This window comes from Hemitrygon akajei, chromosome 18 (genome assembly GCF_048418815.1).
Source record: "Hemitrygon akajei chromosome 18, sHemAka1.3, whole genome shotgun sequence".
Lineage (NCBI taxonomy): Eukaryota > Metazoa > Chordata > Chondrichthyes > Myliobatiformes > Dasyatidae > Hemitrygon > Hemitrygon akajei.
In genome coordinates, this window is record NC_133141.1 from 15,416,733 (window position 1) to 15,993,448 (window position 576,716).

The following is a 576,716-nucleotide window of genomic DNA, read 5'->3' on the forward strand; positions in this document are numbered from 1 at the left end:
GCCTCACTAAAGCATGGCTCCAAAAGGCATGACTGCAAACAAAATGGATCACCTCACCACAAGACTCAAAAGGAAGGATAAACATTGAAGAAATAATGCGTGAGCCTTTCCCTGAACTGTGACAAATTTCCTCAGCTGTGGCCCAGGACAGGCTGGTGCGCAGCATTAATGACTATAGTTTAAAGGTATGATGTACTCGAAGTTTCGAAAGAACAAAAGGGGAAGGTTCAGCACTTGATACGATCACATACATAGTGCTATGGCAGCGTGCCAGAGAAACAGCATCTTGTTCCCATTCGGAGGAGTGCTATATGCGATTGTACTTGCCGAGGCTCAGACAACATTAACTGATCCTGTGCGTCATCCTGTGAGTTGATAACAGCCAGTTTGCCCCAGAAATGTGACTACAATCTGTCACTAATGCTGCAAGTAACATCTGGTCTTCTCTTTGAAATTCTGACGTTCATGGGTAAAATGATGATTAAGATGTAGTAATTAAATAATGCTTTTTATGCCAGTAATCACAACTGCTTCCACTGATAATTTCAACCACAGACATGATTGACATGGCAAAAAGAATGCACTTCCATCCATCTCATTTTTCAGGCTAGTAACCCTGCTCCATTAACTTCCAGTATCTGACTACCTGTTAAGTGATTCTGTTTGTATTTGTTTTAATAGTGTGAGATTATTAAATGATTGTTGTGAAAGTAACCTGTTTGTTCAGGAAACATTAAATTGGCACGCACATTTAGCAAGCAATTAGGAAGGTAAATAGAAATGCAGGAAGGACTGGAGTACAGAAATAGGGAATTCTTGTGGCAACTGTACAGGATGGTGGCAAGACCACACCTGGAGCATTGCAGAGTTGAGATCTCTATTGAGCATGGGCTGCAGGTTCAGAATCAGGTTTCTTATCACCTGCATATGTCATGAAATTTGTTAACTTAGCAGCAGCAGTACAGTGTAACACATGATAAATATATGAAAAATGAATTACAGTAAGTACATATATATTAAATTAAAAATAGTGCAAAAACAGAAATAATTTTAATAAGTGAGGTGGTATTCATGGGTTCAATGTCCATTTAGGAATTGTATGGCAGAGGGGAAGAAGCTTTTTCCTGAATCGCTGAGTGTGTGCCTTCAGGCTTCTGTACCTCCTTCCTGACAGTAACAATGAGAAGAAGGCATGTCCTGGGTGATGGGGGTCATTAATAATGGATGCTGCCTTTCTGAGACACCACTCCTTGAAGATGTATTGGATATCACAGAGGCTAGTAGCTAAGATGGAGCTGACCACTTTTACAACTTTCTCTAGCTTCTTTTTGATCCTGTTCAGTAGCCCCTCCCCCCCATACCAGACAGTGATGCAGCCTGTCAGAATGCTCCCCACGGTACATCTGTAGAAGTTTTTGAGTGTTTTAGGTGACAAATCAAATTTCCTCAAATACTAATGAAATATAGCCACTGTCTTGCCTTCTTTATAACTGCATCTTTATATTGGGACCAAGTTAGATCCTCAGAGATATTGACACCCAGGAACTTAAAACTGCTCATTCTCTCAACTTCTGATCCCTCTATGAGGATTGGTATGTGTTCCTTCATCTTACCCTTCCTGAAGTCCACAATCAGCTCTTTCATCTTACTGATGTTGAGTGCCAGGTCGTTGCTGCGGCACCACTCCACTAGTTGGCATATCTCACTCCTGTACGCCCTCTCGTCACCATCTGAGATTCTACCAACAATGGTTGTATCGTCAGCATATTTATAGATGGTATTTGAGCTGTGCCTAGCCACACAGTCATGGGTATAGAGAGAGTCGAGCAGTGGGCTAAGCACACACCCCTGAGGTGCGCCAATGTTGATTGTCAGCAAGGAGGATATGTTATCACCAATCCGCACAGATTGTGGTCTTCCAGTTAGGAAGCCAAGGATCCAGTTGCAGAGGGAGGTACAGAGGTCCAGGTTCTGTAACTTCTCAATCAGGATTGTGTGAATGATGGTGTTAAACGCTGAATGGTAGTCAATAAACAGTATCCTGATATAGGTACTTGTGTTGTCCAGATGATCTAAGGCCACGTGAAGAGCCATTGAGATTGTGTTTGCTGTGGACCTATTGCGACGATAGGCAAATTGCAGTGGGTCCAGGTCCTTGCTGAGGCAGGAGTTCAGTCTAGTCCTGACCAACCTCTCAAGGCATTCCATAACTGTAGATGTGAGTGCTACTGGGTGATAGTCATTAAGGCAGCTCACGCTATACCTCTTGGGCTACAGGAGCCTTGTCCCACACCACCAGGTTCAGGAATAGTTAAAGTTCAAAGTTAAAGATAAATTTACTATCAAAGTACATACAGTACTGTGCAAAAGACTTAGTAATATATAAAACATGGAGTGGAATGTGAGTTTGTAAATCTGGCGGGAGCAAAGGACGTTGGGAATGGCGAGGATAGAGCACCACAGGAGGGGTGTGGGACAGGTGGTAGTGAAGGTGTGCCGTGCTGGGGGGTGGCGTGGGTACAGATACACCCAGCCATGATACACACGGCAAGGTCATTTGATTCCAATCAATTGGTTTATTGATCATTACAGAATGTCTCTCTGGTGCTTCCCACTCCCTCCCCTCTCCTTCCCCTCTCCCTTCCCCTTTTCCCAACCATGATTCCCTCTCCCTTCCCCTTCCCACTCTCAGCCCACAATAGAGACCCGGATCAGAATCAGGTTTATCATCACTCACATAAGTCATGAGAAAAGAAGTTTTTTTTTGGTGGCAGCAGTACAGTGACTGCTGTATTGTGGCAGCAATGCATAAAATTATATGCGCCTAAAATTTTTTGCACAGTATATGCAACCTGAGATTCATTTTCTTGTGGGCATACATGGGAAATACATGAAACACAATAGAATCAATGAAAAACCACACCCAATAGGACAGACAACAACCAATGTGCGAAAGACAACAAACTGTGAAAATACAAAAATAAAGGAAAATAAATAAGCAATAAATATTGAGAACATGAGATGAAAAGTCCTTGAAAGCGAGACCATAGATTGTGGGAACAGTTCAGTGAGTGAAGTTATCCCCTCTGGCTGAGGGCAATGGTTATTCCTGAATCTGATGGTGTGAGTCCTGAGGCTCCTGTACTTTCTCCCTGATGGCAGCAGAGATCTGGATGGTGGGGTCCTTGATGATAGGTGCTGCTCTCCTGTGACAGAGTTCTGTGCTCAGTGGTGGGGAGGGCTTTACCCTGTGATGGACTGGGCCGTATCCACTACTTTTTGGAGGTTTTTCTATTCAAAGGCATTGGTGTTTCCATACCAGGCTGTGATGTGACTAGTCAATATACTCTCCACCACACACCTATAGTAGTTTGTCAAAGTTTTAGGTGACATGCCGAATATTTTCAAACTTCTAAGAAAGTAGAGACATGGCCGTGCTTTCTTCATAATGACATGCTGGACCCAGGACAGGTCCTCTGAAATGACAGCACAGAGGAATTTAAAGTTGCTGACCCTCTCCATCTCTGATCCCCTGATGAGGACTGGCTCATGGACCTCTAGTTTCCTCCTCCTGAAGTCAATAATCAGCTCCTTGGTCTTGCTGACTTTGGGTAAGAAGTTGTTGACTACCCACAGAGCCACAGCTGGTAGTAGTACTGGGCCACTGGGCACATCTATTCGAAGTATAGTAAGACACATGCTGGCACAGCATGACCAATATTTGTTCAGTTATGATGGATTTCGCAGATCTCCCTCTGCACTCTGTTAAACATTTGTGGCGAGAGATACTGCTGTGTGGACCAATTGGAGCTGTCTTTTTTTCCCCCAGTTTAAATAATTGTTTGCAGGTCACAGTTTGCTCCAAGAGAGAAGGAGAGAAAAAATGCTATTGAGTTTAAATACTCGCAGCATGCCGTCATCTTTTGTTCCTTGAAAGCCCAATGTGACTGATAGGCGTGTTATGAAATATGAAGTGCAGCCCCGATGAGCGCAGCTGAAGTTTTATAGCCAGTGCTCGAATCCTGGATGAGACTGGCTCCCTGAGTACACACTGTTGACACCTGTTTGTGAGACAGGGAACAGCAACATCTGCACTTACCCACCTCTCCCTTCCCTCTCTCTTTCCCCCCAACCACATCTGCCAAGCCCGCTTCTGCCGTGGTGGTGTTCAACGCGGAGGCGGTGCTTATACTGAAGTCAACTGGGCTCGGTCTCTTCGAGTGAGAGGGGGCGGATAAGCCATCTCTCCCCGGGAGCCCGCAGGATAGCTGCATGGGCTGTTCTATAAGCCTCGATTGCTGCGGGACGGAGCTTTGCGGAACCCCAGATGAACCTACAAAGAAGAAAGAAGAGAAAATGAGGCTCACAAAGGTAGTTCAGACCATCCTCTGGCCGTGAGTGTGTATGCGCGCGCATTGAAAGAGTTTGTGAGCTGCTGTGTACTGTATATCGTGTGACATTGTCATTGTACGCGTGCTGGACACAAGTGTGCTTTTTAAAAAATTCTGTTGACTTTATCAGACTCGATTTGTTTCAGTTCTACCGAGAATGCTCACTTTTCCCACTGCTTTTACTCAATACGAAAAATACGTGGCCAAAGTTCAAGTAACTGAAATATTGTTTTCTGAAAAACACGAGTTGTTAATGTTTTATTTTCGAGAATTCGCAATGCATGATTTAAAGAGAATGTACAGTGGAACAGAACGTAACAGGAAAAGAATAAAAACCTGTTTGAGAGTAGTCTGGCACAGTTTTTAAAAGGGCATTGCCCTGGTTAAACAAATCAAGAATGTCCTGCCGTTTATTTGGATGAAGCCGGGTGTGTTGCAATCATTGTCACATGCAAGTGACGGCGGACGTCCAGTGTCATTGTGTTCAGTGCTTGGCAGATCTTTGTGTTTTGGTTTGCGGATGGGCGAGCAAGGGGAGGCGGCCGTTTGTAAAGAGCCAGCAGAATGGTGGACTTGGGACAGTGGCTGTGGAATAGAATGACAGGGGCGGAAAGCGCTCTGAGTTCTATAATATCAACCCAAGGGACAATTGCACCGAAAAATACTCTCTGCTCTCTTGATGTCTGTCCAACAGAAGGAGAATAAAAGCAAGAACGGCTATGTGTGTCATTCGCACACTGAGATCTGATTAAATGCAAAGAAGCTTTTCCATTTGCGGTTACTGAGCTCCTCAAATCTTCCTGGAATGCGCTGCCTCCGATGTCAAGGAAGAGGCCGCGAACTTCTAATGCATGGAAACTGTCCTGCCTACTAATACAATGCGCAATCGGTCCATCGTCCAGGAAACACTGGAGGATGGGCCCTGTTGTGGTTGCAGAGGGGTCGCGACCTTGGAGAGGCGCAGCTGAACGGCCACTCAACCTTTACCTGGGAAGATTCCAACCTGCGCAATCAATGTTTTCCCCCAGAGCTGTTTGACAGAATTTTTTTACATAGCTCTGCCAGGATGTCCCAACCCTCTCACTGCAAGTGAAGTCCTTTTAGAAGCGTAGTTAACTGATGCCATATGGGAAAACAAGATAGCCAATTTTCGACACAAAATCCCACATGTAGCAATGGGATCATTCTCTTCAGTGATGTTGATTGAGCAATGAATATTGATCAGGATTCCTCAGAGAACTGGCCTTTTTTCAAAACAGTGGAGTTCATTTTTTTTTTGTTTTAGCGCCACAGGAAAGGGCAGATGATTTAATGTGGAATAAAAACGGATGCTGGAGATACTTTAGGTCAGGTATCATTTGTGGAGAGAGAAACAGTTAACACTTCAAGGGAATATCGCCTTTAAAAGTGTAGCATCCCCTCAGTCACCTCGATACTGGTGTGGGACTTGAACCCACAGCCTTCGCACTGGAAGAGTGCGATCTGTCGAGCTACTTCAAAACAAATCAGGGACTATAAAATATGTTGCTGGTTCCTACTTTGCCTCTTTGATGCAGTTGCTTCAGGTCTTGGGGATAATATCCCCGCCAGCCCTGCCTCCTCGGATCTTTGGCACATTACTGTCCCCAATTATGTCACTGGCCAGCCACTCAGTCTGAAAGGCAAACACAAAGAGATTAAAGTTGCCAGTGTCTATGTGTGCACGTCTGTACTTATGCCACAAGGTGTAATTGCTGCAAGTTGGTACATTTTGTAGTCCAGCGCCAGGTAATTTTTACCCTTTTGCAGATTAAAGATAAAATTCTGCTGGAAATGTGAATACCCGAAAGTGCTGTAAATCCTCTGCAGGTCGAGTAGCATCTGTGCAGAGAGAAAGACACTGCTAATGTTTCAGGCTGATGATTTTTTTCCTCAGAAGTGGGGAAAGAAACAAATTCTGGTGGAAACTCGTCAATCAAAAGTGTTAACCCTGTCATTTCCCCCACCCACGCACAAGTGCTGTTTGACTTGTTGAGGTTTTGCACCAGCCCGCCTTAATCAGTATCATTGAAACCAAATTATCTCATCATCTGGGTGCCATGGTAGTGTGTGATTAGTGCCAGAGCATTGGAGTTCGGTGTTTCATTCTGACATCCTCTGTAAGCAAATTTGTACATTCTTCCTGTGACTATGTGAGTTTCCTCTGGGTGCTCCATTTCCCCCCACAGTCAAAAGACGCACCGGTTAATTGGTCATTATTTTGGTCACCAAATTACAGGAAGGATATTAATAAGGTTGAAAGAGTGCAGAGAAGGTTTACAAGGATTTTGCCGGGACTTGAGAAACTGAGTTACAGAGAAAGGTTGAATAGGTTAGGACTTTATTCCCTGGAGTGTAGGAGAATGAAGGGAGATTTGATAGAGGTGTATAAAATTATGATGGGTATAGATAGAGTGAATGCAAGCAGGCTTTTTCCACTGAGGCTAGGGGAGCAAAAACCCAGAGGACATGGGTTAAGGGTGAAGGGGGAAAAGTTTAAAGGGGGGGGGGCTTCTTCACACAGAGAGTGGTGGGAATGTGGAATGAGCTGCCAGATGAAGTGGTAAATGCGGGCTCACTTTTGACATTTAAGAAGGACAGGTACAAGGATGAGAGGTGTATGGAGGGATCTGGTCCAGGTGCAGGTCAGTGGGACTAGGCAGAAAAATGGTTTGGCATAGTCAAGAAGGCCAAAAGGCCTGTTTCTGTGCTGTAATGTTCTATGGTTCTATGGTTCTATAAATCGTCCTGTGATTAGGCTAGGGTTAAATTGGTGGGTTGCTGGGCAGCATAGTTCAGTGGTGCTGCATCTGTAAATAAAATAAATTAATTAAAAACTTGCATTGCTTCATGCAGGTCTGTTCTACTTTTTCCTTTTTCTTTATGTATCCCCTACAGATGTCAGAAGGAAATGACTGGTTTCCTTCTTTTTAAAAAGTTTTTTAAACCATATCAATAAACTTTGGTGATGTAATGCCTGTAGTTGAGATAGACATCCTGTATTCCAGCGTATCTCGCCTGGCAGAGTGTCAAGTGTAGAAGTCCAGGTGGACCAGAGCACAGATGTAACTCAGTCTGTCTTAAATTCAACCATTTTTTCTTTTCTATTTACATTCTAAACCTCTCTGTTCTCAATTATGATGGGGACACTCCATCTGAATTTATCACATCATAATGACACTCTTTTCCCCACCAGTGGCACTGCAGCTCCTCCTCTGGCAGGAGGGTTTCATTACACTGTGACAGGTTTATACAGCCAGTTTTTATGGTAAGTATATTTATCTGTTGTAATGAACAATTTTGATGAAAAGTGCATAAAACTTTTGTACATTGCTATAAAGCAGCAGTTCCCAACCTGGCAGCTACCAAAAATCACAAGTGGTCCATGGGTTTAATATTATTAAGGTAATTTAGTTCAAAAGTTCACAACAAGTAAAAATGTACCTCTGTGTGTTCTTAGGTCCCTGAGAATCTCTGGGACAGCCCCAGCTCCTTAATAGGAAAGGCTCATGATGTTATCAGGCATTTATGGGGGTGGGGAGGGGATGTGTGCATATTTTAACGAGTGTGAACAAGTGGGCCTTTCATTCAGAAAGCTTGAGAGCTTGAGTGCAGGCAATCATTTTACTTGCAATAGAGCGGCGGAGGCTGAGGGGAGATCTGAATGAGGTTTATAATATCATGTCAGGCATAGATAGAGTAGACAGGAGTATCTTTTTCCAAGGGTTGAAATGTCTAATACCAGAGGGCATGCATTGAAAGTGAGAGGGGATAGGTTCAAAGGGGATGTGAGGGGTAAGTTTTTTTATGCAGAGTGGTGGATGCCTGGATGCACTGCCTGGTATGGTGGTAGAGGCAAATACATTAGAGGCTTTTAAGAGATGTTTAGATAGGCACATGAATTTGAGAAAGATGGCGGGATATGGACATGGTGTAAGTAGGAGGGATTTGTTTTATGGGGTTTTTGGTTCAGCACAACATTATGAGCTGAAGAGCCTGTTCCTGTGCTATATTGTTCTATTTTCTAGATATATTGTGTGTTTATTGCTGTGAATATTCCAAGCTGATTTCACACTTTTACAAGGGCATAGTTTATTTGAAACGGTTGTCACTAGCCATGATAATCATTAGTATTGATTCTTTGTGTTGACCTGATTCAAGTTTTGTTCCAACTATGTTGATGGGAATTCTGCAAACTACAGAAGATCACTCCCCAATCTCCTGCACTTCCCTGCACTCTGTAGAATCGTGGACTGCCCCTGAAAATGTGAGACTTCCAAACGACAGTCTGAAGGCTGGTGGGGGGGGGGGAGGGGGGGAGAGGCGGTGGTTTGTGTGACTTCTGTCCAACCTCATCCAGTCATGGGAATACGGATACGGTCTGGGAAACAGCATGAGTTTGAGAGTGTGGTAAAATTTTGTTACCACAGAATTCTTGCATACAGCAAGAGTTAATAACCAGTATTGGTGTACAACATGTTATAATCCACCTTTTCCTTTTATGGCTGAGCGGAACCTGATGATAAAGCATTGGGCAGAAATGCACACAGATGGCATTTTGTGACTTCAAGTACTGTGTGCACTGTGCAAACATACTGAGTTATTCAGTACCACTCACAGCAAATCAACATGGGCTCCCAAAGCTTTACCAAATCTGTGCACAATCACCCATTTAAATTTATTACTGCCTTTGGGGTCATGCATCTATAGTTTGTTACAGGTCTGGGATCTGCAAGGCTGTACTACAGCATCTCTAAAACCTTGTGACCTCTACCAACATGGTAGAGGTGCATGGGAGCATCAATGTTAGATGCCCTGCCCTTCAAGTATCTCACTCTCTTGACTTATCACCACTTCTTCTACGTCTCTGGGTTCAAGTCCTGAAACTTCCTCCCTAACAGTGCTGTGGCGACACCTTTACCAGGACTATTATTTTGACCAGTGTCGCCTCTATTTTAATTATGGCAGGTAAAAGAATAGTTTGCCTGCTCTGTGGAGCCCTCACAATCACTTCCTATTCGGTGTAATTTTTAAAATTGGAACATATGTAAATTCAAAGTTCAAAGTAAATTTATTATCAAAGTACATACATGTCAGCATGTACAATCCTGAGATTCATTTTCTAGTGGGCATACTCAATAAATCTGATAACCATAATAGAATCAGTGAAAGATTGCACCAACAGGGCAGACTACCAGTGTGCAAAAGACAACAAACTGTGCAAATACAAAAAGGGAGAAAATAAGAAGAAATATTAATAATAATAATAATAATAATAATAATAATAATAATAATAATAATAATAATAATAATAAATTAGCAATAAATATTGAGAGCATGAGATGAGGAGTCCTTGAAAGTGAGTCCATAGGATGTGGGAACAGTTAAATGATGGGCCAAATGAAGTTGAGTGAAGTTATCTCCTCTGGTTCAAGAGCCTGATGGTTAAGGGGTAATAACTGTTCCTGAACCTGGTGGTGTGAGTCCTGAGGCTCCTGTACCTTCTTCCTGATGGCAGCAGTGAAAAGAGAGCATGGCCTGGGTGGTGGGGGTCCCTGATGATGGATGATGCTGCTTTCCTGTGACAGTGTTCCATGTAGATGTGCTCAATGGTGTTACTCATGATGGACTGGGCTATATCCATTGGTTTTTGCATGATTTTCTGTTCAATGGCATTAGTATTTCCATACCAGGACATGATGCAGCCAGTCAATATACTCTCCATCACACATCTATAGAAATTTGTTAAAGTTTTAGATGTCATGCCGAATCATTGCAAACCCCAACGTAAGTAGAGGCACTGCTGTAAACACAAAGTACACTGCAGATGCTGTGGTCAAATCAACACGTACAAACAAGCTGGATGAACTCAGTAGGTTGGGCAGCATCAGTTGAAATGAGCAGTTAACATTTCAGGCCGAGACCCTTCATCAGGACTGAAGAAGGAGGGGGCAGGGGCCCTATGAAGAAGGTGCCAGGTGAAAAACCAATCAGAGGAAAAATCAAGGGGTGGGGGAGGGGAAGCAGGGAGGGGATAGGCAGGAAAGGTGAAGAAGGAATGTAAAGGGAAAGCACTATGGGTATTAGAAGAAGGCAGAATCATGAGAGAGGTGATAGGCAGCTGGAAGAGGAGGCAGAGTGAAAGTGGGATGGGGGAAGAGAGAGGGAGGGAATTACCGGAAGTTGGAGAATTCGATGTTCATACCAAGAGGCTGGAGACTACCCATCCCTTCCCCCATCCCACTTTCACTCTGCCTCCTCTTCCAGCTGCATTTGGAAAATTGCTTTCTCCATATATGTTAGAGATGTTTAAAGATTCTTTTGTGAAAAGTGATTTACCCTTTACTTTTTATGAACCTTCTATTTCTTTAATTCTCAAAAAGGATAAAGATCCTACTGATTGTGCCTCATACAGACCTATTTCATTATTGAATGTTGATGTTAAGATTCTCTCAAAGATAATGGCCAATCGATTGGAGAATATTTTGGGTGAAATTATTTTTAAAGATCAAACAGGCTTTATAAAGGGTCGTTATTCTTTCTCAAATGTTCGGAGATTATTTAACATTATATATTTGCCTTCTTCTAAAACTCCACAATGCGTTATATCTTTGGATGCTGAAAAAGCATTTGATGCACTCAGAGATCATTTTGTTTGTGGAATCTGACAAGAAAACATTCAAAAATGGCTCAAAAACATTTGAAATTGTATCAATGGAAACAGCAGACAGAGATGCAATTGAATATAGTCAGGAGTGAAAGTGAGTGTGAACAAAATTGCATGGAGACCTGCCTGAACAAACAAATTGTGTTCCCATTGTGGTGGTGGGGGGGGGGGGGGGAAGTCACATACACCAAACAAAAATGTAGATTTAAAGGTGAAATTTACAAAAAATGCAACACAGTAGGGCACAAATGAAGAGCATGTTGGACAGACAAGAACAAATGGTCTGCACAGGGAAGCGAAAAAGATAAAAAGTCAAGTTGCAGATTCAAAAAGAGCTGTTGATCTGATAATGCTGAGAGTGACACAGGACTGAGATTAACAATGTGAAAACTGACAAGAGACAAACAATGTGGTTTACACCAGAATTTAATGGCAAGTTAATTAAAATGGAATTGGACACTGTTTCAGTCATTCCACAAAATGAGTTTGATCAGCATTTCAAAGATACTAAACTGAAGCCTACAGATATCCAACTAAGAACTTATACTTGAGAAAAGATGACTCCTGTGGGAATGACATTTGTAACAGTGAAATACAACAACCAGGAAACCACATTGGGCTTGTATGTGGGAAAAACAGGAGGACCAGCATTGTGGGGATGTGATTGGCTGAGACACTACAACTTGATGGGAGATCCACCATTTGCATGCCCCATCCCCTGCAAAAGAGTCAACTGAAAGCAAATTAAGAAAGGTGCTGGATGATGTCACAACTGTCTCCATACCGAACACCATGAACCATTCCCCAACAGAGGGCAAACAGGTGTTGGTGTCAACCTCTGTGCCTCTGGCTGGAAAGCATGTTGGACCAAGGAAGGACCATGCTGCTCAGAGGAATAGGGAAAGTGATGAAAGCAGTGGCCTGACTACAATAGTTTTTGTAGGCAATATATCTGAGAAAGCTTCTGATATGTTAACCAGGCAGTTACCTGTGAAATGTGGCTTGGTTTTAAGGTGGAAGAGAGTTTAGGGAGCTCAGGAAAGTTGCAAGTATTCAGCTTCTGTGGGTATAAAGAACCAGAATCTCCTCTGTGTGTATTAAAGTTATTGCATGATCTTCGAGTGGGAGACAAAAAGCTGCTGGTAAAAGTAGATGCAAAGACCAAAGCCCAGCTGGAGGAATGGAAGGTCAAACAAAGGAGTCAATGGAGATAAGAAAACATGGAGGATTCGTCAGATGAGGAAAACATGAGGGGAGATCAGACTGTAAAGGGAGCAATAGAAGGATTAATCAGAGATACTCAAGTATCTTCCCAAGATCAAGATACACAGACTAGAAGAAGAGAAAGGAAGGAGAAGAAAGGTGTCCAGAGCTGTCAGAACCACTCCCTGAGGTCTCAGAGTCAACTCCCACAACCACCATGGAGGAGGCCTCAAGAAACTGAGATTATTTTTACAGCCACAACTTACACCTGCCAAACAGAATGACCTCACTTGTCAGGAAAGAAGTTATCCCACAAAAATAAGAAATCCTCCACAGCAATTAAATCTTTAGGCCTGAATGGTGCAATTTAAAATTTACTATGTTGTCGATGTCTATATAACAGTTGTGTTATATTGTATACTGTTGAGATGGATTCTCTATTGTGTTGGAGTTCATTGCTAAGCACGGAGAAGTGTTGTGTATTTAATATTTCAGTAATATTTGAGTAATATTTTAAATATATTGTTTTGATTAAGCATTCTTTTCGATTAAATCATTCATTACTGGTTATATGTAAAAATATGTGAATTGTATATGCCACGATGTCATCATGTGATATGTGCATGTCTCGATTAAAAAGTTAATCGCAAGGCAAAGTTAGACTCACCTTCTTGGCTCTCTTGTTTTCCTTTCAATTAGTTTTTTTATGTTTTGGAGTGACAAAACATAACAGACAGTACTGAATGCCAAGGTGTAGTCGATAAAGAGCACTCTGATGTATGTACCTTTGCTGTCCAGATTTTCCAGGGTTGGGTGAGGAGCCAGTGAAACAGCATCTGCTGAGAACCTGTTGTGTCCATATGCAAATTGGAGTGGATCCAAGTCGCTTCTCAGGCAGGAGTTGGTATGTTTCATCACCAGCATCTCAAAACACTTCATCACTGTGGATGTAAGTGATAGATAGATAGATAGATAGATAGATACTTTATTAGTGCTACTGGACAACAGTCATTGAGGCAGGTTACCACATTCTTTGTAGGCACCGGTATATCTGAAGCTTACTTCAAGCAGGTAGGTACCTCAGACTGTCAAAGTGAGGGGTTAAAGATCTCAGTGAACGCTCCAGCCAGTTGATCAGCACAGGTCTTTAGTATTTGGTCAGATACCCCGTCTGGACTGGATTCTTTCCATGGGTTCACCCTCCTGAAGGATGCTCTTGCATTGGCCTCAGACACTGAAATCACAGGATTATCGGGAGCTGTGGGAGTTCATGGTGATTCCACCGTGATCTGACGAGCATAGAAAGCATTGAGCTCCTCTGGAAGTGAAGTCCTGTTGTCACCTACGTCATTTGATTTCACTTTGTAGGAGATGACAGCATTCAACAGTGATTCAAGTTTGGTCCGGAATTGCCACTTTGCATGTGAGATGGCTTTCTGGAGATTGTACCTGGACCTCTTGTGGCTAGACTTGAATGCCACAGCAGATTGCAGATCTCATGGTTCATCTAAGGCTTCTGGTTGGGGAAGACTCTGAATGATTTTGTGGGGACACACTCACTGACTGTTTCTATAAAATCCTTGACAACCATGGAGTAGTCATTCAGACCCCCAGATGAGTCCATCAACTTGAAGCAATCTCACAGCCGCTCCTCTGCCTCTTGGTGCTGTCCTAATCCATGGAGCCTTGCTCTTTAGGCCCTGGCTGTATGCAGCTAGGAGAAGGACAGCCAAGTGATCAGATTTGCTGAAATACAGTCTGGACACGGAACGGTCGGCATTCCTTATCTTAGTATAACAGTGGTTTAGTGTGTTAGAACCTCTGGTGCTACAGGTAACTGAGCAGAAATTTCTTCAAACAAGCCTGATTGAAATAACCAGCTATGATATGAAATGTGTTGGGGTGGATGGTTTCTTGTTTGGTGATGGTATCATGCAGTACCTCAAGTGCCTGATGACAGTCAACCGATGGTAAACTCTCTTGGTAAATAGAATGGTCAGCATTTGATCATTTTTGTGGTTTTGTCATATTCTTGTTCAAAGGCAGGGGAACAAGAGTATGACAAAACCACCACATCAGAGCACCATAGAGAGTTTATCATGAAACACACACCTCCACCTTTGGTCCATCCTGTGTATTGAGAAGCCTTCAGGTCTGATCACCGTATCTGGTGTACTCTTGAGCAACCTACATCTCAGTAAAACACAGAACACAACAATATCTCATTTCCCTTTGATACAGCACTCTTGCCCTCAGGTCCTCATTTTTGTTCTCCAGCAACTACACATTTGCTGACAAGGTGCTGGGTAGAGGGAGCCTCTTCTTGGGTTTCAGCCTGCCCTGGAGATCCGCTCCTTGCCTTGTTTCTGGCCATGGCAATGTACCTTCGTTCACTTAAAGGTGCTATACCTGCTTGCTTGAGAATTAAGTCCGATGAGTCCTTCATAAGATTGTGAAATCTGTAATTCATAACATCGATTTAAAAGTACATTGATTAAAGGGAAATTATATGCTGCAGATTGCCATGAGAGTAATTCAAAAGAGTTATGTTTAGAAGCATAGTATGTAGCCTGCAGAATGTCACCATGGATCACCCATGCCATCTTGACCAAATATCCCATTCACTGTGGGTGTGAACCCCTTTTCTATTCAGGACCGGTATTGGTCTTGCTTTGTGTGTGTGTGTGTGTGTCCATTTGGTGTTAGCAAGCTATTACAGCAAGTGCAGCTTTTCACTCAGTCCTGTCTTAACTCTTCCAATGTTAGAAACATAGAAAAACCTACAACACAATACAGGCCCTTTGGCCCACAAAGCAGTGCTGAACATGTCCTTATCTTAGAAATTACCTAGGGTTACCCATAGCCCTCTATTTTTCTGAGCTCCATGTACCTGTCCAGGAGTCTCTTATGTTGTTACATACATGCTTAATGAGTATCACCAAGGCTGCCACTCACCTCTAAACTCTAGCGAGTGCAAGGCAAGCTTCAATCATTTTTCATAGAATATGAAGGGAATCAATTTTCTGAATCTGCCTTGCACCACAGTGCAGATTGATTTATGCTGAAATAGAGGTGTAGCTCTTATGCACTTTGCCATTGAAACTTTTGTTTGATAAAAACAATCGCTAGCAAACCATTTTTAAAAATACCAGCATTGTAGAATGGTACCCAAACAGAAAGGGGGCCATAGATAGTCAGAATATTTTTCCCAGGATGAGGAGTCTAGAACTAAAGGGCACAGATTTAAGATGAAAGGGGATCTGAGGGGGAAGTTGCTCACAGAGAGAGAGGTGGGTAGATGGAACAAGCTGCCAGAGGAACTGGTAGAGGTGGGAATTTGACAAGTACTTGAATAGAGAGGGAGTAGAGGGATACAGACTTATTGCAGGCAAATGGGATGAGTGCAGAAAGAGATTACAGTCAGTATTGAGGAGATGAGTCAAAGAACCAGTTTCTGTCCTTATAACTCCATGACTCTGTTTCATTGAGTGATCCAGTTAGCCTCACTTCATCTGCTCTGCACAACTTTCACCTTCTGAATGTTGATCTAATTGTCCTTTTGGAAGTTCTGATTGAATCTTTTTCCATTGCCCTTTCAGGCAGCATGATGAGGATCTTAGCGAATCACAAATGTGTCAATATATCCCTGGCCCCAAGGGCTTAGTTCATTAAAAACAGTAAAACAGGTACACAAGGAAGCAAAAACAGCACTTAGCTTGCTGACCTACATCAGTCAGGGCACTGAGTGTAGGAGTTGGGACATTATGTTGCAATTGTACAAGATGTTGACGAGGCTGCACTTGGAGTACTATATAGAGTTTTGGTCACCCTGTTATAGAAAAGGTGTGGTTAAAGGTGGAAAGAGTGCAGTGCAGAAAATATTTATGAGGATGTTACTAGGACTAGAGAGCCTGAGCTATTTAGGAGAGATTGGCCAGACTAGGTCTTTATTCCTTGGAACGTTGGAGAATGAGGGGCGACCTTATAGAAATGTTCAAAATTCCTGGAGACATAGATAAGATGGAACTATGCCCCCTAGTTTTGGTCTCCCCTATTCTGGGGAAAAGGGTAAGGGAGACCCGAACTGGGGGGCATAGATTTAGGGTGAGAAGGAAAAAAAGTAAACTTTTTCACATAGAGGGTGGTGAGTATATGGTGAGCTGCCAAAGGAAGTGGTTGAGGTAGATGCAATACTATCCCTTAAGAAGCTGCAATGGAAGGGCAGGGCTTAGAGAGATATGGGCTGAACACAGGAAATTAGGACTAGCTGAGTAGGCACTGTGGTCAGCATGGACTAGTTGGGCCAAAGGGCCTGTATCTGTGCTGTATTGCTATATGACTCTATGATCAAAGCACGATGTGAGATCGGTTCTATGATACCAATGCATCAAATGGTTCAGCCAGCACCTTTTTTTCAAGAACTCTGGTGCCTTTTTAAATTACTCTGTTGTAAAATCAAACTGTTTCAAATAAATCTTTTTAATTCCCTTCATCACAGTGTGCTGTCCAGCTCTTCCGTGTGGGAGCCAGGCTCGTTTTTCATATATAAAAAACCTGCAGAAAATCTGCTCCACACTTGAAAGAAGAGTTAATGCTAACAGAGACCCGAACACGTGTGACCTAACGTCCTGTCAAAAGGCTGACACTCTCTCCTTTCTAATGAGTCACATACGGACCACACGTGTTCAATAAAATCAATATTTAACAGAGCTCTTGAGCTTTCGTGAAAGTGTATCTGTAAAGTAATGCCTCCAGGGCAGCAGAGCTTGACTGTTTTAATTGTCAGAAGAATTACTGTTTGCTCCTCTGCCAAGGTGAAAGTGGAGCTAAAATTTCTAGTGGAAAATTGTAAAGAAAAATGTAAATCGGAAAGGATTAAAATTGACTTGATTTTGAGAATGTTAACCATGCCTGCTTGGTGACTGGAGATCCTCATTAGCTGTTTAGGCTGTCCCAAAACAACACACAAGATGGAAGTTGCTCCTGATAATTTCCATCTTGTTCCAAAGGGCCAGGACCTAGATTGTTTTGAAACTTTGAATGATATTTACTGAGCTACCTTTCCAAGGCAGAGGTCAGCCTTTCTGTACCAAGTTTTTTGTTTCCCATTTTGCAGCAGGCTGGATGTGTTACTCCAGGGGTCAGCTAAGATGGCATTAATACGGTGACCAGGCCCACTTTAACACGTAGCTCTCCATGGTCATTTTAAGTGATGTTTCCAGAATGGCCAGTGTATCCAAGCCAAACTCAACTCTAAAACTTCTCAAACTTTTGCTAACAACTGAAGTTGGTCACCAGAATGAGGCTAAATCCTTTTTAAAACATAAGATATATTCAGCTAACATGCCTAGGGTTTGAAGGCATTCTATGGGAGTGTGGTATCCAGGGTTGATGCCATGTTTCAGACTATTGAGTTACATTGGAAGGCTATTGGGCAGTCTCAGATAAATGTGAAGTATCACACAGCACTTTTCTCTGTAGCAGGACAGTGCTTGCTTCAAGTTCTGATCAATGTTACTTCCCAAAACTATACTGGGGTTGAAATTCACACTCTGCTGAGTAACATAAGCATACTGAACTCTACCATTTGGAAGTTCAGTTCAGTGTGTGTACAGGGGACATTTTTCACTGAGAAATTTAGATTATGGGGTCAGGTATAAAATCAGCTATGATTTTATTGAAAGGCAGAGCAGGCATGAGGGACCAAAATGCAAGGGGGAGCCAGCTAAATGCACAAGGGAGGTCAGAACAGAGGGATAATGGGGTTAAAGAAAGGTGGAGGGAGACTTGTGCAACTTGACAACAAAAGCAACTTACATTTAACCAGCATCTTTGAATGAAAAACATACCCATGAGTAATAATCAAACCAAATCTGACACTGATGAGGGGATATTGGGGTGGGTGGCAGAGTAACAGAGGTTTTAATGAGGAGAGAGATTAGGAAGGGGATTTCAGAGCTTGAGCCCATGTCTGTCAGTGGTAGGGCAGTATAATGGAGCTGCTGCTTCACACCTCCAACGGCCTGGGTTCAATTCCAGCCTCCAGGGTTGCACATTTTTCCCTGTGACTACATGGATTTCTGTTTTCTTCCACATTGCAAAGGCATGTGGGTTGGTTGGTTAATTGGTCACTGTCGGTCGTCCGTGGTGCAGAGGTAAGTGGTAGTATCTGGGAGGAATGTGGGGAGAGCAAAATGGGATTGAGGTAAGCTTAGTGTCGTTGGATGGTTGATGGTTGGCACAGACTCAGTGGGTTGAAGAACCCATTTTAATCCTGTAAGGAATTGTGATGTAGAAGTATGGTGGGTGTGTGAAATGGGAGATGGTCCTCTATGCTAGCTTTTGTGTCCTTGGAAAAGGATGTCACCTCCAGTTGACAATATTTTCTCCAAAGGCCCCCTGTGGTAATGGGACTTGAAGGCCCACATTCTCCTGAAGCTTAATAGACTCCAGCTTGGAGATGACATAAAACATCTGGCAGCAACCCCCACTGTTCTGGAACTTCTGCCCAGTTGGGTCAGCAGTTCAAGCCAAAAGAGTTTAACAACTAACTCAGTGAGCTCATGAGCTTTGTGTGAGGTCCCTAGTGTAATTTATAACCTGCCAGCAGTTGGCACACAGGGATAGCCTTTTGCAGCTCTGCTGGCGTCATCGCACTGGCCCAAGGATGGGTTGTGCCCCAAGGGTGTAGTGTCCTATACACAATGAGCTGTTGGGAGTGGTTTTGACAGATACAACAATCACCATTCTCACCCTGCATCACGTCAGAAAAAGCAGTTTGTTATTGAAAGTTCCACGAGGCACCAGTCCAACTGCTGTTACAACTCTAGTACAGAAGTGCAGTCCTCTCTGTTTAAAAGGGAGAAAAATATAAATAGAAGAGTTTGGCAGAAGAGAATTTTATTTGCATAGCACCTTTAACATTGTAAAGCATGCTTCCCAGGAGCAAATAAAATCTGACATCAAGTCACGGGGGAAATAGTGAGGCAAACCACTAAAAGGCATGCAAACTTGGTGGAGGAGTAGACCTCCCAGCCTCATGAGCTGCTCTGCCATTTAATAAGATCTGATTGTCTCCCCAACGTCACCTGTTAAGCTTTCTCTGACTTGCATATCAAGAATGTGTTTACCTCTGCCTTTAAAATATTCAGCTTCCTGAACCCTATGTGGAAAAGATCTCCAGAAGCATTCAAACATCAAGGAGAAAAAAAAATGCCTCGCCTATGTTTTAGATAGGTGATGCCTTATTTTTAGACCCTTACTTTAATGACCCTTCGTTGTAGGGTCTCTCACAATTAGAAATTTCTTCTTTAGCCACCTTGTCAAGACTCCTAGGGATATTTTATGTTCCGGCTGAGTTGTTAAATTCAGGGATTTAACCACTCAATTGAAACAGAGATTGCTGAGAGTTGTGGGGCTGGAGGAAGGTTTGAAGACAAGGGTGAAAGTTTTAACACTGAGCTGTTACTTGACCAGGAGCCAGCGTTGATTAGTGAACTCAATGGGCGATGACCATGCAGACCTGGGTGCCAGTTTGGAGTCGGGGTAGCAGAGTTTTGGATGAGCTGCAGTTCAGAGGGTGGAACATGGAAGGCTGACCAGGAGGTTATTAGAATTGTCATGCCTTGAGGTCACAGAGGCACCAGCATCTCAGGTGTAATTGAATCCTGTAATTCTCTTTGGTCTTTATTAACACTATTCATGCTGTAAATTAATGGATTTGTTTGACACTAACGGTTGTTTTGATCAATTGAAATGAGTTGTAACAACTGAGATGTAACAAGGTCTTCCAACCCTGCTGGCCTGGAAAAGATTAAACTGGTTTGTCTGTCAAACTGGGCACCAGTTGCTTCTCTCTAGGCTTCAAACATATGCCGAACAGACAACTTACATTTTTGAGATGAAAAATCTGTTTTATTTATGTGAGGCAACTGCTTGTGGTTCCCAGAGCATTTGAGATCTGTCAGGGCTGCTGATAAATTGGTATAAGAGATTAGCCTTCCGTGTTATTGGAACAGCAGAATGCTTTCTTATTTGTCCGTATCTATTACTTTTAAAGATCAGTGTCTGATGTGAATTGAATATGCCGACAGGGAGCAGACTACAGCGTGAGAAGACAGTCTGGTCTCGCTAAACTGCTGACACTATCACGACAGGAGTACATTCAAATGATTTGTGTTTGTCACAGATAATAGTGGATTGATAACGGGTAAAGTCCCAAATTGAGAACACATTTCTTTCTGTAGCAGCTTCCACAAGAATAGGAGATCCAAGGTGTCTCATACCCAGTTGAGTAACGGTTGTAATGAAAGGGAGAAGGCAGCAACGTTGTACACACCAAAACAAAAAAAGCACAAACTCTGAAAATCTGAAATGAAAACTCAACAGCCGAGGCTGCATCTGTAGACGAAGAAACAAGAGACCATAAGATATATTGGAAATAGGCCATTTGGCCCATCAGGTTTGTTCTACCATTCAATCATGGCTGATTTTTTTAACTTTACTCTCCCAACTTCTTCCTGTAACCCTTAACCCACCCCTTAATAATCAAGAACCTATCAATCTCTGACTTGTCCTCCACAGCCAAATGGTAAAGAAAATTCCACAGATTTACCACCCTATGGCTAAACAAATTCCTGTTCATCTCAGGATTAAAGGGTCATCCCTTCATTCTGAGGCTGTGCTCTTGAAGCTTGGACTCTAGTTAATGGAAACATCCTCTCCACATGAGTTAATGCTTCAGGTCAAAGATGTTCTGTTTCACCCTTCACAGATTCAGCCTGATCTGTTGAGTGTTTCCAAGATTTTGTTTTTATTGTTTGCACAGCAAGATCACACAAACCTGAAGGTGGTTATTTTGCGAAGCCCGTGATTGGCCTCCTTGAGGCTGCCCACTTCCCTTCTCCATACCAGATATTCAAAGATAAGGAGGATGGTATTCTGGATTCATAAGAAACATGGACTTAACCAGGCTGAGAGGGCTTCAGGTTTCTAATAAATGACAGGACTGCTGTAAACTTTCTTATCAGTCTTACGTGCTTTTGATGTTACTCGTTACAATACTGTGGATGTATGGTTATTGTAGTGAGTGTTTTCTCTGGCTTATGGACAAAACCAACTTGTGGATGTCTGTAAAAATGGAACCTGTTCATTATCCAGGGACGGCCTGTATGTGAGAAATAAATTACTGTAATGGTGGAGAAGGCGATTATTACTGATGAGAATGTTGCCAGGAGCAACTTGGCAAGTCCTGCTGAAGCATCAAATATACAAGAGTTCAGAATCTCAGATGCACAGGCATGCCACATGATTGGAGACTGAACCAAAGACTTTTTATAATCAAAGAATTAAAACAATGTTGAAGGTTAACATCACAAAAGCTAATCCTGTTTTGCTTAGAATTTCCGCTAAAGTAGATTGGTAGAATCCAACTACAATAGGCCTTGTGCTCCCACAAGAGTTGGGGGAAATTGATGGGACTGCAGGATGAATAAAGTGGGATTGGTGTAAGTGGGTGCAGACTCTGTGGCTGAGGGGCCTTGTTCCCTGCTGTATGTCTCTGTTAATCTGAGAAGGCACAATGGCAAAATCAGTAGAGTCACGTCCAGCAACCCAGCTTTGATCCTGGCCTTCGGTGCCAACTAAACAGTCTCCAGTGTTTAGTAACTTGTGAGGTTGACGTTAGTCACCAGTGAAGCATTTGGGAGCAATCAGAGTCTTCTGGTTTTTGGAAGAACTAATATGTCTGCTCCTGTTTCATGACCCTCTTTCTAAGCAATGGACACACACACACACACACACACACACACACACACACACACACACACACACACACACACACACACACACACACACACACACACACACACACACACACACACACACACACACACCTCCCGCTGTCTTTTCATCACCTCACTTAGCAGATGAGGGTGCACACTGTGAGGCTTCCCCACTGGTATGCTGGTGGGGAATTCGATATGTTGGAACACAGCTGGATCCTTGTGCAGAAATAACTTATGTAGGGGTTTGACATACGCATTGAGCTGGGGAGGTAGAATCAGAGATGTGAATGAAAAAACAAGGCAAAGCTATCACCACATACGGACCTGAGTGAGCAAGGAGAACATATTTCCTTTCCTAAAGGACTTTAATGAACCAGATGGATTTTACAACAATGGGTTCCATTGCTGAGACAAGCTTTTTATTACAGATGTACCTAATTGAGTTTAACCCCCGTTACCATTGTGAGATTCAAACAATTCTCTGGAAGAAAGTGAATAAATGTGGCTGCACATTGTCACAAATTTGGGTTATCCCAACAACAGAATCCAATGGGAGTTTATGTGGACTTTTGAATCTACTCATCACACGTCCATGACCTTGTTGTATTTCCCATTCTGAGCTCAAGGTGCTTCTACTGTCAGAGGGCATGTTGCTTATTCTGCAGTGTGGGAGCACCCGAAACCTGCTATAGAAATTCCCCAATGCACAAAACTGGTCACTCACCTTAAACTGACCATGTCAGGGCTAACATCGACGAGTGAAATGAAGCCACTGGTCTTGGGAAGAGCTCCAGGTTAGGCTGAAGGAGGTTCCTTAAAGACTGTCTGTGTTGAGGGTCACAAGCCAGACTGAAACAGATGTGTTCAGTATAGGAAAGTGGACAAATTGACGCATAAATTGTGAGGTTGTCTTAAATGTTGTTGTGACCAGGGGAAAATAGTGGTATGGGTCTCCTGAAAGTGAAAGTTCCAGATCCACGGGACATGAATTGTGTTCTGTTGGCAGAGCAGATTTTTTTTGAAATTGGTGGGGACAGCTAAGACTGACGTCTACCAACTGCATTTGCAGGTGTAAGTGCATTCCCTCAACACCAGCATGTCCTTCTCAAGAAACTAGGGCACAGAGAATGAAGGTGATTGGCAAAAATACAAAAGGTGACTCGATGAAAAACTTGTCTTACACGGCTAGTGCTTGGGGTCTGGAGTGCACTGCCAAGGAAGTAGAGACGACAGATTCAATTGTAGCATTCACAAGGGAACTGCACAAGTTGCTAAGAAGAAATTTGATGCATATTGACTCTGGTCAAAATGGCAAAGGGAGCTGTGACTTGTCTGGCTTAGGAGTCCCTCCTGCTTTACACTGTGCAGTTGGCTCTTTGTGCACTGAATAGTGGGTTAGCAACTGGCTGTCACCAGAGAAGGTCCATCATTTAGGGCCTTGAGAGTATTGTTGTATTTTAGAACAATTATTTTTAAAAAAGCTATAATCCACAAAATGAGGCTTGTTAACTCGAGCTTCAGTGCATCAATATAATTCTGTGATTAAACTTACTTAAATTAAGATAGCCTAATGTTCCTCATGGGCTGTACTGAGACTGGTCGGTTCAAAGTGTTATTGTTGAACATAACACTCTTTGATGTTGTTTATCTGGATTCAGGTTGTTGAAATAAATATAATTTCTTGGATTTATTAAATCTGACTTTAGTCACTCATCATCCCACAAATCCTTTAATAATTCTAAATTCCAGCTATCAATTCTTTGACTTCTGTGTAGTATGTATCCTGATTTAACTTTACACAATCCTGGAAACAAGTTGTGAACTTTCATCAAACCCCGGTTTAATTTTCTTCAAAGGTTTATTTAATAATATCATCTGGAAGAATGGGTGCTTTTGAATTGCTTCTATCCTTTAGTTTTCATTTATTCTTTCAATGTGGCATGTTACTAGTATGTATTGTCCATCCCTAGTTGCTCCAAAATTGGAGCAGTTAAGAATCAATAGTTAAATAAGGCAGATTTTCTTCCCCAAAAGACATTAGTGAATCAGGTAGATTTTATTGTCAATTTGGTAATTTTATTACTAAGACTAGCTTTCTCTTTTAAAAAAAAAAGTACAGAGTAATTTAATTTAGGTTCCTCAGTTGCAATGCTTGGATTTGAGCTTCTTTCTGGATCAATTGGCTCGGGCTAGATTAGTAACTTAACCATTACACTACCATTGCCAATGAGAATTGGAGATGTTGACTGGAGCTCATAAGTATGTCAAAATTTCTCTGCTTGTACTCTTCAATTCCCTCACCTCACCCCTCTTTCAAAAAGTGTTCATATAGACTTTCCATTCTCTTTCTTTCATCATCTAACCAATCAACTGAGCTCCACAATGAACCATGGGTACGGTTCCCACTGGTACCAGTCACACTGTGCTGCCTCCTCCTTCCCAGCACTGGTGTGAGTCTGGATGCTGATTCAACCATAGCAGGCATTGCAGCTGTGCTCACTCGTCCCCTCGCTCGACTACCTTCTCCATATGGATAATGCTCATGAGTGGGAACCTCTGCTCAGTAGATCACTGGTTCAAGTTGCACTCAAGAGGCTTGAATGTGAAAAGCTGGGCTGACATTTCAATGCAATACCAAGCAAGTGCTGCACTATTGGAGTTGTGACTTTGGGGAGATGTTCATCATAAGTCCTAGTCCACCAAGTTGACTTGCTACAGGTAAGCTCACCTCACATCCTGGTACAATTTTAAGGAGTGTATGTCATCTGTAGATTACCAGTTGCTTGTAAGTTTCTGACTCTTCCCCAAATCAGCAAATGCTCGTCTAGCTTCTGTACAGTTCGCTTCAACCATGGATTCCTTATTCTCAGCACATCTGGGTAAATGAGATTTTTCCTGGTCTCTATTAAATTTCTTGCTGACTGATTTTGGTGGTCTTCGGTTATTCTCTTCCCTGCAAGTGGATATATTCTCTCTGTATTCACTCCATCATAAACTTTTATCAAGTCACTAGCATAAACCTAGCTTGTATAGGCCTGCTGCGTTCCACCAGCATTTTGTGTCTGTTGCTTGAATTTCCAGCATCTGCAGATTTCCCCGTGTTTGCGTTGTATATAAATTTGCTTTTATGTTGTGTTGCACCCTCTGCTAAGTCCAAACTGAAAGTGAGGAGCTTAGATTATATCCACTGAGTAACTCTGCAGTGTTGGGACTGGACATGCACAAATTTTGTCTGGCTAAAGCAAGGACCTTGTATCCCTATTACTGACTCAACTGGGCTCCGTCTATCTCCCTAGTGATCACCTGGACCCAAACCAGACTGCTCACAACTTAGTTGTCATGTTTGTGACTTTTCAGCTTGCCACCTTGAAGAACCGCTGTTTCTAACTCTTTGTCACTCACTGCTTCAGCTTATTGGCTGCTGAAAAACTCCCTTTGTCACTACCAGAGTTGGTGATCCCAACCCACTCTTGGTCAACCCTTCCTTGTTCTGCTCTTTATAAACTTCAGGTGATTCAAAACACTGGTGCCTATAATTGAATAAGCACAAACTCCCAGTCACCCATCACTTCCTGAGCTCGCTGACCCACATCACCTCCTGTTTAAGTGACCCGTTAATTGTATTTATATAAAATGTCATCCTTTTTCAAGTCCCACCTGCCGTCATCCAACTTCGACCTTTTGATCATTCCAATTTTGATCTCTCCATCAAGTCCATGCTTCCAGTTGGGAAATAGAGCTGTTAAAGTCCAGTAAAATAAGCACCAGTGTGCAATTTATATTGCCAGGTAGATAAGATGATCACCAATTAATCCAATAGGGAATTGGGGAGAAATCCGTGACTCAGAGAGTAGAGAGGGTGTGGGACTACTTCTCACAGGGAGCTGGACAGCTGAGTTAGTTTCCAAAAGGAAGATAAGGAAACACAGAGGGAGAAAGGAGTAGAAGGGAATGGGATTAGTTGAAGATGGGTGGGAGGAGGATGGTGTGTATGACTTGGATTAAATGGCTGTAAGTATTTTTCATGCTGAATTATGATGTAGGAGTCATTTCAGTCTCATCCAGCAGCATTGTAAAATATGGTACAACTGAAGGGAAACGAGTTCCAGATCAGTACAGCAAGAAGGGCAAACTGACCGTCATGTGGGCCATCAAATTTTATAAGGATGCGGGCAGCTTACCCTGAGGTTCTCTTGTACAAAGGTGTGTCCAGTTTCACATGAGTCCTTCTGCATGGATAACTTTTACTAAAAACTGTTTGTCAATCAGAACTGACACAGCTCCATTAAAGTTGCTGGCAGGGGCTCAAGCTCGATATTTGAGAACCCAAGAGGATTAACTCTCTACTCAAGCATTTAATCTGTCCACTAATTAATGTTGATTTGAAACAGTTCCAAGAATGTGGAGAGTGCATTACAAGCAGGCAACAGAGCAGCTAAACAACTCCCCACTGTTCACTGTCATGACCATATAGAGTGCTCTCGGCATGCTATCTCAACAAAAGTGGAGAGCTCGCCGTTAATGCTCAAAGGTTGCTTGGCCCCTCATAGGTATTAGGTGGGCAGGTTGCTTCTGAGGACCAGGTGTGAAAGATGCTGAGTGGTACACCACAGCACCTCGTCCAGGTGCCTTTCCTCCGTCTGGATACCCAACCATCAAGTTGCTGAGAGTGGAGCACCCAAACCTAATCTTCTCACATACCACTTGCTGTAAGAGTCACTGCAACTCAGCTCCTCCCTCCTTAACACAGTTGTATTAAGGCTATTTCTCACATTGAGTCTTATGCTGCCTGTAAAACCATTTTAAGTGTTGGACTTACTGGAGATGTAGGGTTGAAATTCATCATAGGAGGGCGGCCAGTCCTTCTAGAAACATAGAAACATAGAAAACCTACAGCGTAAGACAGGCCCTTCGGCCCACAATGCTGCGCCAAACATGTACTTACTTTAGAAATTCCTTAGAGTTACCCATAGCTCTCTATTTTTCTAAGCTCCATGTACCTATCCAGGAATCTCTTAAAAGACCCTATTGATTCTGCCTCCACCACCGTCGCCGGTAGCCCATTTCACACACTCACCACTTTCGGAGTAAAAATCTTACGCCTGACATCTCCTCTGTACTTACTTCCAAGCACCTTAAACCTGTGCCCTCTTGTGGTAACCATTTCAGCCTTGGGGAAAAAGCCTCTGACTATCCACACGATCAATGCCTCTCATCATCTTGTACACCTCTATCAGGTCACCTCTCATCCTCCGTCGCTCCAAGGAGAAAAGGCCAAGTTCACTCAACCTATTCTTATAACTATGTAGTGCCTTCCAAGTAGTGCCTGCCTGTACATTGATTGAAGTGCAGGGCTCTTAAAAAATGCTAGTCTGCTGCCGAACCCTTCTGAGTAATGGAGGTAGATTAACCATACACTCAGCAGATATTTCAATATTAATCAGTGCACAAAAATCAGTGTTTGCTTGATGAAGCTGACAGCACCTTAAGGATTTCTTTATGTGGTTTAGTCTGGATGTTGGTGTCTGTGATTCAACTCCTTGCATTTTGTAGCCTTTTCACTACAATCAAGGAAATTGGTTGAACTGATGTGAATTTTAAGTATTTATTAACTGAATCCATTGTAAAATACTCTGAATATCTTGCACTTTTTTTTACACAAGGTCTGAATGAGTTTTTTAAATGAAAAATTAAGCCATAATGACTGTTTAGCCTAAAAACTTGCTTGTTAATTCTTATACCTCCACATAACTATTTTTTAAATGTAGAAGCCATTTAAAACATTATATTTTTTGTTTCAGCTTCTACATTAACAATATATGTATGTCCTGTCTGGTCTTTTTTTGTGGCCTGTAGAATATTTAAAAAGTTAATTAAAATCTTTGTTGTCTGATTGTGAGAATCCTTTAATTTGATAGACTGTTCAGCCAACTTTGTATTGGAGATCATTTGAACTGATGCCTGACAGCAGCAAGTAGTGATGGACTTTTAGTAAGGCATTTGTCAAGGCCTGCGTGGTAGGCTGGTTCAGAGTGTTAAGATAAATGGGATACAAGTCCAGCTGGCTGATTGGATTCAAAACTGGTTTGGTGACATGAGGCAAAGGGCAGTGGGAGAAAGAAGCTTCTCCTATTGGAAGTCTGTGACCAGTGGTGTGCTGCAGGGATCAGTGTTGGAATCCTGGTTGTGATATAAATTACTTGAATGTGAAAGTACCAAATGTGATTAATAAGCTTGCAGTTGACGCAGAAGTTGGTGTCGACAGCAACGAAGGTTGTCCAAGGTATTTATATTTCAGCTTTGACATTAACAATATATGTACTGCATGTTCCAATCTTTATTTAGTGACCTATGGAATACTTAAAAAGCTAATTAAAATGTTGTTGTCCAATTGTGAGAGACCTATAATTTTGGGGAAAACCTTTAATTTGCGCTGGAGAGAATGCAGAGGAGATTCACCAGGATATAGCTGGATTCAAGGACTTTTGTTATGGGGACAGATGGAATCGGTTATGTTTATTCTTCCTGAAGTGAAAGCAGCTGAGATGACCTGATAGAGGTATGTAAAAAAAAAAGGCATAGATAGAATAGGAAATCATAAACACAAGAGATTCTGCAGATGCTAAAAATCCAGAGCAACATACACACAACACTGGAGGTCAGGCAGCATCTAAGGAAATAAGTAAACATTTGATGTTTCGGGCCGAAACTCTTCATGAGGACTGAAAAGGAAGGGGGAAGATGAAGTAAGCTGGGAGGTGATGTGGAAAAGGCAAAGGGCTAGAGAAGAAGGAATTTGATAGGAGATTAGAGTGGATCATAGGAGAAAGGGAAGGAGGAGGGGATCCAGGGGGAGGTGATGGTCAGATGAGGAGAAGAGATAAGAGGCCAGAGTGGAGAAGTGAAGAAGAGGGAAGGAGGAAGGGAAAGTTACTGGAAGTTGGATAAATTGACGTTTATGCCATCGTGTTGGAGGCTACATAAATGGAATATGAGGTGTTGCTCCTCCAACCTGAGGGTGGCCTCATTGTGGCAGAAGAGGAGGCCACGGACCGACATGTCAGAATGGGAATGGGGATAGGAACTGAAATGGTTGGCCACCAGGAAATTCCACTTGTTGCGATTGGAACCAATGTGCTTGACAAAGTGGTCCCCCAATCTACGACAGGTCTCACCAGTGTAGAGTAGGCCACATGTGGAGCACTGGATACAGTAGACGACCCCAACAGATTCACAAGTGAAGTATTTCCTCACCTGGAAGGACAGTTCGGGGCCCTGAATGGAGGTGAGGGAGGAGGTGTTGGGGCAGGTGTAGTACCTCTGCTGCTTGCAGGGGTAAGTGCCAGGAGGGAGATCAGCAGGGAGGGACGAATGGACAAGGGACTCATGGAGGGAGCGATTCCTGTGGAAAGCAAAGAGTTGGGGGGGGGGGGGGAGGTAAAGATGCGTTTGGTGGTAGAGTCCCGTAAAAGATGGTGTAAGTTGCAGAGTATGATGTATAGTATGAGAAGGCTCATGGGGTGGTAGGTGAGGATAAGAGAAACTGTATCCCTGTTAAGGTGGCAGGAAGATAGGGTGAGCGCGGATGTCCAACAAATGGAGGAGATGTGGGTGAGGGCAGCATCAATAGTTTTTTGAAGGAGGACACCTCTGATGTCCTGAAGAGGAAAGTCTCATCCTGGGAACAGATGAAGCAGAGATGAAGGAACTGAGAAAAGGGAATGGCATTTTTACACGAGAAAGGGTGGGAAGAGATATAGTCAAGATAGCCCTGGTAATCAGTGGGTTAATAAAAAGATATCAGTAAGTATTCTTTCTCCAGAGATGGAGACAGAGAGATCGAGAAAGGGGAGGGAGGTGTCAGAAATGGACCAAGTGAATTTAAGGGCAGGGTGGAAGTTAGAGGCAAAGTTAATGAAATTGACGAGCTCAGCACAGGTGCATGAAGCAGCACCAATGCAGTCATCAATGTAGTGGAGGAAGAGTTGGCGAGCATTACCAGGGAAGGCTTGGAACATGGACTGTTCCATGTAGCCAAGAAAAGGCTGGCATAGCTGGGCCCATGCGGGTGCCCATGGCTACACCTTGAGTTTGGAGAAAGTTAGAGGAGCTGAAAGAGAAATTATTGAGGGTGAGGACCAGAATCAGAATCAGGTTTATTATCACCGGCATGTGACATGAAATTTGTTAACTTAGCAGCAGCAGTTCAATGCAATACATAATCTAGCAGAGAAGGGAAAAAATAAAATAATAATAATAATAAATAAACAAGTAAATCAATTACAGTATACATATATTGAATAGATTAAAAAATGTGCAAAAACAGAAATACTATATGTTAAAAAAAGTGAGGTAGTGTCCAGTGATTCAATGTCCATTTAACAATTGGATGGCAGAGGAGAAGAAGCTGTTCCTGAATCACTGAGTGTGTGCCTTCAGGCTTCTGTACCTCCTACCTGATGGTAACAGTGAGAAAAGAACATGCCCTGGGTGCTGGGGGTCCTTAATAATGGACGCTGCCTTTCTGAGACACCACTCCCTGAAAATGTCCTGGGTACTTTGTAGGCTAGTGCCCAAGATGGAGCTGACTAGATTTACAACCTTCTGCAGCTTCTTTCGGTCCTGTGCAGTAGCCCCTCCATACCAGACAGTGATGTAGCCTGTCAGAATGCTCTCCATGGTACATCTATAGAAGCTTTTGAGTGTATTTGTTGACATGCCAAATCTCTTCAGACTCCTAATGAAGTACAGCCACTGTCTTGCCTTCTTTATAATTACATCGATATGTTGGGACCAGGTTAGATCCTCAGAGATCTTGACATCCAGGAACTTGAAACTGCTCACTCTCTCCACTTCTGATCCCTCTATGAGGATTGGTATGTGTTCCTTCATCTTACCCTTCCTGAAGTCCACAATCAGCTCTTCTGTCTTACTGATGTTGAGTGCCAGGTTGTTGCTGCGACACCACTCCACTAGTTGACATATCTCACTCCTGTACACCCTCTTGTCACCACCTGAGATTCTACCAACAATTGTTGTATCATCAGCAAATTTATAGATGGTATTTGAGCTATACCTAGCCATGCAGTGATGGGTATAGAGAGTAGAGCAGTGGGCTAAGCACACACCCCTGAGGTGCACCAGTGTTGATTGTCAGCAAGGAGGATATGTTTTCACCAATCCGCGCAGATTGTGCTCTTCCAGTTAGGAAGTCGAGGATCCAATTGCAGAAGGAGGTACAGAGGTCCAGGTTCTGCAACTTCCCAATCAGGATTTTGGGAATGATGATATTAAATGCTGAGGTTGATGAACAGCATCCTGACATAGGTGCTTATGTTGTCCAGGTGGTCTAAAGCCGTGTGAAGAGCCATTGAGATTGCATCTGCCATTGACCTATTGTGGTGATAGGCAAATTGCAGTGGGTCCAGGTCCTTGCTGAGGCAGGAGTTCAGTCTAGTCATGACAAACCTCTCAGACCCTGCCGGAGTTGCCGTGCATCCGATGTCGCCTCCAACCTCGTTCGAAATTGTCCCTTCACCCTTGAAATAGCCCTCCGCAAATCATACCTGGTTTTCTGGTACAGGCCTGAGTTGCCAGACTTGAATGCCACAGGTTTAGCCTTCAGCAGATGACATACCTCCTGGTTCATCCACGGCTTTTGCTTTGGGAATGTACAGTAAGTCTTTGTGGGTACACATTCATCCACACAGGTTTTAATGAAATTAGTAACAACTGCAGCATACTCATCCAGATTTGAAGATGAATCCCTGAATACAGTCCAGTCTAGACCAGTTGTGCCAGATGGAGGAGGATGGTTGTGGAGGAGAACTGGTCGGGTCGTTTGTCAAGAAAGAATCAGAGAGTAAGGACTTCTTGATGGGGGAATAGAAGTGTTTAGGGACCGGACACTCATGGTGAAAATGAGGCAATTGGGACCAGGAATTAAAAGTTATTGAGGAGATCGAGAGCATGCGAAGTGTCGCGGATGTAGGTCAGAAGGGACTGAACCAAGGGAGACAGAATAGAGTTGAGGTATGCAGACACATTCATTGGGGCAGGAGCAGGCAGAAACAATGGGCCTACCTGGACAATTAGGTTTGTGGATCTTGGGTAGGAGGAAGAAACGAGCAGTGTGGGATAAGGGAACTATGAGGTTGGTGGCTGTGAATAGAGGAAGTAGGGGCCAGAAATTTTCTCCCCCTTGTGAGGGTATCAAAAACAAGACAGTATGAGCTTAAAGTGAGAGGAAGAAGTTTTAAAAGGGATGAGGGAAAAGTTGTATACGTTGATATCTGGAATTCACTGTCAAAGAGGTGATGGGGTGAAATACCTTTAAGAGACATTTATACAGACAAGACATTGGAGGATACTGTCTTTGTGCAGGCAAATGGGATTAGTGTCGATAGAAAAAATGTTGGCATAGATATGGGGGCCAAAGGGCCTGTTTTTGTGCTGTATTACTCTGACTTCACTGTGACATGAATGACATAGAAATAATTTTGATGCATGTGATGTATGTGCATGTGTTGATTGAGTAATAAATGCATTTGTGTTTAACATAGTGCTCCAAAAGCAATTAATTTTAAAGTTCCTGGCATTATTTTAAACACATCGCCTTCAACAGTTCAGCACTTCATAACACCATAAGACAGAGGAGCAGAATTAGGCCATTCAGCCCATCGAGTCTTCTCTGCCATTCCATCATGGCTGAACTCAGATAGCATTCAACCCCATATATCCGCCTTCTTGTCATATCCTTTGATGCCCTGACCAATCAGGAAAGTATCAACTTCCGCCTTAAATACACCCATAAACTTAGCTTCCACCACAGTCTGTGGGAGAGCATTCCACAGATTCACTACTCTCTGGCCAAAGAAATTCCTCCTTACCTCTGTTCTACAGGGTCATGCCCTCTAATTCTGGATACCCCCACCATAGGAAACAGCCTCTCCACATCCACCTCATCTAGTCCTTTCAAGATTCGGTGGGTTTCAGTGAGATACCCCTGCATTCTTCTGAATTCCAGTGAGCACAGGGCCAAAGCTGCCAAACACTCCTTATATGTTAACCCCTTCATTCCCGGAATCATCCTTGTGAACCTCCTTTGCACTCTCTCCAATGACAACACATCCTTTCCGAGATATGGGGCCCAAAACTGTTGACAATACTCCAAGTGCGGCCTGACTTGTGTCTTATAAAGGCTCAGCATTATCTCCTTGCTTTTATTCCCTTTGAAATAAATGCCAATATTACATTTGTCTTCTTTACTACAGACACAATTTGTAAATTAACCTTCTGGGAGTCTTGCATGAGGATTCCCAAGTCCCTCTGCATCTCTGATGTTCAAACCTTCTCCCCATTTAGGTAATAGTCCGCATTACTGTTCCTTTTACCAAAATGCATTATCATACATTTCCCAACACTGTATTCCATCTACCACTTTTTTGTCCATTCTTCCAACCTGTATAAGTCCTGCTGCAATTATATTGTTTCCTCAGCACTACCTACCCCTCCATCTATCTTTGTATCATCCACAAACTTTGCCACAAAGCCATTAATTCCATTATCCAAATCATTGACATACAATGTAAAAAGAAGCTGTCCCAATACTGACCCCTGAGGGACACCAACCAGAAAAGGCCCCCTTTATTCTTGCTCTCTTATTCCCACTCTTTCTGCTATATTTTCTGCTTAAGTGTCCAGATTGAGACTTGAACCCAAAATCTTCTGATCTGAAGGTAAAAATGCTATCCGCTGCATGCCATGTATGCCTGGCAAGCCATGTTTCAAGGATATTATAACACTATCTTCTACAGTTTGGTGTGATGAGCCAGCCAGGATTCAAACCAAAATTTACTGCATTCAACCGACTTACAGAACATCTGTCATTTCATAGGCCAAGTATTGTACCTAATCTAATTTTCTTAATTATCTATAGTACATTGTGCCCTTAATTTATTTGGTGTGATTATTTTCCAGCAATGAAACAAAATTTTTTATGTTGAAACAAAATGTTTAAGTTTTTTTTTGGAGAAGGAAGTCGGAGAATCAGAACGGGAGTGCGGCGGGAGCCATTTTGATTTTTTCTTATTCTCATTGGAGTTAAGAGAGGTGGGACTGCACAGGCGTGTGACGCCAGGCAGTGAAGCGGGGAAGGTTTAAAAAGGACACAGCCTTAAGCAGCGGGCAGCGGAGTGAGCTGGGAGCAGAGTGAAGGCTTAAGGGCTTTGGCTCAACGGGCTTAGGTGGAAACGGGCGAGGCAAGGTAGGTTTAGGTTTCAGTTTTTCCTGTTATTTGAGGAAAGGGGAAGTATGAGTGTGAGGGCAGCTTGTTGTTCTCGGTGTCAGATGTGGGAGGTCCTGGAGTCTCCGAGCCTCCTGGATGTCCACATCTGCGCCAGGTGCGCCGAGCTGCAGCTCCTAAGGGACTGTGTTAGGGAACTGGAGCTGCAGCTCGATGACCTTCGTCTGGTCAGGGAGAGTGAGGAGTTGATAGAGAGGAGTTACAGGCAGGTGGTCACACCAGGGCCACGGGAGGCAGACAAGTGGGTAACAGTCAGGAGGGGGAAGGGGAAGAGTCAGGTACTAGAGAGTACCCCTGTGGATGTACCCCTTGACAATAAGTACTCCTGTTTGAGTACTGTTGGGGAGGACAGCCTACCTGGGGGAAGTAACAGTGGCCATGCCTCCAGCACAGAGTCTGGCCCTGTAGCTTAGAAGGGTAGGAAGAGGAAGGCAGTAGTAATAGGGGACTCGATAGTTAGGGGGTCAGATAGGCGATTCTGTGGACGCAGTCAGAGACCCGGAAGGTAGTTTGCCTCCCTGGTGCCCGGGTCCGGGATGTTTCTGATCGCATCCAAGATATCCTGAAGTGGGAGGGTGAGGAGCCAGAGGTCGTGGTACATATAGGTACCAATGACATAGGTAGGAAAAAGGAAGAGGTCCTGAAAGGAGAATATAGGGAGTTAGGAAGGGAGTTAAGAAGAAGGACCGCAAAGGTAGTAATCTCGGGATTACTGCCTGTGCCACGTGACAGTGAGAGTAGGAATGGAATGAGGTGGAGGATAAATGCGTGGCTGAGGGATTGGAGCAGGGGGCAGGATTCAAGTTTCTGGATTATTGGGACCTCTTTTGGGGCAGGTGTGACCTGTACAAAAAGGACGGGTTACACTTGAATCCTAGGGGGACCAATATCCTGGCGGGAAGGTTTAATAGAGCTATTAGGCGGGTTTAAACTAATTTGGCAGGGGGATGGGAACTGGAATGATGGAGCGGAGGAGAGAGAAAACAAAAATAGATCTAAGGTAGTGAGCAGTAAGGATGTTAGGAAGGACAGGCAGGTGATGGAGCAAATTTGCAGCCATTGGGATGAGTTGCAGTGCAATAAAGTTGCACTGCAATCAATGTAAAAAGTACCAAACACTGGACTTGAGGTGTTATACTTAAGTGCACGCAGCATAAGGAATAAAGTGGATGATCTTGTTGTACAGTTACAGATTGGCAGGTATGATGTTGTGGCCATCACTGAGACGTGGCTAAAGGATGCATGTCTCTGGGAGCTGAACGTCCAAGGATACATGGTGTATCGGAAGGATAGGCAGGTAGGCAGAGGGGATGGCATGGCTTTATTGGTAAGAAATGATATTAAATCATTACAAAGAGGTGACATAGGATCGGAAGGTACAGAATCTTTATGGGTTGAGCTAAGAAATTGCAGGGGTAAAAGGACCCTGATGGCAGTTATCTACAGGCCTCCAAACAGCTGCAGTGATGTGGACTACAAATTACAACAGGAAATAGAAAAGGCTTGCCAGAAGGGCAGTGTTATGATAATTGTGGGGGATTTTAACATGCGACTGGATTGGGAAAATCAGGTTGGCACTGGATCTCAAGAGAGAGAATTTGTAGCATATCTACGAGATGGCTTTTTAGAACAGCTTGTTGTTGAGCCCACTAGGAGATCGGCTGTACTGGATTGGGTATTGTGTAATGAACCAGAGGTGATTAGAGAGATGGAAGTGAAGGAACCCTTAGGAGGCAGTGATCATATCATGATTGAGTTCACTGTGAAATTTGAGAAAGAGAAGCCGAAATCCGATGTGTCGGTATTTCAGTGGAGTAAAGGAAATTACAGTGGCATGAGAGAGAAACTGGCCAAATTTGACTGGAAAGGGACACTAGCGGGAGGACGGCAGCGCAGCAGTGGCTGGAGTTTATGTGAGAAGTGAGGAAGGCACAAGACAGATATATTCCGAAAAAGAAGAAATTTTCAAATAAAAAAAGGATGCAACTGTGGCTGACAAGAGAAGTCAAAGCCAAAGTAAAAGCAAAGCAGAGGGCATACAAGGAAGCAAAATTTAGTGGGAAGACGGGGGATTGGTAAGTTTTTAAAAGCTTACAAAAGGAAACTAAGAAGGTCATTAAGAGGGAAAAGATGAACTATGAAAGGAAGCTAGCAAATAGTATCAAAGAGGATACTGAAAGCTTTTTCAAGTATATAAAGAGTAAAAGACAGGTGAGAGTAGATATAGGTCCGATAGAAAATGATGCTGGAGAAATTGTAACGGGAGATAAGGAGATGGCGGAGGAACTGAACAAAAATTTTGCATCAGTCTTCACTGAGGAAGACATCAGCAATATACCGGACATTCAAGGGTGTCAGGGAAGAGAAATATGCGCAGTCACAATTACGACAGAGAAAGTACTTAGGAAGCTGAATAGTCTAAGGGTAGATACATCTCCTGGACCAGATGGAATGCTCCCTCGTGTTCTGAAGGAAGTAGCAGTGGAGATTGCGGAGGCATTAGCAATGATCTTTCAAAAGTCGATAGATTCTGGCCTGGTTCCGGAGGACTGGAAGATTGCAAATGTCACTCCGCTGTTTAAGAAGGGGGCAAGGAAGCAAAAAGGAAATTATAGACCTGTTAGCTTGACATCGGTGGTTGGGAAGTTGTTGGAGTTGATTGTCAAGGATGAAGTTACGGAGTACCTGAAGGCATATGACAAGATAGGCAGAACTCAGCATGGTTTCCTTAAAGGAAAATCCTGCCTGACAAACCTAGTGCAATTTTTTGAGGAAATTACAAGTAGGCTAGACAAGGGAGATGCAGTGGATGTTGTGTATTTGGATTTTCAGAAGGCCTTTGACAAGGTGCCGCACATGAGGCTGCTAAACAAGATAAGAGCCCATGGAATTACGGAAAAGTTACATACGTGGATAGAGCGTTGGTTGATTGGCAGGAAACAGAGAGTAGGAATGAAGGGATCCCATTCTGGTTGGCTGCCGGTTACCAGTGGTGTTCCACAAGGGTCCGCCGCTTCTCTTTACGTTGTATGTCAACGATTTGGATTATGGAGTAGATGGCTTTGTGGCTAAGTTAGCTGATGATACAAAGATAGGTGGAGGGGCCGGTAGTGCTGAGGAAACAGAAAGTCTGCAGAGAGACTTGGATAGATTGGGGGAATGGGCAAAGAAGTGGCAAATGAATTACAATGTTGGAAAGTGTATGGTCATGCACTTTGGTAGAAGAAATAAACGGGCAGACTATTATTTAAATGGGGAGAGAATTCAAAGTTCTGAGATGCAATGGGATTTGGGAGTCCTCTTGCAGGATATCCTAAAGATTAACCTCCAGGTTGAGTCGGTGGTGAAGAAGGCAAATGCAATGTTGGCATTCATTTCTAGAGGAATGGAGTATAGGAGCAGGGATGTGATGTTGAGGCTCTATAAGGCACTGGTAAGACCTCACTTGGAATACTGTGTGCAGTTTTGGGCTCCTTATTTAAGAAAGGATGTGCTGACATTGGAGAGGGTTCAGAGATGATTCACTAGAATGATTCCTGGAATGAGAGTTTTAACATATGAGGAACGTTTGACTGCTCTTGGACTGTACTGCTTGGAGTTTAGAAGAATGAGGGGGGACCTCATAGAAACATTTTGAATGTTGAAAGGCATGGACAGAGTGGATGTGGCAAAGTTGTTTCCCATGGTGGGGGAGTCTAGTACGAGAGAACATGACTTGAGGATTGCAGGGCGCCCATTCAGGACAGAGATGCGAAAAAAATTTTTGGCCAGAGGGTGGTGAATCTGTGGAATTTGTTGCCACGGGCGACAGTGGAGGTCAAGTCATTGGGTGTATTTAAGGCAGAGATTGATAGGTATCTGAGTAGTCAGGGCATCAAAGGTTATGGTGAGAAGGCAGGGGAATGGGACTAAAGGGGAGATTGGAGCAGCTCATGATGAAATGGCGAAGCAGACTCAATGGGCCGAATGGCCGTCTTCTGCTCCTTTGTCTTATGGTCTTATGATGGAAAATCCACGAGCCCAGAAAACTGAAGATCCAGATTTTTAATTGATTGCAAGTTTAACAGAAATTCTTTCTGCACCAGATGTTCTGGCATTTCCTTAAGACGCTTTAAGTACAGGTTTTATGTAGTACAGATGAAGGGTCTTGAACTGAAACATCAACTGTCAATTTTATTCCATAGCTACTGAGTTCCTGCAGCATTTTGTGCATTTATTTGGTTCCAGCATCTGCAGTCTCTTGTGTCTCTGTCTGGGTTTTATGTATGTCGACCATGATATATTCTGTAAAATATAGCAGCATTTGGCAAGAAAGAGGGGCAAGTTTTAAACTTTGAACTTTGACTATCTTTGGCCGAAGACTGTGTGATTCCGTAAGTCATTGTTTTAACTATTTTCCAAGTCATTTCCTGTCAGGGAAAATTACTTTTTTAAAGAAGTTCTGTTTTTATTTTTGCATTGTTAGCTTAAGACAGTAATTGACATGGTTTGGTAATTTTATCTCATATTGCCAATATAATTCCTATTACATAGAATTGATATTGGTGTCCTTGTAGGAGTAAGGGTAAATGGGTCATGCTAAGCAGAGAAACAGCTTCCAGCTTTAAAATCTGGATTTTAAAGATATGGTGAATTTTTATAAAAGACTAAACAATGAGCTGTTTTGTACAACTAGCTCAACTGATATTTACAGTGAGGTGAATGAATGAATATCTTGCTTTCTGGAGTTTGAATCTACTAGTGTAAGGTACTGTTACTGTACAATGGGAAGTGTGAAAGAGTGGTCATCCTTTGCAGAATGAGGAGATTTTGCTTCTCATCCTCTGTGTGGCCAAGAGGTGGCGTCCAAGTCTGGCAAACTCTTGGTTTCCCAAAGTACACCACACAATGTTTCTCAACCCCCCCCCCCCACCTCACCAGAGATCATTGTGATGTTAATGATGGCTGAAGTACCCTGTGAAACTTACAGTAACTTTGGAGCATAGTGGCACAGCTAGTGGAGCATTTCCCTCATAGAACCAGTGATCCAGGTTCAATCCTGAGCCCGGATGCTGTATTTGTGAATTTGTTTAGTCTCTTTATGATTATGTGGGTTTCCTCAATGTGTTCTGATTTCTTCCAAAGTCCCAAAAAGTGTGTGGTGTGGTAGATTAGCAGATCTAAAAGGAAGCCTGATATCTAGATGAGAATGGTTAGGTACAGGGGCAAAACATAGAACAGATGGGTCTAATGGCCTGTACCTCTGTTTTAAACTTGCTGTAAAGGAACATATCGTCCAAATAACAAATAAAAGTACTTTTAAGGAATGGGTAGCAGCCGTGCCAGAAATAGATCTAAACCAAATGGATCCCAGCCCGTGCCAAATCTAGCTGGCTGTCCAGCCAAATCATTAATAGATTATTATTTTTCATTCTCTCCTGCAGGGTCAACCTCGCTAGGGCAGGGACAGGGGTGGTGGAGGAGAACGCAAACCCAAGGGGACCAGTCAGCTGCAGACCTTGTCATTGCGACTGTTTCCTGTCGGAGATATCATCAAGAAAAGCCGAAACTGGCATTGTTAATCTTGTACTAGATCTGGCACTTAGTTGCGGGGGGGGGGGGGGGGCGGGTGGGAGGTGTGTGTGTGTGTGTGTGTGTGTGTGTGTGTGTGTGTGTGTGTGTGTGTGTGTGTGTGTGTGTGTGTGTGTGTGTGTGTGTGTGTGTGTGTGTGTGAGAAATTAGTTGAGGCCTCTGTCAGTTGTACTCAGTTTTGCACCCTCCCCAATCTGCCAGATTATGCAGAGAGGTAACAATCTTTTGAAGTTACAGAAAGTCAAAGGAAGGCTGAACTGGACACTTTACTCCTTCCTTTTTGGATGAAAAGGTGGACAAACGTTCTGGCCAACGACAGTCTAATTTGGCTCCTTACCTTGGAAGGAAATCTTTTACTTGGATCAAGATCTGGACAGGTTTGAAAATGAAATGAGTAAGATGTGAAGATGAGAGAATATGGGCACTGATTTGGTACAATTTGACCTTGATTTGGGCACTTTGTGGTGGGTGTGGATATGAAATGGCTGAAGTATCACTGACAGTGAATGTGAAGTGTTTTGGATCATTTGACACAATATGCGATGCAAGAGAACACAAGGGCTTTGCAGATTGAACCCACTTGACACAAGCCTGTTCTGTCCAAGACCCATTGCTCAGTTTGAAGGGTCAGGCTGCTTCCCACCTCTCAAACTGAGCAAATGATTTAGCTTTGGACATCATTTTGGTGGTTTAGTATTACATGATAAATTGTGTGCAAGCTATTCTTTATTATGTCTATTTTAACTTGTCCTGGTACAGATATGTATAGCATAAAGGGCTATTCAGCCTATTGTGATTGTGCTGGTTCTTTGAGAGAGCTGTGGTTGTTAGCCCTTCTTTTTAAATGTTATCCCTGAAGCCCCTTGTTTTCTCTTACCCGTCCAAATCCATTTTAAAATTGGAAAGTTTTCATTGGCTTTTTAGGCAGAACTCCTGGCAGTTCACTGAGTGCACAGATTTAGTTCACCTCTCACCAGCTACTAATCTTACATTTGTTTCTGTGTAAAATAGGAAAGGTCACAAGGCAAATCTCTATCTATCCACAGTCATTTCCTTGAGGAACTTGTTTCAATTAGTCAAACCTGACCTGCCCTTTACAGTTCCACACTGAATGCTCCTGATTAATTAGTCTCTACGTTTTCATGCAGACACTACTTTATTTATTTCCTCTGGGGAATTGCTGATTAGACAAATATTTATCCCCTGATCGTATTCTTGAACTGCTGCAGTCCTTCTGGTAAAGGTACTCCCACAGTGTTGCTGGGAGGGAGTTCCAGAATTTAGACCCAGTGATGATGATGGACTGACTATATGTTTTCAAGTCAGGATGGTGTGCTGTGCAATTTAGACCCTAAGACCATAAGATATAGGAGCAGAATTAGGCCATTTGGCCCATCGAGACTGCTCTGCCATTTCATCATGGCTGATTCAATTTTCCTTTCAGCCACAATCTCCTGCTTTCTCTCTGTATCCCTTCATCCCCTGACCAATCAAAAATCTATGAATCTCTGCCTTAAATATACATAACAAAGAATTCCACAGATTCACCACTCTCTGGCTAAAGAAATCCCTCCTCATCTCTGTCCTAAAAGTTCTAGAAGAGAGGCTGTGTCCTCTCGTCTTAGACTCTCCCACCATAGGAAACATCCTCTCCACATCCACTCTATCAAGGCCTTTCACCATTGGTTTCAATTAAGTCACCCCTCATTCTTCTGAAATCCAGTGAATACAGGCCCAGGGCCATTAAGCACTCTTCATATGACAAGTGAATCAATCCTGGAATCATTTTCGTGAACCTCTTTTGAACCCTCTCTAGTTTCAGCACATCCTTTCTAAGATAAGGGGCCCAAACTTGCTCACAATACTCCAAGTGAGGCCTCACAGTACTTCATAAAGTCTCAACATTACATCCTTGCTTTTATATTCTAGTCCTCTCGAAATGAATGCTAACATTGCATTTGCCTTCCTCACCACTGACTCAACCTTTAGGGAATCCTGCATGAGGACTCCCAAGTCCCTTTGCATTTCAGTTTTATGTATTTTCTCTCCATTTAGAAAATAGTCAACCCTTTCATTTCTTCTACCAAGGTGCATGACCATACACTTCCTGGCACTGTTTTCCATCTGCCATTTCTTTGCCCATTCTCCTAATCTGTCTAAGTCCTTCTGTAGCCTCCCTACTTCCTCAAAACTACCTGCAACAAAGCCATCAATCCCATCATCCAAATTATTGACATATAATATAAAAAGAATCAGTCCCATTACAGACCCCTGTGGAACACCACTAGTCACCAGCAGCCAGTCAGAAATGGCTCCCTTTATTCACACTCTTTGTCTCCTGCCAATCAGCCACTGCTTTATCCATGCGAGAATCTTTCCTTTCATCCCATGGGCTTGTAGCTTGTTAAGCAGCCTCGCATGGCACATTTTCAAAGGCCTTTGGCAAATCCAACATCAACTGATTCTCCTTTGTCAACCTTGTTTGTTACTTCTTCAAAGAATTCCTACAGATTTGTCAGGCAAGATGTTCCCTTGAGGCTATGCTGGCTATGGCTTATTTTATCATGTGTCTCCAAGTACCCCGAGACTTCATGCTTAACGATCGACTCCAACATCTTCCCAACCACTGAGTCAGACTAACTGGCCTATAGTTTTCTCTCTTCTGCCTCTCTCCATTCTTGGAGAGTGGAATGACATTTGCAATTTTCCAGTCTTCCGGAACCATGCTAGAATCTAGTGATTCTTGAAAGGTCATTACTAATACCTCAATGATCTCTTCAGCCACTTTTTCAGAACCCTGGGGTGTAGACTATCTGGTCCATGTTGGAGAGGAGAGGAATCTGGAAGGGTAGAATTCCAATATGCTTGAAGCCTTTCGGAATACTATTCTTCTTGATGGTGATGATTATTGTTTTGGGAGATTCTGTTAGAGTAGCCTAAGCAAATAACTGCACTGGACTATTTATGATGGTGGATGGGTATAATCAAATGGGCTGATTTATTCCTAATGGTGTCAAACTTCAAGAGTGCTCTTGGAGCTGCACTCATTGAGGCAAGTGCAGAATATTCTATCCTATTCCTGATTTGTGGAAATGCTTTGTGGAATCAGGGGGTGAGTTGCCTGCTGCAGAATGTTCGTTATTCCTTATTTTACAGTACTCTTCAGTGAATTCTCTCTTAATGATGTAAGGCTAATTTCCCCAGACCTTCCCAGCTGATCTCTTCCCACTTTTAAACATGGATGTTACTCGTCATTCCCATTTGTGTAAGCAGTTTGGAAAATTGTGGCTGGGATCGCATTACTTTTGGTATTCTGAATTGCAGGCTCTCTAGACCTGAGAATGGGAAGAGTTTTCTGAAATTCTGCCATTTCAGTTCTGAGTTTAGACTGGAGAACCCAGGATTATTCTCCTTTGGAGCACAGAAGGTTGAGAGGAGATTCGCTGAAGGTGGATGAGACCATGATGAGTTTGGAGTAAACAGAAGGAAATTATTTTCATTAGCAGATAGTTCATAAACTATGGAATTAAAATGATAGGCTAAAAACTGAAGATGTATGGGGCAATAGACTTTGCCGAGTGATGGGAATAATATCAATTAGGATTCTGGCCAGGTATGAGGGAAGATAATTTGCAGACCTATGGAAAAAAAAGTAAGAGAATGGGACTGAAGAAATTGCTCTTCAAGGAACTGACATGGACTCAAAAGGCCTGCTTCTGTATCATTATATATTTTTTAATATATTTTAATCTTATATCTGGGTCAGAAACAGCTTTATCTGGAGTCAACTGTATGACAAATGTCATAAAGTTTTGAATGTTCCAAACCAAAATGATTTTTGATAAGAACGTAACACAAAATTAGGAAAAGAGTGGACCTCAATTGTACTGAACAATTTGAATTTCCTTCAGCAGATTGTAACTTCCCGCAATGTATTTAGAGGCTTTGAGGGCAGTAGTTCTCTTCGAGTAGTTTTAGTTTCTGAAATTAAACAAGAAGGCAAATACAAACTCTGCTCCAACAGTGCTTCCGTGCCCCAGAAGGTTATCATTCTTGCCTCTTGTGTAAAGGTTGGAGGTTCAAGTCTCATTCAGAGACCGGAAAGCAAAAATCTAGGTTTCTTTAATGCAGTCTTGCAGTTGCGCTGCATTGTTAGAGACAATGTCTTGCAGATGAGTTGTTAAACCAAGGCTTTTCTTTCTTTCAGTTGGATGTAAAAGATTTAATGGCCCTATCGTGAAAAGAAGCATTGAAGTTCTTCCTACTATCAAAGCAACATATTTTAAACAAGATAACTTTAAAAATAGATAATCCATTTGACATTGCATTGCTGTTTATGGGAGCATGCTGTGTATAAATCAGCTGCTACTTTTCATGTATTAAGCCTAAAGAAGGTAAACCTGTCAGGTCTCATCTCAAATACCCAAGATCCTGGCTGGAATTTGGGTGCTGTTCTCATTGCTGCTTGAGCATTGTACTCAATTCTACTGTACGTGTCTGTTTGAGGAAAATGAGGGTGCAAATGATGATGTGGCAGGCTTGAGGGGCAAAATATCTTCCTTTTGCTCCTATTTCTTATGCTCTTAAAAAATCATTTTGAATTAATCTCACTGCTGTCCAGATGGTGGTATGAAGGTGTTTCTGACCTGGTCTTCCCTTCTGTGTAAGAATGTGTGGATTAACCAGTAGGCTGTGACTAAATAATTCCACTGGTTTTACAAGGACAAATTATTTCCCCTTGGTCCTGCACTGTGATATTTACAACTTTGATATTAATTCTCTTTTAAAATTAATGGGATGTCTTGCTGCAATTGTATAGTCTGCACCTTGAGCACTATGTGAAGTTTTGGTCTCTTTGTTTGGGGAAAGATGCTGTTGCTACGGAGGGATTCAGTCAATGTTGACCAGACTGATTCCTCGGATGACTGGACTGATATATGCAGAAAGATTGAGACGGTTAGGCTTAAATTCATTAGGATTTAGAAGAATAAGATGGAATTTTGGAGAATGATACAAAATTCTAATGGGACTGAAAACATCAGATGAAGGAAGGATGTTCATTATGGCTGGAGAGTCCTGAACCAAAATTCATAGTCTGTGGTTTAGGGGTAAGCCATTTAAGACTGAGATGAGGATTTTTTTTTCTCTCTCAGAGTGGTGAACCTGTGGAAGTCTCCACTACAGAAAGCATTGAAGGCAAATCATTAAGTATATTCAAGGAGTTAGATACCATCCTTAGAGCTAGAGGAATCAAGGGATACAGGGAGAAAGCTTGAAGAAGGTAATAAATTTGTACGGTTAGCTATGATCATGTTGAATATTGGATCAGGCTCCAAGAACTGTATGGTATGTATTTTTCCCCAATCAGAACAGGGAAGTTCTGACCATTGTCAAAAGAGTGTTGCTGATATGAAGTAAATATTTTTTTCCCCAGAGAAGTAATTTATGTGGACGAATGGTGATACTGGGTTTGATGACACTGGATATTAAGGAAAATATATTCCAGCTGTGAGCTGGGTGTGGAAAATACTTCCAGAAGCAGGGTGAACAATGTTCCTTCTAATGTGTGTGCACTCATGCACCTTTGCTACTACCACACAAAAGGTTGTCACCCTCTACCTTGTTGGCATGTAAAATATATTCCACGATTGTACACAATCACATTTCCTTTTCTGGTTTCTGATGTGGACAGTGTTGACAACATGGAGCTTGCAATGATCTGTCAGCAGATTTTAGAACTGGTTTATTTATACTTTTTATTGAAGAAATTATTGATTCAATATGTCAAATTCCAAAGAAACAAAGGGTGTGAAGTGCAAAAGAACTGCTAGTTCATTTAAAGTGGAATGGCTTAATGAAAGAGTAGAAATAGCTGCAGTGAAAGCTCATGAGGTCAGGAACAGGCAGCTACGAGAAATATTTATGTACAATACAGAAACTGGTGCTAACGGCATGTATTGTTGTGATGCAAAAGTTGCTGGAGAATTTGCAGGTGGGAAGGTGTGGAATTATATTTGGAACATTGACCTTTTAAAGTATCACATATGGACTGTGTGCAAAAGCTCTGGCAAGAAAATCCTTCATTACTCATTACAGGTCTGCTACAGATGTTTTGCATATGAACAAGAGTGAAATCGATCAAACCCAGAGGAGATTAAAGTTCTTATTGACAGTTATTTTATTTCTTTTAAACAATGAACAACAAACTGGACTTGGTAGTTTATTATCCTTAGAATAGCTTCAAGTTCAGTTCCACTTAAAAATACAGTGAGCACATGTTGTTGTCACTGGGCAAAAAATTACACAGCACAAGATTTTTGTGCACACTTATTATTCCAAATTAGAGGGAATTTTGAGGGTGAATACTATTTGATGTCATTTTGGGGGTGATTTACACCCCCGTCCTACAAAATACAGCCCAGTGCTTTCAATAAAATAAGTTAGATTTTCAGAACAATCTGTGGCTTTTGTGTACTGTGGCCTAGACATGGTGGACTATGGGTAAAAAATATTATCACGTGTAAAAATTACACATGATAACATTTGCAGAGATTGACTGGTTTTATATTCATGAAGGGAAAATAGAGCCGAGTGAAAAAAATCAGTCCTGATCTTACGCGATTCGAGATGAAGTTTGATGGTTTGAATTAATCTATACCTGCTTCTCTTTCATGTTCTGACTTCGTACAGTATAGTGGTACCTCGCTTAGCACTCAGGATGCATTACCAGGAACATGAACACTAGTAGAATCAACGTGGAAACAAGTCATCACTGAATTTTATAGGTGCGTTACTGATGGAACCAGTGAGCTGGGAACCGTGCGTAACCCTGTTCTCATCGGTACTCCCGCATTAACGAAACAGCAATCTGATAACCACGTTGCTGAACACCGAACTGTGGGGCTCGGCACTGCATCGTAGCAAATGCTGGGGGCTGGTCTGGATGTTGATAGACCGCCTGAATCTTTCATTCTCCCTCATCACCTCCTGTTGGATGTGATGGAAGCTACTGACTCTTTGGCCCAGATTTTTCCCTATGGTATTGAGCTCAGCCGCCAACAGCAGGACGGACGAAGGGTCGCGCCATATTGTCGGCACATCCCGAGCAGGAGTCTGTTGTTTGAGGGGAGGTGAAGTCTTCGGACTCCAGGCGCAAGGGGGCTATAATGAACCTTTGTATAAATACCCAGCAGGGCACCATTCACACCACAGTTCCACTACTCAAGATATACGCTGCATGAACGCGACGTAATTCCCGCCTGAAAGTGCACGCGCGGGCGCAATGTCGCACGCGGACTGATGGCGGCGGGATAGTGTTCCTTTCCAGCTTGTCCTCTGCCTTGCTCTGTGCGAGGGGAAGAACAAACGCTCTTCAATCAAACGCATATATTTTTATCCGACCCCGCGCGCACTTTGCCTGTCATGTGTCGGGCAATTTGTTTTTATGTGCACAATTTCCAGCCAGAGTTGTTGAAATGTTATGCTTGCAGAACCAACAGATTTGAGTGAAAAAAAAGAGACCGGCATTGTACACACAGTTGGGGCAGCTGGATAAACAGCCCACGAAAAACTGCGAAGAATGTACGAAAACATCGATTCATAGTGACTGGGCATTCACCATTTGCCGACAGCAAAGGAAAAGCACGTTGATGATATCGCTCCAGAACTATTTGCTGAAAGCCATTCTTGCTGCCGTCTTTATTTCTCACGAAGGTAATGCTGGAATCACTGTTAGTTTTAAACAAAAGTACAAAACTTTTTCAAGCAAGTCTTTCCACTGTTGCAACCAAACATTTCAGTCTGAAGCCTGATACTCAGACTAGTTTGAGTTCGGAGTAACAGAAGCTCCCTCACTCCAGCGTGTTGCTATGGGGGTTTCTATTATTCTTAGAACATCTAAAATGCCAATGAAGCACTTTTCCATTTTGTAATGAAGGAAGCACAGTTTGTGCACAGCAAGCTCCCACAAATAGCAATACGATAATGATCTCTTAAGTTGAGGGAGGGGCAGACATTTCCTAGGTCACACCTGCTCTTTTAGAATCGTAACAATATAGGGCACGGAAGGGTAGCTGTTCAGCCCATGTCTTCATGCCAGAGCTGTCTAACTTAGTTTCACTTCCCAGCTCTTGTTCTGTCCTCTAGATCTTCAGATGCTCAATCAGGTACCTTTGAAATCTGGGGAAGATTATGCCACTTATTCACTTTTTCTTTTCAACTCTCTTCTAATATTTCTTTTAATTTGCATAAATCTATGCCACTGGCCCCCCACTTACGTGCTAATGTAATTGAATACTCTACCCTGTCAAGACTTCAGAGTTTCACGCACCTCAATGAAAGCTCCCCACAGTCTCTTTGTTCCAAAGAAAGCAATGTCAGCCTGGACAATCTTTCTTTGTAACTATAATTCTACAGTGGTGGCAATATCCTTATGAATATTCTTTGCATCCTCTCTAGTGCAGTCATATTGTTAACATTCATAATGCCTGAGTGGATTGAATTATAGCAATCTAAACTGAAAGGCAGCTCTCCAGCCTCCCCCCCCCCCCTTTCCCCAGTGTGGCACACCCTAACTATTCCTATAGAGCATCAGCCTGAATTTCTGTGCGACAGTCTCAGGAGCAGGACTTGAATGCACAACTTCCTGAGTTCAGAACTGACTCAGTAGTGAGAGTGCCACCCTTTTTATTGGTTTGATGCTTGGTTTACTCTGGGAAGTTGAGGGATGACTTGCAGCAATATCCATTCTGTTAGCTGGGGAGCCTCAGCACTATGGAAAACTAGTTCCCAAAATCCATCATTGGCTAATCTTGATATTCCCCACTGATGGGGATTTGTGCAGCTGGACAGGGTGTTTCTTGATGAACTCACTCTTCAGAACACATCCGTGATATAATTTCATAATGTAAAGTACAGACTTTGTGAGGTAACTTTGGGCAATATATTCATCAAGGGTTGTTTTTACAAGTGTTGTCATCATTCTGTGGACCAAAGACATGGGCCAAATCTTCCAATAACATTATGATTTTTTTTTGGCATCTATTTGATTGTAAAGTGTGATTTGATTTTGGCTGCCCAAGGGAGGAGGTCTTGAATCAATCACAAAAAAATGCATTTTTGAGCGATTTACATGACATGGTTCCTAAAGGATTAGTTAATTCCTTTCCAAATCTTCCACAGTATTTGAAAATACTCCATAGCTGAGGTAAGTATCTGAACAGAAACAGCTGTACATAGATCACTACAACAAAACCTTGGATCTAGAAGCTTTTATACCCTTGTCACTCACCATCATCGAGGACAAAGCAGCACACTTGATTGTCAACCCATCCATATCCCTGAACATTTATTCCTGCCACCACTGGCATGCAGTGGCTACAGTGTGTTCCACCTACTTACAGCTATTCTTGATAGCACCTTTCAAACTATGACCTCTACCACTGGGGACAAGGGTGGTAGGTTCAGGGGAACATCACCCCTTGCAGATTCTCCTTTGGTGTTTACCAACTTGACATGGGAATAGTGGGAATATATTTCTGTTCCTTTATCAGATCCTTTCTCTAAATCATGGAGCTCTCTCCCCAGCAGCACTTCACTAGAAAGATAGCAGTGGCTCAAGAAAGCAGCTCATCAGAAACTTTTCAGGGACAGATAGGGATGGGCAATAAATGCTAGTCTTGCCAGTATTGCTGAGAGCCCATAAATAAATAAAACAAAATATGTTTTTCTCTCAGAACTAAAATCTTTACTTTAAATTCTCCCTAGACCTACCAATAGCAAATACTTTCTTTTAAACTTTTTCTTTGCACAACTTATTAAAGAGACAGACTTAGATTGAAATGTAACACCAGTCCTGATTTTGAATAACTGCTAGACATTGCTCAGGTTACTTTGGATTCAGTACAGTGTTTAGTTCTTAGCTTTTCCTGTACTTCTCCATTATTCTTTACTCAGTCATTGCCCTGTTATTTCTCTTCACTTGCCCCAAAGGAGCTTGTTAGTATGAGGTTCTGATTGCACACATGCTGGGTAGATTTTACACCTTGATATAAAGTCAATTTACTCAGAAAACAATCCGATTAAAAAGCAAAGGAAGCAGAAACTACCCCACAAACAGGGTTTTTTTCTCCAGCAAGATTCAGTGAGTGTATCACCTATAAATTATGCACATAAAGGTAATCAGTCACTTACATCATTGTTATAATTAAGCTTGACTTATGAGGAATTACCCTGATGATACTGATGTCATTAATAAAGTTAACAAGTGAAGAGAAAGCAAACATATTAATGATGAGGTTTGAAACCTCTATCTCTGTGGATAGGATGCCTGCCACTTGTGAATGCAGTGTTCAGCCAAGTTGAGCCACAAAGCTTTCTCGCCATCAGCTCACTTGCCAGCATGGATTATGAGAGTACAATCACTGATCAGGAGGTGACTGCCCCAGTCTCCACATTGTTGCTGGGAAGCCAGTGTTACTTAACCAATCTGTGGCGCTGGTTTTAGATCTAGGTGGTTCAATACTGTGATAACTCAGTTGAAGTCATTCTATGCATTAATGAAGGCTGCCGATCCGTGGCTACCTCTACTGCCACAGTGAGACTCTAAGGTTGGAGGAGCAACACCTCATATTTTGTTTGGGAAGTCACCAGCTTGATGGCATAAACATTTCTCACTTCTTTTCCCTCTCTCTTCTCACCTTTTCCATTCCCCATTGTGGCTCCTCTCTTGTCCCTTCTCCTCACCTGCCTATCACCTTCTTCTGGTGTCCCTCCTCTCCTTTCTCCCATTGTCCACTCTCTTCTATCAGATTCCTTCTTCAGTCCTTTACATTATCTACCTATCACCTCTCAGCTTCTCACTTCATTACCTCTCCCCCAGCCACTTCCGCTTGACCTGGCTTCACCTATCCACTTCCAGCTTGTACTCCTTTCCTTTCCCTCACCTTATTCTGTTTCCTTCCACCTCCTTTCCAGTACTGATGAAAGGTCTTGACATGAAATATCAACTCTTTATTCATTTCCATAGATGCTGCCTGACCTGCTGAGTTCTTCCAGCATTTTGTGCTTGTTACTCTGGATTTTCAGCCTCTGCAGATTCTTTTGTATCTTATAAAGCCTTTTTCATACCTACTTGAAAGGAGCGTGAAAGCACCATCTACACAGACAATTTTGTTCGAAGTAATTTCTCAACCTACTCTGAAACTCTCCAAGGTGATCCTAGGAAACCCTAGATTTGTACCCCTGAAGAATTTGAGACATCATACATCAATAGAAATACAACTTATAAAGGCGTATTATTTCTTTAAAAAGCCATTTAGCGTGGCCTGTAGGAATTGCCTTGTTCATGTCAGATTTGTAACTAGTCCAAACCTTTGAATGTAACTGTCCAATGGAGTCCAGGATTTTATTCATGTGTGTTTTTAACTGATCCTCGTACATCAATTATGTTACATTGCATGTGCCTATTCATTTCTAGCATGCTTACCTATGTGAGTACACACAAGTTAGGTACTGTATGTTGAGAAAACTACTTAGAATTTTACAGAATTTAACATTTGACAAAGCATTTGTTGGAAAAAAAACTTGGGATTCATATTGACATTCTACAAGAACGCTGGCTGGCCACCAGGAGGAATATTCTGTTTATACATTGCCACATACATTATTGCTGCCCCACACAATAAATGGCAGTGATCTAACAAAAAAAAAGAATATATTGAAAAGATTTAAGATTAATTATGTAAACAATACAAGCAGAAAACACTTCAATTAATAACAGGTAAACCACTGCATGGTCCCTTTGGCTCTCTAAGTAAGTGCAGTGTGATAAGTAAAACTTCAGAATTTGGCCCACTATGGTGTTTGGCATAGTGTGAACTATGTAAACTTTTATAGCCTGAGGCTGTGTACAAGGGATTGTGTTGTGTTTACAATGACCAGTGGGTGTCTGTTTCTGTTTGCTGAATTCATTGTATACAGTGAGCAGTGTATATTGCATACAACATACATGAACTGCGGGTCTGTGTACATCGATGAACATGAAATTCTGCAGATGCTGGAAATCCAGAAATTTTGTACGTGTTGCTGTGTACATTGAGCTGTATACAGAGACTAACATTGTGTACAATAAGCTATGCACAGTAACACGTGAGGACAGAGCTGTTGGTTTGTATATTGATTTATGTACATCAGGTACAGTGGTCTGTGTATAGTGATCTATGGATTTGTGTACATTGAACTGATGCGGTTATCTGTCGGTCTGTGTATAATAAATTGTATACAGTGAAGTGCTGATCTGTTTGTAACAAACACTGGAAGATGGGAGAGCAACCTAGATTTTTTTCTCTTTACGATTCTGTGCCTCTTCCAGTGCTGTTGATTTCTGGCACGTCAGCCTGATGGTGCTGGACCTTCCCCACTTCTTCCCCTTTGCCTTCCTTATTGCTTGCTTCTTTCACTCTGACGCTGCAGCCTGGTAAGCCATCTGCATTCCTTACTAATGATGTGAAGACAGCTTTAACAAATTAAAATAGCTTTTTGCTGACTTTTCACCAATCATATTTAGCTCTTTTTGGAATGTAAAGGAATCTTCCAAGCTCTGCTAGCCATAGGAACAGCAGGAACTTGTTCAGTCCATCACTCGCACTCCAGAAGTTTGTGGGTTTAAGTCCCATTTCAAATAGTTGAGCACAGAAGTCAGGCAATGCTTCATTTTTGTGCTGGGGTAGTGCCACACAGTCATAAGTGCTGTATTTTGTAGGAATTTTGGAGCATAGTTACCAACATTCTCAGTTTAAAGATTCCACTGCTCTACTTTGATGAGAAGCAAGAGTTGATCTTTTAGAAACAAATAATCTTCAATTCAATATCACTAAAACTGATGGATGATCTGGCTGTTATCACATTGCAAGTTATGGGAGTCTGCTACTGTATGTACAAATTTGCAACAGTGATTTCATTTTGCAACCCTGGGGCACAGAATGTGCTGCAATGATGTTTCAGTTTTTCTTATATTTCATCTTTTATCAGAGAAATGATTGTTGTAACTAAATTCATTACTACTTAGTTGCAAACTGAAACATGCTGCCTTTAGAACATAGAACATTACAGCACAGAATGACCCCTTCAGCCCACAATGTTATGCATACTTTTTAATCTACTTAAAGATCAATCTAATTCTTCCCTCCTATATAACCATTTTTCTTTCATCCAAATGTCCCTAACGTATCAGTCCCTTATCACCACCCCGGCAGGGCATTCCATGTACTTACTACTCTCTGTGTAATAAAAAAAAACTATCTGACACCCCCTCGTATTAGCTATTTCTGCCCTGGGAAAAAGTCTTTGTCTGTCCATTCTATCTATGCCTCTTTTCTTCTACTCCTCTATCAAGTCACCTGTTATCCTCCTTCGCTCCAAAGGGAAAAGCCTAGCTCACTTAACATTTCCTCATAAGACATGCTGTCTAATCTGGACAACATCCTGGTAAATCTGTCACACACCCTCTCAAAGCTTCCACATCCTTCCTATAATGAGGCAACCAGGATTGAACACAATTTTCCAAGTGTGATCTAATGAGGGTTTTATAGAGCTGCAACATTACCTTGGAGCTCTTGAACTCAATCCCTCAACTAACAAAGGGCAACACACCATAAACCTTCTTAACAACTCTATCAACTTGTACGGCAACTTTGAGGGATCTATGGATATTGATTCCAAGATCCCTTTGTTCCTCCACACTACTAAAAATCCTGGCATTAGCCCTATATTCTGCCTTCAAATCGACCTTCCAAAATGAATTGCTTCACACTTTTCTGGGTTGAACTCAATCTGCCACTTCTCAGCCCAGCTCTGCATCCTATCAATGTCCCATTGCAACCTACAACAACCCTCCCCACTATACACAACTCTTACCAACCTTCATGTTATCTGCAAACTTACTAACCCCCCCCCCCAACTTCTTCATCCAAACAACTTATAAGAATCACAAAGACCATGGGTCCCGGAACAGATCCCTGCAGAACACCACTGTTTACCAATCTCCAGGCAGAATACTTTCCATATACTACTATTCTCTGGGCAAGCCAATTCTGAATCCACAAGCCAAGTTTCTCTGAATTCCATGCCTCCTGACTTTTTGAATGAGCCTACCATGGGGAACCTTGTCAAATGCCTTACTAAAATCCATGTACACCACATCTATCCCTCATCAGTCCAACTCTCACTCTATTTCATCCTCCTGTTCTTTACAGGAATGCTTTGGGGGTTTTCTTAATTCTACTCACCAGCACCTTCTCTTCTAGGTCTCCTAACTCCATTCTTCAGCTCCTTCCTGACTGCCCTGTAACTCTCAAGAGCATTGTCTGATCTTGCTTCCTAAACCTGAAGTAAGTTTCTTTCTTCCTCTTGACTAGTAACTATACAGTAATGCCAATAGTACAGTATATTATAGTAATACCTATGCCCTTTATATTATTTTCTGTATATGGAGCTGCAACAATGATAATAAAAGGAGCTTGCATTTTTGTTCTCTGTATGTTGTGTTTTTTTTTGCAGCTTTATTCAGGGAACTCTGAATCAGTCAGTACAAGAGTTAATGCTTTTCCCCCCTTCCCACCCCCTCTCAATAAACTCCAATCATGGTATGCCAATTAGAAAAATAACTTCAATAAAACTTCACTTAACAAGAACACATTCCTGTTGGTTATTCAACTGCAAACGATGTGGAATTACTTCAAAGTAATTGGAAAAATTCCATTTTCACTGATAAGGGGATTGTGTTTAACCTCCTTGCCAAATCCCGACTGATACTCCTCTGCCCTAAGTAGAAGTGTGTGAATAGACATAAGTGGTAAGGATATTTTGTGAGGCTTGTCCTCGAGAGGTGTGTCCTGCTGGTAGATAAGGCTAACCACAGTCTCTGGCTTCTCAGGGTGCACTTAGTGCTGGTGATGCTCTGGTTCTAATATGGAATCTGGCATAATGAAGCTTTCTATCCTGTCATGGAAATTTCATTCAAAAGGGAATGTATGATGGTGATTAGTTTATTAGATAAGTAATGCAACAACTCAACTTTAAAGTATGGAAGTCTAGAATTTAAAGAAAAACAAGTCAATAATAATGATGACAACAAAATTACTACTGTATTGTAAAATTTTATTTGATTCATAATGCTACTAAAAATCTGCCATCCTTAGTTGGTCTGCACATGTGTCTCTAGTTCCATCAATGTACTTTAAATAAGGCCAACTATGAGTGTGTAAAAAGCAGAGCTAGTTAAGTGAACTGGCAAATTAAAGGATCAGTCAACTGAAATGCAATGGCAGTCATTTAAGGGGATCTTCCAAAACAGTTACGATGCAACAAGAAAGAAGAATTCCAAGGAATATGTCATGAAATTTTATGCTCGATTCTACATTTTTTAAGTTAACCACAGCTTCTGTTTAAATAAAATAAATTCCAGTTTTTAATTTAGTGTCATGTGTAACGGTACTAAGTTACTTTTAAATGGTGCTTCCCTGATAGCTGTGAACATTTTTTGAATATAACAATTGTTGGGTGCCAAATATCCCATTGAATTGATACCCATGGTTGATACAGGACAGAAAGAGACATTCTGTCTGTCATACCTCTTTGAAGAAGGCTTAATCACACTTTTTAACTTTTTCCACACAGTCCTGCTAACCTTTCGTCTTCATATATTCAGGTACTGGTCTCCCACTGACCAAGCTCTCCATCTTGGAAGTAGGTCAGACTGTTTGCTATTGATAGCAATGTTGTTGAACCTGATCACATGCTTGGCCGAAACTCTTTTTTTGAAAAGGTCCTCTGACCAGATACCTGATGTGCTTTACTGTAGAGCACAATGCATCAAGACAGCCATGTGTCAGAGCAAAATTAATTAACATTATGTTCAGTTGAAATGACAGTGGAGGATTGCACTTTAGCTGAGGCTTTGCAACAGCCATATAAAGTAAATTTGAACCTTACTAAAGTTATAGAATTTTTATTTAAGGAATTTTTACCCTGTCCATACAGAGCACTTATGGGGAACTTGGGCACACTTCCTAACTGCTCAAATACCAGGGAGCTTGGAATTAGTTAATGGTGCACTTGTTTCAGTGTAATGTGTTGCTGGCTGGAAGGTTTAAAGAGTTAGGCTTCAAGTCTCACGGCATAAGGCAAGATTTGAAAGAAAACATGTTGATCATTGACTACAACTTGAGTGAACCTGTTTCGTCCTGTGTTTTGAGGGAGCTGTCTAAACATTTTCAGCAGTAAATGTTTTGCTCTGTATAGCAGGGATAACATTCTTGCTGCATATTATCATCACTTACTGTATTCAATGAGAAAGGAGTTCACATACACCAGGGGGAGGCTGGTTTAATCTGTTGAATGGAACAGCAGTCTTCAGTTGTAAACACCATGGAACCATAGTCATGATCAGTCCTATCTATCTGGCTGCAAATTTACCTGCTGGGTGCTGGATATGTGATGGTGAAGACCTTTTGTGCAGGTGAGGATTTCTTTTACAGATAGATCACGCTCACTGTCCACATGTGCAAGGAGATTTTTGGTGTGCTGGCCATTATTTCTTCCTCCTGTCTACTTGCTAGGCACCTTCCCAGTCAATCCACCTCAGATTCTATTTCTGGATGAGTGGCCGGATTATTCTTCTGCACTCCGGTGAACAATGGCCAGTCTTCCCAAGTCTCTCCTGATAGCATTCTCCCTTAGCCCTGTTGTAGTCAGTCAGGTCATTATAGATTTAAACCCTGTGGCAAAATGAACAGTGAAGCTGTATCAATCAACTTCATTAGTCAACTTCACCAAATCAGTAAGATCTACTGAACAATATCAATAAAAAGATATAATGTAGACATTGGTAAACATTGCACTACAGAGCATATTTATTTTTACATGCCTTTATTGTGCAGGAATTTCATTGGATAAGTGACGTGTGTTATGGGGAGGGAGTTAGGGTGGGAGATTTTCATATGAATTCAGTTTTATGGTTACTGCTAATTAGCTGGCATTTTAAAATTCCAATTAGAAAAATTATTTAATTGCTCGTATTTAAATACTCCCAACTGTCACCATGGGGTTTTCAACTCTTGTCTCTGTATCAAGGACAGGAACACTGAAATGGTGGAGCTTAGTCATTAGGAGCCAAACTCTTCATGCCTGGAAGTCCCTCTTCTGTGCTCTGAATGGTGTCACCAATAGGCCTGTACTGGACTTCCATGATAGAAAAGAACTGGGACTTCAGGAGCTGGTCTAGGTGGTGCAGAAGCTGAACAGATTTGCTTGGAAATTGAAGACTTCTGTTTTGGGCTATTGGCAATGGAGCCACAATGGAAGCAGCAAATGCTCTGCTTTCTTTAATAAGGAAATTACTGTTTAATAAACTTCATTTATAAGCTCCAGTGATTCCTTTGTCTATCAGTGCAGATGTATTGAATGCAGCCTCTGTGTCCCAATACCCTGCCCACAACAATCATCCCAATGGCACTCTCTTGGTCTCTCTAAGTTGTGTAATTGTTTATTCCCTCACCACACAGCCTTCTTGCCAAATACTTTAGCAAAACATTACACCCATTAGTTTGTTTATACTTTGGGGTAACTCAGGTCTTCCTGGGCCAAGGCCCTTCAGCTTGAATGCTTTTTAAATTAACCGCTTGCAATGAGAACATGACTGGTCACAAGATCTCTTCTGGTCTCTGAGGTTCTCACAGCTGAGTCTCAGCACGAGGCAAAAATTAAAACTCGAAATTTGTAGGGTTGTCTATTTTCCTTTGTGATATAAAACCAGAAAATGAAAAACCTTAGAAATTCAAACAATAAGCCTTTTCAAGCTTGTTACATTATTGAAAAGTGATTTTCATTTTTTGCACCCAACCCCCCCCCCCACCCCACACCAGAATGAAACATCAGATTTGCCCATTTTGAGGTTGTTCTCTAAATACAACCAAGAACGCTGTGGAGTGGGTTGCACTTGAGGCAGTTTCTGTATCAATCACACACAGAGTGATGCTATTCTCCGTGCAAATGTCACTGTATAAAAAAACAAGCATGTCTCATTAATGACATTGGATTGCGGCCTCTTCAAGGAAGCCCCAGACATTTTGTTCATCCTTTTGGGGCCTCTGCAAGGTCTCCCCTTTATCTCTTCTTGATACCCTGACCATAGTCCTCATGCCAATTCTCTGATTCCCATGTTAAAGCTCCCACCCAGCTTCACCCCCCAGGATCCCAAGGCTCTTGCCAAAACCCTGTTCTACCAACTATTGTTCGTCTCACTCAGGCATCTAAGCTAGATAACCCCTGACCCAGTAATCTCCCTCAACCTGGTTGCCCCTCCAGTTTTTGACCCAATGATCTCAGAAGCTCTGCACCCCCAACCACAATACTTTAAAGCAAAACAAGTTTGTTAATATACTGAATCAATCTACAGGTGGCAGAACTATTGCCTGCAAATCACTATTGGTGGTTAATGTCGATTTTGGTGCTTGCACTGAGTTAGGGGAGTGTAAAGGTATGCTGCTATAAAATCCAGCAACATGTTTCCAAATGAAAAAGATGAGTGCTGTAATTGGTTGCAATTGAGAGGAGGGCAGGGGTGCTGAGACAATCACCCTGAAATTTTAAAAAGCAAATTGGCAGCTCTCTTTCCAAGGGAATGCCAATAAATTGACTTTCCAGGAGGGGAAATCCTGGCTGATCCACCCCTAGCAAGTTTTGGTAGTGAACGGTGGAACCATAGCCCCCAGAGTGATCTAAAGGTTTTCAATTCTATGAATCTGTCCTCCCTACGAGGGCAGATTCAGTCTCAGATTTTCCTTATTTCTGTACCATGCTATGGCCTGTGAGGTAATATGCCTGCTCCTAAAATGACCCTAATTTAAGCTTTGAAAGGCATCAGCGGCAGCGAAAGGCAGGCAGAGCACCACCAAACAGGATGAGTTATTTCTCCTTGCATGGGGTTTTTCTTATTCTTTAAACCATAAAAGAGAGATAGTGTTTAGCAGAGTGGCTATTGTTGGAGCAGCCATTGTCGGTGTGGGGTCTAGAGTCAGAGTGGGAACTTGGAGGCTTTTACTCAAGAGGTGTGGTGAACTACATATACCTGTCTGGACACGCCCCCTGCTGACTGCTCCTGTGGCTCCTCACACAGACCCCGGTATAAAGGTGATGGAGGTCTGAGCCCGGCCTCTCTGTCTCCAGGATGTAGTATGGTGGTCAATCACTGCTTGTTCCTTCTTCCAGTCAATAAAAGCCGATACCTCGCCTTTACGTCTCAGAGTGAGTTATTGATGGTGCATCAAGAGGCTTCAATGAAAAAAGGCTGAAGCCAAAGAAATGGTTAAGAAGGGTAGGTTTTTTCCTTTTGTTGTTGCTGATTTGGTCCTGGTTGCTCATTGTACAGTGCAGGCAGGGTGGCAGATGTGGCAGTGGAATGCTCATCCTGTAGGATGTGGGAATTCATAGAACCTGATGGTCTCCCTGATGACTACACGTGTGGGAAGTGCAGCCAACTCCAGCTCCTGAAAGACCACGGTAAGGAGCTGGAGCTGGAATTGGATGAACGAAGGAACATCCGGGAGGCAGAGCAATTGATAGATAAGACTTTTGAGCAGGTGGTTACACCCAGAGTGCAGAATTCAGGGAGTAGATGGGTAAACACAGAGAGAGGTAAAGGGAGAAGGAAGTCAGTGCAGGGTCCCCCGGTGGCCATTCCCCTCAGCAACAAGTATACCCCTTTGGATACTGCTGAGGGGGAACCTATCTGAGTAAGGCAGCAGCAGCCAGACCAATAGCACTGTGGTCGGCTCTGAACCTCAGAAGGGTAGGGAGAAGTCAGGTGGAGTAATAGTCAAAGGGATTCGATAGTTAGGGGGACAGATAGGAGATTCTGCAGCAGCAAAAGAGATGCCAGGATAGTGTGATGCCTCCCGGGTGCTAGGGGTCCAGGATGTCTCTGAACGGTTGCAGAGTATTCTTGAAGGAGAGGGTGAGCAGCCAGAGGTCGTGATACATGTTGGCACCAATGACAAAGGCAGGAGAGGGGTAGAGGTCCTGCACAGTAAGTTTAGGGAGTTAGGAAGGATGCTGAAGAGCAGGAAATCTAAGGTGGTAATCTCTGGATTACACCTGGTGCAATGAGCTAGGGAAGGCCAGAACAGAAAGATAGCGCAGATGAATGAGTGGCTAAGGAATTGGGGCATGGGGCAGGGTTTCAAGTTCTTGAATCATTGGAACCTTTTCTGGGGAAGGGGTTACCTGTACAAGTGGGACGAGTTGCACATGAACTGGAGGGGAACCAATATCCTGGGAGGGAGGTTCCCTAATGTTATTGTGGAGGGTTTAAACTAGATTTTTAGAGGGTTGGGAACTGAAGTGAAGAGGTAGAGGATGGGGCGATTGGTGCACAAGAGGAGACAGCTTGTAGGGAGTTTGTGAGGAGGGACAGGCAGATGTTACAGCAAAGACGCAGTCAGCCAGATGGTTTGAGATGTGTCTATTTTAATGCAAGCAGTATCATAAACAAGGCGGATGAACTTAGAGCGTGGATCAATATGTGGAACTATGACATTGTGGCCATTACAGAGACTTGGATGTCTCGGGGCAGGAATGGTTGCTGAGTGTGCTGGGCCTTAGGTGTTTCAAAAAGGACAGGGAGGGAGGCGAAAGAGATGGAGGTGTGGCATTGCTAATCAGGGATTGTATCACAGCTGCAGAAAAGGAGGAAGTCGTGGAGGGATTGTTCACTGAGTCAATGTAGCTGGAAGTCAGAAACAGAAAGGGGGCAATAACTCTACCTGGTGTTTTTTATAGACCTCCCCCCCAATAGTTAGAAACATTGAGGAGCAGATAGGGAGACAGATACTGGAACAGGGCAATAATAATAGGGTTGTTGTGCTAGGTGATTTTAACTTTCCTAATATTGACCGTCATCTCCTTAGAGCAAGGGGAGTTTTAATGAAGTGGAGTTTTTTTGGTGTGTTCAGGAAGATTTCCTGACACATAATGTAGATAAACCAACTAGAGGAGAGGTTGTACTTGATCTGGTATTGGGAAATGAACCTGGTCAGGTGTCAGATCGCTCGGTGGGAGAGCATTTTGGAGGTAGTAATCACAACTCTATCACTGGAGAGGGAGAGGAGCAGACAACAGGAGGAAACAATAATTGGGGTAGGAGGAAATATGATGCTATTAGGCAGAAACTTGGGTGCAGATGTTCCCAGGGAAATGCATGACAGAAATGTGGCAGATATTCAGGGAACATTTGCATGGTGTTATGTATAGGTATGTTCCATTGAGGCAGGGAAAGGATGGTAGGGTAAAAGAACCATGGTGTACAAAGCATGAGAGGATCTAGTTAAGAAGAAAAGAAAAGCTTACAAAGGTTCAAGAAACTATGTACTGTTAGAACTCCAGAAAATTACAAGGGTGCTAAGAAGGAGCTCAAGAATGAAATTAGGAGAGCTGGAAGGGGCCATGAGAAGGTCTTGGTGAGCAGGATTAAGGAAAACCCCAAGGCATTCTACAAGTATGTGAAGAGCAAGAGGATGAGCCATGTGAGAATAGGTCCAATCAGGAGTGAGAGTGGAAACGTGCGTGGAGTCAGAGGAGATAGCGGAGGTACTTAATGAATACTTTGCTTCAGTATTCATCTGGAAAAGGACCTTGGCAATTGTGGGAATGACTTACAGTGGACTATAACACTTGAGCATATAGACATTAAGAAAGAGGATGTGCTGGAGCTTTTGTAAAGCATTGAGTTAGATAAGTCTCTGGGTCCAGACAAGATACACCCCTGGCAACTGTGGGAAGCGAGGAAGGAGATTGCTGAGCCTTTGGCGATGATCTTTGCATCATCAATAGGGATGGAAGAAGTACCAGAGGATTGGAGGGTTGCAAATGTTGTTCCCTTGTTCAAGAAAGGGAGTAGAGATAGCTCGGGAAATTATAGACCAGCTAGTCTTACTTCAGTGGTTGGTAAGCTGATGGAGAAGATCTTGAGAGTCAGAATTTATGAACATCTGGAAAGGCATAATATGTTTAGAAATGGTCAGCATGGCTTTGTCAAGGGCTGGTCCTGCCTTACGAACCTGCTTGAATTTTTTGAGGATGTAACAAAACACATTAATGAAGGTAGAGCAGTGGATGTAGTGTATATGGATTTCAGTAATGCATTGGATAAGGTTCCCCATGTGAGGCTCATTCAGAAAGTAAGGAGGTCTGTAACTATTTGAAAACACAAGAAAAAAAGTTTTAAAAAAAAGTAAGTAAGGAGGCATGGGATCCAAGAAGACCTTGCTCTGTGGATCCAGAACTGGCTTGCCCGCAGAAGGCAAAGAGTGGTTGTAGACGGGTCATATTCTGCATGGAGAACAGTGACCAGTGGTGTTCCAAAGGAATCTGTTCTGGGACTCCTCCTCTTTGTGATTTTTTATAAATGACCTGGATGAGGAAGTGGAGGGATGGGTTAGTAAATTTGCTGATGACACAAAGGTTGGGAGTGTTGTGGATAGTGTGGAGGACTGTCAGAGTTTACAGCAGGATATTGATAGGATGCAGAACTGGGCTGAGAAGTAGCAGAGTTCAACCCAGATAAGTGTGAAGTGGTTCATTTTGGTAGGTCAAATTTGAAGACAGAATATAATATTAATGGTAAGACTCTTGGTAGAGATCTTGGAGTTTGTGTCCATAGGACACTCAAAGTTGCTGTGCAGGTTGACAATGTTATTAAGAAGGCGTATGGTGTGTTGGCATTCATCAACTGTGAGATTGAGTTCCAGAGCTGTAAGGTAATGTTACAGCTATGTAAGACCTTTGTTAGACCCCAGTTGGAGTACTGTGTTCAGTTCTGGTCACCTCACTACAGGAAGGATGTGGATACTATAGATAGAGTGCAGAGGAGATTTACTAGGATGTTGTCTGGATTGGAAAGCGTGCCTTATGGTTGAGTGAACTTGGCCTTTTCTCCTTGGAGCAATGGAGGATGAGAGGTGACCTGATAGAAGTGTATAAGATGATGAGAGGCATTGATCGTGTGGATAGTTGGAGGCTTTTTCCCAGGGCTGAAATGGCTAACACAAGGAGGCATAGTTTTAAGGTGCTTGGAAGAAAGTATAGGGGGGGATGTTAGACACACAGAGGGTGGTGGGTGCATGGAATGCACTGCCAGCGGTGGTGGTAAAGGCTGATACAATTGGGTCTTATAAGAGTCTCTTAGATAGGTACATGGAGCTTAGAAAAATAGAGGGCTGTGTACTAGGGAAATTCTAGGTAGTTCCTAGAGTAGGTTACATGGTCGGCACAACATTGTGGGCCGAAGGGCCTGTAGTGTGCTGTAGATTTCTATGTTCTATGTTCTATGATAAAGAAAAATAAAAGGGCACTAATGAAAAATAACCTTTAGATAAATCTATTTTTAACTGGCTGCAGAATTTATTTTCCTACTTGTGCTTTTGCGACAAACTGTATGAATTGCCAAGAGCCAGTTCCTTTTACCTAGCATCTTCACTACAGCATAAACATCTGCATGGAATCACATGACAGATCCTGGGGCAGGTGATCCAAAGCTTAGTTAAAAGAGTAGCTTCATGGAGAATTTTAAGAGGAGGAGAGAGGTAGGGAGGTTTACAAAGGGAATTCCAGAGTTTGAGGCCCACGCAGCTGAAGGCACAGCTGCCAGTTGGAGAGCAATTAAATGCCTGCATGGCAAAGAAATGAGAGTTGGTGGATCTTATGACTTTAAGATATTGGACCGAATTATCTATTTCTGCTCCTTGGAGTCTTCTCCGCCATTTGATCACGGCTGATTTATTATCACTCTCAACCCCATTCTGCCTTCCTCCTGTAACCTTCCACACCCTTACTAAACAAGAACTTATCAACCTCTGTTTTAAATATTCCCAGTGACTTGGCCTCCACAGCCATTAATGGCAATGAATTCCACATATTCACCACCCTTTCGCTGAAGAATTCCTTCTCATCTCTGTTCTAAATAGACATTGTTCTATTGGGTGTGTCCTTTACAACTAGACTCCCTCACTAAAGGAAATGTCCTCTTCATATCCACTTGATCTAGGCCTTTCAATATTTGATAGGTTTCAATGTGATACTCCTCGTTCTGAATTCCAGCGAATACAGACCCAGGGCCATCAAATGCTCCTCATATGATAACCCTATTATTCCAGCAATTATTTTTGTGAGCTTCATCTGGACCCTCTCCAATGTTAGCACATCCTTTCTTAAATAAGGGGCCCAAAATTGCTCACAATACTCCAAATGCAGGCTGACCAATGCCTTATAAATCCTCAGCATGACATCCCTTGGAGGGCTGCACACCAGGAGGAGGATCAGGAGGAATGAGACTGTGGAGGGACTTGAAAACAAGGACGAGAATTGGAAAATCAAAGGAATCACTTCAATGTATATATAGTTTTCCAAGTAAAATAATGCACTTTCAACAGCAAGTGAAAAATTGACTCATTATAAAGGATTATTATGTTATCATGGTTAACCAGATTCTGCAGCTTGGATTGAGAAATAGGCAGTCTGGATTGGAACATTATGCAAACTGTAATTCCTGTGACTCTTTTCTAAATAAAACTGGGAATTACCAGGAATTTGCAACAAAAACTCCTGCAGTTAAATAGTGTGGGTGTAGACAGGAAACGAGTCGGAGTTTTGAAATGACTGTTTTGGTTGAAAGATTAATCTGCCAAGTGTTTGCGTCAGTGGAGCTGTCCGTTTCACACAGGGTTGTCAGTGTGCAACACCCTGCTCCGGTAGAAGAGGGTGGGGGCTGTTGGGAGAAAGCAGGGGGATGTGGGACTCTCTCAGGGAAGCAGGGATGTGCTTCAGGAAACTGTTGATCATCCATTCCCATTCTCTTGTTGCTTTTGTGGCTGTGTCCCTCCTTATTGTTCCCTCCTCCTTATCCTGCTGCTTGTCTGGAGTGCAGTAGTCAGGATGAAACCTAAAAGTGCTACAGAGTGCCCTGGAAAGCCTGGACGAAGCAGGGTGAGTCACTCATCTTTCTATGTGTTTTCTGCTATTTTACACATTTGATTCTTATACTCCAAGAGGCAGCCTTTGGTAAATAAAGCAATAAATAATGTGGATTATTTAGTGTTCTGCTGGGTCTTCTCTGCCCGCTGCAGGCACTGACTCCTCACTGGAGTTTCAGGGGCTCTGCTTGCCTTATCCAGCGACTGATGTTTGGTATGATTTTTGGAATGGGATCACACATAATCCCATGGTCCTATGGCCCATCTGCCACCCCTATAGGCGTACCTTCCAGCAGATAGTATTGGGAACCCAGGCTGTTTGAGGCTGTCATCTCAGAATAGTACAGATGGAATGCTGCATTGGCAGAGCTACTGTCTTGTAAATCTTAAACCAGGGTCCTGTCAGTCTGTGTAAGTGACCCTAAGCAATCCCTTGGGAAGATTTGAAGGAGCAAGGAATTTTTCTGGCGTTTTGACAAATATTCCGTTCGTAACTGACAAATTGGTAATTCATCCTGTTCAAGGCTTGTGGAATCTTCCATGATTATCTATGATCCGACAGAATCTACACCAATGAGGCAATTTATTGGCTGCCAAGCATTCTGAATGTCCTCGGGTTGTGAAAGATTTTGCACAAAGGACCTTTAATTTACTCTTAACCAAAACTCAGGGGTAGTGAGGCAGATTGCAGCTGTCCCTGCTCAGGATAGCTGGGGATTGAGGTGCCACCTCCTGGTGGCTACAGTGCACTTAATCATTCAGCCTGGAGAGTGAGGACTGGGCCATATCCTACTGAATATTCTATGTTCTATAGCAAGGCATAACAGAAAACCAAGAGTTGTGCATGATTCCTTGAACAGTAAATAAAAGGTTAATATTCACTCAGGGCCCAGTAAAAAGTCTGTCATTGTCTCAGTAATGTGATGGAGACTCCTCTCTCACTGTAGGAGAGGTGGTGCTGTGTGAATGGAAGCTTGAAGCCAGCATGAACAGAACAACTCCTCTATTCTAATAGCTTAGCAATAGTTAATCATCTGACACAGTCGCAGATGGTCAGTACACTTCTATTTGGTAATACCATTCTACATTTAAGACTATATGGACCGGGATTGAAAATGACTTTGCTTCCCATTGGCTCATTGTACAGCACTCTTGCTTCTGATTCAGGTGATTGCGTCTTGAATCCCTCTCCAGAAATCCAGGCTGCTGCCACCCAGTGTGGGTGTTCTTTTCAGATGAGATGTTAAGATAGGGCATTGTTTGCTTCCTTAGATGCAAAGAATACCATAGTCCTTATCACATTGTTGTTAGTGGGATCTTGCTGTGTGCAGTATGCGTTGTGGGGTTACATTATTTCAGAAAGCATCCCAGAATGTTTTGGGGTTATTTGAGATTGTAAAAAGTCCCAAGGGGAGTCTTTTCAGCCATCTTGTGTCCCTTGCTGTGTCAGATTTTACCCCCACACATCTTGGCTCTCTAGCTGTGAGTATTCGTTTCATCATGTTCACACCACCTGTTCCCTTATGTTTGCTTTGACATTTAACGGAAGCAAAAATAGCCCCATTAAGAACAGGCTAAATATTGCTCTGAATGCAGTGCACTTCCTGCCATCCGGTAGCACAAAGGCACATAGGACAATTAAAGGGCAAAAAGCAGTTTTCCAGCATCGCTCTGAATTCTTTTAAGCTCCGTTTGAGAACAGCCTTTGTTTCTTGGAGGAGTTTGGTTACAACTTTGCTATCAAACTTTGAACCAGCTTTCTGCCTCATGGGTCCTTCACGGGCTACGATGAGGAAGGAGCTGTGCAACAGAGCACAAGGCAGATCTGGAGCCCAGTCCACTTGAACATCAGAGACAAAGTTCAAGGTGAGGACTTTTCTGTGAGGGTGACCATAACTGTCCAGAATAGAAAGTAAAGGAACACAGTACGAGCAAGCGTGTATAGTATGTCAATGTGTCCTGTGTATGAGAGCATGATTTTGTAAGTCTATGAATCCTTGTAAGTGCATGTGAGCGTAAGACAATGCACAATGAATGATAAGGCTCTGGGAAGTACAGAGGACAGTGTTCTTGGTATACAATCCAAGGATTTCTGAAGGTGGCAGCAAGGATAGATATAGTGATGAAGAGGGCATATGGGATATATGGCTATAGCAGGAAGGTTATGGTACAACTTCATAAAACATTGGTTTAGCCACAGCTGGAATACATGTGCAGTTCCGGTCACTACACTATAGGAAGAACATGAATATTTAAAAAATCTGTAGATCCTGGAGATCTGAAACAAACAGAAAATGCTTGAAGCACTCAGAAGATCGAACAGCATCTGTACAAAGAAAAATAGTTAACATTTCAGGTCAAGATGCTTTGTCAAAATAGAGAGGAGATGCGTGCAAGTGTGTGGATGAAGTGGGTATGAATGTGTGCAAGTATGAGTATGGTTTTACAAACCCCAATTTTTTTCATTGTTCATTTGTGAAGACGGTGGGACCAATATTGCACTGAAGTTTTCCCAGCATAGGGGGAGGAGTCAAACATTACCTGCTGCAGTGACTGCATATCCTTTGCTGAATCCACCCAAATGAGATCTGTTATAAAGACATTAAAATAATATGTGCAATACTGGCCATTCCCTATTGGTTGTGCCATTGTGACACTGGGCTCTGGGGCTATGTTATTTTAGTGCATGAGTTTCCAACCTGGGGTCCATGGAGCCTTTGTTAATGGTTTTTGGTCCATGGCATAAAAAAGGTTGGAAACCCCTGCTTTGGTGTGTGCCTCTTGGTGTTGGAAATATCACAGTAGTGTAGTGGTTAGTGCAACGCTTTACAGTACCAGCAACCCAGGTTCATTTCCTGCTGCTTTAAGGAGTTTATAAGTTCTTCCTGTGACCACGCAGGTTTATTCCGGGTGCTTCAGCTTACTCCCACAGTCCAAATACGTACAAATTAGGCTAGGGTTAAATCGGGGTTGCTGGGCAGCATGGCATGAAGGGCTGGAAGGGCCTATTTTGTACTCTATCTCAATAAATAAATTGGAGAGGGAGTTCCAGGCCATATGTTAGATCATAAGATATAGGAGCAGAAACAGGCCATTTGGCCTGTCAAGTCTACACTGCATTTCATCACAGCTGATCCATTTCCCTCTCAGCACAAATCACTTGCCTTCTCCCAGTAACCCTTCAACCCTGACTAATCAAGAATCTATCAACCTCTGCCTTAAGCATACCCAATGTCTTGGCCTCCAGAGCCACCTATGGCAGTGTATTTCACAGATTTATCACTCTCTGGTGAAAGAAACTCCACCTCATCTCTGTTTTAAACGGATGTCCCTCTATTCTGAGGCTGTGTCCTCTGGTTCTAGACTCCCTCACCAAAGGAAACTTCCTCTCCACATCCACTCTATTGAGGTCTTTCACATTCGATAGGTTTCAATGAAATCTCTCCCTTATTCTTCTGAATTCTAGTGAGTACAGGCCCAGAGCCATCAAATGCTCTTCATATGACAGTCCTCTTGAAACGAATGCTAACATTGCATTTGTGTTCCTCACCACCAACTCGACCTACAGATTAACTTTTAGGGAATTCTGCAAGAGAGCTCCCAAGTCCCTTTGTGTCTCAGTTTTTTGAATTTTCTCTCCATTTAGAAAATAGTCAACCCTTTCATTTCTTCTACCAAAGTGCATGACCATACACTTCCTGACACTGTATTGAATCTGCCACTTCTTTGCCCATTCTTCTAATCTGCCTAAGTCCTTCTGCAGCCTCTCTGCTTCCTCAACACTATCTGCCCCTCCACCTATCTTTGTATCATCTGCAAACTCGGCCACAAAGCCATCAATTCCATCTTCCAAATCATTGACATGTCATGTAAATAGAAGCAGTCCCAATGTAGACCCCTGTGGAACATCACTAGTCACCAGCAGCCAGCCAGAAAAGGCTCCCTTCATTTCCACTGTTTGCCACCTGCCAATCAGCCAATGCTTTATCCATGCTAGTATCTCTCCTGTAATACCATGGGTTCTTAACTTGTTAAGCAGCCTCATGTGTGGCACCTTGTCAAAGATCTTCTTTAAATACAAGTACACAATATCCACTGATTCTCCTTTGTCTACCTACTTGTTATTTCTTCAAAGAATTCCAACAGATTTGCCAAGCAAGATTTCCTCTTAAGGAAACCATGCTGACTACAACCTATTTTATCACATGCCTCGAAATACCCTAAGACATCATCCGACTCCAACATTTTCCCAACCACTGAGGTCAGTCTAAGTGGCCTATAATTTCCTTTCTTCTGTTCCTCCCTTCTTGAAGAGTGGAGTGATGTTTGCAATTTCCAGTCCTCCACAACCTTGCCAAAGTCTGTTGATTCTTGAAAGATCATTACTAATGGCTTCACAATCTCTTCAGCCACCACCTTCAGGACCCTGGGGTGTACACCATCTGTTCTAGGTGACTTATCTACCCTCAGAACTTTCAATTTCCCAAGAACACTCTCCCTAGTGATGGCAACTTCACTTACTTCTGCCCCTGACACTTTCAAACTTCTAGCACACTGCTAGTGTCTTCCACAGTGAAGACTGATGCAAAATACTTATTCAGTTCATCTGCCATTTCCTTGTCCCCCATTACTACCTCTCTAGCATCATTTTCCAGTGGTCCGATATCTACTCTTGCCTTTCTTCTACTCCTTCCATATCTGAAGAAACATCCTCTTTAATATTATTGGCTAGCTTACTTCTGTATTCCATCTTTTCTCTCTTTATGACTTCTTAGTTGTCTTCTGTTGTTTTTTAAAAGTTTCCCAATCCTCTAACTTCCACTAATTTTTGCTCTGATTATATGCCCTCTCTTCCCTTGTCAGCCACAATGTTATCCTGCCTTTAGAATACTACTTCTTTGTGATATATCTATCCTGCGCCTTTTGAAATGCTTCCAGAAACTCCAGCCATTGCTGCTTTGCCGTCATCCCTGCTAGTGTCCCCTTCTAATCAACTTCGGCCAGCTCCGCTCTCATGTTTCTGTAATTCCCTTTACTCCACTGTAATCCTAATATACCTGACTAGCTTCTCCCTCTCAAATTGCAAGATGAATTCTATTGTATTATGATCACTGTCTCCCAAGGGTTCCTTTACCTTAAGGTCTCCAATCAATTCCAGTTCATTGCACAACACCCAATCCATTATAGCTGATCACCTAGTGGGCTCAACCAGGAGCTGTTCTAAAAAGCCATCTTGTATCATTCTACAAACTCCCCCTCTTGAGATCCAGCACCAACCTCATTTTCCCAATATACTGTACCTGTATGTTGAAATCCCCTATGACTATTGTAACATTGCCTTTTTGACATGATTTTTAAAAATCTCCCATTGTAATTTGTACCCCACATCTTTGCCACTGTTCTGTGTATAACTCCCATCAGGGTTTTGTTTTTACCCTTGCAGTTTCTTAGTTTTACCCACAACGATTCTACACCTTGTGATCTTATGTCATAAGATTTTGATTTCATTTTTTACCAACTAAGCCCTCTGCCTACCTGCCTGTCCTTTCGATACAATTGTATCCTTGGATGTTAAGCTCCTAGCTATAATCTTTTTCAGCCATGATTCAGTGATACATGCCACTCTCTAGCCACTGCAAAATCATCCACCTTATTCTGTATACTGTGTGCATTCAAATATCACACCTTCAGTCCTGTATTCTGGAAAAATTACACACCGTAGTTAACAAGAGAAGTCAAAGCCAACATAAAAGCCAAAGAGAGGGCATATAATAGAGCAAAAATTAGTGGGAAGTTAAAGGATTGGGAAGCTTTAAAAACCAACAGAAGGCAAATTAAGAAGGTAAAGATGGAATACAAAAGTAAGCGAGCCAATAATATTAAAGAGGATACCAAAAGTTTCTTCAGATACATAAAGTGTAATAGAGAGGTGAGAGTGGATATTAAACAACTGGAAACAATGCTGGAGAGGTAGTAATGGGGACAAGGAAATGACGGATGAACTGTTTAAGTATTTTGCATCAGTCTTCACTGTGGAAGACACTAGCAGTATGGTAGAAGTTCCTGGTGTCAGGGGTCATGAAGTATGTGAAGTTACCATTACTCGGCAGAATGTCTTGGGAAACTGGAAGGTCTGAAGGTTGATAAGCCACCTGGACCAGATAGTGTACACCCCAGGGTTCTGGAAAAGGTGGCTGAAGAGAGCATGGAGGCATTAGTAATGATCTTCCAAGAATCACTAGACTCTGGCATGGTTCTGGAATTGCAAATGTCACTCCACTCTTCAAGAAGGGCGAGATGCAGAAGAAAGGAAACTGTAGGCCAGTTAGTCTGACCTCAGTGGTTGGGAAGATGTTGGAGTTGATTATTCAGAATGAGATCTCAGGGTACTTGGAGGCACATGATAAAATAGGCCATAGTCAGCATGGTTTCCTCAAAATCTTGCCTGACAAATCTGTTGGAATTCTTTGAGGAAGTAACAAGCAGGGTAGACAAAGGGGAATCAGTTGATGTTGTGTACTTGGATTTTCAGAAGGCCTTTCACAAAGTATGATACTTGAGGCTGCTCAGCAAGCTACAAGCCCATGGTATTACAGGAAAAAATTAGCATAGATAAAGCAGTGGTTGATTGGCAGGAGACAAAGAGTGAGAATGAAGGGAGCCTTTTCTTGCTGACTGCTGGTGACTAGTGGTGTTCCACAGGGGTCTACATTGGGACTGCTTCTATTTACATTATATGTCAATGATTTGGAAGATGGAATTGTTAGCTTTGTGGCCGAGTTTGCAGACGATACGAAGATAGGTGGAAGGGCAGGTAGTGATAGGGAAGCAGAGAGACTGCAGAAGGACTTAGGCAGATTAGAAGAATGGACAAAGTAGGAGCAGATGGAATACACTGTCAGGAAGTGTATGGTCATGCACTTTGGTAGAAAAAATGAAAGGGTTGATTATTTTCTAAATGGAGAGAAAATTCAAAAAACTGAGACGCAAAGGGACTTGGGAGTCCTCTTGCAGAATTCCCTAAATGTTAATCTGTAGGTTGAGTTGGTGATGAGGAACACAAGTGCAATGTTAGCATTCATTTCAAGAGGACTAGAATATAAAAGCAAGGATATAATGTTGAGGCTTTATAAGGCACCTGTGAGGCCTCACTTGGGAGTATTGTGAGCAGTTTTGGGCCCCTTGCCTAAGAAAGGATGTGCTGACATTGGAAAGGCTTCAAAGGAGGTGTTGGAAAGTTGGTAGAAGAAATGAAAGGGTTGACTATTTTCTAAGTGGAGAGAAAATTCAAAAAACTGAGCTGCAAAGGGTCTTGGGAGTCCTTGTGCAGGATTCTCTAAATGTTAATTTGCAGGTTGAGTCTGTGGTGAGGAAGGCAAATGCAATGTTAGCAGAAAAAAGCAAGGATGCAATGTTGGGACTTTATAAAGCACTGGTGAGGCCTCACTTGGAGTATTGTGAGCAGTTTTGGGCCCCTTAGAAAGGATGTACTGAAACTGGAGAGGGTTCAAAGGAGGTTCATGAAAGTGATTCCAAGATTGAATGGTTTGTCATGTGAAGAGCTCTGGGCCTGTATTCACTGGAAATCAGAAGAATGAAGGGTGACCTCATTAAAACCTATCGAACATTGAAAGACCTTGATAGAGTGGATGTTGAGAGGATGTTTTCTATGGTGGGGGAGTGTCAGACCAAAGGACACAGCCTCAGAATAGAGGGGTGCCCTTTTAGAATGGAGATGAGGAAGAATTTCTTTAGAATCAGAACCAGAATCAAGCTTATTATCACCGACATGTGTTCAGAAATTTATTAACTTAGCAGCAGGAGTTCAATGCAATACATAATATAGAAGAAAAAAAGTAAAATTATCCTTGGATATTAAGCTCCCAGCTATAATCCTCTTTCAGCCATGATTCGGTGATGCCTACAACATCATACATGCCAGTCTGTAACTGTGCTGCAAGTTCATCTACCTTATTCCGCATACTGTGCACATTTCAATATAACACCTTCAGTCCTGTATTCACCCTTTTCAAATTTATCCATCTTTTACATTGCAACTCATCCTGTTGAATGCAATTTTGCCCTATCATCAGCCTGTCCTTGCTTGGAGTCTCACTAGACGCTGCATCTGTTTGTAAACCAACTACTTTATCCTCAGCACTATCACTCTGGTTCCCATCCCCCTGCCAAATTAGTTTAAACCCTCCCAAACAACTCTAGCCAACCTGCCCAGAAGGAGGTTAGACCCCCTTGGGTTCAGGTGTAACCTGTCCCTTTTGTACAATTTGTACCTTCCCCAGTAGAGATCCCAATGTTCCAGAAATCTGAATCACTGCCCCCTGCACTAGTTCCTCAACCACACATTTATCTGCCAAATTATCCTATTCTTACCCTCACTGGCACATGGCACAGGCAGCAATCCAGAGATTACTACCCTGGAGGTCCAGTTTTTCAGCTTTCTACCTGACCCCCTAAAATCTCTCTTCAGGACCTCCTTGTCTTTCCAACCAATGTCATTGGTGCCAATAAGTACCAGGACTTTTGGCTGCTCACCCTCCCCCTTTAGAATGCCATGATCCAATCTGAGACATCCCTGAACATGGCATCCAGGTGAATGAGCTGAAGGTTATGAAGCTGCAGCTCCAGTTCATTAACATGTTCTCTGAGGAGCTGCAGAAAAGGAATGAAGAATAAAGAAGATGAAACTTATCAGATACTTACCTCGTTTAAGCCTGTTGAGCCAAAGCCTCCCCACTCTAACACTGGCCCACTCCCACAACGCCTTTGTATGTCCTTGCTAATGGATCCTGTTCACTGATCGGGCACAGTTCAAACTCAGAAAACTGTTGTGAAGTGCTGCTTTTTTAAATCTTCCATCGCGGACCTGTGTGAAGTCGCCGCTTCTTCTCACGCTCCCATTCACTGATTGGGTGCAATTGAAACACTGTTGAAGGGACAGTCACCAGTGATAGACTGATTAAAGTTTGAGTATATCAGTCTTGTTGCAAGTTAACAATTGAGTCAACAGCAGTTGTTATTTGTGGTAGGGAGTTTCAAATATCTCCCTCATGCACATCACAATCAACATTTAGAAGAATTTCCTAAATTTCCTCAAGAAAACTTGGTGCTCGTTTTCAGATTCTGCCCTCTTGTTGCAGACTCCCCAAACAGTGGAAATGGTTACTGGAAAGAAAAATAATGCAGATATCAGGATCTGAAAAGTAAACAAAAACTGCTGGGAACACTCAGTACCTGTGGACAGAGAAAGAGAGGGACAATTTAGGTTAATAACCTTTCATGAGAAGCCTAGTACTGACAAAGGTCATTTGCCTGGATCAAAGTTCAAAGTAAATTTATTATCAAAGTACATATATGTCATCAAATACAACCTTGCGATTCATTTTCTTGCAGGCAACCACAGTAAATACAAAATGTACAATAGAATCAGAAGCAGGTTTAATATCATCAGCATATGTTGTGAAATTTGTTGACTTTACGTCAGCAGTACAATGAAATGCATGATAAAGAAATATAGAGAAAAAAGCTGAGTTACATTAAGTACATATATGTCTATTAAAAAGTTAAGTTAAAATAAGTAGTGCATAAAGACAGAAATTTTTAAAAAGTGAGGTAGTGTCCAAGGGCTCAATGTCCATTTAGAAATCGGATGGCAGAGGAGGCTTCTGTACCTCCTTCCTGATGGTACCAGTGTGAAGAAACCATGTCCTGGGTGGTGGGGGTCCTTAATGATGGATGCTGCCTCCCTAAGGCACCGCTCCTTGAAGATATCTTGGATATATGGAGGCTAGTACCCATGACAGAGCTGACTAATTTTACAAGTTTCTGCAACTTATATTGATCTTGTGCAGTAGACCCCCCCCCATACCAGATGGTGATGCAGCCAGTCAGAATGTTCTTCACAGTACATTTGTAGACGTTTTCGAGTGTTTTAGTTGACAAACTGAATCTCCTCAAACCCCTAATAAAATATAGCCGCTGTCTTGCCTTCTTTATAGCTGCATTAATATTTTGAGTCCAGGTTAGGTCCTCAGTGATCTTGACACCCTGGAACTTGAAACTGCTCACTCTCTCCACTTCTGATCCGTCTGTGAGGATTGGTTTTATTCCATCCTCTTGCCCTTTCTGAAGTCCACAATCAGTTCTTTAGTCTTAGCTCTTTAGTTAGTTGAGTGCAAGGTTGTTCCTGTGACAACACTCAACTAACTGGTATATCTCACTCTTGAAAGATTGAATTCAACAAGACAACAACCAATGTGCAAAAAGAAAAAACAAACAAACTGCAAATACAAAATGAAAAAGAAGAAAAGAAAATAAATATCGAGAACAGGAGATGAAGAGTCCTTGAAAGTGTGTTCCAAGATTGTGAGAATAGTTCAGTGGTGGGACAATTGAAGTTGAATGAAGTTATCCCCACTGGTTGAAGAGCCTGATGGTTGAGGGGTAATAACTGATCCTGAACCTGACAGTTCAAGTCCTGAGGCTCTTGTACCTTGTTTCTGATGGCAGCAGTGAGAAGAGAGCATGGCTTGGATGGTGGGGGCCCTTGATGATGGATGCTGTTTTTCTGTGACAACACTCCATGTAAATGTGCTCAATGGTGGCGAGGGCTTTACCTATGATGGACTGGGCTATATCCACTGTTTTTTTGTAGGCTTTTCTGTACAAGGGTATTGGTGTTTCCATACCAGGCTGTGATGCAACTAGTCAATATACTCTCCACTACACATCTATAGTAGTTTGTCAAAGTTATAGATGACGTGCTGAATCTTCACAAACTTCTAAGAAAGTATGAGTGCTGTTGTGCTTTCTTTGTAATGGCAGTTATGTGCTGGACCCAGGGCAGATCCTCTGAAATGATAAGACCAAGGAATTTAAAATTGTTGAGTCTCTCCATCTGTGATCCCCTGATGAGGACTGGTTCATGGACCAACGGTTTCCTCTTCCTGAGGCCAATAATCAGCTCCTTGGGCGTGCAGAACAGCAACTGTTTCTCCACAGTGCTCTGACCTGCTGAGTATTATTAGTATTTTCTGTTTTATCTCAGTAAAATTAGTTTCCTCCTATAAACCCTTTAAATCCCCCTTTGAACTTTGAAAACCAAATCAATTTTTCACCCCCTCAGGTCCATGGCATGCAACCCTTGTTTGTGTAGAATTAAAACTTTGGAGTTTGGGTATCATTTTTGGAAAATATACATTTTTCTTCCTCCAAGACTTTGGTGAAAATATTTGCCCTGAGGAACTAGAAAGCCGAGACTATGCTGACATCTGGAACAAGTTGATAGGTCATTCTTCCACCTTGCTCCACCCCCTTCCAAGTGGTTCATGCTCCTTATTCAGTGAGCAATATGGACTAGCTCATGCTCCTGTATGCTAACTTACTGTGGTGAACTAGATATACCTGTCTGACTGCTCCTGTGGCTCCTCCCACAGACCCTGCTGACTGCTCCTGTGGCTCCTCCCACAGACCCCTGTATAAAGGCGACTGTGGGCTGCTGCTCTCCCTCATTTTCCCCAGGATGTAGTGCTGTTTATTCTTCCAGTCAATAAAAGCCGATATCTTGCTTCCTAAGTCTCAGCGTGAGTTATTGATGGTGCATCACTTACAGGTTCACTTCCTGCCCTGGCCTTCAGCAGGGTTAGGCTTTATGCTGCTGTGTAAGGATTGAGGATGTGAGACTCATGTTGGTATGTTTGGATATTGAGTTCTGACAGCTGCAATACCCTTGGAGTCAAATAGTTCAACTGGCAACACCATTGATTTTGACTGGGTATATCTGCAGGATTCTGAGCTGAAGAAGCCCCACAGAGCTGCTAGAGATAGGAATATGTTTAGAGCAATATAGGTGTTGGAGATGGTTACAGGGAAATGGAAAAGGTTACAGAGGTAGATTATGTGAAGAGTCTGGAGGTGATTACATAACAGGGAGAGGTGAAGGGATTGGAGGGGATATAGAACAATGATGGAGCTGGAGAGGGTTACAAAGATAGCAAAGAGTAAAAGCTGGAGGGAGTTCCAGAGATAAGGAGGGATGTGAGAAGCCCGAGGGGTTTACAGAGATAAGAGGGGTGCAGGGGCTGGAGGGGATCGTAGACAGGGAGGAGTGTAGGGGTTGAAGGGAGTCGTGGAAACAGGGAGGGGAACGTAGGGTTAGGAGTTGTATGGGCTGGAGAATCTTTCAGATAGGAATATGTGTTGTGGCTGGAGTGTTACAGACGGGGAAGTATTTAGTGACTGGAGGGAGTTACAGGGTTATAGAAAATGAGTGGACTGGGGAAAATTGAACATTATAAAGGGCTTTGCTACCAAAGGCGAGATTTTAATATTAGATATGTTGTTGAAATGGGTGTTGGTGATGGGACCATAGATGGTGCGCATTTGCACATGGGCAGCCAGCAGGTCAGTATAAGGTTGGGTTTACGGATGTTGGAAATTGGAAGCCGACCGGGAAATTGAACAAATTTGGAGCTGGAAGGGCCGTTCCATTATTGTCTCTCACCTTTTGAGCTGTGCTCTGTTCTTTTTTTAAAATATCGATTTACCATTATCTGCAGTTTTACTATTGAAAATCTCGTGTTTTTGCTGTAGTTGCCAGCCAGTACACTAGGTGGTGCGATTTCCCCTTACGACCGGCCGTCTTCCTGTTCCCGAACCGCCTCTTCATCGCTGCCGTTGTTATCTGCCCGGATTCCTTGGCAAAATGGAGTGTGTGTGATCAGATTGTGAAAAACCATCCCAGCTTTAAATGGTTTGTCGGGACTTGTGTTAATGAGAAATGCACGCAGTGTTGATCCACGCAGACGTGAATCAGAAAAGTTGGTCGTTTGCTGGAAATTCCTGTTTTAAGATGCGAGGTGGACACAACACCAGCACCTTTCAATTTACCTGCCATTTTAAAAGTTGCAGAACATCCTAAAACTTCATATTCTTCGATCACATAATAACTTTGGTTCCGATTTTGATTGGACAATGCAAATTAGCTTGGTCGGAGAGGTCATTTTTAAGGAGCGTCTTACAGGAACAGAGAGTTGGGGAGTTTGAGAGAACACGGGGATGCGCGATGCGGGGACTTGAAGGAATGTGTGGGGTGGAAACGGCAAGGCGAGATCAGAGGAACGGGGGCCTATAGTTCCAAAAATTGGAATTGTGACACATTCGTTGGTTGCTGTAAAAAGAAATCAGCAGTATTTATGGTCCTATGGTCCACTCTCTGTTAACGGATTATTTCCTTTCCAGACCTTGACCTTTCCTGGCTTCTAGTTGTTCTCCTCCCCCCCCCCCCCCTCCCCCTTCCCCTTCCCCTTCCATTCCTGATGAAGGGTTTCGGCTCGAAATGTCGACTGTTTAACATTTCCGTAGATGTTGCCAGCCGGCAGTTAAACCTGTCTGTCTCTTCTATTCCAATGCAAACAAACACAACCTGGCCAAGCTCCTCATCTGATATTTTGAAGACATTCATTTGTTTATTTTTTAATATGGACACCAATTATAAAAAAAGATTTCAAAATGAGTCATTGATAGTACTGTTGTGTGGTATAAAAATAGTGTTACAGCCTCACAGGAGGTGCCCATTTGCTGCCACTTGGTATCATTTATCAATTTGTGTGGATAGAGTTAGTGTTCCTGGAAGGGAAGACATCACCCTTTTTCAAGTTGGTCATGCAGGATAACTGTTTTACCTCATTCCATTCATCAAAGTATTGCTAAAGTGTTGATTTGATGATTGTGCATTCTAATTGTTTATATGCATATTTCAAAATACAAGCAAATGTAAGAATTTTTAAGCAGGACTTGCCAATGAAATTTCAGCTTTGTATATGTTTGAGACTTTATTTATGTCTGTGAAGGTTCTCACTAATCCAGGTCATTGTATATCGAAAGAAAATTGTATATCAAGCAGTAGTAAATCAAGGCAACTGGACTTGTGTCAAGAAGACATTTCACCACTCATCCAAGAGGCTTCTTCAGTTTGGATGCATGGTGGGTAGTTTTCTGGCTTATAAACTCTGTGAGTTGTTTAAAGGTATGGCAGTCACATGAGGGTCGTTAAGAGTTGTAGAGGTAATAAGAGGGTCATTAGTCTTTGCATGTATGGAGGTGTGAACCCCAGCATCTCCATGACAGTTCACACCTCCATTTCCTCTATGATGCTTAATGACCCTCATGTGTTTACTATACCTTTAAACAATTCACAGAATTTATAAGCCAGAACACTACCCACCGTGGATCAGAACTGACGAAGCCTCTTGGCTAAGTGATGAAACTTCTTCTAGACAACACTGCCAGTCAGTTTGCCCTGATTTACTACTGCTTGAGACTTTATTTAGTGCTCTGCATAGTGCTTAAAAAGGTGAATTTAAAAGCTCTTTTTGCTTTCTGATTTGCTGGCTATGAGTTTTTTATAATGTAACTGGCCGTTCAGTGAACTTGATGGGTGCCAGGAATCCTGTTGAATTGAGGTGCAACAGCAGAAAGTGTGGAAACAAGGAAGTTTTGGTCACAGAGGAAGCAAGATAATTTCAGGGCACTTTATTTGAAGTCAGCGTTGGGGGTTGTCACTTTATTTTTAACCACAAGTTCTGGACTGGTAAATCTCTAATCTGTCTTCTGTTATGCAAAACGTGTCTCAGCCGCTAATGGCTGTTGGAAAGAGAATATAGTATGGTTGCAGTGAATCCCAAGTCTAAAGCTTAGATTGAACCATCATTAATGCAAGTAGCAATAGTCCAGCAAACAAACTGAGATCACTCTTTGCAGTGGCTTAAAGTCCATGGAAATTTATTGATAGGCGGCTTAGCATTTTTTGCTGAACATGATTTGCCTTTCAGTTGCTTGTTAAACCATATTAGAGTCAACCACTTTAGTGGGTCTAGAGTCACATATAGACATAGCGAACCCAGTGGGTTTTATGTCCAGGCAGTTCTAAAATAGAATGGATTTTTAAAAAAGAGATTATTTATTTCCATAGCTGCTCTAGTGGGATTTGAACTCTTGTCTGCAGATTGTCAGTCTAGGTCTCTGGATTACTAGTCCAGTAATTTAGCCACTGTGGCAACACCCAAATTGCTTGAACTGTGTTTAGTTCAGTGGGTGCCAGCAGGTCTCCCAAGATACCTGTGGAAAAGATGTATTCAAAAAAAACACCACACAACTGAAAGAAAAGTGACTCTAAAAGAGGAGCTGATGGGGATTTCAGGCTACGAAGCAAAGTAAAACACAAATAAACCTTACAGTGGCAATAACTTCCCTTAAATAGCCTAAAAGGAGAAAAGAAAAATAAGGAGCTATGTCACATACAAGTATCGAGGTTTAATAAATCTTGTTCTTGAAATCCTAACAGTGGTCCTTTGACAGATTTAGCCCCATATGGGATCCTTTAGTTTTGCCCAATTTTATCCCAACTTTCTTGAAGGTGAAACACTGTACACAAAGCCTGCCAATGATGGCTTGGCCTGTTGTTTTTGGCTCTGTAATCTTCTGCTGCTGCTTGGTCCCAGACCTTTTGCTGATGAATGCCTTTTCTGTTTCCTCTCGCTCTGGGTGTGGCTGTGCCTTTTCCCGTCGTGGGCAATGTGCAGCAGGGATACAAGGCTACTTTGTTGCTCTGTGGGTGGAGGTGTGCATGCAGAGAGGCTAGGCCCAGGCTATAAAAAGGTACTTGTTTGTATGTTTGTAAGGCTCTGCTGCGCTCATGAGCCGAAAAAGGGGCTGAGGGAAAGAGGGGGTGCAGTGGGACAAACTGTTAATATCTTGGTTTTGGAACATTCCAGTTTTCTGTGCGCAAAGCAGCCATAGATTCCAACCATGGAGCTCAAAGCTTTAACCAGAAAGATCCTTAAACTACAGATATCAACACTGCTGTCTCAAAGATCTTGTCCACGCGCATTGCAAAGCAGATGCCTGAAGATAATATAGTTATCATCAGTACCAGAAAGCCCTTTTGCTCCCAGGAAATCTGGCTGACTGCCACTGAAATAATATTCAGTGGGTGACCTTAGTTCTCAGAAAGCATAGCCTGCTTTTGGCTCTTGCAGGATTATTTGAGCTTTTGTGAGCTGCCTGCTAGGCCAGGTGAAGTCTGTTTAACCAGAAAGCAAACCATTACTGGTTCCCGATGTCTTGTAACCAGGCACAGGACAGGTGAGTGAGGCTTGGCTTGATGGTCTCTGCCCATCATTCAGGCCCACAAATGTTCCTGTTCAAGGGGATGGCTATAGTAACCTAGAAAAAGAGCCCCTCTGTAGTACAGCTCCAGACTTCTATCTGCATCTCCCATCTTTACCCTGCTGTGAGGAGCTTGGAGCTTTGTATCAAAAGTCCCTCCAGTGCAAGTTAACCTATTGACAAAGGGATCCAGTAATACAAATCATTTCAAAAAAAGTGAATGGCCCCATTTTGAAAAAATTATGCTTGCAACAGGAGCTGTATTATAATCATCACCAATCTCAAATTTCAAATTAATAATCGACTTAGCATCAATTACCATTTGTGAATGAGAATTCCCAATTCCCCTCTGCTTTCTATGTATAAGTGCTTTCTAACTTCACTCTTGAATGACTTGGCTCCAATAGACTCTGCCCTCTCATCCTAGACTCCCTATTCAGCTTAAAATAAACTGCAGGGAACACAACCCTTGTTTATGCAGTTTTTTTTTGGAGTCCATGATACATTCTGGTAAATCCAATTTGCATGCCTTTCGAGGTTAATATCTCCTTGTTAAGGCATCATGCCTAGAACTGCTCACAGTGCTCCAGGTGCGGTGTAACCATATCAAAACATGGAAAAGTCCAAGTTTTATCTTCTTCATGTGCTAAGTTAGCTTGAGAGATGGCAATGTGGTGACAATAACAGAGCCTTTGTGCTCTCAGGATTAATGAGGGAAGATTATGGGTACAGTAGTCTCCTGCTATAAAGAAAGAAAAAGAAAGCCCTTAACTCCAAGTGGAGTCATCAGGACACCAGGACACTGATGACATCAGGACACTGATGACATCAGGACATCAGGTGTTTTTTTTAAACAGGCTTTCTTGTGTTTTATGAGGCTGAGTTGTTAGCTCGATGCTCAACCCAGCACGGATGGAAAGCGTGCAAGGGAGCCGGCTGGATTTAAACTCGGGAGCCTTTGCTCCAAAGTCCAGCGCTGATGCCACTACACCACCAGCTGGCCCTCCTACTATAACTTCAATTTAAAATAACTCCTCCAACTTGACTGATGCAACTGTGCCTTCAGTTGTTTGGGACCCAAGGTTTGGAATCTCCTCTTTAACCTTCTCTGACTCCCTTTCTCCTCTTTAAATCCATCCTCTTGAGATGGTCTAAATACTTACAGTTCCTTAAAAGTATTCAGTCCCACAACTATTTTCACATTTTACTGTCTCATTTTCTAAATTTAAAATATATTGAAGTAGAAATTTTGAGCTAATCTACAAAACATTGTACGTCTTGTCAAATCAAAAGAAAAATTCCAAAACCTGTCAACAATTTACTGAAAATTAAAAACCAAACTTAAGGCTGAAAAAATATTCATCCCTATTGTAATTACTATGCTAACTTTCCTCAGGTGTAATATATTACCTTACCACCTCATCCAATTTGTTGAAGTAGAAAATTGGAGGATCACCTATTTTCAATGAACTCATAAGAATAAATGCCCCCTGCTCTCTGTAAGGTCCAACAGTATGATAGATTTTCAACAGACCAAACCAAAATAAAGGGAAAAGAGCATTTGAGACAAGTCAAAGAAATGAGGATGGAGAAGCACAAATCTGGGGAAGGGTACAAGACCATTCAAAGGCACCGAACATACCTCAGAGCGGTCCATCATGAAAAAAATATGAAACCATAGCCACACTGCCAAGGTCAGGCCATCCCTCTAAACTTAGTCACTGGAGAAGAATGGCACTTCTAAGAGAGGTTACTGTGATGCCAGCAGTCATTCTGTGTGAGCTGCAGCAGTCAGTGGCTGCAACAGGAGATGAAGTTCATGGCTCCACAATCTCCAAGGCCTTGCACAAAAAAGGGTATTTAGGGAAGAGTGGCAAGGAAGAAGCTCTAGCTAAAAAAAAAACCACATCCTTGCCTGTAAAGACTTTGCAAAGTGTCAATTAGAAGATACTGTTAAAATGTGTAAGAAGGTATAGTGGTTGGATGAAACTAAAGTTAACACCATCCCCACTGTAAAGTATGGTGGAGGTAGCATCATGCTATGGGGATGGTTTTCAGCATCAGGGACTGGAAATCTGGTCAGGATTAATGGGAAGATGAATGCTGCTAAATACAGTGAGATCCTAGATTAAAAACCTTCCAGCCTCTGCCAAACTTGGGGGGGAAGGTGGAATTCATTTTTCAGCAGGACAACAACTCAAAGCATGTTGCCAGTGCAATCATGGAGTGGCTTCAAATGAAGAAAATTGATGTCCTTGAGTTGCCCAGTCAGAGTCCTGACCTTAACCCAATTGAACATCTCTGGCAAGACCTCAAGGTTGCTGTCCACCACCACTCCCCAACTAACTGGCACAGCTTGAGAAATTTTGCAGGGAGGAATGGACAAATCTTGCCCCATCTCATTGTGCAAAGCTAATAGAGACTTATCCAAAAGGACTACTGGCTGTAATAGCCGCGTGAGTTGAGCTGTGATTCAGTTAAGTACTGACCAAAGGAGGATGAACACTTGAACTGTTGACATTTTGGTTTTTGAATTTAGTTTTTCATGCTTTGCAATTTTCCCTATTTTTTGGACTCTACCTTGAAAAAAGGACCATGTGATTCACAAGCAAAAATTCTCTGTTAAATTGATTAAAATCCCTGGTTGTAATACTCATATATATGAATAAAGGGTTGGTGACCGAATATTTTTTCAAAGTACTGTATGTATATGGCTCAACATAGCTTTTTTGTTTGATAAATTCTTGCTGCATTTCCAGGTACATTTTTGCTACATTAAAGGAATTTTCTGAACACAAGGTATTGCTTGGTGTATTTATATTTTTTTAAAATCCTAACTGTGGAGATGCAACTAGAGCCTTTGTATTACATCTGCAGCATTTTACCTTCCTGCTTGGGATTTTGCAGCAGGGAAGTCCAGCTTCTCTTAAAAAAATCTGTTATTTCTTATTTCCTAAAACAAAAGCAATTTTAACTTGAAACCTCCAGCTGTCCTCTGGGGAAATTTCAAACTCCTAAATTCTTTCCTCAAGTTAATAGATAATTTATTGATCCCTTGGAAATTAGTGTCACAGTAGCATTATGAGTGCACAGATATACAATATACAAATATTAGAAGAGAGTTAAGAAAGAATTTTTAATTTTTTTTTTACCTCAAACAGGAGGGGGTCATCACTTTCCTGGCTATAGGTTGACTCATGATAGAGCCTAATGGCTGAGGGTAAGAATGACCTCGTATAGCACTCTTTAAAGCAGCACAGTTGTCTTAGTCTATTACTAAAAGTCCTCCTCTGTTCAGCCAAGGTGACATGCAGAGGGTGAGAAACATTGTCCAGAATTGCTAGGATATTTTGCAAGGAACTTTGCTCTACCTCAGCCTCCAGTGTGTCCAGTTTGACACTTATAACAGAGTCAGCTTTCCTAATCAGTTTATGGAGCCTGTTGGCATTGCCCGTGTTGATGCCATTGCCCCACCACTCCAGTAGAAGATTGTACTGGTGACAACAGATTGGTAGAACGTGTGAAGGAGAGGCCTGCATACTCCAAAGGGCCTCAGTCTTCTCAGGAAATAAGGTTGACTCTGGCCTTTCTTATACACAGCCTCTGTGTTGATGCTCAACTCAAGTCTGTCATCCAGGTGCACCGCCAGGTACTTGTAGGTCCTCACCACGTCCACATCCTCACCATCAATAGTAACAGGGAGCAGTGGAGGCTTAGTCTTCCTGAAGTTCATCACCATCTCCTTTGTCTTACTGATGTTGAGCTGCAGATGATTCAGCTTCCGCCATTTGACAAAGTCCTCCACCAGACCCTGTGTTCACCCTTCTGAATCAGAGGTGTCTCAGGTTAATGCAGAGCAGGTTCTAAGCTTCTGCATCACAAGTTGCGTGTTGTTTGCTGTCTGTCAGTGGCCATATCAGTGCAACTTTTACTCAAATTTTCTTTTGCATTTTTATTCATTTCCAGGATTTGGACATTGCTTGCAAGAGCAGTGTTTATTTTCCATCTCTAATCATTTTCTGAAAAATCCTTTGTAGTCCTTCTGTGAAAGATTCCCTTGTAGACCTGTTTGATAGGGAGTTCCAGGATTTAGATCCAGTAACAATAAAGCAACGGTGATGTATTTCTACAGGATGGTGTGTGACTTAAAGGGGTTCTTGCAGGGAGTGTGTTCCCTTTTGCCTGTTGCCTTTCCCTCTCAGTGACAGAGGCCATATGTTTGCAAGGTGCTGTTGAAGAAGTCTCTATAGCTACAGTGCATTTATAGATGGCACACACTGCACGGTGACTCTTTGTGGAGGGAATGAATGACTAGGATGGTAAATGGAGAATGACAATCAAATCGGCTACTTTTTCAGGTTAGTGTTGAATGTCTTGAGTGTTGGAGCTGTGTTCATCCAGGCAAGTGGAAAGATTTTGGGGGTGTTCGTTAGCAGTGCTCTTGATTTGGATGCTGATTGATAGTTGTGGCAGGGCTTGCATAGTATCACCTCTTATAAAGTGAAATCAAACAACGTAGGTGATAGCAAGTCTTTGCTTTCAGATGAGTTCAATGCCTTCTATGCTTGCTTTGACCTTCAAAACATGGAGGAACCTTCACAAGCTCCCACAGCTCCCGATGATCCTGTGATTTCAGTCACTGAGGCTGACATTTGACCAGCCTTCAGAAGGATAAAGCCATGAAAAGCATCTGGCCCATATGGGGTTCCTGGGCAAGTACTAAAGGCCTGTGCTGATCAACTTGCTGGAGTATTCACTGAGATCTTTAAACTCTCACTTCAATTATACCAGTGCTTAAGAAGAACACAGTGATCTGCTCCGTGACTGTCATCCAGTAGCACTTACAGTACATCCACAGTGCTGAAGTGTTTTTAGAGGTTGGTAATGAAGCACATCAACTCCTGCCTGAGAAGTGATTTGGATCTGCTTCAGCTTGCCTACTGGAGCAACAGGTCCCAGTAGGTGTCATCTCATTGGCTCTTCACTCAACCCTGGAACATCTGGACAGCAGATTCATACATCTTATGCCTTTTATCGATTACAGCTTGGCATTCAATACCATAATCTCAGAACTAATCAATAAGCTCCAAGACCTTAGCCTCAATACGTCCCTGTCTAATTGGATTCATGATTTCCTTACTTGCAGACTCCAGTTAGTTCGTATGGGCAACAGCATCTCCTCCACAATCTCCATCAGCATAGGTGCACCACAAGGCTGTGTGCTTAGCCCCCTGCTCTACTTGCTTTATACTTATGACTGTGAGGCTAAACACAGCTCCAATGCCATATTCAAGTTTGCTAATGACACCACTATCATAGGCTGAATCAAAGGTGGTGATGAATCAGCATGTTGGAGATGGGAAATCTGGCTGAGTGGTGTCATAACAACAACCTCTTACTCAATGTCAGCAAGATCAAGAAGATTATTGACTTCAAGAGATGGAAACCAGAAGTCCATGAGCCAGTCCTCATTGGGGGATCAGAGATGGAGAGGGTCAGCAACTTTAAATTCCTTGGTGTTATTATTTCAGCAGACCTGTCGTGGACCCAGCACATACTTAGGAGTTTGCGAAGATTTGGCATAGCATCTAAAACTTTAACAAATGTCTGTAGATGTGTGGTGGAGTGTATATTGATGCCTACATCAGAGCCTAGTATGGAAACAGTGTCTTTGAATGGAAAATCCTACAAAAAGTAGTGGATACAGCCCAGTCCATCATGGGTACAGCCCTCCCTACCATTGAACACATCTATATGAAGTATTGTCATAAGAAAGCAGCATGCATCATCAGGGACTCCCACCACCCAGGACATGCTCTCTTCATCCTGCTGCCCATGGGAAGAAGGTGCAGGAGTCTCAGGCCTCACACTAACAGGTTCAGAAATAGTTATTACCCCTCAACCGTCAGTCATTGAACCAAATGGGTCACTCAAGTTCACTTGCCCCATCATTGAGATGTTCCCATAATCCATGGACTCACTTTCAAGGACTCTTCATCTCATGTTCTAGGTACTTTTGCTTATTTATTTATTCTTGTTCTTTCTTTTTGTATTTGCACAGTTTGTTGGCTTTTGCACACTGGTTGAATGTTCAAGTTGATGTGGTCTTTCATTGATTCTGTTACTGTTATAATTTTATGCAATTTGACTATGCCCACAAGAAAATGAATCTCAGGGTTGTATGTAGTGACATATATGTACTTTGATAATAAATTTACTTTGAACTTTGAAGCCAAATTTCTCTGCAGCCTCATAATTATTTCTGTTTTCTGGGATGCACTCACTGCTAGTTAAATATATGATAGGATTTGCAGGATGGACTCCAGTTAATTGGCACATACAGTAATTGCGAGCACAGTGTCAACTGATTAAAACATTCCCATCAACTTCCCTAGATTCTACCCTTCACCTACACACTAGGGGTTGTTTGTAGTGTCCAATTAACCTACTGACCCTTATTTGTTTGGAATGTGGTAGGGCACTAGAGGACCTGGAGGAATCCCATGGCTCACAGGGAGAGTGTGTAAATTTTGATTGCTATTCTTTAGCAGAATGGGGGCTACCATTGGGTTAACTCCCAGCCCAGAGCATCTTAGTTAATGAGGTTAGGTTGCCAGTCTTGGGACTCTGCTCTTTAAGGGATTTGATCAAAGTTAGCATCAGTTTCCCATCAGTGACCGTTCTGTAAGTCAAATAATAAAGAGTAATTGTCTGTACCATTAACCCTGTTTCTCTCTCCACAGATACTGCTGAGTATTTCTACTACTTTTTAAAATTTCAGATCTCTACCATCTGCAGTTTTTCATTTCTGGATCTTTATTATGAATGTTCAGCTAGTTGCTTTGCTACCTGGTGCATATTGTAATGGGGAATGCATTGTAATGACACACATGGCTTAAGGTGACCCTTGGCAGTAGTGTTTTGCTTCAGTCTGGCAGAATGCCCAGCCAGCACAGGCACTGAATCTGCATTGAGTTAACTTGAATGAATTACACTCAGCTGCGTTTCCAAGGAAGCAGGAGGCATTGACCTTGAATTGTTTGACTTTATGGAAAAGTCCTTTCTTGCCTCACACTTTTGTGGATTGTAAACTGGAGTCAAAAGAGGAAGAATTTGAGGTTTAATTGGAGCAGTGTTCAGATGCCAAAAATGACTGCAGGAACGTGCTATTGATCATCTTGCTCTTGTGTTGCTAGGTAAACTAGCAGAGCTTTCACTGGGTACAAAGACGCTTGTACTAATTTTGACTGGGAGTCAATCATGGCCTTTGTCTGTAGGGCCGTTTTCATCTCCAGACTTTCAAAGTCCTACGGATGCTGTTTGTTTTCCTGCCTTTTAACTTGAGAGGATAGGAAAGGTAGATGAATTGATCTGGACAGCAACATTCATTAATCTTTCATGTAGGAGGTGATTAATTTTCTATTGACCACCATGAATTCTTTACCATGCTCTGAAAAACCTTAAAAATAGTCCACACTCAATGTATCTGCTTAAAATGTAATTTCCTGAGTTTTTTTGTGCTGGGAAGGGTGCAATACATGAGAAGGTGTCTGAAATGATTATTTGAATGAATATTTTTTATCCATGTATAACCAGATGAGTGTAGAGATAATTTTTGGAACACACAGTTGCAGTTGAGTGCCAACCTCTGGTTTGAGTTACTCAAAGCTATTTAAATAGTCTTGATTTCTAGCTGTGTGCTTTCCTAGGCATACCTCCCATAATTAGAAATGAGAAGGTCATTTGGCTTACAAGCCTCATTCAGCATTCAATATGATCATGGTTGATTTTCTGCCTCATCTACTTCTTTACCAGCCCATCCACCCCAAGACCCTTAGCATTTCCAATATCTGAATTCATTCCCCATTTAGAAGATAGCATACGCCTATATCATAAACAAGAGAAAGCCTACAGATGTTGAAACTCCAAAGCAACACACACAAAATGCTCAGAGAGCTCAGCAGGTCAGGTAAAATCGATGGAAATGAATAAACAGTCGACGTTTCAGGCTGTGACCCTTCTTCAGGACAGGACAGGAAAGGAAGGAGGAAGACGGCAGAATAAAAAAGGTGGGCGGGAGGGGAAGGAGGATGGCTAGAAGGTGATAGGTAAAGCCAGGTTGGGGTTGGAAAGATAATGGGCTGGAAAGGAGAGTGGGCCACAGGAGGGTCACCAGGGGGATGAGATAGGCAGATGAGAAGAGATAAGAGGCCAGAGTGGGGAATAGAAGAGGAAGGGAAGAGGGATTATTTTTTAAACTTGAAGGAGAAATCTAATCAGAATCAGGTTTATTATCACCGGCATGTGTTGTGAAATTTGTTAACTTGGCAGAAGCAGTTCAATGCAATACATGACAATATAGAAGAAGAAAACATAATATAATAATTATAAGTAAATCAATTACAATATATGGATATTGAATAGATTAAAAATAGTGCAAAAACAAATAATATATTATTTATAAAGTGAGGTAGTGTTCATGGGTTCAATGTCCATTTAGGAATCAGATGGTGGAGGGGAAGAGGCTGTTCCTGAATCACTGAGTGTGTGCCTTCAGGCTTCTGTACCTCCTTCCTGATGGTAACAGTGAGAAAAGAACATGCCCTGGGTGCTGGAGGTCCTTAATAACGGACACTGCCTTTCTGAGACACCGCTCCCTAAAGATGTCCTGGGTACTTTGTAGGCTAGTGCCCAAGATGGAGCTGACTAGATTTACAACCTTCTGCAGCTTCTTTCAGTCCTGTACAGTAGCCCCTCCATACCAGACAGTGATGTAGCCTGTCAGAATGCTCTCCATGGTACAACTATAGAAGTTTTTGAGTGTATTTGTTGACATGCCAAATCTCTTCAAACTCCTAATGAAGTATAGCCACTGTCTTGCCTTCTTTATAATTTGCTTCCCCTGGAAGGTCTGTTTTGGGTCCCTGAATGGTAGTGAGGGAGGAGGTATAAGGGCAGGTGTAGCACTTTGGCCACTTGCAGGGATATGTGCTGGGAGGGAGCTTAGTAGGGAGGGACAAATGGACAAGGGAATTGTGAAGGGAGTGATTCCCATGAAAAGTGGGGGGGGGGGGAGGTAAAGATATGTTTGGTGGTAGGATCATCTTGGAGATGATAGAAGTTGTGGACGATAACGTGTTGGATGCAGAGTCTCAGTGGGTGACGGAAGGACAAGAGGAACTATCACTATTAAAGCGGTGTGAAGATAGGGTGAGCATAGAAATTTGGGAAATGGAGATGCAGGTGAAGGCAGCATCAATGGCGGAGGAAGGGAAAACCTGTTCTTTGAAGGAGGACATCTCTGGAAAGGAAAGCTTCATCCTGGGAACAGATATGATGGAGACAAAGGAACTGAGAAAAGAGAATAGCATATTTACAAGAAATAGAGTCATAGAGAACTACAGCACAGAGGCAGGCCCTTCGGCCCATCTAGTCCATGCTGAGACCATTTAAGCTGCCTACTCCCGTTGACCTGCACCGGGACCATGGCTCTCCACATCCATGTTCTTATCCAAACCTCTCTTAAGCATTTGAATCAAGCTCGCATGCACCACTTGTGGTGGCAGCTCTTTCCACACTCTTGACCCTGTGAATAAATTACCCCTCATGTTCCCCTTAATCTTCTCACCTTTCACCCTTTTTCCATGACCTGGTTATAGTCCCACCCAACATCAGTGGAAAAAGCCTGTTTGCATCAACCAAATCCATCCCCCTCATAATTTTGTATACCTCTATCAAATTTCCTCAGTCTTCTATGTTCTAAAGAATACAGTCCTAATCTATTCAATCTTTACTTATAACTCAGGTCCTCTAGAACCAGCAATATCCTTGTAAATTTTCTCTGCACTCTTTCAACCTTGTTTACATCATTCCTGTAGGTAGGTGGCCAAAACTGCACGCAATACTCCAAATTAGGCCTCACCAACGTCTTTTACAACTTGAACATAACATCTGTACTCAATACTTTGATTTATGAAGGTCAATGTGCCAAAAGCTTTCTTTATGAAACTATCTACCTGTGACACCACTTTCAATGAATTATTGACCCAAATTCCCAGATCCCTTTGTTCTACCACTCAGCTCTGTGCCTTACTGTTCACTGTGTAAGACTTACCCTGGTTGGTCTTACCAAAGTGCAAAACCTCACTTGTCTGCATTAAATTCCGTCTGCCATTTTGTAGCCCATTTCTCCTGCTGATGCAAATCCTTCTGCAAGCCATGATAGGCTTCCTCACTGTCCACTACACCCCCAATCTTGGTGTCATCTGCAAATTTGCTGATACATTTAACCACATTATCATCCAGATCGTTGATATAGATGACAACCAACAAAGGACCCGGCACCAATCCCTGCAGCAGACCACTAGTCACAGGCCTCCCAGTCAGAGAGGCAATCCTCCACTACCACTCTCTGGCTTCTCCCGTGATGCCAATGTCTATTCAAATTTACTACCTCATCCTGAATGCCAAGTGACTACACCTTGTTGACCAGCCTCCCATGCAGGACCTTGCTAAAGTCCATGTCGTCAACATCCACTGCCTTTTCTTCCTCAACTTTCCTGGTAACTTCATCAGAAACCATATAAGAGCATGACCTACCATGCACAAAACAATGTTGACTATCCCTAATCAGTCCTTATCTATTCAAATACTTGTATATCCAGTCCCTTAGAATAGCTGTTAATAACTTATCCACTACTGATGTCAGGCTCTCCAGCCCCTAGTTTCCTGGTTTATTCTTAAAGTCTTTCTTAAATATTGGAACAACATTGACCAACCTCCAATCATTTAGCACTTCACTCATGGCAAAGACATTTTATATACCTCTGCTGGGACTCCTGCAGTTTCTCCAGTAGCCTCCCATAAGGTTTGAGGGAACACCTTATCAGTCTCAGGCCATTTATCCATCCTAATTTGCCTCAAGGCAGCAAGCTCCTCCTGTTTAATCCATATACAGTCCACGACCTCTCTGCTGTTTCCCCTTATTTCTATAGACACTGCGTCCGCCTCCTGAGTAAATAAAAATTTACAAAAGTCCATTTAAGATCTCTCCCATCTCTTTCAGCTCCATGTATAGATGACCTCTCTGATCCTCAAGTGGACTAATTTTGTCCCTTGCTATTTTTTGCTCTTAATATATTGATAGAAGCCCTTGGCATTCTCCTTTATCTTGTCTGAAGGAGCAACCTCATGCCTTCCTTTAATACTCCTGATTTCCCTTCTTACTGTTCTCTTGCATTTCTTATACTCCAAGATCATGCACCTCATTTGTTTCCTTGCTGCCTATGCCTATAATACACCTTGTTCTTTTTAACCAGGACCTTAATATCTCTCGAAAAGCAAGGTTCCCTAAATCTGTTTGCCTTGCCTTTATTTCTAATAGGACCGTACAAACTCTGTACACTCAAAATTTCATTTTTGCAGGCCTCCCACTGTTATGCCTAAAGACGTGCAGATCCAGCTCGTAAGGCAGAAAGACACAAATTCCCTTTTTCTGTTTCAAAACTTTGTTTATTAGGACAGAACAGGCATTAAAATACTTAACTAGAATACTTAACTGTTCTGACCTATCTGTGGCGCTGTTCGTGACCCAGCCAGTCAGTGAGGCCCTGGTAAACTTTCCCCAAGCTCGCTGATGGAATTCTTTTATACCAACTCCACTGATATGGAATGCTGTAGTAAGTGGACCAATACATTCGCACCAACTCAAACCACCGAACCAATTATCACTTACCACCACTCTTCACAAGTCCCGCCCCTGTGTTCACATGACTTTAATGTTTACACAGTTGTATTCTCACAGTCATGTTCCATTCCCACGGTTGCCATCGAAGCTTCTGCAGCTAGTTACATACACCCAAGACCAAGGTGTGGAGACATTTGATACACACAAAGATTAACTCTTCACAATACACAAACCTACCAAACACACCTTTTCCAGAAAACAACCTGTTCCAATCCACACTTGCCAGATCCTTTCTGATACCACCAGAACTGGTCTTTCTCCAATTTAGAATCTCAACCCAAGGACCAGGCCTATACTTCTTCATAGTTATCTTGAAACTAATGGCATTATGATCACTACATCCAAAGTGTTCCCCTACACATACTGTACTTCTGTCACCTGCCCTGTCTTGTTTCCTGATAGGAGATCCAGTATGGCACTCTCTCTAGTTGGGACCTCTATATACTGATTCAGGAAACTGTCCTGAACACCACTGACAAACTCTATCCCATCCAGGCCTTTTATAGTATGGGAATCCCAATTAATATACAGAAAGTTAAAATCACCTACTATCACAATCTTATGTTCTTTTAGCTGTCTGTAATTTCTCTACAAATTTGCTCCTTTAAATCCCACTGACTATTAAGTGGCCTATAATATAATCCCATTAACCCATCATGCCTTTCTTATTCCTCAGCTCCACCCATATAGCCTCAGTAGAGGAGCCCTCCAGTCTGTTCTGTCTGACATTTTCCTTGACTAGTGATGCCAACCCTCCTCCTTTAATCCCTCCCACTCTATCATGTCTAAAACAATGACACTTTGGAACACTGAGCTGCCAGTCCTGCCCCTCCTGCAACCAAGTCTCACTAATGGCTACAATATCATAATTCCATGAACTGGTCCATGCTCTGACCTAATCTGCCTTACTCCTTGCAAAGAAATAAATGCAACTCAGAACATTATTCCCACCATGCTCAACTTTTTGATTCCTGTCTTTGTATGTAGGCTGAACAACATCTTTCCCCACAACCAGTCTGTCTGCCCCGGCACTCTGGTTCCCATCCTCCATTAGACTCTTAACATCTTGCCAACCACTGAAATGAGGCTAACTAGCCAATAATTTCCTGTCTTTTGCCTCCCTCCCTCAAAGTGTAGAGTGAGAATACATCAGGAGAAACATCCTTTTGGTTTCTATTTTATCAAGCAATCTGTGCACTTGATTGAAGGCATGTGTATCTACCCTCAGGCAAAAGAGCAAAGAAGCTAAGCATATTCTACTAGGTGTGGTCAAACTAAGGCCCTACAAAACTGCTGTAAAGTTTCTTTAGTCTTTTACTTGTTGATGGGGGTGATGATGCTCTTTTTCATGGAGTCTTGACATGCTGCCAGCCAAGAATTTTGTGAAATGCAGTTTTTCTTCCCATTGATGAACATTGGTTGTGCAAAATAATATCATGTTTTGCTAAGTGTTTTCTATCTTATTCCCTGAAGAGATTTCAGCATTTTTTTCAAGTTCTGATATCGGGCCAGTTTGCTAGTTTTCTCTGGTTGTGAGCTACAAGGACCAGTTTATGTAGTTTGTATGCCAATATTTTCTGCTTTCACATTTTTCTATGTTAAAACTGATTTGGAAAACTGGAAATTGAAATGAAGAGAGGAAATTTAACGAACAAACAAAAGTAGAATAAGAGGTAATCTGAATGAAACATTTTTAATATTCAGGAGGATTGACCATTTAGATACAGAAAGAATGTCTCCCCTCATGGGGAATCTTGAACCATGGCGCACAGTCCCAGGGTAAGGGTGTGCCTGGATGAGGAGGAATGCTTTTTTTTAATCAGAGGGCATGAACCTTTGGAGATTAGACAGGCAGCAGGAGCACTTGAACTTAAGAGCAGGGTTGGGGACAGTAGGTTTTGCAATGTTGACACCCTTGAACCCTGACCTACAAATCCCCAGTGGTCTGCACTGTTGTTTAATATCTTGAATGATCTTTTGCTTTCCCTTCAAACAACACACACAAAATGCTGGTGGAACACAGCAGGCCAGGCAGCATCTATAAGGAGAAGCACTGTCGACGTTTCGGGCTGAGACCCTTCATCAGGATTAACTGAAAGGAAAGATAGTAGGAGATTTGAAAGTAGTGGGGGGAGGGGAAAATGCGAAATGATAGGAGAAGACCGGAGGGGGTGGGGTGAAGCTGAGATCCAGACAGGTGATTGGCAAAAGGGATACTGAGCTAGAGAAGGGAAAGGATCATGGGACAGGAGGCCTAGGGAGAAAGAGGGAGGGGAGCACCAGAGGGAGATGGAGAACAGGCAGACTGATGGGCAGAAAGAGAGAAAAAAACCCTAAATATATCAGGGATGGGGTAAGAAGGGGAGGGGCATTAACGGAAGTTAGAGAAGTCAATGTTCTTGCCATCAGGTTGGAGGCTACCCAGCCGGTATATAAGGTGTTGTTCCTCCTACCTGAGTGTGGCTTCATCTTGACAGTAGAGGAGGCCATGGATAGACATATCAGAATGGGAATGGGACGTGGAATTAAAATGTGTGGCCACTGGGAGATCCTGCTTTCTCTGGCGGACAGAGCATAGGTGTTCAGTGAAACGATCTCCCAGTCTGCGTCGGGTCTCACCAATATATAAAAGGCCGCACCAGGAGCACCGGACGCAGTATACCACGCCAGCCGACTCACAGGTGAAGTGTCGCCTCACCTGGAAGGACTGTCTGGGGCCCTGAATGGTGGTGAGGGAGGAGGTGTAAGGGCAGGTGTAGCACTTGTTCCGCTTGCAAGGATAAGTGCCAGGAGGGAGATCGGTGGGAAGGGATGGGGGGGATGAATGGACAAGGGAATTGTGTAGGGAGCGATCCCTGCGGAAAGCAGAAAGAGGGGAGGAGGGAAAGATGTGCTTGGTAATGGTTTTGCTTTCCCTTGCTGGGTATGATTGATGCTTCATTTATGTAACCAAACCCATGTCGAGCATTTCCTTGGCATTTTGTCCACATGATGAAGCTAATTGCCATTTTTGCAAGTTGTTGCTTGTGCAGCTTATAGATTTGTTTGTTTGCCAATTCTGCTGAATGTGGTTGATAAATCACCTTTTTAATGAGTGATAAGGAAGATAAGGAAATACTTATGTTTTTCAGCTCCAGTTTCAGTCTGAGTGCAGGTACCTTCTGGTTATTGCAACTTACTGCTTGCGAAATAAGAACAGGAATAATCCACTCAACCTCTTACGCCTCCTCTGCCATTCCATATTAGAGCTAATCCTCATGATCAAGACCAGTCCTCATTCCTTGATTCCTTTAATGTCCAAAAATCTATTGATCTCAACCTTGAATATATGCAACAACCGAATGTCTTCTGGGACAGAATTCCAAAGAAGCATCTCCTCATTTCAGTCATGCATGGATGGCTAGACCCTTATGCTGAGACCATGACCTCAATTCTAAATGTTCTCACCAGGGGAAATAACCGCTTGTCATTCAGCCTTTCAAACTTCCGCGTTTTAAATTTCATTACCTTTCATTCTCCCAAACCACATTGAGGGTAGGTCATCCTTTTCCAGTCTTTCCCCAAATGATGACTTAGGAATAAAAACAGAATTTCTGCATATACTCAGCAGCTCAAGCAGTGGTCTGTGGAAACATAAACAGAGTTAACATTCACAGTTCTGAGCCATTAACACTGTTTCTCTGTCCACGGACACTGATCTATTGAATGTTTTCGTCATTTTCTATTTTTATTTCAGATTTCTAGCATCTGCACTTTTTCCTTTTTGTCACCCTAGGAAACTATCAAATAAACCTATGTCTTCTCTCCCAACTCCCACCCCTCTCTCCCCTCTTCATTCACTGCATCACCATGGTGTAATTAGAGCTGCTGCCACAAAACTTCAGAGACCCAGGTTCAATCCTGACCTGGGGTGCTGTCTATGTGGATTTTGCATGTTCTCCCTTTGACTGCATGGGTTTCCCCTGGGTGCTCCAGTTTCATAGAAACAGAAAACCTACAGCACAATATAGGCCATTTGGCCCACAAAGCTGTGCCAAACATGTCCTTACCTTACAAATTATCTAGGGTTACCCATAGCTCTCTATCTTTCCAAGTTCCATGTAGCTATCTAGGAGTCTCTTAAAAGACCCTGTCGTATCCACCTCCACCACCGTCGCTGGCAGCCCATTCCACACACTCATCACTCTCTGCATAAAAAACTTACCCCTGACATCTCCTCTGTACCTACTCCCCAGCACCTTAAAACTGTGCCCTCTCGTGCTAGCCATTTCAGCCTTGGGTAAAAGCCTCTGACTATCCATACGATTAATGCCTTTCATCATCTTGTACACCTCTATCAGGTCACCTCTCATCCTCCGTTGCTCCAAGAAGAAAAGGCCGAGTTCACTCAACCTATTCTCATAAGGCATGCCCCCCAATCCAGGCATCATCCTTGTAAATCTCCTCTGCACCCTTTCTATGGTTTCCACATCCTTCCTGTAGTGAGACGACCAGAACTGAGCACAGTACTCCAACTGATGTCTGACCAGGGTCCTATATAGCTGCAACATTACCTCTCAGCTCCTAAATTCAATTCCATGATTGATGAAGGCCAATACACCGTACACCTTCTTAACTACAGAGTCAACCTGTGTAGCAGCTTTGAGTGTTGGACCCCAAGATCCTTCTGATCCTCCACACTGCCCAGAGTCTTACCATTAATACTATATTCTGCCATCATATTTGACCTACCAAAATGAACCACCTCACACTTTTCTGGGTTGAACTCCATTTGCCACTTCTCAGCCCAGTTTTGCATCCTGTCAATATCTCGCTGTAACCTCTGACAACCCTCCACACTACCCACAACAACTAACCCATCCCTCCACTTCCTCTTCCAGGTCATTTATAAAAATCACGAAGAGCAGAGGTTCCAGAACAGATCCCTGAGGCACACCACTGGTCACTAACCTCCATGCAGAAAACGACCCATCTACAACCACTCTTTGGCTTGCCCACAGAAGGCAGTTCTGGATCCACAAACCATGGTCCCCTTGGATCCCATGCCTCCTTACTTTCTCAATAAGCCTTGCATGGGGTACCTTATCAAATGCCTTGCTGAAATTCATATACACTACATCTACTGCTCTACCTTCATCAATGTGTTTAGTCACATCTGAAAAAAATTCAATCAGGCTCGTAAGGCATAACCTGCCTTTGACAAAGCCATGCTGATTATTCCTAATCATATTATGACTCTCCAAATGTTCATAAATCCTACCTCTCAGGATCTTCTCCATCAACTTACCAACCACTGAAGTAAGACTGACTGGTCTATAATTTCCTGGGCTATCTCTACTCCCTTTCTTGAATAAGAGAACAACATCCACAACCCTCTAATCCTCTGGAACCTCGCCTGTCCATTGATGATGCAAAGATTATCGCCAGAGGTTCAGCAATCTCCTCCCTCGCCTCCCACAGTAGCCTGGGGTACATCTCGTTCAGTCCCAGCGACTTATCCAACTTGATGCTTTCCAAAAGCTCCAGCCCATCCTCTTTCCTCCCACAACCCAAAGACATACAGGTTGATATTGTTAATTGCCTCTAGTGTGTACGTGATTCGTAGAATGTTGGGAGAATTGATAAGAAGATAGATAGAATAAAATGGGTTAGGATCGCATTAGTGTAAAAATGGGTGCTTGACGGTTGGCACAAATCTGGTGGGTTAAATGAATTTCTCCTTTGAATACAGAGGGCAAGGTTGGGCTCAGAATTGCAGGTATGGTTCTGCCAGAGCTCTCAACATTTGTGCAGCATGATTTTCATATAGTTATACTCCAAGTGATTACATCCTTCTGGGATCTCTGAGCTACTCCAGTTCTGGCCTGTTGATCATCCCTGACTATAATTGCTTTACTACTGGGGCTCGCACCTTCAGCTACATGGCCTCCCCTGAGATCTAGGATTCCCCCCCCCCCCCCCCATAAGCACTTAATAGCAGTTTCCTCCTTCAAAAACTGCTTATATGGCTAGGCATCTTATTAAAATAAGAGTACTACTCAATACCAGACATGGAAGATCTTCCATTCACTGTTGGCATTGCACATTCCTAGCACAGGTATGGCAAGATTCATATATGTACTTGGTTTTTAACCTGTTCCAATATCCACTGAAACTGACAATTGTGTACCTCATTAAGCTGAGGTGCTGTTGCATTGTGACAGCAGGCTTCCTGAGGCAGCCTCCTTGTTGAATAATAAGTATCTTTCTATCCTGCGGTTGTGCCCATTGCTGGATGTAGGCTGACCACATTTGTGTATCTGTGTAGCAGAGAATAGTGATTTTTAACCCTTTAATTTGCTTTGGATTTGAAAGCGGTCACAAAGGGGAAAAGCAAAAGAACAATCTACTGCCCTGTCCTTTCCTGACATTCTCTTCATTTTTGGTCTTGGCCAATGACCCTCTTCCCAGTCTGTCAAGTTAGGGTATACAATGTACAGGAAGTTACCTCAAACCAAGGGGGTAAGTAGAGGAAATGATTAAACATGTGCTCCCAAAATTCAAAGTAAATTTATTGTCTAACTACACATATGTTACCATAGACTACCTTGAGATTCATTTTCTTGCAGATACTTACAGGAAAATAAAGAAGTGCAATTGAATTTACAAAAACTATACATAAACAAACAAAGTACACTGCAGATGCTGTGGTCAAATCAAGATGTACAAACAAGCTGGATGAACTCAGCACGTCGGGCAGCATCCGTTGAAAGGAACAGTCAACATTTCAGGCCTCAATACCAGTCCAGACAAAGGGTCTTGGCCCGAAATGTTAACTGCTCATTTCCACGGATGCTGCCCGACCTGCTGAGTTCATCCAGCTTGTTTGTATGTCTATACATAAACAAAGACTGACAAACAACCAGAAGACAAATTGTACAAATAAAAAAATAAATAATATTGAGAACATGAGTTGTGTAGTCCTTGAAAGTGAGTCTGTAGATCGTGGAATTAGAGTACAATGCCTTGTAAAAAGTATTTGCAAGGAGGAATAAACAAGTCTTTATGGCCAAGGATATGTTTTTTTTTAGCAATATCTGTGGTGCAAATCTAATACTGCTGATATTTCACTTTTTGAATTTTTAGTTTTTTATGCTTTACAATTTTCCCTGTTTTTTGGGGCTCTACTGTGGGGGGTAAAAAAAAAGCATCTGATTCACAAATAAAAATTTTCAGTTAAATTGATCAAAATCCCTGGTTTTAATACTCATTAAAATGTGAACAAAGTGTTGGGGGCTGAATATGTTTTCAAGGCACTGTATAATGAGTAAAGTCATCCACACCCATTCATGTGCCTGATGGTTGTGAGGTAATAACTGTTCCTGAAGCTGGTGGTGTGGGGTCTAATGCTTCTGAATCTCCTGTCCAATGATAGTAATGAGAAGAGGGCATCGCCTGGATGGTGGGGGTCTTTGATGATGGATGCTGCTTCTTTGTGGCAGTGCTCGATGTGAACATGTTCAATGGTAGGGAGGCCTGTGATCGACTAGCCTGTATCCCCCACTTTCTATAGACTTTTCCATTCCTGGGCATTGGTGTTACTCTTCACTGTGCATCTATAGAATTTTGTCAAAGTTTTTGCTGAATTTACACAAACTTCTGAGAAAGTAGTGACATTGTCATGCCTTCTTTGTGATGCCACTTACGTGCTTGACCCAGGACAGATCCTCTGATATGAAAGCACCAAGGAATTTTAAAGCTACTGACCCTCTCCACCTCCAATCCTCTAATGAGGACTACCTTATGGACCGCTGGCTTTTTCCTCCTGTAGTCAATAATCAGCTCTTTGGTTTTGCTTGTGTTGAGTGAGAGATTGTTGTTGTGGCACCACTCAACCAGATTTTCAATTTCCTTCCTACATGCCAATTTGTCACCATCTTTGATTTGGCCTACAACAGTGGTGTCATCAGCAAACTTAAGTACGGCATTGGAGCTGTACTTAACCTCACAGTCATAAGTATAAAGTGAGTAAAGTAGGGGGCTAAAGACATTGCTTTATGGTGCACCTATGCTGATGGAGATCATGCAGGAGATGTTGTTACCAATCCAAATTGACTGAGGACTGCCAGTGAGGAAGTTGAGAAATCAGTCATACAGGCCTGGGAGCTTAGTGATGAGTTTTGAGGAGATGCTGAGCTGTAGTCAATGAAAAGCAACCTGATGTATGCATCTTCATTGTCCAGATGTTCCAGAGCTGAGTGAAGGACCATGAAATAGCATCTACTGTAGACCTGTTGTGACGATAAGCAAATTGGAGTGGATCCAAGCCGCTTCTTAGGCAGGAGTTGATATGCTTCATGACCAACCTCTCATGGTACTTCATCACAGTGGATGTACAGTAGATGCTACTGGATGATAGTCATTGAGGCAGGTATCCTGTCCTTCTTGGACAGGGTAATGATTGAAGCCTGCTTGAATCAGTTGGGTACCTCAGACTGCCAAAGCACGAGGTTGAAGATGTAAATAGACACTCCAGCCAGCTGATTATTTAATTGATTATGTACTCATCCAGGTACATCACCTGAGCCAGATGCTTTCCATGGGTTCATTTTTCCTATTTTGCAGATAATGTGTCAGATGCAAGGATGCCCTGTGTAAATGGACATTACAAAAGATTCTAAGCAAAACTTTACAAAGTGAAATTGATTCTTTAAAAATACTGTACAATATTCATTGTAAAAATTGCAAATTTTTTTTGTGTTAACTTTTAATTTTGCAGTTTCACCAGAACCACAGGATTGTAGAACTTTCTCCTTCTTTGCATTTCTGTCTGTTTGACTGGTAGGCTACTGTAACTTACACATGGTGTGTAGGTGAGTGTCAGAATCTGGAGGGAGTTGATAAAAATATGTGGACATATATGCAGACATGCATGTAAAATAAATGGGTGCTTGATCATTACAGATAGGGTGGACTGAAGGGCCTCTTTTTGCCTGTATGACTCCATGACCCTTCTCCTTCCGTCTCCCTTCTTTCCATATGGTTGAATTCCCAAGTCTGGTGCAGCCCCTGCAGTTTTCCTCACCATATTAATTGCTCAAACTCAGTGCTGAAAGACATAATTTGACTTCACTTTCAAGTCACAATCAGGAGAGTAGTTACAGTAATTGAAAGTTGACTGGTTATTTATGGAATAAAGGACAGATCAGGGGAGAGGTGCAGGGTTGAGGGTAACTTTGAGCAAATGGATTCAATTCTGATGGGAAACAGTTGGAGAAAGTCAGATATGAAATGGTGTTTAATACAACACAATGTCAGACAACAACAACGAGTGAAATGAGAAGTATTTGAATGCTTACTTTAAGCAGTGTTGCAAAACCAATTAATTATTTTATATTTAACCTCCAAGGCAACTGTTAGTTGGAAACAAAGCATAAGAATTGTAGAGCGAACAGCTTTGAAGTAGAGCCCAGTTAGACAGAGAGGAAAGTTGAAAGGAATCCTGTCTCTTTCGGTGTGGACTGGTTTGGTAACGTTCTGCACTACTGCTAAAAATATTTCAGATGGATAAACACATGCCACTGGCTTCACACAATGCATTGGCAACTGCTGCTTTTGACAAGAGCTTCTGTAAACTGTGTGATAGTTGTTAGCTCAAAACATTCTGCAGAGACATATCAAACTTGAGTGATTTGAATGTTCAACAGGCCACAAGGAAAGACTTGCTTGGTGATGCATGTTGTTTCCTTCCCTCTGGTTGTCTTTCTGTTGATGACCAGCTCCCAAGCCTCCATCAACATCTGGCCAATCAGAATATTTCTCCAGATAAGTCTCTGTTGTGTTGCACTTAATATTCTCATCATTACCAGGTATTGCTGGATTGACCATGCTGCCCACCTTTAGGCTGTCTGAGACCAACTGCTATTTTGGGAAACGTATTCCCATTTCAGTTCAGTCCACGGCTTCCTTATCTCTATTCCTCACCTTGGCATATGTTTGAATGCAGTTACTGAACAAAAGCCAGCGCTTCAACGTCTGTGCACTCATTCATGACTAAAACCATGCTCGCACCAGCTATAGCTCAAGTTTATTATTGTTCAACTTAATACATGTATACTGCCAAATGAAACAACGTTCTTCCAACCAAGGTACACAACACGGTACATGTAACACACATGACACATAAAATATTACCACAAATAAATTAACAAATAATAAAATATATTCCAGAAGATTGATATTTAGCATAAGGTGCATTTACGATGTGAGTTAAAAAGTAAACAGTATAATGCTATTGATGTTTCATACATGATGAGACCTGGGTGGTGGCAGGGAATTTAGTAGGCTTACGTCCTGGAGAAAGAAGCTGTTTCCCATCCTAACAATCCTTGATACTCTGGTATCTCCTGTCTGATGGGACAGGATGCGTGGAACTGTTGAACAGGTAGGAGGTTTCTGTAGATATTCCTCAATTTACAAAAAGGGTTGCGTTCCTGGAAAACATTTTGCTTAGCAATATTTTGTTAATCAAAAAAGGCTGGGCTATGTGCCATTATTAGTATTTTTTGGTACAAAGAATTCCTATGGACAGAGGATGCCACACTCACCAGTATAGGAAAAATTAAATATGTAAGTCAAAGATACAAACCCTGAAGAATTAACAACATCATAACAAAAATTCATAAATCAAACATTTGGAAATTGAGGATGTTCTTGGTTCCCATCTCCTTGTGTCAGTCCCATTGCTCCGATTGGTGGAAGTGCAGAGGACAAGGAGGCTGCAGATGGTCTTGAAAGATGAGTGCAAGGAGCTATGGACCCAAGAAGCCTTGGCTTCAGATTGCTTTTCTGGGCTGGAGACCAGACTGGCACAGGTGGAATGGTGAATTATAAATGCCATAATCCTGAGAGGCTACAATTGGTTCATGATCCATGGATCTACTGGCACTCAGTAGTAATGTCCAGCTAGTCCCTTTGAACATTAATATCCGGAGCCACGATGGCAATGCTCTGAGCTCCCACTACGGCTTACATTTGATAGCTTCTGTTTGAGCTGAAGTGGATCTTAAGAATGACGATGGACAGTCTACCTGGATCCAAACTAAACTTGCAGCATTGAATTATGAGTGGGGAGGCAAATGGCGATCTTAAAAAAAGGTGCAATAGATTTCATCAGTAGGATGGCTGAATGTTTATACTTTAGAGTGGGTTATTCTTAGGTGAACATATTTACAGGCTAACAATAAATTTATTGCAGGTGTGGCTAGAAAGGAAAAGGACTTGGGAGTGACCATTAATCCTGATATGACAGCATGGTCAATGTGCAGGAGTTATTAATAAGCACATAGGAAGTGCCTGAGGATTTGATAAGAACATTGGGCCAGAAGTCAGAAGGTGAGGTTCTGGTGATTAGCAGTGATCTCAGCTCTAGACTATCACAAGCCCAGATATGTATTCAGTATTGGCTCATTAGGCAGGGCTGTCAAAAGAGAAACCAGGATGATCATTGTGAATGTTGCATATATAAGTCTAATGAGTGGGATACCCTATCACTGAAGAGTTGAGGATGGGGAAGGTGGTGGTGTGTTGTGACAGGAGGAGGCTGTAGATCTTTAATGAATGTGGCATCAATATAGTTGAATTTTTTTAAAAAACTTCCATCCAAAATGTGATTGTGTTATAACAGTTATTTAGCATAGAAACATTCTTTGGCTCATCATGTCCATGCCAACCTCAAGGACCCATCTATCACCAATATTATTTACCAGCTGCCCAAAACTGGCATCACACAGAATGAATTGTGTCAAGTGAGTTGGTGTCACTGGAATGCTGACAGAGAGTATGGGAGTATGGCAGGTCTAAGGGGCATAATGGAAAACACAAATGTACTTTTCTCAGGATCTCCTTGTGGCAAAGCCCACTGATCAACAAGTTTGTAAGGCCTTTTATGAGGGGTGATCCCATAGTTTGGGATCTCCTACTTTTCAGCTTGTGCTAGTGGGATGATGTTGAGAATTCTACTGTACTATGATGAAGAAATTACAGCTTGTACTCATCAGGATGATGTGTGGCTTGGAGGCAACCATGTTGCAATGACATCCCCGTTCTTGCCTTTCTTGAGAATGGCTCACAAATGATTATGTCAAAGTAACATTGAGGACTTGTGCACTCAGGAGATGATTTCTGCTGCTGAAGGGTGTGAAGTCAAATAACTCTGTCTATTTGGATGAAATACTTTGCCCTCCATGTTACAGGTGAGCAGAGAGAATGCCACAATAGCTTAACTTGAAACTCGTGTTTGGATAAACTGGATGCAGCCTCACACAGTATCAGTGTTCAGACTTTGCCCTGCTCTTGAAAATACAAAGGGGTGATAGACCCCAATGTAAGAACCCCCAGGATTTGATTCCAAGGTCCAGTTACTTATAAAAACTACCGGGGTGACAGTGATGTGCAGGTGTCATTTGGGTCTAGGATTTGTCCTTTTCATCTGGCAGTTCTTTTCAACAACTCTTCTTTGGCTGGTAAACAAACTGCTATTGCCAGGTAGCTTTTACTAAAGTCCCCAAATACCCGGGCAAGAGGAGTAATGCAGATCCCTCATCTTGTTCTCAGGCATTCAATAAATATAGAAGAATGTATATTTTTGTAACAGTACGTGGATTTTCCTTCAAAGTCTCAGCTAAAGTTAAACACTTAATTTAACCTATAGATGTTGCACTTATATTAATTATAAATGCATTTGGACCGACTCCACTATTGTTTTTGTGAGGGAAACTTATTCTTACAGTTAGAATGAAGATTTAGTTAGAATGTCCAACATGTTGCTGACATAACTATTGAATTATTGATGTAACCACAAAAAGTAAGAATTATTTCTTTATTGATTGATTTTTAATTTATGGATTTCTCTTGCTGTTTCTTGGGAGGGGATACCTTATCAGCCAATTTCCTCGGCTTCCTTGTGTGCCAGGGTAATGGTTGTGTGGACAGAAGTGTTTTCTTGGCAGAGTGCAAGCACTGAAGCAGAGAGGCCAAGCCTGACACTGCTCTCCAGTACTGGAGCAGCACAGCCGCCTTACAAACGCACTTTGTACTGCTCCACAGACAGACATTCAGTGTTCCACTTTGCTTCTTGGTGGGGTGTGAGGAGGAAGGGAGAGAGGGAAGAAAAAATATCTACTGAGTCTTGCAGACTGTAGAATGTCGTCCTTGCAGCAAGCCCCAGGAACAGAGGTTGTGCCTCAGGTAAATGGCCTGTGGGAGGTGAGGGGTGGGTGGGGGTTGGGGTGGGATTGCTATTTTTAATACAAAAAAAACAAATCCAGGGCTCTGCTGCTGTGAGCTCACGTCAAGATATTGAGGAATTCTTGAAAGCTCTGTGACTTGTAAATGTGGCCCAAGAGAGCGAGTGCTTGGGAGTATTTAACTCTTTTGGACTGTTTTGTGAAGGTTTATGTACTGACACGCTCACATTCTGGAAGTGCAGGTTTGCTGTTAATAGCAGTGCCTGACAGGATGCTTTGGAAGTTCTTCTGCATGGCAAAAACAGTGTCCTGGTGAAACCGGCTCTCATGGTAATTGCACAAATTTAAACTCGACTTTGCTGCGCTTGAGCTGTTTGTAAAATTGCTGCTTTCTCTGTTTGATGGGAAATCTTGGTGAGTTGGGTCCGTGAAGAGGGACAGCAACTTTAACAGCTGCAAGGGATTAATTATTAAACTAGGAGAGAGAGAGAGGTAGGTGTGTTTTTTTTATTGTGCTTTCAACCAGAATCCATTGGCAGATAGAATATTAGGCATGCAGGAATTTACATCAGATTTCCATATAGCCTGCAGGGGAGATGTCCTTCTGACTCAAGAATTAACAGCCAAATGTAGGACCAGGGGGTTGATCTTCTGACAGAAGCAGGGTTCTTGTTTAAAAGCAAGTGCAAATCAAAGTGTGCATGTGAAAGGATCTTCAGGGTGATGTGGGAAAGTGGTAGAAGAGGTTTCTTTTACCAGGAATGGCAGGGGTGGGGAGGTGGTAACGCTTCCAATGTGTAAATGTCACCTTCCTTGCCAGAGTGTCAGCAGAAAGCTACCTGGCAAAATTTGTTGTGCCAATGTGTATTGTTGAATATGCCAGCATGGTGGCACATGGCTTCTGTGGGCACCAATTTCCTTCTGACCCTCTTCCAACATGCTACCATTTCACTATCTGTATTGAGATGATGAAACAGTATTTTGACTTACCAAGAAGCCAAAACAGCTACGCAGCCCTTTGTGAGGAACCATGAGAGCAGGGTGTGGGGAAGCTATAGGTGGGTGGGGTTGGCACCACCAATGATTTTGGCCCCCACCCCTCGTATTAAGAATGATTGTTCATTTGTCTAATGAAATCCTCTTGAACCCCTCGCCTGGCTATCATAGTTTTTTTTGTAGGGGGGCAATACTGTTGTCTTAGTTATAAATAGACCTCTCTCACTCTGAATGGGTGAGGTCCGCTTTAAGCCTCTACAGTGCCTTCATTATATCACTGGGATGGAAACTGTTACTGTAGCATTGACATGAGACCTCTGTTATACAATGTGGGCATTTTTTTCCCCTGAAATTCCCTCTGATTTATTGCCGCAGGGCACCTTTGTAAAGAATGGGTGGATTTTTTAGTACATTAGATGCATTAGTCATAAATTTATGACATATTGCCAAAAATCACGTAATAGACTCTATTGAAATTTAAGCTCAGATGATTTCTTCTTCTTTCATGGAAAAATAAATACTTCTCATTAACCCCTTCCTTGGCATTGACTTCAGTTGAATGGCTAATACTCCACAGGGCACTTGAGACCACTGAAGGCTCAGGTTCTGTCTCTTGAGCCTGTGATGGGTCCAGTAATTTCTTTCTTGAGGAAGATTGGATAAAGTTCTGATGCAGCTGGGTACTGGGGAAGAGAGAAGGCCAGTGGTGTGTGTGTGTGTTTAATTGCCCTTTGCAAAAAGCTCATTTAGAGAGGTGGGAGCTCTATGCACTGGGTTGTGGCTGACAGTATCCCTCTAGGTTTCTAAATCTGGCTCATGCATTTTCCTTGTTCCCTGTATTTCACTGTATCAAGACTGGTTATATTATCTGGCAAGTGCTTTTTTTGTTAGGAGTTTTTGAAAGATCTCCAAAGGAAGGGGACAAGGATGTTATATTGAACCTTTATAAAGTACTAGAATATTGTCTAGTATTATATAATGGTTCAATATAACATTCTTGAAATAATGTCTGCAGTTCTGGGCACTACACTTTGGGAAAGATGTTAAGGTTTTAGAAGGGATGCTGAAGAGATGATACATTGGAGAAGATGGGATTATTCTCTTTAGGACAGAGGAAGTTGCAAGAAAATCCGAAATTATGAAGGATACAGATGGAGTAAGACTGAGATGAACAGTTCTCATTGTTAAAAGGGTCAAGAATCAGGGGACAGAGAATGAAGGTGAATGGCAAAAGAATGGAAGGTAACATGAGGAAACATTTTTGCTTTCAAGCAGCGAATGCTTATGGTCTGGAACGTTCTGTTGAGATAGTAGTGGAGGTCAGTTCAATCATGATGTTCAAAAGGGAAAGATAAAGTTGCAGAGCTATGGGAGAGGGTTGCCTGGTTCTTACATAGTGTGACACTAACTTTGGGCTGAATGTCCACCATACGTTCTGTAACCATTCAGTAATTTTGTACCATCAGTTCTCCTTGTGAAGACAGCAATTCCTGAGCAGTTAGGTTTGATTTTGGCCATTCCAGTAATGAACCTCAGTCTCTCTGGTTAACAATACCAAGTGGTCTGTTGATTATTGGGAGAGGCAAAGCTGGACGGGTCTTATTTGTGTTAAGGTTACCCAGGTGAAACCATGAGCCCCCATTTCTTTAGCAGTTTGTGTGATCAGGAGAGTTGCAAAACACTCTGGAGCTAATGGAATACTTGCAATGAAAGATCTTTGAGATTTTCCTATTGATCAAGTTGGGTATGAGGTTGTTCTGAAACAGTGTCATTCGTCTGCCTTCAATATTTACAGATTTCTTTATGACATGGGAGACAAATTGGCCCATCCAGTCTATGCCAGCTCACAGAGCAGTACCATTTTCCCTGCAATCGATTCTCTCTTCATTCGCATTAACTCCCACCGGATTCTTCCATTCATCTACATACTAGGGTCGACTTACTGTGGACAATTAACCTAACAGCAAGCCACATCTCTTTGGGATGTGGGAGGAAACCGGAGCACCCAGGGGAAACACACACAATCACAGGGATAGCATTCAAACTCCACACAGACAGCGCTGTAGCTCACGATTGAACCTGGGTTGCTAGTGCTGTGAGGCAGCAGCCCTGATAGCTGGCTGACTGTGCTGGGCTGCAACAGCTTGCTATACCCTGGGTTAATGAGAGAGAGAGAGAGAGGGAGAGGGACTGGTAAAAAAGGGATAGTTTGACAGCATGATAGTTTCACACTGGAGTCAGGAGAAGAGTAAAAATACAGCCAGAGCTAAAGCTAATGCAGGGCTTGATACTGATGCAACAGGCACTTTGGATGCATTACTTGGGGAAGGAATGAAGCAGGTTTAGTCTGCATCTAGTCTTTGTTTTAGCTGAGGGGACAGTCTCTTTCTCAGGCTTGGCTTAATTCACTAAAGCAGCTTAAAGTTGCCCTTTGTTGTCTATTTATTATGGGTAGGACCCCTGTAGGTTAAAAATATTCTGCAGCAGTCTCTACATGCCACAAAGCAACACCAGTTTAGGAGGGGTGAACTTGGTCTAAGAGATCTTTTGGACCAAGGATTGGTCTCAATGACTTGCACCAAAGCTGCCCCTCTTTTACTGTCATACGTGGAGGGACAGGCGACGAGTGTGTTAGTGTGGCCTTGGCATCTGCTGGAAACATCTGGCTGCAACAGTCCCATGGGTGATCTAAAGCCACGGCCACTGACAGCATTCACTGTGATAGGTCAAAGGAGGACCAGGTGGTTGAGGCACTTTGCACCAGAGGAAACCTTAAGGGGAAAGGAAAAGTGTAGGAACTGAGCTTTTCCCACAGAAATTTGGACTTGGAAACAAAAGCAGTCACGATATCCAAGTGAGTGCATTTTATAACTTTAGAGCCAGTCTGCTGGGTGCACCTTCTGATTTGATGCATGAGTAGGATGTTACCAGTTATCCTTGCTCCTGAGACTAAAAAAAATCTTTCATTTAACTTACAAATGATCCATATTTCTAATTGCTTCATGCCTTTAGTATTTGAAAAGATGTTCAGATATGAACCAGGTGTGATACAGATTGCAAACACAGACAGTTTGAAAATAGAGAGCGATTTTGTTTTCAGCCTCCCTGCTTAAAATTGTGCAGTTTTGTTTCCTCCACTGTGAAAGGTGGCAGAGCACCAGAGCAGAGAGAAGTTACATCATGTTCTGAATTTTGAAATGTGAATTGATATCATTGGAGCAAATTTCTATAGAGCACAACATAACTCAGCTGGTTAGGAAGGGATGCCTTGCTCAAAGCTGTTGAGTGAGGCTCTGTTTGTCCTCGGGTATTACATTTTGTTAGATGTTACATGATGCCCACCCTTGATTATGTGCCATGGTTTTCTAAGTTAACAGTTTTTTGAATGGGAATTTGGAGGATAGGGAGGGGGGTTCTTCCAAAGAAACGGAATACCCAGTTGCTTGGCCGCATTATGTTCACGGCCCACTAGTAGAGTAAAGTCCCAATGTGCACCTCTCCCAAATGCACAAACCAGGCACTTCCAATCCCTAAACCAGTCTCTTGAGGATGACTCCTGATTAGCATCTTAGTGCCAAGGTGATCCCAGGAAGCTGAGCCATTAGATGGGATGATATAATTTGGCAGTATTCATTGTTTGCTAGTGTCTCTGATCCCTCACACACCAGAGTCCATCTTAGGTTGATGCTGTTTCTTTACTATATGTCAGTGCCCATTGTGCTGTTGTGTCAGTGCCCATTGTTTGGGTTCACCCATGACCACTGTCATAGTACCTGGTGAGCCAATGTGCAGTGTACTAGTGTCACAGTTCACCAATGTACTGGTATGGTGCTATCCCATCTCCTTGTGTGCATGTGCTTGGTGCTTCAGTGTACCAGTGCCCAGTGTTTGTGTTTTCCAGTGTTTTGCTGTGCCAATGCCTGCCATTGTCAGTGAACTGACTAAATCCTTGCAAAATCTCTGGAGAGGTTCCCTGACATACTTTACTCAAGAACTGAAGTATTATGTGAGGCTGTTTTGGCTTGAAGGGTGGTTTATAAAATCTGAGTCAGTGAGTTGAAGGCTCTTTGCCAGGGTGTTGACTTTTGTTTCTATTCACTGATTACAGAGACTCTAGTCTTCAACAACCTCACAAGTGAGCTTGATTGCGGATGGGTTGGAATGAAGACTGTTGGAAGGTTGCTGGAACATTGGGGTGATGTGACCAGATTAGTCTGACCCCATTTACTTTTAGCCCACATAAGCTTGCATGTTCTAACAGACTGAATTCAAGAGGAGCAACAATGTTTTTAGTTGCTCCTCTCACTCCCTTGACCAGAGACCCACTAATTTTCACTCAATACAGTGTGATAATTGACTTTGGCTCTCTGCTGTTCTGTACACCCTGTACTGTAGGACTGCAATGGTTCAAGAAGGCAACTTACTCCCACCTTCTCAAGGGCAATTGAGGTTGGGTAATAAATCACAAACAAGAGAAAATCTACAGATGCTGGAAATCGAAGCAACACACACAAAATGCTGCAGAAACTCAGCAGGCCAGGCAGCATCTATGGAAAAGAGTAAACAGTCAACATTTCAGGCCGAGACCCTTCAGCAGGACTGGAGAAAAAAAGACAAGTAGATTTAAAAGGGTGGGGGAGGGGAGAGAGAAACACAAGGTGATAGGTGAACCTGGAGGGGGAAGGATGAAGTAAAAATCTTGGAAGTTGATTGGTGAAAGAGATACAGGGCCGGAGAAGGGGACTCTGATAGGAGAGGGCAGAAGGCCATGGAAGAAAGAAAATGGGGAGGAGCACCAGAAGGAGGTGATGGGCAGGCAAGGAGATAAGGTAAGAGAGGGAAAAGGGAACGGGGAATGGTGAAGGAGAGGGTGGGAGGGGCATTACCGGAAATTCAAGAAATCGATGTTCATGCCATCAGGTTGGAGGCTACTCAGACAGAATATAGTGTTGTTTCTCCAACCTGAGTGTGGCCTCATTGTGATAGTCGAGGAGGCCATGGATAGACATATCAGAATTGGAAGTGGAATTAAAATGGGTCATTGGGAGATCCTGCCTTTTCTGGCAGACGGCAGATAGGTGTTCAGCAAAACGGTCTCCCAATCTACATTGGGTCTCACTGATACACAGGAAGCCACACCAAGAGTACCAGACATAGTATACGACCTCAACAGACTCACAGGTGAAGTGTCGCCTCACTTGGAAGGACTTTTTGGGGCCCTGAATGGTAGTGAAGGAGGAGGTGTAGGGGCAGGTGTAGCACTTGTTCCGCTTGCAAGGGTAAGTACCAGGAGTGAGATCAGTGAGGAGGGATGAATGGACAAGGGAGTCACGTATGGAGTGATCCCTGCAGAAAGCAGAAAGTGGGTGGGGGAGGGAAGGGTTGCTAGGTAGTGGGATCCCTTTGGAGCTGGCAGAAGTTGCAGAGAATTATGTACTGGGCGCGGAAGCTGGTGGGGTGGTAGGTGAGGACAAGAGGAACCCTATCCCTGGGAGGGTGGCAGGAGAATGGGGTAATAGCAGATGCGCGTAAAATATAAGAGATGAAGTTTAGGGCAGCATTGATAGTGGAGGAAGGGAAGCCCCTTTCTTTGAAAAAGGAGGAGATCTTCATTCTAAAATGAAAAGCCTCAGCCTGAGAGCAGATGCGCCAGAATTGAGAGAAAGGGATGGTGTTTTTACAAGTGACAGGTTAGGAAGAGGTATAGATAAATTACTGGCTTTGTCAATGATAAACACGTCCTGAAAAATTAGTAATTTTTAAAAATAAACTGCCTCTGAAAAACAGCGTTGAAACAACAGCATAAAACCCACTTTTTATACAATGTGAAGCCTTCAGTCTGAAAAATTTGTTCTTTATATAATTCTAAGACAGCTATTCTGGAATCAAAGTGGCAGTGCCAGACTGGCCTGTTGGCAGCTTGCCTGGCATTTTCCAGTGTGGGCGAGGAACTTGCTACCAATCTGTGATTGCCAAGTTTAGGCTGGGTCATGTTCAATTAATTTTGCAAAATATTAGTCCTCAAGTCTATACAATAACAGACAGGCGAGCAGGTCCTTTCCTGTTGTACATCTGCATTCTGTCCATTTAGTCCTGACTTGCAAGCAACTTACTATTCAGGAGGTGCTCTGCAAACCAAATTAATCTACTGCTCCCAAGAGGCAATATCCTCTCCTGTACATCACAGCATCGCTATGCTAAACGGTGCTTTCTAAGGCAACATCTGTCCTGTACATCTGATGCACCATCAATAACTCTCTGAGACGTGAGGTGAGATATAGGCTTTTATTGGCTGGAAGAAAAAACAAGCAGCAATTGACCACCACACTACATCCTGGAGAATGAGGCTGGGCTCAGGCCTCAATCGCCTTTATACAGGGGTCTGTGGGAGGAGCCACAGGAGCAGTCAGCAGGGGGGCGTGTCCAGACAGGTATATGTAGTTCACCACAACATCACAGTATCATTGCACTAAACAGTGTCTTTCATGGTAGCATCTTCCCTGTACATCACCACATCGGTGTGCTAAACAGTATCTTCCAACACTTTGCTAAAACATTATGCAACATCTTCAAACCTGATGAATTATTAAGTGTTAATACTGCAATAGGATTAGTTTATGTTAATATGGAGCAAGACTCCATTATTGGTATGTGCTGCAATGTAGTCTGGTTTTCTTAAAGTTCCCTTCCTGTTTATTCAGGCCATAATTATGAAGCTGGGCTGTATAGGAAAATGACAGTAAATGGAAATTGTTGACAAAATTCTCTTGTTCGGCAATAATTATTTTGTTTCTCAACTTAATGACCCAAGAATTCCATCAGACCATTTTTGTTCTGTGAGCAATAACTTGCTTTCCTGTTTCTCATCAATGTTTGCTGCACCTTGTGATGGATGTTTTCAGGGTTAGATTATTGGCACTTGGCATCCAGACAGTAATTGAATGAAGAGCTTCTGAGGTCATAGGCTATGAAAAGTATGCACAAAATGATCTGGGCCATCAGGATCTGCAAATTGCATCTGCCAATTTTCAGATTATCTGCCACTATATTCAATCTTTACTGGCTTTCAAACTATATCCACACTTATAAGCCTGTAGAACATTATGTTCCTAATTTATTTTTTCCTTCTTTGGAAAGCTTCAGGATCCGTTAAGTGCTAGAAGGTTAAGGCACATGTGCTTCAGAATGTTCTTTTAACCCTGACCCTGTTCCATTGTGGATTAAGCTGAATGGGCAGCACGTTCATGGACTGCCCTACGAATCTGCCATTTATGCTTTAGGACGGAATTGTCAGCACAGTGAAACGTTTGAAGAGGCAGCCTGGAAATGGGGAACAAGAATTTGTCTACGTTTTGCCATGTTATCTTGTGTTCCAATGCATAATAATTCAAATCAGTAGCCAGTTCAGAACTCAAGCCATCCATTTTTTTCAGAGAGGAAGTAAGTTAGTGGTATGATCAGTGGTACAGATTTTAGACAGAATTGCATTTTTATGGTGCCTTTCAGAACTTCAGATGTTTCAAAGTGCCACCAAAGTACATTTGAAGGGTGCAGTAAACTCCAAGACACAGGGATGCAAAAGTGACCAGGTAATGTGTTTTTATTGTGATGTTGCTTGAGAGTTAGATATTCGGCAGGAGCCCAGAATGAAGTTTCTAGTTCTTTGATTCAGATTTATTTATTTATCACATGTACATTGAAACATGGAGTGAAATATGTAATTTACCTGAACAATTAACACACTTAGGGATGTGCTGAGGGCAGCCTGCATGTATTGCCACATATTCTGGCACCAAATGATGCCATAGACTTTTTTCACATCTATCAGATAGGCTTAGTTTAACATCTCATCTGAAAAGCAGCATTCCCACAAAAGGCAAGATCCCACAACAGCTCTACATCTGGTCAATTTTCTTTAGTGATGTTCTTTGAGGGAAGAATGCTGCCTGCGATACCTAATAAATAATTCTGCCCTCTTTTGTATCAGAATTTTACCATAATTCCTGAACCATTGAAAGATGTTGTTATTGTGAAGTTCAGTCTGAAATGATCTCTCCTCTATTTGGGATAATCCTAATAACCTGTTTTGCCATTCAATGAGACCAAGGTGGATCTGTGAACTAACTCTAAATACCCCCTTATTTCTTAATATGTCATAGAGTCATTCAAAGCAAACAGGCCCTTCAGCTTACCCAATTCTCCATGCTGTTGTGAAAGTCTGTGCCTCCATTACCATCTCAGAAAGTGTGTTCCAAATTCCAACTACCCTGTGGGTGAAAAAATCACCTTAAACACCTTCTTTATAGCCCTTCTAAACTTTCTACTTCTTAACTTCAACCTATGCCCCTATCTACATGTACATTTGAATGCTGTTCATAGACTTCAGTTCAGCATTCAACACAATCATCCCTCAGAAACTGATTGGAAAGCTGAGCCTACTGGGCCTGAACACCTCCCTCTGCAACTGGATCCTAGACTTCCTGACTGGGAGACCTCAGTCAGTCTGGATCGGGAGCAGCATCTCCAACACCATCACACTGAGCATGGGGGCCCCCCAGGGCTGTGTGCTCAGTCCACTGCTGTTCACTCTGCTGACCCACAACTGTGCTGCAACGCACAGCTCGAACCATATCATCAAGTTCACCGATGACACGACCGTGGTGGGTCTCATCAGCAAGAACAATGAGTCAGCATACAGAGAGGAGGTGCAGCGGCTAACGGACTGGTGCAGAGCCAACAACCTGTCTCTGAATGTGAACAAAACAAAAGAGATGGTTGTTAACTTCAGGAGGGCACGGAGTGACCACTCTCCGCTGAACATCGACGGCTCCTTGGTAGAGATCGTTAACCAAATTTCTTGGTGTTCACCTGGCGGAGAATCTCACCTGGTCCCTCAACACCAGCTCCATAGCAAAGAAAGCCCAGCAGCATCTCTACTTTTTGCGAAGGCTGAGGAAAGTTCATCTCCCACCACCCATTCTCATCACATTCTACAGGGGTTGTATTGAGAGCATCCTGAGCAGCTGCATCACTGCCTGGTTCGGAAATTGCACTAGCTCGGATCGCAAGACCCTGCAGCAGATAGTGAGGTCAGCTGAGAAGATTATCGGGGTCTCTCTCTTCCCACCATTACAGACATTTACACCACACGCTGCATCCACAAAGCAAACAGCATTATGAAGGACCCCACGCACCCCTCATACAAACTCTTCTCCCTCCTGCCATCTGGGAAAAGGCACCGAAGCATTTGGGCTCTCACAACCAGACTTTGTAATAGTTTCTTCCCCCAAGCCATCAGACTCCTCAATACCCAGAGTCTGGACTGACACCAACTTACTGCCCTCTGCTGTGCCTATTGTCTTGTTTATTATTTATTGTAATGCTAGCACTGTTTTGTGCACTTTATGCAGTCCTGAGTAGGTCTGTAGTCTAGTGTAGTTTTTTTCTGTGTTGTTTTTACGTAGTTCAGTGTAGTTTTTGTACTGTGTCATATAGAATCATGGTCCTGAAAAACATTGTCTCGTTTTTACTGTGTACTGTACCAGCAGTTATGGTCGAAATTACAATAAAAAGTGACTTGACTTGACTTGATCTAGAGATCTCTGTGATGGCAAACAGTTTAATACTGTCTGTTCTGTCTATGTTCCATATAATTTTGTACTCCCCTCATAAATGAGACGTTCAATCCCAGGCAATATCCTGGTGAATCTCCTGGACTCCCTGAACTCGTGTCCCCTTCAATATCTTGTAAATCAGTCAAATCATCCTTTAAACTTCTAAATTGAAAGGAAAGTAGTTTTTGTAATTTTCCCTTGAATTTAAGCTCTGCAGGTCCACATCTTGTTCTGCAAGTTGGTGCTGCTCTCCCTCCAAGGACAGTATTCCCTCCCAAAGGTCTGGTGCTCACAGTTCTCCCTGTGTGACCTAACCAAGGTTTTTTGTTTCATCTGTAATTGTACAACAAAGCAGAGCCCAGTCAAATACATCACGTCATATGGCTAATACAAGAGGAAATACAGTAGTGTGCTAAAGTCTTAGGCATATATAGCTATGGTGCCTAAGACTTTTGTACAGTACTGTGTTTGTCAATGTGGAGTAGAGAGTGAGTTTGTAAATCTAGTGGAATGTTGTGAATGGTGAGGGTGGAGAGCCCTGGGAGGGGTGTGGGACAGGTGGTAGAGAAGGAGTGCCAAGTGCAGGGGGTGGTGTTGGTGCAGACACACCCAGTGCTAAGATTACAGTCAAGGTCATTCGATTCCAAGCAATTGGTTTATTGATCACTACAGAATGTCTCTCTGGTGCTTCCCACTCCCTCCTCTCCCTTCCCCTTTTCCCAACCATGATTTCCCTCTCCCTTCCCCTTCCCACTCTCAGTCCACGATAGAGACCCAGATCAGAATCAGGTTTATCATCACTCACTTATCATGAAATCTGTTTTTTTTTTGTGGCAGCAGTGCATTGCAATACATAATATTACTACAACACTGTGCAGAAGTTTTAGACTCCCGAGCTACAGTATATATGTATATGTGTCTAAGACATTTGCACAATACTGTACTTGTGAAGTGATTGGAGGAATGTATGGGGTGTGGGGATTGTCAGAGGTAGGCTTTTTACACAGACTGGTGGGTGTGTAGTGGTAGAAGCAGCTATATTTGGGACATTTAAAATGGATCTTAGAAAAACAGGGGGCTATGTGAGAGGGATTGTTCTTAGAGTAGGTAAAATGTCGGCGCAACTTTGTGGGCTGAAAGGCATCTATTATGTTGCCATGTTCTGTGTTCTATTATACACTTTATAGTTCTGTCATGTTACAAGCAGACATGAATATGACCATGCTCTGCATCTAAGGGAGGGGTTCACAACAGCCTAGTGTAAACATGGAAACACAAATTAATCTCTTTCTGACTGAACGATTTTAATGTAGTTTTATTTGGAAGGGAATTGGAATGATTAAAATGTGCTAGTCAATGGTGTGATCTTAAAAACACTGCACTGAGACTTTAGAATTGGTATTATGTCTCTAGAGTTTCAAAGGGAATTCAGGACTGGAGGTGAGTCCTAGGTGTGTTTTGATTGCCAATATAGGTCAAAAAGGAAATTCTCAGATTTTTCCCCCTTACCCAAATTATTCTGGGCCTTTTGTCTAGCTTTGTCTCTCCCAGGAGGTTGCATGACATGACCAGCTAAGTTTTCCCATCAATTTTTGTTATGCCTAATAAATGACCTTTAAATTGTCCATGTTGGAACAAACTAGATGGGCTTTAAATAACAACATGGTAGTTTTATGGTCAAAGTTACTGATTTTTATTCCAGATTTATAAATTACTTAGCAGGATTTGAACTTGCATCTGCAGGTCACTAGGCCAGGCCTCTGGATGCTCGCCCAGTAATATAATCACTGTGCTCCCATAATCGGCTAAAAGAGACCTTTAGTATATTAACAGATTAATGCATTCATCTGACCTCCTACCCAACTGTATTTTAACTGAGGCTTTGAACTGTTTCATTTTATTTTACTTGTTACTGACTCACTTGAGGGGGACCTGTGGGGAGATCTTTATGGGGAGGTGGTGCCAAGTCGACAGTTGTGAGCCAACAATCCATGACGTCTCCCTCCCCATCTCTAGTATCATTGAGGTAAATGGGTGGCTTGGTGCCAGCATTAGCCCCACCCAGTTAGTTAGATTGAAAAGCTATTGAATTGAAATTATTCCTCTCTCTCCTTTAAGGAGAGAAATACTTAATGTGGAGGCAGTTCAGAGAAAGTTCACTCAGTTGATTGCTGAGATGAAGGAGTTATGGATGATTGAGCAGGTTGGATCAATACTCATTGTGGTTAGAAAAATGAGACGATGTGGATGATTGCAGGTAGAAGAAATTTTGTTCAATTTAGCATTGGGTTTGGCACAGCCATTGTAGGCTGTTCCTGTGTTGTACTGTTCTATGTAATGAGAGTTGATTGTTATTGAGAATTGACATTGTGGATACTGAGTCTATTTCCCCTAATGGGGTATCTAGAACTATGGGGGTGGAGCTTCAGGAATAAGTGTTGTTCATTTAAGATAGACACAGAGAAATTTCTTCTCTCAGATCATGAACTTTGGATCTCTCTAGCCCTGAAAACTCTCAGGTTGGAGTCATTCAATACTTTCACGGAAGATTTTTGGTTTAAAAGGAGAGCCCAGGGTTATGGGCATACAGACAGGATAGTGAAGCTGTGATTTATTGAATGGCAGAGCAAGCTCAAGAGGAGGTATAGTCAACTCTTGTTCTCTGAATTAAGATAAGATAAAACATTTATCCCAAAGGAAATTATTGTTTCAAGGTTGTTCAGTCAGAAATATATACTTTAGAGTACAAAATGTAAGCATTGAGGAAAAACTACAAAATGTGCATTTAAAAGTAATAGAGCAAAATACAGATGTGCAATGAAACCATACACTTATACACTTAAGGAGGAGGAGTTGTAGCGTCTTACAGACACAGGGAGAAAGGATCTCCTGTGGCATTCAGTGGGGCACTCCGGTGAAATCAGTCTCTTACTAAAGGAGCTCCTCTGTTTATCTGGAATGCCACGAAGGGGGTGAGAGGGATTGTCCGTAATGCTCCGTAGCTTCTGCAGCACCCTCCCCTCAGACACAACCACCGGGGAATCCAGTTCCACCCCCTCCCCAGAACAGAACCAGCCTTCCTGACGAGCTTGTCCATCTTCTTGGTGTCAGCTGCTCTGCTCTACTGGCCCTGTAGAATAGACTGCTGGCCACCACAGAGTCAAAGAACATCTGCAGCATAGACGTTGAATGACCAGAGCCTCCTCAGGAAGTACAGTTGGCTCTGTCCCTTCTTGTACAGAACCACAGTACTTTTAGTCCAGTCCAGTTTATTGTCCAGGTTTTTGTAGTTTCGGATGACTTGCCCATCCGTTCCCATGATGGAGATGGGAATGCAGGGTGTGGAGTCCACCACCAACTCCTTTGTCCCAGCTGCAGGTGATTCAGCCCACACCACTCAACAAACTTGTCCACCACTCTTCTGTACTCAGCCTCTCGACCCCGGCTGAGACAGCCCACAACTGCCAAATCATCCAAAAGCTTCTGCAGGTGCCCCTGTGCTGCTAACCACAGTATCTGATGCACAGCTCTGCAATTTCATATTCTGTGGCTGTTTGGACAGGTCACCTGTAATCCAGGACACTATTGGAGCATCCATCCGCATCTCTGTGAGCTTACTCCTAGTAAAGCAGGACACATGGTGTTAAAAGCACTGGGGAAATCAAAGAACATGATTCTCACAGTGTTGCCTGGCTCACCCAGATGGGTGTAAGCCTATTGAAGAAGAAAGATAATGGTGTCCTCAACTCCAATATGTAGTTGATAAGCAAACTGCAGGGTGTCCAGTGATGGATTTACAATGGTCTGGAGGTGTGTCAGGAGAAGTCTTTCTAATGATTTCATATCATGTGAGATCAGTGCCACTGGTCTATAGTCACCAGGCATGGTGGGACATGTCTCCTTGGGTACTGCAGACATCCCACCCTGCAAAAACTCATTTCAGGGAGGTAGCACCCGCCTCTCTCTGGTCGACCTCCAAGGGTGTATGTAATACTTTGTTTAGTGATTTTGTCTAATCTGTAAACCAAATTCAGTATATGCAGAAAATGTGACATTAAAATATGTACTTATATTATCATGGAGTCATTTTTTTATTCTATTACAACTTTAAGCAAATCTACAGGAAGTTTGGCCTCATCACGTAGGACATCAATAGAGTAGCTCCTTAACAGCTAGCCAGCTAGTTTAAATAACATTAACTATGCTAATGAACGAATGACACCTGTTAAACTCACCTCAACATGTCTTTTACATTTTAACCCACCAGGGGCAATAGAAAAGTCACTGTTGCAAACAGTGCAGCGAGCAACACTGTCATTATTTTTGAGGTTGACTGTAAAGCCCGCCCACAGAGAAAACTGATAGGTCCACTTAGCACGAAGAGAGACCAATCAGGATGCTCCCTTTCCCTCTCCCTCTCAAGAAATATCGATTTCCTGGATATTGTATATAATTTGTGGGCGTCAGGGAGCCGCTATCGATATGTGGGAGACTCCCGGAACTTCTGGGAGAGATGGGATGTCTGGTACTGGAACTAGGCAGGATGTTTTCCACAGCACAGGGACCTCTCCAGGCTCAGGCTTAGATTAAAGGTATATTGAAATTCTGCACCCAACTGAGTAGCACACACCTTGAGTACCTTTGGGTTGATGCCATCTGGTCGCAGAGCCTTGCCTGGGTGAAGTCTGCTGAACCTGCTCAGCAATAACAGTCCAATATTGCTGAGCGTTTCCAATATTTTCTGTTTTTATTTCAGATTTCCGGTGTTTATATTAATTTGCTGTATAACCATTGTTGGTAGAATCTCAGATGGAGACGAGAGGGTATACAGGAGTGAGATATGCCAACTAGTGGAGTGGTGTCACAGCAACAACCTTGCACTCAATGTCATTAAGATTAAAGAGCTAATTATGGACTTCAGAAAGGGTAAGATGAGGGAACACGAACCAATCCTCATAAAGGGATCAGAAGTGGAGAGAGTGAGCAATTTCAAGTCTCTGGGTGTCGAGATCTCTGAGGACCTAACCTGGTCCCAACATATTGATGCCGCTATAAAGAAGGCAAGACAATGGCTATATTTCATCAGGAATTTGAGGAGATTTGATTTGTCACCTGAAACACCCATAAACATCTATAGATGTACTGTGGAGAGCATTCTGACAGGCTGCATTGCTGTCTCGTATGGGGGTGGGGGGCTACTGCACTGGACCGAAAGAAGCTACAGGAAGTTGTAAAATTAGTGGGCTCCATCATGGGTACAAGCCTCCATTATATCCAAGACATCTGTAAGGAGTGGTACCTCAGGAAGGCAGCATCCATTATTAAGGACCTCCACCACCCTGGGCATGCCCTCTTCACATTGTTACCATCAGGAAGGAGGTACAGAAACTGGAAGGCACACACTCAGCGATTCAGGAACAGCTTCTTCCCCTCTGCCATCTGATTTCTAAATGGACATTCAACCCATGAATACCATCTCACTTTTATTATTTCTGTTCTTGCACTATTCTTAATTTAACTATTTAATATACATATACTTACTGTAATTGATTTTTTCTATATTATTATGTATTGCATTGTACTGCTGCCACTAAGTCAACAAATTTCATGACATATACTAGTGATATGAAACCTGATTCTGAATCTGACATAGATAATATCGTGCAGCAAGTAGCATTGATCTCTTTCTTGGCTGTATTTATATGTTGCTCAGTGAGTTACAATCTTTCCTACATCCGGAGTTAAACACAGAAATTTAGGCCAATCTCAACACCCACCTCTTGTAATCCAATTGTGTTCCTCTTGCTCTACTTGAACCCATCCTTTATCTCTTTCAGCACCTGTTTCAGAGGCACTCTACTTGTTTGTCAGGGGATCTCTGTGCTTTTTTGGATTTTAGGGTAGTGGGCTGCTTGGTACATGGAAGGTAGGAAAGGAAAACAAAGACAGTGCAAGGAATAGACTCATGTGCTAATGCCTTGAGAGAGATGTCAGTTGTGTGAAGCCAAGTGAGATGTGACTCCCTTGAGCTGAGTTCTGATGCCACAGTGATTATTGTGAAATACAGAAATAAGCACAAAGTATCTTAGTTTGCATTGTAAAATGAATAGGGAAAGTGTGTATTTAATGTCCTTGAGATGTGTTTCAGAGGTGCTATACTGTTCAATGACAATTGACCTCATGCCACTAACATTCATTGAATATGAGGCAGGTGCTAATGCATATCTTTTTTCTGTTGTACAGCCTGGTAAGGTCGATCCCCCAACTACTCACAGCTTCAAGGAGAAGACATTTAAGAAGAAGAAGCACTGTGTAGTATGCAAACAGCCAATCACATCACAGGGCATCTTATGTCGCGGTAAGTGAAGTCCTGACAACAGAGTGCAGAATTGCTGCCAAATCATGAAACTTCAAACAATTTTTCCAAGGGGAAGGAGTCAGTGTCAGACTGTGGATCAATATTCTCACTGGCATCAGTTGTCTTTGGGTGAGATATTAAACTGAGGCCCCATATGTCCCCTCAGGTGGATGTAGTACTATTTTAAAGAAGAGCAGCAGAGTTTTCCTGGTGTTTTGAGATCAGTGTTTATCCCTTAGCCAAAATCATCATGAGCTTATTACTATTTACAGTAGCTTACTGTGCACAAATTTGATCCCATGTATCCTACATTGTAGCAGTGACCTCACCTTATTACATTTTACTAAAAAGAGCTTTGCAGCATTCTGAAAGTGAAAGGCCTTCTGGAAAAGAGAGCATTAAAAATATGACACACATTCCTCTGTTCTGTAACTTCCCTCTCAGCCAGGCACCAATGATGGATGTGGGCCACGGGTTAAGTGCCTTCCTGTGGACCTGTGCTGGCTCAGAGGTGCACAATTCTTAAACTGATTTGCTTTTTGCTTTTAAAAAAAATTAAAATGTTATTTAATTTAGAGATAAGGCACAGAACAGGCCCTTTCAACCCAATGAGCCGCACCACCCAGCAATCCACCAATTTAACCCCAGCCTAATCACAAGACAATTTAACCCTAGCCTAATCAAGGACCAATTAACCTACTAAACAGTACATCTTTGGAATATGGGAGGAAACTGGAGCACCCGGAGGAAACCTACACATTCACAGGAGGACATAAAAACTCCTTACAATGGCGCCAGAGTTAAACTCCCCAAGCTATATTAGCATCGTGCTAACTTCTACGCTACAGTGGTGCTCACAAATGAACTTTGTTCACTTTTGGTCTTGGACTTGCTAGCGACAGCCTTGCTGGGGTTATGGAAATCATAAGGCAGGTGAAGTATAGGAATAAGGCTTAGAACCAACATTTACCATCTTCCTGGGTGTAGCTAGAACAAGAGAGCATAGTTTCAGAGTGAGGAACCAAACTGGAAAGTCAAACCAGTGTAGGCCTTGTACGAAGAATGGTGGGAGCATAGGGAGTGTAATGGAACAGAGGGATCAAGGAGTACAAGTGCATTGTTTATTGAAAGTGACATCACAGATAGACGGGTGTTTAGAACACTGACCTTCATCAGTCAGAACATTGAGTGTAGGAGTTGGAATGTTATGTTGTTTGTGAGGCTGCACTTGGGGTACTGTGTACAGTTTTGGTCACCTTGTTATAGGACAGATGGGGTAAACTGGAAAGAATGCAGAAAAGATTTACATGGATGCTGCCACGACTAGTTAGCGTGAGTGATAAAGAGAGGTTGGCCAGGTTCATTCTTCATTCCTTGGAGCTAAGGCAAATGAGTGTTGACCTTATAGAAGTATTGAAAATTATGAGACACTTAGATAAGTTGGAAACACCCAAAACTATGGGGCATAGATTCAGGGTGAGAAGAGAAAGATTTAAAAGAAACTTGATGGGCAGCTAAATGTTATCTAAGACTTTGACAATGCAGATATACAGTGGAAGGTAATCAGACTGGTTACATCATGGCCTGGTATGAAAACACCGATGCTTAAGAACAGAAAAGCCATGCATTTATTGCACATTGAATCTTGGTCAGAGAAAGTTGGTGTTTCTTGCCAGTGAGCATCCCAATTGTGTGTTAAAATAACCATGGGATGCCTTGATATAACGGTGAGTAAATGCCTGCGTTGTTCCTTCTTATTTCTTCCCTATTGTTCAGTTAAACATCAGAGGAAAAGTATCTTGATACTATAACATTGAAACTGTAGTTGGATTAAAACCTCTATAGATGCATATTGGAGCGTTTCCTAACTGGTTGCATCACGGCTCAGTATGGAAACACCAATGCCCATGAATGGAAAAGCTATAAAAAGTGGTGGACACAACCCATTACAAGCAAAGCCCTCCCCATCACTGAACACATCTATACAAGGAGCACTTCCACAAGAAAGCCACATCCATCATTAAGGACCTCCACCATCCAGGCCATGCTCTTTTCTTGCTGCTTCCATCAGGAAGGAGGTATAAAAGCCTTAGATCCCACAACACTAGGTTCATGAACAGTTATTATCCTTCAACCATCAGGCACCTGAACCAGTATGGATAACTTCCCTCACCTTAACTCTGAACTGATATCACAACATATAGACTCACTTTCAAGGGCTGTCAACTCATGGTCTCAGTATTATTTATTTATTATTATTTTTTATTTGCAGTTTGTCTTTTCCACAATGGTTGTTTGTCAGTCTTTGTGTGGTAGTTTTGCATTGATTCTATTGTATTTTATTATTACATTGTGAATCCCTTCAAGAAAATAAATCTCAGAGTACTATATGGTGATATGTATATACTTTGATTACAAATTTATGTTGAACTTTGAACTTTTTCCATGCAGAGGGTGGTGAGTATATGGAACAAGTTGCCAGAAGAAGCGGTTGAGTCAGGTACAGTAGAGGCACCTGGATAGGTACATGGAGGAGCAGGGCACAGAGGGATATGAGCTGAGTGTAGGGAGTTGGGACTAGCTGGGTGGGCACCGTGATCAGCATAGACTCATTGGGCCTAATGACTTGTATCCATGATGTATTGCTCTGTTACTTTGAGTCACCCATTTAAGGCAGAGATGAGAAGAGATCCCTTTTCTGAGGACTATGACTCTTTAATTCTCTACCCCAGAGTGCTGTGAAGGCAGATTTTTGTGTATATTGAGAGGCGAGACTGTCCCTAGAATATTGCATTCACTTTTGGTCTCCACATTTAAGGAAGTGTTTCAGGTTCATTAGGTTAATTCCTGGGGTGAAGGATTGATGCATAAGGAGAAGCTGGGTTTGTACTCATTACAGTTCAGACAAATAGGAAGGTGTCTTATTAAACCACATAAGATTTTGAATGGGGTTGTCAGGGTGGATGCTGTGAGGATGTTTCTGTGGTGGGGGTATCGAGAACCAGGAAACAGAGTTTCTGAATAAGAGGTTTCCCATTTCAGACAAAGATGAGAAGGAATTTCTCTCCCAGAGGGAGGTCAATCTTTGGAATTCTTTCCTCGCAGAGCTGTAAAGGTGGAGTCATTGAATATATTCAAAGTGGAGACAGAAAAACACTTGAACTGCAAGGAAGATAAAGGATATGTGGAGAGAACAGAGAATGGTATTCATTTGAGTCCTGAAGAAGGATCTTGGCCTGAAATGTAGACTGTTTATTCATTTTCATAGATGCTGCCTGGCCTGCTGAGTTCCTCTAGAATTTTGAGTGTGTTGAATGGCATTCAAACCAAGATTGATCAGCCTTGATCTTATTGAATGGTACAGTAGACTCAAAGGGTTAATTAACTAACTCACTCCCATTCCTCTTTCCTGTGTTCATACGTTCATCAAAGCAGCAATTATATTGAACCTATGATGCAGCCACAAGTTAGGATGGGGACGAACAGCTTGATCAACAGGATATTTATTGAGGAACATCTTAAAGAAGGAGAGGACGGAAAGGTTTAGGGCAAGAATCCTGGAGCTTGGATGGTGGAATTTGAAGATGGTCAAGAGGTTGGAGTTGGAGGAGCGCCGAGGTTTTAGGGACTGTAGGAAGGTACAAAGACAAGAAGGAATGAGACATGGAAGGATTTAACAACAAGGATGTGAATTTGATAATGCCTCTGTGCCACCTGCCCCCCCCCCCCCCCAGTCACATGAGCAGTAGTGATAGGGGATTCATTGGTTAGGGGAACAGACTGGAGCTGTATGGCACTTTAATAAAATATTATATAAAAGAAAATTTCAGCTGCATGGCAACAAAGGCAGTGTGTGCCAGAGCATTTCAGTTACTGTGCAGCTGCACACCTGCACAGCTTAGAGGGAACAGTGGACAGAAGGTTCTGTGAAAGAGAATGAGATTCCCAAATGTATGTTGCTTCATTAGTGCGAGGGCCACAGACATCTTGGATGAAGTGAGAGGGAGTGTAGCCAGAGGTCATGGTCCACATCAGTACCAATGACAGGTAGAAAGGGTGACGAGGTCCTGCAAAATGAGTTCAGGAGTTAGGTGTTAAGTCAAAGGACAGAACCTCCAGGATTGTGATCTCAGGATTGCTACCCGTGCCACATACTAGTGAGGCCAGAACTAGGAAGATTATATAGTTTAACACATAAGGAATTGGTGGAGGAGGGAAAACTTCAGATTTTTGGATCATTGAGCTCTCTTCCAGGGAAGGTGGGACATGTATAGATGACACGAGTGAATCTGCAGATGCAGGAAATAAATAAAAACACAAAATGCTGGCAGAACTCAGCAGGCCAGACAGCATCTATGGGAGGAGGTAGTGACGACGTTTCGGGCCGAAACCCTTCATCAGGAGGGTTTTGACATGTATAGACGACATGGTTTGTACCTGAACTGGAGGGGAACCAATGTATTTGTGGGAAGATTTGCTGGTGCTTCTTTGAAGGGTTTAAACCAGAGTTGCAGCAGGATGGGAACCAAAGTGCCAGAGCAGATGGTGGAGAGGTTGTGGGGAAAGATTATGTTAAGCCTATATACAAAGACAGGAATCAAAAGGTTGAGTTTGGTGGGAATAATGTTCTGAGTTGTGTCTATTTCAATGTAAGTAGAGCGTTGTAGGTAAGGCGGATGAGCTTAGAGCATGGATCAGCATGTATAATTATGATATTGTAGCCATGGGGCAAGACTGGCAGCTCAATGTTCCGGGTTTCTGTTATCTTAGATGTGAAACAGTGGGAGGGTTTAAAGGGGGAGGGGTGGCATTATTAATCAGGGAAAACGTCACAACAGTGCTCAGACAGGACAGACTGGGGAACTGATCTACTCAGGCTATATGGGTGGAACTGTGGAATAAGTAAGAGATGACCACATTAATGGGATTATATTATAGACCACACAATAGTCAGCGAGATTTTGAGGAGCAGATTTGTAAAAAGATTGCAGACTGTTGCAAGAAACATAAGGTTCTGATAGGTGATTTTAACTTTCCAAATATTGATTGGGACTCCCATATTCTAAAAGGACTGGATGGGATAGAGTTTGTCAAATGTGTTCAGGAAATTTCTTTGATCAATATATAGAGGTCCCAACTAGAGAGTGTGTGACACTGGATCTGCTATTAGGGAATGAGACAGTCAGGTGACAGAAGTGTGTGTAGGGGAACACTTTGCATCTAGTGATCATAATGCCGTTAGTTTCAAAATAATTATGGAGAAGGATAAGACTGGGTTGAGATTCTAAAGTTTGATGGCATGAGAAAGGATCTAGCAAGTGTTGATTGGGACAGGTTGCTTCCTGGAAAAGGTATACTTGGTAAATAGGGAGGCCTTCAAAAGTGAAATTCTGAAAATACAGAGTTTTATGTTCCTGTTAGAAGGGGAGAAAAAAACAAGGCAAACAGACTTAGGGAACCTTGCTTTTTGAGAGATATTAAGGTCCTGGTTAAGAAGAAAGAAGTGCATTACAGGCATAGGCAGCAAGGAACAAATGAGGTGCATGTACCTGAGAAGTATAAGAAATGCAAGAGAACAGTAAAGATGGAAATCAGGAGGGTTAAAAGAAGGCATGAGGTTGCTCCTTCAGACAAAGTAAAGGAGAATCTCAAGGGTTTCTACCAATATATTACGAGCAAAAACATACATAGCAAGGGACAAAATTAGTCCGCTTGAGGATCAACGTGGTCAAATATGTGTGGAGCCAAAATAAATGGGGGAGATCTTGAATGGATATTTTGTCTCTGTACTTACTCAAGAGACAGACTGTGGTGAACTAGATATACCTGTCTGACTGCTCCTGTGGCTCCTCCCAAGACCCTGCTGACTACCCCTGTGGCTCCTCCCACAGACCCCTGTATAAAGGCGACTGTGGCCTGCTGCTCTCCCTCATTTTCCCCAGGATGTAGTGTTGTCCTTCAGTCAATAAAAGCCGATAATCTCACTTCCTAAGTCTCGGCGTGAGTTATTGATGGTGCATCACAGACACAGAGTTTATAAAACTCAGATAAAACAACAGAGAGGTCATGAATTGCATACGGATTACAGAGGTGTTTGCTGTCTTGAGGCAAATTAGAGTGGACAAATCCCCAGGGTCTGACAAAGTGTCCCCTCAGACCCTATGGGAGGCTAGTACAGAAATTGCAGAGGCATTTGAAACATACTTAGCCACAGGATAAGGGCAGCCTGTGGACTGGAGGACAGCTAATGTTGTTCTGTTGTTCAAGAAAGGCTTTAAGAATTATAATGGGAAATTATAGGCTAGTGAGTCTGATGTCAGTGGGTAAATTATTCTAAGGGACTGGATATATAAGCATTTGGATAGACTGGGCCTGATTTTGGATCATCAACATGGCTTTGTGCATGTCCAACCAATCTTAGAGTTTTTTTGAAGAGGTTACTAGAAAAGTAAATGAAGGAAAAGCAGAGGATGTTGTCTACATGGACTTTAGCAAAGCCTTTGATAAAGACCTGCATGGAAGGTTGGTTAAAAAGGTTTAGTTGCTTGGAATTCAGGATGAGATAGAAAATTGGATTGGACATTGGCTTCATGGAAAAAGCCAGAGAATAGTAGTACAATTATAGGAAAGATGTCAACAAAATAGAGAGAGTACAGAGGAGATTTACTAGAATGTTACCTGGGTTTCAGAACCTAAGTTACAGAGAAAGGTTGAACAAGTTAGGTATTTATTCTTTGGAGCATAGAAGGTTGAGGGGGGACTTGATAGAGGTATTTAAAATTATGAGGGGGATAGATAGAGTTGATGTGGATAGGCTTTTTCCATTGAGAGTAGGGGAGATTCAAATAAGAGGACATGAGTTGAGAGTTCAGGGGCAAAAGTTTAAGGGTAACATGAGGGGGAATTTCTTTACTCAGAGAGTGGTAGCTGTGTGGAACGAGCTTCTAGTAGAAGTGGTAGAGGCAGGTTCGGTATTGTCATTTAAAAAAAAATTGCATAGGTATATGAACAGGAAAGGAATGGAGGGTTATGGGCTGAGTGCAGGTCGATGGGACCAGGTGAGAGTAAGCGTTCGGCATGGACTAGAAGGGCCGAGATGGCCTGTTTCCTTGCTGTAATTGTTATATGGTTAAGGGTGAAAGGTCAAGTATTAGGGGGAACCTGAGGGGGACTGTCTCCACTCAGAGTGTGGTGTGAGTGTGGAATGAGCTACCAGAAAAAAATAGTGGATATAGGTTCAATTTCAACTTTTAGGAGAAGTTTGGATAAGTACTTCAATGCAAGGGGTATGGAGGCCCATAGTTCAGGTGTGGGGCGATGGAACTAGCATAATAAGGCTTCAGCACAGACAAGGTGGGCCAAAGGGCCTGATTCTGTGCTGTAGTGCTCTATGGCTCTAGACTAGATTGCATCTGAATGACTGCCTCACTGGGAAGGATTGTTGAGACCTTGGATGGTGGAAGGGAAGAAGTGAAAAGGCAGATATGGCAACCCCTTTGGTTGCGTGGGAATATGCCATAATAGAGAAGTGGTTGACAGGGACGGGGAATGAATAGGGAGTCACAAAAGGAACTGTCCCTTTGAAATTATGAAAAGACAGGGGAGTGTAAAAACAAAATGCTGGAGGAACTTAGCAGATCAGGCAAGATATATGGAGGTAAATGGCAGTTGATGTTTTGGGCCGAGATCCTTCATCACATCTAGAAAGAAAGAGTGCAAAAGCCAGAATAAAATAATGGGGAGAGGGTAGGTAATTGAGCTGGCAGGTGATAGGTGGTGAGAGGGAAGATAGGTGGTGGTGGTGGTGGTGGAGGGAAGGTAAATGGGAATGATGTGAGAATTTGAGAGATGATAGGTGAGAGTGTCAAAGGGATGGAGGAATTCAATGGGAGATGATAGTGGACCGTGAAATAAAGGGAAGGACGGAGGAATTCAATGGGAGATGATAGTGGACCGTGAAATAAAGGGAAGGACAGACAATGAGGGAAGAAGGTGAAGGTGATGGGCTGGTTGTGAGGGTGGGGTAGGGCAAAGAGAAGGGAGTAATGGGGCAGGGAGAGCTGTATTTAGTAGTATAACCATGTTGGAGCTCCCTCAAACACAAAAGCCTTCACTACCTTCACTCAGCCAGCACAACCACTGCTTGTGTTACTCACTCTCCTGGTCTCAGCCTTGTCACAGATGCCTCTTGTACTCATCACCTCTCCTTCTTCCACCCCTCCCCACCCCTGCTCCCCACCCATCTTTTGTCTTTAATCTTGTTTCATTTCTAACTTTTCTTAGTTCTGATGAAATGTTAACTGTGTTTTCAGCTTTATATGTTCTGCATAACCTCCCAAATATTTACAACATTCTCTATTTGTGTATTAGAGAGTACTACACTAGTTCCAGCAAAACTAACATCTGATGATGCATACATTACAATGGAAAACACCTGATGTTTATGAAATAGCTGTCATGGGTGTGAAAACAGACAAAGAGTTTCACAGAGAGTACCATATAAAATGGGTGGTATCACTGGGAAGATCATGCCAACAGGAGTTTGAAGCCAACTCAAAAATGCTATATTTTTAAAACTGATTTCCCTTTCCCCTCCCCCTCACCTTCTTCCCTCGTTCTCCCTTTCTCTCTGATGGTGACTGGTGCACTGTTTACACCACAAGTTTGCAGCAGTGTTTTCTCCTATTTTTGGGCTGCCCTGAACCCTGTCAAAATGGAATTAATCAAAGTGGATAGTCATTAACTGGTTTTTTTTTTAAAGACTGGAAAGTCCCTGCCTGGAACTTGCTGAATAAAATATCCTGCCTTACAGTAAATACTCCTTGCTCCCACCCTGAGTTCTGATAATCAGTCAAGAAGCAAATGGAGATTGAAGTTGGCAGTAAGTTCTCCCAGTGGAAGCAAGTAGGATTGATTTTCAGTGTGCCTATTGCTGTCTGTCTCAAGCCCTGCTCGTGTGATCTGTTCAGATAGATATCCACTGAAGTGGTTGGTTTTCTGTGTGTGGTTGAGTCAAGCACGAATATATATGATCAAATATAGACCAAGACTGGGTAAGGACAGCAGACTTCTTTCCCTGAAAGACATTTGTGAATTGGATGGTAGTCCAATGGTTTTATGGACACGAGATTCTGCAGATGTTGAAAATCTTGAGCAACACATACAAAATGTTGGAGGGACTAAGCAAGTCAGGCAGCATCTATGAATGGAAATGAACAGTTGATGGTTTGGGCTGAGACCCTTTGTCATATCACTGTTGTTGATGTCAGCTTGTTATCTAGAATTACTTAATTAGTTCAATTTAAATTAACCAGCTACAGGATACAAATCCATGTCTCCAGCTTAACTGTTCTGGTCTTTTGTACCAGGCCACTATGGTGCTATATCCTTACTTATTTAAATTCTGTAAACTGTTAGAAGAGTTTTGGTGGTAGAGGTTGGAATTAAGCCCTTGGCTTTCCCCTTTATTAAACTTGTTTATTAAAGTGACTTTGAAAAGTGAGTAGGTTAACAAGGGAGAAAGACCTGAAAACACAAATGTCCCAGCTATGATTTAAAAGAGGTGGATTATAGAGGCTAACGTTGACCACTTGCTTAGCTGGTTCAACAGATTGGGGTATATTTATTGATAGGTTGAATGTAGAGAAATTGTTTCCTTTCTGGTTGAGTTCGGAACAAAGGGGCTTCAATCTAGGAAAACAACTGACACATCAAGCTTGAGACTTCTGAAGGAATTTCTTGATACAGCATTCAGGATGTTTTGTAGCGTGGTTGGAGCTGAAAATGTTGATAAATAGAAAAAGCTTTTTATTTCTATTGAGTCTTCCATGATTTATCAAAATACTTATTAACTAATGGAAAAACTCAGCAAATCAGGCAGTATTTGTGGAGAGACTGAATTAACCCTTCGGGTCAATGATTTTAATAGAACTGGAAAAGTTAGAAATAAATAATGTTCTAAGTTGCAGAAAATGGCTGGCGGCACAGAGAGAATGAAATGAAAGATTTGTTATCATAAATACTGGGTTCACAGAGATAATTTAAATTCAGTTAATGAAATAAATCTGGAATTAAAAATGAATTGAACTGACATGCATCATGAGATTTGTTGTTTACTGGCAGCAAAACATGAACATTGCAATACATAAACATTACTATAAGTTACAATAAGAAATATAGTAAATAAATAAGTACAGTAGTGCAAAATACTGAGGTATTGTTCATGGGTTCATGGACCGTTCAGAAACCTGATGTCAGAAGGTAAGAAGCTGTTCCTAAAATATTGAGTGTGTGTCTTCAGGTTCCTGTACCTCCTTCCTAGTGGTGGCAATGAGAAGAGGGCATGTTCCAGCTGGTGTGGATCCTTAATGATGGATGCTGTCCTGAGGCATTGCCTTTTGAAGATTTCCTTGATGGTGGAGAGGCTAGTGCCATGATGGAACTCGCAGAGTTTGCAACACTTTGCAACTTTTTATGATCCTGTGCCTCCATAACAGCCAGTGATGCAATCAGTCAGAATACTTTCTGTAGAAATTTGCTAGAGTCTTTGGTGACACACCAAATCTCCTTAAACTCCTAATGAAATACAGCCATCTTCATAATTGTATCAATATGTTGGGACCATGATAGATCCTCAGAGACGTTGACACAATCAGCAACTTGAAGCTGCTGACCCCTCAATGAGGACTGGTGTGTGTTCTCCTGACTTCCCCTTCCTGAAGTCCACAATTTGTTACTTGGTCATACTGACATTGAGTGCAAGGTTGTCATTGTGACACCACTCAACCAACAGATCTATCTCACTCCTGTATGCCTCCTCATCACCATCTGAGATTCTGTCAACAACAGTTGTGTCATTGGTGAATTGAAAGATGGTGTTTGAGCTGTGCCTAGCCAAACAGTCATGGGTGTAGAGAGCAATGCACACAAAATGCTAGAAGGACTCAGTAGGCCAGGCAGCATCTATGAAAAGAGTAAACAGTCGACATTTAGGGCCTAAACCCTTCATCAGGTCTGGAAGGAGAGATGAGAAATGTGTAAGAAGGTGGGGGGAGGGGAGGAAGAAGTACTAGGTGGTAGGTGAAACTGGGAGAGGGAAAGGAGGTGAAGTAAGAGAGCTGAGAAGTTAATTGGTAAAAGAGACAAAGGGCTGGAGGATGGGGAATCTGATAGGAGAGGTTAGAAGACCTTAAACGGTATTGCTATTATCCAGGTGATCCAAGATCGAGTGGAGAACCAGTGAGATTGCATCCACTGTTGACCTATTGTGACGGTAAGCAAATTGCAGCGGGTTCAGGTCCTTGCTTAGACAGGAGTTAATTCTAGCCATGACCAACCTCTCAAAGCACTTACATCAGTGTATATCAGCTTGTACTGTTAAAGTTTATATCAGTAGAATGGGGACCACTAAACCATTGAATTATAAAGCCACAAATATTTGGAGAGGCTTGATTGACACAAATGGAAGCCTGGAGAGGGAAGAAGCAGGAGAAACAGACCAACTAGAGGTTGAAGGAAGAGGAAAAGAAGAGATACTGAAGACTGCCAATTTCACTAGCCCATTGAAGGCAACATCCATTTCAATAGCATCTTTAATATAGTAAAATGTCCCCAGGTCCTCTCTGGGAGTGATCTTGGAGGTTTGTAAAAATGATTAGTGAGAGAGAAAGGACACAAAGGATTGAAAGCAAGAATGAGAATTTTTTTAAACAGAGAATTTCTTAATTAGGTGTCAGGATGGGACTGGTATGATATCAATGTGAGCTAAGGTACACACAGCTGGGTTCTGGATTTGCTGAGGAAGGAAGTGGAAAGGTCAGGGTTGTCTTGTGTAAAATGAATCAGAGGATCCTTGTGGAAGAGGATTTCAGCAACGGAGGCAAGGAAGAGTGGAGTTGTGCAACTTTACAGAGGTGGGAATGGTGTATTTTAGTAATAGCGTGGATGGACAGAACCCACCTTGCAAGTTTTGTCAATAGTGTACAGTACTCTTGTTTCAGTCAGCCAGTGGCCTGGGAGAGATAAGGAGGCCCTCACTGGGATTTTGCCGTGAGTAGCTGAAAACTGGTTTTCCAGCTCGCATGCCAGAGGCAGAAGGAAGACCTGGCATACACACAGCAGAGCAGAATTCTAATTAACAAGACAAAGAAAGGAAATGACATATAATGACCTTTAATAGAGTATGAACTCACTAATCGTATTTACAGAGTGCTAGCTGAGAGGTTCCTTCCACTGACAATTTATGATCTGCCACAGAACTAATGACTAAACTAGACCACAGTTCCATACTGTAAATGGTACATAGTGTCTACTCTAGCTGGGTTTTGAAGGCCAGTTTTACTAGGATTGAATCTGACCAGATCCTGTTGTTTACCAGATTGTAAATAGTCACCATCTTGTACTGCTTCTGTGCCACTGAGAACAACAGTTCCGTGGTCCCTGCAACTGCCTCTTCAGAATTTTGCTCTCTGGGCATGTATTGTGAGGTCTCAACCCAACAGACACTTGAAAATTGGGTGCCTGATTATATAACAGGCATGGGAGATGATATTAACAAATGCACTTTGCATATGAAATGAATGCAGCCCTAATATTGGTGGCTTTAAGTGATTCTTTTCCAATAATCCTGAATCAGAAAAGTGAACCCAATAGATTGAGACCTGAAGTGGGGGAAGGAAAGAATCAGGTTTATTACCACTGATGTGTCATGAAACGTTATTTTGTGACAGCAGCACTGTGCAATACATAAAAATTACTATAATTTACAATAAGAAAAGTTTGAAAAAGTGATTGACCAATGATTACAGTCTACAATCTTATCTAGAACTTAATTTCCTCAATGATTGACACATTTTTTTTCTTTCTCCTCCAGTCTGCAAGTTAGCAAGTCACAAGAAATGTGAATCCAAGGTAAGATGTTGCTTTATTTGATATGCTCACTTGGTTAGCTATTTGAACAGACAAATTTTCTGATGTTTGGCATTGTTGATTTAATTCTGTAAACTCCTGTCATCCTCCCTGATAAACACTTAAAAGTGGCCACACAGATGTTTGTATCTGATTTTTGACATGCACAGGCAAAATTACTGCAGATGCTGGAAATCTGAGATACGATTGAAATACTAGAAACTTTCAGAAGTTCAGTCAGCATCTGTAGAGAGAGAAAACAGGATTAACATTTGATTGATGACCTTTCATCAGAACATTCGTCTGATTAAAAGTCTTTGATATGAAACATTGACTCTATTTTGCCCTTCACAGATGTAGCCTGATCTGCTGAGCATTTCCTAAATTCCTTGTTTTCATTACCCTCAAATATTCTCACTCTCTGTTTTCTCCTTAATTACGTTTTAGTCTATTACTTAGCAGCTTTTGTAGTCATGTGCTTGTATTTTATTCTCATTAAATGTGTGGAGATCGATGGGTGGAATTAACCCGCAGTGGCTTCTTCTGTCCAAGTCTTTAGCTCCTGCAGTGGCATCAGGATGCAAGGATGTTTTCTGTGCTTGTAGTCCTCAAGACAACATAGCAAGCCAGATGCTCAGTGCCATGGCCAAACACCAGTCAGCATGCAGGTGACTTTAAAGTATTTTAGGTGCTCATGATCAACTGGCAAATAGTATGGTGTTTGTCTTGTTGACCTGGATTTTCTTTCTAACAGCCATTGACTTCAAATTGGAACTTAGCACTAGACTGAAATGCATTACTCCTGTAGGCTGAAGATGACAATTGAACACTGCTTTTAGATCAGTTATTTATAGTAAGAGACAAAGTTTGGTGTGTGTTAGGACAAAGGCTCATGGGAAGAATGGCTGGACTACCGAACAGCATGGACAACTGTGAACACAGCTGCAGAGATTCAATCACAGTTAGTGATCTGCAGCCACAAATTCATCACGTGGAAACTCTCTTTTGAATTGTGTCTCACCCTGGGCAACATCAAAGCTGCCAAATGTTCCCATATTAATTGCTTATAACACAGCTTATTTTCCTTTCAATTTGTTCAAGCCAGTTTAAATGTTTTAAGAAGTTTATGAGGAGGTCCGGCTTGTCTAAAGAGTTTTCTGCAGTGAGTTTTTTTTTGCCTTCTGTATCTCTTGTTTCTTTCCAAATTAACAGATTGCCTGTGAATGGATACTGGTAGATGTTCTACATTTTAACCCCTTGACCGCCAGTCCTATCAGCTTCCACACTCTTCCAAGGATAAATACTTGACTCTCTTCCTATAGTCTGTTACTATTTCTAATCTCCAATTCCTCTTCCAAACCCTCCCTACAAATACCGGAGCAGGTTTTATTATTTTGGATATGGTATATTGCAGGTGTGATGGAATTAAATTTGTAAAACCAAAATGTAGCCAAAAGGATCAGATCCCTGTTTGCCACAGCTGGCTGTCTACTGTACTGCATGATCAGTGCACCACAACTACAGCAAGCCCTGGCTCCAGAAGTTGCACTGTCCCACTTTCCAGTCATCATTAACTACAGTAACATAGAAGTTAAATTGCTAGGCTTACATCCAGAGATCTTGACTACTGAGCCAGATGTTTGAGTTTGAATCACACCACAGTCACTGGAGAAAGTATTATTCAAGTAATTAAACAAATCTGGTTTAAAGAAAATCTGATGACAGTAATCACATGGATTATTGTAAAAATCCCACCTGATTCACTAAAGGGAATAAATTAATGTTGTTACCTAGTCTGGCCTATATGTTATTCCAGGCCAACAGCAAGTTCCCTTTTGTAAATAACTCAGGAATCCACTCACTTCAGATGCAATTAGGAATAGTTAAGTCATGGTGGATCCTGCCAGTGATGTCCACACCATGAAGGATGAATTAAAAGAGCTGAGGAAACAGTACAGAGTGGATTATGGGGGTATTTGTACCCCCATTTTATATATATATAAATATATATACACATACACACACACACACACACACACACACACACTATATATATATTGCTTAAAGAATTTGTAGTTGGCTGCTGCACATTCTGAGACCTGCAAAGTGTTACTGGGGGGCTTGCAGTAACTTTGGCTCCTGCTATCATGTGAAAATTCCATGTTTTCAAAGCTGTACAGGACACTGTTCTCTGGAGTTTAAATTTAATCTCCAACCACCAGCAAGCTGGAAATCTGAATCATTTCCTCCTCCAGAATTCCATCAGGCATGCCCATTCCCAGGCTGGCCCTGGCCAAGACTGTCCACCAATTAGCTAAGCAATTTAATTGCTGCTGTCTCCCTATTTAAGGCCCTTAGAGGATTTGCCACTGATCAGCAATGTAGAGAGGGGTGGAGGGAACAAAATGGCAGTAAAAATAGAGTTGAGCAACAAGTGGGATAAAGTATTTGCCAATTTGACATAGCTGAATGCCTTGGAGAATTCATTAACAAAAAAAAAGTTTTTTTAATTCTGAGTCCAGCTATCTTGACTGTTGTACTGTGTGACAAATGTGCTGTCTTCTTGGAGGTTTCCTCCTGATCAAGAGAACATAAACACAAGAGATTCTGGAAATCTAGAGCAACAAACAAAATACTGGAACAACTCAGCCTGTCCGGCAGCATCCATGGACAGGAATAGACAATTGACGTTTCAGGCTGAGACCTTTCATCAGGACTGGAAAGGAAAGGAGCAGATGCCAGAATAAGGTGTGGGGGGAGGGGATGAAGTACAGAATGAGGAAGATTGGAGGACCACTTTGTCGAGCACCTTCGCTCTGCCTGATGCAAAAGGCAGGATCTGCTGGTGGCTACGCATTTCATTTTGACTTCCCATTCACATTCTGACATGTCTGTCCAAAGCATCTTCTACTGCCACAATGAGCCAAACTCAGTTTAGAAGAGCAACACCTCATATTGTGTTTGGGTAGTCTGCAATCTAACTGCATGAACGTCAATTTCTCTAACTTCCAGTAATTTCTCCGCCTCCCTCATTCTGTCTTTTTCCATTCCTTATTCTGGTTGCCCCTTCTCCTCACCCGCTCATCACCTCTGTTTGGTGCCCCACCTCCTTCCCTTTCTTCTATGGTCCACTGTCCTCTCCTACCAGATTCCTTCTTCTTTAGCCCTTTACCTTTTCCACCTATCACTTCCCATCTTATCACTTTATCCACCCTCCCCCTAACCTGATCTCATCTATCACCTGCCAGCTTGTACTCCTCCTCCTCCTCCCCCCAACTTCTTATTCTGGCTTCTGCCTTCTTCCTTTCCAGTCCTGGTGAAGGGTCTCGGCCTGAAGCATCAATTGTTTATTCCCCTCCATAGATGCTGCCTTGCTGAATTCCTCCAGCATACTTTGTGTGTTTTTGTTCCCTAATTTGGCTCCTTTCATCGCCTGTGGTAATATGATAAATTGGTCAACTGTATATGGCTGTTGTTAGTAGATAGACAAGTCTGGCTTCCACAGCACTCCCCCACTCCCTTGCCTAACCCCTCACAAGTCTCACAGACCCTATATCCCTCCCTTCCCTTCGGCTGCTCTACCTAGTAGTCTATTTAGGAACCAATGAAACAACAATGAGGACTTAAAAACAGAAGGGATTGTGGGTTCAAGTCCCACTCCAAAGACTAGAGTACAAAAGTTAAGGCCAACACTTCAGTGTGGTATTGAGGGAAATACTATGCTGTTGGATGAGGCCCTACCTGTTATTTTGGACACTATTTTGAAGTACAGCAGTAGGGGAAGTTTTCTGTGGGGTCTTGGCCAACATTTATCCTCTCATCAACATCATTAGAACAGATGTCTTGGTCATTGTCACACTGTGGGAGCATAGTAAGGTACTCCAATAATTTTGGAACATCATTAGGGTATGGAAATGTAATCCCTTCTTGCTTTGAATTAATAGCTCTGATGGGGTTCTTCTAGATACATATTTATATTTAAATAAAGAAATGAAGTTTTAAATTTTCTTTATAATTTCGGTTGAAGGAAAAAATGGAAGCAGTTGTCAAAGGAGAAATGACTAAAACCTTCAAGAAGAAATCCTTGCAGGGCTTTGGGGAGTGGAACTAATTGAATTACTCAATAAAGGAGACAGCACAGGTGGGTGTAAAGGTCTCCTCCTGTGCTGGATCATTCTATGATTCTAAATATTACATAGTCCAGTTTGATGTCCTTTCCACCCCTCTACAGGGTCTATAATACAATGCTCTGGAGACTTACCCCAGTCACATCTGTCGACCATGCCTGTAGACCCAAGGAGTGATGAAGGCTATTGAAAGCATTGCTGAGTTACTCCTAAGTTAAAGCTGCTACCACTTCCACATATACATTCAGTTGTCACTTTTTTAGGTACACCTGTACACCTGCTCATTAATGTATATATCTCATCAGCCAATCATGCTACTCAATGCATAAAAGCATGGTCAAGAGGTTCAGTTGGAATGGATGGGTACTTGGATTTTCAGTTGGATGTTGAGTTTAGTAAAGCAAAGGATGAGGCTGCTCTTAGAAGGTGTTCTCAGGCACGGGGGGGGGGGGGTGGGGGGTGGTATTGGTAGAGAGGTCAGGAAATTACAAAGAAGACTGAGGTAGTGAACAGGAGATGGTATTGGGTGATAGGAATTGTATGGAGGAAGGCATATGGAAGGTTTCTGGGAAATGAAAAAACAAGCAGTGTATTGAGGATTGTAGTGACTTATTGTCCAGTGATGAATGCAAAAGACAGGATTTAAATAAAGGATGGAACAAAGAGTTTAAGGTATTGCTGAGTTTTGAGACCTGTTTCTGATATCAATGAGATTAGATTAACTGAAGATTTGAAAAAAAAATTAGGAGATATTGTGGGTGAAAAACCTTTAAGAGACAAGACACTCTTAGTGTTTTGTAAAGATGGTAAGCAATGTTACAATGATTTGCAGTTAAAGGCTGTGAGAGGAATAAAAGGAACACCAAGGAATTATTTCGAACAACAATGATTTGAGGGAGTAATCACAGGTATGTCTCTAGATAGCTTATTAGTGTTGATTAAATTTGATGAAAAAAGTTGCCAGATAGGGTTAATTTTGGTTATATGAATTTTATGGTTCAAGTCTATGTGCTGCCCCCTCTGAAATGTATTCAGTACCAGAAGTTTGGTCATGTAGCAGCTGTGTGTAGGGGTAAAAAGTGGTGTTGTCGATGTGCTGGAGAACATAATTATGGTAATTGTGAAGAAGGCATTAGTCCAAAATGTAGCAATTGTGGAGGGGAACATAGCTGTGCTTATGCAGGGTGTCCTGTATATAAGGACACACTGGAAGTGCAGTGTATTAGGCTGGAAATTGGCATTACATATGCAAAGGCTCTGCAGAAAGTACAGAAGGCGGTGTCAATGGGACCTATTAATATCCAGAGTACAGATAGATTACAGTCAGTGTGCGAAGGCATGATTTTATAACAAAGGATTCGTTGATTGTTGATAAAGTAAAATTTGTTACTCTCGTGGCAAACTAAAAGACAGAAAAAATTAATATTGTATTAAAGCCTGCAGAAAAACATCAGGAGATAAAAGACTTAACTCTAGAAGTTATTGAAGATGCTTCACAAGGAAGGGTAAATAATATTCAGTCTTCAAAGAAAAGTTGTTGATGCTTTTTTCTTGACTTTTTTTCCTTTTTTCTGTTACAATGGAATGCTAGAAGTTTGTTAGTTAATGGTCCGAGAAGGGTTGTTAATGTATTTTTCCTTTTGTTTTTATCTCACAATGGAATGCTAAACATTTTTGTTAGCTAATGGTCAGGGGATTTTAATGCTCATAAGTACTATGTGGGGTTGTAATGACACAAATGTGAAAAGGATGGTGGGGAGGACTTTCTAGAAGGAAAGTATTTGGTGTGCTTGAATGATGCTCAGTAGGCGGCGGTAATGCTCCTTACATTGGTCTGCCAACTGCCATTAAACATTACCAGAAGAAGAAGAGGTTCATTTTTTACGACTAACACCAGAATGGGGAAGAAATGTGATCTAAGTGACTTTGATCATGTAATGTTTGTTGGTGCCCCAGATGGGGTGGTTCGAATATCTCAGAAACTGCTGATCTCCTGGGATTTTCATTGACAACAGAATTTACAGAGAATGGTGCAAAAAACAAAAAATAAATCCAGTGAGTGCCGTTGTTAATGAGAGGGGTCAGAGGAGAATGGCCAGAGAAGTTCAAGCTGGCAGGAGGGCGACAGTAACTCAGATAACCACACTTCACAACAGTGGTGTGCAGAAGAGAATCTCTGAACGCACAACACAACAAACCTTGAAGTGGATGGGCTACAGCAGCGGAAGACCACGAACATACACTCTGTGGGTACTTTATTAGGTACAGGAGGTACCTAATAATGTGGCCACTGAGTGTATGTGTTTTGGGGAGTTATTTTGTTTTCAGTTGGTAGCCCTCTCACCTTTTAAGTCAGAAGTTTGTGAATTCAACTCCCACTTCAGAGACCAAACACAGAAGTCCAAGCAGTACACAGAGAATGCTGTGCTGTTAGACAAGCTGACTTTCAGATGAAACATTAAATTGAGCCCCCATCCGCACCTTAAGGTTACAAAAATGTACCCCTTCACACTGGATTAAAGAAAATGCCTATCCCTTTTTGTGTTGCTATGTTTTGATTGCAGTTCACACATAGCAATTTAGAGTTTACCAAATAGTATCTCTAGTGAGCATGTCATGCAATTAATGATCATTCCTAGATTTCACACCAAGTGAATTTGGTGGTAATGTACAACATAGTCTAGATAGGGCAGTAATGTAAACTGATTTATAGCAAGGCAACTGTGCAGCTTTTTTATGGATTCTTTAATCCACTGAATCTATTAACTCTTGCAGTTTGAATGGTGGCTATCTGATTTCACTGTGTAGTTTGCTGTGATGTTTGAGGCAAATATATTTAATGGGTTGTAGAATATTGACAGTAGGTTTTCAAAAAGTTATAGTTGTACAGCCTCTCAGAGAACCCATGATATTCACTCAGCCTTGGAACTATTGCATGACTTAATCATCAGGAAAAGCATCAGAATAAAATCTTATCTGTACATTTGCTTATGTTAGCAGAGGAACACTGATTCGGATCCCAAGTACTAGCCCAGGGGTGCCTCACAGTTCAAGAAGTTGTCTTGGATTTTTTATCCATCTGCAGCAACTTCCTTGCTCTTGACCTCCTTTGTGGTTTGCTCCTTCACAAATCACCATCCTTCTAACCAACTCACTGTTTAATATCCCAGGGCCAAGGCAGCAAACATTTCTGGTAGGTAGTAAAGATTTCCAGGGAGTTTGCACTGAAAGGGCTCGCGGTTACTGGGCTGAGCAATGTAACAGGCTTGAAGAACAAGAACTCTGAGCAGGAAGAGAAAATTAGACTTTTGTGTAAGATCACGGCTGGTTACTTTATCCTTCCCATTCAATTCCACCGCTTCTTTAGTTCACACAGTGGATAGAAACTGTGTATTTCAATGATTTGCCTAGATGGAGATTAAGAATGAGAATGCCAAAGGTTCACAACCTTCTGAGTAAAGAATATTCCCCACTTCTCAGCCTGTTAGGGATTCTGGTAGTGTCGTGGTTAGATTATTGGCCAAGATCCAGAGTTCTGGATAACTAATCTGGACATGAGTTCAGCTCTTACTGTGGTAGCTAGAGAATTTAAATTTAAATAATTAAATATATCTGCATTTTAGACCATAAGTTCATAAGTGATGGGAGCAGAATTAGGCCATTTGGCCCGTCGTCTGCACCATGGCAGATCCATTTTCCCTCTCAACCCCATTCTCCTGCCTTCTCTCTGTATCCTTTCAAGCCCTGACTAATCAAGGATCTATCAACTGCCACCTTAAATAGATCCAATGACCTGGCCTCCACAGCCACCCGTGGCAGTGAATTTCACAGATTCACCACCCTCTGGCTAAAGAAATTTTTCTTCATCTGTTCTAAATGGACGTCCCTCTATTCTGAGGCTGTGCCCTCTGGTCCTAGACTTCCCCATTATAGGGAACATCCTCTCCACATCCACTCTGTCTATGCCTTTCAACATTCAATGTTTCAATGAGATTTCGCCCCCCCCCCATTCTTCTAAATTCCAGAACCATCAAACTCTTCTCATACAATAATCCTCTCATTCCCTGAATCATTCTCGTAAACCACCTCTGAACCCTCTCAAATATCAGCACAACCTTTCTTGGATATGGGGCCCAAAACTGCTCTCAATTCCCCAAGTGAGATCTCACCAGTGCCTTATAAAGTCTCAACATTAGATCTTCGCTTTTGTATTCTAGTCCTCTTGAAATGAATGCTAACATTGCATTTGCCTTCCTCACCATTGACTCAACTTGCAAGTTAATCCTTAGGGAATCCTGCATGAGAACTCCCAAGTCTCTCTGCACCTCAGATTTTTGAATTTTCTGTCCGTTTAGAAACTAGTCTGCACTTTTGTTCCTTCTACTAAAGGCCATGACTATACGCTTCCCAATCTGTCACTTTGCCTATTCTCCTACTCGGTCTAAATCCTTCTGCAGACTCCCTGCTTCCTCAACACTACCTATCCTTTCACCTATCTTCGTATCATCCGCAAACTTGGCCAGAAAGCCATCAATTCCTTCATCCAAATCAATGACATATAATGTAAAAAGAATCGGTCCCAACATTGATCCCTGTGGAACACCACTAGCCATTGGCAGCCACCAGAAAAGGCCCCCTTTATTCCCACTCTTTGCCTCCTGCCAATCAGCCACTGCTTTATCTATGCTAGTATCTTTCCTGTAATGCCATGGGCTCTTATCTGGTTTAGCAGCCTCATGTGAGGCACCTTTTCAAAGGCCTTCTGAAAATCCAAATAAACAACATCAGATGTTTCTCCTTTGTCTATCCTGCTTGTTATTTCCTCAAAAATTTATTTTTTAAGTAAAAGGTAACCAGTAATGATAACCATGAGAAGTACTAGATTGTCCATTTAAAAACTAATCTGGTTCACTGATGTCCTTTTGGGAAAGAATTCTGCCATCTTAACCAGTCTGGTCTCTGTGTGATTCCACACCACAAATATGGTGAACTCTTAACTGCACTTAAGTCAATGATATTTTTTTTAAAATCAAAATTAGCAAAGTTCTGAGACTTAATTCCAGTTCAGGGAACATTTACACTTGTCCAATCAAGCCCTGTCAGAATTTCATGAGACTGGAATCTGAAGTGAGGTCCTTACCTACAAGTAGGACAAATACTGCCAAGCCTGCTTTGAGGAGCCTCATCTGCAGACCCTACCAGGTTGTACATTGGTTGATGAATGGTATTTTACTGAGGAAAAGCTCCCACTGCGGAAAAAGAAAACTTCTCAAAATGAGTGAAGGAGATTAAAATATCCAGGAGATGACTGAAATATTATAGATAGTAATCAAAACCCAAACTGCTGCACTCCAAGTACTGACACACGGCCAGATCTAGCCAAGTAACCATCACTCAAATGTGTTTTGCATTCCTGATATCATCCCCAATTCCTATTATGTTATTTATTCTAATTGGAACATTATTATCAGTTCCAGATGTTGGAGTTTGATGATATATAGTTCAAAAGGCCACAACGTATGAGTGACTGGGAATGTATAACCTGTCTGAACTGTTTCCAGTTTCACTTAAAAGCAACATTCTAGAGATGAAAAAAATGTGCATTTTAATGATTAATGCATCTTCAGGCAAAGGCTTAATCTTCATTTACTCCACAACTTTTCAAGTCACATTTTGCAAAAGATGGTGGCAGCCCAGCACTGAGATCCCTCTGCTTATTTGATGCATTGGCCCAGATATGGCAGTGAGAATCCTGGTAAACCTGTCACCATTTTCTGTTACTACAGAGTGATTGCATGGGTGTGATTAAGCCATGAAATCTAGAGGTTGCTCACAAAGGTGTTTTCTCTAGAAACAGCATGCAGACGAGAGACTTGGCTTTCAGCTCATTACAAGGCATGCCTTGTGATGTTCTCTTACCATAGAAGGTCAGGCCTTATTGAATCAAGTACAGGAGAATTTTTAATAGCAGAATTGATGCACCATCAATAACTCTCTCTGAGACGTGAAGTCGAGGTATCGGCTTTTATTGACTGGAAGAAAGAACAAGCAGTAGTTGACCACCATACTACATCCTGGAGAATGAGGGCCGGGCTCAGGCCTCAATCGCCTTTATACCGGGGTCTGTGGGAGGAGCCACAGGAGCAGTCAGCAGAGGGCGTGTCCAGACAGGTATATGTAGTTCACCACAAGAATAAATTGTAATCGGAGCCAAACCAGAGGTAGACCATCTTGTAGCATAGTGTGATGGTGTGCTCGTCACAGCTTGGAGCTTAATGCTATCAAGACAGTGGAAACGAGGATTGACTTCTGCTGACAACCCCCTACCTGCCTCCCCCACCCCCCCTTGGAAGTTAATGGTCAGGCTGTGTCTGGGGTTGAGTCATTCAAACTCCTGGGGTCTACCATTACCTATAAATACATTGAAGTGGGGCAGGCACATTACACTCATCACGAGGAAAGCCCAGCGAAGATTGCTCTTCCTACACCAGCTTAGGAAACTTAACGTCTCAGGGTGTATCCTGATGAATTTTTATTCCGCCATCGTTGACAGTGTTGGGACCACCTCTATCACTCTCCGTCCGCCGCCTCCTCACTCTCCAAGTCCAGATTGCAGTGAGCCACTCATTAGAGAAAATTACTGATATTAGGAGACCTGTTCATTGCCAGGACAAAGAAAAGAGCTGAAAAGTTTACTGCTGACTCCACCCACCCTAACAGTCACCTATTCACCAAATTGCCATCGGGGAGACGCTGCAAGTTGATCACCACCAGGGCTACACATCCTCTCTGAAGTTTCTTTCTTGTAGCTGTCCAGCTTCTCAACAAAATTCACTCAGGTGTAATACTCTAACTGTCCCTGCACAACATCAGTTAAATGCTCTTTCCTGCTCTCCTTGTTCTGTTGATAATTATTGAGTCTGTTCGTGTGGTCACGTTTATTTAAGATGTTTGCACATGTGACTGTTCTGCTACTTGTTGACTGCTCGTGACTATTTGCACTATTGTCCTGTAAACTGTTGGTTGCTATTGTGTTGTCTGTCAATTCTGGCATGCTTCACATACTGCCCATAAAGTGATTCGGATTCTGAAACAATCTCTCTGGTGGGGTGGGAAAAATGCATCTTTCTGTTTTGTCACCAGCAGTGTCTCTAGGATGAAGCTCGATTGGACTCCACTGGGCTTAGTGACCTGGTCAGCACATCCCTAAAACAGATAATCTGAGTCATTCTGTCGTATTGCTGCATATGGATCTTGCTGTGTGCAAACTAGCTGTCACATTGTCTTGAACTACACTGGCAAAGTACCGGTAGTCCAATGGGTGTTAAGCACATTAAGACAGCCTTAAATGAATGTAACAGATCCTATAGTGACACACACACCTTTCAAAGAGCCACTGACCAACTGCCTTGACTCCTTATAGCTACAGGCTAACCTGCAGTCATAAGGCTTCCAGGCCTGTCAACCATTATAGAGAGGACGGGGGAGAGGAAACTGATGTTTACACTGATAATTTTGTGCAAAAAAATAGTTGCTGCAATGAGGGAAGGTTGATGACCCATTCCCTGGAACCCTCTCCAGTTATGGCCCAGTTTAAAAATCTTGCTCTTCCCCTGGAAATTCTGGAAATGTCAAGCTGTGCATGTTCAAAGTGAATAAGTCCAGCTGCTGCTGGAGAAGATAGAGCCAGGATGCTGAATACTGAGGAGGGGTGAGATCATATGGTTTGCAGGCCCAGCTTACTCCTCCAGGCACCTCTAGCTGGGGGCTGGATAAAGCAAATGAAATTTTCAAAGAATGTATTTTTTAAAGCATTACCTGTTTCTCAACAGGCTGTCTCAGAGTTTATAATTCGTTTTGGAAGATTAGATTACACTCTATATATCCAAACATAGCAAACTGATAACCGGCTGGAAAATGAAGGCTTTGTAATGCATCAAGTGATAGACTCCAGAAAATTACCAGGTTCTAGTCTCTGCTGGTGTCAGTCAAGGAGAGAAGTGTAAAATTTAAGACTCGGTGTTGTTCATCTGGGAATATAACAAGAGGCAACAGGAGGCCTGTAAATCACAATGATATTTGAACCCATTGCTGAGGGCAGCATTGTCAAGTGTGCTATTCTCTAGGCAAATCCCTTTGCTTTGTGCTCTCCTTTTGGAACTGCACACCACATGGTACCAGTAGAGCTGCAGGAGAACTCCACAGCCTCCTCCCAATGCCAAGAGGCTGCTTTCCCAGCTCGGCAGTCCCTGTCTTTATGAATTGTGAAGTAGGTTCAAGGGGCTGAATGGCCTTCTGCTATTATTTCTTATGTTCTTGTATCTTGGAGAACACTTGACTCTCATTAATGGCCACATTAATAAAAACAAGTTAGTCAGCCATCTTCTTGCCACTTGTGAGATCTTGCTATGCAGAACACAACAATCAGACTGATGGTCTTAATAGTCTTGGCATACAACTGGAATTCCTCTCTGCTCTGTCTTTACCCATATATTCCAAACAAGTTAACAACGCCAGTAAATTAGCAAAGTGAGGAATTTCAAATACATTTAGATTAATGACTTTTCAAACCCTCTACATTTCAGCATAACTATTGATTCTAGCTTTTTATGTTCTACATTTATTTAAGCAAATGAATTTAAATTCCTCAGCTGGTATGTTGGAATTTGAACTCAAGTCTAGAATTTGTTGCATACTAGTCCAATAACAGAACCACTGTGGTATTGTACAGTAGCATAGTGTTAGGAATACACTTCAAGCCCTTACTATGAACTCCTGGAATGCACAAGTATTGAATTTTAGAAAATCTATGAACAGAAAGCGACTTGGCCTGTTGTGTCTGTTTCAGTTGAAAATTCATCAAGTGAATCAAATTCAAAAACATTGCGGATGCTGGAAAACCTAAAATAAAAAAAAATGCTGGAAATACTGAACAAGTCAGGCTGTATGTGTAGGAAGAGAGAAAAATTAACATTTCAGGTTGAAGCAACACACACGAAATGGTGGAGGAACTCAGCAGGTGAGGCAGCAGCTATGGAAAAGAGCACAGTTGATGTTTTGGGCCGAGACCCTTCAGCAGGACTGGAGAAAAAAGCTGAGGAGTAGATTTAAAAGGTGGGGGAGAGAGAAACACAAGGTGATAGGCGAAACTTGAAAGGGGGAGGTATGAATTAAAGAGCTGGGAAGTTGATTGGTGAAAGAGATGCAGGGTTGGAGAAGGGGAATCTGATAGGAGAGGACAGAAAGCCATGGAAGAAAGAAAAGGGGGAGGAACACCAGAGGGAGGCAAGGAGATAAAGTGAGAGAGGGAAAAGGGGATGGGGAATGGTGAAGGAGGGGGGCATTATGCCCTTGTCCATTCATCCTTCCCCGCTGATCTCCCTCTTGGCACTTAACCTTGCAAGCGGAACAAGTGCCACACTTGCCCCTACACCTCCTCCCTCACCACCATTCAGGGCCCCAAACAGTCCTTCCAGGTGAGGCGACACTTCACCTGTGAATCTGTTGGGGTCATATACTGTGTCTGGTATGACCTGCTGTATATTGGGGAGACCCAATGTAGATTGGGAGACCGTTTCACCGAGTACCTATGCTCCATCCACCAGAAGAAGTGGGATCTCCCACCTGTTTTAATTCCACTTCCCATTCCCATTCTGATATGTCAGTCCATGGTCTCCTTTACTGTTGCAATGAGGCCACATACAGGTTGGAGGAACAATACCTTGTATCCCATCTGGGTAGCCTCCAAACTGATGGCATGAACGTTGATTTTTTGAACTTTAGTAATGTCCCCCTCCCCCCTTTACCATCGCCCATCCTTATTTCCCTCTCTTACCTTCTCTCCTTGCCTGCCCATCACCTCCCTCTGGTGTTCCTCCCCCTTTTCTTTCTTCCATGGCCTTCTGTCCTCTCCTATCAGATTCCCTCTTCTCCAGCTCTGTATCTCTTTCACCAATCAACCTCCCAGCACTTTACTTCACCCCTCCCCCTCCCAGGCGGTTCCCATCACTTGGCAGTTCTTTCTTCCTTCCTCCCACCTTTTAAATCTACTCCTCAGCTTCTTTTCTCCAATCCTGCTGAAGGGTCTTGGCCTGAAACGTTGACTGTACTTTTTTCTATAGATGCTGCCTAGCCTGAGTTCCTCCAGCATTTTGTTTGTGTTGCTCCTAAAGTTGTAGTTGACTTGAATCTGCCATCTTGTGGTCAGAATTGGGATCATAGGTTGAGGTGTTGAAAAGATCTGTGGTGTTTTGGGGAAAATGTCTGTTTTACCTTCAGATGGTACATTTCCATTTTGTAAATTCCATGTAATTCCACTTCCCCGTCACTGTCTTGTGATTCCTGCTGAAAGCTGAGCAAGTGAAAATTAGGACAATGATCAGATAAGATCTTAGCTGTAGTGCTCCTAGATAGTTCCTTACAATCAAAAATAACTTACTTTCACTCCAGTTCTGATGTACTGATGAATGTGGGATCCATAGCCTCAATCACAGACAGGGCAAGACGCATTTGATGAGTCAGGCGGGTAGTTTAGGAGGTATTGCTACCTCTGTGAATGGGTTTGAAGTTCTTTGTTCTATCCAGTATACTTTTCATTATTTTGAGTGTTATGGACCAGTGGTTCCTATGAATCATTGAGAATGTTGAATCTTTGTACCAAGGAGGCTTTGACAATATCCTTGACACATTTTCTACATCCTCTAGGGATAATCTTTCTGTGGAGCAGGGGTTACATGAGTTCAAGGACTCATCTGTGGATCTGAATGAATACACTATGGTTGTCACAGACTTTATTAAAACAGTCATAGATGAGTGTGTCCTCACAAAATCATTCAGCGTCTTCCCCAACCAGAAGCCCTGGATAAACCATCTGATCCACAATCTGCTGAAGGCCAGGTCTTCAAGTTTGGAGACTAAGAAATTTACAAAAGGTCCAGGTACAATATCTCCGGAAAGCCATCTCATGGGCAGAGTGGCAATTCTGGACTAAACTTGAAACAATGAAGGATGCTCGACAGTTGTAGCAGGGCTTGAATGGTATCACCTTTTATAAAGTAAAATCAAGTGACAAAGGCAACAACAGGCTTCGTTTCCAGATGAGCTCAATGCCTTCTATACTCGCTTTGACTGTCAAAGCATGGAGGGGCAATCACAATCTCCCACAGCCCTCGATACACTTGTGATATTAGTCTCTGAGGCTGACATGAGAGCATCCTTCAGGCAGATGAACCCACAGAAATCATCCAGGCCAAACGAGGTACCTGGCCAAGTACTACAGACCTTTGCTGATCAACTGACTGGAGTGTTCACTGAGATCTTTAACTTCTCTCTTCGGCAGTCTGAGGTACACTTCACTTATACTGGTGCCTAAGAAGAACGTGATAACCTGCCTCAATGTCTATTGTCCCATTGTATCTACATCCACAGTGTTGAAGTGTTTTGAGAGGTTGGTGATCAACTCCTGCCTGAGAAGTGACTTGGATCTTCTCCAATTTGGCTACTGGAGCAACGTTCTCAGTAGGTGCCATCTCATTGATTCTTCACTCAACCCTGGAGCATCTGGACAGCAGATTCATACATGCATACATCAGGATGCTCTTTATTGATTACAGCTCAGTATTCAATACCATAATCTTCTCAGAACTAATCAATAAGCTTCAAGACCTTGGCCTCAATACTTCCCTGTGCAATTGGACTCTTAATTTCCTCACTTGCAGACTCTTGTCAGTTTGGATTGGCAACAGTATCTCCTCCACAATCTCCATCAGCACAGATGAACCACAAAACTGTATGCCTAGCCCTCTGCTCTGCTCAATTTACACTTATGATTGTGTGGCTAAGCACAGCTCCAATACCATATTCAAGTTTGCTGATGACACCACTGTCACAGGATGAATCAACAGTAGTGATGTATCAGCAAATAGGAGGCAGACTGGAAACCTGGCTGAGTGGTGCCATAACAACAACCTCTTACTCAATGTCAGCAAGACCAAGGGGCTGAGTACTGACTTCAAAGGAGGAAATCAGAGCTCTATAAGTCAATCCTTATTGAAGGATCAGCAAATTTAAATCCCTCAATGTTTTCATTTCTGTGGACCTGTCATGGGCCCAGCACACAAGTGCAATTAGTTACTGGACCCTGTGCGGATGTTACACCCTCCCCAGCTTCAGCAGTGAGCAATCTACCTTTGTCCATCGACTGTGCGAGACAGTAGTTGCTCGTAAAAGAACTGAATGATTTTTGTTATAGGTGCATCCTGCTTTGCTGATATATTTCCTCCTTTCCTGTGTAAATGACTTTGGGCAATATATCTTTGGGTTATCAAATCAACAAATGTTTGCTTTCATGGCAGAGTTGGATTAGGAATGCGCCGCAAAATACAGCTAACTTGCTTAGAGTCTGTCCTTCTATTTCAGAATCTCAATGCCAATTGTAATTGGCTTTGCACAGAGCTTGACTTGGGAAGATAGTTCTATGTGTGTGTTGGGGGTGGGGGGGGGGATAGATGGTAATGGGGCAGGGAAGATGTCACAATGACCCCAGCAACTTCATAGCAACATCATGAGTGGAGCTTGTGATCTGACTGATATTTATTCAAAGAGAATAAATTGAATAGAATAAATAAAGAGAATAAACAGTTGGGTAATCTGCTCTAGTAACTTACTACCCTTCTGGATTTCTACATATATAGCAGGCCAAGCAGCAGGTTGTGAATAACAAAACAAAATTAATGTTTTGAGTTAATAAACTTCCATTAGAACCCATTTGTCCAATTTTACCATGTTACTTTCTCCATAGATGCAGCCTGTTTTGCTTTATTCCTGGAACCCTAATTTTATTTCAGATTTCAAGCATCTGTAGTGTTTTGCTTTTTGTGGATTTTTAATCCTGACTGTGTGACTGACTTATCTTGTTGCATCTCTTCCTGTTCAGCTGTTAATTGTCTTGGATGTTTGCAGTCCTTCTGGCCATATTCAGATAGCTGAGAATATTGTTTATTTGACAGCTGAGTGATTAAGTACTGGAATCATAACCCAGAAACACAAGTTCAAATACCACCACGGCAGCTGGGATATTCAAATTATATTAATTAAACAGTCATAAAAATTCATCTTTTAGTGTTTGTTCACATGATATGGACATTATTGGCATATGTTGTTTATCCCCAATTGCTCCAGAACTGAGGCAATTAAGGGTCAACTATAGTGGTCATTTTGAGGTCACATATAGACCAGGTCAGGACAGAGTTCCTACATGAAAGGACATTAGTAAACCATATGAGTTCTTACAATAATCCAGTAGTCCCATGCCTACCAGCTACCATGGTGGGATTCACATACATGTCACTGGAGCAATAGCCCATAGCCAATTCCATAAACTAAACAGTACACATTCGTATTACCATAATTTCATGAAAGGCTGGGAGCCCAAAAATCCAGGTTGCAATGACCCCAGCAACCCCAGCAGTTCAAAATTGAAAATTATAATATCAGACATGGGGAATGGACAGTCTGAGGGGTCTGTTTCCAATCTGTATCTCTCTGTAACACTAAGTATTTCATAGGCTAAATGATGAACTCATTGCTAGCCAGTGATCATATAGTGATGGCCCAGGAGGAGTTCATTCAGCTCATTGTGCTCCATCACTTGGCACACCAAGAAACTAACCCATTCAGAACATCAGTCTGGAGTGTGGAGTCTGGATATGGACACTACCTGACTTTCTTTTAATAAACGGTATTTCTGTTTTTGCACATTTTTTATATCTATTCAATATACATAATTGATTTACTTCATTATTTATTATTATGTTTTATTTTATTTATTATTATTATTATTATTACTTTTCTCTCTCTGCTAGATTATGAATTGCATTGAACTGCTGCTGCTAAGTTAACAAATTTCACGTCACATGCCAGTGATAATAAACCTGATTCTGATTCTGATTCTGAGTGTGCGCACTAACAGGTTCCTTGGGTGATCTGGCCAAGGGTTAGAAATGCCAGGTGCAAGCAGGGGTTCCTGTTAGAACTTTAGCAGATACTTTGCATTTTATGCAGAACCTTTAACATTAGCAAAGCACCCAGGATGTTTTCCAAGAGTGATTTTTAAACATAAATTAACACTAAGCCACATGAGGAAATATTGGAGCAACAATCAAAAGATTAGTCAGTAAGGGAAACTTTAAGCAGGAGTATGGAGAGAGATGGAGATGTTTAGACAGAATTGCAGAGCCAGCACTATCAGTGGTTGAGTGATAAGGGCCAGAGATGACCATGAGACCAAAGTTGGAATAGTTTGGACATCTTAGAGGGATAGAAGGCTGAAGGAAATTAAAGACAGAGAGAGGTAAGACTAGGGAAGAATTTGAAAGGTGGGTGAGAATTTTTAAATGGAGACATTGCTTAATTGGGAGCTGTAGTGAATCAGTGAACATAGGGGTGAATGATAATGGCTGTGTGTTAGGACACAGCAGCAAAGTTAGGTACTAGCTTGAATGCTGTTCTTTGTAGACATCATTTTCCTACTTTGGTCTGTTCTCTGGGGCTCAGACAAGAGCCAGTGGTCCTCCTACTGCATATCGTTTGAATTTGAAAGGATTAATAGGCAACATTGATCATGCTTTAGTCATTCAGGTCAAGAAAGCAAGTCATTCAGATTTGCACTATCAGTGGTACAACACTGTTTTGGAACTATTACATCCTAATCAGCAGGAAGACCAGTGAAGAGAAACAGTGATGGGATTATATAGTACTTGCTCCAGAATTTCACAACCAGGTAGCTTTCATTGTGGATGGAGGGAGGCAATCAACTTAATGGTTTGGAGGTTTTGAGGGGAGGGGAATAATGCATCAGATATATCTTGTATACTTCCAGTCACCCCATTACTCTATTCTTTCCTTCCTTTCTCTTTCACCTGCTAGCTAACTAACTTCCCCTTAAAAACATCTGTGCTTGTTACTCAACTTTGGGAGGACAGTTGCATTGTAGCTAATTTACTATGTTAATCCCTAGATGTCTGGATTATTGAGTTTTAAACCCACCGCTGCAGCTGGAGAATTTAAATTCAGTTAATACATTTGAAATTTAAGAAAAGAAACTGGAATCACTAATCATAGCCATAAAGCTACCAGATTGTTGTCAAGGCATGCACTGAGTAAATCAATATAAGGGATAAACCTATCTCACCAATCTTTCTGTGATAGAAGCATCTGTCCATAACAGCTTTAACAGAAATGATGAGCACGCAGTCCTTGTGGAGATTTAGCCGTCTTCACACTGAGGAACTGCCATCATTTTAAACAGGGTAGGTTTAGAACACATCTGGCTACTCAAAACTGGACATTCACACGAGGTGCTGTGGACCATCAGCAGCAGCAGAAATGTTCACTCTCACAACCTGTAATGCCATGACCTAGCATGACCCTCATTCCACCCTTCCTATCAAGACACAAGACATTTTGCAGATGTTGAAGGAACTCGGCAGATTAAAGTTCAAAGTAATTTTTTCTGCATTTTGGAGATGGATATGGATTTAGGCTATGGTTTATGGACTTTCTTTTCAGACTTATTGCTTTTTATATTTTGTAGGTTTTTTTGTCGTCCGCTCTTTCTGTTTTTTGTGTGGGGGAGGGGGATTTGGGGTTGATGTTCTTGTGTCTTTTGTGCAGGGGGAGGGAGGTTTGGGGGTCAATGTTCTTGTTGTGTTTTGTTTGTTTTTTTGTGTGGGGGAGGGGGATTTGGGGTTGATGTTCTTGTGTGTTTTGTCCAGGGGAAGGGGGTCTTGGAGGGGGAGTCAATCTTCATGTTGCTTCTTGTTGTGTTTTTTTTTACTGGAGGAGGGGGATTTGGGGGCTGATGTTCTTGTTCCATTTTGTGTGGGGGAGGGGGTTTGGGGGTTGATGATCATGTTGCCGTTCTTTCTTTTCTCTTGGTTTCATGGCTATCTGGAGAAGAAGAATCTCAGAGTTGTATACTTTGATAATAATTGAACATTTGAACCTTTTGAATATACAACCCTGAGATTCATTTTCTTGTGAGCAATCACATTAACCACAAGAAACACAATAGAATCAATGGAAGATCTCACCCAATAGGAGAGAAAACAGAAAACAATCAGCGTGCAAAAAAAACCAACAAATTGTGCAAATACAAAAAGAAAGAGAAGAAAAAAATAATAATAAATAAATAAATAAACAATAAATATTGAGAAAATTAGATGAAGAATCCTTGAAAGTGAGTCCATAGGTTGTGGGAACAGTTCAGTGATGGGTTGAGTGATGTTATCCCCTCTGGTTCAAGAGCCTGATGGTTGAGGGGCAATAATTGTTCATGAACTTGGCGGTGTGGGTCCTGAGGCTCCTGTACCTTCTTCCTAATAGCAGCAGTGAGAAGAGAGCTTGGCCTGGATGGTAGGGGCCCTTAATGGTGGATACTGTTTTCCTGCATATATAGAGGGAAATAAACAATCGACATTTTGGGCTGAGATCCTTCATCAGGACTGGAAAGGAAGGGGGCGGAAGCAAGAATGAGAGGGTGGGGTTGGGGGAGGAGTACAAAATGATAGCTGAGACCAGGTGGTGAGGAAGGTGGATGGGTGGGGGAGGGGAGATGGAAGGGGTTCTGTGAGAAGCTAGGAGGTGATAGGTATAAGAAGTAAAGGGATGAAGAAGAAAGAATCTGCTGGAGAAGCCAGTGGACCATGGAATAAAGGGAAGGAGGTGAGAAGGCCATCAGAATGAGGTCAGACGCAGGTTGGGAGAGAAACACCTCACATTCTGTCTTGGGAGTCTCCAACCAGATGGCATCAACGCAGACTTAAACCTCTTGCATCCATAGCTGCTGCTTGGCCTGCTAAGTCAAGGTGAGGTGGGGGTGGGGAGTGATGAGGCATGAGCAAACAAGCAAGATCAAGGGACAGGCAGTGGGCTGCTATTCTGATCTCTTCCCTCTGCCCCCTTTCTTTTCAGTCCTGATTAGAGTCTCAGCACAAACTATCGACTGTACATTTTCCTCCATAGATACTGCATGACCTGCTGTATTGCTGACCATTAATATCGAGGGATGACCCTGATGAGAGTCTAATCTGCATGAATACAATAGACAACTATGTGATCTCACAATAGATGAATGCTCTTATCAAATTGTAAATGGTTGTGGACAATTAAATAACTAAAGGGAGGAGGATGTTCGATTGTGGTAGGGTCTAGAATGTGAAGGCTAAAGAATAGACTGTAGCATTTATGACCACATTAGTGCCAAGTAGATGATCGTCTGTTTCTTCCTGGAATCTCCAATATCACAGAAGCTGGTCTTTAACCATTTGATTTGTTCCCTTAAATCTACATCTTCTAGAAGTAAGAAGGACAAGGTAACTTGTGCATAAGCACACTAATCTCTGCTGGTTGCCCTTCCTACTTGGAAGTGCACTCGGTGGCCACTTTGTTAGGTACACCAGTGCACCTGCTCATTAATACAAATATCTAATCAGCCAATCATGTGGCAACAACACACTGCATAAAAATATGCGGTTTCTAGTTCCTGGGTGTCAAGATCTCAGAGGATCTAACCTGGTCCCAACATATTCAAGGCAAGACAGCGGCTATCCTTTTTTAGGAGTTTGAAGAGATTTGATATGTCAACAAATACACTCAAAAACTTCTGAGAGGCTGCATCACTGTCTGGTATGGGGGGTGGGGGGGCTACTGCACAGGACCGAAAGAAGCTGCCGAGGGTTATAAAATTAGTCAGCTCCATCTAGCCTACAAAGTACCCAGGACATCTTCAAGGAGTGGTACCTCAGAAAGACAGCATCCATTATTAAGGACCTCCAGTACCCAGGGCATGCCCTTTTCTCACTGTTACCATCAGGTAGGAGGTACAGAAGCCTGAAGGCACACACTCAGCGATTTAGGAACAGCTTCTTCCCCTCTGATTCCTATATGGACATTGAACCCTTGGACACTGCCTCACTTTAAAAAAAAATATAGTATTTCTGTTTTTTTGCACAATTTTTAATCTATTCAATATACATATACTGTATAAGGTATACTGAATAAGATTCGTTTATTTTTTTCTTTAATATTATGTATTGCATTGAACTGCTGCTGCTAAGTTAACAAATTTCACATCACATGCTGTTGATAATAAACTTGATTCTAATTCTGAAGTCATTAAGAGGTTCAGTCATTGTGCAGACCAACATCAGAATGGGGAAGAGATGTGATTTAAATGACTTGATTACGGAATGATTGTTGGCAGGATGGTTTGAGTATCTCAGAAACTGCTGATTTCCTGGGATTTTCATGCACAACAATCTTTAGAGTTTACATAGAATAGTGCAAAAACAAAAAAAATCTAGTGAGCAGCAGTTCTGTGGATGAAAATGCCTTGTTAATGTGAAAGGTCAGAGGAGAATGGCCAGACTGATTCGAGCTGACAGGAAGGCGATAGTAACTCAAATAACCACGCACTACAACAGTGGTGTGCAAAAGAGCATCTCTGAATACACAACATGCCTACCTTGAAGTGGATAGGCTACAGCAGCAGAAGACCACACCAGGTTCCACTCCTGAACCTAATAAAGTGAACACTGAGTGTATATTGCTGGTCCTTCATCATCACTGGATCTGAATCTTAGAACTCTCTCCAACATCACTGTAGAAGTATCTTCATAAGGTATGCAGCAGTTCAGGAAGGCTCACCACTACTTTCTCAAGTGCAACTAATGCAGTAACTCCAAGATTCTGAAAAATTATTAAATTAAAGCAAAATCCACTTGGTTCCTCCAGGAAGGAAGTCTGTTGTCCTTAGCCAGTTTGGCCTATATGTGTCTATAATGGCCCAACTGGACTGCAGGAATTTTATTGGTTATTGGTAACAGTCTTGACATTGATGAGTCTCACATTTTCACTTCTTCATGAGGGAAAGGGTAAAGATACACAGAGGAAGAAGAGAATTTGATTTCAGCACAAATTACTGCAAAGAAACAAGGTTGGATTGAGCAGCTATAAAAGGCATTGAAAGAACACAGAACATAGAAATCTACAGCACATTACAGGCCCTTCAGCCCACAATGTTGTGCCGACCATGTAACCAACTCTAGAAACTGCCTAGAATTACCCTAACACATAACACTCTATTTTTCTAAGCTCCATGTATCTGAGAGTCTCTTAAAAGACCCTATTGTATCCGCCTCTACCACTGTCACTGGCAGCCCATTCCACGCAGCCACCACTCTCTGGGTGGGAAAACTTACCTCTGACATCCCCCCGTACTTTCTTCCAAGCACCTTAAAACTATGCAACACACACGAAATGCTGGTGGAACGCAGCAGGTCAGTCAGCATCTATAGGGAGAAGCGCTGTCGACGTTTTGGGCCGAGACCCTTCGTCAGGCCCGAAACGTCAACAGTGCTTCTCCCTATAGATGCTGCTTGACCTGCTGCGTTCCACCAGCATTTCGTGTGTGTTGCTTGAATTTCCAGCATCTGCAGATTTCCTCGTGTTGACCTTAAAACTATGTCCTCTTGTGGCAACCATTTCAGCCCTGGGAAAAAGCCTCTAGCTCTCCACACAATCAGTGCCTCTCATCATCTTATACATCTCTATTAGGTCACTTCTCATCGTCCGTCGCTCCAAGGAGAAAAGGTCAAGTTCACTCAACCTATTCTCATAAGACATGCTCCCCAATCCAGGCAACATCCTTGTAAATCTCCTCTGCACTCTTGCTATAGTATCCACATCCTTCCTGTAGAGAGGTGACCAGAGGTATGGAGGTATAGCCTTTCAGGAACATACAGGAAGTACCAAAGGTGCAGTACAGAGTGAATGCTATGGTGGTATTGTCTTGCAACAACAAGGAAGGTCAAAGTTTACACTGCAACAGCTTGCAGCTCAAGATACGATCTGAAAACAGCTTGGGATGATATAGATGCCCTTATGTTCTCTTCAAAATAATATCAAAGTAAATTTATTATCAAAGTACATATATGTCAACATATACTGTACAACCCTGATGCTAAATCTGCAATAAATTTAAAGTCAACCTGCATTGTGGATGTGATCAACATAAGTGGTCATTGGGACCAGTAGCCATTGTGTAAAGATATCCTTTTGTAAAAAAAAGTATTTAGCACCTCTCCACGATCTATGTAAAATGATGACTGGATATTTGCTTGGAAAGGCTAAACTACTTTCTCTACGGATTATAATGTATCAGTGTTGGAATATGTTTAAGGCCCTAATCAATTTCAGGTTTATAGTAGATTTAGCTGTGGCAGTTGCAACATTCTTTGATTAAGTTAGTGTGCATCGCCTGAAGGGAAGTTACTCTTCATGATTTGAAGGTTCAAGGCACAGATTAAATCTGATTTACTGATTTTGATTCTTAACATGTTAGCTCCTTCCTTTGAGTAGGATCCTGTTTATGTCAGAAGCAGAGTTGAGGACTTTGCAGAAAAATCCTTTAATTGAAAGTTCACAGATTTATTCAAATGCAAATTTTTGGAGGGGATTTTAAATTTCAGTAAAGTATGTTTGAGTACAAAGGACATAACTAAACAGAGATCTAGGGACTACAAAAGAGAGGTTGGTCAAAATATGGAATTCTAATCCAGTACCAAAAACTAGCAAATTATACTTTAGATTTGTGGTTTCTGGGAAGTGCGTTGAGATAAACCCCGACTCTAATAACAGTGCTCATCGTTTTGGGAAGAATTTCAACAAAGTTCATCGTTGAACACCTCCCCCCACCCTGCCCATAATTCCAGAGAACTGAGCTCACCAGTTTTTTCATTAACAACCAGAGGATTCAATATCAACAAAACAACCTTAATTACATGACACCTTTAAGTTAGTGAAACATCCCGAGGCTCTTACCAGCAGCCTTGGCAAAGTAAAGAATGACACTGAGGCACATAGGAAGATATCAGGATGTGTGGCAAATGCTCATTTACAGTGATCGATTTTAAGTAGGAGAAAGTATGAGAGAGTTGGAGAGGTTTAGGGAGGGAATTCCAGGGCTCAGGTAGGGCCCAGGCAAATCATGGCATAGCCGCCAGTGGTGGAGTGATTAAAACTAGAGATGTTAAAAGAAACAGAATTAGGAAAGTGCAGAGATGAAAGGCAGTTTGAACCAGAGATATGAGGAGTAAGGCCCTGGAGGGAATTGATTATCAAGATGAAAATGTTACCCTTGAGTCATGACCAGGACCAGAATGGATCAGCAAGTGTGGGGTGACAGCTGAATAGGACATTGGACACAGCATTTTAGTCAAGTGACTGTTTTGGAAAGGTGGGAAGTCAGCCAGGAGTGTGTTAGCAATAGTCTGTTTTAGAGGTAACAGAAATTAATTGGAGAACACCCAGGGTGGAGATTTAAAGGGGCTTTGTCTCAGTGATTGTGTGAAATGAAGCCAAGCCAGGTGGAGAGAGTCAGACAAACACTGGAACTGAAAGAGCTCTCTGTCTGGATTTGCTTTCCATCTTATTAATGTTCTGTAGATGGATGTACAGATGTAGGCTTCTATAAACGGAGACTACAGTTTATACTGTCAATCTTCTTAACAGCTATTGAATTAGAATCAATGACCAAACAGCCAAATGCAAGAAATCTATTTGAGGTGCAGCAAGCTTGGGTCACTGGTTTTAGGAGCAAACCCACAGTGAGGCTGACTGCTTCCACACTTAATGGAAGCAAAGTCCATCATTGTTCCAGCTCTGAATCCAGAGTTACCTGTGGATCAAAAGCAACAAAAGTCTCACTCTGCTGACTCTAAGGGGCTTAATGGAAAGAAGTTGGAGCAGTGCCAATTTCTTCCAGCATGCAAAGTTGTGCAGAATTCATAAAATCATTCACTTCACTCACAGGACACAATCTGCATTGCTCTGAGCAATGCAGAGTTTTGCCCCAGGTTCAAGTTCAGGTTTGTTTTTGGAAGAATGTGTAGGGAGATTTAATCTGCACCTGATCCACCTAGCATCAAACTGCAAGACAAAAACTCTGAAGTATTGATGGTATTTTCATTGTGCCTGGGCTGTGTGTGTCACACTACACGTGCTCAGATGTGATGCTTTATTCTGGCTGTCAATACCTGCTGTATTAGCATCAACAGCTATTTACCTTTACTGCTTCCTCAGTTGTCTCCTGTGAGCCTCAAAGTTGTGGAGCTGATCTTCTCTTACAACTTCTTTTCGTTCTGCTACATACACCTTTTGAAATGCCAAGTATGATGTCACTGAATCACTATTTCATTCAACCTTGCCTGGACCTGAGCCCAGGTTTGCATGGTGAGCAAATGTTCTCGGCCTTGGGCTGCACTCTGAACTTAAGACTGTGCTTTATTCAGAGGGTCTATGCCTGGGCCTTTCACCTTGGCTTCCCCATTTTAAACTGCACAAAGCTTTGGCTTCTAAGCCTCCAGTTTGTATTAGGAGAGGATTGATGTAAATTGGAGCAAGTCTCAAAAGTGGTGTGTGACAACAGCATAGAAATTGAATTATGGAGCTATCAGTATAAAATGTGCAGAACAAATTAGCTGCTGAGCCAGTTCACATCCTGTATTTGTTTCAAATGACTTCAACCTTTGAGCTTTATTGTGTTTTGCAGGTAATGACCATCTGTGTGCCTCCAGCCCCGCGCAGCCTTGAACTTGTAAGTACCCTGGCACACTGTGCCACCAAAAATGATGGGTGTGTGACCTGTTTAGCTACACTAATGCTTTTGCCAAGCTTTACCTTTGTCCATAGATTCCTGCTCTCATTGATTCAACTTTGTGTCAGTTTAGGACATCAGGATGTCATTGTCAGTGCTTGTTCCATTACCTGCCATTGGAGGGCCTTCTTGCCTGTCCATCTTGGAAACGTGAAATCTTCCATCTTCCTGACGCATTGCTCAAAGTATTTACATAAAATACCAGGGCATATAATCTAGGTGATAGTGACAGCAAGGAGACATTGCTATAGTCTCAGAAAGTGCTAGGTGCCTGACTTGATGAGTATTTTCACAGTTTTTGATTTTTATTTCAGACTCCCAGTATTTGCAGTTTTTAATTTCCAGTCACCATAATCTTCCTTATTCTCCTGGTCCACCTTTGTTTCTCTCTTTTGCTTATTGTGTTTTCAATGCAGTGAAGAAGGAGTGCAGCTTTTGGAGGTGATATTTTATCCCATGAGACATTAAACGGAAGCCCTACCTACTCCCTCAGGAGAATGTGAGAGACCCTGTACCACTATTGGGAACAGAGGCAGAGGAGTTTTCCCTGTTGTCTTGCCTAATATTTATTCCAGAGCCTAAATTGCAGTACCCATTCACAGGATGTCCATGGCCACACTTGCCTCTGCAGAGATGGGACAACAAGTATCCTGCCAACCCTGCTGCCTTGGTCATTCTACGAGGTTCAGTGCTCTAAATTAGAGGGCAGAAATTGAGGCCTCATCCACAGACCACCATGATGGCCTTCTGATGTTTTCTTTAACAGTTCCTAAATGTCTCATGATTAGAGATAATTAGGTACAGATGAAGAACATTTAAATAATTCAAAAGAAATTCTTAAATAAGTAATTTCATTTCAAAACAATATTCAATCTACTGTATGTAAATAAATTAATATTTTTTAAAGTGGGGGAAAAAATGCCGGCTGGTGGTGTAGTGGTATCTGCACCGGACTTTGAGGCAGGTGGTTCCCGGTTTGAATCTGGTCAGCTCCTTGCACACTTTCTATCCGTGCTGGGTTGAGCATCGTGCTAGCAATTTGGCCTCGTAAACAACAGACAAGTGCTAAAGAAACAGCAAGTTTGCTGCCCAATGTGTCATAAGGCATGGAGAGGAACGACAGAGTGAAAAATAAGCCACTTACCCTTGCAGTGTGGTTCAGTAACCCCTTTGTGTGATTTGGTCTTCAAGTTGCTGACACTAGCTGTAGTTTTACTGTGGGACCATCAGCACAATTTACCCCATATCTGACCATTGAATTGAATTGACTTTATCTCTTACATCCTTCACATGCATGAGGAGTAAAAATCTTTACATTACGTCTCCGTCTAAATGTGCAATGTGCAATATGCAATCATAGTAATTTATAATAAATAGAACAGTCAATGTAATATAGAGTACACTGAAATCAGCGTGAGTTCATCAGTCTGATGGCCTGGTGGAAGAAGCTGTTCCGGAGCCTGTTGGTCCTGGCTTTTATGCTGCAGTACCGCTTCCCGGATGATAGCAGCTGGAATAGATTGCGGTTGGGGTGACCTTGTAAATGTCCTGAATAGTGGGAAGTTCACAACTACAGATGTGCTGGGCTGTCCGCACCACTCTCTGCAGAGTCCTGGGATTCAGGGAGGTACAGTTCCCATACCAGACAGTAATGCAACCAGTCAGGATGCTCTCAATTGTGCTCCTGTAGAAAGTCCTTAGGATTTGGGAGCCCATACCAAACTTCCTCAACCGTCTGAGGTGAAAGAGGTGCTGTTGTGCTTTTTTCTCCACACAGCTGTTGTGTACAGACCACGTGAGATCCTCGGTGATGTGGATGCTGAGGAACTTAAAGCTGTTCACTCTCTCAACCCCAGATCCATTGATGTCAATAGAGGGGTTAGCCCATCTCCATTCCTCCTATAATCCACAAACAGCTCCTTTGTTTTTGCTGCATTGAGGGAGAGGTTGTTTTCTTGACACCACCGTGTCAGGGTGATGACTTCTTCCCTGCAGGCCACCTCGTTATTGTTTGAGATGAAGCTAATCAATGTAGCGTCATCGGCAAATTTAGTTAGCAGATTGGAGCTGTGGGTGGCGACACAGTCATGGGTATTGTGGTGAACTACATATACCTGTCTGGACTGCTCCTGTGGCTCCTCCCACAGACCCCTGTATAAAGGCGATTGAGGCCAGAGCCCGGCCTCATTCTCCAGGATGTAGTGTTGTTCATTCTTCCAGTCAATAAAAGCCGATACCTCGCTTCTTACGTCTCAGAGTGAGTTATTGATGGTGCATCAGGTAATCAGAGAGTAAAGGAGGAGACTCAGTATGCAACCCTGAGGGGCTCCTGTACTGCGAGTCAGAGGGTTAGAGGTGACTCTTACCACCTGCTGGCGATCTGACAGGAAGTCCAGGATCCAGCTGCACAAGGCAGGGTGACCTGGGTCACAATACTATAAAAAGAAAGAGTAACTCTGTTGGGTACAAGGTTGAGAAATTAATCTGCTTGGCCTACTTCATTCAATAGGACACAAAGCCAATCACTTAAGTACTGGTAAAGCAAGCAGTCTTAATTCTGTTGATTTTGTCTTTGTGATTGTGATTTCTTGTAATTTACTGATAAGAGCACTCTGTTCTGTCAGTACCTGTGGCGAGTTAAATTGGCAGCAGTTTGATCACACTACAGAGGTGTGGCAAAGGCACCATACTATTATCAAACTGAAGATCAGCATTTCAGGAAACCAACCAGGTTGTGCACATAAATTTATTTGATCAGGCAAATGCTAATTACATTGCAAACAGTGGCGAAGTATCCACAGGGTTTAACCGTTTAGTCATAAAGCAATTAAATGGCAGGCACCTGTATCCTTTTAATTATTTTCAAGAAGCAGCTCATTCTGTGTACATCACCATTATTTGTAATCAAAAGCTGCTGGTTTCAAATGCAATAGTAATGAAAGCGGCACAGCCTGACTATCTCTGTCATGTTGATGAGTGAGTAAATACTGTAAAATGAGCCCTTCTGCTGTGTCAGTATCCTGTCCTCTGCATTGACCAGTTTATGTAGTGCTTTCAGTTCAAAAGCTGTGAGACAGGTTTCAACACTGGCTGTGTGGCCCAGTTAACATTCCCCTCACCTGAACTAGTCGGTTCAAATTTTAACTTGCTCCTTTTGACTCATTATCGAATTTTAACTGGTGGACTGTAGGGAACTTCTTTAAAAAATGGATACCATGGGCTATGATCATCTCATTCAGTCCTAGCCATGGTGTTAACCCAGAGAAGCAATTTTGGATTCCCAACCTGGGCCTGGAAAGGTAAGCTATTTTTAATTTTAGTTTTGTTTCCTTGTGAGCCAGGAAGAGACTTGAGGTCTCTCCACTGCCACACCCCCACCCCACCCTCGCAATGCCCTACTGACACTGCCCTATCCTTCCACTTCTCCAACTCCGAACTACTTAGCTGACTGCCCAGTGTCGGTCTTCTGGGTGCCCTGATTACTTATTCCCACAGCCAGCCAGGAGCTTGTGTTTCTCTTTCAACTGGGGCCTTCAGTAGATGAACAGCAGGACTTCAAGGCTCTTGAATCCGAGTTGTACTACAGGTCTCTTGTTCTCCTTTGAGCCTTCCCGTATCACCTCCCACTGGCGTTAAAGGCTGGATTTACAGAACTGAAACTGGCACCCAGTGCAAGCTAGAAAACTAGGCCTCCATTCTCTGGAGTTTAGAAAATAAGAGATAATGCTATTGAAACTAACAAAATAATATTACAGGAATCTACTGGGCTGGATGATATTTCCCTTGGATAAGGAGTCTACAAACCAGGAGTCAAAAGTTTCAAAATAAAGGATGGGCAGTTTTTTATGACTAAATGGAAAAAAAATTCTTCACTCAGAAAGTGAATCTTTGAGATTCTCTTTTCCAGAAGAATGTAGACAATTGCTCATTAAGTATGTGTCATACACAGGTTGATGGATTTCTGAATTTAGGAAATGAAGGGATATGGGGATAAGACAGAGGTTGAGAATCAGCCATGATATCGTTGAGTGGTAGAGCAGTTCAGGAGGCTGAGTGGCTTACTTTTGCTTCTATTTCCATCTGTCTTCACATTGGAGATAATTATTCTGAGAATGATAAAACACAAATACAGTGGACTCCAGTTAATTGGGACATATTGTGACCAGTACATTTTGGCCCAATTAAGTGGCTGTCCGATCAGCCAAAATTTCATGGAAATAGTTGAAAAGGTATTAAAAAAGACAAACTAATTTTAACTGAGTAATAAATTTTGTATTTAAATGAAATACAAAACAAATTAGAACATTACCAATAAGACTACAGTACTATAAAACTGTGTATTAGTTCCTCATAGTTGTTGATGGAGGAATTCATCCAGTGTGCGCTTCCATTTTTTTTTCAATTGACTGTAAATGAACAAAATCAGTGCAGATAATGGATTGCCTTCATACAGTGCTTCTGACAATTACAACCTTTAAATCTTCATTTTAATTGTAACATTCAAGATGATTGTTAATACTTTCAAATTCTTTGTAATTCCTAACTTGTTGAAGTAGTAAAATTATTTCATTTTCACTCCCAGCCGTTTCTTGCATCTCTAAGCCTAAATGCTTGAACCACAGTGAGCAAAACAGTCCTGGGTTTTCTTGCTGCTTATTTCTCACCAACTATCAGTGACAACAAACACTGCAGTTTGAGCACAAACGCATGCAACCGATGCTATCCCTGAGCATGGTGTAGTGTCTAACAGCCATGCAAATGCACATGACTGACCATAGTTAGACCATAGTTAAGCAACAGTCTCCTGTCCCAATTAAGCAGCATTGTGTCCCGAATACGCTTGTAAATAAAGGGAGACCCAGCTATTTTCTTGATTTGTTTTTGTTTACGAGGTATACCAAATAAGTGGTTGCCCCGATTAATCAGTGGTCCAATTAACTAGAATCCACTGTATATATAAAACTAGAATACTGTCCCCCTGTTCTCCTATTTTTCCATTTACCTGTTCTTCTTGCCAGTCTTATACACTGTCCAGTGATGTATCTTGTTGGACCTTTTTTCCCTGATAGCTTCCAATATCAGTCATTCCAATTCTCCTTCCACTTTTGTTGCTCTGCACCCAATGGCCACTTTAGAGTCCAGATCACATTTTGCAGAATTGGTTTAATGGCTGGTTTGCCAGCCTGTGATAAACTGAGATAGGGAAGTTTGGTCAACCGATCTCTGAGTCAAGCATTGCACAAAATTTACTTCAGTTATTTGGTGATATGAGACAAGCTCCTTGGAGCAGACGAAGCTCAGCAGAGATCAGATAGAGTGTTTAAAGTCATTAAGAATTTAATTAGAAGAAGTATTTCCAGTGGCAGAAGGGCCAGTAATCAAGATACCAAAGGTTTAAGATAGTTGGCAAATCCAGAGAGACAACAAGGATGTTTTCTGTTTGTAAGTGTCTTAATGGGATCATAGAATCATTACAGCACAAAAGGAAGCCACTTGGCTCATTGAGTTAATGTCAGCTCCATGGAAAACAATACACTGAGTCGCATTTCCATGCTCTTTCCCCAGAAGTTCTTTTTTCCCCCGCATCTTTCCAATTAGTGTCATAGAGCAATACAACACAGAAACAGGCCTTTCAGCTCGCAGACTGACCTGACCATCAACCACCTATTCACACAAATCTGACTTTCATCTCATTTTATTCTCCCCACATGCCCATCAACTCCTGGATTCTACCCTTCACCTACATACAAGAGACAGTTTACAGCAGCCACCACTCTACTGACCTGCACATCTTTGGAATGTGGGAGGAAAGCAAACACCCAGCAGAAAACCACACAGCAAAAGGAAAAATGTGCAAACTCCACACAAACTGCACATGAGGTCAGGATCCAACCTGTGAGGCAGTTCTTCTAAAAGCTCTGCCACTGTTCTGTGCCAAATGACTCTTTCCAGTACCTGTAAGTGAGCTCCACATCACTATTGTAAAATAGTTTCCCCCACATTCCCCCCCCCCCCCCCCGTATCTATTGGCCAAAACTTTATTACTGTGTTCCCCAGTCCTTTAGCTCTATACCAATGGGAAGACCATTTGGAAGGCAGGCAAAAGCAGATTTAATAGAAACTTCCCATAAGAAATTGGATTATTATGGGAAAGGTAGTGAAGATAAAGTTACCAGGTTTACAGGGAAGGAGCAGACAAATGGGACCGATGGGCAAGCTCTTCTGATGAACTGGCACAACTATGATAATCCGTATTGGCATCTGTGGTGTATTATGCTCTGGTATACAGTATATAAATAGTTGCTCCAATAAACCTGTTGCCATTTCCAGCAACCCAGCAGATTCTGGACAAAGGCATCTAGAGGGTTAACTCAGCCACCTCATCTACCAGTGTTGGAGCACTGAATGTTGAACAAGCAGTGGGTTGCTACTCTAATCTCAGATCAAGCTGATAACTTCAGTAACTGTTGTTGGGCTCCCCAGGCCTTTTTGCCCTTATGAGTCAGAAAAATTCCATACCTCCCTGGTTTTTATTATGGTTGCTATGTACAGCTTGAGAGTTGTAATTGGGAAGGAAAGCATAAGATGGGAAAGCTCCATCCACCTTCAGTCAGCTGAGAATTTTGCCACCTTTGTCAGCACTACTCACCGAAAGCTTGCCGTCGAATTGGGCCCATGTGGCAAGGCATTTATACATGTCATGATTCTGAGGATATAAAGAGATAGAATCAAGAAGAGGTCATTATTTGCCTTAAACCTGCTTCACCTTTCAGTAAAATCCTCTCCCTCATATCTTTCCCATACAGTCCCTATATCTGAGGCTCCAGCACACTTTCCAGGAACTGTAAATCCAGAGGTGCATGTGGAAGATTTCAGAATAACCCGGCCAATTCTATATATCCACTGAGTGTATTCCCTGACACCTATCACTCAAGTGCTGTAGAACCAAGCAGTGTCCCTATTAATCTCCTTCCCTAAAAAAAACTTTCAGGACCCCTGATATACAAATACCATTTATATATACCAGACTGTCAATATAGTCTGTGCACACAAACATTTTAAACTTATTTGCTTAATGGAGAAGTTCTCTAGGTAGGCATAGCATAGTGGCTATGTCATTGAATTTGAATCCAAGGGTTTGAACTATAATATGAAGACCTGAGGTTCAAATCCCAGCACTGTGGTTATTTAATTGAATTAATTTAAATCTAAATTTTAAAAAAATGTTATTTGTAAGGGTAACTGTGGAATAACTGAGCTGTCAAATCTGATACCCCTTGCTGTGCTTATGCAAGCCATTCAGTTTGTGGATCAATTAGTGATGGATGGGTCTAGCTCATAACTCTCATTTCCCATGAATATAAATGAAATGAAAATGGGATATTCTAAAGCAATACTCTTGTATCCTGTGTTTTTTAAAAACCATATTCAGTCATAGCATATTAATGTTACTGACATTTGCCATCTATCTATTTGCCCCTGAATTAATGGTTTGTCGTTTTCCTGCACTGCACTCTTTCAGTAGCTTTTATACTTTTTTTCTGCATTGTTATTGTTTTACATGTATTACCTCAATGCACTGCGTAATGATCTGATCTGTATGGACAGTTTGCAAAACAAGCTTTTCACTGCATCTTGGTACATGTGACAATAATAAACTGATACCAATACCACTATCAATGTACATTTGGTGGGTCTGGAATCACAGAGAGACCAAAGCGGGTAAGTCCTCTGAAGAACTCTAGTGAACCAGGTAGATTTTATGATCATTCAGTTCCCAAGATAAGTTTTTACTTACTTTAAAAAAGAATGTTATTTTGCAAGGTTAACAAGAATTTAAGCTCTACTACTGCTGTGGTGAGATATAAATGTATATCTTTAGATCACTGCTGGTTACTAGACCAGTCATTTAACAACTACACTACTTAACCCATCAGTTGTGCTTTCTGGCAAGGGAATGGTTCACTAATGTCACTTCAACATAGTTGCTCCAGTGCGTTGGCCCAAAGCTCCCTAGTGGGACCCCCAGCATCAGCTTCAATTTGAGAGGTTTTCATTGGAGAACATTGCAAGATTCATAAATATTTGCCCTCTTTAAATGTTTAAATTTACTGCTGGGTCACATTCAGCACCAGAACTTTATAGAAAGGGTTGTTTTTAGACTGAGTAATAATAAAAACACCTGTGGTGCGCAAATAATTCTCCCAGGCAAAAGGCAGGAGGGCCCTACAAAATGTTTTTTTCTCTCTGTGTGAATCTTCCAGGATCTGTCCTCCACCTCTCATGGGCTGTGTCATTTCTGAGTACAGGAAACAGGACACTCCTGTCTTCTCTTCATTTTAGAAGAGAGTAAGAGTGTGAAGTGGTGGGGGTGTTTGGGTGGAGGGCGGGGTTGGGTTGGTGCAGGCTAGGTCAGGGAAGTGAGCAGACAACATTTCTGTCATGTTATCGGTCCTGGATGAATGCCCACAATCAACTCAATGTGGATTCCTGTAAGATAAGGGCTAGTTTTGTTGATGCGTCAGTAAATAGCTTTCCTGTTTCTGATTTCTCATAGCCAAGGAAGAGTACTGGAACAGTGAAGAATATAGAGCATTTGGTGAGTAAAATAAAGTGAGCGTGTCTATCTTTGTATGCATGTGTGTGTTTATATGTGTGCTTGTGAGTGTCTATCTTTTGTGTTTGTGTGTGTGTGTGTGTGTGTGTGTGTATGAAACACTGTGGCAATGACATGTGCCCACATGCTTCTGTGAAGTATCAAGTGCTGGAGGCTATTATCTTTACAAGTAAATAAGATTCCTTCACAGAATAAGTGTCCAAGGTTTCCCTGAATTCTCCTTAAATATATTTAAACTACATTTATGTAACGGGGATAGTACAGCAAAAACTATAGCCTCAACTATAACCTCAAAGGATTTTAGTTTTCTGAATTGTATTTTATTTTCTTTATCCCTTTTTCTCCTTTCTGTTAATATTTTGTTTCACTGGTTAGTGCTTTTACTGTCTGGTGCTGTTTGCTGTTTATTCCTTCCTGGTGATTTTGTTCATACCACTTCCATAGTTTAGATAATAGCTAATGTCTCTTTGCTGAAAAGTGAGAAGCATCAGTTTTTTAAGATGTGCCTTACAAGGGCTATCTTTCCTGCTTGTGGCACTTCGTAGTGTGCAACTGACCTTGTGTAAAACCCAGGACTGCACGGAAGGATCTGGCATTGCTCTGCCTTTTGCGATCATCTTTGCATCCTCACTCGCCACAAGTGTACCAGAGAATGAAGGGTGGCAAATGTTATTCATTTGTTCAAGAAGGGTAATAGGCATATCCTAGGAATGATAGACCAGTGAGTCTTACATCAGTGGTAGGCAAACTTACAGAGAGGATCCTTAGAAACAGGATTTATGAGTATTTGGAGAAGAATAGTCTGATTAGGGATCGTCTATATAACTTTGTGAGGGGTAGGTTGTGCCTCACGAGCCTGATAAATTTTTTGAGGAAGTGAAAAAATAAATTGATGAATATAGAGCAGTGATGTGGTGTATATGGATTTTATTGAGTTTTGATGAGGTTCCCCCAGGTAGCCTCACTCAGAAAGTCAGGGGTATGTGATCCAAGGAAACTTGGCTGTGTGGATTCAGAATTGGCTTGCCCACAGGACTCAGAGGGTGGTTGTAAATGGAGAATATTCTGCTTGCAGGTCCGTGACTAGTGGTGTTCTGCTCGGATCTGTTTTGGGAGCCCTGCTCTTTGTGATTTAGATGAGGAAGTGGAAGGGAGGGTTAATAAGTTCGCAGAGGACACTGAGGTTGATGGTGTTGTGGATAGTGTAGAAGGTTGTCATAGGTTACAACAGGACATTGATGGGATGCAGAGCTGGGCTGAGAAGTGGCAGATGGAGTTCAATCTGAAAAAGTGTGAAGTGATGCACTTTGAAAGGTTGAACTTGAAGGCAGAGTACATGGTGAATAGCAGGATTCTTAGCAGTCTGGAAGAACAGAGGGATCTTTGGGTTCATATCCATAGATCACTCAAAGTTGCAGTGCAAGTTGATAGGGTGGTTAAGAAGATATATGCTGTGATGGCCTTCATTAGTCGGGGTATTGAGTTCAAGAGCTGCGAAATAATATCGTAGCTCTAAAAGACTCTGGATAGAACACACTTAGAATATTGTGTTCAGTTCTGGTTCCTCATTATTAGGAAGCATGTGGAATCTTTAGAGAGGATACAGAGGAGATTTACCACGATGCTGCCTGAATTATTTTATGAAGAAAGGTTGAGCGAGGTAGAGCTTTCCTCAAAGGAGGATGAGAGCTGAATTAATAGAAGTGTATACGATGATAAGATGCATAGATCGAGTGAACAGCCAGCACCCTTTTCCCAGGGCGGCAATGGCTAATATGAGAGGGCATCTTTTTAAGGTGATTAGAGGAAAATATAGAGAGATGTCAGAGGTGTTTTTTTTTACATAGAGTGGTGGGTGTGAGGAACATGTTGCCAGGGGTCATTGTGGAGGCAGATACATACATTAGGTACTGTTCTGTGTACTATGTTTTGTCTTCTGAAGTGTGTAAAGTTTCTGGTGTGTTGGTCCAGAACACGTCTATAAACTCATGCCAGTGTCAGTGTTTCTGTCATGTAGAATATTTAATAAATAACTAATTTTCTGGCATGGGAAGCTCTGCATGTAGATCTGCTCTCTCCAGTGGAAGCAAAACATCCCATGGTACTATTTTGAATAGTTCTTCTTTGTGTCCTGGTCAATATTTATATCCCAATCATCATACCTAAAACAGGGAGGGTGTGAAGAAAAGATTTGATATGTTTTATAGTTTTATGAGAATGGTTATAGTCTGGAACTCACTGCCTGGAGAGTGCTGGGAACTGAGTGAATCAGGGATTTCAGAAGGTAATTGGGTAAGCACTGGAGGAAAAATAATCTGCAAGGCCATGGGGAAAGAGTGAAGGAATGAGACAAGGAAGAGCCAAATGCTGAACAAGGAAACACTTTTGACTCATGAGCTGAACAGCCTCTTCTTGTGTCAGAGCAATTCCAAAGTTCTCTGCAAGGACAATCATTATCTCATTGCTTCAGTAAGGTTGCCATGTACATATTGGCCAACACAAGAGTGGCTGGACTTCCAGCAGGACTCTATTGCCTGTAAGTGCTCCTTAGGATGTGCTGTAGTTATGATAGGTCTGTCTTTTCAGGAGGAACAAGGATAGAAATTCTGTAAGCATTCTCTTAGTCCAATTTTCCCACTCTTGGTCTTTGGTTCCTTTATTTACTGGTACGTTAATTGGCCACTGTAAAGTGTGTAGGTGATCTGTAGAACCTGAGGGTGGTTAACGAGCAGAGGTGAAGAATAAAAATGGAATTATGCAGGTCCGCATTCTATGATTCAATCTCTTGTTGAATCATGGAGAGATATGCTGTATCTCTTTATGATTCAATGAAAGTTATAGCTGTATACACTAGGAGAAAGGGATGAACTGCTGCTGTTGATTTTACACTCCTGGTCCCTCAACCTTGCATCCCTCTGCTCAAATCTCTATTCAAAAAAATGCTTACTTCTAATGAACTCACATAGCAAGTATTTGATTTGCTGTGAACTTTCCCTGGTTTAGCTGGAGACAGGCCCAAAACTGAAATGTGATACTCCCTTCACAAGAATGACTTTGCCAGTTCCCAGCCCACACAGTTGTGATAAACAATATTAAACATGAAGAGATCAAAAAAATGTTTTCAGTCTCATACAGTAGATGTTTTACCACATTCACTAGTTGAAATAAAGTTCTTTTCTCTGTGTAGGGGTCAACAAGATCTTTGAAAAGTCCCAATCAAAGGAGCACTCTGCCAAGGTAAGTCAGTCAATTTGTTGAAGTGTTCATTTTAAAAATAGATAATTGAAGGAGTGAAGGAATTTATGAAGTTTTGAGAAAGCATTAATGGTGCGTGATCTGAAACACAGCTTTCTCCCTGTTCAAGGTTGCCAAGAACTCAAGGCCTCAGGGTTACAAGGAGAATTAATACTCATCGACAGGAGCCAACATTGAAAGGCTCTTTATGAAAGCCAGGCTAATATAATAGACATTGCCACAGTGTTTTTCTATGCCTGGGATTTTCATGGTGCATTCTTAATTAAATTATAAGTCTCCAGTTCTTAAAAGTTTGGAATGTTCAAGATTCCGAAGTAAGATGATTGGATTTGCTCAGTTGTAGAGTCATAGAGAAATACACCACAGAAACAGGCCCTGAGGTCCTCTAGTCCATGCCAAAACCATTTAGACTGCCTATCTTAAACATTGACATCGAGCTCACATGCACCACTTCTGCTGGCAGCTTGCTTCACACTCTCACGACCCTCTGAGTGAAGAAGTTTCTCCTCATGTTCCCCTTAAACTTCTCACCTTTCACTCTTAAGCCAAAACCTCTGGTTGTAATCTGAACCAACCTCAGTGGAAAAAGCCTGCATTTACCCTATCATAATTTTGTATACCTCTATCAATTCTCCTCTCAATCTTCTACGTTCTAAATAATACAGTCCTAATGTATCCAATCTTTCCTTGTAACTCAGGTCCTCTAGACCCAGCAACATCCTTGTAAATTTTCTTTGTACTCTTTCAACCTTGTTTACATCTTTCCTGTAGGCAGGTGCCCAAAACTGCACACAATGCTCCAAATTAGACCTCACCAATGTCTTATACAATTTCAATATAACATCCCATCTCCTGTACTCATTTCATTGATTTATGAAGGCCAAAAGTGCCAAAAGCTTTCTTTATGACCCTATCTACCTGTGATGCCACTTTCAATTAATTATGGGTCTATTCCCAGATCCCTTTGTTCTACCACTCACCTCCATGCCCTACTGTTCACTGTGTAAGACTCACCCTGGTTGGTCCTACCAAATTGCAAAACCTTGCACTTGTCTGCATTAAATTCCATCTGTCATTTTTCAGCCCACTTTTCCAGCTGGTGCAAATCCTTCTGCAAGCCATGATAACCTTCCTCACTTCCCCACTACACTCCCAATCTTGGTGTCATCCGCAAATTTGCTGATCCAGATCATTGATATAGATGACAAACAACAAAGGACCCAGCATTGAACCCTACGGCACTCCACTAGTCACAGGCCTCCGGTCAGAGAGGCAATCATCTACTACCACTCTCTTCCTTGTCCCACAAAGCCAAAATCTAATCCCATTTACTACCTCATCCTGAATGCCGAGCAAATGAACCTGTTTGACCAGCCTCCCTTGTGGGAACTTGTCAAATGTCTTACTAAAGTCCATGCAGACAACATCCACTGCCTTGAATTCTTCCACTTTTCTGATAACTTCCTTGAAAAACTCTATAAGATTGGTTAGACACGAACTCCCATGCATGAAGCCATGCTGACTATCCTTAATCAGTTCATGTCTATCCAAATACTTGTATATCTGATCCCTTAGAATACCTTCCAATAACTTTCCCACAACTGATGTCAGACTCACCAGCCTATAATTTTCCTGGTTTATATTTAGAGCCTTTTTTAAACAGTGGAACAACACTGGCTATCCTCCAATCCTTTGGTACATCCCCTGTTGCTAAGGGTGATTTAAATATCTCTGATAGGGCCCTGGCAATTTCTGCACTTGCCTCTCAGTGGTATCAGTTGTGGCTGAATGGGTTGTGCTCTTGCCTCTGTAGCCCCAATGTCGTAGATTCAAGTGCCAATCCGGAGACTTGAGTACTTAAATCGTAACAGAACAACACCAAGGGAATGCTGTCTTTTGGATGAGACATTAAACTGAGGTCTGCCCTCTTAGGTAGATGTGAAAGATCCCATGGCACAATTTTGAAGAAGAATGGGGGAGATTGGCCAGGAGTATCCTTCCTGGCCAATATTCATTAATCAATTAACATTGACAGGTTTAGTAATCTGGTCATGGTCATATTTGTTGTCTGTGAGATCTTGTCATGTTTCCTGCAATGGTGCCTGTGCTTCAGTAGTACTTCATTTCTAGTGAGGTTTTTGGGGAATCCTGAAAGGCATCTGTAAAGTGCAAAAGAAATTCCCTGATCTGTGAGATGATTGGGGGGGTATGTGTGCTGTTTGGGGGGGGCATTGCAGGGAAAGATGTGGGTGCTTTGAAGGGAGAAGCTGTTTTTTGAGCAAAGCTCATGTTTGAGACCAATGTGTAAGAAAGAGTCTGGAGTATAGCCAGCACTGACAAGTTCTCTTCCAAGAACAGTATCAGGGATCTGTTGGATCCCATCTCCAGTGGGATCCCACCACCAAGCACATCTTTCTTCCCCCCCACTTTCTGCTTTCCACAGGGATCACCCCATACGCGACTCCCTTGTCCATTTGTCCGTCCCTACTGATCTCCCTCCTGGCATTTATCCTTGCAAATGGAACAAATGCTACACCTGCCCCTACACCTCCTCCCTCACTAACATTCATGGTCCTAAACAGTCCTTCCAGGTGAGGCGACACTTCACCTGTGAGTCTGTTGGGATCATCTACTATATCCAGTGCTCCCAGTGTGGCCTTGTGTATATTGGTGAGACCTGACGTGGATTGGGAGACCGCTTCGCTGAGCACCTACACACCATCCGCCAGCAAAAGTGGGTTCTCCCAGTGGCCACCCATTTCAATTCCACTTCCCATTACAATTCCAGCATATCAGTCCATGGCCACTACTGTCGTGATGAGGCCACACTCAGGTTCGAGAAGCAACTCCTTGTATTCCATCTAGGTAGCCCCCAACCTGATGGCATGAACATCGATTTCTCGAACTGCAATTAATGCCCCATTCCCATTTCCCTCTCTCACCTTATCTCCTTGCCTGCCCATCACCTCCCTCTGGTGCGCTTCCCCCTCTTCTTTCTTCCATGGCCTTCTGTCCTCTCCTATCAGATTCCCCCTTCTCCAGCCCCTGTATCTCTTTCACCAATCAACGTCCCAGTTCTTTACTTCACCTCTCCCCTCCCAGTTTCACCCTTCATCTTGTGTTTCTTCCTCCCCTCTCCCACCTTCTTACTCTGACTCATCTTTTTTTCTCCAGTCCAGATGAAGGGTCTCAGCCCAAAACATCTCTTTTACATAGATGCTGCCTGGCCTGCTGAGTTCCTTCAGCATTTTATGTGCGTTTCAGGGACCCTGTTGGGCTTTCATGACCTTATAGATTGGTTGGGGGTGGGGATTTGATCTTATAACCTCCAGGTTCCTGACCTGATGCAAGAACCACCATTCACTCCAGCATTTCTCACCCATTGCAAGTTTAGTGCCTGGTGCTGCTGAGATTGTAACCCTAACCTGCTGTCCTATATTTTCATCAGGAGTTTCAGTGTGGACCACGTCATGGAGAGGAACTATGATTTTGACCTGACGTACATCACAGAGCGAATTATTTCAGTTTTCTTCCCATCGGTGCTTGAGGAACAGCGATATCGTGGCAATCTGAAGGAAGTTGCTCACATGTTGAAGTCCAAGCATGGAGACAATTATTTGGTACGTATGGCATTACCAATACAGACTCCTCATGTAACCTGCAGAGGACCTCCAGATATCAGGAACATTGTGATCACACACAAGAATCACACTTTAGATTCAGTAGTGGCAAAGTAGAATTTAAAAGAAAATAAACTTTAATGTTTAAGTGTCCCGTTTCTATTTTCTGACAATGTTTTATTGCTTCGTCAGACTTTTCCTCTGACATAAGAAATTGGAGCAGGAGTAGGCTATAGATGACTAAAAATTTATCAACCTCTCTAATGAATAAACACAATCAAGCCCCTCCAATCTGCAGGGATAAAAAACTCTGGAGATTCACCATCCTCTGAGTGAATGGATTTCTTCTTACCTCTGTACTAAACAACCCACACTTTATTCTCAGACTGTTTCTAGATTCCTCATCGAGGGGTACCATCCTCCCTGCATCAAGTCTCTGAAGTGGAAGTGCATTAGGGTTAGAGTTCCTCTTTCTCAAGGGGTGGCATAGCATCTTTGAATATTTTTGGAGGTAAATGAATTCTACCTCTAGCAGGAGTAGGCTAAGTGGCCTACTTCTACAATGTTTTGTCCAGTTGACTTCAAAGTATGGTTCAGTAGCTATAGGGTTGGGATTGAAGACAATGAAGTGTAAAGAAAATGCCTTTGAAATCCTTTGTTTGTTTGGGGTCTGGCAGAGGTTTGGTTTTGCTGTTTGACAAAGCAGAACTATGACCACCAGCTTCCTCTTCCTTCATTCTTGTTGATGTTTGAAGCAGTTTATTTCTTTTGAAGATCAAGTGCCATTGGCTTCACCTTAACTTAAAGGTGAATTGTGAGATAGAGCTGGATTATCAGAGGTCAACATATATGGCAGCACATTCATTAACCACGTGCTGCTGGAGTGCTGATTTTAATTTAATTTGTGTACTGCTGCCCCACTGATGTGGGTGCCAATGGATGAAGTAAAATATCAGACCAGATTAGTCAAAGGTCTGCAATAATGATCTGGAGACATAGTTCAAGTCCCACAATTGGAGCTGGGGAATGTAGAGTCATAGTGTAATACAACACAGAAACAGGCCCTTCAACTCAACATGTCTATGTTGACCACCAAGTGCCTATTTACATTAATTCCATTGCATTCTCTGCATATTTCCAACTCTCTCCAGATTCTATGTACGAGTTACAACTTACAGTGGACAATTAACCTACCATCCTCAACATCTTTGGGAAATGGGAGGAAATCAGAACACACGGAGGAAACCCCTGCAATCACACGAGGAATGCATAAACTCCATATAGATAGCACCTGAAAACAGTATTGAACCTGGGTTACCGGTCGGTGTCACTGTGCTGCCCTTGTAATTTTAATTAATTTAATACTTTCTAGAATGAAATATATCAGTAACTGTGACCGTAAAACTGCTATATTGTAAAACCTCATCTGGTTCACTGGTGTCTTTATTGGAGAGGAAGTCTGCTGGCTTTATCTGGTCTGGCCTTTATGTGACTTAAGATGCACGGCAATGTAATTGATTCTCATCTGACTTCTGAAATGAAATCACAAGTCATCTGCTTCAAGTGGTAATTAGAAATGGACAATAAATATCAGCCCCACCAGTAATGCCCACATCCTAAATTTTAAAAAAGGAGTGGTTTTATTTTGGTTTATGTTGCAGTCCATGTTTATCATAGCAATGTATCTGAATCTTAATTTGGCTCTGTCACTATGGTAAGACTGTAAATATCACCCAGACATTGTTCAGCCAAGTTAAGTTGGCATTCGGACACTATCTGTAAATGGATCGGTTTGTCTGAAACTCTTCTTAAAAGATGGAGACCTAGTTAAAATAAACAGGGGACTCCTTTGTGTCAATATTTAGTGAAGAATTTTATTCAAACATACTGAAATATTAACCCACAATGCCCAGTCACAAAGCTATAACAGCATGTGCCCTGAATTAATTTGGAACGTTTTGGCCATTTTTTGTCAGAATCAGAATCATATTTATTAGCACTGACAAATGATGTGAGCTTTGTTGTTTTTCAGCAGCATAGACAACGAAGTTGGGAGAAAACATAGTGGGTAGAGGAGTTTGCGGGGAGGGGGTCAGTTGAAGAAGGCTGTAGCTCACAAGGAGTTTAACATGATGGATAAATATTCTGTTTCTACACTCGTGAATCTGTGATTTTCTTTCTGTTAAGAAATTCTTGGTTCAATTAATACAGGGGCAAGGTCAAAATCCCTATATGAAAAGTCCTTTACAGTAAAAGTCCTCATGCGCAGGAATGGTTTAAAATTGCTTCAAAAACCACTTGCATCTTTGCTCAAGGCGACACAAGAGTGTTCACTCCCATCTGGTATTGGTGGCTGGTACAGAGATTCTTGATTCTTAGGAGACCTGAAATGGTTACTCTCAGGAGCTTCTAATCTATCCTCTCCAACAAGTAGGTATTAGCATACAAATCCACTATGCTTCACCTGTTTAAAACTATTACATTTCTTTTATAGCTTTTCAATCTGTCCGAAAAGAGGCAAGACATCAGCAGACTCAATCCCAAGGTAAGTGGTCTGAATTTTCTTTTCCCTTCATTTTAGAATGGTTGACTCTTAAAAACCCTTTGAAATGAGCCATCAAATATCTTAACTTCGGAGGAGCAATTGGGGATGGGCAATAAATGTCAGCCTTGCCAGTGATGCCACCACCTGGGAAATGTGAAACAAATATTAACAAATATGTTTTGGCTCCTCAGGTTCAGGACTTTGGCTGGCCTGACCTTCATGCTCCTCCCCTGGACAAGATTTGTGCCATCTGCAAAGCCATGGAGATGTGGCTGAACTCTGACCCCCATCATGTTGTTGTCCTGCACTGCAAGGTGAGCAAGCAACGGTGCAGGCAATTTGATCAGCAAAACCCTCCCGTCATTCCCAGCAGACTGTTTTATGGATGTGTTTTGCAGGCCTGATGGAAGTGGCCTCAGTATAATTGTTGAAATGAGGAGTCCTATTTCTGTAAAGTTGCATGTAAATCTTCACCTTGGGATGGTTTTCAGAACTGAGAACTGGATGCCTTTATGACACTCCAGCTCATTAAAGCCTAGCTCTGGAAGACTTGTTTCAGGATTCCATGTCCTGCCTTTTTGAGTTTGCACTGTTTGCAGTATAATAAATGGTTGTGGTATTGTTCTTCTCCACTCATGTAGGCACTTCCATACTCTTACCTACCCACAGCCTTAGTCTGCAGGATAATGCAAATTTCATTATTCCTTATTTAGCATTTTCTATTAGATTTCTTATTTAGTATTTGGTGTATAACTGGAGTTTGAAAGAGGGTTGACTGCTTTATTTCTCACCTTGCCTGGGCTCTGCTGTGCAGAATTCCATGACTAGTGTTTGATCCTTGGACAAATATTCAATTTATCACTTCCTGCTTTCTCAACATTTATTTTTCCTCATTTCCATTGAAGTCATGGGCATTCATTGATGCAAGGCATCAGTGACCCTTCTAACTCAAACCCACCTATGAAGTAACCTTGCACAACTATTCAATCTCATCCTATGTCATACTAGAGCCTGACCTTATCTGGGTACGCCTGCTTCACCACAGCACATCACTTGTAAGTGTCAGTCACAGGTACCAGCTCTGCTTCTTCTTTTCACCTTGGGCCTTTGAATTTAATGAGAACCTGGCTTTTGCTAAACCAAAGTACAGGTACTGCTTTATCAGAAGTGAGTGAGTGACTCATTGGCTTACTGGGCGGTCCTTTGCCCCTGAACATTGGTTCAAGCAGCAGTGAAGAGGTATTACTAGTAGTACAAGCACTGGTCTACCACCCCAGCAGGTAATGATGGTGGGCCATGGTGCCACACACACTCTACACTGGTCCAGTGGATATCAGCCCTTCTCATGTTTGTGTCTCAACAGGGTAACAAAGGTCGAACAGGAGTTATAATTGCAGCATACATGCACTACAGCAAGATATCTGCAGGGTAAGTGCTATCAGCCTCAACTAAAACCTCATAGACTGATTGCACTGACCTCTTGAAACCCAGCAGAAAACCACACGCAGTTTTGGAATGTGAGAGTCTGGGCAGAACTTAATCTGACAGCAAAGATTTCTTTGCTGTTACTCAGGCCAGTTAGTGATGAGTGGGGAATCTTAATTGCCAGCTCTCATGCAGGAATGCTTCTTGCATTGAACGTACGTGCAGTAACCCCCTCTGTACTGCACTCAAGTGCTGGTTTGGATTATCTGCTGAAGTTTCTGGAGTTGTGTTCCAACCCACATTTTATCTCGAAGATTACTGTGTATAGTATTGCTGAACATATCTTTCTAAAATACAGGGCTGACCAGGCACTCAGTACACTAGCCATGAGGAAGTTCTGTGAGGACAAAGTTGCTCCAGCAATACAACCTTCACAAACCAGGTAAGGGGCTGTACCTTGCACCAAGATAACCCTGTATCTCTAAGGGTGGGGGTGGGCTTGAAGATTTTATGATTTCATAACCTTCATACATCAGGGCAACTGCAAAACTGCCCTGGTTAGATGTGTCAAAGCAGCATACTTAAACAGCAAATGAGAACTTCTTCAAGCAAGTTCTGCCACTAATAAAAATAAGGCTATTCTCTTCTGTCTACTGCTGGTGCCTCACTTTCACTGCATTCAATGCATTAAAAATTAGCAAGCATCTTTTCATTAGTGGAGGCATTTCAAGTTCTTTATGCAGCACAATTGTAGAGTTTATATGCATACTGTTAGTGTTCTTTTGAATAAATTTCAGTGTCTATTTTTATGACTTACCAGTGACAAGCATACTGAAGAAGTTCTGATTTGCTCTCTGCAGATTCTAGAATGAGAATCCTGACCTGGGCAATTTTGCATATCCCATGATTACTGTTCCCTTTAAGCTCCATGGGTGTGTGGCTGCACAGTGCGCACAGCCTTTGTTGCCACACAGTTGGAATTTTCTTTTATATAATATTAATATAATTTTGAAATTATGCAAATATAGTTTTGAAATATATGTTATAATTGTGAAATACCTTGTAATTAATTATGTATTAATGAATACAATCCATAAATACCCAAAATAAATGTACCACAACCTTTACTTTGAAACATTTTAGAGCTTCAGCATATTTACATTGTCAGTGTTACAAGTTACAACACTTAAAAATTGAGACACTAAACGCTGAATGGAAGTCAGTAACTCATTCTTAATAAACCGTCGACACCATCTGGTCAAAACATTTTACTTTTGCCATTGTGCCTGTCAGTATTTTGACTGCTTAACATTGTTTACTTTTGTTGTGAGTTGTGGTTTGTGTTTGACGTGCATAAAAAAAAACACATTTAAAGTGCCATGCAGTTTTCAGACCATGTAAATAATTTCCTGCTCAGTTCAGTGGTTGGTCCAAGCAGCTGTAAAAATAATAGAGAGAATGTTCCATGATGTAAAATCCAGAGAGGCTTTTAAATATATAATTTGTCATTGGTCTCATCAAATAGTCTCTTCTCTCACTACTTCTCTGTAACCCTCTGAGATCTCAGCACTCTTCCAATCTGGCTTCTTAATCTCTACGAGCTTCTATTGCTTAATCTGGAATCTGTGTCTGGGCCCTAATGCTGGAATCCCTTCCCTAAACATCACCTTGTTTTCCTACATTAAGACAACACACAAAACCATCTTTGAACATTTAGTCATTTGCTCCAATATGTCTCAATGTGATTTAGTGTCAGATAAAATTCCTGTGAAATCCCTTCAAACGTTTATTTTGTTAAAGGTGTCATATAAATCCAAGTACTGTTTCAGGTTCAAAAGGGAACAAAAGTTTGCTCTTGAAAAAGTGGGCTTGGTTGAGAAGGACACAAGGATCAGCCAGAGGTTCTGTCTTCCTTCACCAGTAAAACCCTTCTTACACATCCCCAATTCTGGAATGTGCATTTGTGAACTGTGGCAAAGACATTTTAACACATTGTTATGACCTAGAAGAAGGTCATCCAACTCCCAGCATAGCAATTTGATCTGTCCCATTCGCTCTCACCTTCCACTTGTATTGCCCTTATTCTCTCTGATGCCCACCAACTCCTTTTGATTACTTTGCCATTAACCAACATGAAAGGGCAATTCACAGTAGCCAATTAACCTACCAGCACATCTTTGGGCTGAGAGAAACCAGGAGCACTGGGCAAAACCCATACGGTCTAAGAGAACATACAAACTCCACACAGATTTGACTGACCAGCCCCTCCCCAACCCCAGGCTCTGCACAGGCACGTTGATGAGCTGCATTTTTCTCAGAGCTGAATCTTAGCTATTAGGAGAGAGAAAAGGAAGATCATAGCAAGCACGTCTCTGGGGACAGTTGGAACATACTGATTTTTTGACCAAAGAGAGGTCAAATAACAGGACATGGGAATTAAGCCAGAGAGCAAAATTGTTATTGCTACAACAGTGGCCAGAATCAGTGTAACCAATACAGAAGCCTGTTGTCCTCAAATTATCTGGGGTAGCATGTCTCTCAGTGCAGAAAAAGAGTTGAGAGTTTGGATACATGGGAGACAAACATTGCTGCAGGTGGAGCAAACTCTTCAGACTAGGCTCTCCCAGTGCAATTATAAGAGACAAATGGGAGCAATCGTAGATGCTTTTGGCCATTCCGCCCTGCCATCTTGTTGCCATAGTCACTTGCATTCTCCTGGGATGACTGTCAATCTAAACTTGAAATGCAGGCTAGTCACCACATTTCTCAGCAGCTGTTGGTGGCCAACTAGTCCTTGGTACTTTCCCCCACTCCCTTTCGGGCACAATCAATCCCAGCCTGTCAGAATAGAAGGGGTCCAGTTTGCTTCCACTCACCTCTTGTCCTTTTCGGGATTCAGTGCCAACAACAACAACCTACATTTATGTGCCACCTTTAAAATAGTAACGATGCTTCAACTTATTTTAAAATATGACGCTGAGCCACAGGGGGAGATATCAGGAAGGGTCACCAAATGCCTGATTACATCATCTTAAGGGAGGAGATAGAGGTGGAGAGGTTTAAGAAGGGCATTTCATAGATCCAGGCAGCTGAAAGCATGTACATTGTTGGTGGAATAATTCAATTCAGAGCAATGAACATTCTGCTGGAGGAACTCAGTGGGCCATGTAGCATCTATGAATGGGGAAAAAATATTGATGTATCAGGACCTGTGTGCATGATTTTGACCTGAAATGTGGTCATTTCCTTTCCTCGCACAGATTCTGCTTGACCCACTAAGTTTTTCCAGCAATTTGTTTGCTGCTCCAGATTCCAGCATCTGCAGTCTCTTGTGTCTCCTAGTTGAACTCAGAGTTTGTCAGCAGGCTAGAACTGTAAAAAGGGGATAGTTTTTGAAGAGTTATGGAGCAGAAATAGGGAGGGGTGAGACCATGGCAGGATTTGAAAATAAAGATGTGCATTTTAAAACCAAGGCATTAGCTGGAAGTCAGTAAACATAGAGTAGTGGCCAAATGGGATTCAGTGCAAGGATAGCAATGTTTTGAGTGACCTCTTCTTTATGGAGAATAGAATGAGGGAGGCTGGAGTGGGAAGTGAGGGTTCTGGCAGTAGATGACCTGGGATAGGAGGCTGAGTCGAGCATAGTATTCATGAACTATGCTTGATTAAAATAGGGGAAGCCTGGACCATGCTGTTACTTTCATGAGCAGTTTGAATGATCTCACCTTCTCCATTCCCTGACTCAATTATGTGAAGCGGGTTAGGAACCCTGCTGAAATAGTGCACAGAGACAAGTGAATGGCTTACTGTATGTCATCCTCTTTGACCACCACAAAATGGTGTCCAGGCTGAGGTTACAGTGAGTTTTCAGAGCTTTGACTTCACTGTTTCTTTCCTCCTGCAGATACATCTATTACTTCAGCGGCCTGTTGTCTGGAGCGATAAAAATGAACAGCATGCCCCTGTTCCTGCACCATGTCATCATCCCTGCTATACCCAGCTTTGAGCCCCATGGAGGTAACTGTGTTCAGACAACATGTTTGCAGATCCATTTTTACCCTCTTCCGTTATCTGCAGAACATACTTTATACAAGGCAAACACGAGGAAATCTGCAGATGCTGGAAATTCAAGCAACACACACAAAATGCTGGTGGAATGCAGCAGGCCAGGCAACATCTATAGGGAGAAGCGCTGTCGACGTTTTGGGCCGAGACCATTTGTCAGGACCTGAGGAAGGGTCTCGGCCCGAAACGTCAACAGCGCTTCTCCTTATAGATGCTGCCTGGCCTGCTGCGTTCCACCAGCATTTTGTGTGTGTTGCATACTGTATACAAGATCTTTTAAAAATTTTCCCCAGTTAGTGTCTGTTAACTGCCTTTCTGTAATGACTATTCAGTTCAAGTACCATTAATGATGACAATAAATAATAGGACTTGCCAATGATGCCCACATCCAGGGAACAAATGAATGAAAAAGCAAAGCATGGGCTATCATTACTATGTTTAAAAAATCTCTCAAGAAGATTACCAAAGTGTATTGAAGCTCCTCTTATGATAGCCAGCTCAAAGAAAATTATCCAGTTGCACTGAAACTAAAGAAAACTATGTTTGTTCATTTACTACTGGGAATACAGACAGGGTTGAGAAGATATCCTCAACTGTCGCCTGGCTCTGAACTTGTGTCTGGTATTGTTTGTCTGCATCACTGAGGTGAGGGGCTGGAAATGGGCTGAGCCCCAGCATGACTGAGTGACTGGTCTGAACTATGGGTCCCTTTTTGTAAAAAGTACAAATCTTCAGGATGTATGCATCACTGGCATCACCAACATTTGATGCCATTTCCTAATTATCTGTGAGAAGGAGGTGATGAGCCATCTTTAGAACCACTGCAGACCTTCTGGTGGAAGTACCTCCCCCAGTTTGGTAGGATTTAGACACAGCAATAGGAAGTGAATGGCAATGTATTACCAGGTCTGGATAACATGTGAATAGGGGTTGATGGTACACCCCTGTGCCTGCATTCCTTATTCTGTTAGGTGATAGACATTACTTATTGGGAGGCACAATTGGAGGAGCTGTGGAAAAGTCTTTTTCAAGTTGCTTGTTGATCCTCAAACCACCTATTAATGGAATGTGTAAGGATTGGACATGAAGCTGAACTTAGGGTACATGAATGGAGCAAAAGTTGGCATCCTCTGCTTCTCTATACTCATTCAGAACATTCACATTTATGCAACTGATAACATCTGATTATCAGTTGATTTCACTCGCCACAGGATTTTGCCAATCTGTAGATTAAGACCCTTTCCGTTTAATAGCTCTACACTAAACTAAATTACTTCCAGTCACAAGGCTGTATCTGCAGCAAGAGATTTTGGTTATCATAGAACATAGAACAGTACAGTACAATACAGGCCCTTTGGCCCACAATATTGTGCCGACTCTTTAATCTATAAGACCATAGACATAAGAGCAGAATTAGGCCATTTGGCTTATTGAGTCTGCTCCACCATTCAATCATGGCTGAACCTTTTTTCCTTCCTCAGCCCTGCTCCCCAGCCTTTTCCCCGTAACCTTTTGATGCTGTGGCCAATCAAGAACCTATCAAGCTCTGCCTTAAATACACCCAACGACCTGGCCTCCACTGCTGTCTGTGCTAACAAATTCCACAAATGCATCACCCTCTGGCTAAATAAATTTTTCCGCATGTCTGTTTTATATGGACGCCCCTCTATCCTGAGGTTGTGCCCTCTTGTCCTAGATTCCCCCACCATGGGAAGCATCCTTTCCATATCTACTCTGTCTAGGCCTTTCAACATTCGAAAGGTTTCAGTGAGATTCCCCACTCTTATCCTTCTAAATTCCAGTGATTACAGGCCTAGAGCCACCAAACGTTCCTCATATGATAAACTTTTATTCCTGGAATCATCCTTGTGACCAGAACTCTCTCCAATGCCAGCACATCTTTTCTTAGACAAAGAACCCAAAACTGTTCACAGTACTCAAGGTGAGGCCTCACCAGTGCCTTATAACACCTCAGCATCACATCCTTGCTCTTGTCTTCTAGACCTCTTGAAATGAATGCTAACATTGCATTTGCCTTCCTAACCATGAACTCTACCTGCAAGTTAACCTTCAAGGTGTTCTGCACAAGGACTCCCAAGTCCCTTTGTATCTCAGATTTTTGGATTTTCTCCCTGTTTAGATAGATAGATAGATAGATACTTTATTCATCCCCATGGGGAAATTCAACTTTTTTCCAATGTCCCATACACTTGTTGTAGCAAAACTAATTACATACAATACTTAACTCAGTAAAAAAATATGAGATGCATCTAAATCACTATCTCAAAAAGCATTAATAATAGCTTTTAAAAAGTTCTTAAGTCCTGGCGGTAGAATTGTAAAGCCTAATGGCATTGGGGAGTATTGACCTATTCATCCTGTCTGAGGAGCATTGCATCGATAGTAACCTGTCGCTGAAACTGCTTCTCTGTCTCTGGATGGTGCTATGTAGAGGATGTTCAGAGTTATCCATAATTGACCGTAGCCTACTCAGCGCCCTTCGCTCAGCTACCGATGTTAAACTCTCCAGTACTTTGCCCACGACAGAGCCCGCCTTCCTTACCAGCTTATTAAGACGTGAGGCGTCCCTCTTCTTAATGCTTCCTCCCCAACACGCCACCACAAAGAAGAGGGCGCTCTCCACAACTGACCTATAGAACATCTTCAGCATCTCACTACAGACATTGAATGACGCCAACCTTCTTAGGAAGTACAGTCGACTCTGTGCGTTCCTGCACAAGGCATCTGTGTTGGCAGTCCAGTCTACACACTTATTTCTTCTATCAAAGTGCATGGCCATGTGTTTTCCAACATTTGTATTTCATTTGCCACTTTCTTGCCCATTCTCCTAATCTGTCTAAGTCCTTCTGCAGCATACCTGTTTCCTCAACACTACCTGCCCCTCCACCAATCTTCGTATCATCTGCAAATTTGGCAACAAGGCCATCTATTCCATCATCTAAATCATTGATATACAGCATAAAAAGAAGTGGTCCAAAAACCGACCCCTGCGGAACACCACTAGTCACTGGCAGCCAACCAGGTAAGTCTTTGGTTGTCCACTCTATCTATACCTCTGTCAAGTCATCTCTCAATCTCCTTCTCTCCAAATCTTTCTCAACCTTTCCTCATAAGACATGCTCTCTAATCCAGGCAGCATTGTGATAAATCTCCTATGCACCCTTCCTAAAGCTTCCACATGCTTACTATAATAATCTGACCAGAATTGAACACAATACTCCAAGTGTGGTCAAAGCAGAGTTTTACAGAGCTGCATTGTTACTTTGTGGCTCTTGAACTCAATCTGCCAACTAATGAAGGCCAACACAGCATGTGCCTTCTTAACCATCCTATCAACTTGCACTGCAATTTTGAGGAATCTATGGATGTGCACTCGAGATCCTGCTCTTCCTCCACACTGTCAAAAATCTTGCCATTAATCCTGTATTCTGACTTCAAGTTCGGCTATTATCCTCTGACATCTGTGGGCAAGCCAATTCTGAATCCACTCAGCCAAGTTTCCCTGAATCTCTTGCCTCCTGACTTTCTGAATGAGCCTAGCAAGGGGAACCTCATCAAATTCCTCATTGAAATCCATATACACCACATCCACTGCTCTACCTTCATCAATGTGCTTTTTGTCAGATCCTCAAAGAATTCAATCGGGCTCATGAGGCATGATCCAACCCTCACAAAGCCATGCTGACTATCCCTAATCAGACTATGCTTCTTCAAATGTTTGTAAATCCTGTCTCTAAGGATCCTCTCCAATAGTTTTCCCACCACTGATGTAAGACTCACTGGTCTATAGTTGCCAGGATTATCCCTATTCCCCTTTTTGAACGAAGGGATAACATTTGCCACCCTCCAATCATCTGACACTGCTCCTGTGGCCAGTGAGGATGCAAAAATCATCGCCAAATCTTAAATTAAAGCACCAGATTTATTTGCTTTGATAGGAAGAAAAGCAGTTCATAGAGTGAACAAAGCTTCTTGTTAATAGCTTCTTTTTGAATAGTTCTGTACTGAGTGGGAGGGTTGAGGGCAATAACCTGAGGGGTACTTACAGCAGGGAAGCTGGCCCAACACATCTATGTTGTACTTGAGCTTCCTCCTACACTGCTTTGTGCAACTCAGCCACTTTATCCTCCCATTTCTATCTCTTGTGCTAATTTGGCTTCTAAGTGAATCTGTCAGTCATCTCAGTTACCCTGTATGGTAGTGGATACAAGATTCTAGTCATCCTCTATTTCGGGCTGACACTTCCAGTGCAGTACTAATGGAAGGCTGCAGTGTTGGAATAAGATAATAAACCGAGGCCCCATCTGCTGTCTCAGTTGGATGCAGAAGATTCTACAACCCAGGCTCTCAGAAGAAAGGGAGAGTGCCTTCCATTGTCTAGATGATCCTTAACCCCCCCCCCATAATAAAAGTTTTTTCCAAAAATATTATATTTTCCTTACTACATTGAAATTTGTGGAATCTTGCTGTTCAGAAATTTGCTGTCATGATTCCTACAGTACAACAGTGAATGCATTTCAAACTAATTTTTGCTGAATGTAAATCATCTTGAAATGTCCTGGTGGGGATATTAAAGGTGCTAAAGAAATGCAATCTTTTTCTCTTCCCTGTTGATTCCATGTTTGTGCTTTGTTCGGTCCTATCCCTGTATATTCTGCTTGCATCCTTTTGTTTATCTTGGAAGCAAGTTTTTTAAAAGAAAATATCACATGTTTCTTCCCACTCAAAACTGGCTTCAACCAATGTGGCCAGGTTGGCCTTTAATGTGAAAATACCACCTGTAAAGTTAGTGCCCGCTCATCTTGGCACCGGCTGAGTATCATACACCCACTTTGAATGTTCTGGCCAGTCTCATCAATCACAGAATTAGCAGCACATGAATTGCCTGAGGTAAAATGAGATTGTTGCTGGTCTGAAGATTCCTCACCCATAATGAATAACCAAGCTACACTGCAGCTTCAAACCCCATCATTAGCTGTGTTATTTGTACAGTCGGCCCTCTTTATCCGCGGGTTCCGCATGCGTGGATTCAACCAACCACGGATCGGGAAAACCCAGAAGTTTTCTCTCCAGCATTCGTTGTTTGAGCATGTACAGACTATTTTTTCTTGTCATTATTCCCTAAACTATACAGTATAACAACTAATTTACATAGCATTTATATTGTATTAGGTATTGTAAATAATTTAGAGATGATTTAAAAGTACAGGCAGTCCCCGGGTTATGAATGAGTTCCATTCCTGAGTCCGTCTTTAAGTCGGATTTGAGGTCAGAACAGGTACATATGGTATTATTTAGCGTCAGTTAGTCAAACGTTTGTCTTTAAGATATATAGTATATATTTTACCTTTCTATGCATATAAAACACTTAAGAAACATATGTATTTCAATAACTAAACCACTGCGTTGCTTAGTAATAATTGTAGCTTTCATCGGGGCAGGGCCTTTCACATGCTCCATTAAAATTGTTCCGATCATTGACCGACTGTAACCTAACGCTTTTCCAATGACCAATGACGTTTCACCTCTTTCCAACGCTTTATTACTTCCACTTTATTTTCAATCGTGATCGTGATTATTTTCGTGAACAGAAACACTGCGGATTCAGAGCTGCGCTGGGTCCTAAAGTCCACTGCACTGAGACAGGTTAAATAAGGTCCGGGGTTCCACTGGGTCCTAAAGACCACCGCACTGAGATAGGTTAAATAGGGGACTTGAGCATCCGCGTTTTTTGGTATCCATGGGGGTGTCCTGGAACCAATCCCCCGCGAATAAGGAGGGCCGACTACTAGCAAAGCACTGAAAGTCAGGTAAATCCAAGGTGCAGCTTATGGAAAACAAATGTTGGCAGGGTCTGTCATCAGGGCTTGCTAAAGTCTGAGAATAGTTATAACAAAAACTGCTCTTGATGCTATCTGTTTCCTATCCTGGATGGCACAGTTAGTAAGAGTGATTGGGCAGAGGAGGTGCTCAGCTCCATTATACATTTTATGTTGTGAACAGGGATGGCAATGGGCTCTCTCCTGTCTGCCTGCTCTGCAGGACACCTTGTTGCCAGCATAGGAAGAGGCCTTAAGCTGCTCTGTGTGTGGTGTTGTTGCCTGTACATGAGACCCTGAGATACGGAGCAAGCCACTCCCTTGTATCAATCAAGCTGGAAAAAAACTGAAGGCCTCTTGTGAGTTAGGAAAAAATCGTAATTCATCTCAGCCTCTCAGCAATAACAAAAACAAGCTGGAACTCTGCCACCATTCATTTCCCCAAAGAGCCAAGCAGAATGCAGAATGTTCCTTCAGGGCAGAGCAGGGCTCTAGGGGAGGGGTACCACATGGCAAAGAATGGCAATGGGCATTGGCATCAAACTAGAAGAAGACCAAGCATTCAGCCCCCTAAAGGCAGATGTCAAGGCCAATCAAATGGCAGAGCAGTCAATTCCCATGACATTAGTTAGCAAAGATGCCTTGGCCAATGAGACAGCAGAGCAATTAGATGGACAACTTAAAAGTAAAATATTAGCAGTGTTATGTTGTACTGAGTTAATTGTGGATGCCGTGTAATTTGTGGAAATATGTTTAGAGACATCCAAACCTTTAGAGCACTGCAAGAATGCTCCTAATATGGCAACAACTGAGACATTGCAGGCTACAATGACTGATTGTTCTGTATTATCAGACACTTATAGTAATGTCATATGGAGTTATATCAAATCCTTTGATAACTATTAGCTGCTCCTTGAGTGTATCACATAGCACCACAATCATCTAGCTCCCCATATCTTGTCAAGGAATTTAAACAGCTTTCACAGATTAGTATTGATTGGTGACCACTTGTACAGTGCCACTCTCGTTTACGTGGGAATATAGGAAGTTACTCAACCTCTAGACCTTCTGCAGCACTGAATCTTCCAGATATTTGCACTGTGTTTACTCAGCTCACAAGAACTGCTTAAAGTCTCATAACCTCTTGAACCTTGGAATATTCTTTTATATTTTCCATTCGCAGGCAGAAAAGCATGCAGTGGGGTTAAGCTTGCTGTTCTCTGAAACAAAGCCTCCATTTTTCTGTTGATTCCACTCTACCTTCATACACTTCCATCTGCTGCTTTCCTTCTATTCAACTCCTCTGCGCCCAGCAGTGGGATGTAAACGTGGGGTAGATAGTGAACAGTGCATTGTTAATCATTTTCCATTTCCTGAGTTGGTTTCCTTGTGTCTCTTTAAGGTCAGCTAACAGCCTCACCTCTCTTACTTTTGACAGTTCCACCCATCTACCCTATTGTGGCTACTCTTGTTTTGAAATGGATCAGTATATGGAAACACACAACAGCAGGATCAGTTTTAGGTTGCTCCAACAATGAACCATTAAAGATTGGCTGGGTGACTTATTTCTGTCCTATTAGCTTCTATGCTTTTATGATAACCTTTGCTTTTGCAAAAAGCCCACACTTTGCCTCCAAGTTCCCACTTTCCTCTCACTCTAGACACTTTTTCCCCCCAATAGCTCAACTTTTCAGCACACTTAGATCATTAGATCTTGCTTGTGTATTTCCCAAAATGTTTTCTTGTACTTTATGACAGCATCTACCAAAACACAGTGGATAATTGTAAATCCTTCTCACTTCCAGTGCCCCTCCCCCTCAAACCCCTCCTCTCCCCGTCTCCACACCCCCGTCTCTCCCCATCTTCCCCTACCCCACCCCCTCATCTTCCCTCCTCTCTTCCCCTCCCCCTCACCCCACTCCCCTCTCTCTCACATAGCTTTCTTCCTGTTTTGTCCTTTCTCTTTTACTTGCTTCTCTTTTTCTTTCCCTCACTCTCTTTTACCTTTTTACCTGCTCTCTGTCTTTCTCTCTTTACTTGCCTTCCTCTGACTCACTGGGTTGCTTGGTGTTACTCTTAGCTTTCTTTTACTGTCTCTCTGATGCTTCAAATACATCATCCTACATATTACAACAGCAATTTAGATTTGCACAGTATATTTAGTAGTGTACAGTGTCCCAAGGTGCTTCACAGTACAGTCAAACAATAATTGATTCTAAGCCACAGAAGAAGTTATTAGGGAGGTGATCAGATGTTTGGCCAAAGAGATGGAGAGAGGGGAGATTTAGTGAGAGAATTCCAGAGTTCAGGCCATTGTCTCCCACACCATCACCAACCTTATCAGCTCTGGGGATCTCTCATCCACTGCCACCAACCTCATAGTTCCCACACCCCGCACTTCCCGTTTCTACTTCCTACTCAAGATCCACAAACCTGCCTGTCCAGGTAGACCCATTGTCTCAGCTTGCTCCTGCCCCACCGAACTCATTTCTGCATACCTTAACACTGTTTTATCCCCCCTTTTTCAATCCCTTCCCACCTATGTTCGTGACACTTCTCATACTCTGGATTTTTTCAATGATTTTAATTTCCCTGGCCCCCACCGCCTTATTTTCACCATGGATGTCCGGTCCCTATATGCCCCCATCCCCCACCAGGAAGGTCTCAAAACTCTCCGCTTCTTTTTGGATTCCAGACCTAACTAATTCCCCTCTACCACCACTCTCCTCCATCTAGCAGAATTAGTCCTTACTTTTAATAATTTCTCCTTTGGCTCCTTCCACTTCCTCCAAACCAAAGTGTAGCCATAGGCACCCATATGGGTCCCAGTTATGCCTGCCTTTTTGTTGGCTTTGTGGAGCAGTCCATGTTCCAAGCCTTTACAGGTATCCGTCCCCCTCTTTTCCTTCGCTACATCGACGACTGCATTGGCGCTGCCTCCTGCACGCATGCTGAGCTCGTTGACTTCATTAACTTTGCCTCCAACTTTCACCCTGCCCTCAAATTTGCTTGGTCCATTTCCAACACCTCCCTCCCCTTTCTTAATCTTTCTGTCTCCATCTCTGGAGACAGCTTATCTATTGATATCTACTATAAGCCTACAGACTCTCACAGCTACCTAGACTATTCCTCTTCCCACCCTGTCTCTTGCAAAAATGCCATCCCCTTCTCACAATTCCTCCGTCTCTGCCGCATGTGCTCTCAGGATGAGGCTTCTCATTCCAGGACGAAGGAGATGTCTTCCTTTTTTAAACAAATGGGCTTCCCTTCCTCCACCATCCACTCTGCTCTCAAACGCATCTCTCCCATTTCACGCACATCTGCTCTCACCCCATCCACCCACCACCCCCCTCGGGATAGGGGGGTCCTCACCTACCACCCCACCAGCCTCCAGGTCCAATGTATAATTCTCCGTAACTTCCGCCACCTCCAACGGGATCCCACTACCAAGCACATCTTTCCCTCCCCCCCCCCCTGCTTTCCACAGGGATCGCTCCCTACACAACTCCCTTGTCCATTCGTCCCCCCCATCCCTTCCCACCGATCTCCCTCCTGGCACTTGTAAGCGGAGCAAGTGCTACACCTGCCCTTTCACTTCCTCCCTCACCACCATTCAGGGCCCCAGACAGTCCTTCCAGGTGAGGCGACACTTCACCTGTGAGAAGGCTGGTGTGGTATACTGCGTCCGGTGCTCCTGGTGCGGCCTTTTATATATTGGTGAGACCTGATGCAGACTGGGAGACCGTTTCGCTGAACACCTACACTCTGTCCGCCAGAGAAAGCAGGATCTCCCAGTGGCCACACATTTTAATTCCACATCCCATTCCCATTCTGATATGTCTATCCATGGCCTCCTCTACTGTCAAGATGAAGCCACACTCAGGTTGGAGGAACAACACCTTGTAGTCCGTCTGGGTAGCCTCCAACCTGATGGCATGAACATTGATTTCTCTCACTTCCGTTAATGCCCCACCCCTTACTCATTTATTTGTTTGTTTGTTTGTTTATTTATTTATTTCCTTCCTTTTTTTTTTCTCTTTTCTCTCTCTGCCCCTCTCACAATCACTCTTTGCCTGTTCTCCATCTCCCTCTGGTGCCCCCTCCCCCTTTCTCCCTAAGCCTCCTGTCCCATGATTCTTCCCCTTCTCCAGCCTTGTATCCCTTTTGCCAATCAACTTCCCAGCTCTTAGCTTCATCCCTCCCCCTCCTGTCTTCTATCATTTCAGGTCTCTCCCTCCCCCCCCACTTTCAAATCTCTTACTATCTCTTCTTTCGGTTAGTCCTGACGAAGGGTCTCGACCTGAAACGTCGACAGTGCTTCTCCTTATAGATGCTGCCTGGCCTGCTGCGTTCCACCAGCATTTCGTATGTGTTCCAGAGTTTAGGGCTCAGATAGACAAAGGCACATTAATAGTGGGATGATAAAAAGATATTTTGATTTGCATCTGCACAGTTGAACTTAGCGGCTTTGTTACTGTGTATTTAAACGTTTTAAGACATTTACAGAACACCGTGTTTTATATCCTCCAATCATAAGTGCATGACTCCTCCCCTCCTTCAGAGTTCCTTTGCCCCTGTGCCATCAGTACTAAACCATTCCTTCTTGGTTTGCTTCTTACTCCTATTGTTGGAGCTTCCCTCAGGACTCTCAGCTTAAGTTAAAGGAGAACCTCTGCACACTTCCAATGAAAGCCCTGATGCCTAGAACAAAGACAATGCCCCACTCTTTACAAGAAATTCAGTACCCACTTCACAGGAAGCATGCGATTGCATTGAAATGGGTGCAGGTGAGATTTATAAGGACATTGCCAAGCATTGAAAAGTTTTAACTATGAGGAAAGATTGTGTTAATTAGGACTGAGGGGAATCTTTATTGAGGGATATACAATTATTAGGGAACAAAGTAGAGTAAATACAAGGAATGTTTTCCTTTAATAGAGAGTTAAAAATCAAAGGAGCATAGATTTAAAGTAATAGAAAGATGAATTAGAAGGAAAATGAGCATTACTTTCAGGGTTGGAGCTCACTGCCTGCAAGACTCAGAGAGGTAGAAACCCCTGATACATTTAATCAGTACTGGGATGGGAGCTGTGAACTGTGTGGGATTAGGTTGAATGATTCTTTTTCAACCAACATGGATATGATGTGCCAAATAGCCTCCTGTGCCATAATTTTTCTACGATTTGCGGTCCCCAAACAGACCTTAAAACTTTGCATCACTATGTAAAAACACGGCATAAAGCCAAGAGCGGAACAGCAGGGAGTTAAACAGGAATCTTTGCATCGGCCTGTTCAAAAGTGTCAAGCTCACAAGCCAGAGTTAGAGCAATTAAGACAGGAAACGGGTGAACTTTTCAGACTTGTCTAACAACAGAGTGACTAATTCTGGAAGTACAGCTGAAACCCAAACAAGCTCCAGCATTCACATCAGGCCCAAGTGATGATATTATTTAGTAGTTGTCCTTCAGAGTCATTGAACTTTGAGATGTTAGCAGGCTGCAAAATCTGTAATTAGATTTTTTTGTGTGTAAACACGTGGTAAATTTGAACTCAACTCTTAAGGAGTGTGGAAAAGAAAGTGCATTACCATGGTGATCTCTAATTCAAGTCATTCACGTACTTCCATTAATAGATCTATGTAGGGCTTTTCACAACATCGTACGGCCCATAGTGTTTTGCAGCCATTAAAGTAGTCTTGAAGTGTAGTCAATTATAATGTAGGAAAATCACAGCAACCAATTTGCACACAGCAAGCTCCCACAAACAGCAGAGACAAGATAATTGATTTCAGTGATGTTGAGTGTGAGGAAAGCAGTGGCCTGAGGACATGGGGGCGACATCTCATGCTTTTCTTTGAAATAGCTTTGTGGCATGTTTTACACTCAAACAGATGTCCAGACAGGATAATCTTCAAGAAATCGCAAAATCACCAGTTCATTCAGACGGTCCAAAAGTACACCACTTAGAAGGAAATTACAGGCTGCAAATTGTAATGAACACAGGTCAAAAGAAGTATATCTTGTTGAGTATCGAGTAGTTTTGTGAGCTGCCTTCAAAACATCTCTGTAGGTCGCCAGCGCCATCTTATCAAACATCGTACTGATTGTCCCTGCAGATCATTTATCCAGTTTGTCTATGGACCTGACCCTGCACTGGTTCAAGTAGTGACTACTCCATTTGTTGGATGTCAGGTGGGCGGCTTTTGCAGATTTTGCCCCTGGTGTAGTCAGGCCTTCTTCATGCCTGCAGGAAGCAGCACAGTCCAAGCAGCACAGCCAGACCAAAAACAACTCAGAGATTTCTGTTTACTCAGCCTATATCCGGAACAGTTTGTTCCCCATGTGTTTTCTCCAGTTTATCCTGCCTCTTTGCAGACGTTGAACTCCCCACTCCCACCATGCTGCAGCCCCAGCTTCAAACCTTCTCCCCTGACACTCCTGCTAAAGTGAATGTTTCTGTGCAAATTGTGATTGAATTTCATCAAAATTCACCAGTAACACATTTTCAGATTTTTGTTACAGGTCCTTCATGTGTGTAGTATGTAGAAGCACAGAGGCCACTGGACTTGCATAGTGGATTTCAAAGACTGAAACACATATTTCATCATGACTTGTCAAATTCCTACGCCACAGAGTGTAATGAGCAGCGTCATCTTTGAATATCAATATAGGCCTAAACTGAAAGGTCGGTGGTACCTCCCCAGTGCCTTGAGATGCCTGCTGTAGGTAGTCCAGCTCTCAAAGGGAATAGGCCATGTTAAAATAAAAGTAGGTACCAAGCCTTCATTACTATTGACTGATGCACCCTTTGGTTGCCCCCATCTCAGTGGAGCACAATGCTTGGTTGGGTTTCTGTGAGCAAAGCAGTAAAGAATTGGAAGAGCAGTCAAGTCATTTTGATGTCAATCATTTTGTACATAGCACAATCTGGCAAGGAATCAGTAGGGAGGGACCACATTTTAATGGAATTGACAGAGGGTGTGATGTTGATCTATAAAGGAACTCGACACTTCTTCAGTTAGAACAATTGTGCTAGAACAACACAGGAGACTGCAGATGCTGTATTCTGGAGGAACTCAGCAGCCAGGCAGCACCTAGAAAGGCAGAAAGATGGTTGATGTTTTGCATTGAGATCTATACTAGGTCCTTGGCTAATAGGAAACGACCCCAAAGACCACGCACATCTCTTAATTCTGCAGTGAGGATTCTGCCATGACTTGTAAGAGGTTTTGAAGTTTGCCACAGTGATCCCCACAGAACCAGTGTGATAACATCTGACAGCAAAGACAGAGCAAGCTGGAGTTCTTAATTATCAAAAAGACAAAGGCTGACCCAATGGAAGCCGTTAAGATTATGAAGAAGTTTGATAGGGTAGAAGTTGAGAAACTCTTCTACTCCAGATCTAAGCAAGGATTATGGTTGCATTGAACTACTGCTGCTAAGTTAACAAGTTTCATGTCACTTGCCGATGATAATAAACCTGATTCTGAATACAAGATGGTTACTAAAGAATTCAGGAAAAACTTTTTTACACAGACAGAAATGTGTGATTCGCTGTCACAGACAGTGACTGAGACAAGTAACTTGAACAATTTTGGGAGAAACTGTAGAGTTTCATGAGAGTGTAAGGTACAGAATGATATGGTCGTGGGGTGAGAGGAAGAAGCTAGAATGAATCTGTTAGGCTGATTGGCCTCTATGCTGCTAATGTTCCAGGTTTATTTGTGTTTGGCCATGGAACATCAACTCTTCTCCTACCTGGGAGCAGGGAAAGATCCACAGATCACAAGTAAATCAGAGTGCTGGCAATGCTTGGCTACTGGGCATGCAGTTTGGGCGTTGGTAGATTGTTGTCTGTTTCCTTCTCTCTGGAGGCTAGCCCTGTCTCTAACCTTTCCCTTTTCTCTTTGCTTGTTATGCTTATCTTTAAAACATAATGTTGACTGTATCAGACCATGAGAGGCTAGAGCTCAGTGTATTTCTATTTAATTACAGGATGCCACCCATTCCTGAAGATTTATCAGTCAATGCAACTTGTCTACACTTCAGGCATCTAGTAAGTGACTTATTGCTGTGTGTTTATGTAGACTACAAACAGGAAATGCTCAAAGAAATGTTTCACATGGAATGAAAAAACATTCACTCAAGCTCCTTTTCATACAAAAACTATGCACAGTTGTTTTATGTGGTTTTTTTTTAGTATCTGAACTCTACCACAATTCCTCAACCAGAACAGACATTGCAACTGATTGTGTGTATGTTTTATAGCGTGCAAATGCTTTCTGTCTTCATGTCAGGCTTAAGTACACGTAATATCACATCAGCTATGGAGTTTGGTGGCACTGGACCTTCATGCATTAAGCAGCACTGGTGCCAAGTTGTGTGTGTGAGAGAGAGAGAGAGAGAGAGAGAGATTTTCAGTCAAATGCAGCTTTATAAATCCATGTGTCACATTCCATTTCCCACAGCAGTGTCCAAGCACCTGGTTGTAAAAAGTTGTGCATCTCTATCGAGCCTGCCTTACTGCTGAAGGGAGACATTATGGTGAGTTGGAACATTCATTGTTATTAATAGCACTACTTTAGTTGTTAATGTATTAATTCATTAATATTCATTAATTGTTGTTTTAATTAATTAGTTAATTTTATACTCCATTAAATACTGTTATACACATTCCACTACTTGATGCACGAGAGATGGTCATTGCTTTTATACTCCATTAACTGTTATTAAACACACTCCATTTATCATCATTGTAGACTTAAGTGATCATTTGAAGCATAGTGATGTAATCATAAATAAACACACTCCTTTAAACATTATTGTACACTTCATTAATTGTTATTCTACAAGCTATTAATCCTGAATGTACAGATGCTCTTAATTATCATTTAATCATTATAATTTATTTTAATTGCAATGCTTAATGCCCCCATCAGTTTTTTAATACTGATGTTCTTAATCATTCTGGCAAACATCTTAAGCTTTCTGATATGTGTGTAAGGTAAAATAGTGCTCCGGGATTGCAAACCTTGACACATCAATCTCAGATGCACTGCAAAATTTCTTGGCCCTGAGCTTTTGAAGATATGCCGAGCTTTGGATGCTAATCTGTTTTGCTAATTCCTTTGCGGTTGGGACTCTGGAAAAATGGTTTGGCAGAACTTGCTGGGCAATGGTACTGGTTATTGAGAGTGACAAACATTGACTGCTGTCTGTACGGTAGGCAGAAGCGAAGTTGCAAACACACGTCTTAGCGGGTACTACGCTCCTTCTGAGTCAGAGGTTGTGGATTTTTGTCCAACTCCAGAGCTCTGAGTAGTAAAATGCAGGCCTTGTGGCACTAAGCAAACACTGTACTGTGTATGTCGGTGGTTTTTGGAAGAGTCAGTAATCAAAGGTCCCATCTGCCAGATATAAAACGTTCCATGGCCATGAATGTGAAGAACTCTTCCTGCTACTCCATGCCAACATTTATCCCTCAGCAACCATCATTAAAATAGCTCCTCTGGTCATTATCACATTGCTGTTTGAGGGAGCTTGCTGTGCACAAATCGGTACTGCTTTACCTACTCTGCAACTGCATCTAGATTTCAAAACTATTCAATTCTTGGTAAAACATTCCAGGACATCCTAAGAGATTATATGAAATTACAAGTCTGTTCTTTTAGGTTCAAAAGATCAGTTTCCTTGGCTTTCAAGAATTTTAAGGACAACAGCAGGACTAGAAGAACAGAGCATGAAATGTACAGCAGGAATTTTCAGTCACATTTGATAACCACCACATCTTCAAGAGACACTAATCTCTGGTGTATGTCTCCTCGACTCTCTCCTCCAAACTAACTTTTCACCAGCTCCTTTGCCCTCCAAGGTGCAGAGCACCTATCTGCCAGATAGGGATGTACCCATGTTGCATTTTTTCATACAGTACATTTGTTTTGTCAAACAGTCTGATGTTTTCACTTTCTTGGGCCTATTTCTCACAGTGTAGTCTCCTTTATTACACTTGGTTTCAGCTGGTATTTACAATGTCTTGCACAACATGGAGATGATGAGTAATCTTTTGTGAGTTTGGCTGACTATACAACTGCACATGGAAACATGAGTGAGGTGCAATAAAAGTAGGTGCACAGACACCCGAGGATTTCTGTCTAATCTGCTAAAGGCTTGGCTCCACAGGTTCACCCAACACAGCGCCACAGGGGTGTGCCTTCTTGCAGAGCCCCAAACAATTTTGGAAGCCCACATTCTATGAGTAGGAGTTAACACCAGTGATGGGACTGCAATTAGACTGAGGTATTTCAAGCCACTCTAGAGCCATCATCATCTTGATGTGGCCTGCAGTGTGATCATGGAAGGGGTGAGCCAACGGGGAGGTGCAAAGCAGAGTGTTAACATCACCAGAAAAGGCCTTGGTTGGACAAGGGACAGAAATGCTGCAAAGATTCTCATGCTTACCTGAAGTGTTACCCGTAGAGACAACATAACTCTGTGTGTCAACTCCAGAAGGTCAAAGGTTTGTAAAGTTAAACACTGTATGGTGTAGGCCTCCGTTAGTCTTGATAGACCATGGATTTGCACCTTGGAAAGTTTCCAGGGCACAAGCCTGGGCAAGGTTATTTGTTATGGAAGACCAGCAGTTGCCCAAGCTGCAAGTCTCTCCTCTCCACGCCACTGATGTTGTCCAAGGGAAGGGCATTAGGACCCATACAGCTTGGCACCAGTGTTGTCATAGAGCAATGCGTGGTTAAGTGCCTTACTCAAGGACACACACACAGCCTCAGCTAAGGCTTCAACTAGCGACCTTCAGATCACTAGACGAACACCTTAACCACTTGGCTGCGCGCCAACACAAAGTTAAACAATAAGGTTATATTAACTGACATGGCAGCTAAGCAAAGCTTGTAGCTCTGAGTCCAAAGGTCATGGATTCAAGTCCCACACCAAAGACTTGGACACAAAATTCAGGCTGTTAGTTGGGTTCAGAACTGAGCACTGTCACAGTGGCTGTCTCTTAGATGAGACTAGACAACCGGGTGACCCATTGGGGCACCCTTTGAGAGAAAGATAGTGCAGTCTGATGGGATGTGCTTTGGAAATTAAAGAAGAAAAACTCAGTTTATTAAAGAAGAAAGATGCTTAGCAAGCCAAATATAGCTCCTCCTCGTTTAATGAAGGACACTTTTGATGACAACATTTCTGGTTGATCTGCAACCCTTCAAAAATACTCTAACGTTTTCATTTCTTTTTCCCCTGCTTAAAGCCACATACAGCTGACCATGCTGGAATACCGGTTTCTCCAGATAAATCAACACATTCTCCATGGTTTGGCCTTGCACATTATGTATAGTCATAGCAAAGCATAACTGTATTGGGAACTGGCTCTGCTGAAGAGGGACATCTTCCCCTTCTGATAAATTGAGAGTAATTCTTGGGATTGTGACAGTGTCATTATTGAACGCACCAATGTTTATCTTTGCTACGATGAGATTGTCGTGCAGTTCTTCCACCATCATTCGCATTCCATTGTAAAGCCTTGGTGGATCCAAGTTCCTCATTGAAGTGATGGAATATCCCCTCTTCAATTTCAGTTTTTGTGGTGGCAATACAGAGAGTTCGACCCAATCAAGGAATTCTGTTGGAAAATGAGTGGTGTTAGCTCCTTCACTTACGGCATTGAAGGAACAGTATTCTTTCATGATTCCAGGGAAGCGTCTAATGCATGTGAAGTTTATTTTTCGCATCATTTCATTGAGAGGAACCAAGGTAGAGTTCCTCGAGAACAGTTCCGCAGGATTGTTGAATGTCGGGTAGATGAAATCAATCATTCTTCCATAGTTTTTGCTGGCAGAATCATATCTTCAGGTAATCCGATTTCATCGTTTTCATTTTTCTCAATCTTGTCTTCTCCAACATCTAATAAGAACTCAGAATATCATCCTTCTTCCCTCACTCAATCGCATGTTTCTCTTCAATTGAAACTCGATGAAGCTTCTCCATAAGTAGGACTTTTTCATGTATGAATTCTCCACATCAGCATAATTTCCGCATTTCACAACTGCTAGAAGCTGACGGAAATCGCCACAGCAAATGGTTAAAGTACCCCAGAAGGCCTCATTCTTGTCACATACATCACCAAGAGTCCGGTCCACGGCTTTGAAGCTCTCCCTCCTAATCATAAGGCACTCATTCCAGACAATAAGCCTTGCATTTTGGAATAAATTTGCAGTATTGGTGTTTTTATCAATGTTACAAAGGGCATCTTTATTGACTTTGAGGGGTATTTTGAATCTTGAATGCGCTGTCCTACCACCAGGCATCAATGTTGCTGCAATACCTGATGATGCTACAGCAATAGCAACACCTCCATCTCCCCTAACTTTAGCAAGGATCAAGTTGATGATAAATGTCTTGCCTGTTCCTCCTGGTTCATCAATGAAAATCATTGAAGAGAGATTCCAAGCAGTCACACACATATTCATATACTTCTCTTTGTTCATTATTCAATAGGCACTCTTTGCCACATATTCTCAAGTTGATCTTTCCTTTTCTCCTCTGTCTCTTCCTCTCTCCTCCTTCTCTGCCTGTTTTTGTCATTCTGGAGACGTGCAGCCCTTTCATCCTTCATCTCTTCTACCATTTGTTCTTTCTCTCTGATCCTGGAGTCGTGCGGCCCTGGCCTCATCCGATTCTTGTTCTCTTCTCCTCCTGCGCCAGTTGTTGTCAGTTTAGAGACGTGCATGCCTCTCCTCCTCTGTCTCTTCTTCTCTCATCTTTTTTGTCCTGACTCTTTGATCCTGGAGTCGTGTGGCCCTGGCCTAATCAGATTCTTGTTCTCTCCCTCTCCTTGCCACTTCCCGACGACGTTTGGCGTCATCTCTTGACCATAATGTCCCCCTTCTCTTTCCACGCAGCATAATTAGGCTGATCATATATTTTTTTAGCCTAATGCTGGATAGAAGATACGAAGGAGTAACACCAAAGTCTCCAGGATGCTAATTTTTCTGGATGATGTGGTTGGTGCTCTCCTAAGTGGACATGATAGCCCTGCCCTTTTGCTGCAGTTGGTGTCGCTGCTGAGGCTGGCCGTGTGCATGCATCGTGGTGTCGCGTCACAGTTTCCACTAAAGCTGGAATCGTCTTGGGTTGTAGAAAGGGGGGCCTGTTGATTGACGAGTGAGCAATTTTATACGAATATATAACCCTGAACTTTGCATGCATTCTGTAAGTTAGCGCATTTTAAGTTGATTTAGCCAAAAAAAGTGCCGCTGTAATACACCTTTTGGGCTAATTGGTGGTCACAAACAGACAAACAGAGCATGAGAATTTTAGTAGTATATAGATAGATGGCAAACCAAGTCTGCATCTGCTCTGTGAGGGCTCTCTTTCAAAGTAGAGGTGAGGAGTTCTTCCTGGCCAATATTTATCAGTGAATCAGGTTATTAGTCATTATCATATTGCTGTTGGTGGGAGCTTGTTGTGTGCACATTAGCTGCAGCATTTCCAATATCATAACAGTGACTGTTTCTGAGGTACTTGACTGGGCATAAGGCACTCTGGGACATCACAAGACTGTAGAAGTTGCTGGAGAAACACATCTGTTTTTCTGCATTACAGTGGATTACTTGTGGAAGAGTTACCCATGTTTATGGCAGTCTTGATGCTTGCATTTTCAGAAGTGTAATCAGCCCTGGGAGATGCCTCTCAAGAGACCCGGGACTCCAAAGCCTCTTACAAAAAACATCCAAAATGCAGAGGAGATTCTAGGGTATTTAGTATCTCCCTACCCCCGGTACAGTCAAAAAGTCTTCTATGCAACTAAAATACAGTTAGTGAAAGAACAACAGGCAATGTGATGCTTGGTCTGTCACCACCCATAGGGCGCACTTATTTCCGAGTTAGTTTATTTCATGTTCGATGAACCTCATGAGCTCTCCTTTAATAGCGATTACCACTCTCACTTCACCTTTCCCTCATTACAAGCGACCTCCAAGCAGAAGGAATTCAGATGACTGCATTGATATATTTGTTGACCCTTTGGGTGAAGACTCTGACTCAACCTGCCCTATATCCTCTTAGCACCTCCCATCCCACAATATCAAAGGGAGTGATACTGCTGTCGTGTTTCTGTAGTGCCATTGTGAATAAATTGCACTCCATTCTGTCAACTCTAAAACATTTCTGTTAGCAGAGCATTGCAACTCGAGAAGTGCTGCTACAACACTGGATCGGTACACTTGCTAACTAAGTAAGGTCCTAGTTAACCAGTGTGCATGTGCATTTCATGGCCAGCACTTATTCAACTTGGAGGGCCTCACACAGTGATATCTAGCCATAGAGCTTGTCAGTAGAAGTGGGCTGAAAGTATGAGCCAATACACAGCCCTTTCCTGCCACTTTTAAATCTGGAGCATGTATAATCCACTGCAGCACAAACACCATTTTACCCATGCAGCCTCTGGGTGAATGGTAAACTTCTGGGTTCTGTGATATTGATAAAAATCTAAGCCAAATTCTAACTAAAGCCAAAAATGCTTTGAATTCTAACTGGTTCAGTTGATCTACTAAATTCAGTTGTACTTGCCTTCTAATCTCAGATTTGTTGTCCCCTCCCACTTCTTTGCCCTTTCTGTGATATCTTAGTCCCAGCAGTTCTGCCTTTCAAGCCTTTCTGCATGAACTCCATCTGTAAATACTGCCCCTATCTCACACAACCACGCATATTAATTGCTGTGAACAGCACATTTTATATTCTTTGCAACAAGAGGAACAGTTTAAATATCCGAGAATATGGAGCTCAGGATTTAGGGAAGCTGGGCACCCACTACCCTTTGGTTCATTGTTCACATTTTGCATCCTATGACTCACAGTGCTCAGACAAATAGCAGTGTGACAGCTCAGTACAGCCTGAAGAGTCTGGTAACTCCAAAACATCTCTTCCTTCAGTGGGGAAAGTCATCTCTGCTTGTCTTTCCTCTTATCTTTGGTACAGAAGATTTCAACTGAGGAGTGTTAACAAGAATTAATAAAACTGGAGGATGGGTACTCAGTTCTGATGTGTGTTGCCCAATTTGCATATCATCTCAATAGATGGCAGCACAGGTTTGGAGGATTGTGGGCATCACCAAGAATTGGAGGATCATAGGCATCCCTAGGTATTGGAGTTTTGTGACCATCACTGTGGACTTGGAAGACCATGGACCACAACAAGGATTGGAGAACTACGGGCATCCCTGGGTTCTGGAGGATTGTTAACACACTGTGGATTGGAGGATTGTGTTAGCATTACCAGTGATTGTGAGCATCACCAATGTGTGACAACTGTGTGAGCATCATTACAGATTGGAAGTTTGTCACCATCACTAATGATTAGAGGATTGTGAGCATCACCAGAGATTGCGAACAGTGCAAATCCTCTGTGCCGACCTTTGCATATAAATGCCCCCCTATCATGATGTCCCCACAGAGTGCCCAGTACTTCACTGAGAACAAGATCTTGAACTGCATATGTGAATGGAGCCCTCCAAATGCTTGTGAGGTTTGATCCCAGTACTGTAAATCTGCAGTTCAGAGGTCAGCTGAAATGTAGCCGAGACCCCTACTCCCTCAACCTGGCCATTTTGCAATTGTAAATATTGGTGATGTCCAGTGAGTGGCTCGGTCTTAGACATGTTCTTCCATCTTACCTTTACAGGTGAAGTGTTACCATAAGCAATACAAAAACCCGGAACGGGACGTTGTTTTTCGAGTACAGTTCCATACTTGCGCTATCCATGGCTCACAGCTCTGGTTTGGAAAGGATGAACTGGATGATGCTTATGGAGGTCAGTGGGAATTTTTGGGAACAGCAGTATCCCTGTCTGCATGGATCATGCAGCAAACATGAAATGCTCTCCGTTCAACATTCCCATGTATGGTCCACATTCACTAAAGAGCAAGTTATTTTAGGTGGTGGGGTGGGTGAGGGAAATAAATAAAAGCAAGTTATGCACCCTACTTCAGGATACTTGCTTCCACCTTTTTGAATACTGTGTCTTTTTTCCATCTTCTGCTGCATTCCCATCCTAAAAAGATCACCAAGCCTTGCTCCCAGGATGTAGTATTTAAGAGCAATGATCAAGCCTCTTCCAGACCCAATGCTGGGAGATGATTTTGCAGAGTTGTCCATGACCCCAGGCAAAACAATCTGTATTGGATATCTTTTATGGTTAATAGATGGAAAGACCAGGGAACACAGATTGATAGTGATGGACAGAGAGATGTGAGCAGAATATTTTAAATAAAAAATGTGTATCTGGCACAGATATTCCGTCAAAGGTGAGGGGGGTGATGATGGTGTTGGAAACAGAGTCACTCTGTGCTTTAAAAATGGTATTAGATTGACACTTGTGAGAGAAGGATTTGCAGGGCTGTGGGTAATGGGCAGAGCACCTGCTTTGAATAGATTGTTTTACAGGATGCCTGCAGATGGACCAAATGTCCAAGTTTTGTGCTATGTTGATTCTGTTAAGCTCTGGTGAGCAAGCCCCTTGGGCCCAGGAGCTGCACTATTCCAAACAGTCTAACTAGCTCTCCCACTAATACCTGCTGTGTTTATTAACAATACAATGAGCACTGCTGTGCAGAGTAATTCCTTATACATGAAGCATTTTGACACACTTTAGGTCTGCAGGCTGTCTTGTCATGTTTTTACAAGGGGAATGCTGTGTTGTCCGAGATGCCACTTGGAGTATCAGATCTTTAAACAATCTTCTGACTATCTCTTCTCTCAGAGGCTGATTAATATCCCATGGTTTTTATTCAAAGAAGAATGAGGCATTCTCCAAGTGTTTTGGCCAACATTCCTCTCCCAACCCACACCACCAAAAACAAATCCGTCTCATTGCTATGGGGCTCTTGCTGTGCGCAGAAGGCCGCTGCATTTAATTGCTACTGCGTTTCAAAGTAACTCAGCACATAAGGCGCTAAAAGTTGTGACACTGCGCTATATAAATGCAAGCTATCTCAAAATGGTATCTTTACTCTTTAGTGATTGGGATTGAGGCCCTGAACATGAGTCTTGGTGGCATCCTTACACCAATCTGGTAACATTTCAGCACAGCAGTGTGTGATACTCCTGCGGATCTCTATTTTTTTTCCTGAATGTGTTAAGAGCTTAAATGTTGGAACATCACATAATAGAAATTTGTTTTGGAGCCTGGTTAAAAAAGGATGGCATTGTTTCAGTCCCCCCTGTTATACAGAATGCCCAATGTTTAATGCATTTGGGGGAATTAAGTATGAGCTCATGTGTATCACTGGGGAGAGGGGAACTAAGGCATTTTTTTTTTACCTTTCCCAGGTTTACTGACCTGCATTAATGTAATGGGGCTCTGACTGCTGCAGAATGTAGTCCCTTCAGCCTTGGAACAGAAATTCAACTTTGCTAGCTGGCAATAACCACCATTCTGGAAGGGTTATGGCTGGTCACATTCAGCTTACAACACATTTGGTTCCTATGAAGTCAACAGATTCAAATTTGCAGAGGTGACTACAACCTGCAGTTGAGGTTCTTGTGCCCATGTTGAATTTCTCCCCTTACAGTCTGAACCTCTGACCACCAGATATGCAAATTAAATATTTGGTGAGAAGCATTCACTGTGCAAGAAAGCACAAGATGCAGGAGTCAGTCAGCATTGGTTTATAGTGAGGGCCCTGCACACTAGAAACACGTGAAAGTTTCATTGGCTGAAGGATGCCGTGATTCATAACTGGTACTGACTGTTGATCTGCTCTCTTCCTAGATGACAGGTTTCCACGAGATGCTATGGTGGAGTTCATTTTCTCTTCTGGTCCAGAGAAAATCAAAGGTAAGAAACTGAGTAACATTGACAACTTTGAGATGAGATGAAGATATTGCAAATAAAAAGTTAAGAATCTGTACACACTGGAAAAGTAACAAAAAGTAATTGCACTGAAGGTCTGTCAGCATCTGGGCAGAGAAAAAATGACTAATGCATGAGACGGAAACCTCGGTCAGAACTCAGTTAGAGACTGGGCCACTGACAAATCTCTTCACTAACAATGAGTATTTCTCACTAACAAATAGCAGCTGGAACTGGGTAAGTAGTTTGATGTAATTTTGTGAATGTTGATCTCTATTATCAGAGAACTACCAACTTCTAACAGACACTTATTGTACAAAGTAACATTTAATTATTGACAGAGCTTTCTTGCACACAATAAGGTCTGACTTAATATAAATCTATTTGCAATAATTAGATCTAACTGTTCTGATGAAATATCATTGATCTGAAACATTAATTCAGTTTCTCTCGCTACAGATACTGCCCAACCTGTGTCATTTTCTATTCTTATTTCAGATCATTGTTAGTATTTGGATCTTATTGTGTGAAATAGATCTGTTGATCGTTAGATCTTTTTGTGCATAAATTTGATTCTGCTTGCAGTTGGAGCCAATTGTATGCAATTAGATCTCTGTTCATGCATATTATGTCCAAGATCTCTGTAGTTAGATCCAGTTCTGGGTAAGGAGATATCTGTCAGCTAACATAGTTAACAAGGAAATAATGATACTGGTTCTCAGTTCTTCTGCTTCCAATTGCAGAGGGAGAATATTTAAGGAATGATTCAACAGTGACTGTCGATTACAACACCTCTGATCCAACAGTTAGATGGGATTCCTATGAGAACTTCAACCTTCACCATGAGGATGGATTGGAAGGTATTAGAATGGAATTCAGAACTCTGTGTTTTGTTCATTTATGGTGTTGCCAGTGAGACTTGCAGTCTAGATTATTTTTTCTAATCATATTGCTGTATGTTTGACTGCAATGCAGATATATTTTATTCACTCTAAAGTGCTTTGGAATATTCTGAAAGAGACACAAAAAGCACTTTATAAATTCAACTCTTTCTTTTCCTTGAGAAGATTGAACAGTGACCTAACTGAACAATATAAAAATCCATTTGGGACTTGACAGAGTGAATGCTTACCCCAGAGGAACATCTAGAACTAGAAAACGCAGTCACAGAATCCTGAGATGTTGGCCATTTTGGACAGGGATGATGAGAAACTCTCTCAGGGGTCACACCAGCTTTTTGGGATGTCCTCCTTCCGCCAACACTTCTGCTAACCTGTGTATACAGACACAGACAGACAGACACACACACACATACACACACCTTTCCTTTCCCTTCCCTTTTTTTCTGGTCTTGATTATGTCTTTGTGTCTTAATCTGATTGGCACAGGACCAAATTGGAGGAACAGCGTACAAACAAATGCTGCTACTGCAAAGAATGGCATTGTAGTATGGGTCTAATGTTATAATCCTTGCAATTCTGAGAGTTCTGTAAGACTGCGCATTATCTGAGTGCCTGAGAACAGGTTGGTGTCAGAGAGCCAAGGCATCTCTGTAAAAATCTAGTTCATCGTTCAAACAATGCAAGCAGCTATTTCTGTCCTAGCCTACTGATCTGTGAATCTAATAAACCTCAACTTTAGGAGTCAAGGGCGATCCTCTCAAGGTCACTTAATGAGGTAGTCCTTCTGCATTAAATAAGTTGGATATCATTTTTTTTAATTGACTCATGGGATATAAAAAGCACTGGCAAGGCTCAACATTTACTGGCCATCTCCAATTATCCTTAAAGAATTCATGATGAGCTGCCTTTTGAAACATTATTGTGTGTACGGTGAAGGTACACAAAGAGATGCTTGACAACACAACCTGTTTTTGAAGTTCTCTCTGTCAAAGGCAAAGTGTTTGCTTTTCCAGAGGATGATTGGTACAGGAAGAAATTGTCATTTCAAGAAGAACCTAGAGCAAATACACTGACTCCACTGCAGTGTGACAGTGCCTGGCTAAATGTAGCACAGGGTCCCACTCAGTGGTCCTACCTGGTAAAAAGCACCTTTAAGATTATCTGTAGCTGCCACTGCCTATCCTTACAACAATGCCACCAACCATTTCCAAAGGTCATAGCATATAATTGGGCAGCTGCTTTCACACAGTTTGGGTCATTGGTGTCATTGGCAGCACCATATGGTACTGACTAGCACAGCCAGAGATGGCAGGAGTCAGGTAAACTAATTTGGCAGGAAAGGCTTAGACAAGGGTACTTGATGGTCAGCTTGGACATGGTAGGCCAAAGGACTTGTTGCTGTGTTTTGTGTCTGTATGAGGTACAGGCCTAATCCTTAGCATCTCTTCTTCACAAATTAACAAATGGGAGTCAAGCACTCGTCTGCTACAGTCTGCATCTGCAGACTCATGCCTACAACAATTGATATAACACCTTTAAAAGAGAAAGCATCCCAAAGGATCATTAACAAACAAATTTTGACACTGAGCCTCAGAGAGAATATTAAAGATTCATAGAGTTATACAGAGTGGAAACAGACCCTTTGGCCCAACTTATTAAAAAGACTGACTATGCCTCTCCTGATTTTATAAACCTCCCAGAGAAAATAGTCCCAGCCTGTCCAAGCTGACATTACTCAAGCCCTTGAGTCCCAGAAACAGAATCTTTTCTGTACACCTTTCTAGCTTTAGAGGTTTACAAACTATGGTGAGATGGCAAAAGATGAGCTGGATTGCTGTTGCAAAGAGCTGGCAAGGACTTGATGGACAAGCCTTCCTATGAATTCTATCGAATTGAAGCAGAATTCTTTATCCAACCATGAGGTCTTCAACAACATAAGGTGATATGAAATAGAAGAAAAGTGCCCCCTCAATCCTGTTTTGCCATTCAATGCGTTAGCTCTACTTTCCTGCCTGTTTCCTATAACCCTTCACTCTCCCAAAGACCAACAGGCCTCTAATGTATCAATGGTTTGGCCTCTAGTGTCCTCTGGGGTACAGAATTCCAAAGATCTATGACAGTCTGAAAGAAGGTCAATCCTTTGGACCCACCGACATCCCATAGTCTCCAAGCCCCAGAGCCCTTGAACTCTAATATCGCTTGCGAAGCTGAACAGAGATCATAGGAAGTCTCAAACAAAGATTTCGTGATTGTCACAATAGAATGACTTTACACAAAGCTTCACACTATTTCTGTACAAAACATGGGAGCTGAAAAGACTTGATGCAAAAATGCAAGATTAAAAGCTTACCAATGTGTGACTGCAGTCAAAGAAAACAGATCTCAAATACATTGCTGGCTCTACAGATGTGAAGGAGGCACCACAGTGTGTTCTGTTATCCCAGAAACAGACTCCCAGCTCTACCATTTCAAAGTAGTATTACAGTAGCTGTTCAGCATTTTACACAAGTTGTATTAAAGACAGGACTGGTTAAAGGGCAGTTATAGAAATGGCTCTTTATCAGGATGGTGGGTTGGTTACTAGTGGAACATTACAGGGATCAATGCTGAGCTCGCAACTACTTAAAATTTATTCTTGTGATTTAGATGGGAGGACAAAATACAGATGTGTGGCTAATAGAGCTGCTGCCTCACAGTGCCATTGACCTAGGTTGAATCCAGATCTCCAGTGCTGTCTCTGTGGAACATGCATAGATAGTAAGAAGCTTGATCACAGAGGCCAGCTTTAAGGAATTTCTTAAAAAAAGATGAGTTTAGAGAGGGAATTCCAGAGCTCAGTGGCCGGGAAGCTGGTAGATTAAAATCCAAGGTAAACAAACTTCAGGCCTTCGTTGTTACCACTCTTTGGATTTGGATTTGGATTGATGAGCCTCTCATGTCTTTCCAAAAGTTTTCAGATTTCAAATTTCACTTGCGTGTGATTTCTACTTCCCCCAATCGGTGCTGACCTCCACAATTGGACTTGTGAGTTGTTGCTCAAAGGAGTTTATCCAAGAAGCAGACTTGGTTACCGTAACATCATCACAGCCATAGTACTGAAAACCACATCAGGTCTTTACCATTTTGAACAGGCACATAAAATCAAGTGCAAATCAGCCCCTTTACCTCAAAGCTTGGTAAAATGGATTCACAAGCAGACTGCACAGCATTAAAAGTGTGTTCATATTCACTTACCACATTTACATCATTGGTGAGATACAGAATACAGGGCAGAGAAGACATGTTAAAACTATAGAAGACAACCGCCTTTGACATTTTCTCTGTCTGAATTCCACATTTAAGGTATTGTGTACAGTTCTGGTCACCATGTTAAAGGAAGGATGTCATGGCACATAGGGAGGACCTAGTGGAGATTTGCCAGTATGATGCCAAGGCTAGAGAATTATAGTTCTGAGGAAATTTTGTCCAGCTGATGTCATTTTTTTGTACAAATGAGACTTGAAGAAAGGTTTGATTGAGGTGCATAAAATGGAAAGATAAGCAATTATTTCCCTTGGCAGAGAGCTCGGTAGTTAGAGTGCATAGATCTAAGGTGATTCATGGAAGGATATGATGGATGATGAGAAAAAGCTATTTCACTCAATGAGTGGTGGGTGTTCGAAAGGAAATGGAGACATAAACCCATTTTAAAAATCTGAATGAGCACAAGGAGCTGTGACCAGCAAAGCCACAGACCAAAAACTGGGTAGTGAGTGTGACCTAACATCCATTTCAATGTAGCACAGACATTTGAGCAAAATTACCTTCTCCTGTGCTATAAATGTCTATTATTTCAACTACAGAATAACTTGGTTCTTTTCTCATCATCCATTTGAGGTGCGTCCGCTTCCTATTTTTGAATGTATCAAGCACCATCAGTTTCTTTCACACAAAACTCGCACTGATTCAGAATAGCACCCTGACTTCCAGGATGTAGTGTAATGGCTCGTATAGCCAGCCACCTGTCTGTGCAAGATAGGCAGCAGGTTCTTTTTTTTCCAAAGAACCTGTGCTGACTATAGGCCGATTGAGCTATCCGGACACAGAGACTTTTGATCATGTTGGTTTGAGCTGGATTCAAATTCGAGGGAAAGGAATGTGTCCAACCCACAGCACCAGCCAGGTCCTCGATCATGTTATTACAGACCACTTCAAGCAAACATTCTCCTTCTTCCCAGCAGTAGTTTCATTCTGAGTCAAACCACTGATTAAAAGGAAATATATCTACATTCTTGGTGCCTACACATGTGTGTTAACAAGGACTGAATATAACAGCAGCCAAGAATCACATTCAGAAGTTACAGTCGACATCTACACACTTAATGATTGCAGTCCAGTCCTTAAATTTGCTTAAGTCATGGTTCAATGGGCAGCATTCTCTTGATAGTAGGTTCAAATCCCACTCCAGAGACTTCAGTACCGGAATGCAGGCTGACACTTAGTGTGGTACCGAGCAGGATAGTGTTGTGGAAATGCTATGATTTGGATGCAGACGTTGGGAAAAAGGGGCGCTTCTCCCCTATTGTCTGAGCACTTTTGTCCTTTAGCATTAAGGGCACACCCATGCATCCTCCAAAAGCCACTGCCATCAATGCCCCTGTTTGGATGACATGTTAGCTCAAGGTTCCATCAGCCCTGTCAGGTTGATATAAAGATCCAATAGTGCAATTTTGAAGAAGATCAAGGATTTATTTCCTTACAATTTTGAGGTCAATACTTATCCCCCAGAGGTCACTAAAATTAGTGTTCCAGTCATTATTCATAGAACATAGAATAATACAGCACATTACAGGCCTTTCGGCCCACAATGTTGTGCTGACCCTTAAACCCTGCCTCCCATATAACCCTCCACCTTAAATTCCTCCATATACTTGTCTAGTAATCTCTTAAACTTCACTAGTGTATCTGCCTCCACCACTGACTCAGGCAGTGCATTCCATGCACCAGCCACTCTCTGAGTAAAAAACCTTCCTCTAATATCCCCCTTGAACTTCCCTCCCCTTACCTTAAAGCCATGTCCTCTTGTATTGAGCAGTGGTGCCCTGGGGAAGAGGCGCTGGCTGTCGACTCTGTCTATTCCTCTTAATATCTTGTACACCTCTATCATGTCTCCTCTCATCCTCCTTCTCTCCAAAGAGTAAAGCCCTAGCTCCCTTAATCTCTGATCATAATCCACACTCTCTAAACCAGGCAGCATCCTGGTAAATCTCCTCTGTACCCTTTCCAATGCTTCCATTAGTGAGGCGACCAGAACTGGACACAGTACTCCAAGTGTGGCCTAACTAGAGTTTTGTGTAGTTTGGTTGGCATATCCATATTCTATTGGCTTTTGTGCAGTTTGGTTGGCATATCCATACATTACCAGCGTTAATGTAGTGGGTATGCCAGCCAAACTGCACACATTCAAATATATTTCACTGGTGTTTTGTGATGTGTTGTAAGAACTAAGGTATGACCTATGTTTGCTTGACAACAATAGTATTTCAAAGTAAGGTCCAACATCTCGCTTTTGCTATCAAAACAGGAAATGTGCTTGTGACCACAGGGGATGGAGGAATGCATGGGAATATCTTATTGAGTTTAACTGGAAAACTGCTGATGCAGGCTGACAAAGTGCCGGTGGTATTTGATACTGAAGCAGTTGATACATCTCAGAGTGGTACTTTAGTTAATTAGCTTTTAATCCCTCCTCTTTTACTTCATGCTTGGATACTTCTTAATGGCTGTTAACAGTCCTTTGGCCCTACCCACAGGTAACTGCCCTCAAGGTGGAACCTTGTAACAAGTGCCAGATGTCAGACTGAATTTCTCAGTTTCACAGAATCAGAATGGGAACCCCAGCACCTTCATTTTCCAGACCCTTAGTAATATCTTGAAGACTACCCTCCCTTAGATTATGTTATTCATGAAGCAAATATGAAGCTTGGTCCAGATTTATGACCTGAAATAGAATAATTGGTGGCAACTTAGAAGTTTAGAGGTACCTAGGGATCTTGCAGTGCATGTCCACAGATCTTCGCAGGTAATAGTGCAGATAGACAAGATAGCATGCTGGTCTTTATTGGCTGAGACACAGACTGTAGGAGCGGGGAGGGCATCCTTATAGTTTACAAAATACAAGTTAGACCACAGCTGGAGCAGTGTGTGCAGTTCTAGTCACATAACAAAAAGGATGCCGTTGTACGAGAGTGGGTGCAGAGGAAATTTATGAAGATGTTGGCAGGGTCAGAGAATTATAGTTATGAGAGGCTAGAGGTTCTTATAATGGAAACAAAGGAAACTGAGGAGATATTTAATTGAGGTACAGTATATGTACTTTGACAGGATAAGTAGACAGAACCCATTTCTCTCATCAGAGAGGATGATGGTGGGGGTAGGGGTGTGGGAGGGAGGAGTGGATTTAGAGTGATATGTGGAGGAATTAGAGGGAGATGAGGGAATTGCTGTCACCTAAAGTGTGGAAGAGTCTGGAATGCACTATCCCAAAAGGTGATTGAAGCAGAAAACTGTTGATGTGTTTGAAAAGTACCTGAATGAGCACATTATTTGTTGTAATAAGGCGAGTTGGCAACTGGCATCAGGCTGGTAGCTGCTTTTTATTTGACAAAGATGCAATAGGCTGAATAACTTCCTTCTGTGCCATGTGTCGATGGCTACATGACTCATTTGAGGAAATCTATGCATTTTTATTGAAATTTGTGTTTTCAAATTTTGGAAATCAAATAAACTTAAATTATTTTCTTGAGTTTGAAAAGATTGGATTTAGAAAACTGTGAGGAATGGAGCAAGGTGATCCTCTCAAAGCTCGGTCAGAATCCTCCAAATTCCCTCCTCCATTCACTACCCATTTATGGCCAGTCTATTTTGGGGAGCACGCAAATTATTTTAACAACACGGCATTTTTAAAAATGTATAAATGTAGTATTTGTACATATGGATTATAAATGCTGCCACACATCTAACACTGAGGTTTTCTTTTTGTAAGAAGTACCTCACACACGAGGGCCACTAGATGGAAGCTTGTATGCCAAAGTTAAGAAGAGGAGTCCAAGCATTGGCACAGCCAATGGTAGTCCGTTAAGTGTCACATCTGTTCATTGTGGCCACACCTTGTCTGTCAGCACAGATTCTGGCCATTCCACTGCTTCAGTTAAGACAGAGGACCACAGCGTTAGCACAAAGCAAGTTCCATCACAAGTAGAGAAGGAGCAGCTAGATCGATTGCTCAGTGGGTTTGGTGTGGGCGCAATGAAGAATGGGCAAAATATGATGTCCCAACCAGGGATTGCTTCACAGAGCTGCTCCCATGGCCGATCTAGCTCCAATGAAAGGGAAACAGACATACTGGATGATGAAGACGCATGTGAGATGAATAGGTTTGCCACTTTGCCGAGAAACATGCATCACAATGCCCATCCTTACAATGTCAAGGTTAGCCATCACTCACCAGAGCACAGAATACCTGGTTATGGCCATAGTCCTGTAGGAATACGAACTGATGTCTACTACAGGCCTGATGGGACACTAGAAAGAAGACGACCCATGTTTGAGAGAAACATAGGCCCAGTGAGTGACGTTGGGGTGGAGGGCAGACTGCACAATTCTTATGAGCATGTGAAAGGGATAGACCCCATTCAGCACCAGGCAGCAATGTTGGAGAGGGTGAATTACCAACGGCCACGCAATGATGTACTCCAGGTCTACTCACCTATGTTTCATCAGTATACCTGCTCAGAGAGAATGCCTCCTGGTCTAGTCCATCGAATGAGACATGGGGATGATGCCCAAAGAGACCATGACATTAAGGCAAATAGGAACCGGATAATTGATTACCACCATTTAGAGGGAATTCTGGATGGACAAACTGTACAGTTTCTTGAGCGTGATTCTCCAGAAATTATGTCGCACAATTGTGGCTGTCGTAACTGTTCTTTAAAAATGTCAGAGGAAGAGGTGGAGAGATCTGCAGCAGCATTTAATGCTATTAAGTTAGACCACGACTCATTGTACCAGCACCCTTGTCCTCCTGACCTAGATATGTGGCAACATGATCATCCAAAGCCACATCTGCTAAACCACCCTATCAGAAATGGACAGGCACCTCAACCAGTTCCCCTGCTGATGCCTGCACATTCATACAGTCAGTACCCAAGAGGACATGGATACACCTCATTCGGTTATAACCATGCCCATGCAAATATGCCAGTGCCAACCCCAATGGCTCATGCCTACTCCACACCGATTTCACCAGTTCCTCATGGGCAGCTTCAGAGAAACATGGAAGGTTCTTCTGAATCACATGCTCCTTACGGCAGGTACCCAGAGCTGAAGTACAGCCCAGATTACCAGCAACATTACCAGCAACATTATCCATATGACCATTACCAAGAGCAGCACTGTGCCAACAGAAGTTGTGAAGTCTATCCAGACAGTCCACTCATGTCATCCTCTGTGCTGGGACCATGTGCTCAGAGTCTACAAGGGCCTGCTTCTGTGTCATCAGTGAACTCGTGTGCATCCCAGGTTTTCTCCAGGAACCTAAGTGCTTGTGATCGAGCTGTAAGACCAACCGATGAAGGTCCTCAATGCCCAGAAGCCACACCCTCTCAGCAACTGCCTGGTAAGTGAAGCTCAGTATAAATTGTGCCCTTTTCCTTATTGTCTCAGGTGATTGTATAATTAGAGGTGGAATGTTTTTTCAGGTCTCAAAAACCCCTGACTAACAAACAGACTCTGAAGTCAACCAGGAATTTCTCATAACTAATGCTGAAGATTGTTTATGCACATTGGAATGTTTGTGACCTATTTTCGTTGCAATTGACTGGCAGGGTGAAAATATAATTGAGGGTCACAAACTTAAGTAACAAGAGGGCATTCATTTAGCCTGCATCGCAAGGTAAATCAATCTTGGAACAAGAGAAAGGCTAGTTGGAGCCCACAAGAATGTTTTGTCTTGGTACTTTCACCTCAGTTACTGCCCTCAACAGATTCCTCAATTTTTCTCTCTTCAGAAAGACACCCAGATGCCTCTTGAGTCTATTTGTGCTGTATGCCAGTGGGCCTTCCTGTTAATTTCTCTTCTAATCTATTACTCTTCCCATTTGTCCCCCAACCAATGATTTTTTTGGGAAGAATCTTTAAAATATTGAACAGGTGTGGATGAAGACTCAATTTGAGATGTCCTTATTACCAAATGATGTCTGGTAATACTTAAATACTTCACGAAGACTGAACTATATGTTCAATTAACTGTTATAAGCCTCTTCCGTGATCTTAAAATTCAAGCTATCTCATTCCAAAGAAGGAAGCCTTTCCGTAATCTAACCTTGTAAGCCAAATTCCAAATGCTTCAGTTAATTAGTCCTAACTCCATTATTGGGATTCATTAAATTTTCCCCTTTGTTACTATGTGTTTCATGCTCTAGCATTTCTCTCAATCCAAAGGGTATGAGGAAAGTTTACACAATGTCAGAATACTCCCTGGAAAACAAAGCTTTAATGCTATCTATAAGTCACAGTTCCCTTTGTGTAGTCTCAGTCTTCGGCTTTAAGACATTGCAACTTCTTGCTGTGGTATTTTATTGATTTATTTATGCATTTATTGAGATCCAGCACGAAATAGGCTATTCCAATTCTTCCACTATGCCACCATGCCGCCCTATGTGGTAGTGGAATTGACAAAAAGAACAAAAGTGATGTCAGAAACCATGGAACAATTACATTATTCTCCTCTGCCTAACCATTGAAGTCTACCTTGCTTAATAAACGGAAAAAGCAAGAGAACTTCAACCTGGTTTGATTTAAGCCACTCTTACTTAAAGACCTTACTGAAGCACAATCAAGGATTATAGACTTAAATTTTAATAAACCGTATCTATAGCTGAGTAAAAATATTGACCAGGGTTGGGTGGGGGTTGCACATTTCCTATGTTTCCTTCTCTCATTGATTTTTCATCAATGTTTGTGTTTTACTACGTCAATGGTTCCCATTTATTTTGCTAAGCTGTGATTGTGGATTCTGTCCACTAGGTGTCTCCATCAAGTCGCTTTCTCCCAAATGGTGTGCATACCATGGACCACATTACTGGCAATGCTGTCAGTGACCATCATATTTTCTCAGCACAAAGATTGCTCCCAATTGCTGTGATTCTTTTGGATACAATTATTGAGAACATGGAAGAAGGCGGAGTCCATTTGGCCCTTCAAGCCAATTGTACTCTTCACAGAGAATAGGGTGGATCTGTGACTCAACTCCATTTGATATATGTGCTTCATTTCCCTTAATACCATTGTGTTGCAAAAACCTACTGCATTTATTTTAAAATTAACCACTGACTCAGCACCAGCTGTTCATTTGCAGGCTAGAATTCCATATATCTCCAACATTATACATGTAGGATTATTTCCCGACCTCGCTCCTGAAACCCAAGTTTTAATTTTAGACTTTGCCCCTTTTGCAGACACCCCAATTACTGAAAATGGCTTCTCTCCAATTACCCTGAATATATTGAAAACTTCAATCAAATCACTCCATAACCTTTTAAATTCCAGAGAATACAAAGCTGGTTTATGAAATCGTGTTTTGTAATTTAACCCTTGGAATACAGTTATAATCCAGATAAAATCTACAGTGGATTCCCTCCAAGGCCAATATATCATACCCTTTGCAACTGTATGGGAATTCTCCAGGTTTTGAACCCCTGCTGCAAATTATTACTGCAATGGATTGGCTTTAACTACACCACTCAGTTTTAAGGAGTTGTTACCTTGATGAGGCTCTAAGCTCATCTCAAACAATTCAGCAGAACAGGCAATGTCTTAAAGGTTATAGTGACATTATGGAGAAAATCTAGAGTTAAACAGGGTTAGAGGGGATAAAGCAGAATAGCATTACAAAGAGAAAATATATAGCTTTTTTTTTCACTCCTCTGTAGAAGTCCAACTCCATGCTGATTCAGTAGCCTGGGGAAAAGAAATGATGGTATATGGTGCTCCTGGAGAACTTAATAACACCGAAATTCCAAGGCAACACCACAGTGAAGGAATGGTAACCTGTAGCTCTCCATCTAATATCACTGAAGTGTCAACTGCTGGATCCACAGGCAGCCCTGGACATAATCCTGAAAGGTATGTTCCTATCTGGAAAAATATATGGAAACCTGATTGTAAATGTACTGGAAGGCAAAGCAACACTGATCAGCCAGCAGGTCAGACCCAATACTAATAACCTACTTTCTCTGTCCTCCCAATGTCAAGCTGAAATGTCATTTTCCAATAAATTAGTCCCAGCTCAACAATGCTAACAATACTATGTGGCTGTGTTGTTGTGTTTCATTCTGCCTTTGAAGTTGATTACATTGTGTGTGAAATTCTAGACTCACATCTATCATCTTCCTTAACTACTCTTGTCAGAAGATCAAGGACATGGGGCTTCTCTGACCTTGTAGATGTGAGTAGGGCAACACATAACCACAAGCTCATTATACTTCTCTACTCTTTTCTTTCTTTTTTTTTGGTGAGCAAATGTACATTTTATTTGAATGAAGTGTTTTAGTACAAGGCTAAAATAAACGTAATTCCATTATACCTCATGAAAAAGTTAAAGGCTAAGCACTGCCACAGATCACTGAAAATTGATGGTTCAGGCTCCAACCTGGGCAAAAGCCTCAGGTAACTTGGAAATGTACGATCACACAAATCAACTTGAGATTTGGATTTTGCCACCGTCATAGCAACGTACCAATGGAAAAAAGACTGAGCAGCCACCGTAGGAATGTTCTCATTAAAATGTTCCACAGTCAAGAATGCGAACAGTAACACTTGTCTTTCCACTCTGCGATCCCTTTGATTCCATTTGACTTACAACATCGTAGCCTTCTACCTCATGGCCAAACACAACATGCTTTCCATCCAACCAACTAGTTGGGGCAGTGCAGATAAAAAATTGTGATCCATTTGTATTGGGCCCAGCATTTGCCATTGACAGTATTCCTGCTCCTTCATGTTTGAGTATGAAGTTCTCATCTGGAAATTTGTTACCATAGATGGATTTGCCCCCTGTGCCATTGCCTTTTGTGAAATCTCCACCTTGGCACATAAAGCCAGGAATTATTCGGTGAAAAATTGATCCTTTAAACCCCTCACCCTCTGGTTTGGTACAAAGCACATGGAAGTTCTCTGCAGTTTTTGGAACAACATCGCTCCTTAGCTCGAATACAATGCGGCCCACTGGCTGCTTATCAAAACCAATGTCGAAGAAGACGTGAGGGTTGCCCATTCTATTTTTTTCCTCTCACCACTTGGTGCTAACCTCAACCGAGCACGCTGCTAGGAGTGCTAATTCCTTCTCTACTCTTTTCAACTTCGGCAGTGGCCTTTCTTCATTGTCCTCAGCTTTTACTTAGACCCATCCTCTGAAGTGGTGTCAGTGAATTCTCTGATTGGCATTATGGATGTCAATCTGTCAAGTGCCTGCATATTTAATGCCAATTATTTTGAATGTGCGCAGCAGTAGCGATCTAAAGATTGCAATTAATTGCAAAACCTTTTCATTGTTAATGAGATTGATATTGGTTTCTTATTGTCACATGTACCAAGATACAGTGAAAAGCTTGTCTTGCATACCGAGCATAGAGATCAATTCATTACATAGTTTATTGAGGTAGAATGAAGTAAAACAATAACAATGCAGAATAAAGTGTAAAAACTACTGAAAGAGTGCAGTGCAGGTAAACAATAAAGTGCAAGATCATAACGAGGTAGATTGTGAGGCCAAGAGTCCATCTTATCGTATCAGAGGTCAGTTCAAGAGTCTAAGACAGAGGGATAGACACTGCCCGTGAGCCTGGTGGTACATGTTTTCAGGCTATTGTATCTTGTGCCTGGTGGGGGAGGGGAGACTAGAGAATGTCCGGGGTCTTTAAGATCTTTGATTTTGCTGGTTGCTTTACTGAGACAGTGAGTAGTATAGACTGAGTTTACAGAGGGGAGGCTGGTCCCTGAAACGTGCAGAGCTGTGTCCGCATTTCTGCAAATTCTTGCAGCCATGTGCAGAGCTTGGTACGGCAGAGCTGTTGCCATACCAAGCCGTTATGTGTCCAGATGGAATGGTTTCTATGGTGCATCGTTAAAAATTGGTAAGGGTTAAAGGGGACATGCTGAATTTCTTTAGGCTCCTGAGGAAGTAGATGCATTGGTGAGCTTTCTTGGCCGTGATATCTAATGGTTGGACCAGGACAGACTATTGGTGATGTTTACACATTGGAACATGAAACTCTTAATCCTCTCGACCTCAACACCATTGATGTAGACAGGAGCATGTACACTGCCCCCCTTTCTGAAGCCAATGACCAGCTCTTTTGTTGACATTGTGGGCATGTTGTTGTCATGACACCATGTCACTAAACTCTCTATATCCTTCCTGTGCTTTGATTCATTATTATTTGAGATATGGCCCACTACAGTGGTATCCTCTGCAAACTTGTAAATAGAGTTAGAGGAGAATTTGGCCATGAGTGTACAGGGAGCTGGCCAAGAGTGTAAGGGGCTGAGGCGCAACATTGTGGAGCTGTGGTGAACTACATATACCTGTCTGGACACGCCCCTCTGCTGACTGCTCCTGAGGCTCCTCCCACAGACCCCTGTATAAAGGTGATGGAGGTCTGAGCCCGGCCTCATTCTCCAGGATGTAGTATGGTGGTCAACCACTGCTTGTTCCTTCTTCCAGTCAATAAAAGCTGATACCTCGCCTTTACGTCTCAGAGTGAGTTATTGATGGTGCATCAGGAGCACCAGTGTTTAGAATGATCAATGTTTAGAGATGTAGCAAGTTGCACAGTGAATCAGATGATAGAAAAGAAAAGCTTACATAAATTTTGTGCAGTAGCGCTCAACACCTGGCCCACCCCAGTGAGCTGGAGCTTCCTATGCTCACCATTTCCCTAAGTGTGATTACCTGAAGCAAGTTCCCAAGAGGGACTCTTCATCAAAGAGGTCCAATGCAGCGTAAGGTCTTATATTTTGGAAATGGCAGTCCACCAACCTCCTCCACCCCAAAATGCTTTGATAGGCATTTAAGCCAATGTACTAACTGTCAGAACTATTGCAAGAACTTAAGTGTGTGTAAATCTTTTAAGTATTCCCAAACATTGAAAAGTATTTTTATAAAACTTTTAAAGCTTTATCATGTTTTAAAAATTCATCTATTAAAGATATTACTACATTTTAAAAAGATGAAAAACACATTTAAAACTGAAAATTTGGAAACAATTAAATGCATTTAAATTAACTCATTTCAAAAACTTGTACATTGCATATCTGGAACTTGCCTCTCTCCTTTGCAGTTGTCTATCTCTGTTGAAATGAAAGGAGTTGCTAAACCTGCATCAAGTCGGCAGATTTCTAGCATTATGGGTGTTGACACCCCATAGTTTTACTCTATGAGGAGTTCATCTACAGAATAACAGTAGCAAAAACCTATTTTGCATGCACAGCTTTCTGAAATTATCTGTGTTGTTAAATTAGCCCTCTATACAAAAAAAATTGTGCTTAGCTGATAATATGCCTTTCATTGCCTCTGGCTACCCAGGAAAGCGGATGAAATGTAATCATTGTTGAACACAGCATCATTTAACCAAATAGAGTAAATAAACCAAAAAGATTTAATATTGGGAGGATGTTTTTGTGGCCAATGCCCTCCAAACAAGATATTGATTTTATGCAGCAACAAGTATATATATTGCTTTCTCATTTTAAATGGAGAGGTAACAAAATGGGCAAACTGCCCCATAAGTACCATATTACATCAGACAATACCTCCAGATTGTTTAGGCCTCCCAGAAAGTTAAGATAGTTTATAAAGTGATGCCTTGGAGACAGTAAGAGGTTCCAGGTGGAAAGTATTAAGTAGCCCAAACACAAGGAGATAAAATATCTGTCACTGATTTTGCTTCCCACTTATAATAAATACATATCCTGTTCATGGTAGGGAATGATAGTTCTGTGAATAACAGGATGATAATTCTATCTCTGTGATACTGAGAAATATAGAGAACCAGAAGGATAGTGTAGTGCACCACCATGATTCCTGAAGATAGCAGGACAGGTAGTAAGGTGGTGTGTGTGTAAATTAGGTAAAACATCACATTGGATGAACATTTGAATTTATAGAGCCTACAGAGTTACAGAGCAAGAGTTGGAAAGTGGGAAAAACCTAATTGGACAAGATAGGTTGAATGGCTTCCTATTACGCCATAAATTTCTATGATCCTACTGCATGTCAACATTGCGTCTTAGCATTCTGGCCTCTTGGTAGAAAACTACAAATTCAACCCCCAATTTAGACACTCAAGAACAGAAATCTAGCCTTACATTCCAGTGTGGTACTGAGGGAGTACTTCACTATTGGAAACCTTGCCTGCCCTCTCAGGTGGTTGTAAAAGATCCAGGGTTGCTATTTTGAAAAAAGTGTACCCAAGTTTTCACCAGTGTCCTGGGTTATCCATCAATCAACATCTTTTAAATGTTCTGGTCATTATTGCACTCCTGTTTGTGGAAGTTTGTTGTGCAGGAATTGGCTGCTGGGATTCCTAGCAGCCAGTTCTGGGAAGCAGGATGTTATACCAGAAGTGTGGGTTGAAGAGACTTGGAGGTCCTTGCGTGTTCTGATAGCCTAGCAACTGCAAGTAATGATAGGTAACCCAGAAATGGTTTGCTGCACTTTTGTGACAACCATTTGCCCATTTCTTTAGCACCTTTGAAATTGATATGCATGTGGTTATTTATTTATTTATTTGTCTATGTATTTATTAGTTCGTTCGTTCGTCCATTTATTTATTTATTTGGTGATACAGCACTGAGTAGGCCCTTCCAGCCTTTCGAGCCATGCCACCCCAGCAACCCCTGACAAACCCAATTAACCCTGACCTAATCATGGGACAATTTACAATTTACGATGACCAATTAACCTACTCAGTACGCCTTTGGAGCAGAGGACCCAGAGGACCTCTCTATGCATTCCTCGGAGAGGACGTACAGAGACCCTTTATAGAAAGACACTCCAAAATCTGGAATACCCTGAGCTGTGCTAACCACTACGCTACTGTGGCGCCATAATTTCCAGATGAACAATGACAAGTCCTCAAGGCAACAACAATGAGCACTTTTTATTAAGGGTTCACATGAGGAGGGTGATGTGGCTCAAGTCACAAGACTTGGCACAATTAATTTAATAGAAAATGTTGGCTGTCTCTTACCCTACAGCTGTTTCAGTTCAGCTGAGGATGGATCACACATGTGGCAAATGGGATTGCTGTCCAGCGATAACTATAACAGCACAGGTTTTGGCACTCATGTAGTCATTTGAGAGATTGACTCTGAGCATTTATAGGGCTGTTCATCTCTTGATCATATATAAACTCCTCTTGTCCTAAGTACTTCAATTGCATAATTAAATGAATAATAGCATGGGACTCTGAGAATATTTTTCATTTTACATGACTACATATTCCCCATCGCAACCCAGTGCATTTTATCATCTTCAAGTTATGTTGGATTCTCTTGGGTATCCAACTCAGATGTGCTTTCAATTGAGATATGTACACAGTGTGCTCAAAGAATAGTGGTCTGACAATAGTCCAGCAAAGAAGTCCTTGGTACAGAATGAACTGAAAATATCAAGTATAAACAATTGATAGCATTTAATGATTGCATTTATCCAGCATGTTTAGCAGAGTAACTCTAAGTTCAAAATAAATTTATTATCAAAGTACGTATGTGTTACCAAAGTTCAAAGTGCATTTATTAAAGTATGTATACATTATACAACCTTGAGATTCATCTTCTTACATGCAGTCACGAAATAAAGCAAAACAAACCATATATAAAAAAAGACCACCAATAACCCAACATGCGGACAGAAAAAAACATATCATGCCTAAATAAAAGAACCTATATAAAAAAAGACCATTGAACACCCAATGTGCAGAGAAAAAAAGACCGCAAGTAAATAGCGTTCTGAACTGAAGTCTGCAAGAGAGTCCCATAGTTCAGCACGGAGGCAAGTAAACCTTGTGGAGCAGCGATCTAAACAAGCCCTTCCCTTGCCTCGAGCCCCGACACTCTGACCATTTCAGTCTGGCCCAGCCCATAAATCGACCAAAGCTCAGGTACTATCGTCTCAATATGCTCTAGGGCCTGGTCTTGTCGTGGTGGAGAGGCTTGTGAGTTCCTGAGAGTGATGCTGTCTGGAGTCTAGCCATCTGGCATTTAGCTCCTGGTGGAGTCACCCATGGCAGTAAAGTCAAGGGGGAGGTTCCAGACAACATAGACCTCAATGGTGGAGCCAGCACAAGATGATGGCACATCACGAGGGCAGTGAAGATGTAAGAAAGCTGCAGCAGTGAAGAATCCTCAGCTGTCTTGAATTCCTTGCCACTGGACCCTGACCCCCGATCTGTCAAGAATCGTGTGGTGGCTGCCCAGGCATCAGCCTCCCCATTTTAAACAAAGTCATACACAGGCATTCTCCATTAAGGGAATCCACTTTAACATCCTGGATTAGTCCTGTGGCGATCAGCAAGAAGCGAAGGGGGCAGGATTGTGATGTTTGGAAGCCCCCAATCACAAGCTGGCACATTGGGCTGTGTGACTTTTATTTAATTGCTGGGCTCTTGGGCCGAGACCCACGGTGCACCAAAATATGTAGATCCCAAATCAGCCTCTACAGCTACTTGAGGACCCAACAATAGACAACCGCTTAGGAGAACATGATACACAATTTGAGTGATTGCACTACTACTGCCTTGAGATTCATTTTCTTGTAGGCATTTACAGGAAAAAAGGAGTGCGGGGGAGCTACATGCATGCGCACTAGGCAGAAAGAAAGGAACTAAAACCCCACAACCCGGAAACAATCTCTCAACAGTATTTGTGTATTTATTTTTCATTATTTTTGGGATCTACTGGGAAAGTCTCAAAGATCAACCAGTCGATCACGATCGACGGGTTGGCGACCACTAGTCTAAAGAATCCTTGAAAGTGAGCCTGTAGATTGTAGAATCAGTTCAGAGTAGTGGTGGATGAAGTTATCCATCCCAGTTCAGAGACTAGATGGTTGGAGGATAATAATTGTCCCTAAACTTTGTGGTGTTGGACCTAAGGTTTCTGTTCCTCCTATCTGATGGTAGTAATGAAAAGAGGGCATGGTCTGGATGATGGATGCTGCTTTCTTGTGGCAGTGCTCCTTATAAATGTGCTCAATGGTAGAGAGGGCTTTGCCTGTGATGGACTGGGCTGTATCCACCATTTTCTATAGCTTTCTCTGTTCCTAGGTATTGATATTTCCATACCAAGCCATGATGCAGTCAGTTAGGATACACTCTACCACGCATCTATAGAAGCTGCCAAAGCTTTTGGTGACATACCAAATTATATGCAAGCTTCTAAGAAAGTAGAGGTACTGTCATGCCTTCTTTCTGATGACTCTTATGTTCTGGTCCCAGGACAGATCCTCTGATATGTTGATGCCAAGGAGTTTAAATTTACTGACCCTCTGCACATAATGAGAACTGGCTTGTGGATCTCTGGCTTCTTCCTCCTGTAATTGAAAACCACCTCTTTGGTTTTGCTGAAGTTGAGTGAGAAGTTGTTGTGGTACCACTCAACTAGATTTTCATTCTCCTTCCTATATGCCAATTCATCACTACTTTTGATTCACCCAACAACAGTGGTGTCATCAGCAAATACAGCATTGGAGCAGTACTTAGTCACACAATCTTAAGTATTAAGTGAGTAAAGCAGGGGCTAAGCACACAGCCCTGTGCGTCACCTGTGCTGATGATAAAATTGAATTGAGTTGCACAGGGAGGTACCAACGTACAAGGAAGTACAGGGAGCTTAGAGATGAGTTTCTAGAGGATGATGGTTTGGAATATTGAGCTGTAGTCAATGAAGAGCCTTGTGATGTATGCATCTTCACTGCCCAGGTGTTCCAAAGCTGAGTGAAGAGCCAATAAAATGGCATCTGTCACTGACCTGCTGTGACGGTAGGCAAATTGGAGTGGATTCAGGTCGCTCTTCAGGCAGGAATTGATATGCTTCATGACCAACCTCTTGAAGCACTTCATCACAACAGATGTAAGTGCTATTGGACAATAGTCATCAAGGCATGTTACCACGTTGTTCTTGGGCAACAGTATGATTAATGCATGCTTGAAACAGATGGGTACCTCAGACTGCCGAAGCGAGAAGTTGAAGATGTCTGTAAACACTCCAGCCAGTTGATTAACACAGATCTTCAGTATTCAACCAGGTATACCACCTGGGCCAGATGTTTTCTGTGGATTTACCTTCCTGAAGACTGCTCTAACGTTGACCTCAGAGGCTGAATTCACAAGGTCGTCCCTAAGTGTCCCAAAATGCTTCCCTGGAGCAATTATAAAAACAAAGTTTGACACTAAGCCACGTAAGGAGATATTAAGCCTAATGACCAAATTCTCAGACAAGGAGGAAAAAAAGTTAGAGAGCTTTAAGGGTGATATTCCAGAACCCAAAGCTGAGGCAGCTGAAGGCACTTCCTTCAACTGTGGAGTGATCAAAACTGAAAATAGGGAAGTCTTGAGAATTGGATGAATGCAGAGATTACATCAGAGGATTGTTATAGCTAGAGGATTCCTAGGGTGATTCACAATTCCTAGCCCTAATTTGAAAGAAGTATGTTCTATTTTGTAGGTTATTTACAACAATAGATCTTGGGATCTTAGAGTTAAAACACAAAAGGCTTCCAACTTTCTCTCGATATCCCAGCCCATGTAGATCATAGATGGAGTGAGTGCATTGTTCTAGCCACCCTCAGTGCCTCCATGAACTCATTGCTTTCTGTCAGTCTACCAAGACAGTGAGTTGTCAGCAGACTCTGACTGTAGACAAATCAGTCATGGCTAATTGAATGCAAGTTCCTTCTTTTACCCTTCACCCTTAATGAACATAATGCATTCCCCCACCCTGCTTCCCGCCTCCTCTCCTCTCTCCTCCCCTCCAAAAATTTGAAGGCAGATGAACAGGGGATATAATGAAGATGGAATGACTCCACATATCTGGAACCAGTTTCATTTTAGTTCCAACTGTAGGCACAAGTTCTCCTTCTGTCCTGCGTTTGGTATAATAATGAGCTATGTCTATCCAGTCAGAAGGCTCAATACATAGTCTGAAGCTGAGCAAGAATTGCAGTGACCTTATCAGTGTAATAAACTGAATCAAGAGCAGAATTATTTCATTTTCTTTCCATAAGTACAGGAAGGTTATTGAAAGTGAAACATGTGTGATCCAGGTCCTAGAAAAATGTTGCCTTTCATCAGTCAAAACAACATAAAGCTGAACTCTATGCCCAGACTGCCAGGTGGCTTGGCCACTGGATTGAAGCAATTCTGTGGTTTCCTTCTTTTCATTGATACAGTGATGGTTACCAAGAAGCACAGCAGTTGGAGGAAGCATCAGAGTTCAGATGGCTGCTTCTGGAGTGCCTGCAGTAGATCCTTTTAATCACTGCAATTCACAGAACCTACTGATATTTGCTGCATCGATCCTGATCTACACACACACACACACACACACACACACACACACACACACACACACACACACACACACACACACACACACACACACACACACACACACACACACACACACACACACACACACACACACACACACACACACCTGTTTGGGTGGGGAGGCTCTTCACTTGCCTCCATCCCATTCAAATGTGGTGGCTTGATCAGTGGTGAATTCTGCAAGCATCATGAACCCACAACTTCTCATTGAGTCTGTGAGAATTGTCAGCATAGGGCCCAAATGTATGAGATGGTTATCATAGCAAAACCTTCACAGGCAGGCACTGAAACAGGCCCTTCAACCCATCAAGTCCACACTGACCCATTTATACTTCACTGCACTAATCCTATTTTATTTGCCTCAGGTGCCTATCAACCCCCACCCCCTAGATTTACCCCTCTGAACCACCTGACATGATTTACAATGGCCAATTAATCCACCAATCTGCACGTTTTTTGGGATGTGGGTGAAAACCAAACACCCATGGAAAACCCACAGAGTCACAGGGAGAATGTGCAAACTCCACACAGATAGCACAAGGTCAGAATTGAACCCGGCTTGCTAGAGCTGTGAGGCAGTGGTTCTACTAGCTGTGCTGCTCTGTTTACAAACCTCTCTCCCTCTCTGTCCCCTTATATCCTCTTATCTCCCTCCCTCTTATCATTTGTTTTGCCCCTCTATTGACTGTATTAAGGTTGCTCACTACACAGTGACTAGAAGTTCCCCATGTGTGGAACTCAGTACTACACAATACACTCTTTACTCCATTTTCTATTGTACTGATGGTCCACAAATAAACCAGAAGACCCAATGAAACGGAATCTCTCTTGAAGCATTCATTTACCAAGAAGGCAGTTTGCCCTGCCCACAGCAACCACTGCTCATGTAGAAAAGGCAGAATGTTTAAAAAATTTCAAAATTATACTTCATTTAGAATGTATATACAGTAAATATAATCATTATATCATCAATCCAATATATTGCCAATCATCTTTCCTGCTTAAACAATGTTCCTGTGAAGTATTTGAGCAGCTTTTATATCGGACCCAGCCCCTCAATATCCAGACTGTGGTCCTTCCCCACATGCTCTTTGCAGGGAAACCAAGTTTCAGTGTGCTCCTTAGCCATCTCCTTTTACTGGAAGTTTGATAAAAATAGTGGATCTCTGCCTGCCATAGATTGTCCAGCGCAAGATCCTTCTCATTCATCTGAAGAAGTGCACAGGCTCACAATGAAAGCACCACACATTATTGCCATGGTGGACATCCCAACATACTATTAAAATTCACTTATCTATAGTTATCTTTAGATGTAAAATCTCATGGCAATAAACTGTCTTTTCCTGAAACATACAACAGTAACATCACAATCATTAATATGTAGGTTACCTATAATTCTGAGGTCTGACCACCCCAACCCAGATTGTGCTCCCAAGAAGCCAGAGCCTATTTTTCACAACCTTGCCCTCTGATTCTTTAAACTTCAGGCTGGCTACTATCTGGGCCATCTATCTTGCCCCAGCTACTTCGGACAGGAGGTACAGAAACCTGAAGTCCCACACGACTAGCTTCAGGAACCACCATTTCCCTTTAACTATTTGGTTCTTGAACCAACTTGCACAACCCTAATCACTACCTTGTTATAGCAACACTAACCACTACGCACAATGATAAACTTTATTTTTCCTGTTCTATTTGTATTCTTTATTGTAAAAATTGGATATAACTAATTTGTGTTTTTTTCCTTGTGAATGCTGCTTATCTGATGCTAAGTGCTTGTGGTGCTGCTGCAAGGAAGTTTTTCATTGTACCTGTGCGTACATGTACTTGTGCACATAACAATAAATTTAATTTTGGCCAAGCCCACCTCAGAGGCATTTTTGTAATATTTGCACTAGAAGTTTATCCTTGCTTGTGCTCTGGTTATTACTGTACATTATGCTGCCTTAATAAAATTTGGTTTCATTGGACTTGATGCATTTGGAATTAAGGCCAACACACAGCCACTGCTGTGTTGGGCACTTAGCAACAGGTGGCAAATAACTGAGCTTCTGTATCCTAATTCTTTATGTTGCTGATGCTATAACTTTTTTCACTTTTATGTTACTATCAGCTGTATGGCGACAACAGATGGCAGCCCTACAACACCCATGCAGACCCCTCTGGTTACTGGACAAAAGCAGGCATCCCTACCCAGACCAGAGGCAAGTCTGCCCCCCACCACTGTCTCTCCTGAGCCAGGAAACAGCTGTCAAAGAAGCAAGAGCCCTAGCAGTCCAGCTAACCAGCAGTCCAGTGCCTATCAGGTAAATGGCATTGAGACCCACACAGTGTCTAGTGACCTGGGGAGTACTCATCAGTCATTGACCAATGACACACAGCGAAGTCCAAACCAAAATAAAGATGGTTTCACTCGGTCACCGCCACCCTGCAGCCCAGTCATGAAGGGGTGTTTACCAGAGACTATCTCTGACCACTGCAACTCGATTACATCGCCAACTTCAGCCATTGTCAGGCATCCATCGAACGACACCACGAGCAACCCTTGCTTTATCAACACACAACACCAGCTGTTGAGTCTGGACGCTCCAGCATCACAATCATGCCAAGGAAGTCCAGATTCCCTGGCACCTCCAACCCCTGCCTTCCCAGTTGTGACTCCCTACAGTGCTCCTACCTCTCCTTCTGAAGTATTCACCTACCAATCAAGCGGCTCGATGTACCCACAGCAACCACCTTTACCAGAGAAACGGCGGATGTCTGCCAGCCATGGACCAACTAATGAAAGGTCCTTCTCAATCACACACAGAGGCGCACAAACTCCTAATGAAGGTACTACACACCATGTGACCTTCTCCCCAACCACTTTGGACTTCCCAATGCATTCATTAACAGGTAAGTGGCCACTTTCAAGTTCCTTTTTACTCACAAGTTCCTTAAACTAAGAGGTCACAGGTCAGAAGCTTAGACTGATACCATTTTGGTGGGGATGAAATTGCAATGGAAATAGGAGCAGCATTAGGCTATTTAGACCCTTGTGTCTATTCACTATTCAATAAGATCATTCCTGATCTCCTACCTCAGAACCACTTTCATTCACTGGCCCGATGTCTCTTGAATCCCAGAAAATCCAAAAATGTATTGATCTTGAGTAAATTAATATTTGAACCTCCATAGCTCTCTTAGGCAGAGAATTCCACAGATTCACCACCCTCTGGCTGACACTCTACTTTGAGACTGTGATCCCTTGTTTTAGACATGTTAGATAGGGTCTAGGAACTGACCTGTCATGCCCCTGACACCAATCAGAACATGGAGGTGGGCAGATCTTGTGATTTACAACAGCAGCAATGTCCTTGGTGATTTTATCAAGACTCAGGATCAAACCTGGAATTTTCAGGAACCATGAAACACCTCCTGGTCCTGGCAACGTCCAAGAGTCTGGCCAAGTGAGCATTAATCATGCGAACCCTGCCCAATGTAGTCACGCACATCAACAGTTTCTGCTTTTATATTTCTTAACAGCACAAAAGGATTTAATTAGCCTTTCAAGTGTACACTAGCTCTCAGAAACCCATTCCTTGACCTATCTCCACGTAACCAATTCTCTCTCACATTCCCATCAACTCCCTCCAGATTCTACCACTCACCCACACACTGGGGTAACTTGCAGTGGCCATTCAACCTGCGTTTTGGGGATATGGGACGTAACCACACAGCAAGAATGTGTAAATTCCACACAGACAACATCTAGGGTCAGGATTTAACCTGGACTACTGGAGACATGAAGGCATGCACACAGTCATCATCATCATGTAAGTGGTCATGGGCTTTCCATGATCATGATTGTTCTTGGCAAAGTTTTTACAGAAGTGGTTTGATATTGCCACCTTCTGGGCAGTGTCTTTACAAGACAGGTGACTCCCCAGCCATTATCAAGACTCTTCAGAGATTGTCTGCCTGGAGTCAATGGTCGCATAACCAGGACTTGTGATATGCACCAGTTGCTCATACGACCATCCACCACCTGCTCCCATGGCTTCACATGACCTTGATCAGGGGGCTAAGCAGGTGCTTAGTGGAGGGAAGGAGGGCCTTACACCTCCTTTGGTAGAGACATATCTCCACCCTGCCCCCCAGACCTAGACAATAGGCAACCTAAAAGTAGGGGTATATTTTATCCTGGACTGGCTTGCATCAGCCTTGCTTGGCTTTGCCAAAGTGTATGAGCAAACTGAAGAGTGTTCTGTGTGGGCTGTGTTGGTGCAGGGCCAAGCTGAATTTTTTCTTCAAGTAAGAAGGGCCAGCATGTCCCATACTGAATCTTCTGTTCCTCCCACCCAGGAGACAAATCCCATTTCCCCTTCCTTCCAACCCTAAGTATCTTTGAGATTTCCAGAATTTGACATGAGATAAAGCTCAGCCCCAGAGAAGACTCAGCCAGCCAAACAATGTAAGTGCTAAGTGGCCACCCTGTGACCTCAGGCAGTAGAGGAAGCAGAAATCAGGGGTGATTGCTGATTTCCCCTCAGCATGCCGGGCTGAAATGTTTCTTTGGTTTGTCTCTTTGTCCCTCCCTGTCTTCTGGGGTCTGAACAGAGGGGCTACTCTGTTTCAACAGGTTGAACCTTTGCCTTTTTTTTCTTGCAGATGGATATCAGGAAAGCCATATCAATGCCAAGTTTGTCCAAGACACATCTAAGTTTTGGTATAAGCCAAACATCTCCAGGGACCAAGGTGAACTTTAATGGCAGATCTCTCATTCTATTATATATTTGGCAATGCAACTTATGGAGACTCAGACATTCCTGTAATTTCTTGCCCAATGTTACTGGGGTGGTGAGAGAAAGGTTGGAACTCTATTTTCCAGTGGTAGTCCTGGTCCTTGAGAGACAGAGTTTGGAGTTATTTAATCCACAGAATATGGTTGTGTAATGGTTAGGAATTACATTCACCTAAATACAAAATCTGGAAGCATGAATTCAAGTCCCACCTTGGTACCCTAACCTGAAACTTTAAAAGAAATATAGTCTCAATAACTATCATCCTGAAACTGACTATTAATATAAAATAAAATAACTGGTTCTCTAAAATCCTTCGGGAAAGATAATCTGTCATTGTTATCCTGTCTAGCTTATACTCAACACCACATCACCAGTGCTGGTAGATTTGTGTCCATCTTCCCCTCGCCCATACACTAGGGACATTTGCAACAAGCAAATAACCTGCCAACTCCACATATTTGGGATATGGGAGGAAACCAGAGAAGATACAAACTCCACACTGACCACAGATCAAATGTGACTCTGGAACTGTGGTTAACATAGAAAACCTACAGCACAATACAGGCCCTTTGGCCCACAAAGCTGTGCCAAACATGTTCTTACTTTAGAAATTACCTAGGGTTACCCATAGCCCTCTATTTTTCTAAGCTCTGTGTACCTATCCAGGAGTCTCTTAAAAGACCCTATCGTATCTGCTTCCACTGGCAGCCCATTCCACACACTCACCATTCTGCGTAAAAAAACTTACCCCTGACATCTCCTTGATTCTTTTTATACAGTGCAGACTTCACAAGGAATCTTCCACAGAAATCACACTAACTGTTAGTATGGTATCATGACCTGCACTGTGAGCCTTCTGCCTGTCATGGGTGCTACATATGGGTGACCTTTGTTGAGTGAGCATTTTGGGATATTGCTTTTGTCCATAAATAACAACTTAACCCAGCTTAGCAACTGAAGTAGTTTTTTCATTAAATTTCAAGCAGAGCTCGGCAGCAACTTCCTGTTGTTCTGACACCGAGGTCTTTTCCAAAAATAGCCTGGTGGGAACGGACTATTTAGCATGTGTTGTCATGGAGATGGGAAAAACCATTCTGGACACAGTGCCATAGATAACAATGAAAGTTATGTCAATATTTTTAACCCTTTCTAAACCAGCCTGCATACTGATCACAAAGGGAGGAGTTCAGAGGAGGACGTGCAATGGTTTCTCCAGCACAGCCCTTTCTCCCTCAATTTTATCAAGGCTAGTGACACAATGAAAACATCCAAGTAAAGTAGGAAGGATGGCATATCACTCAGACACCAGGTAGCCTGTTGGCAAACATACCTGGTTCTTGTTCCATTAACTTAAGTGGAATGGGACAAGGCAGGTTCTTGAGCAGTCCACTCCAGTCCTCTGTACTCCAATCTAATATTCTCCTCTGATTCAGTATCCTCTGTTCCTGTCTAAACTCTCCTGCCTTCCTTTCCTATCTTCTCCATCCACTCTCTTCCAGTCCCCTCTGGTTTCTCTGTTTCACTCTTGTCCTGAGGGGGCAGTGACCCAGGGCGGCTTTGTGACTGGTCTGAACAGGTCATTGTAGACTGATCACAGCTGACGCTGGTAATGTAGAAATTTAAATAACTTTGTACAAAAGGAATACAAACATCTACTTATTCACCCTCTTCCAATTGCAGCCATTGCCCTTCTGAAAGACCGGGAGCCTGGCTCGTTCCTGATTCGGGACAGCAATTCATTTCAGGGGGCCTATGGCCTTGCCCTCAAAGTGCTGATGCCTCCAGCTAACTTCAGTTCCCACAGCATTAAAGGTAAGTTGCAGAAAGCCAGTGAGGTCTTGGTTTGGGGTGCTGATGTTATGGGTGTGTGTAGTGTGCAGTGAGTGGCACAATCAAGTCTGAAGCCAAGAACTAAATTTCTAGTTTTGAGGTTCATTCGAACAGCCAAGTACTTTGATAATAAATTTACTTTGAAGTTTGAACTTTGAGAACTTCAAGGTTGAATGCACCCTCTTTGTGAGCTTACACATGTTATTTTTCTACAATTTTTTATTCATTTCTGGGACATGGGCATCATTGTCCAGTCCAGCATTTACAGCCCATCCCTAACTGACCTTGGGAAAGGAGTGGTGCAGTCCTGGTGAAGACAGTGATGCTGAATGATCAGCATCATTTCCAGTTCAAGATGGTCTTTGACTCAGAGGGAAACCTGCAGGTAGTGGTGTTCCCCTGCACCCACTCTTTTTGTCTTTCACAGTGGTAAAAGTCATGGGTTTGGGAGGTGCTGTCAGAGTTGCCTGGGTGAGTGACTGCTGTGCATGTTTTAACACAGTAGCCACTGTGTGCTGATGCTGAAAGGAAGGAATGTTTAGGGTGGTGGATAGTGTGCCAGTCGAGTGGCTGCTTTGATCTTGAATGATGTTGAGCTTCTTGGGAGTTGTTGGAGCTACATCATCTAGGCAAATGGAGAGTGTCCCATCACACTCCTGACTTGCACTTTCTCGATGATGGAAAGACTTTGGGTGTCAGGTGGTGAGTCACTTGCCACAGGATACCCAGCCTCTGACTGGCTGCTATGAGCACAGAGCTATGCTTCCCAGTGGATCAACCATTTGGTGGGGCCCCGATGAGCAAATGTGCAAGCACATAGATTTAAATGAGTTTAACAGGAATTCAATTTACCTCTCCCTCAGAGAGGAGTTAACACCTCACCTGGGTTCCAACTGGTGCTTCTATCACAGAGAATCCCTCCTTTCCTAAATGAGGCACACCTTAACTGCTATTGCTGGCATTGTACAGTTTGGCATCAGGTTGGGGATGTGAAGTCTGATTGTAGGCCAAAACCCAGTCCCTTTTCTCACAAAAACAGACTCCAAAATTTGGTCAAATTGACTCTGAAATAGAAATGCCAAGTGATGATTTTGGGAGCCGAGGCTGGGACTAAATCCTGTTGTCTGGCAGAAATGGAGATAATATTGTGCTTCCCAGAGCTGTTCTGAGCCTGCCAATTTCCATGTTTGGATGTAAAACGTGGAATATTTTGGTTTTGAGAATCTCAAATTCTCTGGGTAAGGATGAATTGGAAGGAGTGAATGTCTTCCTTCAGCTATATTGACCTCTGTGTCCTGTCTCTCTGCATTGTTACCACAGGTGACCCAAATGAACTGCTTGTCAGGCATTTTCTTGTTGAAACAGGCCCGAAGGGAGTGAAGATCAAGGGCTGTCAGAATGAACCGCACTTTGGTATGTTTATTAAAATGGCAGGTTTTAAGATCACACTAATAGCCCAAAATCTGTTCCTGTTCACAGTCTGCAGATTGTCTAGGAACATGATCAGCACAATCTGTTTGGTCCTATCATACAATGACTCCTTGTCTTGCCATTAAATTAACATAAGGATTCATATTTTCTCTCTCCCACTCATATATCTCTGGTCATTCACCCTTGCAACCAGTGGCTACAGGAATTTTTCTACCCATCTGAGACAGCAGACTTGGCCTTTCTTTATCATCTTATCTGAAAGATGGTGTCTCCAACACAGTGTGACAACATCGCCTGTCTAGCAGCGCAGCATTCTTTCAATGTCTTCCCACCAGCAGTGAGTCCCTCAGCTCTCTCCCTCCAACAGTTCAGTATTTCCTTGGTTGGTACCACCCCTCCCACAGTGCGACACTCCCTCAGTACCACCACTCCCACAGTGCAGCATTCCCTTAATGCTGCCTCTCGCTCACTACAGCACTACTTCAGTACCACCCCTTCACAGTGTAACACTCCCTAAATGCTGCTCCTCCCACACCCTTAATGTTGTGCCTTCAGTTATGACGTCCATATCAGTACTCAAGCTGTAATTGAGCCTTATCCCACCTTCCTTCCTCTTTCCTTATCCACATATAATCCTATTCCTTTTTCCTCTCAAGTGTTTATCTAGCTCCCTCATAAATATCTCTATACTATTTGCCTCAGCCACATCCTGAGGGGTCACATTCCATCTCTAGTCACTCTTATGTTGAAGGAGATTCCTTGAATTCTCCACTGAATCTATAAGAGACTGTGCCGAAGACCCCCTGTGCTGGTCTTTAAGATGTTTTGGTGATATAGTGAGCTGCTCTGAGAAAGCTGTTTGTTTTAAATGAGCCTGCAGATACTTGTGTTAAAGAACTAACTGGCCTTTGTGTTTGGATCTCCCACAGGAAGCCTGTCAGCTCTGGTGTATCAGCACTCTATCACACCCATCTCCCTGCCTTACAAGTTGAAGATTCCGGATAAAGGTACCAACCTTGAAATACATTTTGTATGGTCAAAATCAGAAGTGCTTCCGAGTCATGAAGCCGCCCTGACACATGACATTCCAGATTCTGGATATGTGTGTAAAAGGGACTGGGAAATAAAACTTGGCCAAAAGCCTGAAGATAGGGATTGGGGGTAGGCAGTGCTCCTATTTCTTGTTCACATATTATTCTGGTTCTGAGTTGTTTCACAATTGGTAACCCAACTGAGCAGGCAGGAGAAGGGCTGCTGTGGGAGATGCTCCCTCTAGGGCCTTTTCCTCTGAACCTGACACTAGAAGTAGAAGACTCAACGACAGCCCAGAGCAAAGATATTCCTCTGGGAATGAGGGGCTTATCCCATTAGGGAAGCTTGCGGATGTTCATTGCAGTTGAGAGGTGATCTCGTTGAGACACTGCAATATCAAGTGAGATTAACTGGAAGGATACTGGGAGCCTTTTCCCCTGGGCCAGAGAATCAGAATAAGGGATTAAGACATTTCTGACAAATTAGGAAAAATGTAAACATTTGGAGGGGTGTGAATATCTGAGGATTTCTCCCCAGAGGACTGTGTTGCTCAGTTACTGAACATCTTCAAGGCTGGTATGAGTAATTTTTGGATACTAAGGAAATCAGCAGATTTGGAGATTGGGTTGGAAACATAGATGGCATAGGATCAGCCTTGATATGGAATGGCATTCCAGGAACAGAATTCCCATCAGTAATCTTTTCCAGCCTACCAGCTTGTCAGGATTAGGTCCCAATTCCTGCACTACTCTGGCTTGAGAACGATGGATTGGAATATTTAATACTCAGACCAGGATATACTTGACCTTGTACTTTAATACTGCCTTCTTAAGTGAAGAATTGCAGGCCCCTACCAACAGAGCTAAATTTCAAACAATCATTGTTTGCTGGTTCCTTGAAACCTTTGTGTAGCTAGTGATACTTAATCTCACTCAGAATGGAGTAAACGCCAAGTCTGAGGCCATGTCTTGTTCCGTTGGGCACTTGCTTCCTTTGCTGGTTGGCTCGCGCTGTATTGGTGACCTGGACTAGTTCACTGCCACCCCTCCAGAAAGTAGTGACTCCCACTGACTGCTCTACTCTTCCATCTATGGTCTAGTTGGATCTACCTTTGTTGGACCAAAAATAAACTTAATTTGCCCAATGACCAGGTTTCATTATCTCATAGTCCCCTACAAATTGTCCTCGGCCAGGGACTTAAGCTTATTCAATCCTTCTTGAATCTTTTCACAACAAAGCTTGACCTATTTAAAAGCTTATTTTTCATTTCAAATAACAGCAGATTATGGATAGGGGTTTTGTTGGAGTGGGACCCTCATTCCTGCTTCCTTCCCTTCCTCTCCCACCTTCCACCTTCTGTATCTCTACTCTCTTCCCTCCCCTCAGTTATGCTTTCCCTCCCCCTCTCCTCTCCTCCCCTTGCTCTTCCTTCTATCCTTTCTTTGCACTTTTCTGCTCCCTCTCTTCTGCTTCCCTAGCTCTTCCACCCCTTCATACCCCTCTCTCCCCTCCCATTTCCTATCTTCTCCCTCATCCCACTTCCCACCCTCCTTACCAATCATTTCTCCTACCCCACCTGTCCTTTCTTACTTATTTTTTTCTACAGACTACCACAGCTCTCACTGACAGCTTACCTGATTCATTCTGCCTTCCTCTTGCAGATCCCATGGATGAAATCCAGGAGAGCATTGTCCCTGGCAACACCAGTACCGCTGCTGAACTGCTTAAACAGGGAGCAGGTGAGGAGAGTCCTTGGAGTGGCATCCATGCTGGCATTGATCTGTAGGACAGGATGAGATTTTTCATGCACGTGTTGTGGCCCACGATATGTAGCCTGAAAGCAAATTCAACTGGGGCTTCCAAAAGAGGGCTAGGCTTCTTTCTTAGTCACCCAACATCGTCGTCGCTGGTAGTGCCAGCATTTACCTTCCATCCCTAATTTCCCCTGATCTGAGAAAACAATTAATAGTCAACTTCATTGATAGATCTGGAGTCATATGTTGACCAGATTAGGTGGTGGAGTTCCTTCCCAGCAAGATCTGGTCAGTAAAATGGGTCCAATCCAGTAGTTGCACTCAGACCATTTTGAATCCAATTATTTGTATTTAATTTCCCTAGATGCTATAATGGGCCTTGAACTCCTGCCTCTGGGTTAGTTGTCCAGATGCCCATAACTTTACCACTAAACTGTCAACTCAGGGAAGGTAAAATGAGGAAAGTAGAAGAGTGAGGCTAACTGGGTAGCCCTTTCAAAAAATCTGGTTTAGATCCGATGGGTTATGTGAACTTCATCTATGCTGAATGATTATTTATTAATAGACAAACATCCTCTTAAATTTAATGTGGAAGAATTTAGTTTCATTAATGGACTGATGATCTACCTTTAATAGACCAGGTCAAACAATCGCTTACTAAATGGTCCTCACTGTCTATATCACTGATTGATTGAATTAATGCTATTAAGATGATTATTTTACCTAAATTTTTATATCTTTTCCAAGCAGTACCAATCTTTATTCCCAAATCCTTTTTTGATACTATTGACTCTAAAATTTCGTCTTATATATGGCAGAATAAAAATCCTAGGTTAAGTAAAAAATACTTGCAGAAATCCAAAAAAGAGCGGTCGCCTGGCACTGCTGAATTTAAGATTTTATTATTGGGCAATTAATATTCGATATTTAATATTTTGGACACAAGATGTGGATATTAATGTCAGTCCGCAATGGGTTAACCTTGAATGTAATTCTACACAAGGATTTTCATTGGTTTCCATTTTAGGGACTTCGTTTCCCTTTGTTCTTTCTAAATTGAATAAACAAATGGTTAATCCAATAATTAAATATACATTACGAATATGGTTTCAGTTTCGTAAATTTTTTGGCTTGAGTAAATTTATTTTATCAAGTCCTATTATATCTCATTTTTTCTTTCAACCCTCTGTCATGGATCAAGCCTTTTTGGTATGGAAAATGAAGGGTATAATATGTTTTCATGATTTATTTTTGGATAACTGTTTCATGTCTTTTGAAAAGTTGTCTAACAAATATAATTTGCCCAGATCCCATTTTTGTAGATATTTACAGATCAGAGATTTTTTGAATACTACGTTATCTACTTTTCCGATTTCATAACCAACTGATATCATGGAAAAAATTTTAGGCTTAAACCCTTATCAAAAGGGTTTAATAGCAATCATTTATGATATGATTATGAAAATACAGTCAGATATATCCAATAAAATTAAAAATGAATGGGAGAAGGAACTTCAACTTTCTTTACCTATCGAGAAATGGGAGAAAATTTTTCAATTAGTTAACTTTTCTTCTATTTGTGCTAAACACACATTGATTCAATTTAAAGTGGTGCATAGAGCTCATATGCCTAAAGTGAAATTAGCTCATTTTTACTCTCGTATAAATCCGATCTGTGATAAATGTCATTCTGAGGTAGCCTCTTTTGGTCTTTTGTCCTCATTTGGAAATATTTTGGAAAGATATTTTTGATACATTCTCTACAGTTTTGCACATTGATTTACAGCCTCACCCGATCACTGCAATTTTTGGCTTACCAATGATTGATTTGCCCTCTGCAGCTCAGCGGATGATTGCATTTGCTACTTTAATGGCTAGAAGATCTATTTTATTGAATTGGAAAGAGACACATCCTCCAACTACTTCTCAATGGTTTTCCCAAACCATATCCTGTTTAAACTTAGAAAAAAATTGGAAGTGGTACCTTTGATCCCTCAGTTAAATTTGAAGAAACTTGGAGGCCATTCATCCAATACTTTCACAGAATGTAATTTGACCTTTTCCGATTCCTTTTTATCATTCATTAATTTGAGTAGAGGAGCGGAGTTGACGACATTAATGATTTTATCTGATATAATAGAATAGCCCAGCTTTGTTAAGTTTTAGTTCTGTTAAGTTCACTTTGTTTTTGATTTTTCAATTTGGGTTTTTTTTTCATCTTTTCATTCCCTTGTATCTTGTCTATATTAAGAGTTTGGGAGGTCAATTATATTGGTGTTACCTATAGTTTCTACTCACACGTATTAATTGCCAACAATGTAATCCCACTCCCTTTGTACTATTATGACCACTATGTATTTGTCTAGAAAAATTCAACAAAATTTTACGGAAACTAGGTGAGATTAAGAGTTCGGCACGGACTAGGAGGGCCGAGATGGCCTGTTTCTGTGCTGTGATTGTTATATGATTGTTATATGAAAAAGATTGAAAAAGAAAGAAAGAAAAAGACTGATGATTAAATCGTAGTGATTGATGAGCATGGGGAACAGTTGTTAATGTCTCATCAAAGCACTGATCTGACTTCCTTGCTTTGCAGCAGTTTAGTAATTTCTTTACTCTTAGGAATTCTTCAGCTGTGCTGTACAATTCAATCTTTGTTTCCTCTTTTCAGCTTGCAACGTGTTGTATATCAACTCAGTGGAGACAGAGTCGCTCACTGGCCCACAGGCTGTTGCCAAAGCAACCATGCAGACATTTGCTATGAAGCCTCGGCCTACTGCCACCATGGTCCACTTCAAAGTCTCAGTGCAGGGCATCACCCTAACCGACAGCCAACGGAAGTAAGGCCAAAACTGTATTACCAGAAGCATAAGTTATTGTAATATCCTGCTGCAAATTTTTATTGGCCCAGGCTCATTTAGTTCATTAATTTGGGAAATAACACTGTCTATTTCTGGAATAAGGCCTTCCCCGGAAGCCAACTTAACATAGCTTTCAAATTTACCATTTGATCATATATTGCAAGTGAGGACTTAAGCTGAGGCCCTGTCTGCTCTCTTAGGTGGGTGTAAAAGATACAACCGTTGAGCACATCTACATGAAATGTTGTCGTAGAAAGGCAGCATCCATCATCAAAGATTCTCATTACCTAGGCCATGTTCTTTTCTCACTGCTGCCATCAGGTAGAAGGTACAAGTGCCTCAGGACTCACACCACCAGGTTCAAGAACAGTTTCTACCCCTCAACCATCAGGCTCTTGAACAACAGGGGATAGCTACACTCATTCTATTGAGATGTTCCATAACCAATTGTCTCACTTTAAGGACTCTTTCTTGCTTCATGCTCTCGTTATTTATTGCTATTTATTTATATTTGCATTTGCACAGCTTGTTATTCATTGATCTTGTTTATAGTTGCTGTTCTATAGATTTGCTAAGTATGCCTGCAAGGAAAAGAATCTCAGGATTGTATGTGGTGACATGTATGTACTCTGATAATAAAGTTTTACTTTGAACTTTTGTATGGGCCAAAGCCTAGCCCTCAGGATCAGTGAAATTAATCATCTGGCCATAATCAAACTATTGTGTGTGGGTGCTTCCTTTGCACAAACTGGCTGCTCTTTTTCCTGCATTACAGCAGCAAGCATACTTCATTGCTGTTTCATGGCTAGAAAGCACATTGAGGGTGTTCTGAGTTTGTTGAAATTGCACTTAAAATGCAATTCTTCATTTGAACTGCAGGACTGAAAAATGAATGATTATCCATGTTCAGCTTACTACTGTTCTTCATTTCCTACTGGTAACTTCTTGAGGAGAGGCCATCATTCAGACAACACTGCTCATGCATGCTGACCTGAAGCAGGTTCTCAACCAGATATTTAGAGATTCACATTTACCAGCGAGATTCAGGCAAATTTGTGGAGCTGACAAAGTCTGTACATCTCCAAAGCAAAATCTGTTTAAAAAGTGATGGTAAATAATGTTAAAGTCTGGGCATGCATTCTAGTGGAAAGCTGTTAGAAGCAAAATGTTGTGTTGGAGATGATGTTAGCTTTGTTCACTTTGATTGTATAAAGATGACTTGATGGAAGAGTTTGAAAATGGAGCTACACAAACCCCTAAACTCTCCACTTTTCTAAACATATCCTTTTCTTTCATGATCCACAGGATTTTTTTCAGACGACATTACCCAGTCAACACTGTAACGTTCTGCAACCTGGGTCCCCAGGACAAAAGGTAACTTCACCCTTCAGCATTGTTGTCTTTTCTCTTTTCTCTGCCTCAGATTCTTTGGACATAAACTTGAGTAATTAAAGCAGCAAGCCCTATTTCCTTAAGGTTGTGAGAGCTAGGGGTGGTAATGGGGACAAGCTCCCACTATCTATTAAATGCTCCCAATGGCGTGTGACTCAAATAGTCTCTGACAGCCAAGTCCAGCGCCTGGCCTTCACGTGTGGCTTAGCTACTAAGCCCGGCGGAACTGTTTCTACTGACAGGAGAAGGGGGCAAAGGCGGGTTACTGGCCCCTTAAAACCAGTTGCTTCAGTCAGAGGGGGCTCGTCAGCCGTGATGGGCAGCTCATCTAGGAGAAGGGAAACTCTGATCTCAAACCTCCACTGTCTCCACAAACCCACTCATGGGGAAGGCTTTAGGAGTAAACCCTGAAGGGAAAATCTGGAGCTGGACTCGCTAAGACAGCCCTACGTTGAGTTCAATGCTGACTGGCAACTCCTGCGACACTGCTGGTACCAAACTGTATCGGTCTGTGCCGTTCCTTTGGGTTCACCAGATGGGTGGAGAAGGGGAGCTTGCTACATGGGCAACAGCTTGCTCTCCATATCGTACTGCCCAGCCTTGTGCACCTAGACAGCTAGAGCACAACATCCATGGTCAACCCTGACTGACTGCCTCACTGAGGCAGCAAGTAGGGAAATGTCAGAATCTGTCTTGGAACAGTCACACCATATCTCTGTAAAGGTCTCTATTTTGTGTAGAACCAGAAATGGCACCCATTGAACATCTTGTCAGACCAAAGGACGGGGACATATACTTACCAATCCCTACGGCTACGCTAAGCCCCATACCCTTGTATCGAGGATTTATTTACAATTTTTCAAGTAATATTCAATGTTTTTTTTGTTTACTATTCAGCTCATGCTACATGAAGCTATAAACCTGTAGCTATGAGCCTCGCATAACCCTACACAATGTGAACAGAATTTGGGTATATGTTCGTCCCTCCCCATGAATCTTCCTCCAGGCACTTTTCCCTGTAAGTGGCCTAACTGCTACACCTGCCCATTCCCCTCCTCCTTCACCTCCCCAAACAGTCCTTCCAAGTGAGGCAACACTTCACCTGCAAATCTGCTGGGGTAGTCTATTGTGTCTGGTGCTCCCAATACAGTCTGCTCTACATTGGTGAAAATGAAAATAAATCTAGGATTGAATGGCTCTGTATTTGCTGGAATTCAGAAGAAGTGACCTCATTGAAACCTATCAAATGGTGAAAGGCCTTGACAGAGTAGATGTGGAGAGGATGTCTCCTATGGTGAGAGAGTCTAGGACCAGAGGACACAGCCTCAGAAGAGAGGGGTGTCTTTTTAGAATGGAGATGAGGAGAAATTTCATTAGCCAGAGAATCGTAAATCTGTGGAATTTTCTGCCACAGACTGCTGTGGAGACCAATCTTTATATTTAAGGCAGAGGTTGATAGATTCTTGTTTAATCAGGAAATGAAGGGATATGGGGCGAAGGCAGGAGATTGTGGTTGAGAGGAAAATTAGATCAGCCTAGATGAAATAGTGGAGCAGACTCAATGGGCCAAGTGGCCTATATCTGATGGTCTTATGGTTTATTGCCTGATATGTCGACTGTTTATTCAGTTCCAAAGATACTGCCTGACCTGCTGAGTTCCTCCAGCACTTTGTGTGTGTTGCTTTGGATTTCCAGCATTTGCAGACTTTCTTGTGTTTATGATATGCTCATCCCATTGGGCAAGTGTTTGTTGTGTATTTAATATTTCAGTAATATTGTAAATATATTGTTTGATTAAGCATTCATTGTTGTTTAAATAATTCATTATGGGTTTTATGTAAAAGGATATGAATGGTATACGTCATTCTGCCACCACATCATACCTAAGTACACACGTTCTCCCAGGCCCCTGTGTTTTCTTTCCATTAGATTTATGTTTTGGAGTTACAAAACATAACGGTGGTGACAAGTAAGTTTTAAAATAAACCCAAGACGACTACCTATGTGTTCTAGCAGAGCAAGATGTTAGAGTTAAAAAATCGCAGTTTTTTTTTTGGAAGAGAAGGAAGAGATGTTTGAATTTTTAAAAAACACAGCACATTTTTCTTCAGGGGGGAACAGAAAGATGTCTGAATTTTAAAAAAGCAGTAAACAGACAAAATTCATGGGTTCATAAACAGTGAGTACTGGGTGATAATAATCATAAATTTTTAAAAAAAGCAGAAATGGCTACATCGGAAAGATAAATGTGTTCAATTGCCCTGACGGAGGTTTCATATGTATTTTGCTTGACTATTTATGGACACAAATTTCTTAGTAGCAGTGGATGCAGCTACAGAGTGGCCATCCAGAGTGTTCCCAATAGCCTCCACTGCAGCCTCACACTCTGTTGATATGTTGAGAAGATTCTTCTCAAAGGGCTGTGTTCTAGAACAGTTAGCTAATGACAGTGGACCACAGATTGTTGTGTAACAGTTTCAGTCCTTCCTGAAAATTAATGGAATAAAACAGATTACATTTACACCATACCACCCAGCTACAGATGGCTTGGCAGAAAAGTTTGACCAGAGTCTAAAGAACACACTACACTGACACTGAATCAGAAGTTTGCCAATTTCCTCCTTGCATATCGTAATGCAGCACGGTACACAACCAACGACTCACCAGCTACGCTGTTCCTGGTCATCACTTACACTCACGCTGGGATCTCCTCAAAACCAGTCTGAGAAGGAGTGTGCTGGACAAACAGCTGAGGCAAATTGAGGGCTCCTCAAACAAGGAGGTTTGATGTTTCACTCCTGGACAAGTAGTCTTGGTGAGGGACTACAGAGGTGATCAAAAGTGGGTACTTGGAAAGATTAAGGACAGAACTGGTCCACTCTCCGACACAGCGGAGATGGTGTCTGATGTCATCTGGAGACAACACATCAATCAGTTGATGAGAGCAGAGTTGATCGTTGGAGAAGAAAGCTGTCCAGAGCTGTCAGAACCACTTCCTGCAGTTCCAGAGTCAACTAACTCCTACAACCGGCACGGAGGCAGCCTCAGAACCTGAGATTGTTTCACAGTCACAAGTCTCAACTGGCAGGCAGAGTGATACCCCTTGTCAGGAAAGATATTATCCCACAAGAGTAAGAAATATATATATGTGAGATGCATTCTGTATTAAGTTGGAGTTTATAGCTAAAGGGGAGGAGTACAGTGTATTTAATATTTCAATTATATTTGAGTAATATTGTCAATACATTGTTTGATTAAGCATTCTTTGTTGTTTACATAATTCATTATGGGTTGTATATAAAAGTATATGAATAGTATACGTCATTACAGCACCACATCATACGTGTGCGCCTCACTAAAGAAAAGCTAAGAGTACACGTTCTCCCAGGCTCCTGTGTTTTCTTTTCATTAGATTTATGTTTTGGAGTTACAAAACATAACAGTGCTACTCTGAACTCTTAATTCACTCCAGGTCACATCCACTTTTTACATTTGTGCTTACTGTATATCAGCTCCCTTTCCAAAAGTGACTTAGTTTTAAAATCCCAATCCTTTCCAAATGTCTCACTGACTCACCTCCCAGCCTTAGTCTCTGTAATTCCTTCCAGCTTCTATAAACCTTCTAGATTGCTGCATTCCTCCAGTTCTTGCAGCTGCCTGGATCCTGACTCTGGAATTCACTCCCTAAACCTCCCTGTCTCTATCCTCCTTAAAGATATTACTTAAACGATCTCCTTAATCAAGCCTTTGTGATCTGTCTTGATAACTTTCCTTATAGCTCAGCTTTTAAGCTGTTATTTGACAAATCCAAAAGCACTTTCAGATGGGATATGTTGTACATTCAAGGGCAAATTGTTGCCAGTTACTTTAGCAGCCTGGCCTTGCACAGGCTATCATTTTAGAATTATGCCTTCAATTCTGAATCTTGCCTTCAATAAATTATTGTCTGTTCCGTGGGTTATGGGGTTTCCCACACCGGATTCTGCAATCCAGGGGAGATATTTTTAAAATATTGTGCAGAAATCTGATGCTTTTAGTATTTGAATGGCAAACTGAGAAAATGCAAGCTTTCAAACCACTCTTTTTGTTTATCAATTGAATGCTGGCCCTTTAGTGCTAGGTCTCTGGTCTCTTCTCACTTACTCACACCCACACTAAATTTCCTCTTTTTTCAGGTGGACTAACCCAGATGGCACAACATCAAAGTAAGTGATTTTGGGGAGTTGTGGGGAGAGTAGTGGGGCTTTTAATTGATGTATGGGATGTGGGAATTGCCGGTAAGGTCAGCATTAATTGCCCATCGCTAACTTTTGTCTCAAATTATTTTTTCATAAACTTTACAGCATATATGCCCCTTTTTATATATGCAAGGCAGCAGCTTCCTTTCACAAACAAGATTCACACTGTATCTCAATAGACCAGTTTTTCTTTTCCATAATTTCACTGAGAGCTTTTCCACAGACTCCAGCACAAATGGAGCCCATCCTGACCATGCCCAGGAGTGCTTGAAATTGGACTTTCTCCACTGTCCCCATTCCCATTTTTGAGGGCAGTTAAAGTTTCTAACAGTAATGCAGTATTTTTATGGTTCTCCCTTCTTGGTGCTAGCTTTTAATTCCAGATTTATTAAGTGAACTGAATTTAAATTTTATGCAGATAAGCTACAAAATTGTAAGCTAAGGACCAAGAAATGGATCTACTGTATATAAACAGCTTTATTTTCAGCTGGTATAAACAGGATGGGCTTCTTTTGTGCTGTGTATTTTAATTTATTGCCTCTGGAGTGTGAGTGCAGTCCTACAGACCATATATCTGTGGCAGTGCCACTGTGTGATATATCCTGCACTTGACATCTGTGCATCTTTGCTTGTCAAGCTTGTAACCTGAGCTGTGTATTCAGCATTGACGGGAGACAGGTGGTAACAAGGCAGTGAGTGCAAAGGACCACATCCCTGGTGTCATTTTTCCTGCATGCCCAACCTAGGGTGTGTCACTGAAGAAGACTGAGGCTCAGAAATATGGCTGGAATCTCTTAAAGCTGCAGCTTCTTGTCTCACTGGCAAACCTGGCAGTGTTCTCACCTGCAAGATCAACTCCAAGTGCAGTCAACATCGAGCCCTCAATCATTCCAGGAGACCTGATGTCTTGAATTAAATATACCCCTGGAAAGTCTGCCCCTTGTCCAAAATCAGGTTGATCATTTGAGCCAGAGGGTCCCTGCAGCCTGTGGGATGAGCCCCATCCACCCACAATTTTTTTCTAAACTCCAGCATGTGTAAACTCCTAGACACTTAGCCACACAAGGGCCCAAACATTCAAAGTTTTTCAAAACTGCTTTGTAAAAGCATTCTTTTAGATAAATACCAAGTGTGACCTTGGGGTTCTGGTCACCTCTCACTTTAATTCTCCACCAAAACCTCTCTGCCTTTGGCTCCTGGACTATTGTAGTGAGGTTCAATGTAAACTTGGGCAAGAGCACCACATCCTTAAACGGGCACATTACAACCATCTAGGATCAATGCTGATTCAGCTCTTTCCAACAATGATTCTGATTCACAATTGCCCCTCCTCTGAACCGATATTTTGTGTCTTCACCTATTTCTTACTTGTTCCCCTTGCCTTATAGCTCCACCACTTGTGTCATTTCCCACCTACACAGACATTCCCTTTGTTCTCTCCACCCTTCCCTTTTTAAAATAAAACCAATTTCATCTTCATCATTTCCCATTTCTGATTAAAGGGCATCAACCTGAAACATTAACTTTCTCTCCGTAGATGCTGCCTGACCTGCTGAGTATTTTCCATTTTAACTCAGATTTTCAGTATGCTCATGACTTTGCTTTAGTATTAAGAGTGTTATTTGCTGCCTTCTCTGCTGGTGTCCTAAGAAGGAGGCTGCAGACTCCCAGCTGGCCAGAGTTGCTGAGGCTAGACACTGAGTGTTGGCAGTCTGTGTCTCACCACACACTAGGGGCAATTTACAACATCCAATTAATCAATTAGTTCACACCTCGTCGTAATGTGGAAGGAAACCAGAGCATCTAAGGAACCCCACAGGGTCACAGGGAGAACACGTAAACTCCACACAGACAACACCAAAGGTCTGGACTGAATATGAATCTTTGGAGCTTTGAGATCAAGGAATGTCTTACAGCGATATTCAAAGAAATGTTGCATGGTACTTCAATCTCCTTTTGTTTCTCTCTCTTGCAGAATGTTTGGTTTTGTGGCGAAGAAACAGGGAAGCACATCGGACAATGTCTGTCATCTTTTTGCTGAACTTGACCCAGAGCAGCCAGCATCCGCCATAGTGAACTTCATCACCAAAGTCATGCTCGGGCCACAGAAAAGATGAGATGGAGATTTGCTGCATTCAAAGACAAACCAAAGGGGTTAACTGGCCAGACAAGGATAGCTAGCTGCTCCTACATCACCCAAAGGAACAAGCTTTAGAAACATCAGTGTTCCTCTTAAAAACAATCCTTTTCTCTGTATAAGATCAACTTGCTCTAGCCTCTATGTAGATATTCATATTACACGAGGTTCCTTTTAATCTCAACTCATGTTTGATGGCTGCACTTTGTAAGGTGTCAATGTTAGGTAGGGTCCCACTCCCTCACAGCCTAGTCCTCCTCAGAGAGTGAATTCAATCATGATGAGATAAACTGATTGCACTGCACAATGCCTGCATTGTGCTTCACTGAGGATCCTCATTGTAACTGCCCATGTAAATGGGAGCCCTGCGGACTCGATCATTGAGTAACACCACGTGTTACTAATACAACAGGTATGTGCAAAATGTTTATGTGGGGGACTAGACAAGGAGGAAAGGGGCTGTGGGATGATTAAAGGGTAGTGGATTAATTGGGACCAATGTTAGATCCAGATTTATGAAGCTAAGAACTCACTCAAGTTCAAGTGTGAAGTTTCCAAAGTATCTGGTGCTGCAATGTGGACGTCACTGGCAGCTTGGAGTGTTCACATGAATATTGCAGTTCCCTAAAGGCACCGCCATCCTTTGTAGTAGAATGTCATACTGCACTGGTCTTTGATTATAAGTTCAGAGCAGGTCTAACTTGTAGTATCAGTCAGTGAAAGTGTAATGTTGGTCTGACATTTATCGAGGCTTTCAATGAAAGCTGTCGGGAGAACAAAGTTGGTGATACTTGAAGACGAAGTGTAATGGATTTGGGATTCCTTACCAACAACAATAGCACAGCTTAACTCACCAAAATGTTATTTTATTGAATGAGAGAAAGACCAGTCCTTCCTATCTTTTCCAGATCAGGTCAGGCTGGTCATAAACCAGTTCTTGTATTAGAGTGGTTCGGACATGGGCTAAGGTGTATTTCCAGACCCTCAAAACCAGCTGACAAACCTAGTCTGCTCAGAACACAGGCTAACTAAAGAGCGGAGGAAGTAGAAAGTGTAGCAAACTCTCTCCCAGTAAAGTCAAAGTAACCAGGCTTTCCCTGAAGATGGTTTTATTATCTACAAACTAAACTTGCCTTCCCAAAACAAAATTCCATTTGGAGACTTAATTTACAAGGGCTTCTCTCCCAGTTCTTGGGCCATTACACATCAGTAGGTGTACTTGGCACCAACTAGTACCAAGGAAGGGTGCTATGCTGAAGCATTCCCAGGTGTGATCCCTCACTGCCTCCCCTGCACATCTGCCAAGTGCTAACTTTTGCAACACTTCCCATTGGGTAGGTGGAGTGGGTTACACTTTTAAGGTTATTCTTAGCACCAAATCATTGAAACATTAAAACCCGTCCCATGTTCTGTGGCTCTGTCCTTCCCACTGCCCGCATGCCCGTATTTACACTGAGCAGTAATAAAGCCTGGCATTTAAAAAAAACTTTTTCATTACCTATGGTAACAACATTTCAGATCGAAGTCCTTTCACTGGAGCACTGGCGAACCTCCCAGTGAATGGTTATTGACCTGAAACATTAATTCAGTTGCTCTCTACACAGACACTGCCTGACCTGCTGAGTGTTCCAGCACTTTCTGTTTTTAGGACTGTGATTGCTTTTGGATGACTCAAAAACATTAGCCATTGGCCTCCCAGGATCTCACTGCATTTGTCCTGAACTCCTTTGCTCTGCCTTTGCCCCACTGGATCTTCAAGGACGTCTTTGAACCCCTGCCAGTAGCCTGTTTGGTTTTGATATCAACCCACCCAAATGGTCAGCTCAGTCAGTGCAGTAGTGTGGTAAGCCTCACCTAAATTCCCACTGGAGTGACAGCCTTCTATCTCTCCCAACAACTATCTTTGGGTGATGGATGATTTTGTGCTGTGTCTTCCTGAGTCAGCTTCACCTTGGGACCCTTAGAACAAAGCTCTTGCTCCACACTATCCTCTTAACCACCCCCCCTTCCCCATCATCTGACTGTAGAAGTGGAGCAAAATGGAACTTAGCATTCACATACCCTACAATTCTTCTGCATATCACCTCTTATTTCAGGAGTGCTCTGTGAATCAGCCTTGACTAATGTTACATTCAGTTGTTTGGATCAAATGAGCTGGCCTACAGAAGCACTCAGATGCCTTTGAAATGCTTGTGTAAAATGTCTGGTTCTTTATTATAATGTAAACAAGAACCATGGAGCTAGTAGTGAACAATAACAGCTCAGCACCAGATTCCTGGTATGTAATATATAGTATACGTATGTAATATATTGTGTATATGAATGTGTTAGTGACAAAGATTGGCTATTATGTGACCTCAGAGTAGTCACAACACCTGACAAATGGTGAACTAACGTGATAGTTTCTGCTGTGCTTATTAAATATGCCAATGTGTTTTATTATGGCACATAGCTGAGAGAGCCTTGGAAGCAGATTAGTTTTGAAATATTATTTCTATAAGGTGGCTGGGTTATGCATTTGGCTGAATACGTGGCTATCCCTCCAGACTTTTGGGTGGAATGTTCACATAACGTGACCGAGTGCAAAATCTTGACAAGCACAAGTAAAATGAATGACTTGGTCATCATTGCACTGCAGATTGTAGGATCTTGCTGTGTACTACCTACATGGCACAATTCACTTCAGAAGCTGTTTCATGCATTCCTAAATGCCTTGGGCCATCTCAAGCTTGTGGAAAGTTATGCAGTTTTTTCACATTACAGCTTACAGCAGATTTGGTCAGAGGTTGCCACAAACACAAGTCAGCCTTCCAATACCAGACAACAATGGCTTGTCACTGAGCATATGTGCAACAAGTCTTTTTTTTAAAAAAAAACCAAGGTAAGTAAGGGATGGTTGATATTGGGAAGGTTTTCAGCTGCTTTTGATGGTGAGTGTATGTAGGCCAGCCTAGAAGCACCTTGTCCAAAACTAAACCACTCTAAACAGCCATTTTGTACAGAGGTCCTCATTCCTGTAGTGTGGAGATCTATCTTTCAAACTAATGTGTTTATGAATGGCTTTCTGGTTGCACGCTCAAATAAGAGGAATCACACACATTCATTTCAGTGAAGAAAAGTATATTTTTATGTTTTTGCTCAGATATAGACACGTCAAAAATATTAATCCAAAAGATTTCAATATTATGATAAACTGTCACAAAATGTCAATGAGTCACTGCTAAATGTGTTGTAACCTTTATGTTTAACAATATATTCAAACAAGTTCAGCTTCACAGATTATTGAAGATTGGTGCTCCATCTAAGAACTACCAGAATCTTGCTGACAATGTTGCTTTTCTTTATTTTTGCCAAGGGGAGGAGGAAGGTTGATATGGTTGGTGAAATTGGGAATGGTGAGAGAGGAAGTTTGTAGTGCATTTCTGAGTTCTGCATGTTTTCAGATTGGCAGCACGACTGAGAGCTGGCTAATTGGTGGGCACAGTGGCTTGTGGATCGTGAGTGGGCAAAGTAGATTTTGGTCATGACACATGGCCTCACCACACCATTGGAAGTAGAATCCCTTGAAATCCCAGGAGCAAGATATATAGAATAAGGCCACAGGAGATAAGCAAGGGAAAAGTCAGCATATTTGGGCTATAGTAGCAGAATAATTAGCCATTGATTCGGAGACACAAGTTCATATCCCACCATCGTAGCAGGGGAATTCAAGTTCAGGTACAGTAATGAAATCTGGAAAAAAAAACTATACATTGGCCTGGGTCTATGTTATAATGTATTCTAGAAATGAGCAGATTCTTAGAAATCTCTACTGATCTAATGCACTACTGTGTTTAAGCAAAGGAAATCTGCCATCCTTGTGACTCCAGACCGATCAAAGTAGTTTAACTGCTCTCTCAGAGCCACTTGGCTCAGGGTCTATGGAGGGATCAGCAATAAACAACATTGGAATTTTTACCACCTCACCTGGGTGGCAACAAAGTCACCTGGGCTTCCTCCAGTTAAACAAGTGGTGGGGAAGGGAGAGAGAGTGTCAGAGGTGTCTTTTTGGGACCTCCCCTCACCTCCTGCATTGTGTGCATAGTGTTATATTTTACATAAAGCTAGACAGCAGCCTTTCTAATTCCTCGACTGATTTTTTCCCCATTGCAAAAGATACTATCCCTTCTGAATGATTACTTAAAGTACATGAAGGGTGGAGAGGGAAAGTGATGGTTGCCCTCCAATGCCTGTAACCCACTGTGCCCATGGGGTGTGGCTAATACTTTGTAAATCTGTGAGGCTGAGGTACCCATTGGGCCAAGCAGCAAAAGAGGTATATATTTGAAGAGCTTTCACCATACTGTATATTACATATTTTAATCAAAGTCTATAGTTTTATTTGTATAGCTCAGACATTTATTTTGCCTGATAATGGAGAATTTATGGAAAAAGCTTTAGTCAAGAATGTATAATATATTATACTTACGCTGTTATTTCTTTGTGTATGTGGTGTGGTATCAAACACCAGCTAAACAAGTTCTGTGTATTCTTTTGTGGGTGTGCCATGTGTAAGTGTCTGGTTTCCAATTAAGCAATGTTGCAAAAAACATGGACAATCACCCCTTGTTTTCTGTTTTTGAATTTAGCTCCAAGGATGCTTCCTGCCTTTTTTCCCCAAACCTTTATGTGAAGCTGTCTGGTGCAGATGGCATGGGCCATGATCTTGTGCTGAACTCAATCAAAATGACCATCCAGTGGATGAATATTCAAATCTCCATTGGCTATACTGCCTTCCCCAGTTGATTAGTCTGCCATTGTGAATTGGAGCACCAGTTTCCCATCAGAATTTATGATGAATTGGATCCTTGAAGGAAGTTCAGGAGGAAGTTGGATGGAGTGAGGGTGGTGGGGATTATTCATGTGAGATAGCAAGGTCTGATCCTGATTCATCTATCTTTAGAAAGTCCAAGTCAATCATCACCCCAAACCCCGTCTCCGTATTAATCAGTGCTACAACTTTAAATTTCTATTAATTTTCAAATCCTTCCAACAACTCACCCCTTCTCCATCCCTTTAATCTCCTCCTACCCAATAACCCTACAGTCCAAGAGCATGATCCTTCCTACACAGACACTAACATAGCTCCTGGACCTCTTTTATATTTGCCACCACAGTAAGAAGCCCTTTCCGCAACATTGACAGCTACATTTAGCACTAGAAATATCTCCCAAATTCACCCTTTATGTTGTGAGCCCATCCTCAAAAACATATGAGATTTTGGTCATCCGTCCTTTTGCACCTTGATACCAGTTTTGGTTTGGTGATTGAGATATTTCATTGCATTAAAGGTGCTGTAAAAATGAAAGATGTTGCTATTCTTCAATAGGATTTTATATGGACCAGTTAAAATAGCTCCTGATTATCATGTTTTCCTTTCAAAATTAATTTATTCATGAAAATGTGCAATGTTGTGAGTGCTTTCTGGTTGGGAAAAGTAAACCTTTGACCCTTTGAGCTGCCTCATTCACTCTCCATGGCCACAGGTTAAGTTATACAGCACCATCCAATGTCCAGATTTCAGTCAAGAACAGCAACTGAGCAAAACTCAAGATTAACATCCACAGGTGAAGAAAATACTAAAAATTGGAAACCAACAGGAGAATAATTCACAGAGGTTTACAGAAAAAAATCCAGTTTGAAAATGTTGCTAGTGTAATTGTGAAAGAAGCAGGTTAGGTTTTTGTGCTTAAGCATGCAAAGCTGCTGTAGAACAGGGTAGGAGTGTGGTGATTGCCACTGGAGAGTTCAGTAGAGCTCTTACTGTTTGTCAGTTGTAACATTAATTTTAGGATGAAAAGTAGGATAGAAGACCTCTCTCATAATAAATTGGAATAACTTAGACCTTTGCTTCCTTTGTTAAACCTTTAACTACAGTCTGTCATTTTTATTTAATAAAACAGAAAATCCCACTTTGCTTAAGCTCTACCTGGACACAGCTTTTGTTGCGGGAAAAGTTCTAATCCCCTCCCCTCTCTCCTCCCTCCACTTGAGGCACTCACCTTTACTCAACTGCCCAATATTGACAATGCCATGACTCGATTTGACAGTGGATGTAACCACAATCATAACTCTGCCTTCAGTTCCTTGGCACACAAGCAAATTTCTAGCAAGGGTTTTCAGTGAATACGTGGGAATGCTGAATGATATCAAGGGGACTAAGGCAGTATCATGTCCGTATTGCTGACCCTTTATTTGGTTGAGCTCAGCCAGATTATGTACTTAGCCCTGCCTCAATTGGAGGGCATTATAAATGCGCTTCTCTTGCGGGCAAGTTTTGATGCCAACACCAGCACTTACTGTCATGTTTTCACCTCTGTTCCTCTGGATTACAATACCATGTATGAATATGAGTGGTTGAAGCAGTTGAAAGATTTTTTTGCTTTCTACCAGCTTTGGGGGGGAAAAATGCAACAGCAGCGCCGCCTGCTGGAAGATGTGAGATGTTCAAATGGTTCCCGTGCCAAGTCAGAATTTATGGGATTCCTGTTCTGCAATGTATAACAGAATTTAATTTGTTAATAAAACAGCAGTCGCTAGAAATTATTTCTAAACTCCTTGATCTGCATTTACATCTTTTTATTTTAGAAATTAATTTCAGTAATAATGAAAATGGATTGTCAATAAAACCCCACCAGTCATTCAATTTCTCCTTACCAGTCTGGTAGTCTGCGACTCCAGACCCACTGTAATGTGGTTGGTTCTTAAACGCCTCTACTGAAATAGTTTCCCCAAGTTCAAAGACAATTGAGAATGCACACTATATCCTTGCTTTGCCATTGGCTCCCATATTTTGTTAAGAAGACAAGTTATTTAAAAAGCATTTTGCTGAGCCACGTCAACAAGAAGGTGCAACAAAAGAAAAGGCATTGCCAGACTCCCAAACAGATAAGATGGTGTGGGTGAGTGTATGATGTTGGTTTTAAAAAAATGAAGTCAAATCAAAAGTCAAAAGAGATAGGGTCGGAAGGTGTTGAATCGTTGTGGATAGAGCGATGGAACTGCAAGGGTAAAAAGACCCTGATGGAAGTTATGTACAGACCTCGAAACAGTAGTAAGGATGTGGTCTACAAATCACAATGGGAAATAGAAAATGAATGCCAAAAGGGCAATGTTACAGTAGTCATGGGGGATTTCAATATGCAGGTAGATTGGGAAAATCTGGATCCCAACAGGGGAAATTACTAGAATGCCTTTGAGATGGCTTTTTAGAGCAGCTTGTGGTTGAGCCCAGCAGGTGACCAGCTATTCTGGTCTGGGTGTTGTGCAATGAACTGGAATTGATTATACAGCTTAAGGTAAAGGAACTCTTAGGGGAAAAGAATATAATCAAATTCACCCTGACATTTGAGAAGGAGAAGCTAAAGTCAGATGTATCAGTATTACAGTGGAGTAAAGGGAATTACTGAGAATTTGGCCAGAATTGATTGGAAAAGAACACTGGCAGAGATTATGGCAAAGCAACAATGGCTGGAGTTTCTGGAAGCAATTCGGAAGGCACAGGATAGATAGATCCCAAAGAGGAAGTAGTATTTTAAAGGCAAGATAACACAACGGGATAACGAGAAGTCAAAGCCAATATGAAAGCCAAAGAGAGGGAATATAATAGAGCTAAAATTAGTGGGAAGTTAGAGGATTGGGAAGCTTTTAAAAACCAACAGAAGGTAACTAAAAAGGTCTTTCAGAAGGTAAAAATGAAATACAAAAGCAAGCTAGCTAATAATATTAAAGAGATTATCAAAAGTTTCTTCAGATACATAAAGTGTAGAGGTGAGAATGGATATCGGACCACTGGAAAACGATGCTGGAGAGGTAATAATGGGGGACAAGGAAATAGTGGATGAATTGAATAAGTATTTTGCATCGGTCTTCACTGTGGAAGGTACTACCAATATGGAGGAAGTTCAAGATTGTCGGGGGGCAGAAGTGAGTGAAGTTGCCATTACTAGGGAGAAGGTTCCTGGGAAACTGAAAGGTCTGAAGGTAGATAGGTCACCTGGACCAGATGGTGTACACACTAGATTTCTGAAAGAGGTGGCTGAAGAGATTGTGGAGCCATTAGTAATGATCTTTCAAGAATCATGAGATTCTGGAATGGTTCCAGAAGACTGAAAAATTGCAAATGTCACTCCACTCTTCAAGAAGAGAGGAGCAGAAGAAAGGAAACTATAGGCCAGTTTCCTACTACCTCAGTGGTAGGGAAGATGTTGGAGATGATTGTTAAGCATGTGGTTTCTGGGTACTTGAACACATATGATAAAATAGGCTGTTATTAACATGGTTTATTAACAAGGGAAAATCTTGCCTGACAAATCTGCCAGAATTCTTTGAAGAAATAACAAGCAAGATAGATGAAGGAGAATTGGTTGATGTTGTGTACTTGAATTTTCAGAAGGCCTTTGCCAAGGTGCCACACATGAGGCTGCTTAACAAATTAAGAGCCCATGGTATGACAGGAAAAATACTAGCATGGATAAAGCAATGGCTGATTGGGAGGAGGCAAAGAGTGGGAATAAAGGGAACCTTTTCTGGTTGGTTCCCAGTGACTAGTGGTGTTCCACAGAGGTCTGTGTGGGGCTGCTTCTTTTTACATTGTGCATTAATGATTACGAAGATGGAATTGATGGCTTTGTGGCCAAATTTATGGATGGTACGAAGTTAGGTGGTGAGGCAGGGAGATTTGAGGAAATAGGCTATGGAAGGACTTAGATTAGGAGAATGGGCAAATAAGTGGAAGATGGAATACAGTATCAGGAAATGTATGGCCATGAACTTTGGTAGAAGAAATAAAAGGGTTGACTATTTTCTAAATGGAGAGGAAATTCAAAAATCTGAGGCGCAATGGGATTTGGGAGTCCTTGTGCAGGATTCCCTAAAGGTTAATTTGCACGTTGAGTCTGTGGTGAGGAAGGCAAATGCAATGTTAGCATTCATTTTAAGAGGACTAGAATATAAAAGTAAGGATGAAACGTTGAAGCTTTATAAAGCACTGGTAAGGCCTCACTTGGGGTATTGTGAGCAGCTTTGGGGCCCTTAGAAAGGATGTGCAGACACTGGAGAGGGTTCAAAGGAGGTTCATGAAAATGATTCCAGTATTGAATAGCTTGTCATATGAAGAGTGTTCTATGGCTCTGGGCCTGTATTAACTAGAATTCAGAAGAATGAGGGGTGGCCTAATTGAAACCTATTGAATGGTGAAAGGTCTTGTTAGAGTGGATGTGGAGAGGATGTTTCCTATGGTGGGAAAGTCTAGGAGCAGAGGGCACAGCCTCAGAATTGAGTGTCCTTTTAGAACAGAGATGAGGAGGAATTTCTTTAGCCAGAGAGTGATGAATCTGTGGAATTCGTTGTTGTGGAGGCCAAGTCTTTATGAATATTTAACACTGAGGTTGCTAGATTCTTGATTGGTCAAGGTGTGAAGGGATACAGGGAGAAATCAGGAGATTGGGGTTGAGAGGAAAATTGGATCAGCCATGATGAAATGGCAGAGTAGACTCAATGGGCCAAATGGCCTAATTCTGATCCTTTGTCTTGTGGTCTTATGATAATATGTAATAATTGAGAAAGATGTGGTTAGTGCAGAGACCCCATGGAATGTCTGGGTTGTCTCTAGGTGCTCCAGTGCCCTCCTACAATCAAAGGATGTATCAGTTGGTCAGTTGATTGGTCATTGTAAATTGTCCTGTGATTAGGTGAGGGTTAAATCGGTGGGCTGCTGAACGGTGCAGCTCAGTGGGCCGGGAGGCCTGTTCTGCATTGTCTCTCAAAATAAAATAAATAAGAAAAATCAACTGGGAAATAAGTAACAATGAGGTGGAGATCAAGTTCAGTATTTTATGTAATTAAAAGCATATGTCACAGAGAAACTAGGAGAATAAATCAAGCAAATCTGAATCTCAAGCAAAGATACAAATTAGGACACTCAACCCTCCAAGCCTGCTCCAACATTTAATAATGTTACACTTAGAGTTGACCAGGCTAGGCTTTTATTCCTTCGAGAGTAGGAGTAGGAGAGGCAACCTTGTAGGAATGTTTCACATCATGAGATGTGAATGGTAACAGTCTTGTCCCCAGGGCAAGGGTGACCCAAACGAGGTTGCACCAACTTAGGGTGAGGAGAAAGATCTAAAAGGGACCTAAGGGGCAACATTTTCATACAGGGTGTGAGTATGTGGAATGACTTCCCAGAGAAAGTGGTCGAGGTAGGTACATTTTAGAAGCACTTGGATAGGTACATGGAGGGGAGGGGCCTGGAGATATATGGGCCAAATACAGGAAATTGAGTTTAGGATCTGGGTCTAGAGCAGAGACTTGGGATGAAGGGTCAGCTATTTAGGACTGCGATGAGGAGAGATTTCTTCATTTGGAGGGTTGTCAATTTGGAGGCTTCGGAATTCTCTGTTCCACAGGACCGTGAATGTTCAGTTGTTGAGACTAGGGCAGATAGACTTTTGAGCAATAAGGAACTGGAGAGAGATGAGAATCTGATGGGAAGGTGAGTTTGAGGCACATGGTCAGCCTTAATGTTGAATGGTGGAGCAGGTGCAAGGGGTCAAATGGCCTATTCACACTCATATTTCCTACTTAGGAATATACAATATTAAAATAAAAGGAGTGTGTGAGTACTCTTCACATAACTAACAACAAGAGGATGGGACACTGATCGATGAGTGAGATAAAGATACTTTACACTGAAGTGATTAAAGGAGGAATTCCAGCCCTGGAGGACCAAGAACACAGAAACTGCTGCTGAAGTATTCTGCAGGGAATGGATCTCTAATAACTAAGTAAAAACATCATTGAACCAGCTCCAGCTTTAGGTTTTCCCCCACATCCCAAAGATGTCTGGTTTAATTCCCCTCCTGTGTAAGTGAGGGGTTGAACTTGGGCAGTTGATGGGAATGCGGGGAGAATAAAATGGGAGTAGTGGAGCTTTGATATAAATGGGCGGTTGACACAGACTCAGTTCATATTATATACAATCTTCAGATTCATCTTCTTGCAGGCACTCACAAAACAAAGAAACACAATAGAATTCACTAAAAAAAAACACACACACACACACACACACACACCATAAGACCATCTGTCAGAACGTTGGAGCAGGGATCCAATTCTGAGCACACAGTGATATTAATTGAGTAACAAGTCCCCAGGAGCAAACAAAGTTGGCATCAAAGTTCAGGCAGAAATCCGGAGACATCAGCAGAATCAGGAGAAATCTGAAAACCAGAATCAGGGAACAGAGTCGATATTCAGACGGACAGAGTTCAGATATGAATGCTGGAAAGGCTCAGGAAAACTCACTGGCACAATCTGACAACTAACAGGTGAAAACACAAGACTGAAATACACTGAGCAATAAACAGAGAGGCAGATGATAGGTGGAGCACAATAAGACACAGGTGGCAGCAAAACAGGTAATAATGAGAAACAGGTGAGAGGCGGAGTACTCAGTGATACAGGGCCGGAGTAGAGCAGGAGTACCTGTCCTCTACGGACACCTCCTGGCATCACGGCAGGTAGAGCTGGGTGCTGGTGATGAAAGTCCCTGATGAGAGAGAGGGGTCCAGGATGTTACAGGCAGGGACCCAGCACCTCTCCTTAGGACTGGAGCCCTTGCAGTCCACAAGGTACTGGAGGCCACAGCCCCAGCAATGAACGTCCAGCAGTTAACGCACCATGAAGGCCTCTGATCCATTGATGAGCTGTGGGTGAGGGGTTTGGGGATAGGACACGGGGTGGCTCATGAAAGGCTTAATGCAGGACACATGAATGCAGCAGAGAGCAGAGGGGAGCTTGAGACAGACGGCAGCAGGACTGATGACTTTAGCGATGGGAAAGGGGCCGATGAAGCGGGGGGGGGCAAGCTTGCAGGAATCCACCTTGAGGGGCAGGTCTCGGGTTGAAAGCCACACACGCTGTCCCTAGCAGTAACGTGGGGCCTTGGAGTGATGGCGGTCAGCTTGATCCTAGCAGAGGCACAGAGGAGGGCAGAAGGGCAGCCTCCATGTCCGCTGACAATGGCAGATGAATGTCTCGGCAGATGGAACGCCGACCTCCTCCTCCTGGGCAGGAGAAAGTGGAGGTTGGTAGCCAAGGCAGCACTCGAAAGGGGACAGACCAGTGGATGAGGATGGATGAGAGTTTATGGCATATTCGGCCCAGGGTAGCTGCTGACTCCACGCAGAGGGGTTCTGGGAGACCAGACACTGCAATACAGTCTCTAGCCGTTGGTTGGCCCACTCGGTCTGGCCGTTGGTCTGTGACTGGAATCCTGAAGACTGACTCACGGAGGCACCCAGAAGATTACAGAATATGCCCTCCAGAAGTTGGATGTGAATTGAGAGCCCCTGTCCGACACAACATCTACAGGTAAACCATGTAATTTACAAACATGCAGTACTAGTAATTTGGCTTTTTCTTTGGCAGAGAGGAGTTTAGGTAAATGAATGAAGTGTGCAGACTTGGAGAAACGATCAGCTACTGTGAGAATAGTGGTGTTACCATCTGATGGGGGAAGACTGGTGACAAAATCCAGGGCAATGTGGGACCAGGGTCTCTTGGGGATAGACAGGGGTTGTAACAGACCAGCAGGTGACCATTGCGCTGCACCCACGAGACAGTGAGCAGGGAGGATGACATCGGGGACCTCAGGGGTCTCAGAGGAGGGAAATCTTCGGGAGAGGGCATCAGGTTTTCCCTTCTTGGAACTGGGGTGGAAGGACAGAATCTTGAGAAAAACAGGGACCAACGAGCTTGACAGGAGTTGAGACGCTTGGCAGTACAGATTCTTGTGATCAGTCCAGACCAAGAGTGGCACCTTGGCTCCCTCCAGCCAATGCCTCTACTCCTCCAGAGCCAGCAGCTCCCGGTTTCCGTCGTCATAATTCCGCTCAGTGAGACTGAGGCAGTGAGAGGGGCGTACCTTCTCATCCTTGGCCAAGTGCTGAGAGAGAACAGCTCCTACACCAATGTCAGACGCATCCACCTCCACAATGAACTGCTGGTCGGTGTCGGGTTGATTCAGGATGGGGGCAGAGGTGAAACATTCCTTCAGGTCAGAGAATGCTTTTTTGGCAGCAGGGGACCCGGAGGATCTGACAGCCGATGAGGTAAGAGCAGTGAGTGGTGCAGCCAGTGTACTGTAATTTCTGAAGAAGCGGCGATAGAAGTTAGTGAAGCCCAAGTAGTGTTGCAACTCCCGACGAGTCGAAGGTCGGGGCCTTCAACCACCGCCTTGACCTTCTGTTGGTCCATCTGAATGGAACCGCCTGAAATTACATACCCCAGGAAGGAGGCAGTATTGCAATGAAACTCACATTTCTCAGCCTTTGCAAAGAGCTGGTTCTCCAGAAGGCGCTGGAGAACTGTGTGGGCGTTACCTGTGTATTCAGCAAGAGACTTAGAATAAAAATCAAAATATCATTGAAATACACAAAGACAAATTGGTTCAGCATGTCCCTGAGAACATCATTTACCAAGGCTTGGAAGACGGCGGGGCATTGGTGAGACCGAATGGCATGACCAGATACTCGTAATGGCCTGAGGTGGTGCTGAAATCTGTCTTCCACTCGTCCCCTTCGCGGATGCGGACAAGATGGTAGACGTTATGGAGATCAAGCTTGGTGAAAACTGAGGTTCCTTGCAGTAGTTGAAATGCCAAGGTCATGAGTGGAAGAGGGTAACTGTTCTTAACAGTGATTTCACTCAGTCCCTGATAATCAATGCATGGATGGAAGGAGCCATCCTTTTCAACAAAGAAAAAAAAACAGGCCCCATCAGGGGAGGAAGACAGCCGGATGATGCCTGCGGCCAGAGACTCTTGAATGTACTTACTCATGGCTTCTGTTTCAGGTACGGACAGGGAATCCAGGCGGCCCCTTGGGGGAGATGTGCCAGGCAAGAGGTCAATGACACAATCATATGGACGATGAGGTGGCAGGGAAGTGGCCCGGGACTTGCTGAACACAGCCTCGAAGTCTATGTATTCAGGGGGGATGGTACTAAGGTCTGGAAATTCCTCAGGGGATCTGGGCTTGGAGACAAGAGGATCTGAACTTGGCGGAGGTAAAGGGAGGGACAGAATGGGCTTCAGCTTTCAATCTTGCGACTGAGCCAGTCAATGTGGGGGTTGTGTCTGACTAACCAGGGATGGCCCAGGACAATGGGAGCTTGAGAAGAGTCAATAACATAAAGGGTTAACTGTTCATGATGGTTGCCGGATAAACTGAGACTCACCGGGGCCGTGACATGGGTGACGTTAGACAGTCTCTGGCCGTTCAAGGCGTTGGCCATTAATGTGACTGAAGAGCAGACGTGGGTAATCCCCACTGGGCAGCCAAGCTGGAATCGATAAAACACCCCCCCGCACCAGAATCGACCGAGGCGGAGACTGCTCGCCATTGGACGCCCCACTCCAGAGAAGCAGGTATGAGAGTGCGTGGCGTCGAGGAGGGCCGGACAGGAGTCACACTCACCAGTACTCCTCGTCCTACTGGGGAGCGCTTGGCTTTTACTGGGCAGGTGGAGATGAAGTGGTCTGGTTGGCCACGGTACAGACAGGAACGGGTGCTGATTCTCCTTTGTCTTTCAGTCGGCGTCAGGCGGGTGCAGTCAACATGCATAACATTGGGCTCTGGAGCGGGAATTGTAGATGGGGGCAAATGGCAGGGCAATGTAGACTGACGAAGAGCTTGGAACTCACCCGGTGCAACCAGGGACCCTCTGGAACCCCTCCCTCTGCGGCACTGCTGAATACAGATGGCCAAATCCACCAGGGCTTCAGAGGAGGGAGGAAGGTCCTGGGTGACCAGCTCATCTTTGATGTCCTCGGAGAGGCCGTTCAGGAAGGTGTCGTACTGTGCCTCCGAGTTCCAGCCGCTGGAGGTGGCGAGGGTCCGGAACTCTATGGCGTGATCTGACACAGATCTGCACCCCTGGTGCATATGCAGCATTTCACGGGCAGCCTCTCTCCCATGTTTGGAGCGATAAAACACTTTTCTCATCTCCTCAGAAAATAACCGAAAACTGATGCAGAAAGGTAAGCCTACCTCCCAGACGGCTGCTCCCCACTCTCTTGCCCGACCAGACAATTGGGTGATGACGTAGGCCACCTTGCCTCAATCAGTCAGAAAGGTTGTTGGTTGCAATTCAAAAATGAGAGTGCACTGGGAAAGAAAAGAGCGGCAGGTACCAGGCTCGCCTGAGTACGTTTCTGGAGGAAGCAGATGGGGCTGTTGGACAGGAGGAGTGAGTGAGAACGTGGAGGGCAGGGCAGAAGATGCAGTTGCAGAATGTCGATGGGTGCTCTGGGACAGTTGGAGTGACTGAGTCTGGGCCACAAGATCAGCTACACTGGCAGAAAGCGACTGATCTGAACATCCGGCTGGTTCTGGTGTCTCCCAGCTTCACTCCCTGTTGTTCCAGGGCAACTCTCAGATGATCGGGGTCTGCTGGATCCATTCTGGCCAGATTGTACTGTCAGGGCGCTGGAGCAGGGATCCAATCACAGACCCAGTACTGTGCACACAGTGATATTAATTAAGTAACAAATCCCGAGGAGCAAACAAAGTCAGCGTCAAAGTTCAGGCAGAGATCAAAACATCCAGAGAAATCCAAAAACCAGAATCGGGAAACAGGCAGAGTCGATATTCAGATGGACAGAGTTCAGATACAAATGCTGGAAAATTCACTGGCACAATCTGACAACAAACAGGTGAAAACACAGGACTGAAATACACTGAGCAAGAAACAGAGAGGCAGATGATAGGTGGAGCACAATGAGACAGAAGTGGCAGCAAAACAGGTAATAATGAGAAACAGGTGAGACCCTGAGTACTCAGTTATACAGAGGCCAGAGTCGAGCAGGAGCGGGAACAGAAGCACATGGGGCATGAAAACAAACAAGAGCTCCGACTTCCGGTTAAGATGGCGATGGTTTAGTCGCTAAAAGCTATCGCTCTGTTTTATTTCTTATCTCTGCACTCCTTCTCTCCCTTTTTTTTCACTCCAAACTGTTAAACTTTTTATTCTCCTATCTGCCTGCGAATACGCCTGTTTTACGATGGCTTCAAAGACCACCAAATCCGGGAAGAAAGAAGTTCCTGCCGCTGGCCCCTCGAGTGAGATCACCTCGATTTTGGCGCAGCACAGACAGGAGATAATAGGTGAAATTAAGTCTTCTATTAGTTCGGTGAATTCGAAATTGGATCATATTACGTCCATGGTGGAGGATTATGCCCGACACGTATCGCATCTCAAGTCTACTACAGATATGCTAGACCGCTGATTTAAAGAGCTGGAAAGCATTTGTTCCCACTTAAGAGGTCATAACATTAAGTTAGTATCCAAAGTTACTGATTTGGAAAGTCAGAGCAGACGTCAAAATCTCGGTAGTTTCGGCTTGCCAGAACGTGAATGTCCTGTCGAATTTTTCTGTACTCTGCTGTGGTGAACTACATATACCTGTCTGGACACGCCCCCTGATGACTGCTCCTGTGGCTCCTCCCATAGACCCCTGTATAAAGGTGATGGAGGTCTGAGCCCGGTCTCTCAGTCTCCAGGATGTAGTATGGTGGTCACTCACTGCTTGTTCCTTCTTCCAGTCAATAAAAGCCGATATCTCGCTTTTACGTCTCAGAGTGAGTTATTGATGGTGCATCAATTCACCCCCCCTTTGTTTTAAAGAGAGTCCCCATATGGCGAAGTTCCTTACAAGTATATTTACAGGTTAAGTCTATCAGGTGGTCGAATCTGTCGCTGCGATCTACGTAGCACCGGCAGTGATTGCACAGGTGCCGGTGGTGGTGATTGCACAGGTGCCGGTGGTGGTGATTGCACAGGTGCCGGTGGTGATGATTGCACAGGTGCTGGTGGTGGTGATTGTACAGGTGCCGGTGGTGATTACACAGATGCCGGTGGTGGTGATTGCACAGATGCCGGTGGTGGTGATTGCACAGGTGCCGGTGGTGGTGATTGCACAGATGCCGGTGGTGGTGATTGCACAGGTGCCGGTGGTGATTGCACCGGAGACGGTGGTTGTGCTGATTCCGGCCTAACTGGAGGTGTCAGCCCACTAGGCGTCAGTGATCCCTCACGCGTGTGCGAGGCGCCTGGGATATACGCGTACAAGACTCCCGGTATATGAGTGTCGTGAGGGGTCACCTCGGGTACAGGGTTCATAGTTACCGTGGAGTGTTCAGGGTAGTGGTCTGCTGCTCCTGCGGGCGCCAGGTCGCGGACGGAGACCGTGTCCTCCCGCCCATCAGGTAAGACCACGTAGGCATACTGGGGGTTCGCATGTAGAAGGTGAACCCTCTCGACCAGCAGGGAGTATTTATTGCTCCTCACATGTTTCCGGAGCAGCACTGGCCCTGGGGACGTCAGCCAAACTGGTAGGGTGGTCCCAGTGGCAGACTTCCTGGGAAAAGAGAATAGGCGCTCGTGAGGGGTGGCATTGGTGGACATACATAACAGGGAGCGGATAGAGTGGAGTGCCTCAGGGAGGACCTCCTGCCAGCAAGAGACCGGCAACCCTTTTGACTTAAGGGCTAAAAGTGTGGCCTTCCACACTGTGGCATTCTCCCTCTCCACCTGACTATTTCCCCAGGGATTATAACTCGTGGTCCGACTAGTAGCAATGCCCCTAGCTAGCAGGTACCAGCGCAGCTCGTCACTCATGCTATGTTAGATTTTTGGGAACAAAGTACTTCTGACCCCGCCCGAGATAGACAGAGCTCACTGCACTTCAGGGCTTATCCCAGACCCAGGACACAGGCCACGTCCTGTAATTATCTGTCTTCATCGCTACTCATTAAAGAAGCTCATTGGAGAGGAAAGGATCAACCAATTTGTATTGTCGAGAACTATGCTCCACAAGATCTGAATCTGTGAGCTGAGTTTAAAGGAGTTATGAAAGAACTATATAATCGCGGATTCAGGCCTTCCCTTCGATTTCCAGCTTGCCTCTGAATGAATCTTACTAGTGGAGACAAAAAGTGGTTTAACTCGGCTTCAGAAGCCCAGAAATTTATTGATGACCTCCCTGAGGCTTCGACTCCCTCTGCTTCACTCTGATGACTTACATTGGTGGAGAAGTACTTTTTTTTCTGGTTTTTTTTTCTGATTTTTCTTTCTTAAGTCAGTAAATGTTTTTTCGTAGTTTTTCGCGGATAGGTTATTAGGTTATAGGTAAAATCTGTTTACTTGTCTTTATATTCTTTCTTAAACTTTGGATTATTACCTTGAGTTAAACATATCAAATTTCAGTGGAATGGTTTTTCTTTTCACTTTGTATAAATTTAGTGTGTAGTGCTAAAAGTTTTCTTCTTTGGAGCTGATGATGTTAAAAAACAGGAAGTGAGATTATGGGGTGATTTTTTTTGAAGAGCTTCCTGCTGTTATTTGGTAGCTTTCTTGTTTTGGGATCTGGGGGGGAGGGAACTCTAACACCAACATTATTCATAGAACCTTTAGATGTTTGTATTATTCAAGATGTTTTTCTGTCCTGTTTTTCTTGTTTTACACTTTTGCCCCTGATGCACCATCAATAACTCACGCTGAGACTTAGGAAGTGAGATATCGGCTTTTATTGACTGGAAGAATAAACAGCACTACATCCTGGGGAAAATGAGGGAGAGCAGCAGCCCACAGTCGCCTTTATACAGGGGTCTGTGGGAGGAGCCACAGGAGCAGTCAGACAGGTATATCTAGTTCACCACAGCCCCAGAGCTGTTACTCGAATTTCTGACAATGCTTCTGCCTACTATCCTCTATATTTTTTTAAAGGACAGTGGTTAGTCCATTGAATTTTGTAGGCTGGAATGTAAAGGGATTGAACCATCCTGTTAAAAGAAGGAAGGTGTTTTTGCATCTTAAACAGTTTAACGCAGCATTTGCTTTTTTTGCAAGAAACACACATTCGTAGCTCTGGTAACTCTCATTTTATGTCTAGATGGATGGGGTACCACTTCCATTCAACTTTTCAGGCTAAAGCCAGTGGAGCTTCAATTGTTATAAATCAAAACGTTCCCTTTGAGCTTCATAGTAAAGTATCTGATACAAATGGTCATTTTATTATTGTCTTGGGGAAATTATAGAACATAGAATAATACAGCACATTACAGGCCCTTCGGCCCACAATGTTGTGCCAACCCTCAAACCCTGCCTCCCATATAAACCCCCACCTTAAATTCCTCCATATACCTGTCTAGTAGTCTCTTAAATTTCACTAGTGTATCTGCCTCCACCACTGACCCAGGCAGTGCATTCCACGCACCAACCACTCTGAGTAAAAAACCTTCCTCTAATATCCCCCTTGAACTTCCCTCCCCTTACCTTAAAGCCATGTCCTCTTGTACTGAGCAGTGGTGCCCTGGGGAAGAGTCGCAGGTTGTCCACTCTGTCTATTCCTCTTAATATCTCGTACACCTCTATCATGTCTCCTCTCATCCTCCTTCTCTCCAAAGAGTAAAGCCCTAGCTCCCTTAATCTCTGATCATAATCCATACTCTCTAAACCAGGCAGCATCCTGGTAAATCTCCTCTGTACCCTTTCCAATGCTTCCACATCCTTCCTACAGTGAGGTGACCAGAACTGGACACAGTACTCCAAGTGTGGCCTAACCAGAGTTTTATAGAGCTGCATCATTACATCACGTCTCTTAAACTCTATCCCTCGACTTATGAAAGCTAACACCCCATAAGCTTTCTTAACTACCCTAAACAACACATTGGTAGTCTTGGCTAATTTATATGCCCCCAGTTCGGATGATGTGGAGTTTTTTTGATCGTTTCTTCTCTTTATTGCCTGAGCTGAGTTCATATTCTCTCATATTGGGTGGTGATTTTAACTGTTGATTAGATCCAGTTTTGGATCGATTGTCCTCTATTAATAGATTACCAAGTAAATCTGCTTTATCAATTCAGTCTTTCCTTTCTAATTATGGTATTTCGGATGTATGGCATTTTCTTCATCCAAATGTGAGAGATTATTCTTTTTTTTCACATGTCTATCATACTTTTACTAGAATTGATTATCTTTTAATTGATAATCAGTTGATTCCATCCGTTCGCTCTTGTGACTATCAGAGTATATTGATTTCAGATCACGCCGCAGTCACCCTTTCTGGTTTCCCCCAAACGAATAAACATTGGCGTTTTGATCTGACCTTGTTGTTGGATAATGATTTTGTAAAATTTATGGAGGACCAGATAACTTTTTAAAATACTAACATGTCATCTGAAACCTCAAGTCAGGTTGTTTGGGACGCTATGAAAGCATACCTAAGGGGTCAAATAATTTCATATACTGTGAATTTGAATAGAAAGACCCATAAAGAGCGATTAGATCTGGTCAATCAAATTAAAACAACAGACCAACTATATGCCCAGACTAAAAATCTGGAGCTGTATAAGAAATGAGTCGAACTTCAAACTAAGTTTGACTTTATTTCCACTCACCCAATTGAATGCCAACTTTTGGAAAGTAAGAGCTGGTTTTATATCCATGGTGATAAATCCAGTAAATTTTTAGTCAACCAACTAAGACACTCTAAAGTTAAACAACAAATTACAAAAATCCGAATGGAAAATGGGAATATTACCTTGAATCATTCTGAAATTAATGATACATTCCAGAACTACTACCCTCGACTCTATACTTCTGAATCCCTAGATGGTAATATTCCTGTCGAGCATTTTTTAAATAGTTTAAATATTCCTACGTTTTCTCCTGATTTTAAAGCAAAACTGAATGAACCATTATCACTAGAGGAAATATCCTCAGCTATATCTGTACTGCAGTCTGGGAGATCTCCTGGACCTGATGGGTTCTCTGCAGAATTCTATAAATCATTTTCCTCACTGCTTTTGCCTCAACTAATGTTAGTTTTAACTGACTCGTTTAAACATGGTAAATTGCCAGCATCATTTAATGAGGCATGTATCATTCTTTTAGCGAGAAAAGGTAAAGATCCAATAGGGTGTTCCTCGTACAGGCCGATTTCTTTGCTGAATGTTGATGTTAAAATTTTGGCCCATAGATTGGAGAACATTCTACCTTTAATTATTTCTGAAGACCAAACTGGTTTTTATTAAAAATCATCTCCCTTTTTTAAATATATGGCATCTATTTAATATCTTATACTCACCTTCAGCTGGGTTTCCTGAATGTGTCATTTCTCTAGATGCGGAGAGAGAGTTTGATCGTGTGTAGTGGAACTATCTTCTTGCGGTTTTAGAAAAATTTGATTTTGGACAAAGTTTTGTTACGTGGATTAGATTGTTATATTCACACCCCACTGCTTCTGGCTTGACTAATTTTCAGCAATCCCAACCTTTTAATCTTAAACGTGGCACCCAGCAAGGGTGTCCTTTAAGTCCCTTACTTTTTGATTTGGCTATAGAGCCATTGGCGAATGCGTTTCAAAGTTGTGCTGAATTGATGGGGATTTGGAGGGGGGTGGGTGTTGAGCAAAAAGTCTCTCTTTATGCTGATGATCTTTTACTTTTTATATCAAACCTGACTACCTCCTCTTCCCCAATGTTTTCACTCCTTAATAAATTTAGTCAGCTTTCCGGATACAAACTTAATTTACATAAGAGCAAACTTTTTCCAGTGAATAGAGAAGCACTATCACTAGAATTTCATAACCTTCCTTTTAAAGTAGTAAATAATCAATTTACTTACCTTGGCATTACAGTAACAAGAAATTATAAGCATCTTTTTGAAGAAAATTTTACTAATCTTTTAAATCATACAAAACAGAACTTAACACAGTGGTCACCCTTGTCCATGTCTCTGATAGGTCGAATTAATGTTATTAAAATGTTTATTCTTCCTAAACATTTATACTTATTTCAATCTTTACCAATTTTTATTTCTAAAGCTTTTTTTGATTCGTTAGATTCTATTATTTCTTCCTATCTATGGAAGGGCAAATGTCCCAGACTAAATAAAGCTTATTTAACAGGGTAGGTGGTATGGCCTTACCCAATTTTCGTTTATATTACTGGGCAGCGAGCAGACGTTCCCTTATTTTTTGGTCTTTCTTTTACAATCAGTCTGACTGCCCAATATGGGTGGCAATGGAGTTGAACTCTAATAAGAATCTCCCCAGCTCCGCACTTCCTTGCCATTTGCCTAAGTCAATTGTTAATCCGGTTATCAGACACACTCTGAGAATGTGGGCTCAGTTCAGAAATTATAATGGGCTTCACGGTCTCTCTCTCTCTCTAGTCCTATTCTACATAATCATCTTTTTCAGCCTTCTATGCAGGATTTAACATTTCTAGACTGGCACAGAAAGGGCATTAGGTGTTTTGAAGATCTTTTCATAGATAAGCACTTTGCAACTTTTGAACAATTGTCTGTTAAGTTTGGCCTACCTAACACTCATTTATTTAGACATCTCCAAATTAGACATTTTAACAACCCTTTAATACCAAACTTTCCTGAGGTACCCGTTAAAAATGTTGTGGATTTGTTTCTTCATGTGAACCCATTGGGTAAAGGTTTAATTTCTACCATTCCAGACATGTTAACGATGTTGAGGTGAGCCCCCTTCGACAAAATTAAAACTACCTGGGAGCATGATTTAAAATTTTCTTTGTCTGACGAGGTTTGGGATTCAATTCTCAAGTCAATTCAACTTCTCTCTGTGCTCGCCACTGCCTTTTACAGTTCAAGGTGGTACACAGGGCTCATCTGTCTAAAACTAAATTGTCACGGTTCTAACCTGATATTAGTCCCTGTTGTGATCAGTGTAAAGGGGGCAAGGCTTCCCTTATTCATATGTATTGGGCTTGTCCTAGCTTCGAGAAATTCTGGAGAGATGTTTTTTAAACTTTATCTCACATACTTAATTGCTATTTGGAACCTAACCCTCTGATTGCTCTTTTCGGTACTTCGGGAGAAGCTGACACGCATTTAACTTTGACTAAGCGTCGTACACTGTCTTTCGCCTGTCCTTTGGCCAGACGTGCAGTCCTTCTTAGGTGGAGAGATGCTGCCCCACCCACCCATGCTCAATGACTCAGAGACATTATGTCCTGCTCAGATCTTGAAAAGATTCATTATTCACTTCTGAATTCAGACATAAAGTTCCAAAAGGCGTGGGGACCTTTTCTTGAATGTATTCATAATTCCCGTTTAGATTAAGGGTGTATCCCTCCCTTTTTTTTTTCTTTTGCATTTAAATCCCTTACTTCCAGCTTCTTACGGTTAAGATTCACGTTTTTTTTTAATGTGTAAACATTATAGTTCAGGTAGTAGGCAATATGCCTTTTTATAAATACAGCTCTGTGGTGATATAGTTCTGATTAACTTTTTTATACATCTGTTACGTACCCCGTAACTGGGTGTCTGACCAGCAGAGAAAGAAGAATCCGTTGGAGTCTGGTGGTACCAAACTAAAGGTGTTTATTAGTAAGCTACACAATACAATATCAAAAATGCAAATATACACATAAAACAAGTTAGCAGTAATAAATCTAAAAGTGTAGGAATAATAATAAGCAATAATAAACAAGCTCTATCAATGTCTAGGGGTAAATGAATTGTCATAAGAAAGTATAGAGTTCAGTTCATAAATGCTGAGGTGGTTATGGTTGTTGTGTTGAAATCGTTGGAGAGAGAGAGCGAGCGAGATGTAACAGCAACAGCTGCGGCAGGCAAACCTTTTGTGGCTTTCTTAATCCGTCGTGTTGTTGTAGTCATTCAGTTATGACCCCTCTGGTCTTCAGCTAGACCGTTCTTCTGTGGTGGACTCGTCACTCTGGCATGAGTGGACACACACACAAGTCCCCACTGGCCCTGCTGTCACACTGTGAGCTTTATTGACCGATCTCCTGGTTTGGTCTCCGAAGCCCCCACCTTTCTGTGGGTTCCCAACACTCAGTCAGTGTCCACTGGTGTGTCTGAGGGGTGTCTCTCCAGACCTGTCTTTTATCCCCACTCACGGGGTATCAGCTATCCATCAACTCTGAATGACTGTGTCCATCAAATCAGGTCACTCCTGCTGTCTCCTGAGGAATGTTAACGAGCAAAGTAAAGTCCTTGTAGTGGAAGGTAAATAATCCAGGAAGAGTCATAATACAGTAAATCCACAGTCTCTCTCCCCCTCTTATCTGTAGCAGATGTTCTTGCCTGGGCTTTATCTCTCTCTCTCATGAGCAGCATAGCAACAGCAATAGTTTGTAGTTCTCAGAAGGGGGGGAATGGTTATCTCTGCACCCCATTGTCCATCAGGTCTGTCCATCACTCATAACACATCGTAAGGTTGGCTTGGAGTTGGGTAGTGGGAGGGTGGGGTGGTAACTAACTTTATACAATTCTACTATGGGTGCTTTGCTTAATTGTTATGAATTGTACTTTGGTATGTCTGTTTTGCACTGTATAAACCTCTTTCTTGTTTTTTTGTTTTGTTGCATTGTAAAATCTCATAAAAAATTAATAAAACAAACAAGAGCCCATGGCAAGACAAAGCCACAGACTGACGGCTGGGGGAAACACACAAAAAGACAAAGTTCAACTAGAGGTACTGGCACCACCACATATCCAATTTGCAAAAGAGAATTCACACAAATAGCTTTTTAAAAAAGTAAACAAAAACACGAGGAACATGAACTGCCCAGGCCTCAAAAGTGAGTCCACAGCTGACAGCTGCAGGACAACAAATGCCCCCAAACCCAAAACTCCTGCACCTCCCACCTGACGGTAGACTAGTCATTGAACATTTTCTGCTCTCGTCCTTGATGATTTTAACTTTGCTTGATGCTTTAATCAGCAAAGAGTAATGAAGCTGACCATGGGTTCATCTTCCTCGATGTAGCGTCCACCCCCAGAAACGCTCACCCCGGCCATACCTGCACTCTCAAGTCTAGTTCGCCGAATCCCCCAGGAGAACGTAAAAGCACCCAATCACTTAGTCAGTTTAAAAGCGCAAACTTAAAAAGGAGATTACAGGCTGCAGACTGCAGCGATCACAGTTCAGAAGTGTATCTACTCGAGTATTTAGCAGTTTTATGTGTTGTCTGCAAAACGTCGCCATTGGTCTTGGGTGCCATCTTGCATTCAAACAAGATTTTCCGAAGGGTTAGTTTCCCTGCTGTATTTGCTACTAAATGCAGGGTTTATTCTCTATCTCTATCATGTTCTGTAGGTAGTCTAGTAACTTGAGCACTGGACATTCAACATCCCCTGCAATAGTTCTGCTTCTCACAAAAGTCTTTAATCCTACTGGCATGAGGTAGTCGAGTTATTGCAAAATTGTGTTGTTTCAGTGTTTTACTGAAAAACAAACAGTGAAAAGTGAAAGATGGGCGCATATTCTGGAGTAGCTATTTTGCCATTTTTCTGCCGCAGGGTAAAGAACTATGAGGAATTAATCCAACTTTGCAAGCATTTAAAAGAGGGCAACAGTTGTCACATCCAAGCCCAATTCTGTCCTCATCCAATACGCCCACTTGCACTCAGACGAACAGGCTCCATTTGGGGGTTAGATGGGCCAGATGGCCTATTCCTGCACCTATTTCTTATGTTCTTATGTAAAGACCTTGCAGATGTGCAAAACGTGATCAGTATCTGAGAGTCATACTCAGAAAGACACAAATTCCACAGCAGCCAAGAACGTATGTTAATGCAGAGGGTGAACGAAGTCCATTGCAGACTTAACAGGCTGCAGATAATGCCGTAGTTTGGTCCAGAAGGTAATGGGGATTGGGAATATGACCAGGGATTTTGGGTGTGTAATTGGGGTTGATACACAACAGGGATGGACTGGGGTGAAGAGGTTAGGAGATAAGCTCCAGGCATCTGTGAGAGTGCAGCTCCTGTATCGCTGCTCATTAACTGTCTCTGTGAAAACCAATGAACTTACTCCGATGTTGTCCGGGCAGCCCAGACAACTGTGTCCACATTGACAAAATAAATCCAATGCAGCCGACTAGACTCACCACGGTGGTCCGTTTTACCATCCGGTGGCAGGAGAGGTCCCCAGTGGAAATCTCTTTATGCAGGGGTCCTTTCCCTGTACATTGGGGACCTGGAGTGGAAGGTGTTGCACAGGGCAGCAGGTTCTTAAGTCGATTCGCTGACACCCTGCTCCACCTATCCATTCTGTGGCCAAGAGGAGTCAGTGTACCACATTTAGTTTCAATAATTCCATTTAATATCAGAGAAATATATACAATATACATCCTGAAATTCTTGTTTTTTGCAGACATCCACAAAAACAGAATGAGTGGCAGTAAAAATGTTAGAATCCCACCCCCCCCCATGCTCGAGCACGAGCAGCAAGGCAAAATGGCCCCCACTTACCTCAGCAAAAAGCATCAGCACCCTCCACCCACCAAGCAAGCCATAGCAAAGCCTCCAAGAAAGACCCTGATCTGAAGTACAACAAAAACTCATCGTTCACCCAACAATTCGACATACCACTTTAGCCCCGTGCTCCTGACACATGGGTAGCCCGTACGGAAGGGGGCGGGTCGCACAGAGGATCGACTGGTGGGCTTGCTACTGTGCCTGACCAAGATGGCCATCCAGGTGGCGGTCAGTCGAGGGTTTTTTGCCTTGCCCCTCTTCCGGGAATATGCTTCTCTTTCCATAGGTGCTGCCCGATCTACAATTTAATATAGGGATTAATGTGCAACTGCTCTTCACTGGAAGAAAGGTGAACACAACACAACGATATGCAGCATTGTTAACCAAAAAAAACCTGAAACCCAGATGGAATGTAAAACAACCAGTCTGAAATGGGTGCTCCTACTTAGTGACATTTCAAATAGTTATAAGCTCTATTATGTACTTACTGTGTTATTTTTCTGCAAGTTACTGTGGGGCTTACGGGGAAATAGCACTGCAGGGCGAGATATCAGGTTGAACTGGGCGAACAGGGTATCCCAAACAAAATTGGTTCTGTTATTGTTATAACGCTGAACATTTTTTAATATCCCAGAAGTCCCAACGGCCAGTCTCCCACAGTCAACTTGAGGCCACCTCAAAACCTTGCCACCCATCCACCCTTCTTGTCGCTCCAGGCCCGGCAACATCTCTGTGGTAAACTTCTCGATTTCAACCTCCAACCCCTGTGACCAGGGTCGGTGCACACAGCTTAACCAGAGCATTTCCAAATTGGCCTGAGCACGGGGGAAGATGGTAAGGAACCCAGGGACCAGACAGGAAAATGGGACCGAGTTGGAACAGACGTCGATTGACTGGTGGAGTAGGGGCAAGATCCCAAATGGTACACTCCTGTGCATTTAAATGTGAACATTCTTGGAAAGTCCTGAGCCACCATTTCTGGCGGCCTGTTCCAAATATGTGAAGAAGCTGCACCTGATGTCGCTTTAAATCTCTCACCTCTGATGTTTAACCCATGCCCTCTTGTTTCTAGCACCCCTTCCATGGGAAAAAAGACTATGTGCAACTATAAAAACTAAATGTAAAAATCTCTGTCTATATCTCTCATGATCCTACTGTATATATAGTACCTCTATCAGGTCACCCTCAATCTCTTGCATTCCAGGGAAGAAAATCATAGTCCATACAACCCTTCCTTGTAACTCAGGCCCCCAGGTCTAGGCAACATCCTGATGCAGTGTCAAGGTACATTGAAAAACTTGTTCATATATATGGGGCGGCCATAAGTTGGGTGGTTTGTACCACGAGGATCTGCATTACGATGCAAGCATGCAAATCGGAGAGCAATGGGCACTGAGTAGATCCCAAGGTCCACAGGTAATCCCAAGAGTGGGCATGCCTTTGAGATAGTGTGTGTGAAAGAAGAGACATCATTGTTGCCAATGCTCTGGTTGTGCATGCAGAGGAGAGGAAGTGATGTCGCCCAGCTGGGGGAGGGGTGGGGGGGGTCTGCTCCTGTGCATTATCTGCCACCCCTGTCTCCCCCTGCACGGAACACAATCTCACCACCTTAATCTTCTGTAACGTGCTCTTGTTTGCGTTATCCTCTTTAGGGGATGGCGAGGGCAAAGACAGTAGGTCTCCAGAAATGGAAAATTATGTTACCACGTGGAGAACTAACTGGGTGTCAGGTTTTATAGGATGACCACATTCCTCTCGCTCAGGGTTTCCCAACCTGGCCTCCACGGACCCCTTGCTCAATGGTCCAAGGCGTAAAGAAAGGTTGGGAACCCCTGGTCTAGCTTGACCAGATATCTTAGAGGCCCCCATTATCAGTGCTAAGAATGTTGGCGCGCAGCCAAGTGGTTAAGGTGTTCGTCTAGTGATCTGAAGGTCGCTAGTTGAAGCCTTAGCTGAGGCTGCGTGTGTGTTCTTGAGTAAGGCACTTAACCACACATTGCTCTATGACAACACTGGTGCCAAGCTGTATGGGTCCTAATGCCCTTCCCTTGGACAACATCGGTGGTGTGGAGAGGGGAGACTTGCAACTTGGGCAACTGCCGGTCTTCCATAAAAAAAACCTTGCCCAGGCTTGTGCCCTGGAAACTTTCCAAGGTGCAAATCCGTGGTTTATCGAGACTAACAGAGGCCTACACACATCAGTGCTGAGGCAGCACAAGCTGTGATCCCGAGATCACTGAATCCCAACATTTCTGAGGCCCTAGAGCGATAGACAGGGTGTCTGGTAAACATCATGTAACAGCCCAGAGTTGTCCTTAAGATGATTAAACCATTTCTTCATACCTGGTTTGGAATGCATCTAATCAGTTGTTTATATTATTGGTCTGTAGCCAGCCAGCCCTGGACCGAAGAAGTATGTAATAAAGGTTTGTCCTGTGGAGAAGCTGTCTGGGACACACAGCAGCCCTCTCCCTGCCGATGTGATCATTAGCCTTTGAAGCCCATAGCAAACCTGCATCTTATATAAATCATTCAACTTCCCTTAATGACCTCTATGTCATACAGCCAGCCTGGCATATATTATCACATGGCAGGATAACTAGATTTCATAACTAGGATGTAGGAGTTTTGAGAAAAGTGCTTGGGCAATAAAAATGCAGAGTAGGTTGTGTGTACACTGCTAGTTGGGCTTACAAACAACTGCGAAACAATGGTGCTGACAGATATTGAGGGTGTGACATCGGAGCCCTGACACACTTTCACACACTATAACTACACAATGCAACTTGAACATAGTAGACACCGGACATGTGGTCGACGAATCAAACTTGACACACTTTATTGGAACTATGGCCAGATTTTTTCTTTTGTCTTTCCCTACATTCCTTGTTCTGCAGCATCAGGATTACTGAGATGGACACAGCCAAAAGCTGCAGCGGAAGGAGTCCAGCTTTCAAAGTGACTCTTGTTCATGGAACAAACACGAGGAAATCTGCAGGTGCTGGAAATACAAACAACACACACAAAATGCTGGTGGAACACAGCAGGCCAGGCAGCATCTCTAGGGAGAAGCACTGTCAACGTTTTGGGCCGACACCCTTTGTCAGGAAGGAGTCCAGCTTTCAAAGTGGCTCTTGTTCATGGAAGTTGGGTTTCTTTGTAATCCACAACAGATAGTTGGTCTGAAAGTTGACTGATCCCATCTGTAGTGGAGTTTATGATTTAACTAATTTTATTTTTTTACATGAGATACAGCATGATAACAGACCCTACTAGCCTAATGAGCTTGCACCACCAATTACAACCATGTGACTAATTAATCTACTAACCCATATATCTTTGGAATGTGGAGGAAACTGGTGCATGATGTCAGTGCCTGGAACTGCTAGGCTGCGGGCCCTCGACGTGTGAATTGCGGCTTTCGGAAGACACGGAGAGGGAAGAGGAGTAGGACCAGGGACGTTGGTCAAATGGTTGGAAAAGGCGGGTTTTTCTTGTGTGGAGTACAGTAGTATTGGTTGTAGAATTACGGCTGGGGAAGGCCCAGGGGGATCAGCTGGGGAGAAATGGATGGTTGTGAAGGGAGAATTAAAGGGAATGAGGAAATAGTGAGGGGACAGATGAATGAAAACCGAGACAAAGGGAGTAAAGAATAAGAAAGGACAGTGGAGAGAGCTCTGAAAGTGAGGAAGATGAACAAGTTCAGAGAGAAGGTGTTGTCATAATAAGGTTTAATGAGAAGGCTCAAGGAAACGTGAAGAAAATTAACCCTTTTGTACTAACAATAACACTGGCAAATAAGATGGGGGGAAATAGTATTTACAAAAGTCCTTAATGATGGCAACCTATTGGTAAGATGTGCGAATGAGGAACAGCTTGAGAAAGTACTCAAATTAAGAGAGACAGGAAAATGTAAGGTGGAATACACAGGGAGGGTGAGAGCATGAAATGGTGGTGGATGTAAAGGAGTGATCACAGAGGTACCAATGAGTATAAATATGGAGGAGTTAAAGAGGAGTATCAAAGGAGGAAAAGTAATGAATGTTCAAAGACGGAAAACAACAAAGGAGGGATTGAAAAAGGAAAGTGAAACAGTATTGATTGAATTTGAAGAAGAAAGAGTGCCAGGGAAGGGGTTCCTGGGTTTCATGAGTTACCCAGTAAGAGTGTATGTGCCAAAGCCATTGAGGTGCTATAAATTGTCAAAGGTTTGGACACATAGCTAAAAACTGTAATAGGCAGAGGAGATGTGCTAGATGTGGGGATGATCATGAGTATGGAAAGTGTGGACCAGGAGTGCAACCAAAATGCTGTAATTGTGGAGGAGCTCATAATGTGGCATATAGTGGGTGTGAGGTTATGAGACAGGAGAATAAAATTCAAGAAATAAGAGTGAAAAGAAAGATTACTTATGCAGAAGCTGTAAGAATGTCAAGAGAACAGAATAATGCTCCTAATGAACAGGGAGCAAGAGGGATGCGAGAGATGCAACAAAGAACAAATGACAGGATTTATGTAGACAAAAAGGCTCTAGTAACATTTGTTGCAGGAGTGATTAATAGTACGGCTGAGGTAAAGTCAAAAAGTGAAAAAAAATTCAGCTGGTTGTCAAAGCAGCAATGAACCACTTAGGGTTAGTAGGATTGACATGGGAAGAAGTGAGGGAGAACCTCACTAGTCAGTCAAACCAGGAAGTGTCATGGGTTGGTTAATACTAATTATGATGATTGTTTTGCAATGGAATGCAAGGAGCTTACTGGCCAATAGCCAGGAATTCCAGCAGTTTATTAAAGAAATGGTTGTAAAACTGGATGTAGTGTGTATTCAGGAGACTTGGTTGAAACCAACTTTAGACTTTGTGGTATATGGATATACAATGATAAGGAAAGATAGAAATCTAGGGGGAGGAGGGGGTTGTGCTATATTAATCTAACAAGGTATACCATATAGGGTACTGGAGAAAGGAGATGATCAGGAATACATAGTGGTGAAAGTGTGGGGGAGAGGGGAGGGAGTGGTTATAATTAACTACTATAATCCATGTAAAAGGTTGGATTTGGATAGCCTACTAAGGATACAAGGACAAAACAGAAATAAAGTGGTGTGCAGATTTCAATGCTCACAGCACAATATGGGGGGATTCGTTTACAGATTCAAATGGAAAGGTAATTGAAGATTTAATGGAAGAAAAGGATTTGGGGTGTATGAATGATGGTAGAGGAACAAGGATAAACATAACAGGAAATGAGTCAGTATTAGATATTACGTCAGTGTCAAATACCTTGGCTGGAGTTAGTAACTGGGGCGTTTGGACTGCTTCAACAGTAGGCAGTGATCACTACCCAGTTTCATGTTCAGTGGGTGAAAGAGTTGAAGTAAGAGCAGGTGGTGGAATCCCAAAGTGGGTGTTTGGAAAAGCAGATTGGGGTAGGTTCCAGAAGTTGAGTGAAGAAGCATTGACAAGGATTGACATTTCTGAAAATATAGATGAATTAAACAGTCAGGTGACTTCAGCAATTATGGCAGCAGAAGGATCTATACCCAGGAATAAAAATAGGATGAATAGAAAACTGGTTCCATGGTGGACAGGAATGTTGTCAGGCTGTATATTTTTTTTTAAAAAGCAGAAATAGAGCATTCAGACTAGTTAAAAGAACCCATAATATGCTGCATTTGATTCAATAGAAGAAGGCACAGGCAGTGGTGAGAAGAACTATACGTCAAGCTAAAAGGGCAAGTTGGAGGAGTTTTTGCAACAAAATAGGAAGAACAATGCCTGTAGGAGAGGTATGGGGAATGATTAAGAGGTGGGAGGAGATAGAAGGGAATGGGAATATCCAGTAATGATATCTGAGGAGGAAACAGCAGTCTCCAGCAGGGATAAGGCTGAGATCATGGCCACATTGTTTGTAAAGATACATAGTTCAGAAAATTTGTCTGAAGAATGGAGAAGGAGAAGGGAAAGAACAATGAGTAACACCCAGGTGTGTTAAACAGGAGGGAAGAAACTGATGATATAATTGATGAACTGTTTACATTGGCAGAGATGGTGAGAGCAATAACGAGATCGAGACCAACCTCCCCAGGGACAGATCTGATATGCTATGTTATGATTTTTTTTTAAAGTCTAGGAGAAGGAGTGCTCTTGAAGTTGCTGCATCTTTACAACAGAGTGTGGGAGGAGGGAAGATTACCAAGTGCACGGAAAGAAGCAGTAGTAATTCCAGTAAGGAAACCTGGCAAGGATCCGTCAAAACCTACTAGCTACAGGCCAATAGCACTAACATCAAATATGTGCAAGATAATGGAAAGGATGATAACAGAAAGGTTATCGTATGAGTTTGAGAAGAGGGGAATGCTGGCAAGTTATCAGAGTGGTTTTAGGAAGGGAAGGAATTCCATGGACTCGGTGATAAGGTTAGAGACTGAAATAAGAAAGGCCCAGGCAAATAAAGAGTCAGTAGTTGCAGTATTTTTGATGTAGAAAAAGCCTATGACATGATGTGGAAGGAAGGATTGTTAATTAAACTGCACAAGATGGGGGTTGGTGGGAGAGTTCTTAATTGGATAAAAGAATTTTTGTTTGGTAGGAAAATTCAACTTTGAATTGGGTCAGAATTATCAAATCAGTACATAGTGGGAAATGGCACACCTCAGGGTAGTGTGATTAGCCCGTTACTTTTCATCATTATGATCAATGATGTCTTCACAAAGGTACCAGTGGATATAGGTAGGTCACTGTTTGCGAATGATAGGGCCTTGTGGAAAAGAGATAGGAACATGGAGCATATAATCAGGAAGCTACAAGGAGCAATTGATGAAGTGGTAGAGTGGGGTTATGATTGGGGATGTAGATTTTCAGTGGAAAAAACTCAAACTGTATGTTTCACCAGGAAAAGAATTGAGTTAGGGAAGAAGTTAATGTATGGCAGGGGTGGCCAAACCGCGGCTCGTGAGCCACATGCGTCTCTCTGGCATTCAATGTGCGGCTCATGGAAATATATTGGTTGACCTCCTTTTTACCACGTGCTGCCATTGCGTAGAAATGAATGGGAAAGCATTTTGGCAATAAATAGAACCGCGGGAAATCCCTTGAGACTTAATTCCATCGCTCAAGAGTTGGTGAGAATCGCTACATGGCGCTGAAGACAGCTTGAAGACAAAAGTAGCGCAGACGTAGATCTACGTCGTTTGGCGCTCAAAGTGTTAGTGAGTCTAGGCCCGACCTCACTCACGTCATGTACATTAACTGTAACACAGGACGCTGAATTGTGCAGACCTAGTTGGTACACTGCCGATACAAGTTTTGTTTACCAGTGTCTGTGAAAATTTTGTGAAGGAAGATGGCGTCATCAAATTGTAAGAAACGAAAATGGGAGGAAAATTTTGCATTCACCGTTACAGGAGGTAAACCTTTATGTCTTATCTGCAATGTGTCACTCAGTCATTACAAAGCCAGTGATTTGAAACGCCACTATGAAACAAATCACAAAAACTTTTCGGCTGATTATCCAGGTAAATCCAAATTATGGAAAAACAAATTAACTGTGTTAAAATCATCTCTAAATAGCCAGCAGACACTGTTGACAACGTTCAGTAAGGAAGCCGATACAACAACTGAAGCTAGTTTTGTTATGTCATGGAATATTGCTTGTGCTAAATGCCCATATTCTGATGGTGAATTTGTTAAGAAGAATATAGCTGAAGTTGTTGTAGTGTTAGATCCAAATAACACAAAACTTCAGTGATTAATAGCACAAACACCAGTTTCACGCCACACTACAGAGAGGCGTATCTCCCAGATCAGTGCTGATGTTGCAGGCAAAATGCAAAATGATGTAAAGAATTCCCTTGCATTCAGCTTAGCTCCTGATGAATCTACAGACATACAAGACAACCCACAACTGGCGGTATTTATTCGTTACATTTCCTCTGATGTAACTGTGAAAGAAGAGATGTTGGACTTGGTGGCATTAAAAGAAACAACTCGTGGTGTTGACATTAAAAATGCGCTTGACAAATGCTGATGTTCCACTGAATAAACTCGTCAGATGGAGCACCTGCAATGGTGGAGGAAAATGCAGGGTTAATTGCGCTTATGAAAAGTGATCCCAGCTTTCCAGGGTTTCTCCCTGTTCGTTGCATTATTCATCGTGAACACCTGGCAGCAGAGATACTTCAAGTATGAAGATGTTATGAAATCTGTCCTTGAAATTGTCAATTTCATACTCTTAAATGGGAAGACCCACCGCCAGTTCAAAAATTTTATTGAAGAACTGGAGCTTGAAGATAAACCCAGTGATGTCTCTTTCTACTGCATTGTGAGGTGGCTGTCAACCAGCAATGTCTCGAGTAGGTTTGTGGATCTGTTGGAGCCTATTATTACTTAAAGAAAAGAAAAGATCCTATCCTCAAATGGAAAATGATGAATGGATGCAAGATCTGATGTTCCTTACTGATATAATGAATCATCTAAAAATTCTCAACTTGGCACTCCAGGAGAAGGATAAGATTGTTTCTGATCTTACTCTGACCATTTTCAGCTTTCAGAATAAAATAAGAATTTTTCAAGGAGACATATTGTCCAGAAACTTCATTCACTTTCCCAATCTCAGTAGGAGAGTAAATGCATTCCCTGATATAAAAGACCACAAACTGGAAGAATACAAAGATAAATTACAAGGACTGCTTGATAATTTCCTAGCCAGGCTTGATGACTTGAAGAAGTTGAAGCCCTGCTTCGCCTTTCGTGTAAATCCATTCATGGTTGATGTGGTCAATGATGGTTGTCCAATTCTCGAACCTCTGGTTACAGAATCATCTGCTGTGGAAATGGAACTAATGGAATTACAGGAGGACCTGGGTCTAAAGATGATCCATAAATCCCAGTCTACAAATGAGTTCTGGAAACAAGTTTCAGAAATAAAATATGCTGAACTGAAGAAAACTAGAGTGCGACTCATCTCAATTTTCAGCACAACATACTGCTGTGAATCACTGTACTCTGTGTTGAAGTTAGTCAAGTCGAAGCATCGTGCAATCCTTACAAATCAACAACTGACGGAGCTATTTCGTACAGCCTTGACAACTTATCAGCCAGATTTTCAACAACTCACAGCCAAGATGGAGACCCACAAGACCTCTACTGGCAGTAAATAGTGGCTTTAATAGCCTGATAATTGTAGCATTGTCTGTTTATGTCATAAAAGTATTATGATACGACTGTAATTTTGTAAAGTGGTAACTGATTAAAATATCTCTAATTTTATTGGTTTGCTTTTTTTTACATATTTTTCTCCATGTTTTGACCAGATATTTACTTAGACAAATAAATATAATTAAAACTATCTCAGTTTTTTCCCCTTTTATTTTTGGCAGTCTAATCTTATGTTACTGAAATGCAAATTCGCATATTTTTCTTACATGTTCCTGTAGTTCATTACCATATTAAATACGCTCAATATAGTTAAAACAATCATCAGTGAAGATTTTGAAAACATTTGGTATATATGTACATTATGATTACTGAAACTAATACAAATTAACAGTTTAAAAAACTACATGCATGAATAAGTATTATTGTGTACGTGTATTTCTTAACACTTATATATAAAATTTTTGTAACAAATGTGTACATGTGTAATTTTGATTCGGAACAAGAAGGCAGCGGGAGAGCACCTAAGGATTTCCAGCGAGAAGACATTTTGAGTTCTCAGGGGAAGAGAGAGGCCAGACTGCGCAGGCGCGTGACATCAGCCAGTTGAGTGCGAACAGTTTAAAAAGAAAGCAGCCATATCCAGCGGGCAGCGTTGGGAGCGGACAGCAGAGTGAGAGGCAGCAGAGTGAAAGGGCTTTGGCTCAATGGGACGAGGTGAGGCAGTTGTTGATTGCAAAAGGAGGTAGTATGTGTGTGAGGCCAGTTTTCTGTGGTCGGTGTCAGATGGGGGAGGTCCTGGAGTCTCCCGGCGTCCTGTTTGGCCACATCTGCACCCGGTGCATCCAGATGCAACTCCGAAGGGACCATGTTAGGGAACTGGAGCTGCAGCTCGGTGACCTTCGTCTGGTCAGGGAGAGTGAGGAGGTGACAGAGAGGAGTTACAGACAGGTGGTCACTCCGGGGCCAAGGGGGACAGAGAAATGGGTCACAGTCAGGAGAGGGAAGGGGAAGAGTCAGGTATTAGAGAGTACCCCTGTGGCTGTACCCCTTGACAATAAATACTCCTGTTTGAGTACTGTTGGGGGGACAGCCTACCTGGGGGAAGTGACAGTGGCCGTGCCTCTAGCACAGAGTCTGGCCCTGTGGCTCAGAAGGGTAGGGAAAGGAAGAGGATGGCAGCAGTGATGGGGGACTCTATAGTTAGGGGGTCAGACAGGCGATTCTGTGGACGCAGGAAAGAAACTCGGATGGTAGTTTGCCTCCCAGGTGCCAGGGGCCGGGATATTTCTGATCATGTCCAAGATATCCTGCGGTGGGAGGGAGAACAGCCAGAGGTCGTGGTACATATTAGTACCAATAACATAGATAGGAAAAGGGAAGAGGTCCTGATAGAAGACTACAGGGAGTTAGGAAGGAAGTTGAAAGCAGGACCTCAAAGGTAGTAATCTCGGGATTACTGCCTGTGTCACGCGACAGTGAGAATAGGAATAGAATGAGGTGGAGGATAAATGCATGGCTGAGGGATTGCAGCGGGGGCAGGGATTCAGATTTCTGGATCATTGGGACCTCTTTTGAGGCAGGTGTGACCTGTACAAAAAGGACAGGTTGCACTTGAATCCCAGGGGGACCAATATCCTGGCAGGCAGGTTTGATAGAGCTGTTGGGGAGGGTTTAAACTAGTTTGGCAGGGGGGTGGGAATCAGAATGTGAGTGTAGGGATTAAGGTAGAAGGACAAGGACATGATGCTAAGAGTTCTGAGTTGATGAGGAAGGACAGGCAGGGGACAGAACATAATTGTAACCAGTTAAAGGGGTTGAAATGTGTCTATTTCAATGCTAGGAGTATTAGGAACAAGGAGGATGAACTTAGAGCATGGATTAGTAGGTGGAACTACGATGTTGTGGCCGTTACTGAAACTTGGTTGGAGGAAGGGCAGGATTGGATGATGCAGGTCCTGGGGTTCAGGTGTTTTAAAAGGAAGAGGATGGGAGGTGGAAAAGGGGGGGAGTGGCATTGCTGGTCAGGGATAGTATCATGGCTATAGAAAGGGAGGATGCTGCAGAGGGAGTGTCCATGGAGTCAGTCTGGGTGGAAGTCAGAAATAGGAAGGGATCAATCACTGTGCTGAGAGTCGTCTATAGGCTCCCAAATAGCCCTCGGGACACCCAGGAGCAGATAAGCAGACAGATTTTAGAATGGTGCAGGAAATACAGGGTAGTAGTTATGGGTGATTTCAACTTCCCTCATATTGACTGGCACCTCCTGAGTGCAAGGGGGGATAGATGGGGCTGAACTTGTCAGGTGTATTCAAGAAGGATTCCTGACACAGTATGTGGACCGGCCAACGAGAGGAGAGGCTATACTGGATCTAGTTCTGGGTAATGAACCTGGTCAGGTGACAGACCTCTTGGTGGGGGAGCATTTTGATGAGAATGACGACAACTCCCTTAGCTTCAGCATAGCTATGGAAAGGGATAAAATCAGACGAACTGGTAAAGTGCTTAACTGGGGAAGGGCTAACTTTGAAGGGATGAGGCAGGAACTAGCGAGAGTAAATTGAAAACAGATGTTCAAAGGAGAAAGCACAAAAGTAATGTGGGAGAAGTTTAGGGACCACTTGAGCTGGGTTCAGGATAGGTTTGTCCCACTGAGGCAAGGAAAAAATGGTAGGAAAAGGGAACCGTGGCTGACAAAACACGTGAGGTAATTCGTCAAGTGGAAAAAGGAAGCATATGTTAGATATAAGAAGCAGGAAGTAGGAGGGGCTTATGAGAAATATAAGGTAGCCAGGAAGGAGCTAAAGAAAGGACTTAGGAGACCTTGAAGGGGGCATGAGAAGGCCTTGGCATGTAGGATTAAGGAGAACCCCAAGGCATTCTATGCATATGTGAAGAACAGGAGGATGATGAGAACAAAGGTGGGACCACTAAAGGATAAAGAGGGCAACATGTGCCTGGAGGCGGAGGAGGTTGGGGAGGTCCTAAATGAATACTTTGCTTCAGTATTCACAAGTGAAAAGGATCTTGATCAGGGTGAGGTCGAAATAGAGCAGGCCTGTGTGCTGGACAATGTGGAGATTATGGAAGAAGAAGTGCTGGATCTTCTTAAAAACATCAAGATTGATAAATCCCCAGGGCCGAATATGATACACCCCAGGTTGCTGTGGGAATTGAGAGAAGAAATCGCAGGAGCATTAGCTATGATCTTTGAATCCTCTTTGGCTACAGGGGAAGTGCCGGAGGACTGGAGAATGGCAAATGTAGTTCCCTTGTTTAAAAAAGGTAATAGGGAGAAACCTGGGAACTATAGATCAGTGAGGCTGCAAACTACTGGAAAGGATTCTTAAGGATAGGATCTACGAGCATTTGGAGAAGTACAGTCTACTCATGGATAGTTAACATGGCTTTGTGAAGGGAAGATCATGCCTCACGAGCCTGATTGAGATTTTTGAAGAGGTAACAAAAGAAATTGATGAGGGTCGGGCAGTGGATGTGGTCTACATGGACTTTAGCAAGGCATTTGACAAGGTCCCTCACGAGAGACTCATCCAGAAAGTCATGAGGCATGGGATAAGTGGAACCTTGGCTGTTTGGATAAAAAATTGTCTTAAAGGAAGAAAGCAGAGGGTAGTTGTGGAAGGAAAGTATTCTGCCTGGAGGTCGGTGACTAGTGGAGTGCTGCAGGGATCTGTCCTGGGACCCCAGCTATTTGTGACTGATGCACCATCAATAACTCTCGGAGACGGGACGCGAATGATAGGCTTTTATTAGCTGCAAGAGACCACGATTAGCAGCAAGAGACCACCACACAACATCCTGGAGACTGAGGGAGGAGCAGTGCCTCCAATCGCCTTTATACAGGGGTCTGTGGGAGGAGCCACAGGAGCAGTCAGCAGAGGGGCGTGTCCAGACAGGTATATGTAGTTCACCACAGTGATTTTTATAAATGACCAGGATGTAGAGGCGGAAGGATGGGTGAGTAAGTTTGCAGATGACACGAAGATTGGAGGAGTTGTGGATGGAGCTGTAGGTTGTCGAAGGTTACAAGAGGATATAGACAGGCTGCAGAGTTGGACAGAAAAATGGCAGATGGAGTTCAATCCGGACAAGTGTGAGGTGATGCATTTTGGAAGGACAAACCAGAGGGCTGAGTACAGGGTTAATGGTCAGTTACTTAAGAGTGTGAATGAACAGAGGGTCTTTGGGGTTCAAATCCATACATCCCTCAAGGTCACTGCACAGATTGATAGAGTAGTTAAGAAGGCCTATGGGATGCTAGGCTTCATTAACAGGGGGATTGAGTTCAAGAGTAGAGAGGTCATGTTGCAACTCTACAAATCTCTGGTGAGACCGCACTTAGAGTATTGTGTTCAGTTCTGGTCACCTCATTATAGGAAGGATGTGGAAGTTATGGAGAGGGTGCAGAGGAGATTTACCAGGATGTTGCCTGGTTTGGAGAACAAGTCATATGAAGCAAGGTTAGCAGAGCTGGGACTTTTCTCTTTGGAGTGTAGAAGAATGAGAGGGGACTTGATAGAGGTCTACAAGATTATGAGAGGCATAGATAGGGTGGATAGTCAGTACCTGTTTCCCAGGGTACCAATAGCAAACACCAGAGGGCATATGTACAAAATTAAGGGAGGGAAGTTTAGGGGAGACATCAGGGGTAAGTTTTTTTTTACACAGAGGCTTGTGAGTGTCTGGAATGGCTTGCCAGGGATGGTGGTGGAGACTAAAACATTAGGGGTATTTAAGAGCCTCCATGGAAGATTGTATGGCCTGACATAGACTGGCATTTGTTAGAGGTAAAAAGGAAAGGAAAATATAAAACTGATTTGGTAGGTGCATTTAACTGTCATGTGATGGAAAAGTATAGTGGTTATACTCAGATTTATACGGATGGTGCTAAGGAACCTGAAACAGGAGTGACAGGGTTTGGGGTGGCTATACCAGCAAAAGCAATTGGAATCAGCAGAAGAACATCTAATAAGTTAGGAGTATATACAGTGGAGATATTGGCAGTGTTGGTTGCGTTGCGATGGGTGGAGAAAGCTAGACAAGTCAAAGTGTTATGCTCAGATTCATCCTCAGTTCTAACAAGTTTAAGGTCTTTTCACTCAAACAGCTGACAAGATGTACTTTATGAAGTCCTTCAGTCAGTCACGAGTTGCAAATCAGGGAGGTCAGGTTAAATTTCTATGGGTTCCAGCTCATGTAGGGGTGGAAGGGGAATGAGAGGGTGGATGAGTTGGCAAAGAGGGCGTTAAAGAAAGAAAATATAGAAATGCACATTAGTATCAGCAAAGCAGAGGCTAAGTGTGTAATCTGGGAAAGAATCATCCAAATGTGGCAAGAAAGATGGGACAGAGAGGGGAAAGGGAGGCATTTATATCAAATACAAAAGAGTGTTACAGATACTAGGGTAGGCAGTGGATACAGAAGAGAGGTAACTGTGTGGACTAGGTTAAGGCTGGGGCACTGTGCACTAAACAAAACATTGAAAATGACAGGGAAACACCAGAAAGGTTTGTGTGAGGAATGTCAGGAAGAGGAGTCAGTAGAACATGTAATTCTAGGATACAGAGATGATGAGAATTAATCTAAGGGAATTGGGGGTGCAGGAATTCACATTAAAAGGGTTACTGGGCATGGGTGAGAGGGCACAGGTCCAGGTACTTTTTGCTTTCTTAAGGGATACAGGGTTTTTTTATAGGATAGGATGGATAAGCAGGAATAGGGTACTAGGATGGCCAAAGAAGGAAGGATAAAGTGTGTGTGTGTGTGTGTGTGTGTGTGTGTGTGTGTGTGTGTGTGTGTGTGTGTGTGTGTGTGTGTGTGTGTGTGTGTGTGTGTGTGTGTGTGTGTGTGTGTGTGTGTGTGTGTGTGTGTGAGAGAGAGAGAGAGAGAGAGAGAGAGAGAGAATGGATGAAGGGATCTGGAATGTAAGTCTATTGTCTGATCCACTCTCCGGAGCAGAAGGTGGTGGTAATGCATCATTAAGCTGGGTGTCAACCACTGTAAAACAAGAAGAAGAAGAAGAAACTGGAGCACTTGGAGGAAACCCATGCAGTGATGATGAGAATGTACAAACTCCTTACAGACAATGGCGGAATTGAATCTGGGTCACTAGCGCTGTAATAGCGCTATGCTAACCACTTTGCTACCATACCAGCCCAAGATGGACATTTTGTCCTGTCTTGGCATGCATTCATTGCTGGCAGATCCATTATTTACTGCCCATCCTTAACTGACCCAGAAAAGGTGAGGTGAATTGCCTCCTTGAACCACCGCAGTCCTTCTAGTGAAGGTTCTCCCTCAGTGCTGTTGGGGAGGGAGTTCCAGGTCTCAGGGATTGTCCTCTTGAATCTGCTCCACCACTTGATAAGTTCATGACTGATCTCCTACCTCAACACAATTTCACGTCCTATCCTCATAATCCCTGATTCCAGGAACCCATCAATCTGTGTTTCAAAGGCAGTCAATGATGGCACCTTTGAAGATTCCCTAAACTCTGAGTGAAGACGTTTCTCCTTGCATCAATCACCTCGGCCAGGAAACATCTCCACTACAAGACCTCTACAAGTAAGGTAAGTCCAAAACTCCAAGTGCAGTCTCACTGAAGTCCCATATAATTGTAGTGAGATATACTAAGTATACTCTCAAGTGGGATTATGAATGGGGAAGAAGATGTTGAGAGGCTTCAGGGGATTGGGCAAGCCAAGTGAGTGGGTGGGCACATGGCAGGTGCAGCTTAATGTGGAAGAATGTGAGGTTGCCCATTTTAGTGCATAAAACAGAAAAGCAGAGTATTACTTCCATGGTGTGAGGTTGGGTAATGTTCACATTTCAAAGGACCTGGATGTCATAGAAATTTAGAAAACCTACAGCACAATACAGGCCCTTCGGCCCACAAAGTTGTGCCGAACATGTCCCTACCTTAGAAATTACTAGGCTTACCCATAGCCCTTTATTTTACTAAGCTCCATGTACCTATCCAAAAGTCTCTTAAAAGACCCTATTGTATCCGCTTCCACCACCATTGCCAGCAGCCCATTCCACGCACTCTCCACTCTCTTGAGTAAAAAACTTACCCCTGACGTCACCTCTGTACCTACTCCCCAGCACCTTAAACCTATGTCCTCTTGTGGCAACCATTTCAGCCCTGGGAAAAAGCATCTGACTATACACACGATCAATGCCTCTCATCATCTTGTACACCTCTATCAGGTCACCTCTCATCCTCCTTCGCTCCAAGGAGAAAAGGCTGAGTTCACTCAACCTATTCTCATAAGGCATGCTCCCCAATCCAGGCAACATCCTTGTAAATCTCCTCTGCACCCTTTCTATGGCTTCCACATCCTTCCTGTAGTGAGGCGACCAGAACTGAGCACAGTACTCCAAGTGGGGTCTGACCAGGGTCCTATATAACTGCAACATTACCTCTCAGCTCCTAAATTCAATTCCACGATTGATGAAGGCCAATACACCGTATGCCTTCTTAACCACAGAGTCAACCTGCGCAGCTGCTTTGAGCGTCCTATGGACTCGGACCCCAAGATCCCTCTGATCCTCCACACTGCCAAGAGTCTTAACATTAATACTATATTCTGCCATCATATTTGACCTACCAAAATGAACCGCTTCACGCTTATCTGGGTTGAACTCCATCTGCCACTTCTCAGCCCAGTTTTGCATCCTGTCAATGTCCCACTGTAACCTCTGACAGCCCTCCACACTATCCACAACACCTCCAACCTTTGTGTCATCATCAAACTTACTAACCCATCCCTCCACTTCCTCATCCAGGTCATTCATAAAAATCATGAAGAGTAAGGGTCCCAGAAGAGATCCCTGAGGCACACCACTGGTCACCCACCTCCATGCAGAATATGACCCATCTACAACCACTCTTTGCCTTCTGTGGGCAAGCCAGTTCTGGATCCACAAAGCAATGTCCCCTTGATCCCATGCCTCCTTACTCTCTCAGTAAGCCTTGCATAGGGTACCTTATCAAATGCCTTGCTGAAATCCATATACACTACATCTACTGCTCTTCCTTCATCAATGTGTTTAGTCACATCCTCAAAAAATTTGTTTAGGCTTGTAAGGCACGATCTGCCCTTTACAAAGCCAAGCTGACCATTCCTAATCATATTACACCTCTTCAAATGTTCATAAGTCTTGCCTCTCATGATCTTCTCCATCAACTTACCAACCATTGAGGTAAGACTCACTGGTCTATAGTTTCCTGGTCTATCTCTACTCCCTTTCTTGAATAAGGGAACAACATCCGCAACCCTCCAATCCTCTGGAACCTCTCCTGTTCCCATTGATGATGCAAAGATCATTGCCAGAGGCTCAGTAATCTCCTCCCTCGCCTCCCACAGTAGCCTGGGGTACATCTAATCTGGTCCTGGTGACTTATCCAACTTGATTCTTTCCAAAAGCTCCAGCACCTCCTCTTTCTTAATATCTGCATGCTCAAGCTTTTCAGTCCGCTGCAAGTCATCACTACAATCACCAAGGTCCTTTTCCATAGTGAATACTGAAGCAAAGTATTCATTAAGTACCTCTGCTATTTCCTCCGGTTCCATACACACTTTTCCACTGTCACACCTGATAGGTCCTATTCTTTCATGTCTTATCCTCTTGCTCTTCACATACTTGTAGAATGCCTTGGGGTTTTCCTTAATCCTGCCTGCCAAGGCCTTCTCATGGCCCCTTCTGGCTCTCCGATTTTCCTTCTTAAGCTCCTTCCTGTTAGCCTTATAATCTTCTAGATCTCTAACATTATCTAGCTCTCTAAACCTTTTGTAAGATTTTCTTTCTTCTTGACTAGATTTATTACAGCCTTTGTACACCATGGTTCCTGTACCCTACCATAACTTCCCTGTCTCATTGGAACATACCTATGCAGAACTTCACACAAATATCCCCTGAACATTTGCCACATTTCTTCCGTACTTTTCCCTGAGAACATCTGTTTCCAATTTAAGCTTCCAATTTCCTGCCTGATAGCCTCATAATTCCCCTTACTCCAATTAAACGCTTTCCTAACTTGTCTGTTCCTATCTCTCCAATGCTATTGTAAAGGAGATAGAATTAGATTAGATTAGATTCAACTTTATTGTCATTGTGCCAAGTACAGGTACAAAGCCAATGAAATGCAGTTAGCATCTAACCAGAAATGCAAAGAATAGTGTTATTTACAAAATAATCGTGAATAAAAAGTAAGTGTAAAAGTAAAAGTAAGGGCCTGATGGTCTGCATCCCAGGGTACTCAAGGAGGTGGCTCTAGAAATCGTGGACGCATTGGTAATCATTTTCCAATGTTCTATAGATTCAGGATCAGTTCCTGAGGATTGGAGGGTAGCTAATGTTATCCCACTTTTTAAGAAAGGAGGAAGAGAGAAAACAGGGAATTATAGACCAGTTAGCCTGACATCAGTGGTGGGGAAGATGTTGGAGTCAATTATAAAAGATGAAATAGCAGCACATTTGGTTAGCAGTAACAGGATCGGTCCGAGTCAGCATGGATTTACAAAGGGGAAATCATGCTTGGCTAATCTTCTGGAATTTTTTGAGGATGTAACTATGAAAATGGACAAGGGAGAACCAGTGGATGTAGTGTACCTGGACTTCCAGAAAGCTTTTGATAAAGTCCCACATAGGAGATTAGTGGGCAAAATTAGAGCACATGGTATTGGGGGTAGTGTACTAACATGGAGAGAAAATTGGTTGGCAGACGGAAACAAGGAGTAGGCATTAACGGGTCCCTTTCAGAATGGCAGACAGTGACTAGTGGGGTACCGCAAGGCTCGGTGCTGGGATCGCAGCTATTTACAATATACATTAACGAGTTAGATGAAGGGATTAAAAGTAACATTAGCAAATTTGCAGATGACATAAAGCTGGGTGGCAGTGTGAAATATGAGGAGGATGTTAGGGGAACACAGGGTGACTTGGACAGGTTGGGTGAGTGGGCAGATGCAGTTTAATGTGGATAAATGTGAGGTTATCCACTTTGGTGGCAAGAACAGGAAGGCAGATTACTATCTGAATGGTGTCAAGTTAGGAAAAGAGGAAGTACAACGAGATCTAGGTGTTCTTGTACATCAGTCACTGAAAGTAAGCATACAGGTACAGCAGGCAGTGAAGAAAGCTAATGGCATGTTGGCCTTCATAACAAGGGGAGTTGAGTATAGGAGCAAAGAGGTCCTTTTGCAGTTGTACAGGGCCCTGGTGAGACCACACTTGGAGTATTGTGTTCAGTTTTGGTCTCCAAATCTGAGGAAGGACATTCTTGCTATTGAGGGAGTGCAGCGCAGGTTCACGAGGTTAATTCCCGGGATGGTGGGACTGGGCTTGTATACACTGGAATTTAGAAGGATGAGAGGGGATCTGGTCAAAACATATAAGATTATTAAGGGATTGGACACGCTAGAGGCAGGAAACATGTTCCGGATGTTGGGGGAATCCAGAACCAGAGGCCACAGTTTAAGAATAAGGGGTAGGTCATTTAGAACGGAGTTCAGGAAAAACTTTTTCACCCAGAGAGTTGTGGATCTATGGAATGCTCTGCCTCAGAAGGCAGTGGAGGCCAATTCTCTGGATGCTTTCAAGAAAGAGTTAGATAGAGCTCTTAAAGATAGCGGAGTCAAGGGATATGGGGAGAAGTCAGGAACGGGGTACTGATTGTGGATGATCAGCCATGATCACATTGAATGGTGGTGCTGGCCCAAAGGGCCGAATGGCCTACTCCTGCACCTATTGTCTGTTGTAACAGCATACAAATATAAAAGTACTGAGACAGTACAATATGGGTGCAATACTGCTTAGTGCTGTGATGTGAGGTTCAGCAGGGTCACAGCCTCAGGGAAGAAGCTCTTCCTGTGCCTGCTGGTGTGGGAGCGGAGGCTCCTGTAGTGCCTACCGGATGGGGGGAGAGTAAAAAGTCCACGGTTAGGGTGAGATGCATCCTTGATGATGCTTCTCGCCCTGCCCAGGCAGCATTTATGGTAGGTGTTCTCAATGGTGTCCAATTGGGTGCTGAGAATCCGCTGGGCAGTTTTCACCACACGCTGGAGTGCTTTGCGGTCTGATACAGGACAATTGCCATACCACACTGAGATGCAGTTGGTGAGTATGCTCTCAATGGTACAGCGGTAAAAGTCCGTCAGTATCCTGGGACAGAGGTGAGCTTTCTTGATGCTCCGCAGGAAATAAAGGTGCTGTTGTGCCTTTTTGATCAGGATGGAGGAGTTCAGGGACCAGGTGAGATCCTCGGAAATGTGGACACCAAGGAATTTGAAGCTTGATACACGCTCCACTACGGCTCCATTGATGTAGATGGGGACGTGAGTGTGGCTCCTAGCATGCCTGAGTCCACAATGATCTCCTTGGTCTGATGGGTGTTAGGGTGTTGTCGGCACACCACGCGGCCAGATCCTGGACCTCGTCCCTGTAGGCCGTCTCATCATCCCCTCTGATCAGACCAACCACCACGGTGTTGTCTGCCAACTTGATTATGGAGTTAGAACCATGTATAAGAACGCAGTCACAGGTGAAAAGAGAGTACAAAAGAGGGCTCAGCACACAGCCTTGAGGCACACTGGTGTTCAGGGTGAGAGTGGAGGAGGAGAGGTTGTCTAACTTATGATCACTATCTCCAAAATGCTCTCCCACTGAGAGATCTGACACCTGATCAGGTTCATTTCCCAATAACAAATTAAGTACAGCCTCTCCTCTTGTAGGCTTATCTACATATTGTGTCAAGGAACCTTCCTGAACACACCTAACAAACTCCACCCCATCTAAACCCCTTGCTCTAGGGAGATGCCAATCGATATTTGGGATATTAAAATCTCCCATCACGACAACTCTGTTATTATTACACCTTCCCAGAATCTGTTTCCCTATCTGCTCCTCGATATCCCTGTTACTATTGGGCGGCCTATAAAAATCACCCAGTAAAGTCACTGACCCCTTCCTGTTCCTAACCTCCACCCACAGAGACTCCATCTTTAACCTATATGTCCTTAACCTAAGTCAGTGAATGCCAATTTGCAGATGCAGCAAGGTAAGATAGAAAATGATACGTAAACACACACAAAATACCGGAGGAACTCAGCAGGTCAGGCAGCATTTATGGAGAAAAGTGCACTATTTGTGTCTCACCTCCCTCTGGGTCCCTTCCTTCCATAGTCCACTGTCCTCTCCTATCAGATTTCATCTTCTTCAGTCCTTTACATTTTCCACCTGTCACCTCGCAGCTTCTCACCTCATCGCCCCTTCCCCCACCCACTTACCTTACCCCTCACTTGGTTTCACCTATCACCTTCCAACTTCTCCTCACCACCCCCCACCTTCTAATTCTGGCTTCTTCCCCCTTCCTTTCCAGTCCTGGCGAAAGGTCTTGGGCCAAAATGTTGACCGTTTATTCCCCTCCATAGATCCTGACCTGACTTCCTTCAGCATTTTGTGTGTTGTTCTTGATGTTCAGCATCTGCAAAATCTCTTTGTGTAAATGATACTTTGAATTTTATTACAAAAGGATTTGAATGCAGGAGGGAGGGAGCGTTACTGTAATCGGATAGAGTCTTGGTGAGACCACACCTGGAGTACTCTGTACAATTTTGGCTCATTACTAAACTGAAGGGAGTGCAGTGAGGATGCACTAAACTGATGGTGAGTTTGCCATATGAGAGGAGATGGAGTAAACTAGACACAAGTGATTCTGCAGATGCTGGAAGTCTTCAGCAATACACTCAAAATGCTGGAGGGACTCAGCAGGTCAGGCAGCATCTATGAAGGGAAATGGATGCTGCCTGACCAGCTGGGTTCCTCCGACATTTTGTGTGTGGTAGAAGAATGAGAGGAGATCTCATTGAAACTTGCAAAATTCATAAAGGCCTGGACAGGCTGGATGCAGGGTAACCTGGCGAAGTGTCTGTGACTGTAGGGGGTGGCCACCCAATCAAACAAGCGGTCAACTGAGATGATATTGAAGTCGTCGAGGGATACAGTATATGGATAACGCTGGGTAATGATGCTAGGGTTGAAGATCAGTCATGTTCATGCCGAACCTGCTGTTGCTCCTACTCGTCCATTTCCCTCCCACACCATGACCTATTCCCCATCTCATTGCGCCTTTCTGCCCACCAGAACACCTCTCCCTGCACTACTACCCTAATTGCTGCAGGTACCGCGGACTCCGGCGGGGCACCTGCGCGGACCGGATTGGAGACAGGGCGGGTGCCTGGCACTACTTATGGAAACGTTTGGAACTTCCTCATCGCTGTTTGATAACATAAAGCAAAATTGGCAGGGAACCCGCCATTCCACTTTTTTATAGTTTAAAAAAAGTCTCAGAACTTCTGTTCTTTCACAACTGTAAGACTTGCCTGAAAGCCAAGTACAATCAACACTCTTCTCTGCCCTCCGCGTGGCTGCTCATGCCTGCCCCACCCACTGGCCTCTATCCCCACCCCATGCCAGCCTGCTCAACGTCCATTGGCTAGCCTCTTCTACCCGTGTTCTCATTTGCCAACTGTATGGCAGAAATGATCCATTCGGTGAACAGAGCCTTCGCTCTGCCGCTGTTGATTGGCTGGCTGCGACAGCGGGGGGCCTTTATGACAGCACGATGGAGGAATGCGCTTGTTGAAGTGACCGTCGGTGGATTGGTTCTCGCTCACTGTCAGTCATAGGCTTGCCTGTAGTTTCCTGCAGTAGTTTGTGCTTGAAACTCTGCAAGCAAATTTGGGAGAATTTGCAGCTGGTAGTGATAGCATGGAGGGTGTATTACACAAATGGACCAACTATTTAAGTGGTAAGTACACAGTGGACATGTGCCAATTCTAGTTGGCAGTGATGGAAGTCAGTTAACTTGTTACGAACACGGAACCTATGGCAGAGTTTGTAGGCAACTTGCAGAGTCAATGTGTTCTTGCAGTAAAAGGGTTGGGGCTCGCTTTAATTTACAACTGCTTCTTTATATTTGTGACCCTCTTTGTTGGGACTACAGGTTAGTGCTTGCTACGTAATGATGAAGAGTGGTAACTTCAGAATTTTACCCCCCCCCCCCCATAAGGATGCCGAGTCTAATTGTGCCCTACCACATGATATCACGTAATTCGACCCCGAGACCTTCTGGTTTGTTTGACGTAGTACCGTTTAAAAAAAAAGTAATCTGCAGTATTCTTAAACTAAGTTGAGAATGGAGCCTCGCATTTGTAGTTATCCTCCCGGATCTAATCACAGTTGTGTTGGAAACCAGTGAACAGTCGTGTTAGTGTCCAGAAGTCAGAACCCTTCATGTACATCTCCTAATTAAGAATCAAATTCAGATTTTTAAAGACTTTGTAGGATAAACACAGAAGCTTCTAATTGTAGGGAACTCAAAGTTATGGATATAAATATGTTAATGCACTAATAAGAGCTTAAATTAAGAAAATACTATGTGGGGTGTAGTTGGATTATGGGGCCTGCTATCGCAAGGTAACTAACATTAATGTCGTTACAAGTGGAAACATACTAGCTTTTATACTGGTTATTATGTGACAGTGTGAGTAAGTTTTGCACAGGGCACAAATACTAGCGGGTTTGTTTCAGTGCTTTATTATTCTAACGTGAATGTGAGAAAAATCCAATGTGTGGAAATAGTTATTTACTATTACACCCACTTTAACATGGAACGTTATCAAACAAAATGGCACAATGTGTCACAAGAGAAAACACTCCCACCAGGTGACCTGTTTGGTGAAAGAGATATTGAGCAGGTTTAAAGGAGGAATTGTGGGAGATGGAGTGGAAATGTAGAAGGAAGGGTTAAAATAGTTAATAAACAATGTTTTGAAAGGAGTGGTTAGTATAAAATATTCCAAGAAATGATAAGGTGGAGTTACTTAAGAAGGAAGTAAAAAATAAAAGTTCTGGAAACATTCAGCTAGTCAGGCAGCATCTATGGAAAGAGAAACAGTAAATATTTTGAGTCTAGGACCCTTCATCTGATTTATTTCAGATTTTCAGTATGTATTTTTTCACTTTTCATTCTAAATGTATATTACAAAAACACATTTAAAGTGTCATGCAGTTTTCAGGCCGTATAAAAATTGTTGCTCAGGGCAATGGTTGGTTCACACAACTATTAACAAAAATAGGAACATTGTCCGGAGCCTGCGGTCCTATTTAAATAGAATTGGTTGGTGATCTGATTTTTTTTGGTCCTTGAGTGATTGCTAACATTGGTACTGGTTGTGGCACTGGCTCAAAAATGCAATGTTTTTTTATATTTAAAAAAAAAGCCATATCCTTTCAGCAGGTGGAACTTTTTCATTTTGAGTGTCAAAGTGTAGTCAATCATTCATCTTGTGTCTGTGTGTTTAATGTGCAGCTGAATGGAAAATGCAAAACATCTAGGGTGACATCTCATTAAAAGTTTGGTTTTTGAAAATGTCAAAACCACACCTCTTATGTTTGTTCTACATTTGATTACTTGGAAAATAAAAATTAGGAGAATTCAAATGTCTAGATCAGTAAATATTAACCTAATAACAACATGCCAAAGACCTTATCCACTTACGAAACCACTTTCAAGGAATTATGGATCTCAATTCCCAGGTTCTGTTGTTCCACTGCACACCATTCACTGTTTTATGTCTTCCCCTCCCGAAGTGCAACACCTCACACTTGTCTGCATTAAATTCCATTCTCCATTTCTTAGCCCATTTTTCCAGCTGGTCCAGATCCCACTGCAAGTCACGATAGTCTTCCTTGCTGTCCACGACACCCCCAATCTTGGTGTCATCTGCAAGTTTCCTGATCCAGTTAACCACATTGTCATCTACACTCAGTGGCCTCTTCTGATGTTTGGTCTGAACAACAACTGAACCTCTTGACTACACATGCTATCTATTTAAATATTTGACTTTGGTTCTTTGCGGGAATGGGACCTGCTGTCAGGGCCTCACAACTGGCCGCTTTTTGATATCCAAAGGACGTGGCCTGAAAGACTAGTGCACCTTCAGGGTGCTGGATTTTCGTGGCTCTGGAGACGGGCTGATTCTAGGCCGGTGCCCCTGACTGAGGCATCGCGGGAGAACACGGAACATCGGGAGCAGCGGGTTAGCTGACAGCTGTGTGTCCAGACACCTGAGCCTCTCTGGGTGCAGAGCTCAGAAAAAGCGACAAAACAGACTTTTAACACCATAAATCAGTGAGTTATTTTGTTATGTCTCCCCTCTCACTGTGAAACGGGGACACCTCTTTCTCCCTTATTAGAGAGAGAGAGAGAGAGAGAGAGCGCCTGTGGTATTGTCGAATTACCGGGTGAATGAGTAGTCTTTGGGGGTACTGAAAGTCTGCGTCTTTATTGATGCTTTGCTTCACGCTTGAGTGCTCGGTGGGGGGGGGGGGGGGTTGCTGATGCTTTTTGCTGGTGGGGGGTGGGGGGGGTCATTATCTTGCCGCAGCTTGTGCATGGGGGGGCTTTGGGGGTCTAACATTTAACTGTCATTCATTCTTTGGGGCACTCCTCTGTTTTCATGCATGTTTACAAAGAAAAATGTTTTCAGTAGGTATATTGTACACATTTCTCTGGCATTAAATGTACCTATTGAAATATCTATTTAAGGCTCCAAATAATTTTAATGACAGTAAAAAAAAAAATTTTATCAACAATTTTAGAGCATACATTAACAGTCCAACTATTCACTACCTCATTGTTTTTTCACCTTTCAATGAGATGAACAGGCTTGGTACAGTGATATCAGCTTCTCAACATCAGGCTGAATGTCACTCTGGATTCTCAGATCCCCACATTCAGTAATTTTCAATCTGTTTCTCGGCTTTGAAAGAAGTTGAGTGACTGCACTGAAACTGTGCTCCACTAAATACAATGTTGCAAAGGCAATAAAGAACATCTTGATCTTTTTCCACAGTGCAGGATAGCAATCAAAAATTTCTCTCTGCAACCAAAAGTCTTGATATGACTTTTTGGCCCTTGGCTTCAGCTCAAGGTCATTTTGTAGCAAGACCATTTCTTCCTCCATATTAACTGTTAATTCCTCATTACAAGAGTTCAGGAATTTGGATTTAGTAACCAATCTGGAATTTGGGTTGAGAGAAGATCTTCAAATCTCTCTGACGTGTCTTTTTGCAGCTCACCCAATTAGGCACAATATACCTGAATATCATCATCTGGTATACTTCATCTTCCAAATCAGAGTGTCTCGGAAGTTGTAAAAGGTCGCGACAGCCAATGTTGCACTTAAGTAAGGTTAACTCGGATGGAAATGTGGAGATGACAGATTTGACTTCAAGATTCACATCATTTCCTTCTCTTTCATAGTCTGGATATGATCCACGACCTCACTATTGTTTTGCCTCAGTTCTACCCACAATGTATCCATCGCGAGTAAATTCAGATGCAAAGAAATTAATTTAAGATCGCTCCCATCTCTTTCATTGCATGCATAGATGACCACGTTGATCTTCACTATCCCTTGAAAACCAAAGGTCTCTAAAGCCTTGCCTTTTATTCTATTAGGAATATACAAACTGTACTCTCAATGTTTCACTTTTGAAGGTCTACTGTGATGGATATTCACTGTCTTCTAAGCTCTATTTTCTAAACACAGCAGCTATGGGCTTCTAAAGATTCAAGAGTTGTTTTTCAATAAGTTGAAACTTCCAACGAATATTCTTTGTTTAGCAGCTTGCCGTAAACAGGAGCCAGTCTTTAGTTCTCAATGTAAATAGCAAGCAGTAATCAGTTTGAAGTTGAAGAGACAGCTTTGCAAACAAGCACTGTCAATAGACCAAACTTGCTGGCCCCACTGCACTTGGTCTAATGGGTTATTTAATTTGGCTTGTTTGAAACTAGTCAACATTGGCTAAGCTATTTAGTTCAAGGAAGCTTGTAGACCAGATGGATACTACCATTTAACATATCAATGGCTGATTTTGTTAATAGTTGGAAGGTTTATGTCAGCTTCACAGCATTAATTGTGGGTACTTGAGATCTCTGTCTCCAGAAGTTTTTAGTCTAATTGTTCAAAGACATTTGGGGGAAAAAAATCACATTTGTGAAGTCACCCAAGTGGCAAAGAAATAGCATAAATGAAGAGAAAAGTTCAGGCTTTTTAGGAATGGTCCAAGAACATCGAGAAGCATTACAGAAAGATGGGGTGAAATAGAATCCATTCCTCTGCCTTTGATTTCCGCATCGGATGACTGGTTCATGTACAGTTTGTGGGTACGTCTTTTTAGCTTATAGGAATTGTGTCCATGTTTTGGAAATCCTTTGTGCTGTAGCACTTTGGAAGTATTTTATAAGTGTTTTTTAAGAATGTTGTTTGAATTTAAATGTGCATCACTAGAAATAAATGAACTGTCTTTAAACTACTTTGTTAGCTGGAAGTATCTCTCCTTTGGTAGGGGGCTGGGGGGGCCCACCACTCAAACAGTGGGTATTGACAACTAACCTCGCTGTGGAATTTAAACAGAGAGGTGAACTAGCTTTTGAAGGTTGAGTAGTTACAGTGTGAGGATATTCTTGGCTATTTATATTCGATGTAATTTAAAGTCTTCGTCTGAGTTTAGAACTTCAGGGTCAGCAAGGCCAGTGCCATCACAGCACTTGCCAATAATCTCTTTACCAGAAAACTACCTACCCCAATCCATGCCTACCAGATCCTTGCTGATGCCATCAAAAGTGGCCCTTCTCCAGGTTAGAATCTTAACCTGAGGACGAGACCTATCCCTCTCCGTAATTATATTGAAAATGATGGAATTAAGATCACTAGATCCAAAGTGTTCCCTGTGACATGCCCTGTTGCTTTCCTTAAGAGTCACTACTGTGGTGTTGGATATGTGACCTATTGGTTTTCTATTGCTCAACAGAGTAGGTATACAAGCAACACACACAAAATGCTGGTGGAACACAGCAGGCCAGGCAGCATCTATAGGAAGAAGCACTGTCGACGTTTCGGGCCGAGACCCTTCGTCAGGACTAATTGAAAGGAAAGATAGTAAGAGATTTGAAAGTGGGAGGGGGAGATCTGAAATGATAGGAGAAGACAGGAGGGGGAGGGATGAAGCCAAGAGCTGGAAAGTTGATTGGCAAAAGGGACCTGGGATCCTCAGAAGGTCCAAATTGATAAGTTCAAATGAATCCTGAAGCCTACTGGAGTAAGTTCGCAGCAGAGACACGTTCCAAGGAACGTGGCTGTAATAGCGGGTCTGGGTCAAAATGTGATTGAAAAGTTGAAGGGCCGAAGAGTCACTTTTGTGTTGGCAAAATGAGTGGTGTGTAACTGCAAGGAATCAATGTTTTGCAACGCACACAAAATGCTGGAAAAACTCAGGCCAGGCAGTGTCTCTGGAAAAGAGTACAGTCGGTGTTTCGGGCCAAGACCCTTTCAATCCTATGTCGCTTGGATTTGTAATATCTGCAGATTTTCTCTTGTGTAGGATCAATGCGTTTGCAGTTTGCACATTACATGGATGAAGGCACTGAGGGTAAGGTCAGCAAGTAAGTTGCTAAGTGGACATGGGTTACAGAGGGATGTAGGCATAGATTTGGCAAATCAAGTACAAGGTGGGGAAAATATGAAATCCCTTATTTTAATAGAGGGGCATAAAAGAAAGCACATTATCTAAAAGACTAGAGATAAGAGTTTTGAGATACAGCAGGGTCTGAGTGCACCAAGGCATTTCTCAGATGGCTATGTATAGGTCCAGCTACTGTTAGCGTTCATGGTTGGGAATTGGGCATACAGGATGCTGGTAGGATCACATCAAATGTGTGCTGTGTACGGTGTTAGTCTCTTGATTTTTGAGCACCAAATTTCTCGGTGTTCACCTGACTGAGAATCTCACCTGGTCCCTCAACACCAGCTCCATAGCAAAGAAAGCCCAGCAGCGTCTCTACTTTCTGCGAAGGCTGAGGAAAGTCCATCTCCCACCCCCCCCCCCATCCTCATCACATTCTACAGGGGTTGTATTGAGAGCATCCTGAGCAGCTGCATCACTGCCTGGTTTGGAAATTGCATCATCTCGGATCGCAAGACCCTGCAGCGGATAGTGAGGTCAGCTGAGAAGATCATCGGGGTCTCTCTTCCCGCCATCACGGACATTTGCACTACACGCTACATCTGCAAAGGAAACAGCATTATGAAGGACCCCACGCACCCCTCATATAATCTCTTCTCCCTCCTGCCATCTGGGAAAAGGCTCCGAAGCATTCGGGCTCTCACGACCAGACTGTGTAACAGTTTCTTCCCCCAAGCTATCAGGCTCCTCAATACCCGAAGCCTGGACTGACACCTTGCCCTATTGTCCTGTTTATTATTTATTTTAATGCCTGCACTGTTTTTGTGCACTTTATACAGTCCTGTGTAGGTCTGTAGTCTAGTGTAGCTTTCTGGTTTTTTTTTTACGTAGTTCAGTTGAGTTTTTGTACTGTGTCATGTAACACCATGGTCCTGAAAAAACGTTGTCTCGTTTTTACTATGTACTGTACTAGCAGTTATGGTCGAAATGACAATAAAAGTGACTTGACTTGAATATAAAGGTGTTGGAAACAATTTACTATCCAAGTTAATCACCTGTTGAATCTGTAAATTGACTAATGAGCAAAGGTTGAACAGGGTAGAGGTGTATCAAGAGTAAGAGGGAAAGATGGTTGAAATGAATTAGATCCTGAGGGGTCTCAACAAGATGGAAATTTCCTCAGGAGAATCTCAACAAAAGGTTGTCCATTGAAGTTGCTTCTTTCTCTGACGGTCATGCATCTTTGGAACTTTTCAAAGGCCATGGAAGCAGATACTTTGAATATTTGTAAAGCAGATGCAGGTAAGTATGTGCAGCAAGGAACTAGAAAACCAGCAGAACTAGACTGGATTGTTGAGTTGAGGTTCCAATCATATGCCATTGTCTTATTTGAAAGGTTGGGCAGTTAAAGGGAGTCAAACTACCTGGTTGTGCTTCTAATTGGTGTGTAATTCTGAGAGTGTGATTTCAAATCCTACTGCAGTGGTTTGGGAATTTGGAAATCACTGCAATTGATTTTTTTTTTAATTAGAAAAAAAAATCATTTTGGGACTTGTATCTTGATCTTTTGGGTGACTTGATCTACATTACTGTCATTTAATCGCTCTACAAAATGGCCCAGTGAGCCATTCAGTTGTATTGGACAGCTAAAGGGAATGGAATCAGCGTGATGGACAGAATATCCCTTGTCTGTGATGCAAACATCCAGTTCTGTAGCATAGAGCTGGTAACTACCTCCCTCCCTGGTGACGGGTAACAAATGCTGGCTGGGCTAGTGACACGCAGGTCACTGCTCGTCTACATCGAGCAGCTTTTGGGTTTTTGTATTTCTAATGAGTCTGCTGTATTAACGAAGGTAAAATAAATGCTGCAACCAATGACTAAATCTGTCATTTTCTCCAGTCAAGTTTTTGATCCATTCCGCTCAAATCTTGCAATGGAGTCAATGTTGTGATTACTTCCCACTGTCTGTAGTGGTAACACTATGAAACAATTGGTTTTGCTGTAAATTAATAATTTTCAAGATATTCAAATACATGTACAATTGGAAGTAGCTTTCTGCCAGAGTTGGCAGTTGCACTGTGATGTATTGGATGGTTGGCACAATGCCCAGTTTGATACTGGATAAGATGGAATGTGTACTTGCAATGCATTCTCAGAATTACTTGAAACTGAAATCCAAAGAGAAGCATTTTTGTTTTATGCAAATAGTGTCTTGTGTAAATATATATTTCAAAGGATCTTGCTGTGGATACACCTGTGCGGCACAGTTGGTAAAATGTAGTCATCCTTCAGATAAACACCAACTGTTTCCTGACTGGATCACACGTCATGACGTGATCAGGTCCTGATTATTGCCCACTTTGCTGTTGCCTATAGGCTGGACAGTATGGAGATTGTAATTTTGCCTGCAAGCGACTAGCTGTGAGGTGTTCTGAAATGGCCCTATCACTTTGTCAGCATTTGAATTTAAAAGTGAGCTTGCTTCTTGCAAGCAGATTTTCTCAAATTTCCAGGTGAACTGTTCCTATCATCTGGGGAGACCGAGTGCTCCTTCAGGAGTGTGATTGCAAAACTTCTTCCCCACACAGGGTTGTAGAAACTTGGTAAACTCAAAATAGCAATTAGATATAGAAAACTACAGGCCCTTCGGCCCACAATCTTGTGCCGACCTTATAACCTATTCTAAGTTCAATCTAACCTTTCCTCCCACATAGCCCTCCATTTTTCTCTCATCCATGTGCTTTTCTAAGATTTTCTTAAATATCCCTAATATATCTGCCTCCTACCACCACCCCCGGTAGGGCATTCCACACACCCACCACTCTGATATCTCCTCTTCCACCCCCTCCATCACCTTAAAATGATGCCCCCTCTTATTAGCCATTTCTGTACTGAGGAAAAAGACTCTGGTTATCCAATCTATGCCTCTTATTATTTTGTACATATCCATCAGGACACCTCTCATCCTTCTTCGCTCCTGAAAAAAGCCCTAGCTCACTCAAACATTCCTCATAAAACGTGCCCTTTAATCCAGACGGTATCCTGGTCAATCTCCCCTGCACCCTCTCTAATCCGGACGGTATCCTGGTTAATCTCCCCTGCACCCTCTCTAAACCTTCCACATCCTTCCTATGAGGTACCCAAAACTGTACACAATGTTCCAAGTGTGATCTAACCAGGGTTTTCTAGAGCTGCAACATTACCTTGTGGCTCTTGATACCAAACTTTAAAATGTTATTACCTATCTTGCCCCCCCCCCTTAACCAAGGTTAGCATTTGGAGCCAAGTCCTAATATCGTGTTGAATGAATAAATGGACTGAAAGAGTTTAAAGAATGTAATTAGTCCCATCCTGCTCTTTTGTTGCTTTGCCCTTTTCAATTACACTGTCCACTTCCAATCCCTTGTTCCCCAAATTTATAATCTTGTAGTGACTCTCCTAATTTGTCATTGGTAGGTTGGCAACCGCGGTACTTTGTGTTGGATGGCAGCGTGTTCTCCTACTATGACTCGCAGGAAGATGTCGGCAAAGGCAGTAAAGGGAGCATCAAAATGGCCGTGTGTGAAATAAAAGGTAAAAACAAGTGATGGATTTTTTTGAGCTTGGAGTTAAGCCACCTTTACATTGGATAAAGGTTTGTGCTTAAGCTCGCCATTGCCTTTGGGGGTGTAGGGAAACCTGGGGAAAATGTTTCAAATTGTGTGTTTGGGAATAGAGTGCGGTAATTGGACGCTGACTTTAGGAATGTACCCCAGGCTAGTGGGATAGGGCGGCAGTGGGGCAGGCAAAGAGTGTTTGAGCATAGAACATCACAGCACAGTGCTGACCTTTTAACCTACTCCAAGATCAATCTGACCCTTCCCTCCATCATAACCCTCCATTTTTCTATCAGCCACGTGCCTATCTAAGAGTTTCTTAAGTACCCCAAATGTATCTGCCTCTACCACCACCCCTGGCAGGGTGCTCCACGACACCACCACTCAGTGAGAACACTTACCTCCGACATCCCCCCCGTAGACACCCTGCAGAAGGACTGAGATTGAGATCTAGGCTAAGCAGATAGTCTGTGTCATTTTCCCCAGTGTCAAGATCCAAGGTGAGAGGGAGCAAGTCCAACAGTAATGTGCAAAGTGAGTTCTTTACGGAGTGGTGGGTGCCTAGAACGCACAGTAATGGAGGCAAATGCAAATAGTGATCAGAAGACTCCTAGATGGCCCCCAGGACCTGTGCTACTGATTTATCAAGGTCTTTCACTGAAAGAGGAAAGGAAGATTTGGGAAATCAAATGTTGACATATGAAATTGACTCGACGTGCTTCTATCCTCCTTTTGCATGAATAATGAACAGTCTTTATTGCGAAGGGGTAGGAGTTTAGAAAAGGGGATGATTTGTTACAGTTGTACAGGATGTTGGTAAGGCCTTATTTGGAGCACTGCGGACAGTTTTGGTCCCCTTACACTTTTTCTAAGAATATAGTAGCATTGAAATTGTCTGTAACAATTCCCCAGGATAAATCCTGGGATGAGAGGGCTGTCCTGTCAAGAGAGGCTAAACAGTTTGGGCCCATATTTGGAGTCTAGAAGAATGAGGGGTGACCTTATTTGAGAAATGTAACATTCTAAAAGGGTTTGACATGATGGTTGTTGAGATGTTTCTACAAATGGGAGAGTCTTGAACAAGGGATATAACTAAAAGAAAAACAGATTTAAAGGAGCTTAGAAATTTTTTCTCTCAAGTTATTGAATCTCTGGAATTTTCTATCCCATAAGCCCACAGAGACTATATCAGTAGAAGTACTTAATGAGGTAGATCAATTTCTGAGGTTAAGAACTGGCACTTTAGTTGAGGCCAGTGTGGATTAGCCATGATGTAACTGAATGATGGCCTTCTGTTGTTGTTTGCACACGTCAGTGCAAAACGGTGGGTCCACGGTTACTAGCGTTTGATTTGAAAGTTGGTATCAACACTGAAAAGCACTCAGTGACTGGGATTCTGCACCCATCCCCATCTGGCACAGGGACAGGAATGATCAGAGGTAATGGCAACCCTAGCATCACCTTGTCACAAAAGCACAAGCTGAATTTATTGTGTTAAACCTTGGTTTAAAGGCTATAGACTCGTTGGTGTTTTCTGAGCTGAAGCCATTGAGTTTTCAGAATGGGCAAGTCTGATTTTAACCCAGAACTAGTCTGTCCAGGAGGACAGGTGGGAAACGTTTTCCCACAAAGTAATAGATACTAGCTTCAGTAAACCCAAAATCTGTGGCTTTTTTTTTCCTAGCTGAGGTTACTTGGGGATATGGAGTCATGCTGAGTTGGGGGGGGGGGGGAGAGGGGGGAAAGAAAGTTGATTTACAGCAGCTCTGATGCAAATTCTTTCTGGTATTTAGTGATTTAGTATTCCTTGTCAGCACTGCTTGGGCTAATGTAGCAGTTGTGACTCCCGTGAAATATCATTAGGCGATCCTTAAAAAAAGATGGTGGCGCACTCAGACGCAGCAGCTTCTATGGGGCCAACCAAAGGTGTATGGTGCTGGAGAAACTGAAGGAGCAGGGTTTCAAAGGTACATTTAATGTCGGAGAAATGTATACAATATACATCCTGAAATGCTTTTTCTTCACAACCATCCACAAAAACAGAGGAGTGGCCCAAACAATGAATGACAGTTAAATGTTAGAACCCCACCGCCCCCCCCAGCTCCCCTCCCTCCCGCATGAAAGCTGCAGCAAAGCAACAATCCCCCTCCCCCCCCCACCAGCAAAAAAACATCGGCACCCCGCACCATCAACACTCAAGCGTGCAGCAAAGCAACAGCAAAGACACTGACTTGCAGCACCCCAAAGACTACTCGTTCACCCGGCATTCAACGTACCACAGACTCTCTCTCTCTCTCTCTCTCTCTCTCTCTCTCTCTCTCTCTCTCTAATAAGGGAGAAAGAGGTGTTTCTGTTTCACAGTGAGAGGGGAGACATAACAAAATAACTCACTGGTTTACGATGTTAAATGTCTGTTGTGTCGCTTTTTCCGAGCTCTGTGCCCAAAGATCTTGAGTCTCTGGGCACACAGCCAGAGATCTTCTGACTCCCAAAACGACACACCAATCTCCTGCCGGGACACCGACCTTCGGTCCGCCCGTCTCCAGAGCCACGAAATCTCGGACTTCTGTAGGCGAGCTAATCTCTTAGGCCACGCCCTTGGGATATCGAATAACGGCCAGTCGTGAAACCCCGAGGCAAGCCCGTTCCCGCAAAGAACTGAAGTCGGTGTGTAACTCCAGGTCAGGGTCTTCAAAAAAGGAAACCGGAAAGGGGGGAAAATAGAGATATTAAAGATGGAAATAGAGCTGTTTCCAAAGATGCAAGCAAAGGAGTCGACGTTGGGCGCCGTTGACTCTCCTAAGCTCCTATGGACTTGGTATGGATTGTGCTGTGCTTGTGGCACAGAGGCAGTACGCGAAGGCGGTGTGCAGTCTAATGGCAAGTGAAGGTCGTAGTCACTTTTCTTGTGATCACAAGACCTATTGGATATTGTTAATGTGGATTGCTGCAAGTCTGATTCGCTGGTTTATTGGTGGACAGCGGAGGAGCTGCATGGTCTTGGTTGTAGCAAGGACTAGGCCTCAAGCTGTGGTGTCACCTATTTACAGCTGTCCAAAAGAGAGGTGTTGGAGTCTGTGCTTCCCCCCAGTGTTCACTCAGCAGAAGACAAGCCAGCTTATCTTTAATTACAGACTGCTGCAACATTCATGGACTTAGGGTCTTGGACTATTTTTGGGTGACTATTTTTCTGATATCTTCTGTGTGCTTGCTATCTTGTATGTGCTTTGTGGTGTGTGTAACTGTTGGTACTGTGTTTTTGCACCTTGGTTTCATTTGGCTATATTCATGTCTAGTTGAATGGCAATTAAACTTGAATTTGAAGCCAAGACCTGTGACTCTTCTGTTTTAGCCATTAGGTTTTCATGAAGAGATGTCCTAAAACACCACTTCTCCAGTATGCTGAAGTAATGCATTTCTCTTGCTAGTGCATCTAACAGACAACACAAGGATGGACCTGATTATTCCAGGAGAGCAATACTTTTACCTCAAGGCCGTGAATGCAGCTGAGAGACAGAAGTGGTTGGTGGCACTTGGTAGTGCCAAAGCCTGCCTAGCAGATAGCAAGACCAAGAAGGAGCGAGGTACTGTTTTAAATCTTTCACAGGTGTTTGCTATTTTCAATGCTTTTTGTTCATTTGTGTTTTTGGCCCTATTGTTGTATAACACCATGAATGGTGTTCTTCAGGTTGCTAGCCTTTCATCTCTTCTGATGAGAAGGTCATTGATCTGAAACATTAATTATCTCTTCATGGATCCTGCCTGATGCAAGGTGTTTCCAGCTTTTTTTTGTATTTTGGACATTTACTATCTATTTTTTCATTATTTCTCTACCAATTTAGCCTTTTTTTTTTGCTGGCTACATGAAGATCATGTTTCTTTGGGTAGGGTGGAAGACTGGTGTGCATATTGTAACCCACAAGGTACTGCATCTTAGAGGGAAAGCAAGCCAAGATGTCTTCACCTGTCCAACTTGCAATTTAAAAAAAAAACGTATCTCAGTATTTATTGTAATATGAGGCGACTGCTATTTCTGACAGTACATGAGTAACAATATTTCAAAAAAGTTTTTTGTGGCTAAAGAAATATTTTAGAATATCCTGAGGTTCTAAAAAGCACTATATACATGCAGGCATTGTCTTATGAAGTATTCGTGGAACATAGAACAGTACAGCATAGGAACAGGCCCTTTGGCCCAACATATCTGTGCTGACTGTACTCGGTACTTTGGTTTATGAAGGCCAATGTGCCAAAATCTTTTGTTCCGCCCCTATTGAACTGTGACACCACTCTCAGTGAATTAAGGACTTGTATTCCCAGATCCCTTTCTTCTACAACACTTCTCAGTGCCCTACCAGTCACTGTGTAAGGCCTACCCTAGTAGGTCCTACCAAAGGGCAACACCTCACACTTGTCTGCATTAAATTCCATTCTCCATTTCTCAGCCCATTTTTCCAGCTGGTCCAGATCCCACTGCAAGTCACGATAGTCTTCCTCACTGTCCACGACACACCCAGTCTTGGTGTCATCCACAAATTTGCTGATCCAGTTAACCACACTATCATCCAGATTGTTGATATAGATGACAAATAACAATGGACACAGCACCGATCCCTGTGGCAACCACTAGTCACAGGCCTCCAGTCAGAGAGGCAACCATCTGCTACCACACTCTGGCATCTCCCAATCTCAACTAATTTCTTCTGCCTGCATGTGGCCTATATCCTTCCACTGTCTGAATGTTCACGTGGTTGTCTAAATGCCCCTTAAGTGTTGCTGCCATATCTATTTCTGCCACCTCCCCTAGCTGCACATCTTGACACCTACCATTTTGCTGACAAGAAACCCAATGAGTCGAGTAGCATCTGGGAAGATGAAGGGATGATTTCAATCTTGATGCAGGGTTTCGATTCAAAGACCAACTATCCCTTTGCCTTCCTAGATGTTGCTTGACCAGCTGAGTTCCTCCAGGGGTTTGTTTCTAATACTTCTGGTGAAGCTCTTCTTCACCCTTTTCTATGGCTCCATGTCTTTCCCACAGGATAGTGACCAGAAGTTTGCACAGTACTCCAAAAGTGGTCTAATCAATGTTTCATACAGCTGCAACACGACCAGTTGATGGCCAATTTTTCCACAATTTGTTAGTAGGGCTTGAGAAATCTTTGGTTAATCCAGTTTAGTTGTTGCTCAGAGCTCCACTGCATCTCTCCAAATTCTACTGTAGGGTCTTCTATGCCTACCTGAACAGAATTGACTTGGCTATTACTTTCAAACTGCTGCACCTTGAACAAATCATTGCTGTTTCAATACTACTTTTGGAAACAAATACCTAATTGAATTTGTTGAGGGGAAAAGTGCAAACACTGTGGTGGAAATTTAAAGAGGAATTTCTTCAGATTTAGCAAAAGGGAAAACTGAACAGTCAGCAATGAGGCGTAGAGATAACAATGGTACAAATTAAATCCATCAAATTGTTGACAGCAATAATTTGTGGGATCTTGTTCTGTGTGCAAATTAGCAGTTGCATTTTTGTTCATTATAACAGGAAATCTGTTTCCAATGGTTGCAAAGCATTGGATGTCCTGAAGTCATTTGTACAACACAGAAATAGGCCAAGAAATAGTCTTTGTCAACCACGAAGCATCCATTTATGCCAATCCTACACTAATCTCATTTTATTTTCCCCAGATTTGACCACTCTTCTCCACAGTAATTAATTTGCAGCAATCAATCACTGTCTTTGGGATGTGGAGCAAACTCGTGCAGTCACAGGGAGAATGGGCAAACTCCACATACAGACAGCACGAAAGATCAAGGTTGATTTTTGAAGCTGTGAGGCAGCATCTCCTCTAACTCTTCCGCTACCCATGGAAGGTGTCAGATTAGCGCTAGTCTCCAAGCAATGGAAGAACAGTGTATGAATTGTGCAGCACACAAGGCTAATCAGCCAATCATGCCCATACTGACTCTTTCAATAATATTTCCAAAGAAAGTAATTTGTTTAAAGATCTCAATTGTTTAAGAAGCATATTTAAGGCCAATTCATTGTTTCCTAAATTGTTGGAAGAAATGTAACACTTAAATATTTTTAAATCCTTGTAGAAATCAGTGAAAATGAGGATTCTTTGAAAGTCAAGATGTCTGAGCTTCGACTGTACTGTGACCTACTGATGCAACAGGTCCATAAGATTCAGGAATCGGCACAGCCAGTCAACACTGGATCCACTCCTGACATTGAGGTATTGTACAAGTATTGTTTCCTAAGTCTACCAGGATCATGTAGCTTTGATTTGGAAGTATTGTTGATGTTTTCATGGCATTTGTCACCCGAATTTTCGTCTGCCAGCACCCAATCCTCCTATGGATGGCCCAGACATTAATGATGCAAATTCTGCTGGAAGGTTCAGAGTTCAAGTTTCACAATGCACTCTGGTTTGGGATTATAGGCAGGGCTTGCTACAATTGCATTGCTCTAGTGAAGGTGGAGGAGGAGGTGATGGTGTTGAAAAATCCAGACCCACGGTGATTAACTAAACCTTGCAAATCTCAACTTCTAAGCATTGAATAGGCACTTCAATAATCGGATTAGCCATGACCTCTTCTTTCAGGGGAAAACTAAGTAACATTGTAAGACTTAAACGCAAGTGTTACAGAGTCATAGAGCAATACAAGATGGATACAATCCCTTGGCCCAACTAGCCACAGTGCCACCAGCCAGTCCCGATTTCCTGCCAACACAAAGTATACTGCTGATGCTGTGGTCAAATCAACACGTACAAACAAGCTGGATGAACTCAGCAGGTCGGGCATCATCCGTGGAAATGAGCAGTCAACGACGAAGGGTCTCGGCCCGAAACGTTGACTGCTCATTTCAACAGATGCTGCCCGACCTGCTGAGTTCATCCAGCTTGTTTGTACGTCCCGATTTCCTGCATTTGGCCTATATCTCTCTAAGCCAGCCTTTCTCCACCATTTTTTCCCTGGAGCAATCCTTGAAATAACTTCCAGATCTTGGATCCCCTGCATAATAGATAAATCAATCAATCTATCTACAGCTCTCGGTATAGCATGATCAATAAGTTGTAGAAATAATAATCCAAAAATAATTGTCAATGCTCTTTTGAGTAGAGAATGAATTTTTAGCCAACCTTTCTTGGGGAGGGTGCGTAGTTAAGCTTAGTTTACCTTTCTTGAAATATCTCTTTCTTTCCCTTTTTCATAAATAAAAAAAAACTCGTAAGGCAATATTCTGTTAAATAACCTGGCTTAAGCTAAAATGGGATTTAATTTTTCTAAAGGTAGGCTTGGTAGATATAATTTAAATAGAGGTTACAAATTGATTTTAATTAATGCTATTTCCAGCATGAAAATTTATTGACAATGTTGAATAGTGAAGTTACTAAAAACCACTAGCCAAAGCAATATGAATAAAAATATAGACTAAAACACAATTTTATACAAGACTTTGAAAAAACATTTTCTTTCTAAGTGACATGATCAGGCTCAAATATAGGCCTAGCATGTGAAACCTGTGCTTGTTTTTTTTGCAGCACAAATATTTAATTCTGAGTCGAGATAAGTATACACGGATTTCACCTTCAACTGAAATGAGACTATTTCTATCCTTGCTCTTGTAAGAAGTTGAGAACTGCAGCAAAATATTTATTGCTTTCCTATGCTCTTCTTGCACAATCAGACTGCAGCTCACAGAGTTCTGGAATTTTACAATGGTGTCTGCCTGATCCACTTCCTTTGCCAGTTTCCCCCCACATAATCACCAATCTCTGCATGAAACAAAGTTCTTCCTCTTTTCTCAAAGCCCAGTTCTCACGCTGAGCAGAAGATTCAGAGAAAGGGGATGCTCGGTCACTGCCCACCGTTGCGAGTGCTAGCAACTTCAAAAAAACAATGTTTCTTTAAAATCACAACCTCTCGTGGAATGCCATGTATCTATCCAAGTGCTTCTTCCCCATCCACTTCTGGCAGCTTGCTCCATTTACTCACCACCCTATCGGGGTGGAAAAAGTTGCCCCTCAAGTCCCTTTTTAAATCTTTCCCTTCTCACCCTCAATCTACGTTGCTAATTTTGGACTCCCTACCCTGTGGAAAAGACTGTTACCCTCCAACTTATCTTTGCCTCTCATAATTTTAAACATTTCTATAAGGTCACCCCTCATTCTTCTTTGTTTTAAGGAATAAAAACCTAGCCTGGCCAACCACTCCCTGTAACGTAAGCAATATTCCTGGCAACATCCTTGTAAATCCTTTCTGCACCCTTTTTCAGTTTAACCACATCAGGGTGACCGGCTGTACACAGTACTCCAAGTGCAGCCTCACCAACAATGTGTACAACTGGCAAACTGTCCCAACTCCTGTATTCAATACCCTTAGTGATGAAGACTAGCAGGTCTACCTGTGATGCTGCTTATTACACTCCCCAGGACTCTATCATTCATTGTACAAGTCTTTCCAGAATGCACCACCTCACTCTTGTCTGTATTGACCACTCTTCAGCCCACTTCCCCAACTGTAATCTATGATCACCTTTACTTTGAACAATGCCTCTCTCTGGTCAGCTTCCTAAACTATGGAACTCAATGCCTGAAAACTATAAGGAATGCAGACTTAGTTGACACTTTTAAATATCAGCTCAGTCTTTTATCTCTGTGTTTGTACTTTATCCCATTGTAAAGCACTTTGAAATACATCATTTGTATGAAAAGTGCTCTGTAAATAAATTATTATAAATTTTATGTCATCTGCAAACTTACCAATCAAACCTTGTGCACTCATATATAAATCATGTATATGAATAACAAGGATCCCAGCTCTGACCCCTGTGACACACCACTAATCACCAGCCTCCATTCTGAGAAGCAAGCTTTAGCCATCACCCTCTGCTTCCTGTCTTGGAGCCAATTTGAATCCACCTCACTAGCTCTTTCTGGATTCTGTGCGACCTAACCTTCCAGACCAGCCTACCATGTGGGACCTTGTTGAAGGCCTTGTAATAGACAGCATACACCAATCTATCTTTTTTGGTTACTTCAAAAAATCTCTCAAAGGTTTATCAAACACAACTTCCCACACATAAAGCCATGCTAACTTCTCTGAATCAGACTCTGAGTGTACAAATGCTGGCAGATCTTGTCTTTCAGAATCCCCTGTAGTAAGATCCCCACTGCTGATGTCAGGCGGACCAGCCTGGAGTTCTTTGGCTCATCCTCACTATCCTTAAACAACAGAACAACTTTAGCCAACTTCCAGTCTTTGGGAACTTCACCTGCAGCTAACAATGAAGCAAAATCTCTGCAAGGGCTCTGCAATTTCCTCTTCATTCTCCCACTAAGTAAGAGGATGCACTTGGCCTGTACTGTATTGTAAGGCTGCAAACACCTCCTTCCTGGTAATGAATGTTTGCAAAAACATCTCCCTTGTGTTGTGAGCTGCATGGTTTTCTCTTCAGTAGGCGTAAGAGAAATATTTGTTTAAAAAGTTGTTTCCTGTGGCTCAAGATATAGGGGCCTTACCGATCTCTCAGGGGCCTACTCAGTTCTTAGTCACCCTTTCCCCTCTTAAATCAGGTGCAGATGGTCTTGGGAGTCCTCGTGCAGGATTCCTTAAAGATTAACTTGCGGGTGAGTCGGTGGTGAGGAAGGCAAATGCAATGTTGGCATTCATTTTGAGAGGACTAGAATACAAAAGCAAGCATGTAATGCTGATGCTCTGAGGCATTGGTCAGACTGCACTTTGAGCTCTCTTAGGCCCCTTATCTATGAAAGGATGTGCTAATATTGGAGAGGGTTCAGTGAAGGTTCACAAGGATGATCCTGGGAATAAAAGAGTTAACTTATAAGGAACATTTGTTGGCTTTGGGCCTGTACTCGCTGGAACTTGGAAGAATGGGGGAGGGAAATCTCATCAGAAAACCCCCTCAACCATTCAATATTGAATATTGAAAGGTCTGGATACAGTGGATATGGAGAGGATGTTTCCTATAGTGAGGGAGTCTAAGACTAGAGGACACAGCCTTAGAATTCAGGGGCTTCCATTTAGAACAGAAATGAGGAAAAATTTCTCTAGCCAGAGTGTGGTGAATCTGCGGAATTCTTTACCACAGGCGACTGTGCAGGTCAAGTCACTGGGTATATTTAAGGCAGAGATTGATAGGTTCTTGATTTAAAAAAAAAATATTGATTTACGGGATGTGGGTGTCACCAGCTAAGCCAGCATTTATTGTCCATCCCTATGGATTAATCAGGGTGTCAAATGTCCTGAAGTTTGGATTGTGTTGGAAAAGTTCAGATTTTTGAATTGAGCCATGTTGCAGTTTAACAACTATCTGGCCCTTCAATATTTCAAAAAACAAGGGATTTTAAATGTTCTGACATCTTGGCTTCTATTTCAATCTGATGTTCCAATTGTAACAAATGTCATAAAAATTAATTCAAAAACTCCTTGTCTTCTGTTCATGTTCTGATTCTGTGCTTAGCCAGTGTGATGACATTGCAGTTAAGGACACAGGACATCCTGTTAAAATTATGCCCAGCAACAGCAGAAGTGAACAAAAGGCAAAAGCAGGGTGCTTGCCAATGACCTCAAATTCAAATTCATTATATGAAAGGGGAGTAATATTTCTAGCACCTGCTTTCAAAATTGAGAGATGTTTTAGGGGAATTAAAGATTAAGCTTGGAGGTGGTTTAACTTTGGGGGCATCACATGATATTGCCCTTGATGTAAAAATCCGACATTGGGTATTTCACTGAACTGCCAATGTGGAACTATTTCCTCCAAAAGGCCACTTCAATTCATCGTGTAGGTTGTGGATAGGTGGTCTGCGTTTTTATTTTTCCACTACTTTGCAACAATACCATGGCATGAGTTTGAAAAGATACTTGTTCATTACGTTCCAGAACAGCCCCATTCCCTGTCTACTTATTTCCCTGTAGTTCTGCAATTCGTTCTCTTTCTTCTCGATACCTTACCTGCACAAGGTTTAATTAACCTACCTTTTAACCTGCCTTTTTGGATCTGGGAGCACCTAGGGAAAACTTGAACATTCATGGGGAGAACGTGCAAACTCCACACAAGTGGTGCTGGAAGTCAGGATTGAAACGATAACGGCTGTGTCTCATACTTTGTGTGTAATTGGAGTTATTTAATTTTAAAATTTGTCCACCTGCTGCAGTGAGATCAGAACTCCTGTGGAGCTTTATTTATTTAAAAAGATGGATGAACAAGTTTAGGTTTTGCACATTTTTACTGATGCTTGCTTTTTATTCCAGGCTGCTTTTTTTTCTTAAAAGCAATTTTTGAGCTCCCATTTTAAACTTCAGTTTTCTGGATTATGCTGTCTGTTCCTAAACTGATCAACTAATGTGACCACAACAAACGTTTGACCCAAACCCCTTTCTGTCTGCCTTGGCTCTTTCTTCCCCCCCACCCACTCTTTCCCCACTCTTTCAACCCCTAACAATCTTTCGAAGCCGTTCTGAATTACTGAAGTTCCATTTCCTGTCCTTGTCTTTGTTTTATCCTGGGTTGCTGACAACGGCTTGGCGGGCTTGGATTAACCCTGGAACTCAACAGGTAATGGTGATACAGTCTCCATCTCTCAGATTGTTACAGTGCCACTGGAGCAGAAGATTGTGCATTTGTCCCAAGTTTTGCCAGTGATATTCAGCATGGTCAAAGGTTTCAGATTTTCAGATCTTTAATCTCTTGAGTGGACCTGAAAGAATTCTTGGTGCTACTTGAGAAGCACAGATTTCTCCCCAGTTTCCTGCCCAATGTTTATCTCTCAATCAATGGATCATCTGGTTTGTGGGAGCTTGCTGCAATGCTTCCAACAATAGTAGCTACTAATTTAAAGCATCTCATTAGCTGAAGTGTTTTAGATGTAGTGAGCTATAAAATCTTTCTCATCCTCATGAATGTGCAAATCTAATGTGCCTGTTGTGGTTAGATGATGTGGGACTACCAAGTTCTTCTGCTGATATGTACATCATACGTTTACCATAATTTAATGGCAAAGTGCATTTTCTGAAAACAGTTGCAGAAACCTGTATTGCTTGAGTTATTTAAAGATGATTGAAATAAAGTACTGTTTAAAATCTTGTTTGTACCTCTTTTGTCCTGTGCCAGTGGAGAATTTTGCAATGCAGTTAATGTTTCCTATTTGCATGCAGTAGCTTGGCAGAAGTCTTACTCTAAAATTTATGTTTATCGTTACTGACTTTTATTCAAAGGGGAGCAAGCCTTTCCCGTCACTTTAAGCTGCTTGTAGTTTTAAACATCTCAAATCTCTCTACCCCTACAACCCCGACAAAAAAAAGCCTCTCTGTTCCAAAACATGGAATCCCACCCCAGTGAATCCTGAAGATTTCTAGTCTACTGAAGTAATGTGCAGAGTAATATATTAAAAACAAGGACGGTGAGGGTGGGGAGAGACAGCCTTGGATAACCAAGGAAATAAAAGAAGGCATCAAACTAAAAGCTCGTGTATACAAAGTCGCCAAGAGTAGTGGAAAACTAGAAGATTGGGAAAAGTTTAAAAAGCAACGAAGTACCACCAAGCGAGCAATAAAGAAAATAAACTTGTGGGCCTGAAGATAGGCAAATCCCCTGGATCTGATGGAATGCATCCCAGGGTACTGAAAGAAATGACAGAAGTTATAGTAGAGGCTTTGGTGATGATTCACCAAAATTCTCTGGACTCTGGGCAGGTCCCAGTGGATTGGAAGACGGTGAATGTCATGCCACTGTTCAAACAAAAGATGTAGTCTAAAAGCAGGTAACTATAGGCCAGTTAGTTTAACATCTATAGTTGGGAAAATGCTTGAAGCTATCATTAAAGAAGAAATTGTGAGGTATCTGGGGAAAAAATGGATCCATCAGGTAGACACAGCATGGATTCAGCAAAGGCAGGTCCTGTTTGACAAATTTACTTGAGTTATTTGAGGATATAACAAGCATATGGATAGAGGGGAATAGATAGATGTTATTCACTTGGATTTCCAGAAGGCTTTCGATAAGGTGCCACATTAAAGAGTTATCCATAAGATAAGGATGCATGGAGTTGGGGGTGATGTATTAGCATGGATAGAGGATTGATTAACCAATAGAAAGCCGAGTTGGAATACATGGGTGTTACTCTGGTTGGCAATCAGTGGTGAGTGGTGTGCCACAGGGGTCAGTGCTGGGCCCACAACTGTTCACGATATACATTAATGATCTGGAAGAGAGGACCAAGTGTAGTGTATCTAAGTTTGCTGATAACACTAAATTGAGTGGAAAAGCAAATGGTACAGAAGATACAGAGAGTCTGCAGAGAGATATAGATAGATTGAGTGCGCAAGGGTCTGGCACATGGAGTACAATGTTGGTAAATGTGAGGCCATCGACTTTGGAAGGAAAAATGAAAGAGCAGATTATTTAAATAGTTAAAAAAAATGCAGCATGCTGCTGTGCAGAGGGACCTGGGAGTGCCGTGTATGAATCACAAAAGGTTGGTTTGCCTGTACAGCAGGCTATCAAGAAGGCAAATGGAATTTAGGCCTTCATTGCTGGAGGGATTGAATTTAAGAGCAGGGAGATTATGCTGCAACTGTAGAGGGTACTGGTGAAGCCACACCTGGAGGACTGTGTGCAGTACTGGTCTCCTTACTTGAGGAAGGGCATACTGGCTTTGGAGGTGGTGCAGAGGAGGTTCACCAGGTTGATTCCAGAGATGAGGGGTTTAGACTATGAGGAGAGATTGAGTCACCTGGGACTGTACTCACTGGAATTTAGAAGAATGAGAGGAGATCTTATTGAAACGTACAATTATGAAAGGGATAGATAAGATAGAGGCAGGAAAGTTGTTACCACTGGTAGGTGAGACTAGAACTAGGGGACAGAGCCTCAAGATTTTGGGGGAATAGATTTAGGATGGAGATGAGGAGGAACTGCTTTTCCCAGAGGGTGGTGAATCTGTGGAATTCTCTGCCCAATGAAGCAGTGGAGGCTACCTCAGTAAATATATTTAAGACAAGCTTGGATAGATTTTTGCAAACTAGGGGAATTAAAGGGTTATGGGGAAAAGGCAGGTAGGTGGAGATGAGTCCATGGCCAGATCAGCCATGATCTTATTGAATGGCAGAGCAGGCTCAACGGGCCAGATGGCCGACTCCTGCTCCTGCTTCTTATGTTCTTGTGTAAACAGAGCTCCAATATGCCAGCTTTATTCAAAGTAGTTTATATGTACATGTATGCACAGGTGCAATGTAAAGCACGGCATCATATAAGCAGCATTAAAAAAATGAAGTAGTGTTTATGAGTTCAAAGTCCATTTAGGAATCGGATGGCAGAGGGGAAGAAGCTGTTCCTGAATCACTGAGTGTGTGCCTTCAGGCTTCTGTACCTCCTCCCTGATGGTAACAGTGAGAAAAGGGCATGCCCTGGGTGGTGGGGATCATTAATGATAGATGCTGCCTCCCTAAGGCACTACTCTTTGCAGATACCTTGGATATAATGGGATGGAGCTGACAAATTTTACAAGTTTCTGCAACTTATTTCAATTCTGGGCAGTAGCCTCTCCCCCATACCAGACGGTGATGCAGCCAGTCAGAATGCACTTCACAGTACATTTGTAGAAGTTCTCCACTGCTTTAGTGATATGCCAAATCTCCTCAAACTCCTAATAAAATATAGCTGCTGTCTTGCTGCCTTTATAATTATATCGATATGTTGGGTTCAGGTTAGGTCCTTGGGGATATTGACACTCAGGAACTTGAAATTGCTCACTCACTCCACTTCTGATCCCTCTGAGGACTGGTGTGTGTTCCCTCATCTTACCCTTTCTGAAGCCCACGATCAGCTCTTTCAGCTTAGCCTTAGCAGTGAAACGTTACAGCACGTTACACTGACATTGAGTGCCAGGTTGTTCCTGCAACACCACTCAACTAGCTGGTTTATCTAGCTCCTGTATGCCCTCTTGTCACCATCTGAAATTCTGCCAACAATTGTCAGCAAATTTATAGATGGCATTTGAGCTGTGCCCATCACACAGTCATGGGTGTAGAGGGAGTAGGGCAATGGGTTAAGCACACATTCCTGAGGTGCGTCAATGTTAATTGTCAGTGAGGTGGAGATGTTATTTCTGATCCGCACAGATTGTGCTCTGCCAGGTAGGAAGCTGAGGATCCAGTTGCAGAGAGAGGCACCGAGTCAGAGGTTCTGTAGCTTTTCCATCAGGAATGATGGTGTAAAATGCTGAGCGATAGTCAATAAACAGCATCCTGACGTAGATATTTGCATTGTCAATGCGTTCAGTGGAATTAATGACGTTGTGCCTTGCCTCAATCCACAAATGCCACTCTCACAGTTGTCTGTGGACATGCTGGAAGTGTCCTCGTGCATTATTTCCATATTTAGAATGGTGCTTTTAGTAGCTAATCCACAAGCTACTGCTTTCGTGTTGATGATGCTTGCATTTTGCAAGTGAAGTTCCTCTATTATTTCTGCTGTAGCCCTTTGGTACTAGTATTGTGGCAGCTTTTGATGTGGCCAAATTTGTGGACAACAACTATTTGAGATGCATAAAGGCTTTCTATTCTTGCCCAAACAATCAGTCCAACCACTTAAGTATGCTTGTGCACCTGTTTCAATACTATTTTTTTGCATTAATTTTAATAGTGGACCATTTAGCACTTTGCTGCCAGTCAATATGATTATGGCTGACCTTTTACATCTGTGTCACCTTCTGCCATGTCCTTTGTGAATACTTCCAAAAATATTCATTTGGAACCCTGCCTACATTCCCTGGCTCCACACATTATTCCCGAAGGGGACCACATTTTCCCTAAGTACTCTCTGACTCCTATATACATGATGTCCGGAATTCTCCTTAATCTTGTCTGTTGGGAATATTTGATAGATTTTTTTTTGTACTCCTAATTTTAAGATGTCTCCTACACCCTCTATATGCCTCAAGGGATATCTTTTGAATGAATTTGGTGACTAAACCACTACATCCACCTTGAGTAATGAATTCCAAAGATTCCTCACCTCTGAATTAAAAAGTCACCTGCTGTGAATCACCAACTGTTTCTAGACTGGGACAATGTCAACTGCATATCTACCCTGAAACAGCTAAAATTCTTCTAGTACTTGACAATGAGATTTATTTTCTACCCTCTAAATTCTGCAGCATAATCCGTAAATTTCCTTGTGACATGTGAAGCTATGCCAGCTGTCAAAGCAGTCCTATTTCTGCCTCCCCACTCCCCCACACCACAAACACAAACCTTCACTTTAACCCATACATTTTCACATGTCTGTCGACCCGAAACTTGACCTGAGTTGTAGGGAAAAATTGAATATATGAGAACTTTATTCCTTGGAGTCCAGGAGAATAAGGGGAGATTTGATGAAGTATACAAAATTGAGGGGTATAGATAGGGTAAATGCAAGCAGGCTTTTTCCACTGAGGTTGGGTGACACTAGAGCTTAGAGGTCATTGGTTAAAGGTGAAAGGGGAAATATTTAAGGGAATCTGAGGGGGAACTTCACTCAGAAGATGGTGCGAGTGTGGAACAAGTTGCCATTGGAAGTGATGGATGTGGGTTTGACTGGAACATTTAAGAGAAGTTTGGATAAGTACATGAACGGGAACAGTGTGGCCCGAGTGAAAGTTGATGGGACTAGGCAGGTAACAGTTCAGCATGGACTAATTCAGATTCAGTTTATTGTCATTTAGAAACCACAAATGCAATGCAGTTAAAAAATGAGACAACGTTCCTCCAGAATGATATCACAAAAGCACATGACAAAACAGACTACACCAGAAAATCCACATAACGTTTGGCAATCCCCAATCCAGAGTCCAGAGAGGCTGCTGCATATTAATATTGTGCTACTATCTTAGCGCGTTCCCCTGAAAGGAGCTCCAAGTCTACCAGACAAAACAAGACCAAAAACTAAAGCTATAAGACCTGCACAAAACCACATAGTTACAACAGTGCAAACAATAGCATAATTGATAAAAAAAAAAGACCATGGGCATGGTAAAAATAGTCCAAAGATGTTAAAAGACTATAAGTTTGAAAGAAACCACCACACAATTTCCACAAGTCCTCAGGGTCTCGATAGACTCGTCATCCCACGCAGGCGGTAGAAGGGAATACCCCCGCTATGGACTTCCACGGCGCCGCCCGACTCAGCCTTGGACTGAAGGGCCTCTTTCTGTGCTGTAGCATTCTGACTTTGACCCCAAAACCTCAATTCACCCAAGAAGTGTCTGTACATGTGCTTTATCATAGATCTGAACAAGTTGCAGTACATCAGAATTGGGTCTGACCTGCCATCTTGCACTGTCTTGGCTTTTACAGCTGAGCCTTGTTTCTGAATTATAAAACTATTCATAAAATATAGTTTAATACAGGAATGCTGGAAGTTCTGGTTTCCTTCCACATCCCAAAGGTATTTTGGTAGATTATTTGGCAACTGTAAATTGTTAAGTCTGTGGTGGTAGAGGAAATGGGTATGTGAAAGAGTGGGTTTCAGGGAAGTGGGGGGAATGAGACTATTGGGTGTGCTCTGAGAACTGGCTAAATCTTTAAGCCAAACGGTAGCCTCCTATGTCATATGAAATTAATTTGCATATCCTTGTGGGTACCTAGTTTGTAGTGAAGTAACATACATAATAATACCCATGGGGGGGGGAGAGGAACTTAATAAAGAGTCTCCTGATGAAGGGTTTCGGCCTGAAACGTCGTCACTACCTCCTCCTATAGATGCTGTCTGGCCTGCTGAGTTCTGCCAGCATTTTGTGTTTTTATTTATTTCCAGCATCTGCAGATTCACTCGTGTTGCCTGTTAATAAAGAGTCTGGTTGATTTGAGGTTTTTCAGTTGCACACATAGTCATATAAGATCAAATTGTCAGTGACTTATTTGCAGATACCGCAGCAACTGAACATCTCCAGCCTCAGGTACTCCCAGAAGCTTCCCTGCACTCTCTAGTGTCATAACATAACATCTGCAATATAGTGATCAAAAATGTACACTGCTTTGTGGCCTAATTAGTGTTTCATACATTTCTACCATGGCCTTTCTGTTCTTGTATTCTGAAGAATTGATGAAAATGGCAAGCTTCACCAACTCATCTATTTCCCCATAATCTCTGGAGAGTCTGTGGACATGTACTCCAAGATTGCCTTCTGTGTCCTACAATTAGTCCTATATTCCTTTGCATTGTTTACTCATTCCAATGCATTACTTGCTATTTGTCTGGATTGAATTCTATTTATCTCTTCTGTTCCAACCTAACCAACTCATTGATTTCTTCCTGCAGCCAAATTTTCTTGCTATAACCATGCTGGTATTATTCACAAACTTTTTGATCATGTCTTCTACACTTGTCCAAATCATTTGTTTGTCAAATCATTTATTAAATCCAAAGCAAGTGGAAATTTAGAGAAGACAGACTTGTCAGTAAAATTCCTGTCAACCTTTTCTCTCTCACTGAGCCAACTTTTAATGAAACCATCCTCTTTTCCTTGTTTCCTGTCTGTTTATTTCTTCCTGCTCAGTCTGCCATGTGGATCCTTGTTAAAAATACTTACAATCTACGTATACAGACATCAGATATTCTGCCATTATGGCTCCTTTTAAATTCAGTCAAGTTAGTCGAGCATGAACAGCCTGAAGTCCATGTTGGCTGTTGAATACCTCACTGGCCTTGGAATTTGCTCACTATTGCTGCTGGGCAACTGCCCTGTAATTAATTTTATTTCTTCTCTCCATTTGAACAATAGTACCTTCCAGTCCTCTGGCATTATGCCTAACACGTGCCTTCAGTTTGGGGGAAAAAGCTTTTTGATTTTTATTATTTCGAGATACTGCACAGTAATGGGCCTCTCCAGCCCAACAAGCCTGTGCGACCAATTACACCCATGTGACCAATTAACCTACTAACCCGAATGTATTTGGAATGTGGGAGGAAACAGGAGCACTCATGGTTGACTTCAATTACATTTTCACTCTCTGGTTATTCACAATAGCTTAAAGAACAAAGGTACTTTGTTGATTCTTGTACAAATTTATAGATTGTTTCTCTCTTTCAGAAAATGAACGAAGCTTCTTCTTTACTTAAAGCCACATGCAACACCTTTATATGTACCCTCGAGGACTGTATGAAAATAGCAAGTGTGAGGATATCCCCAGAGCTACTTTCACCCCCAGAATCCCCTGCTACTCATGTCACTTCCACGCCTCTTCGCAGGGTAAGTGGACTTAAAAGTATTTTCCTTTTGTTAAAGAAATATTCCCATCCCTTGAAGGCTTCCTGATTGAAGGAAGAATGTATCTTTCTGCTATGTGATGTGTCTCATGATGGGATTTATTTTTTTTTTAACTTCCTTCTTAGGCAAATACTTTTTTTTGATACATCTTGGAACTTGCTGATGGGTGTGAGCCCAGAGCTGTTGCTTTGGGCTGTGCAGACCTGATGCACTAATATGCTGTACTGTGAGACTGATATTGGATTGTTTTCTGATTAAGCTCTGGTAATTTACCTGGAGGGGTAGAGGAAGGAGTCAAGATCACAAGGATCCCAGGGACCTCCATTTTATTGACCATTGCTCCCTCCGCTGCTCCCACCGGATTCTCTGAGCCATGCTCACCGCCATGCGGAGATACCTACGGGCCCTGTCCCTTGCTCGGCGAGGATCACATTCTAATTGTGGCATCTGTCCCATTGGTTATGTTTTAGTTAACTGAGACTATTGGTTTTGTTTTACATAAGGATGTAACAGCTGCTGGATTGAATGAAAGTAAAGGTCTTGCTTGATAATGGGCCCTGTTTTATTGCTTGTGTTTTAAAAGCAAAATCAGTTGCAATCCCATGTGAGCTGTAAGTGAGTGGATTCAGCGACAGAAGTTTGCACTGGGCTGTTTCATGGTGGAAGAGTCATGTTTTCAGGACAAAAGAAGTTAACTTGTGTTCATTCTTCCCTTTTGGTTTTTAATCTACAGGTTAAGCGTTCTGTAAGCCACAGTGGTGTTGTTGCTTCTGACAGGTAGGCATCCTGACTGCTTGTGTTCAATTTCAAATGCATTGACAACTTCCTGTGCTAAATGCTACATACATCAAAACTCCCATGGCAGTATTGGAAGAAGAGTAAGTTTGCTTTCTTTCCCAGTCACACCTCCCCCCTCATACCCTGCCCGCCATAGAATTCTCTAGGTAATATTTCTTCCTATACCAATACCATTACCACATTCGCCAGTGATTAATCAGTTAGCTGTGAGCAGCTGCTGCATTTGGTAATTTTTCGAAGTAAATATTTGGACTGAAGGCATATGAAGATATTTCTGAGCAATCTTAATAAAGTGCAATATGTGAATCTGGATTTATGGTGCTTGTATTAAATGTTGACATGAATGTGATGATGCTGACACCGGTCTTCACTTGCGTAGATTAAAGTGGCTGCATTAACAATCAAAGTTTGATTTATCCAGGACTAAGCAGATCATATGATTGTACCTCATCCACTACCCTAAACCTTTATTCTCTTCACTACTGGCACACCATAGCCATCTATAAATTGCACTGCAGTTACTTGCCTGGGCTTCTTCAACAGCACCATCCAACCTGCAACATCAATGGCCCAGAAGTATAAAGCCAAAAGAATACCACTCCCTCGAGGTACCCATTCAAGTCCCTCACCATACAGACTCAGAATTATATTGCTGTTCCTTCATTGCTGAGTCTAACTCTTGGAATTCCCTCCACAACAGCATTATATGACGCCTTCACCAGCAGGATTGCAAAGATTTAACGTGCCAGCTGACCACAGTCCTCTCGATCAGTTAGGAATAGAAACATAGAAAACCTACAGCACAATACAGGCCCTTCGGCCCACAATGCTGTGCCAAACATGTCCTTACCTTAGAAATTACCCAGGGTTACCCATAGCCCTCTGTTTTTCTAAGCTCCATGTACCTATCCAGGAGTCTCTTAAAAGACCCTATTGTTTCCACCTCCACCACCGTCTCCAGCAGCCCATTCCACACACTCACCACTCTGTGTAAAGAACTTTTCCTCCTGTGAGTGTAGCTGAGCAGAGAATATAAATCTCACACAATCAGTACTGGAATGGAAATTATTCATCAATCATCTTCATCACCACCTCAAAAAAACTCAGTCGAGTTTGTAAGCCCTTGACACCCTCTGCGCAAAGCCGTGATTTACCTTGTCCCTAAGAAATCTGTCTTTCCCGATGCAATTGGCTAAGAATCCTCTGTAGTAGCTTCCCTGGCACCGAAGTATGACTTGGCAACCTTTAACCCCTTTTTTGTACCTCTAGAGCCATGGAGAAATACAGCACAGAAACAGGCCCTTCAGCCCATCTAGTCCCTGCCGAACCATTTAAGCCACCTTCACCCAGTCCTCAGCCCTCCATATCCCTTCCCATCCATGTACCTATCCAAACTTCTCTTGAATGGGTAATACAGTAAATGCTGACCTTGCCAGCATTGTCCATTTTTAATTTAAAATTGACAAAACAATAGATAATTTCTAAATCTTGTGATATTGTGGTAAATGGTAAGCTGTGCAAAGATATCTCCAACTGTACTGAAGTAATCTTCATAAGCAAACAATTGTAAATCATTAATACCCAGTGCTGCTAGTTGAGCCTAAATTGCATATATAGTCCTGTGTCTGCCTTGTTGATTCTTAATTGTTTGGCTGCAGGAGTACAGAAATGAACAGCCCAGAACAGCCTCAGAAGGGTTCCGTTACAGTAATGAGAAACCTGGAGGAAATGGCTGCGTATCGAGCCAGTAAGTGGACAAGACCCCCTGTGGAAATCAAGAGCCCAGACAATAATTACACGGGACAGCCATCAAGTAAGAAGTCTTTTGCACTAAATGTATCTTCAGCCTGCAAGACTGTTTGCAGTAAAAAAAACCAGAGGGATTGTTTTACCTTTGGTTCAGTGACAGAAGCAGGAGAAAGACGGTCTGCAAAGATCATTAAAGCAAACTTGCATTTCTCTTTTGTGCTACACTTTAAATATATGCTTGGTTAGTTTAGTAGTCTACAATTTGAGTCTGAACTCTTATTTGAAAATATCTGCCTGAGAAGGTAGAGAATAAAAAGAACATTTGAAATGTGAAGGATGGCCCCATGAGTCTGATTTGCCTTTCAATACCACGGCTGATCTATCTCAAATCTGATTCCCTATTACACTCTCATCTCATGATTCCCTTTGTGCCCAAAAATTTCCATCTCCGTCTTCTACGTACTAAATAGCTTACGGCCCTTGGGTGTGTGGGGGGGGGGGGGGGTGGGGGGAGGCAATCCTAAAGGTTCACTGCCCTTTGAGTGAAGTAATAATTCTTAGACCTCCATTCCAAATAGTTGACCCTTTATCCTTAGACTTTTCCCCCTTTCTCCATTCTCTGGCCTCAGTAAACTTGCCCTCTTGATTTTGTATCTTGGATGAGATCACCAGTGATCTAGGTCCAGTGAGGTCTATGCTCCTCACTCTCTTAAAAGACAACTCCCTCATTCAAGTAAATGATTCTAGAGAATCTACACTGCACTTGCTCTAAGGCAAGTATGTCCTCCTCTGGTTATAGAGACTAAAACTAAATGTGGTCCTGCAAGTGAAGCAAATCCCCCGGAACAAAATGTCTTCCCAACTGTACATTGTCAAAATTGAGGTATTAGCAGCTAAGTGCAATTTGCAAAGCCTTGTGCTCTGTTCACATAAAGGATACTCTTTATTCTGCAAATCCCTTGCTTTGCTCCTGGCAGCTGCAGGTTTTGAGTGGCACTTGACTTGTGATGACCAACATCATGTGCAAATTGTTTTGAGAACATCCTGTGCAAATGCTGTCCAGAATGTTGAGCTGGAAAATGGCTAAGAGCATTTCTCTTTACTGGTATTTTGTTCTTTCCTGCTGCATGTCTACATTTGGTATTGTTATAAATGTCTTCAGGAACGTGTTTTTACTCCCACTCCCTTATTCTGACCACTGGTCTAATTGCAAAAATATATGGTTAGATGATTAACCCAGGGGCCCAGACTAACAATTCACAGAGTAGAGTTCAAATCCATCCATAGTAGGTGTGGAATGTAAATTCAGATTAATAATCTGGAAATTTGGGTATTGGGTGGAGAGGAGTAACTAATTGTGATAATGATCACCAAAATAACCATTGTGACTTTACAAAACCCATTCTGGTTACAGTATCCTTTTCAGCGGAGGAAATCTGACACTTTACGTGGTCTGACCAAACTGCCTCAAGACCTATTCCTTGTGATGCCCTGTGAAGCAGCCCAGCCAACCAATTAGATTTGGATTTCCCAAGAGAATAAAACTATACAGAGCACTCAGCTAAGACTTGAATTTGGTTGTGATAAAGATTTCTCCCAGCCCAGTTGACCTTGTAAAGTCTTCCTCACAAACGTCTTGGGACTGGAGCTCAGCAAACTAAGAGTGTTGCTCCTCAGGCCAGAGAGCAAAAGCTTGGCAGTCATACATACGCAATTATACCCTAGACAATGTGCTAAATTGCTCCATCTCAACCTCTAGTTATGTCACTGTCACTGGTGGGGGAGGAGCCAGTCCTTGGAGTCTTCAACAATGACTCCAGACCTCATGAAGTTTTCATGACATCAGGTCAAACGTGACTAAGAAAAGCACCTGCTATTCTCTCTCGGCAGATGAATCAGTGCTCCCATGTCAAACAACACTTGGATGATGCAATGAAAGTAGCAGAGGCTGAGAATGTATTCTTGGTGGGGACTTCACTGTCCACCATAAAAAATATCTTGGCTGCATCAGTGCTAATCAAACTGGGAAAGTCTTGAACGATATAGCTGTCAGATGAGGTGTGTGGCGTGAGTAGTTAAGCCAACATGAAAGTTAAACGTCTTTACATCAAGTACTCCTTCCACCATGTGTGGCACTGCAATTGAACTAAATGGGGTTGGACTTGAGACTGATGTGGTGGCTCAAAACTGGACATCTATGAGACTTGAAGGACTGCCAGCAGCAGCTCAAATGAACGCCATATTCTGTAGCTTTGTAACTTAGCATATCCCCATCTTCAATCGTGGCGGGACACAACATAAGTGACACTTTTTAAGCACACCCACCATTAATCTGCTCACCATTGCCCAATTTGGGTATTGCCAGGACCACTTCAGTCCAGACTTCTTCATGCCCTTGGTCTAAATGTGGACTAGAGCTAAATTTTAAAGGCACAATTACCAATTACTTTTGGAAATAGTTGATCAAATGTAGCATCAAGGAGCACTGGTAAATCTGATGCCAATACTTGGAGCCATAACTCACACAAAGGAAGATGTTTGTGGTCATTAGAAATCATCATAGCTGCCTCAAGACATCAAAACAGGAGACCCTCAGGGCTCAACCATCTTCACCTGCCTCATCAAGCCTTTCTTCTGTCATGAGGTCAGAAGTAGGGATGCCCACTGACTGCACAATGGTCAGTTCCTAATCAACCCCCTCACCAAATAACACTGTCCATGCCTGGATGCAGAAGGATGTGAACAATATTTAGGCATGGGCTGATTAGTGGCCATCAACATGCATCCCACAAGTGCCAGACAATGGCCATCTCCAATGAGAGAGTGTTTAACCATCTATCCTGGACATTCAATAGCATTACCATTACCTAATTCCCTACCATCAACATCCTGGGGTTGGAGTGGGGCCTTCATTAATCAGAAACTTAATTGGATCAGCCACTTAGATACCATGGACACAAAAGTAAATCAAAGGCTTGATATCAGGTGATGAATAACTCGCTTCATGACAGCCCTAAGCCTTTCCAACAGTGGCAAGGCATAAATCAGGAATACTCTCCGTGTGTCTGAATGAGCACAGCTTTAACCTCTACTCCATCCACTTTAATTGGCAGTGATTAATTCCATGTACAACAAGTGCAGTGCAATCACGTGCCTAGACCCCCTCTCCTCTGGCACTCCTAAGATCATAACCTCTTCCAGCAGGAAAGACCAGGATAGCACACCACCTGTATTATCTGATATATACTGTTCATTAGTGAACTGATTTTTGTTCTGGAGTGCATTGGGGAGAAAAACTTGCTTGTGTAATTAAAATTGAATTTTGGAAATACTCCACAGGTCATGTGGTGTCCATATGTGCATTATCAGATTTGTTAACTAATCTGGTTTCTAACTTGACAGATTTACTGCAGCCTTTACAAAATGCCCAAGATGATTCTACAAGCAGTGCCAATGGTGAATAACGTTACAGGAAACACTTGATTCTCCATCACCCCATAATCCGCTGAGTGATACAGAAGGAGCTCGTTGTGACATGGTCTTAACTTAAAACAAGGAAACGTAGGGAAATAAAGTTCTTTCAACTTGGTCGTGGGGGCAGGGTGGAGGAGGGGGAGGTGGAGGAAAGTCAGAACCTGAGATCAGCTCCTGGCGTATCAAGAATGGAATATTGCACATGCACCACTGCTAACTTTCTAATATTAATGCTGAGGTTTCCATGGACACATTTGTTCAAAATGATGTATAGCAAACATTAACAAACCTCTATACCTGCTTAAGTGTCCTGCCAGTATACAGCTTAATATTTCAGTGGTATAGTACAGATGCACATGTACAGAACCTAAATACTGACTTATTAGTTAATGTGACAGAGGTTTTTGTCAAGGGTAGGCATGTAATGAAGTGTGTTCATTACCATCCATTATTATACTGTGATTTGCTATCTTTTATTTTTAATTCCAGACTTTATGAATTCCAGTCCTGTTTTTCTAATGTATGAACATGGCAGAAATAGTAAGCAAGCTAATACATTTTATTATTCTCCCACTCCTTGTCCCCACCTCTTGTGCAGGAAGCAAAAGTACTTTAACAAATATTAAAATACTTGCTTCCAGGAATTGTTTAATAGGGGCATCTACAATTGCTTCATTTACAATTGAAAGTATACTTGTTCAAACAAAATCTCCACTGCTTGTCCAATCATGTTTACAATGGGCACTGTTCTTAAATCTTAATTGCCTGAATTACTGAGTTCAGAGCTCGTATCACGTACATCATAATCACCAAATAAAGGCACAGCCTGTGATTACCTGGTTCTGTTGAGGCATGGTACTAGTAAGTCGTGCCATCTGCACCTTTGCTCCAAAATCAGAGCCTCTGACTGTATCAAATGTACTGTCTTTCTCAAGGGCAAATTTAACCCTTTAAAAAAAAATGATGTTGCTGGTACGGTAGATGGCTGTTTAAAAAGTCACTTCAGATCTATGCTGATTGAGACATATCATCTAATTTGTTTCCAAGTTTACATTCTCTCCAGTTAGAGAGGCAGTGAATCGAATCATTTAGTTTCCCCAAAGGTGTGGGGTGAGTCAGTCATTGTTCTTTCTTTATTCTGCTTGAAACCAGCTTCTGCTAACTTGAAGTTGTTTCCTTAATAATAACTGTTATTGCTATTCCTTTACATTGTTTTTAGCTGGAAATAGTACTAGTAAGTTGTGAAGTGTTGATAAATTGTCCACAATATTTATATTTATGAAAACATGTATATACAAATTCCAAACTGGAATCCATGTTGCCCGATGTAGATTTAAAAAAAAGATTAGTGATGAGTCATTGTACTTTTATTTAGTTTTTACCAGGTATACGTTAATGTTTTACTCACTTAACTGTATTCAGGACTGCAGCCCCATTGGTATTTGGGTTGTATTTGTCCATATCCAATGGGGCTACTTTTGCTGGGGTAACAATGTCACTTTCATTGTCCCTGAACCATCGGTACTTTAACCTTTACTCACAGTCAACTCAGCTGTTCAGTTTCTACATGAGGTACAAAAGGATGAACGTTTTTCTTTGTTGATCTGTCTTTTAATCATGAAATCATGAAACTTGAAATGCAAGTTCATTTGAGTAATGTACACTACTCTAATTAAAATGGAACAAATGAAAATAGTTTAGTCTGAAGTACCTTGTGTTGTAGTTTTGTATTTAGAAAATGTGGCATGCTTTTCCTGCATCTGTACATTGTCAAGTCTGAATGTGCTTTTTACTCCTTCTGTTCAGACTGAGCAACTGAAGATTGAGAAAGTAGAGTGAACAGAATAGGGAGGTGAGATTTAGGAAAACTAACAATTGAAATTGCAATTATTTTCTCAGCTATTTTAAAGCCAACGTTTTGGGACATTTTTGTGGCACAATATTAAAGTAAGATTCTTTAAGGGAAAAAGTGGCCAATAGTAGATTCACTAGAATGTTACCTGGGTTTCAGAACCTAAGTTACAGAGAAAGGTTGAACAAGTTAGGTCTTTATTCTTTGGAGCGTAGAAGGTTGAGGGGGGACTTGATAGAGGTATTCAAAATTATGAGGGGGGATAGATAGAGTTGATGTGGATAGGCTTTTTCCATTGAGAGTAGGGGAGATTCAAACAAGAGGACATGAGTTGAGAGTTAAGGGGCAAAAGTTTAGGAGTAACACAAGGGGAAACTTCTTTACTCAGAGAGTGGTAGCTGTGTGGAACGAGCTTCTGGTAGAAGTGGTAGAGGCAGGTTCGATTTTGTCATTTAAAAAAAAATTGGATAGGTATATGGACAGGAATGGAGGGTTATGGGCTGAGTGCAGGTAGGTGGGACTAGGTGAGAGTAAGCGTTCGGCACAGACTAGAAGGGCCGAGATGGCCTGTTTCCTTGCTATAATTGTTATATGCTGCATAATTTAAATAAACTATTAAATAATTTATTGGCTTTTTCTGTAGTATCTTGAGTACAAAATATTAATAGTTCCATGTATGGGCTTGTTAAGCACAAATATCATCATGATGTAAGTTCTTATGTATGCAAAAAATGAATTTGTTTAAAAATCAATTCACTGGTGTTGAGATTCTTTTTGTTTAAACGTATGACGATCTTCAGAGTGTAGTATCTCCTTTTGATCTTGAAGCAGATGAGATTGGTATTTAAATAAACAGATTGAGGAGGTGAATAAGTGCATCTGGGAACTCTGCTATACTATTTAAATCTATTGTATTTTTCAAGTCTGTTGAAATATTATGAGTGAAATAGATTTCCCGTTGATGCAAAAGGTTTTATCACTGTGTCCTGTATCCTTAGTTTTAAGCCAAATCCTATGTCTGTACTTAAGAATAACAATCAAAATAGGAGCAGCGGACCTTGTTGCTCAAAGCTGGTCCACGGTTCCATAATATCGTGGCTGATGCTGTAACTGAACTTAATTTTTCTACTCTTTTCATTGAACTAAACCAATATTATCAACACTTCTTGTTTACTGTGTTAACTTGCTGTATGGTTCCACCGTGTCATGTTCCTCCTTATACCTTCTGTGAAGGACATGATGACATAGATGAGCATAAATTAGTGTTTTTCAACGGAAAGATTTTGAAGGGAAGTGAATGAGGTAGTAAGATAGGGGTGCAGAATGAGTCCAGAAAGTTGAAGGGGCAATTAGTCAAGAGTTTTGGAAAAATATATATACTTTTATATCTTGGAAAAAAAATCTATAGGCAGTACAGATTAAGAAGTGTCACTTGCAAGCAACTGTGTTCCAGGATTCCGCCAAAAAAAAATATTGTCTTTTCAGAAGGCTGTCACACTCTGGTTAAGAGGTTTTTGTTGGAATCTATTTGTTATTTAGTGTGCATAGACTATTTATACTGACTTTTTTAAAAGAAACTGCACAGCACTGCGTAGCTTTAAATGAAGGTAACTAAAATCAAATGAAATTGTGGTTGCAGTTTTTGTATGAAAAGATATACTCCTAAAGTGATTAAAAATGCAAAAGAAGAAAATGGTTCCTCCATTCTCTATGGTGTTACAAGGTTGCATTAAGCTGTGGTAACTTTTTGTATCTTGCTCTGTTGTAATGGGTCAAAATAGGTTAAGTTGTAATGTTTTACTTTTGCTAATTGGGCCTAATTTCATTTTTGTGAAAATACTGGAATTATGCCGTGGTGCTGAGGGATAGAACACTTGCTATTTTGGCCAACCCTTATGCACCTCAAGCACTACAAAGGCAGGCACAGCATGATTTAATACTAGAGCAACCTCTAATGAACAGCTCCAATTGGATAAACATGAAAATTTCAATTTTTCACACTAGCCCATTTTGAGTGAGATTCTCAGTTTGTTGCAGAGAATGTGTAACTGTTTTATACATTTTAAGAATCTGGATTGTGACAGACCAATTTACCATATGAACCTTTGTAACTGACAATGAGAAAAAAGAATTCTGTCTATTGGTTTGAACAGATGGAAACATTGAAAGCTCAATCACTTATGAACACCAACTTAATACAAAATGCTGGGATAGAAGATTTATTTTTCTTAAGTTACACTATATTAAGACTTGTATTTCTATAGTACACTTTTCTATTCTGTTTAGTCTTGAGGTCCAGAAAGAGAAATATTGTCAGATGTAACGAAGCAATCTCTAGACATTAAACTTTGCAGTATTTTGTAGGATTTCTTCAAGCCAATGATTGTTGTATTTTACCATTGACTAAAGCAAAAATGTATGTGACATCCATTTAAACATAGCTCAGTTTTTAGATCAATTGTATTATTTTGTATGTACATGCCCATTTGCTTTTGCATAAAATTGTAAATATAATAAAATTGCTTCAATCAGTATTTTTCCATAGTTGGTTCTTGTTTTTAATAGCCTGTTTGAATAGCATTTTGGTCTGGATATTGTAACCAAATGATCGATTGGAAGGCACTGGCTGTTTTAAATTCTATCTTAAGTCCCAAATATGGAAATGGGCATTCCTATCTTATCTATTTTCCCCTGTTCTTGACCTGGCTAGATTAAATCTTTCAGCATTTTTGTTCTCTTGCTTAAATTCCAGCTGCTACTAAGTGAGAGGTATGCACAAGAAATGGACATTTTAAAAAGTACTCCAGTATATTCCATTTTCTCTCTCTTGCAAAATAAGTAAATTTGAGGTGATGTCCTTGTGGACCACTCAGATCTGACTTTAAAAACTTCACATGCTATTAGTGTGATCAAGGACGACAGACGATAGATATCTGGGCTCACTCTAGTTTAAACAAAATTCATCTATTCCTCTTTTCTAGCAAGCCCCTCTCTCAATACATTAGCATCCCCATGTTTTTGTGAACAGCAAAAACTGTATAACATGGCTGTTACCTGATAAATGGCTTGTTTTCATTTTATAATTTTAAAACCAGCTCCTTCATGATTATGTGCTTAAAGTTTCCAAATGTTATTAATGCTAGAAAGCTGATCTTGGAAGAACAGCCCAAGAACGCTGAAGAAATGTTAGCACCTTCCTTCTCTCCCACTTCATTTCTGTAACAGTTTGCTTCAAATACTTTGCAGTACTTTCGGCGTATTTACTATCAAGAATATGCTTCAAAACCTGATGAGAGCTTATTTTGAGTTGATTTTCTTTCCCATTTTGCACAAAGTAAATCTAACGGTGGTAGGATGGTTTTATTTCGTTTTACAACTTTAAATAGAAAGACAAGTAACAAAATAACGGGGGGTTTCTTTACTCAGAGTGGTAGCTGTGTGGAACGAGCTTCCAGTAGAAGTGGTAGAGGCAGGTTCGGTATTGTCATTTAAAGTAAAATTGGATAGGTATATGGACAGGAAAGGAATGGAGGGTTATGGGCTGAGTGCGGGTCAGTGGGACTAGGTGAGAGTAAGTGTTCGGCACGGACTTGAAGGGCCGAGATGGCCTGTTTCTGTGCTGTAATTGTTATATGGTTATAACGAATGCAGAAAACAAGGGAAGCTTATTTACGGGAAAAGAGGCAGAAACCATTGATATATTTAAAGGGAAATCAACAGCAGGCATGAGTGGTGTATCAAGGTGGGCGGAATGCCTTCTTAGCAAAAGTTTTAAAATGCAGACTTTGAAAACAGCAACTTGGTTTGGCATAAATTGTTTAAGAGAGATAACGTCTCTTCCCTCATACCATTGCAAATCTCGCCAGCTCTCTGCTTCATGCTCTTCGCGCTCTTCTCTCCACCGGTTCACCCTGACTAGGAAGTGACGTTGACGGCCAGTGTGGGCTTGCGCAGTGGCATCCGCGCCGGCGCTTATGCGGGACCGTGAACGAATAAGAGCCGCTGCTGCTGTCCTCCTTTGAGCCACAATTACCGGCAGTGCTGTCTGGGATGACGGAGGATCGGGCCGCTGCTGCAGCAAAGAAGAGTTCCAGCTGTCCCAGGTAAGGAAGAGCTGCACGTCCAATCGGACCCTCTTGGAAAAAAAGTCTTTGTTCATTGCTGTTGAGTAGAAGCTTTATCTTCATTTCACCGGGACGTTTGTGACTTATGAAACGCGGTGCTCAATCTGATCAGCAAGCTCCCCTTAACATCAGTGTGATGACAATCTTTTGCGATTTTAGTTTAAGTACGAATGTTTGCACCCCCGACCAACATCGAGAACAATTAAGACCATCTGGTCATTTTTTTTAACTTGAAAAAGAAAGAAAACATTACAGGTGGTGGAAATGAATGGGACGTAGCCCATTTCCCCTTGTTAAATTTAAAAAAGTATTTTACACACTCCCAAAATTTATCCTAATCCCAAAATTTTTCGACTCGAAGGGTCGGCAGTTTCATTCCAATCCCACCCTCCCCAACGCATGCTGCCACTGAGTTCCTCCAGCAGAATGTTGCTGCGAGAATGATTATGTTCTTCCAAAAGTCTCATCGATCTTTTGCATACACAGGAGAAGCCAGGTAGAGCCCTCGGGTCGAACATCTTCTCAACTTTGTGCACCTTCCAGCCTAACAACGCAAGCAAAGACTTTCGTGAACATTTGGTGACAACAATTGAGACCATCTGGTTAACTGATTTATTAGAATAAGAGGGGAAAAAAAACTCTAGGTGCCGGAAATTAATGCCACGTACCTCCTTCCCCATAACTAAGTTAAATTTGAAAAGTATTTTACCATTCCTTAAAACCAATATCCTCTGAAAATTTATCCTAATCCCAAGGATAACTTCACCCATTTATTAAACCTTTTCACCCACCTTCCCCCAATCCATTAATTTTCCTCTAGGTAGTCATCACTAGTAAGGCAAGCCTTTATTCCTTTTGAGTAGGTCGTTGTGAGCTGTCACCTTAAATATTGAAGACTTTCAGATTTAATCACACCCCTGGCTTGTGCTATATAGAGATAGTGGAAAGGTGTCAGAAGGTAAGTCATTCACCATAGGATATCACTGCTTATCTGGTGATCAGTCATCTTGTCTTCCTGCTCCTGATGTTAACATTTCGGTCTTCCTGGTCCTGTTTTCCACTACAAATCTGTTGCTTTCAGCTTGCAAACTGCTGCTCATCTCCAATCTCTCAGCTGAAGTCTTACAAATTTACTTGTTTTCTGTTTTTATTATACAGTATTGAGCAAATGCTGGCCTCAAACCCTGGAAAGACACCTATTAGTTTACTGCAGGAGTATGGAACAAGGATTGGAAAGACACCGGTGTATGACCTGCTGAAAGCGGAGGGCCAAGCCCACCAACCTAATTTTACTTTCCGAGTCACAGTCGGAGATATTAATTGCACAGGTTTGTGTCTCATTTGGAAGTTCCTTCAAGGCGACGAGGGAGTTTGTGATGACTTATACATATATTCAAGTTGTACACTTTGAAAATAGCAATAAATTCTTTAATTTATTAGAATGGTTGGCATGGTAGCACAATGGTTAGCAGAACACTTTACAGTGCCGGCGACCTGGGTTCAATTCCCGCTGTTGCCTGTCAGGAGTTTGTACGATTTCCCCGTGACCGTGTGAGTTTTTCCCCACAGTCCAAAGACCTACCGGTTGGTAGATTAATTGGTCATTGTAAATTGTCCCATGATTAGGCTCGGGTTAAATTGGGAATTGCTGGGTGGCGTGGCTCAAAGGAAGGGCCTGTATCTCAATAAATAAAAATAAAATGTTCGGTATTAATCTTTGTTGAAGTTGTTGTGCAGGGATGGCATTGTTAAAGGGAAAGTGATTCCTATATGTATAATCTGGTGTCAAAATTGGCACTGGCTGTATTGGCAAGATTTTACAGTGCCAGACATCTTGATGGTTTGTGGGTATTTTAAGATTCGTTTTACTCAATCTTGTGTGTTATTGTGTTCTAAGCTTATCTTTTTTTACCTTTGCACAGTGTTCACTCCTGCTACCATACAGATGTTAACTTTGTTTCTTTTGTATGCAGGGTACTGCTAGCTGTTTCTTTTTATCTTCAAGGTTACTATTTTTCAGCTGGGCATTTTTCAGCACTGTTCATAATATGTAGTAATTATGTTTCCTTTGAAGCAGCTGGAGTAAGAAACCTGCTTTGTGGGCATGCAGGAGCAGTGGCGTTCACCGTGTTTGTATCAGTTCTGAAATTGGCAAGTTCAGGAGCTTCTGATGGGAACATTACACTGACATCAATATAATGACTGGGAAGAATGCCATTCAATGTAATTGCTACCAGTCCAAAGCTGATTCATGTGAAGTACTGTACAATTCACCTTACAAGCAGGAAATCTGCAGTGAATGGTCTCCAGCAGAATTTGTTCTGACAATCTAAAACTACATTCCTTGCATCAAAGTTGGAGCACAGGAATAGGTCGTTGAGCCCATCTGTTTTATGCCTGCATTTCGCCACACATGGCTCTATTTCATCTCATCCTATTCATTCCTCTCTTACATTTATTTGGGTAACTGATCCTGAATGAACAGTTACATAAGTAAATGTACACATGTAACTGCCTCAACTATTTCATGTGGTATCATGTTCCACATTCTTGCCACTCTCAGTAAAACTGTTTCTTAATTGGCTGGATCAAATTTGATAAAAAGCTTTTTAATTATTATTATTATTCTACCCTCAAAGCCAGACCGATGCTCTTTTTAAATGCGATGTTAGCAGATAAAAATTTTTGTTTATAAGGTGGATCTGGTGTGCTAGATGTGATCTTTTCCACCATGCACAAATCATTTGATAACTGCAAAATCTAAAGAAAAACATCTTGTGTGGATTCCTTTGAAATGCTGTGATTCTTTTATTGCAGTAACTATTCGCAGTGCCTATTTAGTGTATATTAATATTTTACAAGCAGCTTTGAGCATTTTGTTAGTCGAAGAAGGAACTTTTGATTAGGCCTTCATGTTTTCTTCCAGTAGCATGGGATGTTTACCACCTGCAAGTGAAGTTTAGTCCTAAAATGCAGTGATCCCTTGTTCTGCACTGGAATATCAGCTTATATGCTTATACTTCTGTACTGGGCCAGCTTAACGGCACTATTGTGCTTCAATTGAGTGCTGGCAACAAAGGCAAACGACGCACTTGGAAGATATTCCATCGTTTTAAAAAGGGTATAAACTGACCAAGTTGAGACCAGCTGTTCCAATTTGGCAATGAGGTTTTAGGGCTGAAGTGGTCATAGAAACTGGTTGTTCTGTGTTTGCACCTGTTTCGTGACTTTTATTTAAATTTTACTTTGTGTTTTAATTGATTTTTTTTCCCCCCTCAGGTCAGGGGCCTAGCAAAAAGGCAGCAAAACACAAGGCAGCAGAAGCTGCCCTGAAATTACTAAAGGGAGGAAACATGTTGGAGCCTATGTTGGATGGAGTCAAGTACGTGAATAGCTACCTGCACCTAGAAAGATCTTTCTATTCCATCTTGTAACGGTGACATTCAATCCTTTACCTGCCCTTCTTCCATGCCCATCTCTCCTAAAGGCAGTGACATATGCAGGGAAACCATTCCATAGGTGCTGTCAATTTCTAATTAACTGCCCAGTCCTTAGAATGAGCCTTGGCAGCAAGTGTTAACCTGTTGGAGAAGCAGCTGTATTCTAGTATCAATTATCTTGTACCCTATTGTTCACGCACCTGCACTTTGACCAGAGGACGCTGGCTGATCACGAGCAGGAATTTTGTAACGGTCATCTTCCCTCCCCTCCCCCACATCATCCCCATTATCATGTCCCTGTTTGTTACCCAAGTTAAAATTCTCTGCTGATCCAAAGGAGTGGATCAGAGGTGCTGTTCTGATGTGATGGTGAACCATGATCCTATCTGTGTGTCCTAAATGATTGAGCTAGATGTGGAAAATTGTTTGCCACAAGTATTTTTTTTTAAAAATAAGAGCATGGAATTCACCCATGTTCAATGGTCAAAACTTCTCCCTGAATACTCCCAAAATTTCACTGGTTACTCATCTCATTGCTTGTTGCAGGATATTGCTGTGCGCAAAATGGCTGCTGCATTTGCCTACATAAGTCACTGCATTTTAAAGCAAGTTGTTGTGTGTGAACATTATGAAATATTTCTGAAAGATATGGCGCTATATAAATGCAAATTCTCTTTTTTTCCCCAAGCGATAGCTTAGTACAGGCCGGGTACTACAAGCTATCTTCTCTCTATATGAAGGAAATCAAATGTTAAATATGTACATGGTTGGACTTCATTGGAAAGGATCTGGGACTTTAGGCAATAGTCATGGGTTTTATGTTTTGAATATGTCGGAATGTTGGTATTGGTCTGTCCACAAACCTTTTAGTGGGGCAGTCTGTTAAAGAGTTTAAAAAGAGACAAGATAAACTTGACATAAAAACCTATGCTATTTGGAGTTAAGTATAGTACTGTAACTGTTCCAGGCAAGAGACCTTCGGTCTTGCAAGGCCACTTATTCACAGTTCTGATTAAATATGTTAATGTAAGATAAATTTTACAGCTGTCTTTTTAGTCAAAAATCTGTTTATTTAAAAGGAGCATTTACTTTGTGGTAACCATTATAATATTTTTATATGATCGCCTCATTCTAGTTATAGCTATGGGTAGGAATAAAATGTAGTTATGCAAAATGCTCTTAAAGGCATTAATCTGTTCTGACTGTTGTGCCATTAAATGCATGGAATTACCTTTTTTAAGTGTAGACTATATGGGGAATTGTAAAATTCCCTCAGTACTATTTGAAAGCAAGCAGGTAGTTTTTCTCTTGTCTTGGCCAGCACAATCAAAGGCGTTTGTTTCGTTGCTACTTATTGAATGTTGCAGTGTGCAAAGTAGCTGCTGTGTTTATCTGCACAAAAGTCGCTAAACTCCATACTAGGTCATGTGTACAGCGCTTAAATATACCATTTTAAATAAAAAGGACTTAATAAGGCAGTTTGCAAATACACTTTTTAATTTTAAAAATGATCTCTTTCCATTTAACTCAAGTCTTTAATAATGCAGAATTACTCCGTTACCTTACCTTTAGCAGAATGATTGTTTTCACATGCTCAATCTAGCCATGGAGGATCAAGAGATGGATCTACTCTGGGCTAGAAAGGAGGAGGGAAGTCAACTTTCTGAAGTTCAGATGTGTACTATAAATGTGGAATGCTCTAACCTTATCTGCGTTAAAACACTTTCCCCAGAAGCAGGAACAAGTCAGTCTTCCTTACAAAAAATGTTCATGGAAATTAGCTAATGTTAGCAAAATTATACTTGTTAACTAGTAGGTATTAAAATTTAATCATCTAGTGTAGCATTAGCACAGGAGCAGGTCCAGACTCTGCAATGAAACAGGCATTTTGTGGCCTTGTGTCTCCTAACTCCTAGCACACAAACTACTGGATTTATTGAATTCATCTTCACAATTTGGTGGGATATGAACTTGTAATCTCCTTCGTTCTTGGTCCACTACATTAACATGTTCTAATTAATTTACAGCTGAGTTGTCAGTTTCAGCCAAGTCACTATAGAGGCTAGGTATGAAAGGAAATTCTCTATGTGCATTCCTTGGATACTTTCTAGCGTCCTGTTGTGCAGTGGTGCACTGAGCCGTGCACTAGCACTGAGTTCATTTGAACTGCTGAAGTCTTGAGAACCGAATTTTTTTAAAAAAAATTTTTTCCTCCTTCATCTGGATTTTGAGTCACTATTTAATTGTCTTGTATTATCTATCTGTGCCATGCCTCAAATCCCATGCTGTGTCACGGTAGGGCACTAGGCACATGGCTGAAAAGTACATTAGCCCAAAATGTGGCATCCAGGTAATAAATATCAATTACAGAGCATCACTCCTCAACCAATGCAACAATGTGGCAATGGGTTAAAGGACTGGGATTGCACGGAGATTGAAGAGTGTATCCCTTGACTTTATTTCCTCAGCCTAGTTGAGGGAGGAGGGACTGTCTAAAAAAAGTCATGCTCAGAACAAATTAAAGATACTTATGTTGGTATTGCTCATTACTGTTCTCTTTTTCTCTTGCAGAATCTCTGGCAACGAATCTAAAAGCTCCAGCTCTGCACAACTGGCAGAATGTAACCCTGTGGGGGCCTTGCAGGTACTGTGCTCTTGTTTCCCCAAACCTCAGAAGAGATTATATTTTTGAATTCCTTAAATTTACAGAGAATTTGCTGCATTGGAGCCTCACGCAAGTGCCTCTTCTTGCTTTATTAATTCATCCTCTTATCCCATTCCTCTTCCCTTTGTGTTTATCTAACTATCCCTTTGATCCACAGATCCTGTGTCATTTTAACCATGCCTTCTGATGACAGGTTCTGCAGTCTATCCAGTCTGAGGAATGAAGTTTCTGTAGAGTGTATTGGAGACGTCTAACAGTTATGGGCCCTACCTTTGATGTCTTTTTCTCTCTCCTCTCCTATAAAAGTTCTTCATAATTTTAGATGTTGGTTAAACAACATCTGTTTTGGAGGAGGGAAGACCATTTGTTTTTTTTTTGGGGTGGGGAAGAGAAGCTCCAGCCTATTATAAACACAAGAACTTCTGCAGATGCTGGAAATCCAAAGCAACACACAAAAATGGTGGAGGAACTCAGCAGGTCAGGCAGCATCTATGGAAGTGAATAAACAGATGACTTTTCAGGCCAGCACCCTTCTTCAGAACTGGAAAAGAAAGGGGAAGATGTCAAAATAAAAAAGTGGGGGGAGGGGAAGGCAGATAGCTGAAAGGTGATAGATGAAGCCAGGTGGGTGGGAAAGGTAAAGGGCTGGAGATGAAGGCTCCTATCTGATAGGAGAGGAAATTGGGCCTGAAACATCAACAGTTTTATTAATTTCCATAGATTATGCCTGACCTGAGTTCCTCCAGCATTTTGTGTATCCAGCCTATTATGGTTTTTCCTGACAGTTATGCCTTCAATTCTGATGTCACTACACCAAGTCTTGTACCTCCCTCCGTCCCTCTATATTCCTTTTATTAATGTGGAGACCAGAACTCTGTGTAGTGTCCCAAAAGTGTTGGGCAAGGGGTGTTGAAGAAATTGTGCCTTTTTGGTTTAGAATGTTCATGTTTACTGGATACTGATATGCAAAAGTTAAGTAGTCCTTAAATCCACATTTAATCTTGATGTTTTATTTTCCTCTGGCAAGGAGGCTGTACATCAGAGCAGGGTTGCACAGTGGCTTTTGTGACTGTGCTGGAGGGACCACAGGTTGGATCAGTGACAAGGTGCTGTGGAGTTCTGGGAGTGAGCCACATTTGCATCCTCAGACAATTGTGGTTAATGTGTTTGAATATTTAAAAGTAACTGTTGTTTTGGTAATGTTTCTTTGGTAATTTGTGCTCTTTCTTTCTAGGAGCTAGTGGTTCAGAAAGGATGGAGACTCCCAGAATATACAGTGACTCAGGAATCAGGCCCTGCCCATAGGAAAGAGTTCACTATGACCTGCAGAGTGGAGAGATTCTTGGAGATAGGTATAAACCCATCGCATCTTCTAAAGTATTCCAGTGTGTGTTGTGCTTGCCTCTATAACAGTTATGCAGCAAAAGCCTTGTGCTGCCTCTGGTCCAAGAGTCACGTTATTTAGAATGGATGACATGTGAACCAAGTCAGTGTCAAAATCCCCTCTGAGCTTGCTGAAGGACAGGTCGTGCTTCACTAATGTAGGAACAGACGTAGGTCCACGTGGCTCTTCCTGGCATTCAGTGATAAGCTGAACGGGAGTCATCCTTGATCCTATGCAGGATGAGAAGAAACAGAAAGAGGCTGAAAAAATTTGGTCTGTCTTCCATTGACAAAATAGAGATTTTCAAGAAAAATAATGGTTTTAACACAGCAGAGAGAAACTACTGAGATTTAAAATTAATTGTGCCAGCACTAAGAAAGAGAGCAGTTATCCATCCAGCGAGTTGTTGAGATCTGGAATGTTTTCCCTGAAACATTGCTAATTCTTGAAGTAATCTTTAATAGGTGTTAGATAGATAGATAGATAGATACTTTATTCATCCCCATGGGGAAATTCAACATTTTTTCCAATGTCCCATACACTTGTTGTAGCAAAAACTCATTACATACAATACTTAACTCAGTAATAATATGATATGCATCTAAATCACTAACTCAAAAAGCATTAATAATAGCTTTAAAAAAAAAAGTTCTTAAGTCCTGGCAGTTGAATTGTAAAGCCTAATGGCATTGGGGAGTATTGACCTCTTCATCCTGTCTGAGGAGCATTGCATCGACAGTAACCTGTCGCTGAAACTGCTTCTCTGTCTCTGGATGGTGCTATGTAGAGGATGTTCAGGGTTTTCCATAATTGACCGTAGCCTACTCAGCGCCCTTCGCTCAGCTACCGATGTTAAACTCTCCAGTACTTTGCCCACGACAGAGCCCGCCTTCCTTATCAGCTTATTAAGACGTGAGGCGTCCTTCTTCTTAATGCTTCCTCCCCAACACACCACCACAAAGAAGAGGGCGCTTTCAACAACTGACCTATAGAACATCATCAGCATCTCACTGCAGACATTGAATGACGCCAACCTTCTAAGGAAGTACAGTCGACTCTGTGCCTTCCTGCACAAGGCATCTGTGTTGGCAGTCCAGTCTAGCTTCTCGTCCAACTGTACTCCCAGATACTTGTAGGTCTTAACCTGCTCCACACATTCTCCATTAATGATCACTGGCTCCATATGAGGCCTAGATCTCCTAAAGTCCACCACCATCTCCTTGGTCTTGGTGACATTAGATATGTACTTTGACAAGACTGTACAAGTGATATTGACATTACAGTTGTATTGTGTTCCTCGAAACTAGGCCGAATTGCAATATTCTGTAATCAAAACCACATCATCTGTGTGTGCATCAAGAAACAAATTGGGGGGAAAATTTAATTTAGTGTTGCTTTATTACTTCACGAGTTCTGTGAGAGCAAATTTTATTCTGTATCTAATTATTTTTGGTTAATGGTTAGGGAATGGGATGGATTCCTCTTTCGATTATGTTAGCCAATTTTCTGAAAGTAGAATGTCACGTGAATGATTTATAGAGTCATACAAGGGGGGAGCAGGCCATTCAGTCCACCATGCCCATGCTGACAAGTGGGCACCGTTCCATATTAATCCTGTCTTGCAGGACTTGACCCATAGCCTTCATTGCCCAGGCGAGTCAAAGTGCTCATCTGGATGCTTCTTAAGTGCTGTCATCAACTGGTTCTTCCACACCATCCATAGTCTGCAGTTTAATAGTCATCTGCCAAACAGGTAATTTCTAGTTTTAGATTAGAAGATGCAAACTCTTTTAGAAGGTTGATGTCTTTTTCTTTTTGTCCACCCACCGTAACTTACGTATTCTGAATTTGTCGTCTCCTTGGATGTGGTGCAGCACAGTGATGCAGTGAGTAAAGCCACTGCCTCACAGCTCCAGGAACCTGGGTTTGATTTTGATCTTGAGTGCTGCCTATGTGGAGATCGCATGTCCTCCCTGTGACTGCTTTGGTTTCCTCAGGGTGCTTTAAAATCCTCCCACATCCCCAAGATGAGTTAATTAGCAACTAGAGTAGGACCTGGAGGGAGCAGATGATAATGTGGGGAAAAAGAAAAATTGTTATTAATATAAAATTATTATTGATGATTAGCGTGGATTTGGTAGGCTGAAGGGCCTGTTTCCACACTTTACCTCTGAATTCAGTGATCTGCTCTCCAGTAAAAATATAATGCTGCTACAGACAGGCTTCAAAATTTTGAGCATTCACCATTATGGTTGTGTCATTGAGGCGAGACAGGTGGAGGGCAGTATTGGAATGTCTTTTAACACATTTCAGTCCACTTGAGGAAGCATTTTTAGCAATTATTCTGAATAACGAATATCTGTGAGGTTATGAACATTTTGTCCATTGAGGTATCTTAAGAACAAGAATTTTTCCATAGTTAAGAAGGCAATGTAAAATGGATTGAGCGTGTGATCAGTCCATTCATTTGCACTATCCTATTGTTTTAGGAAGTGGGACGTCAAAAAAGCTGGCAAAACGCAATGCTGCTGCCAAGATGTTAGCAAGGATCCATGATGTTCCAGTGGATCAAAGGGATGGGAATGAAGCTGAGTTGGAAGATGACCAGTTTTCCATAGTAAGTGTGTAAACATTGCCGATAGAGCACCAGTTTGTATAATGAGGTGGACCAGCAGATCTGATAGTAGTAATGTGTCTTAGGTGCCACCTGCCGTGTAAAGGTTCAAGCCATAGATACAGAGCCAAGGTAGGAGATTATTGTAGAAACTTGCGTTATGAGCTAGATTGGCAGGCAACATGGTGGGTGGGAAAAATCTTCATACTGCAGTTGCTAAAGAACCCAATGGTATTTGGATCTTGAAGTGGCAGTTGCTTCATATCCAGCTACAGTCGGTACTGTGCACATAATCTGTCACAGGGATAAAATACTAGTCTGGCATTCCAATCAAACAATTTTCCCTACTTGAAGGATATGATGTTCAAAGTAAATTTATTATCAAAGTACATATATTGCTATGTACTAGCTTAAGATCCATTATCTGGTAGGCATTTCAGGAGTAAAAGAAATGCAATACAGTTTATGAAGAAATATACATAGACAAACAACAGGGGCAAATCAAGACAAATTAAACAAATAAAAAAATATCAAGAACATGAGTAGTAAAGAGTCCTTGAAAGTCAGTCTGTAGGTCATAGAATCAGTTCAGATTAGTGGAGATTGAAGTTATCTACAGCTGTTCAGGAGCCTGATGGTTGTGGGGTAATAACTGTTCCTGAACCCAGTGGTGTGGGACCTAATGCTTCTGTACCTCCAGCCCAATGGTATTAGCAAGAAGAGGGTATAGCCTGGATGGTTGGAGGCTTTGATGATGAATGCTGCTTTCTTGCATCTGCACTCCTTTTAAACATACTCAGTGGTGGGGAGGGCTTTGCCTGTGATGGACTGGGCTGTGTCCACTACTTTCTGTAGACTTTGCCATTCCTGGGTATTGGCATTTCCATACCAGGCTGTGATGCAGCCAGTTAGGATACTCTCTACCGTGTATCTATAGAAATTTGTCAGTTTTAAATGATGTGCCAAATCTACGCAAACGTCGAAGAGAGTAGAGGTGTTGTGTCTTTGTGATGACACTTATATGCTTGTCCTAGGACAGATCCTCTGATACGTTAACAATAGACAGTAGGTGCAGGAGTAGTCCATTCGGCCCTTCTAGCCAGCACTGCCATTCACTGTGATCATGGCTGACCATACACAATCAGTACCTCGTTCCTGCCCTCTCCCCATATCCCTTGACCCCGCTATCTATAAGAGCTCTATCTAACTCTCTCTTGAATGCATCCAGAGACTTGGCCTCCACTGCCTTCTGAGGCAGAGCATTCCACATATCCACCACTCTCTGGGTGAAAAAGTTTTTCCGCATCTCTGTTCTAAATGGCCTACCCCTTATTCTTAAACTGTGGCCTCTAGTTCTGGACTCCCCCATCAGCGGGAACATGCTTCCTGCCTCCAGTGTGTCCAATCCCTTAATAATCTTATATGTTTCAATCAGATCCCCTCTCATCCTTCTAAATTCCAGTGTATACAAGCCCAGTCGCTCCAATCTTTCAACATGTGACAGTCCCGCCATTCCGGGAATTAACCTTGTGAACCTACGCTGCACTCCCTCAATAACAAGAATGTCCTTCCTCAAATTTGGAGACCAAAACTGCACACAATACTCCAGGTGTGGTCTCACCAGGGCTCTGTACAGCTGCAGAAGGACCTCTTTACTCCTATACTCAATTCCTCTTGTTATAAAAGCCAGCATGCCATTAGCTTTCTTCACTGCCTGCTGTACCTGCATGCTTGCTTTCATTGACTGATGTACAAGAACACCTAGATCTCGTTGTACTTCCCCTTTTCCTAACTTGACTCCATTTAGATAGTAATCTGCCTTCCTGTTCTTGCCACCAAAGTGGATAACCTCACATTTATCCACATTAAACTGCATCTGCCATACATTTGCCCACTCACCCAACCTGTCCAAGTCGCCCTGCATTCTCATACCATCCTCCTGACATTTCACACTGCCACCCAGCTTTGTGTCAGCAGCAAATTTGCTAATGTTACTTTTAATCCCTTCATCTAAATCATTAATGTATATTGTATACAGCTGCGGTCCCAGCACCGAACCTTGCGGTACCCCACTGGTCACAGCCTACCATTCCGAAAGGGACCCGTTAATCACTACTCTTTGTTTCCTGTCAGCCAGCCAATTTTCAATCCATGTCAGTACTCTGCCCCCAATACCATGTGCCCTAATTTTGCCCACTAATCTCCTATGTGGGACTTTATCAAAAGCTTTCTGGAAGTCCAGGTACACTACATCCACTGGTTCTCCCTTGTCCATTTTCATAGTTACATCCTCAAAAAAACTCCAGAAGATTAGTCAAGCATGATTTCCCCTTCATAAATCCATGCTGACTCGGACTGATCCTTCTACTGCTATCCAAATGTGTCGTAATTTCCTCTTTTATAATTGACTCCAGCATCTTTCCCACCACTGACGTCAGGCTAACTGGTCTATAATTCCCTGTTTTCTCTCTCTCTCCTTTCTTGAAAAGTGGGACAACATTAGCCACCCTCCAATCAGCAGGAACTGTTCCTGAATCTATAGAACATTGGAAAATGATTACCAATGCATCCACGATTTCTAGAGCCACCTCTTTAAGTACCCTGGGATGCAGACCATCAGGTCCCGGGGACTTATCAGCCTTCAGACTCAACAGTCTATCCAACACCGTTTCTTGCCTAATATAAATTTCCTTCAGTTCATCCTTTACCCTAGTTCCTTTGGCCACTATTACATCTGGGAGATTGTTTGTGTCTTCTCTAGTGAAGACAGATCCAAAGTACCTGTTCAACTCGTCTGCCATTTCCTTGTTCCCCATAATAAATTCACCCGTTTCTGTCTTCAATGGCCCAATTTTGGTCTTAACTATTTTTTTGCTATTCACATACCTAAAGAAGCTTTTACTATCCTCCTTTATATTCTTGGCTAGTTTACCTTCGTACCTCATTTTTTTTCTTGGCGTATTGCCTTTTTTGTTATCTTCTGTTGCTCTTTAAAAGCTTCCCAGTCCTCCGGTTTCCCGCTCATCTTTGCTATGTTATACTTCTTCTCTTTTATTTTTATACTGCCCTTTACTTCCCTCGTCAGCCACGGCCACCCCTTACTCCCCTTAGGATCTTTCTTCCTCTTTGGAATGAACCGATCCAGCACCTTCTGCATTATTCCCAGAAGTACCTGCCATTTTTGTTACACTGTCTTCCCTGCTAGGGTATTGTTCCATTGAACTTTGGCCAGCTCCTCCCTCATAGCTCCATAGTTCCCTTTGTTCAACTGTAATACTGACACATCCGATTTTCCCTTCTCCTTCTCAAATTGTAGGTTAAAACATATCATATTATGGTCACTACCTCCTAATGGTTCTTTTACCTCAAGGTCCCTGATCAAATCTGGTTCATTGCACAACACTAAATCTAGAATTGCCTTCTCCCTGGTAGGCTCCAGTACAAGCTGTTCTAAGAATCCATCTCGGAGGCACTCCACAAACTCCCTTTCTTGGGGTCCAGTACCAACCTGATTCTCCCAGTCTACCTGCATGTTGAAATCCCCCATGACAACTGCATCATTACCTTTGCGACATGCCAATTTTAACTCTTCATTCAACTTACACCCTACATCCAGACTGCTGTTTGGGGGCCTGTAGATAACACCACAGAATTTAAAGCTACTGAATCTTTCTACCATGTTCCCCTAATGAGGACAGGTTCATGGGCTCCACTTCTTCCTCTTGTAGTCAATTATTAGCTCTTTGGTTTTGCTGACATTGAGTGAAGGGTTGGTTGTTGTAGCACCATGCAACCAGATTTTAAATTTCCCTCTTACAGTATATGCTGATTCGGCCAACAGCAGTGGTCTTGTCAGTAAACTTAAATGCGACATTGGAACTGCACTTAGCTACACGGTCATAGGTGTAAAGTAATTCAGATTGTTGGGTTTGCACAATCCCTCACTTGCTTTACTGATTCGGGAATTTTATTGCCCCTGGTATATGTAATCAGACTTATTTTTCAATTCATTCTGTGTTCTTTTCTGATTCAGCTCGGCATTTGTATTTGCATTCACAAACAAATACAATACAGGCAGGTAAATAGACACATGGCTCCTACATAACTCTTCCCTTACAGTATGTGGGTGAATAGTGGAATCTGGAAGATGAGATGGGAATGTGGTTAGCAGAAATGGGATTAGTATAAATGGGTGGTTGACAAGTCAGCATGGAGTTGACTGAAGGGCCTGTTTCTGTGCTGTATGAATCTGTGACTTGCTGAAAGAAAAATTGAAGATGACCAGAGGAACCCTAGAGTACAAAGGCGCCTTCACTTAGATGGTGGAACGCATAGCCTCTTGACTGAAATGCCAGACTGATATCTTAATCCTGTGACGTTAATGTCAGCCCTGCACAGATACATCAGGCTGGATCTTGCAGGACCTAGCTCACTTCCTGAAGTGGCCACCCACAGTCCCTGTACCCCTACTCGTTCTCTTGCTGGAGTCTGGTGATGAATGCTCAATATCATCCAGTCCTTGGGCTGCACAGTGAAAACATCCCAGTCCTGGAATACCCCTAACAGGATTTGACAGAAGGTAGAGCAAAGGTCTTGACCCATCACTGGCTCAGAGGCTTAAATTTATTTTTCTCTTTTTCCCTACATCCTCTTAGCATAATTCTGGAGGATTCACAGCAATTCTGGGCCTTATTGTTGGACTTAGTTTGGAATCCAGTGGCAGAGCTTAGTGACTGATTAGGTGTCAGAGGCCATTTGGTGAGTCTTGTCCTTCTACATCTGGTAGCATGTGCCTGGAAGGTCAAGACCTGAAGTTTCAATAGCTGTAAACTGGTTGATTCTGATCAGGGCTGCCAACTCCAGGTTTACCCAATAAAAGCAATTTGTATAAAATAGCAGAGCAGGGGACGGGGAGGGTGGAGATGGCCTACTCCTGGTTCCATTTTTTTCTTGAATTCTTAATAATTATTCTTGTTTTTATATAAAGCCACTTTGATTCTCTGTCAGCTAGTGTTTGTTGGTGCAGGGGAGCTTTCTTTTCTTGTAAAACAGATTGCAAAACAGACACCCCATTCAACCCAACCACTCAAAATCACATTTTGTGCACATCATCATATCCATCCGTTTCCTTTTCTCTAGTGTGATAACTGGGACAGTGGGTGGAAAGGGAGGTTGTAAAAATGGAAACAAATGTAAAATTAACTAATGCCACTTTCGCTCTTCTTCAGTCATTTGGCTTTCTGGCTGTCACTCTCCACCTCTTTACCTATAGATGGTTGGTAAGTTAGATTGCTCAAGGGGCAAGAACGCAGGTTGCACATGGGACTCGCTCCGGAACTCGGCTGGAGAAAGGATTATGCACCTCAAGAGCCACCCACTTGGTGTCGTCAACTCCAACTTCTGCCAGATGTTGAGGGAATTGGCAGAAGAGCAGCGGTTCGATGTTAGTTACTTGGACATTGGTAAGTCACCTTTGACCGAATGGGGTCTGTTCCATCTAGCTTGGATTAATCTAAGTTTAGTAGTACTGGCAAGACCATTTATAGCTTTGTTACTTCCTTTGTGTCTTGAGACTGCATAGATCAGTCTCTGATACTACCTGGATCATCGGGAACAAATGATGAAACCTCTTATTAGTTTAGGAATCGGTTAATTTGGAGGGCTATGAAATGGAAAGGAATATTTACCCTTTGGAATCAGATTCATATTTTATTTATCACATGTACATCAAAACATAGAGAGAAATGTGTCATTTGTATTAACAAAGCAGCACACCCTAAGAATGTGTTGGGGAAGCCCAAAAGTGTTGCTACGCTCTTTGCCAATATAACATGCCCACAATGTTTAGCAGAACAACACTGAACACAACAGAACAAGCAACAATACAACGACAGAAAAACAAGTCCTGTCCCTCCCTCCCTCCCACCCCCCTTACTCATACACCTTCAACTTCAAGACGAGCAGTCTCCAGCCTTCAGTGGACTGGCTTCAACTTCTCCAGTGGACTTGCAAGCTCAGGGCTTCGGTCATTGGGCCTTGACTTCCAATTGATTTTCAGACTTCAATCTTCAGTATCAACCCCAAGACTCGCTGATGATGATGAATGGGGACCCTAAACTTCAGGCCTTGAATGCAGGACCCTCCAGTGACCAGGACCCCAAACACCAGGCCTTGAACTCTGATCTCCACTAACTTGCACACTGAGAGGGTCACTGGCCCTCATGTCTCCCGCCCACATGGAATGCTGATTCTGAAAAATACCGATGACTCACTGAGCTGAGTGGCATGGGGGGAGGGGTGCACCAGTCCTCATCCTCCTGCTCTGCCGTCCAGATATACAACCCTGGATGGTTTTTGGCCCACATCCACGTTGCTGGGCTTCAAGCACAGAGTGGAAGCCTAGACTCCAGCCTGACCTCTAGCTTCCCAACATCCCTGTCCTTAAACACAAATATGATCATTAACTCCATTCTCTATCTCCAGTACCATCTGTACAAACCTAAACAAAAATTAAAAAACTAAGTCTGAGCCATGACCTCAACAACGACTGCCACTTGGCACCATCTTGACCAGAGGATTGCATCCTTGGAACATCTCAAAGTGCCTTGATTGAAATGTAACATTGACAAAGTCAGATGATGCAGCTAATTTGTATCCAACAATAACTCAATACAGTAAGTGAGAAGAGTGATCAGTTAATTTGACTTCACTGGCATTATAGGGAACTTACTGCTCTTATCTGAAACATGGTACTAACAGCAGTGCCGCAATCCTGTGCTTGACTACAGGATTGCAAACTCAAATTCTGGAGCAGTTGAACACTGAAATATGATGACCTGTATTATTTACTCTGGAATTATTTTTCATTTTCTCTTGTTGTTCGGGTTAATCTTTAGTAGGGTTATACACACTTTACAATCTTATCTCTCATTCCTCTCCGTTATGGTTAATTTCCCACTTAGAAGTCACACCCTTAATATTTAATTTGCCGTTTTTGGTAAAAGGTGTGACCAGTTAATTTAAGAGAAAGGCTGGTGTGAAGAGACTGATTCATTGATTTAAACATGTTGTGGCTGATCCTGTTTTTCAAGATGTCTGATAACCCCAGTGTCTTATTTTTTCCCCCCTCCCCCAGAAGAGTTGAGTTTGAGTGGTTTATACCAATGTTTAGTGGAGCTATCCACTCAACCCACCACCGTCTGCCATGGATCTGCCTCAACAAGGGATTGTGCCCGCGCCAATGCAGCTCACAATGCACTGCAGTATCTGAAAATAATGGCTGGAGGAAAATGAGTCGAATGTTGAATGATGTTACTCTTCATCTGACCAGCACAATTTTCTTTTGCTCCCAAACTGAAATTTTTTTTTAAATCAACAGCTTGAATTTCACAAGATGTGCACTTGACTGAAAGTTCCTTGCTGCTCTGCCTACCAGGTGCCTTTTTAAATTTTAGGATATAAAAATGTGGTGTGGGTCTGGGAGAACAAAAGGATCTGAAGGTTTATTTTAAGTAAGTGATTGATTACAAAATGTTCTCCCATGTTCACTACCCGCAGGTCTTTAGTTCATTGTTTGGCCAACTTGCCATTGGAAAACATTTTACTCCCGAGTTTTCCAAAACTGCTACTAAGAAGCCCAGTGTGGTTGTAACACCCTGGCCCTACTTACTGTATTTCTAGTTGAATTGCTTCAGTATTGCTGGCATCTGCTGTGATTCTTTTAATCCAATTTTCCCTGAAAATGTAAAGTGTTTTAATGGGCCAAACTTGAGGCCCATTTTTTTAAGGCCAATCACCTGTTATGATTGTTATGGTCAGTAATTAGCCTAATATTGTGTCAAATGATGTTATTGATTCATACATTGCAGAAACCGGTTCCTTGAACAATTATGTCCATGCCAATCATCTAAGTACCCATCTACACTAATCCCATTTACTTGCACGTGTCCTATTGCTTTATGGCATCGTGTGCCCGATGATTTCTCAGTGCGCCCAGGCCTGATCCAGACCAGGTTGTCTGAGCAGTGGGAAGCTACTGATTGTTCCTTTCAAAGAAAGGCTCTGATCGATCTCTCTCAGAGGTCCTTGTCTGCTAGTGTTCCTTCAGTACAATGCAGCTTTTACAGCATTCCTGTGTATAGTTGTCCAGCTGTGGGGTGGTGGGAGGTTAGGATAAGCTACGGCAATTAGATATGGTTTCTTTTTTATTCTGCTAAGTATTATAAAGCTCATTTGAAATGCTATTTATCAATTTTGGAACTTTCACAATCAAGGGAACAGGTCAATCAAAGAATGTACACTACTAAGTGACCATATGTCGCACTGTACTTCAGTTAAAGTAATTGCTGTATGCTACACAAAGGGCAGATTTCAGCTTTTTTATCAATGTATACTTGTGTTCTAAAACAGGATCTTGTAACGAACATGCGTAATTATCCCACAATATTTACGTTGATAGGGAAATGCACCCTTAATAAGGGCCCAACATCATTAGACTTTGCAGCTTCTACAGTGAACATAGACCTTAATTAAAAGATAGAACGTGCCCTTTCAGTAAAGCAAAGGACAAAAGAATTAGAAATTCTATAGCACTTTTATGACTTAAGGACTTCATTGACTTTATATTCAATATGGTACTTCTAAAGTGTAGTCACTGTTAATAATGTAGGAAATTGCCTGTGGTTGATGAAACACTGGCCTCTTGGAAGTTCGGCCAGATACAGAGTCTCAAGGCTGATCCTTGACTTGTGCAGCAGACAGTGAGTTAACTGACCTCCCTTTGTAGAAAATGTCATCAGCCATGGATAGGATTTGTTGCTTTCTGAGCACCTATTAAGTGACTTGTCACTTGGGTAAGGCACTGTGTCTCAGTACCTTTTGGAAAGGTAGTTGTGTATTGAGGGGAGTTGGAGGGTGAGAGGTGGAGAGAGCAATTGGAAAATTTAGAAGGGAGACATAATCCACACAGTAAGTTAACTTCTGTAGATTAAAATTTCTTTCAACCGATGAGGTTAGAGTTCCAGTTACTTACCGTGGGGGAACTAAATGGCTCTCAACATTCTCAATCAGTGTGAGTCCATGACTAACACAGTTTGACTCACTGAGGGAAAGTCATAGTGGTGCTGTCAAGTGTTCCTCAAGGTTAAGTTTGAAGGCATGTTGAGTAGAAAATTCTTTGGTCAGTTGCTTATTGTAAATACATTTTTAAAAAATAATAATTTTGATGCAGTTGCTAGAGAAGAATTCTTTTCCCTAGTGTTGGGATGAGGCAGAGGAAGTGTCTTTCTGGTGCTGGCTGAACCATGCCATCCCCCATTTTAAATAAATTGTCCTTGACCACACAATGAGTGCACAATTCACCCAGCAAATGTGGTTCTGGGTAAAGCATTATACAAATGCTTTGTACGGAGTTCATTTTTTTATTGGTAAAAGAAATATTGTGTTTTCATTGAAATTGATGTCTCGATTTTAATGTTTTTAAATATGCATAATTTCTTAACTGGTAGTTCTGAAAACAAAAATCATGTAAGTTTTTTTTCATAAATTGCATCCTTTTTACCCTGCAAGACTTTGGGAATGTTTTGCTTATTTATCCCATGAGAGTTCGTGTTTGGGGAAAGCAAACAAAATGCGGGAACACTCATCTACTTTATCGACCTCTGGAGGAAAGGGAAAGAAACCCTTTTGATTTCTGGTATTTACAGTTTCTTTTCCCTTTCATTTAACAGGCAAAGAAATTTGATAGGCACTTAGTATGACATTTCTCTGCCCACCTTTCCAGTGTCAGTTCAGCTGTGGGAATGCCAAATGCATTTTACATAGTAAAAATGAGACAACGTTTGTTCAGGACCATGGTGTTACATGACACAGTACAAAAACTAGACTGAACTATGTAAAAAAAAAACAACACAGAAAAAACTACACTAGACTACAGACCTACCCAGGACTGCATAAAGTGCACAAAACAATGCAGGCATTACGATAAATAAATAACAAACAAGACAATAAGGCAGTAAGGTGTCAGTTTAAGACAATGGCCACAATTAACGCCCATCACATCTTCAACCAGCAGTGGACCCTGACCTCAGCCAAGATATTGCTCGTAACATTTCTGTTGACCTCCACATTACAGCTCCTGATTGATATAGTCTGGTGAAATCAAAAGCCTGATGTAGACAGTATCAAATGCTTCTGTGCTAGAACATCCTGCAGACACCATTGTGGCTTGCATGTGAAGGAGCACATAGGATACCAGGTATTTGGAAATGTGTTTACCAAGAGGTGTAAGCCTTCCTGAGGGGATAAAATTGACAGGTGAGAACAGAATTGCACTTCAACTGCCAAGTGATACATTGGATCTGGGAAAAGAGAAGGAAAACTCTTCAATTAACACCTCACATCATTTTTGAGATTATCAGAATCAGATCAAAGGGGTGATGATCAAGCCAGAGAACATTACAGCACAGAAACAGGCCTTTTAGCCCTTCTTGGCTGTGCCAAACCATTTTTCTGCCTAGTCCTACTGACCTGCACCTGGACCATATCCCTCCATACACCTTTCATCCATGTACCTGTCCAAGTTTTTCTTAAATGTTAAAAGTGAGCCCGCATTTACAACTTCATCTGGCAGCTCATTCCACACTCCCACCACTCTCTGTGTGAAGAAGCCCCCCCCCCACCCCAATGTTCCCTTTAAACTTTTCCCCCTTCACCCTTAATCCATGTCCTCTGGTTTTTTTCTCCCCTGGCCTCAGTGGAAAAAGCCTGCTTGCATTCACTCTATCTATACCCATCATAATTTGATATACCTCTATCAAATCTCCCCTCACTCTTCTATGCTCCAGGGAATAAAGACCTAACCTATTCAACCTTTCTCTGTAACTCAGTTTTTTAAGTCCCGGCAATATCCTTGTAAACCTTCTCTGCACACTTTCAACCATATTAATATCCTTCCTGTAATTCGGTGACCAAAACTGCACCATCCATCTTTTGTTAATAGGCATGCTTACACTTTAAATTATCAGACATTTAGTTAAGTTGTTCTAAGATTTGGTTTAGTGAGGAAACCTCGCTGCAGGATTCAGATACTTGGATTGAAATTCTTCCAGAATACTGGAATGGGTGTCGTCTGCTGATTACACTTTAAACAGGGCCAGATTCAGATTCATTTATTTATCACACCTATATTGTAACATAATCCATTTGCATTAAGACCAACACAACGCAAGGATGTGCTGGGAGCAGCCTGCAAGTGTGGCGCCACACATTCCAGCACCAACTTAGCATGCCCACAATGTTCAACACAAGCAACAACAACGAAGCAGGCCCCTTTCCTTCCTCTCACTCAGCAACATGCACAAACAGTCCTCCAACCCCTGAACAGGCAGACTCAGACTCACTAATCTTGGGCCTTCAACTTCCTCAGTAGACTCACAGACCCTAGGCTTTGGCTATTGGGCCTTGATCTTCCGTGCTGTGCAGTGCTATCATTCTGTGATACTTTCATCTTTCCCAGCGAACCACATCCAATCAAGACCAGCTCAGCGGTTCCATCAGCTGTCTGACCTTTACCTTCTGCATGAAATTAAATATAACCATATAACAATTACAGCACGGAAATAGTGCATCTTGGCCCTTCTAGTCTGTGCCGAATGCTTCTCTCACCTAGTCCCACCGACCAGCACTCAGCCCACTGCCCTCTGTTCCTTTCCTGTCCATATACCTATCCAATTTTTTTAATGATGATAACGAACCTGCCTCTGCCACTTCTACCGGAAGCTCGTTCCACACAGCTACCACTCTCTGAGTAAAGAAGTTCCCCCTCGTGTTATCCCTAAACTTTTGCCCCTTAACTCTCAACTCATGTCTTCTTGTTTGAATTTCCCCTACTCTCAATGGAAAAAGCTTATCCACGTCAACTCTATCTATCCCCCTCATAATTTTAAATACCTCTATCAAGTCCCCCCTCAATCTTCTACGCTGCAAAGAATAAAGACCTAACTTGTTCAACCTTTCCCTGTAACTTAGGTTCTGAAACCCAGGTAACATTCTAGTAAATCTCCTCTGTACTCTCTGTATTTTGTTGACATCTTTCCTGTAATTCGGTGACCAGAACTGTACACAATATTCCAAATTTGGCCTCACCAATGCCTTGTACAATTTTAACATTACATCCCAACTCCTATACTCATTGCTCGGATTTATAAAGGCCAGCATAGCAAAAGCTTTCTTCACCACCCTATCCACATGAGATTCCACCTTCAGGGAACTATGCACCATTATTCCTAGAAATGCCCTACTTCTAGGAATTCATCACTATCCTAGTTACCTCCATCCCTTCATTAACCAATGACAAACAGACCCCAAACAACTTGATCGGGCAATGTAGATATGACCCTTCCTTATCCCTGCCATCACATCACTTTTTTGTTTGTCCTGTTAAGGCTTAGTCTATCTGATGACTTGGCTGAGTTATCAGTCAATAAGTTTGACACCCAGGTCATCTTATTCCTGTTATTAATGCAAAGGAACATGAACGGGCCTGGCTTCAATATTCGGTGCAGAAACTCTTCCTGTTAAAGCTCTCTCTGATGTCCAGAACAGCATCTTCCACATTACCCATGTGTTCTCAGTTGCCACACTACACTTGTACAATTGCACACGCTCTGTTCTGTGTACCCACTGAGCCACTATACATGCATTCCTCTGGCATCCTGAGTGTCTGCCTTTTGCAAGGCTGCTGGAGCCTTAAATATTGTTTCCTTGCGCTTGGCTCAGAGCCTAAAGGCCTGCTTGATTGGAGCATGAGATATTTCTTGACGGTGAATCTGGCTGTGAGGAGGCTGCCAAGACAAAAAATGTATGCCCATGAAACATAGATAACATTGGTTAGGGATATGTGTTCAGAGCTTCAGATGAAGGCAGTGAAATCTGGAGGTCTTACCAGACACTTATCAAAGACAAGGGAGCTAACTAGTTCCTACATCTTCAACCAATGCTTGACTATGTTTGGGGACCAGAGAAAAGTCTTTCCCCCAGGGTGTTGCCCTCTTTGATATCAGTGGACTCTAAGAGAGCGAATATTCCTCATGTCACCTAGCTAAATAGATGTAACAAGTTGCCTGGCAAAGCTCATTGAACCCTTGGATCTTCAGATGAAAATAGAGGCTTATGCTATTATTGTTGCTGAGGTTGGCTTTGGTTATATGTGTGTCATAAGTGCTTTGAATCCCTTCACCAAGGGATTAAATTCACCTGACTGTGATGCAACTCTCCACTACATCTAGAAGTTTGTCAAAGTTTTAGATGACATGCTGAATCTGCGCAAACGTCCAAGTAGAAGTGCTCTTGTGCCACCTTTGTGATAACATTTATATGCTGGTCACAGGACAAATAAAGCCAAGATAGCCAACCTTCTCCACCTTTGTTCCCTTAATGAGGACTGGTTTGTGGACCTCCAATTTCTATCTTCCTTTAATCAATAATCAGCTCTTTTAGTTTTGCTGACGTTGAGTGAGAGATTGATGTGGCATCATTCAACCAGATTTTCAATCTCTCTCTATGTAGATTTGGCCATCACAGTGAGGAACAACTGTGATTTAACAACATTTTTAATATATATGTACAATATAGGACCTGAAATTCTTGCAGACATTCACAAAAACAGAAGAGTGTCCCAAAGAATGAGTGTGACAGTTAAAATGTTAGAACCCCAAAACCTCCCATGCACAAGCGTCTACGGTCTCATACTTTGCAGTGGCCCTCCTCCACCCCCACTAATGCAAAAAAGCATCGCACCCTCCATTCACCAAGCAAGCAATAGCAAATCCCTCAAGGAAGGCAATGATCTGCAGTACAACAAAAACTAATTCACCCAACAATTCGACATACCGCAGGCAATAAATTGACATAGAGGTGTCACCCTTTCACGACGATAGGAGTAACATAACAAAACAACTCACTGATTTGTGATGATAGTTTGTTTCGGTGCTTTTTTCCCCCGAGGTCTCTGACTTGAGAATAGGCAACAAACTCCCTCACCAACTAGAGAGAGTGTGTGATTTGCTGACTACAGAGCCTCCGACAGCCAATCTGATATTCTGTTTTCTCCTGCGATGCTTCAGTCAGCTGCACCGGTTCAACCATAGGTCCACAAAGCCTCGAAACCCTGAAGGCATGCTAGTTTTCCAGGCCATGTCCTAGGAATATTGAAAAGTGACCGGTGGTAAGCTCCCGGGAGAGGGTCCCACCTCTCGAAGAACTGAAGCCTGGGTGTAACTCTAGGTCAGGGTCTCCAACAGAAACCCAACCACCTTGAAAAGGAAAAAAGGTAGAAATAAAGCTGTTTCTATAGATGAGCCTAAACAAGTCACTGTTACGCACCATCGTAACTCCACCCCGGAGGGCAGGGGGCTAAGTGGTGATGGAAATAGTGGAGGAAGTATTGCAGACCCAACCAGTACAGATTGCAATTGGGAAAAAGTGAAGGATCCGGTTGCACAAGTAGGTATGGAGGCCGAGGTCTTGGAACTGCGTGATTCACTTCAAGGAGATAATAGCGTTAAATGCTGCACTGTAGTCAATGAAGAGCATCCTTATATGTGCATTTTTATTGTCCTGATGCTCCAGGGCTAAGTTAAGAGCCAATGAAATGGTATCTGCTGTTAACCTGTTTGTAACGGTAGGCAGATTGAAGTAGATCCGAGTCAATCCTCAGGCAGGAGTTGATCAGTTTCATGACCAACCTTTCAACATTTTATCAAAGTGGATGGAAGTGCTACTGGATGATAGTCTGATGCAGGTTACCATGTTCTTAGGCTCTGGTATGAGTGAAGCCCTCTTAAGGCAGGTAAGTATCTCAGATTGCCAAAGCAAGAGGTTGAAGATGTTGATAAACATTCCAGCCAGTTGATTAGAACAGGTCTAAAGTTCTGGGCCAGATGCTTTCCCTGGGTTCACCTTCCTGAAGGATGCTCTCAGGGTTATCAGGCGCTGTGGGAGTTTGTAAGGTGCCTCCATGTTCTGTCAGTTTCAGCATAAAATACATTGAACTCATCTGGGAGTGAAGCCATGTTGTCACCTGTAGGATGTGATAGAATTCAAGCCCTGCTGTGAGCATCCTTCTGTGATTCAATTTTGGTCCAGAATTGACACTTTGCATACGAGATGGCTTTCTGGAGGTCATACCTGGGCCTTGTGTATTTTGCTTGGTCACCAGACCTGAATGCCACTGACTTTAAAAAGCAAACACGAGGAAATCTGCAGATGCTGGAAATTCAAGCAGCACACACAAAATGCTGGTGGAACACAGCAGGCCAGGCAGCATCTATAAGGAGAAGCACTGTCGACGTTTCGGACCGAGACCCTCCGTCCTGATGATTGATATATAGTCTGGCAAAATCGAAAGCCTGATGTAGACAGTATCACTTCTCGGCGCAAAAAGTCGACAGTGCTGTTTCCTATAGACGCTGCCTGGCCTGCTGTGTTCCACCAGCATTTTGTGTGTGCTGAATGCCACTGATCCGGCCCTCAGCAGATTGTAGATCTCATGGTTCATCCAGGGCTTCTGATTGGGGAAGACTAAATGATTTTGTGAGGACACACTTGTCCATGAGTGTCTTTATAAAGTCTGTAATGACTGAGGTGTATTCGTTCCAGTCCTCTGAGTCCTTGAACATGGCCCAGTCCACCAATGTGAAACAATTGCATAGCTTCCCCTCTGCCTCCCATGACCACCCCTTTATTGACCTTGCTGCTGGCGCCTTGCACTTTAGCTTCTGTCTGTATGCAGGCAGGAGTACAGTCAGATGATCAGGTTTCCCAAAATGCAGTCTGCAAATGGAAGGGTTGGCATATCTCATTCATGGAGTGAGCATTGGGTCCAAGAGCCACCACTGATTAAAACAATTAAAAAAAAAATAAGGTCCAGAGAAGAAAGGTCCATTGGAAGTGAAAGAAGAAGGGTAAGGACAATGCTTGGTTCTTAATTGGAGAATATTTCTGTTATTGGGGGAACTGAGACTGAGACCAATTTTAAGTGGAAATGAAGATGATTTTTTTTTCTCCCAAATGGTAATGATGCTGGGAGCTAGTCACTGAATATATACAGTGGGCAGGCTTTTCAGAGTCCAGTCAAGGTTAATGGGAAGCAGAGGAATGTGGATCCTTGGCCAGGATCAGCTCAACCTCATCCTTATTGAATGGACGAGCAGACTCAAGGAACTGTATAACCCCCTTTTCCTCCTGTTCCTTATGGAGCATGGTGCCTTAGAAGATATTGGGAGCAGATTCAATGATAACTAAGAGAATTGGGTAGATACCTGGAAATGAAAAATTTTCAGGGAAATGAACCAAATTCTTTCAAAAGCGATGGCGTGTGTATGATGTGCTGAATGGCCCCAGGGCTCTGAAGGAATATTGGACAGCTTGCTCAATGTGAATTACACATCATTCCCATCTTACAAACACCTGCATTATGAACAGACCTAGTGTACAAACGTGTGTATGTTAGATGTATGGGATGGACTTGCTAGCTGTTGCTGAGCTACAGGCATCTGCTATTGTGTGTTCACAGCCTCATTTCCAACTTGTAAACTGTTTGGGTAAGAAACAGTTCACAGAAATAGAACCTTGTCATAACCTAGGAGTAAATGTTAGAATTCAGTGGTGTGTTAACTAAGGTCTTCTGGTAAGATGGTGGCATGCTTGAACATAGCAGCTTCTATGGGGTGAACCAAAAGTGCTATGGTCTTTTTAAATGTATTTTTTATGCTCGCAAGACCCTGCTAGACATTAAGAACTGAAAGCGCTGCAAATCTACCCCATCAACAAGTTTCTCATTGGCAGAGAAAATGAAGGAGTTGGTGCGGATCGTGCTGCTCCCTGCGTCAGAGAGGCATGGGAGTGGTTGCGCAAAGGAGGTGTGCGGTCTAATTGTCTAAGTTGTTTTTCTTGTAATCGCAAGAGCCTGTTGGACATTGTTATTATGGAAATGCTGCAAGTTTGATTCACTGGTTTATTGGCCAACAGCAGGGGAGCTGCATGGCCTGTCATAGCGAGGACTAGGTTTCAAAGCCGTGGTGTTTCCTGTTTGCATCTGCTCCAAAAGAGTGGCATCGGAGTCGGCATACTCAACAGAGTGCCAGAGGCAATGTGGCACAGCATACGTGCTGGAGTCAGTGCTTTCCTCCAGTGTTTGCTCGGCAGAAGACAAGATGTGTTCAACTGCAGACTGCTGCAATGTTCGTGGACTCAGGGACTTGAACTACTTTTTTTTGTGTGACTGTATTTTACTGCTGTGCTGTGCATGACTGTTGGAACTGTGTTTTACACCTAGGCCCCGGAGTAACGTCGTTTCATCTGGCAGTTGAACAGTTGAATGACAATTAAACTTGGTCTTAAACTTAAATCACCATTGAGCAGTGTCAGATTCTCATCACTAGAGATCACTGATGCACCATAAAAGGCCTTGTGTGAGTACTAGTGAAGCAAACAAACAATATTTAAGTTATTGGTAATTTCAATGCAGTTTTTTTAATGCAGGAAAATAATGACGGGTGCATTTTGAAATCTCGAGTGGCATAAATCTGAGCAGGTTGCCAACTGAGGACTGCAAATGCTGAGTTAAGTTTCTTAAAATGTCTGCACACACACCTCTGTGTGAGAATATCAAGGGACCATTTAATAGAAACATCAAGAGTCTAAGTCTACCATTTTACAGAAATAAAACACTGCAGTTACTGGAAGTCTGAAATGAAAAAAGAAAATGTTGGGAAAAATTTGGCGAGTCACATAGCATCCGTTGAGGAAGAAAGAGTTCAAGCCTTACATCTGCAAACGTGTTCTTCACTGTTTTATGAGTAATGATAGTTCTTTATCATATTATCCTTTTCATAGAAGCATAAACTCGTACAGCACAGAATCAAGCCCATTTCAACCCATGCCAACCAGGATGCCTGTCTACACTAATCCCATTTGTCTGCATTAGGCTCTGTGTCACTATTTCCAACCACAGTACCTTTCCAAACGCCTTTGAAATGCTATAATTGTATTTGCTTTTACCACCACCTCAGGCAGTTCAATCCAGATAACCCCCACCCTCTGAGTGAAAAATCACCACTCAGAACTGCTTTAAATTTATCCCCTCTCATCTTAAACCCATGGAAGAAGAAGAATGGGGAAAATTGCAGTGCCCGGATGTGCAAGGCTGATAGAGACCTATCCACACAGACTGTAATTACTGCCAAAGGTGCATCTACTAAATGCTGACTAATTTACTGGAGTGAGTAATTAGCAATTAATTATCTTGTGTTTAATAATTGTAATAAATTTAGACCAATTTGTACAAAATTGTTTCACTTTGACCTGAAAAAAAACCTATTCTGTTGATCAGTGTCAAAAAAGCCAAATTAAATCCACTGTGATTCAATGTTATAAAACATGAAAGCTTCCAAGGAGGGTGAATACTTTTTATAGGCACTGTATTTACTTCTCAGTTTGTTGCCTTCTGAATATCCAATATTAATGATCTGATACTGTATGTTCCATCTCCTGTCAATACTTTTTTTCTGTATTTGATTTTAATCCAATTAGTTCTAATTTCCCCTTGTTTGAATGTTAGAAAAGGCAGAGCAACATCAAATCTTCCCTGTGGATGGTGCTATTGTGCTGTCCTGACCAGCAGAAAGTGATCTGAAGGAAGTTAACATAACCTATTTGCAGGTAAGACCAGGTTGGCAATCTGAAGCGCTCTTGAGGGCCATTCATGAGAACACACATTCTCTGGGGTGGATTGGGGTTCCTTGCTGGTGTCAAACACCACTCCACTAAGTTCCTTGATAGGGCACTAACTTCAGCAGTTTTGCCCCAGGTCAGACTTAGCCATTCATCTAATTGGTTAATTATTTATTTTTATTTTATTTAGTAATACAGCTTGGAATAGCACCTTCCAGTCCTTAGCTCTTCCGCCAGCAACCTTCAATTTAACCCTACCCCAATCAAAAGACAATTTACAATGACCAGCTAACCTACCAACCGGTATGTCTTTTGACTGTGGGAGGAAACTGGAGCACCTGGGCTAAACCCACGCATTCCACAGGGAGGATGCTGGGAGTGAACTCCGAACTGTGATGCCCCAAGCTACGACAGCATCACACTAACCACTACACTACCGTGACGTAGATGGTTTGATGGAGAGGAACAGCTGCAAGGGAAAGGAGAAGTTTCAGATAATTTACATGTTTTGAATTAAGTTGATGTCAATTAAGGAGGCTAGGAAATTCCACCCTTTGCTTTTCATTTGGTGATGCCAAAAACAGCTAGTAAAACTGACCAATCAGGGTTTGTGAAGCAAAGGGAGGCAGAGGTAACAATCTACTAATTTATGGAATAATTTATTGTGCAATCTAAATATGATCTATTAGTGCAGTGAAGGGGATTCTGGTTCATGCATTTGAACCTTATGTGCATTTTGGAAGACCTGACAAGTATAAGAATGAATGGTAGTGCCCTAGAGAGTGTTAAGAAGCAGAGGGACCTTGGTACACAAGTCTAAGGATATCTGAAGGTGGCAGCACAGATCGATAAGGTGAGGAGAGCATATGGAACACTGCCTTTGCTGTCTAGGCTATGGTTTTTAAGAATAGTGAGGTTATGTCACAGCTTTATAAAACATTGATTAGGCCACAGCTACAGTTCTGTGCATTTTGACTACAATTCTAAGGAAAGGATGTGATTGCATTGGAGAAGGTGCAAAGGAGATTCACCAGAACATTGTCTGGGCTGGGCCTTAAGCTTCAAGAAGAGACTAGAGAGATTAGGTTTGTTTTCCTTGCAACAGAGGAGACTGAGGGAAGTGCCTGTTTGAGAGGAATGGATAGGACAGATAGTTGGAAACTTTTCCCCAAAGTAGAGGTGTCAAAAACAAATGTACATAGTTTTAGGACAAGGGGTTAAGAGGTTTAGAGAGGATCTGAGGAAGGATTTTTTTCCACCCAGAGGGTTTTGGGAAAGTGGATAACACTGCCTGAGGGGGTAGTAGAGGCAGAGGCTGTCATAATATTTATTAAGTGTCTAAATCAGTGGCTCCCTAAGTGGATGGTATCACCACTCACCCCACGCTCCTCTAGCGATGTGGAATTTCTAAGGGGGTGATGAGGTTTACTCAGTAGCAAGGGGGCAGCTGAGGGATTACAGGCTTAATTTTTAAAAAGCAAATTACTTACTACAGGTTGAGTACCCCTTATCCAAAATGCTTGGGGATGGAAGTATTTTAGATTTCATATTGTTTTTGGATTTTGGAATATATACTGAGATGGCGATCCAAAGCTATCATTTCCATATCTGAGTTTATGTGCTACTGGTAAGCAGTCTTTGTCTTATACTTGTTCATCTCACATATGTACTTAATAGTAAGAATTATCACATACCATTAATATGATGAAAATATAATGTGTGCAGGGTAGCGAAAGCAGCACAGCAACATTGGGAAAATACCCGAATCAGCTGTTGAACAACAACAAACTACAGCAGGCTTTCAGTCTCCACCTACGATGTTGTGTTTGGATTAAGAGGTTACAGTACATTGAATTAGTAATTTACTTTTTTTTAGGTTTTGTGTTCAGTATAAAAACAATCAGCATTGTAGACTTCAGGTGTTAGATTTTCATCAGTAACAATCTTTGCCAATTCATCATTGAATTTCTCTGCTGCTTCATGATCAGCAGGCACTTGATCTTAAAAAAAGTTTACATTTTTAAAACTTAATGGAATCCCTTTTCTTAAGTTTCTGCAGCCAGCCTGCTGAATATTCACAATTACCTTACAGAAAGTTTTCAGTTTGTCATGATAGATCTTTGCTTGTTTCATGATCAGTGTATTGTTAAGTACCATATGTTCACTCCAGCACTGACAAACCCACTCTTTCAATATACGATCGAGATTTCATTTTTGCTTTATGCAGTATTTTTCTGTTTTATTTTTTATTAACTTCTGCTCATTAAATAATATGTGAGGTCACTTCTCAGAACTATCTGTGGTGCACAGAGACCTGTGAACCCTGGAACATACTCAATGCCTTGTGAAATTTTCCATTTGTGATGTTATGTCGGTACTCAAAATAAAATTTCGGATTTCAGAGGTTTTTGGATTTTGGAATTTTGGATAATGAGTACTCAACCTGTATAAACATTTGATCCTCAGTGCTTTATAATTGATTTCAGTGATTACATAATCACCTCTTCTTTTGGTAAATCACCATTCTCTTTGATTTTGCTTGAAGCGTGTTATAGTAGTTGTAAAGAAATGTGGCCCCTCTGTATTTGGCCTATCATGAGAAATCTGGATTGAAGAAATTGTGTTATTTCTGGGATCACTCCACGCATTATTGTTGTTCACTGCTGTAGTACAGTGTTACAGAGTATTACGATTCCCATACTCTAATCACGAAGTGACGCAATTCCTGTGAATTAGGGTATGGCGTTCAATGGGGTAAAATTCAGAACCTGCCTTTTCGAATGGTCTTGACCACATTTCTCTAGCCTATGGCTCAACCAAGATATCACTGCCCCACTTTGGGCAGAGAGTCAGGTTTTGCCTGAGTTATGATGATGTCATAACTTTTCCCTTTATTGATCGCAGTGCTTGAGGTTGGATTTAAACAATAGGTGATTGACTGTGGCCATTAATCCATAATGAAAATGGAGAAGCAGACCAAATGAAAAAGTGTAGACAGTGTAATGTGGAGTATCTGGATTTATACCAGCACCAAGCAACCAACAGCAGCCAATGTGTCTGTGTGAAAGAAGTTTTTTTTCCCAAATGAGGTAATGCAACTATCCAGACTCCTCGAACATTTGAAGAGAATCCACTCTGATAGAGCAAACAAGAACTAGGCTTATTTTCAGTCACCTCGTGAAAACTTTCAGAAAAGGAAAACATTCAAAACATGTTTGCTAGCATCTCACTGCAAAACAGTGATGGTTTGAGTGCTTCATACAAGATTTCTTTGCTCATTGCTACATCTGAAAAGCCCCATACAATTGGAGGAGGACTGATTCCGCCAGCAGTAAGGGAGGTTTTGAGTATGGCTTTGCATAAGTTACTATTCAGAGAGCTTTGTATTGAGAAGGATGAACAGTTTGAATGCTTGCTGTTGCACACAGAAGTCAGATGGCTCTCAAAAGGAAACTTTCTTAGACTCTTTTATGCACTGTTGAAACTGATAATATTCTTTGAAGACTCAAATGCTTCATTCAGTAATCAACTCAAGAATATTAAGGATGACATTACTTATGTCAATCATTTGCAGAGTTTAATAAAATCAATCTTCATTTCCAAGGAAATGATGAGAATCTTATCAAAGTCAAATCTGTTATCTCCACAGTCTGTCCAAGTTAACCCTATTTAAGTGCAACATTGTCCATTATGACATTTTACAATTTCGGAGACACTCTGATTTGGAAACAAAAGAAAGAACACCAGATGATAACCTTCAAGTATACTGTGCCCACCTGTGTGAGCTGCATAAAGACATGTCAGAGAGATTTCAGATCTTCTGTCAATCCATATTCCTGAACTCTTGTAACAAGGAATTAACAGTTAATATGGAGGAAGAAATGGTCTTGCTACAAAATGACCTTGAGCTGAAGCCAAGGGCCAAAAAGTCATATCAAGACTTTTGGTTGCAGAGAGAAATTTTTGATTGCTATCCTGCACTGTGGAAAAAGATCAAGATGTTCTTTATTGCCTTTGCAACATCATATTTAGTGGAGCACAGTTTCAGTGCAGTCGCTCAACTTCTTTCAAAGCCAAGAAACAGATTGAAAATTACTGAATGTGGGGATCTGAGAATCCAGAGTGACATTCAGCCTGATGTTGAGAAGCTGATATCACTGTACCAAGCCTGTTCATCTCATTGAAAGGTGAAAAAGCAATGAAGTAGTGAATAGTTGGACTGTTAATGTACACTCAAAAATTGTTGATGAAAATTGTTTTTTTCTGTCGTTAAATATAGGAATAATTTTATTTGTAGCTTTAAATAGATTTGAATAATTTTGTAATTATTTGTCATTGTTTTGGATTTACAGTTCCTATTTTCTTTCATTGTGCATCATTAATCAAAATTCTTTATAGTGTTTGTGGAACAGTTGGAAAGGGACAAGGGGTGCTGAGGATGTGGCCTGGGAGCTGAGCGGGTGATAACCCAAAAAAGTTTGGGAATCACTGGTCTTCAATTACTAATGTTATGGAATAAATTCTGGGAATTGAGATTAATTGCTTGATGGTTGGCATAAATGTAGTGGGAATGTTTTGTGCTGTATGACTAGTGTATCTTGTAAGACTTCATGGTAAACACCCATTCAGCCATTAAAAATAACATTTGGATACTCCAACTGGAACCAAGCAAGGATATCACTTTGCTAGTAAAAGAGTATTTAGTTAGATGAACAAAATTTGTAATCACACAAAGTTAATAGACCCAATTCTTTCCTTTTAAATATTCTTTTATCAAATGCTTAATATATTTGTTATTAGTACACTCTACTCTCACCCTATCTTCTGTTCTGTATGTATCCCACAGTAACCTGGTTAACCTGCTTGCTAGAGGGATTGAACTTAAGAGCAGGGAGGTTATGCTGCAACGGTACTGCATCTAGAGTAGTGCATGCAGTTTTTGGAGGCGGTGCAGAGGAAGTTCACTAGATTGATTCCAGAGTTAAGGGGTTTAGCCTGTGAGGAGAGATTGAGTTACCTGGGACTATACTCACTAGAATTCAGAAGAATGAGTGGGGATCTTATAGAAATATATAAAATTATGCAAGGGATTGTTAAGATAGAGAGGAAAGTTATTTCCACTGGTAAATGGGACTAGCACTAGGGAACATAGCCTTGAGACTTGTGGGAAGTAGATTTAGGACAGAGATGGGGATAAACTGCTTTTCCCAGAGAGTAGTGAATCTGTGGAATTTTCTCCCCAGGGAAGCAATTGAGGTACCTCAATAAATATAAGACACAGATTTTTGCATCACAGGGAAATTAAGGGTTATGGGGAAAAGGTAGGTAAGGAAAACTGAATTCAAAGGTCAGATCAACCATGATCTTATTGAATGGTGGAGCAGGCTTGATGGGCCAGATTGCCTACTCTTGCTCCTATGTCTAATATTCTTTTATAAATCCCTTGAGTGTCAGATGGGAGAAATGAGTAAAAATCTGCCTTGCACCTGGGCTAGATGTGGGGCTGATCTCATTGGGGATCAGCCCCTTGCATCCAACCAATCGAATGAGGCATCCAAGGCAGTAGTCTTGCCCCCCTGCAACACTCTGATAGGCTGTGAGAGAAGGCAAGGCTGAGAGACTGATCTCCACCTGCCAAAACGGAAAGGCATTGTTTCTAAAAGAACTTTATGGTAAAACCCTGTGAATCTGCCACAGCCACGACTTTGGTCCCTGACTCAGTTACTCCAATTCATATTCTAACACTCTTTTAATTCACTTTTTGTAAGATATCACATAACACTATAACAAATTCTCCAGTAAATTCAGTATGTTTAATGGGAGCATAGGAAGTGGAGCTCTGGTGTAAGAGGGGGAGCTTGAGGATCAGCATCTGATGAGCCAGATACCGAAACATCTTGATTTCCCAACAATCAGATAGCAGGGTTAACAGAATTTTACTGTTTTTGAAATTTAGAGACATTTAAGAAGCATTAAAATTATGCAAGTAATTTAAGTTACACAATTAAAACACTACAATAGCAAGAAATGATGACAAACATTAAAAGAAGTTTAAAAAGTGCATTTTCCTCTTAATCACCAGGCCACGAATCCGTAACTAGAATCTTCAACCTGATGCTAGGTCTCACCAGCATTGGATCAGAGAGGCCAAGTGCCTGGCCACGGCCCCCAGTCCCCATCGAGTTCAGTGACTGTGATGTAAGTTCTCTCTTCACCCATCGCTGTGATTTAGTCTCAGCAAAGCTAAGCACAGATTATATTGATCATGCTTTCAATAAGATTTAGCATTTTCTCTAGATAAGAGTGAAATTGTCAATTAGCTCTCAGGAGTTATAATTCTGTTTTATAAAAAGAGGTGTGAGTCTTTGGACAGCTTAGTAAAAGACCCATTAATGGATGCTGATTGGGACACATCAGTTATTATTGGTTTGATTAATGTTCCTACAGGGAGAGCTGAATGTTAATCTTTGTCCTGATGTTCTGACGCAGTCCACAAGCTGAAATGAACAAGTAACCCTTTTTCCAGTGGGACAGTTAAAACCCTTGCAAATCTTCCCAAATTGAACCAGTGAGGTATGTTTTGCACTTGAGTATTGCCTGGCCTTAGGAATAATACTTCTTTCACAAGCTGTAGCAAGGTCAGACTGCAGCGGGCCAGGGCAAACCTCCAATGATCATACAAAACAAATGTAAAATTCTTGATATGCATGATATACACCTCTCCCACTTCACTAATAAACACATCTTTATCTCCTCCCCCCCCACTCCACATTCCACAGGGATCACTCCCTCCGCGACTCCCTTGTGTGTTCGTCCTCCCCACTAATCTCTCTCACGGCACCTGCCTCGCCTCCATTCAGAGCCCCAAACAGTCCTTCCACTTGAGGCAACATTTCACCTGCAAATCTGCTGGGGTCATCTGTTGTGTCTGGCGCACCCGAAATGGCTTTTTCTACATTGGTGAGACCCGTCGTAAATTGGGGGATACCTTCGACAAGCACCTCTGCTCTATCCACCAAGAGCGGAGCTTCCCAGTGGCTTAAGACTTTAGTTCTTACTCCCGTTCCTATTCTGACATGTCGGTCCGTGGCCTCCTCTTGGCACAAGAGGAGGCCACCCTCAGGGTGGTGGAACAAAACCTTGTATTCTGTCTGTTTAGCCTCCAACTTAATGGCGTGAATATTGATTTCTCCTTCTGGTGAAAAGTCTGTTCTCTCCCCTTCCATCCCTCTTCTATTCCCCACTCTGACCTTTTACCTCTTCTCACCTGCCTACCACTCTCCCCTTGGGTCCCCTCCTCCTTCCCTTTCTCCTGTGGTCCACTCTTCTTTCCTATCAAATTCCTTCTTCTCCAACCTTTAAGCTTTTTCACCCACCTGGCTTCACCCATCACCTTCCAGCTATCCTCCTTCCCCTCTCCCCACCTTTTAATTCTGGTGTCTTCCCCCTTCCTTTTTCCATCTTGAAGAAGGGTCTTGGCCCAAAATATTGGCTGTTTATTCATTTCTATAGATGCTGCCTGACCTGCTGAATTCTTCCAGCATTTTGTGTGTGTTGATTAAAATTTCCAGCATCTGCAGATTCTCTTGCGTTTCTGATATGCAGCTCCCCAAAATATAACAACCATTACTGTCCCGTCACATTTTTCCAAATTGCCCCACTCTGACTCATTTAGCTTTTATTGTTAGTGCCTCTGTGTGAAGGTATTAAACAAGGATACAGTATTGTCGTCGGGCTTTGTCCTGGGGTTTGTGTGAGTGGGGTGGGAGGGTGGGAAGGTGGGAAAGGGCTTGTTTTGCTGCTGTTTTCTTTTTTTGTTGTGTTGCTCTGCTGAACATTGTGGACATGCTATGTCAGTGCCAGAATGTGTGGTGACACTTGAGGGCTGCCCCCAGCACATCCTCAGATTGTGTTGGTAGTTAACATTAATGATGCATTTCACTGTGTGTTTTAATGTACATGTGATAAATTGTAAATGAATCAGAATCATTGTATTTCTTCTGTCGTGAGGACATGAAATCTTATTGAAGGTCCAAGTCTATCCAAGGCAGCTTGACCTTTTAATTTTGTGTGGCCAAATGCCTTTTGTAGTTCTCCAGAAGATGTCTTAGCACTCTGCAGTGAGGTGGCTCATGAGATGCATTTGCATTCATTCTCTTATTCAAAAAATCAGCACAAGTTAATTTCAGTAAATTTTTGCCAGAGATGCTAATCCCTTCACATCTTGTTACTACCATCTATGGCTTAGTCAGGTCCACTTGGTCGCAGTAGCAGTCTGGGAGATGAGCTCAGCCATTGAGTGCCAGGATTTTTTTGAAGCCATTCTGATAATGTCTCCCAGACTGAGAGAGGTTGTGTAGTCTAGATTCTATTCCCTGGAACGTAGGAGATTGAGGGTCCTGATAGATAAATAAGATCATGAGGGGCACAGACAGGGGAAAAGTACATGGTCTTTTTTCTCAGGCAGGGGACGTTAAAAATGAAAAAGTATAGGTTTAAGATCAGAGATGAGGGATTTAAAAGGGTCATTAGAGGCAACTTCTTCACACAAAGGGTGGTGTGTATTTGCAATGATCTGCCAGAGATGGTGTTTTTTTTTATTAAACAAAAGATACTTGATTCAAAAATAAAATTATATACAACAGCCATTCAATGACTTTCAATTCTTTACAGTTATTACCATTACTGTTTTAACATTTTCAAAATTCAAAATTTGCCACCCACATGGCACTCTGTTCTTTCATATTTACATTCAGTGGGGTATACCCTCAACCCCCCCTACCCCTCAACTCCCGCGGGAGAAGAACCCTAGACTGTGGTCCTTCTCCACCGGGCCCTTGCGGTGGCTGCACCAAGTTTGAGTGCGTCCCTCAGCACGTACTCCTGCAGCCGAGAATGTGCCGGTCGGCAGCATTCTCCCACGGACATCTCTGTGTGCTGGTAGACCATTGAGTTTCAGGCCGACCAAAGAGCGTGGTGGTTAAGGCAGGCAATTGGCAACATTTTAAAGTAATCTATAAGTAAATCGATAGGAGGGGTTATGGGCCAAACATGGGCAGATGGGACTATCAGTTGGCATGAGTTGGGCTGAAAGGCCTGTATCTATGACCTGTAACAAGAAACTTGATTCTCTTTCCACAGATGCTATTTGACTTTTTGGGTTTACTTCGAGATACAGCACAGTAACAGGCCCTTCTGGCCCAATGAGACTGCACTACCCAATTACACCCATGTGACCAATTAACCTACTGATCCATATGTCTTTGAAATGTGGGGGGAAATCAGAGCACCTGGAGGAAATGATTGACAATGGCTGAAGTTTGCACCTTCTGGATGACTCCCACGTACCGTAGATGACTGAGAAGACTTTCCTACTTCCTCTAGGCGCATACTGCTGTCAATTCTGCAGCAACATGTTGAAGGGAAAAACAATTGCAGACAACAAGAAATTATCTATCCTAAAGCTGTGCCCTCTTGTCCTAGACTCTCCCACCATGGGAAACATCCTTTCCACATCTACTCTGTCTAGGCCTTTTAACATTCAAAAGGTTTCAATGAGATCCCCTCTCATCCTACGAGGGGTGATTGATAAGTTTGTGGCCTAAGGTAGGAGTCAATTTTAGCAAACCTAGCACATTTATTATTCAACATAGTCCCCTCCTACATGTACACACTTAGTCCAGCAGTCGTGGAGCATCCAGATCCCTTCTTTGAAGAAGTGGTCCACAGCAGGGGTGATTGATAAGTTTGTGGCCGAAGGTAGAAGGAGATAAGTTAATAACTTCAAACTTTCTGCATTTTCACTCAGAGTTGAACTGCACGTGCATGTAACGAGAGCGCCTTGGACCTCCAGGTAGTCCACAGCAGGGGTGATTGATAAGTTCGTGGCCTAGGTAGAATAGGATGAGTTATACAGCTCTCGTTACATGCACGTGCAGTTCAACTCTTTGAGTGATAATGCAGAAAGATTGAAGTTAATAACTCATCTCCTTCTACCTTAGGCCACATACTTATCAATCACCCCATGCTGTGGACCATTTCTGGCGGTCCAAGACGCCGACTTCTACAGAGAAGGGATCTGTATGCTCCTCGACCGCTGGACTAAGTGTGTAAATGTAGGAAAAATAAATGTGCTAGGGTTTCTAAAATTGACTACTTCTACCTTAGGCCACGAAGTTATCAATCACCCCTTGTTTAGATCACTGGCCTTCATCAGTCAGGGCGTTGAGTGCAGGAGTTGGAACGTTATGTTGCAGTTGTACAAATCATTGGTGAGGATGCATTTGAGGTATTGTGTATGATTTTGATCACCTTGTTATAGCAAAGATGTGGTTAAACTGGAAAGAGTGCAAAATAGATCTATGAGGATGTTCCCTGGCTAATAGGGAGAGATTGGTCAGGCTAGGAACGAAGGAGAATGAACCTTATAGAAATGTTTAAAATTATGAGATGCATAGATAAGGTGGATGGTAACAGTCTTTTCCACGGAGTAGGGAGTCCAAAATTAGCAACGTAGATTGAGGGTGAGTAGGGAAAGATTTTAAAAGGGACTTGAGGGGCAACTTCTTTCCCGTCACACATAGGGTGGTGAGTATATAGAAAGAGATGCCAGAGGAAGTGGTTGAGGTAGGTACAATAGTATCATTTAAGATGCACTTGGGTAGGTACATGAGTGGTGAAGCTTAGAGGGATATGGGCTGAACACAGGAAATAGGGAACTGGATAGGTGGTCACTGTGATCAGTATGGACTGGTTGGGCCAAGTGGCCTGTAACTCTGCTGTACTTCTCTTGATGACCAGAGCCCCAAGTCTGCGAATCTCTGCAAGTCTGCTGGGAAAGTTGAAGGCCTAGCGACTGCGAATCTGAGTCCGCTGGAGGTTGCCTGCCCTGGGGTTGGAGGACAATATGTGTGCATTTGGGAGAAGGGAGCAGGGTTAATTTTGTTGCTTGTTGTGTTCTGTGTTGTTCTACTGAGCATTGTGGGCAAGCAATGTTGGCACCAGAGTGTGAGGCAGCACTTGCGGGCTGCCCCCATATCCTTGGGCACGTTGGTTGTTAACACAAATGATGCATTTCACTGTATGTTTTGATCTACATGTGATAAATAAATTTGAATCTGAATCTATGACTCTGAAAGCAGCAGAGACTTCTCTCTCGTCCCAAATAATGTTTATCCCTCACTAAAACATACTTCTGTATTCATTGCTATCTGGAATGTTGCTTCTCCCTTTTCTACTGACAACTGCTACTTCAAAAAGGCCTCTAGTGGCTGGGCTGTAAAGCCCTCCATGAAACTCTCCAGAGTGTCTCTGCATTGTCGCTATGCGTTTTTAATTCGACATGCTGAATTACAGGCCAGCTGAATACGGGCCCTTGCAGGCTCCTCATTTGTATTGAGCAGGTAGGTTTCAGAGCTGAAGAACCATCACAGGAATTAATCATCAAACTGTTCTAAGCAATGGCAAGGATTTTTATGAAGCTGTGAAGAGTGCTATAGAAATGCAAATCTTTATAGAAGTGTCAATTATTTCAGACAAGCTCCAGATAAGGTATCATCACAGATATTATAAATAGCAATATTAATTTATCAAGACTAGAAACTTCAGAACATCCAGCAGCCATTCCTGCCCTTGTGATAGTCAAGTCTCTGTAATAGCACAGCATTGTAGCTCCAAGTACTAATCCTTGCTCCAAGTACATCACCCTTGTCCTTGATCATTTTGGCAGGAAAATAAACATATTTCAACCCATCCAGCTGTCTTCATTAATGCCCTACCTGCTGCCTATCACAGTTTCTCTACACACTGCATCTACATTTACACTAACTGCTCCATCATCTGCCCGATCACTCTCAGCCTCCTATCTGGTTCCTGTCTGAAAGGAGCTGCACTCAGATGCTTTTCTCATAGATGTAGCAATCAGGGACACAGGAGTTCTCCCATCACGCAAGGGAGGCACACCACTGCCCTGGCATCCATTCTTGCTGCTATAATTAAAAAAGAAAGGGTAACATGACAGAAACCTCAACCTATCTTCTGCCTCTTCTCATCGAAGTCTTGAGCTCAAGCATCTGTTCCACACTCTTAACCCCCTCACTTCTTAAACCTCTGCTTAAATCTCAGTTCTTTTATTGGCCAAAGTAAGACTCACATGCAGTGAGACTTGCTCTTTTCAACAGTTCCTGCTCTCGCACAGATCTCGCTCTCGTGACTCCAAAGTTGCTCCTGATTCCAGCATCTGCAGAATCTCTTGTCCAGTCCTAATGGAGGGTCCCAACCCAAAACATTGACTGCACAGATGCTGCCTGACCTGCTGAGTTCCACCAGCATTTTGTGTTTGTTGCTCCAGATTTCTAGCATCTGCAGATTTTCTCTTGTATCCCCATTCCGTACTTATTCCCCTGTAATCTATTCTCTCGCACGTACACCATGAACTCCCCACTGATCCTCCTACTCACCTACAATGGGAACAATTTACAGTGGCAAATTAACCCACCAGCCTAAGTATATGCTTGAGATGTTGGGTGAAACCAGAGCCGGTTTCACAGGGAGAATGTGCAAATTCCACACAGACGTCATCCAAGTTTGGGTTTGAACCAGGCTTTGTAGGTTTAAGTTTTCACCTGATGTGCAGGTCAGGGCTCTTTTGGAAGTTAATGAAACAGGAAGTAAAAGCGGCTCAAACTTACTCTTGTTTGGTGTACTGTGCTGTCAAATGGTTACTTTCTATCATTTCTTACACTGAGACAATTGGCTAAATCTTATCTGGTAGGTCAAAGATGATTCTCCTCCAGCAGCCCTTGTGCACCAGTAATCCCTACTGACAGATTGTCTGTGCCAGCATCCCATTTATGTAACTGCAAACTGCAATAATGAATAATTAACCACATTGCAGCAGAGTTTTAAAGTGAATACCTTCAACAGCAAGCGCAGGTGGATGTTAAAAGTTTCATTAGTCCATTTCACTCATATAAACATATATATTAAATAATGTTTATTTGTTTATATGTTATACCTGTATATAATTTATGGAGTCATAGAGTACTACAGTGCAGAAACAGGCCCTTCAGCTATCTAGTCTCTTCCAAACTATTAATCTGCCTAACCCCATTGACTGGCACTCAGACCATAGCCCTCCCATCCATGTACTTATCTGAATTTCTCTTAAATGTTGAAATCGAGCTTGCATCCACCACAAGCTGGCAGCTCGTTCCACACTCACCTCCCTGAGTGAAGAAATTCCCCCTCAGATTCTGTTTAAATATGTCACCTTTCACCCTTAACTTCTAGCTTCACCCAACCTCAGTGGAAAAAGCCTGCTTACACTTGCCCTATCTATACCCCTCATAATTTTATATACCTCTGTCAAATCTCCCCTCATTCTCCTATGCTCCAGGAAATAAAGTCCTAACCTATTCAACCTTTCCCTGTAACTCAGTTTCTCAAGTCCTGTCCTGGCAACATTCTTGTAAATTTTCTCTGCACTACTGTTTTAACCTTCTTGATATCTTTTCTGTAGGTAGATGACCAGAACTGGACACAATACTCCAAACTCATACAATTTCAACTTAACATCCCATCTCCTGTACTCAATACTTTGATTTATGAAGGGCAATGTGCCAAAAGCTCTCTTTATGACCCTAAGTGGATGGTCTGGTGCAGGTTGATGGGGTTAGGCAGATTAATAGTTCAGAAGAGACTAGATAGCTGAAGGGCCTGTTTTGGCACTGTGATGCCACTTTCAAGGAACTATGGATCTGTATTCCGAGATCCCTCGGTTCTTCCACATTCCTCAGTGTCCTACCACTCACTGTGTATGTCCTACCCTGGTTTGTTCTCCCAAAGTGCAGCACTGCACACGTCTGCATTAAATTCCATTTGCCAGTTTTCAGCCCATTTTTTCCTGCTGCAAGCTTTGATGGCCTTACTCGCTGCCTACTATGCCTCCAATCTTGGTATCATCCACAAATTTGCTGATTCACTTTATTATCCAAATCATTGATATAGATAACAAACAACAAAGGACCCAGCAGCACACTACTAGTCACAGGCCTCCAGTCAGAGAGGCAACCATCTACTACCACTCTCTGGTTCTTCCACAAAGCCAGTTATCTACTGCATCCTGAAAGCCAAGTGACTGAACCTTCTTTATCGACCTCCCACGTGGGACATTGTTAGATGCTTCACTACATCCATTGCTTTGCCTTCAACAACTTTCCTGGTAACTTCCTCCAAAAACTCTAAGGTTGGTTAGACATGACCTACCGTGCACAAAGCCATGTTAACTATCCCTAATCAGTCTTGTATATCCGGTCCCTTAGAACACCTTCCAGTAACTTTCCCACTACTGATGTCAGGTTCACTGACCTATAATTTCCCAGCTTAGTCTTGGAGCCTTTCTTAAACAAAAGAACAACGTTAGTTATCATCCAATCCTTTGGCATCTCACCCGTGGATAAGGATGTTTTAAGTATCTCTGCTCGGGCCTCTTCAGTTTCTGCACTTGCCCCTCGCAAGGTCTGAGGGAACATTTTGTCAGGCCCTGGGGATTTATCTAGCCTAATTGCCTCAAGACAGCAAACACCTCCTCTTTAATCTGTATAAAGTCCATGACCTCACTACTGTGTTGCCTCAGTTCTATGGTCTCCGTGTCCATCTCCCAAGTAAACAGAGATGCAAAAGTGCATTTAAGATCTCACCCATCTGTTTTGGCTCTTGTTTTGGCTCCATGCACAGATGACCAGTCTGATCTTCAAAATGACTAATTTTGTACCTTGTTGTCCTTTTGCTCTTAATATAGAAGTCATTGGGATTCTACTTCACCTTGTCTGCTCGAGCAACCTCATCCATTCTTTTAGCCCTCCTGATTTCCCTCTTTAGTGTTCTCTTATATTCCTCAACTACCATTAATTTTTTTATATATATATATATATATAATGTGTGTGTGTTTAAAATAATGTTCCTGCCATCACTTAGAACATTTTGATTAATAACTCCCATGATGGTTTTTCAGTATAGCCTTAACTCTTACTTACAAACGTTTGTACTTACTGCCCCTTACGCTGCTGACGTTTAGGGCAGCAGTGAAGGTCCTCCATCTCTGGTGGTGTTCAGGGTTTCCTTCATTGTATCAGTAACTCAGTTTTCACTAATGTCAGTCATGTAACTCCTGAGTGGAGACACAGGAATACCATGCACTCAGGTATAGAATTCTTCATTGCTGTTTCCGTAACAATTTTTTCTTTTATCTATCAGGGTTGTTAGCCCTGAGCTGAACCCCCAAACTTGAAGGACCAGTGGATCACTCTTAGTCTGGCCTCCATCCTTTGACCTGGTTGGCGAGGGTAACCCTACCAAGAGCCAAAGCATAAAGCCCTGACTCCGGCCAACATAACTCTTCGGGTCATTGAGGCACACAAGCCTCCAAACCCTACAATGAGGTTGTGGTCTCTTAGAGGAGCCTTAACTCTGAAACAGTACATATAAGGAACCCATGAAGGGCTATATTCTGTTATTAATCAGCTAGTCTTTTTAACTTATAATTCAGCATTAACATGACTAATGAGAAATTCATAGCTATGATGCTAAGTTATCCTGGAATACCCTGTGAAAGGTTTCGATCACTGGAAATTAGGCAGCTTGATATTAAAGGTGGTGGAGACTGAACAACATCAGGGTATTTCCTGAGAGTATTAGCTAATTTCTCTTCTAGTTTGTGACTGTGATCATCTAGGACAAAGGATGGCATGCATCCATCCTCAGCCTCCAGTTGGTTCACTGGTCCACTGCTGATCATCTGGGCTGGGTGATCTAACCCGGCTTTAATTTGTACGGATGTGCCGGTGGTAACACAGGGAATAAGTTACTACACCAAGAAACAGTTTCGGGCTGCAATTCTGGAAGAAATTATTTCAAACCCCAGCATGGCAGCATGGTATTTTACATCTGGTTTCTTTCAATCAATCTGGAATTAAGAAGTAGATGTCAGTAATGGCTCACTAATATAGAGAAAGAAATCTGTCAGCCTTGTCTGGATATTGTGTAACTGCAGACTCGTGGTTAAAGGGCAAGTTGGGGTGTCAATAAATGTTGGCAGCCAGTGACTTCCACATCTCACATGCTAATTTTCCTGGATTATTGAGGTGTTGCTGATCTGGGAGCCAGCAGGAGGTTCAACGAGTATGGGGGAAATGGCATGAATGATATGAGTCATAACGCTTTGGAGGCCACAAATTTAGATGGAATAGAGAAAAAGAAGCATTTTAAAAAGAAGTAATTTCTCAGAAGAGTTTACAAGGGCTAGAGGCTGAATTAAATTTCCAATGAGTAAATCAGCTCTCTGAATATCACCTTTATTTAACTATTCACAAAGACAATTATAATTATCACATATTAAATTTATTTCTAGGGACACAGTATTTGGAGGAGTTTAAGTGACGAATGTATTTTAACTTCTAAATCAAGTTTAGCCAATGCGACAAGAACTCTAACTGTAATCAGGTGACTGAGGTGTCTAGTTCTGTCATTTCTTCTTTCCAAAACGCTGTGGTGGAATGATATTCCATCCCCGGGAGTGTATTCGAGCCTCAGAGGTTCTCTGAACTTCACGCCCAAACCTGAATAAAAGACATTTCAAGACAAACGATCAATTTAAGAACAAGAATGAAATGATCACTATAAAAGCATTTTAACCTGAGTGACACCATCAAATAGCAGTAATCACCATCTTAACAAAAGCACACTCTTATACTTCTCTAACAGTGTAAATTCTCCCATTTTACTTGACAGGAATATCATCATAAAAAAATTATGCTGAGCTACATAAAGCAATGTAAAAACATTTCAGTCAAAGATGTGAACTGTAAGATACAACTATAAAGAGAAAGAGAGGGGAGATGTTTAGGGAGGGAATCCAGGCAGCTGAAGGCACCATCGCAAGTGGTGGAGTGGCGAAACTCGGGAAGGTCAAGAGGCTAGAATAACAGTCCTATCTCTGGCTCTTTCCACAGTTTCCTTTTATTTTCATTTTTCTCATTAAATACAAGACCACTCAGTCCATTCACTCTGTGCTGAAGGTCTTAGCACCAGCAATTGTTTATTGTACCAGATGAAAGGAGGATGTGCGTTTCCAACTAAGGCCTTCAGTGAATGTAGTTAAATGTAATGTGTGACTTGTTATCACATTTTCCCACTTATTCACACCAGCATGCTTTTGACTATGTAGTTGCTTGGCGTGGGTCTGATTTTTAGCACCTCCAGGAAATCTTCAAGGAGTGATGCTTCAAAAAGGCAGTGTCCATCATGAATGCCCTGTTCTTGCTGTTTCTGTCAGGAAGGAGGTACAGAAGCCTGAAGGCACACATTCAGTGATTTAGTACCAGCTTCTTCCCCTCTGCTATCTGATTTCTTAATGGACATTGAACCCATGAACACTACCTCACTACCTTTTTATTTCTATTTTTGCACTACTTATTTAATTTAGCTATTTAATTATATATATTTATTGTAATTCACAGTTTATGTTTCTTATATTTATCATGTATTGCATTGTACTGCTACTGCAAAGTTAACAAATTTCATGACATATGCCAGTGATATTAAATCTGATTCTGATTAATTTTTTTGCTGTCATTGACCAGTTTGAAAGTTCAAAGTACATGTATGTCACCACTGTGATTCATTTTCTTGTGGGCATTTATAGTAAATATAAAGAAACATATTAGAATCAATGAAAAACTGCCAAATACAAATTTATGCAAATACAAAAAATGATAAACAAATAAGTAATAAATATTGAGAACATGAATTGTAGAGTCCTTGAAAGTGAGTCCAGAGGTTGTGGGATCAGTTCAGTGTTGGGGTGACTAAAGTCCTCTATTAAGGTCCACAAGAAAGGAATCCATAATAACTCTTTGACCTCCACATCTTCTCTGTGCTGGGACCTCTGCTGTTTGTGATGTATATAAATGACTTGGATGAAAATGCAGATGAGTAGGTTAGTAAGTTTGCAGATAATACGAAGATTGGTGGTGGTGTGGATAGTGTAGAAGACTGGCAAAGAATACTATGGGACGTAGATCAGTTACAGATATGGGCAGAGAAATGGCAGATGGAGTTTAACGTGACCTAATGCGGAGAGTTGCTCTTTGGTATGTCAAATGTAAGGAGACAGTGCACTGTTAATTGCAAGACCCTTAACAGTGTTGCTGAGCAGAGGGACCTTGGGGTCCAAGTTCGTAGTTCCATGGATGTGGCTACACAGGTTGATAAGATGATTAAGAAGGGCGTATGGCATGCTTGCCTTTATTAGTCGAGCAATGAGTTTAAAAGTCAGGAAGTTATGTTGCAGCTTTACAAAACTCTAGTTAGGCTGTATCTGGAGTATTGCACACAGTTCTGGTCGCCCCATTATAAGAAGGATGTCGAGGCTTTGGGGAGGGTGCAGAAGAGGTTTACCAGGATGCTGCCTGGTTCAGAGGGCGTGTGCTATCATGAGAGTTTGAACAAACTTGGGTTGTTTTCTCTGGAGTGGCGGAGGCTGAGCAGAGATCTGATAGAGGTTTATAAGATTGTGAGAGGCATAGATAGAGTGGACAGGCAATATCTTTATCCAAGGGTTGAAGTGTCTAATACTAGAGGGCATGCATTTAAGGTGAGATTAGGTCATTTCAAAGGAGATATGAGGGGCAATTTTTTTTTTTACACAGAGAGTGGTGGGTGCCTGGGCTTGTGGTAATGGCAGATACATTAGGTAGAGATGTTCAGATGGGTACATAAATAGAAGTATATGGACATTGTGTAGGCATAAGGGATTAATTTAGTTGGCCATTTGATTACTAATTTTTGTTGGTTTAACACTACATTGTGGGCTGAAGAGCCTATTCCTGTGTTCTATGTTCTAAAGACATTGATCAGATTGGCATCTGCCCAGCCCATGGACACAGGCAGTGAGTGTTGTTTGTTTGTGATTGTAAATCCAGTAGAGCTCAGCCTAATCTTGTCTGTTTCTGATTCTCACACATTACTTTTTAGCTTAGACTTGAAAGGTGGGGGTGGATGTCATTTTTTAGTTGTTATCTATCACAATTTCCCACCCATCCCTACACCCTAAGGTCATTTTGGAGGACAATTAAGGGTCACATTGGTGGGTTTGGAATCACACACAGGCAGGAACAAATTAAGATGGCAGACTGCCTTTCGTGAACACTTAAAGCTGATGTGCAGATGAACTTGCATGGAACAATACAGTACAGGAACAGGCCCTTCAGCCCACTATGCCTGGCCTGACCATGATACCAATTTAAACTAATCCCATCTGCCTGCACATGGTCCATTCTCTTCATTCTCTTCCTGTTCATGCATTTGTCTAACAGCCTCTTAAATTTTTGCTGTTGTCTCTCCCTACACAACTTCCTCTGGAAGTACTTTGTAGGCACCTACCACTGTGTAAATGGAAAAACTTGCCTCATAAGTCTCTTTAAATTCCCACCCTCTCACTTTAAAGTTATGGTTCCCTAGTGTTTGACATTTCTGCCCTGAGACTTTGACTATCTACCCTCTCTCTGCCTCCTCTATCAAGTTTCCCCTCAGCTTCCAGTATTCCAGACAAAAAAAAACAATGTAAGTTTATCCAAACTATTCTTATCACTAATAATCTGTAATCCAGGCAACATCCTTGTAAAAATCTACTGCACCCTCTCAAAACCCTCCAAAGCTTTCTTGTAATCAGGTGTGACTAGAGCTGCACACAGTACTCCAAATGTGCCTTAACTGAAGTTTTATACAACTTCTTGTGCAGGGTGGTGAATCTGTGGACGCTTTTCACTCAAGGATTGTGGAGGCTGGATCACTGAGGTACTTAAATTTTCAGAAGTTAAGGGAATTGAGGGCTATGAGGGATTGGCACAGGGGAAATGAGGCCTGGGGCAGATCATGATAATGATTGATTGGCATAGCTTGAAGGGGCCGAGTGGCCTATTTCTCATGGATTTTTACGTCATGACCATCAGTTCTATTTAATTATTTGAATTTTTCAATTTGCCATCTGGTCCTGCCCTCCAGGAACTTACTATCTACCGTATCTTCATTATTTACCTTCCCCAAAGCAGATCCATATACTGTAAAGAGTAATGTTTTGGAGAGATGGATAACAGAAGCCATGTACTTGCTTTGAACAAACCACATAGACAATAGTGTAAACCTACCTTTGGGGCTGGAATACAAAGGAAGGGTTTCTTCCAGTTTTTTCTGGGACATGGATTATGGAGTTCACCAGTGAGCTCAGAATGTGATCACTGCCCAGCCTCTTCACAGTATACATGTCCCCATCCTGCAAACAGTCAGATTTGAGCAATTAGTCAGCCTCTCAGAGCAGAGAAATATACTCCTTGCCTCCAATTACTCCTCACTCAACAGTGATGCTCAGCTCTGTGGTTAAATTGTTTGCTGGATAACAAACACCCAGGGGGCAACAGGCTGGAAGAAGATTGTCAAGTTTTAGATGGCCAATTCTCTCTGACCTCTCCACTTCAAACATCTGGGTCTGTGGATTTCAAAGTGTCAAGAAAAATGAGCTAGAAGTCCTGTGGAATAAACCTCGGCACAAGCGAATAGGGAAAAGAAACATTTAACCCACAAAATGTTGGAAATTGCATATAACACAACATCCATGGAGTGGGAAACAAATCAGAGACTTTTCTTCAATTAATAATTATAACAAACCAATAAAGTTGCAAAAAGAAATTGGAAGACTATTTTTTAGGTTCCCGATGGAATGCATTTCTGTCGGACGTGTTGCCAAGTTACCATAACCCATAGGCATTTGTAAAAACTAAAGCAAAATCCCACATATGCTGGGAATCTGAAATTAAAACAGAACACTAGGAACGCTCCACAAGTCAAACAGAGAGAGAAACAGTTAACATCTTAAGGCAGAACTGATGAACTAAAAACAGAAATTACTGCAAATACTTAGGCTAGATTGCGATGGCTTTCGTTCCCCACAGATACTGATTGTTTCCAGTGCTTTTTTACTTCTAATTTCAGACTTCAAGCAGCTGTAATTTATTTGCTTTTTCTAAAGTTAAAATGATCTCTGAATCTTTACAGTATTTTCAGCTTTATTGGACAGATTTTAAAAAAACTTCAGAAGAACAGTAGAGTTCTTACCAATGCAGTATGAGCTCTTGCAGGGAAACTGACCTCATGATCTGCCTGATAGATTGACTTGAGATCTCCCTCTTGAGTGCATGTTGCCATTCCTAGGTAGCTCACAAATGAGCAAAAGACAAGAAGGAATAGTTTGCTGTCCATTGCTGAGGGTGGTCAGAGGAAGCAGAAAGCAGCAGTGATAGTGGCTCCAAATGCACAAACATCTCCACCCTGCCTTTTTAAACCATTTCCTTGAATTCTGCAGAGGGAAACACGTATGACTGAAGTGGGGGGTTGGGGAATGGGAAGGATGGATAATAAAAGGTGTGTTTAACACAGCAAAGCTTCTTTAAGTATTAAGAAGAATGATTTAAAAGCCATAATGGGTTATGTCACTGCAAATTTGCAATCATTAAGTGATTAAAAAGAATAATTGGTGCATGGGGAGTACTGTTAGGCTTGTAGGGCACATCTGAGTCACTTTTCCAAATGGCACAGAATTCATTTGGTATGCCATTATCAGAATAAATCTCAAAGTAATCCCCAAGGCTGAAGGAAGCAACTACTGTCACCGATTAAAAGTAAATAATAAAACTCTGATAGATTTTTCTTTAAATCAATAACTCTGAGTTATTCATTGTATTAAGCTACAGAATAAAACGAGTACTTTTAGAGCTTCCAGATATTAATCTGCAAATTACTTTGAATGCCTGATATTCAAAAAGTTCACACCCCTTTCACTTTTATATCTGCTGGCAGGAGGGGTTGGGTTGTGGTGAAGTTGGAGGGAAGGAGGAGGAAGGAAAACTCCTTTGCAAACTTTTCCTTTCCTTCAAGGAGACGAGGCTTTCACAGTCTCACAGTAGGAGACCATTCAACCTGGTATGGGAGCTGTACTTCCCTCAGAGACTGGTGCGGACAGCTCAGTGCATCTGTAAATGTGAACTTCCCACTATTCCGAACATTTACAGAGACACGTGTGTAAAAAGCACCCGAAGGGTCATTGGGGACCCGGGTCACCCCAAACACAAACTGTTCCAGCTGCTACCATTCCAGGAAACGGTATTGCAGCATAAAAGCCAGACGATCAGACTGATTAATTCACGCTGATACAATTGTATTTCTGTGCTAAATAATTGTTTGCCTGTCCCCTAATACTTCCACCTTGGATCTATGGCAACTGGATATCAACCTCTTTGCTTGGGGAAGTAGGTCCATGCTGTTTATCTGCTCTCCATTAAGTATCCTTTCACTCCCCTTTGTTCCAAAGAGTACCACTTCCAGATCTATTATGCTCAAGATGCATTCAAGACAACAACACTGTATGAGATGTTCATTCCAGTCCCTAGAGCATTCTTCTGGACAGAAGGAGCAGGGGAAAGGACTGGCGTGTTTGCTCTCTAAGGAGCTGGTGTAGAGTAAACATGAGGAGGAGTCTTTTTTTGTATGTCATAACAATTTGGTGGTGCTAGTGTCACCAGACTCAAGTATAACCCTTTGCTGTGAACTATGGGAGAGGGGCTGCTGCCCCATTGCCATTTCCATCTCTAGCCATAAAACACAAGGTGAGGAGTCACACTCAGCCCAATGAAACCACTGATTATAAACAAAAGTTGAATTTGCTGACCCTTCATTCTGAAAGATCATATGAAAGAAAGATCCAAATCAAGCTGATTATCTTTCTGGTACCTTAGCTGGTGAAAACCCTGGCCTTTAACAAAGAGCTTGCAGTGAGCAGATTTTACAATTACTCTGTCTCCTTCCCATGAAACTGCAAGAGGTGAATTACCTTCCCTTTCACCTCCCTTCTCACCATTCAGGGAGCAAAAGTCCTTCCAGGTGAAACACTTGCACATCTAGTGCTCCGCATTCTATGTTCACAGCGTTATCTCCCCTGCACTGGAGAAACCAAATGCAGATAGGGTGATGGCTTTGCAGAGGCTGTGTGTTCAATCCACCCGAGCTTTCTGCTGCCTGCCACTGTAATTCTGTTCCAGTGGATCCCAATACAAGCTTGAGCACCTCATCGTCCGCCTGGGCATGTCTGCTTTTCTTAATAATGAATTCAAAAATTAACTGACTTTTCTGTTTGTGTCAGGTAAGTAACTGTCACTGCAACATTAATTTTCAGCATTATATGTAGAAAAATATAAAATAGGAGCAAGAGTAGGCCATTCAGCCCTTTATTGCTGTTTCACTAATGAGTATGATCAGGTCTCTTAGTACCACTACCCTGTTTTCTCCCCATTTGCCTTGGTGCCTTTTGTATCTAGAAATATTATCTTCCTCCTTAAATATATTCAACCACTTGGACTCTACAACCCTGCATGGCAGTGAATTCACAGGCATGTGAAGTGAAAAAAAATTCATTTTATTTCAGTCCTAAATGTCATAACTTGTGTCTCTTCCTTCTGGATGCATCCAGCCTCTTGAACCCCATTAGAACTTTGCTCATTTCAGTGAGATCCCCTCTTATTCTATACCCTGGTGAACAATCAACCAAATCCCTCCAGTCCCACCATCCCAGGAATCAGTCTGGTAAACTTTTAATGCACTCTCTTGATGGTAAATATATTCTTTCTTAGGTATGAACACAAAAATTGCACACAAATATTAGTAAATTAGTGTCATAGAAAACCACAGCACAGAAACAGGTCCTTCGGCTCATGTCAAACCATTTAAACTGCCTCGTCCCATAGCCCTCCATACCCATCCCATCCATGTACCTATCCGGGCTTCCCTTAAACATTGAAATCAAAATCACACCCACCACTTGTGCTGGCAGCTCGTTCCACACTCTCACCACCCTCTGAGAGAAGAAGTTTCCCTTCATGTTCCCCTAAAACATTTCACCTTTCACCCTTAACCCATGACCTCTTGTAGTCCCACCCAGCCTCAGTGGAAAAAGCCTGCTTGCATTTACCCCATCTAAACCCCTCATAATTTTTGTATAACTATCAGATCTCCTCTCAATTTTTTAAGTTTCAAGGTATAAAGTCCTAACCTATTCAATCTTTACTTATTATTCAAGTCCTCTAGTTCCGGCAACATCCTTGTAAATTTTCTCTGCACTCTTTTAACCTTATTTACATAATTCATGTAGGTTGGAGCTCAAAACTGGACACAATACTCTCAAATTAGGCCTCACTAACGTCTTATACAACTTCAACATAACATCCCATCTCCTGAATTCAATACATTGATTTATTTAGGCCAATGTGCCAAAAGCTTTTTTTATGACCCTATCTACCTGTGACACCACTTCCAATGAGTTATGGACCTGTATTCCAAGATCCCTTTGTTCTACCACACTCCTCAGTGCCCTGCCATTCACTGTGTAAGACCTACCCTAGTTAATCCTTCCGAAGTGCAGCACCTCGCAATTATCGACATTAAATTTCACTCTGCCATTTTCAGCCCATTTTTCCAGCTGGTCCAGATCCCACTGCAAGCTGATCGTCTTCCTCACTGTCCACTATACCCCCAATCTTGCTGCCATCCACAAATTTGCTGGATCCAATTAACCACATTATCATCCAGCTCATTGATATAGATGACAAACAACAACAGACCCAAAATAAACACAAAGTACACTGCAGATGCTGTGGTCAAATCAACATGTACAAACAAGCTGGATGAACTCAGCAGGTCAGGCAGCATCCGTTGACTGCTCATTTCACTGGATGCTGCCCGACCTGCTGAGTTCATTTAACGAGAGACCCAGCACTGATCCCTGTGGCACACCACTAGTCATAGGTCTCCAGTTAGAGAGACAACCATCTGCTATCACTCTGGCTTTTCCCACAAAGCAAATATCTAATCCAATTTACTACCTCATCTTGAATGCTGAGCGACTGAACCTTCTCGATCAACCTCCCATGCGGGTCCTTGTCAAATGTTTAGCTAAAATCCATTTAGACAACATCCACTTTCCTGGTAATTAAAACTTGGAAGTTTGGTTAGACACAACATACCGTGCCTGAAGCTATGCTGACCATCCCTAATCACTCCATGTCTATCCAAATACTTACATATCCAGTCCCTTAGATATAGGGACTTATCTACTACTGATGTCAGGCTCACCAGCCTATAATTTCCTGGTTTATATTCAGAGCCTTTTTTTAAAACAATGGAACAGCATTGGCTATCCTTTAATCCTTCCATACCTCACCTGTCACTCAGGATGATCTAAATATCTCTGCTTGGGCCCTTGCAATTTCTGCACTTGCCTCCCACAGGGACAAGGGAACACCTTGTCAGGCCCTGGGGATTTATCCACCCTAATTTACCTCAAGACAGCAAACATTTTCTCCTCTGTAATCTGTGTAGGGTCCATGATCTCGCTGATGTTTTGCCTCACTTCTACAGACTCCGTGTCCATCTCCTGAGTAAACACAGATACAAAATATCCATTTAAGGTCTCTTCCCCATCTCTTTTGGCTTCATGCATGGATTACCCTTCTGATCTTTCGGAGGACCAACTTTGTCCCTTACAATCTTTTTGCTCTTATCTGTAGAATCCCTTGGGATTCTCCTTCATCTTGTCTGTTAGAGCAACCGCATGTCTTTCTTTAGCCCTCCTGATTTCTTTCTTAAATGCTCTCTTGCATTTCTTATACTCCTCAAGTATCTCATGTGTTCCTACCTGCCTGTACCTGCTATGCACCTTAACCAGGGCCTCAATATCTCTTGAAAACCAAGGTTCCCTACACTTGTTACCTTTACCTTTTATTCTGACAAGCACATAGAAGCTTTGTACTCTCAAAATTTTCACTTTTGAAGGCCTCCCGCTTACCAAGTACACCTTTGCCTGAAAAGAGACTGGCCAGATCCTTTCTGAAACCTTCAAAATTGGCCTTTCTCCAGTTTAGAATCTCAACTCAAGGACCAGACCCATCTTTTTCCATACAGTACTTACTTTGAAACTAATGGCATTATGATCACTAGATGCAAAGTGTTTCCCTACAGAAACTTCTGTCACCTGCCCTGTCTCATTCCCTAATAGTAGATTAAGTATTTCACACTCCCTCATTGGGATTTCTATGTACTGATTAAGGAAACTTTCCTGAGCACGTTTGACAAACTCTATCCCATCTAGTCTTTTTACAGTATGGGATTCCCAGAAAATATGTAGAAAGTTAAAATCACCTACTATCACAACCTTATGTTTCTTGCAACAGTCTGTGATCTCTCTTAAAATTTGTTCCTCTATCTCCCACGGTCTACTGGGTGGTCCATAATATAGCCCCATTAAAATGGTCATACCTTTCTTATTTCTGAGTTCCACCCATAACACCTCACTAGATGAGTTATCTAGTCTGTCCTAAGCACTGTTGTAACATTTTCCCTGACTAGTAACGTCAGCCCTCCTCCTTTAATCCCTTCCGGTCTATCACATCTAAAGCAGGTTCGGTATTGTCAATTAAAGTAAAATTGGATAGGTATATGGACAGGAAAGGAATGGAGGGTTATGGGCTGAGTGTGGGCCAGTGGGACTAGGTGAGTGTAAGCGTCGGCACGGACTAGAAGGGCCGAGATGGTCTGTTTCTGTGCTGTAATTGTTATATGGTTATATGGAACAGTGAAATATTGATCTTCCAGTCCTGCCCCTCCTGCAACCAAATCTTGCTGAAGACCATTTACAAAACATTCAACAATACTTACAGTACAATACTCCTTGCATTGAAATGTACATAACTTACAACATTAATCCCACCATGCTCAACCTTTTGATTCCTGACTTTGTCTGAGGTCTTAACAACATCTGTCTCCACAACCTCTCCAATATCTGTTCTGGCACTCTGGTACCCATCCCCCTGCAACTCTAGTTAAACTCACGAGGATATTAGTCCCTCTCCAGTTCAGGTGCAAACTGTCTCTTCTGTACAGGTCCCACCTTCCCTGGAAGGAAGCCCAATGATCCAAATATATGAAGCCCTCCCTCCTACACAAAATCCTAGCAACATGTTAAACTGTATAATCTTCCTATTCTGACCTCACTAGTATGTGACATGCGTAGCAATCCTGAGATTGCAACCATGGAGGTCCTGCCCTTTAACTTAGTACCTAACTCCCTGAACTCACTTTGCAGAACCTCATTACTATTATTGTCATGTCTACTGAGAAGCTTTTGTTTGTGTGCCATGCAGGCAAATCATTCCATACACAAGTACATTAAGGTAGTAAAAAGAAAAACAGAATGCAAAAAATATTACAGTTACAGAGAAAGTGTGGTGCAGGTAATCAAACGAAGCGCAAGGGCCATGACAAGGTAGACTGGAAGATCAGGGAGATGGTGCAGCTCCAGTGAATCTCAAGATTCACAATCCAAGACAATTTAGCTTGATAGTATTGTCAGTGATCCATCCTATCTGTCCAACAATCTCTTTGACCCCCTACCATCAGGCAGGAGGTCCCGTAGCATCAGGCCAAGGACTGTTAGGGTGGAAAACAGCATCTTCCCCCAGGTTGTGGGACTACTGAACTCTCTGCCACCACCCAGGCCTCATCACTTATGAAGCACCAGTAGTGTTATGCTGTTTACTTTTTAAACTAGTGTTGTAAATGCACTTTATGCAAAATGTCAATCTGCTAGAATATATTTTAATTATTTGTTAATTTACTAGTGGCAATAGTTACCTTATATGTTGTGTGTAAGTTATATGTACTGTGTTGTGCGCCCTGGTCTGGAGGAATGTTGTTTTGTTTGGCGATATACATGTGTAGGGTTGAATGACAATAAACTTGAACTTGAACAATGTATTAATTGCCCCAAATATTGTATTCATTTACTCCACCATGTGTCCACAGTGACTGCAGTGTGCGCCATCCACAAAATGAACTGCAGTAACTCACCCAGCACCTCTCAAATCTATGATCTCTATCACCAAGAAGGATAAGGGTTTCAGGTACATGGATACACTACCTCCAAGTCACAGACCATAATGTATTGCCAGTCCTTTATGAAAACAGAGTCATAAACTCTTGAGTCCTCTACTCAACAGCAATGTGGGAGCAGCTTCACCAGAAGAACAGCAGTGGTTCAAAAGGTGGCTTACCCACCTCCCCCCTTCTGAAGAACAATTTAGGGATGGGCAATAAATGCTGGGTTTACCAGTGGTTCCCCATGTCCTGTGGATAAGAGAAACCATCCTGAACAAAATAAAGTTTGCATTCAGAAATCATAAATGTGACATAACTGTCCCAGAACAAATCAATTCAACTGAGCGTGACAGGGCATCTCATCCCACACTGAAAAAGCAAAACAAATTTAGTCTCTGAATTGTAGAGTACTGCATTGTACATTATGAGGTCAGAAATGAAGACAGTTTTGTGATATTTTCTGAGGTTCAAGCAGCTAATCAGATTGCTATTGCTTAGAGAAATCTCTGATGTTGCTCTCCAAGGATTGGAGGATTTATTTCAGAACCTGCTCAGTTGATTGCAGGGATAAAATGTACCATAACGCAGGCATTTTCAAAATTGAAATGTTTGCAAAGGTGTGATCTGTTAGCAAGTTGTTAATAATTCTTAACTAGCCTACCATCACCAGTTCCACATTCCTAAAAAAGTGTAAAAAATAAAGATGGAAATTTAACAATGCAGAATAATCACTTCTTAGTGACATTTTAGTTGTTACTGGCATAATGCATGAGTTCCATTTCCACCTGCAAAATTGAGCAATTTCAATTTTGTTTAATTGAATAAGTCAGGAATTTAAAAAATAACATACATGAAGAACATCGATCCAATCTCAGTTACCAACAGTAATGTGACTACTAGATCTGATTAGCCCAATCATTTTCATTCCAGCTGACTTTCACATGCAGCCAAATTGGAAATGCATCCTGCAGAAAACACAAGACCCCCATCCAAATACTGTAAGTGAGCTCATTGACCTTGTCCAATATGGTGAATACTGTATTTCCATATGTATATGTTTCCTGACAGGCATCCAAGGAACATCCAATTAATGGCATTGAACACCAAACTCATAGGTTATTAGGCCCACCTGCATGTAGATTAGTGTCAAGAATATTTCCTGCAGCACAGTTGGTGAGACTATTTATTTTGACTCAAAGGTCAATCATTTTCCATTGAAAAAAATCATGATTTTTGCAATCCCCAAGTAATGGAGTTGTACTTAACAGAAGTAGAATTTAGTTTCTTTTGTGCCACAGCATTAATGGCTTTGTAAATTTTAATTGAAACCCTGTGGTAACAGCTCCATGTTAGCAGCAATACAGTTTCTGGTGATATTATTTTGCCCAGTATACAATACAAACTTATTAGTCCTGATGAAGGGTCCTGGCCCCAAACCCTGACTGTTCATTCTCCTCCACAGAGGCTGCCTGATTTCCTGAGCTCCTATAGCATTTTGTGTATGTGTTCCAGTATCTGCAGAGTCTCTTGTTTTTATTATTTGCTGCTTTATTATCACACCTGAATATAAATTAAAACAAAATATTTTAATGCCCTTCAGTCTGTGATGAGTTTATTTTCTCATTCTTATTTTACTAATCCAAATAACTTAACTTTTTGAACAAAACATTGAAATGATCTTATCTGGTATTATTTAAAGATATACAGTAGTTTTTCTTTCATCCGACGTGATTCAGGAGTTCATAAACCTAATTAAAATATATGTGTCCTTCCGACCTGAGTGCGTCGCTCTCCACAAGGGCAGGGTGGTTCTCCATGGAAGACGCTCTTGCCAACACTCCTTGTTGCCCGTTGCTATGTTATTGTTAGGGCGGTTGCTAGATTACCGCACGAGACTGGGGGAGAGAGAAAGAAGGACAAAGCAGGGGCTACGAAAGGAACGAAGGAGGAAAAGAGGCGAAGAAGGGCGAGGTATCGACCGGCGGCTCCCTATAAAGTACAGGCGACCCCTGGGATCTATCCTACGCAGTAAGGCAGATCTACATTCCTTTAGCACTTTTCACTTCCCTCTCAATATTTCGTAGCTAGCAAGGTGTCTGGATGTTATCCCTTTTGTAACGCTGTGTACACAACAGGAGCCAACTGGTGGTGGTGAAACCCTGTCGAGAGATAAGCCCTAATCCCAGGGCACTTCTGTTCTCCAATCACCTGGAAACAGTCACAATTTCATTTAAAGGCAACACGAATGAATCTGCAGATGCTGGAAATAAATAAAAACACAAAATGCTGGCAGAACTCAGCAGGCCAGACAGCATTTCTGGAAGGAGGTAGTGACGATGTTTCGGGCCGAAACCAAATGAATAGTCAGAATGAACAGGCCAGGACCCTTCATCAGGATTAATAAGTTTGTATTGTATACTGGGCAAAATAATATCACCAGAAACTGTATTGCTGCTAACATGGAGCTGTTACCACAGGGTTTCAATTAAAATTTACAAAGCCATTAATGCTGTGGCACAAAAGAAACTAAATTCTACTTCTGTTAAGTACAACTCCATTACTTGGGGATTGCAAAAATCATGATTTTTTTCAATGGAAAATGATTGACCTTTGAGTCAAAATAAATAGTCTCACCAACTGTGCTGCAGGAAATATTCTTGACACTAATCTAATCTCCTGATGAAGGGTTTTATAGACAATAGACAATAGGTGCAGAAGTAGACCATTCAGCTCTTCGAGCCTGCACCACCATTCTGAGATCATGGCTGATCATCTACTATCAATACCCGGTTCCTGCCTTGTCCCCATATCCCTTGATTCCCCTATCCATAAGATACCTATCTAGCTCCTTCTTGAAAGCATCCAGAGAATTGGCCTCCACTGCCTTCCGAGGTAGTGCATTCCAGACCCCCACAACTCTGTGGGAGAAGAAGTTTTTCCTTAACTCTGTCCTAAATGACCTACCCCTTATTCTCAAACCATGCCCTCTGGTACTGGACTCTCCCAGCATCTGGAACATATTTCCTGCCTCTATCTTGTCCAATCCCTTAATAATCTTATATGTTTCAATCAGATCCCCTCTCAATCTCCTTAATTCCAGCATGTACAAACCCAGTCTCTCTAACCTCTCTGCGTAAGACAGTCCAGACATCCCAGGAATTAACCTTGTGAATCTACGCTGCACTTCCTCTACAGCCAGGATGTCCTTCCTTAACCCTGGAGACCAAAACTGTACAAAACGTCGTCACTACCTCCTCCCATAGATGCTGTCTGGCCTGCTGAGTTCTGCCAGCATTTTGTGTTTTTAACAATTTCATTTAAACTGGTTTTTGAAACTAAAGATTTTGTTCGTTTTGCACATTGTGATTCGGTTTTCACCTGAGTCGGAACATTTGCTCCAATGTTGCACCTCCGCTGTTTTTGGTGCTGTTGTTTCAGAACATTGTGGGCATGCTATGTTGGTGCCGGAATGTGGGGCAGGATACTTGCAGGCTGCCCCTAGCACATTAGGTGTGTTGATTTGTTAGCACAAATGATGCATTTCACTATCTGTTTCGATGTAACATGTAATAAATAAATCTGAATTTGATAGTGTTGGCTCTGGGATATTTCACGCTCACCTAGGAAGGGAAAGGTAAAATGAGGTGTTGTGTGGAGAAGGGTGATAAATCCATACTATTATCATGTAGGCCAGTTATTTGGCATATCTCCCCATATTCTGCAGAGTAATGGGACACATCAGAGATTTCTGAGGATTGTTACACCAACACCAGACCAGACACGTTGACATTATCAGATCAGCAATTGCTTCAGTTGTGGAGTACTGACATCTACAGGAAGACCAGAGACTGGCAGGGTGATCTTAGATGAGATTGCCTAGGTCGGAGAGCCCTGAAGCCCCACTCTTCACTTTGCTGATTAACTGGTGAGAATCTATCAAAATTAGCATCACTAGGTTCTTCACCCTGAAAGGTGTTCAGAAACAAGGTAATTCTCAGAAAGCAGATTGGAACATAGGGCATTGATCATTACATCCCACCATGTTGATAAAGATTAGCATTATTTGTCACATGTACATTGAAAAATTGAAACACATTGAAATGTGACATTTGCATCAACAATCAACACAGTCCAAGGATTGGGCTGGGGGCAGGCCACAAGTGCGGCCACGCTTCCAGCATCAACATAGCAACTTACTATCTCTAACCCTACCCGTACATCTTTGGAATGTGGGAGGAAACCAGAGTACTTGGAGGAAACCCACATGGTCAACGGAGAGAACATACAGACACCTTACGGACAGCAGCAGGAATTGAACCCCAATTGGTGATCACTGCCACTATAAAGCATTGTGCTAACTGTTACGCTACCATGACACCCTTTACATTACGGTACCGTGCACACAGAATCTGTTCCTTTTGTGGTCAAAAGAGGTTGATGTCAAGGAGGCGTCCTAAGAGGTAGAGAACCAGCAAGCTGGATGAGATGTTCTTGCACTTCTTCCAAAAGGTTCACAGAGAGAGCTTTATAATGAGCAACCCCGAAGAAGAGGATGGTTCAACAATCTCTTCACAGTCAGACATATTAAGGGTGTGGGAATATGAGCTGGACAATACAATTTCAAAGTGACTGACAGTATTGTCTCCCAGAATCTTAGCAGGCAGGAGAGTCTGGACCAACCAGTAACTCTGAATGAGCTGACAAGTTCCCTTCAGGCAAATAAAGCTCCCAGAAGCGATGGCTTGCTGGCTGAGTTGTACTTGGCCGTGTGGAGCAGGATTAGTGCAGACCAGATGGAGTCTACGACAATATGCTTCCAATTGGTATTTCTGATTGTCAGAATCTATGAAGAAATACATCATTACCCACATTAAAAACAAAAAAAAGCAAGATAAGCTCAGAAAGTGGTGATCCACCTCACTGCCAACCATGTCAAATCCCTGGATTTGGTGATTCACCTAGATTAAAGGAGATGGAATATCAAATATCACATGTACAGAATGGATATGCTCCCCAAAATGGGGTTAGGGAAGAGAATCACAATTGGAAAAGACCGCTCAACATTGACATAAATAGCAGAGTCCTCATCAAAGTAAACAAGGTGTTTCCTTATCAAATCTGGAATTAGGCAAGGCCTAATGTGTATTGCCAGATTAGTCCCATCAGAAAGCATGTAGGAAGGGTGATTGTCTCAGTCTTTCACTTGGATCTATTGTCGATCCACAGAATTATAAGCATATGTCACAGTTTGATTTGTCCTTGGGAGCTGGAGTCAATTATTGTGAAAGTTCTTTGGAGCTGGTACAATCATTCCTTTTTTCCCTTCATCATCAAGTCTAGATACTTGGAGGTGCTAGGAATATGGTTTGGATGAGCTGGGGAATTTACCAAGAAGTGGATGGAGTATAGAGACAAGCTGAAGCAGAAACATGGATTGTCACAACAGTGCTTCATTTTGATATGGGAAAGAAACGGGTCATCAAGTGCCAAGTGTTCTCAGCATTGCTCTATGTGGTACAGGTGCAGCTTATAGTCCTTATCTGCCCTGTAGAAGTCACTAAGTCACTTCCCATCCTATCTGTAGATCTACAATGACCATAGCACGCAATGTACAAATCTCCAAGAAAGTGGTGAAAATTATGTTTAATATGAGCTTCACCCTGATGTCCACATTTGTGTGTGGGGTGGGTTACCCAAATACCAAAGGTCACTGTGGTGAGTTCTAATGCCCTTGAGTGAAATTTGCAAGCTAATTTTACTTAGATTGGTCTACATGTATCTCCAGTCCCTACTTTGTACATGAATTTTAATGCTTCCAGGACATCTGTGGCTGGGCAGTATTTCCCATTTACCTAGAGTATAAAGCAATGTTCTGCTATATATCCAAAGTCACAAAAACAACAGTAAATCTATCTTTGATAGAATTCTATCAACCTTCCCTAGAGCAAGGAAGTCGCAAAAAAAATTCTCTTTCTTTTCAAATCTTTTTATTGGTTTTCGAACAAAACAAAATAACAATAGAAATACAGAGAGATTGGGAATTCAGAGTTAATAGAACAGTATATACAAGTAACAACTATTAGTTACACAAATGTGCCAAATCTCCCAAACTCATCCTGTATTTATAATGAAAAGAAAAAAACCCAAATTAAAAAAATATATATAAAAAAGCAACTAACTAACTTGAAAATAAACTGAGAGAAAAAAAACAACTGGGCTATTATATTACAACAGTTATGAACAGTAGTGTCAATAATTCCGCTCCTCTATCCAAATAATTAAAGGTAGTAAAAGAGGTTTGGGAAAGGTCAATTTAGCTCATATGAAAGTGTTGAATAAATGGTTTCCAGGCTTCAAATTTAATCGAAGGGTCAAAAATAACACTTCTGATTTTCTCTAAATTTAAACAAGATATAGCTTGGGAAAACCATTGGAATGTAGTTGGAGGATTAATCTCTTTCCAGTTCAATAAAATGGATCTTCTGGCCATTAATGCAATCATCCGACGAGCCGATGGGGATATTCTCTTTTGGTCATATGTATTTTTCTCACTCTCCGTATGCTGCCTGTTCTGCTGAGTACTTTCAGCATTTTCTACTGTCTTTTGGACAAGTTGTTAGAAATTGATATTGACTGATCTGTGTTGCTCCTACTAAGTAAAATGTTTTACAAGAGCAGAAAAGCTGGGAAATTCTGTTATTTCTAGGGTGTGGTTGAGTTAGAATGTTAGCTGTAGGGGTTCTGGAATACTCAAAAAGCAGAAGTTTGAGGTTGGGCAAGTTTTAAGCCAAGAGTACATTTCCACAGCCACCAACTGCTTTGGAAACCACAGCTAAATTAATGCTACTTATGTAGTTTAGTTGTGACCAAAGTAACCAATGTTTTAGATTTTAATTATCAAGATTGCCCGTGTTATAAAATGGTGCTTGGAAGGGTTTTTGTTGTTGTTGCTTATTCTGACCATAAGATATAGGAGCAGAAGTAAGCCATTCGGCCAATCAAGTCTGCTCCGCCATTCAATCATAGGCTGATCCAATTCTTCCACTCATCCCCACTCCCCTGCCTTCACCCCATACCCTTTAATGCCCTGGCTAATCAAGAACCTATCTATCTCTGTCTTAAATACACCCAATGACTTGGCCTCCACAGCCACTCGTGGCAGCAAATTCCACAGATTTACCACGCTCTGGCTAAAGTAATTTCTCCGCATCTCAGTTCTAAAAGGACATCCTTCAATCCTGAAGTCGTGCCCTCTTGTCCTAGAATCCCCTACCATGGGAAATAACTTTGCCATATCTAATCTGTTCAGGCCTTTCAACATTTGGAATATTTCTATGAGATTCGCCTGAACCGCAGGGAGTACAGTCCAAGAGCTGCCAGACATTCTTCATACAGTAACCATTTCATTCCTGGAATCATTCTCGTGAATCTTCTCTGAACCCTCTCCAGTGTCAGTATATCCTTTTCTAAAATAAGGAGCCCAAAACTGCACACGATACTCCAAGTGTGGTCTCACGAGTGCCCTATAGAGCCTCAACATCACATCCCTGCTCTTATATTCTATACCTCTAAAAATGAATGCCAACATTGCATTTGTCTTCTTCACCAACCTGGAGATTAACCTTTAGGGTATCTTGCACAAGGACTCCCAAATCCCTTTGCATCTCTGCATTTTGAATTCTCTCCCCATCTAAATAATAGTCTGCCTGTTTATTTCTTCCACCAAAGTGCATGACCATACACTTTCCAACATTGTATATCATTTGCCATTTCTTTGCCCATTCCCCTAAACATTCAAAGTCTCTCTGCAGGCTCTCTGTGTCCTCAACACTACCCGCTCCTCCACCTATCTTTGTATCATTGGCAAATTTAGCCACAAATCCATTAATACCATAGTCCAAATGATTGACATGTTAAAAAGCAGTAGTCCCAACACCGACCCCTGTGGAACTCCACTGGTAATGGGCAGACAGCCAGAATAGGATCCCTTTGTTCCCACTCGGTTTTCAGCCGATCAACCAATGCTCCACCCATGCTAGTAACTTCCCTGTAATTCCATGGGCTCTTATCTTGCTAAGCAGCCTCATGTGTGGCACCTTGTCAAAGGCCTTCTGAAAATCCAAGTATACCACGTCTACTGCATCTCCTTTGTCTACCCTGCTTGTAACTTCCTCAAAGAATTGCAGTAGGTTTATCAGGCAGGATTTTCCTTTCAGGAAACCATTTATAATTAAGTTGAAATAAAGATCTAGTGCTCTTGATTGTAATAGATTGCATTTCTTTGGAGAGCTTTAAATAGATGATCTTTTATTTATGCTTTTGATATTTATGTTTCTTTAGGAATTTTGAAACTAACTCATCATGTCTAAGCAAAAAAAAAAATTAGACTTGATGACTGAGGAGGAACGTCTGCTATACCTGCAGCAGAAAATGCTGGATGAAGAAGAGGTGCAAAGGAGGAAAGAGGAGATGTTAAGTCAATTCTTGAAGGTACATCCTGGATACAAATTTTAAGTGTTTTTGTAAAGTGTGGCTGAGCAATTTTTGTGAGCCTTAATTTGTTAAGAAATGGGAGGTGAGACTGTTTACCTTGTGAATCTGGAATGTGTCACAGACTGTGTTCTTTTGTCAATTGGTTAGTTAATAAGACTGTTCTATAAATTTTTATTTGTTTACTGGAAACTAAGCGCCACAGGCAAAGCCAACATTTGTTACTCATCCCAAATCAGCCCTTGAGAAAGCACTGGTGAGTCAACTTCTTGAATCGCTGCAGTGCTTCTAGTGGAGATGCTACCACAGGTGTGCTGGAGGGTTTAGAGTCAGCGACGTGGATATATTTCCAAGTCAGGATGTTACATAATTTTGAGAACCTGTTGGTGATGGTGTTCCCCTGCACCTGCTGCTCTTGGTGGTAGAGGTGAAGGTTTAGGAAATGCCATTGGAGTAAACTGGTTGAGAAATTTGCATTTTGTAGATGGTACACACTGCAACCACTGTACACTGGTGGTGGAGAGAATGCATACTCGGGGCTGGATGGGCTATCGATCAAATGGGCTGCTTTGTCCTGGATAGCGTCAAGCTTCTTGAGCACATGAGAGCTGTATTAATTCAGTAACCATTCCATCATCAAGCTACAGGTAAAGATGATTGGAATCTGATACTCTTGATCTCCTTGGTAACTTTCAATTCCTGGGTCCAGACGGCCTCATTTTTACCATTGATTTTCAGTTGCTATACGCTTCTAACCTTCAAAAAGGAGCCCTTAAATTTGTTCACTTTTTTTCTGGACAAAAGAACCAACCAATCTCCCTCCACCACCACCCTCATCTGTCTGGCAAAACTGATTCTCACCCTGAAGAATTTTTTCTTCAGCTCCCACTTTTTCCAGACTCGAGGGGTAGCCATGGGCATCCTCCTCCTTCAAAGAACGGGGTTTCCCTCTCTCCACTATTAATGCTGCCCTCACCCACATCTCCTCCATTTCCTACACATCCATTTCCTACCACATCTTCACCCTGATAGAGTTCCTTTTGTCCTTACCTACCACCCCATAAACCTCTGTCCAACAATCATCCTCTGCAACTTCCGCCATCTCCAAAGGAATCCTACCAGTAAACATATCTTTACCTCCCCCTTTCTCTGCTTTCCACAGAGTTCGCTCCCTCTGTGAGCCCCTTGTCCATTTGTCCCACCCCAGTAATCTTCCTCACGGCACTTAACCCTGTAAGCGGCCAAAGTGCAACACCTGACCATTCACCTCCTCCCTCACCAACTTTCAGGACCCAAAACAGTCCTTCCAGGTATGGTAACACTTCACCTGTGAATCTGCTGAGGTCATCTACTGTGCCTGGTGCTCCCAGTGCAACCTCTACATTGGTGAGACCCGTCGTAAATTGAGGGACCACTTTGTCAAGCACCTCTGCTCCATCTGCCAAAAGCAGAACTTTCTGGTGGTCAAATGTTTTAATTCTGGTTCCCATTCCTGTTCCGACATGTCAGTATATGGCCTCCCCTTGTGCCAAGATGAGCCCATTCTTAGGGTGGAGGAGCAACAGCTTATATTCCATCTGGGTAGCCTCCAACCTGATGGCATGATTATCGATTTCTCCTTCCGGTAAAAAAAAATTCTGTCCCCCTCCTTCTTCTATTCCCCATTCTGGTCTCTTATCTTTTCTCACCTGCGCATCACCTCCCCTGGTTGTCTCTTCTTTCGTTTTCTCCTATGATCCGCTCTTCTCTCCTATCAGATTCCTTCATCTCCACTCCTTTATCTTCCCTACCCACTTGGCTTCACCTGTCAGCTTCTAGTTAGCCTTCTTCCCCTCCCCTCATTTTTTTATTCTGGCACCCTCCCACTTTTTTTCCTGCCCTGAAGAAGGGCCTCGGCCCGAAATGTTTGCTGTTTATTTCCATAGATGCTGCCTGGCCTGCTGAGTTCCTCCAGCATTTTGTGTGTGTTGCTCTGAAATCTCTCTTATTGGAGAATGGTCATTGTCTAGTAATGTTGTGGTACAGCTGTTATTTGCCACATATAAGCCCATGTCTGAATGTTACCGAGGTCTTGCTGCAAACAGGCATGGCCTGCTTCATTTGCTGAGGAGTTGTGAATGGAATTGAACACTGTGCAATAATCAGTGAACATCCCACTTTTAACCTTATGATGGGGAAAAAGGCATTGGGGAAAAAAAAGTGGAAGATAGTTAGGCCTAGGATTCTTCCCTGAGGAACTCCTGCAGTAATGTCCTGGGATGATGAACCATTTTTCTTTATGAAAGGTACGACTCCAACCACTGGAATATTTCCCCTTTACGTCCGTTGACCTCAGTTGTGCCAGGGCTCCTTGATGCCACACTGAGTCAAATGTTTCCTTGATGTCAAGGGCAATCTCTCTCACTTCTAGAATTTAGCTCATTGACTTTGTTTCGACCAAGGGTGTGATGAGGTCTGGAGTGGAGTGGTCATAGTGAAACTCTGGGCATCGGTGAGCATCATGTTATTGATGAGTAATTTCACTTGTCCAGCTGAACACCTCCATAGTTACTTTCACACCTGCAACTGAACTCCACTACTAGTATAACCATACTAGAAATTTCACACCCACAACTGAACTCCCCCATTATTAAAATCACATTGGTAATTTCACAGTCTCAACTGAACTCCACCATGTACTGGAGATTGTCAAGGCACATATACTCTATATGTGTAACTAAAATACAGTAACCCTTGGTGTAGGTTTTGGAGGCTTTTCATGCCTCAAAGACCTGGGGAGCTATGTTGGCTGGAGTCAGTGCCTTGTGTTTTGACTCTTGGTAGGATCACCTATGCCAAACAGGTCAAAGGGTAGAAGCCAGACTAAGTCCACTCGTCCTCCAGGTTGGGGGGTTCAACTCAGGGCTAATAACTGCTCGAAAAAATTGTTAGAGAAACAGCAATGAAGAATCTTATATTGGTGTGTGATGGTATCCCTAAGTCTCCATCCGGGATTTGCATGACTGACAGTAGTGAAAACCAAGAGGAAGCTACAGACATGATGAAGACCACCACGATCAAGACCAAAATTGTTTTTTTGGAATGTACAAACCATGTGCAAAGCTGGCAAACTAACACAAATAATTAAAAATAAATTGTCACACCCTACATATACTGGGTGTCAGTGAAAGCAGGTGGACAGGGTCTGGCAGACTAAAAGCTACAACTAGTGAAACAGTTTTATACTCAGGAAGGGAAGGTGATCATCAACATGATGGTGTAGTGGTCATTTTGAAGAAAGGCATTGAGGAGTGCTTGCTGGAATGGAAACTAATCAACTGCAGGCTGATGAGAGTCAGGCTGAAAGGGAAGCAGTGAACAGGAGTGTGATCCAATGCTGTGCTCCAACTAATGGTTGACATTGAAGAAAATGAGGTTTTCTACAAACAGCTGCAATCGGGTCACACTTCAATAGGGTCATGGGCACGCATGAATGTGGAACGATGAGTAACAATGGTGAAAGTGGTGGAATTCTGTGCCGTGGACAATCTGGTCATAGGAGGAACCCTCTTCCCACACTATAAAATCCACAAACTGGCATGGTGCTCACCCAGTGGATGTGACAAGAACTAGACTGACCATTTAATGATCAATAGTACGTGGAGACGATCCTTGCAGGATGTAAAGGTGAAGAGAGGAGCCGATACAGGAAGTGATCACCACCTTGTTGTAGGAGTGATGAAACTCAAGCTGAGAAGCACTGGGATCAGAACACGTGTACAAAGACATTTTGATGTTGAAAAGCTCAAGGACACCAGTGTGAGATCTGATCCTAGGCCTTGCAAAACCTTGACGGGGATATGTCAGCAGAAAAGATCGACACAATGTGGAAATGGATTGCCTCAATCTTCAAGGAGAGCAGTGAGGCTTGTCTAGGATACAGAGCGAGAAAGAAGAACAAAGAACAGATACAGCAGAGAACATGGACAGCCTTAGAAGAAATACAGAAAATTAAAAAGAAAGTGTTAGATGCAAAGTCAACACGAATTAAGGAGAAACTTCAACTAGCATATACTGAAGCTAACAAGAAGGTGAAGAGGCTTGCAAGAAAGGATAAGAAAGTCTACATGGCAGACCTTGCAGAGGAGGCTGAAGTAGCAGCCAATTGGGATGATCAAGGAAATATATGCAAGATTTCAAAATTGGTATGCAGAAAGTTGCAGGGCAGAACCAGTGGTCCTGTGAGAGATAAGAACAGTCTGCTTTTGATAACTGAGAAAGAGTAAGAAGTACAATGGACAGAGTATTTCAGAGAATTACTGAATAGACCACCAGCAGATGAAGAGCCTGACATACAAGAGGCAACAGAGGACCTTGATGTCAACACAGATCCACCAAAGAAAGAAGAGATTGTTGCTGTGATTAAATCACTAATGAACAGCAAAGCTCCAGGACATGACAATTTGAACGCCAAACTATTCAAAGCTGAACTAAAAGTTGTAGCAGCCATCCTGCAACCACTGTTTACTATAATCTGGGAACAGGGACAAATACCCAAGGACTGGACAAATGGAGTCATTGTTAGGATTCCCAAGAAAGGAGCACTAAGTAATTGCAACAACTGGCGTGGCATCATACTTTTGTGAGTTGCCAGCCAGATTCTCGCCAATGTCATTGTCCAACAGATTACAGATGCTGTTGATATGTGCTTGAAGAAAGAGCAAACTGGCTTCAGGAGAAACAGAGGCTGTTTCAACCAGGTCTTTGTGCTGCATAACATCATAGAACAAATGTACAGAGTGGCAGAAACAACTGTATGTGAATTTCATGGACTTTGAAAAGGCTTTTGATAGCATCCACAGGGAGAGCCTCTGGCCAATTCTCAGATCATGGGGATCCCCGCCAAAATTGTCCAGAGTTTCTGTGTAAGCTTCGCATGCACAGTTGGGGACTACAATTTGAACTTTGAAGTCAAGACAAGAGTCAGGCAAGGATGTGTGATGTTGGTGATCTTATTTAACCTGGTGATTGACTGGGTTATGAGGCAAACAATAAAAGATAAGCAGAGAGGCACTAGGTGAACTCTATTCTCTACTTTAGGAGATCTTGACTTTGTGGATGAACTCACATTACTATCACGTACATACCAGCACGCAAGAGAAAGCTAAGTGTCTATGTATCTTTGGAGGACAGGCTGGACTCAGAGTCAGAGAGAGAAAGACTCTGACCATGACCCTCAATGTAGAGTCTCCTCCTCCCGTCAAGGCACGTGATGTCAACTTACCCAGCCCTGGCAGACTCACCTAACTGGGCAGCATCATTCAGCAGGACGCTGGGACCAAGGACAGCATCCAGTGCAGACCCAGCAAAGCCAGAAACTTCTTCAGATTAATGAGCAACATATGGGGATCAACCAAGTACAGTGTTCACAGCAAGGTGAAGCTGTACCAGAGCTGTGTTCTGTCCACACTCTTGTACGGGTCAGAATGCTGGTGCATGACAGGGTTGCCAAGCTGTTGTCTTTCCACACCATGAGCCTCCGGAAGATCCTCCAGTGTCATCAAGAGGGCATGGCCTCAATCATCATGAGGAAACATTGTTTATAGACTGGGCACTTGATGAGAAGAGAGGTCAACTTCATCATCAAGACAGAACTTCATTGAATCCTTGAAGGGTGGAGGAAATGCAGGAGACCAAAGGAAACTTGGCATTGTAATGTAGAGGCAGAAATGAGGACTCCTGAACTACACCTGGGGCACAATAGAGAAGATGGTCAATGACAGAGATGGAGGACCTTCATTGCTGTCCTAAAATCCAGCAGTGTAACAGGCAGTAACTAAAATACAGTAGTAACAGGCAGTAACAAATATTCTCTGTTTAATTTGTGGGCATGCCATTAATTACCTTCAGATATTGAGCACTAGATAGATAGATAGATAGATACTTTATTCATCCCCATGGGGAAATTCAACTTTTTTCTATGGGGAAATGATCCATTGAATGTTGAGGATGAGGACATTGGGAAGCCTTTGTTTTGATTCTAGCAGTGAAGAGAATGATTGATATTAAAAATACAGAAAATTACATGCATACTCTGAAAATTACATGTTCAGGGCCTTGTTAACCACAACATGAATGAAAGATGTATTTGTAATCCAGGTAAAGGAGGTAGCATTGTCAGAACAAATCAAATGGAGACTAAGAAACTAGAGAATGGAATAGAATCTTCAAAGGAATTGAATTTGGAGGCAGAATTATCAACATAACTTTAGGAGTCAGTGGCTTAGAGTGGATTTGGGTCACTGGCCTACTCTGAGAGATGGAGGTGGAGGCAACGAGATCATTGAGAATTGGAGATGGACCAGGTGAAGATGAAGGGATAGTCAAAGTATATATAATCCAGATCCTTTTGATTTTTTTTTACAAAATTGGTTGCTGTTCATATTTGGGTATTATTATTTTCTAAAATGTTTACAAATGTAGTTTAATTGCTATCCTGTGATCCAATAGTGTGTCACAGTATTTTTGAAAACCATATCTTCCTGTACATATTATATGAGAGAAAGAGAGTTTTTTGTTGAAGTTTGTAAAGCTGTCTTTACTGATATTGTGGTCACTTACACCTTTATAATCTGTCATCTGTTTGTGGCCTGCTTCTGGGTAAAAAAACTTGTTTTGCAGGCTTGACCACACAATGCTCTCTATCTCTGAATCCCATGCAGTAATGGAAATGTCAAGCCACAGGAAACAATATGATAATGAGCAAAGACAGCAATTTAGATTGCAAACTTGTTTTGCAGCTAAACACTTGGCAAGCTGTCAAAAGTTCTGCATAAAACAGTGGCTATCGCGAGAATTAAGTGTGACTTAAGAGATCTGGGACTGAGTCTCTGTCATTTCGATTACCATGTACATACAATGATATATTCCGTGTGCTTTCTGTATATAGGGAGGAAGGTAGCAGACTTATTTTTTGTTTTAAATTATCAACTTGCAGGTAAGGAGTGGGGAGTGTGATGTGGCGCATCTTCTCCCAACCTCATTTCTTTTGCATGTGACTTGCCTGTCAGGAGCAACAAATACTTCAAGTGACAAATAGCAAGCAGTGAGTTTAAGGAATGGTCCCTTTGGATAATCAAAGCCAACTTATTGCCTGGGACTTTTAGTCAACGGCACTTCCCACCAGACCTCAAACGAAGTTCCAACAGATATAATGACGGTACAAATTTCTCTTCTTCAGGCACAGTTTAAAAGGGACTATTGTGTCCTGAAGTTATGTTGAAATCAAGATGACAGAACAGCCGATCAAATCGAAGGTTTTTCACTGTTTAATTCAGAAGGCAAAATCAACATTAAAAGAAATTAACTTCTGAAATATGGTTTACTAAATAAAAACTGGTTGACACTCATGAAATATCAACTTCTACTTTAATCATAAATAAATATAATTTTAAAAGTTCTTAATATTTCAGAAAAAATCTGTGAGAGATTAGTAAATCAAATCTGTAAAGATTGTATGTAAGGTTAGATGTAAGGTTATCAAGACAAAGGAGATGATAGTGGATTTCAGGAGACATCCCCCCGCTATGTCTCCCCTCACAGTCCTCAGCAGCCCTGTGTCCACCGTGGAGAACTTCAGGTTCCTGGGAACCACCATCTCTCAGGATCTGAAGTGGGAGCAGAACATCAGCTCCATCCTGAAGAAGGCCCAGCAGCGGATGTATTTCCTGCGGCTCTTGAGGAAATACGGTCTGCCTCAGGAATTGCTGCTGCAGTTCTACACTGCAGTCATTGAGTCTGTCCTGTGCACCTCCATCATTGTGTGGTTTGGAGCCGCCACCAAGCAGGATAGAACCAGACTACAGCGCACAGTGAGGACTGCCGAGCGCATCATTGGAGCCTCCCTGCCCTCTATTGTGGACCTGTACTCTTCCAGGTTGAAGAAGAGGGCGGGGAACATCTTAAAGGACTCCTCCCATCCTGCGCACGGACTGTTTGATCTGCTTCCGTCTGGTAGGCGCTTCAGATCCCTCCAGACTAAGACTAATAGGCACTGGAGAAGTTTTTTCCCTACTGCGGTCACTTTGCTGAACAGTTAACTGCCGGTTAACTGTCGGCTAACTATTACTTGGATTGCACTACCTGTATGTATAATCTATATTTTCATTTATATTTATCATTATTATTGTTATGAGCAGAGAGACAACATCTGCCGGAAGTAAATTCCTTGTATGTGCACAGGTACTTGGCAATTAAAGTCTGATTCTGATTCTGATTAATTTACTAAGCATTTATAAGTCATGGGCCTCTGGCAACAAGGAGTTAAGATTTTCATGATGTTCTACATTGGGACTAGTTTGTAAATACCTGTAATTTATGACATTTCAAGAAATTCCATTGATTACAATGGAGAAGGTTACAAACTGCTTGTGAGGGAAGCCTAATCACTGACAGCATCTTTAAGATTCGCTTTTGAACAGCACAGACACAGAAATTCTTGAATTGCTGCCAGTTTCACAGAGAAGTGATGGAAACATTGATAGTTTTACCAGTGGATGATGCAGGCTACTAGCTGCCAGATTTACAGCAACCTGTTATTTACATACTGTTATATTCTGGTGCAACTTACCGTGTTCTTTCTATTTGTATCATGCAGGACAAACTGTCCAAAGAACAACACAACACCCGTATCAACGTCTTAAAGCTAACTGAGAAATGGCGCACTGTGATGCGAGAAGCTAAAGCTGCAGATTTACGCAAGGACATTGAGATCTTGACTCAAACCTTTGGAAGAATTATAGATCGGAAAGATGGCATCATCAGGGTGAGAGCTGAAATTACCATTGTCCCTAACTAAACCTATTGTGAGTTTCAACTCTGTTTTTGAATAAGGAGAGAAAGTAGAACAAGCACAACACAGAATCATAGAACTGTAGAGCTCTGCAATGGGCCCTTTCGGCTCACCTCATCCATGCTGACTATGATGCCTATCTGTACTAATCCCATGTGCCTGCATTCCTCTACACTTTCCTGTCAAGGTGGCTGTCCAGATACCTTTTTAACGTTGTAATTGTATCTGCCTCCACCACCGCCTTTGGCAGCTCATTCCAGATAATCATTACCCTCTGTGTGAAAACGTTACCCCGCAGAGTCCTTTAAATTTCTCTCCACTCACTATAAGCCTGTGCCCTCTCATTCTAGACGCCACTGCCCTGGATAAATGACTCTTATCTGTCATATCCATGCCGTTCATTAACTTTATAAACCTTTATAAAGTCACCCTTCAGCCTCCTCAGTTCCAGTGAGAATCTCTCCTTATAACTACAACCCTCTATTCCAGGCAACATCTTAGTGAATCTCTTCTGCACTCTATATTGCTACCACATCCTTCCTGGAGTGTTGGAACCAGAACTGTGCACGATACTCCAAATGTTGTCTAACCAATCTCCCAACTCTACTAATCATAATCTTGACTATGAAGGCAAGTGTGCTGAAAGTATTTTTCACTCTGCTATCCAGCTGTATCTTTGCTTTCAATGTGCTAAGAATTTGCATCGCCAAGTCCCTCTGTACATCAACACTCCTAAGGTTCCTGGCATTTCAGAATGCGTCTACCCAAAGTGCATTACCTCACTTGTCCGGATTAAATTCCATCTGCTAACGATCCACCTAACTTTACAGTTAATCTCTGTCCTGCTGTATTCTTAGACTATGTTCTTTGCTCATAACGACGTCACTAACTTTTGTGTCATTTGCAAATTTACTAATTATTTTGCATACTTTCCTCCCTCATTAATTAGACTGCTGGCTGGTAAGTGCATAAACAAACACAAATCTTTGCACTTCCTATTGGATGCAGTGAGTCTCAGGTTCGTTTTTGATCAACAGTTAGAGTTCAAAAGCAGAGGGGATTATTAAATGAAGGCACGTAGTCAGGAAAGATCAGTTAGTAGTAAGAGACATAGACAGACGGTGAAAGTAGGCAGAAAGTCAGAGTTTTTTTTTGAGGAAGTAGCCTTTTGGCTAAAATTTCAGTCTGATGATTACTACGAAATCCTCCCTATAATAACATAAGTGAAATAGCTAGTATTGTAATTATTTTTCTTTTACAGAACATAGAACTATAACACACCCACCCCAGGAGATTTAACAATTCACTTCATACTTTTTTTTGCGGAACTTCCGTATATACTTTGCATAGATGCTACAACTGAAACTCTGAATCAGAAATCCTCGACCTGTATTTCACCTTCCTGTAAGTCCCATATTGCAGTAAAATGTTTCAGGCAGTATGGGGCAGTAGAACACCAGACTACCAAACCAGAGAGCATGGTGTTGAATGAGCAAGTTTAACGTACTAAAGCCATCAGTAGATCCACTAATATATTTTAAATTACTCTTTATCAAGGCTTTAACAAAGGATTTGGAAGAGGCAGAACAGCAATATATAACAGCCATGCGTAACCATGTTCAGAATGTAGATAAGTTGATGGATTTGCAGCGGAGTAGACTGGTCGTACTAGAGGACGAATTTGAGGCAGAGTTGGAGTTACTAAAAGAAGAACTTGATGTTGAGAGGTCAGTCTCCAATTTGAGCATTTATTGAAAGTAAGCTTAGGATGCAAACAAAATTGTGTTATATTCTTTCACGAGATGTAGACTTCACTGTCAAATACAACATTTAATGAACTAGTAGGCAGCTGTTGATCCCAGGGGATCATGGGTTTGCACCTCTGGTGGACTATGGTGCAAGCCTGGGTGGGAAGATTTGAAAAACCAGCTGTTGCCCATGCAGCAGGTTTCCCCCTCTACATCACTGATGTTGTCCAAGGGAAGGGCAAGTGCCGATACAGCTTGGCACCAGTGTTGTCGCAGAGGTTGCCAGAGTGAAGTTGTAAACAACATCAAACTTGCTTAGGGAGCCCGGCTCTCGATTTGTTCCTCGGGGTTTACCCCTGAAGCCTTTACCATGGGTGGGTGTGGCTGCAAGGCAGCAGAGGTTTAAAACCAAGGCTGTTGTGCCCCACCTGCCCGTAGCAACTGGTTTTGAGGCGCCAGTGGTCCACCTTTGCCCTTTCTCTTGTCAGGAGAAACAGTTTTGCTGGGCCTAGTAGTTAAGCCACATGAGAAGGCCAAGAGTTGGACTTGGTTGTCAGAGGGTGTTAGAGCCGCACGCCATTTGGAGCATTTTATAGGTAGTGGGAGCTTATCTCCACTACCACTCCAGCCTTGACAATATTAGGATCTAGTTGGCTTAATAGGCCATTTCATAGTACAGTTAAGAGTCAGTATCACAGAGGATCTACCCTGGTTGAAGGCACTGATGCAATTATGAAGAAGGCATGATAGTGGCTCTACTTCATTAAAAGTTTGAGGAGATTTGGCATGTCATCAAAAACACTTGGAAATTTCTCCAGGTGTATGACTGGTTGCATCACTGCCTGTTATGGAAAAAGCTGTGGAGGGTTTCTGATTTAGCCTGCTTTATCACGGGCACAACCCTCCACACCACCAAGTACAATGAGGCAGTACCTCAAGCAAGCGGCACCCATCATTAAAGACCCTCACCATCTGGGACATGCCCTCTTCTCGTTACTACCATCAGGGAGGAGGTTTAGGAACCTGAAGACCCACATTCAACAATTTAGGAAAGCTTCTTTGTCACTGCCATCAGTTTCTGAACAGTCCATGGACCCGTGAATACTACTATCCTTTGGCACTATTTATTTTACAACTTATAGTAATTTTTACGTTTTGCATTGTAGTTGCTGCAAAACAACAAATTTCACAACATACGTTCAATGATAATAAATCTGATTCTGATTCAAGCATATTAATGAGTCTGGAATCACATAAAGAACATAAAACAGTGCAGTTCAGGAACAGTCCCTTCAGCCTGTGATATTTGTGCCAAACATGTTGTCAAATTAAACAAATCCCCTCTACCTTACACGTGATCCATATCCTTCCACTTTCATTGGTGCCTAAGCCTAAACACCATGATTGAATCTGCTTCCACTACCACCCCTAGCAGTATGTTCTTGGCGCTATCACTCTGTTTAAAAACAAAAGCTTGCTTTGCACATCTCCTTTAAATGTACACACTTTTGCCTAAAATGGATTTAGTGTTTGACATTTCTAACTTTGAAAAAAATTCTCTGCCTGTCTACCCTATCTCTGCCTCGCATAATTTTATAAACTTCCATCAGGTCTCCTCTCAGCCTCTGACACTCCAGAGAAAGCAATCTGAATTTGTCCAACCTGTCCTTGCATATGCCCTCTAATTCAGGCAGCACCCTCTCCAAAACCTCAGCATCCTTCCTTAATGGTTCAACCAAAATAGTAAACACTCCAAGTGAGGCCTCATCAAAGCTGCAAAAGGTGAGACCCTAAAAGCTACTAATGAACATGTTTTATGACAGTGAAGTACTTTCCTATTACTGATGCTCGGATTTTTATCTTTGGTGAATTTAATTTACTAGATTTAAATTATTTAATTGCATGGTGGGAACGCAAGCCTTGTCTCCAGATCAATAGCTGTGGATACTAGTCTAGTAAATTAACCACTGTGCTATCATTTCCCTAATTATATTAATATACAAGTCCATAATATATAGGAGCAGAATTAGGCCATTTGACCCATCAGGCCTGCTCCGCCATTTCATCATGGCTGATCCATTTTCCCTCTCAGCCCCAGTCTCCTGACTTCTTCCCGTATTCCTTCATGCCCTGACCAATCAAGAACCTATCAACCACCCAATGACCTGGACTCTACAGCCGCCTGTGGCAACGAATTCCACTGTCTGGCTAAAGAAATTCCGTTCTAAATGGACGTCCCTCTATTCTGAGGCTGTGACCTCTGGTCCTAGACTCCCCCACAATTGGAAGCATCCTCTCCACATTCACTCTATCTAGGCCATTCAATATTTGATAGGTTTCAATGACATTCAGAATCAGAATCAGGTTTATTATCACCGGCATGTGACATGAAATTTGTTAACTTAGCAGCAGCAGTTCAATGCAATACATAATCTAGCAAAGAGAAAAAAATAATTAGAAAGTAATAACTGATAAATAAGTAAATCAATTACAGTATGTGAATATTGAATAGATTATTTAAAAACGTGCTAAAAACAGAAATACTGTATATTTTTAAAAAGTGAGGCGGTGTCCAAGGGTTCAATGTCCATTTAGGAATCAGATGGCAGAGGGGAAGAAGCTGTTTCTGAATCGCTGAGTGTGTGCCTTCAGGCTTCTGTACCTCCTACCTGATGGTAACAGTGAGAAAAGGGCATGCCCTGGGTGCTGGAGGTCCTTAATAATGGATACTGTCTTTCTGAAACACCACTCCTTGAAGATGTCCTGGGTACTTTGTAGGCTGGTACCCAAGGGAGCTGACTAGATTTACAACCTTCTGCAGCTTCTTTCGGTCCTGTGCAGTAGCCACCCCATACCAGACAGTGATGCAGCCTGTCAGAATGCTCTTCATGTTACATCTAAAGAAGTTTTTGAGTGTATTTGTTGACATGCCAAATCTTTTCAAGCTCCTAATAAAGTATAGTCACTGTCTTGCCTTCTTTATGACTACATCGATTATGTGGGAGCAGGTTAGATCCTCAGAGATCTTGACACCCAGGAACTTGAAGCTGCTCACTCTCTCCACTTCTGATCCCTCTATGAGGATTGGTGTGTGTTCCTTCATCTTACCCTTTCTGAAGTCCACAATCAGCTCTTTCGTCTTACTGACGTTGAGTGCCAAGTTGTTGCTGCGGCACCACTTCATTAGTTGTCATATCTCACTCCTGTACGCCCTCTCGTCACCACCTGAGATTCTACCAGCAATGGTTGTATCGTCAGCAAATTTATAGATGGTATTTGAGCTATGCCTAGCCACACAGTCATGTGTATATAGAGAGGGTAGAGCAGTGGGCTAAGCACACACCCCTGAGGTGCGCCAGTGTTGATCATCAGCGAGGAGGATATGTTATCACCAATCCACACAGACTGTGGTTTTCCGGTTAGGAAGTCGAGGATCCAATTGCAGAGGAAGGTACAGAGGCCCAGGTTCTGTAACTTCTCAATCAGGATTGCGGGAATGATCCTCCCCCCTCATTCTTCTAAATTCCAGCGAGTTAAGACCCAGAACCATCAATTGCTCCTCACATGATAGCCCTTTCATTCCTGTAATCATTCTCGTGAACCTCCTTTGAACCCTGTCCAATGTCAGCACAGCCTTTCTTAAATAAGGAGCCCAAAACTGCTCACGATACTCCAAATGAGGCCTCACCAGTGCCTTATAAAGCCTCAGCATCACACCCTTGCCTTTATATTCTAGTCATCTCAAAATGATTGCGAACATTGCATTTGCCTTCCTCACCACAGACTCAACCTACAAATAAACCTTTAGGGAATCCTACATGTCCCTATGCACCTCTGATTTTTGAATTTTCTCCCCATTTATAAAACATAGAAAAGTACAGCCCATCTAGCCCATCCCAAAACCATAATCCTCCATCCATATACTTACCCAAACTTCACTTAAACATTGAAATTGAGCACCACTTCTGCTAGCAGCTTGTTCCAGTCTCATGACCCTCTGAGTGAAGAAGTTTCCCCTCATGTTCCCCTTAAACTTTTCACCTTTCACCCTTAACCCATGACCTCTAGTTGTAGTCCCACCCAACCTCAGTGGAAAAAGCCTGCTTGCATTTACCCTATCTATACCCCTCATAATTTTGTATATCTCTGTCAAAACTCATCTGAATCTTATACATCCTAAGGAATAAAGTCCTAATCTATTCAATCTTTCCTTATAAGTTGGGTCTTACAGCAATATCCTTGTAAATTTTCTCTCTATTCTTTCAACCTTATTTGCATCTTTCCTGTAGGCAAGTGACCAAAACTGGATACAATACTCCTAATTAGGCCTCACAATATTTTAAACATAGAAAATCTACAGCACAATACAGGCCCTTCAACCCACAAAGCTGTGCTGAACATGTCCTTACCTTAGAAATTACCTAGGGTTACCCATAGCCCTCTATTTTTCAAGGCTCCATGTACCTATCCAGGAGTCTCTTAAAAGACCCTATCGTATCCACCTGCACCACCGTCGCCGGCAGCCCATTCCACGCACTCACCACTCTCTGAGTAAAAAACTTACCCCTGACATCTCCTCTGTACCTACTCCCAAGCACCTTAAAACTGTGCCCTCGCGTGCCAGCCACTTCAGCCCTGGGAAAAACCCTCTGACTATCTACACGATCAATGCCTCTCATTAACTTATACACCTCTATCAGGTCACCTCTCATCCTCCGTCGCTCCAAGGAGAAAAGGCCGAGTTCACTCAACCTATTCTCACAAGGCATGCTCCCCAATCCAGGCAACATTCTTGTAAATCTCCTCTGCACCCTTTCTATGGTTTCCATATCCTTCCTGTAGTGAGACGACCAGAACTGAGCACAGTACTCCAAATGGAGTCTGACCAGGGTCCTATATGGCTGCAACATTACTTCTCGGCTCTTAAACTCAATTCCACAATTGATGAAGGCCAATGCACCATATGCTGCCTTAACCACAGAGTCAACCTGCGCAGCAGCTTTGAGCGTCCGATGGACTCGGACCCCAAGATCCCTCTGATCCTCCACACTGCCAAGAGTCTTACCATTAATGCTATATTCTGCCATCATATTTGACCTACCAAAATGAACCACCTCACACTTATCTGGGTTGAACTCCATCTGCCACTTCTCAGCCCAGTTTTGCACCCTATCAAGGTCCTGCTGTAACCTCTGACAGCCCTCCACACTAACCACAACACTCCCAAGGTTGGATAGCCATGCTGACTATCCTTAATCAGTCCCTGCCTATCCAAATACTCCTACAGTATATCCGGCCCCATAGAACACCTTCCAGTAACTTTCCCACTACTGATGTCAGGCTCACTGGCCTATAATTTCCTGGTTTATGTTTAGAGCCTTTCTTAAACAGCAGAATAACATTGACTATCCTCCAATCCTCTGGTAACTCCCCTACCGCCAAGGATGACTTAAATATCTCTGCTAGAGCCCTGGCACTTGCCTCCCATGGGGTCCAAGGGAGCCTTATCGGACCCTGGGGATCTATCTACCCTGATTTGCCTCAGGACGGCAAACACCTCCTCCTCCTTCATTGGATCTATGAAGTTGATGCCGCTTTGCCTCATCTATAGACTCTGTATCCATCTCCTGACTAAGTACAGATGCAAAGACATTATTTAAGATCTCCCCATCTTTTTTGGTTCCACACATGGATTAGCATTTGGATCTTCCTGAGGACCAATTTTGTCCTTTACAATCCTTTTGCTCTTAACACAGGTTGAAGACCTCCCACTTACCAACTACAAACGTACATGTTTGCCAGAAAACAGCCTGTCCCAACCCACACTTACCAGATCATTTCTGATATATAGTCTATGCTTTTATTCCTTCTGTCAAAGTGCAAGACGATATACTGCCTGACACTATTCCATCTGCCACCTCTTTGCCTATTCTCCTAATCTGCCCAAGTCCTTCTGCAGACTCTCTGCTTCCTCAACGCTACCTGCCCCTCTGCCTATCTTTGTATTGTCCATAAACTTGTCCACAAAGCTGTCAATCCTGTCATCCAAATCATTGACGTACAACATAAAAAGAAGTGATTTCAACATTGACCCCTGTGGAACACCAGCAGCTAATGAGAGAAGGCTCCCTTTCTTCCTACTCTTTGCCTCCTGCCAATCAGCCAATGCTCTACCCATGGGGATATCTTTCCTTTAATACTTGATCTTATGTAATGCTGTTATCTTGTTTAGCAGCCTCATGAACAGCACTTTGACAAAGGCCTTCTGAAAATCCTAGTACACATCATCCACCAATTCTCCTTTGCCTATCCTGCTTGTTATTTCTTCAAAGAATTCCAACAGATTTGTCAGACAAGATTTTCCCTTAAGGAAATCATGCTGACTCTGGGCTATTTTGTCATGTGCCTCCAGGTACCCTGAAACCACATTCTTAACAATCGACTCCAACATCTTCCCAACCACTGAGGCCAGACAAATTGGCCTGTAATTTCCTTCCTTCTGCCTTCCTCCCTTATTGAAGAGTGAAGTGATATTTGCAATTTTCCAGTCCTCCGGATATATCTTGTCATCAGGAAGTTCTCAAACTCTGAAATAGTAAATTTTTACAAAGTGTTTACAGTCTGTTTCAATTTAGAAAAAAAAAGATTTTTCAGTAGCGTAATGATCTTTTAATGATGCAAGAGAGCAAAGTGTAATTAAATGATTTATTTATATGTTACATTTAATAAAGTGGTTGTTATTATAGTAGTTGTTTAAGTCAGTTTCTTTCTGCACAGACAACAGATGATGGCACAGCATGAGCGGGAAAAGACCAATCTGGAGCATATCATACATGCAATAGACCAGGTCTTTACTAAGGTCTCAGATACTGCATGGCAAGACTTTACTAACACAAAGGAAGACCTCACGCACAAGGTAAGGAAACTTGAACATGGCTGAACAAGATGTGGATACCATGTGATCAAATATAGGAATTAAATTAGAAACAGTAGAATATCTCATGTTAACATTAAATCCTGGCCGATAAGTTTGCTAGTTTTCTGGGTTCAAACATTATTATAGAACTGCAAAGTAGCAAATACACTTTTGTGTTCAAACTAAAGCAGCATCCACTTCTGAAGGCACACCTTTATTGCACGTTTAACACCAAGAGTTAGTGTGCTGTTGGGTTATGGGGGGGGTAACAGACCCACAGAGTCGAGTCCAGCTAAATCCCCACACCCACCACCAACTCTGGACTTGCTTACTATCCAGCCAGGTTCTGGAACAGACTAATTTAGCCTTCCTTCAATCAGGGGCTTTGAACTGGATCTTTCCTCACAGATAGGGTTCAAAGAGTCATCAGGGAAACCTGGAAGTTTTTTGAGACATGGACGAAATGTTCCAGATTCAAGGAATTTGCCAATCCTCACTGAATAGTATTCACTGAGGTAGCAGATGCTCTGAGAGAGGAATGATTTTGTCTGTTTATCACGTGGCTATGATGCATCATTTTGTAAGTCTATTGATTACCAGTCTTATCCATTGGCAGTATTTGATCAACTGATTTCATAGTGGAGAGAAAATCAAGGGCAGACATAGTCAGATTGCACAGTATGCACTGCGATGGGCAAGGGTGCTACCCAATTGTTAAAGTTACCTAAAGATAAAGGAGGATTTAAAGATTAGCTTTATTTGTCACATGTACACTGAAACATGCAGTGAAATGCGTTAGTTGCGTCAAATCAAATCAGTGAGAGTTGTGCTGGGGGCACTGGTCCACTGGTCCATGTCAACCAAGATGCCCCATCCAAGCTAGTCCCATTTACCAGCATTTGGCCTGTAACCTTCTAAACCTTTTCTATCTATATTCCTGTCCTACTATCTTTTAAAAGTTGTTAATATACTGTATGTGCCTTAACCAGTTCCTCTGGCAGCTCATTCCACATTGATATCACACTTAGTGTTTGTTTGTTTGTTTATTCATTCATTCATCCATCCATTTTATTTATTTATTTATTTATTGATTGATTGATTGATTAAAAACGATTGCCCCTTAAGTCCTATTAAATCTCTTCCCTCCAATGTCCCCCAGTTCAGGCTTTTGCTGGACAAATAACTTTCCTCTTCAGTTTTTTATTTCATGAATAAAAACATTGAGCAACCTAAGACTCAAGATCATGAGGAAGATTGATTTCATCAGTGCTAATGTTGAAATTAAAGATGATTCCTGTATTTTAGTAGAGTTTATTAGAATTGCTATCATAGAAATTATGGCAGAATTATGGAAATTTAGCTTACTGAAAAGAGTCATTTCTATTATTTGTCATATTTATTTATTTCCAAATTACTTGGCCCAACAGCATGTTGGCACTCATTAAGAGAAATAATGTTTTTGCTGTGTTTAGGGCCTGGAGAAGAAGCATTCACTCCGTGTTCACCTGGAAAGTTTGGTGGAAGATCTGTGGGTGCAGTTCCAGCTTGGACTAAAGAACTACGTCGACGCAACTGAGGATAGAAAAATTGCATTTGAAACACTGAAGGCACGAGATGAGAAGAGTTCAAAAGAGATTGAAATACAAATGAAAAAGGCGCAGAAAATCCAAGTAGGTGTGATTTTAAAAAAACCCTGTGTAGTTCACCATAGTTGTTGTGGAGTATAAGAGTGAGTGAGCGAGTGTGAGTGTGAGCGTGTGTGTGTGTGTGTGTGTGTGTGTGTGTGTGTGTGTGTGTGTGTGTGTGTGTGTGTGTGTGTGTGTGTGTGTGTGTGTGTGTGTGTGTGTGTGTGTGTGTTGCACTGGATTTCCAGCATCTGCAGAATCTCTTGTGCTTATTCCTCTCCATAGACGCTGCCTGACCTGCTGAGTTCCTCCAGCATTTTGTGTGTGTGTGTGAGTGTGTGTGTTTGTGTGTGTGTGTGTGCGTGCGTGCGTGCGTGCGTTATCTATATATATATATATATTACACACACACACATGGACAGAAAGTGGACCTGTGTGCTTCTTTAACACTTGTTGTTTAGAATATTAATAATGCTCTTTATGTTGCAATTTTTCTTGTCCCTCTTAACTTTGTAAATACCTGCTCCTCTGAACTGTATTGTGCCATGTGAGCTCCAAGTGGCCATGTTCTCCAATAAACTTTCAGGTGGATTTTATGAATGACCAGTGATAGTGGGATGAGTGTGAGTGGTGTTTAATGTGTTTGGAAATCTCAGACAAATTTATTTTAGTGGATGGTAAATTGTGAGGCAAGCACTTGAAAATTCACGTTAAGTACTTTTGGTAACAGATTGGGAGAATGAATATATAAAATTGCTCCACTGGTTTCTTCACAGTTATCTACTTCAAAAATAGTGTACCAGCACCTTCCAATCAAGATGGTGCCAAGCGGCAATCTCCATTGAGGTTGTGGCTCAGACTTAGTTGTTATTTTTAGGCTTAGGTTTGTACAGATGGTTCTAGGAACAGAGAAGAGAGTTAGGTATTGGGTTAGGCTTTAGAGGTAAGGGATGTAGGGAAGTTAGAGGTCAGGTCAGAGTCTAGGCTTCCGCACTGTGTTCCGCATTAGAAGGCCAGCGACGTGGATGTTGGGCCCCCCCACCCCACCCTCCCAAGTTCAGCAGGCTTTCGTATGTTCCAGGGTTGGAGTTCCATGAACTCTCAGATATGTGAGTCAGCAAGACCCGAGTCTGATCCCAAGTGTTCAGGATCCCAGTCAGTGGAGAGTCTAGATTTTAAGTCCTCGAGTTTGGAGTCTTCATCCAGGGTCCTCATTCATCATCATCAATGAGCCCTGGGATTGATACTGAAGATCAAAGCCCAAAAGTCGATTGCAGTTGAAGCCCAGTGTGTGGTGATATGACGTGTAAGAATGTGATTGGAGTGAGTTCTGAGCATGTGCAGAAATGATAGAAAGATCTGGAAGCATGGCGCTGTAAGACACGTGTGGTTGTTGCTGTTAAATAAAAGTTATATTTCTTCCAGAATATGGTTCTTTTATTAGAAACCCATGGTACGTATTAATATAAAGAACACAACACAGTGGATGGAGCGATCTGCAAGTCCACTGGGGAAGTCAAAAGCCCCAATGTCGGTGAACATGTGAGACCACTGGAGGCTGGAGATGGCTTGTCCTGGGGTTGGAGTACTGTGAGGGAGAGGGAGAGAGAAGAGGGAGAGGGAGAGAAAGAGGGAGAGGGAGAGAAAAAGGAATGGGGCTTGATTTGCTGCTGTTATTGATGTTTGTGTGTTGTTCTGCCAAGCATTGTGGTCATGTTATGTTGGCACTGGAATGTGTGGCAACACTTGAGGGCTGCCCCCAGCATATCCTTAGGTTGTGTTGGTTGTTAACGCAAATGACACATTTCACTGTATGTTTTAATGTACATGTGATAGAACATAGAATAGTACAGCACATTACAGACCCTTTGGCCCACAATGTTGTGCCGACCCTTAAACCCTGCCTCCCATATAACCCTCCACCTTAAATTCCTCCATATATCTGTCTAGTAGTCTCTTAAACTTCACGAGTGTATCTGCCTCCACCACTGACTCAGGCAGTGCATTCCACGCACCAGCCACTCTCTGAGTGAAAAACCTTCCTCTAATATCCCCCTTGAACTTCCCTCCCCTTACCTTAAAGCCATGTCCTCTTGTATTGAGCAGTGGTGCCCTGGGGGAAGAGGTGCTGGCTGTCCACTCTGTCTATTCCTTTTAATATCTTGTATACCTCTCATCCTCCTCTCCAGAGAGTAAAGCCCTAGCTCCCTTAATCTCTGATCATAATCCATACTCTCTAAACCAGGCAGCATCCTGGTAAATCTCCTCTGTACCCTTTCCAATGCTTCCACATCCTTCCTATAGTGAGGCGACCAGAACTGGACACAGTACTCCAAGTGTGGCCTAACTAGAGTTTTATAGAGCTGCATCATTACCCCGTGACTCTTAAACTCTATCCCTCGACTTATGAAAGCTAACACTCCATAAGCTTTAACTACCCTATCTACCTTTGAGGCAACTTTCAGGGATCTGTGGAAATGTACCCCCAGATCCCTTTGCTTCTCCGCACTTCCAAGTATCCTGCCAATTACTTTGTACTCTGTCTTGGAGTTTGTCCTTCCAAAGTGTACCACCTCACACTTTTCCGGGTTGAACTCCATCTGCCACTTCTCAGCCCACTTCTGCATCCTATCAGTGTCTCTCTGCAATCTAAAACAATCCTCTACACTATCCACAACACCACCAACCTCTGTGTCATCTCCAAACTTGCCAACCCACCCTTCTACCCCCAGATCCAGGCTGTTAATAAAAATCACGAAAAGTAGGGGTCCCAGAACCGATCCTTGTGGGACACCACTAGTCACAACCCTCCAATTCGAATGTACTCTCTCCACCACGACCCTCTGCTTTCTGCAGGCAAGCCAATTCTGAATCCACCTGGCCAAACTTCCCTGGATCCCATGCCTTCTGACTTTCTGAATAAGCCTACCGTGTGATAGATAAATGAATCTGAATCTGACCACTGTGTACTCAACCTACCCCTCTCTTCCTACAATCTACAGTACAGTCGGCCCTCCTTATCCGCGGGGGGGGTTGATTGCGGGGGACACCCCCCCCCCCCCCGCGGATGCTCAAGTCCCTTATTTAACCTGTCTCAGTGCAGTGGAGTTTAGGACCCGGCAGAGCTCGGGACCCACCACCCTCAGTGTTTCTGTTCCGTTGACAGAAAATGATCACGATTGAAAATAAAGTGGAAATAATAAAGCGAACGGAAAGAGGTGAAACATCACTGGAAAAACGTTAGGCTACAGTTGGTCAACGATTGGAACAATTTTAAAGGATCAAGTGAGAGTAATAGAGCATGTGAAAGGCCCCGCCCCGATGAAAGCTACAATTATTACTAAGCAACGCAGGGATTTAATTATTGGAATACATATGTTTCTTAAGTGTTTTATATGCATAGAAAGGTAAAATATATACTATATACTAAGACAAACGTTTGGCTAACTGACACTAAATAATACCGGATGTACCTGTTCTGACTTATACCTAATACAATGTAAATACTATGTAAATAGTTGTTATACTGTATTGTTTAGGGAATAATGACAAGAAAAAAAAAAGTCTGTACATGCTCAAACAACAAGTGCTGGAGAGAGAACTTCCGGGTTTTCCCGATCCGCAGTTGGTTGACTCCACGCATGTGGAACCCAAGGATAAGGAGGGCTGACTGTATTTAAAAACTTGCACCTAACCACTGTTTGCTGAGTTACTTTGTTTTTTGTCCTATCAAGGGTATTACTTGTACGGTGATCCTTGGCTTTTCATTCAGTGCTCAGTTTAAATCAGTATTTATAGTGATAACTGCAAGTTTGACATCTGTATATTTTTTTGGTAGGATACAATATCAGCACTGAAGATTAAGATGGCGATCAACACATGGAAGTATGAAACAAAACATAGAAAAATACGGGAGGGTAAAGATGCTATAAAGCAACACTTTCTCATGCAGAAAAATCAGATGAATAGTCTCCGAGCGTCTGAGCACGAGCAGCTTGTCAAACTGACTGTTGAGAGTAAAGGTGCAATTGAAGCATTGAAGAACATCTGTGCTAAGGTAAAGTCACAGATCTCCCAAACTATGACTCGATACCCAAGGGAGTCTATACTTGGCTGGAGTCAGTGCGATGTAGATTCACGGGATTGAATTTTGAGATGATGGCTTTCCCCTATGAGGAGAGATTTAGATTAACCTATGCTCAGTGGAATTCAGAGGAACTGAATGGTGATGGTGTTGAATTATATAAGATTGAAAAGGGTGGATGGTGATACTGTTTCCCCTAGCAAAGGATCAAGAACTATGGGACACAGGACCAGGATAAGGGGTGGATCAATAAAAAGGGATATTGGAAGGTCTATACTAACATGTGTCTTGCCTACTCATGAAAGCAAAACTCCCAATTTAGTTTATTTTATCAGAACACTGTTTGATGGGTATAAGATTATATAGAATTATCTAATGTTTGTACTGCTGAAATGATTAAGTATTTTGTTCCTTCTGGCACACCAAACTTGCCTTGCAAATATTCCAGCAGGACATACACTACACTGTGAATTTAGACCAGATGTCAGTCTGCCTGAAGTCACTTACTGCCAGCAGGTTACTGCCTTACTCAGGCTGACCACGGAAACCCATCTTAGTTCCTCTATGCACTCCTAAATCCAATGACCTGACCCCACTGCTGACTAAGACCCAGATGAAATAGTGTGGAGACAGTCCAGACAGCCTCTGGCAAGTGACGGTCATAGGAACAGAATTAGGCCCATTGGGTCTGCTCAGCAGTTCAATTATGACTGATTTATTATTCCTCTGAACCCCATTCTCCAGCCTTCTCCCCATCTACTACTAATTACTCTTACTAAACAAGAACCTATCAACCTCCACTTTAAATATACCCAATGCCTTGGCTTCCACTGCTCTCTGGTTAAAGAAATTTTTCCTGATCTCTGATCTAAAGGGATGTCCTTCTTTTCTGAAGCTGTGCTCTCTGGTCCTAGACTGCCCCACTCTCAAAGACATCCTCTCCGTATCCACTTTATCTAGGCCTTTCAATATTCAAAAGGTTTCAATGAGATCACCCCCCCCCCCCATTCTTCTGAACTCCAGTGAGTACAGATCCAGAGCCATCAATCAATTTTCATAACCCTTTCATTCACGGAATCATTTTCGTGACTGTCCGCTGCGCCCTCTTCATTACCAGTACATCCTTTCTTAGAGAAATGGCCCAAGACTGCTCACAGTACTCCAAGTGTGGTCTGACCAGTACCTTATAAAGCCCCAGTGTTATATCCTTGCTTTTATAGTCTAGTCCTCTTGAAATAAATGGTAACATTGCATTTGCCTTCCTTACTACCAACTCAATATGCAAGTTAACCTTTAGGGGATCCTGCACAAGAACTCCAGAGTCCAAACTCCAAAGCACCTCTGATTTCTGAATTTCCTCCTCATTTAGAAAATAGTCTATGCCTTTATTCCTTCTAAATTGCATGGTTTTCTGCATTATTTACTCATAAAATGTGGTGTGATCTTCATCTAAGTCACGATAATAGACAAACACAATCTGCCTAAACTAAAAACACGCAAGCAATTGTACTTCTCATCATTACTGAGTGCATCTTTTAAGAAATCACAGTCTAGGTACAAAAAAAGTATGTAAACCTCTGGGGTAATGCCTTCTACAAAAGCTATTTGGAATCAGATGTTCCAATCAATGAGTTTAGATTGGAGATGTGGGTTGTAGAGGTGCCCTCCTCTTTTAAAAAAAAGATACACAAAGTCAGGTTACTGACAGAGCCTGCTCTTCTCAAGAAATATCTCTTTATGTGCTCCATGCTTTGATCAAAACAACTTTCAGAGGACCTTAGAAGAACAATTGTAGAGATGCATGAAGCTGGAAAAGGCTACAAAACCGTTTCTGAAGACCTGAGTGTTCATCAGTCCACAGTAAGAGAAATTGTCTACAAGTGGAGGAAATTCAATACTGTTGCTACTCTCCCTAAGAGTGGGCATCCTGCAAAGATCACATCAAGAGCACAATGTACAATGCTGAAGGAGGTGACAAAGAACCCAAGGGTAACAGTAGAAGACCTGCAGAAATCTCTAGAACTTGCTAAAGCCTCTGTTCATGTGTCCACTATAAGAAAAACACTTAACAAGAATGCTGTTCATGAAAAGACACCATAGAGAAAACCACTGCTCTCCAAAAAAGACATTGCTGCACGTCTCAAGTTTGCAAAGACCACCTGGATGTTCCCCAACACTTTTGGGATAATCTGTGGACAGATGAGACAAAAGTTGAATCTTTTGGCAGAAATGCACACTGCTATGTTTGGAGGGAAAAGGGCACTGCACACCAACACCTCATCCCAACTGTGAAGCATGATGGAAGGAGCATCATGGTTTGGGGCTGCTTTGCTGCCTCAGGGCCTGGACAGCTTGCAATTGTTGAGGGAACAATGAATTCAAAATTGTATCAAGACATTTTACAGGAGAATGTCAGGGTAGCACTCCATCACCTGAAGCTTAATAGAAGTTGGATAATGCAACAATGATCCGACACACAAGAGTAAATCAACAACAGAATGGTTTAAAGAGAAGAAAATTTGTGTTTTGAAATGGCCAAGTCAGAGTACAGATCTTAACCCAATTGAGATGCTGTGGCATGACCTGAAGAGGGCTGTTCATGCAAGGTATCATAGAAATATTGATGAACTGAAACAGTTTTGTATGGAGGAATGGTCTAAAATCCCTCCAAGTCTATGTGCAGCACTGATCAACAGTTATCAGAAACATTTGGTTGAAGTTGTTGCTGTACAAAGGGGTCACACCAGTTACTGAAAGCAAAGGTTCACATACTTTTTCCAACAAATATATGTATATTGGATCATTTTTCTTAATAAATAAATGAAAAAGTATAATGTTTTGTTGTATTTTTTAATTTGGTTCTCTTTATCTAGTTTTAGGACTTGCGTGAAGATCTAATCACGTTTTAGGTCATATTTATGCAGAAATAGAGAAAATTCTAAAGGGTTCACAAACTTTCTAGCACCACTGTATATTCCATCTGCCTTTATTTGCACAATTTCTTAATCTGTCTTAAGTCCGTATGCAGACTCTGTGCTTCCTCAACACTACCTGCCCTTCCACCCATCTTCATATATATTTAAGGTGGAGGGTTATATGGGGGGGACAGAGTTTAAGGGTAGGCACAACATTGTGAGCTGAATGTCCTGTACTGTGCTGTATTGTTCTTTGTTCTAAACTTGGCCACACCATCAATTCCACCATCCAAATCATTGACATATAACATGAAAAGAATCTGTCCCAACACTGACCCCTGTAGAACACCACTAACAGTTAGCCAGAAAAGGCTGCAGAACAACCAACCAGAAAAGGCCCCCTTTTCAGTCAGCCAATTTTTTTTTCTTTATCCATGCTAGTATCCTTCCTGTAATACCATGGGCTCGCAGCTTATCAAAAGCCTTCTGAAAAACCAAGTAAACAATATCCACTGACTCTCTTTTGTCTATCCTGCCTGTTATTTCCTCCAAAATAATTCCAATAGATTTGTCAGGCAAGATTTCCCCTTACAGAAGCCATGCTGTCTTTGGCCTATTTTATCATGTCCCTCCAAATACCTCAAAACCTCTTCCTTAATATTGGAACCTAACATCTTCCTTACCACTGAAGTCAGGCTCTCTGGCTTATAATTTTCTGTCTTCTGCCTCTCTTCCTCCTTAAAGAGTGGAGTGACAATTGTGATTTTGCAGTCCTCCAGAACTATTCCAGAATCAAGTGATTCTTGAAAGATCATTATTAATGACTCCACAATCTCTTCAGCCACCTCTTTCAGATCCATGGATGTAGTCCATCTAGTCTAGGTAACTTATCTACCTTCAGACCTTTCAGCTTCCTTAGTAATATCAACTACACTCACTTCTGCCCCCAACATTCTTGAATTTCTGGCACACTACTGGTGTCTTCCACAGTGGAGACTGATGCAAAGTACTTTTTCTCCACTTATATATTTTTTAGTTGCCTTCTATTGGTTTGTAAAAGGTTGCCAATCCTCTTTAAGTTACCCACTATGTTTTGCTGTATTGTATGTCCTCTCTTTTGCTTTTATGCTGGCTTTGACTTCCTTTGTCTCATTCTGAATTGCTCCCAGAAACTCCAGCCATTGTTATCCCTCTTAATGGCCCCTTTCAATCATCTTTGGTCAGCAACTGTCTTGTGCCTCTGTACTCCACTTTATACTAATAAGTCTGATTTTAGCTTCTCCCTCTCAAACTGCAGGGTGAATTTTATCATATTATGATCACTACCTTCTAAGAGCTCCTTTAACTTGGGCTCTCTAATCAAATCCAGTTCAATGCACAACACCCAATCCTGAATAGCTAATCCCCTAGTGGGCTCAACCACAAGCTGCTCTAAAAAGCCATCTCGTAGGCATTCTACAAATTCCTTCTCTTGGAATCTAGCACCTACCTGATTTCCCCCAAAAATCTGCATATTGAAATCCCTCATGACAGAATCACTTACTTATTACCTGTTATACTGCTGGTGTTTAGGGCAGCAATGAAGGTCCTCCATCTCTGGTGGTGCTTAGGGCTTCCTTCATCGTGTCACTAGCTTCCTCTCGGTTTTCACTACTGGTGCAGACTCAGGAATACTGTCGCACGCAGATGTAGGAGGATTCTTCATTGCTGTTTCCATGTCAATTTTGTTTTACCAGTCAGGGTTGAAAGCCCTGAGTTGAACCACCAAACCTGGAGGACCGGTGGACCACTCTTAGTCTGTCCTCTACCCTTTAACCTGTTTGGCATGGATGACCTTACCAAAAGCCAAAGCTTAAAGCCTTGACTTTAATTCCTTGAGGTTAATTCCTGGGATGTCCGGACTGTCTTACGCAGAGAGGTTAGAGAGACTGGGCTTGTATACGCTGGAATTAAGGAGATTGAGAGGGGATCTGATTGAAACATATAAGATTATTAAGGGATTGGACAAGATAGAGGCAGGAAATATGTTCCAGATGCTGGGAGAGTCCAGTACCAGAGGGCATGGTTTGAGAATAAGGGGTAGGTCATTTAGGACAGAGTTAAGGAAAAACTTCTTCTCTCAGAGAGTTGTGGGGGTCTGGAATGCACTGCCTCGGAAGGTAGTGGAGGCCAATTCTCTGGATGCTTTCAAGAAGGAGCTAGATAGGTATCTTATGGATAGGGGAATCAAGGGATATGGGGACAAGGCAGGAACCGGGTATTGATAGTAGTTGATCAGCCATGATCTCAAAATGGCGGTGCAGGCTCGAAGGGCCGAACGGTCTACTTCTGAACCTATTGTCTATTGTCTATTGACTCCAGCCAACGTAGTTCTCTAAGTTATTGAGATATGTAATCCTGGGTGATGGGAGTCCTTAATGATGGATGCTGCTTTTCAGAGGCATCACTCCTTAAGTTGCCCTGGATACTACGGAGGCTAGTACCCATGATGGAGCTGACTAAGTTTACAAGACTCAGCAGCTTATCTCGAACTTTGGCCTCCTCCCCCCACCCCAATACCAGACAGTGATGCAGCCAGTTAGAATGCTCTCAACGATACATCTGTAGAAATTTGCAAGTGTCTTTAGAGACATACCAAATATCTTCAAACTCCTAATGAAATTAGCCACTATCGTGCCTTCTTTGTAGCTGCATTGATACGTTGGGCCCAGAATAGATCCTCAGTGATATTGACACCCAGGAACTTGAAATTGCTCACTCTTTCCACTTCTAATCCCTCTACGAGAACTGGTGTGTGTTCCCTTGTCTTATCCTTTCTGAAGTCCACAATTAGTTCTTTGGTCTTACTGACATTGAGTGCAAGGTTGTTGCACTCTCTCTCCAGTGCTATTTTCCATCAGTCCAATATCTGCCCTCGCTTTTCTTTTACGCTTTATAGGTGTATCTTAAAAATCTTTTGGTATCCTTTTATATTACTGGCTAGCTTACCTTCATATTTCATCTTTTCTCTCTTTACTGTTTTTCTACTTGCCTTGTTAGTTTTTAAAAGTACTCTAATCCTCTAACTTCCTGCTAATTTTAATATATTATATGCCCTCCCTTTTGCTTTTATGTTGGCTTTGACTTCCCTTCTCAGCCATGGGTGCCTCATCCTCCCTTTTAGAATATTTCTTCATCTTTGGGATGTATCTATCGTGGAACTTCTACATTGCTCCCATTAACTCCAGCCATTGCTGTTCTGCTGTCATCCCTGCATATATTTAGAAACTTGGGTATGAAAACTTAATCTGTTAATGGGTTCTATTTTAAAAGTGCACCAGATCTCTTCAAACAAAGTCCTTGTGGGGTCCATTCTCAGTTCTGGATGATCATCATAGCTAATTACCATTAGTCCTTACAAATACAATTCTTTTGGCGTCAATTTTGAATACTTGCTATCTTTGGCATAGGGTGAACACATTCTGAAAATGGCAGAGGCGTGCAGGAAATTAGAAACAGAAAAAGAGAAAGTTCTTCCATTCTATGCCTGCTCTCTGACCCCAGAAGAAGAGGAAAGGGTTCAAACTTTAATGAAGAAGCCGCCTTGTGAAGAGCTAGTTCAAGTAAGTGGTGGAGAAACTGTCTTATAAACAAGAGTTACTTAAATTGAAATTTTTGGAAATGTGAATATACTAAAGGAGGAAGTGGGTAAAGTCTAAAACTTGGCTGATGTTTATGCTTCCAGGTAGCAGAGGTAAGATTTGGGTAAGATAGGCATGCTAGAATTTGGATCTTGTGGATGTGAGAGAGAGAATTCCAGACAACATCAGTTAATCTAGTAGAACACAGACTGATATGGATCACTTGAGTTATGTGCTTCATTAATTTGTGGAACCTCCCTATGTTCCAGGAATACAATATTTGAATAGTAATTATGTAACATTTTATATATTGGCAAAAGACAGTGTTGTATTTCAATCAGGTTTTTGCTATCCCTTTCAGGATACCCTTTTGTGGATAATAAAGTATTTAAGTGTTAACACTGTTGCAATGTAGATAATACAAAAGCCAAATTGTGTTTAGCAAACTCCTGCAAACCTTAGACTGGATTATCTATTTGAGGGATAAATATTGGCCCAAGGTGAACACTGTTGACCTTCTTCAAAATAGTGCTTTGTGATCTTTTATATCACCTGAGAGAGCAGATAAGGCCTTGACCGAATCTCTCAGCCAAAAAAGTTGGCAGCTCCAGTCCCAAAAGTTGGTACTCCCTTAGTCCCAAACAGAACTTCAATTTTGGTGTCTATCCCTGGAATATTTATTACAAAATATATTCTCATAAAGTGAAATGTTTAGATCGGGCTCTGGTTAACTTTAATTAGTTGAGATTTTGGCTAAAACTAAAGATCTTAATTTGGATATGGGACTTGTCTAACCAGATCCACCACAGTGATTGATCTTCCCAGGTTCCATAGCATGGTAAATGGTGACATTTTTCTCTTTTTTTTCTTCTTTTAAGATGATGACAGATTATGAGGCTCTGGAGCAATTCTGGAAGCGCTATAATAAGGTTCGCTTAGACCAGATGGTTCTAGAACAAGATAAGCAAACCTTACTGCAGGAGAACCAGAAACTTCGGCAACTCCTGAAACAGTACTTAGATGGAATCTCAGTCAATGACCATATCCTGTCAAATCTGAACCCACTCATTGTTATAAACAACAAAACAAATGTGAAAATTAATATGCCTGTGACAGAATCTGCAAAGCCAGTTTACAATGTGATTGAAGCAGCACATATTGTTAATCACACAGTCTAACAATCACTTCATTTTGGGCCTAAATGTGCCTGTCTTTACTGACTGGTGCCTAACCCTTATGTCTGTTTAGCAAAGCTTTACTTAATTACCAAGTTAACTATCTACTTACCGGTCATTTATGTTCAATAAATAATTAGTCCACGTCATTTGTCAAATGGTCCAGATAAATTTATGCACATAGCCTTTGTAACGAAGTAAATAGCTCATTGTTTCCATTTAAGAAAGGCATTTAAAGTTCAACTCAATAGCTAAGTCTTTGCAAATCACCTGTAACATGGTGAATGTAGAGATAAAGGGGCAGAAATCTGTCCTTGATTTTATGTGCTCAGCACACAATACAGAGATTTCAATGCTGCCAAACTTTGGAAGGAGAGTCCAATGTTTAATGCAAATGGCTACGATCAAATTCTATCCTGTGGTATGTTGTAACAAATAGGGGTCTTTAAACTGTATGGGGAATTTGACCCAAACTTCTGTAGCAGTGTGTATGAACAACACCAGCCAGCTCTCACCCTTGTTCAGGTAACCTTATCAACGTGTACAGTACGTCTAGTTCACCTTCCTTTAAATACATCTGCACTTTGGCTGCCACATTCCAAGTATTCTGGGTAGAGGTGTTCTGTATTTCTGTAACACGCTGCAATGTTCCACTGCTGAGTAGCAGCAATGTTTGGGTTATGACTGGAGATAACTGGGCATGTTAGCCAATGAGTGGGATGTTGTTCTTTCTTGTGTGTCTGGGAGAGGGATTTTGCGATCTTTTTTTTTGCCGGGGAGAGATGAGGAGAGAAGACGCGAATGGAGAGATTTGGTAGATCGCCGGACAGAGTGGACTTGGAGCGAGGGTCCGAAGGTCAGCGATGATCGGAGGAGGTCGATGGTGGATGAACGGCCTTATCGGGGAGCTCCAACATTTGCGCATTAGACTTTCGTGAGAATGGGCCCTTTTTCTATTTTTTTGTTTCTTTACCAACCATTTGGCAAATTAAGAATTATAAAGCTCAATTGTTTAATCGCATATTGTGGACTGTTTGTTATTTCGTGGTGCTGATTTGTAACAAGGGACACATCGCACAGCATCCACCCAAACGAGATTTCATAAGTTTGGCCGGGCTGGGGGCTATCATCTCTCAGATTAAGCTGCTAGCCAAAGTGAGAGTTACATTTTTTTTGGGATTTAATTTATAACAATCTTGTATTTATGAGGCTCCTTCTTCTGATCAGGTCTGTGGTTGGGGACATTCTCCCCCTAGTCTTTTCTGAATCTTTCAAGTTGTGCCCAGTGGAGGTGCTGAATAGGGAGTCCAGGGCACAGATCTAACCAAGAATAGAGATGAGCAATCCAAACATTTCCTACTTGTTTGATATAAGGTTATTACAGGACCCACAGTCCATCTTTGTTACTTTCATGGTATCAGCTATTGATTGCCTCTTTTCATTCAGCAAAATGGATCTGCTCTTCCTTGCATCTGACTGGTACAGTCACTTGGTTTTAAATTTTGCAATTTTTCTCTTTTCTGTCAAGAGATCTACCTTTTGTTTTCGATCAACAACTATGCTAAATAAAGAACCTTAGCTTCAGCCATGAACAGGTTGACTGAAACCTAAATCTTGAAAAGAAGGGTGTGTGTATATAGTTTCCCCAGTTCAGTTGACCATTCTGAGTGACATATATGAGAGACAATGTTCAACCCATCAATCATTCCTCACTGCACCATCATTAGGTTCTCAAAGTGGTCACACACTGGTGCAGCTAAGGAAGGATTGTAGCATGTGGTACAGAATCTTCAACCTAGCTGAAAAATGCCCGAGACGCAGGGGGATGAGATCCAAAGTAATAGGCCTGAGGATGGGCTGTTGGTATACAACTAGATACAGTGTGTAGTGAGACTGTAAGAAAGGACGGACAGATGACAGGGCAAAATTGCAGTCAGTCAGATGAGTTAAAGTAAAAAGGCTGATGAATACATGATATATTTGGATGCACGCAGCATATGGAGTAGTTTGATGATCTTGTAGCACAGAGACTGGTCGGTATGACCTTGTTGGCATCACTGAATCGTGGCTGAAAGAGATCATAGTTGGGAGCTTAACATCCAAGGATACACATTATATTGAAAGGACAGGCAGGTAGGTGAAGGGGGTGGGGTGGGTGGCTCTGTTGGTTAAAAAATGAAATCAAATCCTTAGAAAGGGGTGACATAGGATCAGAAGGTGTAGGATCCTTGTGGGCAGAGTTAAGAAAGTACATGGTAAAAAGACCCTGATGGGAGTTACAGTGCCTATAAAAGTATTCACCACCATCTGGAAGTTTTCATGTTTTATTGTTTACAACATTGAATCACAGTGAATTTAACTTGACTTTTTTGACATTAATCAACAGAAAAACTCTGTTGTGATCTAAATTAATAACAAAATAATTGATTGTATAAGTATTCATCCCTATTAATATGACACAACAAATCATCACTGGTGCAAACAATTGGTTTTAGAAGTCACAGAATTAGTTAAATAGAGATCCCATGTGCGGTCAAGGTGTTTGATTGATTGTGGTAAAAATACACCTGTGCCTGAGGGGGTGGTGGAGGCAGAGACTCTCACAGCGTTTTAAGAAACATCTGGGTCACCAAACCATAGAAAGATATGGATCAAGTGCTGGTAAATGGGATTTGCATAGATATGTACGATGGACAACATGGTCAGGGCAGGCTAAAGGGCCTGATTCTATACTGTATGAATTCTAAGGCTGGAGGTCAGCAGCTCGATCACTGGAAGAGGTGGGTATATAAAAGTACTTGCCAACTGGCCAGAGGTTGATGATTTGTCCCGGTGGTGGGGACTGATTGGGGATTATGGGAGTAGGATAAGTTGTTGGGTGGAGTAGGGCCTTGAAGGAGAGGAGAGACCCAAGCCCCTTGTTAAATCCTGGGTATAGTGGAAATACTCGCTCCTTGGGGATAACCATTTCCTGAACAGCAATCAAAAGAGGGTGTTGAACAAGGTATGACACAATCTGACACTGACATTATCTCAGCTATTTTAAGGTAATTCTCGACCAAAGTGCCTGATTACTTTCTAAAAATGGTTGCAATTGCACTGCATTTCCAAAAAAAAAGAGATTTGTAGTCACTGCCAATAAAGAAAGTATTTGAATTTCTATACTGATATGTTCTCCTAAAAGTTATCTCTTACCATTAGCCTTGATGACTTGTTTCCATCTCTAGTAAGGAACGTTTTGTTTGCATTATCCCCGTGTTTCTCCCATTCAGTCTTGACTACTTTCTGTCTTCAGGACACAACTGGGGAAGAGCCTGGGGCACTTAATTCATTGTTCTTCAAGAAGTACATCACTGGCTGTAAAACGCTTTGGGAAATCCTGTGGTTACAAAAGGTTCAAGTAATTATCACTCTTCAGTTGTCCAGTCACCTCCAGTCATTGATAGCATTGTGAAAAGCTGCAGCCTCCTGAAAGAGGCAGTTCTAGTAATGCTTTATTGAGATTGTCTCATTCACTTTTTCTCTGCAGCCTCTATAATGCTATCCTGATGGTTTCAGTTAAATTTAGTTCTTGTTGGAAGCCTTTACTGAGAGAAGGAATAATTCTGTTTTGCCTTACTGATAGCACAACTACCTGTTCTTTCTTAACACTTAGTAATATTATCATTTGGAGGATATTTGCTTGAAGCACGTTATCATTCAGGTTAACCTTCAGTTTGATATTTTCATGTGGCCAATGTCACATTTAATGAAAATATTTGAGAGAAGACAACACAACCCTATCACCAACACCCTACCTGTCATTCCCATAGGTAACCCCTATTTCCATTCTACAATTGTGCTGTTCACACAGTTAAAAACTAACATGAGCCTCACTGCAGATTAATAACAGCTTGTAAGTGAAGTTTTTTATTGAGTTCTATTGTCACAGTTGAGGAAATACGATATTTTCTGGTTTATATTTCAGCATCAAGTCATTACTTTGATTAATCATATGGCGGGATATAAAATATAAGATCCAGCAAGCTTGCACAACTGTAGTATGAAAGAACTAATTCCACCAGTGTGAATTCTCATTTCCTACTGAATCTGTCACTTGGTCTCCCGTGAGTAGGATTACCAATTCTGAGCTAATTCGTGTTGAATGATGAGCTTTCTTTATTCAGCCCATTTGGAACTAGGTTGAGATTCCCCAATGCATCATCTTTGATGGTTGGACACCATGTTTGAATTTAAGCCAATACAAACAGGTAAGGGACTTCTACAAAGTCCTCTTCTTGCTTTTTTAATAATCTATGCAAAATAATGAGTATTTCCCTCCATTAATCCAATAGAGAATTTTGATATTATCCATAAGACTACATATCCATTAGAGGCTCCATATCATTTTGTGTAAACTGCACTGCCAGATAAAAGTTTGGGAATTGTCTATAATGCACTAGTGAACCTCTGTGTAATTCAGAATTCTACAGAGTGGCACCATGGCAAGACTAAAGATGTTATTTTCAACCCACATCTGAACATTAAAATTAAGTAAGAGACATGCAGAGTGTATGAGCATGTCTTGGTATTTAGCACTGCCATATTTCTTTATTAGAAAAGTAATCTTGGCATTCTTTTTTTCTGTGTGAAAGAACATCAAGTGGAGCTTTAAACTTACAATCTTGCACAATTATGGCCATGGGCATGACCAATGTATGGAAAGAATACTGTCAGTTATAGAAATGTATTTGAATATATGTTTTACACTATTACACAGCTAACTAACTGTAATATTGTTCACCTCTATGACTCTGTTACATGTGTAGAATTGAAGGGCCTAGAGTTCAACCTGTCAATATTACTTGAGGTAGTAATGATAACCATAATAGTAACCCAATTATCATGCACAGATATCACTGCCAGAATCAAAGGGCTATCTGATATAAAATAAACAAAATATTAAAACAAAACAGAACAATTAATTTCTGCAGAAATTTTATTTATTTTTTGCTTTGCCTCTTTTATCCTCTTTGGCTTTTCGTCTGGATGTTTTTTGTGTGTTTGCTTTTGAATACAGGTAATAGCCTATTAGACACAGAAGTCCAGGGATCAGCAGCAGGCTGATTATAGGGATCACATTGTCCACCAACTTCTTCAGGTATGTTGATTTCACTAATGTCACCAATTCAGTCTCAAATAACAGTACAGAGTCTCCTGAAATACAGAAAATATTCTAAACTCAATATCCAGACATATCTAACATTTTAATTACAGTAATTAAAATGCAGGTATATGAACACACTAGTAGAATAGAAAGGTGGGGAATTTTCAGTGGTTCTGACACTAAATAGATCACTCATTTCATTATACATTGTTGTCATCTGGGCCTGGCTATCTATTTTGATCTCACACTGAACCATATCCATAGTCTCAAAAAAGCTTTTCTTTTTAACAGTATTTAACAGTGCAGAACACAAACTTCCCTGTATCCAGGCAACTCTTCTACCACCAATGCACATTTCTGCAGAAGACCAGGAAAGTTTCTGCAGTTTCAGAGATGACTTCCACCTCCCCCCCCCCCCCCCCCCCCACCCCCGGGTCTCTACTCTCCAAGTTCTCCCTCAATTGTAATCTTCTATATAACTAGGATAATTATTCCTCGGAATGTTCATTTCTTGCTTCTCCAAATTATTAATCCAATGCACAATCACTCTCCTGATCTTCTCAATATATGGAAATCAAAATTCATCTCACAGGGTCTTGGGAAACATGCAGTGTGCAGAAAGTCTAAAATCTATTTGTTGTGATATTTAATTACTCCACCCTCCTCTACCCCCATTTAATCTTGTATCTTTTCAATTTACTTCTCAAAATTTAAAATTGAAAAAAAACTGAGAAATCATAGGTTTTTTATTGTGCTATTGAGTTTTTGTAATGATTTCTATCACTTTCTTTGAAATAAACACTGGTGATCATTTATATTACAAGATGCTATTTTAATTCAAGCTGGCTGAAAATATAGCTGCAGAAAGTTCAGAATAGGCATTCTGTGGTGTTGTTACTAAAAAAATGTCAGACAACAGAGCATGAAGGTAAGATCAGAGTTGGAAATGGGTCCATACCTGGAATGGACGGTGGAAAGCCTCGTTTTCCATATGCGAGGTTAGATGGAATGGTTAACTTTCTTTTTTCCCTTGAATTAAAAAAAAAACACTTGTTAGTTTTCTAGCAGGAACATAATTATTTTCCTATTTCATTATTACTAATCATCCAGTATCTAATAGATCACTATTGCTTAATTGGTAAAGTCAGTTATCACTAACAAATACAAAGGTCATTCCCTGGTTAATGTATTAGCAAGGCCAGTAGAATTAGCTTCAGTATACTTGGATTAGAAAGGGAAATCCAAAGCACTTTTCCATAACATGAACCCTTCCTGAAAAGTGTGAGAGCCAGAATAGTAGATGAGAATGGGTTTCATCTTAAAAGCTTATTATTACTCAGTGTCCAAGCTCTTGCAAAGGAATTGGGTGAGTGTCCAATGTTCATGGGAATGAACTCCACCGGGAGAGAAGAGAAAGCTTGTAAGATATTAAGAAGTGATTGAGAGACAGCTGGCTGACACTTCAGGTTTTTGAAAACTCTGTAGCGTATAATTAAACATTATAGAACATATAATTATTGTTACTACACAACACTGTGCATATTATGTTTAAATTAATTTTTGTATAATAAACAACAGATGTTACAGGGTGATATTCTGGATGGTTTGATCAACAACACATTTGGGACTGAGTTGACTTCAGCCATCTGTATATCAATATAACATCTTCAAAATTCTCCAATATCCTGTTTTTTCATAAATCAGAATTGCCGATTTCCTGTGACATAGGTCAGTGCTCTAGAAAGTGCATATTTCCAAACATGAAGTGCGACCTTTATAGAAATTGTGGATGCTTGTGTAGAACATTCAACATACAGCTAGGCATTTTGTGTCTTTTCAAGATTAGTTTTTGGGAAGTCACAGCTAATGACTGTCAGCAAGCTCCCAAGGTCAAATCATATGATTCATTTACTGCCTGTTAGAACAAAGTTGTAAATTGCTCCAAAAGATCAGGTAATGATCCAGATTCTCCCCTTCATCATCACTTGTACAGAACCTCTTGTCTCAACTGCATTGAATTGAATATTGAACAAAATCAAACCCGTACCTTTCAAGAACAAAACAGCTTTCCCACATGGAGTTACTTAACTGTTGTCAACCAGTATAGTGATGGGAGTCATTGATTTTGGATTTGAGAGGGAGAAAATAGAAATAAGCTTGATTGTGGGGGAAATCTGATGGTAAACATACATAATGACAGACATAAATTGTTCATGGCCTTGTCAAGAGTAAATTGTTGGAGAGTTAGCAATGCTTATTAAAATCACTGACTTTAAATCCAATTGGAAAAGCAGGTAATGTTTCAGGATAACAACCCTTTTTCAGTTAACTCAAACATTGGCTCTGCTTCCCTTTCTAAGGATTCTGATTTGATGGGCTGTTCATAGCATTTTCTCTATCAAACGTCTAGCATCTGAAGTCTTATTTGCTTTTAGCTTCAACTGCAGTCTAATTCAGATGAAACTTTTAGTCGTCCCATGATACAATCAAATCAACTTACCCGACACACATGTCAAGAAGACCCTGTTCCAAACCTATGAAAAGAAATCAAACCATTTACAATACTATTTGTAAATATACTTCCACCAATGGTTTCAGAATTGGAACTGAATTAAAATTCTGAATCATAATTAACCTCCTGATGGCAATCACACTTCAATGAAGATTTGTGTTTATGGAGTGAAGTCAACATTACTTTCATGAGTGTCAAATTAATAGCACTTAAAGGGCAAGTGACTGCCTCATTCTTGAATCAATCTTTGTAACTGGGTTTGGGAGACATATCTTCAGTACAGCTTCATTGCAGCATCAGAATGTCTCTTTTTACCTGGAATAACTTGTTTTTTGCCCAGTTCTACCACCAGAGGATCACGGATCAAAGAATTATCAAAAATGGTCCCATCTTCCAGTTTGCCCTAATACAGAGAAAAGAAAGCACATCAACTCTCCAGTATGTACCTCCATAGCAATCCATAAGGTTCTGTCAATAATTCAGCAAGCAGTAACCTAAGCATCTAACAATACGTTTAATTAACCTTGCACTAGCAAACTGAGGAGCCTCCCAATGGTCACCAAAATAATTTCCAGCATCAAAGTACCATTCAAATCCAGTCAATATTACATACCATTTACAAACAAAAAAAATTCTCTGTTGATACTGAAAATCCAAAGCAACACACATCAAATGCTAGAGGAACTCAGCAAGTCAGGCAGCATCTACAGAGAGTAATAAACAGTTTACGTTTTAGGCCAAGACCCTTCATCAGGGCTGGTATGGATTCCATACCATTTGCTGCACTGATTATTCCATAAAACATTAATGGAATTGGCAGATGACCTTATAGAGTGACACCGAATATCTAAAGGCAATAACTGTCAACAAGTTGCTAATATAATTATAACTATCATTTATACCCTCTGCAGCTAGCAACATTTCACAGGGCAACACATCAAAGGCTTGGACACCACAGCTAATAAATTGATATCTAAATTTAATTTCTCCTTATTTATGGTGGCTGCAGGAGTTGATGTCTGGAAATGGGACAGACACCATAAATCTAGTGTGATGGTTTTCTTTGATTTGTGTTTGATGGCTTTGCCCGTGTAAAAGCATTTCTTAAGCATCTTTCACAACCCTAGGATGCCCAAAGCATTTTACAGCAAATTAAATTTTTATTTGAAGTGTGGTCAGCGTTGTAATGTCAGAAGCTAAGCCTCACAAGCATTAACTTTAGCTGTTTTTACAGCAATCACTGAGTACATGCCTTCAACTTATTTCTGCGTGGTTTATTCACTTAAGTTGTGATTTTCCCATTTACTTAATTTGTCAATTCATAACAATTGTTAAGTTGCTACACAGTTTGCTATCTTCAATAAATAAATGTTAAATTTGCATTGAATTTCTGTGAATAAGTTATTTATATCTGGGATTCTTGGTTACATTAAGTAAACGTACGCAACGTGAGTAACGCAAAGGCATAATTAAAAAGGTTAGAATAAAATCCAATATTCCCAAGATAAATGTTGCTAGTTTGTTTATAGTTAGTGCGGATAGAATATTGCATGACACGCTACTTCGAGTCCACTTTGCCACTTCCTCACGTTTTATAATCACTGCACCCCCCCCAAAAAAAAAAGTTTGGTGGAGTTACGGTTGGTTTTCAAGCGGAAATATACTTTCCCTTAATCTATTCCCTGGTCGCCAAATATCTGCTGACGTGTTAGTACAACTACAGTCCCGCAGTCTCCACGTGTGCAATTTAGCAAAATAATCCGATTTTTTTAGTTACAGATTTAATAAAGCGAAAAGCGTTTTATGTTTCTTACGGTGTAGTGGATGTGAACCGTGTCCCCAGATTTCGATTGCTCGGGGCATCCCTCTGGTTTCAGCTGTTTATTAAAATAAACACAAATGGAAATGAAGATACATGTTTATAGTTGTGAACTCAACGTTCTGCTCAAAAATAAAAGTCCCGGAGAGCCGCTTGTAAAAAGGGATCTGCTCACCAAGACTTCCACTTTGAGTTCTTGTACTTTTTCATCCTGCCTGGAAATGCCGCTCAAGGAGCCGAGGATCAGGAGAAGGAGAACGGTTCTGCTCATCCTGACCAGCAGCAGATCGAGCGAGTGGAGGAAGACACCTGAATCGCAACCGAGTTCCTTCGCTAAACTACCATGAAATTAAGTAGTCGTCCAATATCCCGGCAGTCTCTGTTTTGTCCCTACGAAAAAGCACCGCCCACTTTCATTAGCGACTGTTAAGAGCATTTCAGATATTTACCTTCGTTTGTACACGGCTGCCGTTTATCACAGAGGAGTTTCTTAATCATCCTTCGGTCCTATTCCTGTACTCGCTGTACCAGCATGGATTAGAAAGGATCAGCAGATTGTTGGTTAATGCCCCTCCAAAGCACATAATTTAGGATTGTACTTCCATTTGTACTTCAGCGAGATGAACACATAAAAAATGAGAGCTGGTGTGGGCCATTTGGCCCCTGAATTTACCCCACCATGCAATAAAACCAGAGCTGCTCCAATCTTGGCCTCAATACCACTTTCCCACTCCCCCTTTGTCGGTTAAGGATATGTCAGCTTCCACTTTGAATATTTTCCATAACTCCACACCCACAGCTCTGATGGACAGAATTTCCAAGTATGATGTCTGAGAGAATTCCTGCTCATGGCCCCTTACTCTGAAACTAGTTCTCAGCATCCATCCTGCCGTCTCCCTTCAGAATCTCGTATGTTTCAAGAAAATCACCTCTCATTCTTTGAACTTGGTTGAATATAGGAGCCACCTGCTCAATCACTCTTCAAGCATGAACTCCTTCATCCCAGGAATCAATTGAATGAACCTTCTCTGCAGTGCCTTCAATGCAAGTGCAGTGCCTATAAAATATATTCCCGCCCCCTCTCGTAAACTTTCATGTTTTATTGTTTTACAACACTGGATTTAGAAACATAGAAAACCTACAGCACAATACAGGCCCTTCGGCCCACAAAGTTGTGCCGAACACGTTCCTACCTTAGAAATTACTAGTGTTACCCATAGCCCTTTATTTTACTAAGCTCCAAGTACCTATCCAAAAGTCTCTTAAAAGACCCCATCGTATCCGCCTCCACCACCGCTGCCGGCAGCCCATTCCACACACTCATCACTCTCTGAGTAAAAAACTTACCCCTGACATCACCTCTGTACCTACTCCCCAGCACCTTAAACCTGTGTCCTCTTGTGGCAACTATTTCAGCCCTGGGAAAAAGCCTCTGACTATACACACGATCAATGCCTCTCATCATCTTGTACACCTCTATCAGGTCACCTCTCATCCTCCTTCGCTCCAAGGAGAAAAGGCCGAGTTCACTCAAACTATTCTCATGAGGCATGCTCCCCAATCCAGGCAACATTCTTGTAAATCTCCTCTGTACCCTTTCTATGGCTTCCACATCCTTCCTGTAGTGAGGCGACCAGAACTGAGCACAGTACTCCAAGTGGGGTCTGACCAGGGTCCTATATAGCTGCAGCATTACCTCTCGGCTCCTAAATTCAATTCTACGATTGATGAAGGCCAATACACGATATGCCTTCTTAATCACAGAGTCAACCTGCACAGCTGCTTTGAGCATCCTATGGACTTGGACCCCAAGATCCCTCTGATCCTCCACACTGCCAAGAGTCTTACCATTAATACTATATTCTGCCATCATATTTGACCTACCAAAATGAACCACTTCACACATCTGGGTTGAACTCCATCTGCCACTTCTCAGCCCAGTTTTGCATCATATCAATGTCCCGTTGTAGCCTCTGACAGCCCTCCACACTACCCAAAACGACTCCAACCTTTGTGTCATCAGCAAACTTACTAACCCATTCCTCTACTTCCTCATCCAGGTCATTTATAAAAATCACAAAGAGTAAGGGTCCCAGAACAGATCCTTGAGGCACTCCACTGGTGACCGACCTCCATGCAGAAAATGACCCGTCTACAACCACTCTTTGCCTTCTGTGGGCAAGCCAGTTCTGGATCCACAAAGCAATGTCCCCTTGGAACCCATGCCTTTCTACTTTCTCAATAAGCTTTGCATGGGGTACTTTATCAAATGCCTTGCTGAAATCCGTATACACTACATCCACTGATCTTCCTTCATCAATGTGTTTAGTCACATCCTCAAAAAATTCAATCAGGCTCGTAAGATATGAGCTGCCCTTTACAAAGCTATGCAGACTACTCCTAATCATATTATACCTCTCTAAATGTTCATAAATCCTGCCTCTCAGGATCTTCTCCATCAACTTACCAACAACTGAGGTAAGACTCACTGGTCTATAATTTCCTGGGCTATCTCTACTCCCTTTCTTGAATAAGGGAACAACATCCACAGCCCTCCAATACTCCGGAACCTCTCCCATCCCCATTGATGATGCAAAGATCATCGCCAGAGGCTCAGCAATCTCTTCCCTTGCCTCCCACCTTATTTCGGTACATTTCATCCGGTCCCGGCGACTTATCCAACTTGATACTTTTCAAAAGCTCCAGTACATCCTCTTTCTTAATATCTGCATGCTCAAGCTTTTCAGTCTGGTGCAAGTCAGCACTACAATCACCAAGATCCTTTTCCATAGTGAATACTGAAGTAAAGTATTCATTAAGTACCTCTGCTGTTTCCTCCTGTTCCATACACACTTTCCTACTGTCACATTTGATAGGTCCTTTTCTTTCACGTCTTATCCTCTTGCTTGTAGAATGCTTTGGGGTTTTCCTTAATCTTGCATACAATTATTAAATACAAAACTGATTGCATAAATATTCACCCCCTTCAAGTCAGTATTTAGTAGATGCAGCTTTGGCAGCAATTACAGCCTTGCGTCTGTGTGGGTAGGTCTCTATCAGCTTTGCATATCTAGACACTGCAATTTTCCCCCTTCTTTACAAAACTGTTCAAGCTCTGTCAAATTGCATGGGGATCGTGAGTGAACAGGATTTTTCAAGTCCAGCCGTAAATTCTCAAGTGGTTTGAGGTCTGGACTCTGACTTGGCCATTCCAGGACATTAATTTTGTTGCTTTTAAGCCATTCCTGTGTAGCTTTGGCTTTATGCTTGGGGTCATTATCTTGCTGGAAACAAATCTTCTCCCATTTGCAGTTCTCTTGCAGACTGCATCAGGTTTTCCTCCAGTATTTCCCTGTATTTTGCTGCATTCATTTTACCCTCTACCATCATAAGCCTTCCAGGGTCTGCTGCAGTGAAGCATCCCCACAGCATGATGCAGCCACCACCATGCTTCATGGTAGGGATGATGTACTTTTGATAATGTGCAGTGTTTGGCTTATGCCAAACTTAGTGTTTAGACTGATGGCCAAAAAGCTCAATTTATATTTCATCAGACCATAGAACCTTCTTCCAGTTGACTTTAGAGTCTCCCACGTGACTTCTGGCAAACTCTAGCCGTGATTTCATGCTAGTTTTTTTTTCAACAGTGACTTTCTCTTTGCCACTCTCCCTTAAAGCTGCGACTGGTGAAACACCCGGGCAACAATTGTTGTATGCGCAGTCTCTCCCATCTCAGCCACTGAAGCTTGTAACTCCTCCAGAGATGCCATAGGTCTCTTGGTGGCCTCCCTCACTAGTCCCAATATTGCATGGTCACTCAGTTTTTGAGGACAGCTTGTCCTGGGCAGATTTACAGCTGTGTCATATTCTTTCCATTTCTTGATGACTGACTTAACTGTACTCCAAGGGATAATCAGTAACTTGGAAATTTTCTTGTGATTTTTCAACAACCCTTCTGTGGAGTTGCTTGGAATGTTCTTTTGTTTTTGGTGTAGTTTTTGCCAAGATACTGACTCAGCAGTGGTTGGACTTTCCAGATACAGGTGTATTTTACTACAATCCATTGAAACACCTTGACTGAACACAGTGATCTCTATTTAACTAATTCTGTGACTTCTAAAACCAATTGTTTGCACCAATGATGATTTGGTGTGTCATATTTAAGGGGGTGAATACTTATGCAATCACTTTGTAGAGATCGGTTTTCACTTTGACACGAAAGAGTCTTTTTCTGTTGATTAGTGTCAAAAATAGCCAAATTAAATCCACTGTGATTCAATGTTGTAAGACAATAAAACATGAAAACTTCCAAGGGGGTGAATACTTTTTACAGTCACTGTGTATCCTTATTTAAAAGTAGAGCCCAAACTTGTACACAAGTGCTCCTGCTGTTTTTCACCAAATTCTATAAAGTTGCATCAAAACTCAGCAATTTTTGTGCTCCAGATCCCTTACAACACACAAATAGTCTTCGTAATTACTTACTGTTACATGCATGTTAACTTGTTATGTTTGATATTATGATTTCAGGTTTGTTTGCACAAGTCTTATTCCACATGAATAATAATTTATTTTCTTATTCTTCAACCAAAGTGGATGTTCACATTCTCCTGATCTGTAAGAGGAGGTTGTGGACTCATCTGAACTCTCTGACAAGTTTTAGAACTATAGCAAGGAGAGTGTTCGTTCCTGAAGACTTCATGTTTTTCAGTTGACATATGGCCTGTTTTACAAATAAGACTTAGTTGAAAATCTAGCAGCTGAAACAAAATAGCACAGTGACAAACTGAAACTTAACAAATTAAAACAAAAGTCTATCAGTTTGAAAAGTAATGATCTGGACAACTTTGGTTTGCATTCTATCACAAACAATCCCTCTGATCTTTTAATCTCTGTACAACCTAAAACATGTTTGCTCTCTCACTTTTCTGGTTCAGATGTAGGGTCTTTGACAAAGCCATGACCCTTTGTCTCACAAATTAAAAATAATCACAGTTGTCCCTTTATCACAATTATTTGTTATGGGAGTTTGCTGTGCAGAAATTGGCTGTTGTGCCTTTTTCAAAAGTTCAAAGGCTTTTTACAATAACCTTAATTCTGTGGTTGTTGATTCTTCTGGCAGTGACCATAGTAATCAAAAACTACTAGTTCTCAAACCAGTTTGGCCTCATACGAACAGATGGCTTCCCTCTAAAGTGCCCTAATGAACTGTCATTAAATCAAATACTTCTAAAGTACTTGATTAACTTTTGCTGACAAGTACCGAGTACTTGATATTCAAAACAGAAAGCATTTTTCGTTTTCATCTGTGTTCATACTTTTGAACTAATTTACACCCCTGTGTTGGTATGTCAAAATTAGAATAATCAGTCTGTTTTTAGTTATGAGCACAGGATTCAGGAGTTAGAGTTGATTTGGAAAAAGTAGGGCCTTGCAAGATATAACTGAGAAGATCATAAAAGGCTATACTGTATTTAGCCTCTTGGAGGTTAAGCACCTTGGGATCTGACGTGCTATATAATTGCATTGTTGTTAGAGTGAGGGGCCTCTGTGGATTCAGAGCTTTCCTTGAAATGCTTTCTTTGCGTCTGATAGTGTGGGGAGGAAGCGGGTGAATGCTGTGCAAGGTTTCACTATTGTCTGGCTGAAGCAAGCTTGACAACCAATACTGTCTGAGCTTTGATGTAAGTGTTGTTTGAAATTACTGATGGAGTTCAAATCAAACCACTAAATCAAATTAGATTTGCAATAAAAAAATCAGGGAGTGAATGCAACAGTGGGTTATAACAGTGCAGACCATTTCAAATTGATGGGATGAAAATCCCTTCCAAGTGAATTTTCCTTATTAGTTCAGTCTTATGCTCAGAATTTCAAAAAAGTAATTTCTTAAATATATTCCATATGATATGATATAGTCCTGTGTCAATTCACTTCTGGGAGTGCACGTCTCCCACAACCTCTCACGGTCAGAGGCTGAAGGACTACACTTTCCCAGCCTTCTACAGATATGCAGTCACAAGCATCCTGACAAGCTGCATCACTGTGTGGTACAGAAACTGCAGTGTGGCAGACAGGAAGGCTCCACAACAGGTAGTCAAAGCTGCCTAACGCATCACCGGCACCAGCCTCCCTACCATCAAGAACCTGCATACAGAAAGGTGCCGGAAAAGGGCCAGGAACATCATGAAGGATCCCACACACCCTGCTTATGGACTGTTTGTCCCACTCCCATTAGGGATGAGGCTATGTAACATCCACACCAGGACCACCAGATTCAAAAACAGCTACTTTCCTCAAGCAGTATGGCTAATTGACACATCTACCCACTAACTCACCCCACCACACCTTTCACCATCACTGCTTCATTTCCTGTCACAGTCAGCTTATGTACAGACACTCCTGTACTAGCATTTCTTTATGTACATATATTTATCTAAGTATATAAGCTATCTTATATATTTATATTTATTGTGTTCTTTTTCTTTGTGTTTTTTTCTTGCACTGCATTGGATCCAAAGCAACAAATACAAACAAAAGAAAATCAGCAGATGTTGGAAACTCAAGCAACACACACAAAATACTGGAGGAACTCAGCAGGCCAGGCAACGTCTATGGAAAAGAGTACAGTCAACCTGGCCTGCTGAGTTCCTCCAGCAGAGTGAGTGAGTGTGTGTGTGTGTGTGTGTGTGTGTGTGTGTGTGTGTTCCAAAGTAACAATTATTTTGTTCTCCTTTACACTTGTGTATTGGAAATTACATTAAGCAATCTTGAAGCTTGACAGAACCTAAATTTAGCATCTGTTATATCAGCAAACATATACTTAATACATTCATTTGATGTTCATTAGCTATTTTAACATTTACAACAAACAGCTCAGCACCCCCATTGGTACAGCAGATTTAGTCTGTGGGAACTGACTGGTTACAGGACAATTCCAGGCAACATGCAACATTATTTCAACACTAGCACAGCAGGTGAAAGGGAAGCACGAGGGCCCCCAACCCACTGGGGTTAGTTAGTCTTCTCTAGGGTTTCCATTACATGTTCCAAAGGGCATCTGAGCACATGTTCAGGTGAGGTAGACTGCCAGGGGAAGGCAGTCCAGGCCAGGGGAATCAGAAGTAGAGTTCCAGCCTTGACCTGCATGGTCACACTCTGCTCAGCCATTACCAAATGCTGAGTGTGGCAAGAAAAAGACTGAACATAAAGCACTGTGAAACACTAAAAAAAACCCTCAGTAAACATCCAGATCATTGCATGGAATCGGAGCCAACATGTAAACACATTGAGTAATTACTTTTCATGTTGTGGTCACGTCTGAGGGTTCCTGAGAAACTTCCCTTCAAACTCAGATGATGTAAATACAATTACAGAGAAATGTGGAAAGATACTTAAAAGGAGATAGTTAAAAGATTGTTTATGAATTTTAGATATTTTATAAATAAACAAACTTAAAGTGACTGTTTTGTCCTTGGTTTTTAACCTCATATTAAAACCAGCTTCTCTGCCATGAACTAGAATTCTACCTCCAGTCCTAAATTAAAAAAAAAGGGAGAGTATTGGAAGCAGCTTGGTGTGAGGGCAGCAGTGCGAGACAGACCAAAGGTTTTAAAACGTAGAAGGTGAAAAGCAGAAAATAATCCAGGATTAATGTCAGGAAATGTCCCAGGAGGATTTGGAATGTTAACTAATTTAAGATGGTGAAAAGAATGATTATAAGTTCAATTAAAATTGAAGTTTCTAGAAGAGGGCAGAGGAAAAATAATACCCCATTCAAAAAAAATCTTATCACTAGCCTTTATCTTCCCCTCAATTTAAATAATTAGCTACGATATGTTTGTTGTTGAATTGAGAACTTGTAGTCTCCCTAACAGCCTTGGTTGTTTCTCTTTTGCTACTGTGCCTATTTTGAAGTTAATCCAGATATAATTATATATTTTGTATAGGAGTGTTCAAAATACAAGCGGGACTTTTCAATTATTCTTATTTGAATTGTTAAAGAAGTTGGTATAGGGTGAACATAGTTATGGTAGTAATTCCCAATGCCTGAAATGTTCTGATCACATTTTTTTTCTAAAATCATAGGTTGCGAGCGTCACTGTCATTGCTCATTCATACCTAACTGCATTGTTGGCTCATCTAAAAGGACAGCTTAGAGTCCATCATATTTCTCTGGGTTTGGGTCATATATTAGACAGACCAGGTTTGTTATTTGTCAGTCTTTGTTGATGTATTTTTTAAAAATTCTATTGTACTTTTTCTTGTAAATGCTTATATGAAAATGAAACTCAAGGTAGTGCCTGTATATGGCAAATTACATACTTAGATAAAAAAATTTACTTTGAACTTTGACCAGGCAGATTTCCTTTTTTAAAGGATTGCTGTTAATCAGATCAGGGAACCTGGTCAGAAATACTTATTCCAGACTAATTAACTAAATTAATATTCCCAGCTATCTTTTTTTTTAAACTTTTTTTATTGTTTTCAAATAGTTACAGGATAAATGTGTATGAAAAAACAATGTTACCCAGCCCCCCTCCCCCCTAACATCCCTATTAAAAAAAAATAAGAAAGAAAAAAAAAGAGGAATGCCTGGATATTGGAGGGTCGTGGGATTTGAACTCATCCCATAATTTATGGGTAGAGTACCATTGTGGTTAACTATTTAGTCCAGTAGTTTAACCACTATGGTACTACACCCTTAAATTATTAATAATCAATCACACTTAGTTATCCACCCACCTTTTCTGGGCAGTTAGATAGCAGATTCCCATCAAATATGACACTAACAAGAAGCAGTCTCCCACCTGGTCTATCCCCTTGCTTATAATCCACATGTCTCCTTCCATCCTCACCACATCCCCATATCGTTCTTTTCCTTTCTGTCTTTTGTTTACCTAATTTTGCCTTTAATTTCCTAATATTATTCAATGAAAGTTTCTTTTATTGAATTTATATGCCCCAAACCCTCCTCATCTCCCACTGATACCTCAGTCTCTGAGCACACCGGATCCAAACAGCTACACTACTGAATCTTGCAGCAACAGTTCCACAGATTATTGCCATGCTATGACCTTTTAACGGCATTGATGAATTTTATGACCACGGTGATAGCCATCTCCTCAACTCTTTTTGAGTGAGCAAACAAAATCTTGCCAGGCACTAATGTGCCATCAGGTGGCAGCATATTCCCACTTGGGTGACAATACTTCTGCTACCTTTACCTCCTGGTGAAATTCACTCCCAAGAACAAAATGAGGTCTCTTCTAAGAAAGTAAAACAGAGGAAGTATACTGCTGGAGTGAAACAGTGGATGGAGCTATATCCCTTCTGATTACGTGTATTTTAAATGTAGACTTGTGAACTCAAATTCCTTAGTAATACCTGAACATCTGTTACCCTTAAAGCAGGAATGTGCATACTTAATTTTTCCTGGCGCTTTGGATACAGGATGGCTGTGCATAATCTTTTTTTCTGCTCCTTTCAAATTCCAATTCTCTTTATTTACTGATTTGGAAAAACTTGATGCCTAAAGAATTTCATTACTGAAATGCTGGTTTAAATGACTAAATTTATTTCCAATATTCAACTGGTTTCTACCATGTCTACTGGGGTCAGCAAGTGAGGGACAAGGGGAGGCAGTGCTTTTTCCAGTCTATCAAATAGGCGTTCCTTCCCATTCATCCAGCTGTGAGTCAGTATAAGGATGAACAAGAAATGCAGATAAATGTTGGGAAGGAAAATCATCCACAGATATTGCACTAAACACACAAGAGGGTAGCAACTTGCAATGTTAAAAAGTCAGTTCCACTGACTCACTGTTACTACACTGCATATTTGTTTAACATACTTCTGAATACTTGTTAACTTTAAGGTTTTAAAGTGCTAGGTGCAGAGCTTTTATTCAGAGCATCTGTGGAAGGAAAATAAATTTAAATGTTTCAGATCAGAACAATGCATCAAGACTTGATGCCGCTCGAACCACGGAGTTCCTCCAGCAGATTGTTTGTTGCTCCAGAACCCAGCATGTGCAGTCTCTTGTGTCTTCACTTTTACTCAGAACCCTTCTAAAAATCTGAATAATAGAATCTTTGAAAACTTAACACTGAAATTATTTTGGAAAAATAGACGAAATTCCATCCAGTTCAATTTCTACTATCCTGGAAGTTGCAGTACATCATACAAGTACAATAGCTTATTGCCCTGATTGTTTCATTTTGATTAAAAAAAACAAGGCTCTACAGCCACTTAGAACACTTTATCTGAATTAAATACAAGATTTCAAAATGCAGTATTTTATTTGTTGCAAATGCTAAAGCAGCAGACTACTCAAAACAAGAACAAGAGTCAGCAGGAAGAATCAGAATCACATTTATTATCACTGACATATGTGAAATATGTAGTTTTGTGGCAGCAGTAGTGTAACACAAAAATACCATAATTTACAATAAGGAATATATAGTACTGAATATATAAAAAGTAATGCAAAAAGAGTGAAAATAGTGAGGTAGTGCTCATGGACCGTTCAGAAATCTGATGACAGAGGGGAAGAAGCTGTCGCTAAAATGGTGAGTGTGTGTCTTCAGGCTCCTGTACCTCCTCCCTGGTGGTACCAACGAGGAGAGGGCATGTCCTAGTCTCATTATTACTATTGGGGAGGGGAACCAATATCCTTGCAGGCAGGTTTGCTACAGCTATTGGATGGGTTTAAACTAATTTGGCAAGGAGATAGGAACCAAAATGATAGGGCTGAGGATGGGGCAGTTGGTTTACAAGCAGAGGCAGTGTACAGTGACTCTGTCAGAAAGGAAAGGCAGATAACAGGGCAAAATTGCAGTCAGTACAATGAGTTGCAGTGTAACGGGGGATTAAAACAATTTAAAAAGGGTGGGTGATGAATATAGGACTAAAGGTCCTATATTTGAAAGCAAGCAGTATACAGAGTAAGGCAGATGATCTTGAAGCGCAGTTAGAAATTGGCAGGTATGACATTGTGGGCATCATTGAGTTATGCTGAAAAATAATTATAGTTGGGAGCTTGACATCCAAGGATATACATTGTATAGACAGGTAGGCAGAAGGGGTGGGGTGGCTCTACTGATAAAAAATGAAATCAAATCCTTAGAAAGAGGCAACATAGGATCAGATGATGTAGAATCCTTATGGGTAGAGTTAAGTGTAAAAAGACCCTGATGAGAGTTATATACGGGCCTCTGAACAGTAGCAAGGATGTTGGCTACAAACTACAATGGGAATAGAAAAGACATGACAAAAGGGCAATGTTACAATAGTCATGGGGAATTTCGATATGCAGGTAGATTGGTGTTGATTTTGGATTCCAAGAGAGAATTTGCAGAATGCAATGAGATGGCTTTTTAGAGCAGCTTGTGGTTGAGTCTTATTAGGGGATCAGCTATTCTGGATTTGGTGTTGTGTAATGACCCAGATTTAATTAGGGAGCTTAAGGCAAAGGAACCCTTAGGAGACAAGAATCATAATATGATAGAATCACTCTGCAATTTGAGAGGGAGAAGCTAAAGTCAAAGATATCAGTATTACAGTGGAGAAAAGGGAATTACAAAGGCATGAGAGGGGAGGTGGCCAAAGTTAACTGGAAGGGGACACTAGCAAGGATGATGGTAGAGCAGCAATGGCTGCAGTTTCTGGGAGCAATTTGGAAGGTGCAGGATAGATGTATTCCAAAGAAGAAATATTCTAAAGCCAGGGTGACAACAACCATGGCTGACAAGGGAAGTCAAAGCCAACATAAAAGCAAAAGAGATGGCATATAGCAGAGCAAAAATTAGTGGGAAGTTATAGGATTGAGAAGCCTTTTAAAACCAACAGAAGGCAATGGAAAAAAGCCATAAGGGTGGAAAAGATGAAATATGAAAGTAAGCTAGTCAATAATATCAAAGAGGATAGCAAAAGTTTTTCAGATATACAAAGAGTAAAAGAGAGGTGAGAGTAGATATTGGACCACTGGAAAGGTAGTAATGAGGGACAAGGAAATGGTGGATGACCTGAAACAGTATCTTGCATCAGTCTTCTCCATGGATGATACAAGCAGTATGCCAGATGTTTGAGAGCATCAGGGGCAGAAGTGAGTGCACTTGCTATTACTAGAGAGAAGGCGTTTGGGAAGCTGAAAGGTCTGAAGGTAGATAAGTCACCTGGACCAAATGGACTGCAACCCAGGTCTTCTGAAAGAGGTAGCTGAAGAGATAGTGGAGGCAATAGTAATGATCTTTCAAGAATCACAAGATTCTGGCATGGTTCTGGAGGACTGGAAAATTGCAAATGTCACTTCACTCTTCAAGAAAGGAGAGAGGCAGAAGAAAGGAAACTATAGGCCAGTCAGTCTGTCCTAAGGAAGATGTTGGAGTTAATTATTAAGGATGAAGTTTCAGGGTACTTGGAGGCACATGATAAAATAGGCCAAAGTCAGCATGGTTTCCTTAAGGGAAAATCTTGCCTGACAAATCTGCTCAAATTCTTTGAGGAAATAACAAGCAGGATAGACAAAGGAGAATCAGTGGATGTTGTGTACTTGGATTTTGCATTTGACAAGAGCCTGTGGTATTACAGGAAAGATACTAACAAGATAGAGCATTGGCTGATTGGCAGGATGCAATGTGTGGGAATAAAGGGAGCCTGTTCTGATTGGCTGCCCGTGACTATAGGTATTCCACAGGGATCGGTGTATGTCAATGATCTGGATGATGGAACTAATGGCTTTGTTGCAAAGTTTGCAGATGATACGAAGATAGGTGGAGGGGCAGGTAGTATTAAGGAAGCAGAGAGGCTACAGAAGGACTTAGACAGATTGGGAGAATGGGCAAAGAAGTGACAGATGGAATACTGTGTCGGGAAGTGTATGGTCATGCACTTTGATAGAAGGAATAAAAGCATAGAGAATTTTCTAAATGGGGAGAAAATTCAAGATTCCGAGGTGCAAAGGGACTTGGAAGTCCTTGTGCAGGGCTCCCTCAAGGTTAACTTGCAAGTTGAGTCAGTGGTGAGGAAAGCAATGTTACAATTCATTTTGAGAGGACTAGAACATAAGAGAAGGATGCAATGCTGAGGATTTATAAGGCACTGGCGAAGCCTCACTTGGAGGACTGTGAGCAACTTTGGGCCCCTTATCTAAGAAAGGACGTGCTGACGTTGGGAAGGGTTCAAAGGAGGTTCACGAAAGTGATTCTGGGATTGAAAGGCTTATCATACAAGTGTTTGATAGCTCTGGGCCTGTACATACTAGAACTTACAAGAATGAATGGGGTGACCTCATTGAAACCTATCGAATGTTGAAAGGCATAGGTAGTGTGGATGTGGAGAGAATGTTTCTTGTAGTGGGGTGAGTACAGCTAGAGGGCACAACCTCAGAATAGCAGGACATCCATTTAGAAGAGAGGAGGAATTTCTTCAGCCAGTTAGTGGCAAATCTGCGGAATTCATTGCCACAGGCAGCTGTGGAGGTCATTGAGTGTATTTAAGGTGAAGGTTGATAGGTTCTTGATATGTCAGGGCGTGAACAAATATGGGGAGAAGGCAAGAGAATGGGACTGAAAAGGAAATGGATCAGCCATGATCAAATGGTGAAGACTCAACAGGCCAAACATCCTAATTCTGCTCCAGTGTCTTATGGTCTAATGTCGTGGGTGGTGGGATGCTTAATGACAGGCCCAGTGTCTATAAATTCCTGTGTTCACTGGAGGCTGGAGGTCAAAGATGCCCTGAGCTGGGGTTAGGTGACTGCGAATGTGCATTGGTGGGTGGGTGGTGGGGACTGCTTTGCTGTTGTTGTTGCTGCTGCTCTGTGCCTTCCGTATCCACCCTGTCAAGACCCCTCAGAATGTAACAAGTTTCAATCAAGTCCCATATCGCTTTTCAAACCTCAAGCTTAGCCTGTCCAACCTTTCCTTATAAGACAACCTGCCCATTCTAGCCTAGTAAAAAGTGTTATCAGTGCATTAACATCCTTCCTTAAATAAGGGGACCAATACTCCAGAGTACTCCAGATGTGGTCACACTGATACCTATATAACTGAAGCAGATCCTCTCTACTTTTGTACTCAATTACTCTCAAAATAATATTGTTCTGTTAGCTTTCTTAATGACTTGCCATACCTGCCTCTGGTCTTTTGCTAATCATGCTCTAGGTCACCCAGAACCCTTTCCTGTTGTTTAATATTTTTCTTACCATATGAGCAACTTTACATTTTCCCCATTCAATCTAATGCTACTCCTTTGGAGCTGCCTTATGTCCTCTTTACAATTTACTTTCCTCTCTACTTTTGTGGCCCAACTGTTTGGCTTTTTACCAGTTTCTATTTTAAAAGGAAACCTTTGCATATAGTGAGTGATTCTAAAACATAACACAGGATATGTGTCATGAAAATAGATATTAATCATGTTATCAGATCACACACCATTGCCCATAAAATTAGACCAAAGTGTTTTACACAGAGTTTACAGCTTATATCTTTTGGCCCAAATTACCTGTTTATCTCAGTTGTAGACGGGTCATATTCTGCATGGGGGTCGGTCACTAGTGGAGTGCCTCAGGGATCTGTTCTGGGACCCTTACTTCTCGTGATTTTTATAAATGACCTGGATGAGGAAGTGGAGGGATGGGTCAGTAAGTTTGCTGATGACACAAAGGTTGGAGGTGTTGTGGATAGTGTGGAGGGCTGTCAGAGGTTACAGCGGGACATTAATAGGATGCAAAACTGGGCTGAGAAGTGGCAGATGGAGCTCAACCCAGATAAGTGTGAAGTGGTTCATTTTGGTAGGTCAAATATGATGGCAGAATATAGTATTAATGGTAAGACTCTTGGCAGTGTGGAGGATCAGAGGGATCTTGGGGTCCGAGTTCATAGGACACTCAAAGCAGCTGTGCAGGTTGACTCTGCGGTTAAGAAGGTGTATGGTGTATTGGCCTTAATCAATCGTGGAATTGAATTTAGGAGCCGAAAGTTAATGTTGCAGCTATATAGGACGCTGGTCAGACCCCACTTAGAGTACTGTGCTCAGTTCTGGTCACCTCACTACAGGAAGGATGTGGAAGCCATAGAAAGAGTGCAGAGGAGATTTACAAGGATGTTGCCTGGATTGGGGAGCATACCTTATGAGAAAAGGGTGAGTGAACTCGGCCTTTTCTCCTTGGAGTGATGGAGGATGAGAGGTGACCTGATAGAGATGTACAAGATGATGAGAGGCTTTGATCGTGTGTATAGTCAGAGGCTTTTTCCCAGGGCTGAAATAGTTGCCACAAGAGGACACAGGTTTAAGGTGCTGGGGAGTAGGTACAGGGGAGAGGTCAGTGGTAAGTTTTTTTACTCAGAGTGGTGAGTGTGTGGAATGGGCTGTCGGCAGCGGAGGTGGAGGCAGATATGATAGAGTCTTTTAAGAGACTTCTGGATAGGTACATGGAGCTTAGAAAAACAGAGGGCTATAAGGTAAGCCTAGTAATTTCTAAGGTAGGGACATGTTCCGCACAACTTTGTGGGCTGAAGGGCCTGTCTTGTGCTGTAGGTTTTCTATGTTTCTATTTCTGCTTTTGCGAGTGCACTGCACTTCAATTTTCTCCCTTATGTCCATGTCCATCTTTCCCTGCAACCTATCAATAGCATTTGCCTCAGTCACACCTTGTGGGGTTGAATTCACATTCAAATCTAACCTTTAGCTAAGAAATTTCTGCGGAATCCCTTTTTGCATGCATCAGGTACTATGTTTAATTCATGGTCCTTAATTTTGGTCTTCCCAAAATAGCAAACATCCTGAAGGATCTTGGCCCAAAACGTCCACTTCATTGAACCTCATAGAAGCCGTCTGCCATGCTGCAGGCAGGCGGGCGTGTGTACGTTTTACCCTCTTCAGTATATCTTTCGTGATATAGGAACCAGAACTGTGCATGGTACTCCAAATATGGTTGAACCAAGGAAGCAGACAAAATGACTATTCCACTTCCCTATATAAAATAAAACTTCAATCATAAACGCAACGATTATCTCAGATCCAACCTTTTCTTGATCACATTACCACCCACCAACTCACAATCCTTTACGAACATTCAGTTGATATTTTCACGTCCAGGATGTTTGTTCCTTTAGTATTTTGTTGCAGTCATTTTCAGTCTGAACTATGGCACCAAATAAAACACAGACATTTTGTAATTGTACTTCCTGTTCAAGTAAATGTATAGAAGCAAAAGAAAAAGTATGTTAAAATAGATGCCACAATTCAAAGAGCAGTTAGGGAATAATCTCTTGAGGAATTATTTTTATCCCTGATCCACAACTAATTCACCTCAAACAGTTTCTAAATTCTTGCTGAAGGCAAAATAACAGCTATACTTGCAGTTACATTGCTGGCTGCATTCCCTGTTAATACACAACCAATGAAGGATGTGGGAAAAATGATAAGGAGTTATACAAATGCTTCCCTTTTCTTCCACTCTAAATAAGACTGTCATAGGTACTTTATTAGATATTTCAAGTACCTTCTCCTACACACCAACAAAGCTTTATTAGCAACTCCTCCATTAAAAACTGTGGTAATGTAACCTCCACCAATAAAAACCTGAAGATGCTAACTATTTCTGGAGCTCAGTTTCATTGATGGTAAAATGCTTCATTCATTGCAAATCAAGACATTTCAGTGAAATGAGATAAGAGCTCCACAAGGACGATTTAGCAATCGTCCCAGTAAGATGTACGTTCAAATGTCTTGGGGGAAGTCAGGGCTAATATGTGGTGAGCTCCACTTCTATGGCAACCAGAGAGGAATCTGAACAATTTTTCACAGAGAGTGTTGCTGTCCATTACATCAGTCTTCTGGTCTTTTGTGCACTTCCTCCATTAGAAAATACTGCATTTCCCTGTCTGGTTACATACCAGTGTCAGCTGCTGTGCATTGGAAAAGACAATGGCCGAATCCTCCAGTGTTTTAATGAAATTACTGCCTGGGTCAATATGTTGACTTGTGATGTGGAGAGGTTACACTGGGAACAATGTGGACAGGCTTAAAGCGAGAGACAGACAAGCAATAACTGCTCTGAATAGGGCAAAGCCAAGAGTGGCTCCCAACCTCTGCTCAGTCTCTCTGCTTGTATCAGGGAGGGATAGACACAAGGAACATTAGGACCCAACAGCTGATCAAGGAGAAGCTCAGTGGGGCAAAGAGCTTTCCGAGCATTCCTGTCATTCATCTGTAACAATGAGTTCACAGTAAATGTATTATCAAAAAACACATACATCACCATATACAACCCTGAGATTCATTTTCTTGCAGGCATACTCAATAAATCCACAATAGAATCACAACCATAATAGCATCAATGAAAGACCATGTCAAGTGGACATTCAACCAGTGTGCAGAAGATAACAAACTGCAAATACTAAAAGAAATAAATAAAATAATAAACAAATAAGCAATAAATATTGAGAACATGAGATGAAGAGTCCTTGAAAGTGAGCCCATAGGTTGTGGGAACATTTCAATGATGGGACAAGTGAAGTTGACTGAACTTATCCCCTTTGGTTCAAGAGCCTGATGGTTGAGCGGTAATAACTGTTCTTGAATCTGGTGGTATGGGTCCTGAAGCTCCTGTACCTTCTCCCTGGAGGTCCCTGATGATGGATGCTGCTTTCCTGTGACAATGGTCCGTGTAGATGTGCTCAATGGTGGGGAGAGCTTTACCCAAGATGACTGGGCTGTATCAAATACTGTTTGTTGGATTTTCCATTCAAGGGCATTAGTGTTTCTATACCAGGCTGTGATCTAGCCAGTCAATATACTCTCCACTGTACATCTATAGAGGTTTGTCAGAGTTTTCGACATCATAGTGAATTTTCGCAAACTCCTGAGGATTAGTGAATTAGTGAGTTAGATTTACAGCAGAAAGTGCACAAGAAAAAGGTTTCCAGTTTGGTAAAACCCCTCTCCTCATGGCTAACTGCACCCTATCACCTAGTCCCACTGTGAAAGTACAGCAAAATTCATCAGAGCAAGCAATGATCCCCCTTCTTTAGTGGACTAAAATTTAAAACATATTTAGACAAGTTATCTGCATTCATGAAACCAAGGCCATTCCACCATTAGGTGCTGATGGGGAAACTCAATGGTAGAATCAGCTCAGGGCACACGTATCATGAAGCGAGGAAAATAGAGGCCGGAATTGGAAGAGTTATAAACTCAGGGAATTCTGAGTTGCAGGAAAAGTCCATTTGAAAGGCAAGAGTGGACAGATGAGATGTGGACAATGACAGTAATTCAATGGATGTGGCCCCAAATAACACCACTATGACATCAAGGAATTACTCAAGTGTTAAAGGCACATGGGTCACAGTACCAGCAGAATGGTAATAATGAAAGTTCTATAATCAAGGGGGGAAAAGAACTATTTTGCAATTCTGACACGGAACCCTAAAATAGAATGTTGCATTTCAGAGCCCAGAGTAAAGATATACACTTGGGATGACAAACTAAGCAGAGGTTATGCTTTATGTTCAAACTGATAACACACTGAAGTGTGCTAATGGCAAGATATCCATTCTGCTTTATGTAGTAGATATTATGGAGTAGGTGATTAGAAAAGAAGGTAGATAAGTCACCTGGACCAGATGGTGTACACCCCAGAGTTCTGAGAAAGGTGGCTGAAGAGATTGTGGAGGCATTAGTAATGATCTTTAAAGAATCATGAGATTCTGGAATGGTTCCAGAAGACTGGAAAATTTCAAATGTCACTTCACTCTTCAAGAAAGGAGAGAGGCAGAAGAAAGGAAACTATAGGCCAGTCAGTCTGTCCTAAGGAAGATGTTGGAGTTGATTTTTAAGGATGAGGTCTCAGGGTACTTGGAAGCACATGATAAAATAGGCCATAGGCAGCATTGTTTCCTCATGGGAAAATCTTGCCTATCTAATCTGTTAGAATTCTTTGAAGAAATAACAAGCAGGATAGACAAAGGAGAATTGGTTAATGTTGTGTACTTGAATTTTCAGAAGGCCTTTGACAAGGTGACACACATGAAGCTGCTTAACAAGCTATAAGCCCATGGTATGACAGGAAAGATTCTAACATGGATAAAGCAGTGGCTGATTGGCAGGAGACAAAGAGTGGTTATTTCTTCAGCAGTTTGATCGAGGTACAACTGTGCAAGGAAGTGGACGTCAGTCAGTTAGAACAACTAGAAGAGTTTAAAAGGAGTCAGCTTTATAGAGCGGGCATCAGAGGAGTGGGAGACAGGGTAGGAGTGCTTTGGTTCAATGGAGCTTAGGCGATAAAGAGTCGAGGCAAGGTAGGTTGCCTGTGTAGAGTACAGACAGGAAGTATGTGTGTGAGGCCAGTGTTCTGTGCTCAGTGTAATGTGTTGTTACGCCTGTGCCCCCAACTCTGAGGGGCCGAAGGGTCCAAAGTAGCCCCCTCCTTTTTGAGGATCGCAAGATCGCTATTAATTCAGGTCAGGAGACCCAGGAAATGAGAGAGAGACGTTTGGAATGTCCTGGCCCCTCAGCGATACAAAGCCACGGGAAACGGCCATTGTCTCTTGGGGACGGAATTGTGTATTGAGCACTGTGCTATTTATTTGAAGCCCTCAGGGAATGACCAAAAGTGGGCTGGTTGAGGGGTGGCATCCTTTCAACCTGATTGACATCTGAGACCCTGTGAGTCAGGATAAAAGAGGGTCTGGGGAACAGCCTCTTGAGACGCACCAGAAGAAACGCTAGAAATCCTGTAACAGCGTAATAGCGACAGCCGGTGGAAAGCCCACGTGCGTCCTTTTCCATTTGCCTCGGAATTGGTGGGCCTTACCACAGAAGAACGGCTTTAGCTAAAACAAAGGAGAAATCAGCCCCAACGGCTCTTGAAGGATTGACATCATAAAAGGAATGGGCAAGTTTTAAACTCTCTCTCTTGACTCCAACCAGAGGCTGCAGCCTGCAGCTTGAATGAACTTGAGTGACTTTTATATTTCCATCGGACAATACATTATCCCCTAGACAACGATAGAGTTATTTCTGATTGATTATTATTATACCCGCGCTTTTAGATTTAGTATTGACGACGTATATTATCTGTATGGTTGCATTGATATTATTTTTGTGTATTTTTATCAATAAATACCGTTAAAAATAGTACCATCAGACTTCAACAGACCTCTCTATCTTTGCTGGTAAGTGACCCAGTTACGGGGTACGTAACAGTGTAAAGTCCAGGAAACTCCCAGCCTCCCAGTAGGAAGGAAAAGGGAGGAGGTCCTGAAAAAAGATTACAGGGTGGTAGGAAGGAAGTTGAGTAGCAGGACCACAAAGGTAGTAATCTCTTGATTACTGCCTGTGCCACATGACAAGCAATATGAGGCTATCAGGCAGGAACTTGGGAGCATAAATTGGAAACAGATGTTCTCAGGGAAAGGTATGGAAGAAATGTGTCAAATGTTTAGGGAATATTTGCATGGAGTTCTGCATAGGTACGTTCTAATGAGACAGGGACAGGATGGTAGGGTACAGGAACCATGGTGTACAAAGACTCTTGTAAATCTAGTCAAGAAGAAAAGAAAAGCTTACAAGAGGTTCAGAGAGCTAGGTAATGTTAGAGATCTAGAAGATTATAAGGCTAGCAGGAAGGAGCTTAAGAATGAAATTAGGAGAGCCAGAAGGGGCCACGAGAAGGCCTTGGTGGACAGGATTAAGGAAACCCCCAAGGCATTGTACAAGTATGTGAAGAGCAAGAGGATAAGACGTGAAAGAATAGGACCAATCAAGTGTGACAGTGGGAAAGTGTGCATGGAACCGGAGGAAATAGCAGAGGTACTTAATGAATACTTTACTTCAGTATTGAAAAGCTTCAGCATGTAGACATTAAGAAAGAGGATGTGCTGGAGCTTTTGGAAAGTATCAAGTTGGATAAGTCACCAGGACCAGATGAGATGTACGCCAGACTACTGTGGGAGGCGAGGGAGGAGATCGCTGAGCCTCTGGCAATGATCTTTACATCATCAATGAAGATGGAAGAGGTTCCAGAGGATTGGAGGGGTGTGGATGTTGTTCCCTTATTCAAGAAAGGGAGTAGAGATAGGCCAGGAAACTATAGACCAGTGAGTCTTACTTCAGAGGTTGGTAAGTTGATGGAGAAGGTCCTGAGAGGCAGGATTTATGAATATTTGGAGAGGCATAAGATATTAGGAATAGTCAGCATGGCTTTGTCAAAGGCAGGTTGAACCTTTAAAGCCTGATTGAATTTTTTGAGGATGTGACTGAACATATTGATGAAGGTAGAGCAGTAGATGTAGTGTATTTGGATTTTAGCAAGGCATTGATAAGGTACCCCATGCAAGGCTTATTGAGAAAGTAAAGAGGCACGGGATCCAAGGGGACATTGCTTTGTGGATCCAGAACTGGCTTGCCCACAGCAGGCATAGAGTGGTTGTAGACGGGACATATTCCGCATGGAGGCCGGTGACCGGTGGAATGCCTCAGGGATCTGTTCTGGGACCCCTAGTCTTCGTGATTTTTATCAATGACCTGGATGAGGAAGTAGAGGGATGGGTTAGTAAATTTGCTGATGACACACAGGTTGGGGGTGTTGTGGATAGTGTGGAGGGCTGTCAGAGGTTACAGTGGGACATTGACAGGATGCAAAACTGGGCTGAGAAGTGGCAGATGGAATTCAACCCAGATAAGCGTGAAGCGGTTCATTTTGGTGGGTCAAATATGATGGCAGAATATAGTATTAATGGTAAGACTCTTGGCAGTGTGGAGGATCAGAGGGATCTTGGGGTCCGAGTTCATAGGACACTCAAAGCAGCTGTGCAGGTTGACTCTGTGGTTAAGAAGGTGTATGGTGTATTGGCCTTCATCAATCGTGGAATTGAATTTAGGAGCTGAGAGGTAATGTTGCAGTTATATAGGACGCTGGTCAGACCCCACTTGGAATACTGTGCTCAGTTCTGGTCGCCTCACTACAGGAAGGATGTGGAAACCACAGAAAGGGTGCAGAGGAGATTTACAAGGATGTTGCCTGGATTGGGGAGCATGCCTTATGAGAATAGTTGAGTGAACTTGACCTTTTCTCCTTGGAGCGATGGAGGATGAGAGATGACCTGACAGAGGTGTACAAGATGATGAGAGGCATTGATTGTGTGGATAGTCAGAGGCTTTTTCCAAGTCTGAAATGGCTAGCATGAGAGGACACAGTTTTAAGGTACTTGGAAGTAGGTACAGAGGAGATGTCAGGGGTAAGTTTTTTACACAGAGAGTGGTGAGTGTGTGGAATGGGCTGCTGGCAATGGTGGTGGAGGCAGATACGGTAGGGTCTTTTAAGAGACTCCTGGATAGGTACATGGAGCTTAAAAAAATTGAGGGCTATGGGTAACCCTAGGTAATTTCTAAGGTAAGGGCCTGTATTGTGCTGTAGGTTTTCTATGTTTCTATGACTGTATTGGGAGCTTTTTCTGGTTGGCTGCTGGTTTACTAGAAGTGTTCCACAGAGGTCTGTGTTGGGACCAATTCTTTTTACATGAAATGTCAATGATTTGGATGATGGAATTGATGGCTTTGTTGCAAAGTTAGCAGACAATATGAATGGGTAGGTAGTTTTGAGGAAGTAGAGAGGCTACAGAAGGACCCAGACAGATTAGGAGAAAAGGCAAAGAAATGGCAGATGGAATACGGTGTCGGGAAGTGTATGGTCATGCATTTTGTTAGAAGAAATGAAAAGGTTGACTATTTTCTCAATGGAGAGAAAATTCAAAAAAGTGAGACGCAATGGGACTTCGGAGTGCTTGTGCAGGATTCCCTAAAGGTTAATTTGCAGGTTGAGTCTGTGGTGAGGAAGGCAAATGTGATGTTAGCATTCAAGAGGACTAGAATATAAAAGCAAGAATGTAATGTTGAGACTTTATAAAGCACTGATGTGGCCTCACTTGGAGTATTGTGAGCAGTTTTGGGCCCGTTATCTTAGGATGTGCAGAAACTGGAGAGGGTTCAAAGGAGGTTCACGAAAGTGATTCCAGGATTGAATGGTTTGTCATATGAAGACCATTTGATAGCTCTGGACCTGTAATCACTAGAATTCAGAAGAATGAGAGGTGGCCTCATTGAAACCTATCAAATGGTGAAAGGCCTTGATAGAGTGGATGTGGAGTAGATATGATGGGAGAATCTAAGACCAGAGGACACAGCCTCAAATAGAAAGGTGTCCTTTTAGAACGGAGATGAGGAGGGATTTCTTGAGCCAGAGAGTAGTGAATCTGTGGGATTCTTTGCCACAAGCAGCTGTGGAGGCCAAGTCTGTATGTATATTTAAGGCAGAGGTTGATAGATTCTTGATTGGTCAGGGCATGAAGGGATATGGGGAGAAGGCAGGAGATTGGGGCTGAGAGGAAAATTGAATCAGCTGTGACGAAATGGTGGAGCAAACTCGAGGCTACAGTCTCATGGTCTTAAAAGTCTATCAGTTTACAGTGGAAGCTGAGAAGGCTAGCATCTGACAGGACTGGGAACTTAATATTCTATAATATTTTTAGGAGTGGAGGTATGGGAAATGTGTGGCACTAATAATAAAACAATTCACAGTCCAATGATACAATGCAAAGGTGTAGGAGTTGTATTCAAACAGAATCCATATGGGCAGAGCTAAGGAAATCTGGATCATTCTGCAGGCTTTAGAACCCACTTATCAGCAAGTGTCAGATCTGCAGGCAGTTCAAATAATCGTTAAAAGCAAGTTACTAAATGCTTTGCTATACAAAGCTGGCCTGGAGTAAAAGATGATGCATTTGGTGATACTCAGTGGTGGTGTTTCAGCATCCAGCAGTGAGGAAGCTTCCCAGTGGAGGTCTGTTTACACAGGAGTCAACCCTCTTTCCATTGGGGACCTAGGGTGAAGAGTGTTACAAAGAGCAGTACCATGTAACATTCTGAGTTGGTTCATGGTCTCCCCAGTCACCTATTATTACTGTGGCTGGGAGGAGATGGTGTACCATGTACATATATACAGAGTGTGAGAGGCTGCAGCCTCTGTTTGAGTATCCAAAGAGGCTGCTCCTCAAGTACTGGCTGCACTTCAGCCCCACAGTCCTGATGGGTGAGTTGGTTGGGAGATCTCCTGGTCGGTTTGCTCCTGGACCTGGCCAAGGTATCCATTCATGGGTCAAGGTAGTTCTGCCCAAGCCATTCACCTATCCCTCTTCCATGGTTACGTCCAAGTCTGTCTCTGGGTACATTGGGAGATTTTCAGGACTGGTGGATCCCCCAGGGGCGCATCTGCATTGTAGATAGTGACAACTGTATCTTAATTTGAAAATAAAAATAGTGTATTGCTGTGATAATGTGATCATTTGAATAATTTTATGTATATAGAAAGTGATGAATTTGGTTAAAATAGTGATTGGATCTAAGACCACCTGCCATGAACGCTTCAGACCAGGAAGGGGCGCTGGGTAGTGGCAGGTCTTGACACACATCAAGGAGGAGATACAGGAGCCTGAAGACACACACTCAACATATTAGTAACAGCTTCTTCCCCTCTACCACCTGACTGCTGACTGGCCCATGAACCCATGTACACTACCTCATTATATTTTTTCCTCATTTTCCTTTTTAAACTACTTATTTAATTTTAAATATATATTTCTCATTGTAATTATACTTCTGTTATGCATGGCATTGTACTGCTGCTGCAAAGTTAGCAAATGTCACGACATATGCCAGTGATATTGAACCTGATTCTGATATTGTGGTGAGAGTAAGTATACAATTGGAAATAGCTGACACAATGTAATTAGGTTCAATGTGGAAAAAAAAGGAAAATGACAATTAAGAATACTGGTAGAAGGAGAAAAAAGGCAAGGTAAGAAAGGACCTGACCATTCAGCCAATCACTTCCCTATCTTGAGTCAGTAAACAGAATTACTGAAAGATGGGCATGGAATTTTCATGTATGAGATAGGGAAATTATAGGCCACTAGGTTTAACTTTGGCAATAATTGAGTGAAAATTTGGAATCCATTCTATGGGACAATGTAAATCTTCACTGAGAAAAGCACAGATTATTCTGGAATTGTCAGCATGGATTAAGAAAAGGTCATTCTGACAGACTTGTATGAAATTTTTTTTGAGGTTACAAGGACAGTCCCACTACTTAATGTAGTCTATGTGGATTTCAGCAGCAAGGTTTTTGAAGAAATCCCACATGACAGACTGGTGAAGACAATCAAAGCCCATGGGATACAGGGAAGGTAGCAAACTGGATCTAAGATTTTACGTTGTGGTTAACTATGTAGATAAAAGAATATCTGAAACAATTCTTTTGCTTTAGTTGTGATAAATTACACCAAATTACTTCTTTTGGAATACAGTATATGTGATCCAGCCAATAGAAATGGATCTATTAGGTGAAGACAAGAGAGATTGCAGGCAAGGCAGAAGTTCACTCACATCTTTCCCAACCTGCTCTCATCTACACTGGTGAGATTAAACATGGACCAGTCAACTGGTTTGCAGAGCACCCATGCTCTGTCAGTAATTGCCATCTTGACCTAGTGGCATACCATTTTAACTTTTCTTCCCACTTCCACACCAATGTGACTTACTCCACTGTTAAGGAGAGGTCAAACACAAATTGAAAGATCAACACTGCATATTCTACTTGGGAAGCTTATGACCAAGGACATGAACAATTTTCTAATTTCAGTTAATCCACACTCCTGGTGCTCTTCTCCCACACACTCATATGTCCACCTAGTTCTCCTTGTTCATCCTTCCCATCCCCTCCTCCACCTGGTTTCATCTTCTCCCCATCTGGTTCTATTTATCATCTATCAATCTGTACCTGTTACGTTCCCAGTAACCGGGTGACTTACCAGCAAAGATAGATAGGTCCGCTGAAGCCTGATGATACTATTTTCAAACGTTTTATTTTTAAAGGGGCACAACCGTATGGTTAATACAAAACATTCAGATCATATACATTGTCAAAACTCAATCTAAAGCACAGGTATAGTAATAATCAATCAAAAATAAGCTTTATCGTTGTCTAGGGGATACTGAGTCCAATGGAATATAAGAGTCACTCAAAGTCTGCAGGCTTCCCCGTTTCGGGAACCGCTGGCATTTCACGTGTTGGAGAGAGAGAGAAGGAACACTTGCCCGTCGTCTTTGCGAAGCAAATCCCTGTTGTTAGTTAAAACGGTTTTTCCTTTGGTTTCAGCCACAGACTCCCGATCCGGAATCTAACGCACGTGGCTTCCTTCAAAATGGCTTCCCGCTCCGACGGGAAGCGCTATCGTGTCTTCTTCGTGTGTCTCCTTGGTGCGTCTGAGGCCCCGCCTCGGCAGCCCACCTTTTATCTGGACTGGCAGGGTTGTAGATGTCAATCAGGGTGGGGGTGAGGCAATCTTTCCCCCCATCACCCAGCCCACGTTGCCCTGAGGATTTGCACGTAGTCCAGTCCCTTATTCCACAAAGGTGTCTCCCAAGACAATGGCTATTTCCATGGCTTTTGTCTGGCTGAGAGGCCAGCCCACATTCCAAACTGTAAGGCTACTCTCTCTCTCTCTCGATTCTCACAAAGGAGGGGGCTGGGGTTATAACACCTCCCCTCTTAAAAGTTTTTTACCAGCGGTTAAAAACAAGTTGGTGTAGGGTTTTTTTGGAATCTAACATACTACAGAAGCTTTTCTCTTCACAGAGTACTACCGTTATACATTCCAGTCAGTATCTAAACAGGTAACAATTACAGTGCCCCTTTCTTTAATATCTTAACATCACGTACCGTACTAAAGTCTGGTAGCATCAAACTTCAGCAACACAACTAAGGAGGTGTGATCTTAGCTTAGGTGCATCTACAAAAGTTTATACAAATACTAATTGTTTCGCTCGTGTTATTTCACCGGCAGGTCTCCAAAGGGGTTGTCTTTATTATTCACAGGCTTTGGTGCAAACCCGTACAACCGGCGTTGCTGTTTAAAAATGACAATTTCTATTAACCATCGCCTCTTTCCCGGGGAGACCCCCCGTGGGGAACTTGAGTAATTTGGCGAGGTACTCTCCCGCCTTTCCTTTCCATGAGGGTTATTCTCTTAACTCCGTGTCCCCAACCTAGTCCATCATGGGAATTTCCACCCAATTCTTTAATGCTACACAGGTAGTTAACCCTTTTGTCAAGACCATGCAGGCTGATGTGTTTCAGTTCGAACCTTTTTCTCCGGCCGCATTTAAATTTCGGCTTCCTCACAGCGCTTACTTGAATAACAATAGCGTGTGAGGCCCCTTTACATTCCAAATCAACCTGTAATCGATGCGCAGGCATCAATCTAGACTAACTTTTTTTCATTGGATTTGGGAACTACAGATTTACTGTTCTCCTCCACAACAACAGTTATCTCCCCATTCGTAAACTCCACATTAACTCTGAACACCCCCTTCAGCACAGACACCTTCTTCCCCGAACCAAGTCTATCTGATCCAAAAGGACGGTCGTCTCGTCCAGCCGAGTCAAATACCTCAGACTTTTTCTGAGCTCCGTGACTAGGTTTAGGACCACGGGCATCCCCATCTTGGACACACTCAAACGGGGCATTGGCCTCTTCCAGGCTTTCAATACCCATACCCTTTTCAAATTCTAAATTCCCCTGATCCTCCCAGTTACTCTCTGGGCTACTCACTTCCGGAGTAAACTCAACCCCTTGGGCTGAAACAACCTCATCTGCCAACCCAGCAGACTTCTTCAAGGTAATGGCATCCTTTTCATCGAGGACTGCCCTCATTTCATTATCGGGAACACCTTTAGACTCATCCGTGTCCAACCCTGGACCTTTTAACAGCTTTATCTGTTTCTCATCTTTATTTCCTACCTCTAGGACCTTTTTCTTCGCTAAGGGAGGATCTACCTTCTCTCCCTTACCCCCTTTTACGTTACTATTCCTCGTTTTACCACCCTCGAAACCCTCGTGGCACAGGGTCGGTAAAGACGTCTCGGCCAAATCAAAACTGGCCAATTTTAAACTGCTCCCGTTCTCAGCTGCCGCTCTCGACAGGCTGCGAGTGTCCGCGCATGTGGGATAGCTCGGGGACTCTATGGGCGGGGCCTCAACTCTCAGGGGCTGGGTTGTCAGCTTCACGGCTGCTCCCATCTTCCCACCCGCTAGGTCGTTACCCAGAAGGACGTCCACGCCTTCCCCCGGCAACTCCGGCAGGACCCCCAGTTCCACTGGTCCCGACACCAACTCACAATCTAGAAGGACCCTATGCAAAGGCACTACCTCGGTCCGGTTTCCTATGCCTCTCAGGGCTACCTCGCCCGTCGGAGGTCCGAATGGTAATACGTTACGGCTAATTAATGATAGCTCCGCCCCCGTGTCTCTCCAAATCCGTACGGGGATAGGCAGGTCCCCCTTCCTCACAGACACGGTTCCGGGTGACAGATAAATCTCCGACCCCTCGCGCTCTCTGCTCCCCGGGACCCTCTTGCCGATTTTCTGATTACCACTGCACGCCCGATAGGGATCGCTGCTTTCCCTCTCTCTGGCTCCTTTCTCGGAGCAAAGCATTTAGATGCAATATGACCCACCTTTCCACAATTAAAACAGGTCAAGCCAGGACCTCTCCTGCCGTCTTGCCTCTCCTCCTCAATCTTACCACTAGCTCCCAGCGGGATCTCCGCCTCAGCCGGCGGGCTTTCCCTACCATTCCGACGGTCTCTCGGGTAACTTTTTGGCGAGGAAAACTTTGGCTTGTGGGTTAGGGCATATTCATCTGCGAACCTAGCAATTTCTGAGATGGACTAATTCGTCCTCTCATTTAAATACATCTGGATCTCTTCCGGAACACAACCTTTAAATTCCTCAATCAAAAATAACTCCCTGAGACGCCCATAGTTCTCGGCCACCTTTTCCGCGGTGCACCAACGGTCCAAGAGCACACCCTTCTCATGGGCTAGCTCGGTATACGTTTGATTCCACCCTTTCCTTAAATTTCGGAACCTTTGTCTATACGCCTCAGGTACTAACTCGTAACCTCGGAGAATGGCCTCCTTTACTTGGTCATAATTCCCTTCCCCTTCCGGGGGCAACGCTGCATATGCCCGCTGTGCTTTCCCTCGTAACACGCTTTGTAACAACGCCACCCACTGCTCTCTGGGCCACTTCTGATTCACTGCCACCTTTTCAAAAAGCAAGAAATAACTATCAACATCCGTCTCCTCGAACGGGGGGACCAACCTCAACGCCCGACTAACATCAAACCCCTCCTCTCTCTCTACCCCTTTCTCTCTTCGCTCTTGCCTTCGCCTGTCCAGCTCCAACTCATGGCTCCTTTGTTTCTCTTTCTCTTCTGCTTCCAGCTGCTTTAGCTGGAGCTCATGACCCCGTTTCACCTCTAATTCCTTTAGTTTGAACGCCTGCTCCCTTCCCTTCTCAGCCTGTTCCTTTTCCTTTTCAGCCCGTTCCTTTTCCTTCTCAGCTGCTTCTAGCTGCTTTACTTTAAGTTCATGTTCCAACCTTACTTTCTCCAACTCTAACTGATCTGTCCCACTCGCTAATCTCTTTTCGGGGATATTTTCCAAATCCTCAGCTGCAAACACCTTCTTCCCAATGTAATACTGATTTATGACCCTTCGCACTTCCTGCTTTTTCATTGATGACCTCACCTCTGCGAGGTCTAACCCCTTTGCCAGATTTACCAAGTCTAATTTGGTAGCCGCCCCTAGCGCCTTTACAGTCGGGTTTCTCATAAATTCATCCACATCCATCTTTGCTTGTTTCCTGTCTGGCTACCTGCGTAACCAGATTTAAGTTTGGACTTACAGCCCGATTCACTGACCCTCCCCTTTGGTTTCAAATCCCGGACGAGTCCCCACTTGTTACGTTCCCAGTAACCGGGTGACTTACCAGCAAAGATAGAGAGGTCCACTGAAGCCTGATATACTATTTTCAAACGTTTTATTTATAAAGGGGCACAAACGTATGGTTAATACAAAACATTCAGATCATATACATCGTTAAAACTCAATCTAAAGCACAGGTATAATAATAATCAATCAAAAATAAGCTCTATTGTTGTTTAGGGGATTCTGAGTCCAATGGAATATAAGAGTCACTCAAAGTCTGCAGGCTTCCCCGTTTCGGGAACCGCTGGCATTTCATGTGTTGGAGAGAGAGAGAGAAGGAACACTTGCCCGTCGTCTTTGCGAAGCAAATCCCTGTTGTTAGTTAAAACGGTTTTTCCTTTGGTTTCAGCCACAGACTCCCAATCCAGAATCTAACGCACGTGGCTTCCTTCAGAATGGCTTCCCGCTCCGCCGGGAAGCGCTATCGTGTCTTCTTCATGTGTCTCCTTGGTGCGTCTGAGGCCCCGCCTCGGCAGCCCACCTTTTATCTGGACTGGCAGGGTTGTAGATGTCAATCAGGGTGGGGGTGAGGCAATCTTTCCCCCCATCACCCAGCCCACGTTGCCCTGAGGATTTGCACGTAGTCCAGTCCCTTATTCCACAAAGGTGTCTCCCAAGACAATGGCTATTTCCATGGCTTTTGTCTGGCTGAGAGGCCAGCCCACATTCCAAACCGTAAGGCTGCTCTCTCTCTCTCTCGCGATTCTCACAAAGGAGGGGGCTGGGGTTATAACAGTACCCTACCTCCCTTTGTACTGCTGTACCCAAGCAATCTTTCCTGCTCCCTCTCAGTTCTGATTCAGGGCCTCAACCCGATACGTCGACTTACACTAGATGGAGAAAGTTTGGCTCATCAGCTTCTGCACTGGTAGAAGCTGCACCTGGGATGAAATATTAGGCCTGGTTGGAATATTCAGTCACTCATTTGGTCCACTAAAGTGTTGTTCAGAACTCATCTCAGCTGTGATACACAATCAGGCAAGCTCTGCAATTAACCACTTCCAAGAAAAAGCTCTATGTTGAACAGTGGTAGTCAAACCATCCCAGTGAAACTGATGAAAACTACCCCTCACTTAACAGTTAATTTACCTGTTTGTTGGCAAGGACAAGTAAGACAGCATCACGCAATTCATCTTCTGCAAGCATTCGCATCAGCTCCTCACGTGCCTCATTCATACGCTCTCTGTCATTACTGTCAACGACAAATATCAACCCTAGAAGAACAAAGCGAGCACAAAACTTCAGAACATAGTTAATATACAGTATCTCTTGCTTTCCTTCTCATATCCTAAAATCAGAAATGCCTTGGCCAAAGAACGGATGGGTAAACCTGCTTCCCAAACAATTCATCACTACATACCATAAATTACACATTGGCAGCCCATTAGTTGAGACATTTTATTATTCAACCCTCAAAGTACAACAGACAAGTAACTGGCCACGTGGAGAACTGCTGTTGCACTAAGTAGTTTTACGCACCTCTGCACCGAAGATAAAGATCACCTTCATTTGTCACATGTACATCGGATCATAGTGAAATGCACCAGTTGCATCAAAGACCAAAACAGTCTGAGGATCTACTAGGAGCAGCCCATAAGCGTCACCAAGCTGCTGGCACTAGAATAGCAAGCCCACAATGTACTAATCCTAACACATACTTCTTTGGCATGTGGGAGGAAACCACAGCATTCAGAGGAAACCCACGCGATCAACAGAGAGAATGTAAATCTGCTTACAGAAAGTGGTGGGAATTGAACCCTAATCACTAGTGCTGTAAAGTGTTACACCAAACACAACATTACTGTGCCACCCATTAAATCATTTGAGGTTTATGAGATTAAAACATTTATATACAGTACCGACAGTTAAACATTCCAACACTGGTATCCTATTAAATAACAATTGTGTAGTGTGATATGGAGAGATGAGATGCAATGGAGTCACCCACTGACAGATGTACTGATCTAATATCTATTCACAACCCTTCTCCTCCTCTGCCCTACACCCTCCCTTCTAATTAAGTTGGAAGCATTCAAAACTACAAACAGGTTTCCAGACAGGAGGTGGTTGATGGGTGTTTTGTGATTTTTCCACTGCTCAATGTGAAGGATATTAAGACAGGAGAAATGAGCATGTTCTATGCAGAGTGTACAGGGGGTGACAATGTAACATCCCAGAAAGCAGCACGATCACTTTGGCCACCCTTCAAAAGTATTTCACTGGATGCAAAGCACATTGAGACGCCCTATATTTTCTTATGATAGAAATGAAACCATTTGGCCCATTGACTTTCTGCTGGCTCAGAGTAATCCCATTCCCCCATTTATTTCTCTCTAACCTATTCACTCTCATATGCTCATCGTCTCTACCACTCATCCACACACTATTAGCATGTTAACACCAATCCGCAAGTCTTTGGAATGTGTGAGGAAACTGGAGCATTCAGATAAGACCAACATGGTTGCAGGGAGGATGTGCAAACTCCATGCAGCCAGAACCAACGGTCAGGACTGAATCTAGGTCACTAGAACCTAGGTACTTGTACTACCCGCTGCACCAACATATTACCCTCTTCAAAGGCACGAAAGAAATTAAAGGCACTAGAAATGCAGGCCCTTTGAAAGCTTTCATTTTCATCCATTAGTGCTGCACCGCCTCTCGAACCCTAATTCCTCCTTTCACCACCAACTACACTCGTCTACTGCTTGCCGGTCTCATACAATCCATTAAACTTCAACTTTCTCAAACACTGCTGAATGCATTCTACCTCATACCAAGATACACTGGTTCCCTTTCTCCGTGGAAACATCTCATCTGTCCCAAATCCATCAGCTCCTAAAATTCAATTCCTCTAACCTTCTGAGCATCAGCTGATGTAGACATTCCTTTAGAGAAATTATTGAAGAAATTATAGCGGTCAGCAGACAGAGATACACGTGCAATAGGCCCTTCCAGCTGTGCTGCCCAACAACCCCCAATATAACCCTAGCCTAATCACAGGACAATTTACAATGACCAATTAACCTACCAACTTGTACATCTTTGGACTGTGGGAGGAAACCCATTGGTCACGGGGAGAATGTACAAACTCCTTACACACAGGGGGCAGGAATTGAACCCCGGTCACTGGCACTGTAAAGTGTTGTGCTAACTAGAACACTACCATGCCACCTGAGCATCAGATGATATCGACACTCCTTTACAGAAGCTATTGAGTAAACTAACAGACATTTAATGAGAATTAAATCTCAGAATCCATTCAATATTTAATAAGTATATCTCCCAGTTTTAGAACCTTAGTTATCTACCTTAATACCATTTAAAATGTCGCCAGCGAACAACAATTCCTCAGTTGACATCTTCCAGATAGCGAATCTTTTCAATTATTACACTTTTTCTATGCCTTCTACTTGTTCTTTTTGTATTGTTTGTGTTTCAAAAACTATTGGAGCCTGTGATGTACAGTTTCAATCGTGATTGAAGGATTCAGCACTTTGCTGTGTCCGGAGAGCTACCTCGTGGAGATCGGGGGGGGTGGGGTGCGCGCGCCGAAAAGGGCTGAGAACACAAGCTGACTTGTGGAAAAGACCAGAGACGAGGCACAGGGTCATGAACGACTCCATCTCAAAGTGGTGAGGAAGATTGAAGCATCAAGGTGAATGCGGAGGGGTCAGCAGCTGGATCAGCGTGTTCGATTGGGATCGACAGCGGCATTCGGACCGAGGTCAGCGGTCACTCCCCTTGTGGCTGCTCTCCTCATACGCAGATGAAAAGACGTTTCCCATATTCTGAGATTTATATGATTACTGGACTGTACTTCATATTGGTTTCCTTCAGTTTTTCGGTGGTTTCTTCCTTGTGGACAATTGACAGACAGCTGATCTATTAATTTTTTGTAAGGGGGAGGGTTTTGATGCTACTGTCACTGTTATTTTCTGTGAGTGAGGGGGTCGGGGATTGTTATGTGCAGACAGTTTTTGATTATTATTGTGGCTGCTTTTTACTGTGAATGGGGGTTTTGGGGTCTGCAAGTTTTGTTTCTGATTGCAACTGATTTTTTTTAACCTCAGAGCTACATCACTGTCTCCTTTGTTTCCCTTAATATCTAAACTCCAAAACTAGTATCTGGCTTATTGTCAAAATTTTATTTGATAATCACTCCTATGAAATGGCTTGGTAAGTTTTGCTATACATAAGGGTTGGACAAATAAAACAAATCATTGTTGGACTTTAAAAAAAAGTGAATCCCAAATACTGTGCTGTTATCCAGTTTCTCAGTGCAGGTGTCTTCTTTCTGAATACTCTCTCAGATGTGCTGCAAAGTCAATTATGAATGAACTCATTCTTAAGTATTCAGCAGTTTAATCTCTTTGAAAAACAAACTGCTCTTAATTTAACTGTATATTACAATCACTGTGCCAGTTGGTGGCAACCAGCCTCTACTTCGTCAGGAAATCATCTCAACACACTGCAGTATTTGTCACAGGAAATAATTCCCTGTTTCCAAATATTCAGTCAAAATGCTTCATTTCCAACTAAAGTGCAATGATTTGCAGATGCTAAAGGGAATAATTCATCATTAGCATCATGTTTTTATTAGACCAGAGGCAAATATTACTGAAACTTGATTTGCACTAAGGTATTTAAGCCAAAACTGCCATAGCTCAAAGCAACAGCTTTTGTGCTTGATTTTGTCACATCTTATCTGGAGTTGGTCACTTTGTGCCAAAGAGTGGCAATTCCAGGCTCTGATCTGTAGCAAACATCTTTATTGATATTTTCCATTTGAACTATACAGAACAACGTATTGCTACAAATGGTGTTAAACACAAGGTATCACAAGGAGAGGCATAAACTTCACATTATCTAGGCCACAGGCTTGGAGAATCACCATTGCACTGATCTTTGTTTAAGTTTGTATCACTACATCAACACTAATTTGAAACATTGCCGAAGAAAACCAGCAAAAGATTAAGGAATGGACAGACTTGTGAAATGCAACCCCACAACTATTAGTACAGAACATGGTTGCTTTTTTATGGCAATTAAAAATATCTGAGGCTCAACAGTAATTTCCTCGATGAGGAATATTTTCTTCTGACTTACTTTGAGAAGTCCTAAGGTTGTGACAGCTGAGGGTGGTAATGGGGTCAAGCTCCCTCTATCTATTAAATGCTCCCAATGGCGTGTGTCTCAAATTGCCTCTGGCAACCAAGTCCAGCTCCTGACCTTTATGTGTGGTTTAGCTACTAAACCCAGCAGAACCATTTCTACTGAGAGGAGAGGAGCAAAGCCAGGTTACTGGTGCCTTAAAAAACCAGTCGCTTTGGGCAGATGGGGCTCATCAGCCGTGGTTGGTAGCTTATCCATGAGAAGAAAAACTGATCTCAAACCTCTGCTCCCTTGTCTTTACCCATTCAAGGAAAAGACTTTGGGATTAAAACCCAAGGAAAAATCCAGAGCTGGAGTCCCTAAGGCAGTCCTACGTTGAGTTCAACACTGACTGGCAGCTCCTGTGATGCTGCTGGTACCAAACTGTATCGGTCTCTGCTGTTCCTTTGGGTTCACCAGATGGGTGGAGAGGAGGAGCTTGCTACATGGGCAACAGCTTGCTCTCCATATCGTACTGCCCAGCCTTGTGCACCTAGACAGCTAGAGCACAACATCCATGGTCAACCCTGACCAACAGAGGCCTACTACTACTAATTTGTCATTGTAAATAGAAATTCTCAATGTGCTGTCCAATAGACATATCTGATTGTAATTGTTATTTGCAGGTAATATCTAGTATCTAGTGGAAACATGACGGGAGATGCTGCAAATTATCCAGTACCTTTCAGAAAATTTGTTGCATTGAGATGCTCTCAATACTTTCCCTGTGCATGCATAAAAATTACGAAACATAGAAAGCCTACAGCACAATACAGGCCCTTCGGCCCACAAAGCTGTGCTGAAAATGTCCTTACTTTAGAAATTACCTAGGCTTACTCATAGCCCTCTATTTTTCTAAGCTCCACGTAACTATCCAAAAGTCTCTTAAAAGACTCTATCGTATCTGCCTCCACCACCGTTGCCGGCAGCCCATTCCACATGCTCACCACTCTGACTAAAAAACTTGCTCCTGACATCTCCTCTGTACCTGCTCCCCAGCACCTTAAACCTGTGTCCTCTTGTGGCAACCATTTCAGCCCTGGGAAAAAGCCTCTGACTATCCACACGATCTATGCCTCTCATCAACTTATACACCTCTATCAAGTCACCTCTCATCCTCCTTTGCTCCAAGGAGAAAAGGCCGAGTTCACTCAACCTATTCTCATAAGGCATGCTCCCCAATCCAGGCAACATCCTTGTAAATCTCCTCTGCAACCTTTCTATGGTTTCCACATCCTTCCTGTAGTGAGGTGACCAGAACTGAGCACAGTACTCCAAGTGGGGTCTGACCAGGGTCCTATATAGCTGCAACATTACCTCTCGGCTCTTAAACTCAATCCCACGATTGATGAAGACCACAGAGTCAACCTGCGCAGCTGCTTTGACCATTCTATGGACTCAAACCCCAAGATCCCTCTGATCCTCCACACTGCCAAGAGTCTTACCATTAATACTATATTCTGCCATCATATTTGACCTACCAAAATGAACCACCTCACACTTATCTGGGTTAAACTCCATCTGCCACCTCAGCCCAGTTTTGCATCCTATCAATGTCCTGCTGTAACCTCTGACAGCCCTGCAAACTATTCACAACACCTCCAATCTTTGTATCATCAGCAAACTTACTAACCCATCCCTCCACTTCCTCATCCAGGTCATTTATAAAAATCACTAAGAGTAAGGGTCCCAGAACAGATCCTTGAGGCACTCCACTGATGACTGACCTCCATGCAGAATATGACCCATCTACAACCACTCTGCCTCTTGTGGGGAAGCCAGTTCTGGATCCACAAAGCAATGTCCCCTTAGATCCCATGCCTCCTTACTTTCTCAATAAGCCTTGCATGGGGTACCTTATCAAATGCCTTCGATAAGCCTTGCATAGGGTACCTTATAAACAGTGATGTACAACCAAACCCACTGCATTTATCAACGAAATACCTGAAATATTGAGACCAAATATGACTCATGATTGGATTAATTCAACTCTGCCCTGATGCTGTTACTGGAATGTCAGAAGAACAACTTCAGATCATCAGGGCCTGAAATTGCCACTCTGTTTGGCACAATTTGACTAATACCAGTGTGGCCAATTCCAAATGTCCTTTTTTTTCTTGCAACCTTTGAATGAGCTCAGAGTATTTTCAATATTTATTGTAGAGTACTCATTGGTAGCAGAGTATTCTTTCCTTTTGTGGGTGATCTGTTATGGCAGAGGGTTCAACTTATTCAGAGGAAAAAATAGCATATACTTGTATTTAGAATTAAATTAATCTGGTGGTAAAATCCCTACAATCTGTTTTATTTTGCTACATCCATCGAAATGAGTGATAAGGAAATTCCTGTAAATTTGCAATTGAACCAATTCAACCATTATGTATCTACTTCAGTGAAACAAACCATACAACAGCAAGAACCACTAAGATTTCCTTGCCAAAAATGAGGTTTGAAGGAACACGCACAATGGCATGTGCAGAGGATTGCGGACACAGTTGAGTGCATCATGGTCTCCCCATTCCCATGGGCTTGGTAAACCAGCCAACATAATTAAAGATCTCATGCATCCTGGAGATTCTATGCTCCCTCACATCACAAAGAAAATACAGAAGGCCAAAGGCACGTAGAAGGATGGCTTCCAACCCACTATCATAAGACTATTGACCAGCTCCCTAAATGGACTTGACCTCACAACCTACTTCCATTACTATAACCATAACCTCCTCACATGTTAACCCTTTCATTCTCAGGGTCATTTTCATGAACCTCCTTTGGACCCTCTTCAATACCAGCACACACATTCTGAGATCAGAAGCCCAAAACTGCTGACAATACTCCAAGTGCAGACTCCAAATGTAGGTAACATGCCAAGTGAAAAGCCTGCAGGCTTAAATCTCCGAGACTTGAACACAAAAAATTCTAGTCTGGTACTCTCATGCTGAGCTGAGAGAGTTCTGCACTATCAGAAGTGTTGTTTATTGGATGGTTATACCAGGAAAAATGAAGATACAACAATGGAGTATTGCTTTGTTGCTATTTACAGCATTACATTTCCTTAGATGACTCATGTCTGCTGCATGCCTTTGGTTAGATACAGGCCCTCAAAGTATTATCTTTAAAAAGGAGCTTTAGTTTAGTTTATCATAAAGAATGCAAACTGCAGACTGGCAAATTCCCAGACCTGCAAGCACTGACATCAGGGGAATCAAGAATGTATTTCAGTTACATTCTTTAATCTCCTAATTTGTCCTGATAATTGGCAAGGCCCACTGTCATTGGAAATTAAATTCTAACTCAGTACCGATCTAGGGTTGCCATCATTGCTTGCATTTCACGCTGCTGCCTTGGAGATATCACAAAATAATTCCAATTTGCAGCTCTGATAGACGTAGGAACATGGGAACCAGGAATGAGTGGTAAAATTTGAGAGCAATACTAATACTGAAGATCATTTAGCAGAACTACCTGGGCAATTGATCTGGATTGCTAGGATTCTTCCCTGCCTTCATGAGTGGAAACATGCCATACAACCAAACTTTTCTCAATAGTACTGAACACATTCTAGAAGATCCAAGCATGTGGAATCTGCTGCTGCTTCTTTTCAAATTTTGCTGGTTTCCTACCTTGCCTAAGAAAGGCACTTGACATTGTATGTGCACCACAGGTTTACCACAGCATGCAATGGTGGAGATCCTACAACACTACACTCCTCCCCCCCCCACCCCCACACAGAAGCAGTGCTGTAGGTACTGACTTGTCAGAATATCAGTCCCTAAAGTCAGAGGCTTATGCCCAAGACTCATTATTAATAATTACAAAAACAAGTAGAGGTCAGAAAAGTATTCACTGATGACTGCATGACATTCTAGCTGCTCTCCAGCATTAACCTCAGCATAAGGAGCCTTTAGCAAAAAGTCAATAGCAAGGCACTTGGCAGATTAATGGTACAAGTTGAAGATCCACCCCCTCCACCCCAGAGGATGCGTTGGGAGGATGCTGGAGGTGACAGAACTATCCACACTGTTTATTCCTTTGATGTAATAATTCATTCATCCATTGCACAGGACCTGACCAACAACTCCAAGCTCCAGCACAATTTTCAGCTTACTTTAACTGCAAATTTAAAAAGCCTCCACATGCTAACCTAAAATTTCATTAGCAATTAACAGGAATTAGTGCATCCAAATTGCACTATGTGCAACGAAATAGCTTTGTGGCTGCTTGCTGATAAAACTATACTGTGGTTTTGCCAGCATGAGTGTGGGCAGTGGCTTTAACTTAAGAACATCTTTGACCAAGTTAGTTTCATAATGGAGACTACACTATAATACCCAAATGAGGTTTTTAAAAAAGAAAAAAAGTATTTTTATTCCTTTTGTTGCCTGTTTGCATAAATTGGAAGCAGCAGATGCAGGGAATAACTAAAGAGCATTCACAGGAGGAATGAAGCCAAAAGCGCAGGGGTTATTAGTGCAATAGTATAATCTATACAAGTACTTACGTACTCACTGATGCTAATATACTTTTCACATTTTCTTCAAACCTAATGGTGACAAGTAGGGGAAAAAATCCACAAACTGCTGCACAGGTATGAGATGGGGGTGGGAACTCAAGCACCAGTGAAGGGGAAGAGAAAGAACCAAGGTACCAATCCAAGTTACCGAGGATAGGCTGGCAGACAATTGGGCTTTGAGTACATCAAGACAAAGTATTTTTGAAGTAAACTTAATGGCAGAGGATCTTGGAATACGAGACATTTTAGGTACTTTTAAACCAGGGGTTCCCAGTCTGGGGTCCACCGACCCCTTCCTTTAATGGTCCATGGCATAAGAATGATTTGGGAACACACAAAATGCTAGAGGAACTCAGCAGGCCAGGTAGCATCTATGGGAAAGAGTAAACAATCAATGCTTTGGGCTGAGACCCTTCATCAGGCCAGTCCTGGAAATGTGCTTTTAATCTGTGTTTCCTTACTAGAGCACATTTTTAATTGTAGACAATGTTCAATATATTTAACTTAACCATGTCATTGTTCTCAGTAAATGTGCTCTAGGAGGGAGGCACAGGTTAAAAGCATATTTCCATTTTTTAATTCTTTTTTCACTAATTTACTAACATGCACTCAAATGTGCAACTTTCCATTATTTCACTATTACTTCAAATATCCCCATGTTATTTGTAAACAATATTAAAATTAATGTTTGGTGAGGCTGATGTGCAGAGGAAAGTAACTGGTGTTGCCTTTACAAAAGCAGTTTCCACTACCTTCAGGAATTCCTTTTGTACATGGGTCACTTGTGGGAAGAGCACCAATTTGTGCATTACTCCTCAACAGGAAGCAACACAAATTACTGGTCAAGGACAAAGCAGGAGTTAACCAAGTGCCAGTGCGATGAGTCTCAAACTCCTAAGCATGCAAAGAGGTGGAAGGGTGATGAAACATTAAAGCAAGGCATGAAGTAGGCGGAAGGATTGTGCTTATTTGCATGGTTTATGAGTGTCTTATTTCTAAACATCAACCAGTTGAAAAAGAAATCACTACAAAAGAAACCATTTGCCTTGTTACAGTTCAGCGTTAGACTGAACTCAAGCCAAAGGTAGAAAACATCCTGGACTTGGCAGAAGTGTCATAAAGGCATCTCAGATGGGTATTAAATTCCTATTGCACCAGTCCTCTCCTGTAACTTAAAAAAAAAATTAGCAACTCCTCCATTATAAACTGTGGTAATGTAACCTCCACCAATAAAAACCTGAAGATTCTAACTATTTCTGGAGCTCAGTTTCATTGATGGTAAAATGCTTCATTCATTGCAAATCAAGACATTTCAGTGAAATGAGACAAGAGCTCCACAAGGACGATTTAGCAATCGTCCCAGTAAGATGTACGTTCAAATGTCTTGGGGGAAGTCAGGGCTAATATGTGGTGAGCTCCACTTCTATGGCAACCAGAGAGGAATCTGAACAATTTTTCAGAGACTGTTGCTGTCCATTACGTCAGTCTTCTGGTCTTTTGTGCACTTCCTCCATTAGAAAATACTGCATTTCCCCGTCTGGTTACATACCAGTGTCAGCTGCTGTGCATTGGAAAAGACAATGGCCGAATCCTCCAGTGTTTTAATGAAATTACTGCCTGGGTCAATATGTTGACTTGTGATGTGGAGAGGTTACACTGGGAACAATGTGGACAGGCTTAAAGCGAGAGACAGACAAGCAATAACTGCTCTGAATAGGGCAAAGCCAAGAGTGGCTCCCAACCTCTGCTCAGTCTCTCTGCTTGTATCAGGGAGGGATAGACACAAGGAGCATTAGGACCCAACAGCTGATCAAGGAGAAGCTCAGTGGGGCAAAGAGCTTTCTGAGCATTCCTGTCATTCATCTGTAACAATGAGATGGATTAGTGAAGAATAGGATTAGTGGCAGCAAGATCCCAAGAAAAAGGTTTCCAGTTCAGCCAACCCCTCTCCTAACGGTTTGCTTTGTATTATCCCCCAGTCCCACAGTGAAACTGCAGCAAAAACCATCTGAGCAAGCAATAATCCCCTTCTTTAGTGGACCGAAATTTAAATAGATTTAGATATGTTACCTGCCCTCATGAAGCCAAGATCATTCACCATTAGTGCTGGAAGGGCCTGTTTAAGGAAACCGTACTAGAAGCATCTCAAATGCACTAGTACTTGAACAGAAAGGCATCCATTCCTTTAAGATCACTGAACTTGCTCCACTTTCAATTGCATAAATGAGAAAAACTCACCACAGTGAAATGCTTCATTGTTCATAAAGGAGATGCATTCAGTTTTAAAAAGTGACAGTTAACTGATAAAAAAATTATGCTGGTCTTTTAAATGGCCAATTCAATTAAATATGGGCACATTCAAACTGCAAGAATCAATGGAAATCAGACGAACAGGAAATGCACCCCCCCCCCCCATACACATAGCAGGACACAACCAAGGCAGAGCTATAACCGTAAAGTCACAAAATGTAATGGTTACTAAAGTGCCTTGCTTTGTCATCTCCAGTTTATTTTTTCCAGGTACTTGTTTGATTATTGTCCAGTGATTGTCATCAGTGCCAAGGCCTAGGATGGAATGGACTTGCCTTTTACACATGAAGATAAGCTTGAATGGCAAATATCACCCAGCCTTATAATCTTGGCAAGTATAAATAGAGTACAGATTTTGAATTTAAAATAAATATTAAACTGAAATAAGGATGCTGTGATATTATAAAACAATACTACCAAAGGGAGTTTCAATATCCAATAAATGAATACATTCCATCTAACAAGTACAGTGTAGCAGCTAGCATAACACTAATACAGCACCGGCAACCCAGGTTCAATTCTGCCACTGTCTGCAAGGAGCCTGTAACATACTCCTCATGACTGTGGGTTTCCTCCAGGTCCTCCTATTTCTTCCCACATTCCAAAGATGTACAGTTGGTAGGTTAATTGGTCACTTGGGGTAATTGAGCAGCACATGCTTTTTAGCCCAGAAGGGCTTGTTATGAAGCTGTATCTCTAATACATAAGCCACTAATCCTGTGAGTATTGGCATTTAATCACAAGGGTCCAGCTTGATCCATATTCTAACAACATGAACAATGCTTCTTTGAGGTCTCTTGCCAATGAAAAAATTCCAGTCATCCACTCTAAAGCCCAAAATTGTGAAAAAAATGTTTCTCCATCCCACTGTCTCATCCCTTAGACATCAATTTCTTCAGTATAACAATCCACTTATAGCCGCTTCCCCCCCGCCCCCCACAAACCACAACCTCCCCCCAGAAATCTTTATTGGATTGCACAATGCTTTTGTCAGCCCAGGAGCATGCATAAATACTGCAAAAACTTAAAAAAGAAAATACTTTCCTGTTGTAACCACAGCTAACTTGAGGGAAGTGAACAAAACTCAGAACGGATACTTCCTGATATTTAAGAACAACTTCTCCAGGTTAAATAACAGCTTCCACCAACTGACATTTTCTGTAGCTGTCAACAACTCAGTGAGGGAATGGTCTAGATACAAACCTGGATCCTGGAGTAAAGAATGGCACTTATCCACTGCACCACAGGTCCCAAGCTTTGAATTGGAAATTGAAATGCATGAAATGTTTACAATTTTATAAAAGGTTCAAGTAGAACTTCAATACAAACAATTCTGCCAATTACATACTACCTTGACAATGTGCACCAACATCCAAGCATACAGCAACATGGAGTCCTTCTCCATTCCACCTGCTCTACAAACAATTAAATGTGTGCTATTTTGAATGACAACGCTTGAGAATTACATATGTACACCTCATTGCAAGGAATGCCTCTTGAACGTAGCTGGTCACTTATTATTGCAGACGACTCAGTGGCTTCACACAAGTATTTCAGCACCTTCAGTTAGTCTGCAAATCAGTAACCACTTCATTCACCCTTCAATAAAATGGTTTGAAAGCAATTGGAAACCACTTAAATACAGAAACAAATGTCAGATCAATATTTCAGTACAGTCACTATAAAAAATGTCAATTTTATAATTTCAGCCATAGAAAGATACTGACCCACACTATTTTGCAGAGGTGGACAAGTAAAGTGTTTAATTAAGCCAATTTTACAGTAACAATGAAAGCATGGAGAAGTGAACAAAACTGTTGGGAGTTCCAGTACTCAAGTGCAATTTAAAAATACAAGCAGAACGCTCCATTTATTGGAATGTGATAAATGCACTGTTGATAAATTCAATCTTGATGCATTGTTTTTTTTTCCAAGATCTTTCTGCACAGGTCCAGTTCCAGTTCAAGTTTCTTACATTTAAGCCAACAGCAGCTGTTGATGAGTCTTGGAAAAGAGACTACAATACAGTCAAAGGACACTACTGCTTGGATCCCCAATTCAATAACCAGAAGACACCATACCCCAAGGAAATGATGAAGATTAAAAAAAGTCAGTGTAGCCAAATTCACCTCATCAGGACAGTTACATTTTTCCAAATACACAATCCTTGGCAAGCAGTCATCACTTCTTTTTCAACTGACTGGCTAACCAATCCAGTCCATTGCAGAGACCCTCACCAGAGGTGGCGCACGTAGCCTGAATATACCACTGTCGACTGCGCAGATTGTGTAGGCCCAGTTTGTCTGTGATTTGAGCTGCATTCATTGCATTCGGAAGATCCTAGGAGGAAGAGGCAACATTTATACCTCAGGATTATATTGCTTTATGAGAAGCTGCAAGATTGTCCCTGATCCCAAAATGCCCTTTTCTCATTGCCACATTAAAAAAAACAGTAACTAATGGAGAACGGAAAGAGAAATACCAATATGAACATTAAGTGAAAGTAGGTGCAGCAACAGAATCATTAGGTCAGGGTGCTTGAGTGCAAGACAAGTTCAGAAAGATTAGAGATGTGCTGGTTCCTTAACCTTAAAATGGTATGCAAGAAAGTTATGTTAAACTTCTGTAAATTACTAGTTAAGCCTCAGCTGGAGCAGCACACCCAATTCTGGGCATACACTTTGGAGAAAGGCATCAGATGTCTTAGAGGATACCATTTACAGGAACTTAAATTGATAACCAGAGAAGCTAAGGCTCACCTTCAACTTTTCAGGCTCTGATATAATCTGACAAATATTTTAGTAAGTGTAATTAAGAAAAACCTATTTTCAAACAGAAGGGTTATTCACCAGAAGACACAGATTTAAGATAATTTTCAAAAGAATAAGTTGCAAGATGCAAAGAACATTAACTTAATAAGACAGCAGAATTATGATCCAGAATTGTTACCTGTAAAGGATTGTGGAAGGTGTGGAGGTAACGAGAATTGGACAAATGCTAAAGAAATGGGGCCATGTGACTGATTGGATAGCTCTACCAAAGAGTCAAAATAGGCAGGATAAACTGAATGATTGCCTGTGTTGTGGTACTGAGACAAGCATTTGTTAAAATGTTTAGCAAAATGCATAGTACATGCATTATTCACTACTTCCTGGATAAAAGTTTATTATTGGCAATGAAGCATTGTAACCTAGACTATTTGAGAGGCATTATTGCAAGAGAAACGAGATTTGCTGTTTTTTTAGCAGTTTGCAATGCGCAAAGACTAATGCTGCCACTTTGCTGAAGGTGCAAGAAACTAAAGTACCAAAGTACAACAAAACATTTTAGCAGTGACAATTTGCGCAAAATTACAAATGCTATATTTTGTCATGCAGTACTTGCTAGGCCGCAAATACGGATAAACTAAGAATGTGGCCTTTTAGGAAAAGTGATCATGGTGAACCCAAGAGGGAAAGTCAGGCTCAGTTGCTGCAAATGTGATGAAACATCAGGCCAAGTTGGAATATTCAGGCACTCATTTGGTCCACTAAAGTGATGTTCTGAACTCATCTCTGCTGTGATACACAATCAGGCAAGCTCTGCAATTAACCACTTCCAAGAAAAAGCTCTATGTTGAACAGTGGTAGTCAAACCATCCCAGTGAAACTGATGAAAACTACCCCTCACTTAACAGTTAATTTACCTGTTTGTTGGCAAGGACAAGTAAGACAGCATCACGCAATTCATCTTCTGCAAGCATTCGCATCAGCTCCTCACGTGCCTCATTCATACGCTCTCTGTCATTACTGTCAACGACAAATATCAACCCTAGAAGAACAAAAGTGAGCACAAAACTTCAGACTATAGTTAATCTTTCCTGATTCTTACAACACCAATTTCTCTGAACAACAGTTAAATACACTGCAAGAAACATACACAGGTTGCAGTCCAAGTGGAAGCAGAAGTGACTGCCATTTTGGATAGAAGGTCATTCAGCCCTTTGAGCCTGTTCTAATCAGATTTTTACTGCAATTCTATTTTAAAGGCCATCTGACTTAACCCCATCTCCCTCAATATTCTAAATAAAGAGTGTGAAATAAACATTTGTGGGTGGTGAGGGGCAGGAGTAAGGACGGAGAGTTCTACTCTCCCATTGTCCCTGCACCTAAAAAGACCAAGGTAACATGTCCTGGCACACTCACCTTAATAATAAGCAAATGCTTTGAGAGGCTGGTCAAGGAATACATCTGCAGCATGCTACCACCCACACTGGACCCCCTACAATTCACCTACTGACACAACCAATAGACACAGCTCTACACACCGTCCCTGCACATCTGGAGAAGTGGGATGCTTATGGGGGAGTGCTGTTCTTGGACTACAGTTCAGGATTCAACACCATAATTCCCTCCAGGCTCGACAAGAAGCTCAAAGACCTTGGCCTTCACCTTGCCCTGTGCAGCTGGATCCTGGACTTCCTGTCAGATTACTGACAGGTGGTAAGAGTAGGCTCCCTCACCTCTGCTCCCTCCTTTACTCCTGACTGTATCGCCACCCACAGCTCCAATCTGCTAATTAAATTTGCCAACAACATTACATTGATTGGCCTAATTGCAAAACAATGATGAGGTAGCCTACAGAGGAAAAAGTCATCACCCTGACACGGTGGTGTCAAGAAAACAACCTCTCCATTAATGCAGCAAAAACAAAGGAGCTGTTTGTGGATTACAGGAGGAATGGAGATGGGCTAACCCCTCTATTGACATCAATGGATCTGGGGTTGAGAGAGTGAACAGCTTTAAGTTCCTCAGTATACACATCATCAAGGACGTCATATGGCCTGTACATACCGGCTGTGTGGTGAAAAAAAAAGCACAACAGCACCTCTTTCACCTCAGATGGATGAAGAAGTTTGGCATGAGTCCCCAGGTTTGAAGGACTTTCTACAGGGGCACAATTGAGAGTATCCTGACTGGCCGCATCACGGCCTAGTATGGGAACTGTACTCCCCTCAATTGCAGGACCCTGTAGAATGGTGTGGACAGCCCAGCACATCTGTAGTTGTGAACTTCCCATGATTCAGGATATTTACAAGTACAGGTGTTTAAAAAGGGCCCGAAGGATCATCGGGGACCCGAGTCACCCCAACCACAACTGTTCCAGCTGCTACCATCCGGGAAACTGTAAAAGCCAGGACCAACAGGCTCCAGGACAGCTTCTTCCACCAGGCCATCAGAATGATTAATTCACACTGACATAATTTATATTTTGTATTTCTAAGTTATATTGACTGTTCTGTTGCACATACAGTACTATTTATTACAAATTACTATAAATTGCACAAACGGAGACATAACCTAAAGATTTTTACTCATGTATGTGAAGGATGCAAGAAACAAAGTCAATTCAATCACAGATAAAGCGCTTACCAGTTTAGAAATGGATCATAACTGTACTGTTCTTTCCAGACACTGCTCAAAACTAGTTTTTCCAACAACCATTGAACACTGAAGTTTTAAAAACCTTGAGAACATCACCTTTCAACTTGAAACTTGGAATACAAGCCAATTTATGCAACCCATGGTCAATATAATCTGCCAAAGATGCAGTGCTCAATGCAAAATAATTTTTGAAAAGGAATACCCACGACTCTGTACAAGAAAAGCAAAAGTTTTCACCTGTTGTGTTCCAGCCCCTTTGAGATACAAAACCAATAATCCATTAGTTGAGTGACTTAGTCGCTGACTAAAATTCAACAAGTGCATTGAAACTACGAATCAAAGTTGTTAATGCCTCACTTTTTATAGTCTTTGCTGCTTATAAACTTAGAACCTAAAAATGTGTTCACTCAGTTCTTCTGTTGATAGATTAAAACTAGACTCAAATGTACACCAAATCTAAAAATTACACATTGCCCTCACCTCATTTCACCCTACCCTTCCAAAATGCTCATTAATAAATGATATAATTGAATATCCAGTAATGGCTGTAGTGTCAAAATAAAGAAAGTGTAGATAGAAAACAAAGTCACCCCCTTACCTTGTGTGTTTTGAAAGTAATGACGCCAAAGTGGTCGGATTTTATCCTGTCCACCGACATCCCAGACTGTGAAGCTTATGTGTTTATATTCCACGGTTTCCACATTAAAACCTGAAAAGAAAGACATTTTATTATCTGGTTATCCCATCCATTTCCCCTTTTACTGAATCCACCAAATCTATCCAACCAGAAATTTGGCATCAATACTGCAAATTTAATCAAAAGCACAATTATTTAGTCAAAAGTCATCATGATGCAAATAGCCAAGTTGGAACCTTGAAATTCTAGCTGCAGCATTAAAGCAGAAACTGTTCTCCAGGTACCAAGAAACCATCTTGCAGTTAATTTGGTTGACTAATCCAGCTTTTCTCCCCCATAGGTATTTAACACCCTGCCCAACTGAGTATTAAACAGTCTTTTTCCTATATCGGCACCAACATTAAGAGTAAGTGCACAAGGAATACAAAGTATTTGAAAAGTACCTGTTGCAATTCTTCAAAAAAAAAGCAGGAGCACCTGTTGATCCTATTGTGTCATTCAATAAGATTATGGCTGATTAGATTACAGACTCAGCTCCACCCATCTGCCTTTTTCCCCATAACCCCTAATTTCCCTGCTATGCAAAAATCTGTGTATTTAATCTGGTAGCTACCACTGCTTCCCTGGGTATGAAGGAGCTGGAATTTATGATTTTCACCTGGAAATGCAGGAGTAAAAGCACAGATTTTATGACAGATTATAGAAATATGATATGATGTCAACATGGGTAATTCAAACTAGTGAAACTAGTTACCAAAAGTCTCCAAGTTTATTGATCACCTCAAGGCCCAAGAAGAACTTTAACCATTTCCCCTTGTTCTTTCACACGGATGATTTGACTCAAAGCTGTTCTCTTAATTATATTCAACAATCCAAATCTCTAACACAATGATAAATACCCAAATATGCCCAAACCTTTTATTCAAGGAAAAATAAGGCACTTAGCTGCAGACAGATTGTAAAGCATCACTTGCTAATTAGAGTACTGGAATCACCAGACTGACTCAAATTACAAGCTGTAAAAGATCTTCCATTATTGAAGTTGAAACAACACAATTGCTGATTCTTCAATTATAAGGCTATTTGAACATACCGATGGTAGGAATTGTGGTAACAATTTCTCCAAGCTTAAATTGGTAAAGAATGGTGGTTTTTCCAGCAGCATCTAGACCAACCATGAGAATTCGCATCTCCTTCTTTCCAAAGATGCCTTTAAGACCTGAAGCAAAAATTCCCATGGTCACGCTCACGTACCTGCATAAAAGAATAGTAGTTTAAAATTTTCCCCAAGATATATTAAAACATTCAAATGATCATTGCATGTGCCAAATTAGAAAGATTATTAAATATGTCACAGACTCCATTGTTTTCAAACAATGTATCACAGAAAGGTGTAAATTAGGTAATTAAGTAGTTTGGTACAGGAAGATGTCTATTCAGTGTTGTTCTTAGAACAGCCAAAAATCCATTTCCTTTTACTGATGGAGGCTTGGCCAGAAGCCAAATTAAACCACATTTGCCAAATACAATTTATTGTCCCAAATCTACAATATTACCACATGGTTAAAAACTCAACTTCTGTGTAAGGTACTCCCTGGTCAATGTGGTCAAGGTCTTTGAAGCTTTTGATACAAAACAAAAAACTTTGATTATGAACAAATACCTGCAATTCTTTAAATGCAAAGAGGCATACAAACCAGAAAGTGAAGCATTCAATAAAGTGAACTTTAAACAAGCTCAAATCATGCTTATACCCAAATTCAATTAATATTAAATGTGTAGAACAGTTCTGCAAGAATTAAGATATATTTAATATTTAACCACCTGGAGGTCGGTGACTAGTGGAGTGCCACAGGGATCTGTCCTGGGACCCCAGCTATTTGTGATTTTTATAAATGACCTGGATGTAGAGGCGGAAGGATGGGTGAGTAAGTTTGCGGATGACACGAAGATTGGAGGAGTTGTGGATGGAGCTATAAGTGGTCGAAGGTTACAAAAGGATATAGACAGGCTGCAGAGTTGGGCAGAAAAATGGCAAATGGAGTTCAATCCAGACAAGTGTGAGGTGATGCATTTTGGAAGGACAAACCAGAAGACTGAGTACAGGATTAATGGTCAGTTACTTAAGAGTGTGGATGAACAAAGGGACCTTGGGGTTCAAATCCATACATCCCTCAAGGTCACTGCACAGGTTGATAGGGTAGTTAAGAAGGCCTATGGGATGCTAGGCTTCATTAACAGGGGGATTGAGTTCAAGAGAGGCCATGTTGCAACTCTACAAATCTCTGGTGAGACCGCACTTAGAGTATTGTGTTCAGTTCTGGTCACCTCATTATAGGAAGGATGTGGAAGTTATGGAGAGGGTGCAGAGGAGATTTACCAGGATGTTGCCTGGTTTGGAGAACAAGTCATATGAGGCAAGGTTAGCAGAGCTGGGACTTTTCTCTTTGGAGCGTAGAAGAATGAGAGGGGATTTGATAGAGGTCTACAAGATTATGAGAGGCATAGATAGGGTGGATAGCCAGTACCTGTTTCCCAGGGCACCAATAGCAAACACCTGAGGGCATATGTACAAAATTAAGGGAGGGAAGTTTAGGGGAGACATCAGGGGTAAGTTTGTTTGGTTTTTTTTTATATACACAGAGGGTTGTGAGTGCCTGGAATGACTTGCCAGGGATGGTGGTGGAGGCTAAAACATTAGGGGTATTTAAGAGCCTCTTGGACAGGCACATGGATGAAAGAAATATAGAGGGTTATGGGGTACTGTGGGTTTAGTACTTGTTTTTAAGGATTATATGGGTCAGCACAACATGGAGGGTTGAAGGGCCTGTACTGTGCTGTAGTGTTCTATGGTTCTATATTGTTGTGTTAATATTAATAGTTCTATGCTCCTATATTTATGTTCAATACTGCAAAGTTATTAAAACTCCCTTTGCAGCAGAAAGGATTTAATTCTTCAACCATCAGTTTAAGAGTTATTGGAGTCACGTTACTATAAATGGTTACTATAGTACTACAAGCAGAAGTCAATCTAAAATTTGCAATACAAAAATGACAGTCCTCACAAAGGAGGAAGAAAAGTCATCTTTAATTTTCAAGTCAGATTTTGCTCAGGCGTCACTTGCAGAACATCTAGCTTCTCCGGTTACTGGCTTGGATCTTTCAACTAGCTCGACAGTAGAAATAATTACAAGTTACATAATCTGAAATTTGAATTAATGTGCATTTCACAGTATCAATTACTAGAAACAGGATCCAAAAAGGTTTACCAACACCTAACTATGCAAGTGTTCCACTGGATCTCAGTTTAGATTACAAACCGTCGAATACAATAAGGTCTTCAGCCGTGCAGCAGTTAGCTGCCCAAATATTATGCAAAGGAACGTTATTATATTCCTTTAACAAAATTTTTAAAAAGCTGAGGGCATAAATTTATAAAAATCTAAAGCCTCCAAATGTATTGAGTTTCAAGGTATGAACATTTAAAGATCAGCATTCTACATACAGTATGTGCTCATATTCCTACAGTTCTGATCAGAACACTCCAGAACCTGAGCCTCTACTTCCCTCTGCAACTCGATCCTCAACTTCCTAATCGGAAGACCACAGACCATGCAGATCAGAAACAACATCCCCACCTCGCTGACAGTCAACACTTGCACACTGGGTGTAATCTCTCTACACCCATGACTGTGTGGCTAGGCACAGCAAATTTAAATTTGCCAATGATATTGTTGGCAGAATTTCAGATGGTGTTGAGAGGGCGTACAGAAGAGAGATACATCAGCTAGCTAAGTTGTGTCACAGCAACAACCTTGCACTCAATGTCAATAAGACTAAAGAACTGATTGTGGACTTCAGAAGGGGCGAGACAAGGGAACTTAGACCAGTCCTCAGAGAGAGCAGAAGTGAAAAGAGTGAGCAATTTCAAGTTCCTGGGTGTCAATATCTTTGAGGATCTATCCTGGGCCCAACAAACTGATACAGCTACAAAGGCTATATTTCATTAGTTTGAGTAGATTTGCAAATTTCTAAATATGTCCCGTGGAGGGCATTCTAACTGACTGAATCACTGTCTGGTATGGTGGGGGGGGGGGGGGGGGCTACTGCGAAATACGATGCAGAGACATGTTACCTTAGTCAGCTCCATCACGAGCACAAGTCTCTGTAGAATCCAGAGCATCTTCAAGGAGTGATGCCTCAAAAAGGCAGCATCCGTCAATAAGGACCCCCATCACCCAGGACATGCCCTCTTTTCATTGCTACCATTAAGGAGGTACAGAAGCCTGAAGGCACACACTCAATGATTCAGGAACAGCTTCTTTTCCTCTGCCATCCAATTTCTGAACACCATCTCTCTACTTTTTTTATTTCTATTTTTGCACTACTTAATCTAACTATTTAATCTATATTTACTGTAATTGATGTTTTTTTCTATTATTGTGTATTGCATAACAAATTTCACGACATATGTCGGTGATATTAAACCTGATTCTAATTTTAGTAATTCAGACAGCTGAGCTCTCCAAATTATTTTACATTAGTTTTAATACCACTGTAGTAAATAGTAGTTGCCCCACCTGAAGGGTAGTCATTTTGATAGTAAATCAAGCAGGTCTATTACTTGTTGATTTCAAGAGCCAGCAATGCCAAGACATTAGGACAAACTGATCAACCCAGCTTGCAGGCTGGTCTTGCCCCAGTCCCCTTGTCCAATCCCCAAGGACACCAAAATTTACATTCAGCTTATTTCATCCAACTCCAAGCCTCACCATCACATTAATCCACTGAAGTGCAGCAGCCACAAGCAACTAGACCCTGAAATCCCATCTGTAATTTACCTCAATGGCTTTTTGATGGCTTCTTCTCTCAAAGAGCATTTTGAACTGCATTTAAGTGTCTGACAGACATGTAAACAGTTGAAATGGATTCAAAAAATATGAAATTTAATTGACAAAGCAAACCACTCACCTTTTTATTAACTCAAAGGGATTACTGTGCACAGGTTCAAAGGTATAGGAAACGACCTTCAGCTCACCACACTAGGCTGTGCTCTTGGCCTTCATGCTGCTACATACAGGTACAGAAGGAACTTTGCTAGTGGTTCCCCTCCAAACTGCCAAGTTTGGCCTGATAAATTTGCTGGTTAAAAGTTCTGGATATACAAAAAAGCTCCAATTCAAATTAGTAATACTACTACTACAACATCGCAGAAATCCCATTCTTCTGATTCCCAGCATGCCCATCACCTCCCTCCAATTCTCTCACCACCTGTATACACTAAGGGCAACTGATAGTGCACAATTAACCTGCCTACTTAGAGGAAACCAGCACATCTGGGGAAATCCACTTGTGCAAGCTCTACTCAGATAGCACTGAAGATCAGGATGGGACCTGGGTCCTTGGAGCAGCAAGGACAATAGCACCTACTCTACAACAATTAGCAACAAGTTCCTCATTTGCCTTCCTCTCCAACCGCAATATGCTCTGCAATACATATTAATTGTTCAGTGGTAATAGTTGAAACAAAACCTATTGTAATGGGCAGCCCATTACAAGCAGTAAGCCCCTTGTAGACAATGATATTCTGCATACTTAACTCAAAGCATCAACTGTTTCCCTCCTTAAATGATCTGCTGTGTTCTTCCAGAACTTCAAGCATGTCGTTCACAATTTCCAGCATCTACAGAATCTCGTTTATAATAACTATTTGCTTAACATAATGCCCAATTGCTCTTAAGGGTTAACATATTCAACAGTATTTCCCTAACAAGTCTAATGACCCTTACAGTTACATTCATGGTTCAGGTTTGCAATCCAAATGAAAGATTTGGAAGTTAACACTCTCAAAGTCCAACCCTTACATCCGTCATGAAAGCAGGTGGAAATGGGTGAAAGCTGTATAGGCCAATCCCCTGCACAGTGGATGCAATGGACTGCAGAAGTGTTGATGAACTCCAACCATCGACTTCAGAGGTAATCGATAGCCTATGCTTCAGTGGGAGCTACGGGCTCAAGTAACACTGATTCACATGAATAAAAAGGACCATTGCAGTCCAGTCCATCAGGCTGAACTGTAGAGGAACCATCCCGTGATTACTCTCTTGCTCTATTTCTTCTGGAAAAGTCAACCTCAATCCTCACAGTGCTTTTCATCCTTCAGGCTTACCTCAAACAAAGTGAATTATTGTTCAAAACAAGACTAATCACTCCCAGGGAGCTATGTTCACTATCAGCTCCTTCCTCAGGCATCCATTCCAGTATGAGGTTCTCAAATAGTGCCCTGAAAATAGATGACTAACCTCCTTAACTATGCATTAATTAGAATGCAGAGGGTCAATTGGCTTCTAAATTTAATCTAGCCCAACATTATTAAAGTGGATTATTTGCCATGATACAGTGTGCAGCCCAGGAGGATGAATGGACTTTACACATATCTGAACATTAAAACAGAAAATGTTACAAATTTATAAAAACTTGAATAGTTATGGGAAAGTCAATCAAATAAGCATCTTGCAGTCCAAAACCCAAGTGGGTTTTCAACTGCAATTATTCAGTATGTAAAATTGAGAGGCGAATCAGCCACTTGCTTCCAGTAAAAGTTTTTTTTTTAAAAAAACATCAAGATGTCAAGGCCAATGTTTTATGGTAGAAAGAGTTAGTGGTTTGGATATCACATTTGAAGGCTACTGAAATGTCAACCCCACTCCTTTAAAGATCAATTTGTACATACCTTAAGTGTTACCATTTCAATTTCACTTCTATCATCATGCACGGGCATTTCTCAAAGCTGTTCTCTGGCTAAACCGCATTAGTTTTAGAAGAACTGCAGCACAGCATCATGAGCAAAGTGTATTGATCCAATGATCAGAGGCATCACTTGCAGAAATTTAAGAGGGCAGAGTGGGACAAGGATTGCTATCATATCAAAGTGTTCTCTGCCTGACGTGTACAATCCTATATTTCTAACCTCCCTTAAGTGAGAAAAAAGTTGGTCTGAATTTGCACAGATCACAGAAAATAAAGCACCTGAAACTCAAAAGTGCAAATGCACCTCAATTATGGTACTTCATGTGATAGACTTGTTCTCATGTGTTTTCCTTCTACCTCTAAAGATAGGTTAGCCACGCTGATCCATTTATCACTAATGCAGCTCCATTTCACCTAAATGAAACATGCCACATTTAACCCTGGCTTCACTAGGATATAAAATACATTGCCGCATTTACGTAATAAAAGATACACTTTCTTTCTATTTCTGCAGGGATCTGTGCTGGGATCTCTATTGTTTGTGATGGCCTGGATGAAAATGTAGATGGGTGGGTTAGTAGGTTTGCAGATACTACCAAGATTGGTGGAGTTGTAGATAGTATAGAAGACTGACAAAGAATACAGTGAGATATAGATCAGTTGCACATATGGGCAGAGAAATGGCAGATGGAGTTTAACACAGATAAATGTGAGATACTGCATTTCGGTAGGGCAAATGAAAGGAGACAGTACACTGTTAAGGGCAAGATCCTGAACAGTGTTGCTGAGCGGAGGGAACTTTGGGTCCAAGTTCATAGCACCTTGAAAGTGGCTACACAAGCTGATAAGGGGCCTTATGGAATGCTTGCTTTTATTAGTCGAGGCATCAGGTTCAAAAGTCAAGAGGTAACATTGCAACTTTACAAAACCCTGGTTAGGCCACATCTGGAGCATTGCATACAGTACTGGTCACCCCACTACAGGAAAGATGTTGAGGCTATGAAGAGGGTTTACCAGGATGCTGTCTAGTTTAGAGGGCATGCACTATCATGAGAGGTGGACAAACATGAGCTGTTTTCTTTGGAGCAGCAGAGGCTGAGAAGAGATCTTATAGAGGTTTATAAGATTATGAGAGGTATAGATAAAGTGGAAAGAGTATCTGCTTCTAGAGTTGAAATGTCTAATACCAGAGGTCTTGCACTGAAGTTGAGAGGAGGTAGGTTCAAAGGGGATGTGGAGAATGCCTGGCACGGTGATTGGGGCTTCTAAGAGACGCTTAGATAGGCACATGAATGAGGATGGAGGGATATGGACATCGTGTAGGTAGAAAGAATTAGTTTTTCAGGGGTTTTGATTTACTTTTTAGCTGGCTTGGTACAATGTAGTGGGCTGAAGGGCCCATTCCTGTGCTGTACCGTTCTATGTACTTTATGTACTTCCACAGATTCAGTCAAAATGCCAACATTTCAAATAAAGCAAACTTACTTTTTTGAAATTAAGCTAGCAAATATCCACAATCAGAGAGAAGTGGTCTGCAAAATGACAGGCATGAGATAAGAGATAACAGCAAGGAAGGATTTGTACAACAACACATACCTTAAACAGAAACCAATTTAGGGATGATTGGTAACAAGACTTGAACGCTGATCTCTAGAGAGTGCAAAAAATGTCAAATAAGGCAATGCAGAATGGTAAAATCACAATAGGAGAAATTCTGCAGATGTTGAAAATCCACAGCAATACACACAAAATGCTGGAGAAATTCTCAGCAGGTCAGAGAGCATCTATGGAAAAGAGTAAACAGTTAATGTTTTGGGCCGAGACTCTTGTTCAGGACTGGAAAGGAAGGGGAAGACACCAGAATAAAAAGGTTGGGGGGTTGGGGTGGGAAAGAGGAGCAAAAGAGGCGGCGGCTAGCTGGAAGGTGATAGGTGGAGCTACATGGATGGGAAAGGTCACGGGCTAGAGAGGAAGGAATCTGATAGGAGAGGAGTGGACCAAAGGAGAAGAGGAAGGAAGAGGGGATCTAGGGAGAAGTTATAGGCAGGTCAGAAGAAGTGAAACGTCAGAGTAAGGAATAGAGGAAGCATAGGATGGTTGGGGGATTTGTTCACCGGAGGAGAAATCGATATTCATGCTATCAAGTTGGAGGCTACCCAGATGGAATACAAGGTGTTGCTCCTCCACCCTGACATGGATCAACAGGAATGAGAATTAAAATTCTTAGCCACCTGGAAGTTCAGCTTGCGGTGGATGGTGTGGAGGTGCTCGACAAAAACATGGATGTAGCACTGAAACATGGTTGATATACAAAGTGAGAAGCAATGATACAGCTTCAATAGGGTAACTTCATTACTGCCTTGAAACCGGCCAGTGAGCTGCTCTAAAGTTATCTTCAACGCAAGGAATAAAATTTAAAATTTATGACCTGCCAGCTAGCAGTAATTCTTCACTAAAACAAGGGAGGTACCACGAGACTTTTCCATCCACATGCAGATGCTCATAGTGGTTACACGCCTCTAACTTGTAATGCATTGATGTACTTTGTTGGTTCTGTTTTTATTGACAAAATCATTCACAACAATCTTAAAATATGCCAGAGAACTTTTTGGATCTTAGAAATGACAACTTAATAAGACTAAAAATTGTTACTTCAGTAAAGTACAAAGCAGGTACAAACAGAAAGCATCTTTAATCAACTCCCTGCATGGGCAATTAAAAAGGTGTTACAAAAGACAAGATACTGTATGCAAGTAATTTCCACAAGGCTCAGTAACACTTGTACTCTTCCTGTCATTAATATTTTTAGCTACAATTCCTCTGATTTTGTCCATTATCAAGGGCGTCTACAAAGCTGCAGAAAATTCAATTCCATGCTCAACTCCTCAAATGTAACAGCTCACCTCCTCAAATGTAACAGCTCAACTCCTCAAATGTAACAGCTCACATCTACATACAGCAAGACTAAAATAACTTTTGGGCAAGTAACATTCATACCAGAAAGTGACAGGTCTACAATAAAAGTTTAACCACCTTTGACATTCATGGCATCAAATATCAAGCCCACCATCAACACCTCAAAGGTCACCATTGACCAGCACACATTAATTCATCTGCACCAGCCACACAGATACTATGACTATAAGGAGAGATTGAAGGCAAGAGACTTACCTCCGCTGACACTCTAGTCTTTGCACCATCCACAAGGCCAATCAGCAGCATTACAGAACACCCTCCACTTCCCTAGCATAGTGCAGCTCCAATAATACGCTGGTTGAACACTACCTTAAACAAGTCTCCAAACTAGTAATCCATTCACAACCCAAAACATTCATTTTCCACCATCAGGATTGCACTGCTCAGAAACTACACAGCAGCCATTCACTTAGATTACTTCAAAAGATTCAAGGTGCATTTATTATCAAAGTATGTATGCAGCATACAGCCCTGAGATTCACCTTCCCACAGACAGCCACAAAACAAAGAAACACTATGGAACCCGTTCGGTGAAAGACTTCAACCCCACACATCCCTAATGTTCAAAAAAACAAATCGCGCAAACGGCATGTCACAAATCCGAAACCTTTACCATGGAGAATGGCAGGGGTCCCCGATTAATGGGAACACATCCTTTAAGTGTTCCTCTCCAATTCACACCAACTTCACAGGGAAATACATTATTGCTCATCAAACTTATTGGGTTTAATCGCTGGCATTCATTAATAGGACTACAACGATGACTGCAGCAAACCAATTAAGGCCATTAAATGGCCGTCGACATAACCGTCCATTCCCAAATTAACGACCAAAATCCTTTCTGCACATAACCGTTAATGGTTACTGGGAGCCTCACTTTAAACGCTAATTTGAGACAGGAAGCGAGGAAAACATGCACGAAAGGTAATTAAATAACATGTACTAATTAAATCATGCAAAGCAAAACAAGGCTAGCTCCAAGGCTGCAAGGTAGCAGTTTGCCTTTGCAATTGTCATTCACCGCACCCTGTACCACCCATGAATTCCAGCCGAATACCCCAGACGAGTTACCACAAAAATACGGTAGCTCGTCAATGAAGGCCAAAGCCGGCCCTTTCACGTTACTTGGCCAGGCGGCCAACCATCGACTCATCGAGTCGTGGTACCTCCCCGCTCTTCACCCCTGCACGACACGGAAGAGCAACAGTACCTCCTAAGTCGAAACCGTTAATTTACCTGCTTCTCCTCGGTGTAACTGCTACTCACCAACTCCAACGAGCACTGCCAGAAACACGTCATACGCACCACGCAAGACCCGCAATTCATACTGCCGCGTGCCTCCTCTACGTCTGACGCAAAAACTTGCGGAGCACTTTCCAAATGTTAATCATTTATGAATGGCAAGTGCTGGCGAACGCGGGGGGTTACTCATGCATGATGTCGTTTGAAAGCTAACGTGTAGGTGCGACAGACAATTATGATGGCAAATATCAAGTTGTCCTTTATTGCAGGAGGATTTAAGTGCAAGAGTAAAGGTGAATTGTGTAGGATGTTAGTGATTCCACACCTACAGAAGTTTTGGTTTCTACCGATTGAAAGATATCCTTGCAATAGTAGGAGCGCAGCAAAAATTCACCAGACTGGTTCCAGTTTCAGAATGGTGTTGTCATCTCAGAGGACCTGTCTTGGGCCCAGCATGTAAGTGCTTTATGAAGGAAGCACATCAGCGCCTGTACCTCCTTAGGAGTTTGCGAAGATTCGGCATGACATCCAAACCTTTGACAAACTTCTACAGGTGTGTGGTGAAGAGTATATTGACTGGCTGCATCACAGCCTGGTATGGATACACCAATGCCTCTGAATAAATTTTTTTACTAAAAGTAGTGAATACAGCCCGTTCACGGGTTAATCCTTGCCCACCATTAAGCACATCCACATGGAACGCTGATGCAGGAAAGCAGCAGCCATCATCAAGGGTCCCTACCATCCAGGTCATGCTCACTTATCGCTGCTGCCATCAAGAAAAAAAGGCACAGGAGTCCCAGGACTGTCACCACCAAGTTCAGAAACAGTTATTACCTCTCAAACATCAGTCTGTTGAACCAAAGGGGATAACTTCACGCCTCATCACTGAAATGTTTCCACAGCTAATGGACTCACTTTTAAGGACTCTTCATCTCATGTTCTTAATATTTATTGTTTATTTGTTTATTATTATTTATCTCTTTTGCATTTGCAGTTTGGTGTCTTTTGTACATTGGTCGTTTGTTTGTCCTCAATGTAGTCTTTCACCGATTCTATTGTGTTTCTTGTATTTACTGTGTATGCCCCCATGAAAATGAATCTGAGTTGTATATGGTGACATAAATGTAAACACAGAAAACATACAGCACAATACAGGCCTTTCTGCCCACAAGCTGTGCCAAACATGTCCCTACCTTAGAACTACCTAGGCTGTCTTACTTTTACAATCAGTCTGACTGCCCAATATGGGTGGCAATGGAGTTGAACTCTAATAAGAATCTCCCCAGCTCCGCACTTCCTTGCCATTTGCCTAAGTCAATTGTTAATCCGGTTATCAGACACACTCTGAGAATGTGGGCTCAGTTCAGAAAATATAATGGGCTTCACGGTCTCTCTCTCTCTCTAGTCCTATTCTACATAATCATCTTTTTCAGCCTTCTATGCAGGATTTAACATTTCTAGACTGGCACAGAAAGGGCATTAGGTGTTTTGAAGATCTTTTCATAGATAAGCACTTTGCAACTTTTGAACAATTGTCTGTAAAGTTTGGCCTACCTAACACTCATTTATTTAGACATCTCCAAATTAGACATTTTAACAACCCTTTAATACCAAACTTTCCTGAGGTACCCGTTAAAAATGGTGTGGATTTGTTTCTTCATGTGAACCCATTGGGTAAAGGTTTAATTTCTACCATTCGAGATATGTTAACGACGTTGAGGTGAGCCCCCTTCGACAAAATTAAAACTGCCTGGGAGCATAATTTAAATTTTTCTTTGTCTGACGAGGTTTGGGATTCAATTCTCAAGTCAATTCAACTTCTCTATGTGCTCGCCACTGCCTTTTACAGTTCAAGGTGGTACACAGGGCTTATATGTCTAAAACTAAATTGTCACGGTTCTAACCTGATATTAGTCCCTGTGGCGATAAGTGTAAAGGGGGCAAGGCTTCTCTTATTCATACGTATTGGGCTTGTCCTAGCTTCGAGAAATTCTGGAGAGATGTTTTTTAAACTTTATCTCACATACTTAATTGCTATTTGGAACCTAACCCTCTGATTGCTCTTTTCGGTACTTCGGGAGAAGCTGACATACATTTAACTCCGACTAAGCGTCGTACACTGTCTTTCGCCTGTCCTTTGGCCAGACGTGCAGTCCTTCTTAGGTGGAGAGAAGCTGCCCCACCCACCCATGCTCAATGGCTCAGAGACATTATGTCCTGCTCAGATCTTGAAAAGATTCATTATTCACTTCTGAATTCGGACATAAAGTTCCAAAAGGCGTGGGGACCTTTTCTTGAATGTATTCATAATTCCCGTTTAGATTAAGGGTGTATCCCTCCCTTTTTTTTTCTTTTGCATTTAAATCCCTTACTTCCAGCTTCTTATGGTTAAGATTTACAGTTTTTTTTTGATGTGTAAACATATTATAGTTCAGGTCATAGACAATATACCTTCTTTTTATAAATACAGCTCTGTGATGATAAAAGTTCTGATTAACTTTTTTATATATCGTAAGGTTGGCTTGGAGTTGGGTAGTGGGAGGGTGGGGTGGTAACTATACGATTCTACTATGGGTGCTTTTTTAAAATTGTTACGAACTGTACATTTGATACGTTTGTTTTGCACTGTATAAACCTCTACTTTTTTTTGTTTTGTCACATTGTAGAAACTCAAAAAAATTAATAAAAAAAGAACTACCTAGGCTTTACCCATAGCCCTCTATTTTTCTAAGCTCCACGTAGCCATCCAGGAGTCTCTTAAAAGACCCTATCATTTCCGCCTCCACCACCGTTGCCGGCAGCCCATTCCATCCACTGACCACTCTCTGTGTAAAAAACTTACCCCGACATCTCCTCTGTACCTACTTCCAAGCACCTTAAAACTATGCCCTCTCATGCTAGGCATTTCAGCTCTGAGGAAAAGCCTCTGACCATCCACACGATCAATGCCTCTCATTATCTTGTACACCTCTATCAAGTCACCTCTCATCCTCCGTCACTCCAAGGAGGAAAGGCCAAATTCACTCAACCTATTCTCATAAGGCATACTCCCCAATCCAGGCAACAGCCTTGTAAATCTTCTCTGCACCCTTTCTATAGTTTCCACGTCCCTCCTATAGTGAGGCGACCTTAATTGAACACGCCAAGTGGGGTCTAACCAGGGTCCTATGTAGCTGCAACATTACCTCTCGGCTCTTAAACTCAATCCCATGATTGATGAAGGCCAATGCACCATATGCCTTCTTAACCACGGAGTCAACCTGTGTAGCAGTGTTCAGTGTCCTATGGACTCGGACCCCAAGATCTCTCTGATCCCCCACACTGCCAAGAGTCTTACCATTAATACTATATTCTGCCATCATATTTGACCTACCAAAATGAACCACCTCACATTTATCTGGGTTGAACTCCATCTGCCACTTCTCAGCCCAGTTTTGCATCCTATCGATGTCCCGATGTAACCTCTGACAGCCCTCCACACTATCCACAACACCTTCAACATTTGTGTCATCAGAAAATTTACTAACCCATCCCTCCACTTCCTCATCCAGGTCATTTATAAAAATCACAAAGAGAAGGGGTCCCAGAACAGATCCCTGATGCACACCACTGGTTACTGGCCTCCATGCAGAATATGACCCATCTACAACCACTCATTGCCTTCTGTGGGCAAGCCAGTTCTGGATCCACAAGGCAATGTCCCCTTGGATCCCATGCCTCCTTACTTTCTCAATAAGCCTTGCATGGGGTACCTTATCAAATGCCTTGGTGAAATCCATATACACTACATCTACTGCTCTACCTTCATCAATGTGTTTAGTCACATCCTCAAAAAATTCAATCAGGCTCATAAGGCATGACCTGCCCTTGACAAAGCCATGCTGACTATTCCTAATCATACTATACCTCTCCAAATGTTCATAAATCCTGCCTCTCAGGATCTTCTCCATCAAGGCACCAACCACTGAAGTAAGAACTTTGATAATAAATTTACTTTGTACTTTGTGTCCTATATGGCACAACTTTTAGATGAGGAGAGATTAAATAGGCTACAGCTCTGGAGGTTAGAAGAATGAGAAGTCACCTCAGAATCCGAATCAGGTTTATTATCACTGACATACGTCATGAAATTTCTTGTTTTGGGGCAGCAGAACAATTGAATACATAAAAATACTATAAGTTCCAATAAGAAATATAAAACTAAGCATATAAACAGTGCAAAGAGAGAGCAGAATAGCACAGTATTGTTCATGAATTCATTGACCGTTCTGAAATCTAATGGTGGAGGAGGAGAAGCTGTTCCTAAAACTTTGAGTGTGTGTCTTCAAGCTCCTGTACCACCTTTGTTGGTAGTAGTGAGAAGAGGGCAAGTCCTGGATGTGATGGTCCTTAATGATGGATGCCGCCTCTTGAAGATGTCCTCAAGGGTGGGGAGGCTAGTGTCCGTGATGGAGCTGGCTGAGTCTATAACACTCTGTAGCTTTTTTTGATCCAGTGCATTGGAGCTTCCAAACCAGGTGGTGATATAACCAATCAGAATGCTCTCCACTGTACATCTGTATGTGCAATGTACTTAGACACTTTCACAGGGTAGATGCAGAGATAACGCTTCCCTTGACTGAGGGGTGTCGACCTATGGGTCACAGTCTCAAAATATGGGGTGGCTACTTAGGACTTAAAATGAGGAGACATTTCGTTACTCAGAGGGTGGTGAACTTCTGGAATTCTCTACCCCAGAAGACTGTGACAGTTCAGTTATTGAGTTCATTCAAAATTGAGTTCGACTTCTGTGGTCAAAGCTCAGCAATCCTGGAGGTGGAGTTGGCAGGCTCTGAAGAGACCAGCGAGTCCCAGGTTGTCAAGTTTTCAGTCAGAAGTCTGTACAGTTAGAAGACACAAGGGTCTGTCTGAGTCCAGAATTCAAGGACCAAAGGTTAAACCCATGATTGGCAAGTCCTGCAGCCAAGGCCTAAAGATAAACGCATGATCAGCAAATCCTGGGATCAGTACTTAGAGGTTGGTAAAGTCTGGAGGGCAAAGCAAAAGGTCAAAGTCCAGAGCTGGCGAGTCTAGAGGTAGAGACCCAAAGGTTGAGTCTGTGAGTCCAGGCCAGCAACTGGAGGTTGGAGACTCAATGTCTGTGAATCTGTGAGTCTGGAGTCAAGTGCTGGAGGCCCAGTGGTGGTCCATCCTTGGGTTGGAGGCCTGTGTGTGTATGATGATGGGGGTGGGAGGGTGGTAAAGTGGCTATTTTTGCTGCTGTTATCTTGTTTTGGTTCTGTTGATGTTGTGATGAGAGACCTAGATGAGGATGGTGAGGACCCAAGTGTTGGAGTATCTGGGACTAGAATCGAAGCACAATATGAGACTGAAATGAGGACAGAGTTGTAAGCTCGATGCTAGACGAAAATCCAACGTAGAGCTGACGATTGAGCACTGAACCTCAGTTCAGGTGCTCTTTAAATATTAAAATCCTGACGCCAAAACATGGCTGCCAATTAGTGGGCTGGGCCTGGTCTTTAAAGGGGCTGTGCCGACTATCCATATTCCAGAGAATTAGAGCGTCTAAACCCCAGAGGTTGGTGCGGTTGGGTGCTTGTTTTAACAGTTGTTGCTGCTTTGTGTGTTCTGCAGGATATTGTGGGCATGTTATGTTGGTGCCAGATTGTGTAGCAACACTTGTGGGCTGCCCCCACTACATCTTCGTGTGTGTTGGTTGTTAACACAAATGACAAATTTCACTGTATGTTTCGATGTACGTGATAAATAAATGGGATGACTTGATCTGAACACAGTACTCCAAATGTGGTCTAACCAGGGTTTTAATAGAGCTGCAACCATATGTCGTCTTATTAACTCTATCAACTTGCAAAGCAACTTTGAGGGATCTATGGACGTGGACCCCAAGGTCCCCCTGTTCCTCCACACTGTCAGGGGTCCTTCCATTCACTCTGTACTCTGCCTTTAAGTTCAGCCTTCCAAAGTGAATCACTTCACACTTTTCCAGGTTGAACTCCAAATTCTCACCAAATCTTGTGTTCCAGTATCCAGCTCAGTACATCTGCTTTCACATGTCCTTCCTGTCCTAAACTAATAGGAGTCATACCATCTTCAGCAGTGGCTTCCCATCCCTGAGCTATTGCCACTGCAATATCCCAAAAATCTGTCAGTGCTGCTTCTCCAAACAACTGTCTACCCCTCAGGATCATAGTTGTGGGCTCAGATTGCATATGTTCATCAGTATAAACCATCAGTGCAATCTACTTGCTTCTCCATGGCCTGGGAGAGTGAGAGGCTGGTCCACTATCTTCAATCTCTCTATTTTACCAGACACACTAAAACATTTCTGTATATTTTTGGGCTTCCTCTCTAGTGAATGGGTTTCCCCCACCACCTAGGTCATGTCCTCTTCTCACTGTTACCATCAGGAAGGAGGTACAGAAGCCTGAAGGCTTTCAGTGATTCAGGAACAGCTTCTTCCCCTCTGCCATCCGATTTCTGAATGGACATTCAACCCATGAACACTACCTCACTACTTTTTAAATTATATCTGTTTTTGCACGACTACTTTTAATTTAACTATTTAATATCCATACATATACTTACTGTAATTCACTTTTTTGTTTTTTTCTATATTGTGTTTCATTGTACTGCTCCTGCTAAGTTAACAAATTTCACGACATATGCTGGTGATATTAAACCTGATTCTGATTCTGAAGTACATTTCTGCAAAACCTCAAAATGCTTTTAGACAAATCCTGAGTGATCTATGCGTATTTTCATCATTTTCTATATTTTCTATTCAATTGGAATCATAAATGAATGAACATTAATGCGTATTACTCAATCATAGATGGCCCCTTAATCCACACAAAAATGAGGTGTGATCCCAACGGGGCCAATGTAGCTATATAGCTAGCGTATTTCAGCAGTGAAAAGGTAAATTGGTTTATTACTGTCACGTGTACCAAGGTACAGTGAAAAATTTTGTTCTGCATGTCATTATACAGATCATTTCACCACATCAGTGCATTGAGGTAGTACAAGGGAAAACAATAACAGAAAACAGAATAAAATGTTACAGTTACAGAGAAAGTGCAGTGCAAATATGTCAAGTCAAGAGTCCATCTTATCATACTCGGGGACCGTTCAATAGTCTTATAACCACGGGATAGAAGCTGTCCTTGAGCCTGATGCTACACACCTTCAGGCTTTCATATCTTCAGCCCAAAGAGAGAACGTTTATGTTTGGTGTGGTCTTTGATTACGCTGCCTTTACTGAGGCACTGAGAAATGATAGATAGATAGATAGATAGATAGATACTTTATTGATCCCAAAGGAAATTACAGTGTCACAGTAACATTACAAGTGCACAGATATACGAATATTAGAAGAGAAGGAAGAACAAATAAAAAATAAGTACCCTTAAAAATAAGTTGTACAGGATTTACAAGTCATAGATTCCAAGATTTCTCAGTTCACATTGATAAGATGGTAGTGCAAGAATGATTATAAAACCGTAAATTGTAGACAGAGCCCATAGAGGGGAGACTGGTTTCTGTAATGCACTGAGCTGTGTCCACAACTATCTGCAGTTCGTTACGGTTATTGGAGAGACTAAGTTGTGATGCATTCAGATAGGATGCTTTATATGGTGCTTCAATTAAAATCGGTGATGGTCAAAGGGGACATGCCAAATTTTTTAGCCTCCCAAAGAAGTAGAGGTGCTGCTGAGCTTATTTGACAGTGGCTTCTAAGCGGTTGGACCAGGACAGGCTATTGATAATGTTCAGTAAGTACAGCTTTCAAACTTCTCAACCTCAGCACCGTTGATGTAAACAGAAGTGTGGGCACCACCTACCTTCCTGAAGTCAACGACCAGTTCTTTTGTTTTGCTGACATTGAGGGAAATGTTGTCGTCATGACACTATGTCACTAAGCTCTCTAACTCCTTCCTGCACTCCGACTCATTGTTATTTGAGATACGGCCCACTACGGTAGTGTTTGAAGCCCTGATTTGTTTATTTCAAACCAGTGAGATACAGAATAGCGAATAGCAGCCCAATATCATGTCACCCCACCCAGCAATAAGCTGCAGTGGGAGGGTGTGGTGAACTACATATACCTGTCTGGACACGCCCCCCTGCTGACTGCTCCTGTGGCTCCTCCCACAGACCCCGGTATAAAGGCGATTGGGGCCTGAGCCCTGCCCTCAGTCTCCAGGATGTAGTATGGTGGTCAATTACTGCTTGTTCTTTCTTCCAGTCAATAAAAGCCAATATCTTGCCTCACATCTCGGAGAGTTATTGATGGTGCATCAGAGGGTATGATCTTTCTTTGAAAGAATGGGTCGGTTGAATGGGCTGGTGAGGAATTAAGATCATATTAGGGTGGGAGAGGCCCAAATTACTTTGTTTTAGTTCCTTTTTCTCCATTGGGCTTCTCTTCTCATCAGATATGGAAGCAGTTCAAGACTGGATGGCACACAGATCGATCAGTTCATTTTGGAAGTGATAATGGAGCTTCTAAGTCAATGGACAGTGAATTCCATGTCACATGCAGCCTGTTCCTTCAAAAAATCATCCCAATAGTAGACCCTTCTAAAATGGTGACAGCAGCGCAAATAGGGTGACAAGGTGGTGCAGGGTCCTTTGAATTATATTATTGCCCTGCTTACATTAGTCTAGACATGTCTAAACCCCAAAATGACTGAGATGCTTGGCATTCACAATGTGTAGGATCCATGGAGCTCCACCAGATGTCTCCAGATGTCAGTCCTAGACTTGCACACACACATTCCTAGGGTCTTACAGTTCAATCATGTCAAAGTTAATAGGAGATATTTATTAGTTGATCTTATGGTGAGGGAAGTGTGGCAAATAGCACTCTGTATTTAAAGAGTGTAAAACACAACAATCTGAAGCTTATAATTCACAATTACACCAATCCTGCTTTTGTAAACCAAATTAACCAATTATTAAGAGCAATCAAGAATATATACTTGTTAAGAGTGCACAATCATACAGTAGAGAAGGAAGAAGCTATTCAGTTTGAGATTTCTTTGCTATTCTATAAAATCGTGGCTAATTCTCATTCTCATCCCCATTCTCATACCCAGACCCCATGTCCCCTGAATATATTTGGCAGACTGTCCAGAGCCCCAGGTAACACCGAATTATGAAGATTCACAATGTTCCTTTTCTCACCTTTCCATTTCTTTATGAATTACATCCTCTGTGATGAACAGGTTTTCCCCTCAGCCCTAAATGGCAGACTTCTCCCTTATTTTGAGTTTACGTCCCCTGATTCTATATTGTCCACCCTTCAGCTGTAAGTCAGTGTGTTGTACTCTTCTTTCTGAGTCAGAAGGTGCTGGGTTCAAGCTCCACTCCTAAGCATGAGCACATAAATTTAGCCCAGTCCTTCAGTCTGATGGGCTGATCATGTTGCTATCTTTTATGAAGTTAAACTGAGGCTCTTTCATAGAGTCATTAAACTGTTCAAAACGGAAATGGGCCCCCCCAGCCCATCAATTTCATCCACGAGGAAATCTGCAGATGCTGGAAATTCAAGCAACAAATTCAATGCTGCGTTCCACCAGCATTTTGTGTGATGAACATTGACTTCTCTAACTTCCGTTAATGCCCCTCCCCTTCTTACCCCATCCCTGATATATTTAGTTTTTTTTCTCTCTCTGCCCATCACTCTGCCTGTTTTCCATTTCCCTCTGGTGCTCCCCTCCCCCCTTCTTTCTCCCTGGGCCTCCCGTCCCATGATCCTTTCCCTTCTCTAGCTCTGTATCACTTTTGCCAATCACTTTTCCAGCTCTCAGCTTCATCCCACCTCCTCCGGTCTTCTCCTATCATTTCGCATTTTCCCCTCCCCCTCTTACTTTCAAATCTCTTACTATCTTTCCTTTCAGTTAGTCCTGACGAAGGGTTTCATCCTGAAACGTCGACAGTGCTTCTCCCTATAGATGCTGCCTGGCCTGCTGCGTTCCACCAGCATTTTGTGAGTGTTCCATCAATTCCATGTTGGCTTTTTTGCCCATCTACACTAATCCTATTTGTCTGCACTTGGACCATAACTTTCTGTCTTGCTATTTAAGTATCTGACTAAATGTTTTTTAAATGGAGTGATTTCACTTGATTCCACCACCTCCTCTGACAATGCATTTCAGATATCAACCACTATGCTCCTAAGATCCCCATTAAATCTTTAAAATCTTACCTTAAAACAATGCCTTCTTGTTTTTGATATCCCTTCCATGGGAAAGGGATATCAAATTTGTCTGTCTATGTCTCTCATGATCTAGGTCACTGGACAAAAACACAGCTGATCTAATCTCTCCCCAATCCAGGCAATGTTCTGGTAAGTCTCCTCTACATCTTCTCCAGCACAATCACATCCTTCTAACAGTACTTGAGTACTGCACTCACTGCAGTCTAACTGGTGTTTTGTAAAGTTGCAACATAACGTCCCAACTGCTATATTCTATGTGTGTTACCATTTTCAGGGAGCTATGGCTTTAGATTCCAAGGTTTCTTTCATTCTTCAATATTCTTTAACACCCTATCATTTGCAGTACATGTCTGAATCCTATTTGACTTCCCAAAATGCATTACTTACACTTATCAGGATTAAGTTCTATCTGCCCAACTTTCTAAGTGACTGCTGTAGCATTTAATAATCCTCCTTACAATATACACTGTCATCAATTTTTGCATCATCCATAAACTTGCTAATCATTTCTTCTACATTCACATGCAAGCTGCTAATATATATCACAAATAACAAGGGTCCAAGCATTGAACTCTACAATACACCACTGGTCACGGACTTTCAATCAGAAAATTATGCCTTGACCACGACTTTCTGCCTCCTATCTCTGAGCCAATTTTGGATCCAATTAGCCAGCTTGCCTTGGCTATGGTTCAAGACAGACTAGATGGGCTGAAGGGCCTATTTCTGTAATGTACTTTTCCATGACTCTATGGCTCTATATGTGCCTTAACCTTCAGGACCAGCCTGCCATGTGTGATCATGTCTGATGTCTTACTAAATACTTTATTGATCCCAAGTGAGAGATTTTTTCATTATAGCAGCATTTAAAAACACATTTAGCAGTGTGCAGACATAACTAATAATAAAGTACAGAATAATAATATATACAATAATAAGTTACCACTGTGCAATAATTTACAATATTGTACAATAATAATGTATGAAATAATAAAACAGAGACTATTGTACTATGATGTGTGTTCTCCTGTCACACAGAGATGAACTGCTGTGTATGCTTATTGTATTTGGTAGGAAAGATTTTCTGAATAATCCTTGTGACAGCGGAGCTGTCTGTTCGAAAGGGGGCTCCACTGCTTATTCAGTAGGTCATGGAGAGGATGTGCCCGGTTGTCCATAATGGATAACAGTTTAGTGACCTCCTCCACCACTAACTCAAAAGAGTCTGGGTTGTAGCCAAGGATGGATCCAGTCTTTTTGATTAGTTTATTTAGTCTTTTTGCATCACTAGCACCAATGCTACCCCCCCCCCCCCCAACATAAAGCTGCAAAGAAGACTGCACTCACTACAGCAGACTGGTAGAAGATCTCCAACATCCTGCTGCACACATTGAAGGATCTCAGCTTCCTTAGAAAGTAAAGTCCACACTGTGCTGTCAGGTTGATTCAATGTTCATGAAACAGGTCATTATCACACTGCTGTTTATGGGAGCTTGAGTGAGTTCGTGCATTGCAGTAATGACCACAATTCTAAATTGGCTGCAGAGCATCCTTGCAGAAGCTGAGGTTGTGAAAGGTTGAAAGGGAAATAGTGCCTTTGAAACTGTAACCCAGCAAGAGTGTGCATTTTCTGGAGAAGCCAGAATATTGCCACTTGTTAATTGAGTTTTTTTTTAAAGCATCTTGAAGGTTCCTGGTACATTCAGACGGCTTTGCTCTTAATAGTTCCAACACAACCCCCACCCCACCCCACCAGATCCTATGTCTAAGTCGGAATCTCACTCCCAACTTATGCTGCCCTCAAGACAACTGCAAGAAGGATGACACAGTCGCCCACATCTTTGTGGTCTGTGTATCTGTGTTGAAGGTCTGGTGAAGGGTGCAAGGTGCCTTGTTCCAGGTTCATCCTGAGCAGCTACGTAACAGAGATCTATGATCTTCGGTCCATGGACTGTTCGCAGGGACACAAACTGAGACAGAAATCAAGCGCTGCTGGAAGATTGTCAAGTTGCTGAAAGCAGCCAATGGGGGGGGGGGGGGGGCGGGTGGAAAGAAGGACCGTATCACAGTTCTACTGGTATTAAACACTTAGAGGCTGTGGAAGCCACTCAAACACTTGGCTTGTATCATCCCAGGAGACCACCTGAGTGCCATTGGTGCTCTGTGCACAGAATGTGTGAACACTACCAATGAATAGAACTGATAAAACTGAATATAAAGAGAGCCTTGCACTGTTGTTTGGTATTTCTTGTAGATATTTTTCTGAATAAAGTTTATTCTGTAAAACAGCCAATGCCATCAACGACTTTGTAAAATTTTGTTGTTTTAATATTACGCATTTTACTACTTGTACACATTCATCTAACCTTCAAGTATCAACAATGCGGAGGTAGCTAAGTTGCACATCCAAATATACTGTATAACAGGCAGGAATAAAACTGTTGTGTGACCATATTGACTGACACCACGGCAATTTTGGCATTGACAAGATTTCTGAAGTATCACACACAAGAGAAAATCCACAAATGCTGGTAATCCGAGCAACACACGCAAAATACTGGAGGAACTCAGCAGGCCAGGCAGCAGCTATGGAAAAGAGTACAGTCGACGTTTTGGGCCGAAACCCTTCAGCAGGACTGAAGAAGCTGAGGAGTAGATTTAAAAGGTGTGGCGAGGGGAGAGAGAACCATCAGGTGATTGGTGAAACCGGGAGAGGGAGGGGTGAAGTAAAGCGCTGGGAAGTTGATTGATGAAAGAGACAGAAGGCCACAGAAGAAAGTAAAAGGGGGAAGGAGCACCAGAGGGAGGCGATGGGCAGGCAGGGAGATGAGGTGAGAGAAGGAAAAGGGGATGGGAAATGGAGAGGGAAGGGCTGGGGGGCATTACCAGAAGTTGAGAAATCGATGTTCATGCCATCAGGTTGGAGGCTACCCAAATGGAATATAAGGTGTTCCTCCTCCAACCTAAGTGTGGCCTCATCACAACAGTAGAGGAATGGGAAGTGGAATTAAAATGAGTGGCCGCTAGGATTAGTTGGTGCTATCAGTTGCTTCTGGCTTTTAAAATGGACGTCAGTTACTATCTGTAACTTTGGAGGCTGTAAGTGTATTTTCACCTCAAGCCCAGCCACCAGTCTGCATCAACTCACTCCAAGTCTGCTTGAGCCTGAGGAAATTTTGACAATAGTTTGTAAAGTCACAGACTCCAATGAAATTCTACCACTTGCAACTTAGAGCAGAAAATTAAAGGGTGATTGCAAATTGAAACCAGCACATCTTGTCCCACTTTGGCAGAACACAAGTTATCTTTGCTAAGGATAGTAGTTTATATTTAAAGATGATTTAGGCAAAAAAAAAGAATGAGCTAAACAACATTCTCCTGTATAAAGATCTTAGCCATATCACAGTAAAACAGAGCTGCTGTTGGTAGTAAAGCTGAAAGCATCTACAACATCCTGCATCTACACACTGCCTTTGGTGTCATGAAACAAACCCAAATGTTTCACAGGAGTGTTTTCAAATTTGATGTCAGCACAAGCAACCAAACAGTTACTCGAGGAAACATGTTTTTTAGATGCAACTCAAAGGGGAAAGAGCAAGAGAGAAAGAAAGAGAAAGTGGTTTAGGGAGGAAATTTTAGAGCTTAGAATCCAGATAACAACACAATGCTTAGGGCTTGCTACTTAGGGTTGGCACGGTAGCATAATGCTTTACAGCGTCAGCAATCGCTGATCAGGGTTCGATTCCCGCCACTGTCTGTGAGGAGTTTGTATGCTCTCCCTGTGACTGCATGGCTTTCCTCCAGGTGCTCCAGTTTCCTCCCACAGTCCAAAGACATACCGGTTAAGTTCAGTGAGTTGTGGGCATGCAGTGTTGGCGCCAGAAGTGTGGAGACACTTGCAGGCTGCCCCCAGCACAATCCTTGAACTGTATTAGTTGTTGATGCAGTTCACTGGACATTTGACAACTAAAACTAATCTTAAAATAAAGCTAACCTTTAGAATTGCAGGTTCCAGCGTAAACTGCAGTTCGTGGCTGAAAACAGTCGCAAGATTTAATTATGCTTCTACGCCATCAGAAAACATGAATAAAGACCGTCTTGTACTTTTGTAGCTCTTTTCACAAGCCATTTTATGAAGTCCTAAAAAGCTCCACAGCCATTTGAAGTGTATACAAGGTGTCACAGAAGAAAGACAGCGCCCAATTTTGTGTACATGAAGTTCCCACAACAGCACGTAGTTAGTTATTTACGCAGTGCAATGTGATGATAAATATGGTCCAGGAAAGCATGAAGACAACACTTCCAAAGCTCTGCAATGGGCTGTCAACCTGGATCTTTGCACTCCTATCTCTGGAGGAGAACTTTGGTTCATGTGTGGATAGAAGTTCAGAAACAGGTTATCTGCTCAACGTCAAAGTCAAAGTAAATTTATTATCAAAGTACGTGTATGTCACCAGATATTTGTGAATCACAAAGATTTATTTTTTTGCAGACATTTACAAGAAATAAAGAAATACAATAGTATTTATGAAAAAACTGTACAAAAATAAAGACAGCCAACCAACCAAAGTACAAAAAAAGACAAATTGAGCAATAAATAAGAAGTACAGTGAACATGTGTTGTTGTAAAGAGTCCTTGAAGATGAGTCTGTAGGTTGTAGAATCAGTTCTGAGTTGTGATGAGTGAAGAAGCCTGATGGTTGAAGAGTGATAACTCTTCCTGAACCTGGCGGTGAGGGACCTAAGGCTTCTGTTCCTCCTGTCCGAAGGAAGCATGGCCTGGATGGTGGGGGTCTTTGATGATGAATGCTGCTTTCGTGTGACAGTGCTTCGTGTAAATGTGCTCAGTGGTGGGAGGGCTTTGCCTGTGACGGACTGGGCCATATCCACTACTTTCTGTAGGGCTTTCTGTCCTACAGCCAGGCTGTGATGTAGCCAGTCATGATACACCCCATTGGGCATTGCTTCTTTTTGGGGAGTTTGGCATTCACAATTTGGCTACTGTGTTTCCTACATTACGATAGTGATCACATTTTATTGAAAGCACTTTGGGATGATTCGAAATTATAAAAGGTGTTAAAGAAATCCAAGTTTTTCCTTTTTTCTTTCAATGACTCTTAAAATCCTTCCGTGATAAAAACCTATCTACTAATACATTGTATGTTTAAGCAATAACACTGCCCTTCATCAACAAAGGTTCATAGCAAGATCCCTGGAAAGCATAGGCCACTTCTCTGTGAAGAAAAACACCAGTGATAAAATTCACCATCATCTTCAATGTGACAGCACTACCTTTGGTCGAATGAGGAGAAAGGACATTTGACGATCAAAACCTCATGGTTTTTGGACAGCAGTTATCTCTGCACTTCCTTCTGCTTCTGAGACCTGGACTAACAATGTGAGACACCTCAAAACACCGGGCTAGCAGCATCAACAATGTGTTCGCAAAGTCTGTCAAATTCACCGGAAGGATAAGAAAACCAAAAGTTAGTCCTTTCCAAAGCCAACATCCCCAGGCTCTAGTTGCACGTCAACACCTCTATTAGGCAAACCATGTCATTCACGTGCCTTGTACCAGACTCCCAAAACAGATTACCTGTTCCACAACGTGTTACAGCCAATAGCATAAAGAGCACACAGCCTCGCAAACTACCCACACGCCTGCCTCACCAGGTATCTCCTGCCCCATCTGAGGAAGATTTTCAAGTTCCCACATTAGCCTCAGAACCTGCAAATTGAGCATGGAAGCAAGTTGTTTTTGATCCTAGGGCATTGGCTAAAACATGTTTAAGATACACATGCAGCTTGATAGCCCAGAGGGGGATCTTCTGCCCATCCTGTGTGTTAGTAAATGACCACACATTGTATAGCTTGGTTGTTTAACATTTGTGGATGAAGCCCTCTAAAGGTCCAAGTGGGGCTGACTTTCTGTTATATCTTACAGCTATAATTTATTCCCTGTGGGCTCAAAGGGTCAGATGTAACACCGAACAAAGACCTATCACAGATATAGCTGACTGCCTGGCAATATTCTACCGACATGGGAGCATCTACCTACAAATGTAACTGTTATGAACAGGGATAATATGAATAAAACACCGGGAAGGAGAATAGAATTAGAAGCAAGCACTGATAAAAATATGGAGAGGGTTATTAAAGCTGTGGGTGTTCATGAAGTCACAGAGAGAATGGTAGAGGAATGATAGAAAACAATTATAGGATAGGTGGGTTTAAAGTAAAAGTTCCTGGTTGTGCTGTGCAGATTCCATTCACCAATACCTCGGGATTTTGAAGGAACAAAGATTAGTTAAAGGGGGAAGGGAGTTAATTTTGTAAATTAACTTTGTAGGTTATTTGGATTTTTCCTGTTACACTGGACAGGAAGACAAATCTGCACTTAAAGAGATCAGTAGTCATGCTGCAGGCTCAAAGCACAAGACGGTAATTGGAAATCAGTTAAAGCAGATTCAAAGGGGGAAGGATTAAACCATTGGCAAACACAGAGGAGAAATTAATCCCATTGAGGGCAAAGGGAAATGGGTTTAAATAAGAAAAGGAAGGAATGTGTTAAGGGATTGGATTAAATATAATAATACCAACGCAAGGAGTAATTAGTATATTGCCTTTAACTGATACCCCGGAACATGCAAAGCAGCCCACTTGATTGGTACCTCATCCACCATGTGAAACACTCACGTCCTCCATCTCTGGTACACCCTGACTGCAGTCTGTGCCATCCACAAAATGCCCTGGCTTTATGCTTCTGAGACCTGGACTAGCTACACCAGGTTGCCACCAACAATGTGTTCACAAAATCTGACAAATTCACCAGACGGATAAGAAAACCAAATGTTAGTGTTCTCTACCAGGCCAACATCCCCATTACTTGGCCAGGTTACTCGAAAGCACCTCCCAAATCCACAACCTCCACCTCCAAGAAAGCCAAGGCTTCAGGGACACCAAGACCATCATCCACTGAATATTCCCCTCCAGGTAATCCATCATTCTGACTTAGAAATAGATCATTGTTCCTTCATTGTCACCAAGTCTGAATCCTGGACCTCCCCTATCCAACAGCACAGTGGGACAGCATTGAGCAGAGGACTGCCACAGTTGAAGAAGGCAGCCCCCTACCACCTTCTCAAGGGGCAATTGGGAATGGAAAATAAATGCATATGCCATAATAAGTTAAAATAATGGCAAGGGGAAAGATGGATAACAGATGGAGCACAGAATGTTTCACAGAAGTCTGAGAATGACGATTTAAACATTGTATTTATTTGAACTTCAGATTTTCACTGGTGGCAAGATTGGGAGATGACATCATTGAGATATTTAAAGGTTGACAGGTATAGATAATGTAGATGAAAGCAGGTTATTTATCTTCAGTTCAAGCCGCAAAACTTTAGTACACAAATGCCAAATAGACATGCCTTGGCAAGACAGGAGATTAGAAAGCATTTGTTCCTCTAGAACACAGCAGATACTCTTCCCTTATTAAAAGAGAATTGCACGCAGATTTATTTTTTTAAGGATCTCTATAATGATCTAGTTAACAGCAAAACTGAAAGGCACAAAGGGTTAAATACAACATAGTCACACATTGTACAGAATATAATCAATTCTGTTCTGCTTGGAACATAGAAACGTCATCTAAGGAGACCATCAGTAAGGACTGCTCAGTGTATATGATATAGGTTTAAGCTGGTGTCCTGCAGTTTGAAATGGGGAGGAAATTCATAGACGTTTTTCTTGGAAGTTAAAGTGCTTTAATCTTTCACTGTTCAACATAAGGGAGCCACTTTAGGGATAGGTTAGATTGAAGAATTATCCTTGGGCTTATGGAGCTCCAGCTTTGATACTTGCGTCCTACACTCACAAGCTGTTGTTGAGTCATGTGCTGTCAATGTTCATGTGCGGCAAAGCTTGACTGGAATGGTACTAGGACAAAGAGATTGCTGACTTAAGGTTTCAAAGTGTGATGGCGCAGGGGGCTCAGCTTTCTAACTTCAGTAGCTGACTCTTACAGGGGTCAAAATGTTGACTTTGAGTAAATTAAACTCTCAACCAATAGTCTTTGCTCAGCTTCTTGTCGAAAACAAGAATCAGTCTTCAGTTTGTAATGTAAATTGCAAGCAATAATAAACCTGAAGTTTTTTTTATCATGTCGCACCAGACAGTCAGCCATTCTTGTCTGGCGCGTGGTGTCAGGATTGGTCTCCTTTCGGATTAACCGGATCACGGTATGAATGTTCCTGACTCGACCCTTGTATTTTTTACGAGGCTGAGTGGCTAGCTCGACGCTCAACCCAGCACAGATGGAAAGCGTACTCGGGGGTGGCCTGACTTGGATTCGAACTTGGAAGCCTTCGCTCGAGAGTCCGGCGCTGAAGCCATTGCGCCACCAGCTGGCCAACCTGAAGTTAAAAGAACAGCTTGCAAAGAAACAGCACTGTCTATAGAGCACAGGATGCTGGCCCACAGAACAGTGCTGGCTGCTCAAGAGATGCACTGTAAGACAATGGGGTTATGTTAATTGGCCTGTATCAAACCACACAACACTGGATAAATTATTTAGTTCAAGAAAGTTTGCAGTGTTACGAACCCTGTAACTGGGTCACTTACCAGCAAAGATGGAGACGTCCGTTGAAGTCTGATGATACTATTTTTAACAGTATTTATTAGTAAAAATACACAAAAATAATATCAATGCAAATATACGTTGTCAATACTAAATCTAAAAGTGCGGGTATAATAATAAACAATAAGAAATAAGCTCTATCGTTGTCTAGGGGATAATGTATTGTCCGATGGAAATATAAAGTTCACTCAGTTCATGCAGGCTGCAGCCGTTGGGGACCGCTGTGTTGCAATGGTTGGAGAGAGAGAGAGATTTGGAGAAAAACTTGCCGACTTTCCTTTTATGATTTCGATCCGTTAGGAGTCTCGTTGGTGTGGCCTTTCACTTGTGGCCTCTCCTTTAGCTAAACCATTCTTCCGTGATGAGCCCGCCACCCTGGCAAGGGAGGACGCACACGAGCCCCCACCGGTTTTTGCTATGAAACACTGTCACTGGATTTCCAGTGTTTCTCCTGGTGCGTCTGAAGGGGTTGTTCCCCAGACCCTCTTTTATCCTTACTCACGGGGTCTCAGATGTCAATCAGGTTGGGATGATGCAATCCCTCAACCAAACCACTCTGGTTGTCCCCTGAGGGGTTTCAATGACTAGTACAGTACTCAATACACAATTCCGTCTTCAAGAGACAATAGCCGTTATCAGTGGTTCCGTTTCGCTGAGGTCAGGACACATTCCAAACCTTGTGTATTCTGGACATCTCTCTCTCATTTCCTGGGTCCCAGACCCAAATTAATAGCGATCTTGCGATTCTCAAAAAGGAGGGGGCGACTTTGTACCCTTCGGCCCCTCAGAGTTGCTTCACATTCATAACACCCCCATCCTTCTAAGATTTTTGCCACAGGTAAAAATTAATTAATACAGAGTCTTACAGGATTTCAGAATCTAACACAATACAAAAGAGTTTTTTTTTCACTACAGAGTAATACAGTGATGCATTCAATTCAGCATCTAAACAGTTAGCGATTACATTGTCACTTCCTTTAATATCTTAATATCTTGTACCTTAATAAATTCTTGTAGCATCAGACTCCAATTTAATAACCACCTATTTTTTTTTCTTTTTCTTCAGCAAAACAAAACTAAAGAGTTGTGATCTTAGCTTATGTGTATACTACAAAAGTTCATGCAAATACTAATCTTTATGTTACTTTCAAACTTAACAGTCAATCTTCCATGGGGTTGTCTTTATTATTCACATGCTTTGTCGAAATCCCTTAAAACCGGATCCTGTTATTTAAAGTGGCATCCCGTCAACCCTCGCCCCTTTTCCAGTTAACTCCCACGTGGTTAGCTTGCACACCAGTGTGGAATAGGCTTTTGCATGCTCCTTTCATAGGAGTTATTTTATTAACAATGTTTTCCAAAGGTAGCCCATTGGCTAAATCTCCACACAATTATTTATTTTTAAGCAAGTCGTTAGTTTTATCTTCAGGACCCTTCATTCTATTAGTTTTTAGTTTAAGATCTGCAAGCGATCCCTCTTTGTCCAAACAGCATTTCAAATTCTGCCTCTTCACAGCACACCCTTGAATAACATGAGCGCGTGGGGCACCTTTACATTCCAAATCAAACTGTAATTGATTCGCAGGCACCGTGTTAACAAGCCATTGTCCCTTCAGCCTGGTTACTGCTTCTGACACCAATCCAGACTTTAAATTTTCTTCCTTCAATTTAGGAACTACACTTTTCCCTTTCCCTGCAATAATAATATTCACCTCACCACCTTTTATCTCCTCAATAACGTTTAACACACCTTCGAACACAAACAACTAGGAACTTTCACTTCCCACTAGTACCAAGGTTAACCCTTTCTTCACTGAACCAAGTCCATCTGACTCACAAGGACTGCATTCCTTTTCAACTGAATCAAATACCTCAGACTTTTTCTGAGCTCCATTACTAGGTTCAGTACCACGTGCATTCACATCTTGAACACACTCAAATGGGACATCTGCCTCTTCCAGGCTTTCAATACCCGTACCCTTTTCAAATTCTAAGTTCCCCTGATCCTCCCAGTTACTCTCTGGGCAACTCCCTTCCAGAGTAAACTCAACCCTGCGGGCTGAAACAACCTCATCTGCCAACCCAGCAGACTTCTTCAAGGTAATGGCATCCTTTTCATCTAGGACTGCCCTCATTTCATTATCGGGAACACCTTTAGAATTTTCAACTTCTTCAAACAGTTCTGTCAAACCAGACAGATCATCCATGTCCAACCCTGGACCTTCTAACAGCCTTATCTGTTTCTCATTTTTATTCCATGCCTCTATAAATTTCCTCCTGGCTAAGGGCAGGTCTACCTCCTCTCCCTTACTCTCTTTCACCTCCCTATTCTCTGTTTTACCACCCTCTAACCCCTCTTGGTACAGGGTCGGTAAAAACGTCTCAGCCAAATCGATACTGGCCTCTTTCTCAGCTGCCTTTCTCGACATGCTGCGGGTAGTCGCGCATGCGGGATAGATCTTGGAATCTAGGGGCGGGTCCTCAACACTTACAGGCTGGCTCATCAGCTCCATGGCCAACCAAACGTCACCACCAGCTAAATCGTTACCCAGAAGGATGTCTACGTCAGTTCTCGGAAATTCTGATCACACCCCTATTTCAACTGGTCCAGATACCAGCTCACAATTTATAATGATCCTATGCAAAGGCACAGCTTCTGTCCCTTTTCCTATGCCTCTCAAAGCCACCTCTCCAGTCTCGGGACCAAAATCTAGTACCGTACTGTGAATCAATGACAGCTCAGCTCCAGTGTCTCTCCAGATCCGCATTGGAACTTGTGTGTCTCCCTCTTTCACAGACACGGTTCCTTCTGAAATAAATTTCTCAGGCCCCTCTCGTATTCTGTCTACCCGGGGCTTTTTCGTTGATTTACTAATCACCACAATACATCCTGTAGGGACTGCTGCTTTCCATTTTCCTGTCTCCTTCTTCGGAGCAAGGCACTTAGATGCAATATGACCCACCTTTCCACAATTAAAACAGGTCAAGCCAGGACCTCTCCTGCCATCTTGCCTTTCCTCCTCCTTATTTTTACCACTAGCTCCCGGCTGGATCTCTGCCTCAGCCGGCGGGCTTTCTCTACTATTCCCACGGTCTTTCTGGTAACTCTTATTCGAAGAAAACTTTGTCTTGTGGGTTAGGGCATATTCATCTGCGAACCTAGCACATTCGGATATGGACTTATTCAGCTTCTCATTCAAATACATCCGGATATCATCCAAAACACAACCTTTAAATTCCTCAATCAGAATTTACTCCCTGAGACGCCAAAAATCTTCTTCCACTATTTCTGCCGCACACCAACGATCCAAGAGCACACCCTTCTCATAGGCAAACTCTGCATACGTCTGATTCCACCCTTTCTTTAAATTTCTGAACTTTTGTCTATAGGCCTCAAGTACCAGTTCATAGGTCCGAAGAATGGCCTCCTTTACTTTGGCATAATTCTCAGACTCCTCCTCCATGGACAACGCCACATATGCCCGTTGTGCCTTCCCTTTTAACACACTTTGTAACAACGCCACCCACTGATCTCTGGGCCACTTCTGACTCACTGCCACCTTTTCAAAATGCAAGAAATAACTATCAACATCCATCTCCTCAAACAGAGGTACTAACCTAAACTCCCGACTAACATTAAACCGCTCCTCTCGGTCTGACCCTTGAATTCTTCGCTCTTGCCTTAACTTCTCCATGTCCAACTCATGTTGCCTCTGTTTCTCCTTCTCCTCATACTCCCTCTCCTTTTCGGCTCTCTCCTTCTCTTTTTCGGCCCTTTCCTTCTCCTTTTCGACCCTTTCCTTCTCTTTTTCAGCTGCTTCCAGCTGTTTTAACTTAATTTCATGCTCTCTCTGCTTCTCGGCTCTTTCCTTCTCCCTTTTCACCTCTAACTCCTTTAGCTGGAGCTCATACTCCCTTTGCTTGTCGGCTCTTTCTTTTTCCTTTTCAGCTGCTTCCAGCTGTTTTAACTTAATTTCATGTTCCAACCTCAATTTCTCCAACTCTAACTGAGCCGTCCCACTAGCTAGTACCTTTTCAGGGATATTTTCCAATACCTCAGCCGAAAACACATTCTTCACAATATAAAACTGAGTTATGGCCCTCCGCACCTCCCGCTTTTTCATTGACAACCTCACCTCTGCGAGATTTAGTCCTTTTGCAATATTTATCAAGTCCAACTTTGTGGCAGCCTCTAGCGCCTCCAGAGTCGGGTTTTCTATGAATTCGTCTACATCCATCTTTGCTGGTTTCCCGTCTGGTTACCCGTGCAACCAGATCCAAGTTTGGACTTAAAAGCCTGATTCACTGGCCCTCCAATTTGGTATCAAATCTCGAGACGAGGCCCCACGTTGTTACGAACCCTGTAACTGGGTCACTTACCAGCAAAGATGGAGATGTCCGTTGAAGTCTGATGATACTATTTTTAACAGTATTTATTAGTAAAAATACACAAAAATAATATCAATGCAAATATACGTCATCAATACTAAATCTAAAAGTGCAGGTATAATAATAATCAATAAGAAATAAGATCTATTATTGTCTAGGGGATAATGTATTGTCCGATGGAAATATAAAGTTCACTCAGTTCATGCAGACTGCAGCCGTTGGGGACCGCTGTGTTGCAATGGTTGGAGAGAGAGAGAGATTTGGAGAAAAACTTGCCGACTTTCCTTTTATGATTTTGATCCGTCAGGAGTCTCATTGTCGTGGCCTTTCACTTGTGGCCGCTCCTTTAGCTAAACCATTCTTCCGTGATGAGCCCGCCACCCTGGCAAGGGAGGATGCACACGAGCCCCCACCGGCTGTCGCTATTAAACGCTGTCACGGGATTTCCAGCATTTCTCTTGGTGCGTCTAAAGGGGTTGTTCCCCAGACCCCTCGTTTATCCTTACTCATGGGGTCTCAGATGTCAATCAGGTTGGGATGATGCAATCCCTCAACCAGCCCACTCTGGTTGTCCCCTGAGGGGTTTCAATGAATAGTACAGTACTCAATACACAATTCCTTCTCCAAGAGACAATAGCCGTTATCAGTGGTTCCGTTTCGCTGAGGTCAGGACACATTCCAACCCTTGTGTATTCTGGATGTCTCTCTCGCTCTCATTTCCTGGGTCCCAGACCCGAATTAATAGTGATCTTGTGATTCTCAAAAAGGAGGGGGCGACTTTGTACCCTTCGGCCCCTCAGAGTTGCTTCACATTCATAACAGCAGACCAGACTGATATTATCACTTAGTACATCAAATTACTAATCTATAAATAGTTGGAAGGTCTGTGTGCTCAACGATTCAGTCCTTACAACATTAATTTTGGGTGTCTGGAATCTCTGTCCCCAAAGCTTTTAGGTCATATGTGTGAATTTACCAACAAAGGTATCTGAAAAAAAATTACATGTGTGTGAAGTCACCAAGTACCAAAAAAAATAGTATAAATGTGAGCAAACAATCAGGCTTGTTATTCGGCTGCAACGTTTAGTAAGTCTTTTTAGCTTATAAGAATTGTACCTGTGATTTGGAAATCCTTTGTGTTTTAGAAATGTTTGTAATTTGGAAGTATTTTATAAGATAAAGTTCAGAAGTTCAAAGTTCAAAGTAAAACTTATCATCAGTACATACACATCATCACATACAACCCTGAGATTCTTTTTCTGTGGGCATACTTAGCAAATCTATAGAACAGTGACTGTAAACAGGGTCAATGGACAATAAACTGCAAATAATAGAAGTCCTCTGTGAGTTTTGAATGTGTTTTAAGAATGTAGTTTGAATTTAAATGTGTATCACTAGAAATAAATGAACTGTGTTTAAACTACTTCACTAGCTGGAAGTATCTCCTCCTTGGTGGGTGGGGGGGGGGAGGAAACACAAGGTTCAAAAAATGGATATTGACAGATAAACTCAAAATGGAGGATAAACAGAGAAGTGATCTAGTCTCTGAAGAGTAGATGGCTACAGAATAACCCTCCTTTAGTGAGGGCATCTGTAGCTAGCTGTATCAGATAGGGCTTAAGATCATCGTTTGAGTTCAGAACTTTATGAACAGCGAACCCAATATCATCACAAAAGATTATGACTCTAACAAGGGAACAGCGACTCTGAATATTGAACACAAAGTGCACTGCAGATGCTGTGGTCAAATCAAGACGTACAAAAAAGCTGGATGAACTCAGCAGGTCGGGCAACATCCGTTGAAAGGAGCAGTCAATGTTTCGGGTCAAGATCCTTCATCAGGACTAAAGAAGGAGGGGGCAAGGGCCCTATAAAGAAGGTGGGGGGAGGGTGGAAAACCAATCAGAGGAAAGATCAAGGGGTGGTGGAGGGGAAGCAGGGAGGGGATAGGCAGGAGAGGTAAAGAAGGAATCTAAGGGGAAAGCACTATGGGTAGTAGAAGAAGGCAGAGTCATGAGAGGTGATAGGCAGCTAGAAGAGGAGACTGAGTGAAGGTGGGATGGGGGAAGGGAGAGGGAGGGAATTACCAGAAGTTGGAGGATTCGATGTTCGAATATTGAATATTGAATAATATTCTGAATATTGAAATGTCCAGGATATAAACAGATGAGGATAAAAGGGGAAAGGTTGTTTCACTAGTTGGCAATTTAGCAACAAGGAAGTGAAGACAAAGATTTTCGTAAAAAGAATTATTGGAAGACAACCTCACAGAGGACCAGTAGATTATGACCAATGAAGCAGAAAGGGTTCTAAAGAAAGCTTTTGGCACATTGGCCATCATAAATCAATGTATTGAGTACAGGAGATGGGATGTTATGTTGAATTTGTATAAAATGTCGGTCAGGTCTAATTTGGAGCATTGTGTGCAGTTTTGGTCACCTACCTACAGAAAAGATATCAATAAGATTGAAAGAATGCAGAGAAAATTTACAAAGATGCTGCTGGGACTTGAGGTCGTGAGTTTTTGGGAAAGGTTGAATAGGTTATGATTTTATTCCCTGGAGCGTAGGAGAATGAGGGGAGATTTGATGGAGATATACAAAATTATGAGAGGTACAGATAGGGTGAATGCAAGCAGGCTTTTTCCCCTCGGGTTGGGTGAGACTAGAACTAGAGGTCATGGGTTAAGGGTGAAAGGTGAAAAGTTTAGGGGGACCCTGCACAGAAACCTCTTCACAGAGGGTGGTGTGAGTGTGGAATGAACTGTCAGCACAAGTGGTAGATACTTGTTCGATTTCAACACTTAAGAGGTATTTGGATAGGTACAGGGATGGGAGGGCTCTGGAGGGCTACAACCGATGGGACTAGGCAAAATAGCGCAGCATGGACGAGATGGGCCAAAGAGTCTGTTTCTGTGGTGTAGTACCCTATGACTCTAATTTAACATAATTTAACAGAGAATCACATAAAAAATTTAAAATACAGTAAGCAATCAGGAAATTAGATTATTTCTGTTTAGGCAATACCTTGGGATTGAGGAGCAGAAAGAACCAACTAACAGCTGGGCAGAATTCTCTGCTGTAAATTCACAGCTTCAAATTTTCAGTTAAAAACTATCGGTACCTACCCCTGTGATTGTGCATAAACACGGTACTCATATACAAATGGAGCAAGACAGCTCCACTCTTCACAGAAGAAATGTGGCAAATGTTCAGGAGATATTTGTGTGGAGTTCTGAATAGGTACGTTCCAGTGAGACAGGGAAGTTATGGTAGGGTACAGGAACCGTGGTGTACAAAGGCTGTAATAAATCTAGTCAAGAAGAAAAGAAAAGCTTACAGAAGGTTCAGAGAGCTAGGTAATGTTAGAGATCTAGAAGATTATAAGGCTAACAGGAAGGAGCTTAAGAATGAAATTAGGAGAGCCAGAAGGGGCCATGAGAAGACCTTGGCGGGCAGGATTAAGGAAAACCCCAAGGCATTCTACAAGTATGTGAAGAGCAACAGGATAAGATGTGAGAGAATAGGACCAATCAAGTGCGACAGTGGGAAAGTGTGTATGGAACCGGAGGAAACAGCAGAGGTACTTAATGAATACTTTACTTCAATATTCACTATGGAAAAGGATCTTGGTGATTGTAGTGATGACTTGAGGCAGATTGAAAAGCTTGAGCATGTAGATATTAAGAAAGAGGATGTGCTGGAGCTTTTGGAAAGCATCAAATTGGATAAGTCGCTGGAACCGGATAAGATGTACCCCAGGCTACTGTGGGAGGTGAGGGAGCAGATTGCTGAGCCTCTGGCAAAGATGTTTGCATCATCAATGGAGAGGTTCCAGAGTATTGGAGGATTGCGGATGTTGTTCCTTTACTCAAAGCTGCTACGCAGGTTGACTCTGTGGTCAAGAAGGCATACAGTGCATTGGCCTTCATCAATCGTGGGATTGAGTTTAAGAGCCGAGAGGTGATGTTGCAGCTATATAGGACCCTGGTCAGACCCCACTTGGAATACTGTGCTCAGTTCTGGTCACCTCACTACAGGAAGGATATGGAAGCCGTAGAAAGGGTGCAGAGGAGACTTACAAGGATGTTGCCTTGATTGGGGAGCATGCCTTATGAGAATAGTTTGAGTGAACTCGGCCTTTTCTCCTTGGAGCGACGGAGGATGAGAGGTGACCTGATAGAGGTGTACAAGATGATGAGAGGCATTGATCATGTGGATAGTCAGAGGCTTTTTCCCAGGGCTGAAATAGTTGCCACAAGAGGACACAGGTTTAAGGTGCTTGGAAGTAGGTACAGAGGAGATGTCAGGGGCAAGTTTTTTTACTCAGAGAGTGGTGAGTGCGTGGAATGGGCTGCCAGCAACGGTGGTGGAGGTGGATACAATAGGGTCTTTTTAGAGACTTTTGGATAGGTACACGGAGCTTAGAAAGATAGAGGGCTATGGGTAAGCCTAGTAATTTCTAAGGTAGGAACATGTTCAGCACAACTCTGTGGGCCGAAGGGCCTGTACTGTGCTGCAGGTTTTGTATGTTTCTATGGTTCTCTGACACACAATTTCTTGTGAGCTCAGCTGTAGAGTGCAGAGTTCAGCAGATTATATTTTTAAATTGTTTGTGAATCTCAGGAACATTGTTAACCATTCAAACTCCTGGACATCAATGACAGCCAGAAAGTCAGGGATGCTCAGGGGCAGGGCGGATGGAGGAAGGGGGTAGTGCTGGGCTTTTTCAATCAACCCTGGAGCCAGCTTTCCCGGTGGCGGTCATTCCGATGTCCTACCAGGCAAGAGCAGGATCAGCAAGCACGGATGGTCAAATGGAAGGTTTGGGCCTGTGAATCAAAACACACATGCCCTAACTCCCACTCGATTTACTGGTCTCCAAGAGCACCCGTCTTCCTACTCTATCAGGTTTCCTGGTTAAATCCCAATCCCAATGCCCTCTTTTCACTGCTTCATAAGGACTGAAGTATTAAGTTTTCTCTCCTGCTTTCAAACTTTGCCTGTCCTCTGTCTTATTCATTTACAGGATGTAAGCATTGCTGCCATTTATAATTCATCCCCAGTAGCCTTTGAGGTGGTGACAGAGAGCCACCTTCTTGAACAACTGCAGTCTATCGCGCTGAAGCAGCTCCCACCGTGCAGAGAAATCCAGTGATGATGAAGCAACAGTGATACACTTCCAGGCCAGGATACTTTGCAGTCTGGAGGAAGGGCGGTGCTCGCCTGCATAGTCTACCCTTGACCTTTCAGACAGATTTGCAAGTTACATTGTGAGCCTCCATCCAGCTTTCATCAAATCCCTGCTTTAGTTTCCTCAAAGACTGAACGCTAAAACAAAGCCTCTACTTCCTCAGGACACTAAAGAAATTTAGTACGTCCCCTTTGACCCTCACTAATTTCTATTGACGTATGATGGAAAAACATCCTATCTGGATGCATCATAGATTGGTTTGGCATTTCTTCAGCACGTGACAACAAGGAACTGCAGAGAGTTGTGGACACAGCTCAGCACATCACGGAAACTAGTCTCCCCTCTACGGACCCTGACTACACTTCCTGCTGCCTCGGTAAAACAGCCAGCATAATCGAGGGCCCCACTCACCCTGTTCACTCTCTCATCTTCCCCCTTCCATTGGGCAAAAGATCCAAAAGCCTGAAAGCACATGCTTCTATCCCACTGTCGTAACACTATTGACTGGTCCCTATAGGCCCTTAACCTCCCAGTCTATCTTGTTATAACCTTGCACCTTATTGGCTACCTGCACTGCGCTCTCTCTGTAACTGTCACACTTTACTCTGTATTTAGTAATTGTTTTCCCTTGTACTATCTTAATGTATTGTTGTACAAAATGATCTGTATGGACAGCATAGAAAACAAAACTTTTCACTGTATCTCAATACAGTTGACAATAATAAACTTATTGACTATTGTTTTCAGTATACCTCACACCATGGAACAAACAGTGATGTGTGTTCACGCATACAGAGTTGCTAACATGTATTTCATGTTATACATTATCAAGTGAATGCAGTCAGCCAAATGCCATCAGTTGGCATGATAATCCTGGATAATAGAGTCAAACATGTTATAAGCTATGCTGATGAGTGGTTGTGATACTGAGTACTTTGCCAAGAATAACTTCCCTGCTTAAAACAAATTGTAGCTCTCAAAATTCAACTTATGCTTGAAAATAATATTCCCATAAACAATAACCAGTAGCACAAAGACTGGCCTGGTTTTGTGTCTTTCTGTTGAAGCAACATCCGCATGCGAAAATTCAACTTGAGGATGACAAGGAATTTCGGTCTGTTTTTGTGCACCATTTCTCCGAATATTATTCTTGATTTTTTTTCTTGTTTTTTGGGTAAACAGATCTTGAATAAGATTTCAAAGTCTAACCTTTTTTTTCTTGGCAATGGCTAGCTTTGCACATATGTTAAATCTTGTGAATAATATATTGCAGAACTGAAGATTAGCGACCAAGATTGTTACAATCATTTGGAGAATCTGTGGGCCTTTCCATCAATCTCTGACCAATAAAGAGGACTTGAACTTGCTCCAAGCTGAGCACAAACATACCAAAAGACTAGCCAATGTGCAGCAAAATCAAATTAATAACTTCTCCATCCAGCACTATTTAGTGGAGTAGAAAAAGAGTGAGGCTTCACACTTCCCTTTAAGGATGGTGACCATAGTTTTGTGTCAACCCACATGTGGTAACTCTTCAAATAAACTCCTCTGTAATGAGTTGCAATCAAAATTTGAATTCTATATATAATCCAGAAGAGAGGATTTATGCACAGCACACAATTTTGGCTCAAGCCCCTATGTAGTCCTTCTTTAGCACACATTTATAAGGGCACAAAAAAAAAATCCTGGTCCCACGATGATACATCAGTCCCACTCCCAAAAAGCCTCGATTCTGCATTCAACTTTGGCTTACTTCTTAGTTATGTCTATTCACTTTTTTACAGCATTTCAAAAACCTATTTGAAAGTTATAAAAATTCTTAAAGGCTGTAAAATGTTAATGATTGTTCCAGAAAGAAATTCTGATGAGAGGAAGGTCAATATATTGGGAGGGGAAATCAAGAGCCACTTTACACTGAGAATGGAAATATCCAAGTGGAACATGTTGATTTTCCTTCGAGCTGTAGAGCAGTCACACCATCCAAGCAAATGGGCTGAACTGTGGCTGAAGAACAGGAAGGAAAAAAGAAACATTGACCCTTCTTGCCAATCAGTGTGATCATAACTGATCTGGAAGTTAAAGTGGTACTTTGATGCTCTTGGTTTCCAGTAATATCTTGGCAAATTAAAATCTATCTATCAAAATCAATCGAGGCATGACTGTTCAAGCGCATGGACGTCAGCTAGTTGGAACAGCGAGAAGAGTTTAAAAGGAGACGGTTATTTCTTCAGTGGTTTGATCGGGGCACAACTGCACAAGCGCGTGGACGTCAGCTAGTTAGAACAGCGAGAAGAGTTTAAAAGGAGACAGCTTTATAGAGCAGGCACCAGAGGAGTGGGTGTCGGAGTAGAGGGAGACGGAGTAGGAGGGCTTTGGTTCAATGGGGCTTAGGCAATAGTGGGTTGAGGTGAGGTAAGTTGCCTGTGTAGAATACAGACAGGAAGTATGTGTGTGAGGCTGGTGTTCTGTGCTCATTATCAGATGTGGGAAGTTCGGGAGACTCCCAGCCTCCCGGACGGCCACATCTGCACCAGGTGTGTCGAGCTGCAGCTCCTTAGGGACAGGGTTAGGGAACTGGAGATGCAGCTCGATGACCTTCGTCTGGTCAGGGAGAGCGAGGAGTGATAGAGAGGAGCTATAGGCAGGTAGTCACACTGGGGTCTCGGGAAACAGATAAGTGCGTAACAGTCAGGAGAGGGAAGGGCAAGAGGCAGATACTAGGGAGTACCCCAGTGGCTGTCTTCCTCAACAATAAGTGCTCCTGTTTGAGTACTGTTGGCGGAGGCGGCCTACCTGGGGGAAGCAACAGTGGTCGCACCCCTGGCACAGAGTCTGGCCCTGTGGCTCAGAAGGGTAGGGAAAGGAAGAGGATGGCAGCAGTGGTAGGGGACTCTAGAGTTAGGGGGTCAGGCAGGTGATTCTGTGAACGCAGGAAAGAAACACAGATGGTAGTTTGCCTCCCAGATGCCAGGGTCCGGGATGTTTCTGATCATGGAGAGCATCAAGTTGGATAAGTCACCAGGACCAGACGAAATGTACCACAGGCTACTGTGGGAGGCAAGGGAGGAGGTTGCTGAGCCTCTGGCGATAATCTTTGCATCATCAATGGGGACGGGAGAGGTTCCCGAGGATTTTAGGGTTGCAGATGTTGTTCCTTTATTCAAGAAAGTGAGTAGAGATAGCCCAGGAAATTATAAACCAGTGAGTCTTACTTCAGTGGTCAGGAAATTGATGGAAATTATCCTGAGAGGCAGGATTGATGAACATTTGGAGAGTTATAATTTAGGAGTAGTCAGCATGGCTTTGTCACATGCAGGTCGTGCCTTACTAGCCTGATTGAATTTTTTGAGGATGTGACTAAACACATTGATGAAGGAAGAGCAGTAGATGTAGTGTATATGGATTTCAGCAAGGCATTTGATAAGGTACCCCATGAAGGCTTACTGAGAAAGTTAGGAGGCATGGGATCCAAGGGGACATTGCTTTGTGGATCCAGAACTGGCTTGCCCACAGAAGGCAAAGAGTGGTTGTAGACAGGTCATATTCTGCATGGAGGTTGGTGACCAGTGGTGTGCCTCAGGGATCTGTTCTGGGACCCTTAATTTTCATGATTTTTATAAATGACCTGGATGAGGAAGTGGAGGGATGGGTTAGTAAGTATGCTGATGACACAAAGGTTGGGGGTGTTGTGGATAGTGTGGAGGGCTGTCAGAGGTTGCAGCAGGACATTGATAGGATGCAAAACTGGGCTGAGAAGTGGCAGATGGAGTTCAACCCAGATAAGTGTGAGGTGGTTCATTTTGGTAGGTCAAATATGATGGCAGAATATAGTATTAATGGTAAGTCTCTTGGCAGTGTGGAGGATCAGAGGGATCTTGGGATCCGAATCCATAGGACACTCAAAACTGCTGCACAGGATGACTGTGTGGTTAAGAAGGCATACAGTGTATTGGCCATCATCAACCATAGGATTGAATTCAAGTGCCGAGACATAATGTTGCAGTTATATAGGACCCTGGTCAGACCGCACTTGGAGTATTGTGCTCAGTTCTGGTCGCCTCACTACAGGAAGGATGTGGAAACCATAGAAATGGTGCAGAGGAGATTTACAAGGATGTTGCCTGGATTGGGGAGCATGCCTTATGAGAATAGGTTGTGTGAACTCGGCCTTTTCTCGTTGGAGTGACGGAGGATGAGAGGTGACCTGATAGAGGTGTACAAGATGTTGAGTGGCAGTGATTGTGTGGATAGTCAGAGGCTTTTTCCCAGGGCTGAAATGGCTAACATGAGAGGGCACAGTTTTAAGGTGCTTGGAAGTAGGTACAGAGGAGATGTCAGGGGTAAGTTTTTTATGCAGAGAGTGGTGAGTGTGTGGAATGGGCTGCCGGCAACGGTGGTGGAGGCAGATACGATAGGGTCTTCTAAGAGACTCCTGGATAGGTATAAGGAGCTTAGAAAAATAGAGGGTAATAGGGAAGTCTAGTAATTTCTAAGGTAGGGACATGTTCAGTACAGTTTTGTGGACCAAAGGGTCTGTATTGTGCTGTAGGTTTTCTATGTTTCTGATTGTCAAGAGACAACCTTTCTATCATTCCAGTTCCCAACCTCAGTTGTTTTTACAAGGAGAAATTTTCAGATTTCACCTACTTATCATATCAAAAAGTGTTTGCTTAAACTGCCCCTGAACACCTCTCTCTTACTTGAACATTGTGGTGCTATGTCATGGACTAGACTGGGGAGTATTGGTATCTGTTTCTAAGATCTTCAGCAGCAGGTGAAAAGGGAATGCTATACCATAAGATCATAAGGCATAGGAGCAGAATTAGGCCATTCAGCCCATCGAGTCTTCTCCGCCATTCCATCATGCTGATCCCGGATCCCACTCAACCCCATACACCTGCCTCCTCGCCATATCCTTTGATGCCCTGACCAATCAGGAGACAATCAACATCCGCCTTAAATACACCCATAAACTTGGCCTCCATTGTAGTCTGTGGCAGAGCATTCCACAGATTCGGTGTCCTGCTAAAAAAATTTCTCCTTACCTCTGTTCTAAAGGGTCACCCCTCAGTTTTGAGGCTGTGCCCTCTAGTTCTGGATACCCCCACCATAGGAAGCACCCTCTCCACGTCCCCCCTATTTAGTCCTTTCAACATTTGGTAGGTTTCAATGATATCGCCCCATATACTCCAGTGAGTACAGGCTCAAAACTGCCAAACGTTCCTCATATGTTAACCCCTTCATTCTCAGAATCATCCTTGTGAACCTCCTCTGGACTCTCTCCAATGACAACACATCTTTTCTGAGATACAGGGCCCAAAACTGTTAACAATACTCCAAGTGCAGCCTGACTAGTGTCTCATAAATCCTCAGCATTATCTCCTTGCTTTTATATTCTATTCTCCTTGAAATAAATGCCAACATTGCATTTGCCTTCTTTGCCAAAGACTCAAATTGTAAATTAACCTTCTCGGAGTCTTGTACAAGGACTCCTAAGTCCCTCTGCACCTCTGATGTTTGAACCATCTCCCCATTTAGATAATAGTCTGCACCATGGTCCCTTTTACCAAAATGTATTATCATACCTTTCCCAACACTGTATTCCATCTGCCACATTTTTGCCCATTCTTCCAATTTGTCTAAGTCTTGCTGCAATTGCATTGCTTCCTCAGCACTACCTACCCCTCCACTTATCTTCATATCATCCGCAAACTTTGCCACAAAGCCATCAATTCCATTATTTAAATCATTGACAAACTGACCCCTAAGGAACACCACTAGTCACTGACAGCCAACCACAAAAGCCCCTCTTTATTCCCACTTGCTGCCTTCTGCCTGTCAGCTATTCTCACTATCCACGCCAGTATCTTTCCTGTAACATCATAAGATTTTATCTTGTTAAGCAGTCTCATGTGTGGCACCTTATCAAATGCCTTCTGAAAATCCAAGTAAATGACATCCGTTGCCTCTCCTTTGTCCACCCTGCTTGTTACTTCCTCAAAGAACTGTAACAGATTTGCCAGGCAAGATTTCCCTTTACAGAAACCATGCTGACTTTGACTTACTTTATTATTAGTCTGCAAATACCCCGAAACCTCATCCTTAATAATGGACTCCAACACTTTCCCAACCACTGAGGTTAGGCTAACTGGCCTATAATTTCCTTTCTTTTGCCTTCCTCCCTTCTTAAAGAGTGTTGCTAAGGGGTGGAGTCATCACAGGTTCTGTGCAGCAAGTAAGGACTCTTAATTAAAAAAGGAAACTAATTCACAGAACCTTTGTTAATTGCCATTTGCTGTTTGTTAAGGAGTTATACAATGCCTAAAAGAGCGCCTCCCACCATTTCGCGCACTGAGAGTGGCATTTTAATGAGGTGTTTGTGGGTTGGAGTCCAAGATCACTGGGTTCAGTCTACATGTATTGGATCTGGGTCAGCTTGAAAGAAAATTGAGCTGGTTCTTTATAATTAAATACACTTATGTCTAGGAATTTATAAATAAATGCACTGTTACATGTTAGCTGGGATCTGCAATGCAGCTATTTATATGGTCCTGAACGTAAGTCTATTTATTAATTAAAAGCTGATCCAATCCAAAACCAAGGGCTTAATTTTTTTTCAAGGCTAAACCAACCCAAAACCCAACACATGCAGACTATATCCTTTAGTCTCGGGATGTCTGGGTCATGTTTAGGTCAAGTTTAATTTCCTTCACGAATCTATGCTATTGAGTCGGGATAGGTGAATGTGCAGTTTTAAAATCAAGTAAGATTGTATTAGAGAATTCTAAGTTGGTGGGGGTGTTATATTATGAAATAGCTGAATCAAAATTTCCTTCATTTTCCATGAACTGAACTTTCACAGTGTTTCCCAATAATTCTTCAGTGAATAAGAGAACACACCAGCCAGAAGAATTAAACGGGCAGACTATTATTTAGATGGGGAGATAATTCAAAATGCAGAGATGCAAAAGGACTTGGGAGTCCTTGTGCAGGACACCCTAAAGGTTAACCTCCAGGTTGAGTCAGTGGTGCAGAGAACAAATGCAATGTTGGCATTCATTTCTAGAGGTATGGAATACAAGAGCAGGATGTGATGTTGAGGCTCTATAAGGCACTCGTGAGTCCACACTTGGAATATTTTGTGCAGTTTTGGGCCCCTTATTTTAGAAAGGATATATTGACATTGGAGAGGGTTCAGAGCAGATTCACGAGAATGATTCCAGGAATGAAAGGGTTACCGTATGAGGAATGTCTGGCAGCTCTTGGGCTGTATTCCCTGGAGTTCAGGAGAATGAGGGGGGACCTCATAGAAGCATTCTGAATGTTAAAAGTCCTGAACAGATTAGATATGGCAAAGTTATTTCCCATGGTAGGGGAGTCCAGGACAAGAGGACATGACTTCAGGATTGATGGACGTCCATTTAGAACAGAGATGTGGAGAAATTACTTTAGTCAGAGGGTGGTAAATCTGTGGAATTTGCTGCCACGAGTGGCTGTGGAGGCCAAGTCACAGGGTGTATTTAAGGCAGAGACAGATAGGTTCTTGATTAGCCAGGGCATCAAAGGGTATGGGGAGAAGGCAGGGGAGTGGGGATGACTGGAAGAATTGGATCAGCCTATGATTGAATGGCGGAGCAGACTCGATGGGCTGAATGGCCTACTTCTGCTCCTATATCTTATGGTCTTATGCTCTTAAGATGGAAAACGCTAGTTAGAAACATAGAAACATAGAAAAGCTACAGCACAATACAGGCCAATCAGCCCACAAAGCTGTGCCAAACAGGTCCTTACCTTAGAAATTACCCAGAGTTACCCATAACCTTCTATTTTTCTAAGCTCCGTGTACCCATCCAGAAGTCTCTTAAAAGACCCTATTGTATCTGCCTCCACCACCATCGCTGGCAGCCCATTCCATGTACTCACCATTCTCTGAGTAAAAAACTTAGCCCTGACATCTCCTCTGTACCCACTCCCCAGCACCTTAAACCTGTGTCCTCTTGTGGCAACCATTTCAGCCCTGGGAAAAAGCCTCTGACTATCCACACGATCAATACCTCTCATCATCTTGTACACCTCTTTCAGGTCACCTCTCATCCTCCATCGCTCCAAGGAGAAAAGGCCGAGTTCACTCAACCTATTCTCATAAGGCATGCTCCCCAATCCAGGCAACATCCTTGTAAATCACCTCTGCATCCTTTCTATGGTTTCCACATCCTTCCTGTAGTGAGGCGACCAGAACTGAGCACAGTACTCCAAGTGGGGTTTGACCAGGGTCCTATATAGCTGCAACATTACCTCTCGGCTCCTATGGACTCGGACCCCAAGATCCCTCTGAACCTCCACACTGCCAAGAGTCTTACCATTAATACTATATTCTGCCATCATATTTGACCTATCAAAATGAACCACTTCACACTTAACTGGGTTGAACTCCATCTGCCACTTCACAGCCCAGTTTTGCATCCTATCGATGTCCCGCTGTAACCTCTGACAGCCCTCCACACTATCCACAACACCTCCAACCTTTGTGTCATCAGTTCATGGTATTTCTAAGCTTTCAACGCACAAATGAAACTAAAACTGAGTAGGACTCCAAAATTTTATATTTCTCATTGAAAATAATCAAAGACCCTTTGAATTTACCCCAAACTCTTAAGTTGCCATTTAGCTGACTCCAAATTTGCCAATGCTTTTGGTCACAGCCATAATGTGGTGCAACTCTCTGACACAGCATCAACATTTTCTTTGTTTATTAACATCAACCATTTTGCAACATTAAAGATACAATCTTAATGGGTGTAGTTGTACTCATTTAAGTTTGCAATTTGTGACAGATATGTTGCTATAGGTGTAGTACTCGCAGTGAATATACCGCGAAATACAATATTTGGGATTGTGTCAGAGTTCCAGAACTAAATGTTTCATCTCCTCTGAACTCTGCAATTGACTTATTTCAGAGCTGCTGCTTATGATCGTTAACTGGTGTGTTCATACTCCCTCGAGCTGAAGCAGGCCCTACCTCAGAACATTGTCAGCTCCCTCAGCTCAGAATTGAGAGTGAGTGCAGCTCGGCTGAGGTCGGGTGAAGTGCAGAAGCTCTCACCACACCAGTCTGAGGGGAAGGAACTACCTGTTGCAGTGGACTGCATTGTCTTTCTGGCACATTGCGAGAGCCCGCACTCCCTGTGTCTACATGAAAGTCTGATCGACCCTAATACAAGTAAAATTGCTAGAATGTTCCCCCCTCCCCTCTCCGTCTCCCATCAATTCCAGGTAAAATAAGAAGACTCCATTATCTGCCAGGGGCCAGATAGTAATTAAGTGAGATTTAATAGTTTCAGGTTTTTGAATAGTTCGCCAGGAGGCAGAGGGCAGTAATCTCCTAATGCTTGCTTGAAGACAGAGAACACAGATCTACGCGTGGAGCCGATGAGACCTCTGTGCACTTGAGCACAGAAATGTCCATTTCACTGTGTAATGGGACAGTTAGTGTTTGTCTGTGTTTATAAACAGGGTAACAGAGACGCGTGTTACCAGGCAGCACAGCACTGAGGAACTCAACAATATGAAACCACAAGTGAAGGCTTGAGCAGTATGTGAACTCTGTTTGAACTCTTAGCGAAAAGGAACTAACCTTGAAGTTGTTATTTTTATGATAAATAGAAAGGAGCATTTGATGGCTCTGGGCCTATACTCGCTGCAGTTTAGAAGAATGGGGGGGAGGGTCTCATTAAAACCTATGGAACATTGAAAGATCTGGAGAGAGTGGATGTGGAGAGGATGTTTCGTTTAGTGGGGGAGTCTAGGACCAGAGGGCACAGCCTCTGAATAGAAGAACGTCCCTTTAAACAGAGATGAGGAGGAATTTCTTTAGCTAGAGCGTTGTGAATCTGTGGAATTCATTGCCACAGATGGCTGAGGAGGCCAAGTCACTGGGCACATTTAAAGCAGAATTTGACAGATTCTTGATTAGTCAGGGCGTCAAAGGTAATTGGGAGAAGGCAGGAGAATGGGGTTGAGACGGATAATAAATCAGCCGTGATGGAATGGCAGAGCAGACTCGATGGGCCGAATCCTAATTCTGTTTCTATGTCTTATGGTCTTACATTCTTAATATTTCAAAAAGGAAAGAACTGTTTGGTAAAAGGTGTGTAAAGGGGTACTGTGACAAATGGACAAAATTTATTCAGGGTTCAAACTTAAATAGTGTAATGTGTGTTTGAAGACCTTTGCAAAGCTAAGTCAGCTCCATCATGGGTACTAGCCTCATGTAGTATTCAAGACATCTTTAAAGAGCGGTGTCTCAGAAAGGCAGCATCCATTATTAAGGACCTCCAGCACCCAGGACATGCCCTTTTCTCATTGTTACCATCAGGTAGGAGGTACAGAAGCCTGAAGGTACACACTCAGCGATTCAGGAACAGCTTCTTCCCCTTTGCCATCTGATTTCTAAATGGACAGTGAAACCTTGGACACTACCTCACTTTTATTACGTCTGTTCTTGCACTGTTCTTAATTTAACTATCTGATATACATACAGTCTATATACTTACCGTAATTACTTTACTTACTATTGGATTTTCTATATTATCATGTATTGCATGATACTGCTGCTGCTAAGATAACAAATGTCGGTGATATGAAACCAGATTCTGATTCTGTGTGTAATGTGCTTGAGCATGTTTCATGCTACGTTGAGACACGGAGCAGCAGGTTTTGGTGGGGTGGGATGAGGGAGTCAACAAGAGGAATAGCCATAAAGTTAGCCCTGGAGTATTCTGGGGTCATGTCTCGTAGCACTTAGTCACACAAAGAGTTGTGCTCATCTCCAACTGTCCACCCCACAAGGCTAGGAGTCAACTGAAAAATTTGAAAATTAAGATGGATAAATATTTCACAAATCTGTTAAGAATGGAAAAACAAAACTTTTAGATGGAGTTAAGATACATACCAGACAAGATCATGAACAGTGGAAGGATGGGCTTAATGGATTGAATGGCTTCTTCCTATTTCTGTTTCCTGAGTTTAAAGCCATTGGTCAGTTGTGAACCTGCTGTTGTAGATCACACAGGCGCAATAAATTGGAAATCTATCAGCTTTAGCCCGTGGCTACTGGTGGTATTATGCATCTATTTTAATATTGGAATTATCTTTAATGATACACATTTTGCAACATTATCAGATCAAAAGATAACAAAAAAATCAAGCTGTATTTCAACATGATAACAGTTTTGTCCCTATGGAACAGAATGACAAGTTACACACATACAGTGCCTATTAAAAGTATTCACCTCCACCCCCAGAAGTTTTCATGTTTTATTGTTTTAAAACATTGAATCACAATGGATTTAATTTGGCTTTTTTGACACTGATCAACAGAAAAAGACTCTTTCATGTCAAAGTGAAAGCAGATCTCTACAAAGTGATCTAAATTAGTTACAAATATAAAAACACAAAATAATTGATTGCATAAATATTCACCCCCTTCAAGCCAGTATTTAGTAGATGCACCTTTGGCAGCAATTACAGCCTTGACTATGTGTGGACAGGTCTCTATCAGCTTTGCACGTTGGGATACTGCAACTTTTCCCCATTCTCCTTTAAAAAACTGCCCGATCACTGTCAGATTGCATGGGGATTGTGAGTGAACATCCCTTTTCAAGTCCAGCCACAAATTCTCAATTGAACTGTGGTCTGGACTCTGACTTGGCCACTCCAGGACATTAACTTTGTTGTTTTTAAGCCATTTCTGTGTAGATTTGGCTTTATGCTTGAGGTCATTGTCTTGCTGGAAAACAAATCTTCTCCCAAGTCGCAGTTCTCTTGCAGGCTGCATCAGGTTTTCCTCCAGGATTTCCCTGTATTTTGCTGCATTCATTTTACCCTCTACCATCATAAGCCTTCCAGGACCTGCTGCAGTGAAGCATCCCCACAGCATGATGCAGCCACCACCGTGCTTCATGGTAGGGATGGTGTGTTTTCGATGATGCGTGGTGCTTGGCCAAAAAAGCTCAATTTTGTTTTCATCAGACCATAGAACCTTCTTCCAGCTGACTTCAGTCTCCCACATGCCTTCTGGCAAACTCAAGCAGAGATTTCATGTGAGGTTTTATCAACAGTGGCTTTCTCTTTGTCACTCTCCCATAAAGCTGTGACTGGTGAAGCACCTGGGCAACAGTTGTTGTTTGTGCAGTCTCTCCCATCTGAAGCTTGTAACTCCTCCAGAGTTGTCATTGGTCTCTTGATGGTCTCCCTTACTCGTACCCTTCTTGCACAGTCACTCAGTTTTTGAGGACAGATTGCCCTGGGCAGATTATAGCTGCACCATATTCTTTCCATTTTTTGATGATTGACTTAACTATACTCCAAGCAATATTCAGTGATTTGGAAATTTTCTTTTATCCATCTCCTGACTTGTGCTTTTCAATAACCTTTTCACAGAGTTGCTGGAAGTGTTCTTGTGTCTTCACAGTGTAGTTTTTGCCAGGATACTGACTCACCAGCAGTTGGACCTTCCAGGTACAGGTGTAGATATGTATATATATGTAGACAGGTGTACAGGTTTAAGTTAGATATGGCCCTTGTGGCTAAAGGGATCAGGGGGTATGGAGAGAAAGCAGGTACAGGGTTCTGAGTTGGATGATCAGCCATGATCATACTGAATGGCGGTGCAGGCTCAAAGGGCCGAATGGCCTACTCCTGCACCTATTTTCTATGTTTCGATGTATTTTTACTACAGTCAAATTGAAACACCTTGACTGCACACGGTGATTTCTGTTTTACTAATTATGTGACTTCTAAAACCAGTTGGCTGCACCAGTGATGATTTGGTGCATCATATTAAAGGGGGGTGAATACTTATGCAATCAATTATTTCATGTTTTATATTTGTAATTAATCTAGATCACTTTGTAGAGATCTGTTTTCACTTTGACTCAAGTCTTTTTTTCCCCTGTTGATCAGTGTCAAAAAAGCCAAATTAAATTTACTGTGATTCAATGTTGTAAAACAATAAAACATGAAACTTCCATGGGGAGGAGGGGTTGAATACTTTTTATAGCCAGCGTAGATGTGCAGTAAATCAACCAGCCCTTGGTCATCAGCCAGTATCTTACTATATGGACATATACTATAACAAATTGTAGTTATATAACACTTTGGGAGGTATGGAAATGTTCTCTGCAATATAACTAGCAAAACTTGGTAATTTATATCTTGCCATAATTATATTATAGGAGCAAGCTATCCTGAAAATATTGGAGTTGAAACAAAACTAGAAAATGCTGGAAACACTCAGCAGGTCAGGCAGCCTCTGTGGAGAGAGAAACTGGATGCTCTGACAAAGATACTCTAGTTTGAAATGTTAACTCTCTCTCTCATACCACAGATGTTGCCTGACTTGCTATTTCCAGCATCTTCTGCATTTGCTGCAGAATTCCAGCATCTGCACATCTTCTCATTTTCACTATTGGAGTTGATATTGATCCTGTGAATCAACTGAAGGTGATTGCTTGCTTATTAGTTTCACAGGAAGTTCGTGAAAATTGTCTTAGAATGTTATGAAAACTCATGGGAACGGTTGAAGTACCTGGCGTGAGCGCATTTAAAGCCGATAATTGTATGAGGAAAGGGAGAACAGAAGGATATAGTGACAGGGTACGGTCTGTAGACACAACATGGACATGATGGGTCTAACGACCTATTCCTCTGTTATAAATGTTGTGTTACAGACCGACTTCTAAAGATGTGTGGCAGGGAGTATATTGACTGGCTGCATCACAGCCTGGTCCGGAAACACCAATGCCCTTGAATGGAAAAACCTGCAAACAGTAGTGGATACGGCCCAGTCCATCACGGGTAAAGCCCTCCCCAGCACTGTGTTGCCGCAGGAAAGCAGCAGGTTGAATCAGCTTTCGTAGTGCTTCTGGCATGAGAGAAAACAGGATGCTCTGTGATTAATGATAACACCGAACTTCTAATGAGTAGAAGTGTGAGTAAGTAAAGATTTTGCAAAGGTTTAATTTTGCCTTATTATTGAGCAGCCTGGGTGCATCAACTTGTGATCTACCCTGTTTCCACACCGGCAATTTTAGTAATAACTGTGATACGGCTGGGAGAGACTACAAATTACTATCACATGTAGCAAGAAGCGAACACTAAGTCTATTTGTCAAGTATGACAATCTTCATCCACCTCCCTTAATATGCAGCTACAGTATATCTTAAAATTGACTACATTTTTATAGGAAATGGACAAAAGGTTTTTTACCTAATATGTTTTGTCTGTATCCCTCTCTCCCTCTCTTTCCAAAGATGTTACCTAACATGCTGAGTGTTCCCAGCATTTTCTGTTCTTATACCAATGCAATGTAAACATAGAAAATCTACGGCACATTACAGGCCCTTCACCCCACAATGCTCTGCTGACCATGTAACCTACTCTAGAAGCTGCCTAGAATTTCCCTACCGCATAGGCCTCTATTTTTCTCAGCTCCATGTACCTACCTAAGAGTCTCTTAAAAGACCTTATTGTATCTGCCTCCGCCACCCACCACTCTGTGAGAAAGACTTACCTCTGACATCCCCCTTGTACCTGCTTCCAAGCACCTTAAAACTATGTCCCCTCATGCTAGCCATTTCAACCCTGGGGAAAGATCAATGCCTCTCATCATTAGAGCAAGAGGATTAGACAGATGAGAATTCAGAGAATATTGTGAAATGTTAGATGTGGAATATGGCGATCTCGTCCTTCATTGCGAGGTGCGTTGGCCTTCTAGAGGACAGGTTCTGAGTAGATTTTGGAAACTGAAAAACACTGTTCATAACTTTCTAGAAGAGAAAAATGAGCTGCCTGAGGAAAGAGCCCTTTTATGTGATGACAATTGGCTAGTTGATTTAGCATTTTTAGTTGATGTTACCAGCCATCTCAGTGATCTAAATTTGAAACTCCAGGGCAAGAACAAATTGTTTCCTAGCTTAGTAAATGATATCAATGCATTCAAGATGAAGTTAAAGTTTTTTTTGATTCTTTAGATTCTATTATCTCGTCATACCTATGGAAGGGTAAACAGCCCAGACTCAATAAAGCTCATCTCCAAAAGCCTAAAAGAGAAGGTGGCTTGGCATTGCCTAATTTTCGTTCATATTATTGGGCAGCCAATATTCGTAATATTATCTTTTGGTCCTACTTTTATAACCAGTCTGTTCGTCCAACATGGGTGGCAATGGAATTAAATGTTTCTAAGAAATTATCTATTCCAGCTTTACTTGGATTTGTTCTTCCTTGCCAATTGCCAAAATCTATTATCAATACTGTAATCAGGCATACTCTGAGAATATGGGCTCAATTTAGAAAATACCATGGTCTTTATAGTTTTTCCCTCTCTAGTCCTATTCTATACAATCATTTATTTCAACCGTCTATGCAGGATTCCACATTCCAAGACTGGTGTAGGAGAGGTATCAGGCGTTTTGAAGATCTTTTTATAGACAATCGGTTTGCATCTTTTGAACAGTTGTCTATAAAGTTTAATTTACCAAATACTCATTTTTTTTTAGATATCTTCAAATTAGACATTTTATTAGCCCTTTAATACCACATTTTCCTGAACAACCTGATAAAAATGTTGTAGACTTGTTTCTTCAAATGAACCCCTTGGGCAAAGGCGTAATTTCTACTATTCATGTTAAATTTATGATTCTCAGATGAGCCCCTTGTGATAAAATTAAAACTGCCTGGGAGCATGACTTAGGTTTTTCTTTGTCCGACAAGGTTTGGGATTCAATTCTTAAATCCATCAATTCAATCTCCTTATGTGCTCGTCATTGTCTCCTGCAGTTTAAAGTCGTCCACAGGGCTCATATGTCCAAAACCAAATTGGTGAAGTTCTATCCTGATATTAGTCCCTGGTGTGATAAATGCAAAGGAGGTGAGGCCTCCCTTTTCCATTTGTATTGGGCCTGTCCTACTCTGGAAAAATTTTGGAAAGATGTTTTTTTAACTTTATCTTCTATATTAAATTGTCATTTGGAACCTGATCCTTTGTTTGCTCTTTTTGGTATTCTTCGAGACCCTGACAAGCATTTGACCCTGGCTAAACAACGAACATTGTCTTTTGCCTCTCTTCTAGCCAGACGAGCAGTACTCCTTAAATGGAGAGATGTAGTTCCCCCTACCCATGCTCAATGGCTTAGGAATATTATGTCTTGTTTAGATCCGAAAAGATTCACTACTCACTTTCTAATTCGGACATAAAGTTCCATAGGGTGTGGGGATCTTTTCTCAAATATTTTCATAACTCTCACCTAGATTGACAGGTGTTTGTTCTTTTTTCCCTTGATAATCGGCCCCTACATTTCCAGCTTTTTTTTAACTTTTGTTTTTTTCTGATCAGGTAGCAGGCTGCCCCCTTTTTTTATTACAATATGTAGTTCTGGGGCAATAAAAGTGTATCTCATATGATGGTTAGCTTGGAGTTGGATAGGTGATGGATTGGGTGCTTTTCTTCCTTTTTCTCTTTTTTTTTCCTTTTTTACTATGGGTGACTTGCTCATTTGTTAACACATGTATTATTGTTATTTTTGTTTATATGGCAATGATCCTTCTACATATATTATTGATTTTCTTTTCTTCGTTGTAGTTTGTAGAAAATTATAAATAAAATATTTTTAAAAAGAAGTTAAAACTGTTCACCCCTCAGTTAGAAAATGAGGATTTGAGCCATTTTCTGCACTTGAAAGAGCAGAGTGAATGCGCAGAAGATCATGGCAATTTTACACAATATATTGAAAAAATCAGGTTATTGCAAGAGTCATTTGAAAGTCTTTTTCGTGATTTTGCTAAAGAAGACTGCATACTTGCATTTATAAACCCATTTTCACTTAGTGAACAAAAAATCATGAAGATGCCTAGTAACATACAAATGGAACTTATTGACTTGAAAACAAATTCATTATTGAACATGAATTTTTTTAAAAAAAAATTTTATTAGTTTAATTTTACAAAATTAAAAACCCCAAATCCCAATGAGGAGCATTAATACAGTGCAAGATTAAGCATACAATAACAATATGCTACAAAGGAAGAGAATTTAACAAAAAACCACCTAAATTAAAGACAAGTGAGCTTAGTGTCCTCCCCAAGCCCCACAACACAAGAAAAAAAACAACTCCAGACCAACCACCACACAGTATAAAGAGTATAAGTCCAGACAGTCAAACTCCAAGACTGTGAATACACTTAGCAACAGAGGATAATAATGCCTACTACCAAAAAAAAGGGAGCTGAAAGCAAGGGACCGAAAAGAAGAAAAAAAAGAAAAAAAAACCCTAGTCAAGAGGAAGGTTATGAAAGTACTCGATAAAAGGTCCCAGACCTTATGGAACTTTAGATCCGAATTGAGAACTGAATAATGAATTTTTTCGAGGTCCAAGCAGGCCATAATGTCGTTAAGCCATTGCGCATGAGTGGGCGGGGCAACATCTCTCCATCTAAGGAGGATCAAGCGTCTAGCCAGGAGAGAGGCAAAGGATAGTATTCGGCATTTGGTCAGACCCAGACATAAATCTGTCTCGCCCCAAAAACCGAACAGAGCAATTAAGGGGTTAGGTTCTAGGTGCTGATACAGAATACCCGATAATGTAGTGAAGACATCTTTCCAGAATTTCTCCAAGCTAGGACAGAACCAGTACATATGGATGAGAGAGGCCACGCCCCTCTTGCATTTATCACAGAGCGGACTAATGCCAGGGTAGAATCGAGATAGTTTAGATTTAGACATATGGGCTCTATGAACAATCTTAAACTGTAAGAGGCAATGGCGAGCACAAAGGGAGGTTGAGTTAACCGATTTGAGAACTGAGTCCCAGCTCTCCTCGGATAAGGAGATATTTAAATCCTGCTCCCAGGCCATTTTAATTTTATCCACAGGGGCCCGTCGTAAGGCTGCTAGTTTATCTCGGATAATTGAAATTAAACCTTTACCTAGTGGATTAATGGAAAGAAATAGGTCCATAGCATTTTTTGCAGGCATTTCAGGAAAGTTAGGAATTAAAGGAGCAGTAAAGTGTCGGATTTGGAGATATCTGACAAAGTGAGCGTTAGGCAGGTTGAACTTATGAACATGAAATTTGATGAGCTTCCTGATGCATCATCAATAACTCTCTGAGACGTGAGGCAAGATATAGGCTTTTATTGGCTGGAAGAAAGAACAAGCAGCAATTGACCACCATACTACTTCCTGGAGACTGAGGGCAGGGCTCAGGCCCCAATCGCCTTTATACAAGGGTCTGTGGGAGGAGCCACAGGAGCAGTCAGCAGGGGGGGCGTGTCCAGACAGGTATATGTAGTTCACCACATTCACCCCCCCCCCCTTTGTTTTAAAAGAAAGTCCCTATGGGGCGAAGTTTCTTACAAGTATATTTACAGGTTAAGTCTATCAGGTGGTCGAATCTGTCGCTGCGATCTACGTAGCACCGGCTGTGATTGCACAGGTGCCGGTGGTGATTGCACTGGAGACGGTGGTTGTGCTGGTTCCGGCCTGACTGGAGGTGTCAGCCCACTAGGCGTCAGTGATCCCTCATGCGTGTGCGAGGTGCCTGGTATATGCGTGTGCGAGACGCCCGGTATAGGAGTGTCGTGAGGAGTCGGTATAGGGCTTGGTGTGCGCGGTGTCACCTCGGGTACAGGGTTCATAGTTACCGTGGAGTGTTTGCTGCTCCTGCGGGCGCCAGGTCGCGGATGGAGACCGTGTCCTCCCGCCCATCAGGTAAGACCACGTAGACATACTGGGGGTTCGCATGTAGAAGGTGAACCCTCTCGACCAGCGGAGAGTATTTATTGCTCTTCACATGTTTCCGGAGCAGCACTGGCCCTGGGGATGTCAGCCAAGCCGGTAGGGTGGTCCCAGTGGCAGACTTCCTGGGAAAAGAAAAGAGGCGCTCATGAGGGGTGGCATTGGTGGACGTACATAACAGGGAGCGGATAGAGTGGAGTGCCTCAGGGAGGACCTCCTGCCATCGAGAGACCGGCAACCCTTTTGACTTAAGGGCTAAAAGTGTGGCCTTCCACACTGTGACATTCTCCCTCTCCACCTGTCCATTTCCCCGGGGATTATAACTCGTGGTCCGACTAGTAGCAATGCCCCTAGCCAGCAGGTACTGGCGCAGCTCGTCACTCATAAAGGAGGACCCTCTATCACTATGGATATAGCAGGGATATCCGAACAGAGTGAAGAGCTGGCGCAGGGCTTTTATGATGGACGTGGCAGTGGTGTCGGGGCAGGGGATGGCAAAGGGGAACCGCGAGTACTCGTTGATAATGTTGAGAAAGGAGGCATTGCAGTCGGTGGAGGGGAGGGGGCCCTTAAAGTCAACACTCAGTCGCTCAAAGGGGCGAGTGGCCTTGATAAGTTGCGCCTTTTCAGGACGGTAGAAGTGCGGTTTGCACTCAGCGCAGACTTGGCAGTCCCTGGTCATCGTCCTGATGTCCTCAAGGGAGTACGGCAGGTTCCGGGCTTTCATGAAATGGTAAAATCGGGTGACCCCCGGGTGGCAAAGATGTGCATGGAGGGCGTATAGCTGGTCGAGCTGTGCGCTGGCACACGCTCCCCGGGATAGGGCATCAGGGAGCTCATTGGGCGTAATAGGAAAAGAAGCCCAGGCACCGTCTGAGGGCTTTGAGGGTGGTGGGAAGAGGGAGTTCTAACAGGGGGCGCATACGGTCAGGATCAGGGCCAATGACCTCGTTCTCCACGACATACCCAAGGATAGCGAGTCGGGTGGTTCAAATGTCACAAACGCTTCCAACATGATTAATTTCTGGCAATCATTACCCTGTGAACATTTTCCAGAACTAAGAAAATTTGCCCAGAGTTATATCTGCCGTTTCGGAACGACGTACAGATGTGAACAAGCATTTTCAGCCATGAAATTGATTAAAAACAAAACGAGGTTGCAATTGACTGATTCAAATTTCAAGAATTCCCTGCTGTTCTCAGTAACTAATTTAACTCCAAACATTAAAAGTTTGGCGAAATCAAAACAGACTCAAAAGTCTCAATAAGGTAAGTAATGTTTATCTTGTTTTTATATTAAATCAATATATCATGTAAAATGCTAAATATGTCTATATTAACACATTTTTACAAGAATTGAATGGGGGTACAAGAATTGTATGGTGCATCCAAACTCATGCATGGAAAAAATTGACGCATGAAATGTAAAAGGTTGGCCACCCCTGTCTTATATAGCTGTAACATAACCTCACGGCTCTTGAACTCAATCCCATGGTTGATGAATGCTAACACATCATATGCCTTCTGAACAACATTGTCAACCTGCACAGCAGCTTTGAGTGTCCTATAGACATGGACCCCAAGATCTCGCTGATCTTTACATTGCCAAGAGTCTTACCTTTAACATTATCTAATTTGACCTACCAAAATGAGCCACTTCACACTTATCTGGGTTGAACTCCATATGCTCCACCCAGTTCTGCATCCTATCAATGTCCTGCTGTAATATCTTACAACCCTCCAGACTACTTACAACAGCCCTAACTTTTGTATCATCAGCAAACTTACTAACCCACCCTTCTACTTCCTCATTCAGGTCATTCTACATAGTTGACATTTCTTGCTGGCATAGCTTTATCTATTAAAGTAAGTTTATTTTGCAATCACATCTATGTGAATGTTATTTATTTGTTTGTTTGTCTGTCTGTCCATTTATTCACTTTGAGATACAGTGCAGAATAGGCCCTTCTAGCCTAATGAGCCGTACCACCCAGCCATTTACTGTTTTAACATATTGATTGAAATTTTTAACAATTCTGCCTGCTTCACATTTAGCTTGCCCTACAGATTTATTTTTGAGTAGGCAGTCAGAAAACACATCCTTTAAGTCTTTAAAGCTCTCCTTCCCAAGTTCTGACTATTGTCGTAACTTCCCCACTCGATGACCTGTACTTCTGCAACGGTGTGATGACAATCCCAAAACCCATGACATCACCTATGGACAAGGGTAGAAGGTGAAGGGTGCTCCTGTACCTGCAGGCTTCTTTGCAAGGGACACGCCACCTCACATATCACCACTCCTTCAACATGGTTCATTCTAAATCTTGCAGCTTCATATTCAATAGTACCTCCACTAGAAGGGCAGCAGTAGTTTGACAGTCTTCATGAATGGTCACCGAATGCTGGCTTTGCTGATGATGCCCATATCCCAACAAATGAATAAATTAAAAACAAAGCATGGGACATATCAAAGTCTTACTGCGAGCAACTATTTATCTCAAGGAAGAACGAAAGCATTTGCATTTAGATAGTGCCATTCAAAGTTCAAAGTAAAATTCATTATCAAAGTACAAACATGTCACCACGTACAACCTGAGATTCTTTTTCTGCGGGCATAATTAGCAAGTCTATAGAACAGTAACTGTAAACAGGATCAATGAACAACAAACTGTGCAGGTGTAAATGTAAATAAATAGCAATAAATAACGAGAGCATGAAATAACACGATAAAGAGTCCTTAAAGTGAGATCATCGGTTGTGGAAACACCAGAAGTAAAATGAATGTAGTTATCCTCTTTTGCTCAAGAGCCTGATGGTTGAGGGGTAGAAACTGTTCTTGAACCTGGTAGTGTGAGTCCTGAGGCAGAGAAGAGAGCATTGCCTAGGTGGTGAGGATCTTTGATGATGGATACTGCTTTCCTACAGCAGAGTTTCATGCAGATGTGCTCAATGTTGGGAGGGCTTTATCCATTCTGTACTGGGCCAAATCCATACCAGGCCATAATGCAGCCAGTCAATGCACTCTCCACTACGCCTCTATAGAAACTTGTCAAGGTTTTTGATATCATGTCGAATCTCTGCAGAATCCGAAGGAAGTAGAAGTGCAGTCATGCTTTCTTTGCATGATGAGTGCAGGACAGATCCTCTGAAATAGTAACACCCAGGAATTTAAAGTTGCTGACCCTCTCCCCCTCTGAACCTCTGATGATTACTGGCCCATGGACCTCTGGTTTCCCTCTCCTAAAGTCTACAATCAGTTCCTTGGTCTTAGTGACATTGAGTGAGTGGTTGTTGTTATGACACCACTCAGCCAAATTTTCAGCATCCACAACAATACTGTCATCAGCAAACTTGTATATGGTGTTGAAGTTATACTTAGCCACACAGTCAGAGGTGACTGTTCTCTATAGGTCATTCATGACCTGATACTCCAACATACTTTACAGCCAAAGTGCCATCCCTGTTGCCATGTAATATTCACTACAATTGAACAACCTTCATTTCCTTCAGATGTTGATCATGAAGTATGACATCTCCTCTGCACCTGCTCCCCAGCATCTTAAACCTGTGTCCTCTTGTAGCAACCATTTCAGCCCTGGGAAAAAGCCTCTGACTATCCACACGATCAATGCCTCTCATCATCTTGTACACCTCTATCAGGTCACTGCCCATCCTCTGTTGCTCCAAGGAGAAAAGGCCGAGTTCACTCACCCTATTCTCATAAGACATGCTCCCCAATCCAGGCAACATCCTTGTAAATCTCCTCTGCTTATATGGCTTCCACATCCTTCCTGTAGTGAGGTGACCAGAACTGAGCACAGTACTCCAAGTGGGGTCTGACCAGGGTCCTATATAGCTGCACCATGAGTGTGTGGAATGGGCTGCCGGCAGCGGTGGTAGAGGCGGATATGATAGGATCTTTTAAGAGACTTTTGGATAGGTACATGGAGCTTAGAAAAATAGAGGGCTATGGGTAAGCCTAGTAATTTCTAAGGTAGGGACATGCTCGGCACAACTTTGTGGGCTGAAGGGCCTGTATTATGCTGTAGGTTTTCTATGTTTCTATTGTAGAGATTTAAACATGGACCAATTAACTTTTAAATAACTCCAGGAAATGTGGATACAGAAGAACTTTCCCACAAAGGGGCAGAGTCATTTCCCTACAGATTCCCTCCAGGGAATTATTGATGCCAATGAGGAAAGGAATACTATAATAAAATCATTGATCCATATTTCACTATAGCCTATTTTGTGTGATTTAATTTAGCATTCTCATCCTTGCAAAACAGTGCACTTTCCAACTTGGCTGGAGTAACGCAATTTCTTATATTGTTCCTTTTGACACAGAAGGGTGTCATTCAGCTCATCAGAGTGTTCTCATAAGTCCTATCTCCCTGTATCCTAGTCTCTTTCACCTGCCTATCAGTGTCCGTCGATTCCATTTCCACTCACTACAGATATTTTACAGTAGCCAATTAACCTGCCAATTGAAGGGAGACCCATGTGGTCACAGGGAGAACCTGCAAACCCCACACAGGTGACACTAGACATCTAGACTTAACCCAGGTCATTGGAGCTGTGAGGCAGTGGCCACTGTGCCATCCTATGAGGCATTGTCTAGGCCAGGAGTGACAAACTTTTTTGAGAACATGTGCCCAAATTGATGATAACCTTCTAAAAAATTTCTCTTGCATGCCATGGTAATTTTGAGCAGAGTGTCAGATCTGGTGATTTTCGATCCACAGGTTCGTTTAGGAGTTCAAGAATGAGTTGAAAACTTGTGCTTCACAATTATTTATTGAAAGAAAGTTTAAAACAAAGGAACAGGCACAGTGCACATGGCAATAGTTATTACCAGGAGATGAGCAAAAACTAAAAAAAAAGAGCTTAAGAAAAAAAACAAAGACGGTGATTTTTGCAGAAATAGACACTTTTATACCAAGATAAGACAAATTCTTGAGATATGGGAGGGCCTATTGGAAGACACACAGGTGTAGTATGTTTAACAGTTAGCTAATGAAAAATGAAAGATGATAAATTGTTATGTAACTGTTATATCTTTTTACCACCTGTAGGAGAGTCTAACACCACATATCGTGAAAAATACAGTTATAATGAAACCACAAATTCAGTCTTGTTAAAAGATCATCAATTAGTACCTTATTAAAAGCATAAAGAACAACCGATTCCAACAATACCTGCTTTGATTCTAAATCAGACATTTAGAATCATTAAATCTGGAATTCAGAGGCAGAAAAACTTAAAGTGTCTACAAGAGTAATCAAAAACTACTTTCATTTGTATAATATCAAAGAATATATCTTCAAAGCATTTATAGCATTACATCATGGTTGGACACATCAGGCACACTTATAGGAGCTTGATGGGTTTGGATTATTCTGGTGATGATCACTTGAAGTCTCACAGCACTTGTCTTAATCTGGTGTCACTTTAATTTGCTTACAGTGGCTGATGCGTATCCACTTACGTTTACCTTCTACCTTGACTGCTGAATTGGTAAGTAACAGTATTTGGTAAGGTTCTTCCACTGAGCTCCCAGTGGTTTCTTAACCAGGATCCACTCGCCAGGAATCAGGGTGTTTCCTCCTTCCAATGGACTATTCCAAGCAGTATAAACCTGCTGGGAAGCCTACTGAACAGCTTGGGTTAATTACACAATAATCAACCAAGCTATCTTCCATAACGTGTATATATCAGCCTCTGAGATCAAGGGCCCCCAGTAGTGACATAGATCACCCTGTTACCCCTTCAAATTGACTCATTTTGTTTTCTTGTTTGGGGTTGCCCTGATGTTACATAAAAGCAAACTAAGAACTGTAGGCCATGGTACACCTTCCTTGTGATACTTAGTCAGCCATTGTTTGATGACGCCATTCATTATTTCAACTTGTCTGGATGACTCTGGATGATGCAGACAATGAAAAAACCATTCAATGTTCATCAGTTGACATAATTCTTGACAAACACTCCCAGTGAAATGCGTTCCTTGGTCAAAGTCAATCTGGCACAGCAATCCCCATCTAGGAATATAGTCCTGACTCAGAGCCTTGGCTTTGTGTGTAGCAGTAGTTTTTCTTACTGTGCTGGCTTGCACACATCTTGAAAGTTTGTCCACTATTAATGGGACATCTGAATATCCTTGGCACTTTGGTAAAGTAATGTAGTCCACGTGTAGATGTAAAAGTGGACCAGGTGGGGCAGCAGCACCTAGTTGTGGTGGTTTTTCCACCGATCCGGGGTTTGTTTTCTGCCATGTCATACATCTCTCAACTGTTTGTCAGGCTTGCATCCTGATCTTTGGATTCTGCCACCATCAGGAGAATCTGTCAATCATCTTTTGCACTTCAGTGTGTCTGAAGGAGTGTACCTGTGCCAGATAAGGAAGCAGTTCAGTTGGGGCCACTAGTCTATATCTCCATACTCCATCGCTGTTCAACAACCTACTATTTTCCATCCAGGACCACTTCTCTTAGTCTAAGCATTGATTTTGCATTTCTCAAATATCTTGTATGTTTGTCTATGATACAGAATTCAACTTGGTTTCCATAATTTCTGTTATCAGATTTTCTTCTATTTCTTCTTTTTTTATTTCATCCCTCACTGCCCTTTCTGCAGTTTTGTCTGCAAATGCATTTCTACGGTTTTCCATTGTGGCCACTTTAGAGTGGCCTTTGCATTTCAATACAGCAGCTTCTGACTTCCATTCATTCTCGTACCAGTTGGCCTTTCTTGATTGGAGTTCCCATGACGTAAGAAATCCTCGTTGTCTCCATAATTGTGCCATCAGATCAAAGATTCCCATTCTTTGTGAGGTAGGGGGTTGAACTTGTTGCTGACCTTGTAAGCTTTCAGCTCTGCTTGTTGTGTAGAGGTGCTGGGGCCATGTTTCCTAAGGCCATCACTTCATTTTCTGTGACAACAGCCCAAGCAGCCATTCAGATTCCTCCCTCAATGGCTGAGGAGCCATCAGTGTACAGAATCAGATCTGGGTTCTATAAAGGAACTTCTTTATGGTAATTGGCATCTTCTTGACATGTTATTGTTCCTGCAGAGTCATGATCATCATAATCTTCCATGTCCACTGGCAACAGTGTAGCTGGATTCACTGGATTTGCTCGTTGGATGACGATATTAGGTGCCTCAAGAACAGTGGACCACTGAGCAGCTGTCACTTGAGAGGGCAGCCCTGTTTATAGTCTGGTAAGTATGCACTGAGTGTTAATATCGAACATTTAAAGTCTGCTCTTGCACAATGTTAGAAACATTCCTGACTGCCAGGTAGGTTGTCTGCACTGCTTGTAGACGTGAACCCCCATCAAAAGGCCAGAGTAATAACCAACAGGACGCTGCTGATCTCCGTGCTCTTGTCATGTAGCAAGGCTTCTTGTTGTCATACCGAGTAAATGGTCTTCCCATATCAGGGACTCCCAAAGCAGGTGCAGTGCTCAATATCACCTTTAAAGTTTGAAAAGTTTCCATTTGTTCTTCGTTAAGAGTCACAGTATCATCGAGGAACTTGCTGTCTTTCAACAGACTAGTGAGGGGTTGAGCAATATCAGCAGATGAATCGCCCCATGCTCTGTTGTAGTTGCACAAAACCAGAAATGATCAAAGTTGCTGGACTGTTCCAGGTGGCTTTGCATAATCTTTAGCGATTTCTCATTTGCCTTGGAAAATTTTGTGTTCCAAGTAAATCACTTCCCCGTGCTGCAATTGTGCCTTGGCCAAATTTGCTTTGTGTCCTTTGAAGGCCAGATAATCAAACAAATAAAGGATATCATGTTTATACTAATCTGTAGCCTCAGAGGCAATCAAGATATCATCCACATATTGTATGATAGTTGAGTCACTGCCTGGAAAGTCCCTTAGATATTGTCTCAAGGCCATGTGGTAGACATAAGCTGTCTGAATTTTGCTCTATCAAGGCAAACAAGGGCTGCATGGAAGGACCTAGTCATTTTTATGACCTTGACCATGTGTCTACTACATCTGAAAGTCAACAGAGGTCTCTGTTGAGTCAGTGTTCTATCCATTTTGCAGTTCATTGGAGATCCCAAGGTGGCGCTGTTTCTGGGGACTATTCAGTGTTGGCTGCATTCCAACGTTAATTACATCACTGTTAATACTGCCCATTAGGTTGGCAGAACCGTCCACCAAAAGTCTCTGCTGTACGTTGCAACCTTGTTTCAGTCTGTCCTGTAACTCTGAACAGTGTGTCTTGATACAGCTGTTTTCTCACTCATTCGGCTGACAGGGAGATTTGTTCATTAGACTTTTTACTGTCTATTCCTTCAACATGTTACACATTACTTCCTTTTGCCCCAATTGATTAGTTAAATTATTTACTTGCTCAGTCAATTCACTGTGTGTTTCTTTTAGTTCAAACACTTGATTTTCTAACTTGGCACGTTCACATTTAAATTCATTTATTTGACTTCCTAGCTTGGCGCACTCACGCTTTCTGAGCTCTGATAATACTGCAAGCGTCCAGGCAGTTTAAGACCTTAAGACATAGGAGGTGAATTAGGCCATTTGGCTCATCGAGTCTGCTCTGCCATTCCATCATGGCTGATCCTTTTTATTCTCTCCTCAGCTTTTTTATCTCCTGACCACATTTTTGAATTATTTCATACCTTTTCAACATCATCATAAGCCAATTTTCAAAAGCACATTTCTTCTGGATGTTTTCATTAATCGCATTAAATTCTTATACTTTATTCAGATAAGCACTTAAACCCTCAGTTATCTATTTTCTCACAGCTGGAGATTCTGCAGTTTGTTTCTCAACTTTGACTATTATTCTAGTTTGATCTCAATGAGTACTCTTCACTTAGACATCAGTCACGGTTGCTAGAATGTGTGACTAGAGTTACACTCAAAAATATAACACTAGAGTTAGAGCCCAAAACATCAATAGAGTCACAACCCAAAATATTGTAGTAGAGTTGTGCCCAAAAGTCCTCAGTAGAGGTGCAACCTGAAGTATTTAGAGTTATGCCCAAAAGGTATCAATAGAGTTACGAACCAGAATATTTAGCACATATTCGCCACAGATAACAAAATAAAATAGAGTTTTCTTCTCATTCTTAAACTTCCTTCAGATAGTGTACCGAAGCAGAATCAAACGATTTCTCTGACAATTCAGGAATGGAGGATGTTCTTCTTTGTCTGAGTAATTTTCAAACTCCATCCTGTTTGTGTTGCCAAAATTGTTGGCACTGGTGATTTTCAATCTGCAGATTCTTTTACGATTTCAAGAACTGGTTGAAAACTTGTTGCTTCATGATCGTTTATTGAAAGTTTAAAACAAAGAAGCAGGCACAGAGCACGTGACAATAGTTACTACTAGGAGATGAGTAGACACTAAAGGAAAGAAACAAGGAGCAACGATGGCAATTTTTGCAGCAACAAGACACTTCTATACTGAGTTAAGGTAAATTCCTAGGATAAGGGGGGTCTATGGGAAGACACACAGGCATAGCATGTTTAACACTTACCCGTTATGTAACTGTTATATCATTTTACCACCCATTGGTGGAGTTTAACAACACTTATTGTGAAAAATACAAGTGTTATATTAGTGAAACTACAAATTCAGTCCAGCTAAAATATTAGTTTAATTAATACCTTATTAAAAACATAAAGAACAACTGATTCCATCAAGAGTTTATCATTAGTTAATGAATTAGTAACAATAATTTTTGATTTTTAAGGAAAAAGGATGAGTCCTGTTGCATATTTACATGTATTAATTGTTTTACTATTAATAAAAGTATAACTTTTATAAATGAAATAAATGAAGCATTTTAGAATACCTGTTTAAAATTCTTAGTATTAATCTTTTAGAAATACAACTGAAGAGTAAAATTATTTCTAAATAATATTGCTATCCATATACTGATGTGTACACCAGGTCTGCAAGGATTTTAAAATGTATAATCCAACATCACGTGTTCTTGCAACCATCTAGCCGGCACTATGCTGGTATGACATGTTTCCTGTGAAAATGTCTCACTTCTTTTGGATTGTAACAGATCATTTGCTGCCTCATTTGGCATGTTGTGTACTAACAGATTTTTTTGTGTGTGCCATCTTGGGCCGTAGTTTCGGCAGCCCTAGGTAGGCTGCTTGCTGGAGTGATCATTTCACCATTTATCCATACCCAAGGGTCTTACTTGTTGGGATTTTCTTGGTGCAGTGTCAGCTGGTGGATTATTTTCACAGTTGACTTTAAGTACAATTGCTGGAAGGTGCCATGTATTCTAACATCAGAGAAAAGCCACAATTAATCTATTCTTTGTGGACCTCAGAATATGGTGATTTTGTACAGGCAGTTAGGAAGGGAAGGGCAATCTGTGGGCATTTCAGGCATTAGATTCCAAAGGCAAATAGTGATGCCCTGACTTACAGTGAGATATCATGTTGTTCAAACAATTGTCTCTAATGCCTGTCAAAGAATGAAATCTGCCGACCTTACGGGGTCTGGCCAATAGGTAACTCTGCAGTGTTTCAAATGGTTCATTAAACCACTTATTTCAGGGCAATTAGGGAGAGGCAATAAATGCTGGCCCGTGTTCCCTGAATAAGTAACATAAAGTATCAAACAAGAAAAAAACCCTATTATCTATGAAAATTAACTTCTTGCAGATGCTGGAAATCAAAATCAAAAGTGAATTGGAAGCATCCAGTACGCCAGGTTGTGGAAAGGGAAACAGAGTCGATATTTCAGGTCTGAGTTCCTTTGTCAAATAGAAATCCCTATAATCTACCCTGTCTGTCAACCACATATGATTAAATCTGTTATGGTCTGCATGCGGCCCTTTAATAATCTGAGAAATTCTTTCGTAAAATTCCTTTTGTCTTCCTGCCCCCCCCACACCTCCAGTGACACCTTGTTCCCCAAGCATACGTCCCAACTGCCTCTCCAACTTTTTCACAGTCTGTGATATTCCCATCCTGCTTCTTACAGACTTCCATTCACTCAGTCATGTTCAGAACCCGATGTTTCATAACTCACCATCGATCTCCTCTGACTTTATGCACAAACATAAAGTGAAATTCCTTTAAAATGCAGCACTTCCAGAGTTACAGTTAATGAACTTCCATCTAGTGGTTAAGCCAGCAGCTGAAAGCACAGCTGTGAGTCACAGGAGGGCAATGCCCAAATAAGGAGAGCTGGTGTACATATGAGTTTGTTATAGAGTGATGATTAAATGCGATTGCCTCATAACAATAATGACTTCACTTAATTTTCTATAATATATTTTGATTTTATCATACTATGACAATGCTGGTGTGTGCCAGCACAGGCATGGTGGTTTGCAACCTTGCATGTGAGTCATACCTCTGTGGGGTTGAGAATCACGCCAGCGACTTGAGCTCTAGACAACAGCAATACATATGTCAGGCTGCTGTTGATCAACTACGGTTTGCTGTTAAATGCCACCATCCTCTCCAAAACCTGGGCCTCCCTCTGCAACTGGATCCTTGATTTCCTCACCAGGAGACCAGTCAGTGCAGATCAGAAACAGCATCTCCTCTTTGCTGACGATCAACACTGGCGCACCTCAAGGATGTGTGCTTAGCCCCCTGCTCTACTCTCTCTACGCCGATGACTGTGTGGCTAGACACAGCTCAAATGCCATCTATAAATTTGCAGATGTTGTTGGCAGAATCTCAGATGGCGATGAGGAGGCATACAGCAGTGAGATAGGTCAGCTGGTTGAGTGCACTCAACATCAGCAAGACCAAGGAATTGACTGTGGACTTCAGGAAGGGGAAGTTGGGAGAACACACACCTGTCCTCAGTGGAAAGGGTGGGCAGTTCTATGTTTCTGGGTGTCAACATCTCAGAGAATCTATCCTGAGCCCAACATTGATGCAATCATGAACAAGGCATGCCAGCGACTCTACTTCATCAAGAGTTTGAGGAGATTTAGTATGTCATCAAAGACTCTAGCAAATTTCTACAGATGTACCATGGAGAGCATTCTGACTGGTTACATCACAGCATGGTATGGAGCCTCCAATGCACAGGACAGCAAAGAGGGTTATAGACTCAGACAGCTTCACCGTGGGCACAACCCTCCTCACCTTCAATGACATCTTTAAGAGGTGGTGCCTCAAGTAGAGTGGCATCCGTCATTAAGGACCCTCACCGCGCGAGATGTGCCTTATTCTTATTACATCAGCTGGAGGTACAGGAGCTTGAAGATCCACATGTTTCAGGAACAGCTCCTTCCCCTTCACCATCAGATTTCCAAATGGTCCATGACCTGAAGAACACAACCTCATTATTTGTCTTTTGCACTGTTTGTTTATTTTTGAAATTTACAGTAATTTTTATGTCTTTCACTGTACTGCTGCCACAAAAGCAACAAATTTCATGACGTACAATATGTCAGTGATAATAAACCTGATTCTGATTTTGATTGTCCAGTGTAAAGGTCAGTGAAGTGGAGCTTTTCAGTGGAAATGTAAATCCAATGCCATCTTTGCTTTCTCCTATCTTTGGACACTGAGTGTGGGATATCTCCCCAGTTACATTTATTCCTCATCAACATGGCTGAAAACAGACCAGCTGGTGATTACGGCATTGCCATTTGTAGGAGTTTCATGTGCACAATCCGGTTACTGCACATTCTGCATTACATGGGACTAATGTTCAAAATGACTGTAAAGTATTTAGGTGAAAGGCACTGTAAAGGTGCAAGATTTTTTTTCCCTCTTCCATACCAAATTTTTTGACCAGTAAAAAAAATTTAACTTTTTTTACTGTCTCAGCCCGAAACATCGACTGTACTTCTTTCCATAGATGCTGCCTGGCCTGCTGCGTTCCTCCAGCATTTTTTGTGCGTTGCTTGCATCTCCAGATTTTCTCTTGTTTGTGACTTAGGTTCGAACCCGATCTCTGGTGCAGCCTGGGTTTTTCTCCTGTGATTGTGTGTGTTTCTGTCTTGGTGATGTGGGAATGTGGTGTAAACGGGTGCTCCTGTGTTCCTCATTGAACATAGAGAGATACAATATGGAAACAGAACCTTACTGTCTCTCGTTTTTTTATACCCCTCCATTCCCATCATCTCCTCCCCCCCCCCCCCCGATACTACTCCTCACCTACAAACTGGGGCAATTAACCCACTGACCCACGTGTCTTTGGGATGTGGGAGGAAACTGGAGCGCCTCGTGGGAAACCCACGCAGTCATTAAGAGAGCATGCAAATTCCACACAGACAACAGCCGAAGTTTGAATCGAAGCCGGTTCTTAACGCGCTATGAGGCAACAGCTCACTGTGCCGCCCAAATGGATCCGAAGTCACAAACTGCTACCACCAGATTGTTAATTAATTTTTACTTAATTATTTGCATTTACGTACATTCTCTCGATGCCGTATATCAAGATCGAGGTTGCAATTCTGAATACTAATCTCATAACTGTCATACTCACATGTGCAGTTGAAATCTCTGTGGGAATTTGGCTTGTCCTCTCAGAGCTGTAGTAATGGAGACTTGGGACGAGTTACCCAGCTGCAGATGGAGATACAAGAGGCGCCAGGAGCTGGCACAGGAATGAAGCGGGGCAGCGGGGCGGCGGGGGTGGGGGGTGCGCGCGCCTGCGCGCGGAAGGGCGAGCTGGATGGAGGTTCGATGTCTCAGGTTGACACCCTTCATTTGGACTGAAAGTCACGGGGAGGTCGCCGGTATAAAGAAGTGACGGGAAGAAGAGGAGCAAGAGCCGGTGACTGAAATGTGGATCCAAGTGAGGAAGGGTGATAGGCTGTTGGAGGAGGGGAGAGTGGAAAGAGCAATAGAGGCTAGGAGGTGGTAGGTGGAGTCTAATGATACTGAACAGTCTGGCAACATTTCCAGAGCTGGGAATAGTGGATGGGGGTTTAAGCTTCAGTCAAATAACTGGATAGACACTTCCCCAGGTCTGTAACGTTTAGTCCTGTTGACAGACGACAACTCGGAGCTGTCATTTGGACCTTCAGGGCAAAGGGAGCCAATAACTGACAGGTTGTATAGCAAAGGCAATGTATGGAACTGAAACTCTTCACAATACATGTGAAAGTGAAATCTTACCTCACAACAAAGTTGGTAGACAGGAGGTCAGCAAATGGAAAGATCCATTAAGTTTAGCTGATCCGTCAAAGATATATTTGAAAAAAATGCTCATGGCTTTCTTTACAGGCATTACCTTGATGCCAAGAGTCTCAGTCCTGAGATTCATCTCTTTAGTTTAAAGCTGTAACAAGGTAGGATTTGAGTTCATTACCTCAAACTCCTCACAGTTTTGTTGTTCAATTATTTCACGTCCAATGTAAGGAAATTTGAATTGCTTTCTATAAGTGTATCCACCTCATCAATGGGATAAAATCTGGAACTGGATAGCAGGATGCTTTTGGTTCAAAGAGAAATAAACCTTTGTCAATATAACACCTACCTCATTTGACAACCCGATCAGTTCAGATAGAGTGAATTCCTTTAAGAGTATATTCTGGTTGATTTGCAAGGAAAATAACATTTTTTCCTCTCCCTCCCCTCTTCTTCTATTCCCCATTCTGGTCCTTTACCTCTTCTCACCTGCTTATCACTTCCCCCTGGGCCTCCTCCTCCATTTCTCCAATGGTCCACTCTCCTCTCCTATCAGGTTCCTTCCTCTTCAGCCCTTTACCTTTCCCTACCCACCTGGCTTCACCTATCATCTTCTAACCATCTTCCTTCCCCTCCCCCTCACCTTTTTATTCTTGTGTCTTTTCCAGTCCTGAAGAAGGGTCTTGGCCCGAAATGTCAACTGTTTATTCATTTCCGTAGATGCTGCCTGACCTGCTGAATTCCTCCAGCATTTTGAATGTGTAACATTGAACACTTCCCTGAAAACCCAGTGACAGTGCAAAACAATATCCTTGAAATAAGAAGGAATTGACAGAAGTTCTGAAAGTGAGGGATGGCACAAAGGAAGCCATTTGGCCCATTGGGCCTGTGCTGGCTCTTTGAAATAGTTTAATCCCAAGATTTGCAAAATTTTCCTTTCTATTCTCCTTGAAAGTTTCTTTTGAATTTGCGTCCACTGCCCTTCCAGCCAACAAATTCAGGAGCAAAATTTACTGTGTTTTTAAAAGTCTTTTCATTTTCCCCACCACATTAATACTGGAAATACAGAAGCCTGAAGGCACACACTCAGCGATTCAGGAACAGCTTCTGCCATCCTATTCCTAAATGGACATTGAACCCTTGGACACTACCTCACTACTTTTTATTGTTTCTGTTTCTGCACTATTTTTAATTTAACTATTTAATATACATACATATACTTACTGTAATTTATTTAATTAATTATTTATCCTATATTGCGTTGTACTACTACCACTAAATTAACAAATTTCATGATAGTGATAATAAACCTGATTCTAACATTATTTTGCCCATTTTTTAATTTACATTGCTCGACATGATGCAAAGCCGGCATTGATTGTCCAACCTTCACCACTGAGGCCATTGGTGATTCCAGAATCGTATGTTGGCCAGAATGGATAAGGTCATCAGAACCAGATAGAGAAGATCAGCACAGAAACAGGCCCCTCGACCCATTTAATCCATTTAAACTGCCCACTCCCATCAGCCTGCACCGGACCGTAGCCCTCCATACCCCCATTATCTGTGTACTTATCCAAACTTCTCTTAAATGTTGAAATTTCATACGCACCACTTGCACTGGCAGCTCGTCCACTCTCTCATAACCCACTGAGAGAAGAAGTTCCCCTTCATGTTCCCCTTAAACATTTTTAACTTTCACCCTTAATCCATGAGCTCTGGTTATAGTCCCACCCAACCTCAGCGGAAAAAAGCCTGCTTGCAGTTATTGTGTCTCTACCCCTCATAATTTTGTATACCTCTATCAAATCGCCCCTCAATCTTCTGTGTTCCAAGGAATACAGTCCTAACCTATTCAATCTTTCCTTATAACTCAGGTCCTCCAGACCTGGCAACATCCTTGTATAGGCCCAAAGTACAACAAGAGCTAGCTATGACCAAGATAGTTATGAAATGGTCTCCAGAGGCCATCGAGGCCTTAAAGGGCAGCTTTGTGGTTACTGACTGGAATGTGCTTTGTAAACCATATGGGGAGGACATTAACGGACTTACTGATTCCATCACTGGCAACATTAGCTTCGGTGTGGACACTGTGATACCATCAACGACTGTTCACTGCTTCCGTAACAACAAACCATGGGTCACCAGTGATCTAAAGGATCGTCTCAACCACAAAAACAGCCTTTAGATCAGGAGACAGGGAGGAAATGAAACGTGTGCAGAGGGAACTAAAGGAGAACATCAAGGTGGCTAAAGAGGAATACAGGAGAGAGCTGGAGAACAAGCTTGGGCAGAGTAGCACATGGGAGGTGTGGAGAGGCATGAAGAACATCACTGGCTTCAATCAGCCGGGCTGTGGAGACTCAGAATGCACCCGGGAATGGGCTAATGAGTTAAACCAATTCTTCAAAGGCTTGACAATTGCCCTCCTGTTCGTACTCCCCTCAGCACACCTGTCCAGGTGCAGAGGTACTCAATGCTCCCCCAGCACCAATGCCACCCCTCCTCCCCTCCAATTCAACATATGGATGAACAAAACATCTGTCTACATCCCTTCCTTGCCCTGCACATACCAACTGCTATCGTCCTAATCTTCACCTCCCCCAGCCCCTACCTTTCACCAGCTCCCCGGTAATCATGGACTCTCCTTCACCTCTGAGCAGGTGAGAAGGGCTCTAGGGAAACTCAGACACGGCAAAGCATCGGGACCGGACGGTGTGAACCCCAGGGTCCTGATGGAGTGTGCTGAGCAGCCGTGTGGAGTACTCCAACACACTTTCAATCTGAGTCTCAGCCTGGAAAGGGTCCCGACTGTGTGCAAAACATTATGTGTGGCCCCAATACCCAAGAAGGGCCAACCAAAAGTCTTGAATGACCACCGTCCAGTGGCCCTGACTTCACACATCATGAAGATCCTAGAGAGGCTGATCCTGGCTCACCTTCAACCCCTGATGAGATCGGCCCTTGATCCCCTGCAGCATACCTCGGACTTTAGATACAACACTGTCACGTCATCTGCAGTAATTCTCTGATGACTCAGCAATAGTTGGGTGTATAAAGGGAGGACGGGAGGATGAATACAGGGCCCTGGTGGAGGACTTTGTTGAATGGTGCAAGCTGAATCATCTGCAGCTCAACATCAGTAAGACAAAGGAGATGGTGATGGACTTTAGGAAGACTTAGCCCACACTGCTCCCTGTTAGTATTGATGGTGAGGACCTACAAGTACCTGGGCGGGGGGCACCTGGATATCTGACTTGAGTGGAACACCAACACAGAGACTGTGTACAAGAAGGGCCAGAGTTGTCTCTACTTCCTGAAGAGACTGAGGTCCTTTGAACTATGCAGACCTCTCCTTCACATGTTCTACCAGTCTGTTGTCACCAGTACAATCTTCTATGTGGTGGTGTGCTGGGGCAATGACATCAACACAGGTGATGCCAACAGGCCCAATAAACTGATTAGAAGGCTGGCTCTGTTACAAGAGTCAAACTGGACACACTAGAGACTGAGGTAAAACAAAGGACCCTACGGAAAATTCTAGAAATTTTGGACAACTTTTTCACTAAGACAACTGCGCTACTCCAAAGTCCATAATTATGAATGTCATTCTTACCTTTGGCCATTCGGCTATATAGTGAATCAAACTATAGTCGGGGAAGCGGTAACCCCCTCCTGTTAGACTGTTTGAGGGAATTTATTTTTTTACTTTCTTACTTCTAATATTTGAATATTTGTATATCTATGAACTTGTAATGCTACTGTGAAACGATAATTTCCTTTGGGATCAATAAAATATCTAACTATTTAAATTTTCTCTGCACTCTTTCAAACTTGTTTACATCTTTCCTGTAGGCAGGTGCCCAAAACTGGACACAATGCTCCAAATTAGGCCTCACCAACATCTTATACAACTTCAACATAACATCCCATCTCCTGTACTGTGGTGAACTACATATACCTGTCTGGACACGCCCCCCCCACCCCCCCCCCCCCGCTGACTGCTCCTGTGGCTCCTCCCACAGACCCCGGTATAAAGGCAATTGGAGGCACTGCTCCTCCCTCAGTCTCCAGGATGTTGTATGGTGGTCACTTGCTGCTTGTGCTTTCTTCCAGCCAATAAAAGCCTACCTTAACTCACGTCTCCGAGAGTTATTGATGGTGCATCATGTACTCAATACATTGTTTTATGAAGGCCAATGTGCCAATAGCTTTCTTTACAACCCTATCTACCTGTGACACCACTTTCAACAAATTATGGACCTGTATTCCCAGATCCCTCTGTTCTACCACACTCCTCAGTCCTTACCATTCACTGGTTGGTCCTACTGAGTGCAAAACCTTGCATTTGTCTGCATTAAATTCCAATCTCTATTTTCAGCCCATTTTTCCAGCTGATGCAAATCCTTCTGCAAGCCTTGATAGCCTTCCTCACTGTCCACTACACCCCAATCTTGGTGTCATCCACAGATTTGCTGATCCAGTTTAACCACATTATCATCCAGATCATTGATATAGATGACAAACAACAAAGGACCCAGCACCGATCCCTGTGGCACACTATTGGTCACAGGCCTCCACTCAGAGATGCAACCATCTACCACCACTCTCTGCCTTCTCCCACAAAGCCAATGTCTAATCCAATTTACTACCTCATCATGAATGTCAAGCGACTGAACCTTCTTGACCAAATACACATGTGGGAACTTGTCAAATGCCTTACTAAAGTCCATGTAGACAACTTCCACTGCCTTGCTTTCCTGCTAACTTCCTTAAAAATCTCAATAAGTTTGGTTAGACATGACCCATCATGCATGAATCCATGTTGATGATCCTTAGTCAGTCAATGTCTATCCAAATACAAATACAGATAAGTTTTTAAATAACAATCCACACTTTTGATTCCAAATTACTTTATTTCCCATAGTTCCGTACAGAAGTAAGTCTATGCCAGCTTTCAGAGCAATCCCATCAAACACATTTTCCTCTTATTTCTCTGTGACCTATTCTCTTACACATGCCCATTAACTGCCCACTGATTGTCCTACCATCCACCTACACAAGGGGTAACTTACAGTAGCCTATTGACTTATCTGCATGTGTTTGAGACAGGGGAGGAAAATGACTTAGTCGTGGGGAGAATGTGCAAACTCCACACAGTCAGTGCTCGGAGGTCAGGATTGAACCCAGACCCCTATGCTACCCTCTCATTTAATCTCCCCAGCTATCTCAGTGGGATTCAAACTCAGGTCTATAGATCTACATCCAAGAAGAGCCCAAGAAGAGCAGGGTGAGCTGCCTCAATGACTATGGCCCGGTAGAACTCACATCTACTGTGAATAAGTGCTTTGAGAGTTTGGTCATGGTTAGAATTAGCTCCTGCCTGATGAAGAACTTAGACCCATTGCAATTTGCCTATCGTTACAACAGGTCTACAGCGGACAAGATCACACTAGCTCGTCACTTGGCTTTGGATCACCTGGACAACAATAATACATACATCAGGCTGCTGATTATTGATTACAGCTCTCAACATTCAACACTATCCTCCCTCTGCAACTGGGTTGTTGACTTCATCGGGTGGTGATCTACCAGTCAGTGTGGGGCAGTAATAACATCTCCTCCTCATTGACAATCTACACTGGCGCACCTCAAGGAAAGTGCATAGCCCACTGCTCTACTCTCTGTACACTCATGACTGTGGCGAAGCACAACTCAAATGCCACCTATAAATTTGCCGATGACACCATTGTTGACAGCTGGTTGAGTAGTGTCATAACAACAACCTCGCAGTCAGCGTCAGCAAGACCAAGGAATTGACTGTGGACTTCAGGAAGGGGAAGTTGGGAGAACACACTCCAGGGTCAGCAATCACAAAGAAGACATGCCAGCAGCTATACTTCATTAGGAGTTTGAGGAGATTTGGTCTGTCACCAAGGACTCCAGCACATTTCTACAGATGTATTGTGGAGAACATTCTGACTGGTTGCATCACTGCCTGTATGGAGGCTCCAATGTACAGGATCGAATGAGGTTGCAGTCAGTTCTAGACTCAGCCAGCTCCATCATAGGTACTGGCCTCCTCACCACTGGGGCACCTTCAAAAGGCGTTGCATCAATAAAGCGGCATCCTTCATGAAGGAACCTAGTCATCCGGGACATGCTCTCTTTTCATTATACCACCGGGGAGGCAATACAGGAGCTTTAAGTACCACACTCAATAGTTTAGGAACAGCTCCTTCCCCTCCACCATCAAAGTTCTGTGTGGTCCATGAACCTGCGTTAATGTTTTGTGTAGATGTGCTCAATGGTGGGGAGGGCATTACCTGTGATGGACTGGGCCATATCCACTACTTTTTGTAGGATTTTCCATTCAAGGGCATTGGTGTTTCCGTACCAGGCTGTGATGCAGCCGGTCAATATACTCTCCACTACACATCTATAGAACTTTGTCAAAGTTTTAGATGTCATGCCAAATATTCACAAACTCCTAAGGAAGTAGAGGCGCTGCCATGCTTTCTTCGTAATTTCATATATGTGCTGGGCCCAGGACAGGTCGACCAAGATAATAGCACTGAGGAGTTTAAAGTTGCTGATTCTCCACCTCTGATCCTTCAATGAGGACTGGCTCATGGACTCCTTGCTAACATTGAGTGAGAGGTTGTTGTTATGGCACCACTCAGCCAAATTTTCAATCTCCCTCCTCTTCGCTGATTCATCACCACCTTTGATTCAGCCGGTGACAGTGGTGTCATCAGCAAATTTGAATATGGCTTTGGAGCTGTGCTTAGCCACACAGTCATAAAGCAAGTAGAACAGGGGGCTAAGCACGCGGCCTTGTGATGCACATTTGCTGATGGAGATTGTGGAGGAGATGTTGTTGCCGATGTGAACAGACTGAGGTCTGCAAGTGAGGAAATCGAGGATCCAATTGCATGAGTAGGTATTGAGGCCAAGGTCTTGGAGCTCATAGATTAGTTTTGAGGGGATGATGGCATTGAATGCTGAGCTGTAATCGATAAGGAGCATTCTGATGTTTGCATCTTTGTATGTAATTAAACATTATTTAATTACAATAATGAAACTGTAAGAAAGCAGTACAGAAGTGCCAAAGCACGTGGTCAAATAGCAGAAGGTGGCAAACCCAGCTGATGAAACACCGGCTTGGTGATAGGTCGGTACAATTAATACACAATCATCACTGCTCAGAAAGGCAGTTATTTTGTACTGCAAACTGTGCAAAAGTTATCAGGTCTGTCGAAGCTCAAAACTACCAACTCTGGTGAGAACTATGAGTTATGGTTTGAGGTAGTTTAAATGTACATTTTGTGCTTCCTGTATTTGCCTTTAATCATTAACACAATCTGAGTGCCCCACTACAATGGAAGGAGATTCTGATCTGCAAATTTGCTGAAAACTGAAAGCAAACATTAAAATGCAGAAGTAGTTGGTTGAAAACAAAGGGCTGAATTTCTCATTTCTACCTATTCCCCGTCCCCCACCGATAATCAAAAGCAATTTGTATTTCATAACCAGGAGCCTGTGCAATGCTTTCCCACAATTGAATGAGCCTGCGCCTAACCACAGGTAAGTCAGATCAAACAGCTGGAAATCAGGAGCTGCCTCCAGGGCCTGCTTGTCAGGTTTATGGTATTCCATTATTCATTGTCAG

General features: G+C 42.2%; 7 protein-coding genes across 20 annotated transcripts; 4 read left to right on the plus strand and 3 right to left on the minus strand.

Moving 5' to 3' along the window:
• The first annotated feature begins 4,060 nt into the window (after positions 1-4,060).
• Positions 4,061-259,667, plus strand: LOC140741135 (tensin-2-like). 5 transcript variants are annotated; one of them, XM_073070944.1, is made up of 29 exons: positions 4,061-4,371; positions 122,972-123,086; positions 135,958-135,995; positions 162,729-162,773; positions 171,391-171,432; positions 174,638-174,687; positions 178,154-178,325; positions 180,820-180,870; positions 181,062-181,184; positions 182,234-182,298; positions 182,654-182,737; positions 186,200-186,312; positions 200,195-200,255; positions 200,668-200,743; positions 207,893-208,022; positions 209,982-210,047; positions 210,806-210,922; positions 217,989-219,623; positions 221,938-222,130; positions 233,729-234,510; positions 236,266-236,352; positions 238,080-238,211; positions 239,550-239,642; positions 240,590-240,667; positions 242,354-242,431; positions 245,118-245,286; positions 246,613-246,681; positions 250,875-250,904; positions 252,913-259,667. In XM_073070944.1, the coding sequence occupies exons 1-29, from the start codon at positions 4,273-4,275 to the stop codon at positions 253,052-253,054; spliced, it is 4,935 nt and encodes a 1,644-aa protein (XP_072927045.1). In that variant the 5' UTR covers positions 4,061-4,272; the 3' UTR covers positions 253,055-259,667. The 5 variants fall into 5 exon arrangements, with proteins under 5 accessions (XP_072927045.1, XP_072927046.1, XP_072927048.1 ...); XM_073070945.1 differs by having other exon boundaries at positions 217,992-219,623; XM_073070947.1 differs by lacking the exon at positions 4,061-4,371 and adding an exon at positions 64,739-64,974.
• Positions 222,500-223,280, minus strand: LOC140741136 (peptidyl-prolyl cis-trans isomerase-like). Its single transcript, XM_073070950.1, has one exon. The coding sequence runs from the start codon at positions 223,278-223,280 to the stop codon at positions 222,786-222,788; it is 495 nt and encodes a 164-aa protein (XP_072927051.1). The 3' UTR covers positions 222,500-222,785.
• Positions 259,668-302,291: 42,624 nt separating the features above from the next.
• LOC140741140 (pleckstrin homology domain-containing family A member 3-like) lies at positions 302,292-341,438 on the plus strand. Of its 2 annotated transcripts, XM_073070957.1 has the most exons (8): positions 302,292-302,426; positions 311,609-311,725; positions 315,177-315,332; positions 317,851-317,987; positions 330,855-331,013; positions 331,765-331,808; positions 333,488-333,642; positions 336,981-341,438. In XM_073070957.1, exons 1-8 carry the CDS (start codon positions 302,387-302,389, stop codon positions 337,040-337,042), a joined length of 870 nt encoding a protein of 289 aa, XP_072927058.1. In that variant the 5' UTR covers positions 302,292-302,386; the 3' UTR covers positions 337,043-341,438. The 2 variants fall into 2 exon arrangements, with proteins under 2 accessions (XP_072927058.1, XP_072927059.1); XM_073070958.1 differs by lacking the exon at positions 311,609-311,725.
• Positions 341,439-342,853: 1,415 nt separating this feature from the next.
• Positions 342,854-379,604, plus strand: tarbp2 (TAR (HIV) RNA binding protein 2). 3 transcript variants are annotated; one of them, XM_073070953.1, is made up of 8 exons: positions 342,854-343,007; positions 344,187-344,356; positions 346,308-346,410; positions 349,040-349,112; positions 350,368-350,485; positions 353,007-353,134; positions 358,404-358,593; positions 377,946-379,604. In XM_073070953.1, the coding sequence occupies exons 1-8, from the start codon at positions 342,955-342,957 to the stop codon at positions 378,146-378,148; spliced, it is 1,038 nt and encodes a 345-aa protein (XP_072927054.1). In that variant the 5' UTR covers positions 342,854-342,954; the 3' UTR covers positions 378,149-379,604. The 3 variants fall into 3 exon arrangements, with proteins under 3 accessions (XP_072927054.1, XP_072927055.1, XP_072927057.1); XM_073070954.1 differs by lacking the exon at positions 377,946-379,604 and adding an exon at positions 360,267-362,697; XM_073070956.1 differs by lacking the exon at positions 377,946-379,604 and adding an exon at positions 360,270-362,697.
• ccdc65 (coiled-coil domain containing 65) lies at positions 377,969-440,315 on the plus strand. 2 transcript variants are annotated; one of them, XM_073070952.1, is made up of 9 exons: positions 377,969-378,061; positions 408,236-408,385; positions 417,021-417,188; positions 418,773-418,942; positions 425,741-425,879; positions 427,352-427,549; positions 431,343-431,561; positions 437,953-438,105; positions 439,002-440,315. In XM_073070952.1, exons 2-9 carry the CDS (start codon positions 408,257-408,259, stop codon positions 439,299-439,301), a joined length of 1,476 nt encoding a protein of 491 aa, XP_072927053.1. In that variant the 5' UTR covers positions 377,969-378,061; positions 408,236-408,256; the 3' UTR covers positions 439,302-440,315. The 2 variants fall into 2 exon arrangements, with proteins under 2 accessions (XP_072927053.1, XP_072927052.1); XM_073070951.1 differs by lacking the exon at positions 377,969-378,061 and adding an exon at positions 401,705-401,923.
• fkbp11 (FKBP prolyl isomerase 11) lies at positions 388,227-479,895 on the minus strand. Of its 4 annotated transcripts, XR_012102011.1 has the most exons (9): positions 479,758-479,895; positions 448,951-449,165; positions 448,771-448,833; positions 447,272-447,359; positions 446,945-446,978; positions 445,403-445,473; positions 442,494-442,677; positions 392,068-392,192; positions 388,227-388,479 (listed from the first exon to the last, which is right to left on the minus strand). XR_012102011.1 is itself a non-coding variant. In XM_073070961.1 (7 exons), exons 2-7 carry the CDS (start codon positions 449,044-449,046, stop codon positions 442,649-442,651), a joined length of 381 nt encoding a protein of 126 aa, XP_072927062.1. In that variant the 5' UTR covers positions 449,047-449,165; positions 479,758-479,895; the 3' UTR covers positions 441,626-442,648. The 4 variants fall into 4 exon arrangements, 3 of the variants coding, with proteins under 3 accessions (XP_072927062.1, XP_072927060.1, XP_072927061.1); XM_073070961.1 differs by lacking the exons at positions 388,227-388,479; positions 392,068-392,192 and having other exon boundaries at positions 441,626-442,677; XM_073070959.1 differs by lacking the exons at positions 388,227-388,479; positions 392,068-392,192; positions 442,494-442,677 and adding an exon at positions 444,259-444,494.
• Positions 479,896-492,377: 12,482 nt separating this feature from the next.
• On the minus strand, positions 492,378-507,777 carry LOC140741142 (ADP-ribosylation factor 1-like). Of its 3 annotated transcripts, XM_073070963.1 has the most exons (6): positions 507,665-507,726; positions 505,049-505,102; positions 497,796-497,956; positions 496,664-496,774; positions 494,328-494,452; positions 492,378-492,982 (listed from the first exon to the last, which is right to left on the minus strand). In XM_073070963.1, exons 3-6 carry the CDS (start codon positions 497,938-497,940, stop codon positions 492,824-492,826), a joined length of 540 nt encoding a protein of 179 aa, XP_072927064.1. In that variant the 5' UTR covers positions 497,941-497,956; positions 505,049-505,102; positions 507,665-507,726; the 3' UTR covers positions 492,378-492,823. The 3 variants fall into 3 exon arrangements, with proteins under 3 accessions (XP_072927064.1, XP_072927063.1, XP_072927066.1); XM_073070962.1 differs by lacking the exon at positions 505,049-505,102 and having other exon boundaries at positions 507,665-507,777; XM_073070965.1 differs by lacking the exon at positions 505,049-505,102 and having other exon boundaries at positions 507,695-507,715.
• Between the last annotated feature and the right edge of the window lie 68,939 nt (positions 507,778-576,716).

Excerpts from the sequence above, each read along its gene's own strand:
- LOC140741142 (XM_073070962.1), bottom strand. The coding sequence starts at position 497,940 with ATGGGAATTTTTGCTTCAGGTCTTAAAGGCATCTTTGGAAAGAAGGAG. Across the intron at positions 496,775-497,795 it reads TACCACAATTCCTACCATCG|GTTTTAATGTGGAAACCGTG; the intron begins GTATGTTCAAAT and ends CTTTCTTTTCAG. Across the intron at positions 494,453-496,663 it reads TTACTTTCAAAACACACAAG|GGTTGATATTTGTCGTTGAC; the intron begins GTAAGGGGGTGA and ends TTGTTCTTCTAG.
- tarbp2 (XM_073070953.1), top strand. The coding sequence starts at position 342,955 with ATGACGGAGGATCGGGCCGCTGCTGCAGCAAAGAAGAGTTCCAGCTGT. Across the intron at positions 343,008-344,186 it reads AAGAGTTCCAGCTGTCCCAG|TATTGAGCAAATGCTGGCCT; the intron begins GTAAGGAAGAGC and ends TTTATTATACAG. Across the intron at positions 346,411-349,039 it reads CCTATGTTGGATGGAGTCAA|AATCTCTGGCAACGAATCTA; the intron begins GTACGTGAATAG and ends TTTCTCTTGCAG.
- fkbp11 (XM_073070959.1), bottom strand. The coding sequence starts at position 449,046 with ATGAGCAGAACCGTTCTCCTTCTCCTGATCCTCGGCTCCTTGAGCGGC. Across the intron at positions 448,834-448,950 it reads AACTCAAAGTGGAAGTCTTG|CTGAAACCAGAGGGATGCCC; the intron begins GTGAGCAGATCC and ends TTTAATAAACAG. Across the intron at positions 445,474-446,944 it reads CTTCTTGACATGTGTGTCGG|GGAAAAAAGAAAGTTAACCA; the intron begins GTAAGTTGATTT and ends TTTTAATTCAAG.
- LOC140741136 (XM_073070950.1), bottom strand. The coding sequence starts at position 223,280 with ATGGGCAACCCTCACGTCTTCTTCGACATTGGTTTTGATAAGCAGCCA.
- ccdc65 (XM_073070952.1), top strand. The coding sequence starts at position 408,257 with ATGTCTAAGCAAAAAAAAAAATTAGACTTGATGACTGAGGAGGAACGT. Across the intron at positions 427,550-431,342 it reads AAAAGGCGCAGAAAATCCAA|GATACAATATCAGCACTGAA; the intron begins GTAGGTGTGATT and ends TTTTTTTGGTAG. Across the intron at positions 438,106-439,001 it reads CTTGTGAAGAGCTAGTTCAA|ATGATGACAGATTATGAGGC; the intron begins GTAAGTGGTGGA and ends TCTTCTTTTAAG.
- LOC140741135 (XM_073070944.1), top strand. The coding sequence starts at position 4,273 with ATGGGCTGTTCTATAAGCCTCGATTGCTGCGGGACGGAGCTTTGCGGA. Across the intron at positions 200,256-200,667 it reads GTCTACACTTCAGGCATCTA|CAGTGTCCAAGCACCTGGTT; the intron begins GTAAGTGACTTA and ends CATTTCCCACAG. Across the intron at positions 250,905-252,912 it reads CCAGATGGCACAACATCAAA|AATGTTTGGTTTTGTGGCGA; the intron begins GTAAGTGATTTT and ends TCTCTCTTGCAG.
- LOC140741140 (XM_073070957.1), top strand. The coding sequence starts at position 302,387 with ATGGAGGGTGTATTACACAAATGGACCAACTATTTAAGTG. Across the intron at positions 302,427-311,608 it reads ATGGACCAACTATTTAAGTG|GTTGGCAACCGCGGTACTTT; the intron begins GTAAGTACACAG and ends TGTCATTGGTAG. Across the intron at positions 315,333-317,850 it reads CAAGACCAAGAAGGAGCGAG|AAATCAGTGAAAATGAGGAT; the intron begins GTACTGTTTTAA and ends AAATCCTTGTAG.